This window comes from Pygocentrus nattereri, chromosome 5 (assembly GCF_015220715.1).
Source record: "Pygocentrus nattereri isolate fPygNat1 chromosome 5, fPygNat1.pri, whole genome shotgun sequence".
Taxonomy (NCBI): Eukaryota; Metazoa; Chordata; class Actinopteri; order Characiformes; family Serrasalmidae; genus Pygocentrus; species Pygocentrus nattereri.
Genome location: NC_051215.1, coordinates 34,733,452 through 35,307,016, shown reverse-complemented (window position 1 = coordinate 35,307,016; position 573,565 = coordinate 34,733,452). Strand labels below are relative to the sequence as shown.

At 39.2% G+C, this 573,565-nt stretch overlaps 14 protein-coding genes and 1 long non-coding RNA gene across 56 annotated transcripts in view; 7 read left to right on the top strand and 8 right to left on the bottom strand.

Moving 5' to 3' along the window:
- Positions 1-16,473: 16,473 nt before the first annotated feature.
- On the bottom strand, positions 16,474-30,100 carry bag5 (BCL2 associated athanogene 5). Of its 3 annotated transcripts, XM_017725017.2 has the most exons (6): positions 28,864-29,659; positions 25,877-26,153; positions 24,416-24,673; positions 24,245-24,343; positions 22,927-23,150; positions 16,474-21,511 (listed from the first exon to the last, which is right to left on the bottom strand). In XM_017725017.2, exons 1-6 carry the CDS (start codon positions 28,893-28,895, stop codon positions 20,986-20,988), a joined length of 1,416 nt encoding a protein of 471 aa, XP_017580506.1. In that variant the 5' UTR covers positions 28,896-29,659; the 3' UTR covers positions 16,474-20,985. The 3 variants fall into 3 exon arrangements, with proteins under 3 accessions (XP_017580506.1, XP_017580498.1, XP_017580489.1); XM_017725009.2 differs by lacking the exon at positions 28,864-29,659 and adding an exon at positions 29,675-30,100 and having other exon boundaries at positions 24,245-24,673; XM_017725000.2 differs by having other exon boundaries at positions 24,245-24,673; positions 28,864-29,658.
- Positions 30,019-34,327, top strand: LOC108442175 (cytochrome c oxidase assembly factor 8; the record flags this gene model as incomplete). The annotated part of the gene is made up of 6 exons (XM_017722089.1): positions 30,019-30,176; positions 30,523-30,541; positions 32,521-32,718; positions 33,263-33,326; positions 33,660-33,750; positions 33,953-34,327. Coding segments are annotated over 6 exons (654 nt in total), but the record flags the coding sequence as incomplete, so codon positions are not given.
- Positions 34,328-36,012: 1,685 nt separating this feature from the next.
- On the top strand, positions 36,013-71,149 carry klc1a (kinesin light chain 1a). 5 transcript variants are annotated; one of them, XM_017725038.2, is made up of 17 exons: positions 36,013-36,237; positions 42,683-42,959; positions 43,135-43,200; positions 44,205-44,369; positions 44,464-44,542; positions 45,555-45,780; positions 46,401-46,488; positions 47,133-47,234; positions 52,735-52,908; positions 53,410-53,509; positions 55,069-55,121; positions 55,489-55,556; positions 55,819-55,927; positions 56,876-57,010; positions 64,888-65,018; positions 67,647-67,713; positions 68,874-71,149. In XM_017725038.2, the coding sequence occupies exons 2-17, from the start codon at positions 42,684-42,686 to the stop codon at positions 68,937-68,939; spliced, it is 1,905 nt and encodes a 634-aa protein (XP_017580527.2). In that variant the 5' UTR covers positions 36,013-36,237; position 42,683; the 3' UTR covers positions 68,940-71,149. The 5 variants fall into 5 exon arrangements, with proteins under 5 accessions (XP_017580527.2, XP_017580518.2, XP_017580533.2 ...); XM_017725029.2 differs by having other exon boundaries at positions 56,876-57,037; XM_017725044.2 differs by lacking the exon at positions 67,647-67,713 and having other exon boundaries at positions 36,014-36,237; positions 56,876-57,037.
- Positions 71,150-74,348: 3,199 nt separating this feature from the next.
- On the bottom strand, positions 74,349-82,373 carry ttl (tubulin tyrosine ligase). Of its 2 annotated transcripts, XR_001859213.2 has the most exons (8): positions 81,571-82,373; positions 80,045-80,123; positions 79,559-79,791; positions 78,807-78,942; positions 78,421-78,690; positions 78,064-78,207; positions 77,154-77,494; positions 74,349-74,637 (listed from the first exon to the last, which is right to left on the bottom strand). XR_001859213.2 is itself a non-coding variant. In XM_017725060.2 (7 exons), exons 1-7 carry the CDS (start codon positions 81,743-81,745, stop codon positions 77,311-77,313), a joined length of 1,221 nt encoding a protein of 406 aa, XP_017580549.1. In that variant the 5' UTR covers positions 81,746-82,373; the 3' UTR covers positions 74,349-77,310. The 2 variants fall into 2 exon arrangements, 1 of the variants encoding a protein (XP_017580549.1); XM_017725060.2 differs by having other exon boundaries at positions 74,349-77,494.
- Positions 82,374-82,520: 147 nt separating this feature from the next.
- Positions 82,521-85,535, top strand: fignl1 (fidgetin-like 1). Its single transcript, XM_017722457.2, has 2 exons — positions 82,521-82,649; positions 83,297-85,535. Exon 2 carries the CDS (start codon positions 83,314-83,316, stop codon positions 85,306-85,308), a length of 1,995 nt encoding a protein of 664 aa, XP_017577946.2. The 5' UTR covers positions 82,521-82,649; positions 83,297-83,313; the 3' UTR covers positions 85,309-85,535.
- Positions 85,536-92,607: 7,072 nt separating this feature from the next.
- Positions 92,608-114,983, bottom strand: ikzf1 (IKAROS family zinc finger 1 (Ikaros)). 4 transcript variants are annotated; one of them, XM_017725073.2, is made up of 8 exons: positions 114,832-114,981; positions 108,763-108,816; positions 106,888-107,007; positions 99,059-99,337; positions 96,228-96,395; positions 95,844-95,972; positions 95,202-95,333; positions 92,608-94,125 (listed from the first exon to the last, which is right to left on the bottom strand). In XM_017725073.2, the coding sequence occupies exons 1-8, from the start codon at positions 114,974-114,976 to the stop codon at positions 93,389-93,391; spliced, it is 1,764 nt and encodes a 587-aa protein (XP_017580562.1). In that variant the 5' UTR covers positions 114,977-114,981; the 3' UTR covers positions 92,608-93,388. The 4 variants fall into 4 exon arrangements, with proteins under 4 accessions (XP_017580562.1, XP_017580568.1, XP_017580577.1 ...); XM_017725079.2 differs by lacking the exon at positions 95,202-95,333 and having other exon boundaries at positions 114,832-114,983; XM_017725088.2 differs by lacking the exon at positions 99,059-99,337 and having other exon boundaries at positions 114,832-114,980.
- Positions 114,984-122,763: 7,780 nt separating this feature from the next.
- spata48 (spermatogenesis associated 48) lies at positions 122,764-132,689 on the bottom strand. Its single transcript, XM_017722468.2, has 9 exons — positions 132,040-132,689; positions 131,515-131,585; positions 131,102-131,178; positions 130,729-130,867; positions 130,548-130,615; positions 129,400-129,441; positions 126,482-126,589; positions 126,222-126,323; positions 122,764-123,279 (listed from the first exon to the last, which is right to left on the bottom strand). The coding sequence occupies exons 1-9, from the start codon at positions 132,512-132,514 to the stop codon at positions 123,165-123,167; spliced, it is 1,197 nt and encodes a 398-aa protein (XP_017577957.1). The 5' UTR covers positions 132,515-132,689; the 3' UTR covers positions 122,764-123,164.
- A 15,829-nt stretch (positions 132,690-148,518) lies between these two features.
- Positions 148,519-168,004, bottom strand: vwc2 (von Willebrand factor C domain containing 2). The gene is made up of 4 exons (XM_017722479.2): positions 167,782-168,004; positions 165,700-166,431; positions 162,040-162,169; positions 148,519-149,546 (listed from the first exon to the last, which is right to left on the bottom strand). Exons 2-4 carry the CDS (start codon positions 166,345-166,347, stop codon positions 149,395-149,397), a joined length of 930 nt encoding a protein of 309 aa, XP_017577968.1. The 5' UTR covers positions 166,348-166,431; positions 167,782-168,004; the 3' UTR covers positions 148,519-149,394.
- Positions 168,005-175,958: 7,954 nt separating this feature from the next.
- zgc:110045 (uncharacterized protein LOC664755 homolog) lies at positions 175,959-190,569 on the bottom strand. 7 transcript variants are annotated; one of them, XM_037538661.1, is made up of 14 exons: positions 189,005-190,569; positions 186,934-187,008; positions 186,008-186,136; positions 184,879-184,902; positions 184,718-184,750; positions 184,343-184,459; positions 183,824-183,955; positions 182,856-182,984; positions 182,405-182,494; positions 180,173-180,214; positions 179,594-179,669; positions 178,578-178,630; positions 177,984-178,153; positions 175,959-177,608 (listed from the first exon to the last, which is right to left on the bottom strand). In XM_037538661.1, the coding sequence occupies exons 3-14, from the start codon at positions 186,089-186,091 to the stop codon at positions 177,263-177,265; spliced, it is 1,296 nt and encodes a 431-aa protein (XP_037394558.1). In that variant the 5' UTR covers positions 186,092-186,136; positions 186,934-187,008; positions 189,005-190,569; the 3' UTR covers positions 175,959-177,262. The 7 variants fall into 7 exon arrangements, 6 of the variants coding, with proteins under 6 accessions (XP_037394558.1, XP_017580605.1, XP_017580612.1 ...); XM_017725116.2 differs by lacking the exon at positions 189,005-190,569 and adding an exon at positions 188,433-188,977; XM_017725123.2 differs by lacking the exon at positions 189,005-190,569 and adding an exon at positions 188,433-188,977 and having other exon boundaries at positions 186,934-186,980.
- A 390-nt stretch (positions 190,570-190,959) lies between these two features.
- On the top strand, positions 190,960-202,283 carry mocos (molybdenum cofactor sulfurase). 2 transcript variants are annotated; one of them, XM_017725108.2, is made up of 15 exons: positions 190,960-191,286; positions 191,657-191,746; positions 191,848-191,914; positions 194,673-195,323; positions 195,428-195,504; positions 195,619-195,818; positions 195,984-196,100; positions 196,229-196,624; positions 196,926-197,088; positions 197,710-197,794; positions 198,484-198,608; positions 199,844-199,940; positions 200,125-200,266; positions 200,405-200,509; positions 200,866-202,283. In XM_017725108.2, the coding sequence occupies exons 1-15, from the start codon at positions 191,166-191,168 to the stop codon at positions 200,974-200,976; spliced, it is 2,547 nt and encodes an 848-aa protein (XP_017580597.2). In that variant the 5' UTR covers positions 190,960-191,165; the 3' UTR covers positions 200,977-202,283. The 2 variants fall into 2 exon arrangements, with proteins under 2 accessions (XP_017580597.2, XP_017580589.2); XM_017725100.2 differs by having other exon boundaries at positions 199,841-199,940.
- An 8,833-nt stretch (positions 202,284-211,116) lies between these two features.
- anxa11a (annexin A11a) lies at positions 211,117-228,657 on the top strand. Its single transcript, XM_017725156.2, has 15 exons — positions 211,117-211,251; positions 216,708-216,980; positions 218,560-218,654; positions 219,500-219,778; positions 220,885-220,972; positions 221,242-221,336; positions 221,526-221,639; positions 222,062-222,152; positions 222,264-222,343; positions 223,465-223,521; positions 223,609-223,702; positions 224,835-224,930; positions 226,508-226,566; positions 226,931-227,053; positions 227,409-228,657. The coding sequence occupies exons 2-15, from the start codon at positions 216,716-216,718 to the stop codon at positions 227,466-227,468; spliced, it is 1,596 nt and encodes a 531-aa protein (XP_017580645.1). The 5' UTR covers positions 211,117-211,251; positions 216,708-216,715; the 3' UTR covers positions 227,469-228,657.
- A 4,366-nt stretch (positions 228,658-233,023) lies between these two features.
- dlg5a (discs, large homolog 5a (Drosophila)) lies at positions 233,024-291,716 on the top strand. 4 transcript variants are annotated; one of them, XM_017725176.2, is made up of 35 exons: positions 233,024-233,799; positions 250,760-250,828; positions 254,279-254,432; positions 255,718-255,861; positions 256,878-257,061; positions 259,904-260,160; positions 260,463-260,775; positions 261,724-261,954; positions 263,037-263,221; positions 263,655-263,780; positions 264,801-264,933; positions 265,468-265,595; positions 265,691-265,866; positions 265,997-266,100; positions 266,848-266,940; positions 267,249-267,554; positions 268,334-268,888; positions 270,210-270,330; positions 271,555-271,699; positions 275,501-275,628; positions 275,756-275,845; positions 277,976-278,144; positions 278,550-278,627; positions 280,267-280,429; positions 280,921-281,054; positions 281,130-281,294; positions 282,457-282,640; positions 283,706-283,854; positions 284,418-284,588; positions 285,024-285,220; positions 285,441-285,584; positions 285,705-285,832; positions 288,360-288,469; positions 289,589-289,698; positions 289,805-289,908. In XM_017725176.2, exons 1-35 carry the CDS (start codon positions 233,502-233,504, stop codon positions 289,906-289,908), a joined length of 5,946 nt encoding a protein of 1,981 aa, XP_017580665.1. In that variant the 5' UTR covers positions 233,024-233,501. The 4 variants fall into 4 exon arrangements, with proteins under 4 accessions (XP_017580665.1, XP_017580656.1, XP_017580674.1 ...); XM_017725167.2 differs by having other exon boundaries at positions 233,502-233,799; positions 254,270-254,432; positions 289,805-291,716; XM_017725185.2 differs by lacking the exon at positions 278,550-278,627 and having other exon boundaries at positions 233,502-233,799; positions 254,270-254,432.
- Positions 291,717-293,537: 1,821 nt separating this feature from the next.
- On the bottom strand, positions 293,538-302,240 carry LOC108444199. The gene is made up of 3 exons (XR_005130290.1): positions 302,102-302,240; positions 298,095-298,122; positions 293,538-293,895 (listed from the first exon to the last, which is right to left on the bottom strand). It is a non-coding gene; the product is annotated as an uncharacterized LOC108444199 (long non-coding RNA).
- On the top strand, positions 302,062-515,021 carry kcnma1a (potassium large conductance calcium-activated channel, subfamily M, alpha member 1a). 21 transcript variants are annotated; one of them, XM_037538385.1, is made up of 34 exons: positions 302,681-302,965; positions 357,955-358,110; positions 409,100-409,161; positions 423,847-423,940; positions 424,984-425,095; positions 434,705-434,780; positions 435,812-435,887; positions 436,306-436,476; positions 440,177-440,268; positions 449,146-449,256; positions 449,477-449,582; positions 449,967-450,049; positions 450,740-450,809; positions 451,975-452,130; positions 459,402-459,511; positions 459,859-459,927; positions 461,468-461,479; positions 464,353-464,439; positions 465,264-465,340; positions 467,635-467,643; positions 472,217-472,390; positions 477,743-477,775; positions 483,362-483,455; positions 491,298-491,421; positions 491,899-492,123; positions 493,358-493,550; positions 497,884-497,997; positions 498,895-498,978; positions 500,108-500,238; positions 504,249-504,443; positions 504,944-505,062; positions 505,637-505,855; positions 508,260-508,288; positions 510,877-515,021. In XM_037538385.1, the coding sequence occupies exons 1-34, from the start codon at positions 302,681-302,683 to the stop codon at positions 511,026-511,028; spliced, it is 3,900 nt and encodes a 1,299-aa protein (XP_037394282.1). In that variant the 3' UTR covers positions 511,029-515,021. The 21 variants fall into 21 exon arrangements, with proteins under 21 accessions (XP_037394283.1, XP_037394293.1, XP_037394304.1 ...); XM_037538386.1 differs by lacking the exon at positions 461,468-461,479 and having other exon boundaries at positions 302,062-302,965; positions 510,877-511,028; XM_037538392.1 differs by lacking the exon at positions 472,217-472,390.
- Positions 515,022-532,219: 17,198 nt separating this feature from the next.
- lrmda (leucine rich melanocyte differentiation associated) overlaps positions 532,220-573,565 on the bottom strand; it is a 307,782-nt gene continuing 266,436 nt past the window's right edge. For both annotated transcript variants that reach the window (XM_037538447.1, XM_017722492.2), the window contains exons 6-7: positions 568,215-568,299; positions 532,220-534,285 (exon numbers count right to left, since the gene is read on the bottom strand). In XM_037538447.1, coding sequence (XP_037394344.1) covers positions 534,206-534,285; positions 568,215-568,299 — 165 coding nt within the window. In that variant the 3' untranslated portion in view covers positions 532,220-534,205. The remainder of the gene's footprint in view (positions 534,286-568,214; positions 568,300-573,565) is intronic.

The following is a 573,565-nucleotide window of genomic DNA, read 5'->3' as shown; positions in this document are numbered from 1 at the left end:
TGAGGAGTACAGGCCTTTTATTATCTGCTCTGAGTTTGGAGTGCTGCCCAACTGCCCAGCACCAAGCTCATGGTGCCCCATTTATTCACAAGCTGAGCCTTTGTAGCTAAAAGTGGTTAAACATTTGATCTGGAATGGCTGAAATCTGATAGAACATAAGAATAAAAGCATCAAGTGGTGATGATAGTTTGGTGTTTTCTAAAATCTGTGATAATCAAGCATTTTAATGCACTATTATTATTGCCATAACTATCATTATTGAAATTATTAGTGTCCTATTCTTCTTCTTCTTCCTCCCTTCTTCTTCCCCTTTTTAAATGTTGTTAATAATATACTTCATTATTGGGCACTGTTCTATTGTCTTCCTCATGCTTTACCCTTGAAGGCCTTTGACTTTGATGGTTTTCAAAGTGACCTTGAGCTTTGGAAAGGTGCTGTATAAATAAAACTTCTGCTTGAGGGATGAATCCTGTGGATGTGCTTATGAGTCATTGCTTAGGGACTGAGAATACTGCATGTTTTTGTACTGCTGGTACAAACAGGTTTGAAAACAGGAGTGTTTCAAATTATTGTACTATTTTGTTCTGTTCTTGGTCTAGTTGCAAAGGTTACTTGGGTTTAATGTACTGTCATGAAAAGATAGGATATCTTTAACCAGTGAGTGCAGTTGAATGCACATGATAAAAGACCTGAAAGGGGTCACTGGACAGTGTATTTGACATCATCAAAATGGCCCTTAAGACAATCTGATTGGCTGGTAACTATGTCCTAGCCAAACATTTGTGCCTGATCCCATGATTAGGAGACAAGTTGGCAGAGAACTAAAGTGCCATGTGGCGAACTGCCTTCATAAGAGAAAGTCTATGGGTTCAGAGTCCAACTACATGTTTCCTGCTTCATATTCAAATGGCTTTCTTGAGTATGAATGACCGTGAAACTGTACACACACACAAATACGTGCGCAGAGCAGCTTCCTGTGAACCGGTGGAAAGAACTGTTGGCGAGACTTGTCATTTCTGCCTGCTCCATGTCTCAGGTGTCAGGTGGCTGTTTGGAGTAGATAAGCTCAGTTACGTTAGTGCTGAGCCTCGACCTTCACTCTTCGACACCTGACACGTACCACCTCGGTCAAGTGAGAATGAGGAAATGTACTGACGTGATGTAGGACATGATGCAGGATTTAATGAAAGGTTCTTTCCTAAACCATTCCTGAGGATCACAGTGCTGCACAGTTTGTCTTTGCTTCTGTGACACATACAAATCAACTGTAATTGAATAATTATTGAGCCTTCTTGAAGCCTATTAGGTCTTTATAAAGACTTTGGTTGAATCTGGTGTCGCAGCAGGAAGAACATTAAAGTACTGAGCTGTGGCCAACTTCTCGTCCATGATTTATAAGCTGCCTGCTTACTACCTCTGCAGGATGTGAAAGTAGTGTTAAATACTCCATGATGTTTCTTTTGCAATGTTAAAGTTGCATTGTTATGTCATGTATTGTCACTGTCCAGAAAAAGGCAGCTTTACAACGGAAGGCAAAGATAATATTTGCTTTTAATGTAAATTAATTTAAATATATTTTATTATTATTATTATTATTATTATCAAGCATGATTTTTTTACATGATGAAAAGGGCAGCAACAGAAAAATAGTTTTTTTGTAAACTTTTTTACTTTTTCTTAACACAGGAAAGGATTCCTAGTCATCAAAACAGCAATCAAACATTTTTTTTCAATTCCATGGTATTAAAACACATTTGGGGTTATAAAATGCAGCTGACTAAGAGTATAAACAGCTAGTGACAACAACTTGTGGTTGGTTTTTCGCAGTAAATAGTGTGCATCAGTTTGGCAACTTGGTAAATCACCTATATGAGTGGAATTATAAAATTAGTAGTAAATGTCTTATGTAATATAAAGTGATTTAGTGAGGACGGTTTAGCAAGGCCCCTAGTATTTGTTCCTCTTTTCCCTGTTTCATGCAAAACAGGTCCTTTTTATACTGCTATGTCTCATACTTGACAAGTTGCAACTTAACAAGTTACTAGCAAGTAAAATATGCTATATGTTAAAGGTGTATAACAAACCTTGACTGTTACTACTCACTACATTGAGGGGTTTTTGTGTGCAGAGTACCAGCAATGCATTTTGGTTTATTTTACTCAGTTTTTTCTCCTTCTGCTTACACGAGGAGGTGTGTCATACATTCCACTTAGTGCTTGTAGTGGAGTAATGCCATTCATGCACACATGCACGTCCACACATATACAGTAAAGAAGTACAGGGTAACATGCATGAAATTTTCTTTAAGTCCTGGACCAAAAGTTTTCTTTCCAAAGTGGTGAGCTGCCCTCTTCTGGACACAGAGAATACTTTCAGAACTATCTCACACTACCCAAGGCACGTTGAAATGTGTAGGGTGGGGTTCTTGTAAAAAATAAGTCATATAGTACATAGTTCTGCTTGGCAGGGTGGTAGGTGAGAGACGGCCAAGACAACTTGAAGGGTGTTGTGTTGTATCGAGTACCGCTGGCGGGTGGTCATGTAGTGTAATTCATGATCATCAGGGATGTGTATAGAGCACTGTGAGACTGTAATGCAAAGAGTAATGAGATGGGGATGGTCATTTAGTGCAATTCACTTGCCATTACAGTTGTATATATGGTGATGCTACTTGTGCCAAATAGTCATTTAAAAGTTTGTTACTATCATTGAAATTTGTCACATTCTAACACTCTTTCACATGAGCTTGCATAAAATATATATTTATATTTAAATTTAGACACTTTCAAAAATGAAGGTGCCAAAAAGGGTTCTTTGGAATGATCCCATAGAACAACTTTTGGTTCCCTAAAGAACCTTTTAACAGATGCTAGTTAAACAGTTTGGGTAAAAAGAGATCTTAAAGAACCTCCACATAATGTATGGGTTCTAAACCAAGGGGCATGAAGGGGCCAGAATAATATACAAATAAAGAAGGCAATTCAATTTGATGTCAGCTTTAGTCCTCACTTTCAGCAGCCTAGTATGCCAATTAATATTTTTTCTAGTTCAATTTCAATCAATACAATACATGTGTCATGATACAGCAGTTTGAAATATGAATAAAATCTAAACATCTGTCCGATTCTGATATTCTTTTTAATGCAAATATCTGCTGATATTGACATGATTACAGTATCATTGTGCCACTCTAAAAAATGCGACATCAGTATTTCACAGTATGTTGGAATGATTTAATTTTATGACTTTTCAAAAGCTCTCTTGTCTTTGCTTCCTGAGAATCCACTGACAGATTTGAGTCCAGCACTTCCAGTCACTGTGCAGGAATTTCTCACAGAAAGCCAGGGAGTAGCAGATGAGTTTTGCAGCTGTCTGGTATGAATGATGTGATTAACTGCTTACCATAGCTGACATTCCACCAGCTGCTCTGAGGTTTTGGTTTACCCCAAATACAGACCTGTACCAGCCAAATGTTTAAGGAATTGCTTTGTTTCAAAGGCAGGCTTAACTTTTCTAGAGAACTGACTCACTCTCGACTTCATTAGATACAGCACCGAAACTGAGAATAGAATGCCAAATACATATGTTTATAGAGGTTTCCATATTCAGATACATTTAATATGGCAAAGTGGGTAGTGCGAAAAGAACACAATGGCCTGGTTTAATGGTAAAGATACAGCTCGTGCAAAGAGATGCTAAACTTTATCCCTTTCTTACATGCATTTACATGGATGTGCTTATGTGTAAGTTACACAAGAGTCAAGGCAATGGTATTACATAACCCCTTAGTAACACCCACTGTATTAGTTTGAATGTTGTCTACCACTGGGACATGGGGGGAAGGGGAATCATTGCTTTAAAGCAGGCTGTTATTAGTAGTATGCTCAGTGGGGGCTGAGGAAGGAGTGCATGTAAACACATGGGGGAAGGGGTTAAAGTGACCTTCAACTCATGACTAGTTCAGGGCATATTCCATTTCCAGCCTACAAACACCATATGGCGAAAAGTATGTGAAAAGCCTTCCTAATTGAGTTTGTGTTTGAGCCACATCTATTGCCAAATTGCCTGTAAGCTCAAGCACAACACTATGTTATCTACGACACAGACAAACAGTGGCAGTAGACTGAGCCATACTGAAGAGCTCAGTAACTTTAAACATTGCACTGTCATAGGACTGTTATAATTCAGTTTGTGAAATTTCCTCCCTTCTATATCTGCCCCCAGTGGTGGACAAAGTACACAAATCATGTACTTGAGTTAGAGATACCCAAGGTAAAATATTACTCCAGTAAAAGTAGAAGTTCCTCTTTTAGACCTTCACTTGAGTAAAAGTACAAAGGTATTTGCCTTCAAATGTACTTAAGTATCAAAAGTAAAAGTATTAAAAGACACTTGCTTCATTAACTCATTTTAGGTGAAAATACTCTAGTGTCACTCTTGCTAAACCAGGCTTTTCATAGAATGTGATTAATTAGTCTGACATCTATTAAAATGATCTGTTCATGAACATAAACTAGCCCAAACAAATTTACTATAAAATGAGTGTTTGTGTAAATTCAGAAAAAAGACATGTCAGTCACAACTGCATATGTGTACATAATTCTATATCTATATTTCTATCTGTAGTTAGGTTAGTTCAATCATTTATGTTGGAATAGGCACTCCCAAAATTGTATGTTACTGCACTGACTTTAAACCATGTGCTTGAGTTGATATGTCTGAGAGGTCAAAAGAAGCTCAAAACAAAGTGTGTACTGTGCCCTGATTGATGTGCTTGCTTCAATCCGGAAGGAACTACAGATTTCAGATAATGTAGTGGAGTAAAAAGTAAGATACTTGGCTTTAAAATGTAGTAGAAAGTTAAAAAGTCACCCAAAATGGAAAAACTACTAACTACTTTGTTACTGCCCACCACTATCTGCCAAATTCAACTGGGATTGCTATTATTGTGAAAAGGAAAGCATCTAGGAGCAACAGGAGTTCAGCCTTGAAGCAGCACACACCTTGAAATAGGGCCTCCAAGTGCTGAACCATATAGCATGTAAAAATTGCCTGTCTTCTGTAGGGTTCCAAACGGTCTCTGGAAGCGGCATGAGCACAAGAACTGTGCTTCTTGAAATGGATTTCCATGGCTGAGGAGCTTCACCCAAGTCTAGGAAAACTTTGCACAAATCAAAACAGCAGCCTGAGTAGTGTATCAGCACGCTGCCACTGAAACAGCTGAAACATTTTCCCTGGAGTGATGAGTCACACTTCAGCAGGGGCAGCAGTTTTAGGGAAGTTTCCAGTTGTACAACCCGAATTCCAATGAAGTTGGGACGTTGTGTAAATAAAAAAAGAATACGATGATTTGCAAATCCTTTTCAACCTGTATTCATTTAACTACACTACAAAGACAAGATATTTAATGTTCAAACGGATAAACTTTATTGTTTTTTGCAAATATTCACTCATTTTAATTTTGATGCCTGCAACACGTTCCAAAAAACTTGGGACAGGGCCATGTTTATATTTTTATATAGCTGTTATATTATTAGTAATATAATCACTTGTAGGTAGTTTGACCAGAGGAGGATGGGTCCCCCCTGGTGAGCCTGGTTCCTCCCAAGGTTTCTTCCTCGGTTCTGAGTCAGTTTTTCCTTGCCATTGTTGCCCCTGGCTTGCCCACCAGGGGGTTTCTGTACATTCTTACAGTCCTGTTGAAACTTTGTCTTTTCCGAAATTCTGTAAAGCTGCTTTGTGACAACATCCGTTGTAAAAAGTGCTATACAAATAAATTTGATTTGATTTGATGTTTACCACTGTGTTACATCACCTTTCCTTTTAACAACACTCAATAAGCGTTTGGGAACTGAGGACACTAATTGTTGAAGCTTTGTAGGTGGAATTCTTTCCCATTCTTGCTTGATGTACAACTTCAGTTGCTTAACAGTCCGGAGTCTCCATTGTCATATTTTGCGCTTCATAATGCGCCACACATTTTCAATGGGAGACAGGTCTGGACTGCAGGCAGGCCAGTCTAGTACCTGCGCTCTTTTACTATGAAGCCACGCTGTTGTAACACGTGCAAAATGTGGCTTGGCATTGTCTTGCTGAAATAAGCAGGGACATCCCTGAAAAAGAAGTTGCTTGGATGGCAGCATATGTTGCTGCAAAACCTGTATGTGCCTTTCAGCATTAATGGTACACACCCCCATACCATCAGAGATGCTGGCTTTTGAACTTTGTGCTAAAACCAACCCGGACAGTCCTTTTCCTCTTTGGCCCGGAGGACACGACGTCCATGATTTCCAAAAACAGTTTAAAATGTGGACTCGTCAGACCACAGGACACTTTTCCACTTTGCGTCAGTCCATCTCAGATGAGCTCTGGCCCAGAGAAGCTGGCGGTGTTTCTGGGTGTTGTTGATATATGACTTTCGCTTTGCATGGCAGAGTTTTAACTTGCACTTGTAGATGGAGCGACGAACTGTGTTCACTGACAGTGGTTTTCTGAAGTGTTCCTGAGCCCATGTGGGAATATCCATTACAGAATGATGTCGGTTTTTAATGCAGTACTGCCACCTGAGGGATCGAAGGTTATGGGCATTCACTGTTGGTTTTCTGCCTTGCCGCTTACTTGCAGAGATTTCTCCAGATTCTCTGAATCTTTTGACGATATTATGGACTGTTGTTTTTAAACTGTTGGACTATTTGCTCACACAGTTGTTCACAAGGTGGTGAACCTCGCCCCATCCTTGCTTGTGAACAACTGAGCCTTTCAGGGATGCCCCATTCATACCCAATCATGATACTCACCTGTGTCTTTATTAACCTGTTCACCTGTGGAATGTTCCAAACAGGTGTTTTTTGAGCATTCCTCAACTTTCCCAGTCTTTTGTTGCCCCTGTCCCAACTTCTTTGGAGCATGTTGCAGGCATCAAATTCAAAATGAGTGAATATTTGTGAAAAACAATAAATTTTATCCATTTGAACATTAAATATCTTGTCTTTGTAGTGTATTCAATTGAATATAGGTTAAAAAGGATTTGCAAATCATCGTATTCTGTTTTTATTTATGTTTTACACAACGTCCCAACTTCATTGGAATTGGGGTTGTACCATGACTGTGCCCCTGTGCACAAAGCAAGGTCCATGAGGATGTGCCTTGACAAATTTGGTGTGGGGGCACACTAGTGGGCTGCACAGAGCCATGACCTTAACCCCACTGAACATCTCTGGGATAAACTGGAATGTCGATTGCAAGCTAGGCCTTCTCATTCAACATTAGTACCTCAGAAATTCTTTTTTGACTGAATGGCCACAAATTCCACCAGACACACTCCAAAATCTTGTGGAAAGCCTTCTCAAAACAGTGTAGGATGTTATAGTGGCAAAGAGGGTGCCAACCCCATATTAATGCCCATGGTTTGGAACGGGATGTCCTGCAAACTTATATAGGTGTGATGGTCAGTTGTCTGTACGGTTAAGATAACATATGCACACATTTATTCTAGAAAAATGTAATACTACATATAAACTAAGAGATTACATTATAGCCAATTGTTGGCTAGAGCAATGACTTTTAGTTGTGAATCAACATTCATTTATTGACATTAGTTATGTCATACAGGTCAACTGCATTGCAGGCACTGGACACTGTAGCATTATCCACTTTTACACAGTGACCATTGAGTCCATCCTCACAACATCTCTAACCATTTTCTTTGATTCCTCCACTTCACAAGAACAAGCCAAGCTCTAGTGCAGGACAGTGAAGAGGATAATCGGATGTAGTCTGCCAGTGATTCAGGGCATTCAAAACAGCAGGGTGGTGAAGTGTGCTTCAAAATTACTGTTCTCATCCTGGACATCACCTCTTCCAGCAACTCCCCTCTGGAAGAAGATCCAGGGCTATCAAAACCAGCACAACCACACCTGCCAACAGCTTTTTATTTCCTAGAGCTGTAACACCCATTATCCATGGTGGACACCCCACACCAACCAGCAAACGTGTTAAGGTTCCAAAAAGGGTTCTGCGATTATTGCGATGTCAAGCTTGTAACAATAGAAAGAACCCTTTTTGGTTCTTTTCAAAAAGGTTTTATATAGAGACATTTTGGAGACCCATCTTTTTAATGGGTGCATAGTTATTTGATGCCATCTACTGGCCTTAATCAGAAGTGCTAAACTGAAGGCCCAGCATAGTGTGGTGGTGATTTAACTGCTATAGCATAACAACCAATCTGGTAATTAACTGATCATTTGAATCAAGTTGAGCAAGAAAGTCACCAGTCTGCAGGAATCTGGCCCTCCAGGACAGGAGAGCTCCACCCTTGCTATACAATTGTATGTGTAAGTTTTGGTGCCCTGGCCAAATTATGTTTTTTTTGTTGTTGTTTTTCTAAGTGGAAGAGTACACATTCTTTACAGACAGCATACTGTTTATAATTGTATAATTTACCATATTAAAGTAAATGAAACTCTTAAATGTGGCCTATGCTAAAGTTCTGTCACATTTTATATTTTATGTTTTTTTCCCCAAGATGTTAAGTGCAAAGAAAAATTGCAGAAACGTGCCACATTTAAGTTTATTCTCTGGAGAGGATGTTCTAATATCTCTACTTAGAAAATCAACAAAACATAATTTGCTTAGGGATGATCAAACTTTTGCATACGCTTGTAAGATTTGGGATTTATTTTATTTTGTTTAACATTATCTTATTTATTGCTTTGCTTATTGCATTGAAGTAGGCAATGCAATGATACTGTTATGTTGTGGGTAATACCATACATCCATGGAGTCACTTCCATTACATACCACTCTTTTCAGTGTAACATAATTATATGACAAACTCTGTTAAGGATACCGGCACATGGACAGCTGTGTATTGGGTCTTAATCCTCCATATTTGTATGTGTTTGTTTGTTTGTGTGCATGTGTGTCGTCCTGTCCTCCCCCAGAGCTCAGTGGTCAAAGGGGAGTGGTTTACTCAAGGGAATGATAGCTGTCCTCTTCTGCCCCCCACCCACTCCGCTTGCTTTGTGAGATGAGTGTAGCCAGAAGGATGTGATATCACATGAGGAGATCAGTCTGACACAGCTGCAGATCCTTCGGGAATTACGTTTGAGTATGTGTTTATCTGTTTGTGCACATAAGCACGTATGTATGCGTATGGATCTGTGGTTACTTCCCTGAGGGAGTAATATGTTTTATTTACTTGTTGAATTTTTAACCATTGTACTTAATCAGCACAGATAAAAATATGATAGTATAGCGAAATAATGGAGCTTAACCATGCAGTACAGTAGCTTCAAAAACATTGAGGTGGATTTTATATAAATAAATGACTATCATTTATGTTTGTAAATGACAGAAACCTGTAGTTGCTACCTGACTGTCATGTATGTACACTCACACATACTGTAGCAAACACCATAAGTAGGACAGAGCATATCTGTGTTAAGGAAGAATAGACATTCAGATAGACATATCAGAGAATGCAACAGTTGAGTTATACTACTAAGTTAAACAGTGAATACTAATGGAAGCTCAGTTAAAACACTTCAGCCTGGTTCTTTTGTTACTCTGGCTTGATCATTAGCTCTACTGTAGTCTTTTGACAGGTGCAGCAGAGCTAAAACATTGCAGGCCATGTAAGCAGTGCACTGACAGGCACTGATAACTGCATATGTGCATTACCGAGGCTTTATCTGGGAGGTATTTTGGCTTGCCAACTGATAAGCAGGTGATGTAAGGGTGCAGTACGGGAAAGACTCAGCTTCAGGGTGTATCATTCCAAAGTATAAGTGAGTAAGTAAGTAAGCAGATGTTATTTATATAGCACATTTAAATCCAAAGTGATAAATGTGCTATATATTTTCTTACTTACTACTTATTGCTAGTACCTTGAATTAATAAAGTTACATCAGGGGGACAGCCTTCTCATACAAAGCCCCCCAGCTTTGGAATAATCTTCCTGTTAATGTTCAGATCAGATATAGCCTCAGTCTTTAAGTCTAGGCTAAAAATGTACTTGTATAGTCAAGACTTTGGTAACTAGTTTTCCCTGTCAGATCTAGACATGCTGTAGTCTCTGCTGCTCTGTTAATACTGTAATCTGTGATCAGTCACTAGTTACAGAACTAACTCTCTGTGTGTTTTCCTTTCTTTGCCGAGCTGAACATCTGCCCATCCTCTGCAACTGATGCTGTTGCATCTTCTGCCTTGATCGAGTGCACACTGAATACCAGCCTTGACCACCATTGAGCTTCATGCTGTACAACACTGTCCAGTCCTCACCCTCATGAATTGACCCTTCCAATGATGCTGCTAGTGCATATTCACAAACTAATCAAATTAACCATTACAGCACCTGTTTTTCCTGCTTTGTACTAGAATAATTTATACTAACAATGTTTGCTTTCTGGTGTCGACCAGAGGAGGATGGGTTCCCCTTCTGAGTCTTGGTTCCTCTCAAGTTTTTGTCCTCCTGCCCTTAGGGAGTTTTTCCTTGCCGATATTGCCACTGGCTTGCTCATGGGGGCTTAAACCCGGATTTTCTTTCTGTAATGCTGATTTAGCTGTAAAGCTGCTTTGTGACAACACCGGTTGTAAAAAGCACTATATAAATAAACTTTGCTTTGCTTGCTTGCTTTACTATTTAAAAAGGCCGGGCAAAGAGGGTCTGTTAGGCTTTGCTTTCATTGTATTATTGTTGATAGAGTTAATTTACATAGACTTTATTAGTGGATGAAGCTGCACTAATGTTGACATTGGGTCTATATAAAAAAGGCAAAATATCACATGCAATGTTATCAACATTATAAATGTTAATTTCAGTTTTAAGAATATCCTTGGCTGGCCAAGCCTATTCTGCTTAATCTTAATCTTTTATCCTTTTATCTGAGCAGATGTAGTATTATATCTAAATTACTTGTTAAGTATTGCTTTAAAACATCTGGAGGGAGTTTTAACTCAAGACTGAATACACAGGCCTTCATTTGAGACTATTTAAAATTATTTTTCAGATTTGCGTGATCTGTCTGATGAAAGTAGCATGGTTTCTTGCTTTTAGTTGAATTTTGCCTCAAACCATTTCCCTTCCTAGCCAGCCTTGCTAATGCTAGCAGGACAAACAGAGAAACCCATGCAGGAAACTCATGCAGATTTTAAGATGAGCTCCTCATTTTTCGCTATTGTATTAATTGGTGTTATCTACTGAACAGTGTTTTGTGGGGGCCCCACAGGGGTTTATGCTTAAGGACCCCAAATTTTCAGATTACCTGTTGATTCTAACATTCCAGCTTTGCTTTTCTGAATTTTGGTAAAACCAGGATTTAGAAAGCAATGGAAATTTTGTTTTAATAGATTAGTTTAGTGTCTGAATTCCCATAGTCTCAGACTCTTGTTTCAGTTGGTGGATTATGGAAATGAATCATCACTATGTGACTTTAGTCATATTCCACTGTCTAAATACCATTGTAAATGTGCTGATCAACAATTCTGAGGGCAGTTCACACAGACCAGCTGAAATGTTTATTCTACTTAGCATGGCTGGCCTATCAGAGAAGTTGCATAAATAGGTCATGTTAGAATAGTGTTCTAATAAACATATGTATGTTCTAACTAGAACGTATATCTTCCCGTGACTTGGATTTTCTGTGTTTAGTAGAGACGTGGCTTAAACCTGGAGAGAACTGGCACTTAAATGAACTATGCCCCCCGTATTACTCCTGTTTAAATTCTCCAAGGATATCAGGACGTGGTGGTGGCTTGGCTGTCATTTTTAAGACTCTTTTAAATGTCTGAATGTCTCTGTTGGGGTTTTTACAACTTTTGAACTGCAGTGTTTTAAAGAAGACCTTTTACCTGGCGAAAATCCAGTATGCTGTGCGGTCATTTATCGCCCTCCTTCCACGTCTTTTAGAGGTTTCATGTCAGAATTACAGGACTTGCTGTCTTCCCTAGTGCTGGAGTATGACAAAGCATTGCTGCTGGGTGATTTTAATTTTCATATGGACGACTCTGATGGACCTGCCCTAGAATTTTTGAACACCTTGGAATCCTTTAATTTTGTTCAGCATGTAGTTGGCCCAACTCATAATCGGGGTCACACACTGGATTTGGTGTTCTCTCTAGGAGTGTGCCCTCACTCTGTTTCTTTGGTAGACCTATTTGTGTCAGACCATAATTGTATTACTTTTAATATGCGCTTATTTATGAATAAGGCTAGCCCCAAACGCTGTGTACGGTCTCGGGTTTTTAACAAAGACGTAATATCACAATTTTTAAATGAGTTCACAGGTGTTAGTGAACAGCTGTCTTTCTGTACTGGTGTAAATTAATTGGCTAGCTCTTTTAATTATTTATGTTTAAGTGTTTTAGATAAGGTCGCTCCTGTTAGAATGAAGATGAAATCTCTTGTGAATTCTACCCCATGGATTAATGAGGATATCTTGAGCTTGAAAAGGATATGTAGGAGGGTAGAACGGGAATGGAAAAAGTCTCAACTTCAAGTTCACTACTTATATTTGAAGGATTTATGGTCTATTTTTAACAACAGAATGAGGAGTGTAAGAGCCAAATATTTTAATGAGTTGATAACTGCAAATATACGTAATCCAAGGTTCTTGTTCTCTAGGATAGACAACCTGGTTAACGGGGTGGCTGTGATTACACCTAGTTCTGAGATTGATGCTGAACTGTTTTTAAGATTTTTCTTGGATAAAATCAAGGCTCTGAAACATAATATAGCAATTTCTTCTCGTTTAAATGGTGATGTGGCTCCTCAAAATGAAGGAGTTGAAATTTTCACTCAGTTTTCTCCCATTTCCCTTGAGGAATTAAAAGAAGTTGTGAATTGTTTACATCCTTCAACTTCTCCTGGTGACATTCTCGATTCTGTGGGCATTTATCTTCAAGAAATAGTGAATTTGTCACTTAATACGGGCTGTGTGCCAGATTGTTTTAAATTGGCAATCGTGGAGCTGATTCTCAAGAAACCTGGTCTTGATCCGATGGATTGTGTAAATTACAGGCCAATCTCAAAGTTACCTTTTATCTCAAAAATTCTTGAGAAAGTGGTCGCAAAACAGCTGCTGTTCTTTTTAGAAGAAAACAGTATTTTTGAGAAATTTCAGTCAGGTTTTAGGCAGAAACATAGCACTGAAACAGCGCTTTTGAGAATATTAAATGACCTTTTGATGAATGCAGATGCTGGGGAAGTCTCTGTTTTAGTTTTATTGGATATAAGTGCAGCCTTCGATACAGTTGATCATAATATTTTAATAGAGAGGTTGCATCAGTGGGTTGGAATATCTGGAACTGCATTAGATTGGTTCATTTCGTATTTGACTAATAGAACCTTTAGGGTATCTAGTGGAAGAAAGTTATCTTCATGTGCTGATCTAACGTGTGGAGTTCCACAAGGTTCAATCCTTGGTCCTATACTATTTAACTTATATATGCTCCCCTTAGGTGACCTGATTCGTCATTTTAATATCTCCTATCATTTTTACGCAGACGATACACAGCTTTATCTCTCTGTCAAAAGGAACGACTTCAGGAGATTAGAGAGTCTCACTGATTGTATTAAAGCAATTAAGGATTGGCTGAGCTGTAATTTCCTCAAATTAAATGACGGGAAAACAGAAGTATTGGTTCTGGGTTCTCAAAAGGTTGCTGATAACCTAAAGAAGGAACTTGGGTTATTGGCTTCACAGATAAACCCTTATCCCAGAAACCTCGGAGTCATTTTTGACTCAGATCTTAATTTCTCAATGCATATAACAAAGCTGGTGCAGGCCTGTTATTTTCAATTGAGAAATATTGCCAAAATCAAGAAAATGCTCTGCTTCCAGGACACAGAGAAGATCGTTCATGCTTTTGTATCATCACGACTTGATTATTGCAATGCACTATTTACATGTCTTAGTCAAGGGGCAATGGCACAGCTGCAGCTGGTTCAGAATGCAGCTGCCCGGGTACTTACCGGGACTAAAAGAAGGGAGCATATTACCCCTGTACTGGCATCTCTGCATTGGTTGCCTGTTGTTTTTAGAATTCAGTTCAAAATTTTGGTTTTAACATACCAGGCGGTGCACGGTGATGGGCCAAAATATATTTCAGAATTATTATCACTGTATCCTAGTACCAGATCACTAAGGTCATCTAGTCAGGGGCTCTTAGTGGTCCCTAGGACAAAACGGAAACGTAAGGGAGATTGTGCTTTTTCTGTGTATGCCCCCAAGTTGTGGAATGCTGTGCCTTTGGATGTTAGACTAGCTGGATCAAAGGACATTTTTAAAGGAAGACTCAAGACGCATCTCTATTCATTAGCTTTTGGTCACAGGTGATGCTTTTGTTATTTATTGGATAGTGCTTCATTGTTTTTATGGTTTTATGTCAGTTTTATGTTGTTTATGAATGTAGCTGTACTGTTTTTATAGTTATATGTATCTGTTTTGTTTTATCATTCTATTTTTAGTACTTGTTGTTTGTGAAGCACTTTGTAGCTGTGCTTAGAAAAGTGTTATATAAATAAATGTTTACTTACTTACTTACGTTTAAATAATACACTACCATTTAGCATGTCCTAAATGGTTAGTGGTCTACACCAGCATCAAGCTCACCACAATCTGATCCGCAGACTCAAAGGACAGTGAAACTCTAGTTGGCAACACTGCACATTTAGCAATACTTAACATTTCCATAATTCCATGAAGTGATACTCGGATTTTTTTAGTAAAGGTTTAGGTAACTAGGTAATGCCCAACAAGCACTGAAGTTTGCTGTATTCAGTGGCATTTAATTCCTTACAACAAACCCTTACTGGAATCAGTAAAGTCTGCTGTAAGGAACATTCCAGCCAAAATAAAACAATTAACTGTCATTACATCTGTGGTGAACATGCTGACTTGCCTCCTACAGCAGTGCTGCAACAGTCTTTAGAGCAGTGGCGCCCAACCTTGTCATCTTGGGAGACCAAAATGTAATGTTTGTAGTGGGTCAAAAGCCAAAAAGTCAAAACGATAAACAAATAAATGCATATCATTACAATATACTTCAAAAATACAACTTTAAAGGGAAAAGAAGAATTTAATGTTTTGGATAGTACAGTATAAAATATACTGGCTCGCAAACTGGGTGAGGAAGTCAAGTTTGGATAGATTTCAGGCCAAATCGCATATACTCACCGAACAACTATGACCTCTGGGTCAAACTTGGAGCAGCACTGAACACATAAATGTCCAGTTCAAAAAGACTTCTGATGACATATTGTGACATATTGCTGCTGCACGAACAAAACCTTGTATCTCCTAAAAGGTAAGTTAACAGGACAAGGAAGAATGTTCTTAACTTTTAATGAAAGTAAATGGAGAAATATTTTGCCCCTCTAAGTAATTTTGGGCCATTTTTGTTGGGTCTTTCATCATGAAATGGTGAGAGGTCATGAAGGTCAACTGTCTTCTTCAAATTCATCCCAAAAAATGGAAGAAAAAAAAGCAGACAAGAATGAGAAGGTTTTGTCCTGACAGCAACAAGATGCTAAAGGTAGAAAGAGCTACAACTGCTTGGGGGTGAGCTGTCTGGTTATTATTATTTTTTTCTCCAAAGAGCTAAAATGACTCCTAGGAAGCTGAAATATTGTATTGTATAAGCTTATTGTAGGCTTAACTGTCTTCAACTCAGAGAATAGATTATGCAAGATGAAAAACAATGACTTGTCAGGAGAAGGATAAGCTGAGGTCTAAGTTATCAAGCTATCTGGATACCTAGCTGACTGTCTCCTGAGTGTGTGGGGTGTGTTTTATACAGTACACTAGCCAATAAGTCTGATTATAGCATTCAGCTCTTCATATTTTCCTCAGCCAGGTTCCACTCCACAGCCACTCTTTAATTGAATCTTTGCTAAAGAATAAACTTTGTTTGACCTCTGAAGTAAGAGTTATTTTTAGCCTATAGATCAGTGGCTTGGCTGGGCTTCTAATACGTGCACAACATAGGCATGCTAGGTACTGGAGTAACAGACCATTGATGAATGAAAATGTGAAAACCAATAAAACAATTCTGAATTCTGTCAAACTGATGAGGCTGAGGGAAGTAATGCTGTGATGCTGTACACTAGATAACACAACAAATAACATTAAACACTAGCTTTAAGATGGTATGTGCCTTTAAGTGATTTTAATATTGTCAGTAAGCGTTCAGACCATAGCATTTTTAAACTGTACTGTGGATATGTGACTCGAGTGCTGGTGTTCTTAATAGAACAGAATGCAGCTGGTATACAGTCCATAGGCACTGGTTATGGTCTACTATACTTTCAGACATGACTACAAAATGTGCATTATATAGGGAATATTGTGCAGCTGCGCCGCTACAAACTGTGCATCCTTATTGAACAGTTTACCTGCTATTTTCTGTGCATGTTGCCATAGAAACAAGCTGAACGAGTTCCGGCACAAATGAACACTTTGCTGTGTGGAGGAGTGCTGTTCCGATTCACCTTTTATTTACCAATGTATAGATAAATAAATTGCAAATAACCCACTTATTTAACACATTCACACAGTAATTCAAAATTGAGTGTGCTTTTTTTTTGTACAAGCATGTACAAACCCCAAACAGCACACGGAGTAAGCCTGGCACAATCAACAACGTCTCAATCATGTCACAAATTTAAGGTAACATTGAGAAAACCATTCAAACTTCACCACAGAAATACATTCTTCTTCAAAACAAGAGACTGAACTGATAAAACCAATTGGTCTAAAAAGTGAATTGAGACCACCAGCAGGTTTTCTGTTTTTTTGTCTATGCCGACACTCAGTTGACCTTTAGAATTGTGTAAGGTTATGAACAGGGAAGATCACAATCAACTTTGGTATGCCATAAAGATAGGACATTCTTCATTACATTCCACTTTATCTGTGTAACTCGTGGTTTTGATGTTTATGTGGTATGCTATTAAGCCAATGGCCTTCAGTTTGGCATTAGGGAGGGCAGGGGAGGGAATGGATGAACTTAAAGTGCTTTAAAATATCAGCTGATGCTGCATATTTCCCTCTGTTCCACATACTGGATTTTAACATTTCTACATAATGCTAGTGTATTGTTCCGAGCTATGCATTTACAGATCTAGTGATTCATTCACTGAATTAATAAATCAGCTGGAATTCAGATGAACTGATCAACATTAAGCTTCTCACGGCATCTTCCTACTACGGTTAGGTTAAAAAAAAAAGCCTCCATCTACTAATCTGCATCTTGCTATGATCAAAAAGTAAGTACAAGGAGCAACGACAAGTCTTGACTAAACCAGCAAGTAACTATAATATAGTCACAAGTGTGCCATCTGAGCATTTTTAGCACCACATTAGACATGTCGTCACCCACAAACACACCCACCATCCCACGCAGCAGCAAATAAATCCGGGTGTTAATTTATGAATCCAGTGCTGCTCGTTCACTTCGCTAAAATAAAGACTGTTCTGCATTCATTAAAGGTAACAGACAGACAGAACAGGTAACAGTTAGATATCTAAAACAATAATAAAGTATTTTTAGGGGCTGAAATAAATTTTAAAACAAAGTGCATCTACATTTTCTTAATAAAACTGAATGTTTTCAAACAAAACTGCTTCTGAATTGGATTCCTAACCATTGGCTTAAACATGAAGACTAATTTGGACCAAAAGGCTTTAAAGCCACATATTTACACCCTTCACAGGTGGAGTGAATGAGCAGTGACGTTGCAGTATGAATTCATTTAGTATCACTTCATTACATCAGGATCAGTGTAAACACAATTTGGGCATGAGTAAGAGGAATGCTTATTCTACATAGGCATCAAAGCCACCTCTCACTGACTGAACTAAACACATCACAAGTCTGCATGCTGAGTTATTGTCATAAACAGGAACTGGGTCGCAACTGTCTAGTATGAGAGTCAAAACAAACCATCCTCAGATTACCTCAAATTGATTGTAACCATGGAGACAGCATCACCATGATAACAGCATGACTCACATGAATAGAAAGCGCACAGAGTTGTTGGAGGGAACTTCATTTGAAAATCTGTTTCAGAACCAGAAGTGGGCTCGAGTCGTGTCTAATTTTGTAACAGTTCCCAAGAAGCAGTGGGTTAATTTGACATGTCGTGGGCAGTGTTGGAAAACCAGCTTGGCTACCGTAAGTACTGCAAAGTGAGGGTGAACTCAAACCACCTTCACACTTATTGGCACTGGAAAAATATAACACATTTGTATGATACCATTGCGTGGGTCTGGGAGACTTTACAAAACAAATGATCAAAGTTAAACAATTATTAAAGTGTCATTGTGTTGGCTAAGAGTAGGCGGGAGCATGAATTTGACAGAGGACAGACATGAACAACCCAGTCCCCAGTTATTACACATTTAGCGTGGAGAATCATCATTTTGTTTTTTTTCTCTCTCGGGAACTGGCTTCAGGAAAAAGGAACTGGGTCCAGAAAAAGAGAGTCCTTCAACCTGACTGCCTGACTGCCCAACACAGACAACTGCATCAGACAACACTTTATAATGATTGAATACAATCATGACCAACAGATTAATGGCCAGTTAACTCAATTGGCCTTTTCTTTCTCTCGTCCTTTTCACTACAATGTCTATCACTTCATCTCTACCTCAAACTATTTTTCTGCCTTTTTGTCTTCCTATTACTAAACTGCTATATTATCAAGGTCTTCTTTTGAATGTGGACAAGTTATTTTAGGTCTGATGTCTACGCCAAATGTGACCCCATTTTCTTTGCTACTGGTAAACTCCTTTCACAATGAGTGCCCTGCAGAGCATCTGGAACACAGTTGATGTCAGCGCTCGATAGAGAACTGTCACTGCTTTAGTTGTTATTGGGTTGAATGTCACTTAGATCTATTGATCACATTTGCAGCCTTAAGAAGCAGTCAGTAAAAGACAGCATCAATAAGCCTGAGAGCAAAATCTCAGACTGCGCACCAGTGCTTGACCGACAAGAAAATTATACTGATATTAAGAGGTCAAAAATTCTAATGACCAGTCATATTAGTTGATTAGTCATTTTAGATTTTATACTATTATTTTCCATTAAACAGGACTTTACTGAGATATGACTGCCAGTTCTCAATTTTGACATTTCTAAATCTCAACAAAACAACAAAAATATCTTAAATAATACAAATATTGCAACAATGGGGCACAGCTACCATTCCTTATTTGCAGTTTTAGTTTCTTTTTTTGTCAGTTTTCATTTGATTTTTGATAACTTAAAAAAACATATCAAAACACAGGATGCTCCCTCATCAGTCTTGAGTGCAAATTTATGCCACATTACTGGCCACGGCATGCACTGATCACCCCAGGCCTTGTGCTTCTGATGAATATTTAAACACATGAAGCTGACACTGCTGCTCCGTTTTTCATGACCAACAAGCAACATCACCCTGCAGTGTCTCAGAAGCAAAAGCAGACTGATGACAAAGGAAAAGCATGATTGTCAGGGCTGGTGAGAGGCTAGTTACTAAGAGCTGAAGTGTTAATCTGATCAAACTGCAGCATGACTCACTGACCGCCAGGAGAACGTTCCTATGACCTCAGCGGGAAGTGGGGACAGAGCCCTAATATCAGTTACCATGACAACTCTGACCATTTAAGCATGGAAAAAGGGGGCATTAAGATTTTTAGGTGATTTTTAATAGCCCGTCACCCTCTCCCACTCCTGTGCAGAATGTTCTAGAATGCCCCTGTCTGCTTTGATCACTGTCTTGCCCAAAAATAAAACAGACACACACACATATCCACACACCATGTTCCCAGAAGGCTTTGAGACACACTTTCTTCCTAACAATGACAACCAGTAGAGAAGACAAGAAAAGCCTTCAGTCTTTTCATTACTCCTCCACTGTCTTGTTGGTAGACTGGAAAACGGGCCTTATAACAAACACCTCAGCTGACATCACGCTGAAACTGCATTACATGGTATATACACAGAAGACAGCTTGGGTGTTGATTTTGAGAATTGATTTTCTCCAACTAATCTCTTTCTAACAGACCTCATGGCCTGCGTGCTCCACTCCGACACCACTCTTCGTGGGAACCAAAAACTTCCCAAATGCCTCCCACACAGCATTTTCCATATCTGCTATGGATGTCTGCATTTTGTCTGCATGAGCTTAAAAAAAATGAAAACTAAAGCCTGAACACAAGAATCACAGGGAACGATGAGACCAAAAGACTTCAACCTATCTTTGACTCAGGTTAGCTTTCATATTTGGGTCAGAGTAGCTGGAACGACATCTTGGTGTGTGAGAGATCTCGAGACTCAGTCCAGAAAATGAAATCCACAGAGTTCAAATACGGACTGTCTGTTTTGTGTAACACATGTGGCTGTACACTGCCACACTAGTGAGGTGGGTTATGGAAGTCACTATGTAGGTACTTCTGTAGTCTGGTGTTGTATCTATACTGAGTAAAGACTGCATCTGAACCTCCTCCCAGTTACGAGAAGCTCCACACAGGCAAATGGTCCGTCAGGAAGCAGGTTTTTTTCTTTTTTTTTGGCAGCAAAACAGGGTTTAGCACCACACCACATCAATCAACAACACAAGTTGAGCTATGAAAAGGAGAAACTTCTAGAAGCACAGAAGCACATTATGAAGACGGAATTGCAACAATAACACTTGAATGCCGTGTACGTTTGTTTGCCTGCAGACACATGTATTGAACAAAACTGCTGTTTTCAGGTACAACTATGAGTGTGATAACCAAACAAAATCAAAAGCAGCAACTGCAGTGCATGTACAGGTAAGAGTTCTACTGTCCAGGGCAAAGTTTCTTATATACAAACTAGTTTTTTTTGTTTGTGACCAAGTCCACAGCACTGTGCATGTCCTTTACTGTCATAACATAAACTAGGCACAAAACTTTTTCAAAGCACTTCTTCCAGCTAAATAATTCCAACATTCTGCACCACTTCTCCTCACTCTCAGTATTCCCACTCGTCTGTCTTCATGTCCAGGTAGCTGAGGATGTTCTGAGCATATTTAACTGCTTGTTTACGTGCAGTTTTGGTTCCCTGGTCCCCCTGAGGGTCCACAGCATCCAGAGCCAGCAGCTGTTTGGTAAGCAACTCCTCAAGCACCATGTAGCTCTTGTCAGCTCTCTTACCGTCAAAGCCTAGCACTTGGGCCTGCAAGTCGGACAAGCTGGCCAGAACACGCCACACAGCCGCATGAGGCGGAGGTTCATCTGGGCCAGGTTCACGGCGCCCGAGGGCTTCCCGGAGGTCCAGGTAGGTGATGACAGCCTGGATCTCTAGCACAGCCCTTCGCCGTGCCTCCCTGATACAGGGGTTCCGCCCTGTGTCTACTTCGTCCAGATGAGTTAAAAGACTCTGCAGCTCTGCCCCCTGCCCTGCCACACCTTGCCGGAGGACCTCCCCACGCAGCACAGAGACGCGCCCTCGGATAGCCTCAATCTCACGGATGGAGTCGTTCTGGGCCAAGTCATACCTGCAAGTAAAAATGAAAATATTAGCACACATAACCAAAAAGATCCTTCTACAAATATTTGTAATATTTAAATGTTTTAAACAGTGGCTACATCAAACTGATCCAAATTAATATGATGAACCTAAACTTAAGCTGTGCAAAACCATTTTTCCACCATACATCTACTGTACTGTACTGCAGATGTACAGAGCAAGTTATTGCCCAAAATGTACACTTTAACAATGAAACACATTTCATGTGAAAACACTACACTCTAAACGCAGTTAACAGAGAAAGCACACCTCAGTTCTAAACTTCATGCAGCCTTCAAAACATGAAGTACCTTGTTATCTGGCAAGGACCTGTAACTAAACTGGTCTATGAATACTGCGACCTTCCCACTGGAGAATCTCAGGGGTTCAGGGCTTCCCTCACACAGCTTAGTATAAATAATGGGAGAAACCATTTTGAACAAGGCTACTTCATTTAACTGCATTTCAGGACCTCTGTAAGATACTTGTGCTCTCTTTACACAAAGTCATAAACATACTGAGCGTGTCTAAAGTAGCTCAGCATGTCTGGCACTGCTGATAGTGCTACACACTGAAGTTGTTCAACCAATTCTCTTTGTGCAGAATACCTTATTGTCTCTGTGAATAAATGTATTCCTCAGTCACCACAGAGTTTAGGGACAGTTTACTGCAAACAGTTCAAGCATAGTGGTGTATTAAACCTGCATTAAAGAATTCAGCAATTCTCAAAACTTTTTTGAAGAGCAAAGCAATATAATACATACAATAAATCATTTTAATGATTATATATATATAATACATGTATAAATATATGTTAAATTTGGAGAAAATTAAGTGTTTGTGGTGCTCTTATGAAGAGCTCTTTTTGAGGTAGCTTTCAAGCCTGCTCAAGCCTGTGCTGGCTGCTAGTAACAGAATCCTATTTTTTGGATAACTGATTGAACAATAACCATAGGAAATAGTTAAACCAGGTTATGGGGTGGGGGTGGAGGGCGTGATGAGTATTATATGTCTATAAGCACATCTGCTGAACATCACTGATGATATGATATGAGGCAGATGTACTTACAGAGATACTACTACTAATTTTAATAACAACTGCATTTTTCTTTATTGGCTTTTTTAAACCCTGAAAGTGGAAGCAAGAACAAACAAAACTTAAGCTTTATCAAACAAAATCATGTAATAAAACACACAGTTAAGGAAAAGTTGTGGTTGAAGCATCAGGGACTTTTCAGAGACAAAGTTGCAGAGATACTAAAGTTGATATACTACACACTAGAAATGTAAATAATAATTCCAAAGCAGACTCCATTTCTGTCTTAATTTAGACTCTGGTTTTAAAATCCACTAGCCCTATTTCCCCATACTCTCTAGCTGCCTTAGAATGTGTGTGCATGTTACCTGAAAGTGTCATCACCCTCCCCTTCCAGGTCGATGTGTTTGAGTAGACCATTGATCTCCTCCACCACTTGTTTCCTGTAGTTCCTGACCGCTGTGTTACTGGACACATCCAGAGCATCAAGTTCCACCAGCAGCTCAGTAAGGACACGTGCTAAGTGGGCACAACTGTCACGTCCACTCAACCCCATCAGCAGAGCCACCAGTTGGCAGCGGGCACCACTTACCTGTAAAACATCATTCAATCAGTCTTTGCTTATCCAGTCCAATGTTTATGTCCCTAAATGACCTTTTTAAATTTAATTTCAACCAATTTCACATGTGGTTCTTGATCAAATAGAAATCTGAGGTGTGTCAATGTAACTGTAATGAGAACACTCAAGTTTAACTACTGCAATTTTTCCCCCACTATACACAGTCATCATCATCCTGTGTCACAAGTGGACAAGTGAATCATGCATGTGGTATTACTGACTTAGAAATATGCAAAAGTGGATCTTCAGGGGAGAGGTTTGTTCATAGTAATGACAGATGCTTGTTACAAACACAAATATGAACCATCTAGGCAGAATGCAGGGGTACACATTGCTTATGCTTGGTTCTCCTGACCACAACATTTTGCATTTTGGTCCTTTAAAATACTGTGGGCCGAACGGCCCCTGCCCTTTGAGATTTTTTGCATTTCTTTTTACTTTACTATTCTTTTAACAAACCTGCTTGGTCAGATACAGAATTAACTGCATCAAAACAGATTTGGTCAGAATTAATTTACAGTAACCACTAAGATAGCTAATGTGATGGTGTGGTGATCATGGTGGTCCCCCCTGCTAAGCTATCCTACTGGCTGAAATTTGTTAAAATGGCTCTATGCTTTGTATAAAACAAGATATTCAATAAGCTGGTGTTACACAGTCACTGCAGCAGCTAAACAGCAGCTAACAATATAACCTAAATTCAATGACTTCAGGGCAGACCAGGTTGGCGGGGGCCCACCACTGTCGCCACAACATCAATGTTCTTATTTAGTTTTTAATAAACACTGCCTTTTTTCAAAGCAACACCTGACCATTTTTTGTTACCGAAGCATATACTTGTTCATTGTAAATAATTGTACATGTAATAATTATATGTCTATTGTTGTTGCCACTATTTCAAAATTGCTCTGAAGGTTTAGTAGCCAGTGAAAATCAGTGAAAATTGTGCATCCATCTTTGGAAAAATTAGGCTTGTATTCTTATTGTAGCTTTATTTCAAGGAGTAATAGTTTAAAGTAATAGTAAAACAGCTTGTTGTTTTCCCCTTACCCCCCCACATTGCTAACCTGAACCATCACTTGATTGATGCGCTGCACGGCTTCATGGGTCTCATCAGATAAAGGCAGCGCGAGTGTGTGCATGCGCACACGGCCCTCCAGCACTTCCTGTACAGCACAGACACGTGTGAGAGCTCGGTATCGAGCCTTTCTGAGAGGCACGCTCCCACCTGTCTTCACCTGGGCTAGTCGCATGGCCACATCCTGCACAGCCTCCACCAGCTCCTCACCAGTCTCAGAGGCATTCTGGGCCTGACCCTGCCGGAATGGCGCCACCACTCCAGCCAAAAGAAGGCTCTGCGCCTCCCGGCTCAGCTCCTCTATGGCTAGTCGAGATGGGTGAGTGGCATTGCCTTCCAAGTAGCGTAGCAACCCCTCCACCTCTCCTGCTGCCCGCTTTCTAGCCTGCTGCAGTTCCATCCGCCCCTCTGTCTCCACCTTAGGGAAACACACACATGCATATTCATCAACCTGGTGTAATGTATATGACCATGCTTATTGATATAGGTGGTCACACAATAGTGTTGTTGCTTTTAACACAACCTACATTACAGTGAAATAACAATTTTATGCCATTTAGTTCAATTTGCACAAAACAAAAGCGCTATGTCTTACAGCATTTGTGTTTTTAGGCTACATGTAATTCATATATCATAAATAACAGCCAAACTGTTTTATTATTGAAAAGGACCTTGGGGAAATTGTGCACTTTTACAGAGCTTTTAGCTGTAAGCCTTATTTGAGTGTGAGTGACAAACACACGATAACAACTGGCACTTAACAGGAACCTCCCACACTGCACTGCAGCACTGCTGTTTGATATTACAGGAAATTACATTCCCATGAAAATTCAGGCCTCGATTTCGGTCACACAAACCCACAAACACTACATTCTTACACAAAGCACATCAAGGCAGTGAAAGAATCTCAGACATATTTTGGAAATCCAGGTGTGAAAGTGGTGAGATTCTCTGGTTGAATATTAACATCCTTTGCATTTCACCAATGCAATCAAATCAGCTGTCTAAGGGTACAACCTCTATTACAGGGAGGCACTAACAAGAAATGTCTAGGTACATGTCGATAACCAATAATTAACACCTTGTTACCAACAGTCTCATATATATAAAGTCATATACAAAAGTTTGCACACAGCCATTTAAGTTATATGTTTTGTTGATGTCCTCTCTATGAACCCAACTTAAAAATGACAAAATTTAGTGCAAAAGTTTAACATAAAAAAAATTAAACATATAAAACAAATATGCCATAACATTTTGAGAGGCCACATTTTGTGTTTATTTATTTATTTATTTTTGAAAATTTCTCATTTCTGAAAACATCTCCCATTCAGTGAATAAACTGGAATTCTGTAGTTCTGTTAAAACCATGAAAAACATCCACAATGCTGACATTTTCACTCTGTGGCATCAGACTGCGTTTATATATGCATCAGTGTAAGTGCAAGCCAAAAAAAAAAGTGGCACAAAATTGTAATTAGCAGTTGGTTGTAATTATCGGCTGCAATTTCAATATGGGAGCTGTAATAATAATTACAATTTTCTCATTTACCGGTGAATAACGTATCAGCTGCTGATTGTGCGCTCATACTCTAAGATCATTACCATCTCAACTCCTGACCTGATCGACCTCCAGCAGTAGCTGGGTCAGCTCACGCTCCAGACGCTTGTACTCTCGGTCGCTTTGAAGGCCGCTGAAGGAGCACACTTGCTGGCCCAGCATGGCAACCTCCCTCTGCAGCTCGTCCAGGCGTACCAGGGTAGGGTGCTGGCCAGGACATGGACCCTGAGGCCCTGCGAATCCCTGGAATGGCCCTGGCATCTGTTGAGTCTGCTGCTGCTGCTGGCTGCCATGATCCATGGTCCGCTTCCCACCATCAAAGGGCTTCCCGAAAAGGCTGAGGGAGAGAAAAAGGGGAGAGAGTGAGTGTGTGAGTGAGTGGGATTCAGAGAGAGAAACAGAGGAAGACAAAAAGAAAGAGGTGGTACTACTGGGATGGGAGGCTGAGGAAAGGAGAAAGCGATGGATGAAGCAGGGTGAGACTTTTCTAGAACAACTGAGAGAAAATAGAGCAGATATACTGGGCATTCTTTCATAAAGTAGGATTTCTAAGCCTATAATTTAAGACAAAAGAAAGGACCGTTAGCTCCCCTCATACAGGACAGCCCAGACTTTGGGCTTAAGTTATCTAATAAATCCTGCTTTGTGAAATATCCAATAGCTCTTATCCTACTGTGACAAAAAACCTCAAAGAGTTACTTTCAGCACAAGGTAATATTGGTTTTGTTGCCTATATTTATATTCTGATGTGCAATGCCAACCCAGCCAGTCATGAAAGACTATAGCAAAAAAATCTGCTGAAACACCCAGAATACCAACACAAGAATGCACAAACGAAACCTCAAACATTTGGATAGATTACTTAATCAAAAAGAACACACCCTTGTCCTGTGCAATTTAACAACCTTTGCAAACAGAACAGACTGACAGAAGCTGAAACTGGACTGACAATTAGGTGCTGGTATTTATGGCATGAAATTCAGAGGGCTTGGTACCCGGATCCAGTGCCACAACTGTTATCCAGGCTTTGATCCACAGCCTTCTCTGGCCATAAGTTAAAATAACGAAGCTGTCGCACAGTCGGAGTGCATGTCTGGCCGCAAGCAGTCTAGTCAAAACATCCTAACCGGGATTTCTGGTCTTACATTACTCTCGACACGTCATGCATGCAGAATGAAGTAAACGCTTTCATACCTGAAGAGATATTAGCCTATCCTTCGACAGGAAAAACATCTTCCCTTACGGGAAGCAAGAACAAAACATTACCATACCTGCAGCTCAGTTCATTGTCTGAAGTCAGTTCACAATTTGTTCTTAAGCATATCATAGCTGCAGTACTTACAAGCCTAGCTGCAAAGGGGATATCCAGCAGGAACTAAAATGCTCTTAAAAAAACAAAAGTGCAAAGAAAACCCACAAGCAAGACAGAGTCTGTTCCCTCTCTGCAGTTTCAGAGACCTTGGAAAACATTTTATTAGCAACTGAAGGCTGTGGATATTCCACCGAGATGTGTCTGTGAGATCACAATACACAGGTCATGCTCTCAGCTCTTAAAGGGACAGCAGCTGTTTGCACCCTGGCTTGGTGCTAGGCATCCTTTCCTAGTGCAAGCAATTCTTGATTGCTGTCATTAGTAATTAAAAACACATCCCAACAATTTTGTGCACATAAACTATAGTATATACCATGTTTAAAGATAGTGTGGTTAGACTTTATCATTCTCTTATGATGAGCAGTAGGAAGGAGGGAGCATTTTTCCACCAGAGTAGGCCTCTATGGGTTAATAGTTACTTGTCTTATGTGCTTATATAACCAGGTGAAGAGAAATTCCTTCATGTGGAAGAATGTTGCTCATCCCACAGTCATTCACTGTGCATTTGGCAGTGACCGTGAAAAATAGAGCAGACACATACTAACATAGCCTGTGTGGGGCCATAAATATTTTCACCTCTAGAACGCCTTACATGATACGTATAACAGGTTTAATGTAAACACAAACATATTTTAAGAGTCAATTTCCAATATATATAACTATCTCAGATATTAAGCAAAAACAGGTACAACTGATGGCTTCGTATACTGTCTGTAATGCTAACTTCTTGGCTTCTCTCATCTGTACACAGCTGTCCCTATATAGTTCTATCACATTTAGGTAAGACAATGAGGAAGCTGAAAGGAAAGATTCAACACTTTCTGCATGCTTTTACCGAAAGTGTGAAACATAACATGAAATGACAGGATATGCTGGACACAAGTGGGGTCAGGCAGGCTGCTCAACCTGCTGTGCAGCTGTCCTTGCTCGCTCCTCTAGCAGGAGATGCCCTGATTATGCTCCCTGGCATGGGTCTGCTCCAGGATTCTGATTATGAAGTCCCTAGTGAGCATGGGCACATCACAATCTCTGGATTATGTGTTAGGGTGGAGCGAGGGAGCCAAATGCCATCCATGCCGAAACGTATTAGTGAATGCAGGAAAGAACATGACGCTGGGTGCATCATGGCATTTTGACCAAGACCAAACCACATCTGGTGAATCAGTACAGAAAGGGCCTGAAATTCTGAAATCAAGGTCCTGTAGACCACTTCAGAGACCATTTCCTGCCCGTGTGGCTCTCATTTCGGCCTGTAGCTATGAGGTAATAGGTAAGGTAAAGGATCCCCCTTTTCTGGAACAGTCCATCTTATAGAGGTATGAGGCTGATGAGGACTAGGTCAATAGTCCAGATGCTGATTTACAAAAACATCCACATGGCAAATGAAAAGATGAGCAGCCGTGCAAAAATACTGCCAGCATGTTAAATCACCATTATTTTTGCTCTACAATCATTCACATGTGCACATGAACAAGGCACAGCCTAATCCGCATTAATGCACCTCAGTAAATGCTATCTACGCCCACCAAACAACCCCTGCATTTAGCACAACACGTCTGGAGCAGAAAATAATTTTTGCCAGCACACAGGCGACGAAACGAGAAAGCATGGGTGCAGCACGCTAGACACCACCTCCACCTCCACCACCTCCAGAGATGCGCAGAATATTTCTCACCTCTTCAACACGCCGAAGACGTTCGCGCACATTTCTGAAGAGGCCCGTTTCCATAAGCAGTGCTGCTGAAGCGTTGGGCGCCTTGTGGTACTTCAGTAATCGATGACACGCTGAGTTTGCAGCCGGTCTGCATTCGGAGGGTTTAAGCAGCAGATCTGCGTTCAGCCGATCTGAGCTGCATTGGCGCCCCTCCCATCCCACGCAGCCCAGGCGCAGATAGACAGACCGGGGGAACCAATTCAGAGACCAGGAGGGAGCTGCGACTCCACACGCAGACGTACGTCTCATATATTAATATAACCGCTGTCTCTCAACCTCCCGCCTTTCCTGACACGATACTACAAGCCTCGGTCACTCGCGCCACGTCCTTCGCCTTCAAAACAACTGCGGCGCCTCACTAATCTCGTCCTTCCAGGAGACCAAGTGGTTTAATCTTTTATGTGCACGAACGTCAGTCACTAGCTAGTTGGCTAGTTAGCTCACTCGTAGCCGTGTTGTTGAAAGTGTTACAGCCAAGACGCGAACAGAGCTGGTCTTACCTCTAAATAAACGGCTGGAAAGCCGAGCGTTTTAGCTTTGAACAACTAGCATCGAGCCTTTAAAATAATCCTGTCTGGCCGCTTGGACGGACAGATGCTCTCGGTTTAGCGAGGCTTTGTGTCCCTGAAGTGCACAAACAAAGGGAGCGTTCGCCTTCACCGACTGCACAAACTGACACACAGCAAGCTACTAAACCGCCCGAGCAGGCGGCGAACCACTCCAGTAAACAAGGAACAACGCAGAGCGACATGCTTGTTAGATAAATACCCACCTGCATAACCAGCGCACAGCCATCAGAGCATCAGCGTCTGAGAAACAGCCCGGGCAGCAGTGGGATCAGCGGGACTCCCACTGATGACCAGAGGGGCAAAAACACCTGCAAGCGTTATGACCAGCACTTTAGTCCATTACCTTCTCATATCACACGACGTAAATACATTCCGTAAATATTTTTAAACGTCTTTGTTTTTACAGCTTTTACACGGTTGTCAACTTTTTATATAAATTAACTGTGTTTTCCATTCCGTCTTCAGCAGTTTCGTCACGCTGTCTACAGCTAAGTTAGAAAATCACAGTTTATTAACTATAACCCCTGTTTGCCTCGTTTTACAGTGATATGAGACTTTCTGCTTTTATCGTGGAGTCAGACTCGTGAAACATTGGTCATCCAGTTCTGTAACAACAGGAAGAGTGGAGGAAGTCCTCCCGGATGTAACGTGTGAAGGCGGACACTGTAAATCTTTACAAAAGTCTCTTCTAGGGAGGCAAACACGGTGAATATTCGTAAGGGAATATATATGAATATATATTCGTATTTTATCAGGTTAACAGTCTTTGTGACTTTATTTAACATGTAGTGCCCAATTTTGAGTATTAAAGCTATATAAATGATAAAGTATAGGGACATGAGCTTCTGACAATTCAGTGAGGCCTTTTTCATATTTGTAAAATCTCACTGCAGTCATAATAACAGACTTCATACAGCTGGAATTATTCGACCAGAAAGGTTTGGTTGGCCAATATTGATCTGATTTGAAGGGGCACTCTTTAAAATGAATAATAATAATAATAATAACCATGGCTATATCATTTGCTAACATTTCTACTTGACTCCTACAGCAGTGCCACATTCTCAAAGGTGAGACCCCTTCTGATCATGTATTTAAATATTGGAGGAGCTACAAATTCTTTAAACATGAGGGTGGGCTGTTTGAAATGTGTTTGGTGAATGTAGAAGGAAGCCAGATGTTACTGCTAGGAAGCCAAATACAACATCTGTATTTAGTAGCCTCTACATCAGTGGTACATTTGTGTGGGGGAGAGGGATTCTCAAAGGATGTGTAATGTAGTTGTGTAATGCAAGTATTGTAGTGAGAGAACACTGAGTCATAAGAAAACAGAAAGGGTACGACACTGAATTATCTCAAATGGAGGAGGTTGAGGGATACAATGCTGCAGTACAGTATTTTGCTTGATTAATAATATTAAATGCTGTTTTTAGGCCAGAAATTACCTTTAACAAGCGACATTCCCACACAACAGCGACATTTCAACTCATCTGACTCATCTCATGATCAGGGAAAGTACAGAGTTCTGAAGACTGGAATTGAGTATAAATTAAACAGACACACATTGCTCAATTAGCAGTGAATCTAAAGTCTGCAGGACACCAGCAGTGGCTTATCAAACCAACCTATGCTGTGTTATGAACTGTTCAGAACCAAAAGCGTGTTAGGTCAGGAATGGAAAAGACATTACAGTCCATTTCACAGACACTAGATGTCTGCATATAGTGTCAGTCTTGGGAACAAACTCTTGCATCTCCGAAACAGCTACTTTGCAAGAGAATGAAAAAACATAATTAAATGTCAATGTAACAATAACGTCGTTTTAATAGTTATGCTGGAGACAGAATGAACATTCTTAACTTTCAGCGTAAGTTAATTCCAAGTCATTTTGGAGCATGTCTGTATCCAAGGACAGCTGGAAATAATAATAAATAAAAACACAGATTGTAAAGATACAAGCTTTTGTTCTGAAGGCAATGATATGTTTATTCATTTGTCTGGATAAAAGGCTACATTTTTGACAATTCATCGTCTTGTTCCAAAAGCATTTTGACTACTGCCAAAGTCGCTTACGAATCGCCTCAGACTTTTATTTTAAAAGCCACCCATAATATCCTCCATTTTACACATATCAAATGAATCGCTGCTGGCTTCACTGGATGTTGTAGCTTCGCGAGTGTCGTATGGGCTTAGCTAACGCTGGGTCACCACATGGCTAAACACTGGTTACTTAATAGACATGAAATGTGAATAGTTTAAAATGAATTCAAGGACAGCAACTTGTCTGTTTTTCGGGTCTCAGCGTTGCATTCGTGGTGTAGTGGCGAGTAAGCGGCACTGCGCCAGACCTGCAGCCCAAAATGACCCAGCAGAGGTTTGTACCTACCGACCTACCAAACTAGCAAATGCCCAGTTCCCTAACTTCCAGCTAAAGAGTACAAATGCTGTATTATCCGTGCCAGCTGAGTGCGCCAGACTGAAGGAGTGAATATGTGAACGTGCGACCGCTGTAACTGAAACAGTTGTAGGTCTGTCACTGTTAGATGCCTTAGACGAGAAACATCCACTAACTAGGATTTGAAAAGGGCTATTTTGGTTTCATGAAATTGCTTTTCGTTTATTTTAATGTGCAATATAATCATCAGGCTGATCATTTTTACATGATTACTCTGTCATTCAGAAGAACTCCAAACCATTCCTTGAGTGATTTAGAAAAAATAGTGGTGAAGCTACTAATTTGTGTTTGGAAATGCATCATTGTGACTTTAATGCCAGATGGACTGGGGTGACATTTGAACTTATTGTGATTACTAATTTATTTAGCATGAACTTAAATTATTCCGATGTGTCTTTCCCATTTCCCCGGTCTGTTTTTGTGGCCTGACTTGTCCCGTTAGTTATGAATTAGCCGAATCTTTAATCTGGAGAAGTGTCAGAAGTACTTTACCCACATAATCCACTTTTACAGTCATGTTATGAGTGGTTAGGGTGTATTTATTTGCATGTAAAGGCATTTGAATGTTCTGTTTTCTTTTATCGTATTGCAAAGAAAACCAAATTCAACCCAGGGCCTACCACAAAATATGACTGGATCGGGCCGCCAGACAGGCTGTCAAACCTACGGCCAATCATTTATCACATCCCTGAGAATGAGACCCCACTGGAGAGGAAACTGAGACATCTAAGACAGGAAACGGAGGACTGGAACCATGAGTTCTGGACCCATCAGAACGTCACCTTTAGCAAGGTGAAATCTGAAACACATCTTTATCAGAGTCTGTTTTATTTTTTGACCACTAGAGAGCACTGTTAACATGTTCTGTGTATGTTTTAGTGTTAAGGTCAACCTGAAATTATTATTTTTAACCTTGTTTGCTCTGGTCACTGGTCGTAGTAAGCACAGTTCATCGTACCATACTGTTGTGATTAACCAATAATATTATTTTTTTCCCATTTTTTTTCCATTTTATATGGGCAGTCATGGGCTGGAGGTTAGGGAACCAGCCTCGTGACCGGAAGGTCGCCGGTTCGATCCACAGAGCCGACAGCGCATGACTGAGGTGTCCTTGAGCAAGACACCTAACCCCCAACTGCTCCCCGGGCACTGCGGATTGGGCTGCCCACCGCTCCGGGCAAGTGTGCTCACTGCCCCCTAGTGTGTGTGCTCACTAGAGTGTATGTGGTGCTTCACTTCACGGATGGGTTAAATGTGGAGGTGAAATTTCCCCGTTGTGGGACTAATAAGGGTCACTTAATCTAATCTTAATCTTTATTTAATCATATATTTATAGGAAAAAGAGGAATATGTACATTCACAGCTGAAGGCAAAAGGCTTGACAGAAAGAGATGAGAGAGGTAGGTGATCCCAGTTGATTTTTTTTAAACTCCTATGAATGTTACTGTACAAAAAAAACATTATTGCAACAAGTAGGGTGTGAGAAATAGTGATAAACATTGCCGAAGTGCCAAACTAGGTAGGAGTAAACTTCAGCATGCAGGGATACTATCAAATTATGCAATGCTATATAGACACACATCAGTAAGACACTGTTTGCATAGTATTTTAAAGGTGACCATAGGCCAGTTAAGCTCTTTGGGCATTTTCATATTTGCAGTGGAAGATTACCTTAAGAGCTTTATTTGTTCTGTATGATGCAAGGTTTGCTACTACAATGTTTTTCTTTTCAGGGAGAAAACGAACTTTAAACAGTGAGGAAATGGCAGTCTTCTACAAACGCTTCCTAGACAAAAACTGTATAAAACATGCAAGTTATAACAGGTGAGTACACAAACTTTCTTACTTGTGTTTAAAAAGTATAATTTATTTACTTCAACTGCAGTTATTTAATATGCAGCACAAAGATGAGCTAAAATAAAATTATTGGAGAGACAGGTTGTGGTTAAGACCGCTATATCAAGGTTGCTCTCTAGCACTATTCACGTTATCCTAAACCCTTCTTTTTTTTTTTTCTTTTTTACAGAGAATGGTATCAACGGAACTTCACCATTACACTCCTGATGGCCAGAGTAGCTCTGCACAATGTGTGGAGGACACTAACTGGTCAAGGGAGGAGTAAAAGCAAACCCACAGTGATGCCCAAATAAAGACACTGGAAATCAATTTTCTCTGTTGCAGCTGTTCACCTGATCTTTGGCAGATGACCTTCCACAGAGAGACTAACTATTACAGTTAAGAGTACTAAACAATAGGTACCTCTTTTCTCAAAATATGGTGTAACTGGTGTAATGTAACTGCTTGTAACTTGATTGTGCCATTTTGCATTGCAACTGTTTAATAACTTTATTTTGAGTGGACTTTACAGTGAACTCCTAATTAAACTCCGTCCCTGACCTAAGTCATGCAGGTGTTTTATTAATATTAGTACATTCAGATAAATGACAAGCACTTAAAGCAAGAGATGGAGAGATGGTATATCGGAGTTGATTGATAGAAAGTTAAAGATATGTGGTTTGTGTTGTTATTTTGTGTAGGGCTGTGAGAGTTATGGGGTAAGTCACAGTGGAGTAGAAGTGGTTGGCTAATGGAGACCCCCCACTGCGAATTCAGTGCTTTGTATGTGCCTTTCTGCTTCTGATAAAGAGCACTTCTTGCGGTGGTATCACAGTCTCCCCTGTGTCTTACTGTATGCCAGTGATACAGTGGTGTTGGAAGTGAAATGTCTGGAGTGAAACTGCTACAAAGAACTTCATGTCACTCAGCAGGAGAAGCAGAACCAGATAATCGGGTGTACAGCACTGCGAGGCTCCACATGGATGACAACCTCGCGGGACTCTACAGTGGAGCCAGCGTGAAAGACCCAATGACAACTGGCACAGAAGGTTTAAGGCTGGATGGTGGGGAATGGAGTGGAGTGGTTGGTGAGGCAGCGCTGTAGAGGGAAGACGCTGCCCTGCACAGTGAACCTGGGCCAGTGGGTGATCGAATGCTGGCCAAGGACGTTTATCGGTGATTGTAGTCTGTGAGTTGAGTGCAGATGGCTCACATCAAGAGGGGCACATCAAATGGCTGGAAGGCAATCATCGTTTTGTTTAGGTCATTCACCAATGGTAGAGGTGGACCCTACGTGCTTCAGCGGCACTCATGTCGGTGTCGATGTCGTGGTGGAGAGAGTGGATTGCAGCCAAGACTTGCTGTGCTGTTGGAAGATCTGGCATGTGCAGGAGGAGCTGCAGTGGCATGGACGTGACCCTGGGTGAGGAGTGCTGGCTGCTGAAGAGCGAGTGCTTCTTAGAGGCTTGGCTTTAATTGGTGGGTTGCTGTGAGGGACGGTCGACCTTTGGAGTGGGGTGGGCAGTAATGATCCACAACTCTCTGCCATGAGGTGTGGCTATGCTGATGGCCAAGCAAAGAGGCTCATGGTGTGTGCGCATCCTCTATAAAAGGGACTTAAATGTTGTACATATTGTTGTTTGTCGTTTAAAGGCATGTGATGTGTGTTGTGTATTTTGTGATGGACTGCGGGTGTTTTTACATAGTGTGAGTTGAAGTAGTTGGCTAACGATGACCTCCCCCGCGAGTACTATGGCTTCCTGTGTCTTACTTTATGCAGACACTAAAATGTTAAGTGAAGTGCTTCAGTTAATAACATCTCATACTTAAGTGTAGTATAGATTTTAAAGAAAAAGTCTGGTATTGATCAGTACTGGAACTTTCGGTCTCAGGATTGGGAAAGAAAAGTGGTATCGTGCCATCTCCAGTAAAATGATCATGTCAAACTCCACACGGTGTATTTATTTATTTATTTATTTGTTGTATTACACTGGAATACAGTACGAAACTATGTAAGAATTTAAGGAGTAAATTTAAGTGATAGACTTTGCTTTTCCATTGTAGGGTGGAGGAGCTTTGCAGGGTAGATTCACAACACCAAAGTGATGTGCATGCTCTTACCAGACCTAAACCAGGAAAGGCAAAGAACAATGTAAAATGTGCAGTGAAAGCTTTGTTCAGACCAGTGTGTACGTAGTGTTTGCGCAATCTTCAGACATTAGAAATTTGGCACTTGGAGAGAGAGCAGATGAGCAGCGCTCCTTTAGTCAGTCAGTGAGAGAAGCCTCCTCCTCCCTCCCTTCTCTCTCTGTCTGTGGTGTGGAGGAGTAGAGGTCCGCGGCAAGGCATCGCCTCACCGGCTGGGCTGCTCAGCTACAGACCGAAACTCAGACAGACAGGAGATTGCGCCTTTTAAGCAGCGTGAGAGAAATTCCTGAACAAGAATTAGGCGACGACTGGATGTTTTACAGAACGGTAAGGGTTGTTGAACGTGTTATCTGGCTAACTGAGGTAGGTTGGGTAACTACCGTGTAACTACTCTGTAATAGCAGCTTAGCTGACCGAGGTTAATGGGAGCGCCTGCCTCCCGTGTCAAATGCGAATATTGACACGGCTAGTTCACTCGTAATGTTAGCCAGGTTTACTGTATTATCGCTTCCGTTATGAGTAACCATATTAAGATATTAAAAGCGGCTTTAGCTGACAAGTACGCTGGTTGGCCGAAGTTAACACTAGCGTTAAATGAACAGCTTGGGCAATAACGAAAGCTGGCTTAGCCAGAGAAGCTACAAGATTTAGCTGGCTAGCTTAGCATGTTAGCCGCATAGCAAATTTGCTCGACTTGGACATGTTGCTGTTTGGGTTTAGCTCATGTTTCGGATGTAGAAATGGTTTCATGTGAAGCTCAGAATACCTTTCAATAGCACTGTAGAAAATATGTGTCTGGAAATTGGGGTGCAGGGAATGGAAGATACTGAACTGGCCCAACTCGTTTCAGAGATCAGGGAAGATAGTGAAGCATGTCTGGTTATTAATGCTCACTGAGAAGCTGCCTAGCTGCCTTCTGCTGTTGCCTTAGGTTTTATTTAACAAGGTAGTGAAAACACACCATTCCTTAAAATTAGCGTAAACTCTTGTGATAGTTAAGTGTCACAATTACAGTCGACTATGGTTCAGATAGCTTGTTCGGGATGTAAATATGAGGCCCGTGAAATTGCCACTATCTGGAATCCATATGTAGTGATTAATACCTTGCGAGCAAGGTTCTGCATTATTGGTGTGCAGCTTGATTGTGTTGTAACATAGCAAGGCCTTGTTAGTTTTTCATTAGTATTCAAGGAGTGGCTTTCCTCAACTGACATACCTTCGTCCTCTGCCCCTGAAAGCATTTCTGTTTTGGTCAAGATGTGTGTCCAGTTGCTAACCCAAACGGCCTCTGAAGTGGCCTTCAAATGGCAGAATTGCCATTTGTTTCCAGAGAATAGCAGTTGTGTTTCATGAATATGTATATTGTCAACATGTAAATGGATTTTCGAAAAATTACATAGCATTATTATTAGAATGTGTGCTGTCAAGCATTTGTCATATTTATACTCTGTATTCAGTTTATTTGTTTTTAAACCAAATTATGTATTTTTTGGTACAAAGGTATTTGATTTATGCTCAAATGTACGTGTTTCTCTTCTTCTTTTTTCAAGCATTGCTGAGAGAACCTTGCAACTACCAAGAACTTCTGCTTTTCTTTTACTGCATAAGAGATGGATTCATTGAGTAATATGCACTGATAAAGGAAATGTATGCACTGGTCTCAGTCTTGATACTGATTGAGCTGAAGTGACAGTGCAGTTGGGACAGGGAGAATCACAATAGCCATGTTCATTTAAATGTGGCGTCAGATTACCATAAAAATTTCCCATGAACTTTCCCCCGGGGTTGATGTAGGCTGTAGAGGACCGCTACAGAAAATGGTGGTGGGGAAGAATCTGACCCACTAAGGACGATGTTTATCCGTGGGCTAGCATCTTCCCTCTCCACCGCTCCAGATACAGCGCCTGTTAAAGAGTGCAGAGTATGACTGCCCATGACTCTGGCAAGAAGGGAGAAGAAGCAAATTCAAAAAGACTTGTTTGACAAACTGGAGACTGGGGAGTCGATGTGGCGATTTAGAGAGGAAGAAGGCTGGAATGCCGAGCAGGGTTCCAGTTAGGGCTGTAAATCTTTATCCACGATTCAAGATGATTGGGATTTGGTGTGAAGTGATTCAGTTCATCATGAAACATAGCAAAAAATATCAAAATGCATTATTAAAGACATTTTCATCGTGCGTGGTATGCATCATGTTACACCAGTAGTGTAACACCACTACTACACCAGTAGTGACTGAAGTGCTGACTTCACACAATGTGCTTGGAAAGCACATAGTGACATAATTTATCATGATAAAATATCATGTTGCCCACTCCCGAGTACAATTCAGAATTATTAAAAAAAAATAGATATAAAAAATGATGTGACAGGGCAGGGCCTTTAACGCAGTAGTGTAATATCTAGAAGAACTGAAGGGATTAATGTTTTAAAATAGCCTGTGAATTTTATTTTGGTCCAAAAGTGAGTGCATCTATTGAATTGAAGCAATTACAGTCAATTCCAACATTCCTCATGCAGATGAAGTTCACCTTTAGACTTCTGTATCACATGCGGTCATGCGTTTTTCCATCCCTGGTGCAGCAGTGAAAAGTCCATCATGTGCAACAGACCACTTCTACTATATCCTGTCACCCCCCTGAGTTGGATTGTGGCTTTCCTGTGATGTTGCCAAGTGATACTGCTAACTTCATCATGTCCCCAGCACAGAAAATGTGCCCTGTGGGGTCTCACAGTTATCATGAGGGCTCTGTTCCCTCCTCCAGCTGAGGTTATTTCCTGGTGGATGATGGGGGGGCAGGAGGGTGAGTCATGCTGCAGTTTGATCAGATTAACACATCAGCTCTGACTAACAAGCCTCCACCAGCCCTGTTCAGTCACTCAGCCATCAAATCCTTATTCTGCACTCTTCTTTCTCTCTTTCCCTTCTTCCACACCGTTCAGTTATTTTTAATTGATTATTGTCTTATTATGACTCAACATTGTAGTGTGTCACTGTTGTGTGACTCCTACTTTATTGAAAGTGTGTGTGTAAGAGAATGAGAATAAGAATCTTAGAGGTTGTGTGTGATTCAGTATGGTCTATGAGTAAATCAAGAGTATGAGAATCTGAGTGACTCCATGCAGGAAAAGAGGGTAGAGGTCTAGTGTAGGAGCATTGCGCACGCAGTTACTAGCAGATCATCAGCAGATGTGTCTTGTAATGTCTTTTTGCTGTAAAACCAAGCTGCACATTTAAATGCAGTCTGTAAAATGGTTTGTGCCTGTTTGTGTCTCTTCCTCCTGTTGCGTCATTCTGACAGGTCAAATTTAGAACTTCTGTTGTCATGTGGTAATTCATTTAGCCTAGTACAGAGCAGTTAAGATGGGACTATGTGTGTCATTTGAGACTAATGTCAATCTAAATTAATGCTACATTGTCTTATATTCTCATTTCCTCCACATAATGAGGTTTCAGACCCTGAAAACAATAAACTGCCCATGTACTTCCCTACTGCACTCATATTTGTTGTCGCCCCAAGCACCTGTGCTGGCTTGATCCTCCTTAAGGCTCTGCTAGGGTTGTTTAAAGGGGTATTGGTTTTTGTTAGTATGTTGTGAATGTAATTCTGTATTTTGGCAGTCTTAAGCGCTTAAGCGAAGCTTCAAAACACAAATTTACACTTCAAACGATTACATCAAAACTGCTGTCCTCGTCCCTACGGTGCTTTGCTCAAACCATACCCTCACTGAATGCAGCACGCTCAGACGTTTCCTTCTCCCTCTGGTACTTCTTGTTCTCAGATGCAGAAAAAAGCTATCTGTTGGAAATGTGAAAAAAGGGCAAATTCATATTTTTGTCTCCTGTGATCTTTAGGTTTATAGTGTGCTTTTATTACTGCTATTTTATATGTACTGCATATATAACACTCGACAGAAATTGCACGCTCTCTGTTCTATAATTTGTGCATGTTTGCTCTGTGTAACAGACGACAGCACAAGCATTTTGCAGTTTATGCTAAGCTTAAACACTGTCTTTTGAGGGTTGCATTATTCCCTGTTGATATGTGTACGTGTGCAGTAGAGAGTGAAGTACAGGAGTTCATTAGTGCACTGCCTTCCAGCTTGCTGTGGTGCTTCCTCTCCAGTGGCTGTCACATGTCAACCTACTAGCCTTTCGTTGGGTCACATGAATCTCTGAGTGAGCTGTTAGCCTCTGCTTCCTATTTCTTTTTGTGCAGGAATGCAGGCTTGTGCTCGAGCAGAAGAAGTCTCTAAACCCCCCCTCGGCTTTACATCAGCACTTTTTTTTTCTTTTGAGCAGTGGCACTTCGTTGCTGATATGTGATAAATTTGCTTTTACACCATTGCTTGTTAACTAGATCAATAGATTTATATTTCCCTCTGGTATCTTACACTGGCACAGTTAAAGTGCCAGTATTTCAGCATTCCCTGTTCTTGTTTTCGAGTATCAAAACCCCTCCCTTTTCCAAGCTTGCATTCCCCTCCCTAGCAACCTCCTTCTGCCTTCCCAGGTGAGGTATAACTTGACAACATCAAGTACAACTGCTTTGTTTCACCTGAAGAAGCTCTACCATGTAATGCTTGAAATGTTCCAAAGAAAAGTGAGTGGATTTCTGTTCTTTTTTAAGCAGGGTGTTGTTGCCATTCATAGAACGTGAATTTCCCTTTTCAGTTTTGTTAGTGTTGTTTCTGCTTCTGACATTATAGACATATTGTTCGGTGATGTGAGGGGGCTAAAGAGATTTGGTGTGTACATGATGTACTATAGGTTGTTTTACTTCTAATCCTCTTATGATTGTTTATGTGTGATGCATGAAGGGGGTAGGGAGGACAGCAAAAGAAATACAGGCGCCCCAGTAGGAGGCGGAAGTGAAATTCGTTGGGAGTAGTAGTGGATGGTATGGGCAAAAATGTATATGTTTTTTTTTTTTTAAATAAAACCATTTTGATACTTAAGTAAACTTTTTTTCTTGATCAGCAGTGGTGTATTGTTCTATTTGTTCCTACTCTTTTTATAAGAACTGTTTAACAACTGAGGTAAATCTAAAATACTGTAAAAACAGAATTTAACACTATATAGACAGATGTCAGTATATTGCTTTCCAGCTCTAATAAGATAAAGGCGAGTGTATGTACAGCCCACAGTGTTTCTCTGAGCTTGGCAAAAATGATTCTGAATGTTGTTTTATTTCATACTTCATTTGTACATCTCTTACACGTGAGCTTAAGTCTATGACCATCAAACGCTGCTGGAATTTATTAAATATTACAAGCCGTTCACACTATCAGTTTTAGCTGTGAAGCTGTGGGGCCTCTTGGCTTTGTAGCCAAGGCCACAGTATCGACTGAAGCAGCTAGCTGTGCAAGGAGCACCATAATTGCTGCACTCAGAGCTCATGGCTAACAGCTAACCCCAAGAGACTGGCTTTTCCTGTCACTCTCTTTTTTCCCCCCATTGACTCGTTAACTCTCAACCAATACGTCAGAGGCTGGTTCCAATTGTGTTTATGAAAATAGGTGCAAAATTAATTATTTTGCTCACTGAAAGAGAGATGTTTTGTGAATGTCTTTTTCCCGTTTACAAACCTGTACTGCCAGTGTATGAGCAGGACACAAAGCCTGGGTGTGTCTTTCTCTCAGTTTGTTCCATGCAAAGTTGGAAAGATGCATGTTCGTAGCCAGAATACATACTATACTCAGTAAGATGAGATGGCTGGGAGCCAGGGTTGCAAGATATGGACAGAAGACTGTATTTTGCTGCATTCAGGATGGTCTCAATTCCAGACAAACTTGTTTCACAACCATCCCAGAACCATTCTGAAGTGAAAATTCATCATCCAAAATGTTCAACTTTGCTTACATTACATTATCTCTTGTAGTTTTTAAATACCAATTTACAGACTACCAAAAAGACAAATATCAGATAGCAATACATGCTTAACACACATGCACGTACGTATTTCCACTTAGATATGCATACATATGCATACAAACGCATGGTCACATTTAACCAGTCAAAATCAGGCTGTGTTACTACAGAAATTGTGATTACATAGTGCATTAGCCGTGTTTTTCGAATTCTGAATGAAACATCTTTTAGTCATTAGTATTGAGTGGTGAGATAACAAGCAAACTGTTCTGAACACAGGTAGTCTGGATGTTGTTCAATTGAATTTTTTACAGGGAATTTTGTGAATTGATTTTGACAGGTTGAATCAAAGTACTGAAATAAGCAGCTTCAATGCAGTCTGTTAAATATCTGAATATTGAGTTGTTGGACTGAATGTCCAAAAGTAATTAGCACAGTTTCTTCATATTATTTCATTTGATTTCATGTAAATACATTTTATGTCCAGCGCTTTCTGCCCTGTGCCCGATTAACACAGGATGCACAGCATATATATATATCAAAATAAAAACAGTTTCTGGGTTATATAGTATGTAATGATTAATCCCTTATACTATTTTTGTTGTCCCTGGGATGACAGGATGGCATTAGTCTGGAGCCCTAGTCACAGCACAAACAAATAATAGAAAAGTATTATTTACAAAAGTAAACAGAGTGCTTTTTTTTAAAGAGTTACTTTGCATATTTCTGGCATCTTTGATCAGTATTGTGAAGAACGGTATTGTGATAACAGTGAACAATATATTCTATAGCCCTCTTGGAAACGAATGTATATACTTGATTTGATATATCTGTTGATTGAAATGCTCAGATGAGTTCTAATGAATACTGTGTATATTGTATTATGTTTGCCTGTGCATGTAGGATGCGTGAGGATATGTCGAGCGTGGTGTGTCTGAAGGAGGTGGAGGGGCAGGGCGACCCTGCGGAGAAGTTGTCCCAAGATGAGCTGCTCTGTCGGACGCGGGAGGTGATGCAGGGGTTGGAGGCTCTCCGGGCCGAACACCAGGCCATACTTGAAGGGCTGCTGGGGACCCTGCGCTGCCTCAAACAGAGCCAGGAGGGCCGTGCTGTCGAGGAGAAGACTGCCATGATCCAGCGCTCAATGGAGATGCTGGAGCTGGGCCTCAGTGAAGCACAGGTCAGGGAGCACAGTGTTTTGAAGAGAGGTGACAGTGAGCTTAGGTGAAATTGAAAAATTTTTATTTTAAAGTTTGATTATAGAAAGACAAGCCACTTTGTTTAGCTTTGTTTAAAGAAAGAAGATTTAGGAAATGTTCACTCATCACTTCCTCACCCATGTCTCAATTTGACAGGTGATGATGGCTCTTTCAGGGCACCTGAGCGCAGTGGAGGCTGAGAAACAGAAGCTTCGGGCACAGGTATTCACACACACACCAATACACATAATTGTAGTCACAGCTTCTTGAAATATTAAAGCCGGTGTCAGGTTCTCAGTGTCTTGCCCACAAAGCTGCATACAAACACTTTCTCTCTCAGTGTCTGTCTCTGGAAAAAAAAAAAATATGACAAAATGAAACAAATAAATACAGAATGTTTTCGTTTGTGTTATATTGTGTTATGTTGTATTAACTTTCAGTTGTCAGATTGCAGAGTTGTTTAAATGTTATTATTCTTAATTAGGAACATACATGGGTACTCAAGTATTCTGAGGTGCAAGTATTTCAATACTGAAAACAAAGCATTTGTTCTGTTTTATCAAGGGAAGGCAGAGGAAATGTATGTCTAACATTTCACTGAAACCAAACAGTTTTGCTTGTATTTGCGAGTAGGTTGTGTTATACTTTGCTAATCCAAACACAAGTGTCTGAACATGAGCGTGTTGCCAGGGATGCATTGTTAAGGATGTGGCTGAAAATGCAGAGATAACGCAGCTTATCACAAGTTAGGCCAGCTCTTCTAGCTGTTAACCAAATCCAGAAACCATGACAATACAAATAACATGTTGGCTTATTGTTCATTGAGAAGAAAATACCTTCAGTCCACATCAGCATCCAACTTGACACTTGTTAGATCATTAACTCATGTAAAGAAACTGCCTGTTACTCATCTGGCATGAAAATCTACATATTCTCCTTGGCTGTTTTTGAATAATAAAACATTTCTTTGCATGCTGTTGTATTTTTGTGCAACACCAGTGACATCACCTAAAAGGCTAAGTCTACAGCCCTACATTATTTTTGGGGAAACTTTTTTAAAGCTGTTGTTTTTCCTTCCCTTGGTTGATAATTTCTTACAGACACTTGAATATTAAAGTAAGTCAGAATGTACATGTATATAAAGAATTGCTTTTAAAATTTAAATATTCTTTCTTACCTTCCATATACCAATCTCTCTCTCTCTCTCTTTCTCTCCATTTTTTCAGGTGCGGCGGCTGTGTCAGGAGAACCAGTGGCTGCGAGATGAGCTTGCTGGCACACAGCAGCGGTTGCAGAAGAGCGAGCAGAGCGTGGCCCAGCTGGAGGAGGAGAAGAAGCATCTGGAGTTCATGAACCAGCTCAAAAAATATGACCAGGACCTCAGCCCAACAGTGAGACTCCCTTTTAACTGGATCATTTTAGGTCTTTGATTATGCAGTTTTTCTTGCTCCTCTCTCAACATGTAATTTTTTCTCCCTCATTCAGGATGATAAAGACTCTGACTCCAGCAGGGAGACTCTAGATGATCTTTTCCCCGATGAACAGGATGAGCCAGGCCCTGGCAGTAAGTACCTAAGTGTTGCCTTGTCCTCAGTTTTTTCTTTAAATCCTACTTGCAGATCAGTGTCTATGCTTTATCCAAGCCGGAGAATGTTGTAATTAAAGTAAACATTAACAAAGACTCACTTTTACTTTATTAGAAACATCAAACTTATTTTACTTACCTGCCACTTTATGAGGTTTGTCTGTGTTATAAGTCTGTTGGATAAGAGTACAATTCTTTGTAGCACTGTTTTGTCAGCTACTCACTGTGGCATTCATCACTGGTCAGTTTTTGACAATGGGACTAAAGAATGGCTAACACAAGTTGTCCATGGCAACAGGATTATCGTCTATATACTTATAAGATGGACATAGAACATAGCTTTTTCTAATACAATATCTTCTATTAACAGTGTAAAAGCACATTTGACTAATTAGCATTTGTATCAGCTTCAGATTAACACTGGATGTGAATAGATACAGTTGTTGTATTTGAAAGGAGAGAAGGGGATGAAGCAAAGATGAGGGAGAGGAATAATCTAAAAGGTCTAGGTTCCCTGTCAGTCTTTTAGTTTGAAGAAGGGTTACCCATCCCTTTCTCTCACCGTCTTTTGTTTTTGTTGTGCCTTTTTGTTTGTGCTGGCTAATTGCTTCAGACCGTGAAGTGCAGGATCAAAGGATTGCGTGGGTATTATCATGGCAGGGAATGTTGCTGTATCCAGGGGCATTATGCTTCATCAAATGCACCCTGACATGCATGAATTCTGAGCACGTTTAAATCAGTTCCCTACTGCCACATGAACACCAAGGCACTCGCTCATGGAAAGAGATTTCTACCCGGCTTTATTCTAACTGGCAAACAGAACAGTTTACTATGGAGAGTTCTTTGGACAGTGTTTAAATGTTCAGGTTTGAAAGATGTATCCCATTTAAATGCTTTTGAGAATTTTTTGAATTTTGAGAAGTATTTGCCCAGTTTTGTTTTAAGGTCACAGGATCGACTACAGTATTTCTCTCTTTCTGTCTCTCTCCAGTCCAGCCTCCACACAGTAGCGCAGTAGCAGCAGCACAGCAGGGAGGCTACGAGATCCCAGCGCGGCTCCGAACTCTTCACAATCTAGTGATCCAGTACGCCTCTCAGGGCCGCTACGAAGTGGCAGTGCCACTCTGCAAACAGGCACTGGAGGACCTGGAGAAGACCTCAGGGCACGACCACCCCGATGTTGCCACCATGCTCAACATCCTTGCCCTCGTCTATAGGTCTGACTTTTAAAGGAATAAGACGGTGAAAAATTAAATTGACAAAATTCTTGAGTACCCCAGATGCAGTCAAGTAGCCCCAATTTGTCTGACCTTTGTCACGCTTCTGCCTCCATTGTTCTTTTTTTTTTTGACCACCATAATATGGTCACATAAACAAAATCTCACCATGTAGCTAAAGGCTGTGTGTAGCCATCTGCAACCACCTCAGGCTCAGAAGGAGACCTAATCCAGAATCAGCTTTTGTCAGAGTGACTGTCAGAAATACAGGGGAATCTAATCCAAGAGTCCTCTAATTTACACCTGCTTTGTGAATGCCAGCTCTGTCTGTCCGTATTTTTCTAGTTCACAGTAAGTCATACTGGGTCCTTGGACACAACATCTAGTCTATGCAACTTAATTAAGATCTAGATGTGGTTTAAAATTTTGGTCATGTATTTTATGGAAACGTTTTGAGCTGTCTGGGTGACTATTGAGTTCTGGCATCTGTTAGCAAAGTTAGCCTTGCAGCTTCAGTTCTAAACTATAGAAACAAAATTTGGACTCGAAACATGTCTGGGTTGTTCACCTGCATCTAGGGAAACGTGAAAAACATTTAATTTTTTTCCTTTTCTTCTTAGGGACCAGAATAAATACAAAGAGGCTGCAAACCTTCTAAATGATGCACTTGCTATCAGAGAGAAAACACTGGGAAAAGACCACCCTGCGGTATGTATGTGTGTATGAGGGTTGTAGATGTCACACCTGTTATTACAGACACAGACCACCTCACAGTCTGTCAGTGTTTGGCTGTAAATACAGCTTTGCCTGTTACAAGGAAAACATTAGGCAAAGTCTGGCCCACCCCGTGGGTTGTGCATATGTTTGTGTTTGTGAGAACGAGCCATTAGCAGCTGAGTTTGTGTGTGTGTTTGCTATCTGGGCTGGTAGTATTTACTATCCTAAGCTTATGTCTGCCCCTCCACCAGGACCTGCAGTCTCACTGTGTACTGAAGAGGTTAGAATTCAACCCGCCACCCTTGTTGTCTCACTCTGTTTTTTTTTTTACCCCACTTACCTTGTTCCTCCCACACCTATGGCTCAAGTGCACATTTTAATCAGAGTCTGATGATTAAAGTCACTGTGGGCAGTTAGTGTGTTAATTTCACATCACAAGGAACCACTTTGATCTTACTGATTGATCCTGATCAGGTTGCGTTGTCTAAATCACTTCCAGTGAGCTCTGATGACTTCCAACATTTTTGCCCAAATCATAGCAGTTGCTTGATTTGCTTGTTTTGAGAGTTGTTGTTAATTGTATTTCACTATGTGTGTGTTTGTGCTATAATATGTGCGTGTGTTGGTCCATCTAGGTGGCGGCAACACTGAATAACTTGGCTGTGCTTTACGGTAAGCGAGGGAAGTACAAGGAGGCAGAGCCATTATGCAAAAGAGCGCTAGAGATCAGAGAAAAGGTAAGTCAGAGTTGAAGGGTTAACATGCAGACTTTCAGTTAAGCTGAAGTAGTATTGGCTATATTGCATAACTTTGTGTTGAGGTCACCTTCAGGTTTGCCTCATCAAACTTTCTCTAACTTTGTTACTTTGTGTTGTACAACATCCCTGAGGGTTAACCAGAGCTCCATAGCTCACTGTGGGTTTCAGAAAGGGTGTGAGACTGCAGTGAGAATAAGACATAAGCAAGGGTGGCCTATGCTTATTTTTATCTATTCTGATGACTTTTTAAACATTCATACAAACGGGAAAAGTTTTAATTCTCATTCCTTCTCGCCTGATCTTTTCCTGCCTGCACCGACTTTTCTAGCTCTAGAATCCTTGTCTATGAATCCTTAAAATAGTCTTGCTTTCTGCTGATTTAAAACACCTTTTCTACAGGCCCCCCCATTTCCTCATTGTGGGAAAGAGTAAGGTGTTTTAGTAAGGTGTTCTTTGTCAGTCTGCGTAGATTCTTCATTTTACTTTCGGTCTTACTTCAGCTCTATGTATGATGGGAGCTCTCACTGAGAGGGTAAAGACTTGCCAGTATGGAGCACAAAGAAGAAAATCCAAAGATATTCTTAAACTAATATCAGGGCTGTTTTGACCCACATACCCAAATGAGAAAATTGATACCAAACTCAGAGTCAAGCAGAAAAGTACACTGAGTTTAGGAAATAGCTCAGCGTGGCTGAAGTAGAGTGCTTTTCTACTGGTTATCCCCTTATTAGCAGAATGTAGTGCATAGCTCAAAAAGAGAGGCATTTGGCCATGTAAATAGAGCAGATTCAGGTAATTTATGTATATTATATACATTTTTAATGGAATATCATCATGTAAACTGAGAAATGGTTAGGTACTGATTGTGATCTTCTTTTTGTACTACCAGCACATGCCTAGTTAGCTGATGCTTCCTAAATGAGCAAATGAACAATTGGAACTATATTGCTAAATAAAGAGAATAACGTAACGGCTTTGTCATTCAGGACATCTGTATCTAATTAAGATTAAGTGACCCTTATTAGTCCCACAATGGGCAAATTTCACCTCTGCATTTAACCTGTCTGTAAAGTGAAATACCATGTACATACTAGTGAACACACACACACACACACACTAGGGGCAGTAAGGACACTTGCCTAGAGTGGTGGCCAGCCCTATCCGCAGTGCCTGGGGAGCAGTTGGGGGTTAGGTGCCTTGCTCAAGGACACCTCAGTCACGTACTGTCGGCTCTGGGGATCGAACCAGTGACCATCTGGTCACAGGGCTGGTTCCCTAACCTCCAGCCCGTGACTGCCCCCAATATTGCCAGAAATACTGTCCCGTTTTCCCTGAACCCTCCCTGTACGTATATCACTGTTGTCAGAACAAACCTTTATGAATGCATTTTTGTTTTAATATTTTTACAGAATTTGAAAATGGCATCTCTGTACATTGTGTCAAAAATTCATGAGGAGAATTGTCATTAAATCCTATTACATTAATGTATGTTAAACTATTTTTTTCCTTCTTCTGTGAGGTTACTGTTTCAAAAATATGAGGTTTTACACAGACAGTGATGATATATTTTGTGTGGATGTTTTGTTTTACAAATGAAAAACCTACAAGCAGTGTTGCATTTACCTTGTTGGTCTGATATCTGTGCCATCAGGTGTGGGAATATATATTGCATGTACTAACAGCGACATGCCCTGCATAAGCACCTTAAAAAGACACACTGAAACCTTTATATGAAGAGCCATGCACTTTTTCATTAAATACTCTGTGAACATGTGAGAGGCGAAGGGAAGCGACAGGGAGGTTGTAATATTTCTTTTTGCAAGTACAGCTCAAAGACACAGACAATTTGTTCTACTTAATAGTCTTCAGAGTTGGTAGTTAATCAACCCACTAAGCAATTGAAGCTCTACAGTAGCACTGTGGGTCTGAAGGTACGGTCAGAAAGCAGTGTGATAGTTTGAGGTACTGTTTCAGCTCAGAGCACTGCGCTTTAAAAAACAAGCAAATAAATTACAAGAATGACCGTGAAAACAGCTTTAATTGTTCAGCTTGCTGATTAGTGGCATCTGCAACACATAAAATTATAAGCGACATGGTAGACTTGTGAAAGATGGCATTAATATGAATGTTTTCAAATTACGTTTGAAAATTACATTGATAATGTTTTCAAAGTTTTTTTTAAACTTTTAGATTCACTAAACAGTTCCCGCTCAAGCACATGTACTGATTAAGTATACACATAAAGTGAACCAGTACAAAAATGCCTGCGACCCATATTTTTTACATTGTGGTAGATTGTTAGTAATTAAATGATTTTTTTAAAAGGCCAGAAAATTAAAAAAAGGTCCTTGCAAAGTTTTCCAGAAATGTGAAAGTACTTTATAGGAAAAATATAAACTTGAAAACCTATGAAAACTTATTTTAACTTGTATTAATTAATTAACTAATACAAAAGAAATGGGCTTTTAACACATTTTTAATAGAATAATCAATTTTAACCAAGTAATCTTGAAAGCCCTAACTGATATTGACTGCAGTTAGGCCCTGGTGCCCTGATGTAGGTGCCCTGGCTGCCGAGTCACTCACACAAACAACCTCGACCCCTTACTGTGACCAATCAATACTTTCAGTACAACTCCCTTCAGTGCTGGAGTGCTGCAGAGGACAGCAGAGGGAGGATGAAATAGAGACCCTCTGTGTTAAAGCTCAATGCGCACCCTTTATCACAAGGAGAGTGGGAGTCTGCAGGGGTTTGAACTTCAGTAATTGCTTATCAGAGCAGTGGTGTGGGAAAGAGCCTGAAACTCTCAAGCGTAATTAAGCACATTTAGATGAGGCTCTATGGCATATTTTAGCTTCTCAATGCTTTGATCATTCTGTCCATGTTAATAATCAGTACTAAATAGGAAGAGTTGGAGTGAGCAGGAGAGAGAGCAAAAGATTCTGAGGAGGAGAGTGCAAGGAGGATAGCCCCAGGGTTATGCTTTTTTACGTTAGATATTCACTATGTGGCCTGTACAGCACAGCACAGTGTGGTTAGACATTCATTGTGCCCTCATTCTGACATGATCAATAACAGCGTCTGTTTGGGTTGAGAGAGGAATGGATGGGATAAGAGAGGGCACTCTTTCATTAAAATTGCCGTTCCACCCACTAACCCTCTGGATGAGAAAAGAAAGAATTGGAATCGGAGAACTGAGGTTTTTTTTTTAAATGCATATAAGCAGTTCAGTCTAAAAAGCTTGCGATATATTATCTAATATGCAGAGCACTATAGATTGTTGATTCCTCTCTTACTGGTGTGTTTAACAAAAGTAGGACTTATTGATTAGCACATTCTGTGCATATTACCTAGAAGCAGCTTCAGAGGGAGATGAGAGAGGAGCACATAGCAAGTGCAAAGCAGTGCAAGGATGCGAGGAGGGTTGGTCCTGATAATTATGTGCCTTGGGACTGTTAGAGGGAGAAATAACTGTTTTAATGATGTCACTGTCTCTCTTTCTTGAAAAAGAAAAAATGCAGGGAAGAGAAGAAGACTAGGAAATGAGAGCGCCTTTCAGAATGTGTTGCCTAACCTAGCTGACTTGTCTGTTTTTGTGTTTTTAGAGACTAGGGAAGCTTCACTGTAACCCAGTTTTCAGTGTTTTGATCCTTCTTTTCTTACTCAAATGCAGTGGTGCTCTTATTATTTTTGACATACATTTTTTTAATACATGATGTCTGTGTTCTGACAGCCATAGATCTGTACAATGTATCTAAAAAAGTTAAATAGGAGGTGAAATAGTAAACTGAAGGGGAATTGCTTTCATGGTTCTGCATAATTCAAAGGTGTTTTAATGTAAATTACTCCGGTCTAGAGAAACTTACTGAATCATAGAGTGTATTACTTGCACTTAATCTGATAACTGCAGAAAATGTGATTTTGTCAGTAATCTGATCAATGAGTTTACATGCGCTTGGGTAATCAGATAATAGGGAAACTCCAGGTCTGCATGAGTCAGGCAATAATAGGATTTCTGCTTTGAAACCAGCCAGTAAACTCACAGAAGACAACATGACTTACATGTAATGTAAAACTCATCGAGCCTCTTTACCTGAAAATATGAACATACATCATCTAGAAGATAAAGAACCTTTTAAATCCATCATTTGTCAAGCATGTCAAACACTGCTTGCTTATTTCTGGTACCTCCATCTGTTGTCGTATGTGCGCAGACAGAGAAATCCAAAAGAAATCAGTGTAACAGTTTACATGCACTGAGAAATCAAATTACTGAGCTACAATCCAACCCTCTCTATCAAATTTCTTCATCAGATTTCTAGACCTTACTCCGATCTAAGAAAAAAGTGTATGCTGTTCTCATGACCATTTAAATAATCAGATAACTGCAAAAATCTGATTATGATTGGATTATTGAGTGCATGTAAACACACTCACAGTAGTTCAAAACAGTGGACATCTCAACCAGATGTTTTAAGTCTTTCATGCAACTAAACTACCCCATGTAAAGTTCTAACATGAAATGGTCATGAATGTGTTGCCTGGTGCTGGTGGACAATGTTTCACTGTAGTTTTGTGATAAGATTTAGTCTAAAACTTACTCAATAATATAACTATATATAATAATATTACTCAATACATTTTTTTCATTGTAGATATTGTGACCCCTAGTTTTATCACCATTGACCTTAGTTTTATCACCAAGAAAATCAGTATGTTTCTCTACATTCAGTGTCTTTCTCTGCAAGGCACAGTTTCACATCACATCACTCTAAGTTACATTGTTTACATCTCAACAACTAAACTGAATTGATTTGCCTTTAAACATGGCAGAGCTATTTCAATTCTCTACTTAGTCATACAAAAACTGTTCACCAGTTGTACAACTTTTAGCCTGCTACTTGGCTAACAGGAACCATTGCAATCTTACAATCCTACAAACATTACTGTAACTTAGGTAACAATGCCTTTTTACACATTAAATAATAATAAGCATTTTGTAAGGATTTATAAATGACATTATATCATCATTTGAAAATCAGTGCAGTCACTGTCTGACAGTTACTATCTTGGTCTGATAGAGCATCTGTCACACTGTGTGTCCTTGTCCTCTACAGGAATGTTAAATGATGCTACAGCAAGGAAGTATATAGTACTTGCATACTGAAAAGACAGTTGAATTATATTTTAAATGATTATTTTATGTGATTAGATTGTCCTGATCACAGGTGGTATTTATCACTCTTGTAGTGGTGGACTACATATGCAGATCTAGAGTTCATTCACAATATATTTAATGTTCATGCTGTGTAAAAATAAGTATAGTCCACATTAAAAGTCAGTTGCATAAGCCATGGCTCCCTCTTTGCTGATGCTGTTGGGCTTTTCTCCGTGTGTGTGTGCATGTACAGTCCTACAATTTGCCTTAAGATGGATTAATTTTAAGCAGCTGAATAACTGCTTATTTGTATGTTTCAGGTGCTGGGGAAGGACCACCCTGATGTGGCAAAACAGCTCAATAACCTTGCCTTGCTGTGTCAGAACCAGGGCAAGTATGAGGAGGTGGAGTATTACTACCAGAGAGCCCTTGAAATTTATCAGACCAAACTGGGTCCTGATGACCCTAATGTGGCCAAAACCAAAAACAATCTGGTACGTGCCTCCTTATTTTACTCTTTATAAATGTTATTGTAGCTTATTGAGAGAGCTGTCCGTGATATATAGTCTGCTGATTCCCACCCGCTAGGCTGCAAGTGTAGACACTGTCACATGCATCATCTAACCCATCATCTAATTAAGAAGGGAGGATAAAACACTAGTGTAGCCAGTCCCAGCATCATCTAACCCATCACTTCACAGCAAAGCATGCATAGAGCAGACCCATTTGCACACAAGGTTATGTTTTCAGCACAGTTGTTGGATGCTTTTAGATTAATAGGACTCAATTTGTCCCTGCAGCAGCTGGACTGTGTGTCAGAGTGTGATTCCTTTCAGAAGAAATGTTTAAGCTTCCGTCCTGGGAACCATTAATTATTATCACATCTTGGACAGCAGTTCATAACCATTATTTTTTCTGCTTTTTTCTTAATTTTATGTAATATGCCTCTCTCACTATTCACAGAAAAGCATTCTCTTTTACTCTCTCTGTCCCAGGCCTCATGTTATTTGAAGCAGGGGAAGTTTAAGCTAGCAGAGACTCTGTATAAGGAGATCCTCACACGAGCTCATGAGAGGGAGTTTGGTTCTGTGGACGGTAGGTACATTGGACTTTAATCCTTTCCTTTAACAGTGCTGCTTTTTAAATCATCCTCCTGGTGATTGTACAATTGCCTGGATTCAGAGCATTACTAAACTGGATTAAGTGTTCCCCTGTAAGGGAGGCTCCTGAGTGGTGCAACACTAGTAACACTGCTTATGAAGTAGAGAGATGCCCTGCTAGTTGGAGAGAATCTGAGCTGTGCGCTGTTTTTCAGAGTGCTGTACTCATTCAGGTTGATATGCACAGAAAGTTGGGTGTTTAGCACTCTCCATTGACACACTCTCCATTGAGATCTACATTGTGACACTTGGCTTGAAACGATCAGAAAAACTATCACCCTTACATCATGGTACATGGTAAATAATTGAAACTAAATGAAGAAAATTAGAACTACAGTTATAGTTTGTAGTTCTGTAGTTCTTTTTCACCTCTTTGAGAGACTGCTGTAACCTATAAAATACGATTTAACTACTAATTAAACTAATTAATTAATTTGTTAATTTAATATGTCCAAATTTAATTTGTATTTGTAATTTTAGTATAACGCTGTTTGTAAAATATTACATTAATACATTATATAATACATTATAATACATTATAAAGTAATAATGTGCTTTTTTGTGCTCACAGACCCACTCAAATATGTGCAATTACACATAATCATGTGTGGAATCAAACAAAGCTTTTATTTATCTGCCGCGTATGAAAATATGAGAAAAAACACGTCCTCTGTATCAAATGTGGAAACTAGCATAAGTACTAATAACTTGAGTGATAACTTCATCGTTAGCTTACCTTCTGAACCTTTTGAAAAGTAATGATTTTTAAAGTAGCAATAATAAACTTTAATAATAAACTAAATATTATAGCTTTAGTGTACTTATTGGGCATGTACTAATGCTTGGTGACTGTATATTTACCTGAAAGACTAAAAACTAGCAAAACTAGCAGGAGTGCACCCTCAAGTACTATTAGGTCCAGTTGGTACAAATTTGAACAGGTACCAAATACATAACACTGAAATGTAATGCTGGACCACTGGCCAGTGGAAAAAGCACACTGACAGTTTTCTGGTGCCAAAGGTTTAGGTACTTAAACTTTCGATATATTGACGCATACTGTTGTGAGTAGATCTGCCTTGCCATGTCCTGTTGCTCCACAGTGCTTGTCTTTAACCTTTATAATGTGCTATACCCTTCCTTAAAATATGCTTATTGGTTGCAGCAGTTGTAAATTCACAAGATTGTTCGTCCTGCAGTTCACCATGATCCATGGGGAAAAAATTATAGTGCAAACCATAACACACAGAGAGACAGAGCCATGGGAATGATTAATGTTTAGAGTTTAAGCAAACCCCTCATGTCTAAACTAAAAGGTCAGGCTTTTTATTCTAGTGGAGTCATTGATTCTACCAACGTCATAACTCACTCAACCCTGGCCTTTAGAGCGAGCCAGTCTAGGTGTTTGAAAATGAGGAGGGTGTGGAGGAGAAGAGGAGGGAGTGTAGTCTGGAATGTGTTCTTTTTTCTCATTTCCTGAGTTTGACTGTGCAGATGAGAACAAGCCCATCTGGATGCATGCAGAGGAGAGAGAGGAACAGAGCAAGGTAAGAAAAAAAGTAAAACCTCACAGGTCATATGGACAAAAGTACAAGAAGCAGAGAGAAGCCTTGTATTTCTGAGAGGTATAATGGATAAAAGAGCTTAAATTACAGATGTCAGAAGTGCATGATATGTCTGTTTGTACCTTGGGCAAGTTTATAAAATCTAAGCATTTTATTGAAACTTACGTAATCATTTCAAGGTAAAGTTGATAGTACTTGCTACACATATCCTCAAGTTATATTTTGTGTATCTTTCTGAATTTGTAGGTATTATAGAGATAAATTTGAAACTTTGTCAATGTGCATTGGTTACCCTGCACCTCTGTAGTTAGGAGAACATGTCTGTGAATAATTGTTCATTGTGTTTCAGGGCAAGCAGAAGGATGGATCTCCTTTTGGAGAGTATGGTGGCTGGTACAAGGCTTGCAAAGTGGACAGGTCAGAATTATTTTCTTTGTAATACTTAAGAGTTATGGCTTCTATTCTTAATAATAAAGACACATGGTACATTGGCTTGAATATATGTCACGTTAGCCAGTCCTATGTGTGGCAAAAGATTCTGTGAGCATCTCAAATGTCCCAAATAAAGTCAGGCTTTCATGCCATCTGACAGATTTATTATATGTAAATAATAAATAAAAAATAAATAAGTCAAAATCTTGAAATTTTTAGCAACAGGAAGTTTTTCTCTCCCTTGCAGCCCCACAGTGACAACCACACTGAAGAACCTGGGTGCTCTCTACAGGCGGCAAGGCAAATTTGAGGCTGCTGAAACTCTGGAGGAGGCTGCTATGCGCTCCCGAAAACAGGTTTGCAATACCTTTGAGTATTTGTGTGCTCTGGCAAGGGTGGCACGTTACTGTGAAGTGAAAGCCATTTCTTACTTTTACATTTCACAACACAGAAATTTTGACTGAGCTGGATATTTTACCATTTTATTTTATCATTGGATAGTCTTGACATACACTATATGGCAAAATGTATGTGAACACCTGAACATCACATCCATCACATCTGCCATTCTTTACTGGAACTAAGGGGCCCAAAACATGAAAAAGAGTCTGGGATCATTGTTCCCCCACCACCAGAATTTACAGTTGGCACCATGTATTCGAGCAGGTAGCGTTCTCCTGCCATCCACCAGACCCAGTTTGTCCTTTTGACTGCCAGATGGTGAATCACGCTATTCCAGTCAACACTTAGCAAATATCATCATCAGGAACTTCATGGATTGGGTTCTCATGGCAAATAGCTTAACACAAGCCTAAGAACACCATGTGCAATGCTGTGTCTGAAATCGAAGGTACATGTCTCGATGCCTAAACTCTTGCTGCTCCTAGATGTTGTTTCCACTTCACAAGAACAACACACACACAGTTGACCAGGGCAACTCTAGCAGGGAAGAATTTGATGAACCAATTAGTTGTAAAGGTGGTGTCCCATCACAGTTTCAAATAAAATAATTCACTGAGATGTTCAGTACGACCCATTCTACCATCAGTTTTTGCCTGTAGAGAAGATGTATGGCTGTGTCATTGATTTCATGCACCTGTTAGCAATGAGTGTGACTGAAATAGCCAAACATGCTAATTAGAAGGGTTGTCCATGTAGTTTTGCCCCCTGGTTCCTATGTTTTAGAAAATTTCATTAAAAATTTCACTACCACATTGGCTTGATTATTACATATTCTTGTGTTTAATCATGTTCTATTATTAGAGTATTAATTTTACTCAAATGCACACGCACACCTTTTGTAGGGTCTGGACACAGCCCATAAGCAGCGTGTGGCAGAAGTGCTGGGGGATCCAGAGGCTCGGGAGAAACAGCGCAGCAGAGAGAGCCTGACCTCTGACACAGTGAAGTACGAGAGCGGCCCTGATGGAGGAGAGGAAGTGAGTATGAGCGTTGAGTGGAACGGGGTAAGTACAGCACACACTGCCCACCCACACATACACTTGCACAAACAAGTCATTCAAGGGAGAAGGTGCACAATAAAGAATCAGGTTTAAATCGAAAGTAAGATATGAGGGATGAAGAAGGGAAAACCTACAAATGTGTACTTGAAAGAAATCACAGAGAGTACTTTGCTTTGGCTGGGAAACCCGTTCTTCATGGTTTGTCAATAAGTTGTCACATACATTAGTTGGCAACAATTTCTGTTCAATCACACATGCCAAATTAATAGTGGTTTACGTTCAAATAGGATTACAGTTCATTCTGTAGAAGCACATAAATAAGCTTAACTAAGTATCTAAATCTCTTGCAAATTTTCAAAATCAGTTTCAGCTAATGAATTCACTCATCTGCATAGAGAATATTTTCTCATGCTGTCTCGTGCTGCTGCCTTCTTCAGTGAGGAAAATTTCAGTGCTCACATTTTAGACATGCGATAGTGCTGTTGCATTATTTGTAGCCAGAACATACAATATTAGATTTGACCAAGTGAATTAGTAAATACCCTTATTGTGACTCATCAGTTCATTTTAGTGGTATTAGTTGTAGTGACAGGAACTTCTATATAATGCAGAAGTCTGCACCATAGGACAGATTTACTGGAGTAGTTGGAACAGTGGAAACTGGTCATATGTTAAATATATTCCACAGGACCACTGACAAACTGCTTACTCATTGACCTTTGACAGTATTGGACAAATTAAAAATGAGGCATATGTTACTGGAGTCTTGGATATAATATGATGTTAATGCTGATTGAGTGTCTGATTTGTTATAGTGCTCTATTATGATCTACCCAGTAACCCTGCTAGTCTTGACTTGACCTGAATTTAACCATAGTGATTTCTTCTCTTAATGATCCTTCTGTCATCACATATTTGCATCTCATATTCATGCTTAAGGAAATATTTGCTCATAATTTACAGTACTGTGCAAAAGTCTTTGGAATGTGAGAAATTGATAGGTAAAGCTATTTATCTGGGTAAGCAGAAATATACAAATAATACACTTGTATGATTTTATGTGCCAGTGTGTCAGCTTAACCATTCAGTGTTTTTAGGGCCTTTCAACATGATCAACCAATAACTGGTACTGATACTGAAGGATGGGGCTGGAAGCAATTCTGGAAACAAATAATAAATACACCCCTCCCTCCCTTCAGTGCCCCTTTAGAAGTTCTGCTCCGCGGATTCGTGGACGCACATTGCCAAGGCAAACACTTTTTTAACTGTTTGTCACCATAAAACACTTCTCAAATGTTGTACAGACATATACAATAATATAACGTTAGAGCGAACAGTGATGTGGCAAGTAATGTAACTAACATCAGCTAGGTGTGGGTTAGCAAACTGTGGTTAAAGTTGCTGCAGCGAAGTTGACCAGTTGTGATAAGCTATCGCAAACATTAGCAAACAGTTCTTACCTATTGGTTCTATGAAACAGCAAAAATAGTCAATGTTACCCACCTGAGAAACAGAAACAGAGCAGCTTCCATATTCCATTCCATGTCTTTCAGCTCTCTATAAAGCTGAAGTCAGCTTCTTTTTTACCTAATATAGTGCAGCACTTACATTCTGGCACCCCAGGCTAGTGTAACCACTAAAATAACCAGAGCCTGTGCAACCGGTGCAGGACAAAACAGTCCTCCTGCTTCATGGATGGGTTTTTAAATATGTGATAAAAAAAAACGGGTGCCATCACTTTTGTAGTTCTATGTCTTTATTTAGTTATTTTTTCTGTCACTGTCAAAGCTGTAGGTCACTTAGCTAGTACTATATAAAATAAACAGATTAGTGCTAACAGAAACAAATCCTAAAAGCTTTGACAACAAACCATGTTAATTACAGCTCTGCACATTCACACAGCAAGTTTACCGCAGAGTAGGAGCCAAATAGTAATGATGTACAGTACTTCAGGAAAAATGTTTTTCATTAGTAAAACATGCTGTAGATGGCTTCCTATTTGCCAGCTTCTAATGTGAAATTTCCCATTTCACCTTAAATAGTGCAGCAGTTACATTTTGGTGCCTCGGGCAAAATATGGCTCATATGGCTCACATGTTTTTCATCACTGACCAGCTCTCAGGATCAGCTAAAAATTAGATAAATTTACATTTACAGCATTTGGCTGACGCTCTTATCCAGAGCGACTTACAACTTGATCATTTTACACAGGTAGGCGAAGGTGGTGTTAGGAGTCTTGCCCAAGGACTCTTATTGGTATAGTGTAGGGTGTTTGCCCAGGTGGGGATTGAACCCCAGCCTACAGCGTAGAAGGCAGAAGTGTTAACCACTACACTAACCAACCATAAATATCAGCTGTTCACTGATACACAGAGGTTGAAGGATCAATTGGCTAACCTTAACAATTTCCAAATCTCTCCTCAAGGATGTCCAGTATTTTAGTTCATGCCCAATACCTATTTTATCTAAATAATCCTTCATTAAAATAAATTCAGCTGATGGAATTTAACAAATCCAACAAATCCATCAATCACTGGAGTTCACTAAAAGGCTGAAACCAAAACTGAGTTCTTTTAACTGTATTCTTCTAACCAAAACATTAATAACTGCATTAATGTTTAGTTGTGTTTATTCTAATGTTTGACTTTACACCCTATATTCCTCTGTTTGCTGAGTTTAGGTTGAAGAGTTAATTGAGAGCTGACCCTTTTTTTTCGCAATTAACAGTTGACACTCAAGCACTGTAACTGCCAAGATAAATTGTTTTAAGCAGTTTTTCTGTCTTCCAAGGACTTGCACAGTACTATATGTTAAATATGTGCTTATTTAATATAAATGTAGACTTAATATGTTTCAGAAAATAACAAGTGCTTTGTTTATGTGTGTGATCACAAGCTGTGATCTAACATCGCTCAAGAAGAAAGTTGCTAAGTAAGACGAATTGTGTGGGCAATGTCAGTATGCAACAGTCAACTTCACATGACATTGCACTTGGTCTGAAACAGTAAAATGTCACACTGTCAACTAACTCTTTTCTTGAAATAATCTGATCATGTTTTCCTGTAGAGCTGAATTTTAGTTACAGTTTTGACCCTCACACCTCTGCTGTAGTCTCTCTGCAATTCTGGGTCAAACTCTCCTGCTCCCGTAGCAACAGTAGCCCTAGCAGCAAGACAACCAATCAGCATTGCCCTCCGCAAGAGCCTGCTCTCAGCACAGACTGGGGGGAGACTTTAGTCACATCCATCAGGCTGGTTAGACTGTGTCCTCACACACCCTCATTCTCTTGCTTGCTCTCTGTCTCTCTCTCTCTCCATCTCTCTCGTTCTTATAAGCAGCCCTATCTGTTTCCTTCCTTGTTTATCGCTCACATTAATAAGCACAGGCTCAGTGCTGTATTATGTACTACAAGATTTAAGAGAGTAATTGAGTACATTATATGTTTCAGACACTCCGACATGTACAAGCATGTATGTTTGCCACATACATGCACACTGGGCTTACACACACTCTCAACAGTTTATATTCAACAGGGACTCACACACATTCATGTACATGTCACACATAACGTGTTGGTGTGGGCTGTGTGCTCTGTACTCCTCTGGTGTGTGGTTTTCATCTGTGCTGTTTGTGCATGCTCTGATCGTGTGTGTGTGTGCATGTGTTTGGGTATTTTGCCTGAAACTAAAAATGTGTCTGAAAATACTCTTTCTATTTTTACCCTTCATCTATTATCTTACCACTTCCCATAGTAGTCAGTCTCTGTTTTGTTTGTGCTGCTCTGCTTTTCTGTATCTCTATGATAGGTTAATAGGTGTTTTTCTGACTGAACTTGGTGGCTCCATGTGTTCTGCTGTCTGATCAGGCTAGAAACTGAGATGTAGCTACAAAGAATAGCCTGTGATTTTTATCACCTAGTGCGGCTCTTCAAAGGATTTGTTAAGCCCTCTGTTGCACAGTGTTGCCTCAGGGTAACAAATCCGTTTTCTCTACTTTACGATGACATGATATGTACTTAACCATAATGAAAGATGATGAAGGGAAGAATTTGAATAAACCAAAAAAAAAAAAAATGACACAGTCTCCTGATGCTCATTTTTAAATCTCATTTTGGTATGGTGCAGCTTGTGAATGATACACATTTAGTCTCCAAACAATTCCCCCAGAAAAGCAATTTCTCATCCATCTCCTGGAGTAAAAGATGACTTTTATACTTTCAGAAGTTCCTTAAATATGTATATTGCCTAGAGGCAACTTTATGTAACAGCGGAATGGATATAGTCAGTAGCAAAGGAAGTGTTACTTATGTGGTTACCTAAGTGCTTGAGAGACCACTGCAGTTTTTGTGTAGTTCTTATAGTTTTTTAGAATTTAAAATTTTCATTGCTAATTATTTTTCCTACTAATCTTGCTTGTTTAGTGTTAATGAATATGCAGTAGTTGTGGCTAGATGTACATAAGTCAGTTCTGTCATGTAGTAGTTGGCATACTAGTATTGTTTAGAAAATGACTTTCAAGACTTTTATGTTTTAGCATATTTTGTGTTATGTGTAGTTTTTATTTTTGCAAATAGGTAAGTATAATTGCTACAGAACATTATGGATCATTTAAAAGTTTTTTCAATTGAAAAGTCATTAATTCAGTTATCAAAACATAAAGAACACCTTCAGTAGTCATGTTTATTGTGTGATGCCTAAAAATTAGGCTTGATGTTGTGTATTCCTCTGTTTGCTCATACAGCTTTTGTACAAGAGGAATGTTAGCTGGCTGGTCCCTCCTTATTTATTTCGCTGATTGCATTCTTTTAAGTTGGATCACATAATGCAAGTGCACTTGCTTGTTGTCTTTGTTCTCAGTTTAGTTGCAGTTTGATGTTTCTTTTTAAGGCTGACCCTTGTGAGTAGATAGAGCTCTGTATGGCAGTGATGCTGCACATCTTGTCCACAGTTTGCTTCCACAGCTGGGTAAACTGTTGGGCCTAGTATTAATTTTGTTCTGACTTTGGAACACTCTTCTTCTTCCCTTGTGTGTTGTGTATTTTTGTCCACTCGTTGTCCATCTCTCTCTCCCTACTAATGTGACATCTTTTTTGTTTCTTCTGCTCTGCAACCTCTTTCTCTTTCTATTTTTCTCACACTCTCGTGTCTTTCTCTACTCTCTCTCTCTTCCTCTTTTATTCTCTTTCTCTCCCACCCTCTATCTTGTGTGGCTGGCAGGTGTAACTCCAGATGCCTTGTTGTGGTTGTAGAACTTATCTTCTGCATGATGGATGCTCGCCTCGCCTCCCTCTCCAGCTTTGCCGTTTTCCGTCTGCTCTCTCCGACTGGTTCCTTTCTTCCTCCTCCTGCTCCTCCTTTGGGCACAAGCAGGCCAAAGCAGGCTCAAATGGGCTAACGCAAGGCTTATGCGGGCCAGTCCTGGCTTTTGCTGTTTGCCGGAGTTGACCCAAGTGTCTCACAGCACTGTATAACTGTATAATTATTGTATTTATATCTTTAAACCTGTCACTGTAGGATTTTTCTTATCTGTCTATCTGTGTGTCTGTCTGTTATTCTGACGTTCAACCTGTCACATTCACTTCTCTGTCACTAACTGACTTGTACAGCTCTGTGTCGAAGGCACCTTCAGTGTAATGCTCTGGTCTCACAGGTCTCCCTCATACTCCCTCATAACTTTATGTATCTTCTACTTCTTTTCCCTCTCCCGTATTTTGACTGTGTTTACCTGCCAGCATAATAGGTTTTCAGCTCTAAGGGCTTGTGGCAGTGGCAGGAATTAAGGCCTAGAGCCCAATTATTATAGTACTTGGCTGATAATATAGGCAGATATTGATGACCCATGGTTGTATGGGTATCTGGGGGGAAACGTACCAATAATGTGCCTATGGTTTAGTGTTTATTTTTTATTTATTTATTTATTTTTGCATGCATCTCTGGAATTTGAACTTGTGATCTTCAGGCAATAAGGTGAAACCTTGTACAGCTGTGCTACTAGATAATCCAATATAAAGAATTTCCTCTTAAGCTTTTTGACAGCATTACAGGCTGCACTGGTAGATATGTACACAATACACCTTCATTGTTACAATAAAAAATACATGTAAAATACATTTGGTAGCATACATTATGACACCCACAAAAACTGAAAATGAGAACTGATAAAAAAAAAGAAGAAGAAGTAGGTAACAAAAAGCAAAGCTGCAAAGATTTCCAGGTTGCCCCATCCCCAGTGCTATTTATATTAATGTAGGTGAATTTCTGCTCTAAGAGTTAAAGACACTTGACCATGACATAATCATATTTCACTATTCACAGTTGACAAATGAGTAAAGCATAACTAACAAAGTTTAACTAAAACTGTTGAATTACATAAATCAAATCTAAAAATGTAAACTGTATCGGCCAATATTACAGGTTATCTGAATATTTAATTGGTATCATATTGGTCAAAAATGTCATTTTTCTCCCACTGGAGTATTTGAGTGAGATCTGTGACACAGTGTGCAGATGTTTGTGTTTACTCAGTGTGTCAGCTATGCGGTAAAGCTCAGTTTCTATCAGGAGCCATTTGAGTCATGTCTCTGCACGCTCCTGTCTCTTATGTGACTCCCTGTAATGTTTTGAAACAACTTTCTGTACAGTAGCATGATTGTACCTTGGAGCTGCTGTCTAAACTTGGTGTGTAATAATGTTATTATGCTCCACTACTCTTTTCTTCATTTTATGTCATACTGGTTATTAATGCAAGGCCACTGTGTAGATCACATAGCAAAAGCAGGGAAAGAATTGTAATGGGCAATGAGTAGAAAGAGAGTGAGATAGAATGAATAAGGGCATGATTGTGGAGTCTAAGGCTCCTCTTTTCTTTCTTTTACTAATCTGCTATCTGGTGTTGCTGCATCTTGTGTCTTTCTTAACATCTAATAAAACTTACTCTGTGCTTACCACAGCCTCTGCCTATTTCCTCATTCCCTCTCTTATGTCCTTGTCTGTATGTGAGTGCATGTGTGTGTGCTTGAGCTTCATTTCACCGCTTTTTGCTATAAGAGAGGCTTTACATGTAGATTGTGCATATATGTTTGTAATTTCTGGTCACTTTGGAGGTGGTGGTCAAGATTATCATTTCGTGTCAGTCTTCCATCTCCCTCGACCTTGTCTTTCTTTCCCTGCACGTCTTTGGCCTTTTCTTCTGCACCTCCACGCCTTGTTGAACTATCAGGATGAGGAGCTGGGCTCAGGGCTTACAGCAAAGGAGACTGCAGCAGAGCCAAGAGGGGTAATCCAAACAGAAACAGTGGTACTGAATGCCAAAAAACTGAATATTCTCAAAAAAAATTGCCAGATGTCTTAAATATGGCAACAAAAAGCAAGATGAAATACTGATGAAACTGATGTATAACAAGTATATATATATTTTTTGGGTTCACAGTGATCAAGTTATTGCTCCAGTGCAGTATAAAATAAAGCCATGTTATTGTGAAATGGAACATCTACTGTCTAGTTCAAGTTCCAGTTGCAACCTGAGATCTGAAAAGCAAATAAGGCTGCATATCTGCTCTATGCATGTAAACAGATCTAATTCATGCTTCCTGACTGGTGTGATCTGAGTGAAACATGCAACCACTATTCTGAATATAACCAAATAATCTAATTTTATTCAAATTAATAACAGTAGCATTACATCATTAGCACTGCATTAAGCTATTGATTGAAGAAGGATTTAAGCAGCACAGCGCAACTGTTTGAGAGGATGTGGCTGAACATGGTTTTGTGAGCTTAAGAATGCACTTACACGCATTTGTGAAAAAGGTGAACCTGTATTTGTGTGTAACACTGAAGTGTCTGTGTGTGCAGGATGGCTCAGGCTCATTGAAGCGCAGTGGGTCCTTCAGTAAACTCCGGGCCTCAATCCGCCGCAGTAGCGAGAAACTCGTCCGTAAACTCAAAGGAGGCAGCTCACGAGAAAATGAACCCAAGAACCCTGGGTAACTATCAGCACTTCCCATTTCCCTCACAGACTATTCCCCTCCCAACATCCCAACCTATCCAGCTGTTGACCAGGCCTTCAGTAGGACACCTAAGCACTCACACACTGAAATACTGACAGGGCTGGGGCATTGAGGTGAAAAGACCCTCTCAAGCTTAAACCTCAAATAGGAGATTGTAGAAGAGAGTGAGACTTATTGGGGTTTAAGTGGTGAATGTGGTGCAGTTTCATACTTGACTTTAAGGCAGAAGGGAATGTAAATATGTGCTGGGAAATATCAAAGGGACATGGATAGAGAAGTAAACTGCAGTAGGGCAGTGCTGCAAGATTGTAATAGAGCAAAATACAGTGGAAGTGAATTCTCAGCATAGAGAATTGGGTACGTGGAGGAGATCAAATAAAGTTTTGAAAATAGAGAGGTGGCAGTTTTATGGGGTCTGGGAGAAAATAATGAAGAAAGTAATCTCAGAGAGACTTTGGAATGAACATGAATATGAATATGAATAAAGTGGGGGAGGAATGAAGAATAAGTGCCCCTCAGGGGCCTTAATTATCCATGTGACTCTCCATTGGAACTGTTTTTTTTTTTTCCCCCTTCAACATCCGTACTGCACCTATCCCTTTCGAAGTGGAGATGTACGCTCAGTGACACAGACTTTGTATTGTAGATTAGGTGAGAGTTGTTTGTTTATATGGAGCAACGAACAAATGGCAACCCTTTACGGAACTGGAACATTACAAAACTGTCAGACAGGGAAGCAAACAAAACTTTACATTTCGTAAACGCTTATATATGCAATCTGTCTTTCTGTTTGTGTCTGTTTTTTTCTCTCTCTCTCTCTGGCCCCCTACTTGTCTCTACTTAACCCTCATAAGGGATGAAGGGGTTGACTTGCTTGATTAACTTGACTCTACTTTTGCACAAATACGGGCCTGCATAGCCCTGATGTATACAGAAAATGGTGTGTTTCTAATGCATTGATGATGCATTCCATTGTAGACCAGGCACCTGGCAGCCAGTCTCATGTGTCTGTTATGTCAGTCACCCATTGAGATTGTTACATGATTTACCCAATGTCACTAACTTGATTCTGCTGTCAGCCTTTCATCCTGTAACATACTGATGTTTTTTATTTATTAAACTCAAAAAGGAAACAGCAGTTGCATTTTTTGCTAGGTCACCATGCAGCCTTCATGTAATGACATGTAGGTATCAATGTTTGTAAAATGTCTATAGTGTCCTGTATGGTGACTTAGGAAAAACTGTTTCCTTTTTAAGTTTTTTTTTTTTTTTTTTCCTGCACGGCCTGTTTCAGCACGTGTTGTTAAACTCTCTTTTTATGTTCTGTTCTAATTTATATTCTGCCTCTTTATTTTCAAATAAATGTGTTTTAAAGTTATTTTTTATTTTAACTTCAAATCTTTTATGATTTGCCTCAGTGCTGTGTGACTTTTATTACGTGTCTTGAATTTGTGTGCATGGGCTTCTTTTGTGTGAATATATTTTATTTTCATTTCTCTCTGCTGTTATAAAGTTTAATTGAATAAACTTTTCCATATAAAGTTGCTGTCTACAGCATGCCTGCTTACTCCATTTTCTCACTCTCTTACTCTCAGTTCCATGTTTTCTGCTTGAATTGATTCTTTACCCCCCCCCCCCTTCTTGTTCTCCTCTGTCAGATCTTGTTACATCCCTTTATTCCTCTTATATATTTGCTCTCTCTGTCGTGCTGTCGTTTTGTTTCACCTTTTGTCTCTTTTGAATTCTACCGCCCCCCCCCCCCCCCCCCACACGTCTGTCATTTCAGCTTCTATTCAGACACTGTCGTGTGTTTTTGATTTTGTCTGTATCTCATTATGAAAGACACTGTAACAGTGGATCCTCTATTACACTAGATAGGGAAAAGGCCAGAGGGTCTACTGAAGGACTCCACTGTTTTATTAAGAGGGGGCTGTCAAGCAGTGTATTCTTTGAAGTTTGAGATCCCAGAGAAGTTGGGCTGAGTGTCCATTGTCAAACATCCTCTAACAAAAAATGAAAGTAACACTCATTAGCATCACTTCTACATACAGTCATATGCAAGATTTTGGGTGCTTGTGGTGAAATAATGTTTTTTGATTTTCAAAGTGAATATAAGTTCATCTTCCACAGAGAATACACTTCTGCACATTTTATTGCACAATTACTTTTATTTGCTCAATTTTACATGTTATAAAACCAAATGTGGCTTGTGTTAGGCACGTTTTGGCACATTTAACATCTGTTTTATTTTTTCCAGTATGTTAAACTAACTAAATAGAAAATTAGAACTAAATTGCAGAAAAATGTCATATTCAAGTGTGTTCCCTGTAGAGGATGTGTACTTAGATTTACTCAGAGAAGAAAACCTAATTTGACTAGGGGTGGTCAAACTGTTGCATACGACTATCACTGCATGTTTTTCATTGTCTAGTGTGGGTCGAGAGTTAGCTTCATGTTATATGGCACTAACTTGTGTGTGACTTTCATTAACTTGGTTAACAAACACAAAACCCCACACCACAGCCATCACCCTCCACACACCCTCCTCACCCTTGCCCTTTGACCTGACTGACATGTGCTTGCATGTGGCTCTCTCGGACGCAGCATGAAGAGGGCCAGTTCACTGGGGGTTCTCAACGATCCGGACAAACCTGTGGGAGAACTCTTTAAAGTAAGGAAGTGTATATCTCTCTGTCTCCATCTCTCTCTCTCTTGCCCTCTCTTTCTCCTCGTGGAGATGTTCAAACCTTCTCTCTCACTCTACCTCAGGGAACAGATTTTCCTCAGCTGCTGAGGAAGTTCCTTTTCTTGGCCATCTGTCTGCCACTTCTAGATTTATCTTCGTTCTGCTCTCCTCACACTTTCAGGCTAGAACCCCACACCCGGACAAAGTGCTCAGTGTCTTTGACCACTTATTGATTAATCATGTTTGTGTGAATGGAACCACAGTCACAGACTAACTGGTCATGCTCCATTGTGTCCACTAATGTCCACTGTAACCCCAAACAACCTAAAGTTGTGTGATGCTGATGACTGAATTCCTCATCGTTTAACTGATTTGGAGTGCTATATCAATTACACTTTAAAGATATGAATGTCAAAAAGATGCTAATCCAGTAACGTTACCCAAAAGATTTTGGTCATCTTAAAATAAGATCCGTCTCTTCGCCAGGGTGAAATTAACTAATGTTTTTTAAAATGTCTTTTTCCAAATGATTATTAAATTGACCAGAAATAACATCCCAACAAATACAGGCTATTATAGGTTTTATTCATTTATACAGGGTTTTTACAGGATTTTAGTGTTAAAATAACCATTAATACACTTTAAATTTGGCATAATTCAGACATGTTACAAAGTCTGTATGATGAATGCCTGAAGAGAATGCTGTATTTCTGACAACACATGAACTAACACTGGAATACTATGTGAGTCCATGCATAGAATTTGAACTTTTCTCTTTAAAAAGAGGTTTTGATCTATGGCTGTAGCTTGTCCAGTTGGACTAGTGTGTGGGTGTGTTGTCCCAGCAGGGACACCTCAGTCTCTCACATACATTAAATTTGTGATCACCCTGGGTTATAAAAAATCTTCTCTCCATTGTAGCCTAACTAAAAATATGGCTCCTTGAAAAAGCATTGGTGACTGTTTTAGAGTAGTTTTTGTGCCTTGATTAACTGTTGCCCTAAAAACATGCTAAAAGAAGAAGACAAAATAGGTAAGGGAGATGGCCTTCAGGAATCTTTTACTCAGTTACCTTGCAGTAGATCGGGTTTCACCTGTTTGAACCTGTTGTCTCTATTCTCTCTCCACCTCTTCGTCCTGAACAGGAGCGAAATAATCGTCTGAGGATGAGTCGGGACCTGAGTGCCAGTCACACTAATCTGGCGCATTGAAGGTCTACGTGGGACATCCTGAAAGAGAGGGTTACAGACAGGTCATGGAATTTGGGCAGCCTCTACAACCTTCTCTCCAAGCCTCAAAACCTTTCTTTAGACAGGACAGCTGTCCCTTTACTTTCCGAGTTCAGTGTACAAATGTAACACATACAAATATGTGCAACTAACAATCCTGCATTCTCCACTCACTCCCAACCTAATCAGAGCAAGCCAGAATTCAGCTGCAGGCAAAATGCCAGCTTCCAAATTGAGTACCTGAAGTAAAATTGATCTCTGTCAGCACACTATTCACGCTCAGGTTGGTGACTGACACATTTACTGCACTTTTGACCCAGTGATGTTGCTGGTTCTGCTTTTTTTGTTCATTTTTCCTTTATGTGTTTTTAAATGTCACCCATGTGAGCTATATATGTGTGTCTATGAAGGATTTGGTAACTTGTGACTGTGTGATTTGGATATGTGCATATAGGTATGGAAATTTCCTTTTTTGGTTTGTTTTGTTTTCTACCCAATTTGGTTATGTAAAATAATGCCACTGACAACCCGAACATTAACATTTGGTAGTCTTTTCTGTAACGTTAGAAGTCCAGCTTCATGAGAATTTTGTCCCAAAACAACTTTATCCCTAATTTATTTCCTTGATATATTGTGATATTATGAAGGTCTCTGTTTACATTTAGTAATGCACATTACTGCGTTAGGTTTTATTTTTGATTTTGATGTGTGGTAATTTTAGAAGTCATTGACTTAAGAAGCCTTAAATGGTTTTAGTACCAGTAAGAAGAATGTGGATCAAGGGTTTCTCAGGAGAGAAAGAGCAGATTTTGGAGTACCAAGGAAAACTGCACTTGATTGATCTCATAGAATTATGTTATGGTCAAAAGCCTTTATCTGTTACAGCAGTAAGTTGATTTTTTTTTTACCTCAGTTTTATCTGTTACTTTTTTTAATGTAGCATTATATTAAATTGACTTGGGTGAGTTGATGGACTGGCTCTGTTTAACTCATCTGACTATGTGACTAGCTTCTCAGAATATCTGTCAGATTTGTTTGTTTGCAGATTGACAGACGAGACGTTAATTGTCTCTATTCCTCAACTCAGCTTCATTGATCCACATGGGGTTAGAAATACTGTTACACTATATAAAAATGCACTGTAATGAAAATTATATCCTAAAAGTTTAAACATACAGCAGGTTGCAAATGGCGTGCCTTGAGAGTGCCTTGATCAGGTCACTACTGAAGGATGTAGAGGTATGTACTGATCGGTATGTAAATGATTACAATTAAAAAATCTCTGTGATGCCATTTCTTTTTTCCTGGTTTTCTAAGAATAAATAAGTGGGCAAAGTCAGAAAAGCAAGTTTGATTCCAGATTTCTTTTATTCAGTAATGTTTGTGAGAAATGTTTATTTCATTTAATGCTTTTTTTTTTTAATGGCATGTACCTTCTCTGCATTGGGCTGCATTAAGACAAAGTGCAATATTGTAGCTGCTCTGTGTGTTGGTTCTGTTTGACCTTATATACACCACATCCTACTGACAAAAGCTGCTTTGCTTGGTGTCGTTGTGATTAAATTTGAGATTAAATTAATCTGCATTTGCGTACACATCTGATGTATCCTGCCACTATTTTGCGCAGTTGCTGTGTATGAGCATGTTAAACAAATGACTGAGTATCGGCTGCTCGTGATTTAATTGCATTCACAGCATTTGAGGGTTAAGCGAAGATGCAGTAAGAACATTTATATGTACCTGTTTTTTAATTTGGAGATAGCTTTCAACTGTTATTCTTAATTTACTTGCATTTTTCCAGACATAAAATTGTTACTTTAGGTTTAAATTGAGAAAAATTTAAATCCACGATGAAAAATGAATTCTCATACTTGGGGGCAGCTGGATGACCTGTGATATAAACCAAGAGTTTATTTTCAGTGCGTTGATGGAACGTTTTTTTTTTTCAGTTCTGTGTTTTATCAAGAGCACATGATACAGCATATCCTTTATGTGTGAATATGAATGCATATGACTACATACGTTTCCTGCCAATCAGACTGGCTTTTTCTAACCCCCCTCCCACCTCTCAGACCGCCTGCTGTGTTGATTCAGCTCTTGCTGCCTCGTCTGTCATATTGTATAGATGTTTGGACTTTGGGTGTTGGGCAGTAGTAAAAATGTACATACTTAAATAAAGACAACAAAATGGGCTTTTAGTTGCATCGGTTATTTTTGGGCTATACTGAACTCCAGGGACATACACGGTGCTGGAATCCTGCTGTTTTTGTAAGGATTCGTCTTTGCTTATTTCTCCTTGGTGCATATAGACTTCGATATGATTTTTCATCTTTAATTGTGCAGAACAAACTAAGTTAAGACACAAAATGTGTGCCTAATCTTCCCTTCTGCTACTCAGACAAGCTAGAGGAGCCTGACTAGTTTAGAGTGGGCGCTGACTCCTGCATTTTATGTTAGAGTATATACCATCATATCATAGGAAAAACTTAGTCAAGTCAGTAAGATGTAGTGCCTCAACCCTCAACACAATACCTTTATGTTGTTATCCCATCTTGAGAGTGGTTATTTGAGCTTCTTTGAAGGAACTATTTGTATTCAATAGACTGTCTAAAAAATGTTCTGAGATTGTGTTGTATATATGATGCATTGATATGAGTAGATCAGACACAGTAGTGTTGTGGTTATTAAACACCTCAGTGTCACTGCTGGACTGAGAATAGTTCACCAACCAAAAATATCCAGCCAACAGCATCCTGTGGGCAGCGTCCTGTGACCACTGATGAAGGACCAACACAAGCTGTGCAGCAACACATGAGCTACTCTCTCTGCCTTCATATCTACAGGAATGACTAGGAAAGTAGGAATGTTTGATCTACTTATACCAATGCAACACACTAATACAGCACCACCCCGTCCATGCCACAGCTGTGCTGAGAATGGTCCACCATCCAAATAGTACCAGCAGGGGTCTTATGGGTGTCTGACCATTGATGAACAGGGTTAAGGTGGGATTAGACATTTTACAAAGAATCAGATGGGCTACAGTCTGTAACTGTAAAACTACAGGTTGTACATGTATGAAAAGGGTAGACGGAAGGTCAGTGAACCTAATAAAGTACTCACTGAGTGTATTAAGGTACTTTATGCACACTGTACATCATGACTGTTTCATTTTCAGACAGAATAATGAGGAAAACATTTCCCCACAAACTGCTTAAATGTGTCAGTTCTATTATATTCTATTATCATTTTGTATAAATGCTGATGATTTATTCATAAATATTGTAATTGAAGCAACAGAAGGAGAAAGACTAACATCACAGTAATCATGAAGGAAAAGAGTAAGAACATTCACACTGTACTTCACTACTGTAGCATAGGAATGTGCTATATATGTGTAAGCAGCTACTTATTTCCATTATTTCTGTTTTCTAGAATTTTATGCATCATTTGTGCATCAAACAGCTGTTCAGTTAGCTAAACTTTAATAAATAGCCCACTGAAAAGTCCTTTTCTCTACTCTTGCTTCTTATACAGATGTGATTATTATGATTATGCTCCCGCTGGCTCGACTGTTCTACAGAGTCCCATCAGGATCTTTCAACGAGAGCTGCAGGAGCTGTACAGTGTTTATGTAAGGGAACATGTGAGCATAGTGCCTATTCAGAGAGCATTACTGTTCAGTTTTCACAGTTTGCTAACAGCGTTTAAGTTTGTGATGAACACTGAATGACTCTGCTTCCCCCTCGTGGCAGGCTTGTTTTGGTTCACAGTCAATCCTCAGATCAGCAGAGTGAGATGACTTGGCTGGCGTTTGTAAACCAATATGCGAGTTTTCGGGAAGCAGAAATATCCAGTTATTCGGTCACTTGGGCTTTTCTCACAGTTGATATCAGTCATCATTATACAACAGCGTATAGGCACGTCGGGATATCAGAACTGTAAAAATGTGTTAAAAATACAGGACAACACTACATTTTCAGTCATCCTCACACAAAACAGCACGGACCAGCAGGCATTCTACACTGGTCTCGCTTTGGTTTAGCTAGCCACGCCTAGCATGCCCTTTTTAACTTGAAACCATTTCGCTGTTGACTGGGTTTTATATTTTGGACGATAGACTCACTCACTGCATCCACCCTAACTACCTTCCTCTGTTTGCAGCTCTCCAGTTCTGTACACACGAACAAAAACAAAAGACGCCATCGCCGTCGACTCTAGGAATGATATTCTTCTCCAAATGCTGGTTTGTTATTGTGCCAACTGAGCCGCGTTAGAAATGGCTTCCTGAGAGCTGTTCTAGACCAGCACAGGTACCGTGATAAATTTTGAGGAGATGGACTTTCATTCCACTTTTCAGGTATCCTGCCATTGATTTTGGATTCTTGTGAACATCGTTGACAAATTTTCTGGTAGTTCCCTCTGTTATTTTTATTGTTATGGGCTCTCCATATTTCCTGCATGTCTGTCTAACTGGATCTACTGTTAGTAATGGTATCCCATTTTTTATACCCTTCACCTGCTGAAGGTCACTATTTTCTGTTCTAGGTCTTCTAAAAGCTGCTGACCCATTCTCATTGTAACTTCACACCACTTTCATTTGTCCTCCCAGAGCAAAACGCTTGAATGTTAGCTTGTTTGCCTTAAATAAGACTTTACAAACCACACATGTTGCTCATTGGCCACCTTAATTAGAGATTTGAAGAAATGAAACAGATCACCTGGTCCTGGAGACCTAACCAACTGTAGTTTGTTCCAATTAGATCTTTCCACACCTGCTCTACTAATAGGTTCTGAAGTCTTTGATTGGCTGGATCAGATGCATTAGTGTTAGGTACAGCTAGAGGAGCATGGAAGATGCAGGATTTAACTAAACTCTGCAGGACAGTACATCTCTAGACGGAAGGCTGGTGACCACTGAACTTGAGAATTTCTAAGCATATGCAAACTTTTGAGTGTGCCATAAAGTATAATTGTTTATTCAGTCTTTGCTCCTTTGATTTTAGTCCAACACAGTAAGATGTTTCAACAAAGAAACACCTTTAAATAAACTGGAACACTAATTTGTACATGGACTGTGGAGGTCTTTTTAAAAGGAATGCAAACTTTTGCACTAAGCTGTCTGTATTGTAGATGACCCCTGGTTCCTATCATCATCATCACTGTAAAGAAATCTGATTAGGTACAGTGCACCTTTTAACATTAATCCACTCTGAATGTCTTTGAGGGCATCCTGATATTTGAATTATGAATGGACTAACCTTATATTTCTCTACTAAAATGTTTACATCTTAAGGGCTACACTTAAACTAAAAAGTAGGCCTGTGTGTTAAATGCTGTTAAATTTGTTTCATGCCCTTTTTTTAGTGGCGCCAAATGAAACAACAGAGCTTGAAAACTAATTTTATTGATGATATGATAATCAACAGACACCACACTTACCATGCACAATGCCTTACAAAAAATAGGAAACTATGCTTTTTATGTCAGACATAAAAAATGTAGATATCTGATGCCATACACAAATACATCTGACAGGTTTTCATTTATGCCAGCTGTATAAAAGAAAAAAGAGAATGTAGTAGGTTGGATGACCTTTTCTGGGGACGGGTGGACCAACATGCCGAGCACAGGGCAGGAGGTTATAACTGACTGGGTCTTTCAGAGCCAGGTATCCACTCTAGAGGTCAGAGCATAACCTTGTCACTGCTAATAAGAGCAGAATCTAAAACATAAGCTTAACAGCACACACAAACTGAAATAAACTTACATGACTTCTCAACATACATGTAATAAAAAATGTAAAACGTTTCAATAGAGTTCTCCATTTCAGGCAACCAAGAAGAGTAAACATTACTACATCATGCCACAGAGCTGAACATTGCAAAGAGTCTAAAACATACTAGAAACATTCAAACACAAATGAAACGGTTTCATTTGACTTTGGTTAGATTTGAAACGTTGCTGTAACACTTTATATTGGGTTGGGGGCTGCATACACAACTTTATTTTTCCATTTATAGAACTGCAATTTTTTTTTGTTTTGTTTTTAAACAATCAAGTTGAAGGTCTAATGCCTAAGAAAGGAAAAGTACATGACAATCAAAAAGACAATAAATAACAAGGTACAAAAGAAAACAGCTTTAAACAATAAAGAACATCCTTCACTATCTCAGTGTATAGTCTTCTCAGGACATTTCCACATTAGTTATTATAAGGCACCTTTTCCCTTTCATGGAAAGAATTAGAAATTAAATTAGAAGTTGTTAGGTGAAAAGGTGATAATACTGATATAGCCTAAAGCATCTGAGCAATTCCCAAATAACCTGTAGTAATCCAACACTGATATGACTGCAGAAACTAAATGTTTAAATATGTGTAAATGGTCATTATACATTCTCTACGTGTTTCTTTCAACTTTTTAGTCCATTCTTTATTCTGTCCTTCTAAAAAAACCCTGTCAGGATCTACCAAATTAGCATACCCACTGCAACATGCTAGGACTACAACACCACATCAAAGGTATTCCATCGAGCTCTTCTCATTTACTCTACATGGTAAGCAGTGGCTTATGATCTAATCCCACAATGATCAGAACAGGGAGGGGGAGGGGCGGGGGCATAATGAAACAATGCTACACTTGAGCCTGTTTTTAGCTTCAAAGTGGGGAACCTTGTTGCCATGTACACTAAACAGAACTGAATCCTTACCATAAATCCCCCATGCTAAATAAAGATGCAACATGCTGACCCACTGACTCTCAATGTCCAATACACCCTCATGAAGGCCACTACCTCTGAGTCATAACGAAACAAAACAATCAGTGGCAAAAGTGACATCGTCCTGGGTTGCAAATAAACACAGAAGACAAACACTCAAAAGCATGAGGACTGATCTAGAGAAAAAAAACAAAATTGATCTCGGTTTTCCAGCTACAACAGATTTTACATCGCATGCAAGTTTATAAAAATAGGCATTTGACAAAAGATATGAAAATGCTGTTACTAGTTATGTACTATATGTAATACATAGCATCTTGCATGCTTTTAATTCATCATGCGCTGCTTCCACAAATGAAAAAAATCTGTTTTATTCATTTTCAGGGAGATATGAATGTGTGAAAAGCATAAAAAAAACAGTTAAGTTAAAAAGTGATCAAATCAGGAGGGGAATTAACTGTCCTGTCTCCTGTTTGTTACCATGGAGGTAGAATTAAAATGTGATGGATCATGAACATTGTAAAATACAAAAACAGTTAATCAGCTACCTATTCTAATAGTTAATAACTTTAGCTACTTTAGTAAGAGACTATGGGTGATAAAATGGATAAAGCAATATGAATGGGTGTGGATGGTTATAAATAATGAGCTAAGTCTAAAACACACTGCAATATACACACTACATACTTTTCAAAACATATAATACATGTTAGTGCTTTGTCGCTGTAAATAATGTCTTTCTGAACCTAAAGAGTTAGTAATATAAAATGACAAGATTTGTTACACACTATAGTAGCAATAACATACATAAGCTGACTTACACTGGCTTACCAACAGTAAGACTAGATACAGAGGCCAAATCTGCCTTCGACAAAAGCCAAATCAGGAATCACTGAAACAATAAGACTGAATCTTCAGCATGTATGTTTACAGTGCTCTGTATTAGCAGTCTCGGAGTCATGTTTCAGAAATTCCTGCTTTGTGCTGAATGGGAAGCGGTTCTGTGGATATGTAAGGCACTAAAAATCACAATAACTAAATTCAAATCCATCCTACATCACACCAAGGTGCCTTAGACAGACCTGAGGAATCTTGCTGAAATTGCTAAGCATAAATAAGTTAGACCTTGGCTATGTGCTTGGGGGACCCACGCTCAAATCCATACAACTATCCATGTGCTATCACCTCAGTCTTCATCCTCTACTACAACTCCCTTGTGAGCAAATCTATGTACATCACTGGGGCCCTGACAACAGTAGCCTGTCAGGCTGAAGAGTATAAGCTGCTAGACCTATTATCACACTGTGGGCAGACAAACAGACATTGTGTGCGCTGCTATGTTGCAAATGTGCAGACTTATCTTTTACTTTGAATGCTCACGCTGACTGCACTGGGCGTATTTTCACAAATGAGAAAAAAGACAGAGGAGCATTTCACTTGATTTGTTACATAAAGAGTGCAAATTTATATCACCCACCACTCCAGCTACACACTGTGTCCCTCCTCAGCTGTAGCTGACACAGCTCAAGATTCAAGGTAGCCCATCGGGACAGGTCAAAGATCGTCCTTGAGGAAACCACTGGCAGCAGGTGCTTTGGAGGGAAGGGACCCCACAGGGATATAGAACCCTGTGCTTACAGTTTAATGAAAGGGCCAAACTGTTGTGGTGCTCTGAGTTTTGGTGAGGAGCATGAGCTGGAGGAGAGAGATGGAGAAGTGGAGAATGGTGGCGAGGAGGAGAGGGCATCTGCGTTTAGAGAGAATACAGTGGAAATGGCCACATCCACAATACCTTGACAAAGCTCTGGGTAGAGTTTCCTAAAGAAAAGAAGAAAACAACTGTTCACAATAATGCTCAGAGATTTGAGGAACATTACTCATCATGATTCACATGTTCCTGCTCAAGAGGAACAGCAGGATGAACAATTCTATAAAACAGTTCAACTGTGGAAATCACCAATGTAGGAATAACCCTTTCCACGAGAACTGCGTAGTTCATTTGAAACTCACATAGAGATTTAGGATTGGTCTATAAACTTCAAAAGGAACAATTACTGAGAATGTCTATTCTTAGTAAACATTCCGCTGGGACAGAAGCCTAAATAAACTAGAAGTTCTCATTAAGAAGAAAAACTTTCACATTTTAAGCATATAATTCAGTCAAAATTTGGAAAAAAGCTTTTTGGAAAGTCTAGAAGCAAGCAAGTTCTCAAATGAGCAACTAGTAGGTCACAGAACACTGGCAAACTTGGGGGCATAACAAATACTTCAGTAAGCCACAGCAAGGGAAGCTCAACAGTAAACAAACCTAGGAGAATAAAGCAAGACATAATTCAGGATTCAAGGGAAAAGAGTGGACACTTTAGAATGTCTTAAAAAGTACTGACTGTGCACAGGCGGGTGCTCCATTGATCTCGATCAGCCACACTTTAAAATTCTCGTCTAGCATGAAGTCAAAGCCAAAGAGCTGAAAGCTCTGGTAGGACAGGTGCTTGGTGCTGATGGCTGGCTCAATGCACATGAGGCAACTCCTATTAAAAAAGGAGAACATCCAGAAATTCACTGAAGTAAATACAAGCACAGTTAGCTCTACCTTTAATTAAAATATTGTACAATAATTGCCTAAAATTTGGCTTAGCTCCAACAACTGTACCATTTCTGTGATATAATTTTCTGTTTCTCTGAGAGATGTCTGAAGCTGGCCTAATCAAGGAGGTGACTGCTGCGTTTGGTACCTGTCATACCTTATTATCTGCTTGATTTGAGGTAAGATGGATGTCTCCATGGTAACATTGTGAACATTCAGCAGGTACTGTCTGAACTCATCAAAGAACATCTCATTGCCCTCCTCGTAGCGTCCATAGTTCTGAGAGTGCTCCTTCTGGATACAGTGATTGGTGAGGTGGCTGGTCATGTCCTGGAGGTCAGAGCTATTGTATGGCTCTGAGGATGTCCTCAGCACACCCTCGCGGTACAGGTAGATGTTGTATTGATGGTCAACAAGCACCCAGCTCCTTAAAGCAAAGGATTAGTAGATCACGTTACAACCAATGATCTAGTTTATTGTATTGTTTCAAACCACACCACAGTAAGTAAACAGACTGTTATGAGTGGCTGTAGTTTATCTTACCTTATATCAAATTTGCGATGACCTGGTTCCAAAAGCAGTGGCCTCTCAAGATACTTCTGAATGACATGAACCTGTCCTTGATTATCAATGAACTCAAGCAACTGAGTTGCATCATGAGATATTAATATTCCAGCCCCTAAGCAAACGAAAAAGAATATGATCTTCAGTCTCACTGCCACACCAAAAAGCTGTTAAAATTAGGCAAGGGTACTGTACAATTTGCAGAAAATTTCACATAAAATGAACTATATGTGCAAAAATTTGTAGATGCATGCTCAACCAACTTTTCTGTAATCAATGGTATTAATACGGAGTAAAACTTGAATGCTGTAACAGGCTCTACTCTTCTGAGAAAGCTTTATACAAGACATTGTAACATAGCTCTTCCATTATAAAAGTTGTGTGCGCAACTGAAGACCTGTCTCAGCAATGGGTGCACCTAAAAATGAGCTGAACTCACTAATTAGAACTCCTTGGAGAGATGCCTGTCCAATGATACACATATGTACAAACACAGTGTTTGTGTATCACCAGACATCAAACTGCACAGTTACACAGAGGTGAACACACATTGCTCAATACATAAGGGATATATGCATATATTTGAATCTATTAACGCATGGAAACATTCAACCATGTATTGCTGTAGCCTTACAAAACTGTGACACCATGATAAACTGACGAACACTCCAAGCTTTTCTCTCAAAAAAAGAGCTTTTCTGTCAACTGGCCTATTGACAAAATCCAGTCACCTTTTGCTCCAGCAGATGATTTAGCAATCCACACTGTTCCCTCCCCATTTTCCTTTTTTGTATTATAGGAGGCGAGGAAGACCTCACGCTCATCTGTCTTGGGGTTGTTCTTCAGGTGGCTGATTCCATTGGTGGCAGGAGCCACAGGAGTGTTGAGATTGGTTGGATATATAATATATGATTCAGGGAACCAGTTACAGGAGTCTTTCAGCTCTGGACTAGTCTTTATTAACCTATTGGGCAAAAATAATCAAATCAGTCTCAGTGAAAAGTGTAAAATCTAGCTAAAATGTAGCCGTTATACATACATATACACAAAATGGAACAGAAATCGCGCAAAAGCAGACAACAGCACAACATAATGATAACCTAATAACTGCAATGAATAAATAGTAAGCAATAAACAATTAAATGAATACATAAAAATATCTATATATGTGGGGGGAAAAAATCAAAAGAACCTTAATTTAAAAGCAGAATACACACTTTACTAGAGATGCTTTGCGGCACAGTTTGTCAGCCCCTCTGTAATAGTTCACTAGCTGCATAAGTCCTGGCTCATGACCTGTGAAAGACATGGTGGTAATTGCATTGAAAAAGCGACATATATTTCTTTTAACTGCACAAAGCTGACTGAGTCTGCTGATGAATTATTCACTTGTTTGATCAACAGACAGTCATACAGCAACATGTGTTACAAAGTTAAAGTATAACATAAGATAAGCCAAGAATAGCTCAGGATGCTGAATATTCAGAGCAACATCATAACATACTGTACATTTAGGTATATAAGATGGACAAAATAAAGGAAACACTTAGTCCACAAATAGTGGACATGGGTTGATGTGGCGTCACTGGCTTTGGTTTGGGAATAATGTTTATCATGGATCTTTACTGCACACATTTTCCTGGGAACAAAATCAATTTCCTTTAAAAATAAATGTTTACTACTGATCAGGCATTTTGACATAATGGGTTAATTCTGTGCTCTCTATTTTTCCTCAATAAAAAAAAGAATTAGAAAACAGCAAATAAGTACAACTCAGTCCTTGCATATTTCAGTTTGAGGTGTTTTCACTAGCTTTCGAAATCGTGGTTGAGACTGGACTTTTAAACACTAAGTTTTTTTTAGTTCTGTTACCAAATTTTAAGCACACTATATGCACGTTATCTACACCGATCAGGTATAACATTATGACCACCTTCTTGTTTCTATGCTTACTGTCCATTTTATCAGCTCCACTTACTACATAGGTGCACTTTGTAATTCTACAGTTACAGACTAGTCCATCTGTTTCTCTACATACTTTGTTAGTCCCCTTTTACCCTGTTTTTTAGTGGTCAGGAAAGCCATGGATCCTCACAGAGCAGGTACTATTTGGGTGGTGGCTCATTCTCAGCACTGCAGTAACTGACATGGTGGTGGTCTGTTAGTGAGTGTTGTGCTGGTACTGAAAATAGTCCACCAACCAAAAATATCCAGCCAACAGCGTCCTGTAGGCAGCGTCCTGTGACCACCAATGAAGGACTAGAGGATGACCAACACAAACTGTGCAGCAGCAGATGAGCTGCTGTCTCTGACTTTACATCTACAAGGTGGACTGACAAGGTAGGAGTGTCTAATAGAGTAGCCAGTGAATGTTTAAAAACTCCAGCAGCACTGCTGTGTCTGATCCACTCGTACCAGCACAACACACACAATCACACCACCACCATATCAGTGTAACTGCAGTGCTGAGAATGATCCACCACCCTAATAGTACCTGCTCTGTGAGGGTCCATGGGGTGTTCTGACCACTGATGAACAAGGTAAAAGGGGGCAAACAAAGTATGTAGAGAAATAGATGGACTACAGTCTGTAACTGTAGAACTATAAAGTGCTCCTATATAGTAAGTGGAGCTGATCAAATGGACAATGAGTGTAGAAAGAAGGAGGTGGTCATGATGTTATGCCTGATCAGTGTTTATACACTATCATTAATATGCTGGGAAGTCACTGGCTTTCTGTTTACCTAGTCGACCAAAGGGCAGTCGGTTCCGCTCTCCCAGCATCAAGTTGAATCGAGGATTATCCTTTTTCAGTCGTTTCCATTTCCCTGTAGCGATGAGGATTTTGGAGACTTCAGCATAGACGCTGCTGTTGTCATCTCTCAGAACAAATGTGTACATTGGCGTGACGTTGTTCATAACAGGCAGCTGTTGTAGTTAACTAACTAACTAGCGTTAGCTAACACACGGAGGCTGAAAAGTAACGGTCCCCTGCCCCGGCCTCACGCACTAAGCCCACTAGCTTGACTAGCCTAATAGCTAACCGGCTAACGTTATCTGTCCCCCAACAGAGTAGCCGGAGACTGGATGTACATGATTTCTGGGAAGAAGAGGGTTGCTTTTTCCCACAAGTAAGTTATAGCAAGCTAACTCAAAAGTCGTCTTAAATAACCGACTGAATGCTAACAAACAACTGAACACAAAACTCCTCCGACAGCCCCGAATGACCGCAGAGCCCCTGCGGATCCTGATTATCAGGGTGTGACTCCGTGGCTCCGCTTCCAAATACTCCAGAGGAGGATGGCTTTGCTCTGAATGTGTATGAAAAGCTAACGTGGAGGGGAGCTAACAACAAGCTAGCAAACCAACTCGCTTCCCGTGATTGTCTTCGTGTTGGAGGGCTGTCCGCGAAACACAGAGGCGGTTTCCGAGCCTGGACGAGAGGCTTGAATTTAGATTCCCTTAGACGCTGGCTAAGCAAAGCGGCTGTTCCCAGTTACCAGTCTAGACATCCCTGGGACCTCTTTATCCCATCCATACTGTCATGATCTGACGTATGAGTCGCAGGCATGGATTATCCTAGACGCAAACGTGCGCGGCAGGGGCTTCTGGTTGTTGTAGTCTTTGTAGTTTCCTGCAGAATGACATTTTACACCACACGGTGGCAGCAAGACTCCGAGAGCAGCGGGAGGAAGAGGCGGTGCTGAGGCGGCGCTGAGGCGGCGGGAACTTCGGTGGAAGTTGTTTTTGTCTTCATGTGTGAGGCTGGAATATTATGCACATTACTAAGTTATAAACCCCAAGACCTACCTAACTTCCAGAGGTAAGCTGTTATTTGCCCCGTACATGGGGAAGTGTAAGCAGGAGACATGTACTGTTGAGGAGAAACTGTTCGTTCTAAAACTCAACCAACTAGCAGTACAGCTAGCAGGCTAGATATTCACCATCAGCTGCATTATTATGTCCGGTCCATTGTTCATACAGCTAATTCCATCTTTACACGGTGTTTGTAGAGATGCCAATGTTTCAGTCGCCGTTTCAGTTCCATTTGTAATTTGTGGTTGTGTTATGATCATGAATGACCAGGTTGTAGAGAGCTAAAATGCTCTTTTTAATGCCGTGTACATGCGACACATTACATATAAAGCACAATTTAAGCAGGCTAGCTTAACATTGCCAAAAGCAAAGTTATAACGTCAAGCAGCAATGCTGTTAAAAATGCTTTCCTCATGGAAAAAATCATATATAAAAAAAAATATTAATAAACAAAAAATACAGCAGTGTCTTAACTCAAAGCTGAAACTGCAATGACATGTTGTATTTAAGAGACATGTAACACAAGTAATTATGCATGTTTTTTGTAAGTTGTCATAGTTTGGTGCCTCTATTTGTGTAGAAAGCCCTAAGCAGTGTGGCCAGTCTTCTAACCATATTTATTTTTAATTGATCCTGTGACCACTCCTTATATAGACTGGAGCACGCCAGGCATGAGCAGCGCACACCTTGGCGAGTGGCAGAGGAGGTCCTTTGACATTTCATCTGGCACATATACACCTGAACAGACGGCCGATGCTTATCGGGCACACATCCTGTCCATTCAGTATGCATGGGCGAGTGCCGAGCTCTCTCCGGCCGGAGCTGCCAGCCTGCTCAGGACCTACTCTGAGCGATACGCTTCCGTCCTGGACTCAGATGACCAGCACACAGGGCTCAACAACTACGCTGACAGCGCCCTTCACCTGGCCCGCAATCAGAGGAACCACAGTGACAAATGGGAGTCGTCCCTAACGACTGAAAATGTGTTCAGCCTGCCGTGCATACAGAAGATGATGCAAGCCAGGGCAGAGTTCCCTGTGGATCCAGCTGCTGCTGACATTATTGTTGGAGGAGGGGTCAGCAAGAGTGAGGACAGAGGTAACACTGACTCTGTTTCTGCCGGTGGGTTGATATCAGAGCATCGTTTGCCTGTATATCTTCCCAGTGCTGAGTTGGCAAATGCAGTGAGTAATTCTGTGAGTAGTGCTGCAGAGAAAGCTAGATGCAAGGAGGGACCACAAACTGGCCTTCCTTCTGCCCATAATATCCCAAGAGGTCAAGCAGGGGTCACACCTCTCTTTGGTCATAATACTCGCAATTCTCCTATCTACTCAAGCTCTATTCCACAGTCTGGCTTTGGTAACACAAGCACGTCCAGTGCTAACAGTCACCAGTCTATGTTCTTTTCATCTACAAATTCCTCCAAAAGGAAGAACTTTTACAGTTCAGGAACTGAAAGCAACAGAGGCCCATTTCCAAACCAAGGAGGGCAAGAACTTGGAGGTGGTGGACGGAGATGGGAGGAGTGTCCTGGCACTAATTTTAAAACCGCACGAGAGCAGCTTATTGTAGACCAGCAGAAAAAGCATTCTCAACAGGCCAAGCGGGGCCCATCAGCTAGTGTGGGCATCATAACCAAGAAATGCCTCGGGGCAAATCGATCACGGGGAGCCTACTCAAAATTTGTCTCACCCATGCCAAGGCAGGAGGAGGAAGGCACTGCAAGGGATGACCCACCTCAAGATGCCCAGCCCATTGATGAGCGACTAAAGAACTTTGAGCCCAAAATAATTGAACTGATCATGAGTGAAATTATGGACCATGGCCCACCTGTGGCTTGGGATGATATTGCTGGGCTTGAGTTTGCCAAGGCCACCATTAAAGAAATTGTAGTGTGGCCCATGCTGAGGCCAGATATTTTCACTGGTCTCAGAGGTCCACCAAAGGGGATTCTCCTTTTTGGGCCTCCAGGTACAGGCAAAACACTCATAGGCAAGTGCATAGCCTGCCAGTCTGGAGCCACATTCTTCAGCATCAGTGCCTCCTCACTCACATCAAAGTGGGTGGGGGAGGGGGAAAAGATGGTGAGAGCACTCTTTGCTATTGCCCGATGCCACCAACCAGCAGTCATTTTCATAGACGAGATCGATTCTTTACTTTCTCAGCGCACGGACGGAGAGCATGACTCATCTCGCCGTATTAAGACCGAGTTCCTTGTTCAACTAGATGGAGCTGCCACCTCCTCTGAAGATCGTATCCTGGTGGTGGGAGCCACCAATCGTCCACAAGAAATTGATGAAGCTGCCCGTCGTCGCCTTGCCAAACGACTTTACATCCCACTTCCAGAGGCTGCCGCTCGTCGGCAGATAGTGACCAACCTGATGTTACGGGAGAAGAGCCAGTTGGGAGCTGATGAGCTTGAGAACATCATATTAGGCACGGAGGGGTTTTCTGGGGCTGACATGACACAGCTCTGCCGTGAGGCAGCACTAGGCCCAATCCGTAGCATCCAGCTCAATGACATTGCCACTATCACACCTGAGCAGGTGCGTCCCATACTTTACTGTGACTTCCAGGAAGCTCTTAAGACTGTACGCCCCAGTGTGTCTCCAAAAGACCTTGAGCTTTATGAGGAATGGAATAAAACTTTCGGCTGTGGTCGATAAGCAATGCGCTTTGAACTGTGTGGTTTCGTTTGTTTAATGTTATTTAAAGTAACATGGAGCGGTGTCTGCAGACTGTATCTGCTTTGATATTGTAAAGTTAATAGGTGACTGTTTCAACAGTCCCCTGAACCATTTTATTGTTGAGTTCATTGATCTTTGTGACACAACACAGTTATCGTTTGTGTTGTAACATGTTGGAAAATAAATAAAAATATTTCTTAAATTGACTTTCTTTTATTTAATGTTTTAATATCATATCATAATATTGCTTTTAGCGGTTACCTGATGTCATCAATGTGTTAGTGAGTTACATTTTAAAACTTAATAAAGCATGAAGGCTAGAAAAGTTTAATGTATTTTTTGTAGATGTTTGTGCAGTCATACTGTGAATAAACAGGTGGTTGAGCAGTTGCATCTGAGTTTGGTGGTGTTATATACACTTGTTAAAATTTAATTGGATTAGGGCACTGTATTAGACTTTTTTCCCCCTGTTCTAAGAAAATAGGTTCTTTTGTGGTGAGAGTAGAGAGCAGGTGAAAGAGAATCTGGAGAGGTGGAGGTTTGCACTGGAGAGGAGAGGAATGAAGGTCAGTAGAGACAAGACAGAATACATGTGTGTGAATGAGAGGGAGGCAGGTGGAAAGGTGAAGATGCAAGGACTAGAGGTTGTAAAGGTGGATGACTTCAAGTATCTTGGGGCAACCATCCAGAGCAATGGACAGTGTAGAAAAGAGGTGAAGAAGAGGGTGCAGGCAGGATGAAGTGGGTGAGACGGGTGTCAGGGCTGATGTGTGACAGAAGGATAGCAGCAAGAGTGAAAGGGAAGGTTTACAAGACAGTAGTGCGTCCTGCTATGATGTATGGTTTGGAGACTGTGGCTCTGTCTAAAAGACAGGAGGCTGAGCTGGAGGTGGCGGACATGAAGATGCTGAGATTTTCGTTGGGAGTGACAAGGATGGACAAGATTAGAAATGAGCAGATCAGAGGGACAGTGAAGGTGGAGCAGTTTGTAGATAAAGCCAGAGAGGCCAGGTTGAGATGGTTTGGACATGTGTTGAGGAGGAATAGTGGATATATTGGTCAAAGAATGTTGGAGATGGAGCTGCCGGGTAGAAGGAGAAGAGGTAGACCTCAGAGAAGGTTTATGGATGTAGTGAAGGTGGACATGGTTATGGTTGGTGTAAAAGTAGAGGAGGCAGTAGATAGGGCAAGATGGAGGCAGATGATCCCCTGTGGCGAGCAGCCGAAAGAAGAGGTTCTAAGAAAATAGGTTCTCGTTCACCAGTATCTTGCTAATTTTTTTCTCGAGTTTCTTCTTGAGAAATGTCTAAAGAAAAAGGCCCAATCCCATTTCACCCTTTGCCCCTACCACTTAGCCCTTAGCCCTCCTTTTTGCGCGTTGACGTCTAGGATAAGGGTGTCCCAACTTTTATTGAGGTAGAGGGGTAGGACGAGGTTTTAGGGCTATATGGCCCTCCAGACGGAGATAGTTTTTAGAGGCACACTCCAAACGGAGTGTTATGAGGGGGAAAAAAAGAAAAACCGGCAAGATGCTGCTCGAGCGACCAAAGAAACCCACAAATGTAGCTATGTATTTTCTCAGTTAAAATGACGATAACCACTGTATTATCTTAGTTGAAGGTCGTTTCAGTGTATTATTTTCGTTTTCATAACAAGCACAAAAAATCGCCAATAGCATGCTAATACCTCGCTAGCTACCACCTTAAATAGTCCGTCAGTTTTGACGCCTGAAGTGTCAGAATCTAACTGCTGCACCATTTAAGGTGGAATGGGACAATTGGAACAAGAAGCTGGTGGATAGCTGACTTCAGCTTCGTTATATGACATTATATCCCCTCTTTGAAAGCATATGATGCCCTGAATAACTAAAGCCCATCAGTGAGGAGCCGAACCTTCTTCCCTCCTCTGCTATCACTGAAGACCGGCCGGGTCGACTACAGAGCAGCGCTAGCGGCCTGTTAATGAAGAAATGTCTTTTTTATTTTTTATTTAACGGTTGTCATTTTCGTAGGGTAAGATTTCAACCACTACCCTTTGTAACTCAGTTCCAAGGGGTTGGGGTAAAAAGAAGAAATGGGATTGGGCCAAAGTCTATCAGATTCAACCACAGAGTTGTTCACACCATTGTGCTCTTGAGTGTGTGTAGACCCCAAATAAAAAAACCGTAAGTGGGTTTTAAGAAGAGATCTCTTCTTAAGAGTGGTTGGTGAAAGAGACGCAAACTTTTTGTGCCAAACGTCTTAGTAATGCCATTTTTAGTATCTAGTACTATGCTATTTACAATCTCTTCAATTCTAAATGGCAGTTCGAAGTTCTAACTTGGCTCTGTAGTTAATCTCATAAAAGGCAACCAGAGGACACAGACACTTTACATTTCTATTCCTAGAAAACTAAGCAAAGCAGCAGCATCTTCCTAGTAATACAGAGGAAAGTTCATGATAAAAAGGAAGAAGCATATGTGCTTGTTGTTTCCTTTTGACTGCATTACCAAATGAAAAGTGATTGACTTCACTATGTTGACCTCTAATGGTATTCCCTTTTTATGCACTGATATTTTACCAGCTGTCATTCGACATGAGTCTTGTTCAGTTCAGGGCTAACTCTCCTGTTCTGCTCTGTCTTTGTATGTGGATCTGACAGGGGAAGTTGGGCAATGTTGCAGGCACTCTGTTTTCATGATAAGAGTTACCCACGGGCTAACTCTTGCACTGCTCTTCCTGTTCTGGCTATGACCATGCGGTCTGGGACTGCACTGGGCAAATCGGTGAAAAAAGATTTTGTATTTAGGATGGGATTTTCATCCCCCATCAACCCCCCCCATGCTTGGATTACAAACAACAAAGTACGCAACCTCGCTTGGTTCCTAGTATCAGTCTCATGTCCCATTATCTGGATAGTTTTGTGTTCTCCTTAGTCTTGCACACCTGATTATAATCATCATCTGATGAAGCATTTCCTAGTCTGGTGTGTTAGAACCCAAAAACCACCAAAATGTAGAGCATTAAAAAGAGAAGGCCTTAAACTGTTTCTATTAAAAAAAGGATTCTGTTTGAGAACAGTGGATGGTTGTAGTGGGAATTTGAGCTTCTTTATGTGTTCTAGGATGTTAACACTCTTGTTAGCTCATCATCGTTTGCACAAGCAGTTTTGAAGACATCCCAGAAATTGTAGTGTAGATGGTAACCAAGTTCTTCAGTTGCTACTGTGAAACGTGTGCAAATTAGTTTCCTAATTGGTCACAGTCTCAAATGTTTTCATTTCTTATAAGTGAGTAATAACTATGATCAAAATTCCCTGTGGGTGAACAAAGTGGGGCTTGTTATTCATCCTTTACTGTGATCTAGAACTGCTTCAGAATTTTCCCCTTTTAGTCAGAGTTAACATCATATGTAGCGCTATGTAAAAGTCTTATACATCTGAGAACACATGTAAAACAGTTTAAGAATAAAAACAAATAATACTTTGCGACTTGATTTGTTAATGTATTAGCTTAAACATTTCCAGACCTACAGACCTCTCTTTGAAGCTTCATATTTACAGTTATCATCCACAACCTGCTATATTCAGTCATTAATTAATTAAATCAGATGTGCTGCTGGTAGAATTTAACTAATGCATGTAATGGAGAGAGCACCAAGAAACCAGGAACCAAGCCTGTGTTCTTCTAACAACAGACATCAATTTTTTATTTTAAAAAACATATATGTAATAAAAAATAAAAATAAAAAAGTCTTTTGTTTTACTCTACACTCTCATAAATAAAAGTAGTAAACGGTCACTGGGGCAGTACCCTTCTTGTCACTGAAGTGGTACCCTCAAGGGTAGATCTCGGTACCTTTAGTCAGGGAACATAATTGTACCATAATCCATTAAATTTATATTTTCTAAGTTGTACTCCACACACCCCCCCCGCCTCGTCTCCAGGCTTTTATTTCATTCTACAAATTTGTGCTTTTCCTCTGAGGAAAAATCTTATTTAAACAAAACCACTGTTGTACCTTTGAGGGTACATTTGAATTGTTTGTACCTTGAAGAAGGAAAAATTTGCCCACAGAGCACCTTTCTTTCTAACAGTGTATGTTGTAGTGTTTTATCTTACTCACAAAACAGACTGCGGAGATAGACGGTTTTACCCAGTATTCTAGAGTGCCTCAGACTTGCACAATACTACATATTTAAAAGATTATGGCCAGTGGCTTGTCAGAGTAATGTTTTGACTAGACAGAAATATTTTTGGATCAATTGTTTCTGATTCCCAATATTAAATTGCCTGCTTTGCGTTGACCTAGTTACAAATTATGTCTAGCTGTTAAGTGAAATGGGAAGTGTTGAGTTTATTGCAGTGTAAGACAGCCTGCATTTTCCCCCCATAAGTCCACATTTGAGATACCCCATGTTGCTGAGCATTAGAAGGAGAAGTACATAGTCTGGTACTTTCTATGTAATGTCCTAAATCATTGTGTTTAGTAATCCTTGTTTTTTTACCGCAAGTGGAAAGATAGCTGAATTTCCTGTTGAAATGGTCTTAAATGAATTCATGAAGCAATTCACTACCTTTGAAATGAGCTGTGTTCTGTATGGATTCTGTGAGAAAATCTGGGGATTATTTTTGGTGTATGTATTTTGGTGTATCCTCGTGTATGCTTGCTCTTGGAGCAAAATTATGTGAAAAGAGTTTACAAAAGAAAGTGCCATCAGGGAAGACATACTTTGTAGTTTACTAGAATCTCTGGATCTACTCATTAAGTCATGAGTCATGAACTGTAGGTGTGTAGGTGAGAGGTTGAAAAGTGTTTTTGAGCTCTGTTGTGGCCACAGATGGTTTGACTAATAGAGTTTGCTGGTCTAGTGATGGGGGGGACCATGACCCATGCCAAACCACAAGCCAGCTCTGAATCACATGAATTTAACACTAATATCTTGCTTTCATTGTATATATATGTATATATTTACTCTGAATTTTTTTTCAGTAATTGTTAAAAAGAGATTTTTGTCAGAAAGTGTTGGGTAACGCTCACTGCAATATTAGTCCTATCTTCTTTTCTCTTCTAATGTACCACTCATGACTGCTTAAAATAATGGCAATTGTTGGGAGGCTAAAATGTGTCTCCATTCATAATACAGCAGAGAAAGTTAAATAACATTGATACATTTATTGGCCCAATAGGTAGGCCTTCCTGGCCTAAGCAAAGCCGTAAGTAAGGCCAGGTATTTATATCATCCAACTAAGGCTTGTTTAAATGCTGGCATGAAACTGCAAAAACTGCTATTTTGTAGTATGTTACAAATCCGCTGTCTGTGAATATCTAATTAGATAAAAAACAACCTTTATTGATTTTTCAATGGTGACCATTTGAAATTTGTTCTCAAGAATAAAATCAAAAGTCATAAACATGGCATGTCAAGATGGCATAGTACCTCCTAGTCTGTGGAGAAAGTGTTGTGTGGATTTACACACCAAGATCAAAGATGGCTTTTGAGCATTTGAACGTAATTGGGTAGCTTTTTTCTTGTATCTTTGCTCACAAAAAAAGTCTCACAACACAGAACAGTGAACTCAAATATCTAAAATATCTTAGGGCTGAGATGAAAAAATATGGCTGATGTGTAAACTCCTGGATTGCTGTTGCCAGACATAGCAACACTGATTATAGATTGTACTCACATAGTCATGTCCTCACTACAGTCATGTAATTTTTATGAAACAATCTTAGAAAAACTGGAAGCCCTTGAAAAAAGGCTTTCATTTATTTTTCATCTTTTTGTCAAGTCGGTTAATGAATATTTCAGGGTCGTGTGGTTGGCTACAGTGTTGGAACTTTGTAAAACTAGCCAGCAGTGCAAGTAGTGAGCGCATCCCTGAGGACTGATGGAAATCTGTCAGAACAGCAGGGGCAGCCCTCAGCCGGACTGAGAGGACAGGACGCCCAGGATTCCTCTGGAGCTGTGCAAACATCTCCTACTGCTAGATCTCATCTTTATCTATACCTTAACTACAGCTCATAAGAACTTCATCGTTTAATTGATTTAAATAAATAAGTAAATAAATAAATAAAGGATGCAAGAGGGGTTCTTTGGAATGATGCCAAAGTTGGACCACGTCTGGTTCCCGAAACAACCTTTAAGTGATGGTTTTTACAGTACCTTTATTTGTAAATGAGATGTTCAAGTCATTTAAAGTCTAAAGAACCTCCACATGACTGTTAATTGGTAGTTTCTATGCCAATTAAATAGTGTACATATTAGTTTCTCATGTATTGCATCAGATTATTCGTTGGGAAAACCTATCCTTGGACACCACCCAGCAGTATATTTATTAACAGCACATTTGAATGGGTGGAGTCAATAAGAAATGTAGTATGCCTTTTATTAGTTTTAGTAGAAAGGAGAAGTGAGATTTTGGATACAGGCTGGTGGGGAGGGCTGGTGGGTGGGTGCTGGCCAGATTATCCCTCTCATGCAAATGCACTGTCTCCACCGTTAGGTCCCACTGAAGCGTGGGGACTCCGCACTGGCTACAGCTGCTTCCCGTTTCCGCCCAATCAAACAGGAGCCATCTGGATGTGTGTGTGTTTCTGTGCAGCGCAGATGCCCCAATCGCTGGCCCGGCAGTCTATCTGATGTTCGATATGGGCCTGTCAGGTGTGTCTCAAACATGCACCTAATTTTTGGGCCACAAAAGATGGTAAATTCCAACATGGTTTGTTGTGCACTGCATTGCTAAAACAATGTGAAGTAGATTTTATTACAACAGTTAAGTTTACTGGCATGTCCTCTGTGCCCTTAGTGCCCTTTCCCCACCTCATATTCTACAGTGATGAGCAAACGTACCCAGGCCAAGAATTCCTGAGTGAGGCGTTAAACTTTTTTTTTTTTTTTTTTTTAAATCATATTTTATTTGAAACCCATACCTGAAGTTTTGTCTGCTCTTCCTGGTCTTTTATTATATAATTATATATTTTTGAAACTTTCTACCTTAAATTTATTCATTTTTGTTCATATAATATGAGTGTCAATCATTTCTCTTCCTACAAGTTTTTCTCTGACAGTTGGCAGCTACAGTCAGGGTTGATAGACATTTTAGGTCAATTATATACATGAGAAAATGTGTCTTGTGCAATTTGAATTCCTTAAACTTAACAATTTGGAGCCTGGAACTTGGTAAGTTATTGCAAATTGAAGTTTGTTTTAACTGTAAATTGTCTAATATGGACCTTGATTAAAACCATTAAATGGAAAAATGGAAAAACATTCAAATGGAAAGCTCCCACACTGGTAGATGTTGCACAAATGTAAAATATCTTTATTGATATTTTGCAAGCATGTATTTTCTTAGGCGCTAAAATGTGTAAAATACTGTCAAACTCTGTAGTTAAATAATAATAATAAAAAACATGAGGATAAAGAAAGAAATACAGTGGGCCAAAAAGCTTCTGCTCATAATTACACAGGTAGGAGGATTACAGTCCTTTGTCCATAAGCTGTCATTCTTCATTATTCATCAATATTCCAGTATATCTTTGCTGTGACAAGAAAAACTGACTCTGAACATTTTATGTGTCATGAAATTTTGGTATGATTTGGTGAAACTACTAAGAAAGTTGTTCATTTTCTTATACAGAATTCTCTTATTACAGTGATGAATTTTTAGGTAAACTGTAGGCTGCTCTTAAAAACACATTTTTTTTTGTCACATCAGTCCAAAAAGAATTTATTTGGATATTTGTCTTCAGAATAATTAACAATAATATTTCTACTTCATTTCCATACCCCGTCTTTGGGAAACATCTTTTCCTTCCACATATATATACTGACACGTGTTGGTAACTCATACAACTGTAGAAAAATAGTCAAGACATTGAATTATATTTACATCTGTCTATGTTAATCAGTGTGTAACAAAATGAAATGTCCAATTAAACATGCAAACAATGTTCAGACAGCATGTAAAAAGAAATTCCAATTAAGAGTTTATGTGTGGCGTACGCCAAACGACAGTGTCTCTTTGTGTGTGTGTGTGTGTGTGTGTGTGTGTGTGTGTGTGTGTGTGTGTGCACGTTCAGTAGCGGTGTTCTCCGCGTGTGATGTGTGAGGAGAACTCGTAGCGGTCCTGACTGCGGTAGCCACACAGGTTGCACTCAAAGGGGTCTCGGAAGCCATGGCAGCCCATATGAATGGTGTACATGACGTGGTCCAGGAAGAGCACCCTGCAGTGGACACAGCGATATGCCCTAACCTCCTCGCCCTCTGCGGTCAGCACCTTAAAGCCCTCAGTGGTCACTCCGATGCCCAGCTCCATGCCCGCCGCACGGAGTGCCTCGAAGTGCCTCTGCTGCTCCTCCTTCACCAGCGGCAGGCCTCCATTCCGCACACCTGGGGCCATGTGATTGGTCAGATAGATGAGGCCTCCCGCAGCAGCCGCCGTTGGTCCCCCTCCCCCGACTCCTGGCCGCTCCTCGTTGTTGCTTTCTGTGTCAGTGGAGTCCTGGCCGCTGGGGCTAGGAGAGCCATCCTTTTCGCTGGATGCCGATTTGGACTTGGACAGCAGCAGGAGGTTCTCAGCAGCGCTGTCTTTAGCCGACAGGCCGTTGCCCTCGGCTGCCTGCGACTTGTGCAGGTTGTAGATGGGGCTGACCACCATGTCTGTGCCAGAGCCGGGTGGGGTCTGGACCAGCGGCCGCAGGGACTCAGCCCCCAGGTAGCTTATGGCGCTGTTGATTGCCTGGTCTATCACATGAGGCTGCATCATCTCCCCCGATCCACTCTCAAATGGAAGGTCAGCGAAGCGCTTCTCACCTAAAAGAAAAAAAGACAGAAAGAAACAGAGTTGAGATGATGCCCACAGAACTGACACTATTTATGTCTCTTTTAAAGCATTTAAGACAATTTATTCTGTAATGTCTCATATACAGTTGTCTGCAAAAGTCAAATGACATGTTTAGTTGATTTTCTAAGTGAAAAGATGGTAAGACATCCTCCACAGAGAACACACTTCTGCACATTTTAAAACACAATTACTGTTTATGTGCTGAATTTAAAATATAGGGGAAAACTGTGTGCAAAACTTATGGTTTATTTTTTCCAAATTTTAACCTCAGCTAATAAATTGCCATTGGGCACTAAGCTAATTAGAAAATGCCATATTTAAGTTTGTTCCCTGTGGATGTGTTTAACTTATTTTTACTTGAAAAATCAACAAAACATGTAATTTTACCCAGGATGTTAAAACCTTTATCATATATGTGTGTGTTAAATGAGACATACATTTAATTCTCTTCTATTGTCTGTCTATTTAAAATAACTTAATAGTAGTAATACAATGTCTGTATCAACAATGAAGCACAAACATGCAATAATAACATAAGAATACTTGCGAATACATGACCTAACAATAATAAATTCAAAAAGAGATGCCTGAATTTCTTGTTCACATATTTAAAATATATAAACAAAAAAAAGGATTTAAATAAAACATAAAAACTCATTGGTGCTATTGGAACAAAATCTCATATGCCCTAAAAACTAAAAGAAGGAAAAAACGTGTTTAAGTGCTGAACTTTAAAATTTTAAAGATAACAGAAAGACATTTTATTTGAAGTAATTTTCATCATCAGAAAAGTCTGACACAAAATACAGGGCTTTTCAAATGTTTAAAAAAGAAATAAAAACAACTAAAATTGAGATACAAGATTTTGTTCCCACCGCAGTGATATTAGACATTGTATATTACAGCCTTCTACTCCCTTAAACTTATGCCTCATATGCAGTCACGATACTTCTGTAAACACACTGATTTCATGCAGTAAGGCTATCCTTTTTGGGAGATATGGCAACTTCCTTTAAACATAAAGAAAGCAGACTGCAACCCTTACCCACAAACTTCTGTGGCATAGAGCTCTTACGCTTAGCTACATTGTTAGCTATTCTGTCTAGCACCAAGGCTCTCTCAGACGCAGCCAGGTTTATGTCTTCCCTCTGCTCACTCTGGCTGTTCTCTTCCTTCACTATAAAAAGCAAGACAGAGAAACCACGTATAAGATGCAAATACACAAATACACCTGGCTTGCAGATTTTAAACGCATTATCTGCTTTAATCTGCATTTGGTGAACTAAGTCTTCAACTGAAAGTTTCTGCCTCGCACTTTTCATACTTTATTTAAAAGGTCTAAATTTTGACGCATACAATCTTCTAATAGGAATAATGCAGTAAATTACATAATAACCTCTCAAGGAAGTTACGTTCTTTAGAAAGTTTGAGGTTCCTGTTGCGAGTTTTGCACAACACATCCAGGCAAATCAAGGACAAACCTGCCACCAGCCGTGACGTATAGGCCTACCTGATATATCTATGACTTCTCAAAAGAATCTATAAACACTCTGTTTCAGTTTTGACTATTTTGTATTAATAAGGCTCACATTTATGTGGTCTAAGCGTAGGTTTTCTTTGATTAGATGAATGTTTTTCTGTGTCCATAAGAGGGGTTAAGAGCGTCTGTATGCTGACATGTGCAGACCTGTGCTGTAGATGCTGTTCTGGAGGCCCATGCACTGCAAGTAGTTGTGGCATCGCTCCTTGTGCTCTTCCAGCGAGCTTCGCTGCTTGTAGCTGCGCCCACAGTAAGCACACTTGTGGGGCTTTCCAACTGTCAGTTCAAAAGAAAAAGGAGGTGTTGAAGAAGACGTGACAATGTCGACAGTGGTGACTTATTTCAACAAAATGTAATGATTTATAAAGTATTGTTGTTTGATCTTCTTCACTTTCCCAAGAAGTGAACTTGTCTAAATTATAAAATGGGCCAAAACAGATCTGGGTTCTTAAACGTGTCCAGGACAGGATAGAGGCTCCTAGATTTGAAAGCTGTGATTAACAGGAAGAATTCTGGAATGCTGTGAATTACCTGAGTGAGTGCGAAGGTGTCCGGTGAGGGCATCCCTTCGGCGACATGCGTAGTTGCACAGGTGACATTTGAAGGGTTTCTCTCCGGAGTGGAGCTTGATGTGCCGTAGGAGGTTTCCCTTCTGAGTAAAGGAGGCGCCACACTGACTGCACTGGAAGGGCCTTTCACCTGAGAGAAAACAAAACAAGATGGAACGGAGTCAGAAAATGGAAATCTGAAGACACAGTGTTACATTACATCACACTTAACAACCTGTTTCATTTGCAGTTCTGAAACATTTTATCACATTTTACAAAACTTTCAAGATGTTTAATTACAGATTTTTCTGTTTTCTATCAACATGGTATTTATTTGTGTCCACTGACATTTGAATTTTTAACAAACATCCATTTCATTTTCACATTTTATTTTTATTAATCGATATTCCTACTGGTATTCAGTTGTTTCTGTTTGAGTTCACTGTTGCCTAGTCTGTAACTACCTTTCACACTAAATATCTATTAAGTGTGAACGAACTTGACTTGAATGTCATTGAGCCTCTAAACATAAACGTAAACCTTACCCTAACCTTAACTTCCACTCAGAACCAAAACCTAACCCTAATGTTTCTGATATAAACGTGTAGGGTTTCACCAGATTAAAACAAATGAAGCATTTGTAGATAATCTTCAGTCACACACAAAATGTTTGAACACCCCAGTCCAATTTCTTTGTAGATTTATGTAAATGAACAGGGAACAGACTTAAATATGGTATTTTGTTGCATCATTTCTCTCTATTTGCATTACAAGTTTGCATGTTGGGGGGAAAAATTCAACATATAAAATATGTTTTTTGCACAGGCCACATTTTTCCAGTATGTTAACCTCAGCAAATGAACAGTAACTGCATTAAAATGTGTTCTCTGTAGATGACGTACTTATTTTCACTTAGAAATTCAACAAAACGTGATGGGACAGGGGCCGCCCAAACTGTTGTAAAGACAGTATCAAAAGGAAGTGAGACCAACTTTTATTTTTTATTTAGACTACTACAGTGTTTGATGAGAAAAAATAAATAAAGAAGATTTATGGTGATTGTGTTTATGATTACAGTTATGTGTATTTCATCATGCTTACTATTACTGGATTAAACAGCCATCTGAAGGTGTAAGTGGAGAGGAGCAGTGTGTGTGTCCTGGGCTCGCTGACAGCAGTGCTGCCACCTGTACTCCTGCCGCGCTGAGTTGTCTGCGGTGCCACATGTAACTCATTTGCACTACATGGATCAGCGCTGAGCGCTACTGACACTGTTCTACAGCAGCCCTATTACACAGTGAGCGGGGGTCACTGCCCTACAGCGCTGTTACAGCGGGAGCGCTGCACGAGCCGAGCGGGCGCTCCCCTCACTCTCTCCCGCCCTCTATCTCGCTCTCCTTCGCTCCCTCTCTCACTCTCGCTCCCTCCCTCTCTCCTTCTATCACGCTCTCCTTCGCTCCCTCTCTCACTCTCGCTCCCTCCCTCTCTCCCCCCTCTCTCTCCCTCTATCATGCTCTCGCTCTCTCTCTCTCTCTCTCTCACACACACACACACACACACACACTCTCTCTCTCTCTCCTCCTCGTGCCCCCCGCGCTCCGCTCGCGCTCTCATCCAACAACAGGCTTTTCAGCCTCGGCCTGCCAGTTTCGTAATGCACCACTGCCTGGGTCAATTTGATCTGAAAATCTCATTTTTTCCTCTTCTTCGGCTCTAAAATAAGAGCGGCCCATCACAATGCAAATGCGGCGCTCATTTAAATAAAGCGAAGGAAACACTTTGTGTTTGAGAGCCAGTCTTCCTGATCAGCGCCTCTGGAATAAACCAATATCCCGGCAGCCCGCGTGTTCTGGCATTTCTCGGAGAGCCGCTTTAATACGAGCCTCTCTACAAAAGCCCTATAAAATAAGAGTCACCAGTGAAGCAGCAAAACTACGGCGGAAAAAAGAGAAACTCATTAAAAAGGCATTTTAGGAGAACAGTCTCACCAGCCAATATTTATATTTAAATAGGAAGCACTTCATTATATCTTTTATTGTAGGCTCTTTTTGCATTTGCATTAGGCCTCTGTTCCTTTCTTCCATTTTGAGTTTCATTAGCTCCTCAGGCGCAGAAGTTAAGTGCCTTTTTGAAAAATGTTCTCCACCACTGGTTTGGGCTCATTACAATGGAATATCAATCTTGGGTGAGAGAGAGAAAAAAATTAAATACTCTGATCGTTTTAATTTAGTAGATTTTTCTTTCCACGTAATTGTTGCTGATGCTGCTCAGCTGCGATTTAGATACACCGATTATTTTTACTTTATTTCCTTTGCAGACTTCACTTAGACTAACACAGGAAGACACAGCACTGAAAACTAACTTTCTATACTCTTTAAGAGGTTACCACGGTAATATCTGAGGCCTCTACATAATGTCAAGCTAGTGCTATTGACACTGCTAATACTGTAGAATGGTCCAAAGATCTTTAGGCCGTTTAGGCTTGTAGCCTGCTCAACACAGTAATAGTTCAGTACGTTCAGTCAGTTTGGTGTAACCGCTTCCTTTCGTCTGTTGTCTGAATGCCAAAGCCATGTGTAGAACTTGGGGGTTGCACTTTCCAAATGCGCTGTGGCTCCTGCTAAGAAACGAGAGTATGTATATCAACTTCTGCGCTTTGCCTCATCAGCCTGGCCTTAGCTGCTCTGCATCTGCCCTTGCTCTGTTCTTGCATGTTCTGTGCATCCTATCCAGCCCTGCACACTGTCAGCTCTTCTGTGCTATGGGTGTGGGTGACAGTAAAGGGAGGGAAGAGTAGATGGCGGTTGTGCTTACCAGTGTGGCTTCGCTTGTGCACCATCAGCACATTGGGCCCAATGCACACTATTCCACAGATATCACACTTGAGCTTCCCGTTGGGGAGGCGGATGCCCCCGGCCGTGGGGTAGGCGCCCGCTGGCTTGCCGTCGGGGCCCGCGTGGGAGCCGTTCACTTTGGCCCCCGAGCCATCGAGCATGCGCAAGTCCTCGGCAACACACTCCTCTTCCTCTCCATTCATCTCAGCGGCCAGCCCGTTCTCCTCGTCACTCCGAGCCTCAACTTTTATAGTGCAGGCTGGAAAAAGAGGGCAGTGGGCCCGTTTAGTGAAGTGGCAGGCTGGATGGTCACCCTGACTATCGCTGTAGCTGTGTAGCTGACACTTTCATCTACCAAAGTTCTACCATAGCTGAGCATTCTTTGTGCCCTAGGGCAGGAGCCTCAGATCTATGTTCAGTATACAGGCTTTGGTGACAAGTTACCTTAGATGACCTTTTTGACTGGGCTAGGTGAAGATGTAATACTTGAGAGTACACTGGACATCTGTACCCGGTACTGCCCTTTAACTTATAAAAAATCAGTATGAACTGTGCTGTGAACTAGATTTTCCCTTAAGAGTTACAGTATGGATTTTATTTCCTTTTCAAATGTCATTAAGATAGACTTACACAGGAAATACCAAAGTAGTTTTTTATACACTTAAAGGAATTAAACTGGTAATATCTAAGCTTTCAACATAATATAAAGTTAATGTTATTGACATTGCTAAAACAATGTGGTATTTAGCTATTCAGTTACTTTTTATGCTTTGCACCTGTTCACCATATTGTCACAGTTCAAGCAGAAGGATAAAAAAGAGAACCTCCGACATTGCAGCTGAAAGCTGAATAGTGTAAAATCTTAGATGTGAGTCTCTGTATACCATTTGGAACAAGAAACTGGGCATAAAATGAGTATAATGTGTTCTCTCAAGACTACACAAACCCCAGTAGTCAAAAAGTAAGCTCCTGTATGAGTTTGCTCACTCAGGAATTGGGAAATTCAAACTCCATACACCATCTCTCTCACCATCACACTTCTCTGAAACAAGTGACTGATAAACAGGAAACAGAGACACAGGAAGCTCTGTGAAACTGAGGAGTGCAGCGGTGTAAACCAGACCAACAAACCGTGGTAAATACGTACACACAGACACAGGCAAGAACTAACATAAGCGAGGCTGTAGAGATGCGAGGCTATGAGGTGAGCTGGCCCATTAAGAAAGCAGTCTATGTTACTGAAAACATTTTGTAATATGAAAAAGATGAGGAAGATCAAAAAAGGTAACATAGCTGTAAGCTGAAAACAAAAGACCTGAGTTTTCCAGAAACACCCAAAAGCGATCCTAAAACAGCACCAAGAGGAACACCTTCTAAGATTTAAGCTAGATTTATAGACAATCTGTATAACGGTCAGTTTAAATTACAATTAAATTTTAGTGTAGCTTTTCCTCTGCCGGCCTTTCCTGTTTAAAACGTTTCTCACAGAGTTTGCGTTCTGTGGTTAACATGTAATGGTGCCATGTCTGATTTCCCCATGTCTTCACCTCAGTTTGTACAGAGTTAAGAGGAAGAAGTGGAAATAATGAAATATAGGAATCTAATGGGGAAAGGGGAAGCTTCAGTAACAGAGCCAGCCCAACCGAAAAAAGACCAAGAGTTATGGAGAAGTGACAGAAAGGGAAGCACAGACAGGGAATTGTGAAGCTATGCAACTGAAACAGTGTTTTTGTGGGACACAAAGGTTTTTTTCATGCAAACTACAGGGATCAGCAACTGTGTCACATGATTCATATGGAGAACATGTAGCACTGTTTGCTTTTTCTTTCTCTTCTAGTAGGCACTAATAGCTGTTTTTGGTTTTATTTTTTACTTCACATTAGATGAACATCTGAATATCCCAGGCTTATGGCATACTAAGACTTATTATTCAGGAACTACAGGGACCTCAATGCAAACTAGATGAGCTTCTTAGGTTCTACATGTAATAAAACTTTGGGCCTGCTGATGGGCCCTGGCCATTTAAGGCATTAAGTGATCTGTAAAGATCCTAGTGTGAGCCCATTCATTGCCACTAAAAGCAGCAAACCACTCTGGGAGAGGCACCAAAACAGAATCGCTAATTTGAAGACCAAAAGGAAGTTGAGTCAGTGTCAGCCCAAAGCTGAAAAACTGTGAGCTCACCAAACGAATAGCAAAAGCACCTCAATCCACAAGATATAGTCAGAGAGTCATGGCGGCTGATCAGCACTCAGAATCTCTCCCCCCCCCACCCCCCACCCTTTTCTGTCTCTCTCTCTCTTTTCTCTCTCTCCCTCCCTCCCTCCTGAGAGAAAGTTCCTCTGTAGCATTATAAAAATATCTTTATCTATAAAGCACTTTCATTTTAGTTACCAAATAGTGAAGTGCTTTACACAGACTTGGAAAACTTAAACAGGCAAACACAATTTCAAATTATAGAATGTAAATAATATAACAGATAGTTCTGGTCCTAAAGTCTTCAGAGTTAATTGCAAGGTCCAGGCTTTAATTCCTTACTCATATAACTGAAGAATAACTTTATGTGCTTTGTTTTCCAGGTTTTTACTGAATAATGTTTTATTAATGTTTTACTGAACAATGATTGTATAATACTTTGATTATGTAAAGTTCTTATTGTACATAGGTCTTTTATATGTGAAAGGCACTATAGAAATTGAACTTATTATTATTAGTATTAACGATAGTTTATGTAGTAAGGCTGAGGTTGGGCTATTGTGCTCTGCTTTATGTTGTGCCTAGCCCTTAAAGGCGATAAAATTACTATATTGCATAGCATCTGTTACTGCTTATTGCTTTAGTAAAAGAGACCTAATTAACTAGCCTGAGTTAATATAAGCTTCCATTGCTCCTATTTTCTAGCACACTATTCCAGAGCTCATTAAGAATTTGTCAAATAAAATTGAGCCATTTATTTTAATCTAAAGCTTCAAAAAATATTTCTTTCCCAGATTTTATGTACAGTGATCATCTTAAAGTTAACCAGACACTTTAGTTCTTAGTCAAAGTAGCAATATATACACAAGCCTGTCCTTTCCAACTCATTACGGCCCCTTCACTCGTGCTGTGGTGTGATCTGTCCAGAGATATGTGACCCGAGCTTGGCAGAGGGAACTAGCCTTGGTGGTGTGCTGAAGTCTCTCATGGATTTGGGGAAGTTGTGACTAAACTGGGGATGGGAAGAGGAGCTTTTACTTTATATAATGTTTGTCACACATCCTAATTTACCCTTTTTGGGAAGCAAGTCTCTAAAGCCACATGCAAGGACAAACAAAGAGTGTTACACTACTGTAAAGTAGAACAATTCTGATGACATTAGATCTCACTTCATCCTGCTTACACTATGACTACTGTTCCTGTCAGACACGGCCTTAACCTTGCACTTTACAAAGCAGCACAAAGTGGGCTTACACTCACCCCGAAACTTGATGTATTCACTAATGGCGGGATAGACTGACGCCTGACTGCAGTCGATGTGTGTGTGTAAAACTGGGTGTCAGCTACGTTCCTCTCAGAGCACTGCTCATGTTGTCTCAAACTGAAAATAGCTTCATACTCATTGCTGTGGAGCCAAACAGTTAACCACGGCTCCACTCAGTGTGAATATGTGTGTGTGCATGAGCACGCATATACGTTGTGAGCTCTGATAAGGGGAAAAAAGGCCCTGCTTCTTTTGCATTTTTAGGAACTTCAAAGTGTTTGCCAGTAAAGTGGCAAAGGCACAAAAGCTAACTGATTTTATGCCTGTGAAAGAATAACAATAAAAATGGCACTTAAACTCAGGCTTGGATCCAGAGGAGCATTTTTTAAAAACAAGAGCAAAATCGAAAGTTATTTTGCATTAGTTAAAGCGTTATCATTTAGCCACATGCTTAGAATTAAGGTTCCCAAAAGGGTTCTTTCCACAGTGCCATAGAAGAACCTGTTTTGGTGAAATCCTTCCTTTAAAGAACCATTTTTGTAAACGAGGTGTGAGTATGAAGAACCTTTTTAAAGTTTAGAGATCCTCCACATTGTGTAACAATATTAAAGAATCTTTCAAAAATGTACATTTTCTGAAGGTTTTATTTCTAGTCAAAAACAGCCACTCATGTTTCAGCATCAAAAAACATATGTTTAACTATTTCCCAGCATCAGTGTGTCCACCCTTTGTCTTTCTTACAGCTTCCAGTATATTTTTTGCTTTCAGTTTTTCAGAGACCTACAGGAATGTAGGTTTTCCACCCCTCTAAAGTTCAGTCTTAGAAGCTGATTGCATGTTTTACTTCTCACAATCCAAGTAATCCCAAATTTGACTCATCAGTCCATACAACCTTACTCCACACCTCAAAGGTGTAGTTTTGGTATTCTAGTGCAAACGTTATTTTTGTTTTCTGTCTATTCCGTTTTCTCATTTGGGGCTTCTTGACAGCTACACCTCCTTTCGGATTCATAGCACTAAGTTTTCATCTCACAGTGGAAGGATGAACAGAAACACCTGTGGACTTTTTTTTAGATCTGAAGCAAGAGTGGAGCTCTCCCCTCTGAAAGCTTTAAGTGCTGTTTATCTGATGGGGACAGGTTTGGTCGTCTACCAGGTCTTGCATGGTTGTTAGGAGTCCCATTTTCTCTCTATTTTAATTCCAGTTTCGGAAACTCCTGTTTTTCACTTCTTTTCCTTTCACTTTCCACTTCTTTATGCCCCTGGATTATCATATATCTAATATCCTCCAAAATATCTCCTTTAGCCTTTTAGATGCACATGAAAAAGAAATAGGCAGGGAAGCTAAGGAGTGGTTGAGTACTTGCTTATGTAAGTGTTAGGGTCTGTTTGAACATAATGCCAGTGACACATTTTTATGAGGACACAGGTGTAACTTGTTGGTTTTAAGACTGGTAGGATGGAGGAGTTAAGGGGACAGTAGGGTGCAAAAAACACAAAGACTGGCCAAATTAAATGATGATAATTTTGATATTATACTTAATGTTAGAGACACTGTTAAATATGCTTATGCTTTTTCTGACTCTGAAAAATAACACTGAAAAAAGCTTAATATGAACTTAATGGCAGTTTTCAGTGAAAATTGCATAAACAAAAGGATAAATTCTGACTTTTGCATGGTACTGTATACAGAAATACAGATTGAAATATACAGAGTATGCTTAAACATACAGAGTATAGGTTGGTTTATTGGCTGCACTCTGGCTCTAGGTGTTCTGTATTCCGAATGAAGAGACAGCGTGAGCCATCGCTGTTTTGGGTGTGATTCTGATGCTCTTTTCTTTCCTGTCTCACTCACACACTCGGTCCTGATCGAATGTGCAAAGCTGCACCCCAGTAGTACACCATCAGCACAGATAGCTGCCGCTCCATTAACAAGTTTCTGCCTTAATCTGCGAGGCAGTGATGCACTGCAAAGATATAATAGTCACATCCTCTCACACACTGACTGATTACATCTTCAAGGACAGCGCAATATATGCAGACACACACATACATACACACAGGCACGCACACCCTTGCAAGGCAGATTAAAGATTATCCTTAATCTGTATCAAATATCCTGTTTATCCTGCAAGATATATACCTTACAATGAGCAGGCTCAAATCTGACAGAAGTTCTAACTGCAAAAAACATCTAACTTTCCAAAGAATTTAGTCTAAAATGATAAAACTGACACATTTGCCACGTAAATAGTTCTCAACAAAATGTCTGAACTGTTTAATTGGCTTTGCAAGAAATATTACTGGCATTCAACTTAACGTTGGACTAGTAGTGGGAAAATGATGACAAGTTCATTTGAAGTGTTCACAAACAAGCCAACACTCTCACACTGATCACTAAAACAGATGACTAATCAATAGCTATCTGTGCCGAATAGTCACATAGAGAATGACATATGTAACCACTGGAGTCCACAGTGTATCACATCTCTTCCAACGTACCACTGCTACGTGTTCCATGACCTCACTGCCACCAGACAGTGTGTCTGGTTAGAGTCACCTACATATGCTAGCTAGCATCTTCCACTGTGTTGTTAGCTAGTATTTAGCTGTATGACCAGTATCACATGTTGATGTAGCATGTACAATTTGAAGGTTTTCTATGTTGACCAACTTTTCTCAGATTTTCTGTATTTTAGCTTAGCAAGGTGTGAAAGAAACTGTGCTGGGTCGTTTGATTTAAAATAGGCTAACACGTAGCCTAGCAGCGTTGGTGTGTGTTTGCGTTGGTGTGTGCGCGTGTGTGTGTTAGTGCGTGTGTGAATGTGTGAATAGCTCGACGGTTGAAGTGAAAGCATGGCAAAAAGTGCAGGTGCAGAATCGTGTGTGCATGTGTGCCGATGCCTTGCTAGCCTGGTGTTGCTCCTAAACATTTTATCTCCCTGCATGAGTGTTGAAACTGAGTTCTGGCAAGTTCTTCTTAGGAAACTCTTGCACATCCTATTTCAGTTTCCTCTGACATCTCATTTTTTTTTCGTTTTTCTTTTTCTTTTTTTTTTCTCGCTCTCTTAAAATTACTGCAGCTTCAAAGTGTTTGGGGCACGCATTTAAGTCCAAGCTAATCTGGAACTACTGGAGGGGAAAATTCCAAACTAAAATACATCAAGATTTTAAACAGGCCATCTGCTAACTTCAGCTTAGCCAGCTCCACTCCTGCACACATCACAGCCTTTGCGTCTAGTTAACCTACTTCACACTCGTACGCCACCCGCTCTGTAGCCATTGTTCGGACAGCTTTGTGCCGAGCTAAAGTGTCGTACGCTGCGAGATCTCTATCTCTGTTTGTTTCCATTTTCACCTAAAAACTGCCAGTCTTGACCCAGTGCACAAAAACAGATACAAACAGATAGAATCATACGTCAGCCTGTGATCTGCAGCTAATGTATATCCACTCAAGTGTGGAGCAACCTTAAGATCAGATGTTTTAATTGCACCTTTTCGCTGTAAGACTCGAACAAAACGAACATTTTTTCATTGATCTTTTTATGTGTAGTCTACATAATCTTCTTCATTCAGGTGTAATTTGAATGAAAAAATATTGCGAGGTAAAGTATAACTGTTGGTAGTTTATGCAGGAACAGTATTGTTGGGCCATTCATTGTAAATATTACAATGATTTCTTCCATTTCTAAGAATGAATGCAAACAGTATTTGATACAACAAAGAGTGTAGGATGAGGGGAGTTGTTTTAAAGTGGATTGCTAGACCTTCCTGCCTTCCTTTTTCAGGCCTTATTATGGAGAAGCCTTAAGTACTCGAGTCTTAATCATTAGTGTGCTGAGTTAAGTAGACTCAAATAGGGCAGCTAAAAAAACTCAAACAGACTTTGGCATAATAATGGCCAATCCTGTTCTATACATTATACTTCTTTTTAAAAGTTTGCGACATGAAACTCTTGTTTGCGTGCCTTGCCACTGCAAAATTACTTCAAAACAAACTGTAACAAAGCACTGGGTTAAAGGTGATGCTTCAGTTATGTTTTTGTTTTGATCTGATGAAAATCTATGATAAAATCAAGTCAGCATGTTTTTATATGCCACTGAAAAGGTGAAAAGTAAGCTTTTGCTTAGCATTTTATAAGAATGTGTAGCGTTACCATTTTTATTTTTAACTTAATGGAACAGGTCATTTGGTCTACTTGGTAATCTGCACAGTGTTTTGACCATTGCATGCTATCTGGTCTTGGGGTCTGAAAAGCACTTCGTAAACTTGTGCTAAGTGGCCGTTCCTCGGTGCTGTAGCTGCTCTGTGGTGGTGGCTATGCTGGCCACACTAGTGTGACTCACCCGCTGCTTTGTCAGTGCGGTTGTTGTGCTGCAGGCCAGTGCTGGCTGACAGGTCCTCCGGGACAGGCATAGCCTCCTCTTGCTCTTCACCTCCCTCATTTGTAGCAGGACTGTCTCTTCCTGATGAGAAAAAAAGAGCCTCTGTATAAAGCAGTTCTCACAGACCTCAAACTCACTGTTTCAGTGATTAACCCCTTCAGCTCTTATGCCTACATAACTCATGTATTAGTTTCACAGTAGATGTTGAGTTGTTTATAGGAGTTCTTGGATAATCACCCATAAGATTAACATCAATAAGCCTGTGACTGCTTGTCAGATGCTTGTGTGGATCTGAAGGAGGAATTCCATTTCTTAATAATTACACCATTAAAGTGTAAACAAAGTCTTTCAGAGTGGTCTGATCTGAAATTTTCCATTCTAGAGAAATTTACAGAGTCTGAACTGTTCACAGTGGTGGTGACAGGAACCAGATGTCTGAAGAGTTTAATGCCTTTAAAATTTCCATGAAAGAATGTGCATAATCATGAAATGATTAGAAATAGGCTGCCTGATGTCTGAGACATTGTCTTACAGTAGTTTTATAACATTTTAAAAAGCCATTCATAAGAGAGAGGTACATATGGGGAGTAGGGAGGCAAGACAGTCCCCAAAGAAAATTATTGTTTAGAGATTTTTTTAGAGTTATGACACATTTTATAGTATGGCACATTTTTTGGCACAGGGGTGTTCAAACCTTTGCATATGACTGTATGACCATCACATATAAAAGGCTCAGAAGAGGTGTAGTTTCACTGATCATTTTAAATAGTGAAAATGGCTATATTCATCTTGCAGACATTGTGAGCCCTGGTTCCTGTCACCACCACTGTAAAGAAACCAGTCTGTAAGTTTCTCTGCAATTAACTATGTCATGTCAAACCACTCTGAATGACTTTTCATTTTTGTTTTAGAGACTTGAGTGTTTAATATCAATGTGTGAATTATGCAGAAATTTTGGATGCAGGTGTTTCTCATTAAATTCATTTTGTCCATACACACCCCTTTACCTCACGAAAAAAACAAAAGTGGAAAGTTAAAAATATCCTCCAGGGCAGAGAGATAGAGTTCTTTGTGCTTACACAAATCTATATAGACGTTTTATGATTGTATCTCTGTTGCTATGGTAACCATGAGGCTCACATCCTTGTGAACTGTTTTTTTTTTCTGTAAATCTAACCCTTAATTAAGAGGAATGCTAAGAAGCTTAGGTAATGATCTTTTAACTTACAAGGATTTCAGATATTTCATCTAAGTGGCCACTGAGTTTTAAGAGTTAAGAAAACATGTTCTGTGAGCTAGCTGAGTGAAAGGTCCTCGGATCAAAGTGACGGATGGACCTTTGCATTGTAATGTGCAATACTGCAGAGAGTTCAGCATCAGCTTAAATGATGTAGTTGCAACCATATTTGTTAATACTAGAACCCTTACTGTCATTTTAGGGCTCTTACTTATATTTTGAGTGTTTTAGGCAAGAACTGATGTCATGATGTTGATGTTTCTCTTCTCTTAATATTTTACATGTTATATGCAGGTTAAACATTTTAGCACCGTGTTTGATATGCCATAACAGTGTGAAAGTATCTCTGTATCATTCATCAGTTTCCCGAAGGTCACAGATCTACTCCATTAAAAGAGCACGTTCCCTTTTCCGTTTCTCTGTTTTTCCTGGACATGTGCTCACCATAACTTTTGTCTTTAGCACATGATCATGTTAAAGTCACCTTTCTGGATGCCGCTGAACAAGAACAAGAGCTACTTTGAGCTACCTTGAAAACTTAGCAAAGTTTGGGTTTGCTGAGGCCTACCACACTCTGAGGTTGTGAGAGAGTGCTATACCTGCTATTTGGGACATTTCCTGTGCCTCTTCAGTCTCCATCCTGTGCAGGTACTCTGACAGAAGTGAGTGAAAGAAAGAGAGAATTGGGGATGGGGTGGGAGGGTGGGGGTAAAAGACAGAACCAGACAGACACAGAGAAAAATGTGTTTCAGTTTCATCAACACCTACTGTTGCAAATACAACCCTTTAAGAGAGGGCGGCAAGTGATTAAAGGGGAATGCCCTTTCTTTGTGTGTCTCCATCACCCCCTGCGAGAGCGTTCCCATTCCAGCAGCAGACACTACTGTCCTCTACATTACATTACAAAGAAGTACAGACATTTTCATTACCCTGGCTGACAGCCCGGCTAAGACTGAGCCGGCTATGTCTTGCAGTTGGATGGTGGGCTTTCAGGGGCGGGGTGCCGGGAAACTCGAGAGGAGCCTTTCAGACCACATTTGTTATTTATTGTTAATTTCCCACCACATAATCATCCAAAAATGCAAACTGACTGCCGCAAAATTAAGCAGAAAATTAGATGGCCCTGGGTCACGGGGGATGCGGGTGTTTGGCATAGGCAGCTGATTGGCGCTCGTGTTCACTCTAATTTACTGAGCATGCATGGGTGAGCCCGGCAGTCTCTCTCTCTCTCTCTCTCTTTTTCTCTCTCGTGCGCACTCGCTCTCATGGGCACATAGTCAAGCCATAGGCAGAAACAAAAGTGGACACAGAGAAAATATAGAGAGTGAGAGAGAGTGAAAGAGAGGAGAAAGACAAGGGTGACAGGGGAATAAAGAGGAAGAAGCGCAAGGAGCAAATGAAAAAGACACAGAGGAAGTAAGAGAGAATGGAAGGAGAGATGGAGAAAAAGTGGAAAAACAAAGTCAAAGTAAGAATGACTAAGACGAGGATGGAGAAAGTAAGCGCAAGAAGAGAAAAGGCAGTTTAATGCGGAGCGCTTCCTCAGGCCAGACCTGCATATCTGAGGAGTCACCAGTGCGCGTGGCCCCATTAATAATGCAGCGGCCCCTCAGGCCCGCGGCAGATGGGCACAACAGCCTCGGCCTCCTCGGTGCCACTTCAAGACGCTCCCGCTGGAGGCCCGTGCCCGGCCCCAGCCAGCCGCCACACAGGGAGAAGTGAAGCTCCCGAAAATAGCCAAGCAAGCTGAAGCGCGCCTGCTGGGAGGAGGGGAACCTAGGCCTTCCTGTTTTCACTGACAGATGGCTCCACACATTTGGAACAAATAGCGGGAAGCGAGCGGCCGTCCGTCTGTCGCAATGCCCCTGCCTTTCTGACGACAACTCCGCACACGCGGGGCCCTAGTAACGGCCAGGTGTGTGGTTTTATGGTGTAAGGGGGCCGCGGGGGAGGTGTTTGGGGGGATTGGGGGGAGTGAAGGTTAAAGGTCACTGGTGCAGATGATTTGCTGAGAGGGTTGCATGTCTGTGTACTGGCTGCTTGGTACCGAGAGCTGGGAGGTTGTGAGAGAGTATGTGTGAGTGCTTGCTGAGGGTATGGTATTCCCCCATGCCCCCTTTTCTGGGTAGCTGGTGTGAAGGGAAATAGTGATGCTTTGGATAAAGCAGGGGGTGGAGGTTGATCGATGTTTCACATACTTCACTTCTGGAGTAGGCTTGGAAATTCTGTGTCAGTTCATCTACATATATGAGTGTTCAAAATATACAAAAGAATCATTTTTCACTGAAATTCTGACGCTCCTGTTTTCTCTTTCAACACAGTATGTGCGGTGAAGCATGATTTGATTGTCGCATTTTATTTGATGACTTTTCTCTTCATTTAAATACCTTTTTTTTTATAGTAATACACAATTACCAGAAGGGGAACCAAAATATGTGGTATAGTCTAGATGGGGGCATGAACTCTGCCATGTGGCACGCTTCCTCATAGATCTTCAGAGTTTCCCAAAAGTATTGAGGCTCTTCGGATTACACAGCATTAAAATACCTTGAATGAACTGGAAATAAATACTCTGTAATTTGTAAAGTTTCAGAACTTTTGGGAAACATCTGAGGGCGAGTTTCCCAAAAGCACTAGCACTGATATTAGTGTCAGCATACTTCTGGGAGGGCCACCTATAATGGGATTAAGATCTGACTGCACCCACATTTATACTGTCGCATTCCAATACTCTTAAAAATAAAGGTGGCAGAAATACTTCTTTAAAGCAGTGCTATAGAAGAATAACATTTGGTTCCCAAAATAAACCTTCAATGGACTTCATTTTTGCAGTGTAGATGTGTGAGTGTAAAGAGCCTTTTTAATGTTTAAGGAATCTCCACATAATGTAAAGGTTGTATACGAATAAAAGACCCTAGAATCATATATCTAAATCAAAAACCAGTTAGAAACCTTTATTTTCAAAAGTATATGATGAACACTGCCTCTCCCACACATCACTGAAGAGCATTTAATTTTAAATAACAGAAAGGAGAGCAATTGTGTATAATCAAGAAGATTTTTTAAAACGTGTACAGAAGGACAGAGAGCTCTGAATTTTAATTTGGTCATGCTTCAGTGGGGGCTTTTATAAAGAGCGGGAAGTAAGAGTGAATAAAACAGTGTGGTAGACTGATGTCTAGCATCTGCAAAGAAATTATATCCGCCACTTCTATCACTGAACGCAACAGACAGTAAAGGTACTGAGCTTCGCGTAGAGTCCACCCTTCATTTATTTCATTTTTACTCAAAACTACCGTTAAGTACAAGTGATTCCTTTTCAGGAGATATTTCAGAGTAGATTCGATAGAAGATAATTCACTTGCTAAAAAAGTCAAAGCAAAGTGAAAAAAGGAGTTTACAAAACTGGAGTTCAAAAAATGATTAAAAGATACAGAGAAAATGGGACGTCTAACTATGCTGTGAGGCCTGGTAGACCACTAAATCTGTCCCTATCAGATAAACAGCATTTAAAGCTTTCATTTTTGAAAGAGAGAGGTTGAAAATGAAGCTCCACTCTTGCTTCAGATCTGAATAAATCTACAGGTGTTACTGTCCATCGTTCCACTATGAGAAGATCACTGAACTCTGCAGGTTTGAAAGGATGTATCGCTGTCAAGAAGCTGTTAAAGAGAAAAGGAATTAGACAAAAAAAAGAATAAATTTTGCAAATCAGCAGAGCAGCTGGTGGAACCGTGGACTGACCACCCCAGAACCCATGATGTCAACATCACTGGATGTGTTTAAGGTCACTTGGATGGTGGAAACCAGAAAGTGCAACCAACTTCTAAGACCCAAGTGGTTTCTTTGAAAAACTGAAAGCAAGCCGAAATGGAAGCAGTAAGAAAGGTAAAGAGTGAACACTCAGCTGTTGAGGCTTCTGTGTAATGTTCTGTTAAATGTATGTTTTTTTTTCCCCTGACAATGAAAAATGCATAACTTGTCTGTTTTGACTGGAAAGTAAATAAATTACAGGCGATCTTTGAGCTTATGTGACTTTCTGTAACTTAAATTGAAGTTGTGGTGTTTTATGCTGCTGCTCTGTTCTGTTCTCCTGGCAGCCTCTCTGCGTGTCTGCATGCGGGTATAGATATGGAGAACACTGCAGTGAAGACAGACTGCTGTGCTGACATTAAAAAGTGTAGCACAGTTAACCTTGTGTCGGTAAAAAGACACCTTTACAGACCATTCGCAGATGTGAGTGTGTATGTGTGTCTGTAAGTGTCTGTGTGTCAGAGAGAGTATGAGAGAGAGTGTATAGAGGGAAGAGAGAAGCAGTGCTAAACATGAAAACAAAAAAAGCTCAAGAGGAGAAGGGTGGAGACTACGCACTGCGAAACCGTTAAACAGACAAAATGACACGGCTCAGGTCAGAGGCATTCAGAGGTGAGAAGAATTGTTCTAGAGGGCTGCGTGGAGTTAACAGGGTTTCATTTGACTCAGGGTTCTAACAGGAAGTAAAGAAGCTGAGACGAAGTCTTTATTAACCTTACAAGCTTCTGTGAAGTTGTGGAATTTCTGCTTTGGGGAGAAGCTCTGGGAATATTTGAGGGAACTGAGGGACTCCAGGTCCTAAAAATTGACCTGTAAATTCCCTGATTTCTCTCTATGTCTTGTGAATGTCAGGGATATTCCTTTTTCCAAAGCATAACGCAATTTGTTTTCTGAAAGATGTCACTAAATGAGTTGCTGTCTCATTTTACTGTAAACTGCACTCACCCAGGGGATCAATATAATAAAGCTAATTTTGTGTTTTCTTTGTCTTTCCTTTTATTTTGTTGTAAAGCTAAACTGCTCTTTTAACATACATTTTTTTTATTATATTATACATTTTATACATTTTTATTTTCTTTAATTATTACAATTTCCAATGGAAACTTCCAGCGCTAGTTTATCTGTGCTCAACTTCTGAGAAGAAAAAAAAAAAGTTTAAAGGTCATAAAACAGGTCACTGAAATTAGGCTCCAGCCACAGTGATATTAAAATCTGTTCAAGCCTTTAATGTTACACACCATGTGTGTGTATTTAGAGAGAGCTTTAGACATTATTAGACATCAGGTGATGAGGAGGAGGAGGATGAGGGTGATCATTTGTGATGGGTGCAGTAAAGCTCCTAAAGTCAGTGGAGGTGAGTGAAGTTCTCCAAACCTGCTACCCACATTCACTCCTCTCTGTTGCATCAGTGGGGATTTCAACAGAGCAGCGGGTGCAAGTGCTGATCTCTATCAGTCTGACTGCCTGTCTACCTATCCATCTATCTATCTATCTATCCGTCAGATGTGTGTGTGGAGCCATTAGTGAACCTTAATAAGAGCCTCATTTACATCCGCGCCTCTTCCACTCCAGGACCTTCAGCACTTCATCTCCGCCTGCTTCATTTGACCTAATCTCTGTTTTTTTACAGTATGTTTTTCAAGTTTGGTGTCAGGTCAGGGAATATCATCGTAGAAAGGCTCCGTGTGATTTCGACGTGCTGTTTCACCCGGGAATTGAAATTTAAACGGCTTTAAAGAAATGTAATTCTTTGTGATGTTTAGCTGAAATTTCGTTGTGCTGTATTTGGAATATAAGCATCGTCCTCTTCAAAACAGTGATGTATCTTATTTTTCCCCACAAAAAGAGTTTTGAAAATGTCATATTTCTTTTTGCATGGTTTTCGCCGGAAATAAAACGTGGAAAAAGTGTAAGGATTTTATTTTAAAATACATTTTATTCTCATGGTCTGTAGACGTGAAGCCTTTATTTAAATTTCTTCACACATATTTATTTTCGGTTTCTGCTGCGACACAGAGCGTAAAGTTTGGTGAATAAACGTGTGAAGTTTTTCGTGCCCACAAGAGCAGAACAGCTTCACTTCTGTCTTACAGAGAAACAGCTCGGGCAGAAAGCAGCAGCTCACACTTTTACAAACAAACGACTCTGTTTTAACTTGATTTATTTCGTTTTTCCTCGCATTTCTTTCCACTACTCTCTCTAAGTGTTTGTTACTGAAAATTCACACTTTGAAAAAGTTTGACTTCGCAATTTTGGCCAATTAAAAGCGCAAATAAGCTTTATATACAGTGAGAAACACAGACGAGCTGCTTTTTAACGATAGAAAAGTGGAGATTAACCGCGTGTCGTTCACACAGCGAGTAGAGAGGAATGAGCAACAGGTGCGTAAAGACGAGGAGCTTCCGCACAGGAGCGAAAGCAGCTCCGCGAACAGAGAATATTCCCGAAATACCTTCAGCCACATTCAGCTCGCATTCGCCTTAACATCATCACCCTCAGAGGCTCGGTGAAGAACGAAGGATGATTATGTTTTTTTGGACTTTTGGGAGAGGAGACTATTCCTGTGTGGAAAACTCGAGGAAAAAAAAAACTTTCCAAAAACTTTCCTCTACCAAACCTGCCCATTCTGGGGGTCCGCGCGGATAAACAGAACGTAAGGTGGGTGAGTGGAGAGCTGGGGACGTCTTTCACTTTAAACACCTGCTGAACATGTTATTCTAGGTCAGGATCTTTTCCCACTCTGCCAGCTCGGTCTTCTTCCCTCCACCAAAACTTCAGCTCTAGCTCTTTTTAACCCGCCCTGTGTGTGAGTGTGAGAGAGAGAGAGTGTGTGTCCCGCTGTGAATGGCCCCTACCTGCTAGTCCCGGGCTCTGCAGTATGAAGCTGTTCCAGCTGTGGCCCGCTCCTCCATGTGCGCAGCTCCTCAGCGCTCCGTGGATGATGGCTGCCCCCGCTCCCTCCTCCCCTCTCCACGGCACTTCCTGCCTCCAGCCCAACATCACAGCCCGGCTCTCTGCGCGCGGCGCCCTGCCTCTCGCGCGCGCAGCCCTTTATTTTCCCGAGGCCCGAGGCGCGCAGAACCCCCTCTTAACCCCCCTCACCCCCCCACTTTACACACAAACACCAGCACCAACCCTAACACCCCAGCAGCGCGTGCCGTGCCAACACAGGCTGACTGGCAGCTCAGCATCACTGGCAGCCATGCATGAGATGGGATGAGGCGGGCAGGACGAGCTGGACCCCTTCATTTCTTATTTATTTCTTTCTCTCAGTGGGACGGGGGTGGGGGCAGTGGGGGCTATTCTCTCGCTACCTGATCGTCCTCACACAAGGCTGTGGTGGGAGATAAGAACAGATTTCTAGCAATTAAATGTGCCTTCAGCGAGGCGTTCTGTGGCCGAGATGCCCTCCTCTTCTTCATTATTATTATTATTATTATTATTATTATTATTATTATTATTATTATTATTATTATTATTATTACAAAACAGCTATTGTTACCCTCAAAATAGCATCACTGTATGAACACATATTTCTATTCCAATACAGTGCACACCTAAAAATAAAGGAGCTAAGAACTATGCTTTGGCTCAATACCACAGAAGAACTGCTTTCAGTTCCCTAAAGATCCTTTCAAGGTATGCTTTTGTTTATGAGATATTCCAGAGTGGAGAGCCTTTTTAAGGTTCAAAGAACATCCACTTAATGTAAAGGTTCTGGGCCAATTAAAGTTTTTCCTATAACCACGAACAAGCCAAGGATCATTTAGGAACCTCTGTTTTTAAAAGTGTGAAGTCAACATGTTGTTGCTGTCCTAAAAATCTTTATCATTTATTATTATTATTATTATTATTTATTGTTATTGTTATAATTCTGTCATTTGAACACAGCAGCTGTCATTTACATCCTGTGAAAATGTCATGCTATGGAGAGTGGAGCAATAGAAAAGCTCCAAATCTGCTTGGAATAAAATGTTTCCAGATAAACTTACAGTAAAAGTTAAGAACATGTGTCTTTCAAAAAGTTATTATTTTGAAGATAAATGTTTTTGATTTGTGACATTGTTACATTAACATAAAACGCGGTTTATTTAGGATCAGCCTATTTTGAGTGTTTTATTATTGTTGTTATTATTATTATTATTATTATCATTATTGTTATTATTATTATTATTATTATTATTATTATTATTATTATTATTGCTATTGTATTGTTATTGTTGTTGGTGGGATATCATAGCATCTCTTCCCAATGTAAAACCTATAACCTTCAGACCTCCTTCTAAAGTTCACAGCTGTATTAGTGGAATCCTGCTCATTGATTTGAAAGTATTAAGAAGCTGTTTTCGCCTCACTCTGTCAGCCTGTACGTCACTCCTTTTCACATCAAGCTCATTGAGAATACATTTTTTGTGGTAGTGTCGCTTTGTCTGTAAGCCTCAGTTCATGAGAGGTGTGTCATCTTCGGGGGCTTCACTGCTGAGAGCCTGCACATGTTTTGCTTCCGCTGCATTTGTTCTTATTCTATTCATTTTCTGCTTTCCCACAACTTTTGTTCTCCATTAGTCAATTCAGCTCCTATTGCTTGAACTGTGACTCTTGATAGCTCGTAGCATCTGTCTGATACACCCTTTGTGTAGTGTGAGTTTCTGTTTGATAATGCTCACCCTGCAGACCACTGACAATGATGTCATTAGGCAATGTATTAAAACCACCAGTAGGCTGCATCTAATTATTGCACCAGCTATGTTTATTCATGTCTACACACTTCAGATATCACATTTCTGTTTATTTAACCGTTATGACCTCATTTCAAACCAGTTATGCACTTCGTCCTACAAACTTAAAAGCAAAAATACATTATACATTGCTTGAGACCATCCTGACTCTACCTTTGAACCACTCTGGAAGACTCCATATACAGAGATGCCTATATGTAAGTGTGTAATTGTGCACTGACAGAGGGAAAGGCATAAGAACCTTTCATTTATTTAATTAATACTGATTAGCTTTGGCTGAGTGTTTTAATTTAATTAACTGCAACAATACAATATTGTTTATGATCAAAGCTATACCATATACACATCTGAACTGATGATTTTATGACTGTAAACATAACACACTTCACTACTGTATATCTCCTATCACAACTTCCAAAATTCTTGAAATATTCATATTATTACTATAATTTTTTAGGCCAAATCCAAAGAACCAGCAGGCACAAAGTGTTTCCATGTTCGCATGGATGTACCAAAATGCTGGAATACTATCAAGAACCCCTTATAAACCGTTGAGAGTTGATTCTACTTTTTTTGCATAGCAGCATGTTAACAAGTTACAGATACTCTCTTAAAAAGCACATCTAGCTTATCATTTTGATCTGAACTGCTCAACATTTCTTCTATTACTGTTTAAAAAAACCAATCATTTGACTCAGGAAGGATGCACAGATGATATTGCCATTATTCATCCAAAGAGATATAATTTTTGCATTAATATTTATAGAAATTGTCAATAAATAATGAGATAGACAGCAAGTTTGGTTAAAATAAATAGACTCATTTCGTTCCCGGATTTTGTCATTATATTCTAAATGATGTTTCCAGTACACTGCTTCATGGCTGCGTTGGTGAGGTAATAAGAAAATAAGAGAACTTTGCCTTTCCCCCTCTCCAACGATCCTAGCGTTTGACCAGGTTGCCACATCTCAGGAGTGGCTGGTGCAGGCTCGGAGCTGCTGAGTCATGTATGAAGTAGGAGTTAGCTCTTATCTCCAGTCAGCCAGGAGGACTTTTTCAGGCAGTTGGTCTTAGTGTGAGAGTGGAAATATGGATAATGTTGGACTGTTGGACAACCTGTCTCTAGTGTCCAGTTCCTACACAGCCTTCAAACCATGTCAAGTTAACAAGTTAAGTAATCTCAAATGGACTTGGTTATGGCATACACTCTTAAAAATTGGCTTTTCAAGCGTTCTTTAGTAAAGAATATATATATATGTGTGTGTGTGTGTGTGTATATAACATGAACACTTAAAGAACTATTTGCATGGTGAAATGGTTCTTCAGATTAATGGACAACATGTGCATTATACATAGTGTTAAGTAGAACCTTGAAAATGACACTTAAAAGGGTTCTTCTACTGTTGTACCAATGTCAGGCTTGAACCGTTTTTGGTGCTATATAGAACCATTTTCAAAAATGTCCTATATAGAATTAACAATTCTATAATAATTTACAACACATTCTCCATCAAGCTGAACCATTTCACCATGAAAAGAACCATTTAAGCATCAACTGTTTATGTACAGAACTAATGCTTCTGAATAGAATCACCCCCCAGACCCAGAAGGACAAGCAGTTTAGAAAATGTGTGTGTGGAGGGGTTCTGAACAGAAACAATCCTCTACTTAAGAACACTTGAACCATCTTTTTTAAAGAGCGTACTGTTATCTATAAAATGGACAAAGTATTGACAAAAATTCAGGGCTTAAAAAATGCTAGTTCTTTATTCTTTATCCCTTTCTGTAGACGCCAGTAAGGCATACATTGTCAGAAGAATAAGTCAAATTAGGTGGCGTATGACCTTCCATTATGTTAGTCACACTAGCCTTGTAGCTGTAGTGCAAAACTAAAGAAGAAAACATCAGACACCAGGCATCCTCGGCTGACCACCTACATTCGGGGTAAAGAGGTAAAACTGGAAATTTTATTTTTCACCAAATTATCACTTTAAAAACATATCAATATGAACCGGATATTTAGTGGTGATCATGTCTGTGACCTGCAGTATGCCGCGCTCCAGAGGCCAGGCAGAGGGAAAACTAACGTGGAGCATGACTCAGCAAACTGAGTCAGACTCCAATCAAGACTAGCAGAGCTGTGTAGTGGCTTCCAAAGCAAAGAGATACCAGAAAATCCCAGTGACTCGGCATAAATTGCCGTGCCTCAGAGGCCAGGAGCACGGGAGTATATCAGGACATGTGATCCTCACTTAGACCATACAGCATGTATTCAGCTCAGGTACTTGACACACTGACACAAGCACAGTAGGTGCTTTTTATGTTTAAGAGGCATTGTTTCTCCAGCGCAGTGACTGTTGATTTATTTTGTAATGTAAAAGACGCAGTCGTCAAACTCCAGAGAAAACCCATCTGAGTCAGGATGGGAAAATTATGCCAAGTATTTATATGATCTGAATAGGTCAGTGATCAAATCACACAACTTATGGGTTAACATCTTACCAAGCCATGGGCCTTACACACTTCTGTAACCTAAGAACAGCTCTATGAGTTTGCATCAAAGTTGCTGTGGTTAATGAATAATAGGCCTTAGTATGTAATAAGCCTAGAATGTTAAGGGGTTAATAAGCTACAGCAATTATTGTTTTCTTTGTCAGCTGTGCATTAAATCTCATCTGCTTTCTTTCATTGTTGCTATTCATATAATCTAATAAGTCCAGACACTCATTCATCAACTCTTATTTTACAGTGAACAATTAAATTAGTTTAGGAGGAAAAGAACAGTCAAATTTTGAATAAACTTCAGAAAGAAGATAAAACAGTATCTATATCCAGCCTCTAAATGATGAATGGTTTTGTCCTTTTATTCTGTTATTTATCTCAAGTGCTATTCTTAATATTTATATTCTTCATTTTCTTGTTTTTATACTGTTGCAACAACATCCCTCACAGTCTCACTATACAGTACTGTGTAAATAGATAATATATTACTATAATGACATAGTGATAAGCTAATATGGAAAAAGAAAGTCAACGGAAAATGAATTAAAAGCAGGAGATTAAAATAGCAATAAAGGAGATTAAAAAATAACTGTCCAAAAAAAAGCAGGTCTTTTACATTGCATTTAAATGTCATGGTTGGGCCAATAGAAATAGGTTTGATTAAAATATCTCTACATTAACTTTCATTAAAATAAGGTTTTTGCCTTCGTCTGTAAAGTTACCATTTTGGAGTTACTTGATTTTCTTTGGACAGTGATAATAATTAAAAGAAAAAGAACAAAATGTGACCCTAACAACCATGCAAGGCCTGGTGCACCATCAAAACCAGATAAGATAAACAGTACATAAAACTATCATCCTTGAGAGAGTGGAGGAAAAAATCAAGTTCCACTCTTCCTTCAGATCTGAAAAAAAAAATCACTGATGTTTTTGTTTAACCTTCCGCTGTAAGAAAACAACTCAGAACTGGGATGTGACTCAGATGTTAAGAAGCAGACAAAAGGATCTAAACAAAAATCAGCCAATAGATGCTGCTGATGTTCTCAGAACAATGCACTGTCCACCCCAGTCCAGACCTCAACAACGCCAAATGTGTGGAGTGCTTGAACAGTGAGAAGAAGAAAAAAACAACCAAATTCTAAGACTGAACTTTGGAGGTGTGAAAAAGTATCCCTGCAGATTTCTCTGACAAACTGAACGCAAATCTCCCAAAAGAATGAAAGCTGTAAAAAAGCCAAAGAGTGGATGCATTAAACACCAAAAATATGTCATCATATTCTTCTATTACATTTTTGTTAAATACATATATTCTGTTAAATCTATTTCTCTGTTTTTCCCTGACTTTTACCTAATGCCTGTTTTGATTGGGACTCAAAAAATTGAAGGGTGGTCTCTGACATCTTCACTATGCAGTATGTAATAAAAGCTTTATGTGCATAAATTCCATCTGCTTGTAAAGGACAAAAAATGAAATACAATTTTCAGCTACTATCCAGAGATAATATGCAAAAAACAGAGAAGCACTAGCACTGTGTGCAAGTTTGGTTTATGTGTTATTTAATCTGACATGAAGAATTTGACTCACAAAAATTAAAGCACTGCCTTATCAGATTCACCACAGCGTGATATTGTAATTAAAACCCATTAGCCGAATTAAATTAGTATCAACTAGAATAAACTGATAGACAAGAGCAGCTCTTTGTTATTTCATGGATCTTTAAACATCCTCCATTTTAGGAGCTCAAATAACATGGAATCCGTAATTGATTTAAATCCGTAAATAAGTTTGACTTGTTCAAGATTGATAATCATGTTAATAGTCAAATTTATTTAAATTCTCAATCCTGGGTTGAGAAATCTCACTTTCTTTGGGAATGCATTATGCAGCAAGATGTCAGGCTAAATTAAATTCCCCTGTGCACACTAAAGTGTCAATTTCCTTATGGTAATCATCTGCTGGAATGGATGTGTCACTAGAAGGAGTCAGGCATGCTTGACATTTACCCTCTTTATGGAGAAATGACGAGAGAAAAAAAATCTAGAGGAGGGAGAGAAATTAATCTTTCGCCCCAGCGACTATGGAAAAGAGCCTAAAGGACTGCTGGTGAATCAGCCATTATGTTTGTGACCCCAACATGAAAATTGAGCCAATAATAGGACATGAACCAAGGAGACAAGAGAGGGAACAGGTTTAGGATTATGGAGGAAGGAAGAAACACTCATATGCTTCAGGGAAGTTTTACTATATATATATATATATATATATATATATATATATATATATATATATATATATATGATGCTATGTAATTGCATCATGGTACAGAAAAACCCAACAAATGCCCTAATTAAAGAAGTGAAGCCTGGAAACACAACAACAAAGTTATGGCAGTGACAGTGATGACATGGTCTTTGCAAACACAGTGTAAGTACAGTATAACTCAGTAATGATACAACCATGTTTGGTGGTATTATTTAATTAATGGCAGCTTATTGGGCCATAAACATGAAGTGATATGGACTTCAGTAGCCATTTAATGCTGGAATTTTAGCCATTTATTGCCTAATTTTCCTTTTGTAATTCACCCCAAGCTGATGTTACTTGCTAAACATGCAAAATTTGCAGTCTTCTTGAATACATTTTCATGCATTGCCACACTTAGCAGCACATCTGTTGCGTCTTATCTTTTCAGCTTGATCTTTTTAGAGCTTTTAAATGCTTGAGGAAAAAGTGCAGAGAAAGAGAGAGAGCACTTTGTCTTTTGCGATAGGAGAGACAGGCCAGGGGCCCCTCCGAAAGTCAGGGCAGTGAAAGCGTCCATGGCCCCGTGGTCCATCGGTGGACGTTACGTTATCTGCTAACCACATCTTCATCTCTGGAAATGTTGCGGACTGGGCCATTCCTGGGCTATGCTGTCCAACTAACAGACAGGAACAGCAAGCCAAGCATGCTGCTAGACTGTGCTGACCTCATTAATAGCACCTGATGCATGAAATGATATGAACAGAACTGTCATTCCCGTTTTTTTTTTCTTTTCTCAAGAAATCATACATTTTTATAATAGTGTCTTATAATATCACACATCGCTTCAACCTTTTGTCACCCAGTATAAATTCAAATGAGCACTAATTGCAGGGATGCATTAACTCAGTTTATTTACGATAAATTATTTGATTACCAAGGCCCAAAATGTAAGAGAAACGAACTGTGCTCAAAGTGAATCACCCTTTACACTAGAGTGAGCTTCGGCATGCTAGCTGAGCTAAATCCTGGGGGTGCTTTTTTAGCACAGCAACAAAGGTTATGGGGGGGAACAGGAAACCAGCACGTTCCTATTTCCTGTCAACAGGTGAAGCTACGCTGACATTCTCTCTTTTATTCTCCAAACCACAGTTCTTTGGGTGTAGAATTAGAGCATTTGAGAAACCTAAGCATTTCAAGAAACGGCAGGCTTTTCTTTTCAGGTTTCCTACTGTTGTGTAAATTCCTGAGGTGAAATTTCACCCCATGTGCTTAATGTAAGAATATAAGACATGGTCACAAGCTTCAAGACCACAACTGTAATGTTTTCTTATTGCAAGTGACTTGTGGAGATCTACTATGGCAGTCAAAATAAAATAAAAATAAATAATATGAATAATATGACATTACACTTTGATGCACACACACAATTCACTGCATACATATGCAAAATGTAACACAACGACATTTCTTCCATATTCACAGAACATCTCATCTGAATCAAGGGAAATTATGCTAATGAAGCATCTCATTATCCTGAACTCACAGAGAATCAGTCATTGATATCACATCATTACAGATCTATTCACAAATACAGATTGGATTTCTTGAAAAGGGATTATATTTTTCCACAGTTTTTCACCACTTTATTCCCCTGGTTTACATTTATAGCGTTTTTTTGTGCAGTGGCTTTAGATGGGGGATGTTAGAGGGGAATCGTAGGAGCTTTACGCTGAAGGTAAGGATTGCATGGTGGGACTGTAGTGACCATTCTGGACAGCGGGGCTCTGCGACCATAGGCTGAGGGGGACAAACTGCTCCTGCAAAAATGGCAAAAATCAGCCAATTATGCATGTGTAAAAAATATTGGAAACACCAGACTTTGCCACTGAACAGGTAACATGAAGCCATTCAAGTTCCCCAAACATTAAAACTGTATTTTAAGCAAGTCAGTTAGAGAATTAGTTTCAGCAAGTTTATAAAAAAAGCTGCAACAGGAACAATAACTGAAATTTTTGTCATGAACAGAGAGGGGGTGGACAGAGTTAGAGGAAGTTCTTAAGGTGCGTGCTGGTCCTCTTTTCTGCTATAAGGAAAAGCCAGGAGGCCTGCTTTATCAGCAGAGGAAACAGATTTCAGAGGGCCAGTGGCTCCAGGAAAATGGATCTGGGTCGAGCGAAAAACCACGATTACCACCAGCAGCTCGAGCAACTCAGCTCTGGATAGGACCATCTGGAGAAGGCTGCTCCAAAAGCCGGTAAACCAGCTCTTCTGAGACCCGGCTAGGAAACACGTTTTCAAAAAAAACCACCCAGTCCCTGGGTGAGGAGTTTGGTTTTCCTCCAGTGCCTCTCTCAGACACCTCCTCCTCCCCCTTCCTCTCTGCTCGAGCTGCAGATGCCCCATTCCTACTCATTCTGAAAGCTGAGGACGTTTTACCGTTGCCTGTGAGAGTGAGGGGAGGAGAGCTCATCAAGTCTAAGGCACCTTTAGCCTTCATTCTAAGAGAAAGACTATTTTACCGCCACAACATTTTACAATACTTCATATCAAAGCACAAAAAAGTAAAGTTTTTTTAGCGTTCCTGATTGTAATACTTTAAAAGCTCTGGGTCCCTTTTTATCCCACAGTTATCAGCATGCTTTTGGGATTAACGTCCTTGCTAAGCCTCGTTCTTACATCATCTTTGGGTGCTTTAAATCTATTGAGTGACATCTCAGACACTTATTAGGGAGAAGCTAGCCACAGGCTGCAGAGTGTTGAAGAGTTGTAAATCTAGGCCAGGCGCAGAGTTGTTTCTAACAGAACAAGGAACATGAGGGAGTTATGCACAAAAAAAAACTTGTGGACGCTGACAGTTGTCATTGTTTATCATCCTACATATATTTCTCTATCATGGGAAATATGAAAGTGCTTCTTGATGTAGGTTAGATAAGCAGCATAGAGAGTCAGCAAGAGTTTGTGTTTGCATGTGTGTGTGCATGTGTCTGTGTGTAGAGAGAGAGGCAGAAGATGAGAGAACATAGAGAAACAGTGATGATTTTACACTTGCTATTTAGTACTAATTGATTAAAGCAGATAGATAAAGAAGCTTGTTCTTGTTTTCCCTCGCTTTCTTTTATACCATGGCTAAACAGCTTTGCCCTTTTCCTTTTTATGCTTCTTTGCTTAATCTGAGGGAGAACTTACATGAATTGAGCTCAAATGTGAATTCAGAAAAGATTCTTGAAGAGAAAATCTCTGTTATCTTTCATGTTGGGGGAGCTTCTGACTGCACTACATTGCTGCCACCTGCTGAGCTAAATGAGTCTGCACAAACATGAAAGTGGCACAAAGAGAATGAATGCACGCTTCTGAATACAGTCCCAAAACAAAACTTTTAAGATATTACTATGTTGTATATTTGAGGCTAAATTACACTTTCAACAAAACAATAACACAAAATAAACATAAATATTGTTCTCCAGCTTGGTTGTTTTTCAGTTGTTGACATAATTTGAAAATGCCCTTTGTCCTTTAAATTGTCTATAAATTTTATGATGAATGGAACAAAAAAATAGCCCAAACTGACTTGGGAAAAAGTCTGGTTCCTTTGACTTACATTGAAAGTAAAGTATGGTTTTCTCCTTCTCTTGTAAAACTATAATTTTGGAGACTGTTTAGTTATAAAATGGTGTTTAACCAACGTAATTTGCACTTTTTGAATTCAGAGCTAATCTTCTAGATGGGAGCTAATCTTTTTACATAAGACATGTTTTTAAAAGAATCTGGAGTATCTAAAAACTAAATGATTGCAACTTTAAAACCATTTTTTTTGCTATTCAGAAGAAAAAAAACACATAGTCCAGATGCTGCATATGCTGGTGTAATTTAAAAGAGGGCCACTCAGTGGCACTCTCTTTGGAAAAAAAATAGAATTTTAATAATTTCCTTCTTCATTTATCTTATTTTTACCATTAGGCTTTAATGGTTTACATGTCTGCTTCTTCGACCAGAAAATAATTCCTGGAAAATAATTAGCTGGCTTGCCTGAACTTCAACAGAGACGATTAACGTCAGTGTTTTCCCAAAAAAAAAAATCAACATTCAGTTTTTTCCACTGGTCAGTGGCAACAGCTGAGAAAGTTAAAAGCTGTTCTCTTGACCACTGCAGTAAACAATGGAATAGCCTGTTTTCTGTAGACTGCATACCACCAACGTAAAGGCAGCAGTTTGTAGATCATGACAGTAACAGGTAAACGTTCTCATAGCAGATGGTCAGCTAACTTGAGTCTAAATTGAATGACTTTTTATGCTTACATATTTCAAAAAATTACTTCCATTAGTGAACAAGAGATCTACGTATACCATTCTGCTGATTTTACAGTGTTGATTTTTAACAATACATTGAATACTATATTTAATTTTTTTTTTATAAATATGATTCATTAGCACACTATATGAAAGTTGTAATGATGCACCGATCCGGTTGGTAGCACCAATACTGACCTCATTAAACAGGTCGGCCAGACCCAGCAGATCCACTTTCAGTACTGTTGCTAAGTTACAGTCACGAAATTTTATCTGAAGCCTACACTGTCATATGCTTCATTTTTACATCTTTACTTATTGTAAATATTTTTTTCATCAAGACGCCATGTTTAGTTACAGCCTAGAAGAAATGGTACTCGTTAAAGGTCAAAACTCCGATGATATTAAAAGCATTAGAGAACATTGGGATCGGTGCATCCTTAGTAAGTGAACTGTTGTCTGTTTGCCTTACCCTGGAGACGGAAGAGCCAGTATTGCAGATGGCTGGCTGATGGCTGAGGTGTGAGGCCTATCGTGTAGAGCTTTACCAGTGTAACCAGGAATAGTGAGGCGGCTTTGATAAAAGATACATCACAACATCAGATATGACGTAAACACAAACTGAGCCAACTGCAAACATGAATACACATCACTGTAGTGCTAACATCATACATTCCATTATATTACAACATGTCTATTTACAGCACCACCAAATACGAACTGGTCCCCTACTGGGCTGTGGGTGTGTAGGGAGGCAAGATGGTACGCAGCACTGTCAGAGGTTTGAAGTCTTGCTCTGGGCTATCCACATTGTCCATGTTCTGAGAGCCCACCACACCACTATGTAGGATGGGAAGACACACACAAGCACAAATCTGAACCATAGCTTGATATTTCTCAACATGTAGAAAGCTACCTACTTTACTTTGGCCAAAATTTAAAACAAGCTAACATGTACTCCTAAACTATAAGGCCTTGATGCAGTCTAATGATAAGCTTTTTGAAAGAACAAGAAGGTGGAGCTTCAAAACTGGACTACTGAGGGGTGGAAAAGTCATGCCTGGTCGGAGGAATCTGGGCTCCTTTCGCATTATGCTGATTAGAGATGCACCAATACTACTTTTTTTCCTTCTGATACGGATACCTGACCCTTTAGTATCGGATGATACAGAGTACTGACACCCATGCTAACTCTAAGTAACCTAATTCACCTATAATTCCTAATATTTATACAATTACATTTTTAAATGTATAGTTTGGCTAGATGGCATTTAGTTGGTGAATTATAGTTATTAGATGCTTTTTATTAGAAAATGTATTTTTGTTTATTTGCTGTATATATTTAGAGTGCTTGAAAAAGCGCTCTATTGTTATCTCTCATACTTCTTCTTATTCTTCTTCCACACCATTCTGCGATTAATATAGCCCAAACCGCTTAACGTACAGAATCTGTTCAAACTGCGTTTCGAGGGTCTCGGAACTGTGACTTGTGCTACGTACTTTTGAAGTCGATCGGATTGGTTGTTAATAAAATTAAGTTTAAAAATTAAAAACCTCCCATGAGAATGAATGGCGGAATGTTCAGAACTTCAAATTCTAGCTGACATCGATGATGTCACAGCAGGCCACTCAGTCTCACAGACACAGCTGATCACGCAGGGAATCTGCTTTAAAATCCATTTAAACTCCATTTCAAAAACTTGTCCTTTCTGAAACCTCAAAATATCTGATAAATTTTTCAATTAGCTTTAGAGTTATGAGCATTTGTTTGGCACTAGGCACAGAAAACTGCCCCATTCACTCCCATGTAAATTTCTCAAAATCAGAATCTGCTTATTTCAAGATTTTTTCTATGTTTAACTTCTCAAACCTCAGACATTTTCTTCTCAATGCACACAACATTACATCAAAATAATCCTCACACCTTATCTCACACCATCTATCCAGTTAAGTGATAGAGTAAACATTTCCCGAGTTATCTCTGTTTGTTCAGAGGGTGCAAATGGGACTCAAACAAGGCTTCTCCACTAAGAGATGCATAACAATAGAGTGACAGTTCATTTGAATGACCCCCCCCCCACCTCAAACACATACATCTCTCCCTCTCACACACACACACACGCTTGCAGCTCATTTCAAGCACTCTTGCAGTTCCTTTTAACATTTACAGCATTTTGGCAGACGCTCTTATCCGGAGCGACTTACAATTTTAATTATTTTACACAGGTAGGTGAAGGTGGTGTTAGGAGTCTTGCCCAAGGACTCTTATTGGTATAGTATAGTGAACCCCAATCTACAGCATAGAAGGCAGAGGTGTTACCCACTACACTAAACCAACCACCTTCAGGAAATGCATATCTAGTTAGTATTTACTCTTATGTGTAATTGGTGATAAGAACTACGTTTCACAACTTAAGTAAATGTAAAATATCTTTATTGTGCAAAACAGTTAAAAACAGAACTGAGCTGTATCCAGATAAACCTGTGCTGTTTGCACATCAGCACACAGCAGCTTATCTGAGCTGAACAGAGCTGAATGTTGTTCCACATTCAAATTTCTCGTCATTTGTGTAATGTGTGGGTCTTGTTCACTCGTGCTGCATCTCTGAGCGTCAGTTCAGTAAATATCTTTAGCGCTCACGCTGCTAGTGACTTTCAGTGATTTTTCTGGCTTGGTTGAACAACAGGCCGCGAGACCCCACTGCTGAGTGATACAGCTGACCGACGGAGGCGTGCTGCATCTCAGGCGGAGCTAGCGGACGCACAGAACCCGAGAGGGGTCTGCTGTGCTAACGGCTAAATCAAGGCTAAAAACTATCACTACTAGGTGGTTCCATCTGCTCTCATTAACATTAATTCAGACTGTAAGTGACCACACAGCGGTAGACAGGTTATTGTTGAAAAAGCTCAGTCATTCAGGTAAGCAGCTCTGTTAGCATGTTCTTCACCACAAAAACTACCATTACAGATTCTGCCATAGGCATTTTTACTGCTGCTTAGACAAGTTCTGTCTACTGGCGCGCATGCACGCTTTAGAAATTGCTTCGTGGTGTCAGTAATCAGTATCGACATCCCTGTTACCAATACGGCTTCCCAGATACTGTATCGGTATTGGTGCAATACTAATGCTGATGAAAGCAAGCAACACGAGTCCTTCCTATATGACATCAGCAGTACAGGCCGGTGGTGGCAGTGTGATCATGTGGCGAATGTTTTCCTGGAATCTATTAGGGCTCCTGATAGCCACTGAAGAACTTGTGAACTCATCTAATGGGTCCAGACAGCAAGTTTTCCATGCCTTGATGGTGCACAGAGTCCCTGGATTCTAGCCCTATCATCATCTCTAACTTAGAACAACATTCCTGCATAACACATCCAGAATCTTGCAGAATCAATGCCCATGCTGTTCTAGTAGAAAAGATGATGAGGCTTGCTACTATAGATATATGCATACCTAATAACCTAGAAACTCAGTATATTTGTTTGTTAATAAGAGTGTCATCTTCAAGACATCTTCTATTCTGGTTAAAATACTGAGGCCATTGCTTATCTGAGTAGTTTGCAGCAGGGCAGTTTAGCAAGTATTTGGAGACACCCTTTGTCAGTGTATAGTTCTCAAATTCTAAGTGCACAATTTTGTAACAGCTTACCAATATAAAGGAATATGGCCTGATTTTGGACATGGGCTGGTGCTGTTAAGAAAAAAGATAATAAGATAAAACACAGAATTAATAAAAAAAACTTTGCTAGTACAATCACATTATTCCTGCCTCATGGTGTGAAATCACTCCATTTACACTTTATTTCCCCTGGCTCATAATGAAGCTAAATCTAATGGAAGTGAACATTACAAGTAAGAGTATACCAATCAGTGTCAAAACATGTACAACAGGGTACATAAATCTGGTACCACAATCCAGCACAACCTAGAGACTTCCATGTTCAGATTCATCTTATCAGTTAATTACCAGGTTTATTGTGTGTATTAGAGCAGAGAAATCATCAAACTGGGCTGAAATGTGGCCATCCAGGGCAGCCCTGACTTAGAGCATCTGTTTGTTTTAAAATCTCTCCCAGCTAGATGTTTTAAAGTACTTGAGGACCCCAGCCAGTCCACGTTTTTGTTATCACAGATCCACACTTTCACACCTGAGCCAGTCATGTAAAGTTTTTCAATCCTTAATTAACTTTTTAAATTACGTTCAGAGGTGGAATACAACAGAAATGTGGATCAACTCACGATTCTCAGAGACACACACACATACATATTTTCTAAGCTGCTTATCCTGCTGGGTCATGGTGACCTCTGATGTAAGTGACCCAAAACTAATCAGAACTATGGCCATGGAAAATGGCAAGGTTAAATATGAGCGGTCAGACAATGAAAGGCAGAAACTACATGCCAAAAAAAAATGATAATGGAATGCTGTATAAAAAGTTAATTAACTCTATTATAAGCAGATAAGACAACTGGCTGTACAGCATTTTAATTCAAAATCTCTTTTAAAAACAATTACCCTCCGCATTAAAACAGTGTTAGCTTACCAGCTGGCAGCAAGTAGTCAGAAGTGAATTAGCAGAGAGAAGCCAAAATTTCATTTATCACATGAGGTCATGTTGTCGGAAGAGTTAGGAGTACATTATTGGAAGCTAGTTTCCTTTTTTGTAGGCAGAAAGCCTTTAAGAGTATGCCAGTGATTGAAGATAGAATGTCATATCTCTCTCTCAACATGCTTGTGATTTTACAATATGAGTCAAAGGCACAGGATTTATAATAGAACTTGTGCAAATCACTTACAAACTAACAGGTTTCTTCGCATTAAATGTGGCTCGAAGTTGACGCTTATTCCAATGAGGTCCAACAGCCTTGAAGAAAAATAAAAGAACCTCTAAGTATGAAGCAGGCAGAACAGAGCCCAACAATTCTACATTTAGTTGAGTGCACCTGGGTACACTCATGAACAGTACAAAAGACTAACCTGCCATAGTTCTGGCCTGCTGTGGTACCTTTTCAGAGTGAAGTGCTGATTAACGGGGTCGGGCATTTTCTCCAGAGTGGTCATGGGAGGTATGAGACGAGGGGGTAGCTTAGAGTCCCAATCTACATCCTCATAACCTCTGTAAAGATCATCACCTCAGTCTAATCATGTATCATAATGATGAAAAAGTGCTTCAAAAGGATGATAGCTTGTGTGTTTTTATTGAAATATCTACAGTAAGTTCATTACCTCTTAATTCTTGCACTGGCTGTAGCAGGGTACAGAGTGCATGTGCTAATTATAGACTAAAATGAAGCAGATGAAACAGACAGTAATTGCTGTGGTAGACAGCATTAAAGATATATGACCTGACCTTTGAGCTACTGAGGTGTAGATGTACCGCCGAGCTGCCTTGTCCACATACTCAGAGAGAGCAGTGGAACGTGCACCCTGCATTGGTGAAACAGGATGAGAAAAGACAAAAGGTAAGGTCAAATATGTCAGTACTGAAAAGACCACAGCAAATCTGATAAGTCACTGGATAAATATCAGATGAACAAAACCTACCAGAGTTAAAACACAATGAAAATACTGCAGAGAGACATGCCAGCACTAAGGTTACTGGAATATGGGAGATAAGACTGTTTTATAACTTGTTACCACGTGGCGAATTTTTAGGCTGAACGGACAAACCATTTTTACAGTGCGACATCATGTTTATTTTATTACACAACAAGGGAACAGTTTCAGTATTCATAAAAACCGCCATCAGAGATGTTCACCTACCCTCTCGGGAGGTTTGGTAGACCAGGCAGTTTCTGAGAGACTTGGTTCAGTTCTCCCCTCAGCTGTTCGGCCTTGTAACAGCACAACAAAACAGAGAGAGCACATGAGAAAAAGGCCTATGAGAAGCTTAATGACACTGCAATGGCATAATCATTGGAATATAACTCTTTCAGTCAAAAGTTATGTACGGCACAGTTACAATAACATATAATTATGATATTTCGTTGTAGTTTGTTATGAATCTTTAGAGATTTCCATGCCCATTTTAACAGTTCAGTGTATTTTTTACAGTTATTTTTTTGTATATTTTATATATTATATATAATTAGATTTTTTTTCCCTTTTTTGTATATTCATATAGTATATGAATAGTATTTTGTATAGGCAAAATAGCACAGCACAAAAATGAGATAATTTACCACGATGTAGATTTGTAAACTAAGATTAAATCACTGAATATTTGACAGTGACTTTTTGTACAGTGCAGTGAAAGCAGATATGACACTAGAACCCCAGTGCAGCTACCTTGAAGCCTCGCTTGCGTTGCTGACTCCGACTTTGTCCTTGAATTCCAGCGCTTGTCCTCAGGCAGGTCGTCTATAACAGCTGAAGGCCTGCCTGTAGGAGTCCGAGGCCTTTCTCTGACTCCGGCGGGGACCCACAGGTCAGAAGGAGCGTAGTGTCTGTCTATAAACCTAGCCTGTCCTGGGAGGCTCAGATCAGTTCGGGCTCCGGCGCTCAGGAGGCCTGAGCAGGGCTCCGTTAGCTGGGCGAGGTCTCGGAGAGGTGCCAGGGGGGCGCTGTCGGCGGGAGGGAAGGCCTGGGGGTTAAACTTGATGAAGCCAGGGTCATCTGTCTGAGTTAGGCTCTGAAAATCAGACCGACCTCTTTCATAAGGCAGGTTCATGTGTCTGCACAGCCATCTGCTCGTTCCCGCGCCAGTCTCACACGGACGCGTGAGGAGTCTCACTCTGGGAGGACTAGCGAGGTCCAGCTTCATCAGAACCAGGTCAGAATAACTCACGGATGGACTGAAAGCAACTGTACATTGTGTTCTTTCTGTTTTTTTTTTTTGAGTCGTGTCTCTAATAGACTCTGCTCCGACTTCTGTGGTATAGTCTCCTTCTGTCCTGGTTTTAGCGTTACTCGTTGCCTAGCGACCGTTAGCCGTTGGCCCGTTGGGCCGCCACAGGAGCCGAATTACTCTGTGATCTATTTTTCCACCTGTACTCGGGAAAGCCCCGCCCCCAAATGCTGCGATTGGTTAATAACTCGACAGACTTCTTCCGACTACAAATCATACGACAGGAGGGGCGGGGACTGTCAGAATACGGGTGGAGAAAAATAACAACGACTGAAATGTGGCACTGTGGGATTCACACGGAGCTAAGTGAAGGTGCTAGGTCTTTAATTCCGAACGTCCTCAAGAGGATCTAATAACAGACAGCTGGACCTGGGTGCAAAGATATAAATCAATCAATCAATCAATCAATACATAAAAACACTCCCTTGGCAGTCTGCAATTTCACACTATATTCTCTAGGCGGAGCTCGTGAGCTGGGAATAGGCCATAGGAACAGGCTGACTGACCATTTAGAAAGTTTATTTCAAATCTCACAGCTGGTTAACGATGCTTTGGGTGCACAGTGTAATATTAGAAAACTAGAATATTAGATGTTGCTCCCAAAATGTAATTCTACTTTTGTTGCAAAAAAAGTATCATTAACACTACAGTAACTATATGACATGATCATGTGTGTCACGCATTGGCCTCCTCGATCGGACTCCAACTCCCAGATTGCGCCGGGAGATCATGTGACTCTGGACTCCAGCTTGCACTCCAATCAGCGCTCACAGTCCCCAGAATTTTAACTGTTATCGCCTGTGTCTCGTTGTAACTCGGAGTACAAAAGGCCGGGCTTTAGAAGGAGTTAGTGCGAGGTGTTGTTTCTCAAGAATCTACTGAGTGGTCGCTCTCTGTGATTATATGTTTGACCGTGTTAGTGACCTTTTTGCTTAGTGTTTTGACTGCGTCTTTTGCCTTTCCCTTTTTGGTACTTCTGCTGGTTGTTTTGACTCGTGTTTTGACATTTGGCCTGAACTCTGACTGCTTTGTGTTTTGTCCCTTTTTGGCTTTGATTACTTGGTTTACTATTAACTTTCTCACCTCTCATCCGCAAGCGCCTGGGTTTTTGTCACTTCGTGACGGTGTGAGTCACTGTACAATTTGCAGTTCTGCTGACAAGAAACATGAAACAAAAGAAGAAACATGCTGTGGTTTTTAGAAGAGTGAACAGTGTATTTGAGATATTAGATGGATGTTTGCAAGGAGTAGAGGTCGTAAAGGTGGATGACTTCAAATATCTTGGGTCAACCATCCAGAGCATTGGACAGTGTAGAAAAGAGGTGAGGAAGAGGGTGCAAGCAGGATGGAGTGGGTGGAGACGGGTGTCAGGGCTGATGTGTGACAGAAGGACAGCAGCAAGAGTGAAAGGGAAGGTTTACAAGACAGTAGTGCGTCCTGCTATGATGTATGGTTTGGAGACTGTGGCTCTGTCTAAAAGACAGGAGGCTGAGCTGGAGGTGGCGGAGATGAAGATGCTGAGATTTTCGTTGGGAGTGACAAGGATGGACAAGATTAGAAATGAGCAGATCAGAGGGACAGTGAAGGAGCAGTTTGGAGATAAAGCCAGAGAGGCCAGGTTGAGATGGTTTGGACATGTGTGGAGGAGGAATAGTGGATATATTGGTCAAAGAATGTTGGAGATGGAGCTGCCGGGTAGAAGGAGAAGAGGTAGACCTCAGAGAAGGTTTATGGATGTAGTGAAGGTGGACATGGAGATGGTTGGTGTAAAAGTAGAGGAGGCAGTGGATAGGGCAAGATGGAGACATATGATCTGCTGTGGCGACCCCTAAAGGGAGCAGCCGGTAGAAGAAGAAGATGGATGTTTGCCTTGGATGAACCTTTTGTAAAACTCTTCATTATTTTCTGAAGGCAAGCTGTGATCACTGCATGGGCCTAATGTTCTTTGGTGAATAATCTTGATTTTATGACTCTCCACTACGGACTGCAAAAGGTTGTTTCTTTGTATTCAGTGAGGCAGGGAGCATCTCATCCATTCTGCTTCAATGGCCAGTGATTGTGGTTGCCTGATTTAATAACATTGTAAAACTCACTGGAAATGCTTAAACTCATTCAGCAAAAAGTAGTGTGCGCTGTTAAAGGGTGAATATTAGCCGCCTTGGCGAAATTGCTCCTCGCACATGTGAGCAAAGCAAAGTGACAATGATGGTGATAAGTGTTGATGGCTGATGTTAGACCCAGGCTGTCTTTAACATAAACACTCAGCAACCATGCACAGAGTTGTCTGCACTCAGAATACTGGTTTAAAAATAACCCAATTAGTGTTATTTGGCAAGAGAGTGGGGCATGTACAACAACCCCTCAAGTTAATTATGTTGAAAATCTGTACTTCCATTTCAGCAGTGGAGAAAACAAAAACAATAGCTTGGCTTCACTCTACGTGGGTGCCTAGATTCAGGCTTTTACTTGAATAATTTACACTCTTCTATAGGCCTCATTCTGCTTCTGCACCGTGCTTAATGCTGGATACAGTGACTCAGATTGACCTCTGTTTGTTTCTGCACAATGCATACTCTAAGCCTTAGTTAGTCGTGTTAAAGGAATATTTCAAAGCTTTTTTTTTACCCCAAAAAACTTTTGAATCTTTAACGTAAGACCTGGCACAAAAATGACCCCTTACAGAGTTCCACAGGTCACAGAGCTGCTTCCAGTTCTGGGTTCAGAATGGTACAGCATAAAAACAGTCAAACGCAATCACAAATATCCTCAAATGTCATGTATTTGATTTATTTTTCTGTGTGTACCTTGTACCTCCCTCAACAAACCACTGCATGTGTGCCTGCAGAGATTCAGATAAACTGCAGTAGATGTAATTAAGAATTAATTCATAGCTCCAGGCTCACATACAGTAGGGTGCCAAACTATACATGTAGTTATGTATATTTTTAGATGGTTGTGGAGTAGTGTGGAGTACATCTTCCTGAACATAGCATTCCATTTTTCCCAAACACATGCGCCCTACCCGAGGGCCTGCGTTCGATTCCCCGGCCAGGTGACCGGGGTCCTCTCTGTGTGGAGTTTGCATGTTCTCCCCGTGTCTGCGTGGGTTTCCTCCGGGTTCTCCGGTTTCCTCCCACGGTCCAAAGACATGCAGTCAGGCCAATTGGACATGCTAAATTGCCCCTGGGTGTGAGTGACTGTTTGTTTCTATCTGTCCGCCCTGCGATGGACTGGCGGCCTGTCCAGGGTGTATCCTGCCTTCCGCCCCATGACTGCTGGGATAGGCTCCAGCACCCCCCGCGACCCTGACGGAGAAACGGCTTAGAAAATGGATGGATGGATAGATGGATGGATGGATGGACATGCGCCCTACCCTGCCCCCATATTACCATCAATGTATTACTCTCCTAAAATGTATTTTTTGAATTTCCATATGCAGTTTTGGAGGGTGGTGCTCAGAACACATTTCATGGCCTGAGAGGGGGATTACAGCCCTGGAGCAAATCGTTATAGTAAGTGCTATCTTTGATAATAGCAGTGGTGCTCTGAACCATACGGCTATCAATCATTTAACCCCAGGCCTTTATTCATAATATTCCACAGGCCTACCTTCCAGCCAGTTTAAGCATTTTAACCTTTAAAAAATCGCTTTAGCCCCTGAATGTTCCTGTGCAGTCTGAAAAACCATGTTGATTTAATGGTACAAATAATAGTTAGAGAACTCTGTCATAGAGTAGTGTTTCAACAGTCTGTAGCCACAATGTTGTTAGAGGGTACATATCATAAAAAAACTAAATTTTCTTCCTTTTTTAGCACATAAACTCATCCCGTGTCTGTGGTTTTTCACTGGACTGTATCATCACTGTCCAGTGAAAAACATGTATCTCCGTTTTTTTGTGATTTTTACTTTTCTGTGTCTTTTGAGCCCAGCAGCTGTTCTATACATTGTGTGAAAGTTTCATGATTGGGCCAATAGAAATGGTCCGAAATTGCTTAGAATAAAAGCTTTTTCAATTAACTTTTATTGAAAGTAAAGAAGATTTTTGTTCTCTCCTGTAAGGTTCATTTGACAGTGAGAATGTGTGTGTGTATATATATTATATATATATATATATATATATATATATATATATATAATTAAAATTTTCTTCCACTCAGTAACATATGTTAGAAAAGGCATGTCTACGAAGCTGAAATTATTTTGGTGTTTTTCTCTTTGGTTTGAAACACAGATGATTCTGCTCATTTTAGTTAATCTACCTGTAGCGTCCTATGTAGGTTCCTATGCAAAAAGTAATATATTGAAAAAAATCGCAATGCTGTCTGTTTGGTTTGATGTATAGTGACAACGATATGGTTCATTGTCATGAGGGGGGTGCACCATGCAGTGCAAGGGGACTATACAACTCTGGGTGGGAAACACTGGGTTGGGTTTAGACAGCCATATAGTATCAGGGAGAAACATTCATTGATTCTTCTTTACAGATGAACATTTGTGAAATGTCCTTACCTTAGTGCACCTAAAGGGCTAAACTGAAGAATTGCATAGTTCTACTTGGAGCAGTTTTCTTCTAACAGTTAATCTCTGTTCATATAATACCCAGCATTCACATTCAAGCAAGTAGTAGACGACCGGTGTTCATCATAATTGACTGAATCATTCCTGACCGAAAACGTGTGTTGATGTTTCTGCAACACCACGGAAAAGCACACTGCCTTGGCATCTGAGTGAAAGACGGTGTGATCCGTGCGAGGGTGCCCTCGGCAAAAGCGAGAATGCAGCAGCAAGATGTACAGCATAGCTGTTTCCTCTGTTGTCTGAAATACGCATAGAATCTGCTCATACATGCACTCTGCATTGTGGTAATTTCTGGTATGCTATTTCTCATTCCAATTAATGCTCAATCCAGAATTAATTTGCTCTCCCCATCCCTCCATCTCTCTCTCTTTGTGCTTCAGGTTCATTCAGCGATGGAACTCTTAATGAATTAGAATATCTAATATTTTTGTCAAGAGAAAGGGTATTTTTAGTGTACGAAATCATTTTCTCTCTGGAGAGAGAGAGAGGGAGAGGAAGACAGAGAGTGTCATGTTGCTAAAAGCTCTCGTTATTATTAGTCATCTTGTCCCCTCCTCTTTTTCTCTGCAGCATCTGAAATTATTTAAATAGCACTAAATCCAATGCCCAGCCATACACCACAGCGGCACAGCAGCTAATTTGAGCAGGTCTCATTCATCTGGAAAAAGGAATGCAGCTGGATATTTGAGAGGGAGTGCGAGAGGGAGGGAGAGAGAGAGAGGGTACGTTTGTAAGGACAAGTCATGTTTTTTTATTTCTGTGGTCAGGCGAGATTGGTGTTGATTTTCCTCTCGGCGAAGGATTATTTTGGTTCTGCCTTTAATTAGCCGAAGTGACACTTAAGATGACGGAAATGGTGTGAGCGAGGCGGTATAGGGCTACTTCTAGCAGTGTTCGTTCTCATCTCAGCTTTCTCCTCCTCTCCTTTTGGCACTTTTATCAAATTTCTTGAGCATTTTTACATCATAAACTGGATTCACGTGCCAGAGCTTCAGCATTTCGATTTGTGCAATGACCGAGAAATTATGTTAAAATTCAAGACCACCCTCAGTAGTATCATATAGTTCATACACAGTGCATTCTACAATGGCTGTGCTCAAATGCATGTTCATCTGAATTCATCCATGTGTTTACTTAATGAACGTGAAAGTTTAGTATTATTTATAACTTGGTGCCATGGGTCATAGCCCTGGGCCGTGGCCTTGCTGATGATTGTGCTTCATGTGGCCCATGCGTTAATGCATTGCTCTTTCCAGTGCCTCTGCTGTCTGCTGTCTGCTGCCTTGCTGGCTTCAGCGTTCGCACACTTTCAAGTCCTCCCGTGAAATTCCCATGGGCACCTGGGCCAGGCTAGTCCTGCCAGTCTGGCCTTGGGCAGCGTTTTGGGTACAGCTCCCTTTGCCCTCCCTCCCTGCTTCCCGTTCTGTGCCTGTCACACTCAATTAGCCCAATGAAGTAATGAATCTGCCGCTCTATATTTTTCATTAGGGACTGGGGAAGGAGAGAGATATCTGTAAGCTGTCAGCTCCACCGAATATAGAGATGTTTGCAAGTGGAGGGGTCTACTGCTGCAAACCATACTCATGACTCTGCTCTCTCCTAGGGAAAGAATGCAATTCGTAGACTAGACAGCTCGAATGAAAAACAGTCATAGCCAGTGCAGCTTTCTGCAAGAGTCTGTCCAAGGCTGCCAGGCAGCATCTGAAGCAGAGATTCATGTGGACCTTCAGCTCAATGCTTGTGATCTGCTAGCACATAAAAAAAATACAAAACAAAAGCCTTCGGAAAACCTGAAGCAGCAACTAAAAACATACACATTTAAAACTCCATTACCACACTGCACTGTGGGGTGTAGTACTGAACCCCCTCTTCTGGACGACCCTTGCATCTGATGGACTTGAACCTGAGGAGAGAGCAGACACAGCTGCAATGAACTATCAATTCTCTCAAACACAAATGAAACCAAGGCTATCATTTATGATCCACTTGCAGGCAAGCACCAGCTATATATATATAATGCATTTAATTAGATCTGTAGAAACTCGTTATTGTAATGGTGGCCCTGATTATACACTCTTTTCAGATTGATTTATGGTAGCTTGCAATATTTTTGTTTTACCATTTGAGCTGCCACCACTGTACACACTGTATACACTTGAGTTGTTTGTATTCATATTAAGCTGTAGGCAATGAAGTTCACAGGTAGTAATGCTACACCTTCTGCTCATGTCTACTCTATTTGGGTTGCTTTTTCTATTCCCTATAATACTTCATTTTCACAGCAACCACTAAAACACAACTGGTAAAGTTAACATGCTCACTTATGGTGTTTGTGTGGTTTTATGTACCGAAAACCATAATTCATTTTTTACATGACCACTTTCCAACCTGTATTGTGTGATGGCCTGTATTGGCATGTATTCATTTTTAATGGACATGGCTAAACTACTGTTGGTTTTCATAAAAGCACAAAAATGATTTTTTAAAAGAACTGATATTCCAGCTTAATTTTCAAACAAGCCCAGACCATTATCCCTCCTCCACCAAAGCACTATGCATTTTGGTATTGTATTGTTCTCTAGGCTTCCACTTAACCCATATTTCTCCACCAGACTGCCAGATAGTGTGATTCATTACTCCAAAAAATATGTTTCCAATGCATGAGTCAAGTGGCAGCATGCTTTTAACCAGTCCAGCTGATGAGTGGCGTTGTGCATAGTGATCTTAATCTGTATGTAGCTGCTCTGTGGTGGAAACCCATTTCAAAAAGCTCCAAATGCACAGTTTTTGTGTTGATGTGCTTCCAGAGGCAGTTTGTAGTGAATGATGCAGCAGATGATAGGCTTTTTTTTACAGGCTACATGCTTCAGCACTCAGCAGCCCTGTTCTGTGTATTTGCGTGGTCAACTGCTTTGTAGCTGGGTTGTTGTTGAGAACAAGCTGTTAGAGAAAAGCTTGGTTATATATGGCGTGGCTATGGCCAGCAACAGCTTTATATTTAAGTACCACAAGTTAAGCAAAATCTGTGTCTCTTTAAATAGCGATGAATATTACAACTGGTTTCAAGAAGTAAAAGTTTCACCTGTACGGGACATATTCAGACTATTTGGCCACTAGCAGCTAAAATAAGCTGGCTTATGGTTCTGAGAAGAGAGATGGAGCACTCAGGAGCCACTGTGCATCTTCATGACCATCACCACCACCATGGTAAAGTCAGACCGGCCATGAGTGCAGCGAGAGAGCTGCGGTGATAGAAGGAGAGCCAGTAGCTCAGAGGCTCACCACTGTTTTGTATATTTCCTGACTTTCATGAATGTGTAGACATAAACAATGATGGCAGCACACACAAACAGCATTTACCAGGGTCTAAGACTCTAAAATACGCTGTTAAAGCTGGCTGGGAGGCATTCCATGCACAACTTGAGCTGGTAGATAAATTGTTCAAGTGGTCTGATAAACTGAAAGCCCTGCAGCTGACGTTTTGGTTGCCTGACAATGTATTAGCTTGCCTTCTTCTGCTAGACCCTAGTGAGAGGTCTATTTACAGTGCATTAACTGGGGCACTCCTGAGGTGTTATGGGCAGAGTCCACACACGCATCCACACCTATGCTGGCCTACCCATGTGACTTGCAAGAGGCCTTGGAGAAAATGCTGGTGAGAGAAGTGGTGTTGCCAGCAGGTATACGGTGCACTGATGTTACCAGACCTGCAATTAGAACTGTGGAGTAGTCAAGTGAGTCACTAAAGCTGGCATGGGCAGAAGAGATGACTGAATCTGTGGATCTGTGGGGTTCAGGTCAAGGGCATCGTGGTTTTCATGGGCAGTGGGCAGGAGCAGCTTTCCCTACAGCATTGACAATGTAGACAATGTCGGAGAAAATGAGAGAAGTGTTGCTGCCATCATCACCCCCAGTGGCACAGGACTTGATGCTGTAAACCGCGCCCAGGAGACGTACAGGGAGCTGTATACGCATTGCTGTAAACAGTGCATGGTAAAGAATGGACCACTCTAGCATCCAACTGATGGAGAGAATGCCACAGAGTTGGGGTTCAGCAGCCTGCCAGGACCGGTCAGTACAGATGACTCCCTAGTCAAGGACCTCCCTCACCAGAGCATGCCCTAGTTCAGTTCAAAGACTCTGTGATCTTTGGGGGTGAGTTTTTTGTAAGTAGGGGTGTAGTGTAGCATATTTGAGAAATACTTTAGACACGCTAGTTTGGGTTATTAGTTCTTAAGCATTTGTTAATTGGTTATTCTGGACTCTTAATGTGAGGGTGGGGCAAGTTTTTCTTGTGGATATATGTCTGTAGAACAGGAAGAAGATTGTAGCTGTTGGACCAAAACTTTGACTTCAAAATGACAACTTTACAGGAGAAGGAAAAAACATTCCTAACTTACAATGGAAACATAAATAATTTTGGGTCAGTTCTGTTGCTCCGTTCATCATGAAATTTTGGAAATGGAATGGAAAATGTAACTGGAATTTTCAAATAATGCTAAAAATGTAAGAAAAATACAAGAAACTGGAGATTCAATTCAATTCAATTCAAGTTTATTTATATAGCGCTTTTTACAACAAGGTTGTCACAAAGCAGCTTTACAGAAAAACAGGTCCACGCCTCTTATGAGCATCACCACAGTGAAGCCAATTTTGTGGTGACTACAGTGGTAAGGAAAAACTCCCTTTAAGAGGAAGAAACCTTAGAAGGGACCAAGGCTCAGTCCGAGGAACCCAACCCCCGTGGGTCGACCCGCACAGAAGAAACAGAACAGAAACAAGAACAACAGTACAAAGAGAGTGCAAAAAGATGGCTGGAACGCTGGAACCACGAATGGGGCACCTCCAGACAGGCCAACGGGGCATCTCGACACATGTGAGAGAGATAGAGAGAGAACGGAGTGGGAGGGAAGAAAGATACAAGGTTTTTTCACAACAGGGAATGTATCTGTTTCCATAATATCTGTTTCCATGATATCAGCTCCATGATCTGGATTTTATCACGTGCACTGTGTCAAAATAAGTTAGATTGTTACATAAACCTATGCTCTTAAAAAACCCTTCAAGGGTTCTTTATTGAAGAAAAATGTTCTATATAGAACGATGAACACTCAAAGAACTCTTTGCATGATTAAAAAGTTATTTACATCCTGAAAGTGTTCGTCAGATTGACAGAGAATGTGCTATAGATGGTTCTATATAGAACCATTTTGAAAAGGGTTCTATATAGCACCCAAAAGCATTCTGCTATTTTTACAAGCTTGACAAAAGACCCCTTTTCAAAAAAAATTCTATATAGAACCATTGTCTTTACTAAAGAACCATCTTTTTTCTGAGTGATATATAAATCACTGATAAGGCTGATATTAATTTATGAGCTCTTCTGTTAAATAACATATTTCACATTATTTAAGTCTTAGCCTCACAAGTCTTTAGTTATTAATTATTCCAGGCTGGTGCTGTGAGTGAGTGGCTTTTGGTGTAGTGTGTCCTAACTGGAAAGATCATGCTCATTGCTGCTTGCGGAAACATATTTTTAGAGCTGTCATTGCCAGAGGTGGCGAAGAAAAGCGAGCCTCTGAATTTGGCTGCCTGCATGCTCCCTCCCATGCTGCTTTCTACCACCCATGTCTTTTGTTTCAGCATCTTTCTATGCACGTTAATATACAGCCAACAGTTTCAATTAAAGAGTAAGAGGCAGCATTAGGAAGGCAACACAGAGGGTAATGGACTTTTTCTGTTGCTTGTAGAAATGGGCTCATCCCCTGAGACCCTTACGTTTCCATTATTAAACTGCCACACAATTGCACAGCCAAGCTGTTTTCATTCCCCTGGACCATGGGCCCGAAATTACCTGGGCCAGAGGAACTTAAATGCAACGGAAGGAGCCGCTTGAGCGAGTGCCATTCTCTTAGCCCCTTAATTGCTGTCAGCTATCGGGGTGTTTTAGCAGGGCCTCATTTAAAGTGTGTCAGACGTGGCTCTTCTTTCCTCATGACATACATATGCTCCTCTGGGCCCCTGATGTGCACTCGAGTAAGAGGACCAACAGTTGTCCATTCAGAGTGTCTTTTTCAACCGTCTTGCCTGGGAGCAATAAGGTCATACAAAGTTTATAAGTTAGTGAGAACAGTAAGACCTTCTTCTATGAAATGACGAACCACATGGGACACCCGCTGGCAAGAAAGGAAGGGTGAGAAATTTTCTGTTGTGAACAAAGCGAGGTAAGTACCTGGATTGTGATGTTCCTCTGAGCAAAGAGAGAAGCGCAGGTTTCTTTATGTTAACATGACCTCGCGTTCAGACAGCTTGACATCTAGTTATGCAGACATCCGTATCAAAACAATGCTCTCTCTCCCAGGCTGAACCTCGCTGAAGCACATTCTGTATTCAGGTCACAGTGGAGCGGAGAGGAAAAGGAGGCTTCTCCCCGAGCACACATACACACACACACTAACTCTAGAGAGGAGGAGGATGTGCAGGATTAGCCTTCCTGCCCAATCACTCCCCAACAGAGCCACACACCAATCAATAACATGCACATGGGGAGCCGCAACAGGTCACCCCAACTTGCAAAAGTGGATCGTCAATAGCTTCCCGCTCCCCTGCTTATGCTTAAAGTGACTCTGTGCCATGTTTTCTCCCTTTTAATCACTCTATTCATTAGCTGTGAGGTGCAGAGGAAGGAAGTGCGAGGGGAAGGGGTGGGGAGAAGGGGTTGGTGAGGGAGCGAGACTGTCTCATCTCAGACGAGATCACACCTTCTAAATGCAGCGGTTCCATCTGCCGAGCATGTTGACGGGGTGGTGTCAATAACAGCCGGCAAGCAGAGATACGCAGCTGGCTTTACTGGACCAGGCAAGATGTGATATTGAGAAGAAAAAGCCATGTCTGCTTCCGTGGAAAACATATCACACTCATCTTAATGCTGTACCACAAAAAAAGCTATGAATGTTGTGCTGTTCTGTTTATTTGAAAGAAGATAACCAGCTGTATTACATTTAAAGGAATAGACTGCATTGCATTTACATCAATAGATGTTTTCAAGGGACTTTCAAAATTCTTAAAAATAAGTCATTCAGTGACATGTCAAGAAAGTAATTCAGAGTGGTTTGATGTGAAACAGTTCATTACAGAAATATTTAACCACTCGTTGGTGATAGAAACCAGGGATCACAATGTCTACAACACAAGGCCATTTTATTTATCATTAAAAACGAGTGAACAGACACTGCACATATCTTTGCAGTATTAAACTGTAAAGTTGAGCTTGGTACAATAATAGTAAATCTAAATCTAAAAAACATACATCTTTGCCTCACAATGATTTTAAAAATGGTCTGGGCTAAAACGTAATCTCAAAACTATTGTAAAACAGTGTCTCGGGCATCAAGCAGTGTATCTGTTATCATTTCATATAATCATTTTTAGAGGCATTAAACTCTTCACATCTAGTTCCTGTCAACTCCACTGCAAACAATTCTGACTTTAAATGGAGCAGTTTACATCAAACCCCTCAGAATGAATTTGGTTACCTCTTAACAACTTAATTACATGAAAATTTTGAAAGGTTGGTGGAATTCTCCTTTAAAGTATTTATGTAACTGTAATGGTGCTGAAATACCAGGCAAGAGCCTGGTTAGATGAGTTACTGTGAGGGTACTCAAGGGCTCCTTTAGTTAGACTCACAATTCAATACTGCATTGTTAAAAGTAAGGACTACACAGCTATCTATTCATCTTAAGACATTATGCCATTAGACAAAATGAATTGTTCAAATTATATCCATTCTACTATTATCTTTCTGTGCATTTCTTTCCATAATGAACAAAGTCATTGATAACTCGGGCTTAGGCTTTGTTTCGGGCTCTTGTTAATTTTGAGGCCCTGCTATCATTTAATTGTGTCATTTGCAGTAGCGCGTAGGGAACAAGACTGGGTCAGTAATGATTTTTTTTCCTTTCTTTGAGGGCATTATTTCTTCCTGGCAAGTTATAAGTGATGGCCTGAGACCACAACATAAGCAGCAAACCTCTGTCCGTTTTCACTCCATACTCTTAGCACCACTAAGATTATTCAGGAAATCATTCATGGAGCCATGTGAGGATGTTATCTGTACTGTCAAAATCTATAAAAGTCTTCTTTGGATCGTTAAAACCAGCGGGATTGCAGGCGGGTGTTTGAATAAAGCCTGGTTGTGAAGGAAAAACTTGCTGAGAAATTGACAGACAGATGCAAGAGGACATCAGTCTTGTAGGAACTAATGTGGCTACAAGCCAGAAATTAATGTCATTGCTTGTTAAAAGCAAAGCATCTGATATCTTCTGAATGATTGGGGGTATGGGCGGAGGGTCTGCTTTTTCAAGCAGGACAGGGTAATCGTTTTGGTCTTCTGCAACAGATTTTCTTCATTAAGAGCTCCCTTTGAAGGAGGAAGAGGCTAGCTGGGTATTAAGACACTTTGGGGAATTCCATTTCAAAGAGGAAGACTAATTTAGGGTATCCTCCAGTATATGTAGTCATTAGAGTAAGTTTTCATAATTGGGATCTCGCTGCATAGGAAATCAAGCATACACTAACACTAAAACTGTCAAATTAATTCTACAAAAATCTCAGAGCATGGGTTTTTTTAGTAAAAAAAGTAATAATGCATATTTTATGGAGATCAGATCAGAGAACTGAGCAATGAAACAGCTAATCATAAGCTGTTTATTTGTAGAATTGTTAGTATCATTTCCACAGTCTAATTTGTTTTACTGTTTTTTCACTGTAGCTACACTCTGTAACTTGACTGTTTCAACAAGTACGTCCACCATGTAGGTGCACTGTGTAGGCAGTGATGGATCATGGTGTTGCGAGACAAGCATCTTTGGAGCACAAGCGCCTCAATAAAAAAAAAATTAAGACAAGAAACTTTTTTGATTTCTTTTGAAAACAAACAAAACTAGCCTCCTTAATGTGCAATACTGTATCGTGTCCTAACATCCTAACAGTTCATGCTTTTGTGGAAGTTTGATGTGTACTATTTTACAAATACAAATTCAAATTATGATTTGTTCTCTTTGTTTTCTAAAGAAAACTGAGTTGTAGTGAAAAACCAGAAGTAGTCATACAGACATGGAAGGGTAAACGTTAACAAAACACTGATAATAATAGAAAATCATAGAAAACTTGAAGGGGCTGAAAACAGACATTCTTTATTTCATTTATTTAGTCATGTGTACATATTCAGTTATTTGTTCACCTCATATTTATATAAATCCTAAGTATTTGTGCCCAACCCCAGGCTCCCCAGGGGACCTCTGAGGCTCCTATCAGACTGAGGACCCTAGTCAGTGGCCCCACTGGCCTGCTCACAAATCCTTCCCTTTTTAAAAGTTCACAGTTACTGACTGTAGCTCACTTGCTGCTGCTCAGTTTATCAGTCAGACACACTTCTGAAACACTTGCCTTATTGATATACTTTTTATGTACACAGTTATATCTCTTTTTTTCAATGCACAATTTATGTTAGTGATCCTCTAGCCCTTCGTCAGCAGTCATTTCATGACCACAGGGCCACTGTTGGCTGAAATATTCTATAAACTGCCCACTCAGTGTTCTGCCTTGCTCCCTTTGCATTGTTTACTGGACTTACAGTTAGTGACTACAGCTCATCTTTTGCTGCACAATTTTTTAGCCACTGTCTACCAGTGGAGCACCAATGAGCAGGTATTATTTGCGGGTGGGCCATTCTCAGCACAGCTGTGTCAGCAATATGGTAATGGGTATGGCACTGGTACTGTGTACACCTTCTGGCCACCTTACTCGACACATCTGCCAAGTTGGTGCACCTTGCAGGTTTACAGTAAGGGACAATATCTTCTTTATGTTAGCCATCCTCTAGCCCTTCATCAATTGTCAGTTTATGACCACAGGGTCACTGTGGGCGGGATAGCTCCTTTATCTGGCATCTCAGTGTACACATTGCTTGCTTTGCTCCTTTAGGGATGGTCCACTGACCTTTGTATATTCTAGGGTGAGAAAAAGAGAGTGGGCTGGAGTGGCATGGAGAACATAAAGGGGAATGAAAACACATTAATGGCAATTACTTACACCCACTAGGGGGTCAGAGCGTGCAAGCGGAGGCATCAGAGAATGCACATTGCTAATCCATGTTTACTTTTATGACTCTTGCTGCTAGAGATGGAGAAGGGAACAGAGCGAGAGAGAGAGAGGAAGACTAAGGGAGCTTGAAGTGTGAGACTGATGGATGACAGCTTTTTCTAGTCGGGTAGCACTTCAGACTGCCACGTATATGCATGCATCTGACTTTATTTCCCACAATCCCAAAGCCTGGCCCTTAGGCACATCTCCTAGATGGAGGGATATGCTGGTTGTCTGGCACTCCTGGATCAAAGAGAGAACGTTCTAGAGGCCTGACAGACCACAGAACATTCCTTACACAAGAATAAATACATTTGACTAATTAATTTAAAACCTGTGCATAATGATAACATTCAGCCATAATTAATTGTAGGATTTTTATATATCAAAGATTCAATTATAAATTGTGATTTGAATAATTCATGTCATTTGAGCTGTTTGGGTTTTTTACTGTCAGAAGGAGGTGACTTAACATCTGTGCTGTGGAAAAGACCTCTGAGAAAGAATATATGACCCATTTATAGACGTTGAGGACTTTTAAATCGAGTAGAAGAGTGGCAGCTACAGTGTACATTCGTATTTGTGTGTCTAAACCACTATTATGCTCTTTGTAACTGTAAATTAGTCTTTTTATCAGCTAAGAGGTGACATATTGGATGATGGAGTTGATTTAATTACTTCAATGTTGCATGCGGCTCATAATCCTTTAATATCACAACACCTGCTGTTGAGACATGCAATCGTACCCCTCTCATTTTTAATGCAGGGAGCCCAACGTTAAATACTTTTGAACTCTCCTGTCCTGTGCTGTCAATATTATGACAGTAAGCTTCTGAGTTGCCATCCATCAGAGCACACTTTCTAATTTACAGTGTGTCGTGAGGGGGCAGCGGCCAAGTTACTTTGTCTGGTGAGCGAATTGGGACACCATCATCCAAAAGCTGATGCAATCACTGAAAGCTTGATTGATAAGAGATTCAGAGACTTGCTGTGTGGCAGTGATGTCCCGTATGCAACAGCTGGGTCTCATTCTGCCCTTTGGACAAGTGATGCTCCACATGAAATCTAACATTTTTTTTTTCCCTTCAACTTCCCGATTTGACATTTTGAGCATGTCCCTGTCTTTTTAAAAATGCCAACAGACATGGATGGTATCCCCAGTTAGCCTGACATCGGTGTCTAAAGGCATATGTGGTTGTACACAGTGTAACTTGATTTATTTGAAACATGTAAACACAAATACAGAAACACGTCTTGTTAAAATGCACTTCAGTTCAGAACACAACGAAAAAAATAAACCTAAGATACAAACATCAGCAAGCTGCTTTTTTTTTTTTTTTTTTAATCATTTGAATTGCCTAAACGGTTCAACACATCCATTGAGCTGCGGAACGTACTGAGAAATGTGTCTGACACTGTGAGTGATTGCTGACTACAGCTTGTCTTCCTGACGTCTGACAATGTTTTTTTTGCCTTCATCCACAGTGACAGCTGTTTTACGCGCCATACATTCTAATGAGTCGGACTAAAGTCATAACATACATGATGGCATATCAAAATACAGTGACTATAAAAAATAGCATTTTACCTGTAAATCAGATATTGTCCCCTTGGCTCCTTAATTTTATCATAACATACAGAAATAAATATCCTTTATTAACGGTTATAAATCTCGATATAAAGTTTATGTAGTAATATAGCTGAATCTATCCCCATGTCCATTAGAACTCAGGCCTGCTTATGTATCGCTTATCATAAACTTGGCACTTTTCGTGACACTTTATGTCAGCACTGAGGCTGTGCCGCAGCATGAGGGATGTAGCACTATGTGGCCTGGCCCCTGGCCCCTGGCCTCTCTCCCAGGCTAGCTAACCCCCCACCCTGTGCTACATGCTATTTGACAGTCTGAGGTCATATAGTCACAAGCTGTCACAAACAGTCACGACAGATGTAATCCCCCCCATAATGCTGGAGTCCTGGCAGTCCTTATGAGCTCAGAGCTGCTGCGTTGGGCTGCTACAAAGGTGAAGGCTGGGGGATCGGTGTGAGCGCTGGACGGCCTGTGGCCACTCTAGCTGGGCTGACACTCGTTCCTGCTGCAGGTGGCCTGACGCTCGATGCGCCATGTGCCCTCCTCGTACGTGCAGTAGCAGATGGTGCATTCGTCGATCTTTACCTCGCGACCAGCTGGAATCACTGCAGTGTCTGCATAACAGTTCGGCCCTAAACATGCAACAGAGAAGAGAAGGTCAGGATCAGAGCTTGTACACTGCTGAAATACACTGCATGTCAAAAGTCTGGGGACTTCAAAATGCTTTTAATATGCATTCTGTATGTTTTTAATGACTTCACAATAACTAGAGATGTCACTTTTCCCTTTCCAATACTGGAACGAGATACTGAAACCTTTAGTATTGGCAAAATGATACCAATCTGACACTATTTTCTTTAAAAACATGGCCATCTGTATCCTGCTCAAACTGCCCCAGCATTCTGCTACTCTGTAAAATTTTTTTCCACCACCTACTATTTGTGAATAATTCAGTAAAAAGCAGCATGAGGTCAAATGTTACAATTTCTATAATGGGTAAAATACATTATTTTGCCAAAAATATTGGTTCGTTTGCCTTCACACGCATATAAACTTGAGTGACATCCCATTCTTAATCCATAAGAATAATAATAAGTTACATTTATATAGTGCCTTTCACAAACCCAAGGTTGCTTCACATAGCATGGGGGAAAAAAAAACTTTAATATGATGTCGGCCCAACCTTTGCAGCAATAACAGCTTCAACTCTTCTGGGAAGGCTTTACAACAAGGTTTAGGAGTGTGTTTATGGGAATTTTTGACCGTTCTTCCAGAAGCAAATTTGTAAGGTCAGACACTGATGTTGGACAAGAAGGCGTGGCTAACAGTCTTCACTCTAATTCATCTCAAAGGTGTTCTGTCAGGTTGAGGTCAGTCAGGCCAGTCAAGTTCTTCCACACCAAACTCGCTCATCTTTGTCTTTATGGACCTTGGGTTGTGCACTGGTGTGCAGTCATGTTGGAACAGGAACGGGCCATCCCCAAACTGTTCCCACAAAGTTTGGAGCATTAAATTGTCCAAAATCTCTTGGTGCTGAAGCCTTAAGAGTTCCTTTCACTGGAACTAAATATCCCCACACCATAATCCCCCCTCCATCAAACCTTCCACTTGGCACAATGCAGTCAGACAAGTACCGTTCTCCTGGCAACCGCCAAACCCAGACTCGTCCATTGGATTGCCAGACGGAGAAGCATGATTCGTCACTCCAGAGAACACGTCTCCACCGCTCTAGAGTCCAGTGGCGGCACTTTACACCACTGCATTCGACACTTTGCATTGTGCTTGGTGATGTAAGGCTCGGATGCAGCTGCTCTGCCATGGAAACCCATTCCATGAAGCTCTCTATGCTGTTCTTGAGCTAATCTGAAGGGCACATGAAGTTTGGAGGTTTGTAGTGACTGACTCTACATAAGGTTAGTGACCTCTGCGCACTATGCGCCTCAGAGTCTGCTGACCCTGCTCTGTCATTTTATGTGGCCAACCACTTTGTGGCTGAGTTGCTTTTGTTCCCAATCGCTTCCATGTTGTTATAATACCACTAACAATTGACTATGGAATATTTAGTAGTAAGGAAATTTCACGACTGGACAGGTGGCATCCTATCACGGTACCATGCTGGAATTCACTGCATTCCTGAGAGCAACCATTTCTTTCACAAATGTTTGTAGAAGCAGTCTGCAGGCTTAGGTGCTTGATTTTATACACCTGTGGCCATGGAAGTGATTGAAACACCTGAATTCAATGATTTGGATGGGTGACTGAATACTTCTGGCAATATAATGTATATGCAAAGACAATTCATTCAATGCAATACTTGCATTGTGGAACTAGATGAGCTTTCCAACCTAAATACACACAAATATTTTCAGCAAAAATGACTTGTGAAAAGAAGCTTTGTCTAACAAATTTATTTCTGAATAGCTTTATTAGAACACTAAACTTGACTTATATATTTTTACATGACACCTGTGGTACGTTTTTGATGAATCTGCAAAAAAAGTTAAAAAAAAAACAACAACTGTTTTTATGTATATGGGTGGAAAGTTTTTTTTTATTTGTTTTGCAAGATTTTGTTGTGGATGCTGTACTCTAGCCCGGCTCGCTCTCAGTGTGAGTTGTTCACATGTTTCAAATGGAGCGTTTCACCAAGAGAGTGATTACAACAATCTAGGTGTCAATTCGTTAGCTTATACTCACAACTTAGTGATGTAATTCTATATTTGTTTGATTGTTGTGAAAAGGTTGATGGATAAGGTTGTTATGGGACTACAACAAGATAACCAAATATCTGTTCAACCGCATAAAAAGTCCATGTTACATGTGATAATGTGCCCAGTTCTAGCCTTCTGTTTTAGGAATAATGCCAAATATTCGCGTGTTTTCTGATCAATGCTTTCTTCATAGCCTGCAAACATGTCCCAAAACTTTTGATAGGCAGTGTTCACTTTACTGAAAACAGCACCTGCTGATAGGCAGCGTTGCTTACAATATAATGTCCATTTCCATAAATGCAGCCGCTGTTAATGGACCTCACAGGCTGTTTGGCGACCATTCTCATTCTCAGAACTATGGACTCAAATGGTCATCCATATTAAAATGGTTTATAGCCTATTCTTTCCCTTCATGTGCTGTACCTTATTAGCAGCGGTGCTCATGTAAATGGCGCCTGAATAATCTCATTTGCCTCCAGTCTCTTTGTGCTCCACTTCAGTGGAACCCCAGACAGACAGAAATCAGCAAGAAGTCGCCCCTCTCGCGTGTCTCAAATAAGAACTATTACATGACAAAACCTTCTGCTTGCACACTGGAGACTTCAGCCTCAGGCTTTACATAAAACATGAGCACATTACAATGTCAGGGCAAAGATAATTGCTGGGCAGGGGGATTATCTCCAAGGTGTAAAGAATTAATGAATGTGAAGTACAATGACCGCCATCCAGCTAATGACAAAAAACACACAATCAAGCATACAATATGATATACAATACACTAATCAGGGTCTGTATCTGACAGAGTTGGTATCATATCATTAAAAACGTAGAGTACAGTCTGCGAAATCAGAAAAAAACATTATTGCTTCTAAATTATTTCACTCCTCCTTTAACTTGCTCACAGTAGGGGTATTAATCAACCCCCTCTAAATTTTAATGGTTCATTATATACAGAACTCTTCCACTGCATGCATTTTTAAATATATCATATGTATGTTCAATCCAATTCTTTTAAATCATTGAAAAATTGATGTCAAGGATAAATCAGAGACAGAAAAACAGCACTCAAGTCACTGCCAATCACTCTCACTCCAATTTCATTAATTAAAAAGCATGTTTAATGTGCTAGCAATGAAACAGGTGCTGCTACTTTTTACTCTTGCAAAAATGATATCTTGGCAAGTAATATTACCTGACATCTAATCTAATTATCTAATTATTTCTCACTATGAGATTGTTGTAAGAATATTCAAAGATTATTCAACCTATTTCTGGACATTTTTCTAGTTTTAATTGATTTTTGGTTTTAAACATTATTTCTTGATGAGAAATATAAGATACAGTGACTAGATTTGGGTTGATTTAACTTATTAAGGTATTATTAATTTCTATGTATTTTTTTTCCCCAGTAAGACACAGGATTGCAATGAACATGCCCGTTCCAAAATATCATCAAATATAATAAAGACTGTCTAATACAGGAAACACTATCTACATTCCACATAATATTGTGAAATGCCATAATAATAAAGTTTACAGATCTTCTTCAAAGCACATCACATAAATGGCCACTTGGTCACACTATAGCAAGAAATACTTTCCCAACAACACTGAAAACAACACTGAAAATCAATACTGATTGTACCATTAACAAATCTTAGCTCTGTCTTTGGCTGCATTTCCTTCTTGTTGGTCTTCCCTGTCATGTCTCTAAGCTATATGCTTTTGTTTTTGTTTTGCTCCACCCTTTCGTCCTGCCCCCCAGCTCTTTCTTGTTCTGTTTCTCCCTGTATTTATACTCCTGGTTGTTGTCTTGGTGTTTTTCTTTTAGTGGCCCTGTTTCGTGTTTCCCTGTTGGATATTAGTGTTTGCAGCTCTTTTGTTTCATTGCTCTTGTGCATTCCTTGTTTTTCACCATGGACTGTACTAAAACCTCGGATTCAAAATTGCATCCTGTTTCCTCGTCTCCTTCATTGTTACACACCATTTTAATCAGGTTTTTAAAATTCAGTTAACTCATGTTTTAAAATTCAATTTGAATCTTTTACAAAAAAGAAAAAATGATGATTTGTTATTATTCTCTCATGTATGCAATCAGGAACTTCTGCTATTATCTGATGCCATCTCTAACAGTGAGTTAAAAGTGGAATTCCACAGAATGTTCTACATTTCTGAATAATTCAATCAATATGATGTAAACAAAGTCATTCAGAGTGATTTGATGTGGAATGCCTCATTTTTGAGAAACTCAGATTTCTCTACAGTGGTGGAACCCGAGATTGTAATGTCTACAGCACAAACATAGCCATTTTAATTACTATCCAAAATGACCAGTGAACCTAATGGAATATCTGAAAAATGATCAAATCTGAATAAATAAGTTTCTGTGGGGACTATTTCACCTTACAACATTCTGTGTGTATATGTCTATGTACATATGAATGTGTTTTGAAAAATTAATTTAGGCAAAAAAACTCCAAACTATCATAAAACAATGCCTTAGATATCAATAGATAGACTCTTTCAAGTACCAACTTTCTGTGAGGAAGCCTCTAAAGCTGTTAAATCCTTCTGGTTTATCTGCAATACTATAAAATTCAATTTTTCTACAATGGAACATTTTACATCCAACCACTATGAAAGACTGTTTACATATTATCCATTTAATTCTATAGACTTTTTGAAAGGAAAATAGCAGAATTCCCAATCACATTTTCTTTTTTTATTCATTTGTAACAAACACTGTCTGGAATGTATGTAATCTACATGCCCCAAAAATGAAATGACATAACCTACTGGTAACTAGTGTTTTTTTTTTTTACTCTGGGTATCAACAGTGACTTTTTGTTTCTAGCAATATCTGAGCTCAGGACTAGCTTTCTCTCTAACTGACAAGCACTTCTTGTAAGTCACTCTGCATAAGAGTGTCTACTAAATACTGTAAATGTAAATGTAATCATAAAGACACATCTTTATGTGTATCTTTCAGCAGTGTACACTGCATCCAAATACAGACATTGTAAGAACACAGGCAGCTAGCAGAGAAAAAAAGGGCATTTTTAAAGGCAGGCAACCTTCCCTGCCCAGCTCTCAGTATAAGATAGATTGGCTCTGATACCCCCTACGACTCTCTGCAGAGCTTGATCGAGAGGTTGGAATGAGTCTTTAAGGAAAAAAGCGCATGAGCCGCCACGTTCTGAAGCATGCTACTTCGACCTTTTCGTTTGGGGGGAAAAAACCCTCCAAATAGATGCCTTTTTTCTTACAGCAAATGATGACACACTATTTGCAAAATGGCAAAAGCCATTTTAATTGCCTCTGACACTGGGCCTGGGCAACACAGATTCTTCATCTCTTTTTTTTTTTTTTTGCGAGCAGGCTGCAACAAACGTTAAGAGTGATTTTTTGTTTTTTTTTTTAAATTCAGCCTCTACAAAGGCATTACCATAGACAGAAGTGCTCCACTCGGGCAGGTAGAGGTGCATCAATCTGCATGAATATTTGGTTGATGCTGTCAAAACGTCAACTCGCTTGTATTTATAATGATTTCACAGTCTCCCTCCTGAATACCAAAGCTGTGTATGGAAATGCCACTGTCACGGCTGATTCATCAAGAACATTTAAATCCCAGATCACCCTCCGGCTCTGCATATTAGTTAATATGACTGGTGTGTGTATTTGACTGTTATGCAACTGAAGGATTTTTTTTTTTGCTTATTAACACCAAACTTGGTGATTAATAGCTGGTGAGGGAAGAAGAAGTAGAGGAAAATAGCTTCCAAACTTGAACTGAGCTGAGAAGCACTACTTGTGCCATCTTTTACAAGCAACTGAAAGCAGAGCGTAATCACCTTTTCAACATCCGGAGAGCAAACCTTTTCCTCACCAAGTATCAAAGCAGTGCTGTAGAGGCTAACTCAAAGGAGAGCACCATTAAAGGCTCTTTGGTCCATTCAGGGATGAGTTTCATTCCCTATGCTTCGCCAGTAATTGAGATAAAGAGAAAAGAAGGAGCAAGGCTCGAATCCTGAAAATGGCATGATCTTTTATACCTCATTAGAGCTGATGCTCGTAAAGAGAGCCCAAAGCAGCACAAATGGACACTGCACTGAGAATCAAAGAAAAGATCACTCTCTAATGCAGTTCTTCAGCACATATGTATTATAAATGCAGCTAAATGTCTTCACTCGTATAAGTGTATAAGTGCTGGAGGAAATAAGGATTTTAATTTGCTTTTTTTTTTTGTTTGGTGTGAGGAGATGGGACAAGAGCCAAAGCATGAATTATTAATTACCATTGTCATTATAGTCACATACTGCATTGGATCTTAGTTAGAAACCATGGTTTAAACATCTTCTTTCCCCTCTTTCTTATAATATGCAATATTACTTAATTCAGCCGATTGTTAGACACACTAAAAGTCTTGTAGACACCTTCTCATTCGACATTTCTTTTGAAATCGAGGGTATTAGTGGGGAGTTTGCTGCACTAACAGCCTTGACAGATTGCAGGTTGAATCCTTTTGTTGGATGATAAGTTCTGTATCATAAATGCCATTCTAGCACATCCCAAAGATACTGGGCAGAGCTCCATCAGTCCAGAGAATGCAGTTCTGCTGCACTACAGCCCAAGGCTGGGGAGCTTCATAACACTGTAGCTGACACTTAGCATTGACCAGCAATGGGTTCGCCTTAGAATAGCTGAATACATTCATTAGATGAAGTGTCTGGATACTTTTAAACACATTAGCTTATGAACAATAACTGTAGTTTAATTATTATTAAATGTTTCATTGGCTCTTCAGAATCTATACAATACACATGCATGGTTTAAATAAATTGTCTTCTATTTCCTTTAACTCATAATATACAATAATACTTGATTCAGCTTATTGTTAGATACAATGTAGGTCCAAAGTTTTGTAAACACCTGCTCATTGATTGTTTTCTGAAATTCTGGATGAATAGGGAGTTTGCTACAGTAACAGCCTCTACTCATCTAAGAGGGCTTTACACTAGATGTTGGAACATTGCTGTGAGGATTTGATTGCATTAATGTTGGATGATTAGTTGGGGATTACAAATTCCACTCCAACTTAGCCTTAAAGGTACTGGATGGAGCTCCGTCACTCCAGAGAATGCATTCCACTGCTCCACAGCCAAACACTGGGTGACTTTAAACATCTGGCCGATGCTTAGGATGGGGCATGGTGATTTTAGGCTCATGTGTGGCTGCTCCAGAGGGTCCCATTCTCTTGACAATGCATTCCCATGGGCATTATATAAGCTGTGTGCGCAGTTAGACTCCTGTGTCAATAATATGTGCACCTTAAAGTGTCTGAATTCACTAATTAAAATGAATGTCTAGATATTATTAGACATCTTGGTGTATTAATGGATTAGGGTTCAGTATACTGTTAAGTGAGAAGTATTCGAAAGAATACTAAACTTAACCGGTCCTCTTTAGCTGCTCTCGATATGACTTCTCTGAGCAGAAAATGCTTCAAAAGTATCTTCTACTGGATGACTGAGAGTTGCTGTAGGTGCTGCATATGCACCACTGATAACCATTATTTCTCTCCTCTTCAGAATCAGAGAGCACAATATCCCATTACAAAAGGCTGAAACCATAAATGCAATGAGTCCTTATGGATATATTCCTCCTCTAGTGTTGTGAGCAACAGCATTTAAGACGCTTAAATTGAGTTCTAAAGCAAACCATGAATAGTCCCCCTTAAGCTGCCATGAATATTTCCCCCAGTCATTTCCCCCATTTGGCAACGCGTGGAGTACCCATTCACCCCCAGCACCGTGCAGACTCCGGCCACCATTCCGCAGTTTGAAGTGCTTTCGGCTCTCATTCAGACAGTTTGCTGCAACCTCCTAAGATTAGTGGCAACCCCAGTGTCTAAGCCCTTCAAGAAGAGCGCCTGTTTTTTTCCATGTGTTGCCAAGGCGATGGCCTGCACGAGGCAGGGTCGCCAAGACAGAGAGCACAGCGGGGAAATAAGCAGCGAGTCTTTGCTCTTAAAAAGCTCCTGACGCTTCGTGCTGCGAGCCCCAGTTATGCTACAGGATAAAGGCATGTTCTGCCTGTGTGGCCGCTGGGGTGAGAAGTGTGGTGACAGCCAATTTGAAATAATCCTATTTGTGCCTGTACAAACTTGCTGTATGTTTGACATGATGGTACACCTTGCCACTGAAAATCCCAAATTTATTTTTTCAAACACTGTGTGACATTTCTGGTGCTGTTGCAGCATAAATAAGCAAAACGAGGGGAGAAAAAATGTTGACGTCTCTTATTTATTGACAGCCCCTGACTGACTGAAAGCATGGCCTGTACGTTAGAAACGAATGCGTGAGTGTGTTTTTCCCCCTTCATTCGATTCCCAAAGACGCTGCCGCTTGCAGATGTTCTTTGATATTCATGAACAACTGCCTGTGGTGGATGTTAGCAATAGCACTCACTTTCATCTCCCCCCCATGGCACTTCCTCAAGTGTCTCCCGGCATACCGCTCCAACAACAGATCCCAGGCAGTGCACGGAGCAGGAACATAATGCTCCATTCAGCAGCCCTGAAAAGGGCCTAAACCTCGCCTCTTCATCTACAACAAATGGAGACATCAATCCCCCAGACTGCTTTGAGAAATCTTTGTGCTTTTCGTGTCCCTAACACCCACTTAAAATTAATGGCATTTAGGCTAATAGGATGAAATGTGCACTGCCGTGATGAAGGGTTTCAGCAGGCTTGAACTGTGTTTAAGGAAGCCTAACTCTATTTTTTCTAGATTAGTCTGCACTGGCCACGTGTGAATCCGCAGAAATAGATAAAATGGCCTAATGACTTTGGACAAATTATAGATACGTGGCTCCTTTGAGTCGCAGGCTTTCTGCGAGACCTGAGATAAGTCAGGCAGACTGCAGCTCCCACTGGGCACAGTGTGCTCAGCATCGACTGAGTGTATGATTATGATTATGAGAGAACCGCTAGCATCCTATTTATACATTGATTCTCCACAGTGTCTTCCCATTTTTGTGTCAAGTCTACAGTCCAAAATGAAGATGACACCTCCAATTTCTTCTTTTCTTCAATGGCTATTATCATTTCATTGAGGAGATGTCACATTTTTCTAAAAGTGCCAGGCAGAGGGCTCTCTTTCATGCACCCGACCAAGTCAATCAACTGATAATGGGCACTTAATGGTTCCAATTAAACAATCATTTGCTCTCTCTGCCTTGTCTGAGAACCGTATAAAAAAAGTTACAAAATTTCAGCTAGCATTTTACTTAAACACATTGAAGTTAGGGTGGCAAACAGTTTGAGCCCAGGTGATCATTATCAGGAGTGCAGAGTATGTTAGATCTAGCTTACCCGGGACCCATTCTGTGGTGTCTGTGCAAAGGCTTTGAAGTCTTACTTTCTGATGAGTGCAAATCTCAGGGGGTCTGAGCATCTGCCTGCCTCTACCACCGCATCTGCGCCGGAGCCTTTGTACCTCAGACACCTGCAGCAAGAGCCGCAGAGGTGCCACCGCACTTACCTCTCTCACCCTCGCTATTCATAACCACCTCACAACACACTCTACCAACAAGGAAACAAAAATAAAGTCGTGCCACGAGAAAAAAGATAGTGAAAATTACAGGAAGCTCAATGCAAACAGACAAACTGTAATTTACCAACACAATCAGACTCAAACACGTCCTGGTAAACATACGAACCACTTGGGCTCTGGAATCAAGCCGCATTGTGGAATATGGTAAAACACCAGCGATTGTAATCTCTTGAGCACAAATGCCTCCAATCCATCTTAAAAAGCAGAAAGCCTGACTGCTTGAGTGCACACATGCATTTGTTATGAATTCCCAGATAACACCCACATACTTTAGTCTTAATGCCACACTTGCTCTGTTGGCACTATGTTCATCCGTTTCTGTGGGTTCTCTATGAGGTTTCACACATTCAGTCTGATCATCACAGCTAGCCCTGCCAACAAAAAAAGTCTCTAGAATTCATTTAGAAATCATTTTCTTTTCGGAAATAATTGCCTGTCTTCTGTTATTGTCAACACAATGAGGAACTTTAGCTGCCAAGTCTGAGATCCATATCCCGAGTCATCGTTCCTTTTTGCTGAAGGAGGCAACGTAGCTGACGGTGCCATGTTAGATTAAGATCAGTGAAGAAGCACAAGAAGCCATAGTCTAGGACGTGCTGTCTGAAATGATCTCAGGCGGCTCTCGGTAATCCACCCTGATCTAGCTAACTTTTCCCAAGACGCTGTAATGTGTTTCAATCATGCAACCCATACACACAGACCCAAGGTCTAGGGCTTTTCTGCTTTACAGCACATTTCATTAGTGGTTTCAGCAGAAAAAAAAGGTGTGAAGGAGAATTTTTCATTTGCACTCATCGCACACCATCCCACTATTCAGAGCAGTTAGCTGATCGAGAGCTTTTCAGCAGGCCACTCTACTGTTTTTGCCGGCAAATGAAGTGAGAACATTGTTTTTTTGTGGAAATGTTTAATCATCAGTGCCCTTGGGCTTGGTGAAAGCCGGGACTGAAACACCTGCTTGTGTTAATCACCTCATCTCACCTCCACAAATCAGGCAGAGAAACTTTGCCGGTTCATTAGTGCAAGTGCTGGCTGAATAATGTCTCCATCCTGTCGACGTGGCTAATGGAAAACAGTATCAGGCGAATATGAAGAAGCTTAATGCATCTGCAGATATAGGCCTTATTTGAGTTATTCATTACCACACAGCCAAGCGACAGTTTACAACACATCCACCGCATTTTCCAGCACTGTGGCAGGTTACAGGTGATGGAAAAAAATCCCAAGTTTCAGTGGCAAGAGTGACTCACTCTGAATGAGGTGCTTTCAGGAGTGATATTAAGATTTTGTTACTGCACTTCTTGCTTTCAAACCTTGACCCAGACCTTAACGTGGATGAAAGATCAAATACGAGCAGGCAGAACTGAAGCTCAGAGGTCATACCAATTTAATTCAAAAATACAAGGCGATAGATGTTGAAAAAGAAAAAATGGACCGTTTGACATGATCAAGTCTTCTATCAACTATCCATCTGGAAAACACTACACATTGGGTATCGCTAATCATGGGCCAGTAGCTTATTTATGCATGTTAAGTCATGCAAATGTGAACACCTGGTAACAGAACTGCTTCTCTTGAAAATGCGTAAAAACATAAATAAATATATAAATCATTTTACCAAGATCATTTGAATTCAAACCTGGCTCACCACTGAATCTGACCATTCCTCTTAAAGAAGATGGGGTTTCACACTGACATGAAATTACCAGCCATGTATCTCACATCAGAGGATTAAATGCCTGCAAACAGTGCTTCAGGCAATTTGTGCAGTACTATATGTACATCAGCTGATTTTACCATCTCCATTTCCTTTTGAATTTTTGCGTTTACAGAAAAGTAATATCACTTAAGTGATAATCACTCCGGTCCCATTTTTCACATGCAGAACCTCATTTTATATATAAATGTGTAAAAGAGGTATTCAACATTGAATGGCCTTACATGCCGCAAGCCAGGCTGCCTGCTTCGCTAATCCCCACTAGAAAATGACCTAGCAGTCTAATTGAGTGAGGTCCTGGCAATTCCATGGTGACATTATGATAACTCACTAAAAATATTTTATTGATGCAAAATCATTACCTCTTATGGCAAACAAATTTAATTTGACATTTCAGGCTGTGAGCAGGCCAATAAGTTGGAAGCACATGCAAAGCCAACACGTGGCACAGAGATACACTTCTATCACGCTGACTTCCTGGAGAACTGGGAGGGGATGGTAATTGAACATACTGCAGGCAAGTCACTGCAGTCATTTCTGAGAACTGATTTTCAGTTTCGTTATAGGATGGCGGGTGGCTTGGGGGGGCCTGAGGAAGAGAAAGAGGGAAATTTAGACAGAAACAGAGATGGGGGGGTGGGGGGTTAAAGGCATCATGTTTGGTTCTGTAAACCTGTTTTGGAGGCCCTTAGTTTTTGCACTTTTACATTTTTTTCAATAATGTTGATGGAGAATGTTTCAATGTAAATTGCATGTTTTATGAAGGAAACGGGATGCTCATGTTTGTAGGTGAGCAAGCAAGTCAGCATTTATAAAGGTTAACCTGATAACAGTGTTACTGGGAAATTACACTAATTACAAATATCTCAGTCGATTTCCATTCCACCTGTGGAAGGGGGTAAGGGTAGAGACTGTGGGCTCTATATCAACCAAAGGTTCTTCTTAGAACCAAACAACCAAGACAAGAACCATTACAAATCATTTAACAGTGTGTCCAGAGAAAGGAAAGCATGAGAGAGATAAAGAGAGAAAGCGAGAGGATGAGAGAGATATAGAAAGAGACAGAAGGAGAGATGTGACTCACCGCTCTTGCACACTGGGCAGCATTGGTCAGGCTCATACTCTGGATCTACACACTCTGTCTGTGGGCAAGCCGAGACAGAACACAAAACCTCCCCACTGGGCTCACACCGACACTTCTCACACGGAGACACCTAGACACACACAAACACACACAGATTCACACATACACACAGCAAAACCATTACACAGTGAGGTCAAGCACAGTGTAAGACAAAACCAAGTGTAATATAATAGCAGATATGAAGAAAGTGCAGAATCTTTTATACACTCTTAAAAATAAGTTCTTAAGAGACCCATATTCTACATTTCTCTTGCATCGCATATTGTTTTCCCTGAGCTCCATTTTGGTGGGCTTATGTATCAAAAACAGTTATAATTCATTTGTACATGACAATTTTCCAATTTCCAAGCAAAGAGTTTGTTTGTTACTGTGCCTTTAAGACTGATATATGTAAATAAGCTTTGTTCTAATTGGCTACCTCGTTCCCCATTAAAAAAGCTATCTAAGCTGAAACACTCCTTATAACCTCAGGATTAATGGGTGGGGCTAACCTGCCAGGCTAACCCAGGCTGAGTAGGCAGATATATGTAAATGTACTATTTTTTGTAACACGATAAGCAACAGTGGATTCAAAGCAGGCTGTTGTTGCAGTTTAGTTTACATACAGTATATGCTGGCTACTTGTTTTAACTATGATGTAACAATGTTTACATACTGCATCAAACTCTTCATTAAAAAAATTTTAAACGGGTCTTGATCTGGGTGTACATTTCTAGAAAATATCTTTTATTTGTATAGATTCTTTACATTATGTTGTATAGATTCTTTACATTATGTTCTTTAAACCTTAAACAAAGGTTCCTCAGTCTTACATGTAAATAACACAATTGGTTCATTGACTGGTTCTTCAGGGAATTAGAAGTGGTTCTTCTACAGTATTGTTCCAAAGAACCTTTTTTGGCACCTTTATAAGAATATGTATACACCTTTGCCAGTTGCCTTGCGAATGGTCGTCCATGACAAAGAACCTAATTCTGCCTGCATGGCAAATCCAGAGGCTCCCTGTCATGCAGAGGTTTGCTGATGCGTTCGTGTGGCACAGTGCCGCGACTTAATGCCCCAGAAAGCAGTGAGCACGCATACTGTAAGGTTACGCTCACTGCCTCCTCTTGGTCTCCGGGCGCAAAACACACGAGGCTCGTAAGCTTGCAGCATTCGTGAAAAAAGAACTGAATTCTTGCAGTATCCTGCCGTGAGAGCTCTCAAGAGACTATCTCTCAGAACAGAGCACAGAATGCCACTCTATTTCTGCCTAAACAAACAACATTTATTCATTGGAACATTTAGACAAGAACTGGCAAAGAGTCTGGGCTTTCATCCCATTGGTGGAACCTTCATAAGGTATAGAGGTGTGAACAGTTATCATCACAACCTCTCCAGCCATAAAACACTCACCCTGCCCAACCTGCTTCCTACAGAAGGCAGGCCTGCAGGGTCTAAACAGATATTATGCTGAACTTGGGACCCGCTGCCAAGACTCTAATTGTTAAGGTTGCCTTCTGCATATGCAATAGGTTCAGCTGAGCGGGAACACTAAATCCAGCCTCTAGTCATTACCACTCTTAGTAAATAGTGCTAACGCTGACTTTGGCGATAATAAATGTCTCCACTTGCCGCAGAGCTGTGGTGGTGTGGAGGTCTCCAGTGACAAACAGAAAGCGGAGACGTGCATGCAAAACAGAAGCGCAGAAATAAGCAGCGGAATTCCAATAGGTGAAAAACAACAAATAGCTCTCCAGCAGTGCCTTATGGTGAGAACCACAGTTCAAAAAGAATTATTTGTAAACCTGCTGCTGCTTGTCAGCGGATGACAACTTCAGCATCGGAAGGAGGCTTGCAACTAATCAAGGAGCTCCATCATGATCAACACCAAAAATGGGTGTCATTTGCATCTAAGCAGCAGCTCAGCATAACAGCAGGAGCACCTTTAGATCACACAACACCAAACAAAACAATGAGGATATATAATTATGGCGCTGCTCCCAGTGGAGAGGCATAGGCTTAGAAACTATCATGGATCCTGTAAGCGAGGTTGAGGCAGAGAAACATGCTATTGACTGATATATGCAAACAAATGCTGTTCTGATTGGTTACCTCATTTTCATTTCAAACTTTCCTTGTAATTTCAGCATCAATGGGAGGGACTAACCTGCTGTAGGCTAAATGAGCGGATATATGTAAAATGGTTGTTTTTTTTTGTGACATCACAAGAAACAATGAATTCAAAACAGGATGTTGTAGCTTAGTTGCAATACATGGACTGTAGAATGAATGGTACATTTTAATGATTACATAAAACATCAGATTCTTTCATCTCAAAAAAGTAATACATTTTTTTTCTTTGTTTTTCCATTATATGGGCCCTTTAAATGGCTCTTGCTTTGGACGAACGTTTCTAGGACTCAGGACCAAAAAAGAGTGTTATTTGCATGTAAACAGCAGGTCAGGATCACTGAATGAGCACCATTAGATCACACAACACCAAGCTAAACAATGAGGATGTCTTGTTACAGTGCTACTCCCACTGGAGGGGAACAGGCTCAGAAACTATCATGGATCCTGTGATTGAGACTGGGCCAAGAAAGGCAAGAGCAAGAAAAAAAGAAAGAAATACGAATGTGAACTCATTTTTTTGCTCTGCTGCAATCAATAGAGAATCAAGATATGATGTGAACATATTAGATTATTTCGACTTGACAGAAGAGTCCACTAGAGCACAAAAATTCAATTCAACTATGTGATGAACAGAGGCTAAGGGAACAGAGGTCCACAGTGAATGGCAACTCCAACTAACATTTTTTTTTTCTGCCACAAAATAAAACCACAGGCTAATGGTAGAGATACATAACAATTGTATGTTAATAATACGTCATGAATTACAATATTGTAATCATATACATATAATATATAGAAGAGCTGGGCAACATGACAATAATTATGTTATTATGATACGTTATGCCACAATATGTCACAATATACTTTTCTGAGCGGATCATGGATATCATCAGCACTTAAAAGTGCCTCCCAACTGCATGATTGATTACAGGGAATAAATAATTAGGCTTGTTAATTGAATTTAGTTCAGCACAGTATGTGAAATGTTCACTATCATTCACTATATTCATATTTTTGATCACAATTTTTACAATGGAGATTACTTTCTTGGTTTCACCTTAACAGATGTCAGAAAAAAATGACACATTGTGTACTGTGTAAAACATTCTGAAGGAGGGTGATGATCAAATTTTTGCCATCTCACCCATCTCTAATATACATCACTAACAATAATAGCAGATAGACTTTTTACCCTACACTCAAAAAATGAGATTCTTAAATAGTTATGTTTCCTGGAGAAAAAAAATATATTTTGGCATTATGTTGAGGCCCTTTGCACTTTTAAAAAGATTCACATATGCAATAGTTCACATTTGAACAGTTCTTTATGGCACTAAAAGTAGCTCTTCCATGGCAGCAATCCAAAGAACCCTTTTTTAGCACCTTTATTTTTAACAGTGTAGCTCATGGAATGCAAATATCGTCAGGAATAATGGGTGATGTCTGAAAAATACATATTTATTATAGCAGTTATTATGGCCTGACCTTAAACTCTTCCAGCGAGGCGTACGTCTTTCCTCTGAATTCACAGTAGTTCTTCTTCTCCTTACACTGTGGGCAACACTGGCTGGTGTCCACGCGGAGGCAGCGCGGATGGACCTTCGGACACTCAGGCTGGTCACACATGGGTCCCTCGTCTGTGCAGAGGCAGGGGCACGTAGAGGGTCCTGGGGTGAACTTTTCCCCGATCGCAAACACAAACCCTGTCTCATCCATGCAGCCCTTGCCCCTGTAATCAGGATATGCGTACTCATCGATAGTGTCCAGCGAGGCGTTGGCCTCTCCTGTCGGGCCTTCATCGGTCTGCTTCATTGAGTCCTGCTCACCCCAGACCTCTTGTGCCTTTCCCTGAGGTTTGGCCCCTCGCCGCAGGGGGCTCCAGCTGGGCCTCGCTTTGCCGGCACTGGTCTTGTTGCCTCCTCTCACCCCGTCCAGTCCCAGATTATTGATCTCCTCGAGGCGCTGCTGGGCGCTGGGGTTCAGCATGCCCTCCTTGGCATGGGTCAGGACCCTCTCTAGACGCTCCCTGTCGCCAGCCTCGGGCACCGGCACGATGGGACTGCCCCATGAACTCGTCAACAGGAGCCAGGTTATAAAGATAAGTCCTGTTGTCATGGCAATGGAGCGCAGCATTTCTCCTCCCCACCACCTGTATGGGTGGGATGACACCTGGGCTCACATAACACGCCTCACACGACAAGTAATGGCCGGGTCCATCTGCAGCAAGATAAAGACTTCAGCTAGTCTCCATTTTACAACAATCATTCAAAATGAAACATGAAGCGATCAAGCACGGTGGACAGTGCCTACGCTAATGGAATTCCAACAGGTCTGCTACGGCACTATTCAGCAAGACCAGCAAAAACATTTGGCCAAAATCAATAAAACAGTAAATGCATAAAGACTGAAGCATTACCAAACTTCAGAGAGCACTCCCAGTGTAATATACTGTCCACATTCAAAAACACCTCTCATTGATTTTACTGTCCACTTCGGGGTGATTGTTCTTGTGCTACCTAGGATTGTTTCTGCCCATTTCCTTTTCTGTAGGCACACACAAGTTGGGAGCAGCTGGAAATGTGTGAAACCCCACTGCATCGAGTGCAGTCACACATGACGAAAGCAATACAGACAGCAATCTTCCAGTCACACCTCTACACATCAGTGATGGACACAAAGGCAAATTGCTTCAAGGATTGAGGGTCGAATCATCAGTGCCTCAAACCCCGGCTCCAATTATCTCTCCTCTTCCCTGGTCAGTCATGCACAGTCAATCCATTAAATTAAAATCGGTTAAATGATGGGCACAAAGGTTAATCGAGAAATGGATCTGGAAGGATCAAGCCCAGCCAAAAGTGGCCAAAAAAGAAAAGAAAAAATTGAGAAAGAAATTGTGATTTCTTGCAGGTGGAATAGATGGCTCATTGACTGATGGTAAGGTGTTTAATTATTCATTCATGCATTACATTCAGATCTTAATGAAAGTAATACAAATAGGATAAATGAAAGAACTGAAATACTTCTATAGAGCCTGTTGATGCAGCAGAGAGATACAGGTGCAGAGAGGCTTCAGAGCATCGCCTGAGCACTTCAGCACATCAGAGCAGCAGGAACAGCGTCTTCAGCACAAAGCGATACGCTCGTATCAGTAGCACAGTATCGCATTTACAGGCTCCAGCATTGAAAAACGCATTTAAATCAACCTGCCAATACACTTTGGGGAGCTTGCCAGTAGACTTTACATGCACAGAGCAACAGAGCGCTAGTTACTGATGCTGGGCTCCTCTGCGAGCACACAGGGCTGTTTCATCCGCATCTTTATTCAGCCTCCAGTCAGTGGGAGAGCAAAAACACCAAGACTTTGTCGAAACTAAAGCGCTTTACCGCAGATATCAGTGACATCAACGCAATCCTCGCTTTTCACAGTCCCTGCGATTCCTACTCGATCTGCTTCGGTTACTTAAGCAGCCTCCAACATACGTCCAACTTTATTATGGCTTTAAGGAACGCGTTAAAATTCTCCAGCAGACCCCGCATCACCACGACATCTGGATTTCACAGCCGTACCTGCGCGTTGCTGCCGAGCTCTCAAAGTTCTTCTTTTCCGAAGACCGCCCAGCTAAAGGCAGAGAGGCAAGGCTCAGAGACACAGTCCGGAGATCAGGTGTTTGCGAAGGCTCTCCATAACCTCCCAGCCGCGTAGGCTGCCCACCGCTGCCCTGCCGAGCTGAGCTGAGCTGAGAGGAGTGGCCGGGTGGCCGAAAGCGCTCACTTTTGCTTCGGAGCCAGAAAAACCTCAGCACCGTGACGTCACATAGCGGGGAGTTGGAGGCAAGAAGCGTCAGCGCGAGATGTTGACGACCACCAGGGGGCGTACTGTCTCATCTCAACTGGAAGTGGGGAAACTTGGAGCAGTTCGCTCTTTGACACAACCTGTGCATAAGGACTCTCAGTGAGGGACTGGAGAGCAGGTGAAGCTGAACAACTGTGAAGTCCACTGGAGAGGGTGAGACACCGATCATCTCCGGCTGGAGTGCGCATCCTCCTCCTGTTCAGTCCTTTGAAGTCAACCTGAAAAATTAACCTGATGTACCTTGTCACACTAAAGGGGGACTCCACAGATTTTCCAGATTATCTCCCTGAGTCAGTCAGGTTGACATGTGAAGGCATTCCGAGTGGTTTGATGTGAAATGGCTCATTGTAGGGAAACCTACCAACCTTAATTTCTTTACAATGGTGGCAACAGGAGCCAGGGGTGATAGGAACCTCATGTGCATGGTCATATTAAAGGGGGCTTCCACCGATTTTCCAAAATGTTTGCATGATTCAGTCAGGTCAGTCACATGGACATAGTCATTCCGAGTGTTTTAAGGTGAAATGACTTAGTAAACAAACTTACCAGCCCAGATTTCTTGTGACAGGAACCAGGGGTCTCCATGTCTACAAGGCAAATGCCTTCTTTGGCTACTATTTTGTCTTACAGCATCCTGCATGTAGGCTACCTCTCCTCTGAATGTATTTTAAAGATAATTATGCCAAAAGCTAATTGTCACAAAACAATGTAATAGCTTTCTGTGTACTTGCTTCCAGAGGCATTCAAATTTTCAGATGCCTGGTTCCTATCACCACCACTGTGGACAATTCTGAACAGAGAATTTCACATCAAACCACTCTGAACGGCTTTGTGTACATCATAATGACTGGACTGTGCAGGCATTTGGAAAATTGGTGGAATTGCCCTTTATGCACAATTCGTCATAGCATGCCTCTCCATAGACATTTTTATTTTTCCCTAGTCTTTGATCACTGTGACTTTTGTTTGTAAAACATGTCCTGTTTATTGATGTCACTGTGCATCAGCAGGTCAGGAAAAATAATATTAACCAATTACGTCACATTTTCCCCATCCCCTCCCATCCCCCTCCCACGTCCACCTATCAACTGAAATGCTCAGCTAGCTAAGAGACCCTCCCTGATACTGTGTTTTACTTAGACATTCGTGCATGGTGATTTCTGATTCATTTAATTTTTTTCATTTTTTTATCACCTGGTTTATTGCAGAGAAACGTAACCACTCTGATATCTTTACTGTGCTGATGGAAACCAGGGGCCACAAAGTCTGCAATACAAATGTAGCCATTTTATTTAGTATCTGAAACCTCCACTTACATAGTCAGAATAAAGGTATTGTGCAGGTACATTTTTTATTAATCAAGGTAAAAACATTGTAAATGTACCCTCACAAAGGTACAGCGATGGTTTTAGGGTCCCACTGTGTACCTTAAATTTGTTATTTTTTATTTATTTATTTATTTATTTTTACCAAAAGAGAGTTTATTTGTCCCTTTTCATGAGCTACTATTTTAAAAGAGAACAATAAAATAAAAAGCCTGGAGACAAGATATGGTATGTCAGTACAGCTCCAGAAATATAATAGACTTGGATTATGGTACCATAATGTTCCTTAACTGAAGATACTGGAGACTAAAGGTACTAATGACAAGAGGTGTACCACGCTTGTAGAGTTTAGCACCTTTTTTCTGAGAGTACTGGTCTTCTGTTTCTATATGTAATCCTAATAATGATAAAGCAGCATCATATAAAAAGAAAACTTGCCTTCTGTGTTATTTTGCTTTTCAATGCCCTGCACATCCCTGTCTGCCCTGCACAAATTTTATGTTGATTGTAACCACGACTAAACAAACTTTTAACCATAGAACTATTTTGTTTGCTTAAACTTTTAATGTGTTACACTACACTCTTCAGACTTCTGGTTGCCCTCAAAACTGTTGTGAACAATTCTGAGTTTGTACGTTTCTCTATAACGGAGCATTTCACAGCAAACCACGTTGAATGACTTATATATCTTAATAACTATGCAGATGTTTTTGTAAAATAGGTGGAATTCTCATTTAAAGCAATAGTGTGATCGATTTTCAAATTTACTGATTTTTTTCTCATTTCTCCAATGTAGTTCCCTATGATATAGCACTAAATAGACATGATGCTAACTGATGTACATAAGTTGCATTACTCATTAGCTACATTATCTTGTAGTACTATCCAAAATAACCATTGAACCTGCCTGAGTTTTATGAATTTCTTGATAATATTATAATAGTGGTCTATCTATTGATCCTGTCACCACTGAGAACAATTGTGACTTGGTAAGTTTCTCTAGCATTTCACATCAAACCACTCTTAATGATCTTAACATCTTCACCATTTAACTTTTGAGATGTTGAAAAATCTGTGGAAATGCCTTTTAAGTTAAGTTACCATCTCCTTCCCCAAGTGTCGATGAACTGAAGGGCAATTTAAGGCACAGGCTTGCCTGGACTAATGCCCATTGGTCCAAGCAATCCAGGGCCTCTGATTCTGTGAGTGCTGTCACTGTGGCCAATCAAATTAATACACTATCCACCAAGATCTGCCTTATTTTCTCAGTCCATCTATCACTGCACAGCAGCCATTGCTGTCCACCATAGGCCCTTTTTATCAGAAGCGGAAGTACACAAATGGCACACAATTTCCGCTGTTGTCTTACAGACGATAATTAACCTCAGAAATACTGACGTTTGTATTACTTCAGCTCACTATGGAAAGGTGTGTCAATTCATCTCTGTCACAGCTGCCAAGATTCACATTTAAGGATGTGTCCAGAATTGCTGGAGAACACCAACCACAATAATGTGGGAGTCCAAGCTGAATAAAAGTTAAGCTTTTTTCATAGAGGAACGTCAACTAACATCTACAAGCGGTAAAACAATGGGTAGGCAGAAACAACTATAACCAAAAGTTGAATTAGCCATGTTAGCTGGAGATGAAGATGGAGTTGAAAGAGCCTGCTAATAATAAACTACTTGGCAAAAAGGTAAGCACGCATACCAGCAGGTGGGCATGCCACGTTGGCATAGTCAATAATGCCACTGTAGATGTTTTCCACAGCCACCGGCTCACTGCAATGAGTACCTCTAGTAGAAAAACATAAAAATGTAGAAGGGCCTATTGCCTCAAACTCAGCTTGTTATCAGTGCGCCAGTGTTTGAAGTTCCAGCTACAGTTGAAAGATGTAACAGTATGTGTAAAAGTGAGATTCCATCCCATACAGTGTGTCAGTTTCTTCCATTGTCATTGTGAGTTTCCTGTGAATTTGATAATTACAATCCTGTTTTACTTCAAAGGCTGAAATGTGTTAATAGAAAAGCAAGCCTTTAATGTTACTTCAATGCATCAAAAGTAAGACATGAAAGGACCATAAACATTTTTCATGCAGGTCATGGCTACGTGCTTTAGCTGCAGTGACAAGGTTTTGGTTTTTAAGCTTGCTATGTTGCTTTTCCTCATCTTTGCACATCTCTTGCATCTGATTTTATCATGTTGTTGTCTTTGGGTCTGCACGTTTGGATATTCTATTTTGTTTTATCCACTTTTTCATAGACCTACCCAATATTTTATTTCTGTGTATGCCACTGGATCAAACTATAGCTTGTTGTAGACCACAGTTGTTTAGGTGATGTAGATGGGTTTGCCAACTGTACCACACACCTCTGGAGGAGCATCATGCAACAGACTAAATGGAGCGCAGCACATATGAGCTCAAGTTGAATTTCATCTCAAACTCACTACAAATGTCAAACCTTGACTGACTATGGCTTTTAAGTGGTTTGGTTGTGAGTTTGTGTTTGGTGAGGCTGAAACTAGGATCCTATTTGCCGGCTTCTTATTCAACAATTTCCTGTCACCTTAAATGCTGCAATAGCCACCGGTACCGAAATGCAACTGCAGCACCATTTAAGGTGGAACAGAAAATCCCAAAAAGAAACTTGTCAGATAAGAAGCTAAATTTACTTTTGTTTAAGTTTGTGAAGTAATGGAAAGATGATGAATGTCAGTAGTGGAAGTCACTGGCTGGTGGCGTTGTGTGCACCTTAATTAAAAACAAAGGTTTTGATTTTTGGACTTTTTTTGTAAAACTAGACCCATAGGGCCCTCGACCACCTGTAGCCCCAGGGGCCAGATACAGGTTAAAGTGCCCCTGGATGAACTAAGAGTACCTACTCATTTGATATGCACACTAACATCTCCCACCAAACAGGATAGAAGTAGTATCTATGAGGAGTTGCTCTCCCATCTCACTGCCATCGCTAGAATTAATGAGTTTACAGAAGTCATTCCTAACAATGCTGAAGGAATCTAGATAGAATGATGGCATGGACAGTATTTAAATGTTTTTAAATGACAAATACAGTTTCATTTTCAAATTATGCATGCATGGTGTTGTTTTAGTTCTTTAATAAAGAAAAACAAAAAGCAAATGCAAGTGAAGATCTTCTTTCTAAAAGTGATGATGAACCTAGAACATGCAGTAATTTGATACAAACATCAAAATCTCCCATCAGACAGGAGGGAAGTGGTGAGGAATAGCTCTAGCTTTTCACTGCCCCCTGCCAGAATTAAAGAATTTACAGAAGTCATTTTAGTATGGAAGCCTGTTTTTGTTGCTGAAACAAATATTTTGCCATTTAGTAACCCACAGTAATGAGAACATTTTTCATAATTATGACCTAGTGTCTCATAATTATGATGTAGCATCTCATAATTGTCATAACTATGACTTAGCATGCCATGCTATTGAGATATTATCTCATAATAATTACTGAATATCTTATAGTTATGACTTCATTTGGAATCATTTCAAAAGAATAGAATAGAATAGAATAGAATAGAATAGAATAGAATCTTTAGCGTCATTATACTCAGGTACAATGAAATTTCGTATGTCTCTCCTATAAAGATCACAAGAGCAGAAATAATCAAATAAACATAATTACAAATAGCGGTAATAGCAACATGCACTTAAAGTAGCACTGCAAAACTATGAAATCTGTTTACATTCAAAGGTACATAACTACAGTTACATATTTGCAGAGTGTGGGATGATATGAATAGTAATAAATAACAGTCTCTGAAAGCGAAAGTGGCTGTGTGAATATATACATATATGTCATAATCCTTTGTGTGCGTATGTGTACGCCACAGTTCATAATGTGCTTGTGTGTGTGTCTGTGTGTGTGTGTGTCTGTGTGTGTGTGTGTGTGTGGTGTATGTGTGCTCACAGTCATTATAGTCAGCACTGATCACCATCACATAAATACGACTTAGTATTTCATAGTAATGATTTAGCACCTATCATTACACTCTTAGCAAAAAGGGATTCTATATAGTACCAAAAATGATTATTTGGCTTGTAACTATAGTGGAACCCTTCAAAAAGAGTGTTGTAGAACCATCTACACCACCATTTTGTTTACCAAAGAACCCTTGAAGAATTTTTGTAAAGAGTGTATGAGAAAAATTTCTCATTATTATGACAGTAAGCCATTATTATGAAAGCTTAAGTCATAAATGTGGGAAACATTATCATTTTTATGAGACATTAAGTAATTGTTTTGACATGATAAGTCATAATTATGCAATAGTAAGTCACGATTGTGAGAAACTCTCTCATTATTATGACATATCACATGGCCTTCTCCCCAAATAGCAGACACATGCTTCCATACTCACTGTCATTAGGCTCTGTAATGCTGAAGGAGCTTGGAAGGAGTAGTGGCATGAAAGTTACTCAGATATTTTTTGAATAAAAGATGAAGTTTTATTTTGAGTGGGAACCTGTTGTGAACCTTTTTATTGTCTCTGTATCTATTAGATTAAGAAGGCTGTATTTCAGTCTTGAATCTGTGGAAGTGTTCTGAGATAACCAAAATACAAGTGAAGATCTTCTTTCTGAAAGCGATGATGAACACAGAATCACACTGATTTGATATAAACACCAACACCTCCCACCAAGCAGTAAAAAAGTGGCAGATTTATGAGGAATAACTCTGCCATCTCACTGCCACCTGCTAGAATGAAAGCGCTACAGCTGCGGTTCCTGCATTCTGCCATTAGGCTCTATATTACTGAAAAAAAGAATAATGGCATAATTTTGTTTTGAATCAAAATCTGTTTTTGTTCTGAATTTTATTAAGACTTGCCTCTGCAAAACTGTTCACAGACAAACAAAATGCAAATGTGAAAAAATGTCAGGTATACACTGAACAGAATGGATGTTTTGGCATGATTGGATGAAAAGGCAGCATACTAAGCCAAAAAACATCAGATGCACAGGATCAACTATGAATACATTTGCTGGGGAAAAATGCCTTGACAATCCCTTGATTGTGGTGCTATAGATAGCATCTGTTGATTTTTAACACTAGAGAGAGGGTATGTGTCTGGAGTTGTGAATGCGTGAGAACAGTGTGCTGTGGTGAAGCTGGATGTCACCCGCTCTTTCATGCAGTAAGGCCACCAAGCCTGGGGCGAGATGATTACATCCTTTAAAGAAACGCTTTTCATATCTAGCACAGGCCTGCATTAATATAATTGATTATTCAGAGTCGGACGTAGTCATTTCCATCAGGGCCGCTTTGATGGGGTGAGAGGGGAAAATCATTAATTCAGCATTAACAAAAAAAAAAAAAAAAGGTAGGCTGAGATGCCCACAACATTCCAGTAGAGCTCTGGCTGTTGGCTCTGGCTGCGCCCTCTCAAAGGGAATAGCCTCTCTTCTTCCAACACATGCCTATTAGAGCTATTGATCCAGTCCAACAATGTTCAGGCTTTGCATTTAGCATGCAGGCGCGATTCTGAAATAGCAGCACTCTGGGTTAGGGTTGAGTCCTGGCTACTTGGCTGCGAAAGTGTGTGCGCGTATATCGCTCAAAACCGAAGTTGTTTCATCAATGTTGAATGGGGTCGCTGCTCGTTGAGATGAGGACAAGGGGCCTAAAGTCAGTGAGTGACAGCGCGGTAATGTTCAGCCCAGAGCACATGCCCGAATGAGCAACTGTCGAAGAAATGTGTTCATGCAGTACCTGTGAAAAGGCTGCTGCTTCACGTCTCCAGGTAGGGGAGGAGGTGAAATGAAGTTCATCCCTGACAGGGCAGAGGAAATATGTCAAAAGGCCTTTAAAGAAAGGCCATCCATAAAACACACTGCACTGTATTTGAATGATGCAAGAGCTCTACAGTTATTTATAAACACCACATTTGGATAGGAAAATACTAAAAGACATGTAACGGCTTTGAATGCTGTTTAAACTGTTAACATTTCTGTCGGTGTCACAGCGCTTATCATTATGCATTCTGTTTTGTGCAAGGGCAAGTGCTGAGAATGCACCAAATAAATGACTACTGAGGACAATTGGATGAATGCTGTGTATCCCAGTGTTGAACTCCCTCATGGAACTGAATTAGAAAAATTTTCTGTAGCATATCAAAAATTTGCTGCTGCTCACAGCTAATTACAAACTGTAAATCAACAGAGAGACGTTTTTTATATAAATGCAATTGTTTTTGAATCATTGCTGCTGTGCACTCATACAAATTCTCCCAAAGGAGTGCGCTGGCCTACTCCACAAGCTTTGATTCCTCAAAGCACAAGCTTTCTTCAACCAAAATAACTCATACTTTAGCACTCCATGTATTATTGAAAACGGCTACCGTAATGCAGAAATGCAACTGCAGCATCAGCAGAAGCCATTGCCCATACTGTAGAACTCTCAGAATATATGAAACATAAGATGTGCAATATTGCTAAACTACACAATTACTGATTATGTTCATAATGAATTGTTCATAAATCTTTTTCAGGAGTTAAAAATCCGTTTTCAATAACAAACCCAAAGGACACTGTGTTCTAATAAAAAGCTGCCACAATTTAATTTAAGAATATGTGGTTCTACACAAGTTCTACATTTAGGAGCAAAAGAACATTTATCATACAACAAAAAGACAACAGTGACTTCAAAAACAGTCTAAAAGAACAAACACAAGAACATTTCTTATACCGAATGGGCATAAAATAATTAATTTAAAAAGTTCATCAAATAGGTCAACACTATAGTTACAACACTTAACAAATTTTGTTCTTAAAAAGTTTAGCGAAAGATTTTGTGAATTTGCATATCATTTGCGTAGCCTGGCTCTCCTGAATAACACCAAGTTCTTAAGAATCCCATATGGCTTTGGGGTAATCCAGTCAGAGTTTTAATGAGAGGCTGCATGGCTAAGGAGGCCCCAGGCCAGCTAGCACTGTAGACAGCCTAGGAAAGATGCACACCCTCAGCTCTACAGGACAGTAACATGCTGCCACAGTTTAGAACAGTCATTCCACTCCTCCTCTGCCAGTGCGGTATGGTGTGCCTGTTTATTACAACGTTAAATGGTTCACAGTTACCAGTAAATGAGAAAAAAAAAAAACCCTAAAAAGTCTCCCATAACCCGACCTCAAATACAATGTCATTTGCATACATGGTGCTATGACTCCCATACACTGTGTCCTCATGTCAGTATGACCCTTAATGCATTTCGCACCACAGCACTGCAGGATGACTAGTTAGTATATCATTTATGCCAACATTTGTGTTTTTTGTTCCAAGCGAGAACTATAGCAAATTCCATTTCCCTGCTTTAATGCCATAAAGATGAAAGATGAAAACAAGCACAAGAGACATAATTAGCAAAATATGACTCAAAAGTGACTAATTCAGAGAAACTCCAGACAAAATGAAGATTAGAGCAGTGCATTCTCCAATATTGTGATTATCACATATATGCATGTACTGTATTTTACAGAGGTTGTAATAAGCAAATAAAGAACTTGAGTGAGATTTCAAATACAATACTTCATAGTCTCATGGGCTGCGGTTTGAAAAAGGAAAAGAATGAAGTGTCATTTAAAATATATGGCGTGAGATTGCTATCTCAAACATTTCCGAATGAGATGCCAAAGAAAATGGAGGATGATTTGAGGAGCAATTCATCTTGTCACTCTGTCACTATCCGTTTGCATAATACTGCATGAAGATGCACCAAAAAAAGAGGGTAAAAAGGGAAAAAAGAAAAAAAGACTCAACCTTCAAAGTCTTCGGAGATGCAAAACACAAACAGCACACATAGCACAGATGAGAGTGAGAGATTAAAAGGCTGTTGAGTCTGGTCAGTAGGGGGCGAACTTCTGGCGTTCTGATTTTTTGATGGTGGCCGAGGTTGGGATCTTGGCAGTGTAGGGGGTGAGGCCCGAAGCGGCGGTGTGCACGGCCAGCAGGGGCACGGTTTTCATGCCAAGCAGACTGGAGACCGGGAGGGCGTAGTGGGCGCTGGGGATGGTGGGCATGGCCTGAGGGGAGTGGACATTAATGGCAGAGGGAGGAGCAGCCAGCATGGCCACGGAGGAAGGGGTAGAGGCGGGAGAGGCGGACTGGGGGAAACTCAGGCTGAGGTCGACGGGGTTGCCGGAAGAGGAGGAGGAGGCAGCCTGGATGCTGAGTTTAGCCATCTCTAAACTGCAAACACACTCACAAACACAGACACATACATACACCAATGCCACAGGGAAGGGAAGAGGAGGGGTGGGGTGGATTTGGTTAGTAGAGTAATTAGAGGGAGCACAAGAAAAGGGTGAGAGAAAAAAAAAAGCAAAAACAAAAGACAGAAGAATCAATAAAAGGGAAATGTTACGTGTTACAAGGAACAAACCATTAAAAAAGGGTTTCACATGCCTTGATGAGTATTAATAAAGCTGAGGAGTGCCAAAAATGGGTGGGATTAAACAAAAAGGACACAGCATGAAATTCTATTATGCTAAGTCTGGCCCGTTATACTAGTTACATGTGTAAAAGTCACAGGGTTACAGTTGGCCTGCCGAGGGGATCTCTTACCTGGCACTGATGAGGTACTGGGCCAGGCTGATGCTGGCCGGGGAGCCGCTGATGGTGACGTGGCGCACAGCCGAACCATCTGTGGCCCCAGCTATCTTGATCTGGGCTCCAGACATCTGGCGAATCTCATTGATCTTGGTGCCCTGTCTGCCAATAATGCAGCCTATGAGCTGAAAGGAGATGACAGGGTGAGCAGCAGACAGCATCTGTATGATTTAGTGGGCAAGTTGCAATTCTAAATAGATCTGCCTCAGATGTGATCTTAATTAGAGAGAAACAGAATATCCTTAAAGATTCTATAGAAATAGAGTTGAAAAATGTACAAGCCGTGCCTTGTTGATTACTCTCCGTATATTATGGCCTCATCACTGTCACTGCTGTGCTACAGTGTCAATGACAGCATTTGCTAATTTCAATGACAGCGGTAGTGACAGACAAAGGCTGGAGCTGAAGCATTGCTGGTTTCCCAGCAGCTCTTAACATGTCAAAGAGGTCATTAACGTAATGTGAACTGCCATGAATGCCGACAGTCATGCTTAATATAAACAGTAATGCATGCATTTTATGTATCACATGTACTGCAAGAAGACTTACATCATTCGGTATGGTCAGCTCATGAGAACTTGTTGCAACAGAGGCATCCAGACCTATGTGGGAAGACAGAGGGGGAACAACTCAACATGACATTGATCAAGGCTATCAGCTGCCTGAATGCAGAGTACAAGAAATTTTCAAGCTCACTACACCACCAGTAAAACTATTTAAAATAAACTGAATCAATAAACCCCAAATTATTTAATATACAAAGGGCAGTGCTAGATGGGTCGCGAATGAGTTCTGTTTAAATTGTGATTGCACTGAATTAAAATTCCTTCCCAGAAAAAAAGCATACCATCTTAAACATCTACTCAGTGACAGCCTGTCACAATGCACTGCCTTTCTCCATAGCAGTGATCGTGCTTGGCCTGCTGCAATGTGTGTGTGAGAATGTGTGCAGTGCAGTGACAGGGCTGTGGGCTGGAGGGCATGCTGGTGGAACTGAACAGGTTAGGGGTGGTGTGGAGGTGCACATGGAGTAACACGGGAGGAGATTAAAATAAATAAATAACGAATGAACGAACGAAAGGCTGGGTAAGGTGGAATACCAGTCTTTATGCTGAGCTAAAATATGAGGTGGCACGTATACATCACAAAGCCTCCACAATGCTGTCAATCACCTGATACGACACGGCCGTAACTCCTCGTGACAGATGACGATGAGCATAAAGTCACCTGGGCTGTCGGCCGGTGTCAGAGCACAGCACACGCAGCATAAGGTAGGCTTTCTGACACATACAGTATTATGACTTCGGTTGCCTTACCATGACATTGATTTTCCTTCCCTTTCCTCAGAGTGCATAAGTAGAACTCAGTGATGGTGAACACATGAGGAGAGAGAGAGGACAGGAAAGAAAGGAAATTGGGAGAGAGAGATAAAGAGAGAGAGAGTGATGGACAGAGAGAGAGAGAAAGAGCAAGAGCGAGAGATACAGACACAAAGATGTAGACAAGACAGAAAGAGCGATGGAGGGTAGAGACAGACTTCCCTGGGGAGTTTTTTGGGTACGTACCAGGGAAGGTAGGGTTGCTCTGCCCAAGGGAGGTAAGGGGGATATGCTGCATAGCCAACTGGTGAAGCTTGGTCAACTGCGGGGCAGGAAGGGAGGTTAGAACTAGCCAATCAAATGGAATTATTTCAGAGGAAAACTGACATCTACAGACAATCTTTTAGGTTCACAATTAGATCTGTTATCAGGGATCGTTAGGACTCACCCCGGAAAAACCTGACATAATGACAGTACTCATGTCTGATTCTATAAACACATTTGTTTGTGATACATTCAGGGAGGGGTATGAAGAAACAAAGGAGGAAAAGGTGTTAGTAAACACTAGGCATTAGTCATTCAAATGCAATGAATGGTCCTGGATGAGAAACCAACAACTGATGTATGTGCTCACAGTCAAAGCTGCTGTATTAGTATTGACTCCAGTGCTTGTGTTTTAGGGAGAAGGGTATTGAGATGTGTGGTGGGATGCAGTGGGGGAGGTGTGGTGGTGGCGAGGGCAGGAGGTGGCTGGAGGGAGTGAGGTAGTGGCCGTATGAAAGAAATGACCAACAGCTCTGATAAGGCAGCAGGATTGGCACTCACGTCTTGAGGTGGAATGGCGAACTGTCCTGGAATAGCAAAGGCCTGCATAAAAGAAAAAACACCTTCAGGCTGGCTGGAACTGAATGCATAATAAACTTATTCTGAATTACGGTTCATGGTTTCCAATGTACATACCCACATTAAGGCATTGATGGAGTAAGCTAACCAAACACCACTTCACTATGCAACCACAAGGGGTCACTGTATGAATATATTAGTGGACAAACACTAGATCCAGCCTACTGGCTATTCAAAGTTTATTTACAAACGTCCTACAATGTGACTTCATACCACATATAAGCCTTGTACAGCATATTATAGCATTATTTATTATTTAAGAACAGCTTATGCCAGTAATCGTAATATAAGATGATTTATGAAAAAATGACATTGACTTATAGGGGCTTTAACGTAAGGAAACAAGCAATTATTCTACTTATAACACTGTTATGAAGCATGATTAATGAAACTTAAGAACATCCTATTAAGGAGACCAATGCAGCTGCAGTATACTATAGTATTTTTGTGTATGTGTTCCACAGACATACACCTGTGTTGCTATTAACCAGGTCTCTGCCTGATAAGTTCCCTTACTTAGAAATGATGCTTCATTACAGTGTTAAATGTTTAAGGCTCCTTATGTTAATACAATGCCATTTACTTTACATTTATTTTACTTACATAAAACATTTTGTCACCTAGTGATTACAGGTATAACCTGTTATGTTAAATAAATTGCTTATAAATATGCTATTCAATGCTTCAATGTATTATGAAGCCCCTATGGAGGTAGAATTCAAATAAAGTGTAATCAAAATATCAGGTGCATCCCACTTTGTAAAGCCTTAGAATGTGTGGTTTAAATGCATATCAGTGACTCAGATCTAAAATTATAAGAATCTACAGGGCACTCGCATGATTGGCCAGCTCAAAATCTCACAGCGTCCACCTAAAGGTCATGATTGCTTTATCACACATGCAGCTTCTCAAACAAATCACATCCAGTGAAGATGTTATAAACTAAAGGTCAAGGCATCATGAATAAACACAAACATCTTTATCTCAGTCTAGATAGACTGAGATAGACTATACTAGAATAACACAGAATTTTATGTGCACTTACTCAGGGACTGCAGATGGTAATTAACTAGTAGTAGAGCTGAACAGCCTGGGCAAAAAAAAATCTACTTTCTGGACTAATATTGTAACTGAGATTTAAACTGAGTTTTTTCTGTAAATTAAGACCTGTTTTTTGGTCTTTTGGTGGAGTATCCACTATTTCTGGTCCACAGAACATTGTGTGCTAGACTGCCAGTTGTGGTTGTCCTGTCATGTACACATCTGGGATGTGATGGAATATATGTAGTGGGGGATACATACTGAGAATACATAAATGAAGTATCTGTATTTAGTCTACATTACATTTTGTGAAGGCAGCTTTCAGAATGCAGTTACCTTCCAACAGTAACAGTGAGGAACAGTGTATATTAAATTACAGAAGCAGTTTACTAAATGTTACATTTTTAGTATTGCAATATATGTTACTGAATATATTCAGGACAGTGTGGTCAGTATTCAGCCATTTTTCAAATATTCTGTCCAAAATTGTTACTTCTGATTGGTGTAACTCATCCATAGGCAGTTTACACGCTCTGTGTTAAAAAATGCAAAAAAATCCCACACAAAACACAGTAGGAGATCTCATGATTTTAAAAATGCACTCACAAATAATCTTTCATAGTAGCTAGTATTTAACACTGGTGTACAGCATGCATTTTATGCTGATATTTGTACATGATCCCTAACAAAAAATACTGAACTAATAGAATAGAATAGAATAGAATAGAATAGAATAGAATAGAATAGAATACTATGCATTGACTGAAAATCTCTGCCGACACTCCTTGCTACTCTGATTAAACCAGACAGTCCTGGATCAGTAATTCAGTCAAGCCAGAGCATGTCTTATATGCATGTGTGAGAGCACTGAAGCACTCTGCTGGCTGTTTGGTGACTCTATTACTGATGAGATCTGAAAGCAAGATTTATTCAGCCACACTGATCTCAATGCAATCATTAGCCTAAATATCCACACTCATAGCTCCCCAGTGAGAGTGCGGCTATGCAATCATTAATGTTTAAGTGGAGTCACTGAATCCATAACCACACTGCTTTCATAACTTAACACAACTGCTGCTCTGAGGAAGGTTGGGAGATGGTTGAGCTACTCACTGGAGCTGTATGCGGTTGGGATAAGATTGTAGGATTGCCACCAGGGGAAGGTTTGGGCCGATAAGGAATCGTCGCTCCCTTGGGCGGCGACTACACCCAGAAGACAGAAAAAAAGAAGCTATGTGTTCATTCAGTACGCACATGAGAGAACATTTTTCACAGTATGTGCTCCCTCTCCCAAATCAACATTTACAGTACAAAGCATAGAAACTCAAGACTGAAAAGTGACTAAGCTGCTGGGAGGCCCCAGAGCACTGCTAGATGAATTAGGCAGGACAGAAAGCTTAGAAACATGCTGAACATAATGAAATGGAATTCAAATGAAGCATGTAGGTGAAAAATTACAATATATTACATACATCCCACACTGCGATAATGCTGAAGCACAGGGGAAATCATCCATATTCATCTTCAAAGCTGTAACAATTAAATTTCACACATGCACACAGACCTCCAGCATGACAGCACAGATGAGCCTCACGCACTGCGTGATGGCGTGAGGAGTGCCGGAGATGGTCACTGCTCTCTCGGTAGAGTCCGGCAGTAAGTCCCCAGCCACCTGCACCTGGGCACCTGTGGTCTGACATACAAAACTGTTAATGCAAACGAGCCACAGAGGATCTTAAATGACAAAGAAAATTGGCAGTTTGAGTGAAACACAACAAATAATGGCATGTTCTGCACAGTTTTATAAGCAATATTTTAGTATTATCTTAATATAGTAGTTGTACATCTATATGCCATTTCATTTTTCAGAGCACTGCAAAATGACATAGAAAATAGCAGCTCAGAACAAGTTTTGAATTGACATTGTTATGAAGTGAGCAGTTATTTAGGCCAGCCTATTTGGATACTGTATATAAATATGAATCTATTTGGGCCTTGGAGGGTCATCCTGTCCTAGACATTCAAAGCAACCGGGAATTCAACCAACCAGTTCACCCGCCACAGCCCTGAATAGAGGGGACAGCTAAATTTACTCAGTGAAATCCACAAGCTGAAGCAGAATTCTCTCACAAAGTCCACTGTCCTCCTGTCAAATGCTAACAAAGTGAGGAGAATTACGCTGCTTCCTGAGTTCATACTATTTCTGTATCACTGTTCTACTTAGTCAAATACATGCCAGACAGATAACTGTAGAAAGAAGAAGTGTTTGGTGCTCGGAATTGAAGCCAGAGGGGACGGTGTGCGGCTGTGCTGGAGACTAAATGGAGCTGCTCTTAGCTCATGAATACAAAAGTTCTGTGCTGATGAGAACAATTAATCACACTGAGTCAGTGCGTTTGCACTGGGCATGCAAACAAAGAATACCAAGTGTTAAACAAATCACCATGCTATGAATCATGTGGGACTCCCACAGACCTTCATAACTCTCATTCTCTTTAATCTGTTTGGTACCAGATTAAAGCTCATATCTACCTCTCTGATCTCTTTAATCTTGGAGCCTCCTTTGCCGATAAGCGAGCCGCACTGACTGGCAGGGAACACAAGGCGCAGTGTCACAGGGGGTCGACTCGTCACAGCGCTGTTCACCATGGACGTCAGGATATCCTGCAATGGAGAAGCAACAATGTCACGTGGCCTTCATTACAAGTCATTTACTTCACTGTGCACAATACGATGGTATCTGCGGTAAAAGAAAGCATCTAATTAAAACCGATATTAATTCTAAAATGACTGGGAAACCACATGAGGTGCTGATAAAGAAAATTTAACTAATTTAGCTCAAACCCACTGAGGCCAGCGAGCCAAGCATTTCATAGTATATCAACATTTTCCAAACACAGCACAAAGGAGAAATCCTTTTTAGTTTGAATAAGTCTTAATAAGCTCCGCTTTCAAAAAAGGTCTGAATCTTTGGTGTAACGATTACCAAAACATTACAGCAGAATGAAGTTAATTACATATAATGATGTTTTCCAGCACAATATGACAAACCTCTTCAAATTTCTCTGCAATCATGGCGAAAGCTTTGAAGATGACCTCAGAGGGGCCAGTGATGGTGACGATGCGCTCAGGGCTGGAGCCGTCGGAAATATTAATACGAGCTCCACTCTAAAATCACGCAGAGAAAAGAACATTCATGAGTTATGGACTTCATTCTAGCACTGATTATGCATGTTTTATTTAGTATAAGCCAGCCTCAAAAGCACTCGTGCTTAACAGGTATATTTCAGCCATGCTGGAGCCTCGTTTATGCATTCTGTAATGCACTCTGTATATTAAGAGAATAAAACCATTTTCAGCCATTCAACAAATAGTAGCATATGGTATAAACATATTTCTTATTATCATACAAAAAGTACTACTTACTTCCTCTCTCATTTTCTTGACCGTTTCACCTTTCTGAGAACCAAACCGTTACAGTTATTAAAGAGAACACATGCCTAAAATATAAAGCAATGCAAAGTAATCCTGTTGTTACAATGAGGAGTCACAGTTAAGCCACTAACTTTGTTTTGCAGTATACATACCTTCCCAATGATGCTGCCCACTTCCTACAAAATAATGAAATATTTAATATTTTCATTATTAGAAATAAAGAAATAGAAATGCACAATATACACAATTTAATTCTCTTATGTGCTTCATAATGCTATAAACAACATATAGATTACTGATGTAGTGTAGATCAAATAATTATTAGTAGATTACTAAACTATTTCAGACAACTCTATCATATTACAGGACTATGCAAAAGTCAGAGAGCACTCTTGATTTGTATTATTTCCAATCAAAATGGACATTAAGTACAATCTATTCTTTTTTAACTAGTTAATTAATTAAATATTAGATAAACTACTTCCACAAAGAAAGGAAAATAAGCAACAAAAGTAGGATTTTCCAAAAGGAAGTGCAAACAATTATTAAAAGGTAAAGAGAAAGCGGGAGTCCTAAGTTGGCCAAACCGGTCAGTCAACTCAATAGCAAAAGTCTGAAAGGATGTGTAGCTGTTAAGATGTCCTTACTGAGAAAAGAAAATGGACAAAAAACCCTGCAAAGTAAACAAAGAAGCTGCTGGTGTTCTCAGAACAGTGGACTGACCACCCCAGAGCCCAGACTCAAACATCATTGAGTGTTTAGGATTACTTGGATTGTGAGAAGCAGAAAATGCAACCAACTTCTAAGACTGAACAAAAACATCCCTGCGTATGTGCTTCTATCCCCTGATGCTGAAAAATGGTGAAAGTGAACTTAATGGCAGTTTCGAGTGGATTTTAGTTGAATTAATTAAACAAAGGGTGGTCTCTTTTGCCCTTTCCTGTATATATGCATTACACGCTGTAACATTGACCCCTTTAAGTGCAAATGCAATGCAATTAGCAGAAGGCCACGTGTTCTGTTTTACTAAGTAGTGGTACTGTTGTACATCTTAGTTAAACACTGTATATAATGATGTGCTTATAGATATAAACAATAAAAAAATCGTGTACTATATTGATGGCAAGTTACCATACTACAATATAATAACTTATTTTCATGCTAGGACATGTCAAAAATGAGTGTAAAATAATTTATGCTGTCAGCTGAGTATTTATTATGGAAGACCCAAAGTCGAAACAGCTCATAAACATTTATAATATAAGGGTTTACCAGCCTCACCTTTCCATGCATTAGCAGGCGAATGGTGAGGGTGACATTTAGCCCTCCCTCAGACATGCTGCCCTCCTTCTCATTCATATTCATACTTCTTGATGATCTGGACACTTCACGCTTTCAGACAGACTTGCTCTGCACGGACAAACAGATAAGGATGTTAGCAATTCAGTACAGGATACAGAGGACCAAAAGCAATTCAATAAGCAGCCATGCAAGTCTCTGCAATAACTCTACATATTTGATTACTTCAATAAACCTCAACTATAAAGACTGTATCTCCAAAAATATTCATTTAATTCTCACAAAGATACACGTTTCCAATTTTCTGCTCTCTGTTATTTTATTTTCGTTCCTGTTGGAAATGGGCAAGGATGTGAGAGTTCAGTGCTGCTGCCAATTGGAGCCACACATAGGTGCCTTCTATTGATTCCATTTTAATAAAACTGTTGTGACAGAGTTTGATAAGACTCAACAGGAGGCACTTGTTCTCTGCTGGCTCTGAGGATCAAGTGATGTCTGTGTGACCATGTCTAACAAAATCTTGTTAATTTCCCTGTAAGTACACAATGCTGGACTGTTCCCTACATTCCTCTTACGCGCTGTCTAAATTCAGGCGAGATTTAACATTTTCTATTTCTGAGACTCTGTGATAAGCGTGGGGAGGTCATAAGCTACATAGAGGGTGGAATTAAAAAAGGACTCGTGTTAGCTCTCCAGACGCGTCTGATCCTTTGAAGGTCTTTTGTGAATATCTTATGCAGTTGTAGTTATTGTGCAGTTTTACTCTGATAATGGGTCCTGTGCCTGATCTTTGCCTAATGAGGCCCTGCAGCTCACACAATGAATTTCATTAGGAATTCTGTCATATTTCTTCTTTGCACTCTTTCAACAATAGCTCACCTCTATTTCACTGTTTTTCAGATACTTACATGAGGTTTGAAGAGCAGAAGCAGCTCTCTCTGTCGCCATTGCACTCCTAACGCAGCAGACAAGCAGCAGACACACTGATGATAATGCCAAAAAAAGATGAGACTGAATGAAGATTCAATAGGAATACATGTGTTCTGTATTCGCTTAAACAATTATGATCTGGGCTCAATACCAAAGAAGGAGGGGCATTCAGATTAAAATATTTCCATTTCAAAATGTCTCTGCTAACTAGAGCCATGTGGCGAGTTTATAAAATGCTACTGATCAATATTCACATTAACCAGATCAATATCAGTAATAAGGCTAAGAATAGCCCTAACAATGTCCGTCTGTAGTGGAGTAAAACGTCTGCTCTTTTATTGGACTTTTATTCCTTGTTGTTTCATCAGGTAAATGCATCAAACAAACAGCAACTGCCTTTGCCTAATCCTATAGGCCAGGATTTATTTGGCTAATGCTAAAACCCTTTTGACCCATTTCTGTCTCCTCAAGCTTGTCAGCAGGCCCCCAGGTCCTTAGAACCACCCTGTCACAACACTAACAAGCCCAGATATACTGATCATATATGCACCGTTTTACATACTCACAGATCAAACATTTCTCCAAAATGTGAAGAAAGAAAAACTTCATCAATATAATTGTTAGAGTACTTGTTTTTGCTTGAGATGTACACAATAAAACCTGAATTGTCATTTTACTAAATTCGGAAGTTAACTTTGGGTAAATCTAATCAAAACAAATGAGCATTTACAATGTAGTTGTTACTAAGATAAGCGATATTCAATGAATTTCAAAGCATCATTGCGCAAGCGTTAATAAGTTCTACATTTACATACTATTTAAATATTAGCTCAAATTGGTTACATTATTTGGAAATGTTAGTGGCATCACTTATTCGCTTACTTATTACTAGATATTTAAATTATTAATAAAGCAAATAGGACATGGAGATGGTTGGAACATGTATTGCTGGACACACGTAATCCCTGCATGTCCAAAAACAAATAACAAAAGACCGAGAGGGTACGACATGTATAATATACTGTGTACACATACTTGTATCTCCATTTTTGTCATTTTTCAGTTTTTGATGTATTTTGAAAAAGCCTGTTGTCCTTTATATTGTATGCAAATTTCATGGTGAACGGCTCAAAAGAAACAGGACAAAATTACTTGGAAAGACGTCTGGTTCCATTGACTTACATTAAAAGTAAAGAAGGTTTTTTCCTTCTCCTGTAAAGTTACCATTTTGAAGATACAAGGTTTCTTTAGACAATAGTCAATTTATATATATATATCATATATATGAGTCTACACATAAATTAACTTTAAAAATAGACTGATAGAAAGATTGTATGATTGTATTCCATCTTCAAACCACTTTGGTGTAGTATTTTCCCACTAGAGCACAGTCCAGACAGGTTAAACGCGTAAATAAGCCTATTTGTCCCAGTCTGAAAGTGTGACAAGCAGCTTTGATGCAAGCTAGCAAACTGACCTGCTGGGTTGATAGAGGTTGAGACAGTAGGTTGGTGTCGGTCAGTTGTTTTTTCCCTCTTGTCCTCCTTGTCTCTCTAACAATGTGAGGGAGTATGTGAGTCTCTAGTGGCTGTATGGTCCTGGTAATGAAGAATTGCCCCCCTTTGTTGTCAGTTGTATTCAGAGAATGGACAGATGGCCTTGTGCCCGTAGCTCTGGCCGACTGAGACTAGCTTTACTGTTTTTTTCCTCCCTCTGGCTTAGCTTCTGATAAGCCCATACAGCAGGGTAAGTGAGCTTGGAGTCCCTCACTTTGCCTAATACGCACACAGTTAGTGCCGTGACAGTGGAGGCTCTTCATTAGGACAGTATTGTATAGAGGTAAACTAAATAAGAATATTTTGGCCTCTCTGAAGACTGAAGTTCAACAAGTATACTAGTTTAGATTCTACAGCAACGTCCAAATACAGCAGATAATGGAACAGATGACCAATCTAAAATAGGCCCATCATGCAAACGTACTAAATCAGTGTTCTGGAAACAATGGCAAGATGTTTGACAGTTTAAAACTGGGTAAAAAGTGAAAAATACCAGCAAGTTTGGTTCTCCAATCACCACGATCATCTCCAAACTGATTGTGTCACATTACTATGGATGGGAAGACACAGTGCTCCAGCAGTCTGGCCACCCCTCCCCCCGAACCGCAGCATCTACTTCTGCTAATGAGGCCAAAGCTCTGTGAAAACAATGCGGGCCTTTAACAGAAAGAGATGCATTCAGTTCAGCAGCCAAATTATGAAGTGAGCGAATCAGTAGAGCAGAAGTGGCATATTTAATTACAGCCTGCTGTTTGGGATGGCTATGAACGATGGTCACTCTCAATTTCTCTCCCTCTCACTATAAACTCTTAAACCCATAGCATGAAATTGAGAATTTAATGAATTGCTAATCTGGATATGTTTTAAAAAGCTCCACTTTGTATTAATATCAAGCATGGCCCAAAGCTACACCTTCCAAAAGCCCCATCTCATTCTCTATAGAATAACTTTGCCCTTCAGAGTAATATAATGGAAATTAACCTACTATAAAAATGGTCTGTACCTACTCTGACAATCCGTGATGTGGCCCTGCCTAGCACTGGTGCTCAAGTAGTGCAGACAATTTAAATGGGAATTCTGGAGATTTTTCAAAAAAGTTTGCATAATTCAATCATTGAGATACAAATAAAGTCATTCAGAATGTTTTGGTGTGAAAATGTGCTGAAAAATTGAACTGGTTTTCTTTATAGTGGTGGTGACAGGAACCAGGGGTGATGATGTCTACAACTCAAATACATACTAATTTTATTTATTATCCAAAACAATCACTACAACTGAGTTTTTATGTAATGCTTACAGTAGTAAAATAGCAATGAAATAATAATAAAGTTTTAGTTGGTACTGTTTTGCCTTACTATACATGTAACACTCTGCTATGCATGCATTTAAAAATATACAGTACTGTGTAAAAGTTTTAGGCACTTTAAAGCATTTATCCATTGGAAAAAAAACTAATATTAGAATAAATACAAATATCTTGCATGCAGTAAGTAGTGGTTTTATGTATGTCAGTGTGTTTGTTTAACCATTTCCAAACCTTTACTTGAAGAAGCCCAGAATGGGATGTAGCACTTAGTTTAGCCAATCAATACTACATCTTATTAAATCAAGTGTGCTGGCGATGGAATTTAACAAATCCATGCAGTGGATGGGGTGTCCAGGAGTCCTTAGATGCCTTAAACAACCGTATGTCTAGGCCAAAATCTTATCTCAAAACTATTGTACAACAACATATCAGGCATGTGGCAATGTACTCAAACATTTTGTGTAATAGCTCTTTGTGAGGTCACTTTTAGAGTCTTTAAACCTTTTGTGCGTCAGGTTGCCATCACCACGGTTATAAACAACTCGGACCTGGAAAGCTGCTCAAGAACGGTGCATTTCAAATCAAACCACTCTCAACGACTTTGCATCAGTGACTGAATTTTGCCACGTGTCAGAGTAGTAATGAAACTTCTTTTCCTGTCTGCTTTCCTTGACTTTTCCTGATATGGCCTCACAAAATACATTTTCAGATGTGATTTGCATGTAGACCCACATGGCTACCAGGTCAGGCAAAATCAAGAAAAAAATGAAAAGATGATCAACTGCAGCCAGAAAGATCTCTGTATCAGAAAACTGATCATCCATTGTACTTTATGGCCCTATTTATATAGTTCAGAGTTTTTCTGACTATCACACTGTTTTCATGGTAGACTACAGTCAACCCAAAGAAACTACACTATGTTTCAGGTCATTGTACCCTCAAAAAAAATGAATATTAAAGCATTATATAACTTGGCTTGGCGTGTCAGAACATTGTCCCTTGTGACCATTTAATCACATCGGCTACAGCTCTGTTCTTCCATTTCAACAGCTTTGAAAAGGCGTGTAAGGCTGTGGGCCTCGTACCTGATTCACCTAACAAATCATTTCAGGGTAAAAATCACTCGCACATGCTACGAGAGAGGTACAGCACGGGTTTCCAGCGAAACGCAAGTGACTCGTGTCCTCTGCATTTACCGAGACATTTTCTGGTTTTCTGACGACACCGACCACTCTCCCCTCCACCCCCGATGCCTGGACTTAGGACTCGGACACCGTAGCCTGTCAAAAGTTTAACATCGGAAATGTCAGCTATGAGCGGTCGTCGGCTAGTTTGACATTTGGAAATAATGGCGTCGTGTGAATTCGCTGGTTTGTGCACATTTGAGAGTTTTAAGAGAAACTGGCCGCATTACGGGTTTGATACTGACCAGCGAGAACTGATACAGCGCGAATTCACCAGGATTAAAGGTAAACGCTTGATCTGAGGGCGGACATGGTGGTCTCCTTCGTGCCTGGTCAACTATAACGCTTCAGAAGTTCTTTAGCGTTGATTTCTCCTTGATATCCAAAGCGTATCTATTGCGAACTTGGAGGTTACTCATCTTTTAATAATCCCAGACGTCTAAATCGTAAAAAATACCCGGGTTGTCCGGCTGTACTAACTAGCTTTTAGGCTAACTTCGCCCATGAGTAATGTACTGTGTTCAGCAGCTGTGAGTCTCCTGTGTTGTTTTCAGTCATTTTGTGTGGTGTGAGGCGCCCTCTGTCGGCCGTCAGTGGGAAATGCTGTACTCTGATTTTATATTAATCTAATGTTTTTTTTGTCCTTTTTTCACAGACATTACGTACCTTGATCATGCGGGGACAACGCTGTTTCCCGAATCCCAGATCAGAAATTTTTATGAGGATATATCCAGGAATGTGTATGGTTAGTCACTGTCATAATGGCTTCAGATACAGACTGTGATATAACGCATTAGTTCAGTACAATCAGGCTAAATGTGTTTTCTAACCAAGCCTTTCTCTTAGGCAACCCTCACAGCCACAATCCCAGCAGCAGGCTGACACACGACACCGTGGAAAGTGTCCGATACAGGTAGGCCTGATTAATAATGGCAAAAACTCAAAATCATGATTATTTTGGTCAGTGTTAAAATCGTGATTATTTAACATGATTACTTATCGACTTTGGAAAGTTCATAGTATTGTCGAACTTAAAAAAATAATGCACTTCCTTTGAACTGTAAATATAATTAAACACAAATAAAAAATATAAATGATACATATCCTAATATATCAAAATAATAAGATCAAAATAAACTTTGTTGTACTGCACTTCTATAACTTCTTGAAAATGACTAAACACTAGTAATAATAATATTAATATTAATATTGCAATAATAATTATTACATAGTATAAATAATATTATTGCATATTATAATATTAACATAATAATCAATAATTATATTAATGATAATGTATCCCAAAATAAATTAGAAGAGGTCAGGTTTTTTGGGGAAGGGCAAAAGGGCACTGCTGCAAAGAAAAGGGAGGCTCTGGGTTTGTAACACGACAAAACAGGAGCATCACTGAGAGATGGAAGGCAGCACAGTAATTGTTTTATCTCAGTTATCTTATTCTGAGAATTGTTGGAAGCCAAGCTCATAATTGAAAATAAAATTTGATTAAACACCCAGGTGTAGAAATACGTGCTCAGTTCTACACTTGCCTCTCTCTCATTATCCAGTTTGTGACACTACTGTAACTTTTCCTGTTTCTGCATTATGGTAGAGTTTAGATTCACTTGCCATGCTATATTCTACTCTGTATGATTAGGTAGGAGGTGTAACCCTTCTTTCTTAACTGCTTAAACCTCAGAACCAGGTAGCAAGCAGATATGGGTCTACTGGCTTGATAAGGTCAGGACCCAGCTGACTGGATACCACTGCTGGTCCACACTCAGACCACCCAGATTATCATCCTACGTGCAAGATCAAACTATTTTTTTATCTCCCCTACTACACTATATTTCCAAAAGTATTCGCTCGTCATTTTCTTAATCCATAGGGTCTAATATGATGTCGGCCCACCCTTCGCAGGTATAACAGGTACAGCTCTTCTATTGGGTTGAGGTCAGGACTATGTGCAGTCCAGTCAAATTCTTCCACACCAAACTCACTCATCCATGTCTTTATGGACTTTGCTTTGTGCACTGGTGCGCAGTCATGTTGGAACAGGAACGGGCCATCCCCAAACTGTTCCCACAAAGTTGGGAGCATGAAATTGTCCAAAATCTCTTGGTCTACTGAAGCAGTAAGAGTTCCTTTCACTGAAACTAAGGAGCTGAGCCCAACTCTTGAAAAACAACCCCACACCATAATCCCCCCTCCACCAAACTTTACACTTAGCACAATGCAGTCAGACAAGTACCGCTTTCCTGTTAACCGCCAAACCCAGACTCGTCCATCGGATTGCCAGATGGAGAAGCATGATTCGTCACTCCAGAGAACACGTCTCCACTGCTCTAGAGTCCAGTGGCAACACTTTACACCACTGCATTCTACGCTTTGTGTTGCACTTGGTGATATAAGGCTTGGATGCAGGTGCTCGGAATTGAAACCCCATTCCAGAAACTCTGCACACTGTTTTTGAGGTAATCTGAAGGCCACATGAAGTTTGTAGGTCCATAGTGATTAATCTGCTGAAAGTTGCCGACCTCTGCGGACTATGTGCCTCAGCTTCCACTGACCCTGCTCTGCAATTTTATGTGGTATACCACTTTGTGGCTGAGTTGCTGTTGTTCCCAATTGCTTCCCCTTTTTTATAATACCACTGACAGTTGACTGTGAAATATTTACTAGTGAGGAAATTTCATGACTGGACTTGTTGCACAGGTGGCATCCTATCACGGTATCACGCTGGAATTCACTGAGCTCCTGGGAGCGACCCATTCTTTCACAAATGTCCGTAGAAGCAGTCTCCAGGCCTAGGGGCTTGGTTTTATACACCTGTGGCCATGGAAGTGATTGGAACACACAAATCATTGGAATTCAATGATTTGGATGGATGAGTAAATACTTTTGGAAATATAGTGTATATTAACAAATATTGCAAACAATTAATAGAAAATAATGACTAGGCCTAATATAAGATGATTTTATTGAAAATTATGCTCACATTGCTAGATCAGTTACAACTGTGTGACTGGAATTATTTATGGTATTATTCACTAAACTAACCTACATAGGATACCAAAATAAATAAATAAAGGGAAAATAGGACTATTAAACTGTGAGTGTAAAATGAGCTCTGAAAGGTGACGTTTTGTTTAATATTCTGCTTAACCACCAGTGGGATGTCTGAAAAGCTTTGCCGTCAGTGGTATGTGACATATGTAAATGATGTAGTTTCTGAAGAAATAAACTAAATTATGTGACAAGTAGTCAGTTTCGGTCCAAAACACATATTCTAGCCTTCAAGCTTGTCTGTTGTCAAGCTAATCACTTTTTGTAGGTGGATTTGTGAGTGGCTATATTTGTTTCACAATTTTTTTGAAACATGTTGCTGGCATCAAATTCACAATAATAATTCAAACAATAATAATTTCTCAGTTTCAGCATTTATATATATATATATATATATATATATTGTCTTTGTACTATTTTTAATGAAATAGTGAGTCTACATGACTTGCATTTTGGTTTTATTTACATTTTGTACAGCGTCCTAACCTTTTTAGGGTTGTAGAGAAAATGATGCACTATGTTGAGATGCTTCGTGACTTGAGTTGATGCTCCTCATGTACAATTTCAAAGATTCTTGCTTTTCAATTCTGTGTTATTTTGCCCTGTAGGATACTGCAGCACTTTAACACCAGCCCTGAGGAGTACTCTGTAATCTTCACCGCTGGCTGCACTGCTGCACTTAAACTAGTGGCTGACTCCTTCCCGTGGGTGTCTGCCCATGGCAATTGCTCAGGAAGTCAGTTCTGCTACCTCACTGACAACCACACCTCTGTGGTGGGCATCCGTGGGGTGACTGGCCCTAAAGGAGTCGAAACAGTGCCTGTGTCACCTCAGGAAGTGGAAGCAAGGGCCAAAAATAATCAAACGTCTGTCAGTACAGGGCATGAATGCTCAGTGCCCCATCTTTTCTGTTACCCTGCCCAGAGCAACTTCTCAGGGCGGAAGTATCCACTGAGCTATGTGAGAGGGGTTCAGTCTCGGCGTCTCTTCCCAGCGTGTGAGCGCAGAGGCCGATGGTTCGTTCTGCTGGATGCTGCCTGTTTCGCTGGCTGCTCACCACTAGACCTGAAGCAGCACCCTGCTGATTTCGTGCCCATCTCTTTTTATAAAATGTTTGGCTTCCCCACTGGACTTGGGGCCTTGCTGGTAAGGAATGAGGCAGCTGAGCTGTTGAGAAAGGGCTATTTTGGAGGAGGGACAGCAGCAGCTTATCTGGTGGGAGAGGACTATTTTGTACCAAACTCAAATGTAGTCAGCAGGTAAGGTACTTCACAATACAAAGCACATGCCTTTCTGTTAGTAAAACATTAAAATGAATGGGTGATTAATTAGTTGTTTTCTATTTTGTGGCGTAAATCATTAGATTTGAAGATGGCACCATTTCATTCCTTGATGTTATTTCCCTCCATCATGGTTTTGACACCCTTCACAAACTCACTGGTATAAAATTCTATATCATTTTCCTTTAGTCTTTTAAACTTGCAAAGGTTCTCCTGTAACTTGTTCTTTCTTTTTACAATGCCCTACATTAATAGTAGCTCTTTTTCCCCTCAGGTAGCATGGTGAACATTCAGCTCCACACATTTGGTTTAGCTCGTTACACCTACATTATGCTTTCATGCCTGCGCCATAGCAATGAACAGCCAGTGGCTCAAATCTACTGTGACAATGAGTTTGAGAGTGCAGCTGAGCAGGGAGCGGTCCTCAACTTCAACCTGCTGGACTGCCATGGCCGAGTGGTGGGATATTCACAGGTAAAGCATCCATAGACAATATCATGTTTTCAGTGCGTTTAGATGTTAAGCCTTCTAGGGACTTTCTATATTAGGAGGCTTTTTACAAGATTCAGCAGTTACATTTACTTTTACTAGGCAGCACTGGGATTTTAAAGATGCTAGCTTTTTTTCTTTTTTCCTCAGGTGGACAAAATGGCCTGTCTGTTCAGTGTTCATATGCGCACAGGATGTTTCTGTAACACAGGGGCCTGTCAAGCCCATCTAGGCATCAGCAACCAAGAAGTGAAAAGGAACCTACAGGTCAGTGAATACGTCAAACTCAAACATCATAAGTATATTATTTTATAGTAAATTTATCATTATTACTGATTATGTGTCTATGAAAGATCTGTGTCTTTTTTTTTTTCTTTTTCTTTTTTTAAACTAAGGCCGGTCATGTCTGTGGAGACAGCATTGACATGGTAGACGGGCGTCCCACTGGGTCCATCCGCATATCCTTTGGGTACATGTCTACTTTTGAGGATTGTCGGAATTTTCTTAAGTTCGTCGTGAGCTGCTTTGTGGATAAACCATTAAGACTGGACCAAGACAGATTGGCAAGATTAAGATTGGCTGCACCAGCAGAGGCTACAGTTTCAAACGAATTGACCTCTGTACCCAACGGGAGAACTGTACCTGAGGGGATTGACCTGAATATCTTTCCTGGTCCTGTCAGAAAGGCCTCATCAACTGAGGCTGTTTTAAAAACAGAGGGGAACAGTGGGAAGGCCCACACACTGACCAATATCTTTATATATCCCATTAAATCATGTGCTGCATTTGAGGTACAGTAAGCATTGCCATATTTTCAACCAGAATGCATTTAGTTGACATGTAATGGTGCTTTCAGAAGTACAGTTTATTCTTGCTGTTTTTTAAGTTAAAACCCCCAAATGTTTTTACTGTGTTTGGACCAAAATTGGTCCATTTGGCACATAATGCTGACACATATAAAGTTTTAACAGCAGAAATGTTCTATATTTATAAAGGACAATGTTGTTTTGCATTTAAATCAGATTTTTTGTAATGTGAAAATCACTTTTGTGCTTGTTCTAGTTTAATACCGTCACTTTATGCTGTTCACAGGTGACAGAGTGGCCAGTGGTGTTGCAGGGGCTTCTGTATGACCGCACATGGATGGTAGTGAATGAAAATGGAGTCTGTCTGAGCCAAAAGAGAGAGCCAAAACTGTGTCTCATCCACCCACACATCTGTCTGGCCTCCAGCACCTTGCAGTTGCAAGCCCCAGGTCAGGCACGTCTTGGCCTCGATTTCCAGGCAACATTATCACCTACAGAAAGTCATTAGCCATGGTTATAGAATCAGCCGTTTCATTTGGGTCAGAGGAGCGTGTTGCAAATACAAGCCAGTCATTTTCTTCTAGCAAATCAAATAACCACAGTCATGATCAGGTGGGATTTACGCCTTTCTTCTTTCATGCATGACATGTGCAACCAATGAGAATTTTGCTCTGCTCAATTCTACAGTGAATATGTACTAAATCTAGATATAATTGCAGAGCTTATGACGTCTGGGACTTGTTAAGACTAGACGTGTTTTTCACACATCAGTGCTTACCCACGCTCAGAATATTGCAGATGAGGTTGTACTGGCTCTTTTATGTTAATTAGAAACAGATTTACTCATTTATATTTCCCATTGGCATAATTTGTGATCATGTTAACTTCATGTTAACTTTCTCATAAGGGAAAAACTTTAAACACATAAGAAATAGCAAATTAAAATGTGGTTGTGTATTTGTGACTGTATTTGTGGTTGTATAAAAGAATTCTCTTGTCACAGAGTGACAAATGTGTTACCTTCCCATAAGTCAAATAGAATAGTGAAAAAGTACCCAGTGCTTTTTCAGGTATGGATCCCATCGCTCTTCCCCTGGAGGCCAGTGAAGAAAATCTTGTTCTACGAAAATGTCAAAGCAAGGTCTGTGGTGACAGGTAAGCAGAAAACATGCTTTAAAGAAATTGCTTTTGAGTTTTGTTTTTTTCTGATTTTGGAATTTATTCTTGTTCATTCTGTGTATTGTTCCATCTATTTGATAGCCCAGTGCAATTGAGATTTAATTGGTTTGTTATGAGACTCATTATAGGCTGAATTTAAATGTCTCACATTAAGACTTTCAGTTGGCAGGTGTGCAACAATAGAGACTTGCAAAGACAATGTCATATGGTTGGAGCCACTAAAATGAGCAGTTTATACATACAGTCATATGCAGAGGTTTGAACACCCCTAGTCAAATGACATGTATTGTTGATTTTTTAAGTGAAAATAACACATCCTTTAAAGAGAACATGTGTGAGAGAGTATGTGGTTATTAAAACTATGAAGTGTGCCATAAAGACCACATCTTATGTTTTTTTTCCTCTCCAGAAAGTCTAATTCAATACATAAACAATAATTGTGCATTAAAATGTGCAAAAGTGTTTTCTCTATAGAGGATGTGTTATTTGCACGCATAACATGTAAATTCACCAGAGGTCCACATACAACTTTATATCCTGCTTGATGTGAGCATAATTTAAGTCATGGAGCCTCATCAGCAGTGTTTTATTGGGCCTTTAAACATTGACAGTATTGCTTCTGACATCCAAAATAAAATAATCAATGGTTTTCTCCTTTTTTTTAGAGTACAGGCAGTCGACTGTGGGGAGAGAGCATCGGTCTGGCTCTCTCAGTTTCTGGGAAAACCTTGCTGTCTGATTAGACAGAATCCTGATTTCTCTCGGGATATGAAAATGGGCCAAGAACAAGGTACAGCACATACAGTAGTAACATGAATCATAGAGTAAATGCCATTCAGGTGGACTTTTATCAGATGTTTGGACACACACACATTTTCTAAGCCGCTTCTGATGTTTGAAAAATTCAATTTACATTTTAATCTTAGAAGATGGACAAGACTAATATAGTAATACACCTGGATGCTAGCATGTCTGAGTAGTGATAGTAAAACGTTTTTAAGCCTAACCACACAATCCTGTTCACCTCACTCATCTGGCTGCAGCTGTGGTGCAGTCACTTAGCTATATTTTAACTAACTACAGACAGTTAGTTAGTTAATTTGCAGTCTTTGGGGCTTCTGTTCATCTCCCAGGATGGTTAATGTTTTATTGTTGATTATTTCAGAATATAAAAATAAGAAATGGGATGTTCATTTGTAGTTCATTTTACCATTGATTATACATGATATATATACTAATAAATAATTATTAAAAGCATTACTATAATAACTATTGTGAAATATTTGTAACTGGTGAAATATGTGAAATTTATAATGTAAAATATAAAATATTATAGTCTTTGTTCAGCTTTGTATTGTCATATTTAGAAGCAAATGATGGTTAAGGTTGTTCTCTGTCCATTCTTCTCTAACACTTATTCAGAAGTCACCACCTAAATCAACTGAGTATGAATATGATTTTTATTAAGTGAAAAAATAATAATGAGAACATTCAAATCTGCCCTCAGAGGATGTTTGAATTCTGAAACCAATAAGCATAATTGAAAGCCCAGATTTTATTTAAATATGTAGAGAAAGAATTGTTTTGTTTTATTTGAAGGTATTGTTGATATTTAATAATGATAGAAAATGTTTCCAATTACCTCAGCCTTGTACTCAGCTGGACAATATTTGAGTCCATCTTATCCTAAGACCAAAACAAAACCCAAGTCCAAATGATATTGAGACAGAGACAAGACTAAGTCAGAATGATGAGACCAAGACAAGACCGAAACTGTTACTTTATGGCCTTGAGATCAGACTTGACTTAAGTATTACTGCGCTTGTTAATATAATTAATATATTAATCCTAATGAATCTTCTATTTCAACAGGGATGTAATGAGAGTCAATCTAAATCTAATCACTTTTAGATTAGATTAGTCTCTCATGATGATTTTTAAAAATCTGATGATTGTTAAAACACAAACAATTTATGTGAATATGATATAGAAAAGAATTCTGACTCTGCGATGTGTGTCCAGCAGGACTCTGCCCCCCTTCTCTCTCTCTGGTGAATGAGGCTCAGTTTCTGTTGATTAACAGAGCTAGTGTGGCCCTTCTGCTGGATCATATTGTCAACAGGTAATGACCGCTTCATACTTTGAATACATGCCCAAATCATGTTGCATGATAGAATGTGCATTTATATGGTATGATTTGTGCATAACTTTATGGCTATAACTTTGTTATAATTTGGCATAACGTTATGTTTTCACATTCCAAAGCAGAGTCTTATGTGGTTCCTTTTTATTTTGGCTTTTCTCAGACATGATATCTCACAAAATGGCACATCATTCGACATGCTACAGCTCCTCCACCGTTTCCGGGCCAACCTTGTTATCTCCGGCCTGGAGCCTTTTGAAGAAGAGGACTGGTCCAATGTGAAAATAGGAGGTGCTCTGTTTCAGGTTAGCATAAATCATGTGTACTGTTACAAGGGCAGTAAACCTGACTGATAGAAATTAAACCGAGGATGCTAGTATCAGAGGTAAACCGCATGTTTAAATACAGCCACTAATGGGAAGTTGTTCCCGGACTTGTTAAAGGTGGCAGGCAGGTGTGGTCGATGCCAAATGATTGGAATAGACCAGGCCTCTGGTACTAGAACCCAAGAGCCTCTCAGGTCTCTGTCTGAATGCCGGAATGGGAAGGTAAGTGAAATGTAATAGCTTTATTTAACCTCTAAGCTTATCATTCCCTCATCATTAAGCTTAAGGCTCATTATCCTATAGATTCTATGAAGCTGATATCTAGGTAGTTATGAAAATAAGGACTGTAGGTATGGACCAGCCCACGGGTCCCTAGAGTTTATTTAGTATTATGAATGTACTTTCTCAGTTCAACAACTCCCAACCTGCATTGTAAGTGGGCTACAAAGCTGATTTGTTGCAAATTGTCATTTAGTTGTTATTGTATATATTGTGTGTATATTTTACTCATTCACTGATTTTAAATGCCATACTTCTTTTTTTAATTGATTTGTTTTGTCTAATGCTCTTGTTCCCAGGTCACCTTTGGAATATACTTGCTTCACCTACCTAAGAGAAACCCTAGTACATATCCAACATTATCTGTTGGATCCCATGTGATTGCACAGACAGAAAAATCAGCAGACTAATTTTAAGCTCAGAGTAACACTGGAATTTGTATTCATAAAATCCTTAATCTGTGTCTGGAAAACTGGCCACACAAGTCGTACGCCTATTTTCCACTATGCCACGAAACCATGCAGAGTAGGCCCAGCCTCATTATTATTTTATGTCCACAACTGCAACCAAGCTGTGACACCATTCACAAGACTGAAGTTGGTTGGTTGTTTTTTGTTCACAAATTTCAAGCATCACTATGAAACATAAATTGCACTGGTCCATGTTACATTTTGAAAAAAAGTTTCAATAACGCCATTCACTTTAATTGTCCTTTAAAATAGAAATTGTGGAGGATTTGCTTTCTAAATTCCAATTAATTAAATAATATGGTACTGGAGCATAAGCTACAATTAAGGATCCATAACATTAATGCAGTGCTTAAAGCAGTGAATGGATATGTATTTACCCCTGGACCTGTGATATACAGTAGAGCATTAAAGATATTGTTGCTGTTCAAAAAATGCATCTTTACAGGAGAAGACAAAAATATTCTAAATGCATTTCTATTGATCTATTCATTGTGAACTTTAAAGGGCAGCTACTGTTCCAAGTATTTAGAAAAATGAAAATTCATAAAATGAAGATGTTTTTATTGGACAGTGACAATATGTTTGACTACATTTGAACATTGCACTGCATGCAACACAACAGAACCTCATATCTCCTAAATGGTAACTTCACAGGAGAAGGGAAAAAAACTATTTTACTTTTAATGTAGTTCAATGGAACTAGTCATTTTGGGCCATTTCTTTTGGTCCATTTATCATGACATTTTCACACAATGTAAAGGGCAACAGGCATTTTCAAATTCTTTCAAAAACTGAAATACTACAAAAATGGGGATATGAATTTTTGTTCCTGACAGCAGTGATACAGTGTATGAGACAAACATAACAAGAGAATATGCTAATATGTAGTAGGAATGGTGACAGTGCAGAGCCTTCAGTTTGGGCCATAAATGTCTGACTTCCTGAAGGCCTAGAGTGACATATTTGGTTAATTCCACGGTCAGTTCCTTATTATGGTGGTCAGTCTGATTTGTTAGGCCTTCTGTCCAGCTCCTGAAGGCCAACCAATGGGAGCACTTGCTTGGCTGTATCTACCCTAGACACCAGGGAGAAGAACATTCTGTTTGGGCTGTTTTCTGTTGGGCATTTCAATAATTAAACGCTTTTATTTCCAATCATATGTAACAATGAAATAATAGCATTACAATACTCACAGACTTCACAAATGCAACATAATGATTATAATAAATAAAATGAACTAAACATTAGAGGCATGTTTTTTTATTTCACAAAATGGCCTTAAAGGCCAGAGAGTTCCCCCTGCTAATATGCTAATGTATCATCTTATTCAGAACCACAACATACGTTTCATCACTGCTCTTAAGGCTTCTCTAACGAAGGGTGTTACTCAATTCAGTTTAATTTTTGAAAAAATGTGTTTGGCACTGTTATTTATACGACATGCATACACAGACCCATCCCAAACACTTCACTAGACCTGTCCAAACACAACAGCAGAAATGCTGTTACCAGCAGCAGGAGAGTTAACTCAGGCACACAGAGTGCCAGGTGTTCTGCTGATATGCACGGTGTTGTCATTTCTCTGACACTTTAATCCCCAAAGTCAACATCATTAGCTGTCCAGTGAAGTGATCGTTCCAACAAACTACACCATGCAAATCTGTAGAGTATTTTAATGAGTATGTGACTTTGTGCTACCTTATTTGTCTGAAACATGCTGATGGCATTAGTGTCATCTAACACATCTGTTCAAACACAATCACAAAGAATACAAAAAGTCAGCATGTTTCTGAGGAAGAAATGAATATGGTCTATTTTCTGTTTAGAATGTGTTTGTGGCATTTTTCTTTGTAGTAGCTGCAAACAGTTCTGTAGAGACAGAGGATGAGATGAGTTAAAATGCATAAATAAGAATCATTATGTGCATTAGTTCCACAACATCAGACAGAAGAGAATAGAACATTGCTAATAAACCATGCAACACGTTCAGACCATTTTAGAGTGATTGGTTGATTATGTAGAGCACAGAACCTAGAAGGAAACATAATTTGGAACAACACATTTTTTTTGTCTTGTAAACAAGTGGCACAGGGCAAGACTTTGGAACACAACTGAGACTAGACAGGATCTAACACAATGTCCTGCAGAATTATTGGTATCAAATCTGAGCAATGAGAAGCTGCCTTTGTTGATTACTACTTTGATATTTAACTGAAAATATGACAGTATGAAAAAAATCTTTTTTTTTTGCTTTAGATAAAAAAAGTTACACAATAATAATCATAGTACCATTCCTATTTTATGTTTGTGGTAATCCATGATTTTCTGTAATAAGATAAGGTGATATGCAGGCCAAGGGCCCTTACTCAGTCATCTATAATATCACAATCCTCAGGTAACTCTCCTATCTATCTATCTATCTATCTATCTATCTATCTATCTATCTATCTATCTATCAATCTATCTATCTATCTATCTATCTATCTATCTATCTATCTATCTATCTATCTATCTATCTATCTATCTGACTGAGAGCATACAGTAACATGTTTAGTTAATTCCACTGTCAATTCCTAATTATGATTGATGGTCTGATTTGTTAGACCTTCTGTCCAACTTCTCAAGGGCAACCAGTCAGACCACTTGATTGGCTGTATCTACCCTACACACCAGGAAGAACAAAATTTACAATAAAGTAATAGTAACAGCATAATGATTTTACACATTTTTAAAAAAAATATATATATATTCAAGTTATACGTGTGGGTGTATATATATATATATATATATATATATATATATATATATATATATATATATATATATATATATATATCTTGGAATCAACATAAGTATAACTAGATGCCATCAAACAACAACAAACAAACGTTTGGCAACAAACTTTTTGGAAGGCTTGCTAGAACAAAGTCACCACCATAGACAAACTATTGAATAGGGTTGTGGAAATATTGAGTGGAGTGAAGCAGCTGAAGGTGTATATGATTGTCCTCTGGCTCTCACCCCAAAGTCTGATGCATGTTTCTGAGATATGCTATGACTTACTCTACAGACTGAATAAACAGCTGGACTGTGGCACTAGGTCAGTGCTTAAAACAAAGAAAACATTCAATCTGCTGTTACTGCAAATGTTTCAGCTCTCCTGTGTTGCTCAGCCTTGAACTACAACATCCATTAACATGTGATGAAAATAGAAAACACTCTTGAATTTTAAAATATCAGGCACTATATTGTGTGATGTCTCTGCCCGAGAAGGGTCAAGTAAGCCATCCTCTCTCATATATAATACAAACCGAACCTCCATACGGTTTGATTTTTCCTCCATTTTAATAAGAATGAACCATTAAATAATGAATAATGTGTAAATATTGCATACAGATTTTGCGTGTTACCTGCTCGTACTGTATCTAAACACATGCAATATCTGAGCTATGCTCTACTTTTTCCTCTCAGTTGGCACTTTGCCAGTCACCATCTCAATATAGCAGCAAATTCTAACCTCTGTGGCCTGTTTCCTTGGAAAATCCAAGGAAACAAGTGAACAAGTGGGAACTGAAGATAGCCACAGTGCAGGTCTAAGGCTATAGAATCATCTCATACACATACAGTAAACTATAGAATTTCGGCTGACATAACACACAAAGGGTATGCAATATATATAAACCATTACTTTCTAATTGAAATTATTTGGTTTTATTAGATGTCTATAATAACTGTGTAGTCATGCATTAACAATACACAACGTAGCTCCTGGTGAAGTACTGGTGAAGAATACACATGTGTATTAACTTTAGTTTTACTCATTTAATCACAAAAGTGTATCCTGATAAGTGAAATCACAGATTGGTATTCAACATTGTTGTTGCATGTGTTAATGTGTAACTGTGCAGTTATTAGAGACACTTCATATAAAGTGGGGCTATTATTTCTTCTCTCAGACACTGTAGGTGTAAATTCCTCAACCACACTCTCCTTTTCAGTCTAGTTTCAGGTTTCCAGTGCATTCTAGGTAAAGGAACTGACCACTGCAAAACCTTATGCTTTGTTCAGTTACGGTCCATCATAATTCCATTTACTTGCATTTTTGTAATGAAACTGTTTGGAACCATGTGATATAATGAAAGTATGTGAAGCTTTTTAACAGCTACCTGATGTATGAAGGTCAACAACCTTTTGTGTTATTTCATGTCTGTATTCTCTGATCTTTCTTATGTTGATGCCAGACTATGGTTGTTTGACCAATGTATGACCTCAGATGTATACACTAGTGAAACAGGAACTCTAGACAGTGTCATCATATAGGTTCACAGTTCATGAAGGCTCGGATGTGCTTTAAACAGTAAAATATGATTGTTTATTTTTAACAAGATTTTATTGACTCTTTGGAATAAATAAAACTGTGAAGTGTTAGATGTTCTACGTTTTCAGTGCAAGATCAGGCTGATGAATAACAAACAATTCCCTTTAGTGTTTTTGACTAAGGGTGCCAACGGTTAAATTAGTTTTAATTCTGTCTTGAAATTTATCTCATCCAAATTTAAACTTGTATTCCCATCTATTTGGAATCACATCAGTTTAAACAACAGCTGCACTCTTTACTCTTTTAAATAGGTTGGACTTTGGCTTGAACAAGTGGGAACTGAAGATAGCCACAGTGCAGGTCTAAGGCTATAGAATCATCTCATACTTACATACAGTAAACTATAGAATTTTGGCTGACATAACACACAAAGGGTATGCAATATATATAAACCATTACTTTCTAATTGAAATTATTTGGTTTTATTAGATGTCTATAATAACTGTGTAGTCATGCATTAACAATACACAACGTAGCTACTGGTGAAGTACTGGTGAAGAATACACATGTGTATTAACTTTAGTTTTACTCATTTAATCACAAAAGTGTATCCTGATAAGTGAAATCACAGATTGGTATTCAACATTGTTGTTGCATGTGTTAATGTGTAACTGTGCAGTTATTGGAGACACTTCATATAAAGTGGGGCTATTATTTCTTCTCTCAGACACTGTAGGTGTAAATTCAAAACATGCTTTAATATCTAATTGATTCCTCCTAGCCTTTAAGTTAAAAAACAAATGCTTTGCATTTTAACTAGCGAAACAACCATAATGCCACCACCCAAATGCTTTCTTGCGAAGTGAAAAAAAAAACAGAACTTCAGTGGATTTTTGTTCTCATGTCGCTTAACTGGCCCATGATTCTTGCTTCACAGGATTTGTAGGTCACGTGTCTCAATTTCTCAATTCAGTCTTGATGTCCTTTATTAACTGTTGTTAAAATGAATCTGTATATTGCTGTTGTCAGAACAAAACCTCCTATCTCCAAAATGGTAATTTTGCAGGAGAAGGAAAAAACATACTTTACTTTTAATGTAAGTGAATTAAACCAGAGTTTTTTCCAAGTAATGGGTTGTTTCTTTTCAAATATATATATATGGTAAAACATCAAATATTGTATTTTTGAACAGTTTTCAGTTTTTAATTGGCTTTTCACATACTGAATTAGGTTTATACTACGTGTAGACTTCTTTTATTATGATTCACTAAGTGGGAGAACATGAAATGATCTCTGTACAAAATCTCCCCCAGATTCTTAGACTCTTTATTCCTCAACCACACTCTCCTTTTCAGTCTAGTTTCAGGTTTCCAGTGCATTCTAGGTAAAGGAACTGACCACTGCAAAACCTTATGCTTTGTTCAGTTACGGTCCATCATAATTCCATTTACTTGCATTTTTGTAATGAAACTGTTTGGAACCATGTGATATAATGAAAGTATGTGAAGCTTTTTAACAGCTACCTGATGTATGAAGGTCAACAGCCTTTTGTGTTATTTCATGTCTGTATTCTCTGATCTTTCTTATGTTGATGCCAGACTATGGTTGTTTGACCAATGTATGACCTCAGATGTATACACTAGTGAAACAGGAACTCTAGACAGTGTCATCATATAGGTTCACAGTTCATGAAGGCTCGGATGTGCTTTAAACAGTAAAATATGATTGTTTATTTTTAACAAGATTTTATTGACTCTTTGGAATAAATAAAACTGTGAAGTGTTAGATGTTCTACGTTTTCAGTGCAAGATCAGGCTGATGAATAACAAACAATTCCCTTTAGTGTTTTTGACTAAGGGTGCCAACGGTTAAATTAGTTTTAATTCTGTCTTGAAATTTATCTCATCCAAATTTAAACTTGTATTCCCATCTATTTGGAATCACATCAGTTTAAACAACAGCTGCACTCTTTACTCTTTTAAATAGGTTGGACTTTGGCTTGAACAAGTGGGAACTGAAGATAGCCACAGTGCAGGTCTAAGGCTATAGAATCATCTCATACTTACATACAGTAAACTATAGAATTTTGGCTGACATAACACACAAAGGGTATGCAATATATATAAACCATTACTTTCTAATTGAAATTATTTGGTTTTATTAGATGTCTATAATAACTGTGTAGTCATGCATTAACAATACACAACGTAGCTACTGGTGAAGTACTGGTGAAGAATACACATGTGTATTAACTTTAGTTTTACTCATTTAATCACAAAAGTGTATCCTGATAAGTGAAATCACAGATTGGTATTCAACATTGTTGTTGCATGTGTTAATGTGTAACTGTGCAGTTATTGGAGACACTTCATATAAAGTGGGGCTATTATTTCTTCTCTCAGACACTGTAGGTGTAAATTCAAAACATGCTTTAATATCTAATTGATTCCTCCTAGCCTTTAAGTTAAAAAACAAATGCTTTGCATTTTAACTAGCGAAACAACCATAATGCCACCACCCAAATGCTTTCTTGCGAAGTGAAAAAAAAAACAGAACTTCAGTGGATTTTTGTTCTCATGTCGCTTAACTGGCCCATGATTCTTGCTTCACAGGATTTGTAGGTCACGTGTCTCAATTTCTCAATTCAGTCTTGATGTCCTTTATTAACTGTTGTTAAAATGAATCTGTATATTGCTGTTGTCAGAACAAAACCTCCTATCTCCAAAATGGTAATTTTGCAGGAGAAGGAAAAAACATACTTTACTTTTAATGTAAGTGAATTAAACCAGAGTTTTTTCCAAGTAATGGGTTGTTTCTTTTCAAATATATATATATGGTAAAACATCAAATATTGTATTTTTGAACAGTTTTCAGTTTTTAATTGGCTTTTCACATACTGAATTAGGTTTATACTACGTGTAGACTTCTTTTATTATGATTCACTAAGTGGGAGAACATGAAATGATCTCTGTACAAAATCTCCCCCAGATTCTTTGACTCTTTATTCCTCAACCACACTCTCCTTTTCAGTCTAGTTTCAGGTTTCCAGTGCATTCTAGGTAAAGGAACTGACCACTGCAAAACCTTATGCTTTGTTCAGTTACGGTCCATCATAATTCCATTTACTTGCATTTTTGTAATGAAACTGTTTGGAACCATGTGATATAATGAAAGTATGTGAAGCTTTTTAACAGCTACCTGATGTATGAAGGTCAACAGCCTTTTGTGTTATTTCATGTCTGTATTCTCTGATCTTTCTTATGTTGATGCCAGACTATGGTTGTTTGACCAATGTATGACCTCAGATGTATACACTAGTGAAACAGGAACTCTAGACAGTGTCATCATATAGGTTCACAGTTCCTGAAGGCTTGGATGTGCTTTAAACAGTAAAATATGAGTGTTTATTTTTAACAAGATTTTATTGACTCTTTGGAATAAATAAAACTGTGAAGTGTTAGATGTTCTATGTTTTCAGTGCAAGATCAGGCTGATGAATAACAAACAATTCCCTTTAGTGTTTTTTACTAAGGGTGCCAATGGTTAAATTAATTAATTTAATTAATTTAATTCTGTCTTGAAATGTATCTCATCCAAATTTAAACTTGTATTCCCATCTATATGAAATCACATCAGTTTAAACAACAACTGCACTCTTTACCCCTCCTACACCACAATGAATCATATTTACACACTCATGTTGACACACACACAGTCTATTATCCACTTTTTGTTTGTTTTATTTTTAGGCCTTGTGGCTACTCAAAGAGAGTTTAAAGTCAAAACCCCTGAGTTGTAGATTCTATAGATACGTCTTTAGGCATCTTCTGTGCTCTACCCAACTTCTGCCTAATTCAGAACCTTTGACATTATGCACAGTACTGTGGAAAAGTCAGAGACCACCCTTTGTCTATTTAATTTCCAGTCAAAACACCCATTACTGATTTTACAGAAAACATTTCTGAGTAAATTAGATACAAGATAATTCACTTATATTATGAATGTTTTTGGAGTTGCTTGATTTGGGCATTGTGAGAAGCGGAAAATGCAACCAACTTCTAAGACTGAACTTTGGAGGTGTGAAAAACATGCCTGCACATTTCCCTGAAAAACCGAAAGCATTTCTCCCAGAAAGAGTAATGTAAAGTGTGGATACACTAAATACTGAAGAAAATTCCAGATGTTGTTGTTTATCTGACAAATAAAAATCTGGTCCTGGTAAATTAAATAAAGGAAGAGTGGTCTCTGACTTTCTCACAATGCTGTATGTACTCGATGAACCTTCTCATGGTGTCCTGGTTCTTGAGCTCCAGGCCAATTCATTGGGCACTGGATTCTGAGTAATATTAGCGCATAGCCTCAAGGAGGCAACAACTTTAAGTCAATGAAGCTCTAAAGGTTAGAATAGACCATAAAATGTGACGCACCTTACCGTTGCTCAACATGTCGTGACCCCTTGTGCCATGAGTGAGATTAATGAATAACTCATCTATTGGCACTGAAAAAAAGAAAAATAATGAGCACATTTGGAGCAGCCATTTATCATTTATGGTTTCATTATAAAAACCGATTCACATAAGCGGTTTACTGGGCCTAAAAAGTATAACCCCCAGAATGAACATCTTCTTTTGCAAAGTGGAGAGGGAGAATCTGAACTGGTGTTTAAGAAGTGGTGCAATGGCTTCTATCACTTACCCAACAGACATAGGAAGAGGAGTAAGAGAGAGAGACAGAGAGAGAGTGCATCGGTTAGCTGATTGATCTTCAAATCAACACTTAATGGTGTTTATCATAACGCAACTGTGCAAATGTCTTCGACACCTGAGTAGTTGATATCTTGTGAGACAGTTTAAAGAACAGAGTTTGGATCCAGATGTCTCCAGGATGCCCCAGCCATCACATACAGTGGTTAAATTCCATCAGCAGCAAACTTGATTTGACACGATGAGACATTCATCAACCAAACCAAGTTAACTGCAGTTAGAAGGAAAACATTGGTCTATGTAAAATCACTGCATATTGTAATATTATGATTCATATTTATTGAGATATTAGTGATTTTCTGATGAACAAACACTAACCAGTCCATCCAAAGAATACCCCAGCATCTTCAGCATGTAAGCGCATGTATTTTAGTGGTGAGCACATGGCTGTGAATGTGGCTTTTTGTAGCAGGGTCAGCATTGTGGGGATACTTGATTGATATCTTGATTAGAAGAATATATTTAGAAGGACACAAGTTTGATTCCTGATTTTTTTGATGGTACACTGCATGGATCTGCCCAATTCCATCAGTAGCGCTTGATTTAATTTAACGAAGGACTAATTAGAGAAACTATATTGGATGGTATCTGTAAGTGTTGTGTGTCCTGGAGGAAAGATTGTTTATACGTTCATTTGTGTTTACTTCAATGTTGATGTAGCTTAATGCTCAGATAAAAGTTGTTTCACGTTGCCAGCATCTCTGCTGTGACAGGTTGTTTTTCAAGCATGACTTAAAATCACTAAAAGAACATAGAATGACCAAAATGTTGTAGTTTAGTTTGGAAATAGAACAAATTAAACGCACATCACAACTTTTTGTGGTCATTTTCATGGCACTTCAATGATAGAACGATCCACATGTTTTCTCAGGTGCAAATTTGCACGGTACAATTAACTTGTTCACTTTGAATTTCTTATATCAAGGAAACTCCTCGAAAATATTTGCCTGTGTGTATGTATGTGCAGATTTGCGCAGTGGCTGCGTTACTCGAGCGCACTCGTGACGTCCCTGGAGGAGACGTAGTGCTCGCCGTCCCGCCCACCGTAAGAAACGTCCAACTGAGTTTCCTGATGTTAATCTTGGCAGCGGTGTTGAAACTCTGAAACTATTTCTGTCCAGCTGCTCCGGTCATGTAAGTACCACACACATTCTAATAAACACGAGCTGTCAGTGTTGCTTTACCTGCTAGCTCGTCCTTTCTAGTCTTTATTTCTATAAAACGCTCGCCCGTGCTGTGTTTGCGCCCGCTCGCCCGTGCTGTGTTTGCGCCCCCTCCCCATTTTCGCTTTTACGAAGGCGCCGTAGGCTGAGCTCCGTGTAAGACACTGACTTATTTGGCTTATTTGTAACAGTAGTTGGGTTAGTAGCCTCGGTTTGCCGCTATTGTAAACTGTACGCAAATCCCCTGTTCCCTGTAAGGTGGTTAAGGCCTGTAGCCATATTATTACCTTAAGTAATGCATTATTGTTTCAGGTTACGTGGGCGTTTTCCACTGTGTCACGGCCTTCATTAAATATGGCCTTCAGAAGGCTGTTCCACACAGCCTGCCTACTACAGCAGGGCTCCTTATAGAAAAATCTGTCCGCGTCTGTCTGTGGCTTATTGATCTTATTACTGTTTACTTCTTATAAAAAGGCTGTTAGTAGTACTACAGTACCGGATTCATGTTATAGTTAACTGAGATAATTGCTGTAGTTTACTAACATGATACTACAGTAGCCAGTGTTACACACTACATACTACAAGAGAGTCCTGCAGCAGTGTTATGCAGAGGCAAAAGATGTTATTGTAAAAGTATTTTACTACACTATAGAAGTCATTTAGTCTCTTATCTATTTTAGATGGCAAAATTGTGAAGACCGTTGTGAATTGACTTAAAGCACAGTAAATAGTGAGCTAATATTTCATATTTTGAAACTGTGGTATTCAGGTGTGGTGGCTTTGTTCTCTCCATGTACACAATTCTCCTTCTCAAGGGATCATAATGTTTGCTCACCTTCTGACATTATAGGTTTATGGCTGTCAGCATGCAATATATAGTGATAGAAGGAACCCACTGATAAGAATGCAGCTTGGATCTGCTTCTCTATTCAAATCCATGTGTTCTGGTCTCTGTGGCTACAAAATGCAAAGCATCCAGAAGCTGTCATGGAGTGGGTTTCTTCTGGGCTATTTTCGGATGCACTTGTGTTGTTGTGGGAAAGAGCTGTAGCTAAGTAAAACCTAAAACAGGACTATAACTTAATAATAGGGGTTATGTTTAGTGGGCTGTTGTTTAGTGAAACTTGTTTTCCAGTGGCAGTAGATTACTACGCTGAGTTGTGGGAGGGTATGCAGGTCATCTCAAACTGGAGCTGGAGTCAGTGGGGGACATCTGTAGAACCTCAGTAAACCATGGTTTTCATCTGGATATTTAAATGACTTTTAAATTAATTTCTTTGTTTTTATGTTTTGCAGTAAAACATTTGCAATAAAATAACTGCCACCATATGAAAAAAAATATGGAGGTTATATGATATGGAAAGCGTCAGTCATGTGCATGAACATCCAAGAGGGCATGAGTTACATCCAGACCCTATTCCATATGACTTTGTGTTTTCAGTTGTCAATATTTCTATTAATTCTCAAAGTGTATTCTTAACGGCAGTACATGAAATAGTGAATCAATCCAAAGATGAGAAAATGTACTGCGACTCTTGACGCTAAGTAATTGTTTATTCCACTGTTTCTACTGCTGTTGTCAGCGCTTTTCTTCTTCCCCATAACACTGTTCTTTATCACTTATCAGTGTTATCTTTGTGTATCAAATGCCAAATGCTGAGGATTATATTCAATTCAACAAATAAATGTGTATTTTATGTATCAGTTGCATGCAAAAGTTTGAACACACCCTTTCAAATTAGAATAAACATCAATATTTTTATGTAAATTGTAGTGCACAATTTCCTTTTTTTGTTGAGTTTAACATATTTGAAAAAAATATGTATAATGCGACTAACTTTTGCACAGTATTTTAAAACTAGCAAATAAACAGTTATTGTGCATTGTGTATTAAAATGTGCAGAAGTGTGTTCTCTGTAGAGGATGTGTTAACTCATTCTCACATAGAAAATCAACAAAATGGGATTTAAACAGCGGTTCCCAAACTTTAGAATACGACAGAAAAATGGAGAAAGGTTTTACTCTGACAGTGATGAAATATAGATCAGTGCACAAATCCAATTCCAAGAAATTTGGAATAGTAGGTAAAATGCTAATACAAATAGAAAACAGTAATTACTAAATTCTGTTTGAGCTGTGTTAAATTGAAAGCTTTTTGAAAAAAATTGAAGAAAAAAAAACAGTATTTTTTTTTCCCTTAAGAACTAAGAACCCCTATTGTTTTTTGTGAATATATACTAATTCCAAATTTGATATCTGCAACACATTCAAAAAAAAGTTGTGACAGGCAACACCACTGTGTTACATCACTTTTCCCTTTAAGAGCACTCAAAGCAACAGTGTGTAACAGTTTACCCTTAAAAGTTGAAGAATTATTTTGATGGTACTCTTGACATATAATAGGGAACGCCTGCTGTAGCACTGTGGGGAGAGGGCATGTGACACCTTGGGGGTTAGGTGCCTTGCTTAAGGGCACTTCAGTCATGTCAGCTCAGGGGATCGAACTGGTGACCTTTTGGTCACAAGGCCGGTTCCAGACTACGACTGCCCCCGCTATGAGAACATGAACATCATGGCAGAGGCTGCCAGATGACCAAAGATGATGTTATCTGAAAAAGAGAGAGTGGCCAAGCACGAGACGAGACAAGAGTAAATCTTTTACTTTTTGGTGAGAGCTAACAGAGATAAAAGGCTGCAAGACAGTTTCATGGCTAATGAGTGTGTACATCCCTTCCAAAGTTATTTATGAGAGATTGTGATATAGGCTGTAGCCTTATATGTGTCATCCATGTCTCAAAGAGTTTTGTAGTTTTACCGGATGTCATAAGTAATTTAACCTTTTTAGGCTAACAAGATTTTAGTTATTTAAAAATTGTGGATGTAATCTGTAGCATTCATATGCCTGTGTGGCGTGTGTGCATGCAAAGGGAATCAGATTTGGATTCTGTATCCTTCAGCTTGTCAACAAATGCATGTGTACAGCTGTCCATGAGGAGGCTCAAACCACAATTTTTATTTATGACCATGGTCTTAAAATGAAATACACTCTACAGCTGTAGAGTCTAGGAGCAAAAAATACCAGTTATTGCATAATGCTGCTTTAATAAATGTTTGGGGACAGAAGACACAAACTGATTCAGTTCTAAAAGTGTGTTTTTTGCTATTCTAGAGTACAGAACCTTTGCTGTTAATGAGACATGCATGTTCACTGGGAGACAGCTCTAGACTGTCTAGCACCCACTCTCTTTGATTTTGCAGCCATTGTGATTGTAACACATGCAGAATGTTTTTTGCCATTGTGATGTTGAAATAAGCATGGGTGCCCCTAAAAAAGACAGTATTTAGAAGGCAGCATAACACCAAACTGTGTTCAACACCAATCCTACCTTCACACATGTGCAACTCACCATTCAACCCTTCAACTTGGAAACAGGTGAGTGTCATGATTGTGTATAAAGGGAGCATGCCTAAAAGGCTCAGTCATTCACAAGCAAGGATGGGGCGAGGTTCACCACTTTGTGAGCAACATTGTTGAGAACAATGTTTCTCAACGTGCAATTGCAAGGAATTTAGGCATTTCATCATCTACAGTCCATAATATCATCAAAAGATTCAGCGAATCTGGTGAAATCTCTGCAAGTAAGCGGCAAGGGAGAAAACCAACATTGAATGCCGTGACCTTCGATCCCTCAGGCGGCAATGCATTAAAAACCGACATCATTCTGTAATGGATATTCCCACATGGGCTCAGGAACACTTCAGAAAACCATCGTCAGTGAACACAGTTCGTCGCTCCATCTACAAGTGCAAGTTAAAACCCTCCATGCAAAGCGAAAGCCATATATCAACAACACCCAGAAACTCTGCCGGCTTCTCTGGGCCCAAGCTCATCTGAGATGGACTGACGCAAAGTGGAAATGTGTCCTGTGGTCTGACGAGTCCACATTTCAAATTGGTTTTGGATATCATGGACGTCTTGTCCTCTGGGCCAAAGAGAAAAAGGACTGTCTGGATTGTTATCAGCGCAAAGTTCAAAAGCCAGCATCTCTGATGGTATGTGGGTGTGTTAGTGCCCATGGCAGGGATAACTTGCACATCTGTAAAGGCACCATTAATACTGAAAGATACATACAGGTTTTGGAGTAACATATGCTGCCATCCAAGCAACATCTTTTTCAGGGACGTCCCTGCTTATTTCAGCAAGACAATGCCAAGACACATTCTGCATGTGTTACGACAGCGTGGCATCGTAGTAAAAGAGTGCGGGTACTAGACTGGCCTGTCTGCAGTCCAGACCTGTCTCGCATTGAAAATGTGTGGCGCATTATGAAGCACAAAATACGACAACAGAGACCCCGGACTGTTGAGAAACTGAACTTGTACATCAAGCAAGAATGGGAAAGAATTCCACCAACAAAGCTTCAACAATTAGTGTCCTTACTTCCCAAATGCTTATTGAGTGTTGTTAAAAGGAAAGGTGATGTAACACAATGGTAAACATGCCCCTGTCCCAAGTTCTTTGGAACATGTTGCAGGCATCAAATTCAAAATGAGTGAATATTTGCAAAAAACAATAAAGTTTATCCGTTTGAACATTAAATGTCTTGTCTTTGTAGTGTATTCAATTGTATATAGGTTGAAAAGGATTTGCAAATCATCGTCTTCTGTTTTTATTTATGTTTTACACAACATCCCAACTTCATTGGAATTGGGGTTGTATTATTTATATAGTTCTTAACAGGCAATTGCACACGCAGTGACAGGCTTTTTTAAAGAATATTTTTTCAAAAATATTTGTCTAATGTACTCCTGAGACCGTGCAATGATATCCATCACAGAAACGTTCCTTTTTTTAATGCAGTGCCATCTGAGGGGTTGAAGGTCACAGGCATTCGTTTATAGTTTATAGACTTTTTTCTATATGCACAGGGATCTCTCCAGATTCCCTGAATCATTTGATGTTATTATGAACAGTTGCATTTTTTTTGCTGATGCATTTTTGGCAAAGTGGTGACCCCAGATCATATTTACTCTTAAAGGATCAGGCCTTTCCTGGATGCCTCCTTTATACCCAGACATGATTGTATCACCTATTTAAGATGATTTTGAACATTTCACCATGCTTCTAATTTTAAAGTGCCTCTCAGCTTTTTTGGAATGTTGTAGGTGTCTATGACAGAATGAGCATTTCCAAAAAACAATTCATTCATTACTTAGTTAAAGTTAATGAGATAAAACACTATACATTTTGTCATTGTATTGTTTTTGTTCAAATACAGGTTAAATTAGACTTATAAATCACTGCTTTCTGTTTTTATGTGCATTTTACCTACTGTCTCAACTAATTTGGAATTGGGTTTGTATATGTCAGTACAATATATTTTATATCATGTAGCCCTAACAACTCTCACTCTTTTTTCATTGTAGAGTAAACAATGAGCTATCCTGGCTATCCACTGCAGCCTGGTGGTTACCCTTCCCAGCCTGGGGGTTATCCACCACAGGCAGGAGGATACCCTCCCCAGCCAGGAACTTACCCTCCTCAGGCAGGGGGTTATCCTCCTCAGGCTGGTGGATACCCACCTCAGGGAGGCGGGTATCCTCCACAACCTGGTGCTTACCCTTCACAGCCTGGGGCCTATCCTCCACAGCCTGGAGCCTACCCAGGCCAACCTGCTGCCTACCCTCCACTGCCTACAGGTATGTCATTTTTACCGTGACCCTGCATACCGTCTGGTCGGCACAGTAACCAAACATGGAGTTCCTAGGTGGTGCTATTGGAAAAAAATGCAGCATGAATAGAAACTCCTGTCACTAAGTATATGACTGTTTATTAGGTTAGCACAGCTGACTGACAGACCCTTTTCTGTGATTATGGACATGAATTGTGCTGCTGAAAAGCCCTGTGAATGTAGATCTGTGTGCTACAGATCATGTGGATTATATTAAGCTGTTCTGTGTCTCCAAACAACTTCTGCTGGAAAGCAGCATTAACATTTCTGCCTGGTGTGTCAGAGTTTCCTAGTGTGGGTGTGTCAGCTTTTGGCCTGTGTGACGATTTTGTGTCCATTGGTTATGAATAGGTTTTTCTTCTAGAAAGCATTCAGTCCCAGCACTGTATAAGCCATTCAATTCTTTATTGCATAAGTTTGTTTTTAGCTATAATCTATAAATATCCTTTTTTTTATTGTATTACTGAATGAAATATCTAATTATTGTTTTATTTTGCTTGGTAGTTTTTTTGGTATATTTTTTCCTCAATTTTATTTTAAATTGAGATATATTTAAGTCCCATTCACTATTCCTCTGAAATGAGTTCATCACCACAGTCTCAGAAAGTGAAAAGATTTATGTATTTATATTGTGCAGTTGTGGTTATGAGGTCTATGACAGAAGGACAAATTTCTGAAGTTTCTCTGAAGTACATGTCAGGGGGCTAGGAAAACCAAACTTGGCCTGTTTCCAAAGTTTGATTGGTGTATAAATGCAGCAGGGCCGGTGTCACACAAACAGAATTATAAGATAGATAGATAAAACTAAAAAGAGAGGTGTCACGTAAAGTGATTGACTGTGATGGACAACAATAACATAGGCTGTAGGGATGTTTTGCATACTAATGGTTATTTTTTACAGTGATTTAGCTCACAGTTACTGCTCAAGAGTTGCCCTTTTCCCATGAATGCTTAAATAACAGAACATCTTAAAAGCACTCGGATTTTTCTTAATTTTTCTATTTGGAAAACAGTTTGAAAGTGTACAGCCATTAATTTAAAACATTAACTAGTTGTTGCAATTTTGCTTCTTAAGTAATAATAATTTTAATAACTGACACATTGAGCACTGTTAGGGTGAATAATATATCAGTGTCTCAACATCTTATCATATATATATATATATATATATATATATATATATATATATATATATATATATATATATATATATATATATATATATATATATATTTGTTGGGGTATACCCATCACTGTTGTTGGCTTTTGTTTCAGTAAATTGTTTGAGATGAAGAAATCACCATTGCATGCTTCTACTTACTTAAATGCCCTACTTTCATGATATAATATCACTGTAGCATGAACTTTTTACGTTTTACATAAATTTCACCTGAAAGCTAAATAGCCCTAGCTTTTTGTGAGTAGTGTACATTGTTATGATCATAGTGTTCATTTGTTTCCTATACATTAGGAAAGGAGTCCTGAACTGTTTTGCCCTGTCCATTGTTTATGTATTGCCCTCTGATTGTTATTTTGTGTATTTGTAGGTGGTTGGGGTGCTCCTGCTGCTCATGGAATGCCTGGAATCGGTCTTGATAATTTGTCCAATCCTGGATTCAATCCAGGCAATATGCCTGCAATGGTGAGTTTCATTGCCTGTACTGGTGAATGTTTCAGTGATCAAGAGCAATAAAATCAGTGTTTAAATGGTATGAGATCTTCTTTCTTTACAAATCCTTGGTCAGCTATAATTTTAGGGGTTCCTCAGCACTTGTATTATATTATTATACTATGTGTTATTATATTTTACTATACGTTTGTATAGTAAAATGTAATAATGACACAACTTAATGGCAGGGCAAAAACTTCCAAACAAGAAACTTACAAAAAAATTTTTTTTAAGATGGTCTACTCTGAGCCACCATCCTGCGTATTCATATCTAATATTTTATACTTTTCAACACAGCGAGTAGTGCATTTTTGTCAGACTTGAAATACTGCCCACTGTAAACTTGTACAGCATGTTTCTTAATTTCACTGTCTGCCACCTGGAGAAGGACGGTTTCTCCTATTGAGTCTTGGTTCCTCTAAATGCTGCTTCTTCATGATCTTAGGGACTTTTTGTCCTTCCCTCTTTCACCATTAATTTGTTCAGCTGAATCTGGTTTTGAGTGTAGCTACCAAAAACTCATTTTATTTTCATTTACATGAAAAAAAATACTTTACAGTCTTTTAATGTGTCAATCTAATTTAATAACTTTATTTGTAATAAAGAAAGCAACAAATGTAGCAAAGACTACTCTGTATTTTCATATATTTTTATATACATTTTATGTTTTATTGTCATAATAACACTTTGTTCTTATCTGAAATCAATTGCAAGCAAATCAAGGTATATACAATTAAAATAGTCTTGGTTGCAATCAATGGCTGCTTGAAATCTGTAACCCACACCATTATCAACACCTCTTTGGCCTGTACTCTCAGCCAGGACCAGGGATGCCTCAAGCACCAGGGCCAGGATATCCAGGAGGCCCAGCTCCAGGCCAGCCAATGCCAGGCTTCCCACAAGCCCCTGCACCAAATCCATCCATGCCAGGCTACCCACAAGCCCCTGCACCAAATCCATCCATGCCAGGCTACCCACAAGCCCCTGCACCCAGTCCATCCATGCCCGCCTACCCACAAACACCCTCTCCCAATCCATCCATGCCCGCATACGGGGGAGGGTATGGAGGAGGTGCTCCTGTGGTTCCTTCAGTAAATGTAAGTGTCTTGTCTCAATAAGACTTTTTAATCAGCATTTTAACAGATTTTTTCCACGGTTTTACTGTTCTAACTTGTATAAGCTTTGAATACTTTTTGATATTTCCAAGCAAGTATTCAAACACTCGTTCTCAAAATTACCCTTAAAATAGATTTCATAATTTACATTTCATAATTAGCCATAGTATGTAAGTAAGTTTTAAGTATATTTAAGTTTGTTTCTTACTGCAGTTTAAAATATATTCTGCTTGCATGCTATATATTTCTATAGAGTTCATTGTTTACAATTGGTTCATTTTAATCAGTTGTTTTTATTAATCTTATCAAGTTAATTTATTTGGTCAGTTTTTTGTTTTTATAATGGAAACAAGCAGTGAGGAAGATGCACAGACTGAGTTGACCATAGTCATAACCGAGTTACAGAATGGAGCGGAGAATTGAGGAGCTTTTAGAGCTACAGCCTTGATTGAACGCATGCAGGACCACCTTGAAAGCGTTTTATTAGGTAACCCGGTTGACTGGTGCAGCCTGTCCTGCTGGGCCCAGTACTGAGCTGAAACTTTGAACATCTTTACCTCACCCTCAGTCTGCAGCCTAGAGGGTACTCTTACATATTTGAGATGATTCATTAACCTTCTCATGCCTCATGGTATACCAGCCTACAGTGAGCATTTTTTTAGCCGTCTGATAGTTTAAAGTGCTCCCACACATGATTTCTTTGTGTCTTTATGTTTGATCTTTTGACTTACGTTGCGGTGTGTTGCGCTCTGAGATGTGGTGACATTAATGCCAGCTAAACTAAACCAGCTGTAATTTATGTATTTTTTACATTTTCATGTCTTAACAATAACTGTTCTGTTTAAAGGCCTTTTCTGATTCGTTTAGGCTACAGTTTGTGTGGCTTGAGAAAAAGATATGCTTCCAAATACTAAATTAGGTAGAAAAATTAGAGAAACAAACATAATAATAATAATAAGTATTCAAATTAATTAGTTATTTCTAATGCTTATCCTTATTACACAAGTGAATTGCATGAATAAATGTGAATAGAAGTGTCAGCATTATTCCTTATTGCCTTGCTTATTGTCTTTTCGACTGCCATTTAGCGTGGATTCAGAGGGACCATTCCAGATTTTCCTGGAGCAGATCCATTAAGAGATGCAGAAGTTCTTAGGAAGGCCATGAAAGGCTTTGGTGAATATCTTATGCTGTATTCTTTTGCTATCAACCTGTTACTACATAAATATCTCAATTGTAGTAGTGGCCTAGTTTTGCTTAGTACTGCTGATTGAGGTTAGTTTGTGGTGTGATCAGTTCAACTGTGATCGCTTTCTTTACAGGCCGTTTTTTGTGGTAGTTTCAGAGAGAAGATGAAATTTCCACAGGATATTGGTTTCTAAACTTTGGAGTTCAGTTTCTGCTTTTATGTGATAGTTGACTTTCAGACTGGCGTGTTTCAACAGGCACTGATGAACAGGCCATAATTAATCTGCTTGGAAGTCGCTCCAACAAGCAGCGTGTACCACTCGTGATTTCATATAAGACTGCATATGGAAAGGTAATGCGAAAGAACAACATGGTATTACCTTTGATTGTGTGAAGATGGGTATCCTTCTAGCAGTTTATTTATACCCTAGTCAGTTGCCCCCACACTCGTGGCCTATTTTAATATTTTAAGTTTTAGCACATTGGAACACTGTCTTGACCTTGATCATCTTGATCATTCTCACACAATATATTTTTGCAGGACTTGATTAAGGATTTGAAGTCTGAGCTTTCTGGAAACTTTGAGAAGGTGGTGCTGGCCATGTTGAAGGCTCCTGCTCAGTTTGATGCATCTGAGCTTAGAGAGGCCATTAAGGTTTCTATATAATTTCACATTTTAAACATGTTCTCATAGTATAATCATTCACTGGTTTTATTTTATTAGCTATTAATATATGTCTTAGAATAACACCGAAGACAATAGTTTTTGAGTGATTTCTAGCTTTTTCTTAGGCTGTTTTACTATTAGACGCACAAGTTAATTATATATCATGCATAAACGTACAATACAGGACATTGTATAGTCGGAATGGAATTCTCTGGAAAAACATGTTGCATGAGAAATATTTTGCTTTTGCATTTTAAGTAGGTTATTGTGAAGCTGTACTTTCTGTATACCTCCAGCTGGTGAGGTTGTTAAACTGTAACTGTATAGTCTTAAACTGAGCTTTTAGGAGCACAATTGACAGGATATGAAAGGGGGAATATTTATTCACTTAACGTGATGATTTGATGCAGGGAGCAGGGACTGATGAAGCCTGCCTGATCGAGATCCTGTCCTCTCGCTCTAATGCAGAGATCAGAGAAATTAATCAAGTCTACAAAGCTGGTATGTTCTTGTGCCATTATCACACCCATCAATTACAGATTATACATGGCCTCTAGCACTCGCTGTATGATATGAATTTGAATCAGGAATTCATGAATTATCTTTTTACAGAGTATAAGAAGACACTGGAGGAGGCCATCACTGGAGACACCTCAGGGCACTTCCGCAGACTGCTGGTCTCTCTTGCTCAGGTACAGTAATTGGATACTGAGGGTCTGCCTGTGAATTAGGGGTGCTCAGATGACACCTTTTTAAATATGAGGCGTGCCACGTCTTGTGCTTAAAAGAAATCAGGACACACTTCTCAGGAAGGGGATAGCATTTTGAGAGAATGCCAACAGCTGAAAGGATCAATAAACATGTCAAAACTGACATATATAGTAGTAAAGAAAAAACAAAGTTAATATTTCTCTAACAAAATACAGAAAAGAGCAATTCTGGATGAGTGACAAGCATGTTGAATATGGACTGGTCAGCTGTGGATGATGTATGGTGCTCTCTCATGAGCACTCAGAACAAAAATGAGTGTTTTTTTTAACTTAAACGCATGGTTTAAGCACATGGTGTGTGCTGTACAGTTTTGAGGATTGCCTTTGAGTGTGCGTTCTACCATAGATGCGCTCGAGAGAGTTTGAAATGTTTAAGAGCAGGGCATCATCTGAACACCACTTTAGTATGTACTTCCAAAACCTCTGCTGCAAGTCTACAGTTATTAGTCATCATTACAGAAACAAAATAACTTTTTTATACTTTTTATATAAAAGTAATTTATGGAAACTGTTTTGATTTGGCAAAAATCCTACTTGGATTTCAAGTTTAACACAAATTACTATACAGAAGGTTTGGGCCACTTGAGAAATGCGCATTTAGAGCTATTTATCTGGGCAGCAAGCTTTTGTTTGCTCAGGAAAGCACTAATAGATAGATATTACATTAGAATTGAACAAATCCATGCAATGCCTGGAGTGCACAGAGAAACCAAACTTGTGCTTTTCTACGTTCACAGGACTTTTGAAAACATTTACAAACAAAAATTTCTTGTTTCTTTTATTGCATTCATATTTAATAATATTTATTTTAATGTTTTATTTCTATACTTATTTCCCCTATATATAGCTTTCAACAGTTTTCTTACATGGCCTAAGACTTAAGCACAATACTATCTATTAGTTTCTACAAAATATTTAATAAAAAACACATTATGATTAATAGTCTAACTTTTAATTTTCTGGTTCATTCTGATTTTATTTGTGGTTGGAATATAACCAAAAAAAATTATTGTTACACTTTTTTTCTTTTTTTTATCTCACAGGGAAATCGTGATGAGAGAGAGACTGTTGATATAGCATTAGCTAAACAAGATGCTCAGGTAATGACATTCTTTTTTATTACTACTGTCATGTGTTTCTTTGTTATGAAGATAGCAGCTACATGTACGCAGTGTGTTCTGCTTTAGGCTCTCTATCAGGCTGGAGAAAATAAACTGGGCACAGACGAGTCCAAATTTAATGCCATCCTGTGTGCTCGAAGCAAAGCTCACCTTAGAGCAGGTAATTGATACTTTATTGCTACAACAGTAAAAGAAATTTGTTTATATTTTTTATAGATTTCTTGTACAGAATGTTTTGGATGAAGTTCATATTTTATGTATTTATATAGGAATGCACTGCAGGATGCATGGGTGCACTGACGTCTTTTGGTTTTAGTATTAAACTTAATGTAATGACTACATTTTCACTACCGTAAAGAAATAGTCCTTATTCACTTAAGTGTTATACAGTCAAGCTCTTAGGATAATTACCCCTGGTTAGTCTAAGAAATGCTGCACTTGATAATGTAATTCATTACTTGTCACCCTCTCACCACTATGTCAATGGAAATTGTGATTTATCATATTTTCTTATTGTTACACTTTTTTTTTTGTCAAGCCAAGCTTTTAAAGCCACAATCAGGACAGTTTTAAATAAAGTACCAGCCCTGACCCTGTTCAAAGTTCAGGGAGGAGCTTGGGCTGTTTGTCTCCAGGAATTCTGGACACAGTAACTGACAGTGACACAGAAAACCTAATTCACAACCTCTAAGGAGTTTGTTTATATATGCTTTTGTTGCAAGTAATGCTATAAATAGTTAGAAAAATATTTTCCTGGAGAGTTAAATATAATACCAATGGGACATTGAACAAACATGGTATATGATGCTCTACTAAGTGTGGTCGGTATGGTCCTGCAGTTTTCAATATCTGGTATTTAATCTGTAGTGCTGACGCCACAAGGCCTTGATCATTCTAAGGACAGCTTCAGTTAAGAGGTAGCAGTGGTTTTGTAGTCATATTTTTGGACAATAAGGGGTGACTGAAGTCTGTAAAGTACGCGAATGCATTATTTTGTTTGCTGTCAATGGTAGTTCATGACAAAAATCTGAGAAAGGCATTGATTTTCCTATATTAATAATTGGGATCATTTTCTTTTAATAATAAAAATAGGCTCAGTGACATAATTGAGACATTAATTAGAAATATAAATTAAAGGCAAATGTATGAATGAGTTAATCCAGAGGTGAAAATTCTTATGTGCATACTAGTAACAGTTAGTTTTGTTCTAATCTGAAGTTATAATTAGAGCACTGAAGCAGAATGAGGTCTGAAGTCTAACTGGTGTTTTAATCCTGTGTTTGTATGAACAGTGTTCAATGAGTACCAACACATGTGTGGCAGAGACCTTGAGAAGAGCATTGAGAGGGAGATGTCCGGGGATCTAGAGGGTGGCATGCTAGCAGTCGGTAAGTTTTTATATGCACTCAGCCTGCTTTTCTGACACCCACATGCTAACCACGCTGATGGACAACTAGATGCTGCTTACTGAAGTTTTTTTCATTGCATGTTTTTTTTAAACAAATATGTAAAAGTCTGGGTAATGTAATAATATGCTGTGATAATACAGTGATTATAGTTTTTTAATATTGTTTATATCGGTGTATAATTTAACCGTGCAGGACTGTATTAATATCATGTGTATTCTGCAGAGCCCTTGTTTTGTTATGGAAAGTGATATACAAAAGGCACCCAAGAATAGTATATTTGAAAAAGCAGTTTATCTGGGCAGTGTTTATTTCTTAATAACATTAATATTAGAATAAATACAAATAAAATGAATACAGTAAGTAGTGGTTTTATTTATGTTCATGTTTTACTAAACCATTTCCAAACTCCGTGTTGGATACCCGGCATTATTTCAGTAATCACCCAATACCCCTTGGCTAATCAATACTTCATTAAGTTTAATCAGGTGTGCTGTTGATGGATTTGAACAAATCCATGTACTGGCTGGGGGCATCAAGGAGAAATATGAGAAAGCAAACTTGTGTTGTTCTGACAAGTTAAAAAGATATCGACTACAAGAAATGTAGTATGTAGTCTTGTTGCTTTTTACTGTATGTGTAGTTATATTTAAATAAATCCTATATTGAGTTTAACTGGCAGAGAACACACCACTGAAATAAACAGATATAAACAATTTGCTTAGGTCCCTAAGATTCCTGCCCATTGCTGTACACATTTAGACATATTTTAATCTGTGCATAGTCCATATTATGACATGAAATATCATCGTCAAAATCAAGTGATCAAATGTTTATGCCATGCTGCTCAGCCTTGTATAACAAAGTATTTCTTGTGGAAAAATCATTTCATGTTTTTTGAGGCAAACAATTTTCTTTAACCACTATATTTCTCTAAATGTCCTCTATTCTGCTGCACGCTCTCAGGGTAATATGGTAAAATATTTACATATACATTGCCTTAACATCATGATGAACATACACATTATCACACATTGCTGTGCTGTCTTACCCTGTTGCTGTGTGTGTGGTGCATGGTGGCTTTAAAGTTAAGTTTGTGTCACATTTGTTCTGTTTCATGTGTGAGAACAAGATATTAGTACAGCTTTATCAAATGATCTGTTTATAGCAGAAAACAGAAAAATGCTTCATGTGTTTTACATGTTCGATTTCTCCATCTACCCTGTGTGTTCCTTTGTGTGAATGTAGATAAAAAAAAACCCAGTTTGGGCATTTTGGATCTTTTTTTAAATATTTGAGTTGACTTTACTTTGACATTTGAGTTGAGTTTTCATTTTGTGTGTTTCTTGTAGCAGACAGTTATGGTGTGTACTGGTTGAAGTGACATTCTTGCTTGATTTTGACCTGTTTCATACACTATTGATCTGTCTGTCTGCCCATGTCTATTAAATTTATTTGAGTCACTGTTTATAGTGTTTTATTCTGAATGTAATCTGAGTAGGGAGTTTATTAGGTAATAGCTGCATGTGTCAAATCTAAAAATGTTTTCTTGTCTGCAGTGAAGTGCATTAAGGACACGCCAGCCTACTTTGCTGAAAGACTCTACAAAGCCATGAAGGTGAGGTCTATCACTCTAGGGCTGTTTAACAATTTAATATCAGGTATGAAACAAGCTCACTTAACTTTAGTGGATAAATACATTTCCAACATTTGGACCGTGTAATCACTTTGTAATTATTTTGTAATTATGTAAGTTGTGTTACATGAGAACAGGCTGCTGGTGCAGCCTTAATGAAGGATCTGTTTATAGCAGAAAATAGAAAATGATTTTATTGACATTTTTAAAAATACATCAATAGGTACTGGGGCTAGTATTAATTATAATTTCAACATTTTGTCCAACATTTCAACATTTTTCAACATTTAATATGTTGTCTTATTCAAGTGGAACATGAAGCACACCTTTCAATTTGTGTATGCAGGGACTGGGAACTAAAGACCGCACTCTGATCCGTATTATGGTGTCTCGCTCTGAGGTGGACATGCTAGACATCCGCCAGGCATACATAAAGAAATATGGGAAGTCTCTCTACACAGACATTTCTGTGAGTAAACTAGCTCTTTTTACACTCCTGCTCTCTCCTTCTCCTTAATAACTGTAATGTAATTGTCTCTTTGTCGACACCATCATAAGAGACACAATGAAAAGCCTTCAAGTGAAGTACTACCATAAAATAAATGATGTACAGAACATTTGTTTTGTGGTACACAATATAAAAATCTGACTGTGACTGTTGATTCTGTTTCAGTAAATGGCCAAAGGTTTCTTCATTATGATTGCCATTTTCTAAACCTGACTAATTTATCATATCAGCAGGATACTCAGTTCATTTGAAAATGAATGATTTGGCTGAGCTGTGAGCAGTACATTTTAATTGTTAATGTTCTTTGGGTTTGCAGGGAGACACTTCAGGAGATTACAAGAAATTGCTGTTGAAGCTTTGTGGTGGAAGCGATTAAGATGGTGCAGCTTTCCTCACGGTGAAGAGGATAAAGTGCCATATTATGTTTATACAATTCATTTCTTTTCTCTCTGCACTCTGCTTCACTTGCATGCTGTTGCCGTATTCTGTTTAACTGCACATTTTTGCCAAAGCTTATTATGAATTTTATGCTGTCTTTTATACAAATCTTTATTTTAAAGGGAATCTATATATTTTTCTCTAACTGGGCCCTTTTTGCTGAATGTGTAATGCCATAAGAAGCAGCTGAATGATTAAAGATTTTAAAAAGCACTGGGATCAGGGACTGGGATTTTTTTAACATTGGCAGCAGAATACAAAATCAAGAATAGATATCCCCATCAGGAACAGCTGAAACAGCACCAACCTTGCGATTACTGAAAAACACCTGAAAATAGCTAGATAGTGGAGTATTACAGCAACAATACAGAAAACACCCTTGTAATAGCCTGTTGCAGCAAATTCTGATTTGTGAATGTCTTTTGCTAATGAAAAAGGTTATATTGCATTACTTGCTCAAAGGGCCTATATCATGGAAAAATGAATTTCACTTCTTTTATAATAAAGGAGTTTGAAATAATATGTAAACACTGTTAGTGTTTTCACTACTATGCTGCAAAAACAGTACATTTTGAATTCATTGTTTCTGCGTTGTCAAGAGAACCAACTCCTTTAGGTATATCCACCTGGTCATGCTTACAGCAGTTTAGCTCCACCCATTCCGTGTACAGCAGTTTAGCTCTGCCCATTCATATTAAAGTATGAAGAAGGGTTTCATCTCCAAGTGCTTTTTGAATGAGGCACACTAAAGGGCCAATCAGAACTGAGCTCATTTACACATGTCAGTCTTAAAGGAACAGTAGCAAAAAAACAACCTGTTTTAATTCTAAGGGATAAATAAGAGGTTGACAAATGGTCATGTAAGAACAAATTATGACCGGTTTTGTTACAGAAAACCACATGTTCAATGTGGCCATCAAAGGAAAAAAAATATGAGATTTGGAGCTTTTGATGCTTTTGCTTCACTTTGTTTACATGTTTTCAACGTTATGGCAAGCACCTGCTGAAATATAAATATAATAGTAAAAATCAGTCAGGTAACTTAAGAGACTTTGCATATTTGTTTGTACTCTACATTTCAAAACAAAATCTGGGAAAAATCTGAAAAAATAAAGCATGTTTGGAAATCTGTCATATGTTCTAATTTAAAAATATGTTCAAATGCCTCAATGAGCTCATCTCAAACCGACTCCTCTGATAAATTCCCTGTTTACCTTTGCAGTGCAGTGGAGTGTGACCTCAAAACGTCCCTCAAATAATGAGTCCCCTCTGACTCAACTGTGACTCACACGTGGCCCTCTGCTCCAGGCCTCAACAGAGACTCCACACATGATAGCATTACTGTACACTAATAATGTGAAACTACAAATGGAGCCGAGAATTAAGCTCAGACTGGACAGGCCTTCACTTTGATGTTGAAGAGTGTGTGTTGCCCTCATTCAGGAGAAGCATTGAGTAACTGCTAAGCTACCAGTAGAGTGCAGTGTCACTCTGTTGTAATACTACAGTATTCCTACAAGACAAATGGGGACACCACAGTTGTGTGCTTCAGCAACAAATGACCATAAATGGGGGGGAAATGGCACAGCACTCAGTGCTGCATCTCAGATAGAACTGCACAAGGGAATGCAGTGTTTTAAGTTATCAGTGAACATGCTGGGGGTTTTTGTCTGCAGCTTCCCAAAGGACCCAATATATATTTCATTAACTGCATTTCTCCCTTATGAATATTTAAAGCAGAAGCGTCGGGAATCTAGGATTAGTGCCGACTTCAGAGGCTTACAAAATCCTCTTCAGGAATTGAGCAGAGGCTTTGTACTATGAGTAAATCTATTGAATCCATGCAGTGATGGATTCAATAGATCAAACATGGTTTCTTCTGTAACAATCACCTCCTTTTAATCTTATGACCTGTGATTGGGTTTTGAAATATCGTCCTCAACATGGTGCTACATTAGACTGAATATTCTGCTCTGTACTCACAGCATTTCTGTAATGTTTGCTTGATTTGGAAGATATAAAATCAAAACCTATATGGACATGCAGTGCAATTATTTCAACTAGAGAAGCATCTGATTGTGGTTATGAATGTGTATCATATATTACAGGAGAAGCCGGTCAAATCGGGCTTTACTGTACTGTGTCTGTGAACGTGACGTTACACAGGATACAGAGCGAGGGATTCTACAGCTCGTGTGCTGCACCCGCACAATGACTGTACTCTGATGCTCCATGTGTACAGTAATGTGTTCTGTAATTGGTGGTTGTTAATTATAGCCTGACATGAAACCAAATGCAACGGTGACTGTTCACTGACAACATTCTATTTCTGCTTCCACAGTCAGAGCATCCTCTTTTGAAACAACTAATTTGTAGTCTTCTAAAATTTGAGGGAGGAAGGATTTGTTTTACTCCCAAGTGATGATTTTCTTGCCCAGCTTATGTGTCAGCTTCACTTCTACACAGGGGCTGCAAATGTTTTCATGTTTTGGCACTTGCACTGCTGCTTTTTAAGATAATTTATTGTATTATTTACTATAGTAGGATTTACTAGGAAGATATGGAAGTGTGCTGTAGCCTATGAGATCAGAGCTGAATGTACATCATGTGGGCAAAACCAATAGTCAAACTGTAAAAAATGTGGGTAGAATCAATGGCCAATTTATAAGAACGTGGAAAAAAGGGGGGTCAAGGTGGTGGGTGGGGTGGTAGTAATAAATTGTAGGTATTGACCTTTTTATCATAAGAAATATTATTTTATACAGAGTGGGGTCCAAAAGTCTGAGATCACATTAAATCTGTTTTTATTTTCATTTAAACCTGTAAATAAACAATGTAAAGTTTTAGAATTTCAAGTAAAATTAAGATGTAATATTTTGCACTAATCCTAAGTTACTATTCAAATATGTAACATAGAGCATGTAAGGCCTTTACATTTGTACAGAAAGGTCAGATTTTTGTCTTATCTCTTCCACTGAAGCTCATGTTCACACTCTCAGGTGGATTTGATCTGCTCATCAAAGAGTTTTGGACAAACATACAAAAGCCATGCCAGTCCATACTTGTCCAACTTGAGTGCAAACTGTCATTAAAGCAAAAGGATGACATGTCGAATATTTTTAAATCCAAACAAAACTGACCACAAGATATACATGGTAACAGTTTATTTCATTTATAGAAGTAAAATATGTACATTTTCTATGTTCTATAGCTTTTTCCCAACAACTTTTAAAGATACTGTCAGGAATTGGAGCTTCACAACACTGTTATGTAAAAGACTAGCATTATATTTGCTACAAGTTCTGATCTTTGGCAGTTTTACAATATGTTTGTCTGTTCACGTATTCATTTTTGCCTGCTTTTCTTTGATTATTTAATGACCTACAGTGGATAAATCACCTGCAGAAGGGCTCCAGTTATAGCTCACTGAAGAAGGAAGTGTCTGTGCTCTGTTTACACACCTAAGAAATAAATGAATGTTTCCTGAATGGTGACTGTACGTACAAACCACACTGTGTTTATTGAAGTGATGTAACGTGATATATGCACCTTGTAGTGCTTTGCAAGTAGTTCACACTGAGAGAGCAATATGTGTTGGGTGTGCTAGGAATAATAACCACAAGGGACTTTTAATATTGGTCTGAAACCTGCACATCACTACTTGGATCATAAGCAATGAAAAATTCTGTTCACTATTATGTTAGACAAATTATACATGAAAGAAAGAAATAAGAGAATATGTAGTGTGCAGGGCTGTGGCTGTTGCTGTGTTTGTCAGTGGTGCATTTTTTTTCATGTCTCAACTATTTCCAGTTCCAAGAGTTTATCAATAAGATACTCTACCTACTGGTCATCTTAACCCTTCACAAACAGTCAGGTTCAGCTCTTCAGAGTTATGTTAGTGTTTTTTTGCAGAATTACATGGTTGTGATATAAATGAATGAATCAGAATCTGAAAATATTTGTTGTATAGAAACTTACAGATTGGCTGCTTTACAATGGGGCTGATAGTCAGAATGTATCCAAGACAAATATAGCCAATTTATTTAGTGTCCAAAGTCACCAGTCAACCTATATTATGTTGGTAATGGTAAAATGATGAAATAATGATAAATCTGGGGGGACTGTGATGCCTTTTAATCCCTTGCATGTATCTCTCCATCTTGAATGGATTAAAAAAAACAAAATATAGAAGTTCTAAATTATTGTAAAAACAATGTCTTGGGCATCAGGAAACATATTCATAACCATCCTTCCATTTTCTTAGCCACTTCTCCCTCAGGGTCAAGGGGGGGGGGGGGGGTTGGGGGTGCTGGAGCCTATCCCAGCAGTCATCGGGCGGAAGGCAGGATACACCCTGGACAGGTTGCCAGTCCATCGCAGGGCAGACAGACAGCCACAGTCACTCACACCCAGGGGCAAATTAGCAAATAAGTGTCATTCAAATCTACAGAACTAGTAGTTTGTGGCTATGCTATGTAGATCCCTGGCAGTGTACAGTATGCTAGAGTGCAGGTGCTTTAAACAAAAAAAATCAGCTGCCTGAGGTCAAGAGTATGGTGAAACCCATCATCCTTCTCCAGAACATGAAAATAAACTGAACCAAATGAACTGAACTCTATGAACTGCTGTCCATATCCATATCTTCCTAGGAGAAAACAGACTCTGTCAGTGACTGTGGATCTATGAAACTGAAAACTCATGTGACCTTTTTTAAATAAAAGAGGTTTATGTATTATGCAAGCAATGTAAAATTATTATGTATTGTATATTGTAGCATCCCAATACTGGCCACACTGTTTATGAGAAGCTTGGGAGGTACAGCCATGAGAAGGGCCATGCAAGGAGGCTCATGGAAGGTGCACAATGTACAAATATCCACCTATTCAGCGTACAGCAGTTTAGCCCTGTCCATTCACACCAAAGTTTCAGTCCGGACTGCTTTTTAAACAAAGAACAATACAGGGCAGTGAACCAGAACGTTTAATTCACATTTATTCACATACATCGGTCTTAAAGGCACAGTAAAAGCACATAAACGTTATAAGTGGACCTCAGGCATGTATTTTTCAGTGAATGACGCTCTCTCAACGCCTCTCTCAGACACTCATGTCCCGTAATGAGTTTTTTGAGTGATACTTACATAATAAAAGTCCAAGGCTGTAACTCGAAAACTGCCAGTGCCATCAGTATGTTGACCGCATTAAACACACGTAGCCTACATATGCATAGCACGCGTACTGTAACTTTATATAATGAAAGTATACACAGTAAAAAGCTGCTCTGAAACGCTCTCTGAGTTCCTCTTTACCCTTTACACTTTCGTAATACAGTACAACGCATCTCAAATATGAAATGTCAACTAAAACAATGTTGAAGGAAAGAATTATTGGTACACGCCCTTTGAGAAAAATCAGGTGTGTCCGCGTTAGTCCCGCCCACTTTTACCTTACATGGCTATTGTAAGGGGAGTTGATTGACAGCAGGCAGCAGCTACTGAGCTGCCGAGACATGGCGGAGCTTACAGTTTGAGTGGGGAACGGCAGCAGAGTTACGTTAGTTTTGGTTGCAGTTAAGTCGACACGTTGCAGAATAAATGGCCGAGAAGTGACCGTAAACGTGCACAGATACGGTCTCCGCGGGATTGTATGGAAAAATGGAAGAAGTTGCTGGACGTAAGTGAGCTGGGCAAATGTATGTAACTAGCTCTCGCTGTTTAGTGCAGTCAACAGCCTCAGGCAACAAATATGGCTTCGTGTGCCTTTTTGCTATTAGTGAGAAAAACCTGCTGTGTTAAGCCATCGTATATCATGGCAGCGTCGCTCAAATCGTACAAGTGACCATAAGGGAGGGAGTTTCCAGCTTCGTTCTCGGGCTTGTAGCGGAATCGAGTCGAGGTCAGTGTCTCCAGCGACGTAGTAGCAAGGGGAGCTAGCTAGTTAGCTAACCTACGGAACTACAGCGAACTGCAATGGAGCCGAAGCATAAAGAGTTGTTACACCAGTGCCACCAGAACTTACTGGAGTCCATCACGGATGCAGACCAGCTGATCGAGCTGCTGAGCAAATCGGGGACCCTCAGCGATCGGGAGAGGTTCGAGCTGGATCAGAACTGCCCGTCCAGCTCAGAGAAAGTGGACCAGCTTTTGAAGATGCTGATGAGCAAGGAGAGCGACCATTTCCTGGACCTGTGTGTGGCACTGGAGAAAACCTACCCTCACCTGTACTCTGCCCTGTTCACCAACGGCGGAGGACCCGCTGACCACTCGGGTAAGTCTACAGGGGTTCAGGGTTCAGCGCCCAAAATGTGAGATCAGACCGGGAGGTCGCCCTTCTTCCCTCTCTCCCTCTCTCCCTCCTCCGCCGTGCATGTGCCTTTCAGCCTCAGTGTGTGCAAGTTGAAAAACTCTGATTTGGTTTCGCATAGACAGCCTAACAAAGCTCACAAGCATTAAAGCCCAGAAATCTGACACAAAAGTCTTCAGTCTGTGTGCGATGAAAGTCAGGTGAAATGTGTGAAACTCAGCCCTGCTCGATTTGTTACTGTCTCTCTCTGTTTGGAAGCTCTGCCTCTGCTGCCCAGTGTAATGCAGATAACTTCTCCCTAAGCAGAAAGTCAGAGTAGTCAAGCAGCATTACAGCCAGTATTAGGAGAACTTGCAAGATGTGTTGAAAGACTAAGCTCTGATAAACCTCTGAATTCAACAGTCAGTAGGTAACAGTGAGAGGAGTTCTTCTTTCTGGTGATTCACTCTCAAGAGTCCTAGTGTAGAAATGCTAGTGATGGCCTGAGCTGCAGCTCAGAAATGCAAGTTTAGTTCTCGGTTGTTTTACTCCCTGTTCAGTATGGTGAAAGAAGTTAAAAAGGTCAGAGCAAGGGCAGTGTGACAGGAAAAAAGGAATAACTTATGAGGGTGCCCAATGCTTCCCAAGCTAGCTTTCTTCCATATCATGTTCGTTGACGTTAAGCATGACATTTACGTTGCCTTTTTTCCACAGCCATGTGCTCCCTCTGCACATCCATGCAATGAGGCTGACTGTTTCCAAGGAAACCCTTGCCATGGTGCCATGGCAAATCGATCTGATCATGCATGTGCTGCGTTCCTATAAAATGGCTCTGGAAGTCCTCATATTCCAGTTGGGATATGTGATCATGTGGGCCACGTTCTGCTTTGCTGCTTTTTGTTTGTGTTTAGCCTGCTGTTTAACATTTGTTTGAAACAGGGATGAGCTAAGCCTGAGGGCGAGCTTGTAATTTACTATTTAATCCCTATTCTTTATCATTTTGTTGCCATTTGTCTGATTTGTTCAGATGCAGGAGAGTTCCAGCCTTACCACTGGCTGTCTCACAAAATGTTCAGTGAACCTTGACTGAGTGTACTGAGGTTTGACTGGGAAGAAACATAGTGGTGAAGTCTATTTTAAAGGAGTATACATCATAAATAAAGGTTGAGGGGGGGAGGGGGGTATATGCTCGATGTGTGTAGAGTGGTTTGCCGTGCTGCTCCTGCTCCTGGCTTAGAGGATGCTCTGAAGAGGAGCACTGACATGGTTTAATAAGGGGGAAATGATGTAGAGAACATATCTCATTTAGATTTGTGTTGTGACTGTGATGAAAGTTGCATTTGTATTTTGCTTTTTTTTTTTTTTTTTTTTTTTTGATTGTTTTGTTTTTTTGCCTGAGAAGACCAGCATATCCACTTTTCTGACTTTTTCACTTTTTCTTAAGACATAGAGTGCCAGGTGGTCAGTTATGGTTTTGTTGTCCTGTGTGCATTATAAGGGTGTTCAGTTGCTTCTGATTAGTCTTTCTCATCTACAGGCAGTTCACAAGCTCCAGGTTATTAGGTAGAAAATTTCCCACTGTAGGCTAAATTAAAATTGGAGCTCTTTCGATTGGAATATTGTGTTCTTTTTACATCTCAATTTTGAAATAAATGCCATCAATCTTTAGTTTGGAGAGAGTGAGCTCGAGTTGGGGGCTTTAAGCTCCTTCGAAAATTCATTGGAAGGAATCTCAATATGTTGTGTAGTATGACTTCTGTTCTCCATGAAATATCGAGAGGGGGAGAAGAGCGCTGTATATCATACTGTATATCGCTACACTGAATCTAAAAGTGCGTTGAGGAGCATTCAACTGTAGAAATGTTGTGTAAGTCTGTGCATTTCCTGTAGACACTCCATGGTTATTCATCTACGGATTACCTTTGTTCTTTTATATTTAAGCTCTTTCTCTGAGACATGCATTATCCTGCCTCTCTGACAGTATGTATTAAAGCTCCTGAACTGAGCTTACACTGATTCAGGTTAAAGCGTGTGTGTGTGTGTGTATGTATGTATGTATGTATGTATGTATGCATATATGTATATATATATATATATATATATATATATATATATATATTTACTTTGGTTAGTTAGATCATGTGAGTATTAAATTAAGTGTGTTATTAAGAGACTAAGATGATCCTCGACCTCCTGCAGACACTGAACAGACAGATGAAAGCCTGAGCTCTTGCTCTCCTTCATTCTTTTTTCTTTCTTGCTGACTTGTGTTTGCTCTCTCCCTCTCTCCCTCACGTGTGTGTGTGATGAGTTACACTGATAGCGACCTGCTCTGAAGTCATTCTCTCAAGCTGCCACTGCTGAGCTTCAGCTCTTTTCACTGCCAGGCCTCTGCACACACGCAGGCTGAGGCTGGGAGCTGTGGAGGAGGGGCAGGTTTGGTTCAGAGCAGGGCCATGTAGCGGCAGCTCCAACTGCTCCAAATGCAGGCTGGAGAAGCTGCAGAGCGCATGTGACTGTGCCTATATTAAACACCATCGCCAGTCATAAATCAACTTAAATGGGGAGACAAAAGATCAATGTTGCAAATCAGTCTCTTAAAGAGTAGAGGAATGAGATTTATGTGCAGTGGATGGTAATTGAACGGTCACGCTGCAATACAAGTGCATTTCCAAGACTAAAATGAATTGGTTACTGTAACCCCTAACTTATAATTTCTGTTTACTGTTCTGCTTTAAATCCACAGTAGTAGAGTGTTTTTTTTGTGTGTGTGGTGCTTGCTCTGTGCTGTACGCTAGACTGACATTTGATTTACATCAGCAGTGTGTGGGGGGAAAAGGCAGTGCTAGCATTTATGATTAGCCCCATCTGTGATCCCTCATCCCAAAATAATTGCGTATGGTAGAGTTGGGCTGTACCCACTTACTTCATACCTTTAAACTGTCTCCAGATATTACCACTCTATACGCTACTGCTGGGGCAGGGGTGCACAAAGGCATTGTAAGTAAGAGTGTTTATCACTTTTTTGCAGTTTCTTTTTGTGTTATTTGAAAGTTGAAAACATTCAAGGACTATGTTTGCGTACGTGATCACCAAATTAAGGAACTTACTGTGTAATTTAAAAGAAATTGCTCAATAAATGTCAAACCATCTTTATACAAATTGCAAAATGTGTAAACAATTCTGCTAACTAGAGGAGAGGAGCTGGTTAGCATTAGCTTAGCTAGCATGTTTGTTTCTGGCTAATTACTGCACCCACACAAGTTTAAATGGTAATGATTCAAATCTGAGGGAGTGAAGTCGACGTAGGGACAGAAGGGAAAACTTAATCACTTTATTTGGTTTGGATCTGCAGCCTGATCGACTAATTTACTATTAGCTTAGCAAACAGGCTACAGACCCAAACAGTGCCACACACCAGAGAACAGGCTTGATTCTGACTGACTGGTGCTCTGCTAAAACAAGTTAAGATGATACAGACTAATAATGAAAGAATGAAATTGAGTGAGATGAAATCGAACATCTTCTGTGGTGTTTGGGACTGTAGCGTTTTGGCAAGCCAAACATGCCACACCCCACAGCACAGGCTTTGTTTCAGTTAACTGAGGCTAAAAGGACACCCTTTTAGAAAATATCTGAGAGCGCAACGTTGAGTGACTGGTGGTCGAAATCAAGCCTGTTCCATGGTGTGTAGTGTCACTGAGCTACTTCGATGCTTAGTTTTTCAGAGGTTTTTCCTGGCTCTTTCTGTCAGCACCACCCAGCGGTAAATACAGACAATCAGTGAGCCACTTTAAAGTGTAAATGGGTGCAATGTGTTTATTCTGCCATTCAGACATGGAACAGAAATTTACACATCATTGTTTTAAAATATTATCTTTTTTCTTTTGTACAAACATAATGTTTAAATGTTGCTGTATACCATTATCCCACCCAGCCCTACTTATGGACTAGACCTCTAATACTTTTTTTTTTCTGTTGGAAGAGGTGTCCATGTATAATAGTCTATCCCTGTTACATATGAAGTGGTTGCTTCCTTTGAAATGTTTTGTCCATAGCAGGCCAAAGGGTGACTCCTCCATGCAGTCAAACAGAGGGCTGGATAGAGACAACAGGCCTTTTGTTTTAAGCAGAGCTACCCCAAAGTGCACAGTCAGCAGCTTGCTCTGTTTACGGACCATAGGGGCTTTCAGCTTGGGTCCCAATAGATCAGACTTGTGGATAGAGTGAGTTATAGTGTGACAGTATGTCACAAGGAGTGCTCTTAAACACTCTTCACTCAGAGATAGCTTGCTGTTTTCTCCCTTTCTTATTCTCTCCAAGTCTGTGAGATGGATACTCATGATTTATAAAGCCACACTTGCCTTGTATAGTGTGAGTCAGGGAATCCATTTAAAATGTGCCCCTTGAATGTTTTTGGTGTTTTTGAGTGTATTGACTTTGTTTCAGATAAGTTTTTTCAAAATGTGCAGTTAGTACATAAAAAAGGCTAAAAATGTGAGCTTCTAATTAAAGAGCAGTTTTTCTCCATAGGCATGATATGATTATAAAAGAACGCAAGTTCTTTGAATATGTGCAACGTATACACTAGTGTCCTCAAGTGCTGTTACTGCTGTCGCAAAGTTTGCAAACTAGCTCATTTGGCCATAGGTCAGTTTCAGGGCAGAACATCAGCCATTGCTGCTATGTTGTGGTGCTTCGTTCCTAGACGCTTGTATTAAAAGAAAGCTAAGGCTGATGAAGCAATATTCATTGGCTAGCCGAACCTGTAGGAGATGTCTCCAGATACTAGTGGCCAGCTGCTAGAAATGCATACACACAGTGTGGTTGAATTTAAATACATGTGATCAAAGTATCACAAACTCATTCTAGCAACACCATCATTTAAAAAAAAAAAGTTCCACCCAGATGCGTGGCATAACTGGGACCACAAATCACTGTCATGTTTTTTTTTTCTAAGCTAGGAAGATAGAAAGCTTCTAAGCTACAACAGGAAGTTCACAGAAAGCAAACGTGGCTTAATCAACCAAGGGCAATTATATCTGCATGCATATTTTGAATGTGCTGTTGATAAAACTAAATGTCTTTAGGAAAAATATAAAAATCAATCCTTTTTTGATTAACCTTTTATCACTAGACAGCAACTGAGCAATGACACACGTACTATAATGATGTACAACACCAATTCCAATGAAGCTGCGACATTGTGTAAAACAAATAAAAACAGAATATAATGATTTGCAAATCCTTTTCAACCCATTTTCAATTGAATACACTACAAAGACAAGATATTTAATGTTCAAACGGGTAAACTTTTGTTTGTTGCAAAAATTCACTCATTTTGAATTTGACGCCTGCAACATGTTCCAAAGAAGTTGGGACGGGGGCAACAAAAGACTGGGAAAGTTGAGGAATGCTCAAAAAACACCTGTTTGGAACATTCCAGAGGTGAACAGGTTGATTGGAAACAGGTGAGTGTTATGACTGGGTATAAAGGGAGCATCCCTGAAAGGCTCAGTCCTTCACAAGCAAGGATGGGGCGAGGTTCACCACTTTGTGAACAACTGCGTGAGCAAATAGTCCAACAGTTTAAGAACAACGTTTCTCAATGTGCAATTGCAAGGAATTTAGGGCTTTCATCATCTACAGTCCATAATATCATCAAAAGATTCAGAGAATCTGGAGAAATCTCTGCAAGTAAGCGGCAAGGCAGAAAACCAACATTGAATGCCCGTGACCTTCGATCCCTCAGGCGGCAGTGCATTAAAAACCGACATCATTCTGTAATGGATATTACCACATGGGCTCAGGAACACTTCAGAAAACCACTGTCAGTGAACACAGTTCGTCGCTCCATCTACAAGTGCAAGTTAAAACTCTGCCATGCAAAACGAAAGCCACATATCAACAACACCCAGAAATGCCGCCGGCTTCTCTGGGCCCGAGCTCATCTGAGATAGACTGACGCAAAGTGGAAAAGTGTCCTGTGGTCTGACGGGTCCACATTTTAAACTGTTTTTGGAAATCATGGACGTCGTGTCCTCTGGGCCAAAGAGGAAAAGGACTGTCTGGATTGTTATCAGCGCAAAGTTCAAAAGCCAGCATCTCTGATGGTGTGGGGGTGTGTTAGTGCCCATGGCATGGGTCACTTGCACATCTGTGAAGGCACCATTAATGCTGAAAGGTACATACAGGTTTTGGAGCAACATATGCTGCCATCCAAGCAACGTCTTTTTCAGGGATGTCCCTGCTTATTTCAGCAAGACAATGCCAAGCCACGTTCTGCACGTGTTACAACAGTGTCGCTTCATAGTAAAAGAGTGCGGGTACTAGACTGGCCGGGCTGCAGTCCAGACCTGTCTCTCATTGAAAATGTGTGGCACATTATGAAGCACAAAATATGACAACAGAGACTGTTGAGGAACTGAAGTTGTACATCAAGCAAGAATGGGAAAGAATTCCACCTACAAAGCTTCAACAATTAGTGTCCTCAGTTCCCAAACACTTATTGAGTGTTGTTAAAAGGAAAGTCCCGACTTCATTGGAATTGGAGCTAAAGATTCTACAAAGGAATAACTTTTTTAGCTTGTCAAACATTTTGTGTGGTCTTACGATGTTCTTGGTGATGCGGAAACCCTTTTAAATCAATTAATTAATTAATTTATTCGTTTATTTTAATTAATTAATTAATTTATTTTTTGGGGGTGAAACATCCTCTTAAGATGCATTGCCTTGTTTTTTGTTGTTCAGTTCAATTGTACAGTTGGCCAAAATAGCTCATTGTCAAAATATATGCAGTTGATTTTGAAAAGAAGAGTGAATCTGAAAGTCTGAACTGCTTTTGTAGTCAAGCACTGACACTCATTTGGGGTACTATGAAATATTAATAAAGATCCCAGTCTGATTCAAGGTCGCTTCAGATCTAAAAAAAGGGTTTTTAGGATCACTGCCTCCTAACATCCCCTTCAAGGACTGGATACTCTGTGGTTTTAACTTTGCCTGTAATGCACACTCACTTTCCTGTTCAGCTCTGCCTAATGCAGTGGATGCAACACCGCTTTGCTGTTGTACTTTAGCTGCTGGGATTTACAAAGATGACTTTCTTTTTGTCTAGCTGGATGTGACTAATGTGACTCAGTATGTTTAACCTAATTGGCAAAACCAAAATGCTGCCAATGTTGGTTGGTTGTGTTTGTGTGGCTTTTAACAGTATTGAATTCAAGCCCATTTTTGACACATCTTCTTCAGTCATGGTCATTAAGGTAAAATTTAGTACTTTCAGTGAGTTTTAGGTATATTATGTTCACTTTCACAGGGCATGGGGCATGTTTTTATCCTTTTTTTTTGTAATTTAAGTTTTTTATTTAGATAGGAATAACAGACAGGACATGATCATGAAATTTTAGCTACATGTTTTTTTATGGGAGGAGAAAATATAAGCAAATTAATTTCTCAGTCTGCTAGCATACATGCTAAAAATACATGCCGATACATAGCTGACAAATGAACAAACATTACTCACGCTCTAAGCTAAAAGCTAGTACTTTTTTGTTTTCTTAAGCCTCTTCTGCTGTTGTGGCATAACCTCACTGAAATATAATGATTATGGAAAGTGCAGTCAGCTTAAGTAATTGCGATTATCTCAAATAATTTATGTGATGACGTTATAGTTGTGATAGGTCTAAAAACAAAATAAAAAGCCTAGAGTTAGAATGGGGGGACTGCAGGCATGTCATGATTTTTTTTTTTTTTTTTGTGTGTGCAACTATGCAAATGGCCAAAGTGGCTGAATAGCTGTAGATACTCAGCAGTTCTTAACAAATACAGCTTAAGCTCCAATAAATAAACATTACTCACCACCTGCCTCCAAAGGTGTTATAACGCCAGTGAGGTGCTTTGGTTAAAATTTTTCTTGTTTCATTAGAACCATACTAGGTCTCAATAAATGCATTTTCTCCTTTCTTTTATTTACATGTGTTTGCTTCAACACAGTTAATGAAATTGCACCAATTCACGTTCTGTTTGTTGTAATGTAAATATTACTGGAAGTTAGTGACCAGTAAGTAATTATGATCAGCTCAAATAATCAAATAATTGACATCAGGCGATTTGTATAATAGTTGAGTCATGCCTGAGTGTATAGAGGCAACAGAATATGGTACAATTATCTTCCCTAACTAAAGTACTAATTTAGCTACTATAGCATTTGTATCCTGAGATGCACCTTGAGTGTTGCATTATCAGAAATTGTGAAAAGCTGTTTTGTGTGTGCACTACATTGAAGTAGTGTTAATCCTTCCTAGACTATTTCTGCAAAGCTTCGAGCCTGCTAGCATCCCTCACTGCTTCATTTTACTTGCTTTAGCGTTGTTTGCCATGAGGCAGCACCATAAAAAAGGACTTCATTACCATTTTCAAGTGTTCCCAAGCTTCTTAATTACCGAGGAAGCCACAGGAAATGCCACAGTCTAAATACTGGTTGTGAAGTAATGGAAACAAACAGTGCAGCACTAACCGCCATCAGTGCTGTAGTCCGGACCCAATGCCTGACACAGAATTGATATCTGGCTACATCTGAACCTCTAATAAAGGCTTTGTTTAAACAGGCCCACTAATCTGCATGAGAGTGATTGGCTTGACACATGCAGCTTTTAGGAGGTTGAGAGCTGTTGTTAAGCATTGAAGAGACATGTAATACACTGCTGGTAGTGCCAAACAATAGGCAGTCTTGGAGAAGTACATTTTAAGATGCTGAGCCTTTTGTAGTGCAAAGAGCGGAGTGAGACACAGTGACCTGGTGCGATGTGTTTTGCTTATTTTGGGCACGTTAAACTTGTTCAGGAAACTGTGAGGATGCTCGCTGCAGGGAGTTTCATGTTTCCATGCCTTTGAAACATCGCTGCAGCCCTATAGGCTCAGCCTAACTTAGAACTTTTTCTGCCATACACACAGCATTTGATATGACTGTCCTTTATTTGTGCTGACTGGTAGAATGTAAACTTGGATTGTAATACATTGTGCTATACAGCTACCTAGGGCGTATTTTAATGCAGCCAGTTAGCATTTTTGAAGGACTTAATCTGTTGTGAGCTGTTGTTGTGCTCAAGGTGACAAAGTTAGCACAGTTTATTAACATTAAATCTGCCATTAGAAGAGTGAGAGTTTGTAATCTGTAATACATGTTTTCATTACTTTTTTTTATAATGGCCTATTCTTGTTTTTTTTTTTTTTTTTTTTCCTCCTTATTACACATTATTAATTCCTTTAATGATGGTGCACTGCTATGGGAAATGCGCACAGTTTAGGCCCAGTTCCTGTTGAATCTATGAGCTGTGCTTGAGCCCAGACTGCTTTTTTTATTCAGGGACAATTCAAGGGCAGCCAATCAGAATTCAGAGTTTATTTGCATACATCAATCTTAAATGCACATGAGCAAAACCAGCCTATATAATTCTAAGGGGTTTAAAAAAAGTTTGAAAATTGTCATATAAAAAGACAAACTATAAGACATATAAAAAGTTTATGGTAGTTAAAACCAGTGGACATCAGGGACAGAGAATTAAATACAAGAAAAATGTAGGATAGTCATTTTAATCAAACGTGCCAATAGCAATATGATTTCATCACCAACATTCACTGTTGGTGATGAACATATCACTGCATCACCAACATTCAATGATGTGTCTACACTTTGACACTTTGAAACTTTATAATACAGTAGCTGTGCTATATGGTTTACTGCTGGATTGAATTCTGTTATTTGCTAGAATGTAGAATATCAAGATTATTTATGGTATATTTCTTAAATGAGCAACTTTGCATTTGCTCTGAGTGCTAATATTTGGTACCACCAACCTTTAGAGCTTAATGAAGCATGAAGAATGAAGAGATCTGTTGGTTTGGTTAAATGGTTTTGTGGATAAATGTGTTTCAGGTTTGCACAGGATGTGGTAAGCGTGAAAGTAGAAGTTGCCCACAACTGAGGTGACTATGGTTGGAGGTTAAGGGATAGTGGAAGCTCTGTGAAGTTATGTTGAGTGTCTTGTTTTTCTCTCACTCTTTGCTTCTTTGTACTGGCTTCCATCTCCAGTTCTGTCTTTTCATCTTTCTTCTCAGGGTCACTTGCTTTCTATGATCCAAGTGTTACCTGATGTAATTTCATCCATTATTGTAATTGGAGCCTATTAGATTACACTGCTATCCAGCCTGGTTTTTTAAAAAGTGGGAATGCCCCTTAACTTTGCGTGACGTCGTCTGATAGTGTGAGAGCTCAGCGCCGCCGGTTCTCCTCATTTCCCCCTCTCATCACAACTACTGTAAACACTGCCACCTCACATGACCAATGCTGGGTCCCAATTGGACGCTTCTTCTGAACCTTGCCCCCGGTGCCACAGCCTTGCCATACGGCCTCATGGGAAACTGCAGGCTGACAGAACAAAGGCTTCCTGGGCCGTGTGGTGCCTCTGCTCCTGAGGCACATTGCGCTCTGTCTTTCAGCTGTCTGTAGGAGAAAAGGGGCGACTCTGAGCTGGGCTCACTCCAGATTTAATCAAACAGCAGTGGCTCCTACAGCAAAGCAGGAACTCTGCCAGAGTCAGTTTGATTTAGATGCCTGAGATGTGGGTAAACAGAATCGTTTGTCAGGCTCTCTCTATAGCCCTCTCTGCAGGCCCGGCATGACGAACAGGACCAGCTGACAATAACTGAAGCTGACAGTAGTTAACACAGAATAGCAGCTGGGCTTTATCAAATCTGTTATTTTTGGAATGCAAATTATCATCAAGAGCCCCAAGTTTGCTACTCTCCCCTTGAAGCCATATGTTTGAATTAAATTATTGTGGCTTGATGAGATCCACAGATAAATCAAAATCTCAGGAAAAAAAAAATAAGAAAAAAAAAAAAGAGAGAAAAAGTACTTTTTCTATTTCAAAGCCCCGAGGACGGGCCTGCATGTATTTTTGGAAAAAACTCTGGGTGAATATTTAGAGGTCTATTATTAAGGCAGGTTTTTTTTTTTTTTTTTTTTGGAAAACGCTTTGTTTTTCTAAATGACAGATTCTCTTCTGACAGTGTGGGTTTTTTTTTTCCTTTTTTTCTTTGCCCCTGTTTAGCATGATTTAAATTTCACCAGGGTTCACCATGGCAACACGTGTCTTCCCCTATTTGTGATTTTGGTGGGGGTTTTTGGGTGGGGGTTAATCACCAAGTTGCCTGAAACAACTGTTTGACAAAGAGTGTGTACATCAGTAGAGAAAAAAAAACATAGTGGCCCAAGGCAAGGCCTGGCTTTGCTGACCTACTTAATACATGGAGACAGGCTTTTGTTATTGTTGTTATCATACCTTTAACGTGACTATCATTTTCCTCATTGTATCTAATCTCAGATCTTTGTATGAATGCAGCCATTCCCTTAGAATAGTGTTCAGTGTTATTTAACAACATATGTAGCATACTGAAATAAAATAATTATCCTTTTAAAATCAGTGTTGAGGATTTTTCTATTTGTGGCAGTGGCCTTTGAACTGACTTGGAGATCTGAAATGAACATCAGGTGTGATGAAGGCTGGCTTTACGCTCAGCCAGCTAGAATCTGTAGAAAAAGACAGAGTTTTAAACAGATACAGGCTTTATTGATGCAGTTTGATTGAGTATTTGGCTGATGGTAATTAACATTGATTTCAGTAGACTTGTGGCAAAGGCAGGTACCTGTAACCTATACTCCAATAAGATGTCCTTGCACTTATTGGCAATGGCTGTTTGCGTTATAGCTGTATCTTTGACACAGTTATAAATTTGATAGATTTTAAATTCGGTCATTTGAAGGTTAGTTTCAGTGTCACGTTACGCCTATGCCTGTCAAGGTTGTGAAATGTTAGCTGACGATTTATTTCCATTAACAATATAAATGGCATATTGTTTATTCTATACATCAGAACTGTCTTTTGTATTTATATAGTACAATAATACTGAATAACAATCATATTCTGGAAGAGTAGAACGTTTAGGTGATGCAGAGTTACTGTTCATTTTACTAAACATATGTCAGTAAATGTTGTATTTCTTTGTAATGCTAATATGTGTGCATGTAGTGCTAATTTTTATGTTTATAAACATATCAGCAGCCCACAGTTCCCTTATCAGTGCATACTAGGGCAGCAACAAATGACTAATTTGATTGATTTAGCATATTTGTCTATTTGATGTGTTGTTATGGTGTGGACGGGAAAGTGGTGAAAGATTGTAGTGAATGCTTGTGGGAAACTTCTTCTCTATGAACAGTTAAATTTGAACGATGTTGTGTGACCATTTCATTTCATCTGCAGCACTTCACCCGGCTACCCTGTTGGTTTGCATAGAACTGCTTCCTGAAACATTGCCAGTGGCGGCAAATGTTTGCAGAGAACAGAAAACTCTGCAGCTGTTTGCAAATGTACTCTGTGTTCACCGAATTTGAACACATCTGTGGCCTCGATGTTCAGACATTAATGCAGTGTTTAACGTTACTTAGAATGGGAACAGGGTCGTTTTGAATAATAGTTACTTGCTTCTCTGTTTCAACTCCGTTAACGATTCCAGAGAACATGCGTTCAAAATAGATGTTACAGCTCAGCTCATAAACGGAAATATGACAGCTTTTAACATTAGCATTAGCAGGCTTGCTAGCACAACTGATTCCTCTTCAGATGCTCCAGCATGGAGGATATGCTCCAATGCCAGCTAAGGTTGACTTTACAAATAGCTGACAACTTTTTGTGTGAAATGCTCCCACATTTTCTGTTCTTGAGGCTGCCATCGCGCTTTTGTTAACTCTCCAGTAAGCAGTAATGTCAAAGCATTCCTAGTGAGCTAATTTGGTGGTCAATTTTAGTTGTCTTAAGTGGAAAAATCATTGTCTGAGGTAATGTTAGTTCAGTTTGTTATTATCAAGGGTGCAAACATTAGAGGAGAAACTTGGGTCTCTTACGGTTAGCGTCTAGCTTGACATAGACACCATGCCTCTTGCCGTGTTTCTGTTTGTCCTTGTACACATGCGGCACTGTGTCCTTCGCATTCTCATACAGCATCAGGCAATGCCACGGTCTGTGGACCTGGCCCACGCAACAAGCAGCTTCTTATCTGCTTCTGACAACATGAATGATTTGTAATATTTAGTAAATTACAGTAGTTTCTGGCAGCTGTAGGTGTAAGCACGAGTGTTATGTTGCCTATGTATGAGACAAACAAAACATTTAGCACCTTTTTTGCCAGGCCAGGACAGGCCACTGCATACTAATTTGTCATGTTCTTTTTTTTTTTTTTAGTAGTTTATTTAAAAAAAAAAAGTGTTGAGTAAAAATATCAATGATATATTATTTGAAGCATGTAGTAGCTGACAACATATCCTCTCATGTTTGCTGGCACAAATCGCTTCAGTGTGTGCTGTTTTTTTCTGTTTTGTGTTTTCAGTGCCATTTTGAAACCTATAACCCATACGTTGCACAGAAAACCACCATTACCATTTTTTTTGCCAAATTTTCTGCCAAAGTAGGGGATTCTTCGCCAAAATATGCTGGAATCGCTGACGATACGACACTGAAATTTTGCTTGAGTGTGGGACGGTGTATTGGCAAGAACTTGGCAATATAATATGTATCATAAAACAGAAGTTACAATTTAATGTGTTGCGATACTGTAAGTCTAATTTTAAGAAAGCTGTCATAGTATAAAAAAACACATGACCATATGCATAAATTCCAAGTTAAAGACAGTCTACTTTTTATGCAATCAGAACAGGATATTTTGAGAGCCTAAATCACCTTATCAGGGTGTAAGTAGTAACGTTAAGCTGGACAATATAATAGCCTGTACAACAATTTTGAAGTAAAGTGGCATTAGAGGTTAATAGACAAATTGTTACACTGTAGTAATGATATAGGCTTGCTCACTTGATAAGTAGGACAACATTTATGTTTACAGCATTTTGACAGACAATTTTATCCAGAGGGACTTACAGTTTGGCCATTTTTACACAGGTAGGTGAAGGTAGAGTTAAGAGTCTTGTCCAAGGGCTCTTAATGGTATAGTGTAGGAGGCTTACCCAGATAGGGGATTGAACCCCAGTGTACAGCGTAGAAGGCAGAGGTGTTGTCCACTACACTAACACACACCAAGCAAGCAAATTTAGCATCTAGGATCAGACCATCTGTGTCTGTGTTGACAGTCCTGTGCTAGGACAAATTGTTAAGCACCAGTCCAAGTGTTTTGGATTCAGCAGTTTGTGGCAGCGTTATTGTTCAGCTTGGTTTGCTAATACTGACTTTAGTCATGCGCCCTTGCGCTATTTGGTTACATTGGCGTGTAAGAGTCTGTAGGACTCAGTAATGGCTGAAGTGTTGTTGTTGTGGTTGTTGTTGTTTACAGTATCACAAAATATAATGAGGCAATTCTCAGGTGCATCAATTTTTTTCTTACATCCCTACGTGTGAGGCCTGCTTTGGATGCTATAAAGTATTTATTAAGGCCTCTATTAAAGCCATAAGTAATTTATGTGGCTGTCCTCATCCAGTCTGATAGATTGGTATAGCATATTTTAATGGATCCCTGTCGTTGAGGCATTTTAATGGGTAAAGTTCAATCTTTAAATTGGCTTGGGACTCAGTTTTAGCACATACTCAATCTTAAAGGACCCTGATTGGTATTGGTGCAGTCTCTGTAATCTCAGTATCTTTTATATTTGGATGACAAACTGTACATTTGAAATGACAGCATTTAGATAACGAAATATCCCCTCCCAAAACTCCACAGAAATTGCAGTCATCAGTGTGACAAACCTCAAGACCTAGCACAGGACTGACAACACAGAGATATAGATAGTCTGCTCGTAGCTGCTAAATTTGCTTGTCTGGTGTGTTTTTCTCGCTCCTCATCTGACGACGGTGTGAAATCAAAGCGGAGTGCTGACTACTGAGTGACTGTGCGTGTGTGAAAGCAGATGAGAGGAGCTTGGCTGTGCTGCTCTGCTCTAGGCAGGGCTGCAGCCTCTCAGTGAGAAGGCCTGGGGAGAACTCTGATAATGAGACATGGCCTTGTCACCACTATACACTCATCGTTAGCAACAGGAGGACGAGAAAGGACTGTGGAGTGGAATTGCTGCAGTAATCAGGAGGATTTAATGACTTCTTTTCCCTTTTCACTCAGCAGTCATGTTTTTGAAGAATGGGTGTATAATTATGACTGCATTTTCTCAGTGTTATGTAAAGCTTTGGCGGTGCTTGGGGGGTTGGGGGCGGGGGGGGGGTGTAGGCAGTGGTTCAGCATCTTGTATTTTTATTTTTATTTTTTTAACACGGGTACTTAAGTCACTTGGCTATAAATATGCCACTTCTTTAGAAATACTGAATTTATATCACCAACACTGGTTTTTACTTTGCATACAGGTGAATCTGTAGGTATCACACATACTTAATCCTAGAAGTAATTAATGATCACTCCCACAAGAAAGCCCCCTTATGTTTAATAGACTTTCCCTCCCCCTCATGGCAAAGCGGAAATGACCAGCACCTGAAATGTTTTGTTTCTCTAGAAGCCCTTGAGCTTAGGATGATAGTGATAACTAAACAGTACTGCGTGTTCATATCTTGTCACATGCCATATGCACTCTTGTAATTTCACCAGCAAAAAAATTAAATGCCAAAAAAAATGATAATTGCAGTGATGATGGTAATGAGCTCAACCCTGCAATAGACATCACATGACCGTGGTATTGCGGTAGTGCAGTCCTAATGCTGCATTTTAAAAATGCCATCAAAACTGCGGTTCTTATTCAGTATTTGAGTGCAATAATATATGGCAATCCAGTTAAACAGGACTGATTTTACTTTCTTTAAAATGAAACCGACATGGTCAGTGTTCTACATTTACTGACCATAAACACAGTATTTTTAGAAAAGTGTATTGTATTATATTGTATTGTGACATCATTTATCACAGTAACAGTATATGCTGTCATATTGCCCAGCCTAAAGCAAACATACATCTTTGTGATTTGTAGGTATTTTGACCTGCTTTATCTTACTAGGCTACAGACAGTTGTCTACTGATGTCGGCCCAAAGCCAATGCTGTATCAGATAGGTGCCATCTCTTGGCACAGATCTCTGTCAAATATTGTTGGTGTGCAAATAGTTGTCTCTTCATTGTTTGTTTGTTTTTTTTTCTTTTCTACATCATTTGAGCACAGCAGGTGCTCTTTATGTTGTATGAACTTTCATGATGAATTGATCAATAGGAATGCTCCAAAATTTCTTGGAATAAAATGTCTTTAATTTCTTCATTGGTTTACAATAGAAATGCCTTTGGCAATTTTTTTGATAGTAACAATTTGTAAATGATATTTAGGACATAATTAGGTATACATATATGTTCTCATTATCAGGTACTTTGTACCTTATTTTTTACACTTTACTTGTGTACTAGCAGGGATTCTTAATGGACTGGATTCTTAAAAGAAGATCTTAAGTTCAGAGGCATTAAAAAATGAATGCACAGAGCATGTATTGCTGGGCAAACATTCTCTGTAAGAGAGCACAATGATACTGAAAACATCGGTATAGGCAGTTAATTTCTTTAAAAATGATTGACATTGATTGACAACACATCCATTATTGGTGCATCCCTAATTCTTAAAGGTCCCTTGAAAGAGGGTGAAATACTCTATCAAATATTGTGCTCTCTGCTCAGCTTAAATCTCTTATGGAGATTATTGTCATTGTAGCTGCATTAATCTGAAATAATTTTCTGAATATTTGCAGCAGATTGTCATGCCAGAGACCAGAAGATTAAAGAGGAGTTTTAGTTTGGTCATTTTAAGCTCAGGGATTCAGAATGAGGCTAGATTTATACAGATCTATTCAATTCAATTCTATGTTGCATTATTAAACATATTCTGCTTTTTTCTCTCCTCTGCAGGGTCCACCTACAGTGTCCTGTCCACTATGCCATCAGATTCCGAGAGCAGCAGTTCCCTCAGCAGTGTGGGTATGTTGGAGGCTTATCGCCTAGACTTTTCCCCATATGCAAACTGACACACTGATGCTTGGTGTTATATATGTGTGTGTGTGTGTGTGTGTGTGTGTGTGTATGCATGTCTGCGTCTGTTTATTTATCTTCACCTCCTCCAAATCACCAGTTTATTCTTGGCAAAATGAATGGTGGCGAGGTCCAGGCTGTAGCGTGTTGTGAGGCAGAACACAGTTTACTGGTTCGGTGCCAGAAGAAGAAAATGTGCACACTCATTGCTGTTCTGTGGATGCCTCCTCTCCAAATGACTCAGCACAAACCTCTAAAGGAGCCGGAAAGTTTTGCCAGAGACACCTACAATAGCCTGTGTCTGCATAAGTCTTGTGAGAGAAGCAGAGTGACAAGGCAGTGAGAGAAAGGGAACAGGGATGAAGCCTGCTGTACGACTTCCTTCAAGGACAGCTGCTGTTTGGTTCTCTCTGTGAACCACGGAACCTTGATTCAGAAAATAATTGTCTAAGTTTGTAGATTAAGTAGGAGTAACCTGTGCTTCTAATTGACCCATTAGGGATGAATTATACGGATCAATTATATAGCTGTTAGGGATGTGAGTTTTGGCTAATTCTTTTGACTGATAACTGATCATCATTAGTTGGTAATTATCTTTAAACAGCAAACCTAAAATCAATGACTAGCTGAGCCATGTTTGAAGCCAGTGTGAGATGTACATTTCAGTTGAAATCTGTATTAATGCACTGAGATAGTAAAAAGCGATTCTCATATGGGCTGTGGAATGTAGTACTGATAGGTGTGGTCAGGCGTCAGCGTGTTCAAAAAGTAAACGGCCTGGAACGCTGTGATATCCTCACACTGCCATGCATCATACTTGCTCTTAGAGGACACGGACAAAGTAGTTGTCTGTTTTGAGCTACGCACTTCACGTTTTCTATCAAGCATAACTAGATGTCTTTTGGGCCTTCATATATTCTATTCAAATATGTTGTTATTGATACAACATTAAGATTTTCTTTTAACTAATAGCATTGGTTAAATAATTGCTTATTCGTCGGTTAACAGTTCTTCTCCTGTAAAGTTCAGACAGCAGCTATATGTGTATATATAACATTTTAAGTAGATATTTGCTTCGAAAATATCAGCGTAGGGCACATGGTTTGATTTGAATGAAATTTTAAACCAAAATTTGATGTATTGGTTGTCTTTAGAAGAGCAGAACTTTTTATTTTGATGCCACATTTGTTATCCTGTACAAATGTTACATTTCTCTCTAATGCTAATGCAGATAGATCTAATTGAAATTTCCACATATTCTAAATGTTTGTGCTAGCATCGCTTGATATGAACATGAAAAATATCAGATATCTGCATCGGCTCACATTTCCCATATCACTGCATTCCCTATTCTAGTGTGTTATCTTCTTTATTTGTGTCTAGTTTTTTGTTGTGTAACCTTGCTAATTTAAATGGAGGCAAAGTTGTTGTTGCTTTTGTAGTTGCATTTGTTGTAGTACACCAACATAGTCCAGCGTGGTAGTGCGGCACTAGTGAATAGAAAATCGATTGCTATAATTCTAAACAAAAAGTTGTAGCATGCTAATGCGAATATTTTACATGCATCAATTTACATGCATCAGTAAAAACATACAGTTTCTCTAGGTTAAGTGGGACACTTGCTAACATTGAGGTCAGACAAGCTTTATACATTGCTTAGAGCGCGTTTTTGTAGGCATCATTCGAAATCTAACAGAAGATCTTAAGAGGCATTAAAAAATGAATGCACAGAAAGCATGCATTGCTGGACCAACATTCTCTGTAAGAGAGCACAATAATACTGGAAACATCGGTATAGGCAGTTAATTTCTTTAAAAATGATTGACAATCATCATTGACAGATGTTTAGATTTAGATTTGTATGTGGGCATTGGTACAAATGCACATTTAATTAAAAAAAAATTATCCCATTATTGGTGCATCCCTAATTCTTAAAGGTCCCTCGAAAGAGGGTGAAATACTCTATCAAATATTGTGCTCTCTGCTCATCTTAAATCTCTTATGGAGATTATTGTCATTGTTGCTGCATTAATCTGAAATAATTTTCTGAATATTTGCAGCAGATTGTCATGCCAGAGACCAGAAGATTAAAGAGGAGTCTTAGTCTGGTATTTTTAAGGTCATCATTTACATAAAGTGTTTAGAATGTCTGCTGCTTGACCTATTTTTTCATTTTAATTATATGCATTTTTTTCCTGAGGGTTATAGACCTAGTCATCCCTTAAAGGTTGGAATTTATTTTGGGTCTGGGTTTATTGGTTGTCTAAGCGTAAATGGTACACTAATTGTCAGATCTCTCTGCTTTCATTGTCTGCCTCAGGATCTTTGCAGTGTGTCATAACCTTAGTCTCTGTCTGTGGTAGTGTTTTCCTGTTCTTGTCTAAGAGGGCTTGGCTCTGCACTGCACACACTCGATTTACTCTACTCGCTAATTATCAAGCCATTCATTAGTGCAATAATTCAGACTTTGGAAAACTGTGTAATTCTCTGGGACTGAGGAATCTGATGGTTTTAATCTTTTCCCCTGGCTGTGTAAGGAATGGGCATTTTAACCGTTTTAGCTATTTGAATATCTGCATTTTTAAACAAATAGTATTCCCAACAAGAATACTAGGTTTAACATTTTGTTATTTCATGTAGTTATGATAGGAAGTGAACTATACCTTATTGTTCGGCTGATTTATTATATTATGCATAATTAAATTTGTATGTTTAATTCAGCGTGTCACTAGCTGACCTACACAATAATATACACACTATAAACAACTGTCATTTTTTGGTCTGAAATGTTTCTATATACAGCTTAGCTGTAGGGAAGCACAATGATATTAGAATCATATCGATATCAGCAGTTATTTGCGATGAAATACTGGCATCATACAAACACTGTGCTATTGCGCTAAAATGTCTGCCTTTTCTTCACTCTACAAATAGTTTTTATTTTTCTGTAATGCAATTACAGATGAATTTAGTCCCAAATATCTATGTTTTCAAAATTATGTATCGATATTTGTGTATTGGCAGATATGCTTGTGGAAAAATATTAAATATTGACATCGGCTCACAATACTCACACCGGTGTATCCCGCTTAGCTGTCACCATCGCTCTTAAAATGAGGCGCAGTATCAGTTGTTTGTGTCCTGACATTCCCTGCGGTTCTATGTTACATGCTCAGACAAAACCTTTTGTAAAAATTACAAAGCATTCTACGATTTATCTCTTTTTTTTTTTTTTCCCAATTGTACATTCCCTATTTAAATGCCCAAATAAGTAAAGGAGTACTGAGGTGGAGTTAAATATCCAGATAACCACACACATTCCTAGCATGTCCCGCAGTGTTTGTTCTTTGTGAAGGTGCCTTTGCCCCGGTGACTTGCTCACTGTTGCAGGTACCAAAGCCTCATCACCTCCACCTGCGCTCAATGACAACCGGCCAGCCAGTGAGAACCTGGACACCATCCTGTTCCAGCTGAGACAGGTGACCAGGGAACGGGACGAGCTCCGAAAACGCCTTGCTCTCGCGTCTCCAGGCACCACCTTCGATGACTGCAGGTACTGTCCACGCTCCTCCACTTATTGAGACTATGGACTCTATTAGCGGCCAACATTAAGTTGGGAGCCCTTGTGACAAGTATCAGTTACTAAATATTAGCTTAGTCTATACCATAATGCAGGGCATAAGATGTTGATGATTTTTTTAAAATATTTTATTTATGTTTTTGTAGACTAAGACAAAAGAACAGTATGAGCCACCCATGCCACCACCACCCCCCACCCCCCAAAAAATAGCCCATTACCAAAAAAAGAGCAATGAAAAAGCCAAAGTTCCGAAACTGCATATGCAGCATATGTCAGAAAAACCCCAAAAAAAAACAAAAGGGTCCCATACATTTGTATACTTCTTGATTGAACCTGTATTGACTCATTTAAATTTAAATTCAGATTTCCACTCTACAAGAATAATCTTTTTTGCCAAAACAATGCCAAACATTAATGCCTGCTGCTGTCTATATGGTAAGAAAAGTGAGGTAACCAAGCACCCTGTCAGAGCCAATATTAAGTCAGGGGACATCTCTCTGTCGTACACCTTGGAAAACTAGTTAAATATGTTGGCCCAAAAAGATGACGTTTTGGGGTAGAACCAAAATATATGATCCAAGGTTCCATCAAACGCTTTTCATCTGTCACGCAGTTTGGAAAAGGAAGGATAAATCTTACTTAGTTTCTCCTTGGAATAGTGTAATCTGTGGATAATCTTGACTGTTGTTGATCTTTATTTGCATTAATTAGGTAAACTTGCTTTATACCATTAGTGATGCAGCGTGGCCAGCAAACGTTTCAGTATTACATGTTACATCCGACACTTGTTTTGTATATGCATACTGGCACGCTGCTTGCAAAATGCAGCAAAAAACTACCAGCTACTGCACTTTGTCTGTGCTACTGCACTTTGTCTGTGCTACTGCACTTTGTCTGTGCTACTGCACTTTGTCTGTGCTGCTGCAGTGCTTGCCTGCATAAAAGGCTACATTGATACAATTGATACAAATGACTTTGTATTGGATGCATTGTAAGAATATGCTGCATTTTGGGGGAAGACAAATTAGCAGACAGATTTGCTAAATGTATATGCCTTTGGTAGGTTGCTGTAAATATGCCTCTCTTTAATGCTCTCTTGAGTTTCTTTGGAGAAAAAACAGTAAGGACTGTTGCAATGAAACATGCATTTTTCAGACTTCTGGACATAAACTGGAGTTGTCTAATAGGATATGAAGACGCCATGCCAGTTTTTTTGGAGATGGACACTATGTTGATGTATTGCTCTTGTCTCCAAAAGGCCAAATTCCAAAGCTGGTCATGATTACGAGAGGCTCAAGACGCAATGCATGAAGGCCATGGCGGACCTGCAGTCTCTGCAGAACCAGCACACCAAGACCCTGAAGAGATGTGAGGAGGCCGTGAAGGAAGCTGACTTCTACCAGTGAGTGTTATGCTGCTTGCTGCAGGCCATGCGCTTGCTGAGAATCTGTGGGCTTTTCCCGCTGAGCAGGAGGAAGGGGAGGGCAGGTTGCCTTGCTCCGACACAGCGAGATGCGGGTGCTAAGAGCCATCTGCTATGTTTGTAGTAGAGGTTTTAATTAAACCCGGAATGCTCAGCAGTGTTATTAAAGCTCTGTTAAATGTCTGAAGACACAAGATGAATGCAGTGCTGTTAATTTGCCTAATGCCTTTTGGGTGTTCTCTGGTGACTTTTTCCCGCCAAATAATGCGCTGAGACTTATAAAAATGTTGTGTAGAGACTCAGAGCTGTAGCATTTATATTGATGGGGAAAGTCGTTATATTTTGCACCAAATGGAAGGGCAGTATATGCTGTAATCTCTGTCATAAACATACTGTAGTTTGTGCGTAATCCTGACATGTTCTCCTGCGGACAGCCATATACACACAGATGTGCCAGCTACAGTAATTCTGGTTATTATCTAGTCATGTAAGGACGCGAGGCCTCCTGTCAACATGCCTGCTTTGCTGGAATATGCACACACAAGGGCGGGATGGGGGAGACGAAGATTAATATTTTCTGCAGTTTTCTGTTTAACCTTTATGAGCAAGACCATTTGCGTTTTAAAGACTTGTAAATGAGGCATACATGCATCTTAGTGGCTCAAAAGGAAAGAAATACTATACTTCAAAATAAGACAATGTTGGTATAATGTCTACCAGTTGTAATGGTGTTTAATCTGTGGTGAGTTATTCAAAAAGGAATAAGTCAAAATGAACTTTGAATTTCTCACCACAGATGTATTGAGTTAGGAATTAAATATCATTGCTCCAGGACATTGTGCTGCATTTAACACTGAAAAGCTTCAGACAAAGTGTTAATTGGTATGTGTTAGTGTGTGTTAATTTCAGAAGCGAAAATCTCTTGTACCTTGTTCTTAAAAAGTGCTCTAGTAACGTATCAAACTAAATAAAATTGTGTTTGTTTCGGGTCCTAGCATGCTGCACAGTCGTCTCCTGAGTGATCAGTCTCAGCTGAAGGAGGAGATGGAGGTGATGAGGAGAGAGAATGCTCAGCTTGTAAGAGAGCACAACCATCTGAAACAGAGCTGTGAAGAGCTCAAGAGACTTCACTCGGAGGACCAGAAAGAGGTGGCTGATATGAGACTGCAGCAACAACAGGTACAGCTGTAACGAACTACACATGTCCAGTGATACCAAGCGTACTTCAGGGCATATGATGGCTCAGTGAAATCAAGAAAAAAATATGAATAGAAAAAATGCTGATTGCTGTTGTGATTTAAAATAAGAGGTTTGGATGTAAAATTATATTTGTTTGTAAGGAAATCTGAAACAAGTCTCCATGAATAAAATTAAGATATTCAGTTTTTTGGCCACATTTAACTGTGAAAAGCCATTTCAGAGTCAAAAGCAAGGAAAAAGAGACCAGTGACTTGTTTTGTCATATATCAGATGATCAGATGAAGGGAGGATTCATTCCACAAGATTCAGTGCGTGGCATAACATAGCTCAAGCTCGCTCTCTCTCTCTCTCTCTCTCTCTCTCTCTCTATATATATATATATATATATATATATATATATATATATATATATATATATACATACACACATACACACACACACACACACACACACACACACACCCCAGAAATGGTCTTTTGCATTCCCATCCATTACAAAAGTAATAGTAATGGTAATTGTACATCACTTTTTACCTCAGTATATTTCAGGTAACTTTGCTGAGCTGAAACAAACATTTTTGTAATGTTATCAAGTGAGCGCTGTTTTTATCGGCTAAAGCAGTGTTATCTCCTTTATCACAGATGGCCTAACTCAGTTTGGGTTTTCTATTTCTGTCACATCTCCACGGACATACTGATATGACGCAAGTTTAGAAGTCCTTTTTGAAGTTCTCTAACTTTAAACCACATTTGTCATAATACGTATATAATATATTTTTAATTACAGTTCTGGTCATTTATAGGAGCAGCAATTTTATACAGACTGATGTATCTTCTTGTATGCACTTCAACAACACAGTTTGGCATGTTGACTCAGAGTAAAGGCTAAAGAACGTTTGTTGATTCTACAGAAAATGTTAAATTTCAATGCTAAACTAGTAACTTGCAGTAGAGGGAGGGCGCATAGCCATGCTAGTGCAGTGCCGATATGGACACGCCCCCACTAGCTGAAGCTATGCAAAGGAATTCTGGAGTTTTGTTCCAGTTGTTTAACGGGCTGGAAAATAGATCAGAATTGTTTAACAGCGTGACTGGTCCCCTTGAACGTGGCCATTCGGACCATGGTGATACAGACACATTCCTCTTCTTCCCCTGTCCTCATGATTCAGTTCTTCATGTTTTTGTTTTTGCACCACACCATTTTTTTTCTTTGCATACAGTTGCAAATGTTAAGCAAATGAGGATTTTAAATGGACCATGTGTTTTGAGTCCCTGGGCCATTTAGTTTGTGGACATGCAACTCTTTAGTGTTGGCTGCTGAGTGAAACATTGAAGCCTTTTCATTTTGATTTTATTTTGTCAGGTATTTGTATAAGTTGCTTTTATCCAGACATGCATGAGACACTTACAAATATCCTCTGTTATATACTGTGTGTTGCAAATAGATGGTATTCATCATAATTGGCTTTAAAATAAGAGAGAAATGTTTTCATATTCAGTGCAAGAGTCTTTGGGAATGTCAAAAAGAATCTGCAAAAAGCTGTAGTTTTATTACACTGGTGCTTCATTAAATGTAGATCTATGAAATAAGATGTCTTAAAAACAGCCATGGAAACCACCAAGGAATGCAAATCATTTAACTTTACTTTGTCTTTTATAGATTAGTGAAAGTAAATTCATTGTGAGTATGTGTAGTACATCTCTGGCCAAATGTCCTGCTGAAACATGCCCATGTGCAATGGCCTTTCTGCTTTTCTCTCTCTGGATTCACCCAGCCTGCGGCACTGCGGGCAGACCTGAACACCAGCCTTCTCACCTGACCTTGACATGCAGTGAATCATAAGCTGTTGAGCCTGGAGATTATTTGATCAGATGTAACTGTGTCAACACGAACACATCTCGCTACATCAGTCATATTGGGCCCCTGTCACAAGAAGTCTAGTTTCATTTTTCCCCCTTGCTGTCTGATTTATCAGACTTCCTCCTAGATTAAATTCCTGAAACATTCGCAGACTGAAGGCTTGGGAATCTTTTGCAGAGGTCTTTATCCCGCAGTGAAGCATTAACAGGAGATTCACAGTATCAGCAGTAGCGTGCAGAGCTGCTGTGTGTGCACGGCCTGTGCCATTTGTGTGATGGCAGCAGCAGAACTTTGGAGAGGGACTAAAGGGGGCTTTTGACCTGTCAGCAGTGCTTACCCTGCCCTGTTTCCCTCAGGAGCCTCAGCACATGCGTCACTCACTGTGAAAAGGGCAGCCTGGAAGGGCAAGTGCTGTTTGACTGATGGGAGCAGACTCCAAGACTCTTACAGTTAGTCAATACTGTAAGCACGATTACGTGGCCTTAGGGATAGTCCGGTCCAGATGCAGCGAATCGGAACAAGATTGGCTACTTCAGATTGACCTGAGGCACAATGTGACGTTCTCTTTTTTCAAAGACAAGAAGGCTTCTTTAAGCACTTGTCTTTAAATTTGCATTCACATAAAATGTTGCTTCTTTATTATTATTATTATTACTGTAAAAGGTGTGCAGAGCAGCTCAGAGATGAGAATTTTTTACTTAATATATTGATAGATTTTCTGAAAGTATTGATATTCCAACGGGACAGTCCCTCATTTTATTTCGATTGATCAGTATTAACATGAAATGAATTACAAATCAATTGCTCTAGTGCTGGTGCTGTGGAGTCACTGTGCTCTTTTCTGACCCATGGTTGCCCTCTGGTGTTTGTATTATGTAATTTATTTTTGCTTTTGAGCTAAAAAGAAATTGTATGCTCATTTATTTGCAGGGTTGAGTGATTGTTGTGTTTCCTGTTTAGGTCATTAGAGAGAATGGATCATCAGAGGTTCTGAAGCTCTATGACACAGCCATGGATAAGCTGGAGGGGCTGAAGAAAGAGTACGACAGCTTGAGCAAACGGTATAGCGAAAAGGTAGCCAATCACAACACGGACCTGAGTCGACTGGAGCAGGCAGAGGAGGAGAACAGGCGGCTGCAGAAACAGCTTGAAACTTTGATAAAGCAGAGAGACACGGCCATCCACTATCAGCAACAGTACTCCGCCTCAATCCGGAGGTAATACGCAGTAACAATAGTTACATGTGCAATAGTACATGTGCATCTAGAATCTCATATGTATTGACTGTTACATTGCTTTGCCATTCTTTATTATGTTTACAATAATATAACTGAATAAAGAAATCTCAGTTTTTGGAGAGGTTGCCAGTCCGTCACAGGGCAAATGAAAAAGAAATAAAATACAAATCGTACAGATACAAAAGTAACTTAAGAGTGAAAAGTTATAGTGTGTCACCAAACATGAGCATTGAGCTTAGCACATTATGTTTTGGAGTTCTGACCACTGTGTACCATTTCAGGTTTGATTCAGTTCAGCAGGAGCTGAATAAGACCTCTTCTCAGAATAAGGAGCTACAGAGAGAGATGGAGAGGCTGCAGTCGGAGGTGACACGCTATAAGAACTTCCAGCTGAAGGCGGTGAAGGATGCTGAGAAGTATAAAGAGGAGCGGGACTCTGTGTTTAATGAGTACAGGCTGATCATGAGTGAAAGGGACCAGGTGATTAAAGAGGTGGACAAGCTGCAGACAGAGCTAGAGGCAGCCGAGGCTCGACTGAAAAACACCTCATCGGAGAGGATGGTGGCCAGCGAAGAGTTAGAAGCGCTCAGACAGGTAACAGTGAGGAGCTGGCAAGGGACCTTTATGTAGTTTTTAATGAGAAATATCTGTAGGTCATAGTTTCTCTCCTTTAGATCTTAGTAAAAGGCAGATGTGTAAAGTCCGGTCAGATGCTCTTGGCTTTTTACTCTGTGTTATGTACTATACAGTCTTTGATTAGAGACCCTCAAGCTGTACTGATATGTAAAATGAAATTGACTTTACAAGCCCTGGTGTAAAATAGCAAAAACACTTGTATGTTTGTTGTATAAACAATATGCCTACATGACGACAACAGCAGCAACTATTACAGAATATATATATATATATATATATATATATATATATATATATATATATATATAAATATATACTTTTCTATAAAGTACTGAGGCTGCTACATACAGAGGCTGCTAACTGTAATATTATATATATATATATATATATATATATATATAATTACAGTTAGCAGCTCAAAGTACTTTATAGAACAGTGATGAAGTAACAGTAGTAAAAGAGAAAAAATTAATAAATGACAATGAAGAGTATTCATTAAAATAGACAATAACATTTGATAATATTAACAAGGTAATCTAAAAAGAAAGCTAGTGTCTAAATTAAAAGCTAAATTAAAGAGAGATTTTTTCAATTTTTTTTAATAAGTATGCACTGAGCTTGGTTGCCTAATAAAAGATGGAGCTGAGTTCTACAGTTTAAAAACATAATAACTATATATTAATACATAATAATTCTGTGAGGAGAATGTCAGAATGAAATTAGCAATTGGGAAATAACTCAAGTCAGATATCACTTCTGTATTTTCTTGCTTTGTATTATTACAGTACTGTAAGGTCTTTGATTGTAAAAGTCTTAATATGACTTGACAGAGCAGTGAGTAAAATCCCAAACGTATATATTCATCAGAGTATGATGTGGCATTTACTGACAGTATTGTGTTTGCAGGAGCTTAATTCATCGCTGGTGGATCGAGACCGAGCCATCTGTGAGCGGAACGAGCTGCTGGAGAAATACTGCCATGAAGTGAAGGACAAGGCGGAGGCGCAGAAAGAGCTGAGTCAGGCCTGTAAAGACATTGAGACTGTGCGTGAAGAGCGAGACGTGGCCAGGAAAGAGAGAACTGAAGCCATCATCCAGAGGGACCAGCTACTGCGGGAGTACTACCAAGCCAGACAGGTACTCCCACGCAGGGCTGAACTGAAGTATATGAATACTGCAATTATTTTGCATATAAGAGGTTATTTCTGTTGCCTGAATGCCTTCAAACTGTGATACTGCATGTGTGTCATAAGCATTTAATACTGATAAGTTCCTCCTTAATAGTTACTAAATTAAGACACTATTTGAAGTATTCATGAATATCGCATATCTTATGCATTTGTTCCGACGACTTGTGTAATTGCTGACTTCCTATAGGGCATTTGGACCCAGATGGCTTTTCATTGTTTTTGGGTTTTATATGATGGTGCTTTGCGTAATAATGCAGAGGGAAATGAGGGCAACGGGGCTAATGTAACTTGCTGTCTGCAGTGATAAAGAGACAGCTCTGTTTCTGTAGCTCTTTTTATATCTACTCTCAGATGAAACTTTTAGCAGCCCTCTTTCTGTCTCCCGCCTAGCAAAAGTGCCTTGTACTTTCAGCGATGCCTGTTCCAGACATGAATAATGCAAAATTAATTTGCTCAACTTTGCACTCTATTGAGTTCATCTCAGATAACCTTTTTTTTTTCAAGTTATTTGAGCCAAAATTATGACTTGTGTTCTATCTTTTATAGTTTTCTTTAAGAGAGATTTCTGAGGTTCATCTGTTATGACCTTCATAAGTATATACTTGTTTGCTTCTATCTGAAATGCTTGAAATCTCTGGTTGGTTATGCTCTCATCCCTCTCTTTGTCCTTTCTCGACCTTTCACTGTAGCATAGTGTTCATATAAATAAATTCTTCTGCATTTGGAATGCATTATTCTATTCTACTGTCAAAAAAAGGGCCAACATTTGTCACTTAGCTCCAGCAGAGGGCGCTGTAGCTGTTCTCTTTAGATTCTGAACTTGTGTTAGATTGTGACTGTGTGGATGGGCTTTAGTCTGAGGAAGCCTAAGGATTCTAACCACTCTAAGTATCCAAGGGGCTTTACATATCTAGTGAAGAATAGCAATAATAAGAAGAACCAGTTAAAAATAATAAATGCTTTATTTACATAATGGCAGCTTTTCTGACCTGTAGAGTTGTTTCTAATGTGTGCACTTGACATAAATAGAAACAAGACACAGCCACTTTGGACATGGAGCGTGCCAATAAGGAGATTGAGGTGTTGAGGAAGCAGTGTGAGGCCATGTCTCAGGAACTGAAGGAGGCTGTGCAGGAGGCTGAGGTTGCGAAGTGCCGCCGAGACTGGGCCTTCCAGGAAAGAGACAAGATCGTGGCAGAAAGAGAAAGCATCCGGTACAGTCACATTATGTCGGTGGAGCGAGCCCAGAGCCACAAGTTTCATATGATTAAATGGGAATTCCACTAATTTTTCAAAAATTCTGCACAACTCCAGTTACTGAGTCATTCAGGATGGTTTGATATGAAAAGGTTCATTGTAGAGAGACATACAGACTTTGATTTCATACAGTGGTGGTGATGGGAACCAGGGTTCACAGTATATGGCCTTTTAATTTGGTGTACAACACTACCAGTGAACCTACATGGTCAGTGGAATTTCCCTTTAATGATTGTTTTCTCTAACTGGATTCTTAAATATGAGATTATTAAATTATAGATATATTATATATTAGATATATTAGTTATTAAAATGAAGATAGTCCTGTACATTTTTATTAGTATGGCTTTAGGGGGTCTTTGCAGTGTTGTTTTCTGTACTGTGTGGCAGAACCCTGTGTGATAACCTGCGCAGAGAAAGGGACCGTGCTGTTAGCGACCTGGCCGACGCCCTGCGCAACCTAGACGACATGAGAAAACAGAAGAATGATGCTGCTCGGGAGCTGAAGGAGCTAAAGTGAGCATTTTTTGGTTTTATTCCTGCCTTTCTCCGTTCTCCCTCTGTCTCTTTCTCCCTCTGTGTCTTTCTCTCTCCCTCATGGCCATACTCATGAAACGTGGACTCCTGAAATAGACATGTGCTGTCTGTCAGCTACTGCTCCATTGCCTCAAGCTCCCTCTAGTGGCTAGTTAATGCATGCCAGCTATTCAAGGCCTTTCCTTCCCCTTAAAAAATAATAAAGAACTACTTGAAAGACTTTTCCAGACTTTTTAAAGTCAGTGAAGCCCTCCAGGCTTTTCTCTCACTGAGCCCATGTATCTTAGTGACAGTTTGCCAGAATTCCCATACTACTTGATCCTGTTCTTTTCACCTACTTTGGAGGTGTGACCTTGATGCTGCTTTTATCACTTTTCTTGCTGGAATGTATTTATTCCCTAAGCATCTTATAAAACATTTAGTCAACAAACATACTCAGGTTATATGGTTCCGACTGTCTCTTGGATGTGTCTCTTCACACGATCAAGACAATATAAAAGGGTTTTCCAGCGCTGTCGCCTCACAGCAAGGAGGGCCTGTGTTCGATTCCCCGGCCGGGTGACCACGGTCCTCTCTGTGTGGAGTTTGCATGTTCTCTCCGTGTCTGCGTGGGTTTCCTCCGGGTTCTCCGGTTTCCTCCCACAGTCCAAAGACATGCAGTCAGGCCAATTGGACGTGCTAAAAGTTGCCCCTAGGTGTGAGTGTTTGAGTGACTGTCTGTGTCTGTCTCTGCCCTGCGATGGACTGGCGACCTGTCCAGGGTGTATCCTGCCTTCCGCCCGAAGACTGCTGGGGATAGGCTCCAGCACCCCCCCCGTGACCCTGACGGAGAAGCGACTTAGAAAATGGATGGATGGATGGATGTGTGGATGGATGGATAGCCTTCTTTGCTTCCCTTTTTCATTTCTGAAGATGAGAGTGGAAACGAGCTGAATGATGTGTGTCGCTGTATATGCACAGAGTTGAAATGTGTTGGGTTGTGCTCTGTGGGGGCTATAGGGAGAAGATGGAGAGCCAGCTGGAGAAGGAGGCACGCTTCTGCCAGCTGATAGCACATAGCTCGCATGATTCAGCCATAGACACAGACTCGCTGGAGTGGGAGACTGAAGTAGTGGAGTTTGAGAAGGACAGGGTGAGTCTCACACTTTACATCACATTATCTCTGGGTCAGGTGTATGAAAGGTGAGGAAAGAGCATTTAATTCTTCTCTGTTCCTCTTTTCTTTGTATCTTGTGTCTCAAGGCTTTTATATGGGCACACATGATGAATTTCTAACATGATGTGTGTGTGTTTGTGTGTGTGTGTGCGCGCAATGTGAAATAAATAAAATACCATACATGTAACATACCATACATAATATAATATTTCAGCATTCTGAAAGAACTAAAAAGATGATTAACTAGGTCTACAATGAAGTGTCAAAATCTAACACTTTTTAAATAATTTAAGTGCTAATGAAAATGAGAAATAGTGATTAAAAACACTTTTTGTTTGCTTTGCTCTATTGCATCTGTCTTGAATTAGAATTTTGATTTTGGGCAAGAATTTTCGTTTCGGTCCATCAGTATCGTCATATTGTATCATATCTTATCGTATCATATATATCATATCATATCTCTAACAGCTACTGTGATTTCTGTGCTTTTTTTTTTTTTAAACCATGCAGGATGACATGGATTTGAAGGCATTGGGGTTTGATATCGCAGAGGGGGTGAATGATCCATATTTACCTGGGGATTGTGGGATTTTTGTGACCAGAGTGGACAAAGGAAGTATCGCGGACGGAAGATTAAGGTAGTTTTAGATATTGAGTGCTTTCTCGACAATGGTACCTGCTCATTTCACTGCCCATTACTTTGGCCTAACCATCTGTGCCTTTTTCCTTGCAGAGTGAATGACTGGCTGCTGAAGATAAATGACATAGACCTGACTAACAAAGACAGGAAGCAGGTCATCAAAGCTGTGCTTAATGGAGGAGGTGTGATCAATATGGTGGTGCGCAGGAGAAAGTCTTTAGGTGGAAGACTAGTTACTCCTGTCCATATTAATCTCATCGGACACAAAGGTATGACTTCTGCCTGTTTCTCAGGCTGGGAAAGTTTAGTTTAACACAAAGGAACATGAGGCTGATTTATGTATTACTGCTCATGCTGTCTTATCAATAACTCCTGGTCCATATGGATGGTCTCTTTCAGACAGCGGCATTGGTCTGGAGGGTGGAGTTTATGTGACGGCTATAGCAGCAGGCAGCCCGGCTGCCAGAGAGGGCACTCTTACCATTGGAGATCGCCTAATAGCTGTGAGTCTGCAAGCAGTCATACAGTCCTTTAAGAAATGAAACCAGAGTTTGCTCTTTAATTTATACTGGGGAGTTGGGTTCTCTTCATAATTCCCTGACCTTAGCCCTTATCATGATCTCTCAACTTAAGCAGATTCTTAATCCAGCTACTTATCTTAAACTCGTGAGTGTAATTATACTTAATGTCGTTCAGATCCTCCACTTCACCTTAAATGGCAATAGTTAAGTTAGGTCATATGCAGAATGATGCCCTCGCTGTAGTGATTTGTAATGCCAACATGAGATGGGTTTTGTAGCCTCTGATATCAAGATGGGATCTTCTTGTTGTCGCTGCACTGACATATATGCATTGTAACTAGGTTATAACTTGCACAACTTGCACTTTTAATTTTATGTAAATTTACTTGATCTTTACTTACAAACCCAATTTAAAAAAAAAATGTTGGGATGGCATGTGAAATGTAGTACATTGAAAATGGTGCAAAATCAATTTTTATGCTTTGTATTTGACATTTCTCATATTTTAGTATTGAGTTTGAATGTCACATGTCAGAGAGCTTATCTTAATGCCGGATGTTAAGGGTGCACTGTCTATAACCTCCTTTTCAGCAAGACTGAGGTGTGTATATATTAGTACTCCTGTACCATGGATTGTCATATGCATAATGTGATGGAAATAGAAGGACTGAAAAGTCTGTTTGTGCCTTTCCTTTTGGTGAAGTGCTGACCTACATTTCCCCTTCTCAGATAAATGGAATCGCTGTGGATAACAAATCTGTGACGGAATGTGAGGCTTTGCTGAGGGGCTGTAGGGATTCGCTCAGCCTCTCCCTCATGAAGGTGAGCGTCTCTCGCTGCTGTGTGCGTGTGCCATGCTCTCATTTCTAAATGTGGAGATCTTCTTCTCACATTATGTCCAACTCATTTGTGACAGCTCTCTCTGAACTGAAACACAGGCTTTGATGTATTAAAGAGTGGTGCTTCAGCCGCAGGGTTTTGTAATCCCAGGCAGTTGGCTGGTCTGGATGGTGTCATTTGAAACATCTCACATTTTTCAGAACTGCAGAAACCTTTTTTTCTGTCAGAGTTGCCAACTATTGGGTTCCTGAAAAGCGACATCTAGTGATCTAAATCTGTGTTCTGGCTAGTTCTTTCCCCAGAGTACATCAGGACAGAACATCTTTGAGACGCTGAGGGAGGCTGAGAAGTCCAACTGCAGAACACTCATGTCTGAGGTTCACTCTCGCAACAGCAGGAACCTCAAACACAACAGCTCGACACAGACGGACATCTACAGTAACGAGGCTGGAGGAGAGAGGAGGAAGGCCAGGGCTGAGTCAGAGGAAGGCGGATTCTCAGAGAGGAAGTCGCCTTTCCCCAGCTCCACCCTGCACCCCAGCAGCCTCCGGCCAGCCTCAGAGCTGGGGGGCCGATACAGCGGCAGTGCCTTCCAGGTAGGGTAGGGACTTTAGATACGTTCTATAAATTCAGCCTTCAAAAGCAGAGTGGAGACAGCAATGTCAGCTTTATTCTTTTTCTTTTATCAAGCCAATGTTCCAGTTTACTTAAACACCAATATAGGTCCATTGTCAGGAAAAATAAAGGGAGAAACAATTGCTGTTTTTCAGTTTAAAACAGATGGAGAATAGGCTACAACTGGGTTGGCCCACATATCAATTAACAGGCCTTGAATACTCATTTCCAATCTGAACAGTAGTGCCATACCAGCTGTACTCGATATGTCCTATATCGAGACATCCTATATCGAGCCAATATATATGTGCAAGTGAAGCTCCATACAGATCAAGTCACATCACACACTCTCACTTTCTATCGTAGTCTAAATTATATTTAAAATAATTTACTAAAATGTGACAATCTTGGTGGTGTAACATTTGCAGAGCAGCTCCTGGGCTGTACTAACAATATGTGACGGATACTGGTCTCTGATACAGGTGTGAAAACTTGCTGATTATGATTTCTTTGCAATGAACACCTCTGCTCTTTGTGGTTTTAAGATTTAAACCTGTTGTAATACTGTCAGAATTCTTGTTGTGAATTTTACACTAAGCTTTTTTTCTTTTTTGTCTGACAAGTGCTCCCATGCATGATTTTCAATGACTTTTTTTTCTGAGGCATTGTTGCGCTTCAAATCAAGCTGTAATGATAAATTCTAAAGGACAAATTACAAATTGCAGTTTTTAAAAAAAAATCATTAAATTCCTACTTCCAGGAGGTCTGCTACACCCGCGCCGAGTCCACCGGGCCTGATTGCGTTGCCCTGGAGATGGCGGCAGATAAGAAGCACAGTGGTGGCACCTGGCCCAAGATGGTGGTGGGAGTCGCCATGACGACAGACAGTCCAGCACAGCTCTCCATCTACAAATCGCCCAAACAGCGGAAGTCCATCTTTGACACAGATACCTTCAAGAGGCCAGACACACCTTCCAAGACGGAGTACTTGGCTGGGCACTCGCCACAGCCCTCCAAGACAGATACTACTGCAGCACCCCCCACCCCTCCTACCCGAAGTGACTCCTTCAAGTTTAAGCCCAAGCAACAGAGTGGCTCGGCCTCAGATTCCACCATCACTGAGCCCAAACGGGAGGACCGCAATGGGAACCTGTACTTCACAGAAGGAAAAACACTGAGCTCCAGGAAGTCCTGTGAAGAGGACATAGGGCGTGTGCGGGTGGAGGAGCCTGAAATGAAGCGGCCAAGGCCTAAATCAGCCCCAGCTCTCAGACGCAGGATGACTCCTCAGTCCATCCCCCTCCAGAGTTTTCAAGTGAGTTTCTGAGGGTTGCTGGGCTCACATTGAAATGCTCGTGTTCATATCTTGAAATCTGTTCAATTACAATACTTTTGCTAATGATTGAGTATGTCTTGAAGTCTCATCACCATGTTTTGTAAATGCTATTATGGTTCGATTCAGAATAATTTTTCAAAATTCAAATACAGAATATTGGGGGGGGCTCCCAAGTGCTGCAGCAATCTAGGCATTCCCCCTGCGGGCGAGAATATGAAGGAATTTGATCTCCGGCAGTATAGCAATCATCTAGGTCTGCGATGCTGTGAGCAAACTGGTCAATAACAGATGTTCCTGTATATAATTGGCTGAGTTGAGGTGATCACATGATACAAAAACAAGTCAAAAATAATGCAGGTAAATTTCTAACAACATCAAGATGTACCTGTGTGGTTTATGCTTTTTCACAGTGGCCATAAAACACAAAGCCTGTTTTAGGGACCTTTCAGTTTCAGAATTGTAGCATTTTTATTGTAGTTCTAAATTAAATATTTTATTGGATTATATTTTAAAATATCTGAAAAGTTGATTTCCACTCTGCCGGGAGGATGATGACTAGTAGGACTGCAGAAAGTGGTTAATACATCAATATGTGTATTGTATTGTATTGTATTGTATTGTATTGTATTGTATTGTATCGCAGCATATCTTGGATTATTGTATTATGACTCTCTTGTTAGATTGTGGCTTGTATATTCGTTTGGGGCTAATATTAGCTTGTAGCTAGCATTTGATTATGACAAAATAAGGCACAATTATTTCAAATATTACACTTATAAAGTGTTCAATTAAACTCCAAATGGAAATATTAGTATATTATAGTAGGCACATTAACACCTTATTTTTGCTGCATTGAAAAATGTATTGATTCAAGACACCATTACATCATATAAAATTGAATTATGAATTTCTGTGAATCGTTACACCCTTAATCACAAAGCAGATCTCAGTCATAATATGTAGCATTACAATGGCAATATGGTGATTCCCCCCCCCCCAGTAGTGGCAGTAGCCCTACTGCCCACTTTAATTAGCATCTCAGTCTGAGGTTGTGTTCTCTCTGCTCTGCGCTGGGCAGGGAGGGAGCAGAGAGCTTAATCCAGAAATGCTAAGGCATGCCTCCTGATGATATGTGGAATATTACGTAACATTATGTAATAGACATTATTGATTTGTGTATTGAGATTCATGATGATCTGAAGCACAAGGAATTGTTCTGTTTTTTTTTTTTCTTTTACCTGCCAAGTTTATAATTCATGTCTCATTTATTTCTGTGTGTATGTTTGTGTGTGCTAAACAGAGCTACTCTAACGATGGGGACTGTTTAGAGCAGCGGGAGGTGTTGCGCTCATCTCCTAGCCGACCTCACAGACACAGCGTGGGTTTTGTTCCTACGGTCTATAACGGAACTCTGCCACCCAGTGAGTTACATACCCTGTTCTAATGAAGTACTTGCCATCCAGAGTTCCTCTGAATTGATTTCCACTTTGCCTCTAGCTCTACCTTTGCTTTTTATTCTATGTGATGTAATTTGAGTGCACTGTAGGAGATCATTCATGTGTATCACTTGAATGATGTGATCTTGAATGTTTTTACTGCAAATTCAGAATGACTGAATTTATGCAAATCAAATTAGCAGGTTTTTTTTTCCACCCCTTAACCTGTTTTTTTTCCCTTTTAATTCAAGTTCATTTTATTGGTAACACTTTGTTTGGACAGCCTACTGTAAATGCTTTTTAGATGCTTATCTTGCATTTAACTTGCATTCTACTAATTATCTATTAAGTTTATCCTAATTTACCATAACGCTTGACCTAATGCTAAACCTAAGACTGTTTAGATTAAGATTAAGTGACCCTTATTAGTCCCGCAGTGGGGAAATTTCACCTCTGCGTTTACCCCATTCATGAAGTAAAACACCACATACACACTAGTGAGTGCACACACATGAGGCAGTGAGCACATTTGCCCAGAGCGGTGGGCAACAGATATTTAATTAATAAACAGATAGTAGATTAATAAATTGACCATCTGAAGATAATCTGTTGGGGCTATTCAGGTAAAGTTTAGATCATTTTCTTTTATTAATTTAATTACTTAAAACAAGAAGAGAGAAGATTTGAGGACCATAGTTTTATTGTAAACTCAGTTCTTTACAGAACCTTTTTAGTTCAGTCACTTAATTTTATGGCTTACATTTTTTGGGTTATGACTGAAGATTTGAGGACTGTAGTTTTATCTGTGGTTGTATGTTAAGGCCGGATCTCCACGGAGGGTGCCACCCACTGCCTCTGGTGACATATGCGCATACAGTATGCATGGGGTTTGTGTGATAATTAAATCTATTTTTACCTGATTTGAATATTCATCATTTGGCTGGGGAAGCTGATTTCCGAGTCTCCCCGCTGTCTGCTCATCTGTTGCCCGGAGCAGCTGGGTCCGCGTTCAGTCCTAAAGGAGGAGCACACATGAACAGTTCAGAGCACAATCACAAACTACACATAACTAACTCTGCCAGGAAACCAGAGTGCAGTGATGGGCTTTTGCTAGAATAAAAGAGTAGCACAGAGCAACAGAACGAGATTATATTTTACATTGACGTGGTTTTTTTTTTCATTCTTTGTGTGATTGTGTTGAAACCTTAGACTCTGTGCATCGTGGTCTTGCCCCGTGCACAGCAGTGACAGCCGTCATGAGGAACCCTGTTTACACTGTCCGCAGCCACAGAGTGCATACCAGCAACTGCCCCTCTGTCGCCAGCCAAATCTGCCATCAGCACACGCATACCAGGTATTGCAACAACATAACACACGCTTACACACACGTTTCTGAGCTAACACAAATCCATGCTGCTGAAATACAGTGAGAAGCAAAAACGTTGGGACATTGTAATAACATTTGGTATTAATATTTGTTATGCAGTACTGTGCATAAATAGAGATTCTGAGAGCCTGAGACCCTGCATTAATGTATTACTTATGTACTTTGATGTATTTCATTAATAATCCAAGTACAATTTAGTAATATGAGTATATAAATTTATAATAAATATGAAACATTATACATTTTTCAGGAGATGCACTGTATTTCCAAAGATATTCACTCACCCATCAAAATCATTGAATTCAGGTGTTCCAATCACTTCCATGGCCACGGGTGTGTAAAATCAAGCACCTACTCCTGCAGACTGCTTCTACAAACATTTGTGAAAGAGTGGGTCGCTCTCAGGAGCTCAGTGAATTCCAACATGGTGCCGTAATGGGATGTCACTTGTGCAACAAGCTCAGTCGTGAAATTTCCTCACTACTTAATATTCCACAGTCAACTGACAGTGGTATTATAACAAAGTGGAAGTGATTGGGAATGACAGCAACTCATCCACAAAGTGGTAGGCCACATAAAATGACAGTCAGTCAGTGGATGCTGAGGCACGTAGTGCGCAGAGGTTGCCAACTTTCTGCAGAGTCAATCGTTATAGACCTCCAGACTTCATGTGGCCTTAAGATTAGCTCAAGAACAGCGTGGAGAGCTTGATGGAATTGGTTTCCATGGGCGAGCAGCTGAATCCAAGCCTTACATGTCCGAGCGCAATGCAAAGTGTCGATTGCAATGGTGTAAAGTGCCACCACTGGACTCCAGAGCATTGGAGACGTGTTCTCTGGAGTGACGAATCCCACTTCTCCGTCTGGCAATACAATGGATGAGTGCGAGTTTGGCGGTTGCCAGGAGAATGGTACTTGTCTGTCTGCATTGTGCCAAGTGTAAAGTTTGGTGGAGGGGGGATTGTAGTGTGGGGTTATTTTTCAGGAGTTGGGCTCAGCCCCTCTTAGTGCTTCAGCAGGTCAAGAGATTTCGGACATTTTCATGCTCCTTTGTAGGAACTTTGTGGGAACAGTTTGTGGATGGCCCCTTCCTGTTCCAATATGACTGCGCACCAGTGCACAAAGTAAGGTCCATAAAGACATGGATGAGTGAGCTTGGTAAGGAAGAATTTGACTGGCCTGCACAGAGTCCTGACCTCAACCTGATAGAATACCTTTGGGATGAATTAGAGCGGAGACTGCGAGTCAGGCCTTCTCATCCAACATCGTTGTCTGACCTCACAAATGCGCTTCTGGAAGAATGGTCAAAAATTCCCATAAACACACTCCTAAACCTTGTGCAAAGCTTTACCAGAAGAGTTGAAGCTGTTACAGCTGCAAAGGGTGGGCTGACGTTGTATTAAACCCTATAGGTAAGGAATGGTATGTCACTCAAGTTCATATGCGTGTGAAGGCAGACGAGCGAATACATTTGGCTATATAGTGTATTTCTGTGGAGATAAGACATACACTTGCATAAGGAAGGAAAAGTCAAAGGGAGATGAGTGAAAAATATGGCTGGGCAGTACAACCGTGTTTAATATTGTCATAATAAATTCCCTCTTAGTACGTCACAGTATGCTTTTCTGAACATATAGATATCTTGAGCACTTAAACAATTCCTAACTGTATGTTTCATTGTAAATAAATATGATGTAGTCCTATGTAATTGCATTCATGCAGTGCAGTGTGCAAAATGTTGAATACAAGTCATAGTTTTTGATGGCATTCTTTATAAATGGCACTGTTCTATCTTAACAGATGTCAGGAAAAAAAATAAATATCGCCACATATCATGGATCATGAAAACTTTCTGGAGTATAGTGATGTTACATTTTTGCCATGTTGCCCACCTCTAATGAAAAAGGAGACGTTCCAATATAGAGAGACTCTTAACAACCATGAAAGACATGGTAGACCTCCAAAACTGTCACCATTAGATAAACATTAAAGTTAAAGTTTTCCTTCTAAGAGATACAGTCAGTGCTCAATGCTATGGGATGTGAGAAAAGGAAATGGTAGAAGAAAATAGATCATTCTGGTAATTGGCCAAAAAAAACCCAAAAAAAAACAATGTCCTCTGAGATGGAGAAAAAGGTCATTTGCGCTGTTTGCTTTTCTAATTTCAACTCATATGTATTAGGACAAATATATTTAAAGCAAAAGGAAACTGTGTAGTGTGTGTGGTCACAAGTACTTCACATGTAGTAACTCCCTTAAGGCTGAGACCCTCTGACATCACCAGGCTGTTGCTAACTTCATGTGGAATGCTCAGCTAAGCCTTTATGGCAGCCTCTTTCAGTTAATGCTTGTTTTGGAGGGGTGCTGACTTCTGTTTAATCTTGAACTGGTGAAATGCATGCCAATTTGTGTACAAATCAGGAGATTGACCTAACCAGCCTGTAACTTGCACAGTTCCTTTGATGAACCCCTCAGCTAAGTTTGCATTATTATGGTCATTGATTTGCTGCATTATGTACTTCTGCCCAGTGTGTTTGAAGGTTTTTGCTTATACATAGTTAGGCAAAATAGTAGTCCACACTTCAGAACAATTGTTACACAAGCCATGCACTGCTTTCAATATGCTTCACAGATGAAGTACTGTGCTTAAGATCATTTGCAGTCCCTCTCTCTCTTTACTTTGTTCTTTTCCATCACTTTGATAACAGCTCTCTTTTTTACCTTATCTGTCTATAAACCTTTCTTCCAGAGGTTTTCTGGCTTTTACTTGTTTATGAATTCTGTCCTGGCCTGTCTATTCTTTGTGTGGATGAGAAGTTTGCATCTTGTAGCTTCTGTATCCCTTCTCTGTAAAAAGGGATCACTGACACTCTCCAACCCTGTGTTCTACAGACTGTTGTTTAGTTCTTTGGATGTTATTTTTGGATTTTTCTTCATAGCACTAACAGTGTTTCTGTCATCAGCTGCTGTGGTTTACCTGGGAGGGTCTGATTTGTTGCAAATTGATCTTGCAACAAAATATTGCAAAACATACCATGCTGTTGTTTTTGGAGTACCCAGTTTTTTTTTCCTTTAATCTCATGCTCAGATGTGCTTGCTGCAATGCCTCTAATGCAAACTCCACGGTCTGCTACCAACTCTGAATTCTAAGCTGTTTTATGTGTTTAAAATTAAGGGAACATGGAACACCTGAACATTCAGAATCACTGGTCATTTTATTGGATTTATCCTTAGACTAAAGTCAGTTGAAATTGGTAGAAATTGCACAGCAAAAACAGTGTGGTTTCTGATGAATGTAGGTAAAAGCTGACTTTTTGTCTCATTGTCCCAGTATTTTTGCTTTGGAGGATTCCGTTCTGGTGCTCTCGGTTTTTATGAACCAAATGCCAAGTATTTAACTGCTGAATAAATTCATTTAAATGACCTCTAGCACTCTTACCTACAAAGTGTGGAAACAAATTAACTATGTATGGTGTTGGTCACTGAAAAGTTTCAGCAGTGGAAAGTTTGTAATCCTAAGTGGGCATAAATTCTGCAACCCTCGTTATAAGTGTTTACTGAAATGACCTGTTCTCATTTATACAGATTTGTACATTTTTTTTTTCCTGTTTGTAGCTTGTGCGTCATTTTCTTTCTTTCTTTCTTTCTTTCTTTCTTTCTCTCTCTCTCTCTCTCTCTCTCTCTCTCTCTCTCTCTCTCTCTCTCTCTCTCTCTCTCTCTCTCTCTCTCTCTCTCTCTCTCTCTCTCTCTCTCTCTCTCTTTTTCTCAGTCCCCAGCATCAAGGGCGTCTGAGTCTGGACCTTAGCCAGCAGAAGCGTTCTGCTGAGTACTCGGACTCCTCCCGCAGCAGCCGAGCTTCTCATGGCACCAACTCGCTGCCGTCCAGTGCCAGACTCGGTCAGCCTCAGCTTTGCTTTCCTACTGCTCTCCTTTATCTGAGCCAGCCCTTGCACACATTTGGGATCTTGTCTCATTAGTGCTCCTGGTGCCTCATATAATACTAGTTATTCTGTCTCCTATGCAGGTTCATCCAATAATGTACAGTATCGCACAGAAAGGATAAAAATCCCCTCCACACCCCGTTACCCACGCTCTGTGCTGGGCTCTGATAGAGGTACTACTTCTGTCACATTATGGGTCTTTTGTATATAGTTTGTCGTATTAAGGACACTTTCTTGTGCTGTTTAATATGTTGATAATTAAAGTCAGTCATATAAATGAAGATATTACATTTTTAAAACATTTATCTTACTCTTAAAAAGTTTAGCTTGTCATTAATTTTTAACAGCATGAATTAGAATATGTGAAACTATTCAATATTTCAAATATCTTGGGAACAAGCAGAAATTATTAAATGACAAATAATACACAACTATTCCTAAAATAATTTCATTGTAAACAGCTTTCTTAGTCACTTTAGAATCGCCTGGGGCTCCTAAGTATTTGAAACTTTGCAATTACATATTCTGCAGCTTTCTATAAATTATTTGAAACCTGTGAAGTTGCACTAGTACATTGGGATAATTTTATATTTGTTTATTTGAACCAAGACAGTGTTTTTTTTTTTGTTTTGTTTTTTTTTCCTTCAAGTTTTATTAGACTCCAAACTTTGGAATGGTTATAGATGTATGTATGCATGCACAACCCCAATTCTAATGAAGTTGAGACGTCGTGTAAAACATAAATAAAAACAGAATTCAGTGATTTTGCAAATCTTTTTCAACCTATATTCAATTGAATACACTGCAAAGACAATATATTTATATCAAACAGATAAACTATTGTTTTTTGCAAATATTCACTCATTTTGAATTTGATGCCTGCAACACGTTCCAAAGAAGTTGGGACAGGGGCAACAAAAGGCTGGGAAAGTTGAGGAATGCTTAAAAAACACCTGTTTGGAACATTCCACAGGTGAGCAGGTTAATTGGAAACAGGTGAGTGTCATGATTGGGTATAAAGGCAGCATCCCTAAAAGGCTCAGTCATTCACAAGCAAGGATGGGGCGAGGTTCACCACTTTGTGAACAACTGCGTGAGCAAATAGTCCAACAGTTTAAGAACAACGTTTCTCAACGTGCAATTGCAAGGAATTTAGGGCTTTCATCATCTACAGTCCATAATATCATCAAAAGATTCAGAGAATCTGGAGAAATCTCTGCAAGTAAGCAGCAAGGCAGAAAACCAACATTGAATGCCCGTGACCTTCGATCCCTCAGGCGGCAAACCGACATCATTCTGTAACGGATATTACCACATGGGCTCAGGAACACTTCAGAAAACCACTGTCAGTGAACACAGTTCGTCGCTCCATCTACAAGTGCAAGTTAAAACTCTGCCATGCAAAGCGAAAGCCATATATCAACAACACCCAGAAACACCGCTGGCTTCTCTGGGCCCGAGCTCATCTGAGATGGACTGACGCAAAGTGGAAAAGTGTCCTGTGGTCTGATGAGCCCACATTTCAGATTGTTTTTGGAAATCATGGACGTCGTGTCCTCCAGGCCAAAGAGGACAAGGACTGTCCGGATTGTTATTAGCGCAAAGTTCAAAAGCCAGCATCTCTGATGGTATGTTCGTGTGTTAGTGCCCATGGCATGGGTAACCTGCACATCTGTGAAGACACCATTAATGCTGAAAGGTACATACAGGTTTTAGAGCAACATATGCTGCCATCCTAGCAACGTCTTTTTCAGGGATGTCCCTGCTTACTTCAGCAAGACAATGCCAAGCCACGTTCTGCACGTGTTACAACAGTGTGGCTTCGTAGTAAAAGAGTGCGAGTACTAGACTGGGCTGCCTGCAGTCCAGACCTGTCTCCCATTGAAAATGTGTGGCCCATTATGAAGCGCAAAATATGACGACAGAGACCCCGGACTGTTGAGCAACTGAAGTTGAACATCAAGCAAGAATGGGAAAGAATTCCACCTTCAAAGCTTCAACAATTAGTGTCCTCAGTTCAAAAACACTTATTGAGTGTTGTTAAAAGGAAAGGTGATGTAACACAGTGGTAAACATGCAACTGTCCCAACTTCTTTGGAACATGTCGCAGGCATCAAGTTCAAAATGAGTGAATATTTGCAAAAAACAATAAAGTTTATCCGTTTGAACATTAAATATCTTGTCTTTGTAGTGTATTCAGTTAAATATAGGTTGAAAAGGACTTGCAAATCATTGTATTGTTTTTATTTGTTTTACACAATGTCCCAACTTCATTGGAATTTGTGTGTGTGTGTGTATCTTAGGATCTCTGTCCCACTCAGAGTGCAGTAGTCCCAGTCTCATCACGCCACCTCTGTCCCCACTCAACCTGGAGACGTCCTCGTTTGCCTCCAGCCAGTCACAGAACTCCATCTCCACGCTGCCCCGCATCTCTGTCAGCCCCGTGCCCACGGGAGAGCGCCGGAAAGACAGGTACCGCCCCACCACCTCAGCCCCCCGCCGCTCCCCCCATCAGCTCTTCCGCAGGGTTGCCAAGCAACAGCTCGCTCTCTAGCGAACGTCTCGCGCAGCTAGAGCAGCCGTATTAAGCTCAGACAGCTCTTCTTTCAGTTCACTCAGACCCCCTGAAACTGGATCAGAAAGGAGGGATCTAAACAAGAGAATCTTTTCGCTTTATAGCAGAACTGACCATTAATCTGGTTCAGCCATTCTTTTCACAAACATGTTTTTCATTTCTACGTTGTTCACGTAATGTCTTTCTGCACTCATCTGTACATATTGTCTTCCTTCACTCTGTTGGGTCTTTCTTTGCCTCTTCATAGATTTTCACAAGCTGTCTCTTCTGCCCCTGTTCTTTGCTTCCTGTGAATCTTTCAGATCTCTGTACCGTAACAGATCGTTTCTGAGAATCCCTCTGGCTGCTAGGCCTAGGTTCTCCTCTCTCAGAAGCCTGAGGTTTGTTTCCTGCCAGTCAAGCATAGGGAATGCTCAACAGACCTGCTTGTTTGCTTGTTGTCAATACAGAGCTGCATTCTGAGTGACTGGCTGTGGAAATCCCTGTTTGTTTGTTTTATGGATATACTGTATATTAAATGGATTAACTGATATCGCCAATAGTTATCATATGAATTCATATGAATGACTGATCAGAATTGGGTTCATCAGGTTGCAGTGTAGAGACAAGAATACCTGTCATTAGATCACTATTAAATAAAATATAAAACAATATGCACCAAGAGAATAATCAGCTGTCCAAAATACAGTTTAAATCCTGCTGTAATAGATTAATTTATCAAACAGTGCTTTTGAACAACTCAAATGTTTTAGTCTGGATAAACATACTGCACTATTCTCACTCTGAGTGGTGCTGACATATGTTAGCCTTCACCAGTTTAATCCTAAAACTCCTTTTTTGTACATAGAACATGTACATCAAAGTATTTTTGGCCAAACAAATTAAACGTCTTTCTGGCTGCTCCAAACTGTACTGTCCTGAACTGATTTGCTGTTTATTTCCCATTCTTATGAGTGTGGCTAATTAAAAATATTGCAAGATAAAAAACTGTTCTAATTTAGTGAAAGAGGGGAGGAGGAATAAACTAAAGCAGGGGAAAATCTGTTGTGAGAAATGTAAAAAAACCTGAACTTGAAATTTTAATATAACCTGAGATCGACACACATTTTGAAAATGGAGTCCAAACCTGATTATACATCTACATATACAGATACCTGTGAAATGATGTATAATTTAAAACTCCTATTTAATTTTCTAGTAGTTTCATAGTTGAGCATTACTTTTTATGGTGTTCAAAACTATTTTTTCAGGACTTTGCTGTTGAATTCTCAAAAACCTCTCATAAAAGTGAACTCATACATAATGATATTTAATTATGTAGGTTTTGCATGTGTTTTGGTTGCATATGTCTGAAAAGATCCAGAATATTTTTTTAAATTGTTTTATTTATTTATTTATTTTTAACATTTTTAACCAGAGTTTGTTTTTCAAAAAAATGTTTGTCACCTGTAATATACTTGTGAGTTTTAGACCTCTTTTAACTCGTGTTGTAGGCCGACTCTTAGTTAATGCATTTTGAGCTTTGTATGGATGTCCTCTCAGGTCTTTTTAACATGAGAAGTTTTCACCTGTCTGGATCTTTTGTTTATTTCCCCCACGCCCATACCCTCTGTTTTGTTGTGGTGTTAATGTTAATGGTTCTGAACCTACAGCACAGTCTTACCTCAGTTTGTAAGACTTCTAGTCTGCTTAATGCTTTCCCCTCTTCGGTTCAGTTGCATGAAGGTGCTCACTGATATGAATATTTTTGTATCTGTCCTGAGTGGACAGCACAGTTCACATTCTCTCTGACAGCGTCTCCCAACCCCAGTCCTGAAGTACTCCTGCTCTGCACACTTTAGTGTTTTTCCTGCTTGCACACAGCTGATTGAAATCTTTTGCAGATAAGCATGAGCTGAGTCAGCTGTGTAGGGCGAGGAGAATACAAAAGTTCTCCAGAACTGGAATTTGGATTCACTGCTCTGGGAGTAATGGTTGGTCACTGAAGGAGAGGCTGACGTAATGTTTGTGCTTTGAAAGGCCATACCTGGAAGAGCCGCGGAATGTCATTGTGCACAAAGGGGCCGAACCTCTTGGCATCTCCATCGTCTGTGGCGAGAATGGAGGGATCTTTGTGTCTAAGGTGACAGGAGGCAGCATTGCTCACCAGGCAGGCCTGGAGTATGGGGACCAGCTGCTGGAGGTCAGTGCCACAGTGTCAACAGCAGGGTTCAACCAATATGAAAATGTTGTTTGTGGTGTCAGTTTAAAAGAGTACAACTGTTAATATCAGCCCACATTTTATATGATGAAAGATTAATAAATAATAAAACGATTCAGTTAAACATTGATTACTATCTGATATGCATCGCATTTGAATTTTGTGAAATTGTAAGGGCGATGATATCAGTGGTTTATCAGTGGGATTTCTGCTGATGCCAGTACATCTTTGGAATCTTAATATTGTCTAATTTTATCTGTACACTATATATTGAATGGGCCTCAGCCAACAGCAACACCTTTCTCAATTTATCTGTTAAGAATTGAGTCATCCTGAGTGTCTCGTTTTCATTCACTACTGACTGACATCAGTTTTGTTTGTGTGCATGTTGTTTGTTGATACCACATGGTGCTGTATATGTAGCTGTCGTGTGACCCTGTTGTCTGTGTCTTGTTTATTTTTTTTCTTATTAGTATAATGGGATAAACCTGCGTAATGCCACCGAGCAACAGGCACGTCTTATCATTGGCCAGCAGTGTGACACAATCACCATCATGGCCCAGTACAACCCCCACATGTATCAGCTTGGAAATCACTCCCGCTCGAGGTATATCAGAGCTTTACATTTAAATTTGAGTTTTATTTGGGACACAATTAATTCATTTGGTCTGTTATGCCATAGTTCTCGTTTGGAACCAGCAAGCACCCAGTCCACTCCTCAGGGCAGTGGTGCTACCACCCCAGATAACCACTCCACCATCGACACCCTCAGTGAGCAGGATGAAGGCACCCTCACTCCGTCATCAAAACAGACTACACCTACCACAAGCCCTCATAGCTTCATCAGGTGCAGTGTTCATACATCACTATATGTAACACTAGATTTTGTCACCATAGGGTTAACTGTTTTTAACAGCAATATCAGACAGTCCAACAGTGCTACTGATTGGCCACCTACCAGCGATATCAAAATCCAGGGTCCTCATTTATAATACTAATTAATATGCACAGATCTAATCTTAAAAGAATCCTAAGTAAAAATTCATATTAAAGTAGTGATTTATAAAATGGTAGTTTCCACACTGATGTAAACACCAGTGTCATTTTGTTTTTGTAAATCAGTTGCAAATGCTGAGGGAGAACAAATTCAGAATGAAATTCAAGTTTATAAATTGGGTTCCATTACTGGAAACTAGATTCAAGGCCAGGATTCAGTCAGACCTCTGCTACACACTGTATACCATCTATATCGATGTAATTATATGCAAATATGTTTTGAGAGAGCTGGAAAAAACGCTGATGTATTATTGTTCTTACTCATAATACACAAACAGGGCAAACCAGTGCACTACTGTCTGCCATAACATATAAGGAATATTTAAAAGCAAATGTGTAAAAAACAATTTTTATTTTCACAAATTTTGAAAATATAGAAAATTTGGTCACTATAGGCTGAATCGGTCTGTTTTTAGTAATGGAGACTGCTTCCGATGAGCTCATGAGCCAACAGTGCAAGCTGCTGATAACGTGGACTACACAGTTTCTATTCACAGTGAATGAACTGCTATCAAGTTAGCTTGTTGAGAATTATCTGTTGTTTTTAGTTCTTGATAACACAGACTAGAATAGTTACCCTAGATGCAGCCACACTACCTCAGCCTTCTCAAACATGTCATTAACATATTATCATTATTTAGGTTAAGGCATTCATATTTCCTAATAACAAACTGCAATGCAATATACTTACTTTATTGCAATATGGGCACAGCTGTTTTACTTTACATGCTTGTTAAAACATAATGGCATTTCTCTGAATTTTTTGCCTATATATTTTCTCCATGATTTTCTGGAATGCAGTGTAATGAATGGCCATATCAGTATTCATATACTGGGACGTGGAATGGTAACGTGAAGACTCATGTACCCATGCACATCCCTAGTCCATTTAATGTATATCTAATTCTCTGTGGATTCAATTAAAAGTTATTACATTCATTTTGTCTCATCAGGATGTCATCAGACTGCTCTAAGAAGATTCCAGAACCTCGTGTGGTATCCGTGAGGAAGACTCAGGTAGAGCTTGGTGTTCAGATCTGTGGAGGGAATCTGCGAGGAATCTTTGTGGAGAGGCTGGAGGAGGACAGTCCTGCCAGGGGGGCAGATGGCCTCATGCCTGGAGACTTGATCCTGGAGGTGAGAGGAACGAACACTTACTGCAGGGTCTGTGGTACATATCATTGATTATCACAAGTGGATGTTTGACATTTGAAAGTTATAATAAACAAATGTGATACTGAATGATATTTTCCACTGAACAGGTCCTAAACTGAATGAGGTTTGTGACAAAGACATGATCTTGTCCTTTGTGAATGAGAATGATTCCTGATGCAGAGAATTTCACCTACGTGCATCTGCAGGCCTGAAATTAGGAATTCTATTACTAATGCAGCACTTATCCAATTGGAATTATAGGTAAAGTCTAAGAGTGGCTCACTCTTTTTTCTTTGTCCACTAAAAACAACTGGTCTGTTGAAGCTTTGGGTCTAATGGCCCAGTGTGAGCTTTATTTCAGGCAAGATTTTATTAAAGAAAATATGATTACAATTAAGCTAGAAGAACTCTTTGACTTGTACTGGCTTCTAAAAATAATGCTGTTTTCCATGCTTGCCATGATATACACTCTCTTCTACTCTATTCTGTAACCTTCACTAGTGATGTTTTAGAATTGACATGCCTCTTATTTCTGGAGGAAATTGTACCAGATTGTTCTTGTCTTGCCATGTGCTAAGTATTTAGTGCTGTGATCAATAGCAAATGAATGATAGAGCCTTTCTTACCCCTCCCAGAGCCTCCTTTGTTCTGCTGTCATCCCAGATCACCTCTCTGCCTGTCTCTTGTTGTTCTCCATTGATCATGTATTTTCCTTCTTGCTCACTCACTGGGCCCAGGTAATCTATCTGAGGAGAAGGGATTGGTAATATCCCATCCCTGGCATGGCCTTCCACAGCCCTCTGCCAGAAGAGTGGTGCATGCTCTACAGCTCCGTCTCATCCAGACAAAGCAGAAATGTCATCTCATCTCAAAACACATTCAATTTAGCCTCAGATGGAAATCGATCATGGGGCACTTAAAGTACAAGAGAACAAAGTGCAAACGTTTTCATTCTGTTGGTGTCTGTCTCAAACTGTTAAGTTAGGCGGGGGGGGGGTGTCCATGTGTCTGTGTCCAACGTTACTTTTCTTTTCTTTGCTTTTCCAGTATAACTCGGTGGCTATGAAGAATAAGACTGCAGAAGAGGCTTACCTGGAAATGCTCAAGCCAGCAGAAATGGTCACATTTAAAGTCCAGCCTCGTGTGGATGACTTCAACCAGCTGAAGGATACTGCTTGTGATGGATTCTATATCAGGTATAGTAGACCATCATCATATAAGCATGTTTACTTTTCCGTATGTGACAACACTATAAAAACCCCTAGTGAATTCTCTGTAGACAAATGCCAGTATCTCTGCACTGGTCTAAATCTGGGTACAGTACACTGGAGCTTTGCATATATGGAAAGCTTTTAATCTTTTCAAGTATGTGTGAGGCTGAGGATCCCACTGTAAAGGCTGGGTCTAAATGTCTGCCATTTGTAGAATCTAATAGTGGCTGTCATAATGAGACGCTCTGAGACAGAGCCATTGTGTGAGTTCAGCGGCGATGAGAAGAATGGCAGCATGCTGTTCAGAAATAGCCGGGTTTGTCTTCGCAAATGGAAGTTTTCATTGTGCAGCTGTTGCAGGCACTTTGCCTGCCCACTGTCTCATGATGTCATCTGCAGTAAATAATTTCTGTCAGTCCATATGTTCTGAAATGAGAAGGGCTGAGGAGTCATCGCACCCCCACTGAAAGCTGCTACACTGTCATGAAACACTTATTTGTTCTTTCTGTATTTTTATTTATTTATTTATTTCCCTCCCTCTGTCTTAGAGCACTTTATGACAGAGTGGCTGAGACTGAGTTGGATCTCTCCTTTAAGAAGGATGACATTCTCTATGTGGACGACACACTACCGAAGGGCAACTTCGGCACCTGGTTGGCTTGGCAACTCGATGAAAATGCACAAAAGATGCAAAGGGGGCAAATTCCAAGTAAATACATGTGAGTGAAGTCATGTGATTTTATTTAGCACAATCGTATGCAATAGTTTGGGCACCCCAGGTCAAATTATGTTTTGTTAATTTTGTAAGTGAAAATAAGTTCATATATCCTCTACAGGTAACGCACCTCTGCACATTTTAATGGACAGTTACTGTTTATTTACTGTATGTAATGCACTGGAGGAAAGCATCAAATCTATGCCAAAACTATGGCACATTTTTTGTTTCATTGTTTTTCCGAACATGTTAAATTCAGCAGAAAATGTGCACTAAAATTTGAGGAAAAAATGTATTTGGTGTGATCCCTGTAGATGATGTTATTTTCCCTTAGAAATCAGCAAAACATGTAATTTGGCCACATGTGTTCAGTCTTTTGCAAACATACTTTTTGGTCTTTGGAGTCTTTGGACTAAACTGCATTTGGTTGAATGTGTAGGATGGATCAGGAGTTCTATCGCAGACATAGCATGACAGAGCTGAAGGATGAGTCTGGCTCCAGTAAAACCCTCTCCGCAGCTGCGCGCAGGTCCTTCTTCCGCAGGAAACAGAAGCACAAACGCAGTAGCTCCAAAGATGGCAAAGACTTGCTAGCCCTGGATGCCATCAGCACAGACTCCATACCATTTTTAGAGGGTGAGAGAAGCTTCTGTATCCCCAGCAGTGGGTTACAACAATGATGTCCTGTAGTTCAGATATGGTAACACACTGTAATTCGGGTTCAGTTCAAAGAGTATTCTGAATATGTTTTTTGTCAGCTATGCTCTTTTGCCTGTTCCAGACAGTTTTATGGGTCGTTTCTTTTTTTTTTTATTGCTTATTTTTAATTGATTATTGTTTTGTGTTGTTTGGTCAGACTGTGTGAGCCTAGCCTACCAAAGGGTGCAGAAAGTAGACTGCACCTCTCCCAGGCCAGTGCTAATCCTGGGCCCACTTGTGGACCCTGTTAAAGACATGCTGGTTAAAGAATCTCCAGGGAAATTCAGCAGATGTGTACTTGGTGAGTGCCCACAATATAAGCACTCATAATACTCTTAAGATTTTTCTTGTGGTGGGATTTTATTAGCCTTAAAATGTTCAGTATGACCAAATGCTGACCTTGTCATGTGTGGTGATGCAGAGGTGATGAAGGCCTCTCAGCAAGCCATTGAACGAGGGGTGAAGGACTGCCTCTTCATTGACTACAAACGGAGGAGTGGCCACTTTGATGTGACAACAGTTGCTTCCATCAAGGAGATCACAGACAAGGTCTGTTCAGTTAGTCTTTTTCAGTTTGGCTTTCTATTACAGAGAAAAATACTATGGTGAAAAAAAATTAATCTTTCTTTTTATTTCATGTGTCATTTTGTCTCACTGATTAAGAACCACTAGTCTACCAAGAAACTGAATTAGAATATCTTTTTGTATTTGATTTCAGCGCTCTGCTGAACAATATAACGCATGTGCCTTACTCAAGCATTTTGATGAATCGATGATCATAAATATTTAATTATGTAAAATGAAAAAAAGTGTAGATCTTCATGTTGAGGAAAGAAAAGAGAAACGGGTCATTATTTGACATTTGTCTGTGTAGACGATCTGATGTGTGCTTGAAATAGCCTAATTATCAAAGTAAGCTGAGGCACTTATGGCAGCAATCAGACAGTTATATTTGAATATTGATAGACCAGGGGTTCTCAGTCCAAGTCTTAGGGACCCAGCCAACTTGCTAATTAGCTTATCAGATGTTTCTGAAAACACAAAAATGGAGTGCATGGGCTCCACCAGATTCTGACAGTAATTTTTTACATATGCACAGACCATCTCTGATACAGACACCAGAAAAATGATACACATTTGTATGTCCACATAAGGCCACCGAGTTGATGGACACAAAGATATAGTGCACGGTTGAAATGTGAGGATTTTTGATTTTGAGGCTTTACTTTAACCATCATTAAATCACCCGTACCAAAAAAATGCAGTATTAACAAATTCTGCAGGTATACATATGTTTTTAATAGGGCTGGGCTGGGATGATGAAATATCTGTAAACTTTAAATATGTTTTTATTTTTCAATTTAACGTTTACTGTTTAAGCAATAAGTGGTCCAAGCCCTTGTCTTTAGAGGTCCCCCATATAAACTGTATTAATGATACAAATAATTAAAATCAAGGGTCGACCGATTATCAAAGCCAACATTCAGCCTTTTTCCAATTATCAGAATTGGCACTTGAACTTGCTTCTTTGCCGATAAAACAGCTTTGTTACAAATGCGGATATCTGACGTGATCACGATAAAAAAAAATAAATGAAAAAAACACACTACTGCAGTGTTACTGGATCGCCTGAAATGTGGATGATGTATCGAAAACAACCAACCAGCACTGTGGTCTGTCTCTGTCTCGCCCACGGTGCCTTTTTAGTGTTTGTGAGTTTCGCAGGAAAGAATCTGCGCTGCCTTTGCTTCCAGCATTCAGAATATGGGTGTCAATAGCAGAGCTATAGCTGTACAGACAAGCATCTAGAAAGCAGTAAATCAGAACTTGTTGTTAACAAATGTTATACATAATTTCTAGTCATTTCTTTTTTTACTCATTAAAAGGACCGACAGTTGCAGCTTGCTACTTCCATCGAATAACGCAGAGCATTTTCAGGACGCACTACTGTCTTGTAAACCTTCCCAAGAGTGCGTCCTGCTATGATGTAAGGTTTGGAGACTGTGGCTCTGTCTAAAAGACAGGAGGCTGAGCTGGAGGTGGCAGAGATGAAGATGCTGAGATTGGGAGTGACAAGGCTGGACAAGATTAGAAATGAGCAGATCAGAGGGACAGTGAAGGAGCAGTTTGGAGATAAAGCCAGAGAGGCCAGGTTGAGATGGTTTGGACATGTGTTGAGGAGGAATAGTGGATATATTGGTCAAAGAATGTTGGAGATGGAGCTGCCGGGTAGAAGGAGAAGAGGTAGACCTCAGAGAAGGTTTATGGATGTAGTGAAGGTGGACATGGAGATGGTTGGTGTAAAAGTAGAGGAGGCAGTGGATAGGGCAAGATGGAGGCAGATGATCCGCTGTAGCGACCCCTAAAGGCAGCAGCCGAAAGAAGATTTTCAGGGGCCAATCAGAACACTTCTGACACATTCAGCAAGTCCAGCTACTGCTTTTTATCGCATGAAATACGTTTTTGGTAGAACCACAAAATGAAATAAGCATCTTAACATTCATATACCATCAATGTTGTTGTTGCCTTTTACAAAGTAGTGATAGTTTTTACCGTGTGATTGCTCAGATCCTTACTGTAATATTTTTGTCTATTTGTATAATTTTTGAGTTTAAAGTTCTTCAGCCCTTTTTGAGTTCCAACTGTCTTACAAACATCCCTTTTAATATTTACTTTTAAGATATTTTAGCTCGAAGCACTTAATTTTTGTACATTTTTGCACTACATCAGATATCAGTTATCTGTGTCCCATATTTCTAATAATTGGTATTGGCTCTGAAAACAATCTATCGGTCGTCCCTAATTAAAATATAAGCTAACATTTGACCTTTTAAATTTAGCTCTTTATTTTAGTTTATTCTTGTCTCAAAGGTCTGAGTTTTAAGAGTATTACCCATTTCAGTCTTAGAGCATGTAGTCCTAGAGTTGCCATTTGGCTGTTCTGAAGCTCCTGATTGTGGTTTTAAGTGTGCCAGTTCTATTCTCTCTAACATCCACTGTTCCTCTGTTTGCGGCCATTCATTGTTCATGTAACATGACTTGAAGTTGCTTTGTGTTGTGTCGTTCTCTCTCATAGGACTGTCACTGTTTGCTTGACATTGCACCTCACGCCATCGAACGGCTTCACAGCGTTCACATTTACCCAATCGTCATTTTCATTCGCTACAAAAATGCAAAGCAAATAAAGTAAGTGGCCCTTACATACTCCTATTAACAAGATATTTACATTTCGAGAATGAGCCAAGAAGAATGGCTACTAGTCTGTATGTAACACTGAGCGTAGTACATGTCCTTGTAAGTCATTTGTAAGACCTAAGAAAGTGACAATTTACCTCCCCAGTTGGTGCTAAGAGCCCTTTTTGGGCATTTTATTCCAAAGACACTTTGTACTCTCCCATAGAGACTGGGAGTCATTTGCAAAATGAAAAGTTTCAGTGGTATAGTGTGAGACTACTGCGTTGTCCTTGGCAGTGCACTGGGAGCTGCTGCAGTCAAGTGGATGGCTGTATTAGCTCTTTATGTAAAACAGATATACGCTGCCTCCTAAACCAAAGCCTGTGAGTGGGCGGCTGCCACTCTCAAGGTTGTGCACTGCAGAATGCTTTGTGGTGATCCAGGGCCTGTTTTATCCCGAGAAGAAAATGAAGGCTGACTCTGTGCGCATCTGTGTGTCTCATGACTGCACAGTACATAGACAGGACTCAAGGAATTTAATAAATGTAAAGCCAAGTTATACACACCATATAAGTGTGCCTTTCAGTTTCATTATGGCCATACACAGTGACATAGATAACTAATGGTGAAAAATCATCCCAGTAGTGCTGCGCAAATCTGAGAATTCTCAGGAGGTGAAAAACGGAGCCTGCTCTCTTCACTGTATTGAACTTTGGTATAATGCAGGTCATTTATGACCTGCTAAATAGCACTAACTATACGACTAAAGGAGAGCAGCCCTTACAGGCAGCTGGAAGCTACAGTATGTGTAGCCATGCTGCAGACTTTATATGTTTTTCTAATCCTTTTGGACCTTAGGAAACACCCAACACAAACACACACATGCACACAAAAACTTATGTAATGTCCAACAGCTGGAATTTCTTTTTTATGTAATATCATTTGTCCAAAGTGTTGTAACTCCAGCCACATGTTCTCTCTTCAAAAGACTGTCTCCGCTCCACTGTTACAGTTTTAAGCTTTCATTTTTACTTGAACTGTTTTAAGTGTTAACAGCATTGATGCTAGTGTTATGACTAAAATCATGGACGTGTCAGTACAACATCTCCTCTTTGTCTGTGTCCTGTGCAGAGAGCTGAAAGATCCGGTATATCTGCGGGATAAAGTCTCTCAAAAACATTCCAAGGAGCAATTTGAGGTTGCACAGAAGATAGAGCAGGAATATAGCAAATTCTTTACAGGTTTGGATTTGGTTCCATATAGTTTATGAACTTCTATCTTTTTATTTTTTATTTAACTTTAATATAAATAGTTGTACTCTTTATTAGCTGATGGTTTCTCTTGCAGGTATTGTCCAAGGAGGCACGTTGCCCTACATTTGCACTCAGATCGTGACTATAGTGGATCAAGAGCAGAGCAAAGTCCTGTGGACTCCGCTGGGCTCTCCCTAGGTGGCTGAGCGTGTGCTCTCTGCTTACTGCCTCTCACACCTGAGCTTACACTATGCTTTACACTCACACTATACACAAAGGTACACTACAGTGAGCATCGCGGATATATAGTGCTCCTCCGTTTTTCTTTCATGATTAATTTTCTGGTTAATTGTAACATTTTATGTTTAATTGTAACAGAGCCTCTTATTTGTGAGTGTGTGTGTGTGTGAGTGTGTGTGTGTGTGTGCGTGTGTGTGTGTGTGCGTGCACGTGTGCCTGTGTCCGTGTGTGCAGATGCAGGATTATAGCACTGAAGTTTTCATTGTTTTCCTTTGGTCTTCCTGACAGACATCTAATGATTAGTAATGCTGCATCTAAGACACTTGTTTACAGAAGAATCAGTCCGTGATTTGTTATTTAATGTCTGCTTGAATGTGTACTGTCCCCTTATCTTAATGAAGTCATACCTTGTCCACAACCCCCCCTTCCCCAACCCCCTCTCCCACCCAGCCTAAAACCAGCCCTGTATTTCAACCCACTTTTACCAAAATGGCATGTGTATCTCTGTCATGTTTTACACGTCACTTCAAGGACTGAAAACTCATTGTGGGTGAAGAGTAACTTGTTGTAAGATTGTTTGTTTAAATGTAATAATGACTGTTGGTTTGCATCATAGTGCTTATATTTTGGGTTGAGTTGAACAGCAACTAAGCGGATTTTTACGGGCCAAATGGAAGTGCCTTTGGAGATCTACTGAGCGTATGACAATGGCATGTTATTGAGGTGAAAGGCTGATGTTTGAAACTCCTCAGATTGCACTCCAGGGCTAGACAGACCACTGTGTTATCATTCTCATAGAGGAGAATATATATTTAAAGAGAACATGAAATCTAACACACTTGTACTCATGCATACAATACTGAAGTACAGGCACTCTAAACCTGTACGTATGCAAACTCATCAAAATATATAGATCTATATCTACAAATATAAATATATTAAATGTATTTTGACTAGGCTATCAGTCTAGGAGAGTACAGCAGGTGTTCAGTCAGGTCTTAGCAGATATAAGCATGTTCTTTTTTTTTTTTGTATTTCTCGTCTTTTTCTCTGTTCATTAGTCACTTTTATATGTACCCACTGCAAAACATCATGGAAGGAAGAGATGCAGGGTAAATATAATTAGGTCTCTTAGGCTAAAACTGTTGAAATGTTAGTCATTTTACATGTGTATTTAATTCTTTTTTATTCAGCAGGCACAGTCATGTCCTACATTCAGACCAGTAGTCCCACCAGTTTTTGTGCCAAAATTCAATGTCAGTTTCTTTTATTTCTGTTTTGCACTTGCAACGTTATGGACCCTAAACAATAGCTGTTCTTAGGTTTCCAGTAGAGGTTGAAAATAGGTACTATACTTATTACTTTAAGATTAATTTTCTTTTAAGTGTATCACTCATGTTCTGTACATTTCATTAATTGCCTCTTCTTAAATGAGTAAAAAAGAAACATTGCATTATTTACATTCTCGTTTAAAAAGGGATTTCGTATTGCACAATTTTCTCAAAGGAAAATCAGTCCTTATGTTGACTATTGGGTTGAAATTAGGCATTTTGTTTTGAGTGAATTCCACATCTAACTGTTTTCTGAATAGATAACAAAGATCAAAATGAGAGGGATTCAACGCAACATGCTTGTTGTTTTAGGAGCAATGACTAGAAGGCAGGTACTGTCACAATTGGGATTTTCAATATTAAAAAAGAATGTGATTTGTATGAGCTGTTAAACACATTAACATGAGAATAAAAGTCATTTTCTGTATCACACTATATTATCAGTCGAGTCCAAATGGTGATTGACTGGAGTGTTTATTCCACTGCAGGGTAACCTCACTCTGTCTCTCTCTCTCTCTAACAGCCAACAAGCCTGCACCCTTTAGAAAGACCAGTGCACATGCAGTAGAATGACAGGTGCTGTAATTGAGCATGGAGCTGTCTTGTTGGTAGCCCTGTCTTTAAGGTGATGGACTGTCTCTAACCATGAGGAAGATGGGGAAGATGAGGTTTTAATTACTGGAACTGAGATTTTGAAAATTTCTTGTGAGGCCTCACTGCTGCAGTCTGGTAGGAAGACCTGACAGAGTAGGATCTGAGATGGGTAACATTTTTATTCTGTCTACTGTATCCTCTCAAAGCTACTTGTTACAGGAACTGAAAGAATGGCCTCATTCAGGCTGAGCTACACTGCCAGCCTACAGTGATGTGTGTGGAGTGTTACCCTCCCACAGTAAAAGATGGTTATTTTTTTTCTTTCATACCTCATTAGTGCTGGTGAAAAGAATATGCTTGTACAGTTATTCTGTAAGCACTACAGAGCATCACAAAAGCACTTCTGTGAGATATGTTGCCAGTATGAATTAAGTAAGATGTCTTTTTGAATATTGACTGCAGTTGTGATCTACATAGATGATGGATCTAGTAGCAGCACAAGTTCCAATTAGTGGAGACAGAAAATTCCAAAAGCTGATTACGGTTTGTGGTAATGTTGTCACATACAACGATCTGGAGACCCCTGATCTTTTACTTTATCTTTTCACTTTGGGCATCTACTACAATTAAACAGTTTCTCCATATGGGAAGAAATGAACGCACAACAAAATTCTGTTCCAAGCATCAGTGATTCTGATCATCACACACAATGCCTGAAGTTCCCCAGTGGGTCTGCGATTGGTCCTTTTTCAGAAGTGCACGTAGGACTTTCTCCACCAGCTCATCTATGGACGGTATGGTCATGTGATGAATTTCCATGAAAAAGCAAAAGACATCAAACAAATGAATTTTTAACGATCGCCCCATCAGCTTCTATCACATCTTAAATATTGGGATCTGCTTACAGAGTGTCTGGGCTGAGCTGAAACATTAAGACTAATATTTCATTTTAAATCACCCGGTATTCCTGGTAGGAAAAGCCTATGACAGGTTCATTTATTGGGAGAGCTTTTTATTTAAACATTTTTCCTTCAGACCTTTTTCCTACATAAGTCATTTCTGATTAACAAGAAGGTACAGATGAGCAGTGACTCAATGATTTAATCATTTTTGAACATACATTTGAGTAAGAAATAAAACACAAAAATGTAGTAAAACCATTAACTGAAAAACACTGGATTTCCAAAACAACTTTTATATTACTTCAAGAAGTCTTTTTTGAGTGGTAATATATTGTACTGTTCATCAGGCATCTGTTATGCACAGAATGTTGCAGAAACATCAAACAAGTATATCTTGCTCTCAATCAAAATACATTTCCTGGCCATGAGGATGCAAAACAATTACAAATATGTAAGCATCATCATCTGAAGTTTCCAAAATGAATTCCAGCCACCATTTCTCATCAAACCAGGAGTTTCACATAAATTCTCAGATTCTGTTGACTGATGTCACTGACCGTTTGAAAAACCTGGGTGATGTAAACTTGTGTGATATTGTCAGGACTCTGAACAACAAGTCATCTTAATGGCTTGTAAGACACTGGAAGCATTGGGGCACCTGTAAGAGATGCTGTGAGCAATATGGTTTTGCAAAAATAATTTTGAAATCTGACAAATATTACATTTCAAAGATATATAAATATAAAAAAAAAAAGATATATAAATATAAATATTTCCAAATCTGCCCTGCAGTACAGCCTATATAGTATACGAGCGTGTTGTGGTCATTTACGAACATGAAAACAGATGACAAAGTGAAATGTTACTCTTAGTGTTGTATTTATACCCAGTTAGTATTTCATCTGATGTCAGTCATTCTGTAATCTGTTAAACTCTGATATTTAAGTGATACAGTAACCTGATTTAGAACCCTTACTACATTAATTTGAGCACAAATCTGAAATGTTGCATGGTTACATCACTTTGTTCACAGATCCATCCTGTGACTGGACAGGCGAGTTGGCATGAAATGATCCATATAGGAAACAGCTCACTGTGGTAGAAACATCTGATGAGAACTGGAGTGAAAACAAATTGAAATCCAGGGTTAAATTGGTCTTGTGAGCCCAGTGGCGATAGGCAATTTAAAATGACAAGAGTATGAACTATTACAAAGCTTGTACTTGTGCTGAAATGGACAGTCTAACTGCAACACTGTAGTGAAGAAAAATGTCTAAGTTGTAGGAAATCAAACTCTATTCAACAATAAATTACAAACCCTTGAGGAAAGAACTGAAATAAACTACATTATACACATGCTAAAGTACGTGCTATTATTGGCTTTATACCAGCTATCATGTAATTTGCTGATACAGCAAAACATTTTTTCCATTGTTTTTCATTTTTGTCTTGATATCTACCACATATTTTGATTAAGTGCAAACAGCTAAAAGCCTGTATCATTTTAGGCTTCAATTGCTGTGATGAAACTTTTCCCCATTATTGCTAGTATTTCGTGTAGTATCGAGGACACGGGTGGTTCTAAACTGCTAAATATATACTCGGGCTCATTCTAAACTAAGTGGACAGAGCCCGACCTCTTTGATTGTCATATACGAGCCGAACAGTCTGTACTGAAACACTCAGACCTGAAAAAGCTTTTAAAAGGAACTTTCCATAAAGAGTTCAGTTTATGTCCCATTACCTTTTTAAAGCAATAAAGCAATTTTATTTCTGTGATAAGTGATGGGATCTATACCTTAACCTTAAAATAGAATTATTAAAATTAGCATTTAAATGATCACAAAACACAGAAAAAGTCTGCATTCACTTTTAATGAATTTTTATGGTGATGTTCAACATGGGCTTTACTGCCACTGAATTCCTTATGAAATATATGTATTAAAATCTTGCAGTAAGGCTATAATTTGTGTTATTTGGTTAATTCCCAAGATATTTAAGATATTTCTTTAAAAGGACTTTACATTAACATTTGTATGACTTTTTATGCACAACCATTACCCAAACCTGCCCCCCCATTAAAAAACAAATAAGTAATGCAGATTCCATTTATTATGATACATACAGGAATATGCATTAAATTGTTTTCTACAGAATGACTGTCAGATATGTAAGTATTCTCAGTCTTTTTTCCCCATTTACACACAAATAACCTGATTTGGCTGCATGAAAGAAATGGTAAAGCTAACAATGTTACCATAATTATTGTTAAAAGAAAGAGAAAAAAAAATACTTTTTTTCATTTATGTAAACTGTATGGTTATGAGTAGTTAGCATGCACTGTGCACCCTGCCAAGCTAAACAGTCCTGACTGCTAGCTTATTAGCTAAAGTCGCAACCGTTACCCATTTTAACTGTCAACTATTTTTAAATGAAAACAAAATAAAAGTAACTTGAAACAAAAATTTTAATGAAACATTTATTTTTTAATTTGACCTTCTGCTCTGTGTAAACTTTATATATATTTTTTTCCTTTTATATTTTTCCTTATATATTTATATTGACTGAAGGGGCAATATAATCTGTGTTCAACCCTATTATTCAGTCATTTTTGGTGAAAATAGTCTTAAAACATTTCATTTAGTAGGCCATGTTACCCGAAGGGTCAATTTGGTAACGAGTCTTTAGTGAAAACACAGCTTTGGATTTTTATTATTTATTTGAAAAGTTCTAAAACCAGTTGATAAAAATTTGGCTATTTCCTGCAAGAAAATAATGAATTCAATGTACACAGGCTTTACAACACCATTTATACAGCTCAAAACCGGTAGCATGCGGTTGGGCTACTGTAGGCCTACATTTCAGGAAAAAAAGCTCTGATTTGACAGCCTGAGGTGTGAAAATAACATTTTAGCAAGAAGCTGCTAAATATGCAAGTGTGCTGATATCCCAGTGTTGGATCAATTGTGAGGAAACTGAAGCGATATCATATCACCCAGGCACTGCCTAGACAAGGCCCTCCCTACAGACTCTGCCTCAAAGCAAGATGGGGACTTGTGAAGGGAGCCACAGAGAGGCCAGAATTCACTCTGAAGGAGCTGCAGAGTTCGGTAGCTGAAACTGGAGTGAAGGTGCATCAGTCAATGATATTAAGAGCTTGGCATACAACTGGCCTGTATGAGAAGCTGGCTAGAAAGAAGTCATTATTAAACAAAAAAAACACATCAAAGCACGTCTGCAAGTTGCCAGGAAGTGACACAGCTAAATGTGGGACAAAGTTTTGTGGTCAGATAAAAGAAAAATTGACACCACCCCAACAGGGAAGTATGGGGGTGGCAGCATCATGTTGTTGGGAAGCTTATCCTCAGTGTAGACTGGGCATCTTGATAAAATTGAAGTACAGTTGGTGCAAAATACAGGGAGACAATGCAAAACAACCTGCTTCAGTCTGTTAAAAACCAAAGCTTTGAAGAAAACTCACCTTTCAACAGGACAGTGCAACAGAAGAGCAGATGAACAACAAAAATGTGAATTAAATCCAGTTGAAAGACTTTTGCACTGTTTGAAAATTGCAGTCAACAAGCATCACCCAAACAACATGAACAGCCTCCAGCCAATGCTGGGAAGAATGGGCAAAAATCTCTCCCAGTGGGCAAAGGTGGTAGAAACTTACCCCAGGCTTGTATACTTATGCAGGTAGCATTAAATTAAAGATTTGCTTACAAATAATACATTTTGACTTTGAGAATTTACTAAATTACACTGTCTGGAACAATCTGTGCAACTGTCATTTGTAATCCAGATGAATCTGAAACCTTTTGTAAGCCTTATATATCCAAGACACCATTCAGAGGATTCCTAAAATATATGCAGAATTTTAGTGCTGTTCCATTATGAATAAAGAAAATGTCTGTTTATCTTGGTGCTACTATGAATTAACTGTGTGAAATGAATTATCTTCTGCATTTTTTGACAAATCCTCTTCTTTGCAAAGTTCAACTTTGACTCAGTCCCAACTCTGACACAGGAACAGGGCAAAACATGGACCAGTTGGGGACCCTGAGGACAGATTTGATGACCACTGATTTAGGTACTGTATACAATGTGTGTTGAGAAAACAAGCATTTTATTAATACAAAGGCCTCATCACTGTTAACCAGGTCTGAGCTGTAACAGCTTTTGATTCTTATCTGATGAATCAACATTTTTTGTTTTGAATCAACATTTTTCTAGGCCTATGAATATTAAACTAATTTATGCTGTTTTATCATATAAGAATATATATATTAGATTATGTAAGTCTTCTGAAGTTCTGGAGATCACTGGCCTATATCTCGCCTGTTTCTCTGGTTTAGCATACACATGTCCGTGTGTTGCAATGTTCATGTGTAATCCATGTGCAATAACGAAAGTGCCCTTGGTGATGCCAGTGCTGATTAACCATGCTCAGTCTTGAGGATGAAGGCACCTCCTCCAAGCCTCCATGTCCTCATTTGCCTCATCTGCTAATTTATGCCCTCCAGCTCCCTCTTTCACTGCCATGTTGCATGGAAGCCTCCTACATATTCTACTATAGTACTCCAGCTTTACCCCTGCAGAGTGTCCTCCAAGTCCCCTTACCCCCCTTTTAGTCTCCTGCTGGGGTATCTGTTTCAAGACAGCTGCTGAGATATCATCTGAACCTGAGAAGACGCAAGTCTCTCTGATAGTGATCTTTCTAGTTAGTCTGGCAAACAGGGCCTTTCTCAGCTTTAGCTGAATATCGAGTGTTAGGTTGGCTCTGTTTTCACTAAAGAAGCCTGCCCAAGCTTGACCGTGTATGCTAACTTGCACACTTTGAACTGTCCATTGTTTACCACCTACATGGCCAACTGGCAGCATCTGTTGCTTGTCCACGGGAACGGGTTCCTCGGCCCACAGTTCCTCAGACAGCTGGGCAAGGTTTCCAGGAAGATGATCAATCCTGGATCCTATTGCCCTCCATAAATAACATGGTACTACATGAAAGGCAATAAATGCCAAGTCTACCTACCATGGAGCTGCTCCTCTTCAAACAAGATTAGAAATGTCCTCATAAAGACTCCCTTATGTTTCTAAAATTCAATGCAATGAACAGGTCTGCAGTATAGTGGACATAAGTATTTAGCATAGGTTATTGGGCATTTGATATGATACTTTAGTCTACACAACATAACCTACAATGCATAGTTTCCCATCATGCCTTCTACTTAATTTTTAATGGCTAGGATGTTTTATTCTCTAAACCTGCATTCCCTTGGTTGCCCAGTAGGAGGCAAAATAAATGGAGTACCCTCACCTTTTGTCAAGCAGTGTTGATGTGCCATCTGTGGAGAGAGAGAGAGACATAAGCAAAAATCATGATTTCAAATTAAACATGTTTAATAGTGGTGTAAGCAGAGTTTTGTCTGCTGTAAGGACTGTATCAGAAGCATTGGACTCATTAAGCACTTATTAATTAGTAATGGAGTACACTAGTTTGTAGTTTATGGATTACTTACTCATTATCTGTGTACTAACGGCTGCTTCTTACATTGTTAATGAACTAATAAGCATTTTTCTTCATATAAAGAAGTAACATGATAACTTACTGGCACCATTCATTACTTCATTCTTAATGAATGGTTAAGTACGAGGAATTTCAGAAGCGATGAGCGGTTAAGTACGAGGAATTTAAGAAGCGATGAGCGGTTAAGTACGAGGAATTTAAGAAGCGATGAACGCTTAAGTACGAGGAATTTCAGAAGCGATGAGCGGTTAAGTACGAGGAATTTCAGAAGCGATGAGCGGTTAAGTACGAGGAATTTAAGAAGCGATGAGCGGTTAAGTACGAGGAATTTAAGAAGCGATGAGCGGTTAAGTACGAGGAATTTAAGAAGCGATGAGCGGTTAAGTACGAGGAATTTAAGAAGCGATGAGCGGTGCCAGTAAGTTATCATGTTACTTCTTTATATGAAGAAAAATGCTTATTAGTTCATTAACAATGTAATAAGCAACAGTTACTACAGATAATAAGTAATAACGCCATAAACTAACGATAAACTAACTTATCAACGAACAGTGTACTCCGTTATTAATTGATAAGTGCTTAATCAGTTACTAATAACTAATGCTTAACAAAGTGTTCATTCAAAACTAAATAATGGGAAATTAATAGTTGATTATTATATAATTAATGATTGATTTAGCGACCCTTAATGTAAAGTGTTACCGACTGAACAGCTATACAGAACATTTTAATACCATTTAATAAATTGTCACTATGAAATTTTGCCTGAATCCAGCTTTGGCTAAATCTAATTTAAAATCATAGTTTTACCTTATTGTTGTCAGCTTGTCTCTCACTGTTTATTGCTCTAAGTAGAGCTGGGTGATATGGCCAAAAATGTTATCATGACAAAATTCATATCCGTCGATATCGATACATATTGTGATAAAGACAGCCCAGCAGTGCCTCTACTTCCTGCGGAGGCTGAAGAAGGCTCATCTCTCCCCTCCCATCCTCACCATGTTCTACAGGGGGACTGTGGAGAGCATCCTGAGCAGCTGCATCATCGCCTGGTTTGGGAATTGCACCGCCTACGACCGCAAGACCCTACAGTGTATAGTGAGGACAGCTGAGAAGAGGTCTCTCACCCCTCCATCATGGACATCTACACCACACATTGTATCCGGAATGACACCAGCATTGTGGATGACCCCATCCATCCCTCACACTGACTTTTTTCACTGTTGCTGTCTGGCAGAAGGTACCGGGGCATCCGTGCCATCACTGCCAGACTCTGCAACAGCTTTGTTCCTCAGGTGATCAGGTTTTTAAACTCACAAGGACTGATCTGAAAGCCACCCTCACACACATACTCCACACACACAACTCTTTTGATGCTCTACTTGCACTATCTGGAACATTGCTGCTTACACTGTATTTACACTGTTTACTCAAGTTTTACTACCTCAGTAACTGCTGTGTTTATGCATGTTATCTGACTGTGTAAACTTACAGGTCACAGCATGTTAAATATCTCTGTACCTTATTCTCACCACCTCATGTCCAGAAATGTGTGCTGCACTGTCCTGTCTGTTTCCTGCGTCTACTGTCTGTGTAATTTATCGCATTTATTTTATTGTTTCTAGCTGAATTTTTTTGTTTGCACACTATGCCTGCACGTTCGTACTGTGTTCCTTGTTGCACCGTGTTGTTCCTGGAGGAACGTAATTTCACTCCGCTGTGTTTGTACATAGATGGAATTACAATAAAAGCCTCTTTATTTGAAATGTCAAATCATTATTTCTTTAAAGTTTGAAGGCTGATTTTTGCTCCTGGGTGCATCGCTATTTTAAAGGATCCTTTATGGATCCTTTATAAACATGATAAACATTTGGGACAGTGGGAGAAAGTGTCTGGTGAGCTGTTTTACCAGCTGGAAAAGTAAGGCCGCAGTTTTTGTAATAACGTAAGAAAGAAAACAGTTTGTTTTTAGCTGTCTGGTGACGAGCGTTAGGCTATCCCGTTACAAATGCTAAACAAGTGGCCAAAAACAGTGCTCAACTGTTTAGTTTCTCAACAACGTCAACTTAGCACGAACAGCAAATATTAGCTGGCTCAGTATGTCAGTGATGGATCACACCGCCTCACTGGCATCAGTCCTGCCGCATGCATGTCAGAGCATATCACAGTATTCAAACACCAGCTAGCAAACATTTGGATTTCTCTATTCTATCATAGCGTTTGAGGGCTGAACCTAAATATATCCTTTACCAGTCAAACAGGTCCCTCCTTTCGGGTACGTTTAAACCAAAAGCGGTGCTTTTGTGCCGTGTTTGACCTACAACATAATCCATTCGCGAGTGACGGAGCGCTGCTTCAAGTTAGCCAGCTGCTAAAAACAGCTAGCCTGTGAAGATGTTCTCCCACTCTCTAAAGCCTCACAGCGTCCTCCGTTTACTGTCGTTTAAAACAGCGCTGTAACTGACATGAACTCACTTCTTTCTTTCACTTTCGTTGCTTGGGAATGCACTAATACTTAAATGTGACTTTTTGACGGCGCTAGTTGTGAGGATTGTGATTGTGATTTACGCTGCTAAACCCTGTAAGGATGTTAGGAAAGAGGTAAGTTCACTGTAGGTCAACACAGCTACGTTAACTTAGGCCACTTGTCTCGTCACTCACACTCGGTCACAGAACAGATCGCCGGTCGCTCCACTCAACCAGGGAATATGTAACTCCACGTTTCAGACGTTGCTAAAGTGGAGTTGGTGACCCTTTACACTCTTCGCCCCCTCCCTCTTTAATCATGTCGAAAAACTCGGAAGTGCGCCCTCTCCTGGCGACAGCGGAGTAGTGTCGCTTTCCTTGCAGTAGAAAACGCGACCAGGGCTGTCTCTGGTCGTGGAAGTGTGAGAATGGTGTATCATATCGAACATTTATCGAACCTTTCTTATCGCTCTATCGAGGAAAATTTATATCGCGATTTTATCGCCCAGCCCTAGCTCCAAGATTAACTTTTCAAAGATTCTGTTACAGCAGCTGTTTATGGTTTAGATTTACTGTCTGAGAGGTACTGTACTTAAACCAAAAGGTCAGTAAATCATCTTCACACCTCATTCGTGTTTAGCTGTGTTAACGGTATGAAATGCCTTACAGGATCTTATGACAGACAGTCTTCAACACTGCAGACTCTACTCTATACACAAACAAATAAATATTGAAGTGTATATAATAATAATAACAATAATAATAATAATAATAATTTGTATGTAGTGCATATTTTTATTTTTGTATTTTAGATGCCAGTATTTTATGTAATTATTTAGATTAAATAATGATAGACAACAACAATATAAGCGCAAATAATATTGTTATTATGTAATAATAATAATAATAATAATAATAATAATAATAACCCCCACGCACACTCCTCCATCATCGTCACAGCTGTGAGATAACGGCTTTAGCTGATGTCCACAGTGTGAAGGCCTATAGCGACGCGCTGCTGCGTGTTTTCGTCTCTGAAGGAGAAGCAGGACTAGCAGGAACCCGGAGCTCACTGAAGATCCAACCTAACAGCAGAGTCTCCAGCCCCCAAACCCAGTCAAGTAAGCGAGTGGTGGACATTAGCAGCCCTACAGCTGTTTGTCCGTCTTTGATTCTGATGGCTTGGCTCCGCCTTCCTACCTGTAAATCTGCCCAGCAGTGTGTGGACTAACCGAACTGATCTGAGCTGAGAGAGACACACACAGAGAGAGAGAGAGAGAGAGAGAGAGAGAGAGAGAGAGAGAGAAGAGGACACGGACAGACACGCTCACCAGATCAGCTGTCACCCAGCGCCAACCCTCACTGAGCGGCTTCTTCTCACAACAGTCGCCGACGAGCAGCACGGGAGGACGGAGACCCCCTTTTCCAGCTAAAGCACAGCGCGTTTAGGGGGCGATTAATAAGTTTGGCGCCGAGGAGAGAAAAACATCGAGCTGTCACGGTAGCGCGTGTGAATGGAAGGCTGTGATCTGGGAGCCTGAGGAGCAGAACCGTCTCGGAAAATCAGACCTCCGAGCTCAGCGCGCGACCGGACAGCGAGATGCGCGCGGAGGCTTAGCGCGCTCTCGTTCTGAAAATTTTGGGACAAAAGCAGGAGAAAACCCGTTAACATGAAAACGTAAGTCGCAGTTCTCGCGGATTTAAATGTCTCTCGCGGAGGCGCGCAGCCTCGCTCCTTCTCTCCCGTTTCCGACCAATTTTGGCTAAAAAAGGAAAACTATATATCTACATATCGTTGAGGTTTAGGAGAATCGGCTAGAAAGCGAGCGCTGAAGGAGAAGGGCTAGTTGAAGCAATATGGCTGATGGCCGGGGTTGGGGGCGCTGGCAGCAGCTCTCCAGAGCTTCTTCATGCTAGCTGTGGCAGATGGCAACGTTTCCTATGGCAGCAGCGGCTCTAGAATGAGTAATAATATCAACTACAAAAACCCGGACTCCTCTGTCTCTATATCCAAGATGGACGTGATCATCCCGTTTTCACCAGACGTACCGTGTGACAACAATGGTCAGCGCATGTGGTGGGCTTTCCTCGCGTCCTCCATGGTGACGTTCTTCGGGGGTCTCTTCATCATCCTCCTGTGGAGGACCCTCAAGTACCTGTGGACCGTCTGCTGCCATTGCAACATCAAACATAAGGTAACTAAGCCTGGGATGTTGGGTTTGAAGGCTCTACCCTGTGAAAGCCTGGACCTGATCTTCTCTAGAACACTTGTTTGTCAGCTGCTCATGTGAACAGTCATTCATACTGGTCATATTGGTAGAGGAGGCAAAATAACAGCATAACAGTGAGGCCTTTTGCCTAAAAGCTTCATGCGTCCATTTGTAGGTATTGTATGCATGCTTGGATGAGCCGCTGCTGATCAGCTTCATCATTTAAGCCTGGGGTTTTGATTTCCTGACGCTTGGTTGGGAAGGGGTCTCTGTAGACATTTCTTAAAAACACTGATCTTTCTCAGTGCATCAGAAGGACTGATCAGTGTGGGGGAGATTTAGAAGAGGGATGTGGAACTATACATATAAATAAATAAGTTTTGGTAATAGTTTGTCATCACAAGGCAGAATGCTGTTTGTGTATTTCGGGGTATTTTGTGTGTTAAGTAAGAGTGATGTGGAATTGTGCCCACCATATGGCACAACGGAGGAATTACAATGCAGTATTTACACAAATTTCAGGGAATGTTGGGACAGCTTGCAGTCAAAAAACATAATTCAGCGGGCGGCTGTGTTGACCTACATACATAAGAACATAGGAAAGACAGATCATTTAAGTGGGCTGGGGCTCCACCTCCTCTTTTACATATTACATAGGCTGTTTCTATGGAATTCCCCTCATATGCGACGCATGACGTTGAAGCATTTTTAATAAAAAAAGAAAAAGATGAAGGCCCCTTGGTAAGGTCACGCTGTCAGAGTCAGCGGTGGGAAAAGCCGTGATGTGCTGCATGTAAGGGTGCTTCACTCACACGCACTGTGCTCCTGCATAATGACGTAGAGTCATCTCAGCAGCAGGCTGCAAACAACACATCATCATGTAGGCTGCAGTCGTATAGGGATTCACACAGCTGTTGCCTTCAGTTCAAGTGATCAGTCGTCCGAGTGCGTCTTCCAACATCTAATCTGTAGAAGATAACAGGCCTGATTTTGCAATTTTTTTTGCCAGTTTTAACTCTTTAGAATGATCAGAAACATTAGAAGGAAATGGCTTAAAGGGCAATCCCACAGTTTTTTCGAAGTCTCTCCATAATTACTTGGTTGAGATGTAAACAAAGTCATACAGAGTGGATTGATGTGAAGCGCTTCGTTCTACAGAAGCATTCCATGTTAGTATTGTTTACAGTGGTGGTGATAGGAACCAGACAACTGATGAGGTTAATACCGCTGAAAGCTTCTTCACAGTGGTTACGAATACACTGCCTGAGGCCTGAGACATTGCTTTACAATAGTTTTCAGAGTTTTGCTTTACAATATATTTTTAAAATCCATTCATGGTGGAGAGCTACATACAGGGTGATATACAGTAAAATAGCCCCCCCCCCACAAAAAAAGAACTTAATTTCTCAGATGTATGATTATTTTATCATTATTAACATTACATTTAAAAACAAAGAAGTCATGTGCAGGTTCAGGAGTTTGTATGGGAAATAAAATGTTTCTGTTGTGGACACTATGAGCCCTGGTTCCTGTCAGTAAGTTACTCTACAATGAATTATTTTCTTTATCAAAACAGTCAATGGCTTTTCTTACATCTCAAAGATTGATTTGTGCAGAAATGTGTGGAATTCCTCTTTTGTAACTGGATGTTTTTTTCTGGATCCAGTGAAAATGGAAAGTGTAAAAAATAGAATTGTACTATTTTTTTCCAGGTTTAATAACAGCAGAATTATGAGGGATTTGATTTAACAAAAGCAAACAAGGCACGATTTATTCACATGAGTAAGGCCTGGATTCAAACATCCAAATTCAAATACTGCTTTATCCTCATTTACATCTGGTGTCTACAAAAGCGGCCTGGAAATTTTTCAAAGCTTTAGAAGCTTGTTGTTGGCAGCTCCGTGCATGGCTAATAGACTTCTCTTCCCTGAAATGAAGTTTAAAAATAATGCTCTGTCGTTATACTTCATTCGAGTCGTTCTCGCATTCAGATAGCAGTGTGCCGGACTTGTTATTTATTTAAATGAAAAGGGTTAATGACGTCTGTGAAGTCTCTGGTCTTCATTACCTTTTAATTACCTACATGAACATGCGTTCCAACAGAGCAAGCAACCCATCCGAAACTGACACCCGTGCCTGAGCCTCTTCAGATGGAAGTTGTTAAAATACAATCAGGCTGTGCGTCTCTATCGTTTGCAATCGAGAACACTTGAATTAAAAACCTTCCATCACTGTGCCAGGCTTATTGAGGAGTCAGATACGTCTTACAAATGCAAATGACACATTTCATCCAGTTTGTAATTTGGCTGCGCTATCGCTCTGTAATTGTGGAGTTCGATTGAAATCCATGGCTGGGCCATTGAGAATGCAAGCCATGTCTAACCGGATCCCGTTTCCAGGAAGACATGAAAATGGTGGTGAGGAGGATAATCGCAGGCACTGGTGTGTTTCCTGGAGGAGGGAGATTCTGGCAGGGTGACTTTGTGCCAAGGCTTTGACACTTGGGTGCAGGAGGACTGTGCTTGTTAAGAGAATTAGGAGGCTGAAATGCGATCTGCATAGTGTGTGTGTGTGGGGGGGGGGCTTTCTTGGCATGGCGCTAGTAATGGCAGGCAGGCTGCTGGAGGCATCTACTGCTCAGATGAGCAGAGAGACAGATCCTCTGGCATGTCCTCATCATAACTTTGCTACATTTGTCATATAGCACCAACTATGCTGAAGTGAATGCTACTGCATGCGCATGACTCTCATGAATTAATCAAGGTGCAGCATAAAACTCAGATTGGTCTTGACCTGTTGCATTTCCTGGGACTTACCACTTGCTTGACGTCTTCTAGGTCATTCACTTCAGTGGAATTCACTGATAAAAGTGTTGCATTAAATTTGCTTCATTCAAGAGTGTACACAGGATGGATTACTGACTGCAGCACTGGGGCAAGTGTGCCGGGACCTTGGGGGGTGGGGAGGGGGCTTAGACAATAAGGCTTGAGGTGGCCCAAATACCTTGGACCATCCACTGCGGGTGTGAACATTAGATAATATGTACAAATGACCAAGTAAGTGAAGAATGTGTTCTTAGGCCTTGCAAGTTTTATGTTATTATTGACTCAGGGGATCTTATTGCTCCAGTCATGTGGGATGTTTTAGATGCCACCTAAAGCAGGTAAATCATGATTGTCATTTCCTCACAAATAAAACATGTTTAAAACAGTTCGATCTTTCAATTTACTAATCTTTGGCAGTAACTGTGTAAAGCACACACACAAGACACATAGACACACTTGGACAGTATGTGAAATGCAACTAACCAGAAATCAATGATTTGTCACTGCACTTTGATCTGCATTTTTACTAAAACTGAAGAAAGACAAGCTATTTAATGTTTTATCTCATTAGCTGTTCTTGGTAAATATACTCATTCTGAATTGAACACACATGCAACACACTATAGGGGACGGGGGCAATTTAAGATGTAGAACATTGTTAAATGTTCAGAAAACATTTTAAAAGAGGTAATGCATTCATGCTTGGGTATCAAAAGAGCATCCAGGCAAGGCCTAGTCCTTTATAAACAAAGATGGTTCAAGGTTCACCACTCTGTAAAGAATGCATCAGCAAATAGTCCAACTGTTTCAAAACATTCATCTATGAGCATTTGCAAGAATTTTAGGTATTTCACCTTCTATGTATGCGTAACATTTATCAAAAGACTCATAGAATCTGCAAAAAGCAAGACTGAATAACACAACTGAATGTCTGTGGCCTTCAGTATCTTTTAGATGGCCCTGCATTAAGAACCAGTATGCTTCTGTTATGGATTTCACTGCATGGATTTCGGAATACTTTGGCAAACTCTTGTCAGTAAACATTGTCGCTACATCCATAAATGGTTAAGACTGTACTATGCACAGTGGAAGCCATATGTCAACAATATCCAGAAAAGCTCAATTTCTCTGGGCTTAAGCTCATCTGAAATGAACTGATGCACAGTGGAAACGTACAGTGTTCTGATGAGTCAGTCTCTTAGATTATTTATTGAAATAATGGATGTCATGTTATCTAGTCCAAACTAGAACGAGACCATCCAGACTATTACCAGACTATGTAAAGTTCAAAAGCTAATATCAGTTGTGGTATGGGGGTTTAATAATGCCCATATTCTGATGTATAATGCCCATGGATAACTTGCACCAATAATGTTTTGGAGCAGCATATGCTGCCACTTAGACACCATCTTTTTCAGAAACAACCATGCTTATTTCAATTTGACGACAGCAAGACATTTTCTGTATGTGTTACAACAGCGTGGCTGTGTAATCGGAGAGCATGCATGCTAGACTGGCCTGCCGTTGTTCTGTAGAAATCTTTTGCTGCAATGTGAAGTGCAAAATATGTGGACAAAGGACCCTTGTGATTGCACAGCTGAAGACTTGTATAACTAAAGAATGGCAAAAAAATTCTACCTTTAAAATGGGATCAACTGGTGTCTTGAGTTCCCATACGTTTATTAATTCCTTCAGCGCTGTTAAAAGGAAGGATTTAGTGTAATGGTAAACATACTCCTGTCCCAACTTTTTTGGAATGTGTTGCAGACATCATACTTATTATGAGCATATATTGTTTTTGCCTTATGAAAGAACAGAATGTACTGATCACTGCTTTCTGTTTGACAATGATAGATTATCTTGCCAGCAGTTATTACTTGTAAGTTGTCTAAAAGGGAGAAAAAAAAGCCACATGTACAATATTGATTTTTTTAGCCTCAAGTTAATTCTATCTTGTTCTGCTCTGTTGCAATACTCAATTTTCAATTTTTAGGAACGTAAAGTAACGTAATACTGTTTTCCCAAAACGGATTGTCCTGTGAAATAAACTTCTCTCTAATCAGTGATTTTCTTTTATCCTGAGGGTTTTATGGTGAGTACTTTCTGCCGGTGGATACTTTCTGCCTAAATCTTCAAATCCAGACCCGGTGCAGTTAGTGGTGTGTTTTTCTAACACTGTCTATATTGAGTGAGTACAGATATTCCTGTGTCCGAGGGCTGAGGCTGGTTTGTCTTTAATGCAGACAGGATTGCAGAGATGCATACCGAGTGTGTTTGTTATGTGTGTGTGCCCTCTCGTGCTTGGCAACGCGCCGGCTGCCTTTGAGCCGGCAGGCGAACAGCACACACCCAAAGATCAGCTGTCCCCTCTCTAACTCCCCCATACTGAGTTCAGCACATAGTGTTTGGGAGATGAATGCCTATACTGTGCTCTGTAGAGTGAGCTTCCTTAACATTTTGCATTTTGACAGCCTTTTGGTACAAATGGCCAAACGGTGTTAAGGTCAGTGTAGCTGTTAGTGAATAATATTGCTTTAATGTTTTCACAGCCACTGAAACTTGTTAATAAGGAGAACTTTGTGTGCAAAGACGTTGTAACTGCAGGAACAAACAGTCCCAGTCTAATTATGTGTTTTCCTCTACAGGGAACAAACTTAAATGTAATATTTCTGCAAATTGTAGTGCACAATTTCTATGTATTTGTTGAGTGTAACATACTGGAAAAATCTGAAACATGTAGTAATATAAAATGTACTATAGATTTTGAACAGGGCACAAGTTATCGTGTTTTTTCCAATATGTTACATTCAGTAAATAAACAGTAATCATGCATCAACATACAAGTGTTTTCCCTGTAGAGGATGTGCTAATGTATTTTAGCGTAGAAAATCAACAAAACATGTAATTTGGGTGCTCAACTTTTGCATATACATGTATATAACACTTTTAACAGGATTTGTTGTTACAATAGGTACTTTGTGTGAAATGTAGAGTTGTTTTGCTTAATTATAAGGAGTTTGCAACTCATTTGCTGTTGGAAGGCTTTACTCAGTCTTCAAAAATACAATTTAGATATGAGAAGGTGTAACACTGGGGTTGCCAATTAGACATATGTGGATACAAATGAACCCGGAGGATTTATTTGAAAGGAGATGAACTGGGTTAACACCAGACTAGATCAATACCCAGAAGAGCCAGATACAGTACATAGGGGTAGGTGAAAATGGCGAGGGTCGTAACCATAAAAGAGTAGTACAAACAACAAAGCCAAAAACAGGAGCGAGAATCAGAAATCAGAGGAAACAAAGTGAGGTCGAAACACGGAACAGCAATCAGGAAAATAAACGGCTTGGTATGCACTGACAATACTTTGCAAAGACTTGGTTCAAACAGACAGGTATATATACAGAGCAAAACAGGTGAAAATGATTAGTATTCAGGTGACTGTGATCTGCTGGCTGGTTTGTGATTGGCTGGAAGAGTCTTGTGACTGACAGAAGGATTCTAGGAAATGGAATCCTTGATGGTTCGAGTGTCCGACTGAGAAGTGTGGCAGAAGGATTCATCTTTCAGCCCTACCTTCAATTGTAAGGGGTGTCTGGATGCTTTTGCACATATAATGTAGTTACATGCAAGTTGTTTTAGTCTTCTGTGAAAGCGTTTGTCTCATATATTTGTAAAATACCATAAGTAATAATTATGAGTAAAATACTAAGTAAACAAAAGTGTAAATAGCTCTTTCTCTGAAGACTATTATAAAAAACAGCCTAAAACCAGCCCATGCTGATGAACTGATGCAGGGTGGTGATTTTTCAAACATTTAAATGCATACATTTTTCAAATGTAATACATTTAAACTGAAGTACTTATTTATTTGAATGTGTGAACATCTACTTAGTTTTTGTTGCCCTGTAAAGAATATGTGTTTGGTAGGGTAACTTTTTTCACATGCTGTTTTTCTTCCAAGTTGCGTGCTGTTATTTTTAAGCCTCTTGTCTGTCATTTTCTATAAAAGAAACACTTAATTGTTTGCCCTTGCTTGTTTTACATAAGTTTTGTAATGTAAAGTAAGGCTAGTAAATGCACGCATTGTAAGTGGCTGTGAAGTGTGAAGGTACAGTGCTGTTAAGTTAAAGGCATGAAGAAACTCTATTAATATCAGTGTAGTGTGTGGAGGCTGTGTTATAGTGCCTGAGACAGATGTCGTTTTGTGGTAGCATTTGTGTGTGTAGCCTGTGGACTGGCTGTTAGGTTGAGCTCCTGCTGCTGTGCCAGCAATGGAGCTTTTGCATTTCTGTCATGTGTTGTTGCTACTGGTCTGGTATGAGCATGCAGTGAAGGCAGCACAAAGCATGACCAGGTTCCACTGCTGAACTCATGGCACAGTCATTGTGAGCAGTGACTGGTCTTCACAAAGTGGTAGAACCCTAATATTATATTTTAATAACAAAATTGCAATTTGAAAGAGTGCAGTTTTCAAATTGCAGTGTTATTTGTAGAGTACATTTTCCACAACATTGTTTCAGCAAGTTAAAAATGCGAAAATTGAACTTGTGAGGGAACTGGCTTCAGAAACAACCAAATATCTGTGTGCTCTGTGCATGATGTCAAAGCCACAACTACCTGGAAGTCTGGTGCACTATGTTCATCATTGCAGGAAAAAGCCATAGTTTATTGATAAAAATTGTGATTTAAATCGCGGTCACAGTTGTAGTTAATGTAATTCAATTAGATATTTTTTCCAAAATTGCTTACCTGTACATTGAGGCCTTTGCAATGCTTTTCCTTATGTATGTCAGAAATGCAGACACAAACTTTTTAATACAGGACGTAAATCGAATATATATGAAATACATTCTGTAACTATGTAATAACCGTGTTATTATCTTTACATAATACAATATAACATCAGTACATGTTTAAAGAGACCTAATCTAAGGTAAGGTTAGTAAAAGGTATTTCAGCCTAAATTTGTCACACACAATGTGGACACAGCTCAGAACCCCTACTGCTCTCCTGTCATGCTGTTATGTCTTCTTTTGCTTGTCCCTACACTATTAATAGGACCCTGGCACCCCAGGAAAGGTTGAAGAGGAAAGCTATGGTTGACTCTGAGAAAGAGCTTGGGGGAGGGTTTCCTCACAGCAGAGCCAGCCAGCCAGGGCTAAGCTCCTGATCCATGAGCAGGGCCCACTGGCAGGGGAAAACCATTAGCATCCTCACTTTCAGGCCGAGCAGGCTGGCTGCAAGGCTGAGATAGCACTGCCGCCAGCCCTGGAGCACAGCAAGGCCAGGCTGGAGCCTGGGACCTGCTCAGGCAGCTGCTTCAGCTGCTGCTGTCTTTGAAGTGCCTTGTGTGAATGGCGTTTTTCCGCAGGATTGGCCATCCTCACAAGTCTCCACTGACCCCTGGCTAATATTAACCAAAGCTCATGTTGGATGGAATATCAAGTGTCTGGTTTTTATTGTTTTCTAATTAACCTCATTGCATGGTTACTCTGAAGGACAATAGGATTGAGATAGGTTTACAGTAGCTGAATTAATGGGTTGTTTATTGGCCGACTCATTGATCTTTTTAATTGAGTTGTAAAAGCAGAGGGACATTTGAAAGCTTTTATGTTTGCCGCTGTGTTTTTTAACCCTTTAAGCATTAATAGTCTACATATAGGCCTGCAGTTCAGTTCATCATGTTCATAACTACAGAATTCACATATAAGTTCCATATTAGTTATGGAATAATTGATAGTATTCACTAAATATAAAAATAAAGGTGCCAAGAAGGGTTCTTTGAAGTGATGCTGTAGAAGAATCACATTTGGTTCCAAAAGGACCTTTCAATGGATGGTTCTTTAAAGCTACACTATATAAGATTTTTTGTAAAAATTGAAACGTGGCGTTGCTGAGTCAGGAAAAACTAAAAACAAGCTAGAACACAGTGTCACCCTGTGAGGATTGAAATTCTAATTCAAAAGGCAATTATTTTACAGTTACTGGGTTGGATTTTATGAGAGTCGCATGCAATTACACATTTCCAACTTCTCTCCAGATCCCCAAAACTTACATAGAACTTCAAAGAATAATTTTTGCAGAGCCTTTAAAAAGTTTAAAGAACCTCTACATAATGTAAAGGTTCTGTACCAATCAAAAGTTTTACCTAGAATCATATGTCCCGAACAGGAACCCTCTAGAAATATTTTAAAGCATGAATAATAAGCCTTTAGATTAATAGCTGAATGATAAGCCTGGAGTTTAATGTTCATGTGTTTTTCTGGTCATTTTTCTGCAAAACTAGTGCATCGAGATGTTTCATTTGGCTCATGATTGTGCTAATTCTAGCTTTTTCTTGAGCATTCCTCTTCATGCCTTCCCTCTTGTGTCACCACACATCAGAACCCAGTGCAAGAAAAGAGGCAGCATTCACGCCTCGAGTGCTCCCAGCTCCAGTTTTGGAAACGCTCTTCATCCAAAACGTCTCAAATATTCCGCTATTGTGGAGATGAAAAGTAGCCTGAGCCTGCGGTGGGTGGGGGCGGGGGTGGGGGCAGCAGAGCCCTTGAGCTGGAGAGGCAGCGGTTCAGAAGCTGATTCGGCCGCAGCCGGCCCTTCGGCTCCACTGGAAGAGCACCAGGCTCTGATTGGCCCACATCACAATGAGCTTAACATCATAATTGGAGCTTTGAGCAGTGCGCAGTGATGCAGTGAGCTGGAGGAGAGGAGAAGCGCAGACTGTAGAGGACGTTCTAGTGACCTTCAGGGATGTGGGCTGCTTTTCTGCTGCTCACTCATGTGCCTCCATCTCCCCCATGTGCTGAGATGCTAATAACAGGTTGTGGCGCTGATGGCAGGAAATGTTAATAACCTGTTTGGCTCAGAGCGCACGCTAAAATGCATCGGTGTGATGAGATGGAACCATTTCCATGGGTCTTTAAAGGTTAAGTGTTTGCCTGCCATAGCTTTAAGGATGCACACTTCTTTTAGCTGCTTTCTTTTGATGGCTGTGCTTTAGCCTTCTGCCCTGAGTAGTGCATTCTAGATTAAACCGCATTTTCCATTCTCCTGCCTCCATACCTGGAACAGTTCTGTTGGCTAAATAAAGATCTTCTGTTATATTTCACCTAGAGCCTCAGGGGCCACAGCATTGTTTATGAGCAGAGAAGAAGGAGGAGTCATTTTTAAAAGTGCAAAGAGGCTTTTGTGGAATAAGCTGTCATGTTTCCTTTAAATGTTGGGTCGTGTAGACATCATGTACAGATGCTGTATGGTGGTGCTCGGGTTCTCAGCGAACACCTCATTAAAAATAGATGATAATACACTGGCGCATTGTTGGTTGACAGACGCAGGCATTCAGTGTAGACAAAGTATTAATCAGTCAATAGCCTCAGCGCTATTGGGTTTCACAGCCGACCCTCAGGGGAATAGGAAAAGATCGTCTGTTTATAGTTACATCGGAAAAAGTGTTCAGAGTGGGGTAGATTAATCCCAGTGGCTAAATGCATCTCATCCTATCACACTGATAGACTGAAAATTTGTAATTCATGACTGGATTATACTTAACAACCCTTTAAGAGCCCTTATCTTAATTTTTTAACCTTGCATTATCCCTCAGAATTAAAAAGCCTGTTTACGTTATTGTGCATTTAAGACTGATATAAATGTGTTATACATCAATATATTAGATAAATGAGCTCTGTTCTGATTGCCTGCCCTGTATTACATCTCATTCAAAAAAGCACTGCTGAAACACTCCTTAGATCTTCAATAGGATTGATGGAGATAAACTGCTGTAGAATGGGTGGATATATGTTACTGAGTTGGTTTATGTGTCATCATACAAACAAAAAATGTTTTTCCAGTATTATATTGTATGTTGGGCTCAATGCCAGAGTGTTGGAGTAAGTTGGAGAGTTGTGAGAATTCCTAGTGGGCCAAAAGTGTTTTGGGCCTGTTTACAGTGAGCTAATGAGCTCATGCATATAAGCACAAGAACACACAAACAAACTATAAATGATACATCCGAGTGAATATCTGTGGTGATTTAGGGGTTAAACCAGTGGATTAGTTAGCTGAAGTTAGCTTCTGGTTTACATTTCCCGTTTCACCTTAAATCATGTAGCAGTTACATTGAGACAGTTGTAAGGGTGCTGCTGTGTCACTGCTGCACCATTTAAGGTGTAAATGAAATTCAACTAAAGCTAACATTAGCCTTGAGAGCTTAGCGTATCAAATTCAGGCTGACATAAGAGTTCATTACTTACATAGCAACTTATGTAAAAAGTTCATACATGAATCATGTGAAGAAGGCAAGAACTGCAAAAAAAAACAAGGTGGCTTAGACAACACACAGAATTTATCAGTATATAATTACCAAATAAGAGTAAGAAATGAGGAAGATGAAATTCTGCATATTTCAGAACAAGTTATTTTGCATGATGACAAAGCCGTGTGTGTATGTGTGTGTGTGTGTATGTGTGTGTCTGTAGTGAGTTTGGACAAATACAGTTACAGTTTGGGGTAGGCCAGTCTGCATTATGTCACTCCCTGTCTGAAGTCCCTCTCTGGCCCTGTATTAGCCGTATGGTCTATGGAGTGATTGTGTGTTTTAAAACTTTATATTTACATATTAACTCAAAATCTTTTATTTCAAAAAATGAGGTAAATTTGTTTTTTTTCCCTCAATATGTGTCTTCTTAAAAATATTATGGAAACAAAATCTAATTTACATAATTTTCCACTTACCCAGATGTATTAGCTCAGCCAAGACCTGCATCATGTCCAACTTTTGCTTCTCTGGTTTAGTAATGGTGTTATGAGGGTAATGAGGCTAATAAACACTAGAAGTCAGTAGGCACCCAGATGTTTGAGGTAAAAACATCCCCAGACCTTCTCACAACCTACCTCAACGGCTTCCAGGTCTTCATTAAGGTTGAAGATTTGGCTGATAGTGTTTGTTAGTGATGTTAGCCTCAGAGCTCTAGTGCTGAACTAAAGAAGCAACATTTGAACACCAAACATGTGTTGGCTCATTGACTACATTTGGGGTAAGTGGAACATTGCATACATTTTATTTTTTTGCCAAACATTTAATCTAACCACCATTTCATCTCCTCAACAGTCTGGTTACTAAGCATGTTAAGGTTTTTTAAATATGTCTTTCAGTCAGGGCTTTCTAATCATGATCAGATTACCCATTAAAAATATTCAGTATGGGCAGCAACAGCCCAGGCTGATCAGAAACTTACCAACTGGTTAGGATGTAATATTTGACCTTGGGCTAACCACACACCCATAAAAGATGGTTCTTTATGGGTTCTTTAGTGAAGACAATAGTCCCATGAGTTCCATATAGAACAATTTCTTGATTAAAAGGTTGTTTGCATGGTAAAATGGTTCTTCAGACTGATGGAGAATGTTTTGTATATGGTTCTATATGGAACTTTTTTGAAAATGATTGTTTATAGCACCAAAAAAGGTCCTGTGATTGTTATGATGCCAAGTTTGTAATAGTAGAAGAACCCTTTTTGGTGCTATATAGAACAATTTTCTAAAAGGTTCTATATAGAACCACATACAACACATTCTTCATCAATCCTGAGAATGATTTCACCATGCAAAGAACCATTTAAGCATGAAATGGTTCTATATTGAACTCATGGTTCTAAGAAACATTGCCTTTACTAAAGAACCCTTGAATAACCATCATTTTTTGGTGTGTAACATGCGTTCAGTATACTAAAACAGAATGTGTTTTGTTCTATTTTTGCTTGAGGTCAGTTCTGTATTGAATATCTTTCATTAGTGTGGCCACTACTATTATTTCTTGAAATTGCATTGAATTTTCTATTCCACATCATTTGCCTTAGTGTGCAAAGCTCTGCAGCCAAACTTATATAATAGATGAGAATATTTCATGCCTGAAGAGGCCTTTCATCTACTGCCTCAGAGAAAGTGATATCATATTTCATTATAAACAAGCCTTTGCTGGTATACTTTCCCCCAAATACTTTCAAGACCCTTCCTCTGAGCTGAGCCTCTGATCCCTAATAAAGCAAACACATTTTATTACAAGGCTTATAATAAAAGTCTGAGCAGTGATATATAGTGCACACACAGTCTCTCCTATAGACTTTCTCACAGGCTTACCTGAGGCTCTGAGCACTCGAATGCGTGATGTGTAAATGAATATTGCTTCCAAGTCAATTCGTGTTGGTTGAAAATCTTGATCCATGTTAATGGGCTTTGCAATGCTATGGGGAATGGCTCTTCCTCCCAGTGTTTGTGGGCCGATGTCATGTTCCTGCATACTGATGCCCTACATCTGACCGCCAGCCTTGCTATCAATGTTCACAATCTCCTGCTCACTGATGGGGCTGGGCCGCACCACAGAGCTCAGCTTGTTAGCATTCAGCTGCTCCCCCCACATCTAAAGTGCAAAATGCATTAGCTTCGCTCGAGCATTGCAAGAGTGTTAAGTCTTGCAGTTGGGATGGGATGCATAATACATGACTGATTCCAGCCTGAAATTCAGAGCTTCAGCACCACGGAGAGCTCCGCTGGATCCACTCTCTAAAACCTGCAGTGATTCAGAGCAGCACAGAATTCAGAGAATGCACAGTCTCCCACTGTGCTCCTCTCATGATGAAAGAACACTGCCAGGATGAGATTATGTAGGAAATATTCAGAAATGTGTGTTTTACCAAATATCAGAGTATGCAAATATTATGGATGGCATAAGTACTGTTTCGAAAGCCAAACTCGAGTGGACGTTGAATGTTTGCCTATGAACACCAATACGTTGTTTTCATTGCAAGGCACTACATTGTTTACAGTAGGACTTTCACAATTAGGCAATTTGATCTAATATGATCACTTGATTACAAAACTTACTAGCAGTGAATAGCTGGCAGTTTAATATTGCATACTTGTCTATCTTACTATATACCGTACTATTTAAATATCCGATTAAATTTTGTTATGAAACAGACCTTCATTTATTTAGTTTCCCGAGAAAACAACCATTAAGTGCAAGTTATTTATTTTTTCAGGAGATATATCTGAGGTTAGAGTAGATATAAGATAATAACTAACATATGGAAAAATAATAAGTGGAAAAACAGTTTCCAAGTTAAAAAATGAGCCTCATAACAACCGTGCAAGACCCCCAAAACTGTCACCATCAGATAAACAGTACTTAAAGCTATCATTTCTGACAGATAGGAGAAAATCATGCTCCACTCTTGCTTCAGAACAGAAAAAATCCACACGTTTCTGTTCATCTTTCCACTGTGACTCTGAAGGGATGGAGCTGTCAAAAAGCCCTTACTGAGAGAGAAAAATAGACAAAAATGAAAATTGTTGCAGTAGAACACCAAAACTGGAAATCTGAGATGTGGAGTAAGGTTTTATGGACAGATGAGACATTAATTGCATCATGAGAAGCAGAAACTGCAACCAACTTCTAAGACTGAACTTTGGAAAAATATCCTTGCAGATTTCTTTGAAAAAAAAAAGAAACAAGTATCTTGAAAAGAATGGAAATTGTAACAAAAGCAGGGCCACTTAATACTGAAACATTGTACTTGATGTACATATTTTATTTGGAATACATGAAAGTCAGAGCAAAATTTGTTATTATTATTCGATGAAGTCCATCTTTATTGTATGCGAATAACTGGTAGATTACTAATATGATCAAAAGTTCTACCCCTATTGTGTTGATTTTGTGTTGATATTTTCAATCATTTTTAGCTTTATGCTTGTAGCAATATTTTGTATATATTGTAGCAAATTCCTCATTGTTCTGCTCATTGGAATAACGTGAAAATTCTCCCATCTCTAGCTGTAATAAACATTGTGTGTCACAGCTTTGAAGGATAATGATCAGAATCTCCATCCTGTATAGGCCTTATGTGAGGTGTAAGGATTCAGAATATTGTCTCTGCTGCTGTGTTTGCAGGGTAGTAACTAAATAATTGGGCATAGTGTAATGCTGGGTAAATGTGAAGTATGATTTTAAAACCTCCCTTACGAGTAAAGAGTGGGGTTTGGAGTGGTATGAATGGTATGTGGTAGTGAGTAATGATTGCAAGACTGTTTAGCATGAGAGAAATAATGACCCTGCTCTTTCTGTTCAGTGCGGGGAAGATAATGACTTCCAGCATGTGCTCAGGCTTCAGCCTAACATCAAAGAGCTCTCTTCCTCACTGCTCACTGTTTAAAGCTGTGCTGCAATATGCAGTATGACAACGATGATAAAATAATTTGATTCATAGGAGCAGTATTCGCTCTCTGCTCCTGGATGTCCTTGTACTGCTGGCAGCACCTGGCAATTGGATGTGCAGTGTATAGTGAGGATAGTTTTTTTATGGGGTCTGTGATTGAATATGCTGATAGTTCTGGGTTGTGAAAATGCACAATGCATATGTCTGAAGGTTGTGATTCAACTGCATTGTTTTTTTGAATGTTAGGTTTGATCGTAGTTGATGATTAGGGGTGTAACATTTTTGATACAGTGTGGAAAAATAAAAAATGAATTGAAGCACTGCAACAAAATGATACACGGTACCATTAATACAGCCCTCATTCTTTCCCGCATTTGCCGTCTTCCTGTAAACCACTGTCAATGATCAAAACTCGGCATGTGGGTGCATTCTGTCTGTTTTTGTTTTGTTCATAGCTCAGTTGCACTGCTTTATAAGATCACGGTTTTGCACTAGGACATACTATTTTGGGATCTTGTTCTTTTAGGTCTTTTGTTTATTTTTTAAGTGAAGATAAATTAAAACCTACTCTACAACGTAACTGTGACATTTTAGCACACAGTTTAATTTAATTTCCTTAGTTTGTCATAATGGAGAAAAAAAAATGAAACCTAAAAATAAAATAAGCAATAACAGGCCATGTTTATGCTTAAATATTTTTTCCATTATATTAAATTCATCAAACAGAAATATTGCATTAAAATGTACAAATGTGTGTTCTCTGAAGAGGATGTGTTAGAGGGGGTGTAAATCATTTGCATCTCAGAGCTCTGTAGAGTCTAGACATATTTCATAAAATTTTTTTGCACCAATTCATTTCCTCAAGATTTAGATTTAGGTTTCAGATTTACTAATGTTGCTGCTAGTGGTGACTTGTGCTGAGGCTTGGTCAGCATTTTGTCTTGGTTGATGGAGTTGGATATGAAGGCCACACAGCTGCTCTGCTGAGCATTGTCTCAAACCAACACAACTGCTAGAAGATAAGTGCTGGCACATACTCAAAAGTCCTACCCCCCACCCACACCTCCATTTCTACCTGCCCTTCCCAGCTGTAGCAGCACCACATCTCTTGCTAAATCCCAGTCACATCAGGTCCTTCCTCAGCTGGACTACCTGTTTCCCTTCATGGAGTGAATTTCCACTCTCCAGGAATAGAAGGCATTGACTCAGGTCTGCAAGATGGCAGTTACTGCCTTAGCCTTTCACCTCCATAAATACGGTTAGGGTCAGAGTTGTCCTGGGTCACCAGAGAAATTAACCAGTTGCTCTCAAGTGACAGCACAGCCGTGTGCTTTTCATGCCATAACCCTGGCTAGGCATCTAGGAGCCGCTAAGCTGACTCCAGGGACTGGCCAAGACATTGTAACATGCTCTTTAATTACTTGGCGGACGCAGGATTTGATTGTGTTCCCTGTCCATCAAGCCCTTGTCCGTTTGGCTGGCTGTGATTTTCCACTTTGGCTTATTTAAAAATACATTCTGTGGTTAACATGTAGACGCTGCAGTTAAATAGAAGTTTTATGTAACTCCTAATTCTCCTAAAAACAAGTGGAGAAATTCTGTTGAAAGTTCAGACCCATACTTGTGTTTGTAAGAAGAGGAGGTTTGAATATGATTGAAAGATATTGCTGTGGATATTTTGTTTTACAGAAGCAAAAAGATCCATTTTTTTTTCAGTGTTTCACATCGAAACAAATGGAAAACTCAGTGCTAACTCAAAGTTATTAGTAGAGGGTATCAATGAAAGTAAGTGTAAGCCATTGCATAAATCCCTTATAATAAAATATGCAATTGCATTTGAATAGTACAACAAAATGAAAGTAACTAGACTTTTAAGGCCTTGCTCATCAACATTGTCTCAACCAACAATGTCATGCTTCATTCGTTTTTTTATTTTAATTGCTATGTTTTGATGTATTGCTCATTGCACACAGACACTCTGCAGGCTAATTGGAGTTATGTGCAGTAAAGGATGACCATAGAACACTTTTAATGAAGAATATGGTCATAGTAAGGAAAAGACACTGTCTCTGAGCCCTGCCCCCTACCATTCTTATTCAGCAGGCAAATGTAGCTGCAGGAGCTTGACATTTAGCTAGTTTAATGCCATGTAGGAATGGACCTGACACTGACAGCACTAGCATACACCACTGGACAGGCTGAGAACTTAACTGACAGATACAGTGCTTAAACAGACTGGAACTCACTCCTTATAGGACGCCATAGTTCTAGAACAAATCCTCAGAACCATAGGCCTCATCAGAGATTGCCATATGAGAGGCAGAAATGGCATAGCATTACTGTTCTACTTGCACTGCATTGTATGCTTGTCCTCTTCCTGCTCTTTGTGCGCCCTCACTGGAGCAGAAAATGGCACAATGAGGCCCGGTGAAGGGTGATGGGTCACTTTAAAGCCACAGAGCTTCTGTGCTCTAGCCTTGAAGAGGTTGTGCCCTCTTTGTGTCATGCACCAAAGTTTAGGGATCAACTCCTGTGAGAGACGGAAACCCACAGTAATCAATATACCTGTTCCCAATACTACCGGTCTCAATAACCAAGAGTGTTGTTTGACTTAAACTGTATTTAGGATATATTTTATAACTGAAAATGTGTTGACATTAATTGCAATTGCATTTTATGTTGAAACTGTCAACATACATTGAGCCCATTTGATTGAATGTAAATGTGTGGAATACACTGCCACAGCCATAATGTTCAAACCACCTGTTTGTTTCTATACTCTTATCCATTTTATCAGCTCCACTTACCACAGATGTGCACTTTGGATTTCTACAAGTACAGACTGATGTCCATCTACTGCTGGTTCAGAGATTTTTTGGGTGGTGTATCATTCTTAGCACTGCAGTGACACTGTTGTAGTGGTGGTGTGGATCAGACACAACAATGCTGCTGGAGTTTTTAAACACTGTGTCCACTCTATTAGACACACCAAACTTGTTGGTCCACCTTGTAGATGTAAAGTCAGAGACAGTAGCTGATCTGTTGCTGCACAGTTTGTGTTGGTCATCCTCTGGTCCATCATTAGTGGTCACAGGGTGAGGCCTACAGGATGCTGTTGGCTGGATGTTTTTGGTTGGTGGACTATTTTCAGTCTAGCAGTGACACTGAGGTGTTTTAAAAACTCCAGCAGCACTGCTATGTCTGATCCACTCATTTACATTTATGGCATTTGGCTCTTAACCAGAGTGACTTACAACTTGATCATTTTACACAGGTAGGCGAAGCTAGTGTTAGGATTCTTGCCCAAGGAGTCTTATTGAAGAAGGCTTACCCAGGCGGGGGATTGAACCCTAGTCTACAGCATAGAAGGCAGAGGTGTTCACCACTACACTACACCAACCATCAACTCATACCAGCACAACACACACCAACATGCCACAACCATGTCAGTGTCACGGCAGTGCTGAGAATGATCCACCACCCAAATAATACCTGCTCTGTGGTGCTCCTGTGGGGGTGCTGATCATTGAAGAACTGTAAAAGGGGGCTAACAAAGTACACATAGAAACAGATTGACTACTATAATTGTAGAACTACAAAGTGCACCTCTATGCTATGGAGCTAATAAAATGGACAATGAGTGTAGAAACAAGCCATGAATGTAATGGCTGATCGGTATACATCACATACATACATTACAAATAATATTACTTTTAGGCACTTAAATAGATACTTAACAACTTCCATTTGAGTATGTTGGATACATTTCCCTCAGAATATCTATAGTTTAACTGAAATAAACAAGAACAAGTTTTCAACCATTAGCTGTTAATTTTTTTATTAATGAGGAAACCAGCACATTATTATTATGCTGAGAAAACAAAACAGATTTAATGGACTGATACTCCACAAAGCCGCTTGCAGATGGCTGATTCAAAGACATATTAATACACCACACAGCCAAGTTTCCAGCATGTTTTGTTCTGCATACTCTAATACAGAGCACCACAACCCTGCTTGTGAAGATCTGCTCTGCCTGCAAAGTGGTTATAAGCCCTACAACACAGTATCTGAACAACGATTATAGGAGTTGTAGAATGCTAAGGAATATATATGCTATGGTCTTCAAAATAAAGGTTACTAAATGATGCTTGACCTGGACTGGTAGTTATTGGAAAGGCCTTTAACGGTTAGCAATACACAAAATTCAGATTTTTATTTAATACAGTGGTGTCTTAATTTGGTAAAATAAGGAGTAGCTGAAAATGTGCTAATATGTTAATAATTTAAGTTTCAGTTATTAGAGCCGTGCTTTATAGGATCCCAGTTAGACACTCAAGCCGTGAGTTGATATATTAGTCCAGAGCTAACACACTAGCCACAAGCTAATGTGTTAGTCATAACATTGTGAAACGATTCAATGCTATATGCTGCAATACAGTTCGATGCAGTACGATATTCTGGGTTGTACCATCCCTATTTTACAAGTATGGAACCTTTTTTTTTAAAACTTTATAAATGTTCTTCACACTTACATTGCATTGGTTCTTTTATGCCACACTTTGGGCAGCCTTGCTATAGATGAGGGTTGAAGTTAGGAGCAGAACAGGTTCAAAACACTAATCAGACATTAAGCATACTGGCTCACTTTCTGCAGTGCTTCATGTGTGCTCTACAGAATGTGAGCTACAGCACTATGAGTACTATGTTTGGACATCCTTTGCTTATTTACAAGAAAAAATTGATCTGATTTCTGAATCAGTTGGTATTCTGAATGTGTTGTTTCAAGCTGTGCCAGTCGTGGCAATTGATGCTAAGAATCGTGCTTGGCTGTCATGGCTCTGACTTTGATGAGATGTTTGTGCTTTGAGGCAAATTGCATTTGTCTTTTTGTCATACCAATTACCTCAGAGACCACAGATTTACATTGTGCAGAAGCAAACAAGAGACAAAAGCATGCTCATCAACCAGCCAGATGCTAGGAAATTGGGTGGCTCTGTGGTGCATTAATGTGTCTTTGAATCAACCATAATTTTTTTTCTACTCTGTCCATCTTCATGTGGCTTTCTGAAGTATTGGTGCATTAAAACTGTTATGTTTTCCCAGTTAAACAGGAATAAAAATGTACTGGTTTGCTTATGAAAGAAAACAAACAGCCAGTGGCTGAAAACCTTAAAGTGAAACTATGGATACTCTGAAGGCAAATTCTCTCAATTCTCAAATGGAAGTCTTGAAGTTTCTGTTTAGGATAATGATTCACAGTGCTTGAGTAGATACCTTAAAGTTTCTGTTTAAGGGCTTAATTGTAGTCCTGTACATGCACAATGTTGCCTAAAAACAAAACCATAACAAAGCCATAAGTGTACTAAACCTTTATTACTTGAAAGCTCCCTTCAACTTTCTTATACATTTAAAACTGCAGGCCAAGCATGTTGCATTTAAGGACAGCCTAAGCTGCCTTCCAGTGACCTATCTTAAAAAAGCTTTCAGTGGAATCATGTAGCGTACACCATGTATGAATAAGAAAACCCTTGTTTTCCACAAACCTATGTGCCTGCTAATTTAATTTCAGAAGTAATAATGCAACGATTAGCCTGCTTTGACCACATACAGAAGATGCAGACAGATTGAAATGTAGCATCTGGATGAACTCATAGAAACATCTGTCACACAAGTCTCTCAGAGAGCTGTGATTAAAGGAAGCTACTAGCAGATCCTGTGGGATTTGATGATGAGGAGATGAAGGCTGAAAACGGTTCAGTTACTAGTATTAGATCAAGCCTTATGGATGATCAAGCCTCAAATGGAAGCTGTCACAGTGGTCTACAGAATCTACCATCATGATGGATGACCTCAGGTTCAACATTGTATATGGAGACTTTTCAGAAGTTTCAGAAATCAAGCGTCTTAAAATAGAATAAAGAAAGATAAGCAACTCCTAGGTGAGATTACAGTCTCAGGATTTGTATACAAGCATATAGTGCTACACAGTTACAGTGCACTGTGCTCTTGAAAACAAAGGTTCCTAAATGGTTCTTGGCTTTGACATACAGTTTAGCGAAATTGTGTAGGATCTTTACTTGATTTTGAGGTTGTTTACATTCACACATCTTATGTACAAAGACGGCCCTTTGAAAAGTTCTTAAGGGAATCAAAAGCTGGTTCTTCTGTGGCATCATTCCTATTATTCCTATTATTTTAAACACAAGAGAAGGGCTCCTAAATTCAGTTCTAGAGTAACTCTGCTGGGCACAATTTAGTGTTCTCCCTGATTTACCTCATCAGGAACTTGGTTTTGAGCTATTTTGCTGTTTTTTTAATGAAGCAGATATAAAATGTGGGTTAACTGTACATGTTTAAAATGTATTTTGTCATTACCATTTATTATATTTGTATAGTTCATCTGATTACTTTCTGTTGATTTCACTGTTTGCGCATGTCCCTGGCTATAATGAAAATAACACTGATGTTGTAATTTTTGCTGCATCAAACACTCCTAGTGGAAATTTTGTTGGTCTGATAAAACCAAGACCACTTAAAAACAGCTTCAGCTCTAAACCCTACTGTGTATAAATAAACCAAACTTGGAACTAAACAATAATGATGCAGCAACATGACATGTAACCTATCATATCTGTACACAGCATGGGCCATAGAAATATAGCTCAGGTGAACTGTACATTGGTCCAAAGACACAGTGTTCATAGCTTCCTTTTGCTGCGAAAGGCACGGTCTGTTTTGTTCTTTGGTCGTTTGGTATCTTAAGTTCCTTTTTCACTTAACCTTTTTAAAATGTTTAGCATTTATGTTCTTTATTTTTGAAATGGCTTATAATACTCACTCCAGTCGTGTTCTTTGCTTACTTTAATGTTACAGTTTTCAGAGTTCATTGAAGTTGATTTTGGAGATATTGGGTTCTAGTGGTAGTTCCTTTTCAACATAAACTTTGTGTCAGATGGGAAATTGTGAGAAATTGCCCTGAAGCAGGTTCTGCAATTGTCTCAGAGTTTCATTACTTTTACATTCCTGGTCTCTCCAATAGGAATGAGGCTGCAGGACAGGGAGCAGATATAATAAGAAAAACACGTTTTCTTTTTCAGACTCTGAAGATTGAACATGGAAATCTACTTTGTTCTCTGTCCTCTGGAATTTTCAATAAAGCTTCTGTGATATTTAGTTCTGGATGTTAGGGAGGCCATGATAGACTTGATAGACATGATAGACTTTTGCTGTTATCTTGGGGTTCATGAAACCACTCATGAATTTGTTTATCAGTGCAAATGGGACATTATCATGCTGGGTTATGGGCACATCATAGAGGAAGAGTGCATCTTGACTTATAAAATGGCCTCATAATACTTGGCCATTATATGACCGAGCAGAGCAATAATAGCCCCCAATGACTCCTTCAAGATGGCTATCCATGCCGTTATGGATCTTCCACAGTTGGAAACAGTCCACAACTTTGTGGCTTGAAGGCATATTTGTCTTTTTCCAAACATATTCATGTAAGAAAAAAGGTGCAAGATGACAGACCATATTACTCTTTTCACTGCTCAAGCTTCACATCAGCATGTAGCTCTGTACATTGGCCTTTGATAAAGGTGTTTTTAAACAGCAGCACTGTCGAAAAGTATACCTTTTTGTAATATTGATGTTCAGTTTTTGCTGAGACTCGATTGTAGAGATGAAGATTTTATGCTGCTTGTAAACTGTCCTAACTGCTACTGTCCATCTTTGCCACAGCTTTTCTGTTTGTTTTGTAAATGTTGTCACCCTGAGACTTTAAGTTATTATGCAGTGTTTGTGACCAGTGTTCTTGTCTCAGGTCTCTCTGTCTAACCTTCTTGAAACTAGATATGTCATGTTGCTTTGAAAGTTCACACATCAACGTTGTGTCGTACCACTTTATAGCCAACACATACTGGTGATTCAATGCTATTCAATTTAATAAAACTCACTCATGTAGCCTCTTTTGAAATTATTATTTAGTTGTTTCAAGGTTAGTTTTTCCTCATGTGGCATGTCCAATATTTTATCCCCCCATGTATGTGTTGGCGGGTGTGTATTTGAGCAACAGAACCTAATCCAAGAAATACAAGCCATGCTGGAAGTGGAATCCCATATGCATAATTCATGGTTCATTGTGCTGATTTGTTGTGTTGTGGACATAGATACGTATTTTGCATAATTTATCATGTTTTGTGGTCAACTGCATGCTGGATGTTTCTAGCCTATGATGTGTAAATCAATAGGGTGAAAATATTAAACTGACCTTAGAGACATGTATTTTTGATCTGTCACATAGCATTATACTTTCAAGCTGTTCTTGATTCCTGCTTCTGTCAAATAAAATTGTAGAATGACGCAGAAGATCTTTTGCATACTAAACACTCTGTATATAATACTGTACTCTATGTCGCTGTTGTCGGAACAAAAACTCGTATCTCCATTTTTTCATAATTTGAAAATGCATGTTGGCCATTATATTGTGTGTAAATTTCATGAAGGATGGACCAAAGTCAATGGCTAAAAATGACTTGGAAAAAGTCTGGTTCCATTGACTTGCATTGAAAGTAATGTGTGTTTTTTCCTTCTCCTGTAAAGTTAGCATTTGGAGATATGAGGTTTTGTTCCACAATATGTTTATTTAAAAGGGACAAAACACACTAAGCAAAACCATCATTGCATTATGTAACTATTCCTCTATGACCCATAGTATATTTTTATAGTTATTTGAAGATCTTCCATTGTACGTTATTCTGCTTTATTCACATTATTTTTAACAACTCTTTGAAGGTTACACATGTTTGCAAGATCCTGGATTGTTCCTTTACCCAAACAGCCTCTAAACCAATGATTGTCTACATATGTGATCTAAGTTAGAGAGCCTGTTGTTACTGTGTGGAGTAAAAGTAGTTTAACAGTATGTTTACCCCAGACTTATTCATAGGGCACAAACTGCCCCTTCTCAACTCTCTGCAAATCCCCACTGCCATATATAATACTGGAACAGTTGGTACGACTTTACATATGCTTTGGCACTGACCTGCTATCAATAGCCCAGTGGCTATTTCAGACCAGGAATGGAAAATGCTATGCTTCTAATCAGCAACTATTTTAAAGGAATACTTCACCTAATAATGCTAAGGTGGCTACCAATGAATAAAGGCTAGCAAGGAGCAGTTAGCATGATCTAATTTACACTGCCTCATTTGCACCAGGCACTTTTATTCTGTTTCTTCTTTAGCCTCATTCAAGCATCACACCTAATAAATTATTTGTGAATCATTTTTAGTTCAAATGATCATTGAACATAGCCTACTCTTGTATTCTTTGTGTTAAAGATTTACGCATTAGATGTTGATATTCATTTTTAAATCAATTTTTTTTCTTTAAAATCAGTAAGAAATAAAGTTGCGTGCTCTGTGGGCTTGCATTCATGAAACTTTTCAAAGTAGGAGTGCTGATCCAGGATCTGTTCATGTGAGTATAGTCATAGCAAATGAGAGTAAATAGTAAGAGAGGGATCTGATCTAAAATCAGTGCTCCTACTCTGAGAAGCTTCCTGAATATGGGCCCTGGTGTGAATACAAGCTCAAGTCAAAGGAAGTGCCCAGTGATCTTGGTGACATTTTTTTTATTTCCCCTTTCCCTTTAACTACAGTACCATGCTGAAACTGTGCTGTCTTACATTTTAGAGTCTTTCTTAAAGCAGTGATATGAGAAAGGCTGTACTGCTTTCATGGTCTGCACATGTTTTCTTGTTTTTTTATCAATATATGGACATTTATAGTGCATTGTTAATTTAAAATCACATTTGTTTTGTGTTTTATGTTGTAAAGGTTGCACAAGATAGAGCCAGTGTAGTTTTTGTTTTTTGTTACTGCATAATTGAGCTAGGTGGAAAATTCACTGTTTGTCCTGCTGTTTCTAACTAGTTTCATTTGGCTACAACAACATAGTGCAGCTTGGTTTTGTCACATTTTAAACTGGAAACAATTTGAACACAGCTTTAATTCATTAGGCTAAATATGATTTTTACTAACATTCTATAAAACATACCCAACCTTATGAAAGCTGCCTGGAGGGAATGGATGGATCTTTTGGATGGAGCATGGATCTAGGATCTAATGTCTTGTTAATTGAGCTAGAAATGTTTGACAACATATTGGGTTCTTTTAAATATTCTTTTATTCTGTTATAGCAGAAACAAGGCATTATATATATATATAAAACCTACTGTGTTATTTTGTTATTTGAGGATTATTTATTGTAACACTTTTCATTTCGCTGCATTTAGTATGATAAGAAATTTGCCATAGATCTTTGTCTAAAGTGATTACATTTTGGATAGTTATTCATTATATACACATCTTTGATTACATTTAATTTCATTGTAATTTTCATGCTTTCATTTACAAACATTATTTGGACAGTTTAAATTTGGGACTCAGTAGTCCCTTCTAACCAAAAGGATGAGACAACAAAACTTGAATCCAACAGCCTCATTGATTTTAATATTTTTTTTTAGATTTGAGCTTTGTTAGTCCAAATTCACAATTCAGACCAAAGAAAATGTAAAAATTCTAATTAAAGGTTTAATTTAGTGATTTTACACTGTAGAATTTTAAAAAATGAAAGAACATTTTTAACATGAACTGTATGACTTCCTGCTCCTGCACTTTCGGAGTTATGTGTGGAGCGTTTGTATGGCTGAGGGCTTGTTTGCTTCCAAAGCCACGGGCTCTCTCTGTCCTTTTTGCTGGGGTAAACGGCGGCACTTTGCTGAGCGTGTCTGAGCGTCCACACAGCAGCGTGAGCTGGAGCCTGGGGGAGTGTTAGTGGGGCAATCAGGCTCCAGTGAGTGTGTGTGTGTGTGTGCGTGTGTGTGTGTGTGCTGGAGCGCAGGGGAACAGGCTTGTGGGGATGCCGGCTGGCCCCATACACTTGTGCCCAGAAGAAACATAAGATCAACACTGTCTCCTGGAAAAAAGAGAGAGATGGCATTTGGCAGTAATCCTGCAGCTGTAGTAAACAACAGCTGTAAAGCGGCTAGATATTTTGATTAAGATCAGGGGAAAAAGAAGTCAACTCATTCATACACTCGGTATTTCGTTTTCTGTTTTGATTTAAGCCTGGCCTGCGTCGAGCATATTCATCTTTGACCTGAGCACATGTCTCCAGAGACGCTGAGACAACGCTGCTCTTTATGTGACCCTAATGGATGTAATATCTTGCTAATACTCTGATTATGGCTTTTACTTTGTCACATTGTGCTATAATGGTTTATTAACAACTCAGTCAACATAGTGATTCATCTAATTCCATGTGTTCTCAAGTTGCACACTAATACGGGTAAGAAAGGTTGTGGAAGAGCGGTGTCGTGCGAGAGGAGGGATTAAAACAGAGGGCCGGGGAGACCTGAACGAAAAAGCTTAGCATAACCCAGTGCACCATCATCACATTTTCTGTGAGCAGATGCTTTATTCTGATGACGCAGCCTATCTGAGTCTAAGATGGAGACACACTCATTTAGTGCGATGTGAAATGGTTGACATGCTCTGTCTTTGCTGTGGCCTTGCACGGTTTCCATCACAGATAGGCCAGCTGTAGAGCAAGGGTCAGAAACATTTTGACTGTCAGCTTTGATAGCAATACAAGCAGAAGAAACATAGCTGATTGTTCTAGAAATGTTAGGGGTCTGAAGTTAGCTTCTTCTTTAGCTGGTGCTCCTAATTTGATAGCACAAACTTACTTTGAGATGAACTTGTGTTCCTATCTTTTATCCAATTAGCACAACATATGTTTTTATACAAGAAGTTTGGCCTTGCTTCAGTTTGGGTGGTGATAGGTAGGGATTAGTTTTTTTTTCTAATTTACATCAAACAAAACGTGCCATACAGTGCAATGAGGCAAGAGATGACATTGTACACATATACAATGACCCAGATTGTTAGTCAATCTGAGGCGGGGTAACGGTTATATCATGCATACAGTCACACACTAAGATTCAACGCTGGTTAATACAAACTTCCTTATTACAATATATAATTATTTTTTTAAGCTTAAAAAGCAATAATCGACTGATTTTGGTATCAAAACTGGCCTCTGCATAGGCTTTTTCTCTTTGCATTTCAACCTGCATGTGTTTGGGTGACATGGCCCCAAAGCGGTCAGCAGTTTTCAGCTCACAAGACTGAAATACGGTGTTCAGTTAAACTGCACAAGACTACTGCAGAGTTTAAAAAAAATATAAGTACAAACTCCTACAAGAGTGCATGTTGGTCTTTACTGTGCTCAAGTTATTGGTATATATTATATAAGTCCAGAACTGTTTATATTTATTATTAATAATTGCAGTCCTGAAATCAGGGGATGCTGTAGACCCCTTAGCACACCCACATCATGCAGCCCTGCCTTCTTCTCTTCTGCGGCATGTGCTGTGATTTTTTTCTAGGGAACAAAGATAAGCCACAGGTTATCAGCTACACTCACACTGCAACGTGACATCATCTGTTTCACTGACCCTTATAAAAGCCAGTCGAAATAGCAATGACAGGCTGTCCCCTGTCCATTGTAGGTAGAGGAAGCAATTGTGTGTGGTCTCACTCTTAGACAGACAAAATGAAACCTAAAAGCAGTCAATAAAAGATACACTGGTTATATGCTATAATACTCCAGTCTTTTTTTCCTTTATTAACATTTCAAGTTCCATTTGCTTGCTGAATAATTTTATTATGTCACTGGTTGGGATAAGTGAATAAGTGATTAAAAAATAATTGCTTCTTCATAGATTTTTAGTTTCTGGATTGTTTTTTTTTTCTTGAATAGATTCTGACATAAAACTGCAGGTTTGCTCTTTTGAAACACAGAATGTCATGGCATTCCATGCCTCGCATTCGGCATTTAGATAGCAGACAATTCTATAATTTTATCGATGGATGTCTTACTGAGTTGACCTTTAACATAAGGATATCTTGCAGAGTTGACTACTGTTTGGAGGCGTAAAGGACTCTCGGGGTGTCAGAGGCTCTTGTTGAGTCTACCTGATCATTCACACTTACCACACTTTTATATTGGGATGGGCAATAATATTCATATTTGTAATTTGTCATCATATTGGTATCAGTTGGACATTAGGTTCTGACCAATATTTTGTGTAGATACAGATAAATGAATTAGCCTGGTTTTGTCAGTAGTCAGTTGTTGTCAATCAGCTGAGACGTGTTTGGTGTCCAAAATTTTGCTTCTTATGTTTAAAACTGGAGCTTCAAGGCATACATTACGAAAAATTAACACTAGAAGTGAATAGGCACCCGAATCTTTTTTGAGAGCTATAAACATAAACTAATAAATAAAACTTGTTGGCAGCCATTTTAGACCACGTGTTGTGCTGAATTCTGACTTGTATGCAAATCACACAAACGCACACAAACAAATGCTGTTTGGCTGTTTTTGTTGTACTTATAAATAACTCTTAATCTTGATTTCTCAAATGTATGTGTTTAAAAACAGAAATGATAAAAGATATCCTCCATATCTAGCACAACACTTGTTGTCTAAAATGTCACCAGCAATCGAAATTGAAAACCTATGTATGTTGTGTTTTGGATGCTGGTATTCTGGTCAACCAGCATGACTGTACTGGGTAATCAGCTAAACCAGCATCAGACCAGCATAGACCAGCTTAGACCAGCATGGGCTTCATGCTATTTATGCAGTATGCTTGCAGTGTTTGGTGGCACCGTTTGCCTCATAGCTCCAACTAAAGAAGTAAAATTTGGACACCAAAAGTTTTATTTAAGGGTTTCAACCAGTGTCGGTGTGTCCTTGCTACACTACCCTTTAAAGGTTTAGAATCACTTATTAAATTAATTATTTTTGTGGTTTTAAATCTAGGAAGTTGCACAGTACCAGCGTAAAGTAGAATAATTTTATACGTTATATGATAATAATATTGAACCGATGTATGTATACATTATAAAATTTATATAACATGTGTATACCATTATAAACTGTATATAACATTCTAAATTAATAGAAAAAAACGATTAGAAATATTTGAACAGTACTGTATAGGTCAGTGAGTGTGTTGTCTTTTAATTAGAACATGTTACAGCAGTGTTGTGTTTCTTGTTCTATAAAGTGTAAAGCTCCTATGGTTCTCCTGTTCTCCAGGCTGTGTTGAGGTGCAAGGCGAATGGTGCAGGGGGCGGGGCTCCGTCACTCACTTTGAGCATTTATCTCACTCCCCGCCCCATAGCCGCTTGATTGGCAGCAATTAGAGGAGCTGAGATCTCTCTGCCACTGCTGGGCTTCCCTCCTACCTAGTGCTACATGACATTCTCAACACATGCTATCAACACCACACACACACTTTCACTCCATCTGGACCGATCTGTTCACTGCTGTAAGACAGTTCTGTCCTGCTTGTTGCTTTTTGGATCTTTTCTCTGAAGCATTCCCGCCCACTGTTGATTTTATTCATGCTCTCCGTGTTCAATCTATCAGAGCAGACAGCTGAAATATTTCGCTTCACTGGAGAAATATGAAATATGCATTTGTAGTTCTTTGCTGCTGTTTTTTTAACCCATAACAGTTACTGTTATTGGTGCTGACAGCAAAAGCATGTGGTCATTTTATCCATCTATCCATCCATCCATTTTTTAAGCCGCTTCTCCGTCAGGGTCGCAGGGTGGTCATTTTATGTTATTTATTAATTATGTTGCATTTTTACCATTGCTAAATCATATCATTGTTATGAGCAAAGAAATGTTGTTGACAGTACGAATTATAACCTTTTAATTTTGCACCATATAACATTTATGTAAGCAGAACAAGAGATTTTTTATGATTTTAATTGTATAAAAATTTGTTGCTTTGTTTTATGCTGAAAGAAAAAAATGTTTTTGCCATATTTTCCCACATTTTGCCAAGTTGTAAATGCAGACTTGAATCTGTTATTACAGAATATAAATGAAAAGTAAACATAAGTTATTACATGACTAACAATAGAAATTGTATCATTTATGTAATTAAGTTTTCATTGTATAGCAAAACAACAATAATTCTAAACTTATAAGGGGTAAATAGTATTTAGCCTTTATAAAGCCCACAATCAAGAATTGTAGACAAAGGTTAAACAGCTTTCAGAAAACCCTACATCAGGAACCCAAGAACTCTAGACTCCCAAGGGTTAAATAGTCTTTGTAAAGTCCTCTATGAAGACCTCTAGACTGTTAAGGGTTAAACTGCCTTCATAAATCTCTCCATCAAGAGCTCAAGAACTCTAGACTCCCAAGGGTTAAATAGTCTTTGTAAAGTCCTCTATGAAGACCTCTAGACTGTTAAGGGTTAAACCGCCTTCATAAATCTCTCCATCAAGAGCTCAAGAACTCCAGACTTCCAAAGGTTAAATAGTCTTTGCAAAGCCTTCCATCAAGACATCTAGGCTGTTAAGGGTTAAAAAGTCTCCATAAAGCCCTCCATCAACAGTTCTACATTACTAAGGGTTACATAGTCAACATAAACCTCACCATCAAGAATTCTAGACTGTTAAGGGTTAAACAATCATCATAAATCCCTCTAAAATGAACTCCAAGTCTAGAATTTTAAGGGTTAAATAGTCTTGTTAAAATGCTCCACAAAGAATTTTAAACTTTTAAGGGCTAAACCATCATCATAAAGCCTTTTAAGGACTTCATACCTCTATACTTCAAAGGGTTAAATAATCTTTATAATTCATAAAGCCCAGAATCGTGCTCGTGTGCTCTTCCAGAGCAGCAGGCAATGACTACCTCGTGGAGCAGAGCATGAGAGGTAGAACGGTAGGGCAAAAGGTCTACTCATGATCTCTATGTGACTTGGTACTGGAGCACCTTAGCCACCGTTCAGCCTGTCACAACACTCTGGTGTCTGGTTACTCTTCTTCACTGTTTTACTGCCACATAACAGACCTTTTGGAATCTGCAAGTAGTTTCAGTTAGTTGATGTGCATTAATGAACCGCAGCAAAAAGAAGCACTTTGATTGGCGACCGCTTGGCAATACCTGTAATTAAGGCACGGATGACACCTTCAATTACAAGATTATGTTCTGCAGTTGATTGTCCAATCACCCTTGTAATGGCATTTTCCTTTGCGACAATGGCTGCCTTAGAGGTTAAAAATAACCAAACTGGTCTTGGAAGCTGTAGTGTATGCACAGCCTTTCTCTGCCCACTGCAAACTCTGATCTAAACTTATCGTTGACATTTTCATAAGGCGTCTTTGCTGTTACGTGGTGTTACACAGCTTGCGGTGGAGGATGCACCTTGTATGCCACGGCGTAAGGCTGTGGAGTACTCGGGACTCTATTACATTTCTTCATAACTGCACTAAAAATACTGTGACAATATTTTGGTATGTGTGAAGCAGTTCTGGAGCCCTCCGTCTACATCTGAATGGCAGCAAACAGGGGGATGGGCTTGTTCATGCTCTCTGATTGGTGGAAAATGTTTGCCATGTTTTTAAGAACAGGCTTCATCTTTGACCTGGAATGTAATGCTTTTTCCTCATAATTTATGTCAAAATTTGCTCATTAAGCTTGCCAGATGTCCGTACTGAGACAATGTGTACAGCTCTGTAGCACTCCTGAGGGCTAGCTTGTGTTTACCTCATTAAAAATGAAGGTCAGAGTAGACGGTTGCCTCGACATACTAATTTGTGTACTTTATGTTCTATGTCAGCCCTTCCTGTCTGCATTAGTTAAACAGGTCAGCTTGTCTATGGCTAAGAGGATGGTTTGGTTGTTGATTTAACAGGATATACGCAACTATTCATTATTCATGATAAAAGGATGGGTTAACGGCAATTACGTTTTTAGGATGCTGGTGTAATGACTTACGTTCTTACTGTTGCCTACAATAACATGTAAGACAGAAGGAAGTGTATTATGGCAGTACATACTTTTGTGCTTACTCTTGGTAGTGTTCGGCCCATGGTCCCTTCTCTAAAAGATCCTCCAGTTTTCATCACTGTGACTTTGGTAATTGACCTTATTTGTTTGTTGTCAAACAGGTGTTATTTACGTAAGTTTTCAGCATCTAATTAACATCACTGCCATTTCATAATCATGAATACTGGAGCTATAAACAGTCTGAATGTTTGCCATTGCCTGACTGTTTCATTCAATCCAGTCCACCCTCTTTTACACTCTCTCACTCTCTCTCTCTCTCTCTCTCTCTCTCTCTCTCCCACATACTTCTAGCGCACACACCTACAGTCTACCAACCATCCAGGTCTCTGTTGCTAAGCGACAGGCGATGTACGATGGACTGCTCTTATGAGAGTGACATTTGTCCAACGTAATTTTATCCTCAGAGGGAATTGATTCGTACAATCTTCGTGTTTGAAAGAAGGCTTTGCATTCTCATAAACACTTGGTAGCTGATGCTTCTGGGTTGCTGATGCTTCTGTATGAAGCGTTCTCCATTAGAATTGTTTTTTTCCCCCTCCTTACAGGCGCTGTGTCGAGGCTTCAGTGGAGTCTCTGGTTTAGATGAAGGATTCAGTTGATATTCTGGGTGGCTCCCTCTGCAGCATGCTTTGGGGTGGTCACATGACCTGGGCATGTGACCAGAGCATATGGGCCTGTTGCTTCCCGCCTTTGATTGGTCCCTGGAGCCTTCCCCAGCTTTTATTTTGACAAATGAGCGTGATAAAGAGCACTTACTGAGTATTGATTAATGGAGGCTATTAACTAAGGCTGGAGAAAGATGTGTACTGCCGCTCTGTCTGTCTGCACCACTCTTAGCATAAGTCTCGGGATTAGCAGTGCGGATTGTCTCACTGAAATGCTAAAAGGCAGCGCTTAACCGTCTTAGGATGAAGGCCACGAGGCTGCTTCTAACGTGAGCTCTGAGACGCGGAGATCATGTCAAATAATATTGTCTTTTCTGTCTTTTACACTCTGATAAGAAAGGTTACAAGAAATGCTGGCTTTACAGATAGCAGCAAAAGCGTGCTAGCAATAGCCTGGAGTAACTTAAAAAAAGTTCCCTCAGCTGAATGGACAGATATATGATAAAAGTATAAATAGTGCAGGATGACTTGGAGTATCCTCTGCGTAATAGAGAGATACATACAGTATATAACTTAATTTCCATGTGTGAGCTTCATCGACCTGTAAATAACATTTTCTCTCCTCAGCTGTTACAAAAAAAAACCTTCAGTAAATTTAGCAGTGGATATATTTGTGTTAAATAACAAATCATGTTTTGATAGGGGTGATAGCTCTGTTTGCTGATTTGTGTGTTGGTGACTGGCCAATGGTAGCTGGCTGAACTGCCAGTGTTTGTATCTGTGTTTGCATGTGTGTGTGTGTATGTGAGAGAGAGGTTACGTATTGGATGGGGGAGCTGATTCACTGTTGAAATCATCTCGTATGAAAACCGTTGTCACTTCACGCCATAAATTGCTTTGACACAAACTCTTTTTTTTGTGTAGTATTTTTTTTTTTATTGCCTGAGCAGTCACTGTGTTTTAGTGAGATGGGGCAGGGCAGCCCAGGCCTGATTCAGCATGGCTAAAAGCCTGTGAAGCGTTGTGCTGACTGAGGGGTGAACCCGGCTTCTCCCAGCTCATAGAGGCAGAGCACAGCCAGGCTGAGATCTCAGCGGAGATGGCCAATTCCCACAGCGCTTTCTGCCTGCTGCACGTGGCCCTTTGGTCATGGACCAAGCAGAGTGGACACAGTCTTCATACTTTTTTTTTCAAAACCCAAAACAATGATTTAGTGGTGTACAATGCACCAAAAGACCAAATGACATTTATTGACATTTTTTGTAACAATTTTTCAAAATATTTCATTGGTTTGCAAACAAGAGCCTCCTTAATCTCATCCACTTCTTCTTCTATCCACTTCTTCTAGATCTCATCTTTCTCTCATACAACTTGCTTCTACTTCTCAGAGATCTTTCAGCAGTGTATCATTTTAGAGCAACACCTCATGCCTTTCTCATTTGTCTCCAGAAATTGAATGTGAATTTACATGTGTTTTTTGAGTTAAGTAAAGATATCTGGTTTCTGAGTTTGACTCAATACGTTACTCAAGAATTGAGCATTTCACTTCAGACCACTCTGAATAACTTACATCTAGCTTACATCTTAACAAATTATTTTTACAGATATTTCGAAAGATCAGTGGTAGATATTTCAAAGATATCAAATCACAATGCTATGTATCAAGATATTTAGTAGTGCTCCATTTTAAAAGGCTGAAAATATGAGTACATTTTTTATTTAACAAGCAAATCAAATAATAACAAAAATAAATGAATAATAAATCAAAATAATGTCATACTTGGCTAACATCCATTTAGCAAGTTTATGCAGTTATTGTACACTGTTCTTGTTTTAGGCTCTTTATGATTGGTCAAAATATTAGTCTTTTTATCGTAAATACTAAAACATTGCTCATATTGTGACTTGATTTATCACAGTAACATCAATATATGTTCTCAGCACATTGCCTCCTTTTGCCTTTTGTTAGTTTTCCTGGCCTGTGTCTCATTTATGTTACTGCATGATCAATAAATCTTTGTTGTGTAACTTACCAAGGCTTTTACTCCAGTAAAGTTAAGACTCAGAAGCCTTCAGCTTCACTCATTAGATTCTAAGAATCTGTTCATCAGGATATGAACTTGGCCAAGCACCCTTCTGACTGAAATATGAGTTGTGCTGACATTCTCCCAATCCTGCCTGAAGAAGCTGTTAGCATTGTGGAGTGCTATAGCAGGTCGCTTGTGTATACAGTTAGTGGAGGGAGCGAAAGTGAACTAATGTGAGGGAGGAAGGGCTAATAAAGCAGGGAAGCCTCTGAGCAGGCCTGCAGCCTCCATTCCACTCCACAGAGCACACAGCCCACCGCTCAGACCCTCTCAGAGCACTGACCTTTCACATACACAACACACACTGCTACTGCGTGCTCCACTTAGCGCACACAAGCACACATCCTTAGTGGCAAAATGAAAAGATGCCCAAATGAATAGAGGGGTAGTCATAGAGCATGCTGTAGATTTGTCTGTTCAGACAACTGCGTATGTGTAGTGTGGAGGAAAATGTAGGGGCACAAAAATTCACAAGGACGTTTTAAACAGTGATTTTTTTCAATGGACATACAGTTTTATAGTCACTGTGTTTGGTGTAAAACACCATTACAAGCTATATTTAGAAAACTGTTTCTCATGGAGCAGAGCTAGCTTTACCTAATAAGCTACATAAGCAGCTGCTTAGGGCCCTGCAACCACCAGAGGTGGCTGACAACTTTTAGGTAATTACTGTTATGTAATTTATTATAATGTTGCCAAATAAGATGCTGTAACAAAGGTAAAAAGCGACTGGTTAATCATGTCTCGTGAAAAAAGAATATGAGTAGAAAAACATCAAAGATGAAGGAACATTTTGGTTTGATTTTGGGGTGTTAACATTATCCCAGCTAAGAAATAAGAAGCAGTTTAGTTGGAGTTTGCCGTGATGTCTTTCTATGATGTAACTTATTAGAACATCAAACAGCATAAAGGGCATCCATTCATAATAAATACACAAACTGCCATTTTATTTACTACACCTACCTACAGTTTTTTTATGTTGTGTTGATAATTGTAAAATAGTGGCAAATCCAAAACTAACAAACAGAAAAAAGGTTTTCTTTGGGCATTGTTTAGCCTTGTTCCAAAAGACCTCCTTGTACATCTCTGCATTTAAAAATACATTTAAGGCCGAAAACTCATCTCAGAACTATCCTGAAACAATGTTTACACCGTTCTAAATGAGTGAATTTAATTTGGGAAAAAATGGTGCAATTTCCATAATTTTTTTTTTACTGGGTCCAGTCTGTCATGCCTACATACTTTACTTATAGGTTTCACAGTAGTTGCTGAATTAGTAATTACTGGATACTAATCCAAGGAATATAAGCTTGTTAGCAAAATTAGCTTCATAGTTTCAGTGAAAAACTAAAAAAGCAGACTTTGGACACCAAAAATGTCTCATATAGATGTAGTGTACATTTAAGTTTGGGCTTGACTATGTATTTTATATTTTTGTGTGATCCTGTGAACATTAGACATGGCTATACGTGATCAAAATGTATTTGTTCTCAGAAAATCCCTTTCGTTTAAAATGAACGTTACTGCAGTATCTGCTGAATGTTCAGTATCTCCCTGCTGCTGCGTCCTCCTCATGACAGTCCATAAGCTCCTTCTTCTCTCTTATCTTCCATCGCTACACCTCTTGCCAGGCTCTTCTTTGCGAGCGCATCCATCAGAGAGAAAGCGTAGCATCTGCAGGAAGATAGCGGGTAATGAAAGCGGCTCCAGTCAAGTACAGTTGTATCCTGTTAGTCCCTTGCAGTGTCCCAGCATTGCTGCTGTGCATTTCATACGACCTTTATCTCCCCCTGTGTGATTTATTATGTGGCTGGCAGTAAAGAGGGATAAGAGGCTTTCAGGTGACTGTATGATGGATGGCCAGGGAAGAGGTGTCAAGCATTATGATATTTTATTTTTAAAAGAGTTGTGGTATTTCAGGAGAGTGCTGGTGTCTCGTTACTCTTGAGGAAGTGCGTGCCGACTGTAAACACATGCCAGCAACCTTGAGAGTCAGCAGGCTCTCGGAACTAAAGACCGGGTGTAAAAGCTGAGGTTCTGTTTTCTTAGATATGTGTCAAAGCCAGCACTGGCGACTTCCTCCTACTTCTACAGCAAATGTGTGACTGAAGTGAAAATAGCCATACAATCCAAGCAGTACCGAGAGAAGACTTGCTGAATTATCCACTAAGAAAGGTTTAGTGTGCTGAACTTGAAATTATTCACATTCATGAATGAAGCGCTGGTGAACAGATGGTGCGCTCCGAGCCTGAGCACTAGCTCGTGTCCTGTGCTTTTATTAATTATTAAAGAATTGTGATTCGAGTTCGGAATGGGGAACAGTGAAGAGACACAATGAATAAAGCGTGTTCTGGAGCCAAATACCAGCAGAGCATCATTCATGAGCCGTCACCTCTCTCATGCATGTGAGATCAAAACAACCTGTGATTGATGAGGTCACCTTTAAAGATTTAATTGCACAAAGGTCTTTGGTCTGATATCATTGAAAGGGGCATACTTTTAAGCTTTGGCTCTTTTTAAAAATTCATTGGCAGGGCTTTTTGTTAGCTGCTTTTAGGCAAGGTGATTGATCAGCACAGGTCAGCCTGTTGGGAGCCAATTAGATGCTCGATCCAGAGCTGTGGTCTTTTTTCTCACGCCTTAACAATGTTTATTGAGGCAGGGCCAGGTCAAACGCTCTTTGGATGCTTCTCACTTTTCACCTTTCTAAGCCATCTCAGGCGGTGGCTGACTGTGATGTGAGCTGCATTGGTCACGGGTGCTTTTGCTCACCTTAAGGTAAGCAAGCGTGATGGTATTAGAGCTGTGATTAGAAGAAAAGCTCATTAAGGGAGGTGGAGGTGTTTGTGTCCTGTCCTTGGTTGACAGCAAGGAGATTGTTTTGAAGCGTTCTGATCGAAATTTCTGTTACTGTGCTACTTTTGTTAAGTATTGGATGTAAACAAAAGGGTTCAATCTTTTGAACACCCTGTGGGAAATTGGCCAGTCAGGAATTGTTGTTCTCCAGGGTTTCTAGTTAGATGTAGGTATGCAAGCTCTCCTATTTATTAGAACTTCAAGATGAAGAGAGGTTTTAATGCATTAGATTAAGCAAAGTAGTGAAATGACAGAAATCACCCAATCGCATTTTGGTTTACAATTAGGCGATATAATAATGCATCACTGGCTGAATACCAGCGGCCATTTAATCAGTGAGTTGTTAGAAATTAAAATAGCAGCAGCAGCTCTATAGCAGGCCTCTTTTCTGAGTCAATGTGAAAGGTAAAATGTTTCCTAATATATCTATCTCAAGCTTAAAATAAAACATGTAATGTCCTTTATTAGCTTCAAATGAACTGACAAAAAACGGTAATGTGAATCACTGTTAGCTTAGTGCTAGCAAACTTCCAGAAACCCATAGGGACACTAGCAAAAGTTAGCATTATCACAGAGGTGGGTTTTTACCTCTTTTTTCCTCAAGTTTTGACATACGTGGTGCAAATTGAAGGCTTTGCTCTAGCAGTCACGGTTCGTCCCAGCTAGACTGTCAGTTACTTTAAAATGCTTTTGCAAAATCACGTAATTTTTAGTATGTGCACTATGAAGTAGTGCATTTTGATTTTTGGACTTCCTGTTTGAAATTATATTTTGAGCGTCTTAAAAGTGAATGAGACACAGTGTCTGAAATGTATCGGTATCAGCAGATAATTGCTTTAAAAAAGATCAACATTGAAAAGATGTGTTTTGACAGATATTTCAAACTGATCATTTGTGATGTATTCATTGCTCTCTAGAAGAGCAGAGCATTCATTCATTCAATCATTTTACAGCATTTGTTACCCAACAGAAATGAATGTTACATTTCTCTGTAATCCAGGTGGACTCAGATCCTGTCACAGTTTCTACATTTTATAAACGATTATGTTTCAGCATCAGTAGATATAGAAAAATAATGGATATTGGTATTAGTCCTTTTCCGTATCTGTGCATCCTTACTGAATATGATACTTTGAAGTTGCTCTAATGTGCAAAGTCTGATGCAGTTTAATGCACTGTTACTCTTACCACTAATAATGTAATAGCTGTGCATTTAAGTGTTATGTGCATCTAATCGAACCCAATTTAATCACATATTTTGATGCCATTAACGATGTCCTAAGGCTTATTATTCAGCAGCAACATTGACTATATTGTAAACTGGCTGGAGTTATTTGTTTATTATGTAAGTGTATGATAGAAGTTTGGACCTGTCAGTGAGTACCAGGTAGTTAAGGACTTTTAACTGGTTTTTAACAAAAGACAACTACCATAACAACAGTTCAAATGGTTGAAAAGCACTGTGAATGTTACAAATGACTATCGGACTGTTATTAACTTCTGTAAACATGCCTCACTGCTGCACATTATGAATAATGTCCTTTTATGTTTCTACGACAGCAGCATGAATTGACAGCAAAGACGTAAAATGTCCTTAACAAAAGATCCGAATTGGATGCGGCTTATTGTAGCTGATACTGACCCACTCAAATGTGCTTTGACAAGCTCTGATATCTCTTATGTTGAATCTGGACATCCCTGACTGTAACATAATAATGTCTGTTAAACTCAGAGCTGGTCTGTGTTCTAGCACACTGGCGTATAAAGCGAAAGATCTTTTGGTGTGTGCGCGTGTTACATTCCCAGTCTCTTCACAGCTGGCTGCTTCACTAGGAAATAGACTTGTGCGTGTGGAGAACAGCTTGGAGGTATCACATCCAGCAGCAGCTGCAGAAGCTAAAAGAGAGACAGAGAGGGAAAGAGCGACAGAGAGAAGTCAGGCCTGGGCACCAGGCTTATCTTTGAGAGCACTACATGCCTAAGGAAGCTAAAGCAACTCCCCCTTCAAAGCTTTTCATCAAAGCTAGCATAGGTTTGGATTACACTTTCAAAAACACAAAGACACAAAGTAGAAATGTGCAGAATTAACGAATTGTGCAAGATATGTCATCCTATGTTGTGACATCCGTAGTGAATAACATTACAGTCTTCTTTATCTTTAGACTGAAACCAACAAAAGCGTGTGATTTTTTACATATACATGTGGTTCATCCTGAGGCCAGGCACCATGCTGTCGCTATCAGCCCTGTTCCATGTTTACTGGGCGCTAATGGCAGAGCTAGCAGCGCAGATGGGAGTTTCATGGTGAGGAGATTTGGACAGCTCTGATACAAGAGGGAGGTAACCAGCACTGACACAAATCTAGCCCCGCAAGAGATGAGAATCAGTCCCTGCTCCCCACGCGCACACCCACACACGGTTGTTTGGGTTATGCCCTTGAGAGGAAATGGTGTTTGTTGGAGCAGTAAGAAAAATGGAGTCACTCTGCAGGTGGCTGAATGGGTTGTGGCTATGGAAATGAGAATTCTGAGAAGGGCACAAAGGGGGAAAATAACAGCGCTCCATCTGAAACCAAGCTGGTAAACATAGAATATGGATGTGACGTAGACCCGGAACACCTTTAATTTCGTGAGAAACATTTTTATTGAGGATTATTTTTTTAAGTATTTTTTCCCCAGTATGGATATGGTTGCAAATGTTATCATATGCTCACACCACTGTTCACAAGTTTGAAATTGATATTTTGAAAAATGTCAAACTAACAATATAAACATATACAATATAAACATCTAGCCATGTGCAATTTCACAGGTTTCAGCGAATGAGTATAAAGCTACAAAGATAGGAAGAATAAATAATAAAGAATTTAAAAAATGACATGTCTGGAATGGAATTGTAGGTTAATATAAAATGACTGACAAAGGTGTATACCATTAAACATGATGTTACAATAATATTAACATCCAGAATAACAAAACTTGTTAATATTACAAAGTATTTCCAAACTTTGAAGTAGTGCTGTATAGCTACACTTGTCACATAATTGTTCTCACCTGCAGTGTCTGGAGTTCAAAGCTGTAAGAGTGTATCAGAGCTCAGACCAGTCATTGTGGCACTGCAGTAATTGTTGATTGTTTGAGGAAGTAGCTTCTTCATTGTGAGTAGAATGATGAAGTGTTGCAGTATTAGATGGCTTACTCAATGTAGATCTGTGTTTAGTTCACGGTGTGTGTTCTTAAAGACACAGTGTATCACTGACTCTCAGATGCTTAAACACAGTTGAATTCACATTTTCAAAACAGCTGACTCAAATCCCAAAAGGCTTTTTGGTAAACAGCACATTTTACCCCCCAAATGCTCCCAGTGACCTAAAATCTTTTACATAAGCAATTACCCGAGTCAGTAACCTTGGTGTAAATTTGCAAGCTAAATTTATCATTGTTTAAGCAAAGACTTCAAAAAAATGATATGCTGCAGAGTTATTGTGGTGATTCATGGGCCAATTAGTTCTCATTAGACTTCTCCACCCAGCAGGTGACCACACTTTACCTGCTCTGAGACGTCTGTAGAGTGACACATTGGCTGAAACCACATCTGGTGCGGGAGTTTATTTGTCCTTGGAGTCATTGTGCTCTGGCATCTCCTTGTGTCCCTCCGTCCTTCTCTCCTTCTCTGCTTGTACTCCGCACATTCATTATTGCCAGCAGGTAACATTGAAAAAAAAGGGGTCACATTTTTTCATTACGGAGCCCTCTGGTCACAATTATTCCACCAGAGAATTTCCAACAGGAATCTGCACTATGAAACATGACAACAGACTTTAATGTGGCTTGCTATGCACTCATCATCAGGGGGCATTCAAATTATTAAAGCCGGACAGGCAGAGGTTTGTAACCTGACCTTTTCCAACTACACCATTCAGCAGTGAGTGTGTTTTTATCTGAGGGCACTGGGGCTGAAAATCACATGTCAATGGGTGCAGCGTTACGTGAGCTCTGAACAGCAGTGCATTCAGCCTTCCTGCTCTATAGAGTAGCACTAATGTACAGGCCCCATGTCCCCAGTGTGTGCTGTGTGTTGTGTTTGAGTGGAGATATGAGGAGATGGCTTTCTGAGCCTGCACTACCCTTCTCCTCTGTGTTTCCCCAGTTAAACACCCAAATAGTAAATGGAAAGGCATTCCTGAGCAATTGATCTAAAAGCATTGTAGACCACAGTCATTTTTATGAATCACTGCAGAAATGGTCCCTGCTGGAAAGGCCGCTTAACCACTTAAACCTTAGTCTTCCATTTTAACAATATTCAAAGAGTTTGGTAGGTTTCAGTGGTTCAAATGGCCAAGAAGTACCTACTTCAAAAGGAAATTCCACTAACATTTCAAGATTTCTGCATGATTTAGTCATTAAGATGTATACAAAATCATTCAGAGTGATTTGACATGAAATGCTCCATTCTAGAGAAACTCATGGTAAAGGGATCCAGATGTACAAAGGAGTTCATGCCTCTAAAATTATTACATAAAATGGTAGCACATATGATGCCTTATATCTGAGACACTGTTTTACGATAGTTTTGAAAGGAGATTTTGGCCTAAACCACCTTTTTAAATGCATACATATTGTCATTTTATTATATTGAGGGAAAACATCCAAAAAATGGGAATGTGCAAAATGGCACATTTTATATTTTATATTTTTCTCCCAATATCTTAAAAATTGCATGCTAAATTTGCATAAAAATGTGATCTTTAATTTTACCCCCTCCCTTGTTGTTTTAGCTTGACATAAACAATGAATGGTCTCTTCTTTAGTAACACCTACCTTGTATCTTCACTCTTTGTCCATACCTCTGTTTACATACACCTAGTAGTTCTAAAAATACAGGCTATAGTCTGTCAGTTTCCCTGCGTAATTTTTAAGCCCCCTTTTACTCTGTTCTTCAATGGTCAGGACCCCCACAGTGTAAGTATTATTTGGGTGATGGATCATTCTCAGCACTGCAGTGACACTGAAAAAGTGGTTTAGACACTTACACACTTGATTTAACTAAAGTACTAAATAGGCAAACTACAGTTACAGCATGGTAAGTAAATTAATACTGGGATGCCACTGGGAGAGGTTTGGTTATGTACAAATGTTATTATTATTAGTGTTTTTCTGAGCAGATAAATATGTTGCACATTAGTTTCATAGTATTTACTGAGTAATCCGTAATAGTGAATAATAATCTAAATAATGAAGCTTTAAATTAATAACTGAATAATAATAGTGTTCAAGGGACTAAACTTTTCGCTTGCCCACATTCTGACATTGTGGATGTAAGCCATATTGTTAGCTTCTATAAATTGCCTATATCCTCTTCAGATTTGTACCACTCAGAATAGTTTTGCATATGACAATGCTGAAGTTACTGTGATTTTGGATATAGTGACCCTCTCTGACTCAGATTGCCTGCCACTCCTGATGTGACAGTTGCCTTGGGGAATGGTTATGACTTCCTTTTCTCTGTAGCCTCTTTGTGCTCTATTTCGAGATGGCTCTTGGTCAGGAGATGTTGCTGCATGTGCATAGATGTTATTGTGAAATGAGGGCTTTACGATAGTCACAATTATATTTCATAGTAACCATGAGAGGGATTTATAGAGTGCTGTTGTTTCACACTTCTGTGTTTTGTTTTATTGCTGTGGTGAAACGAGATGAGATACTTTTGAATAACAATATAAATAGTCTTCATAGGCAGCTGTGGCAGACTGCAGGCATAGATTATGTAGCTCCATACCTGTGTAATCCCTAAACCATGCCCCTGGCTTTCCCTTTAAGCCCTAAACCTGGATGTGGGAGGGTGTTCAGTTTAACATAGCAACAAAAGCTTTAGCCTGCACTATAGAGGATGGTTGCAAGAGTATTTACAGGGCAAAAGCATGCAAGCAGAATATTTTATGGTTTAGAAAAAGGTATACTTAAAATGAGTGATTGGATTTATAGATTTATAAATGAAGATAAACTGTTTTAGAAGATGGGTTACCAATTTCTGAAGCTTCTTATATTATTGGATAACTTTTGTGACTGTAATAAAAATGAGAAAGGGAGGACTGGCAGAGCATGTTAGAGTTTTTTCTTCTCCCTGGGTGAAGCTAAAAATAGAGCTCACAGTGGAATACAGTTTTCCCCTGCGATGCAAATGGAAGTAGCTGGAACAGCTGCGCTGAAGCCAAGTCAAGTTAGAACAATCTGGGTCATGTGACCTGCTCGCTGCCATTCATTGTTAGTGGAGCTCCATGTGGGGGAGTATATCAGAAACAGATTGTGACAATGTGTTTTGTATCATCCATAGCTCAGGATTAGCATATTCATGTCACTTCTACTGGTTTACATACTTAAATGTTGAAGCTAATGGTTAGCTCTACAGTTTGGTTAGATGCCCCATGTGCTGTCCTTGGCAGCGATTGCGGGTTAAGGGGAGGGCCCCAGCTGGTCCTTTCCTGGGGGGAGGGACTGGACAGTAGGGGTCACTATCTCTCCTTCACAAACCGATGATTCAGTCTGGTGTCCTCATTGTCGTGTTTCAAGCTGAATGATTTGTGCTCTCCTCTAAACATGTTGAGATGTTTACCAACGCTGTATGGCTTGTGACTCAAAAAATATGATGGCAGGCTTCGTGTGCCTTGGAGGAAGCATGTGCAGCCTGGTCATACTGTCATGCAATGCAGGGAGATACATGGAGAGAACTGGACTGAGAATATGGTTTCAGAAGAGATGATACCAGTTCAATTAGATTCAATTAAGCGGGATAGATACTGATATGTTGTTACTCCATGTATTCGCCAGGTCACATCTAAAAAAAGAAAAAAAGCCAAAAACAGCATCTAATTAGAAAAATAAACAGCATAAAGGTCAAAAAACAAGGTCAGCCCAAATCCTCTCCATTCATTAATGAAGGTGCACACATTTGTGTAGAGACAGAGAGAAAGAGACAGAGAGAGAAAGTCCTCTGGGCCTTCTGTCTGTTTGGATAGTGAAAAGGGCCAGAGTGCGGCTCAGGCTTTGACATCACAGGTGTAAAAATAGCAGATGGAGTATCCCATGGCACGCTGCTCCACAGCACCTCTCCCTCTCCCCTACTGCCCCACGCCAGGCTGCTCAAATGAAGTAGAAATGGTTTCTTGTTTACATTGTCCTCTCAGATCTGTCCAGCCATCATTTTAAGATGGCATAAATAATTCATGGCTTTGCCCACACAGTGGCTCTGTCCACGCTGCACCCTGTGCTCTTAACACTTTTCTGCTGCTACAATTTTCACTGTCAATGTTCATGCGGTGCAGAGGAAATGATTGTAGCAGGGTTGCCGTGCAGCGGCCTTGGATCCTATGCTGTAATCAACTCTAAACATGATGAATGATGCTTGTTGACTGTGCTACACATTTACTCATGTGAAGCAGATCAAATTAGGTGTTCAGAAAAACCCAAACAGCCTCGCTAGGAATCCCCTAGATTTTCTGTCCTCTTTTTCAGAGGAGAATGTGTTTTTTTTCCTAAATGGATGTATTTAGCACGCAGCAACTTATTCTCTAGAATGAAGCACTGAATAAATTTCAGAGTAAACAACATATCATCAGATAAATTGCTTCTAAATAAACATGAAAAATGAGTCTGATATTGGAATTACTGCTAGTAATTACCAATGTTAATTTAGCACTCTATGTTAATTTAGCACTGTCATGCAGCATAGTGGATAACACCTCATATAACATCTCATATTGCTGCTGGCAGAACAAAACCTTTTATCTCCTTTTTTTACCATTTTTCAGTTTATTACATAATTTGTCTGTTGTCTGTGTAAATTTTGTGATGAATGGACCAAAAGAATGCCTGGTTCCATTGACTTACATTAAAAATATGTTTTTTCTTCTTCTGTAAAGTTACAATTTCAGAGATACAAGGTTTTGTTTTAACAGCGGTGATATGGAAGATTGAAGGTTGGCAGAATCACAACTGCTGTAAAATAATAGGTCTGTGGCAAGACTAAGAGCAGAGCATCTCATAATTAATAGAAACTATTCACATAAAATAATATTTAGAGTCACTTTCACTGTTTAAATCTTTAAAGAAACAAATATACAATGATTATAGCATTAGTGTTGGCCAGTTAATTATTGGTTGTCATGAACTGCCTATAAATTTTATATGAGTGCATCCTAAATTGATTTAGAGGACATTCATGGTACTATCTTGGGTCTCCTATTAGTATCAAAAGCCTCTCTATATTCAAATATAGCCAAGCCCTGCGGTCACTTTAAATATGATTTATAAGTCAGACACTACCTCTACTTCTAGCCAGATCCACAACTTGTGTGTTTACTCTCTATATCTAGTTGCCCCTTTAAGACTAGGATTACAAAATTACATGGTAAAATTATAGGAAAAAGTGGGACTTCTAGGCTGAATTGAACCTGATTTGGATGTACACATGTTGGATAGGGCACATGGTTTGGGTTTGCAGATTCAGGAGTCTGAGGGGAGGCTGCTGAGATGTATTTTGAAAGCAGAGTGTAAGTGCGCCTCTGATCTGATATGTGCCCATAGGGACTGAAGTCTGAGGGCTTGGCCATCATACGCAGTGGAGAAACACTATCCGATGAGCAACAAGCAAACCTTTTAGGACTACTTTTATTGACACTGTTATTTGACAAATCTAATTATTGAAACACCAGCTGCCTCCTTGGCAAATCATTATGGAATATAATCCAATTTCAGCAGAAAATCCCCAAGCGCCAGATCGAGCACCGGCCCATCCAGAGAGGGTAGTCAGCATTGCTCAGCTATAGCCACACAGGCTCAGTTTTAGACCTCAGAGAAGGTAATTATAGCTCTCCACTCCATGATACATAATGCTGTTTTATACTACTATGCTGTTGTTATAAATCTTTCGTATCTCTGAAATGGCAACTTTATAGATGAAGGATAGAGGTTCTTAACTTTTAAAATGATATAATGTAATAAATTTTGTTTCAAGTCATTTCTATTTGTCCATTAATCATGACATGTTGACACAGTGTAAAGGGTTACTGTTTGTTCCTCATTATCATATTATCTTCTAAGAAATAATAACTGAGTTATGATGTTATAATATGACAGTGACTGTTTACAAATGGGCTAAGGAAAATAAAGCTGGAAAGATCAGAAGAATCTCAGATTAGTTAAGAGACGGTTATGTATATAGTTGTAAAAGTTTGGGTGCCCTGGTAAAATTACATGTCTTGTTGATTTTCAAATCTGCACCATTTAATGCAGAGTTAAATGCTGAATTTAACATACTGGCAAAAGATAAAACATAAAATGTGGCCTGTGAAAAAGTTATGGCATACGCTATGTATTATTATTATTAGTATTCCAATATGTTGAGGTGCGTTTAAACTTTGGAAACAGCTGCATACCTTTAGATAGAACCTTCTCCTAGAAACAAGTGAGAGCACTCTCTTCACACTTCACACTTATGAGTGCTTTAATCAGCGTGGAGGAGAGGGAGGAGTTGCTCTGTAATCTGACCCCCATGATCTTCAGAAACACAACACTGCTCCCACATGCAGTAGGCAAGCAAGCAGATACCGCAGAAATGTCAGAAAGTTTTTCAGATGCCAGAGATTCTACACGACGCCACTAGTTTTGACCCCAGTGACAGTATATAGGCCTTTTTGCCTTAGCTGACAATCTAACACTAAAAGTAGTTTTTCATGTGTTGCTAATCTCTTATTTCTGAGGTTGCATGCTTGTGCTTCTTTCATAGAGAATGTTTGCATGTTTTTTGTGCACATTGTAACCATTAGGCCGAAAACATTTAATTGTGGAACACCAAAAACAGTGCTTTATTAACAAAGCTAGAAGACTTCTTACACTGTAAAACCACACAGCCCCTACAGATACGCCCCGGTTCTGTGTCTACATTTGGTTGAGGTTGCCAAAGGAATTTACAGTGTTGCCAGTTAGCTGAGCTGAAAGGAATGACACTTGATTTGGGATCATTGTTAATATTTGTATTATAAATTATTATGTCATCAGTATTAAGTACAACATATTGTGGAAAAAGGCATGTACTCTATGCCTGAGAGATTTTTTCATTGTTTAACATCTGCTGAGAATTACCCAGAAACTCTGCTTCCACTTCAGTAAACGTATGTGCTCATTTTGTTAAATTCATTCAGTCTCAAATACACCATCACTTACAATGTGTACATGTAATGCTTCTTAAAAGAAAATCAATATTCACTTGCATGCATTAAATTAATAGCAAAAGCCAACAATAACCAGCATTAGTCTACGTAGTTCCTAATGTTTCTGCAGAGACTGTACTAGTAAAATTCTGACAAAATGGTATATAGGACTACTAGTTTTTGTGTGTTGCTACATATGGCAAAGTAGCTGTTTATATAATGTGTATGTATGTATGTATATATATATATATATATATATATATATATATATATATATATATATATATATATATATATATATATATATATATATATTCACATAATGCACTGCTTTTTAAATAGTAAAATTGTGAAATAATTGTGAAATAATATAATACAGCACAAATGTACTATTTAAAACTATATTTTTTAAAAAGTAAGGGTACATACCTTAGATATACAATACTTACAATAATTATTTTATGATCTATTGAAACCCAATTTAGATTTAGATCAGATAGTAACAGGGCTGTAAGACTTACATTTTTTTAATCGTCTTGGACTTGTCTTGGACTTGGTAATATTTCCTCTGACTTGTCTCTGTCTCAGACAAATTTACTTTCCTCTACGGTTTAAAAGCATTTAATTTCTTTCCTTTAATGGTCACCAGCGTGTACGTGGGCTCTTGCTCAGCAGTTCAGTGGTTAAGCTGGAGGAAACTGAAATTTTAGCCTTCTTGTTTCGTCTCAGTGGTAAATGGAGCTGAGCTACAGTGCTGTAATTTCATTGAAATGTAAAGTGTTTAATGATAAAAATGTTGTTAAATCACTTGTTCAATATAGAGTTGTTCAATGTGATAATCCATGGTGAGAAATAACCTATACCTCGACCCCCTTGTCGCTGTCCACAACTAACTGTTCCTGAATGCACGCAAAGTTGCTCAGTTGAGTAAGAGTTTATAACATGGTAAATATCACTAAACATGGTAAAGTACACTAAACTGGCCAGTTTTCTGCACCCCACTCACTTTCGCATGCCTGTGTTTCTCCACCCGCCGTTTTCAAGCTGCGTTGGAGGACTGACATTATTTACAAGGATTTGATGCCCAAACTCATGTTAGATGGTCTTGCCAGCTGTTTTGATGGAAACGGGCATATGACAGTGTATCTGATATATACCTCATAAATGATAAGGTGTTTTTTATTACGTAAATAAAAAAGTCTGGAATACTGGTCTAATATCACGAATTTAAGTCAAACTGATTAGTGGTGTTAGGTGGGAAGGCAGGTTTACAGTTTGAAAAGCATGTTTCCAAAGTTTGATTGTATGGCTTAGAACCTGGCGGTAAAGTGTTACACAGAGCTGAACCATTTCACAAGTTTTCTGTGTAAACTCTGTTGTGCTATATTGAATTGTTCTTAAGACAAAGGCAGATGATCCAGGCAGGTAAAAAGACACAGTGTTGTTGATGTCAGATGGGTGCCATTATTGATTTTGAATATTGATATCGACTGAATATTTTGTTTTGCTAATTTAAAGGCTTTAGTTTGACTTTAATTTCTGTCAGAAAGGAATCAGAATATATCTTGATATAATTCTGATGGCAACACTGATAAACAAGGATTGCTTAAAACAACCAAGTCAATTATTTGACTTAATTAAGCCATCAAGACAAAAACAGAAAGGCTGATGTTTTTAATTACATTTTCATGATACAAGCATTAGTTGAGTTCATTGAGTGCGGATTAGTAGCATTAATTCAGAGAATTCGAAATGGGCACTGGCTGGATTCATTCAGAATGTGCAGGGGTTGGATTAATTGAGAGTGGATATGAGTTGCATTCATTCAGTGGCATTCATTCTTTGAATGCAACACAAATTTTCAATTAATATCACATTGAGTTTGAAGTAGAAGAGGTAGTGGTTTATCATGGTTTAAATTTGAAGTTACTTTTGTGCATACAAGACAATCTTTCTTTTGTAATTTTCCAGTATTTTGTAGTGGAAGTAGATAAAGACTAATTAAGGCCTGGTCTTGAAGAGGATGACCCGGTCTCACTTTCATTTGTACTCTGTCTTGACTTGGTCTCACTTTTTTTTGGACTTGATTTGGACTTGGCCTCCTTTAGACTGTTTTGAGTAGTCATAGTCTCAGATTTGTCATGGTGAGAAGTTAGGTCCCATTGCTTTAAAGTAAACGTGTTCCAAAGTGTATCAGTGCATCAGTTCACAAGTCATTCCAAAACACATATTTTTGCAATATTTTTTCATGAATATATTATGTGTTTTAAACTCTGACTTTGATCCAATGTGGTAGAATGATTCATGTACGGTTGATACATTCTGTTGGTAAAGCTCTTTTTTTGTTTTCATTTTATTTTCATCTCATTTGACGCTAGAGGTGTGGCTCTCCTCTGGAGACTCTGAGCAGTGTGCTCAGTGGCACCTCTAAGTTTCCATCACACACATCCCTAGCTGTGTTGGTAAGGTCTGAGCGCCTCCTCCAGAGATGTAAGTGATAAGCGCTCTGGCTGATGCAATGATTTTCAGTTTGATAGAAAATTGCACTGTGCCTGATATGACAGTAAATCCTATGTCGCTCTACCAGTGGCACTCTACTCTTAGCCAGTGACATAGATAATAATAGGATTGACAGAGAAATGGCAGAAATGCAATATAGTTGACAAAGGGGTCAGAGTTCTTCTCCTAGCATGTGTCAGCAGACGTAGCTCTTCTTGAGCTTCATAGCATGAGATGCCAATTTGAGAGAAGTGAAAAATGTGCCAGACAAAAAGTGCAAGTAAAGTCCACTGACAATTCCTTCACTCCTTTTAAAGTGAAATTTCAGTAGATATAGTAGATAGTTAAGTAACAGTAGATGATCTTGGTATATGGAGGATAGCTTTTTCATTTGAATGGACTACTGTTTTTGTCCATTTTTACAGATAGCATTGTCATGCAGTCTAAGAAACTGCATATGTAGCCGGACAAATCAAAATGTTGAGTATAAAAATATCCAAGCAGTGGAATCCCAAAATACTAGGTAACATTATGCTGGCTTACTGGTAATAATAATGATAGCTAACTTTAACACATGGTTATTCATTACAGTTGCTACATACCTCTCTCATAAATATGTTTGACTGCCAACCCCTCTGCAGCTGTTGCAAGCTGTGAGGTGATGGTTAAGCGACTCAGCGTGCAGTGTGTGCTTGGAAATATGGATAAATGAATACAGGGCAATCGTGAATTGGAAAAGTTCTTCTAGAATTGTAGAATAGCCCATAAAGAGAAGGGCGCTTTTTACTGTTCTATGAAAAGTAAAAAAAAAACCTAAAAACTCCAAACAAGGTTTGCCATGTGTTATAATTTATTTGTTTTTAAAAATTTTAGGCCTATCACAGGCCACACTATGAACATTATTGCACATGCATATATTTCCCAGTGCTTGGAAAAGTTGAATCATAATATAATACATTTTAATATAGTAAAACTGTTTGACTATCATAATAACAGTGAGACAGTTGTGATTCTACAAGGCACAGCCCCTAGGTCAGATTCTTTCATTTGAAATTATGTTATGCATTTCAGGTGAGTTCTTTCCTGTGTTTTATAGGCTTGACCAGAGTTTCCACTTAAGTTGTGAAGACTCACCTGCTCAGTTTTGTGTTTTCCTGCTCTGACAGGTCTATATTGCTCTATATTTCCTGTTTCATTTCAAGAAAGACTAGGTCATTAGCTAATGATGTCACTCAGGTGCCAAGTACCACAAAAACTGTGCGGTGCAGGTGGGCCTATGGGACTGGAGTTGAGGAACACTGGGTTAGGGTATTTTCATCCAGTGTGGAATTCAGCCTAAAGTGTCTCTCTTTAACTACTCTCATTACTAGGCGCCTTGAGTTAGGCTACGATATTTCGACATTATTATATTTCGATATTTCGAAGCAGTGTCTGATTCATGCTTTTGTATCATCATGACTTGATTATTGCAATGCACTATTTGCACTAATGGCACGGCTGCAGCTGGTTCAGAATGCAGCTGCCCGGGTACTTACCGGGACTAAAAGAAGGGAGCATATTACCCCTGTACTGGCATCTCTGCATTGGTTGCCTGTTGTTTTTAGAATTCAGTTCAAAATTTTGGTTTTAACATACCAGGCGGTGCACGGTGATGGGCCAAAATATATTTCAGAATTATTATCACTGTATCCTAGTACCAGATCACTAAGGTCATCTAGTCAGGGGCTCTTAGTAGTCCCTAGGACAAAACGGAAACGTAAGGGAGATTGTGCTTTTTCTGTGTATGCCCCCAAGTTGTGGAATGCTGTGCCTTTGGATGTTAGACTAGCTGGATCAAAGGACATTTTTAAAGGAAGACTCAAGACGCATCTCTATTCATTAGCTTTTGAGGTTGGTCACAGGTGATGCTTTTGTTATTTATTGGATAGTGCTGCATTGTTTTTATGGTTTTATGTCAGTTTTATGTTGTTTATGAATGTAGCTGTACTGTTTTTATAGTTATATGTATCTGTTTTGTTTTACCATTCTATTTTTAGTACTTGTTGTTTGTGAAGCACTTTGTAGCTGTGCTTAGAAAAGTGCTATATAAATAAATGTTTACTTACTTACTTACTTACTTACTGATTGATTAGAAAGCTCCCACCTATATGACCTACCAGAGAGTTGTCAAGCCTTCGTAGTTTGATCAAGCACCAGTAATGAGCAACAATTTCTTTATCTAAGATGTATGCTTGCTTTAAATAGATTTTAAGACAATACCTTAACAATAACCAAGTAGGCTACTACAACAACTGAATTATTTTTAAGAGGTTTGCTGGAGAAAATGAACGAAGGACAACAGATTCCTCAGCAATGGCTATCATAATGAAATGGGTGTGATATGACAATGGCTATATGAAAATAATGGTGATATGAAAATACTCTTTAACTAAGGCCAAGATGCTTAAATTTGTACTACCACACCTATGCCACCCAGTCCTCAGACTCTTTTGAGTTTTGTAGTTGAGTGGAAATCCACATTACGTTCTTCAGTCTATATATGGAGCTAGCTAGTTTTGCTGATGTTATCAGTGGAGATGCAGGTACCATCAAAGGGCCCTTCCTACCTTGTGAAACATGCTCATGCTTCATCAGGTCAGCCACATGGCACATCTGCTGTTATGTTTTCTTCACTGAACTGCTATACATTGCTGTCTGAAAGTGCATTTTAGAAATTGGCATGCTGAAATATTAGCTGACAAGCACATGTATATGACTGAGCTTTTAGCATTCGTGTAGCTGTCAGAAGCTTTAAAAAGGTACTAGCATACCTCACTTAGATATTAGAAGCTGCTGCATATGTCACACACTATTACATATTATTACAAACTCTACCAAACAGCAAAGATTCAAGTGAATAAAAATACAGCGAATGTGTTTTAGCAAGAGCTATTTCTGTAGCATAATGTTGTCAATATTTAAGAGAATGTGGGGCTGGGTGATAGCCTATATATCAGGGATCAGAACATTTTAATAGAATTGTATCTGATTGATTTTCACTTTTTTCACTTTTTTCATTTTTTGCTCTATTCCTGTGTGTTTCAGGTTGGATTGGTATAAATAACGGGAACATCTGGCATCCCTTGAGGACCAGTTTGAGAACATTTGTAGCAGAATTGACTAGTAGACAAATGCAACTTAAGAAATAATTTGTTCCTGCCTGAATAAGGAATTTAAACTAGCTCTCTCATGTGCAGGGCGTTATTAGCCACTGTGCTATTCAGCTCCTTAACATGTATTATTACTTGAGGTTTCCTTTAGTGATGCTTAAGGTCACTGTGAAGTTTCTATTTTTGTATCTTCAAAAAATATCATGCTATAGCTGAAAAAGTGATGTGTCCTAAATATTCTATACACCCAGCCCTAACAGAATGGAATGTAGATACAGTTGTCTAAAAGACCATACACATTGCTCAATATATGTTAGCTGTATTTTCATCCTGCTACCCTACAGTGATGTAATGCGTACCCCTGCAGATGTAACCCCAGTATCCCACGGCAACTGCCTGTGAATCATAACGGTCCCTTCCTCTGCCTACATGCCGCCAGGCACGCTATATGCGTCAGGCAGTCTGAGAGATGCCTCACACACACATACACACCCCCTCTGTGCGATGGCTTTGCTGTGGCCAGGCCCTGCTGTCAGCTGCTCCGCTGCCACATGTGATGTGTCCACAAACTTTATTGTGAACCATGAGTCATGACTGTAAAAATATATATTTTTAAATACCACTTTTTATCCTTTTTCCTATGATGTGCATTCATATGTAGGGTGGTACATGCATGTCCCAGGGATGCTTTAGTAGGTTCTGTGTCATGGCTGTTACATGGCTATGAACAATTTTATGCTCCAACTATCTCAATGTATGACACACTGTACTTCAGCTAGGGCTATAAATAAAGTACTCTGACGATTCAGAAAGAGCCCCAAGATGTGTAGGCCTATTGTATAATGCTGGATAGTGTTAATTAAATTATCACAGTATTTTGTAAATTTATAATGCTTCTATAGTATCCTGTGGTGTTTAAGTGTGCATTGATACATTTAAATAATGCATGTTTCCTGAGTACTGATGCTTAATGCTATAACAATCTCTCCATAGCTTGTTGGGATTGGAATGTTCTGTTTTCTTCTCTTAAAATTTTACAAAGAACATTATAAAGTGAATTCTAAGTGATAAAGCCCCTGTGAGTGTTTTTACTTGATGACAGCTAAGGGCAAAGGGTAGGATGGCAAAGTGAAGCATGATATTATTGGTTAATATATTTCCCCCCACCCTCTGGTGTATGGTAACATATTAAAAATGAGAAGATGTTTTAGAAGCAGGCAAAAGTCACTACGCTTCAAATAAAGGGGATGTGTAAGAAAGGGAATGTTGTCTTTTAAATGGTAGGGTAAATAATATTGATGGAATCAAGTATAAAACAACCAGGGACATGAACTTACAAGTCAAGAAATGAAAAAAAGTATATTTTGATTTCATATTTTTGGTTTTAGTCTATCAACAATAAGAAAATTAAAAAGCAGTATTGATGTGTTCTACAAATACCAGTATACCAATTTATACAAAATCTCCTAGCACTACTGTGCGCATTAAAAAGTTCTGAAGTCCAGAGCATTGTAAAAAAATTGTGATCTTATTGATGCTCACCATCTTTTTTGGGTATTTTTGTGTGCAGGAGGCACAGAAGGTGAATAACGGTCAGACAGACGGGCCAGTGAAGAACCAGGATGAGAAGGACGATGCTCCAGCAAGCGAGGTGGGCTGGATGACCTCAGTCAAGGACTGGGCCGGGGTGATGATCTCAGCACAGACTCTGACGGGCAGAGTACTGGTGAGTGTAGACCAAGACTGCTACAGCTACCAGAGACACTGCAGATGAAGTTTTTTCCTTGTCTCACTAACTGTTCTCTACCGTAAAGACTGGCCTCAGTGTCTGTGATCATTTGAAATGGAAGCAAGACATGGCCACTATGATGTCATTAATATGAATCTTCTCAAACAGTTACATACAACTTCTATTTTGAGTTGTTATGCTAGTAGATTATTGGGGAAATGCACAATGTTGACTTTCAGTATTAGGATGTATTGTGCACAATCCCAGTATTGAGTTACTATCCTAGTGAACTATTCACCAAACTCCCAATATTGAGTTATTATACTTGTACACAATTGAGCAGACTCCCTATAGTGAGTTACTATACTTGTAAACTATTGGCCAGACTCCCCATATTGAGATACTATACTAATAGATTATTAAGCAAACTCTCTATATTTAGTTACTGTAGGAATAGGCTGTTGAGCAAACTCCTTTTAAGTTAGTATCCTTGAACAGGGTATGTCTGTTGGGTTCTGAAGAGTCTGTATCATTATGTCCCACAATGAATGTCTAATAAAGGCATTTTAAGACAAATTTGAGACTGAACAGTGAAACAGATTGGGTGGTCCTTGTCGTCCCAGCTGTTGTAGCCAGCACCTCAGCCATCACTGGACGGGTCAATTAGCTATGAACAATTGAGGTAATTTACCAGATAATGAAGATCATTTAATTTAGGTGCACTGTGCAAATGAGAGCTGCTCCATTTTTATGACCTTCAACAAATTCCAAATGAAATCTGGGATGCACTGTGCTTCACAGCATTGGCTTGTCTGTGCCTACTGAGGCATCTGCAATATTTCATGTACCAAAAGGAATATAATGTCGGTTTTAATGTGATTCTGAAATGTTATGCTTATAACCCTTACAACACACAGTGCAGGGTGACCATAGCCTTGGCAGACTAGTCTTTCTGCTGTAATACCTTTAGGATAGGTAGCCATTATAATTACACAACACAGGAGTCCTGTAGAGTGCTGTGGATCTCTTTTATGTGTGAGAGATTTATTAAAAGAGGTTAGTTTTAAAAGTTGTATCTCAGTATGACTCCGCTTCTTCCGTTCCCAGTTGTAAAAACTCTTCATCAGACCAACTACAGCTCCAATCTAACTGCTTTTACAAAATTATGGGCTAAAATTGAAAACTGAATTGAAAATTGTGTTAGACCTCTGTAAACTTCAAACCATTTCTGAAAATGAATAAGCAAAATAGTTGTTATAGGAAATAGACATCATTCATGATCATAACTGAATATAACCTCTTATCTTCTGCCAGCGATAGTCCTCTTTCATGGCATAATCCCCCTTTTTGGCTGTGCACTTTGTGATACTCACAGAATCAGCGCACAAATATGAATGAGCTTATCTCCAAACCACGGTCTGTTGTCAGCCATTGAGTGCTGTCAATTGACCGGCTATGCCACTGGATCAGCTGTTTTTTTGGTGAAATAGAGAAAGCAATAGCCTCTTTACAGTTTTAGGTTAGCTTGTAGGCTGAGCCCACCTGTGTTTTCTGATGACAGTGACTCACATCACTGCATGGGCTAACCTTGTGCTGTCAATATGGCTGCCTCACCGTTCAGCTGCTGCTTTTAGCTCTGGAACTGAAATGTAGGCCAGCTATGCTCATTTATGATGTATGTTGGGTTTACAATAGCTTTTTCAGAGTTAGTTAAGTGTACATCCCTTTATTAACCTGGTGCCTTGGGCTCTGTGCATCACGACAGGCTTGTCATAAAGGAAGTATGTGCACATGTGTGTGTGTACATGTGTGTGCGATGTTTATCTTAGTGGTTCCTGTGTCCTCCTCCTCCTCTGGCACTGAGCTGGCCTGTCCTTTAAGAGAGTGCTATTTCATTTAAGGGCCAGGCCCTCTCTCAGCCTCTAGCTGGAGCATAATGTAATTGCGTGAGTGGGAGTATTGTGCCAGGGCTGTGGCAGTGCTGCCAGCATTACACCCCCCCAACCGCCCCCCCACACCCCTCCACCCCCCCGCAGGTCCAGCTGGAGTGCTTTATCACGCCTGTAAATCATCTCCCAATCCTTTATGTGCTGCCACTCTCTTCCACTAGCCACTGCTCTCTGACTACATGACTGCATCCTCTAGAAAAACACAGGGTTCTAGATGTCCAGGATGTGGAAGCCCGATAACAAGAGAGTTCAGCCCAAAATAAATCCAGTTTTCAGCCAATCTAGTTGATTGGACAAATTGTTTGGTGCCTGAAGTTTGCATCTTTAGTTTTGCACTAGAGCTGCAAAGCTAATGTAAGTTATAACTTATTAGCAATGAATATTCCAGTGGCATAGCAGAGGACTGGCTTTAGGGAGTCCCTTTAGGGGAAGCTGCTTACAGGTTCTAGTGGCCAGCTAGGAAGCTTGTCCCAGAGACATGGCCACAATCAGGTTGACAACCAGTAACTAGCCTAATTCACTGTAGCTACCATTCCCTTGAGAGATTAAAAAAATAAATGACCAATAATGGTAAACTGTTTTGTTTGATGCTGTAATGTCAAATGTTTTTTTGGGGGAAATATGGTCCATTTGCCTAAGAAGTGCTCTGTTTTTCCCAAGTCTACGTCGGAGGTTGAAAGATGATGAGCAGACATGCCATATGATTATTCCTATTGGCCGAAAATGCTGTCAGTTGCACATGCAGTTAGATTGTCAGTATGGACCCTTTTCGCAAAGAGTCGTGCTTGTATTTAGCTAGCTACCTAACTTATAGTAGCTGGAAGAAATTGCTAACAGTAACTACATTCCCACACTGGATATTATGCAGCAGTCTCTATGGCATATTTACAGCATGTGAACGATTTCTAAATATAATATATGGTATTATATAATATATAGCTAAATGTAAATGAAATAAGTCTATCAAATTCACACTACATGTACAAGTTCTGCTTTTATTTCAAAACATAAATATTATAGAAGTGGCTGACATGTTATACAAAGATACAGAGACAGCTTGATGTGAGCAGCTTCACAAGAAGTAAATATACAACATTTTAGCTCTGTTTAAATGCTTTTAGTCTATGACCATACCACAGCAAACTGTAACTAAACAATGAGAACTAAAATGAAAAATGTTTGTGGGCTCTTTAAATATTTTTGGAAGTCCGTTGGGAAAACTTTTGCTTTCTGCTTTATCCAGTACATGCATCCCCCAGTTCTCTTTATTTTATGTTAAGTTTAATTTCAGTGTATGTCACATATAAAACACTATAGTCAATAATAACTTTGGAGCTTCACTCTGCTACAGTGTGATTTCGCTGCAGTGAAAAGCTCACTAAAGTGGTATCAATGACTGTTTATTACCTCAGAGCAGCTAGCCTGGGCTCTGAGACTTTTTAGAGTAATAAAAATCCCCTCTTACCCTATAGCCAGGAAACAGGATCAGAGAACGTGTATACCCAACTATTTACTTCAGGTTCAGGTTTTGCTTTTCTTGTTTGCCAACTTTCAGAAGCTGGTAGAGATGCTAAAATTAAATTGCAAATTGTAAATGCGTTGTTCGTTTAGCGCTAACAAAACAGCTATTAGCATTAATATAACAGATAAAAAAACTTATAAAGTTACATGTTTTTCATCAAACACTGCAGTGAAAATGAACAGCTGGTGAATGCTCTTTATGATTAAATGAAAAAGTAACGCCAACAGTCCAATTACTTGTGAAGTTATCAGAGTCGAATTAGTTTGAAATAGAATTTAACAGCAGCAGAACAGCTGTAGTAGCCCACAGGTTTCACTGTGTTTTCAAATACCTTAGTTAAATAATTCTCAAAGAATTGTTACAAAATCCTCTTGTATCAGTGCAGCACTACCACCTGGAAGTATGTTCTTTGTTGTTGTGACATAATGCTGATTTGTCATATAGATAGCCTACATTTAGCCAAAAGTATCTGAATCCCACAATAAAAAAAACGTATACCCACCTAACAAATATCCAAAGAGTGGAATGTTTGGGTCCAGCCCTAGTAGTTAACATCATGTAAAGTGCATGTCTAGATCATCACACACTTGCCTCAAATTGTGTTGAGTTATTAAGTAATCTTAAACAGACTTACTTATGTGGTTATGACATTGTTTGACATTGTATTTTTTTAAATGGACAAAAGTACATTACATTGCCGAAAAAATAGAAGCCTAAATTTTGTAGGCAGGTTTGTCTTTTTTATAGATAACGCTGTGTCATACAGTGTTAGAAACCACATAAGTAAGTCTGTTTGAGATGACTTAAATGCCTCAACAGGGTATCAAATAGGTGTGTGATGATTTAGGCGTGTACTGTAGACTACTGTAGTTACTGTAGTACCACAGACTTAAAACTACGGAAGCAAATGTCTGACACCGAGCTTGGTTTGGTTCATAGACTACATTTTGAGGTAAATGAAAAATAAAGTTAATTTAGTGTTTGGAACATACACATACACACATACACATCTGCATAGCTTCATTTCTGTTTTGGTTTTTTTGTTGTTAGCTCCAGCTTAGCGATTTTAAGCTAATACATAACAGAGGAACATCTCATTACACATTACAGGCTAAACACAGCAACTGTGAACGTTTTTCATGTTTCCTTTTTGATGTTGAGGATGGGTAGTGGTTGGCAGAGTTTTCATTATGGGAGAGAAGCTCTGAGCCCATGAGGCTGCTGTCAGTTTGTGCAAATGAGTGCCGCTTTCATCATCATTCCTGCTCTACTTCATATCCTCCTCCCCACCCGCCTCCCTCACGTACTCTTTCACTTTCTCTGCCTCACTCTTCCTCTCTTCAACTCTCTTTGTTTTTCTCTCTTTCTCAGTCTGATAAACAGACCCCTGGAATAAATTACATTGACACATTGATCTGAAGTAGGACCTGAGCAATATAGTTGGCAGGTAATATCGGCCAGTACTGATAACTTTTGGTTCTATTGATATGGGTGAAAATATTGGTGATAATGTGCAATCCTGCAAAGTTGTGCTGCAGGGAAACCCAATATGAGATATTCCTGAACTGATTCAAGGGATTTGCACTGTTACTCAAGAACCGTTCGAGGTGCCAGTTTTCAAATGCTGAAATCAATATTCGGGTACATGTTTTTCTTTTACTTTTTTGACAGGACTGTAAAATGTTATGGTTTGCTTGTATTTGTGAGTGTGTATGTTACATTGAAATGTTTTGCCAAGAATGTGTAATTGAAATGCAGAGATAATGCAACTTTATTGGGATCTAGGCTAACTTTTCTATCTCATGTTATGTAGGTCCAACTATATATTTGTATATTTCACTGAGGAACTTACATATTGGCACATCATCCACTGAGGAGAAAAGCCTTTGTCTCAGACAGCAAGTCCTTATCAGCATCCAGTCGTTTAGCAGTTGGCTGAATTAGCTCACATCTGAAGAGGCAGCCATCTTTTCTTCCATCCATCCATCCATCCATCCATTTTCTAAGCCGCTTCTCCGTCAGGGTCGCGGGGGGCCTTCTTTTCTTATCCAGCACAAAAACTACTGCTTCCCTTGGCTGTTTTTAAGTAATAAAACGTGCTTTCAAATGTGTTTCTCTGCTTTGTGTTACATTTTTGTGCAATTTTTTTTTTTTTAGCCCTTTAGCACCAAAGCTATTTGTGGCCTTTTTTTTTTCATTGTATTTTTAAAAATAATTTCAAAATGATCCCATTGAATTGTGGTGAAATTCTAGCTTCCGTGATGCACTGAATTATTTCCTAGAGAATCAAGTGAATTAAAATCGTGTTCATGTGTTTACAGCCATTATTGAAGAGCTACGCTACGCACATGTGTGTGTCTGTGTGTGTGTGTGTGTGTGTGTGTGTGTGTGTGTGTTTGTTTGTGTGTGTGCAGCATTAGAGGAGTATAATGCGACCCTCCCTCTCTGTTCCTCTTCCAGTCACTGTTCAGCCTGATGCCTCTCACTCCTACTGTGATCTGAGCTACTTTTTCGAACGCTTCATAGTCACCGTGCTGAGACTGCATTCACCACACATGTGCTACACCACACATAAGTGAGTGTATGTGGGTGTCTGTGTTTGCATAGTTTATGCAGCTGTGAAAGTCTTTCTGTACTATGCTTTGTGTGTGCATGTGAAATCCATGCACGTATATGTGTGTGTGTGTGTGTGTGTGTGTGTATGTGTGTGTGTGTGCGCGTGGGCAGATGGATGGACTCATGCCCTCTATCAGGGTTCTTCTACAGCTTAAAATTGCAATGAGCATCCGCGTACGCCGTGCCTGGACGGTAACCATAGCAACAGCAGTTTACCTTCACTCTGTCATCTGATGTGCAGAAGTGGCAGGCTGTTTAGATCCTCAGTGCAAATGAAAGCCCTCTTCTTGCCTGCCTTAAACCTTCTGCTCATTGGCAAATGAGAAGAAAGCTGAGAATAACAAGCTGTTTGTCTAGCCAGGTAGATAGGGCTTTAAGACGCATGGCCAGGGTGACATTGTGGGAAATGAAGGCTGAAACTGATAGCCCTCGGCTAGGCCCCTGCCTTTGTTCATTTAGATTGCTTGATGACTTTGTGGGCTGTAAAAGATCAGGTGTTTCCTGAGGGGGGGTCGGGTAATTTAATTACAAGATCCATCTAAATCCACCTATCGTAGTTTAGTGTTGTTACCGGAGACTGCCTCCTTGTGCCCTGCTGAATTATACATGTCTAAATACGTGTCTTTTATTTTGCCAGTAGCTGCTGTCTTATGCAAATGATGTACAGACATGCTGTAATGTTATGGTTGATGCAACACGTCAGCAGCACATTTATCGCTTCACTGGCTAATGTATGCACATGGTGGCTGTGTGTATCAGTCACACAAGGTAATAAGTTGTGTGGAGCTGGACAGGTGTTAATACAACGGTCATACATGATGAATGTCCCTATTGCCTGAAGGCACCCCCTCCTTTGTATTTGTCTGTGTTTCCTTGTTTCTTACATGCGGTTATAAACCTGCCGCTCCCAGATGGCTGACGAGACGTCCCATAGATCTTGGCCTGCTTGCCTCATGCACTAAAACATTATCAGACACCTAAACAAGAATTTGGGTTTGTCATAAAGGATTACTGAGCGGCTGGGCCCAGCCTGTAAATGTGATTTATCTGTGTGTGTGTGCGTGTGTGTGTGTGTGTGTGTGTGTGTGTGTGTGTGTGTGACAAGAATAACAGCTAGCAGGAATAACAGAGACTCAGCCCTGGCCCCTAGCTGCTGATCCGAGGTCAGATAGGCTCTTGCTGTGTGAATGCAATGTTCAAGATTGAAGCCATGCATCCGGTTAGTATATATACATTATACAATTTAAACACTGACTGTGTTTTTTTGTTTCCACTATTCGTCACTGATAAATGACTAACCACTTACTCCTCACAGTTTGCCAGAATGTCCAAGGCTTATTATTAGTGATTTTGAGTATCAGTAAAATTATTTTCTTTTTGTTGAGAATAAACTTGGCTAGGAAGCCCCCTGAGCACTCCCTGTGTGTTTTGAGTCTGTGGACGAGATACAGGAGGATGTTAGTCTGCGAGAGAATAACACGATGTCTCAGCTCACAGGGAGCATGACTAAGCTTCAGCTGCAGCCTGGCATGACGACGCTGCCTGTGCCGGTGAAGGACAGATGTCAGTTACATGATGTGTGTGTGTGTGTGTGTGTGTGTGTGAGAAAAGGCAAAAAACAAGTATCATACTTATTACTAGAATGTATGTATGTCCTCACTGACTAGTACTTTAGACTAAGATTCTTCTGCTTTAAAGGGCCTGATGACTTGTGTTTATTTTATTAAATGACTGATTTTATTAAATAAAACATTCCAGTTTGCCTAAACAATCATAACATTACTGAAACTGTTTCAGTAGTGACCAGTAACTAACATAACTCAAAAAACTAAAAGGTACATGACTGGCAAGCACATTAAACACATTAAAGCAAAAGAATGCTTAAACAATTACAGAAAACATGTGCCAGTTCTTAATATTATACACAAATTTGCAGACTTGCGACAAAATAAGACTAAAATAAGGCTCCTTTGGAGTAAAACTAACCATTAAGTCATGCTTAGTGTATTTATATGAAATGCTTTATTCTACGGAAACTTACCGAGTCAGACATGTTCACTGTGGTGATAATAGGAACTAGATATCTGAAATGTTTAAGACATCTAAAGCTACCTCACAGAAAGTTGTTGCATGAAATTGTGCCAATACACCACGTGATGTCTGAGACTTTGTTTTACAATAGTGTGAAGAAATAATTTTGGCCTTAGAACACATTTGTTGTCTTTGTAAGTTCACTTTTCATTTTGGATGGTCATTTTGGATCGTAAAAGAAATGTCTGTTTGACTCATAGGCATTGTGACTCCTGGGGCTGTATTACAGAAACATCCTAACTCTGAAATCTTATCTGTTGAGTTACCATGGCAACTTCCATTAGTACAGAATTTAGGACATAAGCTATTACAGACCAACAGTTCCTAGGTTTTTAGGAGTTTTGGGAACCATAATTTTATCCTAACTCCATATACGAAAAAAACAAATTAGGCTACAGAAACATCTTAACTTAGTTTAAATAGTTTCCAAAATACTGTCCTTTAGGACAGCCTCAGTGGTGTCCTGAATTCTGTTTCATTGGTTCGTTTCTATAATTTTAGTCATTGATAGGTAGCATAGTTCACTATTATTTTAAATGGCACAATGACAGCACATTTATCTATATTGCAAATCAGTGTTTTCGCTTAGATTTTTTGCCTTTTAAATTCCTAGACACTGCAAACACGACCTCCACCATACCTTGTTCTTTTGTGTGTGAAAATGTTGAAAATTCTTAAAAAAAAATATTACAGTGATGCTGCTGAATAATGAGGAGACTGGATTGAGTGTGTGGCTGTTTACTGTTAGCACAGTTCACACACTGGTTAAAGCATTTGGGAAATGGAAAGTGAAAGTTAAGAGCAGCAATGCTGTGATCACAATATTCAGAACTTTCAGTTTGTTGCATTGTAGTCAAGCTACCTAACGTACATTTGTTAAATTATTTTGTTTACATATTTATATTTTAAGCTGTGCGAATACTGACAGCTGCCTGGTAACAGACATGACAGTTGAATATCAACCTCGAATGAATAGTTTAAGATTTCCTAACTGGAGATAAGATGCTGTAAGATATTTCCTAAATGAAGAATCTGTGTAAAATTTTATCTTGATTTTGTCAGATCTTAAGTTGTTTGATTTATATGATCCCAGCTTCGTATCACACCCACTGTCAGTAATTTTTCTTTACAATTAACTATTTCATATCAAAACACTCAGGATGACTTTCTTACATCTCAACCATTGACTTCTGGAGAAATATCAGTAAAAAATACTTGCTTATGCTGTTTCTGACATTGTATGACAGCCTGTTGTTTATAAAAATTGAAAAGTATGTAATGTTGCTAAAAACATTAGTACGAACCATATTGGAGCCTGAATTTTGTCTATACCTTTGTCCATTTTGTCAATTCGACTAAATTTAATGTTAATCCTTACAGATTGGAGAGGCTGTTAGTTGGTCAGTCACAAGTGATTCTCTGTGATTTTTTTTCTTCTAAGAGACTTAATTGATAGGTAAGAAGGTGTGTTTATCCTATTCTCTCTGATGTGTGCTGAGAATGTGACAGATGTGTGCAGGTCATGTGTCTTGTGCTCTGCTCTTGGCTGGAGTGAGCCTCCTGTGCTGACAGCTGCCATCTGGCTGTGTGAAGGAGAGAGCAGGGCAGACTGGAGGAGACACCTGTGAGGGAGTGAGTGGAGGCTGAGGTCCAGACCTTCACCTCTCCTCCTGCTGACCACACAGTGGAGGCAGCACGCTCTGTGTGCTGTCTGGACACTCAATATGTTGTCTGGCCACACCCATGCATCTCCTTAGCAGGAGGCAATGAAGTGGAGGTGGGAAAATAATCAGTTCTCTAGCTGCATTGCGATTCTGTCACAATGCACAAATGGGCATAATTGGACGTTTACATAGGCTTTATGCATAAGTGTATTTATTTTTAATTGAAGGATCTCAGAAGTACCAAACTTTTCTAATAAAAAATAAATACTAGGATGTATTGTATACAAAAATAATGGAAAGAAAATGAAAAATATGGTTAAATGTGTTGTATGTTGAAACATTAAGGTGTAGACCTACAGAAGTAACAACTACACCCTGAGTAGGCTGATAATGTTGATTTTGCATTTTAGACCTTAACATTAAACTGTTCCTTCTTTTTAAGCCTGTGGCCGTGGTGTTAATATGTAAAGACGTGTGATGTAGTCAGAAAAACTCACAAAATCTGACCCCACACCGCTGACTTTTAAACTACTATTTCAGGCTTTACAGGGTGACTCAGCAGCAGCACACACAAACCGTATTTTAGTATGCTTTTTGCTCCACATTCAGTATAGTTACTTTAGTTTTTCAGAAAAATGTATGGCCTAGAGAAGGGCTGCCCCAGAGGACCTTTTTTTTTATTTGACCAGCCAGAAAGATATCTTAACCCCACCCCCTTACTTGACAAGAGAACACACCTGTTTTTCTACTTTTATGCACTTTTTAAAGAAACATCCGTATAACTTTGTATCTGTAGAACTTAAAATTGCATTTTGAATTACTTTAGTAACAAAATGTTGTGTAATATGTTACAAAATGCATAAAATGAAACTTACTCAGCTTGTTTATTTTGATATTGTTTTGTCTTTTTGGCCCTCAGCCTCCTTTACCAGTTGTCTTCTTAAAACCCATTTACACATTTTTTGACATCAAGAGCACAAAGGTGAACAGTTCTGTGGTTTAGCTATACGTCATGAATCTGACATAGAATCTGACCATTCTCAAGAACAAATTTAAGGCCCATTGTATTTTGGCCATCAAAGACGAAAGAGTTTGGGCACCCCTGGTCTAGAGATTCCTGTCCCTATAATGAAGTGACTCTTCATTAGTAATTGTGAGCTCCAATGGATGTTTCCAATTTATAATTAATCTTTCATTGTCCTTAAACCTATCAAATGATAAACTGTCAGGCTAAAGCACAAAAATCCATCATAATAACAACAGCAGGAATAACAAAAGAGCAATTTCTGTCTGAAGGCTGGTACTGACAGTTGGCATGAAAATTTGCGCGCAATTGTCCGCCTTACAGTGTGAATTCTTTTCCACCTGCAGGTTTGCAGTGTGGCTCATTATGGTGAAGACAGCTCCTCATCCTCTGTCTTCATTACTCTTTAATGTGGCAAACTGCAATTCCGTATGAAAAACAGCCTCCATTTGAACATGATGCGCATGAATACTAATTGAGTCATTTGAAGTGCTGGCTTTAAATTGCGGAATGTTTATGTGAGGCTGCGTGTGAGGACGGCAGAAATGGCCGGCTGTTTGCACAGTCAGTTTTCCAGTGGGATCAGGTTAGCATAATTCAATACTCGTTTGTTTCTCCTGTAGAACTAATTTTCAGGCAGAAACACAAATCTCTCATTTGAGGAGGGGTTGGGGGGGCGGGGGTGGATGTGAGGGGGAGCGCTGTGAGCTGGAGTGCTCTGAGGAGATTGGGCTCCTGCGAGTGCTTCTCACAGTAAGCTCAGAAGCAGCACCCCCTCCTGAGAGCACTATCTCATCTCACACATGCCTCGCTCTGCACTGAAATTAGGATTTAATTTGATTAATGCCAGAAGAGCTAAACACTTCTTCCATTTGTGGTTTTGCTGGCTGAAGAAAGCTGAAGAGAGAAGGCATTTCTCTAGCCTGTGCCATGGTCCTCAGCAGATGCTGTCCTGCAGTGGCATATGAGAAAGTCTGCATATTTATTTGTATTTCAATAATTTATCCAGCCAATCGATGGCAATTGAATCCTGCATTGATCGCTATGCTGTTGTCTGTGATGAATGCTTGTTTATGTCTGTGCAGATGGAGAGAGTTCTTTGCAGACTGCCCTGGGTGTGGTCAGTCCATAACCATACGCACAGTGGCCCTAGCCAGCTCTCGAGCCTCCACACTTGAGGCTGTTGTTTGGGTATTATTGCTGAATTAGTGTTATAGTCACTCTTCAGTCACTGAGCTTTAGCATGGCTAATTAGCTACAGATAAATCTTATTCCAATACCTCCAGTTTGGTAAAGGGTTATGGTTACATGTTTTACTTAATCCATCACATTAAAGCAATTTGAAACATTAAATAAAAAAAATGTCAGTGTATTTTACTGTGAATGTAATTTAATAAATAAACAAGACTATAAGATATGTGTCATCCTGAGTAGTGTTGAGGCTGTGATTTGGTTGCAGGGCGAGTACTGTAGATCAACACAGCCATCAAATTGTGTTCTGTTGCTCTATCTAGAAACATAGATGTATAGATTGATAGATCACTTTATTAATCCCAGAGGGAAAGTTGTCTATTACAACAACACAAAATACAGAAAAGAGCTAAAGTATTGCTGTACACTGTTATACAGATGCATAAACAGAAGAAGTAAACATATATAATAAAATACCAAAACTATACATCACGTCCAGTGAATGAACCAAGTGACTGTAAACGATAACATATGTCAGAAGTTGTGCAATATGCATGGGTGTATAAACAAAGTGGCAGTGCATAGTGATGAGTAGAGATATAAGGTCCAGTTGGTGCTCAGTGAGTCTGTCTTGCCATTGCTAGTGGCTCAGTATACCATAATGTCTGATATACAAAATAAAGAAAAGAGTAAAGCAAAGAGGCCCACTGTATTAAATGTGTTTTAATATTCCCAATTCCTTCCATCAAAAATGTAGTATCTTTTTTGCTTCATGGTTAGAGTTGTCTGTAAACCAGTTCACAACCCACCTGTACTTGTTTACAGTATTATTAATTTCTGGCAAATTCCAGTTTAATTTCTAATTACTGACAAAATGAGCTGCATGACAAATATTATCTTATTATCTGTTTTTTGTTTCTGCTAAAGTAGAAACATAATAATGTTTAGCTGCAGCGCAAAGCCGGTTGTTACTTAGCAACTTGTGCATGCCAGAATGATACAGTTACTGTGAAATAAACATGCTGTAACTTTATGCATGCAGTTAGGCCCAGAAATATTTGGACAGTGACACAATCTTCATGATTTGGGCTCTGCATGCCATTACATTGGATTAGAAATGAAACAACTGAGATGCAATTGAAGTGCAGACTTTTAGGTTTAATTCAAGGGGTTGCACAAAAATATCCTATGAAATGTTTAGGAATTGCAACCATTTTTCCACAAAGCCTCCTCATTTCAGGGGCTCAAAAGTAATTGGACAAATTAACCTTACCATAAATAAAATGTTAATTTTTAATACTTTGTTGAGATGCATGCCCATACAATGTTTTACAGACGATGTGGTGTGCTTTGGATCGTGAGCCATTTCAAGCCTTCTCTATACTATCTTCTTCCCATCATTATGGTACAAGTTGCTCTTAGTTTCATCTGTCCAAAGAATGCTGTTCCAGAAGTTCCAGGCTTCTTTATATGTTTTTTGGCAAAGTCTAATCTGGCCTTTCTATTTTTGAGGCTGATTAATGGTTTGCACCTTGTGGTGAACCCTCTGTATTTGCTCTTATAAAGTCTTCTCTTTATTGTAGACTTAGATACTGACACACCTACTTCCTGGAGAGATTTCTTAGCTTGGGTGGATGTTGTGAAGGGTTTTTCTTCATCGTGGAAAGGATTCTGCAATCATCCACCACTGTTGTCTTCTGTGGACGTCCATGCCTTTTTGAGTTCCCGAGCTCACCAGTGCGCTCTTTTTTTCTCCAGAATGTACCAAACTGTTGATTTGGCCACTACTAACATTTCTGCTATCTCTCTGGTGGATTTCTTCTTTTTTTTGGCCTAATGATGGTCTGCTTCACTTCCACTGAGAGCTCCTTTGACCGCATGTTGTGGGTTCACAGCAACAGCTTCCAAATGCAAATGCCACACCTGGAATCAACTCCAGACCTTTTACTTGTCTAATTGATGTTGGATTAATAGCCCATGCAGCCCATGAAATAGCTTTTGAGGTAATTGTCCAATTACCTTTGGACCCTTGAAAAAGAGGCAGCTACATATAAAAATATAAAGAGCCATAATTCCTAAACCCTTCCTCCAATTGGGATGTGAATACCATATTATTCTAAAATACTCAATTTAAAGCAGAGAGTCTGCACTTTAAGCTCATGTTGATTATACAACTGTATCTTGAACATGTTTTGGTAAACAGCTAAAATACCAAAACTTGTGTCACTGTCCAAATATTTCTGGGCTTGACTGTACTAATGTAATTAGACTGTATTCCAAATAATTTTAGATAATTTTTATGTTTTCAAATTATGTAAAAAAATGTGAACAATATGATATCACTGAAAAATCTGCATAGACCATAATGACTGGTCACTAGCAAAACCAACATATGTTGTGTTCTGGTATATTGGTCAGCAGAAATGGAAATTAATTTGCTTGAGCAAGAGTGCTGCTGTCCAAAGAACAAGTTTTACAAAATGGCAACTTTACAGGAAAGGGCAAAATATTCTTTGCTTTTAATAGAAGTTATTGTAAAAAGATTTTATTCCAAGCAATTTCAGAGCATTTCTATTGGTCCATTCATCCTGACATTTTTACACAATGTAAAATCTGCTGGTGTGCTCAAATGATGTTAAACAGTTTTTTTAACTAAGTTTTAAGAAGAAAAAGAAAGGACTTAGGAAAAAATGGGGTGCAAAATGTACAATAGATCTGTCCAAAGGAAACACACTTTCAGAAGAAAATCTACAGGAGAGACACATTTACACAAATCACCAAAGATCTGTCTGCTAATTTATCCCACAAAATACACCACATCCCTAAAATGCTACTGCTACAGAGTAATGCATGAAAAGCCTGCTATGTTAATCAGTGTAGCCTTTTATGCCAGGCTTGTGCAGTTAGCCATGTAGCAGTACACAAACAGCGCAATCTCACTTCAGGTGTTTTGGCAACTTGCCACTATAGAAGCATGTACAGATGTCTGATGCTAGGCCTCCAAATTGATTTTTAAGATATATTAGTTGTCTGGTTGTTGTTGTTGTTGTTGTGTTGTTTTTATTTTGGTCTGGAATGCTGTTCTGTATTTCATCGTGTCATATCATATGATGTATTGTCATATATTTTGTATCGTGAAGCTGCTGCCCTAGTTGCAGATCTAAAAAAGAATTGCTTTCTCTGAATTCTTTGGCAGCCTAGCCTCAATCCTGCACGGGCACATGCCTTTGAATGTCTTTGAAACTCATATGCCCACTTTATTCCTTTAGCAGCACGTCATGTGATGTGGGGTATCTGTGGACAGGGAAGAAGTGACGAGCCCTGTGTGGATTACTGAAGGATGAGGCAAGGCATGATGGGATTTAGAATGGCTAAAGACTCAGGAGAAATGTCAGTTCAAAGCAGTTCACCAGGAGAGGGAAGCAACTGGGGTTTGCAGACATGCTCATATTCGCACTAAAGCAACTCAAGCCAGACTTGCTCAGATTCACACTAAAGCTCACAGGTTTCGCATTTAGAAGGTGGGAATTTTCTGGCTGCTGTTTATCAGAGGTCTTATCCTGATCGTCTTGGAGCTACAGACAGGTTGTGCTTTGGGCTAGGTCTGGTGGGATTCTTCTGTTCATGGTGTGTCCCTGAGCTCTGGGCAGAGTCAGGCCAGACGTGGCCATACTCTAATCTTTCAGACAAGAGAAAAGCAGACTGTGGCTGGCCTGTCACATTAAACATTCTCAGTTCATTGAAATGTCAACATTTCACCTTTCCAAAATCTATATATAAGTCCCTATGGTGGAGTTAAAATATTAATCAGCTCAGATGCAGTCTGAGATCAGGACAGTGTGTCTGACTCTCTGGTGAGCCACTCTCCTTTGCTATTATTTGCTCACTTTCCTCGTCTGGCAGCGATGTGTTGTTTCAGTTTGTACAAATGAATGATTTCCATGCCATTCTTGTTATTAACTGTCATAATTAAGAGTCTGCCGAGCTCATGACTCATGCTCATTCATTTTAGCTGGATTCATTAAACAGCCCATCCCTCCTCCTGACTCCATGAGCATACAGCCACAGCCCTCGGCACATCAGGCTCTCTCCATCTGATCCTGCCAAAGGTCACAAGACAAGATACACATCCACTCAGAGACACCCAGCTGTAGCACTGGCCTGTGCACAGCAGAAATCGACCCATATGAATATTTTGTCACCGATCCTCATTTTCAGAAGTTACAGATTCCAATAACCAATAATTAGAAGTAGGTATAGAAGCTAAAACCCGTACTCAAAGTATTGTTACCGAGTAACTAAATTAAGCACCTGTCAGTATCAGAACTGAAGCTTGTCATATGCTTTTTTCATGACTGCCATGTAAACAGTTTCTGTGAAAACTGGAGTATGAGCATGAAACCAATAAGATCCTCAGAAATATGCAGCAGTCCTCACATTATAGGTGTCTGTTAATTGCAGTAACAAATCACATACATGTGTCTGTGCTTTACTGCAAACGTTTTTAAAGTTGCTCTTAAATTTGTGGCAGTTTAATATTAGCTAAAATTATCAACCAAAGGATATTGGTTGGGTCCTAATACACACATTAATACCATAGCTGAGGCATTAGCAGTGAGTGAGTCAAACCGACATTTCAGGTCCCAGAGTGCTCTTCAACTAAACATCTAAATGGTTCCTCATGCCTTTGGATTTACCATGTCAGCCAAAAATAAGGCTACGTCATCATGATGCACCTCGAGAAACATTTCCTCAAACAACTGTGAGCACCTGTCTCCACACATATCATCCGTTCCCCCAAAACACATTGTCACTGGACTGCGTTATTGGTCTGACCTCTACAGAACAGCACAAACAGGCACATACTTACACATCACAGCCAAGCATAAACACTTCAAATATGAGAAGCTTTTCTTCTAGGCTTTAGCAGAGTCTTAAGAGGGTGGTTTTAATTTCCTAAAAGGCTGCTCTGGACATGAGGAAAACCCTTCCCAACTGTAATTAGCGAAATGTTCTTGGATAGCCGGAGAATCAACTACAAAGGCCACAAAGCCTGATTCTCTTAACAATTACAGAAAGGGAGCAGCAAAACTGAGAAGGAAGCTCTGGCAGTGGAGAACTGAGACTTCTTCATGCCTTATAGAAAGAGAATATTAAATATGGACAGAGTTGTGTAATAAGGGGAGAATGTCTTCAAGATCAAAAGCTCTTTTTTGAAGAGACTTAGCTTTGTATTATTCCCTTGAAGAAGAGGTCAAGAAGAACTAGTTCAACATTCCTGGAAAAAAGAACTATTCAGACAATAAAATAATGTCTTAAAAACTTTACAATGAGCAGTCAATCAAGCTAGCATCTAAATTGTCATTTTGTGTAAACCAACCTTAATATGTTTAGGCTTTGTTGCACAATCATAAACACTACACTAGTGATTTAGTATCAGTATGGTTTTAGACAGGGATACGGGTATATTTTTGTTTGGCAGTTGAGGGTGTGAGTCTCTGTGGGTGTGTGGGTGAGAGAGAGAGAGAGAGAGAGAGAGAGAGAGAGAGAGAAAGAGAGAGAGAAAGAAAAGGGGGCGTGAGTGACATATGATGTGAGTATGTTTGAAAGAGGGGACACTGCTGACTCAGAGGTTAAGGTAATGACGCAGAGAGGACTGAGCTCCTCGTGGACTCTGATCTGTGGCAACAGAAAGTTAACATAGACAAACTCTAAATTCTGCTCTATCACACGCGCACACACACACACACACACACACACACACACACACACACACACACACACACTGTTGTCAGGGGGTCACCAACCAGTCATCATACCCTACTAAACCCACTGTTTTATATGACCTTCCAAAGGGCAAACAGCAAAAAAAGATAAATCTTATATAAAATATAAATTCTATTCTTAACAAAATTAACAATATAAACATTATAAATAAAAGAGCAAAAAATCTTTACACACTAAGGAAGTTTCACACATATTGTACATGAAATATTGCACATGGAGTATTGCTCTTAATATTTACTATATTGCACACGTGTAGGGTGATGAATTCACAGTTTACTTTCAGTAGGCGTGTGAGGTATAATGGGGGTGGGGGGGGGTGGGGGGGGTTCTACTGGGAGCAGTGTTGGTTGTACAGACTAACAGCAGCAGGAGAGAAGGACCTGTTATAACGCTCTTTCACACACTTGAGGTGAAACAGCCTGTCACGTAAGGAGCTGCCCAGTGATGCTGGAGTCTCATGCATGTGGTGGGAGCTGTTCTCCAGCATGGACGCTAGCTTGGCTAACATCCTCGAGTGATTCAAAAATGACTAATAAAAGGCCACATTTGCATGCACCACATTTGGCTACATTTTAGGGTTGCTCTGAATGTCATGGGGCAATAAATCAATAGATAGATTTCCTAAATGGAAAAACTTTGGTAATTTGCTGTAAAGAGGCTCTCCTATTAATTCTCTCTCAAATGTGTAGCCTTTCTGTGTGGCATGTCTCAGCCTGTATTTAGCTTTGCTGTTTTGTCTGTCAGTGTCAGGCCTGGCTAGAAGCATAATTATATGCATGAACATTGTAGAAATTCTCAGACTCCTCAGTCCTCTATACCTGTTATTTACTAAGAATTGATCAGTAATATGGAAATTCTTAGTGGTTTTGTTGGCTTAGTTAACTTTTATGTCTCCCATTCTTTTTTTTAATCAGTTCTCCTTACATAAAGTTTTTTTTGTTTGTTGTTATGTAATCATCATGTTAAAGAATTATTCTTCATTTTTTGGATGTTAGCTGAAGCTGCCTTTTTTGAACCTCACCTGCCAAACAAATAGCCCTTTCCAAAGCCTCACCTTCAACCCATGGAGAGGTTATCGTTTTACCTACGATAGAAGGTCTAAATGTTGCCACCAAATTAGCTTGTCACAAATAAAATGACATGAATGGGCTACTTAACTAGCCAATATTATGTAACACAGAAGCTTGCTAATGTTCTTCTGAGCCCAGAACATTTTGTTAGCTTTAGTTGGGCTAGTATCTCCAACTAATTTTTTTAGCCAGCACTACAGCACAGTATGTCTGTTTCACAGTACTTTACAACAAAGCGTGATATGCAAACTATTTTTCCAGTAGATTTAGAGCAAGGTCTGAATCACTCCTCATGCCCTTCAACTTCCTTAGCTCTCTCCAGCTTTAGAAAGCACACATGTTAACTGTTGTCTTTGATTCTCTTTGATGTACTGTATCTTTCTCACTGGGCTCTACTATTTGCTGTGGGTCAGGGGGCTGTTAACTAAATTATTGGCACAGCAGAAATGACGTCAAACTTATGAAGCTTTTAACACTTTCTCATTTATTAATTTCATTGATAACTTACTACTCATTTCTTTCATGTCCTAGCTTAAAATGAATCAGAGTCAGAGTGTTTTTGTCCTTAGTGTTGTATCTCTCCATGGAGAGCCTTTATTTCTTCAGTAGGCCATTATATTTATATCTTACTTCTCTCATCTCCTTTTCAGAAAGAGGGCAACCAACACATCTTTCTTGAAGGGATTATATATCAGTAGTTGGTGTGCACTTACTGTTAAACTAGACACAGGTGTCTGCTCTTTTCATTGCACGTCTTTGGTAGATTAGGAGGGTTGAGTCAGAGGCAGTGGGTGGGAGATGACACCTCATTTTGTTTTTTATAGGTAAGATATTGGGCCTCCTAGGCTTCCATGCTTACAAAGCCTGAAAGCTCTCAATAAAGAAATGCTTCATGAGAACATTTTGCTGTCACACTTTTCATCTGCACTCACTCCTTAGTGCTGCACTTTTGTTGTTGCTTCTCTTTGCTGTGAGCTGGTGTCATCTGAGCTATAGAATGACCTGGTTCATGCTCAAGCGTGAAAGAGACTGCTTGGGTTTCGTCTCAGGTCCATGCGAAATATGCTGTTGCCACCAGTGTCATATTTGTGTAGCTAATTGCTCATCATTGGAGTCCGCAGCATGATGAACATCTGCTGGCTTTGCTTCAGATCTGTTTTCATCTGCTGAGATTTGGTTTCAGCAGTGCTTTTGCTCCTACAGAAGCTTTAACTCCACCTCCACCCATATTTCCATAAGATCATCAGGCAGGAACCTGAAAAACAAATCCCAGTCACACCAAATGAATCTGCAAGATAGGACATGGTTCTTATTGACTGCCTGATTATTAGTGTTGTGTATAATGTAAATGATGTTCCCAGACCATATTATTTATTAGCAGAGACTGACCTCTGACATTACCCATTGAACACTGAGCAATTCATAATCATTGTGGCAGCCCATTATTACAAATAGTCTTGGCAATGGGAAAGTTATCATTTGTAATGACACTGACATAAAACGTGATATATAATGAATAATTTTGATAACCATGTACACTTGTTATCTTTTTTAAAAGCTGTAGTGGAAGTAAATAGCCTACTGCTACTTACAACTTCTACTTACAAACCATGTGTTAGGACAATGGATCTTTATACAGTAAACAGTAGTACTGTTGGTAATAATTTTAGGGCAACCACTATTCTATTAGTACCAGATGTATCTGCTAATTATTTTGGTGATTAATTCTGCATTCAGAGTTTTTAAAAAGGCCAAACAACAGAAATAAACTAAAATACTAAAATACTAAAATGAGGAATAACAAACCATTCATAACTCCTTTAAATATTCCAAAATATTGTATTGGAAAAACATGAACTAGGCAGCCTTTAAATAGACTTCTTTAAAAAATATAAAAACACTGTAAGAAGATGCATAGAAATGTTTGTGTTCATCAAACTCTGTTTCTTACTGTAAAGAATCAGTAGTAGCATTTAATATACTCATTATCATCATGCAAACTACCTACTAATTCGCAATGTACATTTAATTAACATTTTTTAATTTAGTCATCACGACAACCCTTGATAATTTGCTTTTAATTGTAGTTGAGTTTTTGTGTTATCAAGAAATATCCAAGCCAAACAGTTTAATCTCTGGTATTATGGCCATTTTAACAATCCTTTGATCATTTTGGATGGTGATATGTTGATATGAATGCCTTCCCATCCCATCCCCATCCAAAACACACATTCCACTGACATTAGATACTGGTAAATGACACTAATTCCTAATAAGTATTGCGCATATGTTTCATGGGTGCTGAAGACAGTAAACTGTTAATTTGGTAATAGATCATACTAGTGAGGGGAACACTGTGTGCGTGCATGTGTGCTTGTGTTTGTGTGTGCACTCTTATATTCTTAGTTCTCTCTCTGCACTGGCTGATTATTTGAGCCTGGAATGTTCTGTCCATTGCTCTAATTGAGGCTTTAGATACATGCTGCATCCCCATTAACTGTGCTATTCTGTTTATGAAATGTATAACAGAGCCAGTCTCAGGCTTCATCATTTGGCTGAAGCAATTTGCTCCACTTAACTAAGTGACATATCATTTTGCACGGGAAGTGAGAGAGTGGCTGTTGAAAGTGCTAACCGAGGCAAACTGACAGCTCTCAGCTTTTTTGGACATAATAAAAAAACAGATATCATTAACTAGAAATACATATGCACTAATTTGTGCTCACAACGTATGCAAAAACTGGGATTCTTTACCTTCTTACATGTATTTGTTCTTACCATATGAAAAAATGTGGAATTGTATTACACCTCACATACACACAAATTAGAGCCCCCGCGGCCTCAAAATGTCCAAATCTGCTCGGTATATATGGTTGTTTTATGGAAAAAAGAGATGTTTAGAATAAATTAGGTAGCTCAGCCTGTGGCAGGGTGGACATATCGAGAATAAGAAGAGCTTTACCATAAATCTAAGAAGGCCTATAAAACATGCCCTATCAGTTAGGTTGGTCATGCAGTTGACTAATAGACCACCATTACCATATCATGCAATTTATTTAAAGAATGCAAAGTATGAAAATGACACATATCATTAGTAACATGTAGAATTATTATTTTTCCTTTATTTTGGAGCAGTTCTGTGTATGTCTCAGACTCTCTGCCTGACTTTTTATAACCATGCAAAAAAGCCTTGCAATGTAAAGAAAAATAAATACATACACCTACAAATTTATTTGTAATAAGGGCTGCCTTAGTTAATTGACCTTCTAATAGTAAGTCAACAGAACAAGAATCTGTGCCTTGCACTCTGACTACTTATTATTTAAAGTTAAATTAATTAAGTTTAAGTTTAAGTGAATCTGGTTACTTTTTTAAGAGAAAACTAAAAAAGTGCATTCTGACAAATTTTGATATTTAAGTATCCATAAGAGTTCATGAGCACAAATCTGGCAAAAGAAGGAAGGAAAAAAAAGGCCATATGTGTTTAGGTAACATCTCTCACATTGCATGAAATGCAACAGTATGCAGAGGAATGCATTTTAAAATGTTTTTGTCATTCAAAAATAGCTGAGGGAAATGAGCAGGTTTTTGTGTTGGATAAGTAACAGATGCTGATGAGGACTCACCATCTTCAGGGTGTTTATACCTCAGTGGACAATGTGCTGACATATTTGTCATTTAGAAGCGGCTTAGAAAATGGATGGATGGATGGATGGATGGATATATTTGTATGGTTTCTGGACCGAGCTAACAGCAGCTAGAGGAGCTAGCCTAGAGATGAAGCTGCTCCATTTTTACCTTCTCAGTCACGTCCTTAACAACATGTCTTTGGCAACGCACTCACCTTCAGGCACTCATTTTTTGTAGCTGAAAAGCCTAAATCAAACATACATACTCACAGATACGAGCAAAACCATCACATTACCCTGAGTTTTAAGTGTATATGTTTTCCTGTGATGGAATACTGGCACCTTTAATACGTAACTGAGTGCTTGAGTACCTCTATACATCCATAGACAACATTTCTTTTTTATTATGATGTGTAAAAGATATCTAAGATATGTAATATATATGTAATATACTAATTTCCAGTTGTGCACATGCACTGGCTTTCATGCTGTGAAGTCTTAATAATGAAAGATTCATGAACGAGACCCAATGCTGCTGCTTATGCTGAAGGATGAATGCCAGGGCCTCTGCAGCGTTGCAACACAAAGATTGGGACCTTAAAATAAATGATTAAACTGTATATTTCAATTTGATATTGACACACACTGGAGAAATACTCAGCAATCATAACTCTGTGTAGATACACATTTTGATTTATTTTATGGTGTTGTTAGCCTGTTATGTGGACAGATTGCATTCTCAGATATTCCCACTAGTGGGATATTGCTGCAGTAATGTTACGTGTGTTATCATCAGTTGATTGTTCTCTTCACACAAAATAAGCTTCACTCCCACCTCGCCCAGTCCCTACTGCTGACACTCACAGCCTGGAGACAGCTACACATTCACACTGCTCCTCACTCAGGGCTTTTGTTGGATTGGCACTCTGGAGCACCATGTTGGTCCCAGTTTGAATTGCCTCTCTGGCAATAGTCCTCCCCCTAGAATGTGATTGAACATGCAAGGCCCTGTGTTATGATTGTATATAATAGTTTTATGCCTCCCTTTTGTTCCCTGAGGAGGCTGTAGCCTACTGGCTGTAAAATCCATGTTTGTGATATTAGAACTATAAAATGCAGACAGTGTGTAGCTCATTACTCTGCCTTGCTGATTTACAGAAGTGCCCGTGAGCAATCACTAAGCTATTTTCTCTTTGGAATGAGGGATTTGATATTGCTTCTCAAGAATCAGTTCTAATTTATCTGATAAAATTGAATAATTAGTCAGTGTGCCAAGGTTAATTAACTCCACCTTAAAACAGGCTGCTCCAAAAATAGTGTCTGCTCCACAAATAATATCTGCTGTATGAATATAATTTTATATGCATTGATAATGGATGACTGAAATATTAGCGTTTTACCCAGTACGTGCCATGACATTTAATAGAAATTGCAATGGTCACAAATTTTTATGGCTAATCCTGATTTCCGTTATAGCCAAATTGGGCAGCGGCTGATTTTTTTTTTTTATAACCTGTAGCTCACACACATGAAACACATTTCCAGTGCTGGCTGTTAGCCAAAGTTGCAATATAAACAACACTATTTGCTCTTTAATTGAACAAGCAAAATAAACAAAAAATCAATTCCTGTTTGAATAACATAAATCAATAAAAGTGCTACATTGAGAATAAGAGGCAGCTTGCTAAAAGCATCATGAGTCATGTTTAATTATGCTATGAAAATTTCGGTGTGGCAGCAGTATCCAAATACAGTGCAAGTGCACCTATTTGCCTCATGTTATTTGTCATTAAGTTGAAACACAGATCAGCCAAAATTAAAATAGTAAATCGGCCAATTATGTGTTTTGCAAACATCTGCCAATTAGATAAATTTCATCACATTCAATTAATTCCAATGATTAGAAGCCAGCATACTGAACCTCCTTAGGAGTTTGTGATGTTTCAGTGGTTTCCACACTGAATCAATGAATTTAATATTTTCACCTGTGCACCAGTTTTACTCAAATGTAGTAGCACAAAAATGGTGGCGCAAATCTAATGTACATTCAGTAATGATATTGCTGTTGTATGATTACTATATAACACACAGAATACATAACAGGAAACATTTTGATGTTATGTAGTTTACTTTGTGGTAATTGGCTTCTGCAGAGTTTTGAAGTTATACAATAAGATCCTCATTAATCCCAGGCTCCTTAAGAAATGTTACTTTCTATTTTTTGTTATTTGCAAACAACTTTAATTCTTAAGCTCGTTGGAATGGGACACCAGCACTTTCAGTCTCGACTGAATAAGTAGGTTATTTATACAAAAGCATCAACAGCCTTTCCTATTAGACATAAGGCGAAAGTCTTCTGCTGTAGTTAGATGCGGTGTTATCTGTCTCAAAAGCTTCCAAACCTGTTGGCATGAAGCAACAGAGGTGCAGAGGAATCTATGTGATGTGATGTAGCCTCTACTGTCGACACACCTGATTCACACACAGAGAGCTGTGTTTCAGCACAGTTTAAATAATGTTTAGGCACAACCGGAAGCACCTTTGCACATGCTGACCACTCATTAACTGCTTGCAGGAGAAAAGAAACCTGGAATTAATTAGGTAAGGAACTGTGTCACTGTTGTGTTTCCGCTGGGAACAAAATCAGCCTCATTTCTCGTACACCATATGGACTTCTTTGGGAAAAAGACAGAACAAAAAAGACTTTGCTTCAGGAGAGCTCAAGAATAGCTTAACTACGCTTTTATTAAATGGATTTGTCACATTACTGAAGTGCTATTTTTCTGCCCAGATAAGAGTAATGATTCTTAGTGAAAATCTATGAAGAAAATGTATTGTGTAAAAACTGGTTTGTCTGTTCAGCCTAAAAAATCCCTTTATGTGGCAACAATTAAATTAACTGCTTTTATAAACATCAAATAAATCCTTCGAATGAAACAGTTTAAGCACCATTTTAGGTTAAATGAACAAAACCACAGTTCAAACCTCAGAACAATTCAAACCAGCTTTCACCTAGTTCTCCTTTTTACTGTGTAGCTCATGTAAATGTCTCTTTAAAAATGCAGGTTCCTAAATGGTTCTTGGCTTGGTTTTAGGAAAACCTTTAATTGTTGTACAAAGTGTTGTGTGGAGGTTCTTTAACCTATTGAAACTGAAAGATTGATTATGTTGACACATTTACGTTTCTCGCCTTTTAAACTGTTTTTGGGAGCTAATGATTTTCATTTTTTAGTATGTTTTGCTTTGGGGTGGAAAATGTTTCAAAATTGTAGCCATGAGTTCCTTAAATAGTACAATATGATATAAAAAGTGAAATAGGGCAGAGGTTCAGTTAAAACTTTTGAGGTTTGACTTAATGGAAAATATTTTTTGTTCATTTTAACTTAATTTTTGCTATACACTGTTTCATTTAGAGTATTTACTTGAGTTGAATGAAGTTGAATTAAGTTGCTTGTTGCCAAATGAAGTATTTTTTGAAGCCGGTGTGTTGGGGTGAATTTGACTTATGTCACTGTCAAATGTTGCACAGTCATTGCTTTCTTCTCATCAAATGGAGACTGACATGCTGCAGGATGGAAAGATGAAAGGTTTAGCCAGGCCTGAATCAGGAAGTAAGCAAAGCAATTGCCAAGCATTCATCCCAATAGTGTCTGTGTGGTGATAAATTTTTGACTTTATTAGTAATGACAGGCATGATTTATGCTGTTATTACAAATGCATAATGGAAAGCCATGCCAGTAACAAGGCCTGAGACAACAGTCTGACTAGCATATGATATTCAGCATCCACTGAGGCCTGAACAAATGTCAAGCAAAAAAGGTTCGCCAGCTTTTCCCTGTGAGTAGTTTGGGAAATTAGCTATAGCATTCCTTCATCATTATGCACATGTATTAGATCCTCTGCAGGAAGGACACATCATTCAAAGTGTGGCTGTAGATGTCATACTGTGCTAAAAGTGTGCCCTTAATATTATGAAAAAAGATTCTTTTGAGTCCTGGGAACCTGCAAACTGTACATTCTGCCATTTTTAGCTTTTACTTTGCCAGCATGAACAATTTAATGTTTTTTTTTTTCTTGCTAAAGGTCACCATGGCAATCGCAGGATTGCATCTATTGTGATCGAAGCCATGACCATAGCCAGGTGCTCATGCTGTTTGGGCTACCAGCATCCATGTGTTTTGAACATGGTGCACTTTTGTTCACACAGTGAAGGTGCTTTAACTCTTTGTAATATAATATCGGACACAGTCTCAGAAAGTCCAAGTGGGGAATCTCATGCCATGTGCCTTAGGGACTGTGCGGCTTCTGAAAGTGTTTTACATAGCTTATTAACAAGTGGAAAGAATTGTGAGAGATTCTTACTCTCCCCAGGGCCTCCTATACACATGTACAAACTCATAAATACAAGCATCTTCACATCAGCATGTAGAAATATATTGGATTCCCAGCAGGCCAAGTGCCAAAACTAAGTCATGAATGGAGCATAGAAAAACACGAACAAGCTTTTTGTACATATAGTCATGCAAAAAAGTGACAATGGAAATTAAAGGGTGAAAAATGTATAGTACATCTGTCCTAAAGAGCCACACATCCATCCATCCATTTTCTAAGCCGCTTCTCCTTCAGGGTCGCGGGGGGGTGCTGGAGCCTATCCTAGCGGTCATCGGGCAAAAGGCAGGATACACCCTGGACAGGTCGCCAGTCCATTGCAGGGCAGACAGACACTCATACCTAGGGGCCATTTAGCACGTCCAATTGGCCTGACTGCATGTCTTTGGACTGTGAGAACCCGGAGGAAACCCACGCAGACACGGGGAGAACATGCAAATTCCACACAGAGAGGACCCCAGTCACCCGGCAGGGGAATCGAACCCAGGCCCTCCTCGCTGTGAGGCGACAGCACTACCCACCACGCCACCGTGCCACCAAGAGCCACACATTTAAGAGAAAAAAGAAGGGAGCAGTGTAGCAGCATTTACTTGTCCAATTCCACCCACTATTTTGGATTTCCCCAATCACATGATACCACCAGTGCTAAGAGGATGAAAGCCAGCACAGGCACCCTGTGAGACCTGTGAAGTACCACTGTATCTTTTCGATGTGCCACCAACTCAACAATATTAGACAGCTGAATGTATTCGGAGGAAAGCGCCAACCGCCAGTTTTGTTACATCAGCTAGTAGACTGGCTTGCAACATGCTAGGGCCATGGATGGCCACCCAGAGAAAGTGAGGGCAATAGTAGTCTTTTGGACTCCTGGCCACAGATGAATATAACATGACCTGGAGCCAATCTTGCTATCTCGTGATAACAGGGCCAACGCTTAGTCAATTGCACCACTTCAAATGTTGAAACTAAAACTACCAAATGTTGAAACTGAAAAATTTAGTTGTTTTTTTTTTTAAATATATGTCCATTTTGTATGTGATGCCAGTAACACTTTCAAAAATGTTGGGGTGAGGGCACATTTACCTCCATGCTGCATCATCTCTTTTTTAAACAACATTCTGTAAGCATTTGGGAACTGAAGAGGCCAGTTGCTGTTGTTTTGATCCAAGATCACAGCCAGCAAATATTAGCTGTCAGCCTTGTCCTTGCATACAGTGATTCATCTGGATTCTTGGAATCTTTTAATGATATTTACTGTAGATGATGAAATACCCAAGTTATTTGCTATTTTATGTTAAGAAACTTTATTCTTGAATTGTAGCGCTCTTTATTCCTGCACTCTTTCAAAGAGTGGTGAACCCCTCCCCATCTTTACTTCTGAAAGACTCAGCCTCTCTGAGATGCTCTTTTTATACACAATCATGTCAATGACCTGCTGCCAATTAACCATCAGGTGTTGTTTTTTAGCATTACAGAACTTTACCAGTCTTTTGCTGTCCCTCCTCATCTTTTCTGAAACATGTTGCTGGCATCACATTTAAAGTGGGCATATATTTGTTAAAAAATTATAAAATTTCTCATTTTCAACATTTGATAACTTTTCTTTATACTATTTTCAATTAAATATAGGGTTTGCATGATTTTGACGTCAAATAATTTTGTTTTTATTTACATTTTGCACAGCATCCTAATTTTTAACATATAACATATATATTAACATATAACTGGGTAATATACTGTGATAAACATGTGATGTCAGATAATTTATGTAAGGATAAAGTCCAATTTTTACTGTTTTCTTTTGGGCGTTCTTGTTTTAAACTGTACAGCATGTTGAAGAAAGGATGGCAGTGCAGGCATACAGTGACGTTATATGACACTGGTAAAGTATAGAAAAATGTACAAAATAGTGCATTTAGTGGGGCATGATGCTGTCTGTCGTTTTTCCTATTAAATGACAGGCCTGGCCCCCAACTGACAAAAAAATCTTTTGGACCAATGACCCATGACTCTTTAGGCACTAAATGATCTGTGAAAAGATAGAAGAAATATAATAAATAGACCTAAATTAATCACTTCTTTGCTCTAGTATGACAGACTTCCTTTGTAGAAAGCAATTTCCTTTGTGATGATGTGGAACAAAAGCTGTTTTGAACTATTCACTTGTTTTGACCACATATATTTTGCATCTACAGTATAGTGGAGTGTTTAACATCAAATTGACAGGGTTGAGTGCTTTTGCAGCAGGACAAAATTGGTACTCTAGGAGCAGGGTTGGAGACCAGCGCCTTAGTGGCTTTTGATTTCGAGAATTAATCAACTATATTTCTGTATGCATACAATGTTGTGAGGTTTCATCAGGTACATTTGAAAGGAATGTGTTGCACATTTGCATGCATAACTTGGTAGGACCACTTAGGTAGCCACTCTGTATTCTGGCAGCTCCACCAGTCAGAATAAATTACCTGAAACATACCTTCAAGTAGCTTACAAATTGATGCACTGTTTGATGTACCATCTTGCTCATCATGGTAGCTTATTGAGTCATAGGCACAGTTTTAGTCAAGAATGTGTTGTTGGATTTTTTTTTCTCAATTTACTTAAAAAAAAACAAAAACTTTTCACCCACTTCACTGTCTCTGCTGCAAAAACACTTAGTTTACTATAGCTTACAAATATTGGCAATATAGCGGCAGTTCAGTGTTGGCTGATAAATTTAGAAATTACATGATACCTGTAGAAAACATTTGGTTGTCAGTAGATTGCACTGGACACTCAGTTGATCCCAGTTAAGCGATATTGACACGGCATTAAGTATCACATGGCAACTAGATTAAAAAAAAATAACACTCATTGATATTTTTTGTTTCATTCGCAGCCAGAAATATATGTACATGCAGATGCATGACTCCACTCAGGTGTTGTGCACATGCTGTAGGTGGGTGTGCATAAGAGACTGTACCTATGGAGGCCTTTGTCAGGCCTGCCAGTGCTGTGGCTGAATGTGACAAGCGTGCTGGTCCAGGCATGAATCAGCCCACTCTAATCACTAATGACAGTTCACACAGTGACTCACACTCCCATCTCGCTAAAACCACCGCACCACACTCATCTGCACATATCACACACATTTATATTACACGCTGCCTGGTCACTGTGCCAGTACACTTTTAGCTCTTGTCTTTTAGGAATAGTGACTTCCTGAGATTATTTACATAAGTAATAAGAAGTCGTCTATAAGAATGGGGGGTTTTCAAACATCTGGTGAATTTTTGGATCACGATTAACTTTGACAGGTGTTTTAGTATTGTTGGGAGTCATTTCATCACAGAATATATTTACTGTGTTTGTGATACTTCACCTTCTTTAAGAGAAGCAGATCTCAGCCGTGAGTAGTTTTCATCAGTTTTAGTAAAGTGATTATGACTTGTTTATGCTGTATGTTTAGTTTTAATTAGTTTATTAAATGACCCTAGGGAAAAAATTAAGAATATACAGATTAGTATAGGGTGACTGACATTTCACCAAACGTAGACTTTAAAAAATCAGGACAACTCTTCTAGCTTAGGGGGTGAGGGCTTCACCCTCTCTCACTCCCGACTTTATCACCAGGATTTAAACTCTTGATCTCTTGTCTGCTGATGATGAAACTGTTAGCCACTCTGAAGATGTTACACAGAGCAACAATGAAAATATGTTTAATAACTTAAAAGTTTAATAACTCAGTTTAATATCTTTTAAGTTTAATAACTCAGTGTATTAGTTTGCTATAATTAATAGATTTATTAGCATAGGTAACTGTTTTCATCTAAGTGCAGACTGTCTTCTCTGTCCAAGCATGAGACTGTTAACTACTGTAATTAATCACCTATTCTTTCTTTCTTGGACACATAATTGAAGCAACTTTGTGGCTCCTGAGCAGTAACTATCATCAAGCAATCATTAGTTTACATCCTAGTAAAACCACAGACCTCGATTGTCAGACTTTGAGAGACCCCCTACTGAACTTGTGAACCTGAAAAGTGCTTGCAGATGAGGTAGACCAATCAGAAAATTTCTAAAAAAAAAAAAAAAGTACTTTCAATGTTTTATAGTGTAGCTTGGTAAAGATGAACAGCAGTTGCAATCATTATTACAGGTTCACTAATGGCATGTTCAGTATATACTGCACATAAAATATCATTCTTCATCCGTGTACAGCCAAAAGACATCTGGTGTGAGACAGAGAACGGCAGTCGGTAGAGATTTTAGGCTATTCTTATTGGACTGCAACTACAATGCATGGACTGTAAAATGCAATTGTTTATATGACAAGGAGTCGTATAGAGAAGAGCATCTGGATTGGCAGGCCACAAGTATTTTCCCTAGAGGACAAAACCAAAAACAGCAAATTATACACACCAACAAAAATGAACCATGAAAACTAAACAAAAATCTAATTAGTTTCACAGCACTGTGTGACCAAATGCATTAAGCATACGGACGATTCTTTAATGAATGTATTATTTGATAACTTCAGTAAATTAATTATAGTCTACTTTTAGATAAAACGTCTATGGCTGTTTGCAGTGTATCCAAGTGAAAATGTTCAGTCAGAATGAAAAAAATCATACCAGTCCTAACATTTCTGGAACATTTTTAACATTTGTGTAAGTGTAAGGGAGTGGCGAACTCAAAACATACTCCTACTGGGTGTTGCTTATAGTAGTTAGTCTCTAAAGGTGCTATATTTTAAAACCTCTTGTGTTGAATGTGTCAGAGCTCATTTGTAAAGATGAAAGTGTGTATACGCTGCAACTGAACAGATTATAGTCAGTAAATTAAGCTAATAATTTAATCATGCTCTAGATGTGAGCAGAGGGTTATTTATTATGCAGTATAGTCAGAACAATGCTGAATTCACATTAATTTCCAGCTTTTTAGAGAGCAGGAACTGTAGGCGGAAAGCTGACCTCAAATAAATTGGCATGAAAAGAGGAAAAATGCTGAATTTGCTTAAATTATTTGTAAGCGTCACCATTTTGTGCCTTTTCATGTGATGATTTCCTCCAGTTTTTTTCTAGTAACAATAGTTCATTTGATAAAAACCTATCTAATAACCCCTCCATCTCTGGAAGCTGTGGTGGAGGGGAAAATGCACAGTGTATACTTCAAGCTTTAGGATGTTGAATGGCTTTGTGTAACGTGAAGTTACAGTGATTGGTCACTGTCCTGCCCTGGTCACCTATATGTTGTTAAATGGTAACAAAAGCTATTTTAAGTGTCAGTGTTATGGTCTTTAGTATGCTGTATCTACATTTTAAGAGTTATTTTCATAATTCACTGGCATCATATCTCATCAAGCTGTTTTGCTAAGAAAATGACCACAGAAATTGAAGGAATAAGATTATATATTATCTCACATGCTATGGTTTAATGATCATATCCATGTGCTTACACAGACTTTGAAAAGCTGAGACATCAATACCATTAAACTAAACTGGAAATATTCCAGAATATCAGCATTAGGACCGTTTTTACTGTGAGACAATCTGCATATATTTCCATTCAGTAAAGTATCTACAGCATCTAACCTAGAAACAGGGGCCATGTCCTCTCCACTTTTTTTGATATTATGCAAGTTAATTTTGCTTATGTTTGCATATAGCCTTCTGACGTTGGTCCTCCCCACTTGTCAGACAAAATTTGCACCCCTGCCTCTACTGACCTAAAAACTCTAGCTAGTCTAGCCCTACAGCAGAGGGAAGAGCTTTTTCCTGTAAAGATATGGAAAAACCTTATGTGTTAGTATTTGAAAGTCAGATACTATCTCAGTCTTTACATCTAGCCTGAAAATGTACTATTCAGGACAGAATATTTTCACTGCAGATAAGATACAAATATGAAGATTCATGGACATAGACAGATGATAAACTAAGATCTCAGTGTGGTCTTGTTACTCTCATGTGTCCACTCATATTTGTTGATGGTGGAATAGAGTGGCACTGATGTCTCAGGGTGCCCTCATGCCTGTGTTGCCGTCTGCTTTGCCCATTATAGTTAAGCTGTTTGCTAAGCAAGGCCTGCCGGAGTCTCCTCTTGTGCTATGTTCGGTGTTCACATACACATAACAATCTGTTGCGTTTCCTTGTTGAACTGTATTCATGCTCCTGCTGTTTAATACGATGCCTGATGTGCTATGACTGTCCTCTGAACCTGCTTCAGTGCTTTGGAGCCATTTGCATGTGCCATTCACCCTCACACTGCAGTGAAAAAGCCTCACCTTGATGCTGCTGAAGTCCCTTTAACAAGTTATTTGATATTGTAAACCTGACTTATGTATTCCCTTTATCCACCATGTTCTAATATCTAAAATCTGGACATTTTGGAAAGTTACCTTATAACAACAGCTGTTGTAGAAAGTGCTACACAAACTTAGATTGGATTGAATACAGGGTTATAGAGGCCTAAGTGCTTGTGTGTGTGTGTGTGTGTGTGTGTGTGTGTCTGTGTGTGTGTGTATGTGTTCTGCAGTGGGCTGTGGTAGAACAGAGTAGCTGTGACATGGTGACAGAAGGCTAGGGAAGTGTGGCTAGTGCTCCTCGCACATCTCAGCAGGGAAATGTCACACGCTTCCTCCGCAGGTACAGCACACGCAGCTCGATGCTGAGGAATAGAATGGCCTTTCACTGCTCTCTACACAGCCCTATGTGAACACAGCTGATTCAATGTCTGCACACTGCTGTTCTGCTAGACACAGACTGCACAGTAATGTATGAAAGTGATCTGACGTAAACTGTATGTTATCATGTAGAATCCCATTTCAAAGAAAAAAGTAGTTCTGATGCATCATGGCTCCATCGGGTTTCTGATGTTAGCATTGTTTATTAAAGTAAACAGTTGCAAATATTTTTTTTGAAAGTGATTATAAAATACAGTATGACAGTATACATAAATATTGCACGTATTAATTATTAAAGAGTAACAATTCCAGTGCATATTAAAAATCAAACTTAAAAAAATCCAAATTTAAAATTGTGTTACCAATACATCCCTCACTTATAGCAGAGATTGGAACAAGTCTAGTAAAGACCCTTTATTTTATGTAATTAGACCTTTGTAGAATCATTTTTTAAATTAAACATACACTCTCAGAGACAAAGGTATGAAACTGGCCCTGGAGCAGTACCTTTCTTGTCACTGGGGTGGTAACCTCAAGGGCACATCTCAGTACCTTTCGTCAGGGAACATAATTGTACATAAATCCATTGGAATTATATTTTCTAAGTTGTATTGACTCCACATACCTGTCTTGACTCCAGGCTTTTTATTTTATTGTTCTGTTTTAAAACATTGGGTTATGAAAAGCTACAAATAAATACTTTTTACTTATTAAAGGTGCACAATTAGACCTAAAATCCACTGTTTTACCTTTGAAGATACATTTACATTGTTTGCACCTTGATGAATGAAACATGTACTGTCACTGTACCTTAATTTCTAACAGTGTACAAAGTATCAACAATCTAATTGAATCTTGATCTCAGAATCAAGAATCGTACTGAACCTCAAAATATATTAATCTTTGTCATGGTGAACACAAACCATTAACACAAACACAGAGCATATTTTCCCACACTCCTTATTTTTGCTATTTCAAGAAATATATTGTACTGAGACACCCTTCTATCAAAACAAAATAGATTTTTGTGCATTGTTTCATCTCTATTAATTACAACCATAATAAACAAATCTTGAGGAAAGAAATGTAATTTGTTAAAAGTATGCTATGACTGTCAACGTAAGGGTCAGAGATCATTCAGTGTGCAGCACAATGGGTTTAATATCTTGCTGCATTAATACAGAGTTGAGCTGAGGTAGTCATGTGGTGTATTAAAGATGGCATATCAGTATCAGCAGAAAAAGCTGGATCAGTTATCCAAAGGAAAAAATAATTATCCAATCCTGTAACAATTCTGTCCTGAAGTATCCTCACACTTATTGTGTAGTGTGAAATTGTTAGATGTGTATTTCTTCCTTTGGGCTAGTGTTTGAGTAGTCTAAGCATGATAGCCTAATTTTAGGTGTTTATATTAAGTGCTTTAATTACAAACAGCTAGTTTTAAAGCTTTGCTTTTAAGTTTCAATGTAGATTCATATTGGAAAAGAAAATGTGGTGTTGTGCCATGTGTAGCATTTGTCAGATGGATATTTCACAAAGACTCTGCTTCATTAAAATAATTATAATCATATTCATAAACCACAACATTTTTGAGCCATAGTAAACTTCTTGGACTATTTTGCAAATGTATAAATACAAAAAGTACAAAAGGCTTGGATGAGATTTCTCATTCATTGAAAGATCTGAATCATTACAAGGTCAGTGATTTACAGCGTTAGTGCTGATGTGTTTGATATTTTACTTTTGAAATGGAATTGGCCTTAAATTCGCATGATAATGAAGATGTCAGTGATTAGCAATTCAGCAGTTAAAACCCAGAGATCAGCTTGAAAAGTGTCTTCAGAATGAGGTAATTTTATGTGGGGAGTGACTTGGTGTGGGATGAGGCAATTGATAGTGGGCTGACACATGTACAGTATAAAGTACAGTATGCACTGTTATGAATCAGTGCTCAGGTAAAGCTGGTTACTGTTCTCATATAACAGCTTCCAGGTAAAGACTGGTCTACAAGAATATGATTCATCCCATGCAAGAAATCATACGAACACATACAAAAGATTGACCCCTGAGGCAGTCATTAAAAGCATGATGCATGGTGTGGTTGACCATGGACATGCATGGTCTAATGTCCTTGCTAGTCAGACACTGACCTGTTTGTCTGCACCTCAGGGAGCCAGTCTGAATTCTGGTCACATACTGTATGTCCTCCCACCTTCAAGCTGGACCAATCACAGGGCTCGTCTTTCCCCCATGTGTGACAGGCATTGCAAAGGCCCACTTTAATATCCACTGGGCACCTTTAGCCCAGTAATCACTCAAGGTCAGAAAAACAGCTCTGTGGCCCAGCTCTGTGACAAGGTGCCTTATCCTATCAGCTGGAGCTCCTCAGTGTCCTCTCAGAGAAATCAGCTCAGTTTGACACATCATTTTCGTACATGTCAGCCTGTCAGGCAGGCCAGCGCTCTCCTCAATATCTGCTGTCACCCTCCGTCTAAGATAAGCTCAATATTGGGACATCCTGTGCCTAGCCTATTTTTCATCTGTCTGGATGGACTCAGTCATTTAAATAGTTATGTGGCGAAGTAATAGGATAAGATGTTTATAGCATCACATTTGTCAGAGAATTGAGGATATCACCAATTTCTGATTGTTAGAGATAAAGAATAGCACCTACCTGATACTGCTTTAAAGAGGCTCAGTAAAGTACATGAACGATGTTATGCATTTTTATATTTTGTTTTAATTCTATAATCAAGTAGGTTAAGCAGTGCTTCATGGATAGATATGATTGACAGTGGTGAACGGCGACTTGTCACATATGATTGTCAGCTTTCAATTGTGACATTTCTTAAACCCAAGCAGCAGAAAATCACAAAGTTCCAGGAAATAAATATAATAACTGAGGTCAGTTTATTCATAGAAATAAAAACATTTTCTATTAAACTTCCCATTTATGTCATTTATTCAGCAGCGTGCTTCTGTCATAATTTATCGTATTTCGTTTTAATAGCAAAAGCTTTATCCACTTCATGCAAGCATGCAGACTTTGAATTGGATGGAGCCCTAGCCAATGTAATCATGCTTGAGTTTTTCCCAAGTCTGTCAAAAATGCTCCCTAAGCAAATATTTGATCCCTTCTCTTTGAAACAGATACTGAAGAATAGCCATTCAAAGGACAGTTATTGTTAACTCCAACAAACAGGACAGTCCAGTGTACTGAGTACTGAGCGTAAAGAGCAGTAACTCAGCACTGCTCAACATCAGGTTTATTACAATGTAAGAGAAGCATTGGTGCTTACTTTTACAGCAACTTGTGCAGAAATCTCATCTTGAACATTAAATAACTAGAATATCCAATAATAATAACTTGCAAGTGACAGTGCACAGTTTGGGCTAATGATGACTGCAGGGCTTTAATTGGAGCTGCGTTGCTATGATAAATGGGTTTCAGCATAAAGAGTGGCACTGGACTGATTTGGATATATTTGTGTTTGTTTGCATGAAGGAGCATTAATCCTAGACACTGCCAGTTAGCAGGCTTCATAATGAGTTTAACAGTGCCACTGAGAGCAACAAATATCTGACAGTCTGAAAACATCATGGACCTGGGCTGTTGTTTTGGAGGCCTTGATGTTCCTCTAGATACTCTGTCTCTTTATCTGCTGTTTCCTCTCCCTCTCTCCATAAATCATTCATCTGCAAGGTTGATACTGTCCTTCTTCCATCAGGCTTAAAGATTTAAAAGAGTGATTAGACTCTGCTGTAGTTAAAGGAGAATAGACGCCACAGCCAACATTTTTATTACACAAGTTTACCAGAAACCTCCAACAGAATGCTTTAATTTACAATCTCCCTTTCTCACTTGATTAGAACTGTAATTTGTCTGTAATCAGAGGTACGTTCATGAATTTCTTAAGGCTGTTAGTGACTGATCACAGAGACGCTTTTAGTGTAGTTTGCTGAGAGGAATGGGAATGCAGAATTTCAGCTGCTACATTAAATGGCTCCTTTTTCCAGCAACAGGAAATGAAACTCTGAAAGGAAATCAATACTAAACAGATGAAACAATCACAAGGTGTTTTGGGGCAGCCAGTCTATTTGTTGGTTAATTTCTGTTGACACCTTGTACATTGAAGCTTTTCTTATTTCCTTTTTGCCATACTCCTTTAAAAACCATTGACCATCCCTTCAGGCAAAAGCTGATTATTCAAGCAAATGCCTATGTGGTCTTAGTCTTCTAAAATGAACCTTTAGATGTTTGGAAACAGTGTTGTGATAACACAGTTTGTGAAATTTTTCATCATTTTCAAAACTGAGGCTACTGAAGAAGTTGGTGTGCTAGCAGAGACTTTTTTCTCTGCTTCTGTTCTTTTACTGGATTTTGCATATCTAGCAGGATTGTGTGTGTTCAAGTAGTATCGAACCTGTAGTGGAGGAGTTATTCTATCAGAAAATTTTCGGGGGCTGAAATGTTGTTAATAATAATAATGATTGTTAATGTGATTTCAAGGCTGCTCTCTATTTTCAGTTTGTTTCAATATCAAAACAAAACTTATCTAAAAGACAAAACAAAAAACCTTTTTGTCAGTTGTCAAATATCTTTTCTACAGACTGAAAGTTCAGAATTCACATTTTCAGCAGAATATCTCCTCTTTTTGTTGAGGTACTTAATTGAGTTACATTTGGAGATCAGCCAACTTTGTCTTTGGTGTTTTGCGGAGTAAAACGCTTATTGAGTGTTGTTAAAAGGAAAGGTGAAGTAACACAATGGTAAACATGCCCCTGTCCCAACTTCTTTGGAACGTGTTGCAGGCATCAAATTCAAAATGAGTGAATATTTACAAAAAACAATAAAGTTTATCCGTTTGTACATTAAATATCTTGTCTTTGTAGTGTATTCAATTGAATATAGGTTGAAAAGGATTTGCAAATCATTGTATTCTGTTTTTATTTATGTCCCAACTTCATTGGAATTGGGCTTATATTAAGCCAACAAAAGCATTTCCAGTCATTTAGCATTTCCAATCACAATCAGGGTAAAAAAAAGTGTTTCACATTGCATTTGAAAGAGACTATTCAGGGCAGCCAGTCAGAACAGAGGTCATTTACATATATTACAGTCTTACTGATGCAGTAACAAAATCTGTTTAGTTCTAAGGGATAAAGTGAAAAATTAAAAATGCTTTTTTAAATTTGATGCTTTTCATAAACTCTATAAACATCATAATTGGATGATAAGAGAAAAAAAAGCTAAATAGCAAAAATTGTAGGATATAGGACCTTTATTTAAACAGAGAGCTGATGGTTTTGTGCTAACTAGTGTGCTTTTTTCTCTTTGTGATGTGTGACAATGTTAATAGCCTGAGCTTTTGTATAATTGAAACACTTATTCATCTCTTATGATGAGCGCTTAGGGATTTAAATCTGTGTGGTTTTTGAATGAAGCACTGGTCAGTTTGCCTTTCAGCTAAATGAAAAATGTGTTGTGGGGTTTGTTGTATTTTCTGTCTGTGTGCTCACTGCTGTAATGAAGAGCAGCATTCGTTTGACAGCTACGTGTTCCATTTCACAGTGTAAACATTTTGGGCTTGTTTTAAGCAATTTATTTTATGATTATGCTCACTGTATTGCAGTATTGTAGCATGCAGAATGACCTGTATGCATATGTTTGTTTTATTTAGGTGCAGATTAGTTGAGCTAACATTCAGCGTCTCCTCAAATCAATGCTGCCTTACCTGCTGAGAGGGTAATTGGCAGCCAGTGTCCAGTAGGTGACATTTCCCATGGAGTCAGGTGGTGAATTATTCAGCAGTCTACATAGAAAACACCAAACATTGCTCTGCTCACGCACAAACTATAGTGGGCTCTGTGGTTTCACAAATCACAAACATTATCACAAATATTTACATTACGTAATGATATGAATAGTTTCATGTTTTTTCACTATTAGCCAACTGGCAATTTAGAATGAGTGAAGGTTTGATTGATTTTCTTAGTGTGTTTGTGTGTTGGGCACATTTAAATGTTTGTGCTGTAACAGCCAGGTGTGTACTCATGAATATTTATATGTTTCTGCTGTACACAGATTGCTACTGTGTAATTGTGTCAATTTTGGGCCTATCTCTGCAGTTTGATTCACTTACGTGTAAAAAAAAAAAAAAGAAAGAATATGGGAATCAACATAAAGTGTTCATTTTTTGCACATTTTTAAATATAATATAAATTTGTATTTATGTAGCAAAAACAGTCCTAATTCATGTCTACATGACCATGTCCCCCTCTGTTATCTTGTAAAATTAAAGAGGTTGCTTTTGTTACTGTGCCTTTAAGACTGATATTTGCAGTTCTGTTCTGCCTGGCTAGTATGTATTCAAAAAGCAGTCTGGACTAAAACTCTCCTTATAATTTAAAACTGCTGTAGGGCTTAATAGGCAGATATATGTAAATGTGTGGGTTTTTATCACATCACAAAAACAGTTCATTAAAAGCATAATTTCCATACATACACAACCGGTCACTTTGTTAAATATATCTCCTTGTACCTACATTCATTGTCCATTTTATCAGCTCCATTTACCTTATAGGTGCACTTTGTAGATCTACTATTATGGACTCAATGGTCAAGACCCCCCAGGACTAGCACAGAGCAGATTTGGGTGGTGGATTGTTCTCGGCATTGCAGTGACACTGATGGTGACATGTTAGTGAGTATTGCAGTGGTACGAAGAGACACAGGAGTGCTGCTGGAGTTTTTATACACTGTATCCACTCTCTATTCACTCTATTACACACACCTACATTGTTGGTCCACCTTGTAGATGTAAAGTCAGAGACGATAGCTCATCTGTTCCTGTGCAGTTTGTGTTGATGGTCACAGGATGCTGCCCACAGGGCACTATTCCTTGGAATTTTTTGTTGGTGGACTACTCTCAGTCCTGCAGTGACACTGAGGTGTTTAAAAACTCCAGCAGCACTGCTGTGTCTGATCAACTCATACCAGCATGACACACACTAACACACCACCACTGCATCAGTGTCACTGCAGTGCTGAGAATGATCCACCACCCAAATAATACCTGTTCTGTGGTGATCCTGGGTGTAAGCACGATTTGGACAAAATGTTAGTATATTACAGTTATATTGCTATATGTGAATATTGTGCTACAATTTGCAATATATTAAAAAGCATTTGACTTGTCATAGTTACAGTGTACATATTTTTTTGTCATAGAAACACTGAAAGCTGTGATTGGTCAAGATGCTCACAGCACACACCATTAAAAAAAACACAGGAAAAAGTTCATTTGTGCAGTATCAGTATTTCCAAGGCCAATAGAGTGACAATGTGTATTTTGCAGGTCTGTGGCAAAGCTGAGGCTCTTAAAAGCTATAGAAAATAACCTTGATTTATTTGGTATGAATGTTATTTTGCCATGCATTTGAACTAATTCACTATAGTCAGTGGACAGTGGTTACGGTAATGATAGAGCTGCACCATTTATGAAGGTTGAGGATCAGGTTGTGTGGCTGCCTCTCTGCTGTTCTGATTGACGTCACTGGGACTGAAGCGCACCAGGCAGCAGGCACAGGTTTCTGCAGGGGATCTCTCTTGGCGTTTAGATGAACTCTGCATTCACATCTCTCTGCAGGGTCTCTCCAGGGAGCTTGCTTTGTACACAAACTCAGATTGTTTTATCTCTTTTCTGAAATATGAGGAGCTTTCCAGGATTTGCCACAAGCATTTGCCAATGAGTTGCTATTTGAAGTAATTAGAATGATATTTTCCCACATGAGGCTTGTTTCACATATGAAAGTGATGGAGAGCGTGGTCTGTTTCTTCAAATCTCATAAGATACATTGGTCAATTTTTAATAATATAGAAGTTTTGGAACTTTTGTTTTTGTTTTATATTTTTCCTCCCTCAAGGAGCTAATACCTCTTTTGGTTTCTCATCAAGCTTTGAAATAGAAAAAAGCTGAAGGATGGCTGTGCTGTTGGGTTTGTAGAAATCTCGCCTCAACAAGTCACATCAATCATGAGCTCCTAAATGACATCTGGATTTGGTACCATTTCACTGTGAAAAGAAGAGACTGGTTGTGCTCACCATGCGTGAACGAAGGAGGAAGTTAATCCTGCCTCGTCACGCTCTTCTTTCCCTAAGGGAGGCCTGGGCTCTAGCTGTGGCTCTGTTCGTCCTGGTGACATTGTTGCCTAGTAATTGATGCTAGTGGAAAGCTATGTTTGCTAGATGTGGGGATAGATTTTTTTTTAAAGAAATCTCTCATCTGTTCATCTGTCTTAGCCATGTGACGGTTTTCATCCAGGAGCCATATTCATGGTCGCCTTCTGCTGTGACTCAGTATGGAGTTCTAAAAGATCTGAAAAACAGCAATACTGTTAAAAACCTATTTCTTGTGGTTGAAATGTAGTTTCTATTAGGACACGTAGTTCCTAATAGTCTTTGCAATCATAGTGGATAACACTCCAGGCCCTCCAGGTTGGGTGGGGAGCAGGAAGGAGGCCATTATTACACTGATAAGAGCGCATGTTACATTGGCATACTTTTAAACCATGCCTGTGCACCAGTGAAAGTCTGAATGAGTAAATATCTGACAGAATATTTTTAAAATATAATAAATAAAATGGTAGTATTTTCTCAGTTTGCATTCATTATTAATATTTAGCACTTAACAGTAATTATTCTTATACTGTGAAATTGTCACTGTCATATTAGTTAGCTTTACATTACAGGGGAATACTTTTAAAACTTTAGGTATTTGTTTTTTCTCTCAGCAGTGACTGTACAGGACATTAAAATTGTTTTAATTATTCTCTTGGTCAAGAAAATGGCAGTGCGGTCATACACCATAATCACATGGGACACTGGATTAATTGCTGTGGCAGTGTTTTGTGATTACGTTTACAGATATAACCCCTGCTCTCACATGGACAGAGTGTTGTTAGTATTTCTTCATCCTGCTGTGGGAGTAGGACTTACCCTTAGCTCATTTGCATGGCTTTGAATTGGAATTGGACTACATTCTCTTTTGATTTCACTCTCAATTGTCCTCAATATCTGCCCTTAATGTGAAGAGACTCGCCTGCAAACCAGCGTGAATCAGCTGCCAGTTAAATTATTAATGCGCTTGGTCAACGTGTGCACTGGAAGAGCGGGTAAGAGACAAAGAGAGAAGTCAAAATAGCTTGAGCTAAATTCAGTTGCTAAACACAGAGGAACCACAGTGGTTTGATAAGAGAATTATATATACAGGAATCTGAGATCTTCTTTGAGTAATAGAAATGTTGTGTTGTAACAATACCAGAATTTTTCAGTACCAATTCCAAGTGTGTAAGCACAATGCAGTGATAAAAACTATACTACGGCAAGAAATAAAATGTAAAAATATGTCTAAATGCCCAGTGTTTATTGGACTAAATACAGATAAATACTGAAATGATTACTACAGTTATTACTTAATTAACATAGTTAATTGTTAAATCTGAATTTTCTCACCAATTCATCATGGTCATTTTCACTCATCACACAATGCTTCATGCTACCAAGCTGAAAGGATGAAGGTTAGCATGTGCTACCTCTATGAAACAGGAAGTAAGCCACTGTATTTTCCTGAGCTGCTGCTTCTAATGCAGTTGTACAGCTCATCGAGTTTGGAGGAGAACACTAACTATCTGTTCTGGTATGTGGACTAACAGATGCCTATGTTGGTTAACCTCTCATTGAGAGATGGCTAAAAGGTGTAACCCTTCTAATTAACCAAAGAGAGTGTCGCCAGTTGTTCTTTCTTGAATTCCTGGCCACGGATGGCTATGGCATCACTGGGAACCAAACTCACTTAGGGATATTGCTTAAAATCCTAATACATTATGAGCAGTGCATATTGCTTGTGCACCACATGACTTAAAATCCTAGCAAATTGCGAAAAAGGAATACATCACATACCTAGTATCAGACATTCTGTCTCTGACAGAATTTCTTGTCGTTTTTCAGGAGGGTATGCACACCACATGATAAGGCAAAAAGGAGTTATCTTAATATCTTAATGATAACTGTAATGAGTTTCAACTGTAAAAAGCACTCAAAAACCCAGATATTGCTGTTCTTGTATGATATAAACCAACCAAGGAGGTTACTTGATGGCTTGGTCCATACATTATAAGTGTAATAAACACTACAAAGGCTGTTCTTTGTTTTTGATAAACAAGCAACTCTGCAAACATGATGTATATACATCTTTCCTATCATTTTTTTCTTTCTCAAAGCTTGCTCATCGGCTGTTGCCGTACAAGTTATTTAAATTACTTGGCTTATGCTACAAGACTCATGAATATATTGTTCATAAAAATCAAGCATGTTTGAAAATTGTGCTCAATCAGAAAACCAAAGATTGTCTCATTTCCCGTCTCACGCTACTAGATCATCCCCACCGTCAGTCACTCCTGACTGAGCTCTCGACCGAGAAAATCACTTCAGGTTATGAAAATTGTTGGACAAGGCAAATTGAGGTTAAAGTCAGGCTAAAATCCTTAGTGTAGTGTAGGCCCAGCGTTAGATGGTTGCACCACTTGAGAGCCCTTGATCTATTTTTTATCAATAGAAAACTATTTAAAATTTAAATATACAAAATAGTGGGTGAATAATTTAAATATGGGCTTATTGAACATATTCTGGGATGATTAACAGTCGGCCAAGGACGTACATTGTAACTTTACAACATTATAACATTGATCATATTGAGTGTTGAATTATTTACCATGTTGTACTAGTGCTTTTGAACAAGTATTGAACTTTTCTAACAGTACCCTTGTGTGTCTTTAAGGGCCAGAAAAAAAATTCAGAACAAGTCTGTAAGCATAATTTGAGATGTTCTCAATATATTCTGTATGAAATCTGATGAAATGTCACCTAAGCTGGCCCAGTAATAGAGAGAAAGTGTCATTCTGCATTCTTTTGTTTACATGTGCAGGTGTGTATATGCATGTACATGTAAATGTGTGTGTGGAAGGGGTGGGAGTGCTGAGAAGGAGGGTCATGACAGTACTAAACCATGTGAGAGCTCCCGGCGCTCTGTTTTAGACAGGCTGTTAACACCCATCTTGTGATGCAACCTGAAATGACACACAACACGACCACCTTCATACTATATTCGACATAATATCCCTTTAGCACCTTCGCTTCTCCTTGTAATGGATCTCATGTGGATACTAAACAAAGCTACAGCACTGGAGCTGTGAAGGCTGTAAACATTGGTGATCAGTTTAAACGGCCTTTCAAAACTGTTATTTCTGTAGGTTAGATGCTGTTTTTGGAAATGTACAGTGTAGTCCGTGAGTAATTGGTCAGTGTAACAGTTTATGAATCCCGCCTTTAATTCCCATCTCTATTTTTGATCATGCCTTGTGTCACTGTGATTTGCTAGAAGAAAAAAGACCAACATATTCAGTAGTGGTGGTTCTGTTAAACAAGGGGATGTATTGCTTGTAATTTGAGAAGCAGCATTAGCAAACAATCTGCCAGACCATGGAAGACCACCAGTACTGGATGAACAAAAAATATATTCAGTCATTTTTAAACATACAAAATTTCATCCAGGATGTGGGCATAGATGTTTCTACCACTTCTGTGCCTTTGTGGGAATAATGTACCACTATATCTTCAGAGGGATTATCACAACATAAAAAACACTGGCAAGCCTCAAGAACAGAAGTCTAGGTTACAGTCCAGGTTATAGCTAAAAAGCACTTTAAAAGGCTGTAGAGTTCTGGGATCAGTGTCTCACGGACAGAAGAGAGCTAGCATGTAGAAATAAGGAAAATGTGAAGCAAAAAGAAGCTGCTCATGATCCAAAGGAAAGCACTGCATCTGTGAATGGAGACATGGACATGCATGGCTGCCAGTACCACTGGCTCACTTTTCTTTTCTGATGTTGTGGCTGCATAACAGAGCAGTACAATGGATTCTCAAGTGTACCAAAGCATCTTAACTGTTCCAGCCAAGCAAAATGCCTTACACCTCAGCAGCAGAACATTGCCCCTCAGGTAAGTTGTTTATGGAGTGTTATAAGGTCCAAAAATTTAAATAAGAAAAACAGCCTGTTAAATTTTAAGGGATAAAGGGAAGTTAGAATTGGTCACGTAAAAATGAATTGACTATTTGTGGTACATAAACCAGCATAAACATTGTACACCTCAGGGAAAACGGTAATCTTATAAAAAGTACAGTATGGGCCCTGGTCCCTTTTAACAGAATGCTCAAGCACCTGCCCATTGGCTACTATTAAAATTATGCTTTGAGTCAGGGGGTTTCTGTTATTTTACATAGTACAGAGAAAACTGTTGGAATTATTGTCTGTGGTAGTTGACCATGTTCTACAGATACAGCAGAAAAATGTCTTTTAAAAGTTAGCTTTTGTTAAACATCACAAGATCCTAGTGCACAGTTCAGTATGCTCAGAACAAGCTCACTGTGCCCTCTTGTGGAAAAAAATAAAAAGAATTTTGAAGTCTTTTCTAGGGAAATGACATGAGCCATTTCCTGATAAAAGCCTAACAGGGCTAATAGTTGCTCCAGTATCCATGGAGCAGGCACAGTGCTTCTGCAGGGCTGCACCGGCTGTGTGTGCTGTGTGCAGCTGTGGCGATGGGGAGAGCGTGCCGTTGATTGTGCTCAGTATGTCTCTGTTTGTACAGTGTCTCTTATCACAGGCTGCACAGCTCCTTTTCCGCAGGCTGTTACTCACTGGAACACACCATCGTTCAGACAAAGGGGCCCCATTAAAAATGCAGGGAGGTGTTTTCTCATTAGACAATGCAGGATATCACTCCAAATTCACAACACTGAAAATAATCAGCCCATGATCATCTATAATGAATGCTGTGATCCTGCTCTTCGGAGAGTCTGTTGTATAATGTTTAAGTCAGACAGGGTGAACTACAGCTGCGAGTAAAGAAAAAGCAAGTACATGTATATGTATGCTGCTGAGGAGTGTGTTGTTGAGAGAGAGAAGAATGGTATTAATGTAAAAAAATAAATAAATTAAAAAATGATCATAGGTGACCACAATGACTAGCCACACTCTACATGCTTTGTTTATTTATAAGTGACAGCATTTGTGTTTGTAGCAGGGATAGACCGATACTGAAAGGATAAGACCTTTTGTGGCTGATAACGATAGCAATGAATTTTACAGCTTTGCATTTAATTTTTTTTTTAAAAGTTCACACTATAGTTAATATATGAATTGCACTAAGTATAAGCTATGTGTACAAAGCAAGAGGAGACACTTGACTGGTTGGAAAGGAATGGGAGCGCTTATAACACTAAACATCTGTTTATGGGGAAACTCTGCCCTTCAGTAATAACAGCTAGTCAGCTTGATTGTAAGGCTGCAAGAGGGAAAAAAGCCCTTTTTAGTTGTGGAGATATGTGCATACATTGTAGCCAGAACAGCCTTAAAAACATGGTTTTGTGTGTTATTTGAGTCAAAACACTACAAACTACACAGCTATATTTTATGAGTAATTTCAAATTGATCAGTAATTTTTGCTACATTATCTTTCAGTTTCAGGTGTATATGTTTCTCCTCATTAAAAAAAATAGGAGCCTGGTTTTGAATGAGTGGAAGTAACTGCCTAGGGTTGTTGCCAAGATAGCTGCCCAAATGGACAGACTTTGGTTTAAGAGAGGTTAGAAGGAATCAAGAAACATATTTCTTAGTTTTTTTTTACATAACCATGAAGTAGTTATGTCAGACATGGTAATTATTGTACACATTTATCTATTTAGCAGATGTTATTTGCAGTTTAGAGTTGTACAGTTTACAGTTACTTTTTATGTTCAGAATCTTGCCCGAGGACTTTTATTGGTATACCAGTGTGTGTGTTTGTTAACAAATAATATATTGGCCAACAGTATATAGTGCACTCCTGATGAGCAGTGGTGAATGTGCAGCCTTTAATACATGTGTTATTCTAAAAGGTATCAACAGTATTGCTATGGCTGATCAAGGTGCTAAGAAACACCCATTAATTAGCAGTGGCTGCATAAATGACGTGAACTAGCTGCAGGCCAAACTACAGCTGAAGGGTTAATCAGAACAAAAGCTTGCAGGTCTCACTATAGATGCACAGGCCTGAAGGATTCCAACCTCATGCTGAATTATTTGAACAGATCCCTACCACTGACCTGACATGCTGTCAACTTCTTCAATGTTGGCAACACAAACACTGTGTTCTGAGCTGCTCACTTTCCACTGTTAAATGTTTGAGGCACTCACTCAGTTAGTAGCAGCTCTTTTGGCCTTGGAGAGTCGGCCAGGAGCTCCTTCAATTTCACCGTTCATCACACTATCAGGACCTTTTCCGTTCAGATGAAACTTAACCTTCACCTGGGAGAGATCTTGTTGCATTAACAGTTTTTGGTAGAAGCTGGTTGTCTGGTTTCTGAACCTCTTTTTGATGTCTTTTAAATTATATACTTTAATTAATAAATACTTAATACTTAATAAAAAACTTTATTTAATAAAAGTGCTATGTGGCAACGATGCATATAAATGTGTCCATTGGAGTGTAAGAGACACCACCAGGAAAATTTAACATATGTATTACTGTTATGCAAATTCTTAGCTAATCACTACTGGTTAATTATCAATTTATCAAATTATGCATAAATCAAGACAACCATATATTTTACCATAACAATGCACAATTTGTAGCTTTGCTACACAGGCTACGTTTACATAGCTCTTTAAAAGTTAGGTCCTACAAGACAATAGCTCTGTATAGAATCATAAACACTCAAAGAACCCTCTACATGATTGGAGTGCTCTTTGTATCAAAGGGTTCTTCAGGTTCATGAAAAATGTGCATGAATATGCTATAGATGGTTCTAAATAGAACTCAAAAGAGTACTTCTGTTGTTGCAGCATCAAGCTTGTAACAATACAAGAACTCCTTTGGGTGCTCTGTAGAACCATTTTCAAAAAGGTTCTATGTAGAACCACCTACAGCACATTCTCTATCAGTCTGAAGAACCTTTTCATGATGCAAAGAATCATTTGATCATGCAAAGGGTTCTTGAGTTTGTGGTTATATATAGAAGCGTTTTCTTTACTGAAGAACCCCTGAAGAACCATCGGTTTTAACAGTGTAATATATAGTGCAGTTGTAAAGCATTTGCTCCTCAAGCAAAGTGTCAGCCCACTCATACATCATTTTGACACAGCACACGCGCCGCTTAGTGTATCAGTGTTAGAGCACAGTATGTGTCCAGAGTCAAGTTACTGCGGGATGTCTCTTTTTAATAGATAAAACATTAGGTAAGCGAAGCCGATAGCGGCGGTGTGTGTACGTGTGTGTACTTGTGTGCCGGAGTGCCACGAACCATAGCAAAATGGCTATTTGATAGGGGTAGTCTCTTTTCACCTGATAGGTGATAGTGTCCATCTCACGTGTGGTGGCTCAGAAAAGATCAAATGATTTGACCTCTGGGCTCTGTGCTCCACTGGACTGCGGCCACTGCTGCGGCAGTACCACAGGGCTTTTCCTTTCTGTCCACTCACCGACTGACCATGGCTTAGATGAAAATACTGTGTGTCAGAGCTGCTCAGCTGTGGGAGATGAACCTCTACACACATATACACAAATATGGTGTGTTTGTGTGTCTGCGCATACACATGTGAGCTGTGGAGGAGGTGGAGGCTCTCTTTGACAAGCAGCAGCTATTATACTATATCTCTTAAGTGCTAAGAACAGTAAAGATCGTGTAGTTTGTGTTCAAAAACAAAGTGTGACTCAGGATTTTGTTTGAAAATATAACTGAACACCAAACACTCAACAGCAAAGCTATTCTGTCTCTTTCTTAATAATGATTCAGCTTTCCTAGATCTCTTGGGCTTCCCTAGTTTCTGTTAATCTGTTTGAACAATCTTGATTTCTGGTAACGTTTAATGTAATTAACCAAACTTCGATTCCAAAAAAGTTGGGACATTCTTTCATTGTTTTTTTGTAAATATACTCTCCTTCTAAAACTGATACCTGTAACATGTTCCAAAATAGTTGAGACAGGGGAAGTTTAAGGCTAGGAACATTATATTCTGACACTTTCTTAACGAGTGCAAGGATTTTTGGTGTTTCAGCCTCTATGGTCTCTCTGATGCCACGGGGTGAATTACACATAGATGTCTGTGAAGGTATTATTAACACTGAAAAATGTATACACATTGTGGAGTAACACACGATGCCTTCTATATGATTATTTCAATATGACAATGGCAAATTCTGCATGTGTTACAACAGCATAGCTGCGTTATCAGAGCATGCATTTGTTGGACTGGGTTGCTTGCAGTCTAGACCTGGAGTCTGTCACTGCTTTGTTTTTAGTTTGTAGTATTACCTACCATATTGTCCATGAGACTCTGCCTTTAAGTCCCTAACTCTTCCTTTAATAATGTGGAACTGCCTCTTTGTGTTCTGTTTTGTATCACTATATAAAATAAGCTCAAGGCTGCATTTATGTTGGATGTACTGCCATAGTTTCTGAATAAATGTATTCACACATTCAGACTGGAAATCATGTTATTGATTTGTTTTTGTTTATGAGTAACTAAATGAGTACACAAAAGGCAACCAAGTTGACATATCTGTATCAGACCTGACAGCTATTGTTATTTACAGTGATTGGTAAATTCAGCTTTAAGAGTTTTGCCCAAGGACTCTTGTTGGAGTAGCAGTGTGTGTGTGTATTCCTTTTGGTGTTGTAATGTGTGGATGAAAATTTTAACCTTTAATCTTCTGTATATGAGACGGTGGTGTTTTTCCACTGTGTCATCAATTTCACTGTTTGAAAAGAATTGTGGGTGAGTGTATGTGGCACCAAGTTATTGGCTGTAATTTTAATATCAAATAGATATTAATGATTACATTTTTCTATTTACTGGCAAATAATAAGTTATATTATATATAATACAGATATATTATGTACCTGTATTTTACATTCTTGGTGAATTTCCAGTCTTTTACACATGTATTATTCTAAATTATATGCAGACTCATAAATAGTACAAAAAAACCCATTAAATTGACATGTATTTCCATATTAAAATAAATACAACAGCTGAAAGATCCCATTATAGGGAGGGTTTGATTAAAAGACAGAAATTTATTTTAGGATTAAATAGTAGTGCAAGTTAAAATTATATTACTTATATTTAGCATATGAAACTGGCTGTTCACTATCATCTTTAGCACTGCCTACCTGTCTTCACTGAGATGAGATGTGCTTTGTGTTGATCAGATTTTGTTTTCAGATTTCTGTAAATGGTGGGATTCTCAGTGGAGCGTCACAATGATTTCTCTTCTTTGTCTTATGCCTCCAGGTGGTGTTAGTCTTTGCGCTCAGTATTGGAGCTCTTGGAATATACTTCATAGACTCGTCTGAGTAAGTATTACACTTTTCTGGCTCTTAAATTATTTAATCTCATTTAAAATGGAGATGAAGTTGATAACTGTGAGTGTATCACACCCTGTGAAACACACTGCAACAGATGTGACAGTATTATTTACATTTTCATTTCAAATTTTAATTCAAATGTTTGGCTGGTTACTTTTTGCTGAGAGTAAGGCCCATGTCCTCAGGCTTGGTTGCTAGCTTACACACAAGCACAGCAAGATGTCCTTGGTCCAAGCGTCAGGTACATGTCAGCTTTGCTGAAAAGCGCTTTTATGAATCTGCTGCAATATTTATGCCTGAGTTGAGTGGCTGATGCAGAATCTCACTGGCTAATTGTGTTAGTACAGAGTACAGATAGGGTACATTCCACTGAACCAGACTACTATTTTCCAATGTAGGTAATGATACCATTTTAATGACCCCTCAATTATCTGTTATTCGAAGTGTGCCATTATAGAATTCTCTATCTTTGTTCTGTCCCCAGTACAAAATACGACTTTAACTTCAGCCTTGGTATGGCATGATTATTTTGTCAATGGAAGCCAAGTGAATCAGTTTCCATGGTTACATCAGGCTGAGCATCCATGGTGCCCCCCCCCCCCCCCCCCCCCCCCCCTCCTTAATGGTCCTTGGAGACAGGTGCGCTGTTCGTTTGCCCAGCTGTTGCCTGGGCAACCAGGTATTGCTGTTTGCAAATGGAACTCATATTTCCTGTGTATGCCTCCTGTCATCTTGCCTTGGGGGAAGCAGTGGATAAAGGCTTAATACCAGGAAGGGGAAGGTTGTGACATAAATCCTTAGTTGGGCATCAAGGGATGTCGGCTTGGAGCAGTAGGGCTGGTGCTTTTCTCCTGACTATTGCCATCATGTAAATTTTTTTGTTCATCTAGGTACAAACCATGTACATGTTCCTGCAGTGGTACAACAGTTGAAAGGTGCCTTTGTATACTTTAAATAAGTTTTTTGCCCATGTGAAAAGTACATATTTGTATCTTTTCGTAACCTAATGTTTTAAAACAGATCAATAAAATAAAAAGTCCTGACATGAGATGGGCTTACAGCTTAGAAAATATTTCAATGAATTATGGTACAATTATATTATATTATATTATATTATATTATATTATATTATATTATATTATGTGGTGGTTGCTATAGTGTAGTGGGTAACATCTCTGCCTTGCTGTAGCCTGGGGTTCAGTGCCCGCCTGGGTAAACTTGGGCAAGACTCCCAACACTACCTTGGCCTACCTGTGTACAACGATCAAACTGTAAGTCACTCTGGATAAGAGCGTCTGCCAAATGTCGGAAGTGAAGTGAATTGTGTTCCGTGACTGAAGGTACTGAGATGTACAGGGGTACTGCCCCAGTGACAGTTTCATACCTTTATTTCTGAGAGTGCAAAAGGCCTGTTGTGAGATTAGACAAGCTTTAAGAAGAGAATGCTGACAAAAGTGGTCTGTGGTTTTCATTTTCATTCATTGAACCAGTTCATTTGCCTGACTTAACCCGTATCATATGTCTTGCTGCTTCAACATCAAGACTTGTTGTGGTTCAGTGACTCATAACATCAGCAGCATTTTTGCAGCTAATCCAGGTGCTCTGAAATCACTGGTGTCCCCTCTAGGTCGTTTCCTCTGCAGCACAATAAGTAAACAGTATACAGTATGGGTGCCACGCTGAATTCTATTCTGAATGGGGAGGACATAAAAAGTCAACATGCAATTTTAATCTAAGCTGTAGGTGAGTGTTGAAAATTGTCAGTGTGTGTCCAGTCTTGCGTGCATAGAGACAGATAAAGCAGGCATCTCTGGAGCTGCTGCTGAGTTGACTGCCTCAGACAGCACACAGGAGCAAAGCTGGTCGTGATGGAAGTTTTTAATCCCCATAATGCCGGGGTCAGGACTTTAGAGGAGCCAGAGCGGCTGACAAGCTTCTGTATTTATGCATCATTCAACAAAGCCAAGCTGGCATGTCACTTGATAAGAGCACGTGTCTTGTTGTGTGATACACAACATTCAGCATATGGTCTATAGCTTGACTCTGATTAGTTCTTTCCATCAGCTTTAGAATCAGAAGAGAAGAAATTATAGAAGGGGCCTTAAGGCACTTGAAAATACAGGGATAAACCAGATTATGAAACTAGATTAAATAAAAACTGGAAATTAACTCTGTGTTTTAAATACTGGTTCCTGTGCTGGTGGGACACATGCTGATAAGCAGACTAATGGAGGAAGCTACTGTTCGTAGTCAATCTTTGATTGACATCTGACAGTGTGGCAAGTCTGTCCAGTCCAGTTTGTGATTGGACAGGGTTTGTTGTGGGCACATATGTCTTAAATCTTGTTATATGGCTTACTCTTGACAATAGGGATGGTATATGAAGAGTCATTGATAACCTCAACTTTGGGATTCAACTCATATAACACATACTGTTGCACAGATTACAAATATTGCATATTAGACAATCCAGTTGGAATACATTCTCAAACAAAACAGACTATGTAAGTAATAAACAAGGTTCATATTATATAAGTATAATGAAGTAGCAAGAGTGTACCAATTTCAATACAGTGGTGAAAAAATCTTAAAAATAATTACAATAATTTAGTTACATCTGCTTACAGGGGTGGCCAGCTAGCAAGCATATTAGGCCATAGTATCATATGATACATGTTCAAGTGGTTTTGGTCAGAAACACAATGTTTTTTTCTGTCATTAAAGATACTTACTGCACTGCTGCAAGAAAATAAACAGCAGATGATGCATGGTAGATGAGTAATGTTGTTCAAGTGAGTGCAGTGCAGGTACTGCAGTAATGATCATATTAATGATAGTCCTATAGACAGATTACAGTCTTGAAAGCCTTAGATACCAAATTTATTTACAGTGTTGTGATATGTTTACTGAGTGAGAGATTTTTGTTGAGTTTAGGGTAAAACATGATTGTATTGGGGACAGGAGCTCTCATGTGGCGCAAGCATCTAAGGGTTGAAAGCTCACAATCTCTCAGCACTTAAATGGTTTTGGCACTAGAGAGCTTCCGTTCCCAGTACTGTTCATTTGGCGATGCAGCAGCTGTCTGAGGCCGGGAGTCTAAGAGAGCATAATTGACATAACAAAATTGGTGGTTAGTTTTCACCTCCAAGGAACAGTGATGGTGTGTGAAACCCTATTCAGTCTACATTAAATTTACAAGTGGTCTTGGGATTACTTCCTGTTTTACAGGTGTTACTGCCTCTTTTTTTTTTCCAGCCATATCTGTGTTTTTCTCCCTTCTCCCATGAGAAAATTACAGATTGGATTAGTACTGTTTTTAACCAAACAAAGCAGTCAATTGATAAATTTAGAAGAATACAAATCTGTGTGATTTTGGTCAATTTTATTTTCAGATGTTGCATCATGTTGGACAAAATAATGTTTTAACCATTTTAACCAGAGTTTTACTCTCTCTCTGGGTTATGCATATGTTTAATATCCATATTATAGGCTGATTAAGCAGATGATTATAATGGCAGCTATGTATAAAACACTTTTTATTCACACACAGCTACACAATATTATCAAAGCATTTCTTTATACACACAATGCCATCAACTTTTCATGCAGATTATGATCATATGAAGATGTATGATGCAGACATCCAGGTTTATAGAAATTGTAGGCCAAAACTCATGCCTCTTGTAGTCATTTCATTGCCATCCGGATGTGCTTATATTATCAGTGAGGAGATGTGTAGATTTTTTTTGTGTGGTAACAGGAGACCTAGCTAGAGGGAGGAAATAGGACATAACTAAAGGGGGGAAATTGGGAAAAAAGAAAGTATTGGGGACTGCAAATTGTATATATGTTCATATGTACTTGCATTTTATATGTGGTGGTCTCTCTCTGCCCTCATTTGTCCAAGTCTAGAACTAGGACAATTCTCGCTATCCTCCTCACCCCTTTCACGTGGTTCAGCTCCAGATCACACTATGGCAGCAGAGGTGGGTGCTGGGACCTGCTCTTAATGGTCTAAGCAGAGAGGAGCTCTAGAGTTACGGCCTCAGCCCAGCCCTGTGCCATGGCAGCTAAAGCTTCTTAACCTGCTGTGTTCACTGCAGAGAAATGTGTGCAAACAGCACTCTCCATAACTAGCTGTGCTAATGTTCTTCAACTGACCTCGGCTGCTAGCATGACTCACAACCTAATGGCTTGTTAATCTGCAGACTTTTGGTCATAATTATTACAACTGGTTCTGACAGTCTGCCACAAACACTTATTTATGTATAGACTTTGTCCTAAACGCAAAAGTGAAACATGACAAATGCAACTTGCCATCGGTGCACAAATAAACGATGTAATGGTCCATTAAAAAAGCTATCAAGAAACAGCTCGAGTTGAACATTTTGAGTGATTCTAGATGATTGTACCTCCCTAAGGTAACTCAAAATATGATGAAGGGTAAAAAGCTGTATTGGCAGGGGTGATATGGGGTGGGGGGGCTGTGCGAAGATGAGCTTTTATCTCTGCTTCAGTGGTCATGCTAGCCTCTCAGGGGGCCACTTTACACAGCTCAGTGGATGCACAGCCCTCTCTGGTGGCCAACCAGCAACATCCCTAGAGATTAGATAGCCAAGGCCAGAGTGGATGGACACACAGTTCCTAAGATCAGTGTTCAGTGTTCACTGCCATAGATGGTCAGAGGGTACTATAGAAAGTATTGTAGCTCACTGATTTTATTAAAGTGATTCCCAGCTCTAGGTTCAGTAGTTTCATCCATATGTTGTGCAACGTTGTAGTCATCTTTTTAATTTGATTTAATCTAATTTAATCATGGCCTGATTGTATCATTGCATCCATTCTGTTAGGTATAAAGGGACAACAGTGCAATGCATATCTAAGAACAGCAATAGCATTGCCTTTTTTCATAGAAAAACCAAGTATATTTGAGATTATTTAAAGAATAGTATGGCAAAAAATACATTTATACAATGTCTCGTTTACCCCAGATGTCATCAAATCAACCAAGACACATTCACTGTCTTTTTTTTTTTTTTGTCCAGAAAGTGCTGGAGCTGCAAAACTAACAAAAACTAGAAGTCAATAGTTACCCAAATAATTTCCGTCAATGCATGTCTAAATCTTCTCTTAGCGTGCACAAACCACACTCAGGTCATTTGGATGCTGTAGATAACGTTCATGATTTTTGTTTAATCTTGAGTTTTTCAGCTGAAGATTTGTTTAAAAATTGAAACAAACAAAATGTTATTTTTAATCTAGTGTCTATCTGCCTGAATGATGTGCGTGCACACAAAGAGAAGTTAAAATTCAGCACAACTGTTTAAAAAGGATGCTGCTGCATTTATCTGCACAATGAAGTTTTGTTCATTTTCGTATTTGAGAGAGGTTTTGGGTATGTATTTGCAGACAAAATTGCAATTGCACATTGTTTGTTAGCAATATTAGCCTTGGAGGTCCAGCACTAAAATGAAGAAGCAAATTGGATGAATTACTGCATCTGGGGTAGGTGGAAAACAGCTTGGTCTTTTCTGTTGAGAGACTCTTCCATCTTTTCTTCTGTTCAGTTTGAGTTGGGTGTAGCTAAATTTGTGAAAAGTAAAGTCAGATCTGCCAAAGCAAAATTCAGAGTTAGCAATAATCATGTCAGCTTTTTGTCTTCCTGTCCCTTACATAGTTATAGCTCTCCTGCTGCTGAGTCCCAGCCAAAACTCTAAGTAGGTTATTTAAACGTTTCTAAATTTGTTGACAGCTTGTTATGAAGGATTATTACACCATTGTTTGTAGCGTATCTAGATGCTGCAGGATCCTACTGTGTACCAGTAACTTTACACAACTTCACACAATGAAGCACAAAATAAATTTTTCAACAGTGTCTGTGACCTCAGGTTCAAGTGCGTGGTCCAGCAGTTAGCTAGCTAGCTATAGGTTACGAAAATATTCAAATATTGGATTCTGCATGTCTGTGGCCTGTCATAAAATGAAACTCTGAGTTCTTAAACATCAAAATTTAGTTAGATCTCTAAAATGATCATTAGATAGCATGTTATCCATTTTACACTTTTTGGTGATCATTCAGCAGTCAAGAAGAGTGAAGTGGTTTGTTTACCTGCAGGGGAGACTGTTGTTCTTCAGAATTAAGCAAGAAGGGCTGAACCACACCGATCATGCCATCATGTGCCATCTTTAGCATCGTTGGCAGTGTCGCTCAACACTGCCACTGGCGGCGGGTTTTTACATTGCCAGGGAGACGCCACTATTAATCATGCGATTACAGGATTAACTGGACGTTAGTGTGTAATGCATGGTAAAGTTACATTTTTCATGTACATCAAGCATGGATAATGAATATGTAGGCACACAGTATGGTAGTTTTTGTTTCAAAACTTTTTGCTCTAACATTGTCTTGTTTCATTGTCATATTCTTAATGGGAACAGGCGGTGCTTTTCCCCCTGGACATGAATCTCTTTTTATTGGGACTGCACAATGAAGAAAGATATGTAGGCCAGCAGCAGGGAGGCTCTCCTTCAAGGGATGCCTTTGTTTGTGTCCCACTTGTGCTGTATTTTGGTTATCACATAGCCTTTGTAGGAGCACCAATGTGTGCAGTTCCATTCAGTGCTACCTTTGAGACCCACAAAACCCACTAAGCGTATTTAGCAATCAGTTTTACTGATGAGTAAGGGAAGAAAGAAACAGCACCTATTGGCTTACTTATGCAGTAAAATAAGAAAAAATATGTGCCTTTGGAATCAGATTAAAGCATGCTGAATCTAATTAAGCTGTATAAAGCATATGTATCAGCTGAATGAAATGTATATGTATGAGCAGCGTTAACCTCGCCTAGGTCTGGGCTTGTAGCATGGCTGCTGTCTGAGAAGCTTCAGAAATAAACATGCTTCCACTGCAATGCAGGGATGAATAATCCACATAGTTTAATTCTAGTGGAGCGTCCCTGTGCTCTCAGATCTCCCACACAGTAGGAGCTTGCGTAGAGTTCCAGATTTAAGCTCAGCCTCATCAGAAAGGCAGGGGGCAGAGAAAGAGAGAGAGATAGAGGGAGTGAGAGGGAGGCAGTGTGGAGGGAGGGAGACAGTTGGAAAGGGATTGGAAAATGGGAAAATGGATGAACAGACATGTTCTCAAAGCCCTTGCAATATGCGCAAAAACCAGTTTTAAAGCCAAAAGCTTTAATCCTCTATTAATGCAGCTGAAGGTTACCTAGTAATTGCCACTAGGGGTGTAGAATGCATTGTGATGCATCAGTCTGAAGGAAGGTATTGATGTGATGTTGAAATTACATTTCTACACTGGTTAGAACCAAATTGATTAATTCTCTTCCACTTGCATAGGCTGTGTGAAGGCCTAATATTGTTAAGCAGCAGGTTTGGAAGACTGTTAGACCTGGCAGGACACATTGTTGGTGATGGAATTGCATAGTTTTTTTAATGAAAATAAATAATCACAAACTCTGTAGGAATCAAACTTAAAAATGCATTTTCTGCAGATTTTATTTCACAGTTTTTACGTGTAACATTTTTAGGCCACTTTTTTTTTCTTTTCTTGTTTTTTTTTACAGTGTAATGTCAGTGAACAAACAGTAATTGTGCATAAAAATATGCAGAAGAGTGTTCCGTGCAGAGGATGTGCTTTAACTTATTTTCACTTAGAAAATCAACAAACTGTGAACAGTTTGACTGTGAACAAAATGACAGTCGCACAGGTAGCCTAGTGAATGCAGTTGTGTTATCATAGCAAGCAAGAAACAGGCCTGATTATGTGTCTAATTTATAATAAATAATAAATAAAATGACTCTGGTTCATCCATGAATTGTGTAATAATAATTGTCACAAGATGCTGTAGCGTAGCTGTCGTTCCCTTATTCAGTCCTTGGCCTTATTCGGTTTTACATGAGGAGGTAGATAATGCCATTTTACTGATGTTTCCCTGGGATTGTAGTCCCATCTGAATACACCACATCAGTCATTTTTACAGGTTGTGTGCTCCTGCATCAGCAAAGATTCTGGCACCTTTTACCTTCTATAAAGCTCCAGGTTTATATTGTGTGAAACACCATGCCATTAAAAACACTATCATATTTTATGGAAATGTAGTTTCTTAAATATGGAAGGACTCAAAGATGTATTTACTTGCGTTCCCCACTTGCGTGTTTAAAATCAAGCCTTTCAGAACATAAAAACATAAGAATTACAGAAAAACATTTATTTTCTGCATTAATGTTAACTGGCTATGAATTACTTGGCTAATGACAATTCTAGTGACATACAGCATTCACTTAAGACTAGACAGATAGTTTGGGTAAACAAAATAATTAAGGGTTTAGACACATTTTCTACTCTTTACTGAAGTGAAGGCAGTGCATGAATAGAGCAGCCACTCTAGTCTTTGTCAAAGAGATTTTTTTGCCTGTACGAATGGGCCATAAACATTACAGACATCTTGTGGTAAAGAGGCATTACTCCACCTCCTCATGTACATCTAATCCTGTGTGAATAGTACTATTGACGGTCAGCTCTTAACATATACAGTAATAAAAATGAGACACAGTGTAATTGTTGCACTATTTAAGACAGAATATAAAATTAAAATAAGAAGCCAACTTGTGCCTTGTCATGCACAAGTCTTGCATGCAGTGTCTCACAAGTACAATCTGTCATTAATGCACATCATACAAAGCTATAACATCAAAACTGGTTTTAATGGTCATTTGTAAAATGAGAGACTCCTAGATTGACAGGGCAGCTAACTAGAAATGTGCAAGCTATGTTCTTCAGTTTGCTCAGATTTTCAGCTAAGGTTACTTAATTTAAAAGTTAAATATTATGATGTGGTAAAGACTGTTTTAATAGGGTGGTCAGTAATAGTGAGAGATATCAGAAGTGTTACTGAAAGAAAACCAAAAATACTTGCTCTCATCTAGGCTAATTAGATACATTCATATTGGGATTCCTGGAAATGAATGCATGCAAAAGGGACCATGCTATCGAGATACAGGAAGGACATGGAGAAAACATTTACAACCATGTTGTAATTTTGCAAAACTTGGATGAAGAAAATACTCAATGCTGCCCAATGGTAACTCAAAATAGCTCTCTGCAGTACTGAGCTCTTATAACTGAGCTAAAGGACAGTCACTCCACTTCAGGGCTAATCACACAGAGTTGCTGCAGAGCAAAGGACAGCAAGCCAATGGTACTGGAGCTTGGCAGCATGTTCTCATTTATTGAAAACCTTAATCAATAGATAGATAAGAAATGCCAATTAATTTTGCTCTGCTGTGTAGTTCTTGCAGTTAGTTTTCATGTGAAGTGAGAACTGTGTGTGAGGGATTTTTGCATAGCAGAGGTGTAGTCTCCATATTCAGGTATATGCTGTGGCCCCCCAGGAATCCACTAAGATTAGCATATGCTAGGAATGTAAAAGATTAACTGGTAAATTAGTTTTATTTCCAGTAATCAGCAGTTCCTATTTGGATAGGTGGGTGTAACATTCAATTTAAGGAATTTTTTTAAAATTGTATGCATGAGGGTGAAATAGCCAATTCCACCTGATATGTCTACAAAAAATTAGGGGTGCAGCTAAAAACAATGGTACTTGGGACCACTTTTTGAGAGGAGGGCAACCCGGCGAGAAGAATATACCATGTCAAAAGCAAGCATCCTCAAATGACAGACAGCTATTTTATCTACGTTATTGGAGCGAAAGTGTGATGCATGGCAGTGTGAGGAAATCACACATTGCGGAAGTATAGAGATGGATGCAGTAGATGACTTTTGAGAGTGACTGATGTACAGTGCTGTGCAAAGGCTTTAGGAAAATTCTATTTTAAAAGCTATTTGTTTGGGCAGTAAGCATGTTTTGTGTGCCAGTGTTTTCTTTTAACCATTTCCAAATCTCTCCTTGAGGATTCCCAGTACTACTTATAGTTATAATTCAGTGCCTGATCTGGGGGCATCACAGTCTGGAACCAAAAGTGTGTCTCTCCTACCAGGTTACAAGATCACTGCTATCAGAACAAAACCTTGAATCTGCAAAAATGGTAACTTTACACAAGAAGGAAGTAACATAAAAACATCAATTTAAAAAATGTGAATGGAACCAGACTTCTTTCTAAGTAATTCTGAGTCATTTTTTTTTGGTCTGTACATTGTTTAAAAGTAATGTAAAGGGCAACAGGCATTTTCAAATGATGTAAAAAAACTAAAAAAGCAACAAAAATGTAGATACAAAATTTTGTCCAGAACATATATTTTTAAAAAAGAAATTATCAGGACTTTTTCCTTAATGGTTTGTTTGCATTTAATCTATGTTATATGGTGTTTTTAGAAAGAAAAGCATGCTTGCTGCTGAGAGAAATGGTTTTATACAATTAGGTACCTAAGACCTTTGCACAGTACTGTACATTGAGCCAAAGCTCTTTATGATGTGGTCCGAAAAACTCACAAAATCTGACCTGATATTTCTCACTTTTGTATCATTATTTCAGGCTTGACTCCCAGCTCCATATTTTAGCACCATATATAGTTTTTTCCCTGACTCAGTAATGCTACTTCATTGAATTTTAACAAAAAATGAAATGAAAATTAAATTACACCATAAATTTAATCTGTTAGAGGTACTCATTGAGCTTGCTATGTTCTAGTTACCTAACATTGCTATGTGCTAACTAAGCTAATTGGGTCAGCTATTCACAACATGTCTACTACTTCAGACTCCAATATTGATGCGTAGTATTGTGCATTTTCTGTGCATTGTGAGAAACGTGAAGATCATATGAGAATTAGTTGGTCCATAGTGCATCTCCAGGCAGGAGTTGTGGTTTAACTTGCAGGCATCATAAGCAATGTGCTGTTGTTTTGAGTGGTAGCTACATGAGATGCTAAGTGCAATAACCTGTCTTCTGTTCGCCTTACTCAGACCTGTCGCTTTCATTAAGCGAGAAAGACACAGGAGCACTGCTTTGTGTGTTTTCTCCTTTAAGTGAACCACATGCAGAGAGCGCTTCAGGCAGAATCAAAACGGAGAGGCTATTTTTAGGGTCCCAACTGAGGTTTTATTTGTCTGGTGCCCTTGCAGGTGCTAAATCACTCTTATTTTAGAAATGGTGCCTTGGCCTAAATCAATCACCGCAGTATTAACCTGGCCCTGTGGCCCACCAGGGACAACCCCCCCTCCCCACTTGCTCTCACTCAGTCTCTCTCTCTCTCTCTCTCTCTCTCTCTCTCTCTCTCTCTCTCTCCTGTCTCCTTCTTGACCCCACGGTCTCTTTTGTCCAAGGAGCTGGTGAGAAACACCTTTGACAGTATTCATGGAGACGAATGAGCATTGAATGCCCCTTTAAATGTTCTGTAACTGCTGAGAAAGGCCTTTTTTATTGAATTTAAAGCCAGGATAAAAGGAGGCTAATGTGAAGAAGCACAGTTAGCCTGAAATAGCCTTCTCTGTTGTGTGTTTATCCCTCAGGGTGGTACGTCACCACTGTGTTTCCTCCAGAGCCATGTACCTTTCACCACTCCTTACGATAAGGAGCTGAGGCCACCTAGTGTAAGGTTTAGCCTCAGTGGAGCACCTGATCAGGCTTGAGTCCACCCGCAGCCCCCAGCTCTCTGAGCTTGACCTGAAATCAGCCATGTGCTATATAGAGCTGCTGGAAGACAAATTATCCCTTATGCCACTGGGAGTCTAGGCTCTCATGCTAGGACAGCACTGAAGGAGGTAGCAGGTGGAAGGAGAGGGCTTGACCATTGCTATTTTCTGCCTGAACGCCATGTGTCCAGGGTGGGGATCCCATGTGATTGCAGAGTGTGTAGTGACATTGAATCTGTATATGTGTATATTGTGTTTGTCTTCAAGTTGCTTAGCATACACACACTAAGGCCTGACCATTCTGGAGATTTTGTGATTGATACCAAGACTGATGTTAAGGAGTTAAAAATTCACATTTGAGTTACAACTTTCCATAATTGATTAATCAGTCCAGTGTGTTTTTCAATTAATTGATTCATTCAGGAAAAACCCTGCAATTATTAGTTTGTCAATAAATAAAATTGAGTAATTGACATAATGCACAATGTTTTGTTATACAAAATGAAGTAAAACAAACATTATTTTTCCATCTGTGAATGCTGCTTAAAAAAATAAAATACCCTGTCTTCTAAGTCATATTTGCAAAAAAAAAGAATTTTATCAAAGGAAATTTGCTCTTGAAAGTGCTGTTATAATCAATATGACAGGTGCAAAAACAAAGAAACAAATGATTTTCCCTCCTATAATAAAGCAAAGTAAAATGAATGAGTTTCTGTGTGGTTGACATCATAATCAAACTTGATATTACTGGCCACTCAACCTGGTTATCACTTGTCATGTTAGACATGTCAGTCTTGAAATTTGACATAGCACAACAACACTGACCATGTGCATGACCAACTTTCAGAAAGATAAATTACAGTTTACCTGTCCACATAAAAGACACAGAAAACAGTTTTCAGTGACCTGTGTGGACAAGAGGTCAAATTAAAGAAGAAAAGGCTAGGTTTGTAAAGTGTAACCGTAGTAAGATAATATTGTAGTTGTGCAGTTTAGACAAACAGTTCCAAAATATAATTCATCCATTCTATTTATTAAAATAAAATGTAACACTTTAATGACAGATAGTATTTGTAAGGCAACGAGACGCCTACATAAGTGTGGCATGCGCCCACCACCCCGGGCCCCTGACGATGACGGCCGCGAGAGTGCTGTGCTACAAGAAGTCTTTCGTGTCAATAACCATAAACTTAAATAAAGGCCTCTTCCAGCAAGCTTTAGTTATCATAAAGGGTGCTTTTGTCAATGGTTATGACAACTAAAGCTTGTTTGAATAAGCCTTTATGTCAGATATTATGAAAGGTTTATGTAGGTCATGTTGCTTGTCAACACGTTGCTTTAGTGTTTCTAATAAAACAGAATTAGCTTAAAAACACTGCTCTGACTTTTGACTATGGTTTCAATTGTTAACATTAACATTTAACATTTACTGCCTGATGTGATAGTCAGTTATGAAATATATCAGGTCTGAATTGTCACATTTTCTAACATAATGGGCTTTGTGGAAGTTTCCCAGAACTGCAGTTGTTTCAATTGTTTTTTTTTTCTTACTTATTATTTATTATATTTGTTTTATTTATTTATTATATTATTATCAGTTCTGTCCTATCAGTTCTGTCTTATAGAGTATTTTTTGTTTTAACATATTGTAACTTAGCAGTGCCAGGCATATAACAGACTGGCATATAAACATGAAATCACCAGGTCCTCCGAAGGGAATGATCATCTTCACATCAAAATAAGCAGTTAATTGTCGATCCTTTATCAGCAGGATTTTTGCTGAGTCCTATAGTTTGGTGGAATAACTGTGTTGGTCAAAATGATCAGGCGACTGACAACTCAGCTGGATGATAATATGCATTGGCATCCTGTCCACTCCATGTTCATAACTTGACAAACAAACAATCTATTTCAGTTGCACCAAGTGTCCACCAAAAACAATATCGACTGCAAAGTATTTTTAGAACATGCACAGATTTATTGTATTATCTCCTTTTCTGTGGCATAATTGCACAAACAGTAAGCAGGGCTTTCCCTTTCTGTGGCAGCTATAGCATTAGACCCAGATGGATACTTGGTCAATTATTCATGGCCTGACTGCTCTGATATGTCTGCAGTGGTTGCTGAAGCCATGTGGCTAGCATGCTGTCTGTACCATTCCCATTCCTCAACCTTATGTCTGCAAGAATTTCTTCTCCCAATGAACTGTGTCCAGGTTAGAGGTCAGCAGGGCATGCTATTGTGAAACGAGGGCAGGATTGTGCTCTGAGGGATGTATAGCCCATGCCAAATGTTCTGCTGTACTGAAGAAGGCTATGCATGGGTGAAAAAAGCATCTGCCACTATATTTGAAAATAGTGATTTTGATGTGGATGAGAAGCACTAGGTGAATAATTACAAATGTTAATGAGCTCTCGTCCTCTGTAGTAGCATTAGCATGTTTGGTTTAGCTATTCCTTTAAAGTGTGATGAAGCAGACACGGTGATGTTAGTTTGCCCCAGTATCTACTAATGTATTTTCCTGCTTGACAAGAAACAAAAATCTGGAACCATGTGGAAGTGGAGACAAAAGGAAGACGAAAACATGTGGACCAAGAGGCCTTAAATGGCTTTGTTCTGTTAAGCATGTCATTTGAGCCTTTTCTGTTTATTTTACAGTCTCTTTTTTATTAATTCCAAGGCTCAGTAGTTCATAAATAATTGAGACTTGAGGCAAGATCAATGATAATGCCACTGAAAGGGCAACACTACATTAACTTTGCCTCTAAAGCTGATGGCTGTTTATGAATCAGTGCGTTTTTACTTAATTGAATCTGTCAGTAGGTGTTTTAACTCTTTCGGTTCTGTTCTCAATGGATTTATGTGATTGAATTCAGCCTAATGTATACTGGCATAATTTATAATGGCACAGACGGCTCCTTGGATCTTTATAGCACACTTGAATTATATAATTTGTTCTCACGTTGCCGTCTGTTTTCACATTGCAGCTTGTAGTCAGCATTGCAAATTTGCATTTATAGATTTTTTTTTTTTAGAGCTTAAACTTTTTTTTTTCTCCCCACAGTCCTATAGAATCCTGTCAGAATTTCTACAAAGACTTCACGTTACAAATTGACATGGCATTCAACGTGTTCTTCTTACTCTACTTTGGGCTGCGTGTAAGTATCAGCAGAAGAAAACCATGAATTGGTACAAGATGATTTTTGATGTACATTTGGAAATAGGGCTGGGCAACATGACCATATTTATTGTTGTTGTAATAAATTACATCACAATTATGTCATTCCCAACTGTATGTTTAGCTCTATAGAGAGAATAATTAAGCCTGGTTAATTGGATTTAGTACAGTGCAATATTTGTAATGTTGAAAAATAAATTATTATGTTAATAATTTTAGATTTTTTTAAATGTGTCATTACTTTATCTTTTCTTATATATCAAATGTCAGAAAAATACATTGTAATGTATTGTGAAACTTCTCAAAGTATCTTGATATTGTATTTCTGCCATATCGGGACACTTCTGTTTGAAAATGTTCTCCAAGCCACAGAAGTCCAGACATTTCTTAAGCTAATTTTATACTGGTGTTATACAATATTTAACCCTAAACGGTAAAGCCTTGTATAAAGAATACAGGTTTGATATTAGATATTTCCTTGATGCGCCCAGACATTGCATGGATTTGTGAATATGTTAAATTTCATCAGCAGCACAGCTGATTTAATTTTATAAAATAGCCAAACCAAATGTAATTTTATAAAATGTTTTTTTTATAAAAAAACAAATACTGAATAACTACAAATACAACTATTATTGGTTAATTAATATTAAATAATGTTGTTTTTATTCCAATATTAATGCTTACTGCCCAGTCAAGTAGGAATTTAAATATATATCCTCTTAAAACCTTACATACAAATGATTTGTTATGTAAATATTAATGTGTATTCAGCCTTTGGTAGGCTAATAGAATAGCAAAAATGTCACTCTGGACAAAAAGTCTAGATTTGCAATCAATTAGATAGATTAGATCAATTAAATAGAATCAATTAATCATGTTTCATATCACAGCACTTAGCATAGCAAAACAACCATCCTTTTGTGATTCCCATCCCTAGTTGTTTTTGTGTCATCACTGAATTGTAACTTTGCTTGTAAGGGGTTAAATATCTCACCTCTCTTTCATTTTCTGTGTCCTCAGTTCATCGCAGCCAATGATAAGCTTTGGTTCTGGCTGGAGGTGAACTCCGTGGTGGACTTCTTCACTGTGCCGCCAGTGTTTGTATCAGTGTATCTGAACAGGAGCTGGCTGGGTAAGTCTCTAACCCATCCCCCATCCTTCTTCTCCCTCCCTCCCTTCTTCTCCCTCCCTCCATCTCTACCTCTCAGTGCTGGAGCCTGGGGCAGCAGTCAATGCCTGCTGAATATCCACAGTGACAGGGCCTCCCTCCACTGCTGCAGCGATGGAAAGATCAGACAGGAAGTAGACAAGAGAGAGGGAATGATGATGAAGAGGCAAAGGCGAATGTTAGGGCAGGCTATCTTATTAAAATGAAGCCTGGGTGCCACAGTTGTTGTCACATCTTGTCGTCTGAATGGCTGAGAGATGTACTGAAATGCCACATAATGGATAGGCGAGTGAGGGCAGAGATGATGGGGCAAAAGCACAGGTAGAGGGCAGGCATGCAGGCAGAGCCGAGAGGGAGGACGCTGACCTGGATTCCAGTGGTCCAGAGCTGTAAATGCTGAAATTTGCAGAGCCAAAGGGCATCAGTGGTGTCATTATTGGTGATGTCATACTGAGACATAGAGTGCATGTGGGTTGTCTGCATCTTGAGGAGAGATCCTGAGTTCATGGAATAGGGGAAAGGAACTGTAGGTTTCAGCCTGAGGTATGTGACCCCTTGGAGGGTTGCAAAATCATTTTTGGGTTTTACCAAGTACATAGGCCTATATTGTGAATGACATTTTTGAAAATTACTTCCATAAAATGTCCCACTGCAACACAGTAATATCTCCAATGTTGAATTAACATTTACACTGGTTATTTTTGTTCAGCTGGACAAAAAGGACAGTAGGCATTCATTCAACACTATGGATTTTGCTGTGATTGACATCATATTTTCATTTTAAAAAGTATTCTGCTCATTTGTAAAACGTCAGCATAATTACATGGTTAACATGTGAACAGAGTCATTCAGAGTGGTTTGATGTGAAGTGTATCATTCTATTGAAACTTAGTAAGAGTGAGAGACAGTCGTCTGAAGAGTTTAAAGTCTCTAGATGCTCCCTCACAGAAAGTTATTGCATGAAATAAAAGTTTTGAGATAAGCTTTTGGCATTAAAATATATTTTTTATAATCTATTTATGATGGAGATGTACATGCAGTGCATTGTAAGGCAAAATTGATACTATTTTGGAAAATGAAATGGAAATGGACAATGTATTTTTTTTTTTCAGATTTCAGGTTTCAACATTACAAAATACTTAGGGTTTAATCAACATAAAGTACAACTTTAGTGAACAGTAGAATTATGTGGGAATTGTTGCCATTCCTGAGTGAAGTATTGGCAAAGAAGAGCAGTGCATTGGGTGTTTTCAGTGTATTCATTTGATAATTCTGTTCAATTTTTAAATTTTGATAAAGTGTATCTACCGCTATGTCATGAATGATTCCGCAAAGTCAGCCTAATTAGATTCATTTGCTATGTTAACTAAATTATAATCATGTCTGCTCAATGTACAGTGCTCTGGCTGCATCCAACATTGGTTTGAATGCTTTTTCTTACATGCAGCACTCTATTTTTACTTTTAACATTGTGGGCTGATTTTATATAGCTTATCTTAGGTAACCAGCCACATTGTCTGTTGCTTAAAGCAAATCTACCTGTCAAATGTAACTATTTAGCCACAGAAGAAGAAGACCTGTGGGCCAGATTTAAGGATAAATTAAAAATATATGATTGGTCTTATGAACCTGTAGTTAGTTTGAGACCCCAGCCTTACTGTGCCTCTTGAGAAATGTGAAGAGGTGTGCTGTAGTGGGTGCCATGGAAAAGTTGAGAGGGATTCATCTGTACAACCCCCCCATTTTTTGAGGGTCATGACTCCCAAACATTGAGCCCACTGTTGTATTTGACTGGATCAGGTCAGCTGTTTAAGAGCCAGCAGGGTGGCTAAACGCTCCATGCTGATTCACTTCCCCAATGGTAATGATTTTCTGTCATGCCGTGTATATGTCAAAGCTGGGGTTGACCCACAGGTGTGGCAGAAGTGCAGTGTCAGGGGATTGGGGGAAGTGCACTTGTGATATTTTTGCCTGTGTGTATGTCTGTGTCCGTGTGAGAGTGACTGTGAGTGTTTCTATGTGTTCGTTTGGCAGGGAGGAACTAGTCCAGTAACTTCGTCCCTTAAAGGCACTGCAGTCTGCACAATAAATGCAAATGCAGCCCCATTCACACTCATATTAATCTTCATTTTTAGCAGGTTTCACAACAGCATTCTTAAAAAGAAATTAAATTAACATCAACTTTTTTTACATTTTGGCACAAATCTGTGTAGATATAAAGTTAATAATGAAACTCTTTATCCTTCCTTTATCCTTCCTATCCTTTATCCCTATCCTATTTTTCTGTGTGCTATATTCCAACAGCTATGTTGTTTTATTAATAGTGTCTTGTTAAGCTAAAATCACAAGGATACGGATGAGGCAATAATTTGTCATGTTACTGCTCACTCTAAAGACTGTCAGGTCTTAAACCCTCACACTGGCTGAAGTCCCCTGCACCCATCTCTGAGCCCTGAGGAGCAGAGACTCAAAGATGATGAAAGAATGTGAAATAGCCGCTGTGTGAAATCTCCAGCAAAGTCATATACGCTTGTTAGATGCAAAATATCATCAATGGAGTAATCTTGCTCATTAAATGAGTAATTTAGCTTCCTTCATCATTAGAGATACACCAGGGCCTTTAGCACTAAACCCGCTCTAGTGATAGTTGTGTTCTAATGAAAAGAAATATCAAACAAATACTTGTTTTATTTGAATTCTTTTAGTACATTTTTGGGTGACACAGTTGTTAGGCACTGCTTGGATGCTTGTATTTGGCAGGCTTTTTAGAGAATATTATTAGAGCATGTGATTAGCATGTGATTCTGTTCGTGGCATTCAGGCCTGTATACTATTTTATAGTTTTTATGTAATTGATTCGTTAGACTAGACAGTTACTGTTGTGATATTAATTATGATCATTAGTTGTAGTAGATTTGCCAATGTTAATGCATTTATAACCACCAAAGTTTTGTTAACACATTGTTTCACCCTTTGAAACCATTCATAGTAGTGCAGGCTGATGCCCAGCTGTTTGTGGACTGTTACTATCTGCAGTTTTAGCCCTTTTAGATCAAGTACAGCTTTTAAATGAGAATTTCCATTGATGTTGATGAAAACTGGAAAATGCACCCTGTTTTGAAGTTAATAAGTTTACCTTTTCTTATATGTTTCTGTGTTTACAAAATGAAAATAATGTTATTGAATTATTCAGAGAGAAGCTCTGCCCTTTGTCCAGAAATCTCAGACAGACTGTGGCTGTTCAACATGGTGTTAGCTTGCATAAGCTTTTATGGGTGGTTGCTAGAAACCAAATACTTCGATCTTTTTTGTTGTTAGTACTCGTATTGCTCCAAAAACTATGATGTTGTTTTAATTGAGAGGATACATGAAAAAATAAACCAAAAGAAATGATTTCCTATTATTAAGTGATACTGTTTTGATCCCACAACCGGGGAAATTCCATCTCTGCATTTAACCCATCCATGCAAGTGAAACACCACACACACACTAGGGGGCAGTGAGCACACTTGCCCGGAGCGGTGGGCAGCCCTATCCACGGCGCCCGGGGAGCAATTGGGGGTTAGGTGTCTTGCTCAAGGACACCTCAGTCATGGACTGTCAGCGCTGGGGATTGAACTGGCAACCTTCCGGTCACAGGGCCAGATCCCTAACCTCCAGCCCACGACTGCCCCAAATCCCCATCCCATTACATTAGGATGAAGGGATTAAATGAAGCACATTTTGTGGCAACATGTCAGAGAGCATCCTTTATGTAGGTCAAAGTTACTTCAGAAGTTCTTGTGTTCAGTTTCAGTGCAGTAATCAGGTGAATAATCCCCTTTGCTTTACTTGAGGAGAAAGCCTCTCCATATTAGCCCAGGCCCCTAATGTTTGATTACAGATTTCTTCCCCACTGCACAGCTTTGCATGAACGTAATATTACAAAGGCTGTGGTCTGCATTAAATCGTCTCTGTGCCTGAGTGGGCCTTTCCAGTAATGTTCCCTCTCTTGAAATTGGACATTGATTAAGATGACGAAGAAGCATGCCATTAAGGTGAAGGGGAATGTCAAGCTCTACTTTAGGAAAATAGAAATTAATCTTCTTAAAGTGGTGTGAAGAGAGTAGTTCTCCCATGTGGATTAGGAAAAAGATTCTGTTTAAATGGTGCAAGCTACAAGCCATATTTCTTCCTCTGCCCAGCCAATTAACATCAGTCTTCACCCTCATTTCACACTGCTGACTGTAAATCAGAGACTTTTTGTGATCTAAGACCTTCTTAGAAATGCTCTCTCAGCACTGTTCCTCATGGGCCACATTGAGCAGAGTACCGTAATTAGACTAGCTAACATGCAGACATATACACAGAGGTATTCTGGACTAAAGACATTCAAGCTTTCTGGAAATCCCTCATAAACTCTTGAATTCATATTGCGTATTTGTGGACTATACTGTACATTGTAAGACTAAAGACCCAGCCCAATATTGGCTGAGAAGTATTAGTTATTTTACTGTACCATTACAAATGCACTTACCATGTCATGTTTATGATGTCTTAAACAATGGGGTGTTTCCCCATCTCACTCAGTGTGCTTGGAAATTATGTTACCTAACACTGCCACCTGGTGGTTGGAAGCAGCTCTGTTGTCCACACTGTTTTTGTCACTTGGAATAAAGCAGCTTTGCTGCCACACTGCTGGCGTAAAATAGTCCTCACCCTTGCTGGACAGGAAGCGTCTCTGTCAAAAGAACATGACCAGCATTAGAGGAGGAAACCAATTTGTGCTGTAAGCCTCTTTCACATGCAGAATCCCCCCATCTCACGTGGCAGGCCCCACGGGCAGTGCATTCTGGGAGCTATTTTCACGCTGGGAGTAATCCAGGACATTATCCCTCTTTACAAATGTCTATCCCACACTGATTGAGAAAAGGAACCAGTGACTTGTGATGGCGAGGCATGTGACACGCTGTGTGTATGTGAGCTTGGGGATGTGAATGAAGCGGCCTAGTGTGGTGCCAAACCCTCAATGAGCATCTGTCATTTGCACACGTGTGTTCCCTATGCCTGGCCAAGTGTGTCGCATTGGCCCAGTCGCCTTTACCCTGATCTTATTCTCACTGCCTCTTTCACATCATCTGGCTTGCCTTCTGTTTGCCTCATATGGCAGATTACGTATGTTTATGTAATATATATATATATATATATATATATATATATATATATATATATATATTTTTTTTTTTTTTTTTTTTGAAGTGGATGAATATGTAGCTACCATTATTAGATAATATTGGAATTAGATAATATTGGAATCATATCAGTATAAATACATATTTGTTTAAAACAAATTATCTCCCAGGTTCCCATAAGCATCTTAATGTGCACATCATCTTAACTGGTAGATATAGTGTTCAGTGTGATATTCACTTTTTGGAACATTTGAGAATTGTCTTTTGGGCCCAGATGTTTAGATTTGAGCAATATTTCAAACCAATATTTGATGACACATTTATTCTACTCCAGAAGAGCAGAGCGTTCAGACAGTGCCGGGCTACTGTGTTGAAATGTTTGTGTTTTATTTTCTTTACTGCTTTTGCAACATAACACATATGTTACAGTGTGTTTATGAGTTCATGAAGCATGGACAAAAAGAAATGCTCTAAACTTGCTTGGAAAGTAGATTTAGTCCCTAATTTCTGCATTTTAATAGAAGTTTATGTATTGGCATCAGCAGATATGTACATGAAAAGTATTGAGTACTGACATCAGCTCATTTCCATGTCAGTGCATCCCCAGTATAAAGTTCTAACAGTGGTCCAGCTCAATTACAATCCTTTATTGATTACTGATAAACTGATTCAATGAATCATGAGGTCTCAAATTTCATATTTCAGCCAGGATCCTATCAGTATAAATAATCTTAATTTGCTTATTTTGGTACAGCTTAGAATATATTTTTAAATACACTGACTGAGGATAATATAATAGTAATAGTAATAGAATCAATTAAAATTCATTGTAATGTTCCAAAATTATTGCAGCTGAATCGTCACTTTCACACTGATGTGTCAGGATGCACTGATGCACTGATTTACACACCTGTTAGCTGTACATTAAGGTTGGCCCACAAGCGTAAAGAACATGCATAAAAAGAAAGAGGATGATGCTCCAGCAACTACAGTGGATTTCAGCATCTGATGAATTCAGAGCAGGATTATGGACCTTAATTTAGAGCATGATTACATTATCAAAAATGGTTTATTTACGCAGCACATGATAAGATTCCAGCTACACTGCAGTGTGACTTGGGCCCTAGAGAAACAAACATCACCACTGTAGCACCATTTGTGATTAATTTAGGATTATTGTTTTTTTTTTTACCTCTTCTTTATTTTTTTTCCAATTTCCCCTGAAGGGCTCAGGACATGCAGAAGCGCTTCATCTCATCCAGACGTAGCGCATTAGTGGCAAAAAACATATCCCATGAGTCCCTTTGGTGACGAAGAGGGGGCAAAGGGGAGATGTGTGCGTAGGCGTTGCAGATTAAAGTGCAGAAAAGATGAGCCAGACTGCCTCTGCTTGCAGACAGACAGACAGCCAGCACTGCTACAGGTGTCTCTATTAGATTGTATTTCATCCTGGGTGTGTAATACAGTCTGCCATTCTGGCTCTTTCAGGCTATAGTCTTCCTGAGTTATTAGAGTGGGTGTCCTATCTGTCTCAGTATTTTGCTCTTTCTGACTTGACAGTAGCTTTAGATCGTTATTTACTGGAAGTTCTGAAGGAGCATCTATTTGAGTGTATGTGAAGTTCTGGAGGAGTGAGATTAGAGCAGCGATCAGAATCATGATCTCCAGTAAGATTCTGGTGTTCCGTGGTCCGAGGGGTATCCTGCAGACTGAGGTTGTCCACGACAGCCGCAGACGCAAGAAGTCGTGTGGTGATCTCTTTCACAATGGTTACCGTGTGAGAACAGGAGAGGCTAAAGAGGGTGATGGCCTCCTCTACTCCCTCTCTTCCTGCCTCCGTGTGCTCTCCAACTGGGGTAAGAGAGCGTGGCCAGGCGTTATTGAACAACTACATATTGACTGTTACATACAAATGTTACGGTTCGTTTTTATGTCTATTGCATTCGTGTTAGGGCTGGAACGAATAGTTGTATTGTGATTAAATTGCTTTATGTTGCGATATGTATGTACAATATGCAATGTAATATTAAAAACACCTTGGTGGACTGTGACTACATTATTTTGACTAAAATATTTGACCCTTTTTTGTATTACATGAATGCTTTGATTCATCAGAACCTACAGAATTATAATGTGGAACTGTGATTGGTGACAGATTACAATACCTTGGTTGGTTACAGTATTTTGGATTTAAAAAAAGCACATTATAAATGTATTATAATGTATTTATTATTATTATTATTAGAGGGCGTATTTGCATTATGGCTGCCATGGTTACTCAATTAAACTCAATCACTTGATTAAAAGCAATTGTTAAAATGTACTTCATGGATCATATAAAAACACAGTTAACAGTTTAACAGTTTATCCAATTTTGATAACCAATATTGATAACCAAAGTATTTTTGAATCTTTGAAAGGCTGTTAAGATTGTCAAAAGTACAGTACTTCTGTACTTGAGTAAAAGTAGAAATATTACAAAAAAGTACAAATATTCTGTCTGTATTTCAAGCTGAGTATTAAAGTACTTGCTTATGAATGTACTTACTCAGAAGTGAGTTATTATAGGTATTGTATAATTAATATTTTGATGACCAAATTCTGTTAAGGTGACCTATAAGTTCTGTGAGGTGGCCTTCAAGTTGATTACAAATCTAAAAAGTTAGTAGTTTGTGTTTACAGACACACAGGTCTCTTTAATAAAATGTGTTAAAATATTGTTATGTAAATACAGTAACTACAGTAACTCAAAGCACCTTTACTTTAGCTACATAAGTACATTCACAGGCAAGTATATTTACTCAAGTATTATTTTACTAAGAATCTTTATACGTTTATTCACTTGCTTTTCAAAGTTTCTGCATAATTAAATGGGTCAGATGTAGATGAAGTCATTTAGAGTGTTTTGATGTGAAATGATCCATTATAGAGAAACTTCCAGGCTTAGAATGGTCCACAACAGTGGTTATGGGAACCACACATCTCAGTGCTTCTTCACTGCTTCTAAAAGCTGTTGTTCAAATGTTCAATGCTTCTAAAAGCTACTTCACAAAAACATTGTTCTTGAAATGTAATGAAATATCCTCTCTAGTGTGTGGGACATTGTTTTGTGATGGTGTACAGATATTTTACTTCAGTGCAAGTACAAAAGTGTGCTTATGAATGTATTTGAGAATATTATCTGTAGTGTGTTGGTGTAAATCTTCCTAAACCCTGCGTGTGGATGTCTGAACGGTGTGTAATATGATGTGAAGAGTGTTGAGATTAATCTAATCTTGGAGCTGTGTGTGTCAGAGTGTTTGTAAAGCACAGTTGTTAGAACAGGGCTAGATTGGTGTTATGTAAGCAGAATGGTGAAGCAGGTGTTGCATTGTTCTTTAATCTGGTCACTGATGCACTCACTTCAGCACCTATCTAACACTTTCACACTCACATACCCACGTGCATGTTTTCTCAAACTCACCATGTAATTCTTCATGACAGTATTAGACTGTGCACAACTTATCTTTCTGTTTGTTTCTCTGAAGTAGTAAGTACTGCTCTAGTAACCGCTCTTACTGCTTTGAATTCAGTAGTGTGTATCACTTCAAATGAAAATGTATTTGATTTTCAGAAAAGCCTTAGAATTTGTGTGTTATTATTGTTATTTTGCTAGTCCTTTTAAATGTGAATATACAACCTGGCAATTTATAACATGGAATTATATTTACATTACTTTCACATTCTGTAACAAAACATTTAAGTCTTTACTGGTGTTTTTCTGATTTTTAATTGTTTTTATGGTTGTTTCTTGATTTGCTGTTTATCTGTTGTAACCAGATCATAAAACTGTGTCAAAGTGTAAAAATGATGTTTAAAACAGAATAAACAGACATTCAAATTCAATTTAGAATAATTTACACTACATAAAATTGTTATTCTCCTTTTCTTGCCACAAGCACAAATGTAGCATCAATTGAAAGTTTTAGTATTACACATTTGACATGATTTATTTGCTTGTTTCACAATTAAGAAATAATAAAAGATTACACCAGGCTTTTTGATCACTGTGACTATTAAGGGATGATTGTAAAGCCCTGAGCATTTTCTGAATAGTTTATTTACACTGGATGAAATGTATTGTCATTGTATACTATCACACAGCTACTCAGAGAAGGGGTTCTTTATGTTTTACTATTTTCTACATTTTACAATAACAGTGAAGACATCAAAACAATGAAGTAGCACATATGCAATTATTGACCGTCAATGGTATTAATATTAGCATTAAGGTTAAACATAGTACGCCATCAAAATAAAGTGTTTCATGACTTACTCCTTTTCCTGATTGCTTATTGATGTTTTGTTGATGTCAGGATGGAAATTAATGGCTTGTAACTTCTCCTGTCTTTTTGTCTTGCAGGTCTGAGATTTCTAAGAGCATTGAGATTGATACAGTTCTCAGAAATATTACAGTTTTTGAATATCTTAAAAACAAGGTAAGGCCGACCACCTGCTCTCACACACTCCACAATGTTCCTTTGTTGCCAAGTAATGACTGTGATGGTAAGACTTTAGTTAAAGGTACAATAAGTAGCGAAACATTTCGCTTTTATGTGCACATTGCTGACTCACTGCTCATCACATTGCTGGCCACATAGCTTGGCAAAACACTGCAACGGGAATTAAGGTGATCGGACTGTACAAGCTATTCTTCTTATTGTACCTTTACACTATAAAGAGTTAACTTAGTGAATTCCTCCTCTGAATCTCCGCACTCTTTGTGCGTCTCTAGTAGTCGTCCATCCGCCTCTCAGAGAGCCCTGCAGCCTCCCAGCTTTAACCCAGATGTCATGCACAGCTTATAGCTTAGCAGAGTGTTTTATGTTAATCCCCCACTGTATCTACGTTTAGCCTGCTGTAGGTAAGAGAGCATGGTGCAACCTGATGAGTGGAAACGCCTGGAGCTGAGACTCAATGCAAACAGGCCCTCCTCCGGCAGACCAGGCACCCCCTCTGACATTGTGTGGCATTTTGATGCGATTAAGTCAAGGAATCAGAGAGGAGAGGAAAACACAGCACGCACTCTGTGGTCTTTAGACTGGTAGAAGGTTATTTCCATTGCCAACTCTGAAATTGTGTTTTATTCTTTAAGCGCAGTGGGCAGCTTTGGTGCAAGCGAGTCTCCTTTCATATTTCACCACGTGAGAAATTGCAGAAACCCATGCGAGCACACACAGCTCCTGCCCAAAAGTGACAAATCAGAGCATTATTTGCTCAAAGAGTTGAACATTTTGGCCAAAATAAAAAACATAGCTGTAGTCAGGGCCAGGATTCCCACAACATAACTGAATATGATATGATCATTTTGTAATAACCTGTGTATTTACTCCCAGTAAGCAATGAAGTGGTGGCGTCCCTGGCCACCCTCGCCATGTGTGTGTTGGGCTCAGTAGATGACTGATTAATCTGTACGTCAGTGCGATGTGTTTCACTTTGAGAGGTGTGATGTAACTCTCGTCTCTCACAGTAATTCCATCAAGCTGGTGAACCTGTGTTCCATCTTCATAAGCACATGGCTCACAGCTGCAGGATTCATTCATCTGGTGAGTGAGAGAACACACACGAGCCCCTCCAACCCCTCCCTAAAGTGAACAAACATAGGTAACAGATGGTGAAGAGGAACAAAGCACATACCAAGGCCGATGCCTTCATCCAGTATCTGTAGTCTTTTGTTGTAGCAAAGATGCTAAAAATTCAGTTTTTCTTTCTATTCCCTTATCAGGATATGCCAGAGGACATCTGTGCCACTAGATGGCAGCAGAGACTCTGATCTACAGTAAAGCCACCTGTTTGGTTCCTCTCACAGTTCCTCTCAAGCACGTAAAACCCCTCTTGGGTGCCCCACATTCAGTGGTGGCTATAATCTGAATAAACAGTAGGTGGCTGTAGAGGATCAGGTTTAGAGCTGTACTTGGAGGACATGGCTCGTCTCAGTAATGCTATTATGCTCTCCCCCTTCAGGTGGAAAACTCAGGGGATCCTTGGGAAAACTTCCAAAATTCTCAGCCGCTTTCATATTGGGAATGTGTGTACTTACTCATGGTCACTATGTCCACGGTGGGCTACGGAGACGTCTGTGCAAAAACCACTCTCGGCCGCCTTTTCATGGTGTTCTTCATTCTCGGCGGTCTGGTAAAAATGACTTTCCTCTCATCCGTACTTTTTCTTGACAACCCTCTCCACACACATCATCCGTCACTTCACCTAGAGACTAAGACGACCCTTTTCTATACGAAGCCCATAACTGTCACCTACCCATAGTCTTCATAACATCCCTATGAAATACATATCACTTTGTATATTTCCACAGTGTCTTCACAATGCCTGTTCTCCACTGTCAAAGATCTCTCCTCCTGTTTTACCACTGTAGCACATGTAGAATTTACATGTACATGTATGTTGAGTAGAGTTTTCATAGTAATTTGTCTGAGATACCCAATATACTTCTGATTAAGAATATGCTGTATTTTCACTAATGTTAGTATGTAAGAAATGTTATGTATTTTGACAAAATCTGATAATGTTGTTGCTATTCTTTCTAAGCAGTTGCGGTTTCAGGAGACCCCACCCTTCTGTGTCCCTCCCCGAATTCCAACAAACACAGTGGCAGGAGGATGGCCCATAGTTCTGTCTGAACGTCACCACAGCAGCAGCAGTCCTAAACACACTGCTAAACTAACCTTTAGTTGTAGCTTCATATACTACTAGTCACTATACTAGTTTTGGCTACATACCTGGCAGCTTTCAAATATTCAGTAGTTTATAGTGACTGTACAACTAAACATAGTTTATATAGTTAATAGACTTACAGAATACATTATAGGCTCAATACCTATCATCTTACAATCATACATCTTACAGTCTTCAATACAGACACAATAATTATAATGAAACACATAGAAGTTACAGTAGTTATAATACACACCAAATAATTATAGCCAAACACACACAGCTTACAGAATACAATACAGACCCAGTAAATATAGCCAGACACAGCTTACAAAATACAATACAGAATACAGATTAATTCTAGCCAAACAGATAACGTTTAGAGACTACAGTACAGACCAAATAATTATAGCCAAGCAAATGCAGTTTTAGTAGCTCCAAACATCATTTGCACTGTAGTACAGACCAGAAATGTATAGCCTAATACATACAGCCTAGGAACCAAAATACTCACCAACCAAATAACTACAGCCACATGAGTACAGTACAAATTGATATTCTTATCAATCATGAGAAAACTTCTTATTTCTGAAACAGTAACTTTATAGGAGAAAAACTTTCCAACATCTGTTAATGTTCAACCCCAATTCCAATGAAGTTGGGACATTGTTGAAAACATAAATAAAAACAGAATATAATGATTTGCAAGTCCTTTTCAACCTATATTCAATTGAATACCCTACAAAGACAAGATATTTAATGTTCAAATGGATAAACTTTATTGTTTTTTTTTGTAAATATTCACTCATTTTGAATTTGTTGCCTGTAACACGTTCCAAAGAAGTTGGGACAGGGACATTTTTACCACTGTATTACATCACCTTTCCTTTTAACAACACTTATTAAGCATTTGGGAACTGAGGACACTAATTGTTGAAGCTTTGTAGGTGGAATTCTTTCCCATTCTTGCTTGATGTACAAGTTCAGTTGCTCAACAGTCCGGGGTCTCTGTTGTCGTAATTTGCGCTTCATAATGCGGCACACATTTTCAATGGGAGACAGGTCTGGACTGCAGACAGGCCAGTCTAGTACCCGCACTCTCAAAGCCACGCTGTTGTAACAGCGTGCAGAATGTGTCTTGGCATTGTCTTGCTGAAATAAGCAGGGACGTCCCTGAAAAAGACGTTGCTTGGATGGCAGCATATGTTACTCCAAAACCTGTATGTATCTTTCAGCATTAATGATGCCTTCACAGATGTGCAGGTTACCCATGCCATGGGCACTAACACACCCACATACCATCAGAGATGCTGGCAGATAACAATCCGGACAGTCCTTCTCCTCTTTGGCCCGGAGGACACGACGTCCATGATTTCCAAAACCAATTTGAAATGTGGACTCGTCAGACCACAGGACACTTTTCCACTTTGCATCAGTCCATCTCAGATGAGCTCGGGCCCAGAGAAGCCGGCGGCGTTTCTGGGTGTTGTTGATATATGGCTTTCGCTTTGTATGGCAGAGTTTTAACTTTTAACTGTTCCAAACAGGTGTTTTTTGAGCATTCCTCAACTTCCCCAGTCTTTTGTTGCCCCTGTCCCAACTTCTTTGGAATGTGTTGCAGGCATCAAATTCAAAATGAATGAATATTTGCAAAAAACAAAAGTTTACCTGTTTGAACATTAAATATCTTGTCTTTGTAGTGTATTCAATTGAATAAAGGTTGAAAAGGATTTGCAAATCATTGTATTCTGTTTTTATTTATGTTTTACACAACGTCCCAACTGAAACCCAATTGAAATTGGGGTTGTAAAATATTTGTAAAAAGTTTTTTTTTAAATGTACTTGTCAGAATTTAATGTGGTCCATTTTCATGAAATTGTCTCATAATATAAAATGACTACAATACAAGCCATACAGTTATAGCCAAACACATACCGTTTGATGACTACATTGTAGAACCAGTAGCTACAAACACATACAGCTTTTGCACTGCAAATACAGACCAAATAGCTACAAGCAAGTATAGTTTACAGGCTGCAGTACAGACCAGCTACAAGCAACACGTTCAACAACTCCAGTCCAAATATAAACCAAACAGCCAAATAGTTGCAGTGTGCACAGACAGAAAGCAGATTTGATACAGGTCATATTCCAACACAGAGCAGATCAGATACAGACTACTCTCAGATGCAGAGCAGACACAGACCATACTGAAACACAGATAAAACCTCAGCTGTCATGGCGTTACCATAGCGATGTGTTCTTTCTTTGTTCAGAGAGGCCTGGAAGTTATCATAGCCCTGTTCCCTGCTTTCTATCAGCAGCCCAATTAATGACTTCAGTATGGAAATGTTGTAAAGCGTCAGCTCTGATCAGACAGATGTCATAATTCATTCTGGCCCCAGAGAGCCGCAGTGCAGCTTGGATTTAGAGGAAGGCCTCAGACAGGACAGAGATCTGCGTTCAGGAGGCAAAACAGAACAGAGCTTTAGTCAGGACAGGAGGCTGCAAACTATGCAAAATGCATCCAGCTCATTTCCAGCCACACTAATGAGTCTTAATGTGTTTTGCAGCTGTGGGCGCTCGGCCTGGACTATTCAAATCAACCTGCCACATCATCAGTGTTTGTTGGACAAAACATGGCACATAGGTTTTTTTCTCTTTTTCTACTTCTTTTTTTTTCCTTTTTTTCCTCTTCATGAGATGGTGCCGTCACAATGTGATGGACGATCAGCTAAATTTTTTCTCTTTTTGCACTTTTTTTTTCTTCTGAGGCAGTGGCCTTTGAAAACTTCATTTTTTTTGTCAGTGATGCCTATTTTTCAGTAATGCGTCATTTGATTCCCATGATTAAAGCACAGCTATTTAACAAGGCACATTTTTTGTTTGGATCTTTGCCATTGCTAAATAAACTCTTTTTTAGACCCTCTCTCTTTTTTAGACCTCCAGTACTAAACTCTCCGTGGAAATTTTAACGCTTTCCCAAAAACTAAGTGACAAATATTGTACACACGTACTTTTTCACAGCTTTATGTCTCCCTAAACAAACCCGTGCTCTCGTCAGACGTTAGGGGGAGCGTGTTTGGAGAAGCGTGTGCCCCCTTGGACCAGTCTCTCCGCTCTCTTTTTTAGTCTCTGCTTCTGTCTCCTATCTTCTCCTTAGGCCATGTTTGCCAGCTACGTCCCTGAAATCATAGAGTTAATAGGAAACCGCAAGAAATATGGTGGTTCCTATAGTGCGGTTAATGGCAGAAAGTAAGTATTCCAGGAGGCTCTGCTGCCTCGGCCGCAGTAGAACCCCTCTCTGCATGCCCTTTTCTTTTTCTGTTCCATGCATGTAGGCCATGTTTGCTCGCTACGTGCCAGAAATTGCTGCTCTCATCCTTAATCGGAAGAAATACGGAGGGAGTTATAACTCAACACGAGGCAGAAAGTAAGTCCAAATCCAGAAGCAGGTGTGGTTGTGTGACTCAAGTTTACCCCTCATAGAGGGGCTTAATACAGTGTATATAGGTTCTGTGCAGAGATGTTAGAAAATTAGATATAGAATTTAAAAAGAGAAGTGAATGTCACACTGTGACTGGAGACCTTGGCCATGAAAGCCACATGTCCATGCCCTTTGCTCTTTGTCTGTGGCTTCTTTTCTTCAACACTACATCGTACTTGCTGCATTTTAATTTCATTCCAATCTCTAGAGCTTTCATGACTACTGTCTTTTTTGTCATTCCTGTTGTTCAACTATGGAAATAAGATTTTAAATTATGTTTCCTTATGTGCCCTTAATGTAATTTCAGTCTAGTCAGCACATGTCAAAGTCTTGTAACTTTTGAAAGATAGTCATGAAAACCCTACCAATCGCTTATAAAACTACTCTTTTGCAGTTTGCACAGATATTTAAAAAGCTATCTTAACTGCATCGTTATGGTTTGTTTGTAAAGTTTCATTTTCATCTTTTTTTTTGTTCTATTTCTGTTATCATTTTGCTTTGAGTGTTCTTCACGCGTGAAACCATCTCTCGCATGCTCTCTGTGACTTGGAGGTGTGTTTAGGCTTTTTTCAGCAGCCGTGCATGTTGCCATGAGAAAAGCTTTTCTTCCCTCAGCTCTGTGTCCATCACCTCATCTCTGTCTGACATGACTCTGGCCCTGATCTTCAGTCAGATCACACACCCTGAATGCCTGGATGCCTCAGCTCGCGCATTGGAGCCTCTCGATTGCACTTGGCTTGCTTTTTATGCCCCGCTTGGTACTTTATTATGTTTCGTAGACTTGTGTTTTTGTTTCTATTTTATTTCCAGAGGTTGCCCTTGAATGTGAATGTTTTGAACACTCACTTGTTTCTGGCTCAAACACGGCCCTGTCATCAGCACAGCGATTCTCCCCGAGTGCTCACGTTAAACGTTTATGTCCTGTACAGTGAATTCTCTCTCTTTTTCTCTCTCTCTCTCTCTTTCTCTTTCTCTCTCTCTCTCTCTCTCTCTCTCTCTCACCCTGTCTCTCACTCTCTGTCCCTATCTCTTTGTATCTCTCTTTCTCTCTCTCTCTCTCTCTCTCTCTCTCTCTCTCTCTCTCTCTCTCTCTCTCTCACCCTGTCTCTCTTTCTCTGTCCCTATCTCTTTGTATCTCTCACTTTCTCGACATGAAATAGGCGCACAGTCACGATTAGCTTTCATCATCTTGAGTTTTAGGGCTAATACTAAGCAGAGAGAGAGTAAAGCCATTAGGAGCCTTTTTGTTTGATGCTGTTTCTCTGTCAGTGAAACAAGATTGATGAAATGTTATGTTTGGCCCCAGCCCTGTGGTTGGATTTGGAGCCTGGTGTTGAGAGAAGGACTTGTCAGAGAAGAGGACTCTCTCTCTTTCTCACTCTCTCTCTCTCTGGCCACGCATGCATGTGGTTGCAATTAGAGGCGGCCAGGATCCAGTTCTGTGGCCGAGCAGAAAGACAGGCACCAGGCTTTGCATTATTGTTTAAATATGGATGTGAGTGTGTGCTTATGAATGGACACATCAAGACACGTATAAATAAATGTGTCAGGATATTTATTTATTTATTCTGTCGGCACGTTTCCTACGGGCTCGGGATGGGGGAAAATCCCTCCAGTTCTTTGTAGTATAATACTGCATTAACACAACACTTATACAGTAATTTACCCTGAGTCGCGGTTTATTAGGTACATTAAACTTGTAACTGAACTCAGAGAGCACGCATCTACCTTTGGGACACTCACTACTGTGTTATTACTAAGGTTCAGGCAAAATGGCTATTAAGCACAAGTTATTAATGAATAGTGCACAGAAGCCTCAGCAAGTAAATATGTTTTTTTTTTTTTTCAATACTTAGTGTGTCCACTCTTTGCCTTTATTACAGTTTACATTCTTTTAGATTTGCTTTTAGTTTTTCTGCAGGGACATTTTTCCACACCTCCAAAGTTCAATCTTAGGAGTTGATTGCATTTTCTACTTTTCACAATCCAGGTAACCTCAAACACATACAAAGGTGTTGAGGTCTTGACTCTGGGGTGGTCAGTCCATTGTTCTGAGATCACCAGCAGCTTTTTTGTTGGATTTGGAAATGTACTATTATTTTTCTTTTATTCTATTTTTAGGTATTTCCTTTTCTCAGTAATGTCTTCTTGACAGCTACATGTGCTTTCAGACCCTTAGAGTTGAGTTGTCTTCTCACAGTCAAATGATGGGCAGAAACGCCTATGGATTTTTTCAGACCTGAAGGAAGAGTGGAGTTTGATTTTCTCCTTTTTCTCAAACGTGAAAGTATAAGTATGTTTATCTGATGGTGACCATTTTGAGGGTCTAGCAGGTCTCACACAGTTGTTAGGAGCCTTATGGTCCATGTATTCTTTTAATATATTTATGAACTCTCATTTTCAAAACTCCTGTTGTTTTTTACATATTTTTCTACGACTTTCCCCTTGCTTATGCAAGCGGATTATTGTGTATCTGATGTCCACAGAAATATCTCCTGAAAATAAATAACTTGTACTTGATGGCTGTTTTGACTGGAAATCCAATAATGACCTGATAAAACTGGAACTTGATCAAAATTGACCAATGAGTGTGGCAACTAGGTAGGTGTACCTAATAATCTAAACAACTGAACAACTTTACAGCTTTGGCTCTGCCAAAATATTTTACATCTATTGATTATAGTTATATTTAGTGCAGGATTTTATGTGACAGAAAATTGCAAAAAGTGTGTATTATTGTTTGGGTGGAACTTTTAAAAGAGTAGAAGTGTGTTCAGAAGTAAACCTGTTTTTTTGATTAGTCTACATCTGCAGCCTGTACTGTATTCACGTCAAAGAGGAAATATTCACAATACAGCTATTTCTTCCACTATTTCAACATTGCAAAATACCTTCCATCCCTGTTTAAAATGTCATGTGAAATGTGATTATACTCTCTCTGAGGGTTTTACATAAAATTGGCATATCCACTTTGGTGTAGCGTTCTGCATGGAGGTCCCGACAATTACCATCTTCTGAGGTCAATCAAGTCCAGTAGTGTGTATGGGTGCCGGATCAGGGAGCAGTTTTGATGTATAATCTCTAGTATTGAAACCATACCTTATGCAGTGGTCGAGGCGGCTTAGGATGCCAGAGTGTGTGCAGCGTAGCATTCAGCCGTCAGAGCAGTGACAGAGCTGACGCTGGATGTATAGCTGTAATAAAGAGCAGTGCTCTGCTGGCATGGGTTTGCCTCTCTGTGGTTTCCATTAGAGCAGTGCTGAAGCAGAGAGCAGGATAAACCCTACATGAACCCTGAGCTCATACACCTCCTCTGAGCGTGTGTTCGGCCTCGCTACTCTGACAGTACGGAGTCGGGCCTGCCCAGACATGCAGGCCGCTGTCCCACTCATGTGTATATCTTTGTGTGTGTATGTGTGTATGTGTGTGTAGATGAGAAGGGTATGGCATGTGTAAATGCCATTACTGACATGGCTCTCATAGGACATTAAAGCCAGTATGATCAGTGAAGGATTACTCATTGGGTCCGTTTGCTCTGGTGGGATTGATATGGAAAATAAGCCCATGCAGCAGACCTTATGACGTTCAGGGTTTTGGGACAGTTTATACTGCCGGACTTTCCCCTTAAAGCTTTTATAAAATGGCATCTGGTTTATATATATATATATATATATATTTTTAAGGTGCACCTGTGGCCATGTAATTAAATTGTCACTGACCTTGTTGATTGGTCTAAGTACTGCACCATAGTGCTGCACCATGTAATATTGTATATGAAGTACCAGTCAAAAATTTCCATGTTAAAAAAACAAAAACAAAGACACTTTAATGTAGAGGTTTATGCATAAATGCTTGTTTTTAAAACAAATAAATATATGCAATGTGAATATATTATAATATAATATAATACAATATATATTTTTAGTACATTATAGTACATTGAAATGGAAAATAATTAATGAAGCCTTGTTGTGACTGGGAGTGGCCTGAATTTTTTGAATCTTTAAAATGTAAACATTCAGAGTTGTTTGATGTCAAATACTCCATTCTTAAGAAACTTAATGAGTCACATTTTATTATAGTGGTGTAAGGAAAAATTGTACCAAATTTGGATTTGCTCCTACTTCAACTTTATCAACCTTATATATACATATATAAACACAGAAGACACATGTGGGCTCACTGGCCATTTTGATTGTAAATAAAATAAAAACAGAAGTTGTCTATATGTTTCTTTAAAGTGACCTAAAATTGTTGATAAGAACCACAAATCTAAGGCCACTAAGTTACCTCACAGAAAGCTATTAAAGAAATCAATATGAATACCCTGCCTGATATTTGAAACATTGTTTTAACATTGTCAGTGTAGAAATCTGTTTAGACTCTGTAAGCTCTGCTATAATGAACCATTTTGCGTCAAACCACAACAAACTTTGTTTACTCAGCGATTGAATTCTGAATTATGATTGAATAATTTTGAAAACTCTGTAAAATTTCCCTTTTGAGAATTATATAAAAGAGAGCCTTAAATTAACAATCATATTCTGAGACGATGATTGTGTTGGTTGTGGTATGTTTAGCTCTAGAGAGGTCTGTACTAAACCTAAACAACAACAAACACCCCCTCCCCACTACTTTTACCAAAAATCATCTTCTTGACACACACCCAGCTCTTCCTAAATCACTGATTATGCTACAGAAACAAGAAGTACTGGTTGATGATGTTGCTGTCAGTGGAGAATGCACTCTGTGAAGTATCAGGATCTTGCCAGTGGATTGCCAGGAACTAACCAATTTAAGGATTAGAGCAGTAAAGATGGTGTCGCTGCTGATGCTGATGTTCGAGCTTTTGGTCTTTTTCTTTAATTTTTTGCTGTTTTTTATTTGATTTCCGTATTTTGAGTGGAGTTTTTTGCATGTGTCACAGTGCATGCCAGACAATTGCCCTTGTGCATTTGCTTGCAGAGTCTGTGCTGTCGTTTTGGTTTTGTTTTGTTTTTTTCTTTCATCTTATGTTTATAACATTTTGTTGTAAATCCAAGTGTTCTCTCCACTGTGTGTTGTTCTCTGTACAGTGTTGTGTTAATGTTTAGATTTTACTTCAGTTAAGTCACTACTTTCAATAATGTTTTTGAATGTTTGATTCATTTTAGTATGATATGGTACTAGGGCCCGACCAATATATCAGTTGGCTGATAATATCGGCTGGTATTAAGATCCTGTGCATTTAATTGTATTTAGTGTCTTGTTCATATTGTGACACCTAATACGTTTATAGAGACCGCTAAGCTGACGGTTACTACCTGCTCACTACTGTTTCAGCAATAAAAGCTGAGCTGATACATTTGAACAGAAAACACAAGAATGGTTACAATAGCAAAAGCATGCAGTTCATCCAGTCCTAACCTTTGGGATGGAAGTATCATATTATAGCAAAAAATAATCTTTCTATAGACAGATCTGATAAAAAATAAGGGAAAACCCTATTTAACAAAAACAAAACCGCTATGAATTCTGTGAAGCTCTGCCCCCATGCTATTGTATTTATATAAATTATTATCTATACTATTTAGTGAGTTTCTGCTGTTTATGTGTCAGTTAAGACTGTCCAGTGTTGGGGTAACATGGTACACAAAAAAGGTGTTAGAATAATGTAGTTACTTTTTCTTGTAATAAAGTAGTGAAGTGCATTACAGATTACATTTTTTTCTGATTGTATTAATTATTTACAAATTTTAAAACATTTTAAATGATGTTTACTGTGATTGGCTGTTTTTGGATTGGATTTTACTCTTTACTTTTCAGTTGGTACTTTAGAAATTTGACCAGATTTCTAGTTTTCTAAGTAAAAAAAGATTTTGTTGGTTTTCTAAATAAAAAAAATAAGTTCACACATCGTCGACAGGGAACAACCGTAAAAATAACATTTTCTGCAAATTTGAGTGATATGATTGCTTTTTCCAGAAAGTAGTAAATAAAGTAATTTCATTAAAGTCTGAGAGACATAATGGATGCTTTTTAATTAATCACATATTACTTTGTAATACAGGATATGATACCCCAACACTGGAGCTGACGGTCATTTTTATCAGTTCACCATTAACGACATTAACGTCATATCATTCAATAAAGCATTGCTAAACTGCTAAACTATTGAACAGCTAAACTTTTTTGGAGTCTGTTTAATTTAACATGTAAATGAAATTGGCTGATATTATCAGATGTCAGAATTTTTATCTCCTGAAATTTGGAATCAGTATCATAAAATGACCATGTTGGTTGGGTCCAAAGAGGTACTAGTTTGTTGTTCTACTGGTTACTTTCAGATGTGCTGTGTAGTATGTTTTAGTACAATTTTGTGTGAATGGTAATTGTGCACTGCTTTTGTGCAGTGGGAGCACACACCACCCTCTTGATGCTACTGTAGATCTATCAGAGGAAAAAAGAAGAGGCCTTTGGCAGCCTTTAATGACATCAGGCTTAGCTAATCCCACTTTGCTGTATTACTTTCACTGTCAATACCAAAAGCATCCAAGTATCCATGGTAGTGAAATACAATCAGTAGCACAGTCACACCAATGATGATCTAAACCTTGAGACAAGATGTCTGACATGAGCTCAGAGAATCTTTCGTGCTGTTAAATAGTAAAAAAAAAAAAGATTTCATTGTTAGACAAAGCCTTCAGATTTAGTTAAACCTTTTACAGAGGGTGATTTGGAATGGGAAGGCATGAATAACATGAACCTCATCAAACTGTTCCTTTGCCAGACATGGCCGACTCCTCCTAAAGCCATCAACCCAGCAGAGTCCTCTCATCTCAGGACAGCCAAGCATGCAATTACCACTGCTCATTAAAATACTTAGAGGGATAGAGGCAAGATCTGTGAAGATCATTATGTTCAATAGCATCCAGACACTGCTGCAATAAAAGCACATTTGTCAACTCCCCTCTAGCCAGATTCTCCTGCTGTTTGGCATCACTCAGCTTTCTGAGCGTAAACAGACGTTTTCACAGAAAAAAAGGAAAAAATCATGAAGACTTACTCACACCTGTGAATAAACACACACAGTTTCAGTTAGAACTGAATGTATGTGTGTGTTCTTTGTCCAAATCTAACTCTTGAGTCTTCAGCAGAGGAGGAGCTTTGTAGGACAGGTTTAGGCTGATGATTGAGTGTGCTTGTAGCTCTTCAGGCTTTGACCGCAGCAACAATAGAGTGATCCAGTAAGGGATTTGAGCTGGCCTGCAGACCTTGTGCATGGAAATTTGGTTAACAAATGAAACACTGTTATTGTTCTCTGATTTTCCTGAAGGTTTTTCAGAGAGCCATAAGAGTGCTCACTCTCATGTCTGCTGTTTCTGAGAAGCAACACTACACCACATCAGAAGTAGCCATCATTTCTTTGGAATTGAAACAGTACATTTAAAGCAGAGTGGTCAGATTTGGCCTTTGTTTGTTTTAAAAATGCTGTGCAAACAGTGGATTTTAGAGCAGCATGATTTGGGCAGTGCATTACAGAATTTATCATAGAGACACCATGAACTCCATGAATGCACTGCCATTAAAAGATTGGAATCCGTTGTTATATTTACAGTTAAATAATAAGTATGTAGATTAAAAACTAGGCACCAAAATGTAAACCAGTTTTTGGTTTATATGCAAATTAAAGTATTTTGGAAACAACAAGAAGTTATAACATAATTGAAAGAGGAATGATATTAAATAATCAACTGTAATTTCTTTATATTTATTTTATCATCACCACTTTTTGAAGTAGTGATGATAGAACAAAGACAAAGTAGTAATAAAGACAAAGTAGTAAAGTTGTACAGATTTATCAATTATTATGGACATTATTATCATTAGCATAATAATACAATCATTGTATGTATGTACCTTCACCAAAATATTTGGTGAGTCAGTATTTCTAAACTTTTCAGTGGTAATATAAGTGGAGGCCTGGTGGTGAGAGGTGTCTGCTTTAACTGACTTTGATTCAAGTACAGGAAAGTCTCTGGTAATTTGCTGTAGAGCTCAAAAGCTCTCAGTGTGTCAGCCGAGAGCTGAGTGTGGAAACGGTGGGCAAACAAGCCCCAGAAGGCCCCGACCTCGGTCCCAATCCAGTTTAACTCTGCAATCAAGTTTCTCTTGTGTCTGACATATCCTTACATTGAAATGCAGCATGTGTTCAGGGAGACGCCAGAAAGCCTGAAGTCATGGTTAGAATTCTCAGCAGCCACAAACCAGAGAACACTTTAGAGGCTTTTTAGTAAGCCAGTTTGCATTGATGTGCAGGTCTCTGTCAACATGCATTCTCACAAGAGGGTGGTTTGGCTTTAGAGATACATTACACTCCAAGAACATCTGACAAATCAAATAGTGATGCATATGATTGAACTGAAGATTATCTAGGCAAGATCAAAGTGTAATGTAATGTTTTCATGCTGTGTTAGGCCATGTTTACAGATATGAAAGAGTGTTTGGCAATGCAAGAAAAAGATTTTAGACATCTTAAAGCTATAGACCTATATTGTTGTCTAAATTGATTTTTAGGCTTATTTTGACTATATTCTCTTCTAGCAACATGGCAAGCTTTGTTTTGTCTCATTTTGTGCTGTTAAGCTGTATTTTCCCCTTTGCAGGCATATTGTGGTCTGTGGTCATATCACGCTTGAAAGTGTTTCCAACTTCCTTAAAGACTTCCTACACAAGGACAGGGATGATGTCAATGTAGAAATTGTTTTTCTCCATAAGTAAGTACATTTGAGTTATTTTGGTTCTTGTAAAACGACAAAAAAGAAACTTTGTAATCAGGCTAGAAAGTGTAATGGCTCTAGACCTTGAAAATTAGGTATCAGCTCATCAAGAAGTGTCTGATGTACATCTCTGGGCAGGTTTTTGTGTAATCTTGACAAACACAGAACATCAGTCTCCAAAGATCTCTCTGTCTGTATTTATCTCTCTTTTCTTAAGTATTTCCCCTAATCTTGAGCTGGAAGCCTTGTTCAAACGTCACTTCACTCAGGTGGAATTCTACCAAGGATCTGTTCTTAACCCTCATGATCTGGCTAGGGTCAAGGTAACTTCTTTGTATGATTGTACATACAAATCAGAATTTCTAGTGAGGGGAACTGCCACAGTAATGTTTTCCAAGTTAGTCAAACACTAGAGGGCACTCTTGATGAATGGGTTCCTGTGGAGCTTTTGTGAAAATGGTCATTTGCAAATGGCTAATTATTTTTATACAGACAAATATACTTGTTTCCTCAAATTAGCTTTATATACATATATATATATATATATATATATATATATATATATATATATATATATATATATATATATATATATATATAAAAATGCACCTTTTTATCTGTGGAGACAAATAATTCTTTGATAAATGTCGATATTTGGTTGCTAATTACTCTGGCCCTTCATGTTATTCCATTGCTGAAAAATGTAGATTGAGTCAGCAGACGCGTGCTTGATTCTTGCAAACAAATACTGTGCCGACCCTGATGCTGAAGATGCCTCCAATATAATGAGGTCAGTTTTTTTTTTTTTTGCCTTGTTTGAGTCTTAAACAAACTATTCACCATTAATCTTTTCCCGTTTTGTATGTTCTGTTTATGCTTATTCAAACAAGCAGTCTCTTTGTTTTCAAAAGTGGGTACCTCATGCCTTTGGGAGAGTATCATTGATGTTTGGACTGTTGAGGTCTGTCAGGCCCCTCTGCAATGAAGAGAAGGTGTGAATGAAATACTCAGAAAGGCCTGTATCGAGCTCTGCTAAATGCCTACAACCTCAAATGTTTAATCTGGACCCAGATAAAAAGCCCTCAAAGGAATTTTCTCCTCTCCAAGTTGGTCAAAACCACTCTGGGAGGGCATAGGCAGTGAGGGTACCCATTTTTCACTTCATTCAGACCATGTGCAGGTTTTCCATCCAGCCCTGACAGGCTAGGAAAAGCAAATATTTTTTTTAGGCTGGAATGTGAGTGCTCTTCAACACCCTCCTCTTATAAAGACCTAATGTTGCATAAAGCAGCTTCATATGCAAATAAATTCCTCACCTCCTTTTTTATGAGGCTGGAGAGAGAGAAATAAAGTGGAGTTCAAAAGGAATGTCCTAAGTCTAGCTCTCACCTTACTTTTCACATGCTTGGCTGTCAAAACGAAAGATTAATTAGGTTTAGCTTGGAGCTGTACTTATATATGTGTTTCGTTTTCATTACAGAGTCATATCCATTAAGAATTACCATCCAAAGATAAGAATAATCACTCAAATGTTGCAGTACCACAACAAGGTAATATTGCAATTTCACTATTGTTTCTGACTTTATGTTAAAATTGTGTAATTGCTTGGATGTTTTTGCACTTTGCACTCTGGTTACATTTACAGAAGGTGTTTGGATGATTACTAAAAAAATAAGGTCTTACAAATGATGAGTAACTTCTCTCACACTGTGATGGGATTATTTTACTGATTATTTCCTGGAAAAAGTAATCTTATTATTCATTATTTTACTTAAGAAACATTTCAGTGCTTTATTTAGAAAGAAACAGCAAACAATGAGGATTATGCTGTTTGAAAACCAAGAAAACAGTCCAAAAACAGCTGCCTTGCGATAAAATTCTTATGAATAAAATGTATAGCTTATAGACCTGTTCATGAGTGAAAATCTAGTCTGGCCTGTTTAGTTGAGATTTGGGTTTTTGCATATTCTTTATGCTTCAGTTTCATATAAGATGCTTCAACTGGTTATTCACAAAGTTTATGGCACTTCCCACAATGTTCATATTCACAGTCCAAGTCAAGCAATTAGATGTTGCACATAGCAAATTACATACAGTTATATGCAAAGGTTTAAACTTCCCTGGTCAAATTATAGGTTTTGTTGATTTTCTAAGTCTAATTAAATTCCTAACAACCCTTATTACACCCTATGCAGAAAACATGCTTCAAAATGTTACATGTTGTTTACTTTATTAGTTAATTCTTAATTAATTAATGAATAATGATTAGTTTTACACAAAGGAAATGAATAAAACATAAAATGTGTGCTGTAACATTTGCACAGGCCACATTGTGTTTAATTTTTTAATTACTTGTGTATGACTGTATATGAAAGGCAAAGATTGCTTTGTTAGAAATGATTAACGCAAGTAGCCAGTCAGTAACTATAATGTGATTATAAGAATTTAAACTGTACTGCGTTACACTACATGATTACAAGAACAAGTAATCACATTGCTATAACAGGTTATGTTTTACTGCGTTACCCCCAAAACCACATTTTCCATCAATTTATTAGTGTATGTCATTCATCAGGACAAAAATATTCTTCTTCTGAAGTGGATGTAACTGTAGTGTTAATGATAATGAACATTTCTAAAAAACTAAAAAGGTTGTAAGGCATTGCAGAAGGAAACCATCTTGAATTTGTCTTGTCCTGTCCCCTGTGTGTTTAGGCCCATCTGTTAAACATTCCCAGCTGGAACTGGAAGGAGGGTGATGATGCGATCTGCCTGGCTGAGCTGAAGGCAGGCTTCATTGCCCAGAGCTGCCTGGCACAGGGCCTGTCCACCATGCTGGCCAATCTCTTCTCCATGAGGTCATTCATCAAGGTACTGTCAGCTCTGTCCTTTGGCTCTGATAAAAGAAAGAAAGAACAAAAGAAAGAAAGAACGAAAGAAAGAATGAAAAAACTCGCAGCCATCTTCCTCAGCCTGAGATAGTAGAATCAGCCTCCCAGTCCATTCCCGCTGCTGCTCAATCACTGAGGTCATTATGCTGTGATGTAAATCATCTCCTGAGCCCTGGCGTCTCATTTGGGACCCGCTCAGGACAGCAACACAGCAATGCTGTCACCATTATGAGGTAATTTATATGAGTCAATGGCTCTGTGGAGGCGCGAATGTAAATTAGTGGTTTTTCTCGTGCTGAATTTACCGTCCCCCTGCGTGCTGATATAGCAGGGAAATGTGAACCATGTGTCTGTTCCATAGTCAACGAGCAGCACCCCAAAGCAGTCTGTATTTATAGTCCAACTGAGCCAGACTGCCTGAGTAGATCATACACACACACACACACACACACACACACACATACACACACACACACACACACACACACACACACACACACATATATACACACAGCTCTGTCACAGGATGCATCCTAATGGATGAGAAAACATCAGATCAAAATAGTGCAGTGCTGTCTATGACAGGGAACTGAATCACACCAGCCTGTCTCCAGCTTGGCTGCGGATTTGTGGATTTTGAAATGAATGGGTGAGGGTTTGAGGATGAATGAATAAGTGTTGTAGGGTATCCACAGGTCCTTAAAATGTCCTAAATTTAATTGAGTACATATAAGGCCGTAAAAAGTCTAAAAGATCATTTAGCATGATTACCAGAATTTTCTTCACCTTTTTTGACATTGAATCGGATGTAAATGTTACTAAAGATTCAAAATGTATATGGAAACTAAACTGCCAAAACAGCTATTTTTGAATTGTTTTTGCACGTGACAAAAGCCAGTGCATCCGCATACAGTTGTGTGCTAAAGTTTGAAAACCCAACAATAAATTACATTTTGGTGATTCTCTAAGTAAAAATAAGGTGACATATCCTCTACAGGGTACAAACTGAAATATACATTTCCCAGCACAATTTTTATTTATTCACTGTAACATATTGAAAAAAATGGTACATAATATATTAAATATGCCATAATTTTTGCATAGGCCAAATATATTTTTTCCTAAATATGTTAAGTTCAGCAAACAGTAATTGTGTATTAAAATGTACAGAAGTGTGTTCTCAGTAGAGGATGTTTTATTATAATATATTTTCCCTTCGAAAATCCACAAAACATTTGACCAGGGTGCCCAAACCTTTGCATTCAACTTTATATCTGCCTATTTAGCCTGTAGCAGTTTAATCCTGCCCGTTCGTGTGGAAGTTACAAGCAGCAACCCAGACTGCTTTTGAATAAGGCGCAATACAGGGCAGAATAGAGCTCATTTTCATATGTCAGTTTTAAAGGCAAATGAATAAAAGAAAGATTCTTAATTAAATGGTTATGTAAAAATGAATTATGGCAGTTTTTGTCACATGTAAGATTGTGAAAATGGAAAAAATGTCAAAAAAGCCAAAAGGAGTTTTGCCAGTTTATTGGATGAAACCACTGGACAAAACCATTTTCATGATAATGAAGGAAATATGAAAAATAGAAATTAAGACAGAAAAATCATGCTAAATATAAAAAGTGAAATAAAATGAAAACCAGATAGACCCACATCGCCAATAAGCACTGAAATGTCATCAATTGAAGTGATAGTCACCCCCTAATCTATTTGTGCGCAGGTTTTGTGCATCTTATGTGAGTGTGTGTGTATGTGTGTTTATGTCTGTGTGTCCTGATCTTCCCCTTGAGCCCAACAGCCTTGAACATTGCACCGATAAGCTCTAGGCACAAAAGAACTACTCTAAACGCACACAGTGGCACATTTTAAAATAACTATTAATTATTATATTTTAGATTCTTTTTAATACCATTAAATAACATATAGCTGAAATGGCAAAATCTCCAGATCCCTTACACACATAAAGATACACAAATGTCTCATACAAGTGGAGCTCGGGGAAAAAAGTGGTATATGGGATGTTTTTCTGTTTTACATTCTGAGGTTTTTAAATATGAAAAAATGTAGTGCCACAGAATGTACTGTGTCTAATGTATTAATCCACAATTTGTCACACAAAAAATATACTGTTTCTTCTGTAATTGCCTGTAGGCTACTATGCCTCTTTACTGAGCTGACTGTGTTCATTCTGTTGCACTAATGGTCTTAAACTGCATGGTATTAAAACTCTCTTAAAAGGACTTTATTTTAAAAATGGGTCTAAACTTAAGGACACCCTTCAGGCTTCTGGGGTCAGTGTCAGGTGAGGATGGATTCAGATGAAGAGGAACCATACTGTGGCGCTGCGCAGAGATCATGAAATTTATTTCCTATTCCAGGAGGGGCCATAACATTGGCTTTGATTTCTGGACTCAGTGCAAGCTCTTAACATTAAGGTGGAGCTTCTCTCTTTGAGAGAAACATTCTCAAGTCATAGAGAAATGAGGAATAACTCTATAGTGACTGTTAAAGTGCGGTATGTGTGGAAACATCTGCAGGGTACATCACTCCGCTCATAAAAACACTGGAGACAGGATCAAGACCACCCATGCCAGACTACAACACACACACACACACACTTCCAGCTCTTAGCGAAAAAGACTTCTCGCTCAAACATACGGGCACAATTTCAAACAGCCTGCCGTAGTGCTTCCTGCCCATCAAAGTGCTTCTCTAAATCTGTCAGGCAAGTCATTGAGAGTGGAAAAGAAGAGGTCAGCATCAGCACATCTACTGTTCCTGGTGTGTTTTGAACACTAAAAATAGGCATCTGTTGTTGTTCAGTGGCAGTTTGTTTGAAATTGAACCACAATGTGCTATTTAACACTGTCTGGTGTTATATATTTACTGTTTGGTTCTTGCATAAAAAAAATAAGCAAGCAGTGAGTGTAGGGTTGTACAGTTGTATATAAAAGCTTCAGCACCTCTGGACAAATAACCTATTTTATTTATTTTTTAAGTGAATAAAATTAAACACAACCTCTGCAGTAAATTTTTTCTTAAAAATTAAACATTTTACAAATGTTAATGAATAGTTACTTTAAATTTAATTACCTTAAGAAATGGAAAAATTGTAATTCTGTCTTACTCAGAAGTTTGGATACTGATTTGTAAAGTCTCAAAACTTAATGCATTATCCATTAGTTGACTAATTAGAACTTGTTGGGTAATTCAAGAATTATAATCAGGAATTGTCAGGTGATGACAATTCCAAAGTGTAATGTCTCTTGACTTTTCAAACTAGCTAGCATACAACAACTAAGGACTCCTCTAAGTCGTTGAGTCCGGGGCAGTCGTTGGCTGGAGGTTAGGGAGCTGGCCCTGTCACCGGAAGGTTGCTGGTTCGATCCCCAGGGCCGACAGTCCATGACTGAGGTGTCCTTGAGCAAGACACCTAACCCCCAACTGCTCCCCGGGCCCCGTGGATAGGGCTGCCCACCGCTCCGGGCAAGTGTGCTCACTGCTCCCTAGTGTGTGTGTTCACTGGTGTGTATGTGGTGTTTCACTTCACAGATGGGTTAAATGCGGAGGTGGAATTTCCCCGGTTGTGGGATCAAAAAAGTATCACTTAATCACTTAACTTAACTTAAGAAGCTGGCTAATGAGCTATAAATGAAGCTAACTGATTCCTACAAAGCTGGAGTCCTAAAAAAAGCCTCCTGCTTCCAGTTTCTGCTGTCCAAAATGGCATTGAGAAGTGGCAGTTAAGGGGAACTGTAGAATTCAAGGCAAAAGCAGCAAAAAACAAAAAGACTTCAGATAGAACTGCTCATATTCCAGAAATGCAAAGCAAAAACCCCATGTGACAGCAAAGGACCTGCAGGAAGGGTTAGTTGACGTAGGAGTAACGATGCTCCTTTCTACTGTGCAGCATGGCTTGCACACACAAACTGTATGGAGTATTCAAAGTATTCAAAACATATACTATGTTGCCAAAAGTATTCACTCACCCATCCAAATCATTGAATTCAGGTGTTCCAATCACTTCCATGGCCACAAGTGTATAGCACATAGGCATGCAGACTGCTTCTACAAACATTTGTGAAAGAATGTTCTTTGGAGTGACAAATCACACTTCTCCGTCTGACAATTCGATGGATGAGTCTGGGTTTGGCGGTTGCCAGGAGAACGATATTTGTCTGACTGCATTGTGCCAAGTGTAAGGTTTGGTGGAGGGGGGGTTATGGTGTGGGGTTATTTTTCAGGAGTTGGGCTCGGCCCCTTAGTTCCAGTGAAAGGAACTCTTAATGCTTCAGCAGACCAAAAGATTTTGGGCAATTTCATGCTTCCAACTTTGTGGGAACAGTTTGGGGATGGCCCCTTCCTGTTCCAACATGACTTCGCACCAGTGCAAAAAGCAAGGTCCATAAAGACAAAGATGAGCGAGTTTGGTGTGGAAGAACATGACCTCTACCTGATGGAACGCCTATGGAATGAATTAGAGCGGACATTGCGAGCCAGGCCTTCTCATCCAACATATCAGTGTCTGACTTCACAAATGTGTTTCTGGAAGAATGGTCAAACATTCTCATAAATACACTCCTAAACATTGTGGAAAGCCTTCTCAGAAGAGCTGAAGCTGTTATAGTTGCAAAGGGTGGAACGACACCCTATTAAACCCTATGGATTAAGAATGAGATGTCACTCAAGTTCATATGTGTGTGAAGGCAGACGAGTGAATATGTTTGGCAATATAGTATATATAAGCTAAAGCCATTTTGGAAACAAGTGCTGTGGACTAGTGAAATTAAAAATTGAGCTTTTTGGCTGCAATGACCAAAGGTGTGCTTATAGACAAAAAGGTGCAGTGGAAAGCTTAGGGGTGTTGCCATGCAAAGTGGCTCTAGGGAGGTGTCACGTTTCCAGTAGAAGGACATTTGTCGAAGCTGTTGTTGTTGTGTTTGTAAATGTATTGCATTTGGGTTGTTAAATTGTTTTAGTGGGCTTCATGTGTGAGTTACTGGCTTGGTGTTGGGGTAGCGCTAGGCAGGGCATTTTGTTGTCTTTATTGAGTGCCTATTATAAGTAACAGAGCATTTTGCCTGTTGTTGTTGATGATACATGATATTTTTTTTAATAGTTTGCTGCAGGGATTGTGTTACTTCTTTTTACTTCTGAAAGTAACAAACTAGGTCATTTGGCTGGGGATACCCCAAGTTTTGCATACCACTGCAGCATTGAACATGGAGAAAGGCATTTATTATTTCCATTAGTGTGAAAGAGAAGGATTTGTTGCATTTGTCAGAGTAGAAGATAATCATCACTAGCATAAAACCACAGCCTGCAAGGCTGTCTCCAATGTCTTTGTGACCATGTTTGCAACTACATGTCAGGATGATGAGGCAAGTGAACTCTGTAATTTTAAACAAACACTCAAAACCAAAAGTTATATATATATATATATATATATATATATATATATATATATATATATATATATATATATATATATGTGTGTGTGTGTGTGTGTGTGTGTGTATGTAAAAAGCCCTTTGTTCTAGTGATGGAGTAACAGTGGCATATATTATTTGGAATGACAGAAAATTGTTATTTGCGTAGTGCAATGCAAAGCCTGGGCTATCCTGCTGCCAGCAAAGAACTATTACAAGTAAAAATGAAAATGCAGGCTACAAGAAAACATTTTGCTGGAATTGAAAGTAAGTAAAATGTCCTATAATCATAAAAGTCATACTTTCATTTTAATTGGCAAAACACAGTAAAGAAAGTTCCTGAAGTTGTGCAGCTGGAGACATCCTGTGTGCATTCTTTGTTTGGGAACAGTGTTCTTTGAGAAGTCCGTTTCCACAGCTTTTGTCATTCAACTAAACACATTGCGTTAATTAAGGAGGCAATTAGGAAAAATAGGTCAGCAGTGGCACATTACACTCCTCAGCGAAAGCCAACAGGACAATGTGTGAGAGTGCATCACCAATCTGTCTCATCCGATTCACTCACGCAGAAGGGCTGGAATAGACTGCTCTGCTGCCTGGAATTGGGGCTGATTTGAGTGGGCACTTGGGAGACAAACCAGAAGGGCATAGAGAGGTGTTAATGAGACACACATACACACACACACACACACACACACACACACACTTGCTCATATACACTCATACAGAATTATGAGAAGTATTACTGTGTTGGAGATAGCACGTGTATTACATGTAAAATAGACCTTTGGAAAGGCTATTAACCAACTAAGAAGCAATAACTTAGCTTAAACGTTAAGCTTTTGTCAGGCCTCATGCTTTTTAAGTGCAGTAAACATACAAATTTTTTGTGCTGACGATCAGACAGTGTTCCTCCTGCTCTCTGGAGGAACTCGAGAAAATAATAATTGTTCCGTCGCTGGAAAAGCTCATGCCTGTAGCATTTACATCCAGCCTGACAGGCCTGACAAAAATGTGTGAGGTAATTTAGGAAGCCCTAAGTAAATGGCTGCCATCTCTTCAGGGCGGGATGACAAGAGCCCTCCTATTAGCACAGTCCTTAAAGACGCTCGCCCCGAAAATGCGAGCGGCTCTCAGCCCAGCTGAGACAGGGGGAGCTCTCTTTAGGAGTTAAGCCCAGCTTTGAAAGCCTTGCTCAGCCTGGCTGTCAAACAGATGCTGGCTCGGTGATGGCAGAGTAATGGCTGAGGGTTTGCCTAATGGCACTGCTGCTTATCAAAGCTCGCCCTGCCCTGCTCCTCACACACGTGTAATGAGGGTGTGATGAAGAAGCCAGACCTCAACACCCATACAGACAAATACTGTATGCCTTATGCAGTGTTCTTTCAGCTTAGTGCTGGACCCTGTGCTTTTTTGTTGTTTTAGTTCTGCTCTTCAGCACTCTGGAGATGAAATTAGACAAGAACTATGTGCTAAATGTCTGATTTAATTCAAAGATGATGACTAGCACCAAAAGAAGGATACACCATCATGACTTTAGAGTGTTTATCACTGCTAAGCTTTAAGAAAAGAAAGGCTAGGTTACATTTACTCAAAAAGCACTCAAAAAGCAAAAGTTTTTACTTTTAGCCATGAAAGGGTTTTTGAATTTAGTTATTTATACATGTTTTTGGATGAATTTAAATTTTTTTCACATTGCTTATCTTTAGTTTACTTCTTTTTTCACTTTTAGATCTGACAGAGTATGGCTGTGTGAAACCATACTCATGTGACTCATTTCATTAAACGCTTTTACTCGTCTTTCTTTGCTATACAGATTGAAGAAGACACATGGCAGAAGTATTATCTGGAGGGCGTGGCCAATGAAATGTACACTGAGTACTTGTCCAGTGCCTTTGTTGGACTTTCCTTTCCTGCTGTTTGTGAGTAAGTGAGACAGTTTTCTTAAATCTCAGATTTACATTTCAACATTTTGATTCATATTTAAAAGTGTACAGTTACACTAAACATTAGCTTATTCATACATTCATAATGTTGTACTCGGTAGCTAGTATACTCTGTACTTCCTCATATTTTTAAGTGTTAGATTTGCTATTTAGTGCTGTTCTTTACCTTTTGTACCATTGTTCTAAATCACAAGTATGTTTTTTTAATATTAAAGCTAAAATACAGTAGTTTTATTGTGTAGTGGTAAAAATTATGTTTAGGTATTAGAACATTTATTGCTGCACCTGATGCAAAACACTGATCTTTTTTATCTCTCTTGCCTTCAGGCTGTGTTACGTGAAGCTCAAATTGTTACTGATCGCTATTGAATACAAGTCAGAACAGAGGGAAAGCAGGTTTGTACCCCTTTGGTCTTCTTCTTTCATCACAGCACATTTACCTGACCAAAGAGGAGCAAAGCAGTTGGGTCCCTCACTGGTCCTCCCCACAGTCCCACACCAGAACACCCCACCTTCTACTCCACAACCACAATTACAATTACATGTACTTTCATCAGGATATTCATTAAAAAATATATTAAAAAATTGGGCCACTTATGGTAAACAAAGTTAATCATTACAAAAAGCTCACTCAGCTTTTTATTTCTTTATAATTTGTAATTTGGTTTGGAACTGGACTCTAGATGCATCTCATTGCAGTAGTAGAGCATGTTACAGCCCATAGAAATACTGGAGTATTGTTTAGATTATTGGAGGATGTTTCCATGGTTGCAACCACTATAAAATAGATGATGATGACTGTATGTATGAGTCAATGTGATGCCATAGAGCCATGACATCTGCTCAAACTCACTGTGACATATTGATGAAGGCTTTACTCTCGCAGTAATGAGCCTCCCATCAATAGCACTCTTGTTGCATTTTGTTAAGTGAATCATGAGAACTAATAACATGAAGTACTCTGTCTCAGTAACCTCAGCTTGCCAAATCCCACCACCCCTCCCACATCCTCAACCTGTCTTCAGATGTTTTTGTATAACTTACTAATGCATTTGATGTCCATGACAACTAATGAGTGTGCCGTAAAACCCAACTGGACTAAAATTACCCAAAAAACCTCAAAGATCTAAACATTTTTAGATTTTGGCCTTTTGGCCATTTGGCCTTGATCACTCATGGTGTGTGATCTGAACAGTAGAATTCAAAGGTTTGGTTTTAAGCAAAGCCATTTTGTTTGGATAAATCTAAATATCGCTTAAATTTGCTATTTTATCATGTACTTACACAATTAAACGATGACCACATGTTTTCAGGGTGTAGAAAAACTGTTGTTTTAAGTTGATATCGTAAAATTTTTTTTTTTTGTTTTGTTTTTGTTTTTTGGGGTTTTTCAGTTCAATTTTGCCTGCCTAAAAATGTCTAGATACATGACTAGAAGGAGTAGATACATGCCTGTACTTTCTATTTCAAAAGCCACTCTCTTCCAATATTGTTGTGCCAAAATAACTGTGTTTCTTCTGAAGTGAAAGCAGAGGACTTTTATTTAATCGGCCAATCATCTTAATACAGCTGGTGTACGTTTGTGACTTGCCACAAGAGTGTTAAGTGTCTGGATTACTCATCTTAATGTCTATAGAGGGCACAGCGCAGTCTTTATCTATTGAAGACAAAGTGTGGTGGATTATTTTTTATTCTTGCGTTGCGCTACATACAATACAGACAGTTTCTGTTTAGTTTTTTCCGCCCAGTAACACATTTTTTCTTTAAAAAGTAACTGAATAATAACTGTTTTGCCCTGTATTGTAATCTTGCTTTTAAAGCAAAATCAATTATGGCACAAATAGGATTGACACTTTAAACATAACCTCCTTTTGTTTAAAGTCCATGGCATCATGTAATAAATGTGTGATTTGTAATGTTTTCTTGTTGTTTGCAGAAGCAGAAAGCGGTATGCCCTCTTCATTATCTTACCCCTCCACACTTTAGATCCTTCATCTGTCGGATAAAACTTAAGGATATTGTACCAACCCCCTTCTCAAATCTGGCCAAATCTTTTACTTTCTTATTGTGATCCTTGTGCTTAATGCACTAACTTCTTTGCAGGCAGAAACAGTAGCTATTTATCATTTGCGTCACTTGTTTCTTTGTCTGTACTGTTTACGTATCATCTCCATGTATTCTGATTTGAGTTTCCTTCTTATATTTCTTTGTTTTTAATTCCCCACCTCAGTTCTTTTTCAGTGTCCGTCAGCTGTGCACATATCTGCTCAAACTAATGAGTTATTTCCTTCTGTTTTTGAGCGCTTTTCTCCATTCCGAACAGTACTTCATGTTTATAAAGTTTCTTCCAACCAAGAGCATGTTATGACAGACACACAGAAGAAAGTGCTCTGAAGAGTCAATGGTCATATGGAACCTTGACCACCTGTGAAGACAGCGCTATGAACAATGTTAACTCCAGGATCAGTGTCTGACTGAGCTGGGAATATGTCCCCTTAGGCCATATTTAAATTATTATCAAAAATATTATCTTATGTACAAAGTCTGGTTAAATAAGGCCACTGTCCATAACAGCCATCTTTCTTTAACTGCCATTGCCACTCTAACACCTTATCACATGTGCATGTGTTTGTTTAGGGTACGTATGTCGATTGTGGTGTGCGTGTGTCTGTGAGTGTGTTGCACAAGACTCTTTGCCATGTTCGTTTGTAAGATGTAAAAGATAAAAGAGAAAGGTGTGTTTGTGTGTGTGTGTGAGTGTGTGTGAGTGTCTCTGTTTGCGTCTTATGGACCTGTCACTCATCATGTACCCTATTGCCTGTGCGTCTCTGAGTAGATGTTTATGAAGTGAGGTCACTTCCTGTCAGTTTGGTGTTCTATACAACAATCCAACTGCACAGAAGTTACTGCAACAGTTTGCATCTACGTGCCGCTGTGCGGTGGCTGCACCTGCTCTCTCTCTCTTTAGATGTGCCGTTGGTTGTGACACTCTTGGTAACCGCATGCCTGAACACTTTTGTCACGTGACACGTGTGATGCTTGCCTTGTTTCCCATAATATGAGGTTTGATCAGACTATAGGCCTCTGTTGCCAAGTGATTGGAACACACTGAGTGCATAGCGCTTGGCCAAGCATTGTGAAAAATCTCAGATTTGGGGAGCAATGTGTGTGCCTATGTTGGTGAATGAGTCAGTCCATTTACTTTGCCATCTTCTGAACAGCATGCAGATTGTGCTGCTTGTTATAAAGTGGGGGGGAATTTAATCATATAAAGCTAATTTTTAAAATCACACACACATATATACATATATATATATATATATATATATATATATATATATATATATATATATATATATATATATAGCTGCTAGCTTGTTTGCTAGCTTACTAGCTGCTAACTTGTGTCTTTGCTAATAAGGTTGGTCATTGCTTTATGAAGGATTAAGTCCCCCTTTTTTGGTTTTCATTTCTGATAAAATGATTGTTTGTAGAGCCCAGAGGAAAGAGCTTTTGACAACACTCTGTCCATATTCGTTCCTATATCCGCATGCACATGTAAGACTGTAGGATAGCTTTTTGCTCTAATGTGGCTGTAATGCTTTAGTGGGCTGCGGTCCCCAGCTTTTCCCCCTTTCATCTGGGCTCTGGGGCCTTGCTGCTCTGGCCAGGCCGTATGTCTGTCCAATTTTACAGTCACCACTCAACTCATTGATGACTCCTAACCAAAGGCAAGCATTAATGACTGTGTTGTGTCGTCCCGTCTTTGTCTAATTAACGGGGAATGATACAGTGGCTCAGTAGTGGTTCTGTCATCACTACTGAAGTTCTACATTAACTCCTGAAGTGCTTCTAGAAATAAGCAGAAATGCTTAGCAGGACTGTCTGATCAGAAACTACCACCTACCACCAAGGGATGTCACATTGAGATGTTGACTGTCTTGAATAGCATTTACCTTCAGTAATGAATGACTGTGATTGATTGGAATGGGCTGTTATATGACTCAAAGCCTGGAGGCCATACTTTTGGAGAAATGTACATGTTGGTAAGCCTCATAGTATATTATTATTGTACTTTAAGTAAATACAGTAAAATATATACAAAACGTAACTCTACTTCACTGTGCAATCAAGAGAGAACACTTTGGCATGTACATATCTTTGGAATTTGACTGTATGAGCCCAGGCCTGTTTATTCAAATCTTCTGCAATGCAACTCAGGATCAGCCGATTATAGAGCATGCCATGGCTTACTAATGCCACAAGCGTTAGTCTGAGGCTCTGGGTCCATCCCTAACTTTAAAAGGCCTGGTCATTCCCTAACATTCCACTCCTCAGTACTAAAACAGGTAAACCTCGGCTGTTTGGAAGCAAACCTTCTGACCATCTGTTTCAGTTGATCTGTCAATCGGAATACTCCAACTAAAACCACCCACATGAAAGCAATTTTAATTCTTTGTTTTATTTCATCCCACAGACCAACCTGACACTGCCATTACAAAAGAATTAAAATTGACCAGCTGTACTACTGTGTATTTTGCTTATTTGTTTTTGTATATGACAACAAAGACTGAAATAAGCCCACCCACAGCAATATTCCTTTGTGCCGAAAGTATTAGCTCCCCATCCTCTCAGCAGATCAAAAGTTTAGTGGCACACTAACTGAATCAGTGGCAGTACAGTGCAGAGGCTCTTTTGGCCCTTTAGTATTCTCTGAGGGGCAGAGAATTGTGTGTACCATTCCTCTTGATTAGAGAATTTGATTGTGCAAGATTTATTTACTTTCTTTTAACAAATGTGATCCTCTTTCTGACTGAACAGTATTTTGATCAATCCCGGGAACCATGTTAAGATGCAGGAAGGAACCTTGGGCTTCTTTATTGCCAGTGACGCCAAAGAGGTCAAAAGGTATCCACATCCTTCATCAAAGAGACTTTTCACAGAATGATAATTATCTGTTATAGGGATGCACAGATATAGAATTTGTGATGGCTGACAATGATAACCAATATTTTTTTTTTTTTCTCACTGTAACATATATACAGATATGATATGTAGTGAGTGTAAGTCTCTTAAGTGCCAATTTCCCAAACATGAATAGCCTAGTCCAATTTCCATTGAAAGGAAAATGTGGTCCATCTATCTGTAAGGACAGATTAATTGTAAATAGCCATGACAGAGCTAAATCAGATGTGATAGCTATTGTAAGTATTCATGTTTTTGGAATCATACAGTTGTTGATGAACTGAGCATTAGAAGTCTTGCCCAAGGACTGTTATTGGACCAGCAGTATTTACTGTCTGGACAGGATATAGAACCAACCCCCAGTCTTTCATATGTGAGGTGATGAGTTTATCCACTATGCTGTCAATTTCAGTGAATGAGTTGTTGAAAATATCTGAAGTGCGTGTGTGTGAGCAGATAAGCTGATTGTAATTATGGCTGTTGTGGATTAATTTATTTTCTTTCTTACTAGTTTTGTTTATTCATTTCTATTTTTAGTTACTTCTTTGTTCCAAATTGTAGAGCATCCCAGTGACTGATCATGTGGCTAGCAGATGTCAACTTAAGCAATTTGACTGATAATAATACAATTATTGGCAAATGATATATTGACTGCAGATATATTGTGCATCCCTAATTAGTTTTTCCATGAAAGTTGTCAAATAATGCCACTATTTTCTGTATGTGTTTAATGGAGAACTGCCATTTTTATGCTGTTTGTCTCTCAGAGCATTTTTCTACTGCAAAGCTTGTCACGATGACATCACAGATCCCAAAAGGATCAAAAAATGTGGCTGCAAGAGACGTAAGTACGCCAGGCCGTTCCACTCCCCTCACATTTCACTGGCTCTCAACAGGATCTAACTAATGTTCTTCATAGGATATCAGTGATACTACTTTGTTTTTCACTTTTTAGTATTCTATGTAGGCCTGGCCTATGTTCTTGGTTTAATCAAAAATGATTATTTTATTATTTATTTATGAGGAATCAAGTTCTTCTGCTTGTTATTTTATGTCCATGTTTTTTCATTGCACATTTTGTTTTTACTTTGTTAAAGATTAGAAAGTTAACGACCTTTGGATTTACTCAGTGCCTCTTGTTAAATGTAAAGACACCCAAAACATACTAAAGGTTCTGCTAAAGCTAAGGGTCAGAGTGACCTTTACATCAGGAGCTTGCTCAGAATGATCCCAGATTCACAGAAGAGGCAGAGAAGAAAATATGGAGAGACTCGCATTATTAAGAAAGTGAACAAGAGAGAAGGCACTTTTTGGGGGGGGGTAGAAAGGGTCAATGAGTGATGACAAGGGGGGAGAGGGCTGCAGAAAAAAGAAGACAGCTAGTCATCAACATGCTAATGACGGTGCGAGAGGGAGAAGGAGACAGAGAGAAATAGAGACGGGAAGAGGCAATGACGTGATTAGCGAGGCTGAAGAGAGAGGCTGTCAGCCCACGCTAGCATCAGGGGGAGAGATGCCGAGATAATGGCACCAGTCAGGTGGAAAAACAAAAGGCAAAAAGCCCCGGCCCACCCTCGTCACACACACCGCAAACACACTCTTGGCCCCGCGATCATTTTACTAATCATATCCACCCTGTTTACCCAGAGAGCCCGGTGCTAGCACTGCTCAGACTCGCCACTGTCATCTCCCACCGCCTCAACTCAGCCAGAACACATTCTGACAGGAAAGCACTGAAGTAGAAAGAAGATAGTCATGAAGATTTGTGTTGCTCAGTGTAGAAGCTCAGGTGGCTGACTATTAGGCTCATTGTCAGCAGTTATTGCAGCGAAGATTATTAGATACAGCCTGAGTAGGTGTGCTGCTATGCAGGTATTTAATTAGTTTAATTCCTCTTTATTAATGATGATCACATGAAATTCTGAGACCCAAGTGCACCTAACTAGCTTTATTTTATTAAGTGATATTTATGTTTGAACAGAGGAACTGTTAATTTGACTGTAAGAATTAGGGCTGTCACAATGATTAGATTTATGCTTATGATTGTCATGTAAATAATTGTGATGGACAATTTAATTGTCTTTTTTGTTCATTATGCAACTATTAAAGTACAAGCTTAAAGTAAGTAAGTAAATGTTATCTATATAGCACATTTAAAACCAAAGTGCTTCACAATAAAACAAAAAGAAGGATTTGAACCTTCCGAACACCACTGCCATACATTCACACAACAGTGTATAGACCTCAGTCCACAGATCAACAACTGCTGAATGCTAATCAATAAAAATGTGCTTTAAACTTTGTTTTAAAAACAGTCACAGATGACGCATGCCTGAGTGGCCAACTTAACTTTTAGCCTTCTTGCTTCCTTGCTGTCTTCACTGTAACAGTAATCAAATATTTAATCTTGTATAGAGTCAAGCTAAGATGCATTTATTTCATGCTAAAAACTTTACAATTAGAATCAACTCAACACACCCAATTTACATTTTGCTTGTTGCAACATAAAATGACCATCAAATCTAACAACCGTGGAAAATATTACAGCCAGCTTAAATGATTGCGATCATCTCAAATAACTGCGATTAGGTAAATATGTAATAATTGTGACAAGCTTAGTAAGAATAATGCATTGTTATTACGTAAACTATGTAAGCACTTGTCCAGACCATTTATCCACAGGATAAATAACTCACCTGAACAGGGCAAGGTTAGTGACAGAACCTCTAAACTGTTCAAATAGCAATTTTTTTAAAAACACACTGCGTTGGAGTATTTTGTTTTGAGTCATCTCCATAATTTTAATTCATACATGTCCTGCTGGAGGATACTGAAGATTAGGTTGATATCGCAGGCACTGCAGTCTGACCAAAGCAACCTTATTTGTTTATTCTCTTTCATTGGCATGCCTCACTATGGGTTTTTGGTAAAATTGCCTTATGGTTTCATCTCAAGAGGCTGTTTTAAATCTGCCTAAGTGAAAGAGAGATGACCTTTTCCATTGCTATAATAGAGGTTTGTGTTCTTTTCTTTTTTTTTTTTTCTTTTTCCTTTTTATGACCGTTGACAGACTTTCTGATGTATTTCCTTCCTTGCTGCCCTGGAATATGCCTCTTTATTTAAACCTCTCACTGGTAGTGATACATTGTGAGTAAAAATGGGTTCCCTGTGGCCCAGAGTGCAGTCTGTCTTTCTCTTTCTTTGCTTCTCTCTCTCTCTCTCTCTCTCTCTCTCTCTCTCTCTCTCTCTCTCTCTCTCCCTCTCCCTCTCTCTCTCTCCCCGCTAATAGTATATATCTATATCTATGTTGCATGTACGAGTCTAGCTGCTGCATCCTCCCCATGCCTCTCATCTCTACACTGTCCTCAGCCAAAACAAAAACACTGTAGAGTACGGGCGGGAGACTGACCAAACCCCACCACACTGCACAGCCCATGCCATGCCCTCAGAAGAAAGCACCTAGTGGACCCACAACCTAAATGACCTGTGCATGCTCTGCCCACAAATGTATTATTTATGAGCTACTATGAGGTTGGACAAGCTTTCCTGAGCATTGTTAAAAACCCCTGTCAGCCTAATGTTTTGTCAAAATATATAAATCATGAAACATTGTTTGAGTCATTATATAAGTACTCCCTGTATTTTATTGTACACTCTTTAAAATAACGTTGCTAAGTAAGGTTCTTTGTGCAGTACCACAGAAGATGGTTTCCTAAAAACATTTCTAAAGTTGAAAGTGCCTGCATATAATGTAAATTCAACTGATTTTTCAAAATGTATGCAGTTTATTCTTTGAGATGCATACAAAGTCATTCAGAGTGGTTTGATGTGAAATGCTCTCTTCAAGAGAAATTTACTAGCTATAGTGGTGGTGACAGGAACCAGGGGTAATAATGTATAAAACATAAATATTACTTATTTTATTTACTATCCAAAACCACTGGTGAACCTACACCTCTCTTTTAAGTGTTTATAAGTAGTGCTGATCATAGAATTATAGTGGTAAATCTAAACAAATATTTTTTGTTTTCTTTGAGTACTGTTTTGCCTTGTATGGTGTGTATGTACCTCTTTGCCATTAATATATTTAAAAAAAATTTAGACCATAATCTTCTTTCAAAACCAGCATGTGTCTCTAGCATCAGGAAAAAATATTCATGGTGATTTTATGAAGTTCATTTTGTGAGGGAGCTTTTAGAGGTATTAATGTCTTCAGATGTCTAGTTCCTATCACCACTGTGAGCAGCTGTGAATTGGTAAGTGTCTCTACAATAAAACATTTCACATCAAACCTCTCTGAATGACTACGTTTCAGTCATTTATTTATGCAGATTTTTTTTTACCTTTACACTATGTGAAATCACTTTAAACCTTTAAAAAGGTTTTTCACACACAAATTTCATTTTGAGACATGGTTCTTTACGGAGCCAAAAGTGATTTTTCTTTGACTTTACTCCAGGAACCCTTTGTGTCAAACTTATTCTTTAGACATGTTGGCAATGTCAATGTCATAAATTTGCTACTTTGCTAATGTGTGACCTGTCACATGCATACAAAATGAATATCATATGACATCAATTACACTCTAACCCAGAAAACTGGGTTGTGTCCTACAATTTCTCATTAAATTGAATGGGTCCAACTTTGCAACGGTCGTTACGAAAGAACGCATTGGTGGTCAGAGCATGGGTAAGTCAGTTTTCCCAAGAGTTATCCATAAAATTAGCAAATCAAGTCAATGTCCACTTCACTTTATAGCATAGCATATATCATCAGTCTAGGTCCATCCCAAAGCCTTGGTGTCCCACCTCCTCCACAAAAACCACACCCGGAATGAATGTGGTGACAATCTGAAATGTCAAGCAGATTGATACTGGTAACACTAGTCATGGACTTAAAAGAGCCCAGGGGAAGGGAAAAATCCATCTCTGTCCATCCCTCTCGCTGTCAGAGGCAATTTTTGCAAGATGCTGTGCTTTCAGAAAGTGGAAATTGTTCTGTGGGAAGTTCTTCAGATTCTTAGACTTAACGAGCATTGTCTCCAAAACACAATCAAAACAATGTGGCCCCTTCGCTTCCACACTCCCCTCCAGCCCCTGCTGCCTAGGCCCCAGCCAGCTTCTCTTCAGCACACAGCGCTCATCCCTACTCTCTGGAATTGAAATGATCCAGCTCTGCATTTCAATTCTCCTCCGTACGTGGGCCCTTTTTTACTCACTGCCAATGATTAGAATACCTCGGCTTATTGCAGTCATGGCAGATTAGGGTTGAACTAGCTGTTGTACAGTAAGTGGCCTCTAGATGGCGGAATAGTGCTGTAGTTGAATTAGGAGTAGAAATGAAGCACTGAGGTCCTCCTAAACCTGTTTAGCAAGAATGCTGTCAGCAGAGGGGTTAGTTTGGTGTGAATAGAGGGATTTTTCTCACTTGTCACTTGCTTTTCTTTATATAAGTCTCCCGGTGGGATGTGGTGTTTTGTTTTTCTCCCCCCCCACCCCCCCTTCATTTTCTTCATGTTTATTTGTGGACATGTGCCGCCTGTGTTTTGGTGATGTGAAGTCATTTCTGTAGGTACTTAGATGTGATTTCTTAAGCTTTTCTTTTCAGAAAAAGGCTTCATTGTGATCTGTATTGCCTTTGTTTTTGGAGTGTGTGGTCCAAACAGTATTGTTACAGCATTAATCATCACAGGTAGAGAACCTCACCAATCATATATGTTTGTTAATTGGCATCCTTGCTTTTTTTATGTCATCGTTTGGAAGGTTGTTATTAGGAGTGCACAGACAAGTGCTGGCAGCATACTTACTAAATATGGTTCTGATGTTTAAGAGGCTTCAGTTAGGGTCTGTGTGTAGCTGTGTTAAGTCACTCACATCGTCATGTTGTCTTGTGTCTCCTCCTCCTCCCTCCATGTCTCTCTCTGACTAACATATCCACATGACGTATGCTTTGATGAATGTCAACCTCAAATCTCTGAAGTGACAGATTTCAGCATGACATTGAAGTCTCAGCCTCACTGCTGCACGACAGGGCACCGCCTTGAACTGTTTCTGTCCTGCAAACAGTTGACTAGCCTCCACTCCAGCGCTGAGACTGCAGCCTCTTCTTTCTGCATGCTTATGGTCCCTAATTTTAGCTCTTATGCATGATCTTTTGGAGGGAAAAACAGTCCCTGAGGTTAATGTACCCTATTCTCTCGCTGGCGTATTACTGAAATTTACTCTTAATTTAGGATAATGTCTTCATATGGAAAGCAAAAAAGCAGGATTTTCCCTACAGACCAGGGTGCCAGACTTGATTATGGTCCGTTTTGACACCAGGAGAATGAGTACCAGGGACTGTTTATTTTTTATGTTTATTTACTTATTTTTAAGCCAGGATCACAGCACACAAATGCTGCTGTAGCCTCTCACCACCACTCCCCCGAGACGCACACGTACTCTCATGAACTCTTTCCCACATACATTCCCACATGTCCACACAGAAACTCTTGAATTGAAATATGCAGAACGGCTCTTTAAAGGGCCCATGTGGTAGAAAAGTGAGATTTTTTTTTAAATAAAAGACTTTGATATAGAATGTAAATGTTATTACAAATGTTATTAAAATTTGCAACTTAGTGTGTTGTAGTATGCAAATCTTGTTTACATTTCAAAATGTACTATTGACAATTTATATGGCCAGTATAAAGAATCTAAACTAAAACAGCCTGTATTGAATTCATTGTTTTGTGATGTTGTGAAAACCAGTGCATTTGCAAATGTCTGCCCATTTGGCCTATATCAGTTTAGCTTCATCCATTCAACCTACAGAGCAACAAAAGCATTTTCTTTCTAAGAGATTAAGAGAGGTTAGAAAATCATGAAGTGATAATGAATTATGAGTATGTTTGGTATATAAACTCACACTATTGTCATTATTATTATTATTGTCACTATTGTCTACATGAAAAATGTAGAATATAGCCCCTTTAATCAAAGGCTCCTGCAACAGTATTTCTATATTTTGCCACTTCTTCATGAAATCCTAGCACAATCTCCTGCTCAGTCCAGTTATCATTGTAGGAGGGGGCATAGTGTGGTGAGTTGGCATTAGGGTTTGGTAAAAGAGCCTGATGCCTGTTGTTAGAACCTGTAGTGTAGTGTGATGCCACTGACAGGGCCCTGCTGCTGCATGATGGGATACAGGTACGTGATCCTCTCCTTTAGACATAGAGGATACATTTGATGTAGCAAGTTTTTGCTGCTGAAAGCATTCACCCATCCTTGTCTGCCTGAATGCCCCCCTGTCCCTTACCCCACTGATCCTACTGTCATATCTGACCTCTTGACCTTTTATGACATAACCAGCCTTAGGGCACAGCTTGACCCTGGCGAGATGGCTGTTTCCTGCATAAATGAGGTATCTGTCAGAAGTCTCCAAAACTCTACAATTACTTCTTTTACTCTTCAAATAAATTTGGCCTCCCTAAACATTGTTCTGACTATACAACGCCTGAAACATGGAGTTCCTGTAGCTGTAGCTGGCTGAGCAGGAGATGCATCATCTCCCATAGATGGGTCAAGCCTGTGAGAGCTTGCTGCTAAGGCTTCACTTTCTGTTCCTTTATAAAACAAACAAAAAAAAGTTACCTTCAGACATCCCTGGTTGATGAACTCTTTTTTTTCCTTGCCATTAACCTGCTGCTTCTCCTCTCCTCTCATCCAACACATGACTGTAGCCAAGATGTCCGTCTACAAGCGAATGAAACTGGCATGTTGTTTTGATTGCGGGCGCTCTGAGCGCGACTGCTCGTGCATGTCAGGCAGTGTACATAGTAACATGGACAGCCTTCAGAGGGCCTTCCCACTTTCTTCTGTCTCTGTTCATGATTGCTCAACCAGTTTACGTGCCTGTAAGTTCGATCGCCAAACCACACTGTTCTTTCACGTCTGTGACCTGTGTCTGTGTTCGTGATGTCCTCCATGTGCTGTGATTTATTTCTTTATTATTTATTTTTGGGTTTTTTGAGTTTTTTTCCAGTTCTGTGCCTCCATTGTTTTCCTATCTGTGGCTTTGTTGTGGGTGTTTTTGCTGGGTGTGGTGGTTTATTGATGAGTATGATTTTCTGTACAGTGGTCTGGTGGTAGTTGTAGTGTTGTGGCTTTTCTGTGATGGTGCCGCACTAGGTGATAGGAGTGTTTTGGCGCATGCTGTGTTTTAGTGGAGCACTTGTGCAGTGCTGATGCCTTGACAAGATCACTGTTCAGTGTTAACAACAAATAAAGCAGGTTTAATCTGTATCTGTTCAATGAAGTATGTTCAATGTTTTCCTCAGAAGAAAATTGATGGACTTGTTGTTCAATGTACAATATGTTGATATTGATGATGTTTTGATTTTGATGTTCAATGGTTTTTGATGGTCCTTTAGGTTGAGGACAATACAAATGTATTAATAACTCTCTTTTTTCCCTATAAAGAAGCTTCATGCACATGAAATCATTTCTGAGAATGTTTTATGAATGTTTCTATATAATGCTGTTTTTCAGTATGGGGACAATGTGGCCAATATTTCAGGTTTAATTGAAGAGTTCTGTCCATTTGTAAAGATCCTATTGATTATTTGCTCATTGAGTGATATTATAAACATTTCAATTTTAGAATCAACTGCTTAATTGGTATTTCCAACATTTCAATATAAGAATTTCCTCAATGAGAGAAAGTCATTACATCATTGCCTCATATAATATTTTTCATGATATATTTTATTTCAAAGGGATCTTTACTTGAATGTCCATAAAGAGCTTACGCATTGCAATGTCTCTCTGTGCTCTTGCTCTTTGACATCTTTTAACCATAGGCTGTTATGCCTTCACCATTTCCACAAGCCCAAAAAAACAATCTTCCTCCCAGAGAATTTGCTTTTAATAGAGTACACAATTGAGTGGGCAAACACAGAGTACTCTCTGCTTTGCCATGGGATCAGATCCACTCCCCGCTCAGTGCTTTTCCATTCGCCAGCAACTGGGGAAGTCAATGTCCTTTATTTAATGCCTTGTATACCACAGTGGGACTGTCTGGCTCAATGTAAAAGTTAAAAGGAGATCCCCTGGCAGAAACTCAATTGAGACGGCAGTGATTGGGTCCGTAGGAAGAAGTCAGATGACGGACACATTTAGCTGTGCGCAGCACAGTGCTGTGGAGGGGCCTTCTCATTAAGGCCCTGCAGATGTGAAATACTAAAGTGTCTGTCAGTTAGGCCTGGCAGTAGCATGGGCTGCTTATCAAAGCAGGGGTCAGTTCAGACGATCGCATTTCCTCTGAACTGCTCTCCGACTGCTCTCCACATCCTGTTAGATTAGTGTCAAACACGCTATGATGAGTTTGGCTTTGTGTCTTGTGTTTTGGTCAGGGGGTGATATCCCTGGATACCAATTACTGGCCATTACATTGTTACTGATCTCCCCTCGCCCCATCATCCTTCGTTGGATTTCAGGAAATCCATTTGCTGTCTTAGTATGTGTTTTTTCCTCCCTGAATTGAGCATGTGTTCGCTTAAAGCTTCAGACTCCTGACAGTTGTTCGGGCCAAGGATTTTGCTATGCTTTCTCTCATCGGTTTTGTGTCAGAGCTAACATAACATTTATATGATAAGGAATTAATTCTGAGCCTCCATCTGACTTTGATTTCGCTGGGTTGAATAATTGATTTATTTTGGACTCAATCTTATATGCAGTTTCAAGTTCAGCTTTTACAGACAATACTCGCGCCTCATAAATGCACTGTGCAATCGCCACAGTTGTACCTGTGGTTGAGTTAGTTAGCTTCATCTGCACTCTGAGGCCTCCTGGTCTGGTTTAATTCAGTGGGCTGAGAATGACCTGGAGAATAGCATCCTGTAAAATGAAAATTGTATACTCCAACCATTCTGCACCCCTTGGATTGGGAAGCATATATATCATAGTGTGCCTACGCTAAGCATGGTGCTCTAGAGTTATACCTCCACATTATACGAGCTCAGTTATTGCTGAGATAAATACAGTTCCCTTGGATGCAGTAATTCTGCAGAATGTGTGAAACGCGTGGCAGTAAAGGCGCTCTGTCCTAGACAAGCAGCCTTGCATCTTCAGAGCCTCCTCCACTCTGCCCTGCTGCTCTTTGCATTGTTCCACGTGTGCAACCGTCTGGATGCTAATGCTTTTCCATGCCAGGACCAGACAAAGAATTATTAGTATGAAAATGAGATGCATGAGAGGTAGACAACTGCGTCTCTTTTGCTGTTAGCTGCAGCCGAAACCCAAAGAGCGTTTGACAAGGAGCCAGGAATGGTGTAGCCATCATTACGACTGCGGAGCTCAGCACACCATTAAGAGGTGTTTGATACCAGTGAACAGTGTGAGCTGCAGGAGGCACGTGCATGCTGCCAGTGGCTTAGCCGCTTCTGCTGTAAGTTACGATGACAATTACAGTCCCTCTGCTCTACCTGCCAAGACTTATCCTCTCATTACGGCAGATTTAAGGAGTCTAAAAGGTTCTCCACATCTCAGAGGGCATTAATTCCTGTTTTGGACATAACAGGGCTACCACAGGAGCCTGGGCCATGGCTGTTTTGTAAACAGTGGCCAGTCTTGGACAGAGACGGCAGCGTGAGGTCAGGGGCTTCTTTTCTGCTCTCAGGGGCATATGTGTTTTTTTTTCCTTGTCTTTTTTTTTTTTTTTTTTTTTCCCCTCCCGCTATCTTGCTTGGTGTCAGGCGTGGGAGATGATGATTTGGGAAGCTGGGGCAGGACTAGGCGGGGCGGCCCTGAAGAGCGGCTTCTCCTGTCCGCTCCTTGCAGGGCCAACCTCAGCCGAGCCGGCCCTTATGCGGCTTGACATGGAAATTATGTTTGCATTTTCATTTTCCCCAGCACTGCTGGTGCGTCAGCAAACTCTCCCTGACAGTTCCTTACCACCAGGCAGGAGCAAGGGCCGCCTGCCCCCCTCCGCCTGCCCGGGACAGATGCTAGCCAGAACGGCCGCTTGCTCGTCCTGAACCCTCAGATCGCAGGCGACAGATGCCAGGGCTGGCGCGGGGCCCCTACTTGAGCACTCGTGTCATGGCCCCGCCCTGGGCCTGCGCCGTGACCTTTACGGCATCGTATACTACAGCTCTAATGAAAGAGCGGGCTCTGGATACTCAGAAGAGCACAGCATAGCCGAGTAGGGCGCAGTTGCGGGCACTGGAAGGTGCTGAGAACTGAATGTGTACCATACTTCCTGCCTGCATCACAGCCAGAGTCTGAAATGAACCCCTGAAAATGCAATTTTACTGTTTAGTTATTTATCTAAAAGTGTATTATTTAGTAATGACAAAGCTTGCACAATATATGGTTGTTAATTAATTAAATGAAAAAAATTAAATGAATAATGTAATCCAAGTAAATTATTGCGTTCAAAATTCTACAAACCCTTCTAATCATTCAACAGCATATGTTATTACATTGCAAGGTATATTGCAATTGCAATATATGCCACTATTATTACAATACTAGTATTCTGTTATGTGCTCACGAGAGCAAAGAACTGAAGTGTGCATGAAGTGTTAAGGGGTTACCAACTGCACCCTGCCAAATGAGGGTAAATTAGGGGTTGTGGCATGTTAAAATAAAAATATCACGGCCCAGTAGGTGGATATTTTTTTTGCATATTACATGTTGATGATATGGCTAAAATTTACAAGCAAGATCTAAAATCTTTCCCACTGGCTGTAAGTGTTGTGCTGCCACTTAATCAGCAGTCCAAATGTTACTGTCTGTGGCATTGAATATGGAATGAATGTCATGAACGTGTCAGGCCACTTTAACAAAACTGCCACTCTTTATCCAGTGCTAAACTAGCTTGTGTAGATATTTGCATTAGGAGCTCAGCACTTTGAATGCTAGTTATCATATTGTTATTTTTGTCACTGTTGGTTATGTGGTAGTGTGTCATTGACTTTATTATTAGATAACTTACCAGAAGAGTTTACAAAGTAGGTTTTGCTTTACCAACCACATATGATGAGGCTGATGATGAAACATGATGATGAAATTTTTATACTTGCCACAGTGGCATGTAGATAGAAAAACAATTTCAGACCACTATCACATCACATCCTGCTGTCTGCTCCATATTGGGTGTTTCCCTGACTGGTTTGTTGTGTCATGTGATTCACTGCATCACAAGGCGATACACCTTACGCAAGAAATTGAGTCTGACTGCATTAGATCACTCATAACCATAATCAAGTTCTCTTCAGAACTGCGAAGTTGTCTAATAATTTACTGAAAACGTTTGCGGCATGTCAAACATGGAGCATGACTTCTCAGACATATCAGACATTTCCTTTTTATTAAGCAGCTTGAGATAGAGTTTTATGCAAAAGTCAGAGACCACTCTTTGTTTATTTAATTTCCAGTTGGAATGGCCAAGTTGTCAGGAAAAAGCAGAAAACATACAAATGTGTAACAGACAATAGCACACTGGTGGTGTCACTGGTGGTGACATTTTAGGTGGTCTACCAGGTCTTATAAGGTTGTTAGTGGATCCCATTATCTCTGTGTCTACTAATCATTTTGAACCCCAGCTTTAGGAAAATCTTGTTTCCCCATGATTATTTCCTTGCTTAGCATGGAGATTATCTTACATGTCTTATCTATCTCCTTAGAAATATTTTCTAAAAGTTTAAGAACTTATATGTAATGGCTGGTTTGACTGGAAATGAATTAAATAAAAGGTGGTTTCTGAGTGTGGGAAGTTCTGATCAGAGCATATGGAGTTTTGTGTGTGGACCATTTTTTGCAATATATGCAACATATAGCAGGTTTGTAAAGCTAAATATATTACTAATCCTTAGTACAGTCTGTAGGCTTAGTACAGTTTATAGGGTTTTATAGGTGTGGTGTACGGGTTAATTCCCAAAAATTGCTGCTTGCTGTTGACACACATCACGGGCCAACTTTCATCTCATTTTCCATTTTTTTTTCTCTTTTTTTCATTTTATCATCACAAGCATCATCATTATCAATATCAACATCTTTGTTATTGCTTATTGCTTTCAATTCTGTTTAAATGCTGTTTCATTTAAACCTAAATCTCTCTTATTTTCATCTGATCTGTGTGTTCTTTGTCTGTGTACTGTTTCTCACCCTCATTCTCTCTCTCTCTCTTTCTTTTTTCTCCCTCCCTCCTTCCCCTTCGTCCCTCCCTCCTCGTAACCTCTCATTTGTTTCTGCACTCTCTTCAGCCAAATATAAGTATAACGGATATGTCAGATCACGTAAGTCTGCTCCTCTGTTTTCCACATTCCTCCTCCACTCATCTAGCTCTCCTCATGTAACCTGTCCGCTATGCTTTTGTGGTTTATGTGATTTTGCCCCCTGAAGTATTATGCTACAAAGCTGCCATCTTTAGCTCTCTGTAGAAGGCTGGAGATTGATAGGAGGCTGCGATGACAGTTCTTCAGCACTGGACTGTAGTCAAATGCATCAGAGTGGCTCTCTGCTCTGTTACTTTAAAACATGTGCGGGGGAAAGGTCAGGTGATGATGGAGAAAACCCACATGAAATCCAGATGCTGGATAAAGAGCACTCTGTCCTTGTGAGAGATGATTTAAGAGCTAGTAATGCTATGAAGTTCATAAAAAGCGCACATGTTTCAGGTTGCAGCAAATTGTTTGTATTGCTGAAAGTGGGACAGCAGATGGCGCTATAACTCCAGAGAAAACATAAGAAAGAAAGCAGCTCTGTTTACAACCAAATACATTTTAGCTAAATATTTCACTGTCCCAAGCACATGGAGAGCCTTGCATTATAGTGTGTAGCACTACAAATGTGATTTTATATTGATGAATATTGATTTTTATTTTATCAAAAATATGATGTATGTATTATTAATTGCATAGAATATGCTTAACAAATAGTGGTTGAGTTAAATGCAGTAACACAATGTGTTGGAATATGTGTTGTAATACCCTGAAATGTGAATGTAGTCTTAATATTAATTAATATTTGCATGTAAAAACAACAGCAATATTAATAATATCATATTAATAATAACAATACTATTACTAATACTACTTCTTCTACTAATAATAATAGTCTGAATAATTTTAAACATTTACCAAATATTGCCATTAACAAAGTTTTACACTTTTGGCTGAGCCACAGTTACATATTCCGCAATTTTCCAGAGCCTTGATAAGAGCTTTGCAATCAGGCTTCGTCACAGCATTTGCATTTCAGGAAGGGACAGTTGCCGTCTGGATTATTGTAAATCCACAGTGAAAGTGCCATGGCGCATGTTCTCCGTGTAATGCTGCATGTGTTTGACAGGGGCCAGATGAATCCAGGAGTTATCTGTGGCGGCCTTTAAATCTATGCGGCAGCTGACGGCAGAAATAACCATCTATTTATTGCTCAGAGCGAGGTTTGGGGAGCAGACGAAAACTGCTTTTCCACTTACACCACATATTGGTTAACCTCTTGCATTTCGCGTAGATGCCATTAGGTTGTAATCTCTGGATTCTGGTGGCAGGCAGTGTGTTTGATAAGTCCCAGTGTGAACCACTTCACGTACCCTATGTGCCCCGCTCACTCTTATAGACATGGAGTTAAAATGTTTTATCAGGTTACCGTTGTTTTGGCTTTTGCAGCTTTCAAACAGATACAGTTGTATGCAGGGGTTTGAACACTATGAGTCAGATTATATGTTTTGTTGAACACATTCTCTAAGATGAACGTATGTAAATAAGCTATTTTTCTGCAAATTTTAGTGCACTGATTCTTTTTACTTGCTGAGTTGAATATATTAGAAAAAAAAATAAAGCATAAAATATAAAATGTACTGTAACTTTTTCAGAGGCAACATTTTATCTTTTCCCCAGTATGTTAAATTAAGGAAGAAAGAGTAATTAAAGTGTTTTCTCTGTGGAGGATAAGTACTTATTTTCACTTAGAAAAATCAACAAAACATGTCATTTGATTAACATTTGCTAACAGCTGTATGTAATTTAAAGGAGAGACTGTTGTGTTATCCCAGTGCAGTGTATGTGAACTATTTTCTGCGGTTTGTCTGTAATTCAACCGTTAAGTTCATTAAAGATGTAAAGTTAGTGCAATTATTAATTCTGCAGTAGAAATACTGTACATTCCCTACCTGCTGTCTGAGCTGATTCACTCAGACTGTTATCATGTCTTGTGTGCAGTGCTTTGTTCTGTTATGTGGACGAGTGAGAGGGAGGAAGAGTGCTTTTAATTAATTCATGCTTAGTAGCAATGGCAAAGCAAATGTCATATTGAACATTTCACTTTAAGTGCATGCCAAGTGGTTAAGTGGTATTTAATAAAACCAAGGTGTCATCGTCAATTATTTAGAAATGTGATGGCAGCCTTTATGGCACAAAACCTCAGCTCTCTAAGCTTAAATAGTAATCAAAGGGGAAAATAAATGGTCCAGCAAAGGACAATCACATTAACTTTTATTTTCATACTTAAATATTTATTGTTTGATTCTCAAGCAGTATGGCAATTAATAATGGATAATAAAATGTTTTAATCATACAGTGTATTTTGCTTTGCTCTTACAGCAATAATGGCATGAGTTTTCAGGGCTCAAAAAATATTAAGTTAAACATTAATTCCTACATGTATATTGAATACTAATACAGAAAACTAATCACTTTCAAGCATTTTGAGAGTAAAGGCTTCTTTTGTGTGTGAGCAGGAAGAAGCACCACTCCTCTTATTGTTCTTATCTTCCATTGTTTGACAGTAAAGGAGGAAGTTAAACCTACTTTTCAAAATCGCACAATTAAAGTAGCCAACAGCATGGCTGTCCCGAATGCACTGTCCCAAGCTGTGGGTAGCAGCCAGCAGCCTGTGGTGGAACGTTCTGTGGTGGCCTCTGTGCCTCTCGTTAATAACCGTAAAGGAAGCCTCCTCCCTCCGGTCCCACCCTTGCGCCGACGCCTCAGCCTGGCTGGCCTGAACCGGGCCCGCAGCCTGCCGGGGAAATACCGCTACCACCCCAGCTCCTCCACACTGTCCTCCACGCTCTCCTCCACACGCTCCCCCACACCCTGTAGGTGGCCCCTTAGCAGCCTGCATCAGCCCCCCCAAACACCACCCTTCCACCCTGCAGGCATGGCTAGATGCATGTAACACGGTTTGCAAACTGGGGCTGTCACAATTACTCCGTATAGCTTTGTTACTCAATGAAACAAAGCAAAAAATAGTTGATTGAAATTTTTCTTGTGAATCTGCAGTGATTAGTTGACAGTTTGCACTTTGATAATATGCATTTTAGGTTCTTTGACTAGTCTCTTTTGGAATGAGAATTAGAGCTTCATGGACACTTCATGGACAATTTTAATAGATATTGCTTTATATTTTTGTATAATTGTCTTTGTTTATCTTTCTTTTGTGAAGTATCTTAGAAGCTTTACAAGGCTGTAAAAACAGTTGTTTACTTAGGTAAAAGAATGTTTGGCCTTTTTGATAACTGTCAAATTAACTGGTAGATTACTCGATAACTAATATTAATAATCAGTAGAGACAGCCCCGTTTGAAACCTACTTTGCCTGCCCTCCCAGGACTCTGTGTGTATTTGTATTTATGTGTGAGAATGCTTTGTAGCAGCAGTTGCTGTTAGTATCTGAAGGAAGAGAATACATTGGAACCTATGCTGGACAGTGGATGTGGCCAGATTAAGTTCCACACAAAAATATTTCTGAATTGTAGGCAGGACGTGGGCTAAAGCAGCCCAGAGCTGCTGCGCTGCGAGTAACTTATGTATTTAAAAAGTTGCATCAGCCCATCCTATACTGAAGCCAGTGGGGACAGGTGCCTAGCCAAATTGTCTTGACCACCGATACAAAAAAGAGAAGCACCTATTGATGCCCATGGTCTGGAAGAGCAGTCGCACTTTGCCAGACTGATCCCATTTTGATTGAAGTTGTAAAAGTGCCCTTATGTAATTTGGAACAAGCAGGGACTTGCTGAAGCAGCCATGCTGCAGGTAGAGTTATTTCATTGTTAAGCCTGTTCCTGAAGGGCACTGCTGTAGCTCGTAAATCTCCGCAGCCTAATTTGGAGGTGCAAGGGCAGCAGTGTGGCCCAAGCTTAGCCTGGCCACTCACTCCTCACCCATAATAGGGAAACAAAGGGCTATGCTGTGGCCGAATTGCAGGGAGTGATATTTTGAAAGTTGATTAGTGTTTCACATTGCCCTGGCCATTGTGAAGTTGCAAATGTCAAACGATGGCATTTGGTATATACCCAGACAGAGCATTTTTAATTTGTCTTTTTTCATTAGTTGAATTAGTTGACAGAGAAATGAGAGCAGCATGTAGGATGCTCGTGTTATGGTGGCGCTGCTTGCGGTGTTTGCATATTTTTCACTAATTCCGTTGCTGTGGTTGTGCACTCTAACTGAAGTGTTTTTGCAAGTTTTTGGTTTGAATATGAGTAACATCAGTGACCTACTTTTAAATCTGCTCTCATCCTCAGATACACATTATATACAGTTGTATGCAAAAGTTTGGGAGCAGTTGATCAAATGACAACATAAAAAGGTTTGAGAATTTTTGAGGTTTTGAAAATAACTACACATCCTCTTCAGAGAACACACATTTTTGCATTTAAATGCATTTTTTATTTGCTAAATTGAATTCATGAGGGTAAACTAAAAACCAAATTGTGGCAGTGCAAAAGAAATATTAATTAAAAAATGCTTTATTTTTACCAATTTGTTTATGTTGTCAAATACATAGAAATTGTGCATTACATTTGCAGAAAAAGTGCCATGTTCACACTGTTTCCCTGTAGAGCATATGTTAACTTAATTTCACTTAGAAAATAAACAAATCATGCAGTTTGGTCGGGGGTGTTCAAACCTTTGTGTACAACTGTAGCACATATCAGATACAGTTCAATGTAAAGTGCTAATCAGAGATAACAATGTAGTTAAACATTATAAGTACTTATAATTTGTTGTATAATGTTTTTGTGGTCACTGTGGAAATATTGCAAAATAGTGTGGCATTTTAAAAGGAACAGTTATATTGATTACAATGAGGACTGTCTATCTTTGTAAGCCTTAGCTGTAGATGTGCTATGGAGATGCATCCTATTGCTATTTTAGCTTGTAACATGCCTCAGAGTGTGAGAAGCTGATGTTGACCTTCAGGCATCTTCACTCTTGTGAATGGTATGATCAGTAGCAGGGGTGCTTGTGACTTTCATGAGCCCCTCAGTAATTTTCTGTTGGAGTGGTGTTTCAGCATGAGACGGGTGAGCTCAGTGGGCTCGTTGAGTGCTCATGGCATGGAAGATATGTACATAGAGCAGCCCCCACTCATCACTTCGAGCTGCAGTGATGTGGATTGATTTTGCTGTATAGTGATCCATTACAAAACATAATGCAAATTACTTTTTTTTCTTTTCTTTCTTTCTTTTTTCTCCACTCTGCCATTGCACCAACCCATGTCTGCCACACAATGACAGAGATGTAGAGAATTGTCTTAAAGTACTGATGCAGACTGCTACAGGCCCATACATGCATATGCACATACACATATATATGCACACACTCTGACTCTACTTTTACAAATGGAGCAGAATGAAGAGCTCAGTAATAATTAGGTTCAAGTCTTAATGAGTGTCCTCAGTGACTTTTCTTGCTTTTCCTGAAATGTACCTTTTGTCCCTACTAACAGTGTTCTCTTTCTATTTTTGGAGGTCTTCTCTGACTTCTTTTTTGCCGTGATTGATTGAGTGTTGGCTTTTGTGTTCTTTAATATGTCATCTCCAGCACACGTTACAATCCCTGCTGTCCACAGTCTGACACTCTTTGCATGTGTTTGCAGTCGAAGATGAGCATCCATCAACGCTGTCACCCAAAAAGAAGCAGCGCAACGGAGGCATGCGAAATTCACCCAACTGCTCGCCCAAAATGATGAGGTAAGACATTGATTTCAAGACGCTCCCCTCCAGCCTTCAAAAGCAAAAGAGAAAGTGAGAGAGAGAGTGAGCATGGTGGAGAGACAGGAGGGATGGTGGTGGGATGGTGGGAGTAGGAGGAGTGGCGAGGGAGAGAGGGAGAGTGGGAGCGAGGGAGCGAGGGAGAGGAGAGGAGCCCTCTAAGGCTCAGGCGTTTAAGCTGTCAGCCTGTCAGTGCTTAATGATAGAGCTGAAATATTTCTGTCATGAAAGAGGCTATGAAAAGCTGTTTGAAAAATACTCTCGCTTTAAAGTCTCAGCTGTCACCCCCCCAGTCTCGTCCACATGTAGTTCTTAAACAGCGGTGGCACTAATGACAGTGCCAACCAATCAGAGACGCCCGCATGGTTACTTAGCCTCAGGCTCTTCATCTATTGTAGGAGCCCCAGTGAGTAGTGTTTTTGGATCTTAAGGCCATATGTGAGATGTATCATCGCAATCAAAAATGAATTCAAATATTACCTTCCTTTTATCCTGTCCAGAGGAATTATAATGCTGCTAATTGATTTTGACTGATAAAAGGGCTTGCTTTCTGCCCATGTGGCCAGGAGACAGAGACTCATATGCAAAGGCTTTTAAAAATGCAGAGACAAAGTTGTCCATTTCAGATTAGCCAGCGAGATCGCAAAGCTAGAGATTAAGGAAGACAACACAACTTGCCACAAAGTTACACTACCATATAATTTAGTCTATACATTTTTTAGGATCTCAAATATAAGTCCTAGTAATTGTTGACATATTTGCTTGTTTTGCTGTCACGTACAGATTGGATTAGAATACACTTGAATGTATAGAACACCATACGATTCTAATAAATAGGAATAAATAGTTATTCTTTACATATTTATTTGTTTTCATCAAAAACAAATTGGTTTAAAATACAGTGTTATGTATAGAATACTTAAGATTCTACTAACCGAACAATAAGTAGTTCTTGTTTATGTTGCCATTGTTCAAAAAAATTATTTCTGTTTTTTTTTCTGCTTCATTTGAACACAACGCCTGTCATTTACTGTGTGTAATTGTATGGAATAAAATGTCTTTATATTAACTTCCATTAAAGTAAAGAATGTTTTTGGCCTCTCCTGTAAAGTTAATATTCTAATATTTTGGAGATTTTCTTCATACAGCATCAATGTTACATGTTATATATATATATATATGTGTGTGTGTGTGTGTGTGTGTGTGTGTGTGTGTTTTTGTCATATACATATGGAATAGATAGAACACTGTTTCTGATCAATCTCTTGTTCTATGTGCTGCCTTGCTTTAGCATCATCTAATCAGCTTCACTAATCCAGGCTCTAAATCAGGCACCAGTGACTATTCTACATACATGCCCACCACACATGCCCGATTCCCCCTACAAATTCCTCCAAAAAGGAGCAATTATACACACTGTTACTTACAGTACGCTCTCAGATGCACATAGGATCTCACCCTTTAGTACGTTTTTTAAGCAAGAATGTTCAATATGCCCTTGGTTATAAAGACTGGGGGAGAAAAAAGGAAACGAGGCACAGAAAGAAAAGGAAAACCTGGCACACTTCCAATGATGTGCCTGCTTAGAAGGATGTTTAGTTTTCAGTTCTTAACTTAAAGCGTGGAACAATTTTTCTGTGCTGAGTTGAAGGTCCCTGTTTGCAGTGTAATGTATGCATCTCCTCTTTGATCTGTGAGTGATAATAATTCTTGGGAGTTATTTACCCTGTTTTGAAATGCTTCAAAGCGGTGTCAAAGTTTTCTGTGCTTTAGGGTGCCTCTGTGTTCAGCTGGCTCTTGGGTACTGGATGACAGGTCCTCTGTTCTAGGTGTAGGCTTTTCAAGTCATAGCCCTGCAGCAAAACATCAAATTACCGAACACAGCCTTGTGGACGTCTCCAGCCGCTGCCCACACTGTCTGTGTACCATATATACATGTAAATATTAAATACTTATGTTTCAAAAGGTGCATTTTATACACAATGAAATGTGATTGTTTAAGGTACCCTTAGGGATACTTTATTCTACAAGCAAGGGAAGGAAAAACAGCCTGCGTAAACCATATCAAGTATGGGTTTTTTACAGGCTTCTGCGCCTCCAGGCCGTTGTAAATAAATAATGATCAACAGATTGGCTGTGGGTTTTTGAAAAGCATGCCTTTGTCAGTTTGCATGATGGAGAAAATTTTCAAAGCAAGAGGCTCTTTTCATAGGGTGCTGGAGAGGGATTGGGGGAGCCAGTGACTGCCAAGTGATGGGCTAGAATAGCTAAACACTGTTTGAAAAGCAGCTAGCCCAGCTCGGAGGGCAACTTCTGCTTTGGTTAAAACTGCCGCTCTCTCTCGCTCTACTTAAACACATATAGGCTACTGCTCTGGACATGCCAATTAAAAGCGTAAACTTGCTTTCATTTAGAAGCTACACAGGATTTTTATGGGGAGAATCTTCAGCCGAAGCGCTCTCGTCTTTTTTTACAAGTGTTCAATGGAAGCGCTGAGCCCTCAGTGGTGTCTTTGGACTCTGATGGAAGAAAAGAGACCCAGCTGAACAGGAACGGATCGAAACTTTTGCTGGAACATTTTGTTTCTTTCATGTAAATAAAGCCGTCTCTGTGAGGTTTTTTTTCTGTTGGAAACAACACTTATCCGACGAACAGGCGTGTCAGTGCACCTCGGCGCATGCTTCTTGACGAAATTAACACTGTTCACACAGAGTTTATGATGGGGCACGAGACATGTCTAATTGTGGGAAGTCACAATGCATTAGCTGCGATCCCTTAGCTGCAGCAGTAATGTCATGTTGCTAGCTTGGAATGGCGTGGAGCAGAGGATTGTGCTGGTGACTGTCAGGCTGTGCTGACAGTGGGTGAGACGTAGCTATCTTGGCAGAGGTGCGCAGCAGCAGTCAGTGCGCTGAGGAGAGATTGAAGTGACAGGGGTCCGTAGAGTGAGTGGTGAAACATGCAGCATATAATGAAATATTCAGTCGGGGTGTAAAAGCACTAAATGCTTTCACTGTTATTAGCACCTGCCCACAGCCTCATATCGTCTGCGCAAAGCCAGCATGTTAATTGACACGTTTTTGATGTGATATTTCAGCAATCAAACGTCGTCAAAATGCAGAGTGAAAAGGGGGGCTTCAAAGGAACATCACTGAATGAACCTACTTAAGAGAGACAGGCAGAGACAGATAGAGAAAGAGAGAGAGACAGAAAGAAGTAAGAATGCTTTGTTTTCAGGGTAAAAACGGTTCCCATACTATATTTGGCTTTAAATTGAAACAGTACATGTTTGGACTGCTCATACTGATGCAAATCTATTACAAATATTTTTAATTTGCTCAAAAATGAACGCACTTTATGCAAATACTAGAGGCAAAGGCAAAGTCTTATCATTCATTACTGTACTAATTAATAGGGTGTGGTCCTATTGTAATTTAGAACCATAATTTAATCCTGTGTTAATAATGATGTGTTAAAGAGCAAGGTGGAATAGATATGCTGTTCTGTTACTTAGTGTAATCTTATTATATAATTATATAAAATATCACAGGCATGAAATAACAGAATTGAAAAAGTCATTTGCCAGCATACGTACATTAGCGTGAAACTCTGGAATTGTATTATTATATGAAAGTAGGTTTGATGGAGATACAAAATATATAATGACTCTAAAATGGCGCAGTGCTATGCAACTCTATAGATTCCAGATCATTAAAAATGTTTTACATGTAAACAGAATTACGAATTGAGTACAAGACACTTAAGACAGCTGTGTAGCTTAGAGAATGTTAGAATAAAATATGTAATGTAACTCAATTTGCAAATCCTGATGCAGATACTTTGTTGTCCAGTTCTGTTTAAATATTTGAAGTGAAATTACCATAAATAAAATGGAAAATAATATTATTATCAATTAGGAACTTATTTTAAATAACACTAAATAACAAATTTAAAACATCTTTTAGTATATTTATATAATTCACTTCTCAATGTTATGTGAACAAAGTATTAATTTGATAGTGTAACAGGCAAGTAAGTTATGCTGCTTAAGTAAACTGAAATAATTATACTTAACTAATAGAAGAATTAATTATAATTAATAATTAGGTCAAGACATGAATTATAAAATAGACTCAGTATGACAGAAGAAGTGTATCAGTATTGGTGGATAATTGCTTAGAAATTGTCAGACAAATGTTTAGCATTAGCTGATAGTTAAAGCATTTTATTAACTTTACTGGATATTTTATACCATAGATGTTACATACATGTTATTTTATTAATAAAATAATAGGAATAAATATTATGTTATTTCTGTGTAATGCTAAACTAGATAGATTTAGTCCCAATTTCTACATAAATGTTTGCAGAAATCCTTATTGGCATCGTTATGAACAAATGTGTACATTAAAAACATCAAATACTGGTATTGACCAACAATTACCATATCAGTGCATCTCTCAGTAAGCATATTTTCCTGTTCGGTTACGACTATAGCATCAGTATCTAGAACTAAGCTTTATCAAGTGCTGAGGCTTCTGGTTTTGGTTGAATCGCTTGTAGTAAAGTACTACAATTGATTAGATTATAGCTATTTTTGGGGTGGACCAGAGCAGGCAGTATTGCAGGAGTTCAGTCTTCTGGTGTTGAACTCTCTTTGGCACTGAGTAATGTGAGTTTGAGGGAATTACTGATGAAAGCTATATGTAAGTGCACTGGGGAAGAGCTGAGAAGGAAAAGCATGTTCCCCTACAGCCATGAAGCAGAGAGGAGGCTGCACAGTCTGGCCTCAGGCTATTACCTCAAAGGTAGGCTTTCTGACCTGTTCTCTGCTCCAGTAGTGGGCTGCTCTGTGTGGTTTTGTTGACATTGTTATGGCCTCTTGACAAGTGTCCTGTGGAATTTCTCCCAAAGTGCTCTCATAAATGATAGAATCCCTAAAAACCATCTGATACGCATTATGAGGCGGCACACATGAGAACTGCCATATGCCACCCCCTGCATTAGATACTGGTTTGAAACTATTGAGATACAGTAATTGGGTGTGTGGTTAAGTACTTATCTTTCAGCTCTTAAAGAGTTATTAATAAAGTATTGGTAATAGTAGTTGATAACTCATGCTTACAGTTGAAGTGCACCCACTAATTTGTGTAACTGTGAGGATTAAAAGCTCTCTGAAAAAATATAATACAGAAGAAAGTGGGATATGGTTTATAAGAAGGATATGTTTGTGTGTATTTGTATTTTAACATTTGTCTTTAATGCAAAAATACAAGATGAAAAAAAATCACCAAATCCAACCAATCAGCTCAAATCGAATGTACTGTCCTCGTATACATTCACATACATTTGTCCTCTAGCACAGAGTAGCTGCTGAACTGTTTGGAGTGCTTTTTAGGAGAGCCCCGCCATCCCCGTGCTAGGTGTACACCAATGCCAGTGTTAGCTTTAGTGCCAGTGGAGTAGCAGGACCTCTTTCACGGTCAGTGTTCCTCCAGATCAGCTTCAGCAACCCAGCCACGCTGATATAGATTAGCCTGTTTGGTCGTGACACTTTTCTGAAACATTAATGGCCTTCAGTTCGGGAGAGCACAATGTGATTGGGCAAATTCCTAAAATATTTAAAGTGCTGCCCTGTTAAAGCTTTTACTGTAGGGCGCAGCGCGTCAGGAGCGATGCGGGGTAAAAGCCGGTAATTGGCGTTCCATTCTGGTGCCACTCAGTCAGCGCTCTGCTCATGCTCACTCTCTTCCACTCCACCGCTGTCACCAGCAAAGGCACTTTGTAGGCAGCCCAGAAAGCGCAACCGCTTGGACGGAGTCCGCTGTGTGGATCTGCCCTGACAGTGACGGACCTTGTCACCTCACTGCTGCTGCTAGGGGACCTTTGATTAATGTCACAATTATAACATATAAAGTACCACCTTAAAATAAAACCGTTGCCACTGTACAATGTATACAGTAACTCTCATAAGCATGGCTTACTGTCTGTATGGTGGTATTAGGTTCTCATTGATAATAGAGGCGGTTATGAGAAAAATACATAGTTAGGGGCATCCAGAGTGTACACCACTGTTCACTTTCACTGTGAACAGCCACAATCTTCTAAATGCCTGCACAAGCTCTGGCACAGTGACATTAGCTTTTAAACTCTACTTCACTGGTTCTATTCTGGTTCATTCAAATTAGCAGGTTAGCTGCTCACTTGGGTACTAAAAAGTATATGTATTTTTGCATGAATACATTAGTTAGACATTGTACCTTTTATCTCCAGCTTTGTTAACATACTAACAGTTCTGCATAACCTAATGATTGATATTAGTCATTCTTTTACTCTTACATAGCTCTAGTTCCACAAACATTCTGCAGTATACAGATAGTTAATGAGAATTTTCAGTACCGTGCAAAAGTCAGAGACCACCGTTTTTCCAGTATTAGTCAAAATGGCCATTAAGATCATTTTAACTTTAAGTAAAATTCATTTTTCAGCATCAGAAAAAGGATATCTCTATATATACGCAAATAATCCACTCTTTGCTTTATTACAGCATCCACTCTTTTTGAGAGACCTACTTTTAGTTTTTTCACAGAAATCTGTAGGAAAATTTTGTCCACACCTCCAAAATTCAGTCTTAGAAGTTGGTTGCATTTTCTGCTTCTTATAAATCCAAGGAATACCAAACATATTAAATGATCTTGAAGCCTGGACTGTTTTTAAAAAAGCAACAGCTTCTTGGTTTGATTTGAATTTGTTTTTCTTTTGTGTCTGTTTCCTTTTTTCAGTAAAAGCTTCTTGACTACATATCATTTTATGTCCATTATGAGTTATCTTCTCACAGTAGAACACTTCTAGATTTTTTCAGATCTGAAGGAAGAGTGGAACTTGATTTTCTCTTCTCTTAAAAATGAAAGATTTAAGTACTGTTTATCTGATGGGGACAGTTTTGGTTGTCTACCAGGTCTTGCACAATTGTTAGGGGTTTAATTTTTTTCTTTTTATCATTTTAAATGCAATTTTGGAAGCTCTTATTTTTTACACTCATTTTCCTCTCACTTTCCTCTTATCTATATCTAATCTCCTGAAAAATTATATATTGTTGTTTTAACTGTAAATTAAATAAATTATGGGTGGTCTCTGACTTTTACACAGTATTGTGATTGGCACGCAAAGCTCTCTCAGTATATACAGAAACTAATCCTACAATTGGTAAGCATTAATCGCAAAAATTAATCAAGAGTACTTTTATTTATTTGAAATTAATTTCTTTTTTATTTCTACTTGAGAACTTTAATCAGCAACTAATGAGTAATTCAACAACCTTGTTCAGTAAATTAAACCTTTTCTCATTTTAATATTTCTAATGAATGAATATATTTGGTGTGAATATGATACTGTATAGTCTTTATTAGTATATAAATCATGTCATGGACTTGAATGGAAGCTAATGATAATAATTGTTTGATGATGTGCTAGTGAGCTTGGCAAATTAATCTCTTGGATATAAAAATAACCAGACATGTATGTAATTATTATTTTTATTTAAATGAAATAACATTAAATCACAGTGCACCATGAATTAACCATGAAAAAATTAACATTAGGACACTTATTATGGAATAAATAGTTGTAGGTGCTCCTTTCAGCATGTTGTGAGACTAAAGTAGGAAAGAGATTTTTAAACTGATGGAAACGTGTAAATGATTTTTGTAAACTACAGGTTTATTATTTAATATAAGCCCTGTCAACATTTTCTTCCATTATCATTGTTTAATGCACAGATCTGCATTTTTTTCTTTCTTTTCTCCTTATGCTCATGTTCAGACACGACCCTCTTCTTATCCCGGGAAATGAGCAGATTGAGAATATGGATGTTAATGTGAAGAGATATGACTCCACAGGAATGTTTCACTGGTGTCCATCCAAAGACATAGAGAAGGTCATTCTGGTGGGTATTGTTCTAAGAAAAGGAAAAAAGTGCATTATGAAACTTTGTGACCACTACCGACTAAAAATTCAATATCCTTTAATACATTTTAGATTTGAGTTGAATACTCTAATTTTAGTTAAAAGCTGTTTTACTGACTGAAATGAGTTTGTGTTGTGAATTAAATTGTGAAATACAGCTGTTCTTACTGATCAAGTTTTTTTAAACTTAAACAAGCAGCAGAAACTCTTAGTCTTAAATAATTATAAATGGTTTAGCAATTTGGATGGGGGGTTATGAATTAAATGTGGTTACAGAATCTGGTTACATAATTTTGTTATTTTAACCACAGTGTTTTGTTTTAAAGTTGCCAGTTTACCAGCCTGTATGTGCTATAAAACAGAAGTGTGTGTCCAAATACCAAGTAATACTGTTTCAGTTACCAGATTTGCTTTCTTTTAGTTTAAATTTGTCCCTAACAAGATTTTCTCTCCACAGACAAGGAGTGAGGCCTCCATGACGGTTCTGAGCGGACACGTAGTGGTCTGTATATTCGGAGACGTCACGTCTGCTCTGGTTGGCCTTCGAAATTTAGTGATGCCTTTAAGAGCAAGTAACTTCCATTACCACGAGCTGAAGCACATTGTGTTTGTGGGCTCGCTGGATTATCTGAGGAGAGAGTGGGAAAGCCTTCACAACTTCCCTAAAGTCTCCATCTTACCTGTGAGTACATTGCAGAAGTATTAGGCTAGACGTTTACTAAGCCATGAGGAGACAAAAGTATTTCACGGACATTTCAAGAAGCATTGAACCAGGTTCAGGTGTTAATTAAGCAATAGAACAGGAGTGGGAGTGTGTTATTGTGAGTAGCATCATAGCTGTGTGTTTGGTTGCACGATTCAACGGCGAGTGCCATAGATCTTCACAGCTGTGGAGTTATTCATGGTAGCACATTAGTGTGTTTTACAGTCTTTATTCAAAGAAAATGTCAAATAAAGAAGCACCAATCGTTTCAAATATATGTTTTTAATATGGATATGGATAGGTGAAAGCTAACATAATATAGTTACTGTAAATGCTAGAAAAAAATAGCATATAGCAGATAGCAAGACTTTTTAAAAATGCATTATATTTTGAAAGATCAAATGTATTTTCTGCAGAAAATAAAAATACATTTGATACTTATGTATATCTTGAATTTAAAATCAGCAGTCTCTCCGACTCTCAGACTTTCTTCTGGGGAGTATGTGCCACTGGAGCAGTAGTGAACCCTCTGTCAAATATCTGCATATTACAGTCATATAGAAAAGTTTATGCTCCTGTGGAAATTCTGTATACGGCTAATTTTCTTAAGTGAAAATAACTATATATTTATATATATATATATATATATATATATATTTTTAAGCATATTTACTGATTATTTGCTGAATTTAACAGATAGGAAAATGTGGCCTATGCAAAAATTCTAGCACATTTATATTTTGTGTGCTGTTATCACTTATAAGTAGAATATTTTTCAACTGCTCAGGTTGTTTGGTGGGAACTATGTGTTGTAAAAGCTTTAATAATATGCCGGCTTGTTTCTCCAAGCAGCGTTTGCACAGTGTTAGTCTGCACTGTTGCAGGCCCATGCTGCTTGTGTGAAACACTGGCCCAGCTGCCTCCTTTAGAGCTTGTTATCAGTGACTTGACTGAATATTAAAAGTGAACCCAAAACGCTGCCATCAGCGAAGGCTACCCTTTAGATTAGAGAACATCTCCACATCCCCCAGTGCATAGTTAGATCAACTGAATGTCACTGCCTTTAGAAAAAAAGAATACTTGTTAACTAATTTCCCAGTGCTCCTCCCTGGCTCAATCCTTAATTTGTTTTCTCCATTTTTGCTTCTTCCTCTCTCTCTCTCTCTTTCTTTCTCTCTCTCTATCGCTCTCTCTCTCTCTCTTTTGGCTGAAGGGGACGCCATTAAGTCGAGCTGATTTAAGGGCTGTCAACATCAACCTCTGCGACATGTGCGTTATCCTGTCAGCCAATCAGAACAATATCGACGATGCTTCACTGCAGGACAAGGAATGCATCTTGGCATCGCTCAACATCAAATCTATGCAGTTTGATGACAGCATTGGGGTCTTGCAGGCTAATTCCCAAGGTAAAGAGTGGCCTAGGACACTTCTGCACATGGCCTGAGGCGACTGGGCTGGCAGAGGGAATATTCCTCTGCAACATCAGTCTGCTAGACAGTAAAACCTGCTGATTGCTGTGTGCTTTCAAAGACAAAAGGCTCTGCCCTGCTACTAGGATGCTTAGATAAAAAATAGAAAACAAATACAGTAAAACAGGCAATTCCAACAAGCATATCACCAAATGACAATGTTTTCAAAAATAAACATGCATACAAGAGTTCATCAAGTTCATGCAATAGAAGGACTGTATTTGGAATCTACTTCAACACAAAGAAAGGGTTCTAGGCTAATTAAAGCCTTATTTCTACATACATTACATTCCACTTGAGAACCACTTAGGAACCTTTATTTTTTAAGAGTAAAGGGGGAGAAACATAGATATTTTTGCATAAATTCTGTTTTCTTCTGTAATATAGTTTATTCATCTTACTTCTTAACTTGATTGAAGTGATTAGTTCTCCTTCCATGTATTCATACAGTTCATACATTTCATAATATCTGTTTATGTGTGTGTGGTATCATCTTCCTTCTAATCTGAGAGCTGCTAAACATCCCTAAATATCACACTGCAGACCGTGCATTATTTGCCTCCATTAGTGGGGCTGCGGCAGATTTGTTTGCCAACAAATTGAGTTGAACAGATTGTTTATGCATTCAGATAAACATGTAACCCTCTTGTGCCCATCAGGATTCATCATCATTAAGCAGGCAGTACAAATCAGCAGCACCACTTCTTCAGCTGCTCTTCATTACGCAAATTACACAGCCCACACAAGCTGGCCCACAACAATTAAGATTTCAACTGTTATGGAGGAGCCACTTTTGTGAGGAGAAATACGGCTGAAGCCTTGAAATGACAGCGTTTGAGAGAGACATTTGTGAGGCTAACTGAAATGCTCTTTATTACTCAGCAATGACGGTGGGTTTGTTGAAGAATAGGTCCTCCCAGCATGGCTGATAATAGACCTTTATCGTTCTGTTTGTGGGAGAGACACAGGAAGACAGTGTGTCATTACTGCTCCCCATATTAATTCATCTAAACATCTGGCACCATGAGCTACACAGGAACATTGTAGATAATGTAGATTTATTTCATTAAAAGTCTAACAAGTGAGGAGAGGTAATCCGTTCATTACTAAGTTTTTATTTATTTATTTTTTTCTTTCCAGTAAGAAAAACCTCATTATTTGTTTATATGATTCACACTGCATGAACTCTGCTTATATTAAATAATTTGCGGATAATAAAATAGTAATAACATTACCAGGTTAAGTTTTAAATACAGTATATATCTTCCAAAACCCTGTACCATTTTTCTATGCCACTGACAAGCCTCTTAGCATCTCAGTGCAGGGTGCTGAATTTGAAGAAGAAGGTGTAAATGACTAAATCAGCAAGCCTATTGCCAGGGGAAAGGTATAGACAAGTGCAAAACGAGTAGTGCCTGGGGGCATCTCTTTCTGCCAGGGAGTCCACATCCTGTTCCTCTACAGCCTCAGAACAAAAGAATCAAAAGAAAAGCTTCTGCATAAAACCATTTAATCACAGTGAACACTTTTAATTACCTCAACTGTTCCCTAAAATTTTAAAAAGAATTATTACATTAATCTTAATTTAACATGATTATTTGCAGTTGACACCATCGCAGTTGTAGGAAGAGTTAAATACAATATAATCAGACTATTAAAACCTTTAGAGACTTGTTAGAGTTCAATAAATAAATTAGTTAAAGAATAAATTGGTTTAGTGAGAAGCTTTTGCGTTTCTTTTCATAAATGAGAAGTGTGGAAACTTTCTGTGTTTAGGCATTTTGATTCATGAAAAATACATTGCAAATGTTTGCACTCCTTCAGGCAAATTACATGCCTTTTTGATTTTCTAAGTAAAAATAAGTTAGCCTCTACAGGGAACAGGGAACATCCTCTGCAGGGAACTTAAATTACATATTGGATAAAATAATAAAATTTGTTGGAGATTCCATTTAATTCCAAAAGTCTGATTCCACTTACTTTGTATATATAGTGCAGAATGTTAGACTGTGAAGGCTTGATAACTATAGTAAAACACAAGCTTTGTATTGCCCTTAATTTCAAGTGTAAGATGCAGCATTATGGAGCATTACCTGTGGTTTATTTAATCTGTTCATATAATAATAGACATTCCAATAAGTTACGACTTTATAATTCATAAAGTTTTATTTAGGGAACACTTACTAATTCTTCTAACCCATTAGTTTGTGAAAGCTGTGCTCTGCGTTCATTCAAGGCAAAACTCTGTGGAATGTGTGGGGAAGGAGCCTGCACCAAACTTCAGAACCATTTTAGGAAAGGAATAACTGTGGGAATGAATTCCACTTAGGTCATTTTGTTGCATTTTTGTTTCATTCGGTCTGAGAAACTCAGTTGCCACTGCCTATGTGAATCCTACTAATAATGGAGATGGTAGATTAGAGCCCAACACATCAACACTGTACACTTTGTGTGGTACAGATATATAGAGAAAATGGTTTTTCCCATTAAAAATTTTACCCGTCAGTGCATACAACTTTGTTTTATGTTCATTATTGTATTGTTACTGTTTTTGATATAAACACAAGTTCACAGGTCCATAGGTTCTCCCTTTTCCTAATGGTAACCAGCACAGATATGGTATAATATGTTATGGCTGTGCTATGTCTACCTTTACCAGAAGTTGCAGTATGCTGTACTTCTGCTTGATGTTCAAAAGTGCAAATGTTAACTGTGGTAGTACGTACCTGTCTTCACTATGAAAAGTGAATGTCACATTTCACAGACATTACGAAAAGGATCCCCCATTTGGTATTGTTTAGATTTTCAGCGAGGAGCCTGACTCGGACTGTCACTGCTTTTGTGATGTGTTAACAGAGTAAACAACAGGAGATGGAATTATTTTGTTCAGAATCTGAAATTTGGGGAAAATGTGGAAGTGTTGGTGTCTTCCTCCTGCTCTCGCGTCTCTCGGCTGAAAAGATGCTCAGCGAGCGTACAGAATTCTGCGCTCCTTTTAAAACTTTGTGACCTGAATCTATTGCCTGCATTATGTTTGCTACTGTACAAAAACAAAAAAAGAACTATACGCTTGCATTTTTCTCTAGTCAGCACTAAATGATGGATGTCAAAACAGGCCTGATGCATTATGCATATGGCATTACTGATTTAAGGTGTTTACTTGTCAGCTTGAGGAAATGCAAAAGTGTCAAGTCATGTGAATTCATAGTCCTGTCACCGCCGCTTGTATTTCATGGCTCAGAATCGCGTTTTCACATAAAAGGTTTTCAGGATCCACTTCACCAATTTTATGGTAACAAAATGAACAACATATAAAATTTATATTCTCCAGTTGATGGAAGGCAGCAAATGCTAAATATGTCTCGACTGACCCTTAAAAGCTAAATATCCACACTGCAGTGTTTTAGGCTGCCGCCTCGGCCCTTTCATCCTTTTTCATCTTTGACACCGTCTGCCTCTTACAGCAGTACAAAGCCATTTATATCCAAGTCCACAGCACCTCCAGACACAGGGTTTTATTTCTTTACCATATGAAAAAACCTACTACTAGTAGTACCATACTACTAGAAGAAACTGTGAAAGTAATGTCTAGTAATCTAAATGCTTGATTGAATTTATAGTCTGTAAAAGCTGCAAAGAAACCCCAGTCACAAGGGTTTTCTTCTTTCTTTCTCATGCAAAACAATTATACTACTTATAATAGAAAATAGACATTCAAATATTTCCTTAATTGAACATAAACAAATTAGCAACCGCACAGCAACCCCAGTAAAAGGGATTTTTCCTACTGCTTATACTACTGTTAGAAAAACAACTGAAGTAATGCTCATAAATTTATGTTTGTTTATTTTACCCGTCCATGTTAAAATTTCAAATGAAATTTATTTTGTATTTGTGTGAAAGGTCACCCTGTTGGGATAGATTGAATGTAAATTTGTGGTGATATTGAACTAACATTAGTGTGGCACTAAATTTCTCATTGTCTGTCAGTCTGTCTAGCTATAGCAATATAGTCCATCTCAGAAGCATAGCATTTTAAACTGGAAACTCAGTGTTAGGTAGGGACACCGAACAAAGATCGCTACAGTAGCTTGTTAGGTTGAACAGGATTTGGACAGTGTTCTGTTAAGTTTGTCCAGCATGGCAACAACTGCTACTATAGAAGGCACGGTTGGCTGGATTGTGGGTAGGTCTACTGAACCTTCTGTCTATATGTCACTATTCTAGATGCTGAGAAGTTTGATCTGTATTCCCTCCCCCTCTTCTTCAGGTTTCACACCCCCTGGCATGGACAGGTCATCTCCAGACAACAGTCCAGTGCATGGCTTGGTTCGCCAGGCATCCGTTACCACTGGCTCCAACATCCCAATCATTACTGAACTAGGTGAGTCATGACTACGGTTATGCTGCTACCATGTCAAAGTCAGGTGTGATTAGAATCTAAACTACTGTCCAGCAGTCTAACAGCTGTGTCTTTTATGGTGCCGTAATGTTGTGCCCAACGAGTTGTCTAGTATGTCAATGAACAGTGTGCTGCAACATATGGCCGGACAGGTCAAAGTATATGTGTTTAACAAAGCCCTTTTAATGCATGCGGATGGGAGCTGGACCTGCAAGAAGGCAAAAAGCATGTTGTAAAATGGGTCCATTTATTAATAACAATGACGGTGGCAGTATTCCCAGAGCAGAAAGACTCATGAAAGTTTCAGATCTCAGAGGGCACTAAAGCACACGGGACTGGCCACTCTAACTCTCCACTGACCCAATTACAGTGCACTTCAGCGGAAGTGCCTGCAATGCAAGGAACATCACAGTTCTTGCATGCTCCGATTCCATGTGTCCCTCTAGACCAGAGGAATCAGATACGGCCCATGAGGGGCTTCGAGAGGCCCACATCTGAGACACTTAATCTCAGTACTGTTAGGGTAGCCAAAATAGCGAGAAACACAAGCTAAAACGAACATTTAGCCATTTTTAGGTGTTCTCCTAAATTCGCCTTAATCCCATCGAGTGGTTTTCCTTTCAAATACCTTGCCGCTACAGCAATGAAAGCTTAAAACCCACATGCCATGGAGGCAGGCTCTGTTTACCAGTTAGGCACAGATGTCTGGTATCTCGCTCTGTACTTCCAGATGCTGTGCCCCTCTCAAAACTGATACTGTACCTTTAGATTTCTAATCCCACTCTTGACATGATACTCTCATTTATGCTCTTCCTTTTTGTTTGCCTTTGAACTTGTTTCAATAACAATCTCCCCTCAACACTGTTTTATCATCATTAGCTAAGCCTGGCAAACTACTGCCTTTGGTTTCATTCAGTCAGGAAAAAAACAGTGGAACCAACATACAAATGATAACAGAACTGGGTAAGCTGTGCCTTTGTCCTCCACTACACTGATGCTCTGCCTCCTTCATCGGCTTGTCTTGATTTCTCTGGCTGCAGATGAGGCCTGCTCCCATGGCATCACTTTGAACACATTTTTATTCTTGGTTCTGGTTGAAATTGACTGTCTTGTTTTGGACTTTTTTATGATTTTTTTCCCCCTTCTCTCAGAGCATCGCTAGGCCTTTGATCACGCTAGTCTGTCCTTGTGGCTGTTTCCATAGCATCTCCCTGCAGTTCATTTCTGGAGCCCAGGCTCTTTTTCATCAGCAGCCTGTCTGAAAGACTGACATTTCTCTTCCACAGCTCACAGGAAGTCTGGGAAGAAATCAAATTTCAAAAAAAAAAACCCCTCCAGATAAAACCTTCCTTTAAGCTGTTTATTTTTATTTATTTATTTTGGAGCTGGTCCTAATCTCTAAAGCATACATTCTGAAGAGGGGTGAAACAAAGATTTGTATGAAGCCATGTTCAAATACAACTGGATTTCAGGGCATTTTCTCCAAACACTGGCTACTCTAGAAAATACCCTCAGATGCACCGCTGTTGCAGTCAAGCTAAACGTGCAGATTTTTCAAAATTGGGCAATTTTGCTGAACAGCAACGCTTGTGTTTTCTACCTTATACTTAGTTTTCTTCAATAGTGAAGATTAACATTAACATTTCTGGAGTGGTAGTTATTCTCCACACATTATGCATTTCAATATTTATTCTTGGGAAATATTATTAGAGCAGATGCCAACAGTTTTAGGAAACAAATACTGTATGTTTTTTTTTTTCACAACCTTTACAAAAATGTTTATGGCACATCCTTCTCAGGTAGATTTTTTTAGGTATTATTATTAATTATACTTTATTATACTTTTTTCAGAATGCATGATCTCCAAAGTGCATGGTTGTTTGTTTTTCTTCATTGTTTATTTTATTTGTTTATCTAACATATGAGCACAGTATTCACTACACACTTGTTTATCCATTTTTATCCAGTGTTACACCAGTCTTACAATAGAGTAGCTGAACATGCTAAGATGAATCCCCTATTTTTCTACTTAAAATGGGAATTTTCAGCACTTATCTTATAGTTATAGTAATGGTATATTTCTGTGCCACAGTGAATGACTCGAACGTTCAGTTCCTGGACCAAGATGATGATGATGACCCAGACACAGAGCTATATCTGACCCAACCCTTTGCCTGTGGGACTGCCTTTGCTGTCAGTGTGTTGGACTCACTTATGAGTGCGGTGAGTTTAACACTGATCACCTACAAATATATTATTCACCCTGCAGTTCTATAGCTCAGAATACACAGATTTACAGCATCAAGTAAAGATATTAACTAAGATGGTAGATACACAGCAGTAAAATGAGACATTGGTTTATATAAATCTTTTTTTGTTACCAACACATAATTATGTATCATGTATGTGTAACTTTAAACAATTCAATGTACAAAATATTGTAATAATCTATATGGCTTATTTTTTATTGAAATAACAATTAGGTATAAATAATTAAGTAAGATGTTTTTAGTATTAAGTTGGATTATGCAGATAAATTCATGTCAGCCATAAACTAGTTACGAATTTCTTATGCTGAGTAAACATTTTACCTATAGGGTGGGCGATATGTCATTATTTTCATCATGATAATATCATGAATAATGCAATGACATGATTTTTGCGTATATCAAGAGTGTTGTTAATACAGCTAAAAGACTAAACAACTAAATATGTCATAATAAAGACAAATTTAGACCAAAAATACTAACTGCAAATAACAACAACCTGTGTACAGTAACTACATAAATTGTAGAAGCACATGGCAGATTGCATGTTAACCCCTGTTAATACCATCTTTGTTATCTAATATATTTATCCATTTGTTAGATGTTTACTCTTGATTTATCTTTAAAGTCAATGTGAATTGGAATAGTTAACACATTCTTCTTTTACAACATATTCACGTGTGAAACACAGTGTTAGGGAACGTTTCTGAGAGAGCTGAGTTGCTCAATGAAAAGTGGGGAAGGGAGAAGGAAGTGAAAGATAACATTATTGGTTAATATTGTTGTTCTCTGCCCGCTGGTTCACAGTGATTTGGTTAAAATTGGACATATTTTAGAGTCAAACAGAAACCATTACGATTTGATTAATGATTAGAGGGCTGAACAATTTGGGGAAAAAACATTGCAGTTTTTCAGACTAATATTGCAATTGTGTTTTAAGTTAATTTATTTTCTATAAATTAATTTTCAGCCCTGTTTTTTGCAAACTAGAACATCCACTTTTTCTGGCATGAGGCTTGAATTCTAAGTGTGCCAGACTACCAGTTAGCTGTGATTGTGATAGCATATATACAGCACATGTAGAGCATACAGCACTGCTTCTGATTGATCTGACTAATCTACAGGCTGTTCACAAACTCAGAGGTATTAGGTTTAAAACTTGACAACACAACATGCTAATAATATATTGTATGATAAAAACTTCAGTTATTGCAATTTAAGAATTGCACTCTTTCAAACTGAGGAAGAGGGTGCAGGCAGGATGGAGTGGGTGGAGACGGATGTCAGGGCTGATGTGTGACAGAAGGATAGCAGCAAGAGTGAAAGGGAAGGTTTACAAGACAGTAGTGCATCCTGCTATGATGTATGGTTTGGAGACTGTGGCTCTGTCTAAAAGAGAGGAGGCTGAGCTGGAGGTGGTGGAGATGAAGATGCTGAGATTTTCGTTGGGAGTGACAAGGCTGGACAAGATTAGAAATGAGCAGATCAGAGGGACAGTGAAGGTGGAACAGTTTGGAGATAAAGCCAGAGAGGCCAGGTTGAAATGGTTTGGACATGTGTTGAGGAGGAATAGTGGATATATTGGGCAAAGAATGTTGGAGATGGAGCTGCCGGGGAGAAGGAGAAGAGGTAGACCTCAGAGAAGGTTTATGGATGTAGTGAAGGTGGACATGGAGATGGTTGGTGTGAAAGTAGAGGAGGCAATGGATAGGGCAAGATGGAGGCAGATGATCCGCTGTGGCGACCCCTAAAGGGAGCAGCCGAAAGAAGAAGAAGACTCTTTCAACCTGTGATTTTGATACAAAACTATTCATCTTTCAGCCCTAACAGGAAAGCAAGAGTTTTTTCTTTGTATGATATGGATTCTGCTTAATTTGAGCAGATACATGAGCTAAAAAGGTTGTCTTAAGTGGTCAATTTTAGTTTCAGGTTGACTTTAATGGTTTATATTAGCAAATACTGAATTTTTAAAAATGCACATTTTCATCATTTTTAAACATGGCACTTCATGGCCATTTTACACATGTATTTAATCATAAAACTAAACCTGTATAATTTGTGAAAATGTCCTAAATGATCTCCCTGTTATGTGTTTCCATATTGCTTTCCTTAATTTTTACTTTTTTTTCATTATGACACAGAATTAACAAAGGAACAATTTTTTTATTGTTACAGTTTTACTGGTATTGAATAGCGGTTTTGCATTTCCAATGAGGTTTCCGTGTGTGCTCTGTTATATAGCTTAATGATGGAGTGAACAAAGTAACCTGTCAGAAGCTTCATCACAGCTCCATTTTACTCCCATCATGAGGTGTTATATAGAATTACATGAAGGTGTCTCGTGATCTGTTGAAGCTAATCCTCTGAAATAGTGCATAGGAAAGAGGAAACCTCAGGCTGTGGTGTGCTCAGATGTAGGATTGGCGCGTTACCGGTAGGCAGAAGGTTCGTAAATGAAACGCCACATTGATCAGACACTAGTGTCAGCTGCAATGACATCAAAAGGAAAGTTGTTGCCAAGACTCTTCATATAATGTGTCATGAAATGAACTTTCAAGAGGCTTATTAGATCTTTTAACAAGGTAAGTGCTCGAGCTCTCTTTAATGGCATGCCTTGACACACAAGGTGGGCTCCTATGAGGTCCAAAAGCTTTAATCTCCAAACAATGTCATCTTAGGTAGAGAGGGAGAGATAAGACTTTTTCTTTCTTTCTCTTCCTCTCCCTTTTTTTCTCTTACTTACGACCATTGCTGCCCCCCCCCAACCTTATCCGCATGATGGCTTAATTCCAGTACCTTTCACTTTAAGTGAAGTTAGAACAAAGCAGCCTTCAAGTGCGTTCCACTCTGGACAAAGGTGAAGCTGGCTAATAGACAGCTCTCATCCATCATTCAGCTGAATGGTGCTGTCAGGGGCCTAGAAAGGTGTCACTCCAGCACGCAGTCCGAGTCCCACCTCCGTCTGCCACTCACGCCAGCACCTGACACACCGAAGCACTCATGCGCACACACACACACACACACACACACACAGTTGCAGACTTGTATACACATGCTAAAGGAACTTGGCTCTAGCAGCAATACAGAATCAGCACCATACAATAACGGATCACAGATAGATGTGTCAGAACTGTACTATGAAAAATAGAAATACGCAGAAATAACAAGGTGACAAACTGAGAGACTGACTTTTCTACTGATATCATTTTACATTTACATTTATTCCTTTAAATTTGTATCTATCAAAATGTGTAAACAGTGGAAGCCAATCCAAAGCAAAGTAGCAAGAGAAACAGCAAAGATCTCTAAGCTAAATGACAAGTGCTCCAAAATAAATCAATATAGTTAACTAAAACTAGATCCGTAAGTGTAGACCATTCTTAGCCCATCCATGTCCAATAGCTAAATTTAACACAAAAAAGCCACAGAACTTGTTCTGATATGTCTAAACACACAAAAGTTACACCTCTAACTCCAAAGTTTTCTGAAAATGACTTACTTGTAATTACTTGCCATTTTGACTGGAAATTAAATAAATGCACAGACTTTTGCACTCTGACTTTTGCACAGTACTCTGCAGCTCCAAATGCCATTTCCCACAAGAGCTCACCCACTGACTGCATTCTGAGCCACATAAAGCTCTAATTAGATCTAGTAATGATAATTGATATCAGAGAGGTCTTCTGCTAATAGCATGTGTGAAGTGCTCTCCTGTTAAGCATGGCCGCTGCTATCAAATGAACGGTGAAGAGCAAGGGGGGAGGAAAGGGGAAAAAAAAACAACAACAACAACAGCTGGCTTAATTGCATTCCCATGTCTCTTCCTGTGGTGGGGAGCACGATGTGAAGAGACAGCTCGGGGTCTAGATAACAAGGCTCAGGATGGCTTGGAAAAGCCTCATCGTCTTCCTTGCTGTTGCGGCTCTAATGGCGCTCTCGTCCGTATCCCCCACCTTATCTCCTCAGACATACTTCAACGATAATATCCTCACGCTGATCCGGACACTGGTCACGGGAGGCGCCACGCCGGAGCTGGAGGCGTTGCTGGCAGAGGAGAACGCACTGCGTGGAGGCTACAGCACACCGCAGACGCTGGCTAACAGGGACAGGTGTCGGGTGGCCCAGCTGGCCCTGTACGACGGGCCCTTTGCAGACTTAGGGGTAAGTGGGATGCTTAAGAGGAGCTGACACGTTTTGTCACTTTCCCCAACAGCATGCGGTCCCCTGTCCCACGCCTCTGCCACCCACTAATGCAAACTGAACATGCTGGGCACGCAGAGGAGGCCTAGAGAGAGAGAGAGAGAGAGAGAGAGAGAGAGAATATGTGTATGTGCAAGAGGCAGTTGGGTGGAAAAATAAGCCTGTCTCAAACCATTCCTTGCATTTTTTCCTGCATTATCAGCTGTGTAAGACTGATCCCTATTTTTTAGTCCATGTCACAATAGTGTTCGGGCTACGCAGAGATGATACAAATTCAGATGATATTTCTCTGGCTTGCAAACACTTACTGTAAAGCCTTGTGTAGCAAGTGACTAGCCGTGTCATCCCCATGTCCCTGTGTCTTTCTGAGACAGTATTCAAACGTAAAGGCACTTCCCAAACTTTCAACAGCTGCTCAAATTCTAATTCTTTTTTTTTTTTTTAACTGTCATCTCTTTCAGGATGGTGGTTGCTATGGGGACTTGTTTTGTAAAGCACTGAAGACATACAACATGCTGTGCTTTGGGATCTATAGATTAAGAGATGCACACCTAAGTACACCGAGCCAGTGCACGAAAAGGTAAGCTGTCTTCTGCTGACCATTTCTCTGCCAAAGTGTTTTCCCTCAGAACATTTCATTGACAGGTCTACAGTCCATAGGAAAAAAACTTCAAATCTTTACAGTTTCTAGCCAGTCCGTGCTGTCAGTGTTTAATGACTGTTATAGTGGTTGTAGATATACAGTAAAGCACACATATATGGATATTTGTTATGCTATTTAAAACAAATATTCAAGGAAAGTTCTGTTAAGGCAATAGTTTGGTAAAAAATCTAAATTATATTACAAAAAGTTGATCAGTTTGGTGTCTGAAGTTTGCTTCTTTAGTTTTGCTCTGGAGCTAGAAAGCTCATGTAATCAAAGTAACAGAAGCTAGAATTGGAAAAGTACAGAGGCCTGCTACTACTGCTTTTAGGTTATAAGGTGTGCTTTTGCCTGTATATCATACAGTTTCAGAAACCACATAAGCAAGTCTATTTAACCAAACTATTACTTTAAGCCACATTATGAATAGATACAAATGTCCAGTTTTAAAATTGTTTTATATGCATATATTGCCTGGACACACCACCAATGCTTCCACATATTTCCCCAGATATGTCATCACCAACCCACCCTATGAGTTTGAGTTGGTCCCCACAGACCTGATCTTCTGCCTGATGCAGTTTGACCACAATGCAGGCCAGTCCCGAGCCAGCCACTCCTCTCATTCCTCGCACTCATCCAGCAAGAAGAGCTCCTCGGTCCACTCCATTCCGGCCACCAACCGGCAAAACCGCAGCAGCAAAGCCCGTGAGACCCGAGACAAACACAAGTAAGACTGGCAGTGTGTGCTCTGTGTGTGTGTGCTTGTTGACTGCTGTCTTTTGAGCAATGTCGTACAGAAAGGGTAATGTGTATGTTTTTTTGTATTTAACATTTCTTGTTTTGTTTGTGAGTTTGCTCCGTGGTCATCTGCATGTGACCCTTCTGAGCCCTGCTCTGAGCCCACGTTTAGAACCACACATGCATCGCCTCATCTCAACCACACCATACATCAGGGTAACACCAGCACTGGTCCGCATATGGCTGTTCCATTATAATGATGCAGGAGAATGCCAGGGGAACTTTACAGAGTTTTACTTCTCCAAAAAAAGCTTTATGAAAGGATTTCTTAAAGTGATGGTTTGGCCAAAACTGTCCATTTAAACTATTTTTCCTTCTCTTAAATGGAGCAGACATGTTATGTGTCTAACGTTTAATTCTTCAGTTTTGTACTGGAGCTGTGAAGCTAATTTAGCTAAAAATTGATGGAAGCTCATAGTCTCTGGCCATTTTATTAAGCACACCTCCTACACATGGTCCAGTTAGCATGTAAGTGCACTTTGTAATTCTACAAACACAGATTGCAGTATGTAGGGGGTCAGGACCCAATAGGACCAAGGATTATTTGAGTAGTGGACACTGCAGTGACACTGACCTGTTAGGTTGGTGCACTGGAGTTTCTGAACAATATTTATACTTACTGTCCACTCTATTAGATGCCCCCACCCTGATGGTCCATCCTATGCAAAGTTAGAGGTGATCTGTTGGTTTGTGTTACTGGCCACAGGATGTGGTTGGCAGGGTGTTTGTGGTTGGTGGACTGTTCTCAATAAACACTATATTTTGTACAGAGAAACAGATGGATTGCAGTCTGTAATTGTAGAAGCACACCTATGTGATAATTGAACCTGCTATAATAGACAATGAGTGTAGAGACAAGGTAGTTGTACCTAAAAAAAAAAATCCAGTGAATATATAACTACTAGTTAAGTTGTATGCGCAGCTTATCTCATACTGCTTCCTAAGTATGTCACATGCCTTAAAACAGTTGTAGCAGCCACAATGAAGCCTACAATTTGTTATAGTTAAGTGAGTCTATTAGGAATTACAGCTTAACATTGCATGAGACAAGTCTGTGAGGACTTTGGCATGTAATTTGAACAGTGCTTACAGGTGGTTGTAAGCTTCAATTACTTGTTAACTACCTTATCATTGTATTATAGCTCTAGTGTAACTAAACTAAAGAACCAAAATTGAGGTACCAAAGATTTTGGCTGACTACATTTGGGGGTGTAAATTTGTTTTTGGGCAAATATTTGCTTTAATTTGAAAAAATCACATCATTTTATTAGCGTGAGTTACATGAAGAATGTATCTGTATGCAGAAGTACATGTCTTTGTATCAATGTATGACTGTGTTTATGCACTGATATTTGTATATAAAACATATACAAATATTTCTTACTTAGTTTGTTTAATGTGTTTAAGTGGTGTAGATTTATGTGACTGTACAATTTCTGACATGGCCTAGGTCTTCTTTTCCATTTGAAGCTCATTTGTAGTAGAGCAGGATTCGACCACACAAGTTCATTCATTGCCTTCCTGAGTGTTTTCATTCTCATTTGTCTCTGTGCGTGTGAGTTGCAATTGCATGTTCATGTTTTAGTCTGTGTTGCTTATTCTTAGCAATGTTTTTAGTAAGTTTTGAATTTGCTAGTTGGGGTGTAGAGCTGGTAAGATTATGAAATGCCTTGCCGATGCAGGATCCTTGGTGATGTTTTTTTTTTCTTCTTGGAAATAATGTCCAGAACAAAATGATAAAAGACATGCATAGCTAGTAGAAAACGTGTTACAGAGTTGTTGTGGTTGAAAACTCTATCTCTTCCAAAAACCTGCAACTGCAAGGTATAATGGGAAGTTTAATATTTGATTACTAGAAGTATATTTACATATCCTGAAGCATATTTACATATCCCCTGGCTGGGAGAACATAGAGAACTTTGAATATACAAAGAAAACAAAACTCACTTATTATGTCTTTACAGTGATTTGGTTCATTTGTAGAACTTTACTTTGATTAAGACATAGATTTGTAACAGAATTATTTATGTAAGTAGGGCATTAACTTATTATATTAAATATAGAGCCTTTGAAGTATATATTACAGGAATAAAGATGCAATAATAGGCTTTTATTCATGTGTATTAGAGATGTAACTAAGACATACAGTACTTAAGTAGAAATGAAACACATTTGTAGTTAACTGAAGTTTGTAATGAGAGGCATTTATTTCTAATGTTTTATTTATCTAAAACTCTAAGTTAAAATAAAAAGTCATGTCAATAAGAGTGTTTTAGACATGTTACTTGCCTTAAGAACTGTAAAACTTACTTAGATCACTTCTTTTTCTAAAGTGCAACAAGGATGAATAGAATGGGCCAAGGTATGCAAGTTAATGATTATGCATGATATAGCACCTGTTGTGAGATATCTGAATCATAACTTTGTCCTTGTGGAGCACTGTTATGAGAGGGGATGTTGATTTTACTTTAAAGGAAATCATGCCTACATTTCACCATTGCTTTCCAACAGAAAGCAAATGGCTGCTGCTGTTGCCTAACTCTTTGTCATGCTTAGGATCATCTGAGCATTGCATGTGGTTGATCATCATCCTCTATCTTTTTATCTCTATGCCTGAGTTCATCTGACAAGTTTCTCTGGATGGCCCCCTCTATTTGTTTGATTTCCTCTTCCCTGTTTGTATCAGTAGGTTTGGTTTCTTTGTTAAATTGAAGGCAAATTGTGTGAGAGGTCTGTGTGTTTGCACATTTTTCCTATACACCAGTCTGATGAATCTTAAGCCTCAAATACTCCATTTGAATCAGTGGAAATAGTATGTTCACATGATCAGTTATCGGCATTTAACCTGATGCCGATACTTGAAAGACGATACTTGCCCAGGTTGGGAAAAGAGCTGATAGAGCATTAGATACACCTAACTTATTTTTAAACAGCTTTTGAAAATTATGTTAATTAATAATTTTTATGGAAAAAGAGTGACTGAAACTATGGATTGTCTCTAATGCAACATACATTGATTTGTGATATACTGTCTGAGGTTTGGATGAGTTGCAAAATTATGAAAATGTAATACTTCATGGTTTCCTTTAGCAATCTAAAACTGAATTCCAGAGTGTCTCCACTACAATGTGAAGTTAATTGTTTCAACTTGAAGCTACTGCTAGCTGCTTTACCATGTTTATTTTATCAAATGAGTAATATGTTAACAGCACATAAAATGAGTTATTATTCTATTAATTTACTATTAGAAATTCTCTTAACTTAAAAATAAAATAAAAAATAAGGCAGTAAGGTTACTTACTTTTTAAAGTTAAAAATCTGTGCTTACTGTGTATACTATAATTACACTTATAGAGTACATTACTTCTGTTAATTTTGCAACCACTGTTCAAAAGTTTGGAATCAGTGTTTTCAGAAAAATATAGAAAATTCACTTCACAGGGTTATATAATTACAAATAATTAGGAAAAAGGTGTATTCACAATGTTAAATAGAGCTGCAGCTGATTCTATAATAACTGCATAAAGTTAAATTTATGCAGGTGAATATCCATCACCCATAATACTTTGTATTTCTCAAGTGACAAAAACATTGATAATGACTGTATAATACAGGGCAGTTTTTATCCTTGAATAACTTGTTTCCAGCAACATCTAGAAGTACTCTGTGTTGTCTAGTTTAGAATCTATAAATATACATTATATTTTTTCCATGTTATGTGTTGTAGGGAGTTGTCTTTACACATATCACAAATATCACTGGCATATTATGATTAATATCACCATTTTTGTTTTCCAATATATGTCACTGTTATTCTTTAAAAAAAACTGATTATATCCCAAACTTTTAAAACTGGGTATGAAGCATTTTGGAATAACATTCTTCCAAAGATTTTTCTAGATAAAATAAAATTAATTTAAAAAGTACATTCATATGAAATTCCAAACCTTTAATGGTATATACAGTGTATAATGATGTAGTTGATAATTCTGACTTTTTAGCAAGAAAATATGTTGATAATTACTTTTAAATATCTCCCAGCACTCCAGATTTCAGAGTGCTCTTTTCCCACTTCACGTAACAAACTGCAAGATACCCCACCTCTAAAATGTGGATTGGCTCGATCAGAACTTGCTCATCCAGACCAGGGGAAGTTGACAGCTAAACGTTCTCCTCTTGGCAGAAGTCTCATCAAAATGTAAGAAAGGAAAACATGATGAGAAGCCCGGTTCCTCTGAAATTGGTTTTCTTAACTCTTGCCATGCCGGAGGATGTCTCAGGGCAATATGAGTGCCAGAATCAGTAGTGAACTCAGGGGAATAGAGCGAGGTGGCTGACTCCTTGCACCACCACAGGCACAACTCCACTCACATCAAACGCCTGTGCTGTGACACTCTAGCCTGCAGGCCTTCGCTGCCTGACACTCCGAGCTCCACACACACTTTCACATTGAAGTCGGAGTTAGAAATGTCAGAGTGCTAGAAAATGACACCGCCTGTGGGAAGCTGCGCAGGATGAGGACAGAAATTCACCCCACACGTTGGCTTAAAGTCTGTAATTTGGCACGTTGTGTCTCATTTCCCAGATTTTGCGCTGGTTACAGTGGGAAGGGAATGTTGAACTTCAGAGCAGACCTGTCCCCACCGTGATAATGAATGCAGAAACACAGCATGATGTTCCCCATTTCTATACACTACAGTGTGTTCTTCAATGTGTTTAGAGGCTGGATTTTTTTATTTTATTTTACATACATTTTGCTGTCTCATAAAGAGAGAAAGCATTAGCATTAGTGGAACCACAACCTGTATTTTCACCCTGTGGTTGTTGAATGTGAATGTGGATAGACAGAGGTTTTTTTTTTCTGTAAGTAATGTACTGTACACAAGCGTTCTATACTAACATTGTCCTTTCCATCTTCCCCTGCTCCTCTTCTGCCTGGTTATCTCCCAGAAAAGAAATGGTTTACAGATGAACCAGAAAATGCCTACCCAAGGAACATTCAAATCAAGCCGATGAGCACTCACATGGCCAATCAAGTCAATCAGTATAAATCCACAACCAGCCTGATTCCACCTATCAGAGAAGTCGAAGATGAATGCTGAATCCCTGGCCTTTGATGACATGGAGGGAGACGGAACATCCTGTTGTGAAAAAATTAGTGATGATGATGATGATGATGAAGATAACGAAATGGCTACAATGGTGACGATTCACTGTAACTTCCCTTGCAGTACAGCTCAAGGGACTTGTCGCGATCATGGAAACTGGAGGGGACCTCTTATGTGTATACCTTTAATGTTACTTCCATGCTTTTGGAAACATTTAATTTATAAATGTATACATAGTGATGTACATAATGACAATCAAGTAAGGATTGTACAGCCCCCTAGCACTTTTTGAAATTATGTTTAAAAAAAAAAAGTACTTCCTGTAATTCTTTGCAATATCTCATGTCTGTCGTGACCTGACTCTGTGCAGAAGGGTTTGTGTTATGGAGGATGAGGGTCACAGTCACTCATCTCATCCTGACATTACCCAAAGAAACTCATCTGAAGCATCAAATAAGCCCCACACGTTGAGTTACAGTACACACCCTCATCTGCTTCTTTTTGCACTAAACCTGATCAAGTTATTGTGGAATAACTTGAAAAACAAACTGAAAAAAAGTGTGGGTTGCTCACTGGATCATAGAAAGAGTGTGTCTGTGTCTGATTCACTGCGTGGCAGGACTGTGTAGCAGGAATGGGAAATGAATGTGGCAAGTGTCAGGGTGTGCGTGGACCTCAGTCCTGCATGGAGCACGCTAGGGGCATTCATTCAACCGAGTAAATGTTGCATCGCACAAACCTGAACATCTAGCGAGGGGAAAAGTGGTCTCATTTCCATCCATACACATCATCCAGGCCTTCATATATATGGGAATGTATTTGCCATAGTTTTATAATAATGCAAAAGGTTGTCCCCAACGTAGCCCTACAAAATTGGCAATACATTATGAGGATATGCACTACTTTTGTTGACATCTTTCCATCATGCTTGACTACTCATTTGCTGTGGTTGGAAAAAAAATGGTGTGATCAAAGCTCATGATGTGGTCATTTGGATGAGGCACAAGAAACAAATGCTTTGTGCCTGCGGATCTGTTATCAATATCAAATGAATGAATTACACACTGCACTCACCTGCTGATAATCCTACTATGATTGAGCTTTCAGATCATATTTAACATTCTGTCTCACTGGAACTGAAGCTGGCGTGAAGAAAGCATCGTAGATGCACATACAGTTTAATATGCCACATATTGCGAAAAGTGGGCATTCATGGTTCCTCCTTCTGAGTGTAGCCACTGCCTGACACATTGTTGGCACAGAGGCAGAGATGTGCTTGGATGTTCTCTGTGACCAACCGTGATGCCTTAAAAAAATGAAAGCGATAAAGAGACAGATGCAAAAGCCAAGCTCAATCATAGTTCTCAATTATCATCAAATCTTGAAAATCCTTTATGTTGCTTTTGGTAATAGACTGGATAGAATGAACTACACTTAACAAGACAGGAACACGGCTGTGTAGCCTTTATGTTAAGTGGGAAGTATACAAATACTAAGCAGAACTTTGGAACATTGCTTCGGATGTTCTGCCAGATTTATACATACTGTACGTACATACTTATTTTTTATCCATATGAGCGTAATCATTTTGTACTTATTTTTATACATATCAAAGAACTTTATTTCTAAAATTATCTTAAATGCATCTTACCAAGACTACAGTGCACACCAATTCAGTTTGTCCATTTTTACCCTTGGGAACAGAACATATCACATTTCTTTAAAAATAAAAAAAAGAGAGAGAAAGTGATAGATTTATCTTATGGAGACAACCTGAGTCAAAAAGGTACAACCTCAGCTCTCCATTCAGTTTCCTTGGAGTGTGCTTCGAAACTCAATACATGGGCTGCTTTGAAGGACCTTTGTAGCTGTATCAATTAAAAGCGTGTACTATGTTTCATTTTCATTGGCTGAGATTTAAATATACAGTTCATGCAGCGCTTAGATGTAAACAATAGTTGAAATCTGAGTTAAAAGCGATGGTGATAAATCAGCTGAAATTGACTTAGAAAGGTGCATGAGATGGCTAACTGCTAATGGTTTGCACCTATTCCTTCTTTTCTGAGGGTAGAATTGATAATGCTATTTTGATATTGACCTAAATTAGGTCTCAGGATAAAGAGGAACATGAAGTATTTTCATGTGCATTCACTCAAAACTGTGTTTCAGAAGGCACACTGAGAATCTTTAGGTTTCCTCAATCAGCAGAGAGCTAATAGCCATATGATTGTAGACATAAGAAGAAAAAGACGTTGCTACAATTCCATCTACTGAGGAAAAACGTGTAGTGTCAAAGTATGTTGTGTAAATTCTGCCCATTATAGGCCACATTTTATTTTCCGAAGAAAAAGGATCTCAGCTTTAATGTTTGTCTACTGGATGTAGTATGATCCTACTGCAGCCAACTAGGCTTTGTCCTGAAGTGATTTTTTGAATTGTGCATACATTGGTGTTACACTTTGTAGCAAGTAGATTTATTAAAAAAAAAAAGAATTGTGAGTAAAATGTATGTAAAATTGGGTTGTCAATAACATACTTGCTAGCCTGAAAAAGGAATTCTGACCTAAAATGAATCGGTAAACATTGGAGTTAAAAGTCAATTTTAATTTCTTTTCTTCATAGGTGACTCGTCTATGTAAGATCCTTTTCCTGTAATGAAACTCCTGCAGTACATTACAAAGAAGAGCAGAAAGTGAAAGCAGGGTTTGTTTGATGAAAGAGGGACTTGGAGGCTAGCCTAAATTGCATACTATATTTTTTAAAACAGAATTGTATGTGAATTCTTTTATGTCAGAGTTTACATTCCATTTTGTCAGCTTTTAAAAAATGATGTTAGTTAATGCTACAGTCCTTGTTTGTTTGTCACAACCACTGACTTGTTTACAGATTTCTCTTTTGTCTTTTCTTTATCAGACTTCTCAGATAGCAAGCCTGAACATAAATAACGAAGCAGGATTATTCATTAAAAACAAGCAATCAAAACACATCAGGAATATCGGTCAGTACATTTTGTTTTCACCCCCAAAGTCTGTCCCCAACATAATGAACAATGGTTGTCCTTCAGCTTGACTTTCTTCTCCAGTGCAAGAAAACAGCAGGTGATCTTTTTTGTATCAAGCATGAGGTGAAAAGGTATCCTGAGCATATCAGACTGTTTCAAGTGCCATGAAGGTGCCTCTTCAGCAGCATCATTCAGTCATGTGTTAAAATGTGAAGATGTGAAGTGGCATCTAACACTGGCATGGGGAACATCCAAGCCATCCATGCCTCCATGCCAGTGCAGTGCCAGGCAGTGCAGTCAGACAAAGGAGGAATGATTGAAGACCCACTAAAGCGAAAAGTGGCATCCACATGGCTGAGTGGCTAACATATGCATAACCCAGCTGAACAAAATATACCATGAATTTTTTTTAAAGCAAATCACCATAAATTATTAACACATTGAGACATAACATTGACTGAAAGATGCAGGAGAGGCACCAAATGAGTTTTTTCAGTTGTCAGCACCTGTTCATTTGTTCAGGACTGTTTGTTCAAGTGCAAACTTACTAATATTTATCATGCACCAGTCACATCGCAGATTTCTGGCAATTTTACAGTACTGTAAAGATTGGGGTGTTGCTAAAAATTAGGAATTGTATAGAATAAACTGCTTTGAGGGAATTAAGTCTTAACAAGCTGAAATTGCATTGGGATGTTTTTTTTTTCTTTTCATTTCAATAAAACAATGTAGGACATTGAATTATATCTTTAATTACTGGCATATTCATTACAGGAAAATGGAGTTACTCATAGAAGACTTAATTGTTTGAACTGTTTTAGCTAATGGATAAATGGAGAAATTGATGGTGCTGAGTTGATCTACCTGACTCTGTCAAATATAACCTGCTGATAAATATACTGTCTTGTACAAAAAGTTTGTACATAAATTGTACATGTTTCTTTTTGTATTTTCTCAAATTAAAATGGATGTATTTGTGTTCTAAAGGCCGATTGCTTGTCTGTTTTTCCACTTTGCTGCCATGTTCATGTTCGCAGTGCAGTTAAGCAGTTACTCTATGAAGCAGAAATGAAAGGCAGTAATCTTAAAAGAGCTTAACAAATGCAGGTATTAACATTATACACTCTAAAGAAATGCAGGTTTTAATCTTAAACACACTTAAAGAAATGCGGGTTTTAACCATAAGCAAGCTGGCAGAAATTCATATTTAATGGCACTGATTGTCTAATGGATCATGGCTAACAGATCTTTCAGGTGCAATATCCTGAAAGCATGCTAATGTTTCCTGTAGGAACGAACTGGTTCTCTTGCATGTTTAAGTGGATTAATGTCCAATAGTTTCTGAAGTATATATTTAAGGCAAGCCAGTTGCAGAACTGAAAATGACTTTATAAAATGTGCACTGCACACTATTTAGTGGGGTGCAGTACTGAGTGTAAATCTGGGAAGCGTTTCTTGTGTGATTTTGCCGTGTAATGTGGCCTTGCTGAGAGCCCTTGGCTGGGAGCCTTTGGCTTGCCTAAGATTGAACTGTAATATAGGTGCACACAGTTATTGGCACTCTTGATAAAGATGAACAGAAATGGCTGTATAAAATAAACTGGCATGTGATGATGGTAGTTTCTGTCATCAGGAGGTTAAATACTTTAGTTTTAACACAATTGTTCTAAAGTGAACAGCAAAATAAACAATATTAAAATGTTGAAAACCATGTGCACAGTGCCTGGATTTGAACCTGTGATGCAACCTAAAGAATCTATGAATCTGTGGTATAAAACAATGGCTTGATAGATTTAATTATTCAAGCGAAAAGAAAAAAAAAATGGCTTATACTTTGAAACCCATATATTGGATTTAGTCTGTGGTTAATGCAAAGCACATTGAAAAAATGTGTCCCATTAAGTGCATTTGCATAAAAGCATTCATTTATTTGAGTATTGATTTTGTTCTGTTGATTTTATGCATGTTTGTCCTTTTTTATATGAAAGGTGACAGTAAATCTCAAGTGAGTATAAATATGACCTTTTTCTCTTTAATAACAGCCAGGGAGCCTACATGCAAATAGGGTGTTGTATTGCTGGAGGCTATGGTTTGAGCTTGACCCTCCAACAAGCTGAAATAAAGAGAGGTGGAAGTAGAACAGATGTTGGTTGCGCTGCTGATTTGTAGCCTGATAAGGGTGGCACCCAGCCGACTTAAATTGATGGCTTGTTAGTAAGGACTGGCCCCTTTGTGAGATGTTTTCAAAATGATTGATTTACGATAAAGTGGCTCCCTCTGTGTGCACGCAGGCAGAACTGATTCAGATCGATTTCAGTGAAATTGATTGATCAGCCATTTAACTTGGCAGTATGTTTACCAAAAGTAACCATGCAAGACCCAATCTCCCAGTCTCTCACAATAAACAGCTTTAAACGGCTTATACTGTATGTTAGCTGTGTACCAGAACAAAGAACAAGTAAATATGGCATATTTTAAATGCTTTTATTGCACTGTAGGTGTGATTTACTGAAATATTTTGGTTCAGGATAATATATGTTACACAATATGAAGCAATCTGCTATAAGAATTTCATAACAATAAAGGTCTCAAAAAATGGTTCTTTAGAGCAATGCCAGAGAAGAACCACTTTTGGTTTCCTTAAAGAACCTTTCAGTCGGTGGTTCCTTAAAGACATTTTTGTAAATGAGATGTGTGCATGTGAAGAATCTTTTTAACATAAGGTTCTAAGTATACCACATAACATAAAGATTCTCGCTCTCTGTCACTCTCTCTCTCGCTCTCTCTCTCGCTCACTGTGAGTCTTTCTGTATCCCAGAGACAAAGCACTCCAGCACTCAGCCTGCAAATCATCCCACAATGGACACTTTATCCTGTCCGCTGGATAATTGTGGATGAAAACAGCCCTCTACATTCTCACCTTGGGATGAAGTGGCCCCATAATGCTGCTTATTAACGATTTTACACAGCGAGCTGTGGCTTCAGATCTGTCAGCATGCCAATAATATTTACTGTCTGACACATGGGCTGTAGTGAGGGGGGGGGGGTTGGGGGTCTGGCAAAAGGAGGGGGATTGCTGATTACACTGATCCAGCTGACAGCACCCTCATCCCCAGCTCATTCTGCAAATAACCTCGCAGGAATATCTCATTGAAAGGCATGCTTATGACCATAAACCAGCCTTGGGGCCCTTGTTCTGAATTAAGGCCAAATACAAACAGAGCAAAGCGCTGTTAGTCAAATTCAAGACTGCAAATAAGCCAAGAAAGCTTTCAGTTATGCCAAGCAGGGTGATGATGTCAGAGCAAAGCTGGGGGCCTACAGTGCAGTGCTCAGGCATTTTCCTGCATGAATAGGAAAAAAAAGATATCTGAGTGGCCATTATGGGCCATTTTAAGAATCAATAAACTCTGAAATCAAAAACAATTTTCTACATGGTTTGTCAGCAGAGCAAATGAAACTGAGAAATTTCTAATATTGACCTCGTAACAATCAATATGTGGAATTCTTGACAGGCTTTGTTATTAACATGACAACTTTCAGAAGTAATTCGAGCACCACATTTGTGTGGAGCATAAATTTGAAAGTTTAAGCACTCCATGCAGACGATAGTCAAAACAGCACCCAAAGGAAGTGAACGGTGAAGCCCTTCGCTTGGTGTAGGACAGACAGCAGTAAGGGAAGGAGAAGCTATCACCGTGGCAACAGTGTGGACCCTTGGACACCACAACCCCCCCTTGAGTCACATTCGACATCGTCCTCAGGAGCCCTCTAGGGCCCGGCTCTGTCGTGATAATAGTTTCCATGACGATGCGGCACGCTCGGTGCATCAGTGCCAGCCCAGATAAACAGTGATCCTTTACGAAAACAAGAAGGTCATTACGGCAGCTTGTCAAATCAATGCTGAAAGTGTCCCGGCTGATTAAGCCATCCCCTCTCAGCTCTGACACCGTGTCAATAGTGCCGGGCCGTCTGAGCGCGCTCAGATGATTGGAGTGAAATGCCCATCAGTCAGAGAGCTGAGCTAGACTAATGATTCCCTGTGCTGCCTATTAGAGCTACATGACAACTCAATTCTCTTCTCCACCAGAGAGAGAATGAGGGGGGAGAGAGAGAAAGAAAGAGAAAGAGAAAGAGAGAGTGACCTTGTTGCATCATTCGGAGCTGAATTAAATTGGCAAGAGCACTTAATCTTTACCTGAGACGATTAACAGAATTAAAGAGGAACAAAAAAAGGCACAGTTTCCTTGTTTGCTTTTCTTCCATGCCATTTGTAACTCTTTTCCCATCCATTCACTCTGAAAGACAAGACCTTTCATCAAAGTGAAAAAACACCTACAGCTCCAGCTTCTCTCTTCTCCTCTTCTCCCAGTAAGCCTATACAATACAAAATACGCATGCCATCCTCTTATTGCCTTTTAGTGTACAATATAGCCCAGCTCTGTAGGACAGCTTGCAAAAGCTTCATCCGATTGACTTATCCGTTTTGTCAGTGGGGGCTCATCCCTCTGTGCCCTGCTGGTGACGCAGATGTTAAGCTGGAGGAGTCCACTGGTACTCTGGATAAAAAGGAAGCAAATCCCTGCTATCAGCTGGCATCACAAAGCATTTTGTACTCCAACTAGGGATATGCCTAATTACTCAGTGTTAATAGACCACACTTCGCTTTTTGCTAATCTTGATTTACTTTGCATCAGACAAAGAAACTAAGCTGGACCTTGGAGTGAAAACTGAATGGTCTCTTAAGGCTGGGCTACACAAGGCCAATTATGCTCTGACACAATTGGCAGTTGACTTTGAGAGCGTTCTCTTTGGTGTTTCATCTGGAAAAGGATATCAAGCCAGAGGTCTTTCTGTATTACTATTCTATATATTATATTCAGTTTTTATTACCAATCATCAAGCCCACTTTTCTAGTTGAAGTGACCAGCAAATTGGATGTGCAACTAACAAAGAAGAAGGCAAATGATGGCAGTGGCCCTTGACCCATAAAAAAGACTCCTCAACTCATAAACAAAACACCACAATAGGTGATGCACTCATCAGTATAAAGTTAAACACCTCATATCGCTGGATTGCACTTGAATGTTTTGAGCCATTTCAATGAAAAGTTAAAATACCAACGTTTTAGCCATTAAACCTTCTAGCCTTCTGAGCAATTTTTTTTTAATAAGTAAAAAAATAATAATTTCCAATTTTTTCTTCTCTTAAGACACAGATCTACAATTGTCTTTTAAAGACCATTACTAGTTTCAAATGACCTTGTTGTTAGAGCTTAGAATAAATAGTATAAAATGGTAACATAACACATGGAATATCATGAGGTGCTAGAATTAAATATTAGTTTTTAGTCAAAATTGATTTAACTGTCAATAGGGGGCTGATGGGAGGCATAGAAAAATAGGAGGTCAAAAATCTGTGGGAGATAAAACCAAATAATGCCACTGAAGTGACTGCAGATTGAATAGAACATAACCTATACTTCTCAAAATCAGTACTTTCAGTTTATATTCTTACCAAACCTGTGTTTGCAATGGTCAATCATAGTGAGCCTCCACTTTATATCAGTCTCTCATCCTTCTTTTAAAATTGGGGGAGAATAGCAATTTTACTGTAACAGATGAAGCTTTATTCAAACAGAAAATGTAATTTGCTGAGAGTCTGCTGAGTTATCTTCAAGACTCCGATTCTCTAACTTCACCATGTTATTAATAATGTCACACTGAAATGCAATTTCCACACTTAATTCAGCATAGAGGAAAGCCACAATGCCTCTGCCCTGTGTGGTGTTATCTATTCTTTTCTCATATTTACATATTCATCAACTATCATTTGGCTGATGCTGATCCAAGAGTTGATTTATTTGAAATTAAGACGTAGAGAAATGAGTCATTATCAGTAACGGACAGGGAGCAGAGTGACCACATCCTGGACAAATTCTTTCTCATAACTGTGCACAGTTTAGCCAAAAATGTAGAACTGTGTGCTGTAAATTGAAGGTCACCCAGTTTATTTGCATTCATTTAGCTTTTATTTCAATCAGGCAAGTCATTAAAGCACGGGCGTCCAATCTTATCAACAAAGGCCCAGTGTGGCTTTGCATTTTCATTCCAACAAAGCAGGAGTCCACCTGATCAGTTGTTGAAGATGGAGACTAACTAAATAAGTGGAATCAGGTGTTCTCCAGTGTGTTTTTAATGGAAACTTGCAGCCAACTCGTCTCTAAGTTTGGACTCCAAAGTTAACATGAATCAGAAATTATAACGTAAGGTGAAACACAGTATGATGGAGGGTCTCTGAGCCGAGCTAGCCACCTCTGATAGATAAAGGTAAAACATGACATCATGACATCAGTTCATCAATATTATTTTTCTCCGCATGCTGGTTTGTGAGTTTGATGTAATCATGTTTACAGGAAAATAAGAATTTAGACTTTTAAATGATAGAATTGTGCATAATATGACCAGAACCACAAAAAAGTTATACATAACAATAAAACAAACCATAACTATAAATTACATACATACAAGGCAAAGGTGAGCAAAAAAAGAGAGAAATGACATAAAAGGACAAAAATAAAGAAATATTGAAAAACGATGAAGTAAGAGTAAAACAGGACCCGAGTATCACTAATAAACTCCTTGATGAGGTCCTTAAAAGCAGAAACTGAACTGAACTGAATTGTAATGTAGTCATGGGTTTTGCACTGTGAGATTATTTTCAGATGTCCCAGCAATCTCTGTCTTTAAAGACAGCAACACACTGTCACCTGAAATACACCAGCAGATCCTGCTGAACAGCAAGGATGCAGGATGTCTATATGTCACAGTTTTAAGACAAAGCCAAGCCCTGCTTTTCTACAAGCCTGTATCCAGATAGACTGACCATACAGAGAGAGAGAGAGAGAGAGAGAGAGAGACACTAACTATTGCAGTCCTCTGACTGACACTGCTGTATTCAATGGTTGGATCAGAAACACACTGTGCACCCACATTATAAATATTTTAATAGTGACTAATTTGCTATGTTAATGGTGATTAATATAACAGACAGAGAAAAAAGTGAGCTGACAACACGTGAGCAATGACCATCTAGAAATTGTGTCTGAAGATCAAACTCTATTGTCCACTTCCTGTATGTTGACTGTTCATGCATTATTATTCCTTCCAGACTTGCTGGGAAAATGTGTGTAAATGCCAATATTTCCACCATCGTCGTATTGAAGATTTCATTGTCAAGTCAAGTGTATCAAATCAAAGCTCTGGGCTAAGATAGAGCACAACAGACAAAGGCCTGGAGAAATGCAGGAAAATCTAGGTTAAATGTTAAATCAGCACATCATTATTAAAGGCATAGCCCAATGTATTTCCTCAAACTCAAACTCAAAAACCATACAAATTCCATTTTTATTTTTTTATTTTAAGAAAAATACAACTCTCAAATGACCTTATATAGTTTGATGAGACAAAAAGAAACTCTCATATCCCATAAAGGCCTGTAGGAGGTAGTTTTTGTACTGTATCTTAAAAAAACTTTAGTAACACTCCATCTATCTATATATGTATGAGATTGCTTTTTATTTTAAAGAAATCGGTTCCTTTAAAGTAAAAGGTGTTCCATTACTGGAACATACTGTACTGTAAAACCATTATAGTCTATAGTCTCTGCAACTGTTGCTTTGGAAGCTGTATAGCTACAAAAGTTAATTATGGGGACAAAACTGTGTTAAATGATAGTAATGTAACTATTAAGTATTTCTGGATCTTACATTTTACACTAAAATTAAGTGATTTAAAAAAAATATGCAAACATATTTCCTCGAAATACTTTATACCTTTATATATGAGTGATAAGTATTTTCTACTTTTCAGTGAATCACACTTCTGCAGCATGTAGTTTTAAATGGTTAGAAATGAGCTGGCAGAGCTCTACTTTTTCAAGTTCTTCTCTCTTTTGAATTTGTTTGGTTAACTTGAATCAAATCTTTTTCCTCATGCAACATATTGGCTTCATCTAAAGCAAATCCATTAAGTTACATGGATTGTTTCTTAGAGTAACAAATAAATGGCTTAGATGAGACTAGAATCATCCATTTCTGAGGCTTCACATAGTTTAATGCATATTTACCGTTTTGTTAGTGTTCATTGCAAATGGCTGAACTTCAACACAAATCACCATCATGGTGAGAATAACAAAAACATGTAAACTTCATTCACACTTCACATTTAGCACAACAGTACACTGGGACAAAGAGAATTATATTTATACATGAAATAAATAAGAGTTAAATAATAGAAACAAAAAAATATGAATGCTGGGAAACACTTGGGCAAAAGATTTTTCAGTAAATAGGACTAAAGGGATTAATAAAGGGATTAATAACAAAGGATTACACAAGACATAATAAATGTTACTAGATTTGCATTTGTAATTTTAACAAATATGTAAACCCAAAAATAGGTTTTTGGTTTTACAGTGTAGGCACAGTTTACAATGTATTATTATTAATATTAATATTATTATTATTATATAATATAGATATTATATATTACTACTACTACTACTACTACTAGTTATAGTGTATTTATTTACTTTTTTGCATCATTTGAAAATTCTTATGCTTTTTATTTTGTACAAATTTGATAATGTGTGCACAAACATAAATTATCCAAAGTTACTTGGAAAAATACTTTGGTACATTAAGTTCATTTACAAGTTAAGAATGTGTTTTCTTCTCCTGTAAAATTACCATTCTGGAGATATGGGTTTCTTGTGGATATTATTATGGATATTGTTCTGACAGTGATGATAGGCTGCCTTCTAGACACTGTCTTTTTCAAGGACATCGGTGCTTATTTCAGCAGAAATAAATGACAACCACATTCGGCATGTTACAACAGCATGGTGTGATCAGAGATGGCAGTTCAGAAGAACGGCAGAAAAAAAATCTGCTTTCAAAACTGCATCACTTGTTGTGCTGTCTTCATTCCTCAAATGTAGTCATTAAGTGTTGTTAAAAAGAAAGGTAACGTAACAGTGATAAACATGCTCCTGTTCCAAAAAGCCATCAAAAAAAAAAAAACACAACAAAAAAGTCTATAAGATGAAACTAGGGGTGACCTTTGAACTAGGCAAAAGCCAACAGCTGCCTAAGTTCCTTATTAAATACAGTTTAGATATACTGTATGTGCCAATGTTAAATAATGAGATCATTTTCCTTTAAAATGTCTAAAAATAAATTAAATAATTTATAATATTCTCACAACAATCACAAAATTAGAAATATTAGCTATAGATTTAAGATGATTTTACTTGTCAAGATATATATTTTTTGCAATGTAGAGCCCAAGAAGCCTCTAATAATGAACTAATTAAAAAAAAAAAAAACGTTCAGAGGCCCTGTCCCTCGTCTTTTGCCTAGAGCCCCAGAATCACTAACTCCAGTCCTGGGTGAAACTGAGGGTACTTATAAAAGGCAAAGCTGTGTCAAGCTAGCAGAAATAATGTCAGTTTAGCTTCCAAATACAAAAACACCACCTTTACTGTCTTACAATGGCTCACCGTGTGCTAGCCAGTTGAGTTTCACTTCACCTTCAAGTTGTAAAGCTGATTTAGGGCGATGTGTTATTATTTAGCATAATTCATCTCTCTGTCAGTCGCGCATTGGAGGTTAATAGAAATGCCAGCATGTTCACTGATTTACTTAGTAAAATTTTCATCCCAAGGTTAGCCTGGATGATTGGAGGCTCAGCGAGGAAGGAGGGATTCATGCATTATGTAGAGGAAGCTGTAGATGACCTTGAGCCATCACAAGCTGGACTATATATTAAAGCTGCCGCCATCTTTCCCCAACCTGAAAATACATCTGATGCATTTAACAGTGTTTTACACAACATTACTGATGCTTTGCATGAGCTAAGCTCATTTTATTTGGTCATCCATTTCAAAAGAGCAGTTTAACGACATCGGACAAGAAGCCATTTATGACATCTGGTCGTCCGATTTGGCTCAGACAGACAATTAATAACCCCATGGGCATTGATATAGAGAGAAATGCGCATTTATAGTCATTTGTTATCTGTTCCCAAGAGCGTTAATAGTATAAAGGAACATGATTCTGGCTTTTTACTGAAGCGATATTACGAGCTTCTATACAACAAAACAAAAAGCAGGCTAACTATCTAATGTGGAAGAATAGTGAGAAGGCATGCAGCCTGTATGTCAGTCCCAGTCTGATATAAATATACATTTATTTAAGTTGTTAAGGACTGCTTTAGCCAAAATGGACTGCGGCCTGCAGAACATGCTTCCTTTAGCAGAAGGCAAAGGTCTTGTGTTAGTCTTGGAACCTCCAGGACGTTAAAATCTTGCAGAAAGGCATGTGCTCTGGGAGAGGATTGCCTTGAGTTTAGAGGTGAAATATATGAGAAACAATACTTTCCCACAGAAGAAGATGGGCGGTGAATCAATACTCTGCCTGTTAGCAAGGCTTTAGCAACCTTTAAAATATCAAGTCAAATTGATTTATTCAATACTGTCTATATTCTCAAATTATATTAGTCTGAAGTCTTATCTAGAGCCTGACCATGACATTTCATAACTACATTCCTCCTAATGGTGTCTCTTCATTATAAAACGGCTTGAAAAAACACAACAAATATGGTATACTGTTAAAATAAAAGATCCTCATTGGTTTTGGGCTTTAGGGGAAATCTGTAATTAGTACAGAAACTTTATATTATGGGTCAGCAAGTGAAATAATAAATAAAAACAAAGAGCAAAGATTTGTAAATCTATTTTGACAAATTTAAATGAAAACAGTACAAGACATTTGTTTTATTAACTTCATTGTTTTTTGTAAATATGCACTAAAATCTGAAAGTAATGCCTGCAGTACAATCAGAAAAAGGTGGAACAGGCAGACTAGAAATGCTGGGTTAAACAGTGGAAATGTGAACTGTGGTCTGATGAGTTTATAGTAATTATACTATATAATTACTAATACTAATATATATATATATATATATATATATATATATATATATAGTATTATTAATAAATTACCATGTTTTCAGAGCCACAGAAGAAAATGAAAACTGGAAAATCCAAATGGTTACCAGCGTAAAGTTGAAAAGCAAGGGTTTGTCATAGTGTGGAGGTGTATTAGTGCCTATGGCATGCGTAACTTGCACATCTCTGAAGCGCCATCAACGCTTAGATACATATTTTGGAGCAACATGCTGCCTTTTAGACTGTCTTGTTAGTCTTTTTTAGGGATGTGCATGCCTATTTCAACATAACGCTCTGCCAAATTTGCATGTGTTACAACAGCATAACTGCGAAATCAGAGATTGCGACTGCTAGACTGACCTGCCTGAGCATTAAGAAGCATAAAATAGGAATATGTAGGCCCTGTTCGGTTGCACAACTGACTTGTAAAATGGAAGAATGGCAAAATATTCCTCTTTCAAAAAATCCACCTTGGATTGATAGTTTTCTTCACTCCCTAATTGATTATTAAGATTATAAATGAAAGGTGATGGATGTAACACAGTGGTAAACGTTCCTGCCCCAACTTTTAACGGAATGTGTTGTGGGTATCATATTTGGAATGAGATTATATTCACAAAAAATAAAACTAATAAAGCTTATAAGGTCAAACATACAATATTATTTTTTTCTGTTTTCAATTGAATACAGCTCAACCAAAATTTATCAGTCGCTGCTTTCTGTCACATAAATGGTTATTTAAAGAACCATCCACTGAAACTTTCCAACTCAATGTGGTACTTCTATGATACTGTTTCAAAGAACCGTGTTTGGTTCCATTTGACACCTTTTATTTTTTAAAGTGTGCTCATGTGAAGATCACTGTTGTGGCAGCTCATGCTTTCTAGCCTTTGCCCTAGAAAGATGTTAGAAAAGAAAGGCCATATTGTGCTACAGTGTTTAAAGGGAAATAATTAGGTGAGACATGATGGCAGTGCAAGCTGATAGAGGAAATGATAAGGGAACACTATTCTCTTTTTAAAGCACAAAGTCCATTCTGATATAATTGGTAGCGGAATTATTTATGACATTAATTGCCACATTATCGACTGCCTGTCAACTCCCGTGGCAGTTCGTCCATCTTTCTTACCGGCGAGAGCTAGCTCAGCCTAAAGTAGACTGACAAGCTAATTACACCATCTTCCCCCTCAATGACAAATGCTACTCATCTGAAACCATGCCGGAAATAAGGCTCTCTCTCTCTCTCTCTCTCTCTCTCTCTCACTCTCTCTCTGCCTGCCCTTTCCAGGGCTGTCTGCCTGGGCTAATGTCTCGCCGTGTCTGCAGTAAAGGATGAGGCTGTGCGCTGGAGAGAATGATCAGCCCCTCATCTCACCTCTCCCTCATCCAGTTAGCAGTGCTATCAGCGCACAGCTGTCAATCACCCACACAGCACAGCGGCTCTTTCTCATGCACCTGATTTGCATCCGCTGGTGTCAATCACTCGGAGAGAGGAGCCTAATAACTGATGACTATGGACGATTTCCCAGAGCTGCTCTGACAGGCAGGCACATTGGGTGTTGGTATCAGAGCAGGTTGAGGAGAGTGCTGTGCTGTGCTGCACTCACACGGCCCTAGGCTTCCTCTCAGTCTACAGGCCTGCACTGGAGCAAGGCCTCCTGAACATGCTATCGTGGGAATGCCGTCACCACATGATGTCTTTTAGATTAACAACACCCCCGCTCTTCCACAAAACCCCTCTAGGAGACAATTTGTTTAACCCATTAAAGTGTATTATTCCGTTGTGACTCTTAGGACTTATAATAATTTTAACCACCGTGAAATATTTGGTCACTACAATGAAACTGATAGGTAATAAAGTATTACCCACTTGAACCCTAAGCTTATTATTCAGTTATTAATTTTGAAGTGCCCATATAATGAAAAAGCAATTTTGTCTCACATTAAAAAAATAACATAGTAAGATGCAGGATGTAAAGATTGTTCAAGTTAAACTTACTATACTTTTCACTCCCCAGTCTATATGTGGAAAATTCACTGTTTTTGTGATGTCGAAAAAGCAAGGCATTTACATGATACCAGTAATTTGCAGTGATTTTTTCTGATTTTTTTGCCAAGCAAAATAAAATAACTGCTCTGACTATTTATCAGTTTGGAAATTGGTGTATATAGATCTTGGATTGAACAATAAGCCTTAGTATGTTATAAGTCCAGAATGGCATTTTTGACATAAGTCCAGACCCCCATATTGTTCAGGTGTCCTCCTATGCTCTTGATAATGTCTGCAACACAAATGTAGCCATTTTCTTTACTGTCAAATCACCAGTGATTCTGTATTTTCATTCAAGTTGTATTAAGTTGTTAAGTTTCATTAAGTTGTAAGTTGTATTCGGCACCATTGTTTTGTTTTAGTTTTTTTAACCATTTTGTGTAAAAGAAAAACTATTTCAGAGGAATTAAAAGCTTCAGATGTTTGGTTTCTGTCATTGCAATTGTGACCAGTTCTAACTAGATGAGTTTCCCTAGAATGTAACTTTTCACATCAAACCACTATGAACTTTATTTACATCTTAACAGTTTCATTGTGCAGAAATTTTGAAAAATGTATGGAATTCCCCTTCAAACCCTTAAAATCTTAAGGACCTGTATATGGGCACACTATGTAATTCCTGACTCTTACCAAACAAAACCTTGTGTATTAGTGTCAGAGTGGTTCCTGAAGACTTTATAGTTACTGAGTAATATTTTTTAAAGATTACTAACTGAATAATAAGCCAAGGGTTAGAGGGGTTACAATACTTCACTACATTCTGTGGTTCTCTGGACTCCAAGCACTGGAAACCCTGTCTGACGATGTAGGCAGGTGCACAACAGCAGGAGTAGAACACATAAGTGATTTCCCTCCATCCAGTTTGTGATGTTATTGTACACAGGTCCCATCCCTCTCTCTCTCTCTCTCTCTCTCTCCATCTCTCTCTTTCTCTGAGCAGCTGCCTGTGGGGGGCTGAAGCTCGTCACTGCCGCTGCTACGCTACTCCAGTGAGGAACTTTACCAGCAGCTACGCATATACACTGTGCCTCAGGTCACAGCTCGTGCCTACCGGTTGCTCTGTTCCTCTGTCCTTAATTAGTCCCCATCATGTGCCCCGTTCCACGACACACACACAGTCCTGCACTCCTTCACTCACATACAGCACACATGCGTGGCAGCATATGTCTAGCCTCTGCACTCGCACCTCCCTCCTAATGCTGTTTATATTTGCGGAGCTGTTGGAGATGAGGCCGTGACGAGGATGGGAAGTGACACTCACCAAACTCGGTATGTCCCCTAGCCAGCTCCGCCGGCTCCGCCGCTGTCAATTCGGCCTACATCAGCGGCACTGGCTCAATGGCAGCGTCTCTGACACATGTCACAAAGTTTTAAATGTCTGTTCTTTTCATGGGGGATGGCTGGGTGAGCCAGCCAGGGAAGAGATGACATTTTGTGTGGTGAGTCTGTGTGTGTTTGTGTGTGTGTAGGGGGGTTGGACTTGTTGTGGCTCCCTCTTCCTGCCTCCTCTGGCTGTCACTGGCACTTTCCTGTGAACATATCACAACACGGACAAATAAACCTTGTCATTTAGAAACGCCCGCACTAGTGACCATGCTACCCAGCAGCACGACAGGAGCAATGCGCAAAGCACAGTCGCGCAGGACCAAGGACACACACACACACACACACACACACACACACACACACACACACACACACACACACACACACACACGTGAACACAAACACAACCTTTCTGTAGAAACACACAAACTCAGCAAAATACAAGACACATGCACATAAACTTCCTGTACTAACACAGACTCTATGCAGCACACAGTACTGTGCAAAGGCAGGGACTTCACCGATTTAATTGTCAGTCAAAAGTATTATTAGGTACAAGTTATTCAGAAGCAGAAGACATGCTGTCGCTGTCCAATGAAAACAAGTGTCTCCAAAATGGTAAGTTTACAGCAGAGGCCACAACATTCTTTACTTTTAATGTAAGTTTTTTTTGGACAGCAACAAAAGCCTTACTGGCAGCTTCCAATCCATTCCCATTTGGACAGCCTTTATTACAGTTTCCATTCTTATCGAAAAACTTGATTTCACTTCCTCAAAGACAATGAGGATATTTTTCCGCACCTCTAAAGTTCAGTCTTAGAAGTTGGTGGCACTTTGTTCATCTCACAATTGATATTGAGGTCTGGACTCAATATCAATTGGGCGGTAAGTCTGTTGTTCTGAAGACTCTAGTGTTGAAACATTCTTTTTGTTTACTTTCTTTTATCTGTAATAGTTTCTTAATAGCTGAACATCGTGATCCACATTGTTGTCTTCTGTAGAATTTTTTTAGATCTAAAGCAAAGGCAGGGGATTTTCTCCTCTCTCTCAAAGATGGAAACTTTAAGTGCTGTTAATCTAATGGTGACAGTTTTGGTGTCTACCAGGTATAGCACAGTTGTTAGGAGTCCCATTTTCTCTCTATTCTTGATCTTCTTAGAAATATCTAGAGAAAAATCTGAGAATTAGAGAAAGACTAGTTTTTACTTACTTTTAACTGGAAAAATTCAACATTGCTCAACTGGCAGAATGAGGTTGGTTATTTGAGTTACAGTTGCCTTTCTACCATCTCAAACCAGTCTGCCCATTCTCCTCTGACCTCTCACATCAACAAGGCATTTTCGCCCACACAACTGCCGCTCACTGGATATTTTCTCTTTTTCGGACCGTTCTCTGTAAACCCTAGAGATGGTTGTGCGTGAAAATCTCAGTAGATCAGCAGTTTCTGAAACAGTTTCAGACCAGCCCATCTGGCACCAACAACCACGCCACGTTCAAAGTCACTTAAATCACCTTTCTTCCTCATTCTGATGCTCAGATTGCACTTCAGCAAGTTGTCTTGACCTCTACATGCCTGAATTCATTGAGTTGCAGCCATGTGATTGGCTGATTAGCTATTTGTGTTAACAAGCAATTGAACAGGTGTACCTAATGTGGCTGGTGGTATAAATTTGTGTTCTCGTGAGTGAGGCTTTAAGCAGTATTGACCTGTGCTCAGGTTGTGCTGGGTATTATGTGTATGTATAAAATAGTGTATGTATAAAACCCAGTAACATTCATATAGTTGTAAATTACAGTTACGGTGTAGAACTACTGTCCTTTCAAAAAGTGGTGGAAATAAACGGCTGTTACCTACAGTCTACCTTCAAAGCCTGTCACAAAACAACAGAAGTTACACATTTACAATCTGACTGAACAGTTGTAGTGTTGATGCTTTTATGGATTATAAAAAAGACTTTTGAAATATTTATTTTTTATTTTTTATTTTGAAAATAAAAAAGTCTTTTGAAATGATTTCAATGTATTACTTATTATAGAAGTCATAAAGGGCCATGAATTCACATTTTACTGTTTTTCCATGATAGTTGATAGTTGGCCATTGAGTGTATAATCAGTACAATGGTGAGCATACAGAGTCTTGTTTGTTAATGAGAATACAGACATAGACAAAGGAAGCTGACCAAAAAAAAGCTTTGTAGATGAATCTTTAAACAGAAAGATAAGTAGAATCCAGTGAGTGCAAAGTTGTCTATGAAATACCTCTATGCAATATCACTATAGCAACAGATGAAACAGGTATGTTTCAACTTTGTCTTGCCTTTTTTGTAGACTGTTAACTTTAGCTTCTTTATCATTTGTTTTTGTTCAACATGCAATTTAAAAGAGATTATTATACAACCTAAACTCTAAATATTCATGAGACCAATTCAGTTGGTGTGTACTGCAAGGAGTAAATTTGTAGCAATGATGATCTCTATCAGATTTTTTATAGAATAACAATTTGTTTTGTGATTATTATGTATGAAACATTTACATTTATTTGCATTTATGGCAATTTGGCTGACGCTCTTATCCAGAGCGTCTTACAACATTTTAAACAGTATGAATTTTAGGGTGCTTAGACCATTCTGAATATCACAATAATTTCTAAAAGTTTTAGAAAGCCTCCAGTGGCAATAGAGCAAAACAAGGTAATGATGTCTTTACCCCAAAAGTGCACATATACATTATCTCAGAGGTCATTAATATACAAACAACAGAGGCCCCAGAATGGAACCTTGTGACACACCAGTTTTAACAATAATGGCTATGGTGTCTGTTGTTGTTGGTTTTTTTTTTGCTTTTCTTTGTTTTATTTAGTCTTTTTTTAAATGTTGTTTTGGCTGGTTTATTATAAATAAATTATTTATTATTGCATTATTATTATTATTATTACATACATGTTGTACTCTCTCTCTCTCTCTCTCTCTCTCTCACACACACACACACACACACACACACACACACACACACACACAGATCAACATATGTGCAATGCACGCGCATACACAGCCTCTGACCCACAGACAGAGCCATGTAGCCAGTGCACACAAAAACATTTCACTGGGCTATGTGTGACCTTTTCCTCAGAGTATGCACTGCACACTGATGCTCTGAGCTCAGCCTCCGCATTATCGGCATATCCCTCAGCCCTTCTTCACAGAGGCAGCACACTCAGGAGAACACTTAACACACGCTAATTAAACAGGCTCAGGCACAGAGCCCATCAGAACCATAGTGTCGAAAGAGGAAGAAAACTCATCTCCATTCATAAACAACACTGAGGTTCCACTGTAGAGCAGAGACAACTGAAGTCGATCAGCATTGGAAATGGAAGAAATGTAAAAATGCATGATCTGAAGGTGACAGTTCAACTTTGATTTTCAAACAGTAGAAACAATTCTAATTGATGATAATAATATTCAAGAATATTTGTGCTAATTTTTTGGGGAAAAAGTCAGATTCTTGGACTACTTTACACATTTAAAAAAAAAAAAGATGTATCATATGTTTTCCACTGCTGTGTGTAGTGTATTTGTGAATTGTTAGAATTTTTCAAATTATAATGATGCATCAGGAGCTTTCATGGTGCATTCAATCACTTCCTAAAGAATTATAAAATGTTCTGAGATTGATATCTTTAAAAAAACATGACATCAATCATAACTGGACATCACATAAAGGTAAACATGCATAAGGAACTGGGAGTCCACATCAAAATGAATGTTCACTTTTTAAGAAATTTTAATAATTGCCCATTTATGTAAATCAACTATATAAAGACTGTTTCACATACTACCAATAAAACAATTACAATACTGTTTTTTTGGATAATGTAATTTAATTTGAATAATGAATGCTCTGCTCAATAATGTTAATGAATAGATTATCTTTGACTGCAATCTAAAATGCTTAGAAATGCACATCTCTGTAGAAAAAAACCTAAGACTACACCTCTCCTAAATTAGAACAGAACAAAAGTGTGTTTAGTGGATAAATCATTGACATGACTAAGTATAATTTAGTGTACATTAAGGCAACTTAATACATTTAGCATGCTTAGATCTTTGGTTACCCTGGTGAAATTTACCATTACGTCTTGCTTTGGTGCAGAGTTCATCGTTTAAAATCGAAAATACAACATTCAAAAAGAAAAACAATGAAGCATTCAAAGTAAAACATGAAGAAAATATTGAATATAAAACATTTCTCAAGCATACTGTATCTAATGTACTTGATGTGTGAAACCTTCCACCAAATGTTTTGGCCATCACTTCTGAAACACAGCACAAGCTGTTATAGACTTTTTTATTTTCCATGAGCAAAAGTTAGAGAGCAAGTCATTAAAATGGTGTGAATAGGTCCAAAACCCACATGAGGAGGCAATCAGAAGTGGATTGGAGAAAGTTGTTGACTTCTCTTCCCCCTCCCTGCAGTCCTGCTCTCTCTCTCTCTGTCTCTCTCTCTCTGTCTCTCTCTCTCTCTCTGTCTCTCTCTCTCTCTCTCCTCTCCTACACCCAAGCAATGAGAGCAAAGCTCATTACCTCCCACTTTCCCTGCTCCTCCAGGCTCCTGCACAGCAACATCTGCCCCCGCAACACACCAGCTTCACGCAACACACAAACACACACACATGCTTAACATCACCACACATACACAGAAGCATACAAGAGGCCTCAGTACAAGGAGCCTGCAAAATGCCCCTCACTCGTCAATTTAAAAAAAAAAAGTAAAAAATACTTTGAGCAAATACACTGCTCAACATGTTCATCAAGTGCTTTCTATCAGAAAAAGTTCAACTTTCTAAGAGCAAATTATTTGAATAATTATTCTAAACAATATTACTATAATCTCAATAGTGATTATCATTAAGTGACAAAAAGCAGTTCAAAACATTCTCACACAATGTTTCCTGAGTGAAAAGTTGACTAAAATTACAAAAAAAAAAAAAAAAAAATTATATATATACTGTCACTGTCGTATCAAAACCTCGCAACTGCATTTTGTTCAGTTTTATTTTCTTTATACTGTTAAAAAAACACCAGCTGCCCTTTACATTGACTTACACTGAATGTATCATGAGGAGTACAATGACACACAAAAGGTCCAAAACTACTTGGAATAAAACATACATTAAACTGAAGAACACTTCTTTCTCCTGTGAAGTTTTTTGGAGATGCGAGGTTCGTCAGTGACAGTTCATACTTAACTCTGTTATTTGTCCACTTGCTTTCTGAACACAAAGTGAGAATGAACAGATGGAATGAATAGTGTCTCTCTGTGTGTTTAACTTTAGCTTTGACTTTGAGGGCGGCTCATCCTGTGTGTCCATGTGGGCCCGCTGCAGCCTCAGGTGTGACCTTTGACCTGAGGAGAACAGCGGCTGGATGAGGCAATCCATCATGGAACATCGGCTGTCAGCACAGGCGCTTGGCTTGGTGTGTGTGTATGCGTGTGGTGTGTGTAAGCGTATGTAAGTGTGTGTGTGTGAGTGCAGAGGGGTAGAGCTGCTTAAAGGCAATCATGTCAGTGTGAATGGCAGTGCTCAGCCAGAGAGAGAACGATGTGAGATGGCAGCGATGGCACACTCAGCAGAATGCACTACAGGGCTGTGTTTGGCTGCTTAAAATGCATGCGGCAATATGTATATTTATAAAGACACGCAGGAGGATATCTTTATAATGCCCCCCTTGCATGCTCGTCCACCAGCCTGTCCATCCAACTGTCTGTCTGTCTCTCTGTCTGTCAGAGTTGGTCATTGCGGATAAAGCGATTGCCCTCTGAATGCTTGCCATAGTAGACATAGCGGCACTTGGCAAACACCCCTGCGAACAGACACAAAGAGAGAGAACAAAGTGTCACAGTGATGTCATACTGGCCTGTTATCAATACCTTTGATTAACTATTGTTGAGTGGAAGGACAGATCATGGTCTCATGAGGCAACACAATGAAAAACAAAAAAATAAAATATAAAAATAAAAAACAAGACTCAACAAGTTAAACAAGTACAATTAAATAGTATATATGTATATAAAACATTTCTTCTTCAAGCCACACCAAGTCATAATGCAAATACAGATGCAGTTCTAAACAAATTCAAGGGTGAAAGCTAACAGTGTCTTCTACATAACAGTATGCATTGGCATTTAAAACATGCAGAGATCCTTCATATATATTGTAAACATCAGAGACCCCAAAATAGATCCCTGTAGCACACCAGCTTTAGCAACAATATGACTGCAGTGTTTGTCCTTTGCTTCGTAAATGCTATTTTTTGTTATTATTTATTACACATGCTCAAGTGTACATATAAGTACACATTTCCCCTGCTGCAAGTATTTGAGCCACCTTGTTGTCTGAGGGGCCTTGATTCCCGTAGCAGCCATAGGCCATAGTTGCTGCACACTAGCTTCCATGGCCCAGTCAGTAAGCTACCTTGGTTGTGTGTGATGACTATAACTGGGCCAGTTCAAAATCATAAATATTATTGAAATATCAGTATTAACTTTAATAAGCTCAATAAGAATGGTTTAGTATTTTGAACTGAATAGTATTTTCATAATATTTGATTATATAAAGAAATATTATTACTAATCAACTAAACAGTATATTGAGCATTAGTGTACTTATCACAGCAACACACCACATCGTAGCTTGCTTCATTCCACATACCAATGGTGTTACTGATTACTACATAATTGTTACCAGTGCATGTAACTGTATTTCATTGAGTTTATCTAATATGTTTTGATTAATACTATTATAAACAACATGCTCAAAAATGCCATGTCATAAATATTTCATATAGTTTCATATACTTTGACTGTAATTTCAGCCTATGTTCATTACACACTGAAACAATGAAAAAGGCCTCTAGATCTCAGAATAAAAATGTCAAGCAGAAAAAATACATGCCTGATCAATAAAACACAAAACATTTATTACTTGTTATATTACTGTGCTTGGCCATGAATAGACATCACAGTTTTACCAGAGTTAAAATTCTAATGCAATTTTGCCTGCAATGATTTTATTAAATGTATATGTGCCTGTCAGACACTGAGAGCGAGCCCTCCTCTGTCATTTTCTCACTCAAATTTTGGCATGAACGGTGTGTCAGGGGATACAGCGCATTCGTCTCAAAGTCTAAGAACACCAGAAAGACAACATTTGGCCTGAGGGTGCTGTCTAGACAATAACAAGCAGAGAACCTGCCTTCCTCTGTGTGTGTGTGTGTGTGTGTGTGTGTGTGTGTGTGTGTGTGTGTGTGTGTGTGTGTGTGTGTGTGTGTGTGTGAGAGAGAGAGAGAGAGAGAGAGAGAGAGAGAGAGAGAGAGAGAGAGAGAGAGAGAGAGAGAGAGAGAGAGATATTTAGAGAGAGGTCATTATCACATCAATCTCCACTGACTGAGCACATGTATCGGTTAAAATATTTGTACATGTGTGTGCATCAACATTATCACTTGCATATTAGTTTAAATAGCACTTCTGGCCTCTGAACTTATTATTGAAATGCAGCAATTAGCATGTTTGTCCCAATAATATCTCCTGCAACACTATCAAGTATTAACATTTACACACCAGCATTAGTCTTGTAGATTTCAGCTACGTGTGGTGGATGCCCTGACCAATCTGAATGTTGTGTAAGTGTTGTTATTAACTCAGCACGCCAAATTACTGGCATATCTGCAGTGCTCTACAAATGCACAGCCTCACTGCTGTTAATAACGATTAAATTGTGCAGCCCTAATGTGCATGTGTGTGTGGCTGAGTGTGTATTCTGTGACAGACTCTGGGAGGTCCGAAACATGAGAATAAATCTTTCTAAAGAAGCAGCAGGCATGGCTCTCATGCTGAGAAGCTGATTCTAATATCACCCACTGGCGCGAATCTGCCTCGTTTCAAATACGATAGCATGACCCGCTGTTTTGAATGAAATTTTCTATTTAAAGATTTATTTTGTGCATGTCCACTAGCCTCCTCATATTTTGCAGATAAAGCATGCTGCCTTTCAAACCATTTTATTATTTTTATTTATTTACAAGTGATGACAGAAAGTCTATTCTCCAGTGCTCATGTAAAAACAAATGTTCAATTTTATGATAAAGGAGTTTAAGGAAGCATGAAATTGTTAAATATAAAACTAAGCGTCTGACTAGCAATCTATTCTGAGAATTTGGTGACGGCCTCTTAAACTGCCACCAAATGAGTTATGATGCGTTGTATGTCCAAGTGACCCAGAGTAGAACATCAGAACGTAAGTATATACAATTGATCCTTTCCGGTTGGTGTGCTACTGTGTTTTCTATTTCTGTATAAAAGATGCACAAGGTTTCTTTTATTGTTGGATGCACTGTGATTTATTCTGAGTGAAAACAATTACAGTGCATCCAAGTTTGGATCAATAAGCACATATTATCAATTTGTTTAATATTAATAGTAATAGTAATAATAAAAACATAGTAGACTACTTGTGGCTTATATTCTTATTTGTGTTTTCTTGTTTAAAAAGGTAGTTTGTGACACTAAATAAAAATGGACAAATTTTCAGCTTTCCTAGAGCACACTGCACATAAATTAAATGTAACAACAGCACCGATAAGTCATGTGATTCATAGAACATGCTACATTAAACAGCAGAAACAGCCACATTTTTAAGTCTGTCTTAAAGGGTTAAAGTTCTAGAACATACTGTTCACTCTCCAGAAGTAAGCTGAAAGCCTGCTTTGAATGAAATGTTTTTGCAATGTCACCAAAGCCAGTGCATTTACATATATATTCAGCCTACAGCAGCTTAGCCCCACCCATTCATGCTAATGTTATAAAGGTGTTTCACCCTGCAATGCTGTTTACATAGCAATACAAGGCAACCAATCAACAGGTCATTTACATGTATCAGATTTAAAGGTTTGATACACCCACACAAACTTCATAAGTGGATCTCAGGGAAACAAAATAATGTAAGATGTAAGATATGAGCATAAACAGTATGCTCGTACTGACACACATGTGCCTCTTTTTTCACTGTATATTGCACTGAGGAAACAGACGAATTTACTAATTTTGTATTACAACAGACTTTGATATTTGAGTGTTTCAATATTTTATTTTGCGATAGATGTACTCAAAGTGAATACTTGCATTAGAAAAATACAGTAATGGAATGTTTTTATTGGATTATTCTTCATAATTAAGCCCATGTAGTCATGCTATTTCACTTACATTTCAAGTATACATAAAAATAATTGGTTTCCATGCCTTTCTTAACAGTTACACATGGAATCTGAATTTGCCTATGGCGTACATTCTGCCCTTACAAGAAGGCAGACACATTTCAGGACTAAACCAAAAGATGATTTGTTGGAAAATGTCCTCCTCGTGCCTACTATTCCGAAATGCTGCTGGAGCTGAATACACGGCCTGGCAGTGACAGCTAGAGGAGCTCAGTTTCAAGACAGGACAGCGCTGAAATGCCAGAGAGAAAGGAGAGGGTGGAGAGAGAGAGAGAGAGAGAGAGAGAGAGAGAGAGAGAGAAAGGAGGACTTGATGGATATGGTAGACTGCAGCTAGGTGTCAGCGCTTTAGTAAATGAGGCAAGGACAAGTGGCATTAATGCTGTCAATGATCTCCTGACAGGAAAACAGATACGGCACTGGCCGCAGTTTTTAAATAGACATCAAGTGCATTAATGACAAAAAAGGGCAGGCTTCAAACGAAGAGGCTGAGTGATGGGTGAAGGAGGTGGCAGCAGCAGAGCTCGCAGCGGCTTGTCGACGTAATCCAAAAAGACACTGTCAGAGGAGAGAGAGACAGGCCCCCGATCGCCCGCACTGACACACAACAGAGATGAGGACAGAGATACTGGTGCCATATTAGTGCCACGCATATTCTAACACCAGTCTGGAGCCTAAGCAAACTTGACACGCTCTCCCTTCCTTCTTTCCTTTTCTCTCTCTCTCTCTCTCTCTCTCTCTCTCTCTCTCTCTCTCTCTCTCCTATCTTGTCCACCTCCCTCTCTTGTCCAAGAGCAGTGTCTTGGCTGCCATGGCGCTGCACTGTGGTGCACTCCTCTGCAGAGCGAGTTAGTGGCAGGGCCTGTTCGTGTCAGGCAGACGAGCGGGACGAGCGCAGGCCCCAGGATAAGCTCAGTCAATCTAAATTTGGACTTTTGTAGAGGAGCGACGCTCATTTTCCTCCCCCATCTACGCCGTCCCCACAACTTGAGGTGATCCAAACAGTGAAGTGTGAGGAGCTGTCCACTCAGATCAGATCTGTGTCCATGTAAGTGTGTATGTGTGTGTGAGTATCCCCTCGGTCTGCCATGCGCAGACTGGGTAGGTTTGGTGGGGGCAGCAGACACTTCTTCCTGTCTGTGTGTATGTATGGTAGGTGGGGGTGGGGGTCTCCAGCTGCTGCCGTTGCCTTGGGGACTAAGGTGACTCCCTGTATCCAACAGCTTACACAGTATGGTGGGGCTAGCCATATACTTCACCTTCATAGTGATCACCAACCAACACTAAATAAACCTACTGCCCAACACAACACAAATACATACCACATACAAACAATGTAAGCAACATTTAAATCACTTTTTTGAAGGGAGTGGCTTGACCATCAGCATCAAGAGCATCCAGGGGCCAGTGCCAGCCAGTAGTGGTTTGCTACAATATTTAACCTTGAAGCAGTTTTAGAATGACTCAGTAAAGAGCCCTTTCCATTTCAAACAACTTACTGAAACGCTTTGGTCAGTCTAGCATTTATTCTAAAAGTCATTGGGACTTCCAGAAGGCCTAGAGTGATTGACCAGAAAACTGGTCCCACCCACTGCAAGTCAAGATGTGATTGGCCTAACCAATGTAAGAGCTAGTCTTAGAGAAAGAAGTATGTTATGCATTGAGTTGTTTTAGTAGGAAACAGTAACTCTGATACAAGTATTGTACTCTTATTAACCAAATAAATAAACCATGTTGAATTTAAAGGCTACATGCACAAAACTTGGTTAAGTTATGTTTATTCACAGATTTATTGACTACAATTTGATTTTAAGTTAACACTGGCTTGTTAAACTGTCCCAGTAGGGCTGCTGCTCCATACTGCAGAATGCACACTGTGTGTAGGGCAAAATTTCCCTGTCAGAGTCTCAGCTCAGCAGACAACTCACAAAAAAAGATCTCAATAGAATCCAAATATTTTAAGCTATAAACAAACACAGATACAAATAAAGCCATTGCATTTATACCACTCCTATAGGGCGCTGGTGTGGGAGAGCGGAGTGAGGGAGAACACACATAGCAGGGCAGACTCCACCACATTACTGTTATAGCAGAGTCTGATGAAGCAGACGTTAGTTGAAATACAGTAATAAATAAAAGCTGTGTGATTGATGAGGTGCTGCATTGCCCAGCACTTGGTGCTGATGGAGGCTGAAACTGAAGAGATGCAGACTGAGGAGTTTATCATGCTCTAGATTTCCATGGCAAATGCTGCAGGCCTGGGAGACGTCGGCTTCCCTCCGCTGGCCGGCCAATTCACATTGAGCCATGTGTGTGGAGAAGGAGAGAGAGAGAGTGGGAAAGAGAGTAAGGAGAAAAAACATGAGGCCTGGCCAAAGGCAGGGAGAGTGTGTTCAGTGTAAACTAGCAGTCAGCATGAAGTGTGATAGAGTGCAGCCTGGTCTGCATACTGGACGCCCAGCCACAGCTGGACCCTCCACTGCTTACATGGTAAGCGGGGGAAAGAAAGAAAGAGAGAGGGGAAAAAGAAGGAATGCAGGACAAGCTATTTCTTACATAAGTTGCTAGTGGAAAACAGACACACCAGCCTAAGACTATGGGGACGGCCTGATGAGCTGATAGTTAATACAAAAGACGATTGTTTCAGTACCTGGCATCATGTAGTCTTTCTGTTTGGTCCAAGTCCTGCCTGACTACATGTATCCACACACAGACGCATACTAGCCATTGCTGTCATAGATTAGAACTTATCTAGAGGCTAAAGTTTCCATGGTGTATGTTCTGGCACATGAACAGTCAAAGGCAATGGTATTATCATGGTGTACCTGGTTGTTTTTAGAGGACTGGATTATTGTCAGGGGTGGAGTGGCAGGTCTGCTCATCTTCAACCTCAGCCGCAGCACTCTCTGAGCTGATTGCAAACAATAAGAGCCCTCCACTCGCTCTCTACAGCCACCTATCACATTACCAGCTATAGGAACCTGAGAGCTACATGTCCTCCAACTTTGCCTTTCACCCGCTAAAACAATGTTGAGATCATAAAGACACATCTGGAGCATCAGCTGTGAACATGAATCCTTGGGAAGTGACTCACCAGTAAGAAACAAAGCCACACTGTTTCACTTCAACAGCTACAGATTGGTGACAATTTAAAGGAAAAACCTCATAGTAAGGTGGTAATTCCAAGTCTTTGGAGCTGTATTCCTTCAATTGGTGTTTTAATGATGGTAATGGAGAATGCTGTAGTTCCAAATCTTACAGAGATGTTTAGTTGGGTTGATATATGGCCATGACATTCTATTTACATAATTTTTACTTACCAAATCTTTGGTGACCCTTCATTCCCTGTGGATGGGAGCATTGTCATCAGGATAGATAATATAGGGATAGAGATATTATCAGGATAGAGATAATGTCAGGCAAAAGGTGATCAGTCAGGTGATCAGCCTATACTGTAGACCACACATGCACTCACCCACCTGTTGACAATATGGTGAAGGATGGCTCATTTGACCATGCCACTTTTTTCCACATCCCTTTAGACCACTGTCTATGGTTTTTACACCACTTAACTCTCAAATGTGTACTAAAACTTTACTATAGCATCCCTCCCCAGCGGTATTTGTGGACAGACTGTTCTTGCTGGCAGTCTCAGTCGCATGAGGAACAGCTACTCTTCTGGCTTCCTTAGAAATCACATGCTAACTATCACTACTAAAACAGTCACTTCGAGAAGATTTGACGAAGTTTCTGAGGCGTTATGATAGTTTTGGTAGTGACAAAATTAAATTTCAATAATTTATTTTAATAAAATAAGTAATTAAGATAAAGGGTAAAACTGTTTTAGTCTAAAGTCCAAGTCAGTTAAAGGTCCAAAATCCAAGTTCGATAGAGTGATCCATATACAGCAATGCTCATGCTCAGGTTTGTAGCATAGCTGTTTTGGGTATAAGTCTTTATATTTACAGCCTCACTCACCAGCCCCTGGAAAGACCATACCAAAGACTCAGATTGGCAATTGAAAAATTGACCTTGTTAAATCTATTGAAGTGCTCTGCTTAAATAAGCTCCACGAAAAGAAAAGGGAAAAAATCAACAGCTGGCTGAAGTGTGTTTAATGATTGCATTCTGCATACAATCAGCTTCCCTCTTTTCAAGGGGCCATCAATATGTCAAGGAAAGTCATATCCAAAGGATGTAGCCCTTAGCATCAAGGTTATCTATTCTCTGCAAGGCTGCCTTCCTCACTTAACTCTCCCTCTTTCTCTCTCAGTGCCTTTCCTCTGCTCTTACTGCATTATACACTTTCATCAGATCTGCAACCAATTAGAGTAATCATGTTGTAGGGGAAAACAAATTAACAATGCAGTTAAACGTTCCTTATTATCTGAAAGAGCTGAAATAGTACCTGAAGAGAAGATAGTCTGGTAGCAGGGCTGACAACCATGAGGACATGAGGGCATGTGAGTGTAAGTTATGGTCAAGTTAATCTGCAGTCATGGGCATGTGCTCTTATTCAGACCTCAGTATATCTGCTTCAGTCACTTTATCAATCTTCATGAAGATGCTATGATGGAGTCTTCTTGGCCAGTTACAAGTAAACTTACTATGCACAGTGAATTTAAACAGCTAATTCTGCCTGTGTTTCCTTTTCCCTACAATCTAAGTGCTTACATGACAACCTGTGTTAGAAGGAGGAAAGTAATTACAGGCTATTGGTATATATTTGTTGTACAATGCATGTGATATACTGCACACATACATGATATGTACCGACCACAACAGAAAAGGCTAAATTGTAGCAATCATTAGTTTTGGCCCATGTACTCATAATTTAATTAAAATCACAAATATTCATAAAACCTTTACTAAATGAGAAAAAAAAGTGGTTCCTCGCTGCTACAGGTTGGCAGTTTTCTTCATATAATTCTTCTCTTAATATGTGTCATTAAAGTTCACTTATTTAAATAAAGTTCCCAAATTCTCAACATAATATTATCACAGACTTTAGTTCACTGCTGCTCCCATAATCCCACTGCTGTCTCATGAACTGTAATGTATACAATTCACCATATCCCAACAACAAATGTAACTGTGACATGGCTATTTCATTTTCAGTGAATGTCGTGTATTTAACTTGTCATGAAAAGCCTACAATAGTCCAGTACAAGACAGATGCTCAGCTTATTACATGCGAACATGTGCACTAACGAGGAGACTGTTCAGTTCCATTGTCCCTCAAAAGAGCTCAGTAAGGTTAAGATTAATAAATGATAAATCAATGTGATGATCAGTCTACTCAGGCTTTTGCAGAGCTCAGTAACACTGACATTAATAACTTATCATAACTGATTTATCATTCTACTCAGGTTTATTATTTGTATCAGCTGATCCCCACATTATTGTCATTATCAGTGTTGAATCGGTATTGAAAAAGAAAAAGTAGTGCATCTCCAGTTTCACTGTGTTGTGACCAGCATTACTAAAGGGCTGTTTTAACACCCTTCCTGAAGGCAGAGCTCTGCACATTACTGCATCCACCAAGAGGTCCTTCAGAAGTCACAGGCCTAGCCAATAAATATCAGCAACCGGCAGAGATAAATATTCAAATACATATTCATAGAGCAGCTGTTCTCCCCTGTCTCCTCTAGGAGAGGGAGAAGGTTATACTGAGGGAAAAAAACAAAGACATTTTGGCACTTATTACATTTGGGCCCTGGATAATGTCACTTATTCAATCAAGAGGGGAGGTGAGGTAGTGACGGCTTGTTGGGTTGCACTTCAAATGGACCCATGTGCAGCTACAGTGGAGCAGCTTTCAGCCCAAAGCTGATGATGAACCACAAACTACTGAGATAGACATCGATGTGAGACCATTTCTTTCCACTGATATATGTTTTGTTCTTTGGAGGAAGGTGATATGAGCCGAGCATACTACATCAATCTGGGATTTAACTGTCTTATAGGTCAGTAGGTGGGGTGATGTTAAAAGTAAGCACCATTTACACAGAAATGTCTCTTTGGCATGTGGAATGTGAAAGACACCTTGCAGAAAGTAGGAAAAAAAAGAACTTCATCTGTCTTCTAGGCCTCTTTTTCGTGTATCTGTGGCTGGCTGGTTGTCAATCATCTGTCAGAAGTCTCAGAGGGAAGTGGAATGCATGTGCTGCAGAGTTAAGCTGATGTTTGTTCTATTCCAATAAAAAATATTTAGTCCATTAAACATAAATAGCTGTCATTATGATGCATGCACTGGGTGCAAGCCTCCCCATTTCCCAGTGATGTTTATTACAGCCAAACAACTGCAGCACCTGCATGTTTTCAACTTTAGTGTATTGATTAAACTTTTAAATGGTTGCCATATAACCCAGGGACATCAGGAAGATTAATTTGCGTCAATGTTCATCTGTAATTCATTAGCCATTTATACCCTACATCCACATGGGCTATCAAGAAAATGCAGGCTATTTTTCAACCCGGCACAGGCTTGGGAGTGGGAGCTGAAAATTGCGCCGCATACAAATAAGACTCGAGCTTGCAGGCAACAGAGAGAGTCTGGAACACTGCAATGAAGCATGAGAGAGCTAATACTAATCATAAAACTAATGTTTCCTCCACTACTGGAAATAAAAAGGAAAATATGTAACTATTAGAACTGGTCTAAGTAATTGTCTTTGAAAAAATATATAGTCCTCCTAAATTCTCCTAAATCTCTTGCACAAGGTTCTAAGTAATGCAATCTTTAGGAGACACTAGGTTCTGGTTTAATGATCTTAAAGGGATATACAATAAAATAGGTAGCATTACAAATAATACAGAAAAAATAGAAAAAAATTCATTTAGCACCTTGCCAGTGAGATCATTCATTCATTTTTTAGAATCAACAAAAAAGCTGATATATATATTTCACAGAAACTCACTCTAAAGTCTCAACAACTAATTCTAATATAATTCTTCAGTATTTAGTGCATCCAACTTTATATTACAGTTTCCATCCTTACTGAGAGAGTTGCTTTCAGTTTTCCAAAGATCTATGCAGGGATATTTTTCCACCCCTCTAAAGTTCAGTCTTAGAAGTTAGTTGCATTTTCTGCTTCACATGATCCAAGTAATCCTATACACATTCAGTGATGTTGAGGTCTGGACTGAGGTGGTCAGTCCATTGTACTGAGATCGCCAGCAGCTTCTTTGCTTGATTTGCAAGTTTACTTCTTTTTTAATTTGCTATTTTCTATTTGCTCTTCTCAGTAACAACTTCTTGACACCTACACTTTTACACTTTTTGACAGTAACACTTTTAAACGTATTACCATTTACAGTGCAGTGTTGTCCTCTCACAGTGTGCACAGAAGCACCTGTGGATTTTTTTCAGATCTGAAGCAAGAGTGGAGTTTAATTTTCTCCTCTCTCTCAAAAAATGAAAGCTTTCAGTACTGTTTGTCATAGTGGTGACAGTTCTGGTGGTTTACCAGGTCTCACACAGTCGTTATACTTTTCTGAACTCATGTTTGATCTAATCTTCTCAGAAATATAAATGGGAAAATGAATCACTTGTACTTAATAGCTGTTTTGACTGGAAATTATAGCAGTGTTGGGAGGTCTCTGACTTTTTGCAAGGTACACACATACATTATATATCATCACAGTCCAAACACAAAATAGGATCTACAAAATGGTAATGTTCTTAATTTTTAATGTAAGTTACTGCACAGAGGTTTCATTCTAATTGGTTTTAGAAAAATCATCATGAAATGTTCACACAATTTAAATGAAAACTGCCCTGTTCAAGACATATTTTTAAATACATATTTTTCTTTGGTTAACGATGATATACTGTATGTCTAAAAAGAGGTTGGTAGAGGAAATACATCCCTAAAAAATAAAAGTTTCAAAAAGTTTTCTTAAGAGTGATTCCATAAACGAATCCATTTGGTACACTAAAACCAGTGGAAGGATATTTTTTGTAAATGAGATGTGCCATTTTTTTAAGTTTAAAAAAACTCCACATAATATGAAGATTCCATATTAATTAAATAATTGATGGATTAATTTTCCTAGAACCATATGTCCCTGCAAGAACCATTTAGGAACCTTTACTTTGAAGAGCATAATTGCTTATGAGAATTTCTCATGATTCTGAACATCAACTATAAATTGATCAGTTTATCTAAAACTGAAATTTAACACACACCTTTAGCCATGTTTTCCATTATTTATCTGTACACTAATAATACAGAGTTTCCTTGCCATGAAACCAGTTTTACTAACAGAAAACAAAATACTACATCGTATATGAGAGACTTCTTTCTGAAAATGTCAGCCACAGTACTGAGGCATTTGGACAAATGGCAAACCCTTTCTAAAAGAACCTAAGAAGCTTGGATGTTAGCTTAGATTGTGAGCCAAAGGATAACAAATGTCTTCCCAACTATGCTTCCACTGGAACGCACCATTTCTCTGAAAGCTCAGATGGCTAAGGTCAGAGAGTTCGGCCTCAGACTGATACAAACCGGCACCATGACCCTGAATTAAGGTTGCAAGAGCCATAGAAGATGTTGAAGAGAGAAGGCGTGGCCATGTAACCTTTCGCCAAGCGGAGTAGCTCTTGCAGAAACTCATGATAACAATGGACTATGCCCTATTATTAGCCTTACACAGAAGACAGGTCCAGCAGAGGGTCTTCGTGAGAAGCTATTTCCAAATTTGCATATCAACTAACATGAATGTCCAATGACAAAATTCAAACACAACTGATAAAGTATTAAATAATTCACCACTTTAATTATGTTTTATGTCACAAATTTCTGTTTAAATGCACTTAATTCTTTCAAATTAATTTATGAATCGCTTTAAAATGAACCAGAAGTGTAACTGTCTTTGTGACTAATTAGATTTGGCATTTTATTCTGTTCTGTCATTTACTATTTTCCCCCATATATATATCATATAGTGATATAAGCTTTAGTTATTCAGTTACTGATGCAATATAACTTTGGGCAAATTCAGACCTCTTTTCACACTATTAAATAGAAATATTTGAGAGAGCTTGACGAGAGCTAAGTGTATGAAGCTTAGTGATGGGAGAGGCCTGAGAGATTTGCTTTAGCTCTAACAAAAGAGTCTGTCTTTAGAGAGCTTCTAAACTAATTCAGAATCCCTGATCAGTCACAGCATGATTTGCTATGGATGTTTCCTTACAAAGCAAAAACAAAACATTTTGACATTTTGGGTTCCTCAAAAGATTCACTTTACTCTAACAGCAGACTAGACACCAGATTCATATACTTCACAAAAAATAGATGTGGTACAAAAGAAAATGAGCGCAATTTCATTTTCAAAGGTGTCCTCTCCATGGCGTGAAGTTGCAGCACTGCGAAAGAGCGTGGCTCTCGCAGGATTATACCAGAATCAAATATTATGAATTGAAAGTGGCAGTATTCATTAATAAAGTCCTCAAACCGCTCTACTGATAAAGGCCTATCACTCTTTGTGTTCCAACTTATGAGGCTGAGGAGGAAATTGAATTCTGGAGGACATAAATTTTGACTGAAGAAAGAGATTATAGTCGCAGCCTAATTCAAGACTGGTGAAATTAATTTCAATGACATTCATTCTACATAGAGCAAGTCTGTGTGAGGCATACAGTAGCTCTGGGCCCTGGAGATAAGGGAATAGTCATTTGAGGCGGAGTGCTCCAGCAGTTTACAAAGCCTTAATCTTCTTGGAACAACTCCTGGTCTATCATAAGGAGACTTAGACTGCCGCTAACAGCTATTCTGCACATGAATTCCGTCCGCTGTTTGTGTCAGCACAAGTGGTGCTTGTGGAGGTTGTACTGTAAAAGATTATGACAGAGAAGTGAATACATATCTGTTTGCAGCTCATCACGTTTAACGTATATAAGAGGCTCTAGCAGCGGGGAACGTGCTGTGACACAAAAAACACCGTACACTAATTAACAGCACCGCTGTCAGTAAATGACCCGATTAATCATTATGATTCAATAGCCATTTTAGTCCATGACATTAAGTATAGTTTGATAAGAGTAAAAGATTCTAGTATGGACTCTCTCTGAAGCTGACTGATTGTGGTCATCATTAGCCACCAATTTCTAATTAAAAAGGCAAGTGCAGATAAGTGACCAAACTCTCAACAAAATGTGAAAAGTCTAATTTGCAACTGGAGTGATTTCAGTAATGGTCCCATTAGTGAGGTGATTGGAAAGTTACTAATTCAAACTTTAATCTATGTGACAGGATTCAATAACACTCCTGTATTGTATTAATAGTCTGAGAATGATTACCTCACTTCTTATCACTTTGACATTGGAGGCAGGGCAGAATTAATGACCGTCTAAATTTGTGGGCATTACATGCAGCGCCACTTATCAAACAAACCCCATGAGTGAAAACATAAAGTCCATCGTCGGGCCCATTAGCATAGAACCAAACTGCTGAGTTAGAGAGGATGACACGCAGGGGTCGGCACTCTAAAGCATGAGCAAGAATGAAAAAAGTTCTGCAGTACTCTTAGACCACATCCAAAGCTCTTGTATTATGCACCCTTGACTTAAAGAGCCAAAAAAAAATCTGTCTTCATTAGGCTGGCTTTACACGGTGAAAGATTCATGCAACTTTAGTTGCAGAGCAAGCTTCATGAAATAGCCAATCAACCAATGGTTACGACACATCACATGTTCATGTCGAATAACGCACTTTCAAAACATTGATTTCTCCAGATCAGTGGACAAGCAAATAAAATAGGAGATGGTTTATTCAACAATAATTGAAATAAATAATAACTTATAAATGATTGACATACACAGAACAAATAAAAAACTTAAATATGTAGTAAATTAAAAATCAAATCAATCATAGCTAAAAACACACAAAGATTTGTCTTTTCTTTTCAGCTGTCATTGATATGATTTTTACTTAAATGCTGCAATTTTGTAAAATACACCTCTTGGATGACTTTATAGCTAAAACGATCTGGTGCTTAAAAAATCAAGCTGCTGATTTGGGTATCTAGTGAAGTAACTGAATGTGTGGCATGCAACTCACAGCATGCAACTAACTGCAGCAAAGTTTCATCGTGTAAAGCCAGCCTGAAAAATCTTTAACTGAACAGGGCCAAATGGATTCCAAACAATAAAACAAAAAAGAAATGCATGGAGACAGACAACCCTTCAGTCATATAAAGTCAGCAGACAGTGAACCAACAGGTTATACATAACAACTCATAGTCAAGGGAATCACAAACACATCTTGCAGCAGTTTGTTAAAGTCAAGGGTGGATGTTTAGTTTGTCTAATGCTCAACAGTGACGCCAAAGCTCTGAGATGCTATTATTGCAGCTGTCCAAAACTGAAACTCAAGATCAGGGTTGCAGGCTGATTCTAAATGTAATAGTGACGGATGTGATAGACTTCATGCGTCAATGAGCAAAATGGTTCCTCAGTGAATGTCATTTGGGATTACCGTCAAATCGAATATGGCCACCAAACCATGTAAGTGAATAGTGGACAGGCGTGTCAACACATCACAATGGTCATTTGACTGTAAGAGGAGGAGACCAGATTACAATAACACTTTCCCTTGAGAAAGAAAGAAAGAAAGAAAGAAAGAAAGAAAGAAAGAAAGAAAGAAAGAAAGAAAGTAGATTTTGAGCAGCAAGCTCTCCTATAATCTCAGCACATTATAAGCACTGATGTTTTGTCATTGTTAATTACTGCCAAGAATTTTCAATATTTAACACTAATTTTCACAGCAAAATACTGTTTTCTTCATTTTATTGTTTAATGCTCTTAAGATGAATTGCTTGAGGCATTTTCTGTAATAACACAGAACATTACTGTGAGATTATTGTTGAGCTGTACCACACAATATTATGGTATATGACAGCAACTAAGAGTTAAAAGGCAAAGATATGTGAATAAAAACATTGTGTTTGTTATTCTGACAATTCTTTTTTTTATAGAATTTTAAAGTTTTACTTTGAAATGAAACTGCAAGTTTGGTTTTTTCTTTTTTTTTTTAGTTTGTCATAGTTTATTCAAATATACAAAACATTTATAGATCTGGTGAAATTAAAATGCATATGTTTCATGTGTAACTATACAGTAAATGACTGAGTACTACAGTTATGTAAAAATACAGAAGATTACAGTAAAATTACAGCTTATTACTATAAGCATACAGCAGAATGTGGCTACATCACAGTAATTTTCTTGACATCATTTGTTTTGTATCCAATAATCAAGAAACAGTGAGTGTAAAGCACAGCTAGCATTTTCAACTGGTATAAAAAAAGTACAATTTGTGGTTGTAATTTACAGTTTTTGCATTTGTGTTGACAGTAAACACTTTTGATCTCAAGCCAGCTTTTGATCCCTCCAGCAGGCAGTGTATGGAAATTTTGCACGCATGAAGAATAAAACGGCAACATGATACCTCACTGAGGTGTAACAAAACCTTAACCATTCGAGGAAAAACAATACTTAACACAGGGAACTGCTCCATCAGCAGCCCTGCTAGGTCAACAAACAGCCTAATCTTCCCTAAAGCCAAACGTCAATTACCACATGAGTGCATGGTCTCCTTGCTGTCTTAAATAAAGCACCTGACACTCCCCAGAGTGACACATATCAATACCAATCTGACAGCCCCCGCTGCCACCTCCACCATGGAGGAGACAAACTGCACCTGCCTCACTGTGGGACATGCATCTGCTCTCTGGTTCTCCCCTGAAGAGAACACACACACACACACACACACACACACACACACACACACACACACACACACACACACACACACCCACATACATCTCTCTCTCTCTCTCTCTCTCTCTCTCTCTCTCTCTCTCTCTCCCTCTCTCTCTCACTTATTACTCCTCTTCCTGTCTCTGCTAAGTGCCTTGTGCTATTTTCCGGAGCCCATTATTATATTCATTTCAGCGCAGCATCTGAGGCCTGTTGGACTGGTACCTGGGGCTCTGGAGCTGGCTGCTGTACAGTGATTCGACATGACACTCTGACAGAGAGCAGGGAGAGAGGGGACGGAAAGAAAAGAACAAGGGCTGTGGAGATGTGCTACGGGGGCTGCTCCCTGAGTGGGTGCAGGGGGTGCCTGTCCCAAGCCACAGCACATGGCTGGGAGGTTGGTGTCACTATGACAGAGCGCCGGCATCACTCAGACTGAAGCTTCATCTGACTGGAGTGCATCAATCTCTGGCCTTAATGCTATTGGACATGGTAAAATATCCTTTAACGCAGAGCGCCACCTTCCCTCCCCTCACATAGTCATTAACTGCAGGGGAACCTCTGGTCTAAAAGGGTTCGTCATCTTGTTATGCACTCATCTTCAAATTCACACTCAGAGGAGTCCAGAAGAATGACAAGTGTGATTGTTTACCTTCTACTATCTGCATACACATCTACTGAAAGTACACACATGGTGTATCATAGTGTTTAGTGTTCTTAATATCTGCACAGTGGATTCTTTCTGTAAAGACCACTTTCAAAACCCTCTCGGCAGATTCTTCCAGTACCTTCCTGTTTCAGTACAATCTAAGCAGATTATTCCAGTACTTATCACTTTCAGTACTTTCTCAGCAGTATCTCAGTAGCTACCACTTTCAATACCTTCTCAGCAGAGTTTCAGTTCTGGCAACTTTCAGAATCTTCACAGCAGTATTTCAGTACCTATCACTTTCTGAGTGGTGTTTCAGTACCTGCAACTTTCAGTACCTTCTCAGCAGTATTTTAGCACCCATCACTTCCTCAGTTGTGTTTTAGTACCTGCAACTTTCAGAATCATCTCAGCAGTGTTTCAGTACCTGTCACTTTCAATACCTTCTAAGCAGTGTTTCAGTACTTGCAACTTTTAGAACCATCTCAGCAGTGTTTCAGTACCCATCACTTTGAGTATCTTCTCAGTAGTATTTCAGTACCTAAAACTTTAAGTACTTTCTCAGCAGAGTTTCAATACCTACCACTTTCAGTACCTTCTCAGCAATGTTTCAGCACCAACAACTTTTCAGTAGCTTATTAGCTGTATTTCAGTACTCATCACTTTCAGAAATATTCCTAAACAGTCCTTACCATTTTTAGTACATTCTCAACAGATCAACAGTAATTTCACCATGGAGTTTTTCCAGTAGCTGCCATTTTCAGCACTTTGAGTATCTTCTCAGTACTATTTCAGTACCTAAAACTTTAAGTACTTTCTTAGCAGAGTTTCAGTACCTACCACTTTCAGTACCTTCTCAGCGTTTCAGCACCAACAACTTTCCAGTAGCTTCTTAGCTGTATTTCAGTAGTTATCACTTTCAGAACTATCCCTAAACAGTCCTTACCATTTTTAGTACATTCTCAGAAAATATTTCCAGTACTTACTACTTTCAGTATATTCTTAACAGATCAACAGTAATTTCTCCATGGAGTTTTTCAGTAGCTGCCATTTTCAGCACTTTATCAGTAGATTCTTCCTGGACCTCCCTATTTCAGCTCCTTATCACTAGATTTGTCTAGTACCTTTTTCTCTGTATATGTTTTTCAGTACCTGCCACTTTCAGTACCTTCCCAGCAGATTATTTCAATACCTACCACTTTCAGTACCTCCCCAGCATATTCTTTCAGTATCTATCATGTTTAGTATTTTCTCAGCATATTTTTTCAGCATGTATCACTTTCAGTTCCCAGCAGATAATTTCAGTACCACCCATTTTCAGAACCCTCTATGCAGATTCATTCAGTACCTACCACGTTCTGTATTTTTTTTTTAGCAAATTCTTTCATTACCTATGACTTTTAGAACATTCCTAACAGGCTTTCAATATGAGAAATGAAACAATCGTTAGTAAGTGGATCACATTTACTAATTAAAATGACAACAGAGTCCAAATCCATGGATTGGCTTTGAGTCGCAATTACAGAGGGCACTGGTTCAGCTGAGGCCTGCAGACAGCTTTCTTCCACTCCAGAGTGAGAGAGCGAGACAAACTAATATTCTAGTGAATTATAATGGATGATCCCATGAGGCTGACGAATGAAGTCAGGGCCATGACGGGGCTGTATTGTTGGCTCTTTTTAATACCCAGCCTCCTTGCCCTCTTTCTAATGGATGCTTTTACTGTATGTGTCCTTGCACTAATTAATATGACATATCTAGCTTCCATATGCAGCAGGAGCAGACTGTAGAGGAAGAGCCTGATTAACGGATAAAACAGTCACACTGAAAAGCTCTGAGCCCCCTCCTCTTGCCTTTCTCTCTCTCTTTCTCTTTCTCTCTACACCCCCCCCCCCCCCCCCCCCCCACCTTCTGACATCCTCAGACCATCATCAGCGCCCTGCACATCCCCTGACAGGTGGAATAATAACGGTCATACATCACTGCCCCCGAAAAGTCCAATAACCTAAATCTTCACTTGCCTCACAGCCCAGGACTCAATTACTTTATTGACATGTAATCTTCATAAGGGGAGAAATATTGAGCATGTAAGGTCAGTCGGTTATGAAGACATATTATCATATTATCTGCATGGGGGTTGTAGGGGCTAGGACCTGACAAAGCTAATTATAATCGTACATGTTACAGGACTCAAAGCGCATTATGCGCTTGGCTGCTTGAGTAAGCCTGGACTGAAGAAGAGAAGGACAGGGGATGGAATTGCAAACCTAATCGTAGCTGGATGTCCTTAAAATCGGTGATCCATCCATTTGTATGGTGGACATCTAAAACGTCTAAAATTTTCCACCTGTGGTTTTTTTGAACGTTTCAATATTGGAGTACAGAAAAGAAGCCAACCTTTATTGGACCAAAACAAATAACGCTACCTAAAGAAGAGCTTAAAGTTCAACGGATATCAGTTCTGATTAGTGCAGTGACTTGAATAGCTCCACGGCCCAAATGTCACAGTTAGTTAGTGATTCTGGAAGCTCGGCCTGTGGCTCTTTCACCTTCCTCCCCTCCTCTCTCCCAAGGTTACCTTAATATCATCTCCAGCACTGCAATACACTTTGCGTGGAAGGACACAAAAACAACCAGCTCAGTTAGCAAATACATTTTATAATGCACTGCACTGTATGTACAAGATAGTATTTGAAGCTACATAAGATACACCAGACACCCTTTACAGTCACTGTTACTTCTGTCAGCTCTGTTTTACTGAATAAATGCTACAAGACAAACACTATGTGGTTTTTAGAAGAAAAGCCATGGCTTGTGGGAGGCATACAAGCAAAGTGCTGCCCTGAGCCACGCTAGGAACAGTGCAACTGGGTCACTGTGTGTGAGTGTGGCTTTGGGAAAAAAAAATCCCACTGCAGGACACGTGTGTTCATTTCAATTCATTTCATTTCATGCCATTTTCCTCCTTTATTTGCCGCTTCCTTTCCTGAATCAATTGCACTGGAGCAGTATATCAGGCTATGCCCAATTGTGAAACACAGTTTGCTGGAGGTGGTACAATTTCCACAAGCTCCCGAGGGAAGGCGGTTAGCATAGACTTAATGGTGTCAAGTGCAGAGGCATATTTTAGCTCTTCTCGCAGGGCAAGCCTATTTACAACAATTCAGGCCTTCAGAAATGTTCCATTACTGAACATTTTCACACTGTTCCCCATACCATAATCTCTTTTAGTTGTCAGCATTTGAGAAATGGCCATACATAAGTGCATCCATAAGGAGCACAATGTTGTTAATGCATCACTTCTGCATCCAGTGAATAACTTCAGTACATTCATCTGGAAATTAGATCACATAAAAAAACATGAATATTCTCTTTTGAATTTGTATACAGTGATGTTTGGCAATTTTTTTACCCCATATCTCATTAATTCACTTAAAAACCGACTTCCAAAGGAAGGATCTTTTAGGGTCAGATAATCCTTCAGCTGGAATACGACAGCAGCTGAATTTAATACTGACGTGTTTGGCTGACTAGGTGACCTGAAGTGGACTGGTTAAACCACAAGCAAAACTGAGGCAAGATTTCCCGAGGAAATGAAAAGAGTACTCATTCAAATGACTGCAATCTGGAATTAATTTTGGTGTCTGACCTCTATGACTCAGTCAATGCAACAGTCTTACAGCGACACAACATGTCAGAAATGATCACCCAATCAAATTATGACGGTAACAGAACGTGTCCAGTTACATTAGAATGACGAGAAACCTGCTCCCTCCGTTTAGAACAACTTCATCAGCAAATCATTCTGACAGATGAGAAAGGGTGTTTGCGATGGAAGCCTTCTGTGATGTTACTATTATTATTATTATTATTTTGATGACGATGACCTCAAGGAAGGCGGGAGCAGGAAGTATTTGAGAAAGCTTGCAATGCCCTTTATTAGCTTATAATAGGCTTGGTGGAAGCCAGATGACTGCCACCTGGGGCTAAACAGCAGGGGGTAATAATTCAGATATACACAGAAATTTAAACATTACTAAAGAAATATTGGCTAGTTCATATATGATACTTCCACAAAGGCTCATGAGATATGCAAATGACCTATAAATCTACGCAGTGGGAGCAGTAGTAGTAATAGCTTGACTAAATAGGATGACTCATAGCCGAGCAAAAACATTTTAACTACACTGTTTAAAAAAAGTAATTTCACTGTCAAAGTACTGTTATGTTTAATGGTGCAAATACATAAACTTTACATATACTGTGTTTTAACACTGCTGTTATGAATTTACAGAAATAGATTTAGAAATAGAATTTAAATTTGAGAAAACTTACTAACTTTAGTAACCATTACTTAATAGATATTTGCAGTGTTATTATTATGGTAAAATACTGTCAAAATAAATAGTTAGTGAAACTGCTGAATTACAGGAAAATGCAGTATTTCTAAGAAAGTAAATGTAATTTTACATTTAGAAAATTTACAAAATCTGTAATTTTACTGATTTTTACCATTCTTGAGAAAATATACTTTTACTGTTACATAATTTGTTTTACCATTCTTTCTTTGTGTTTTACCATATTTTTTAACAGTGTACACAAAGTAAAGAAACTCTAAAAAAGTTATATTGCCTAAGGTTGTACTATGCAAGACTTTAGGAAATATGTAATTGCATGCAACGCTCATTTCATAACGTGGGCTGTGCTTCAGACCCCAATGAGTGGACGTTTGCGAGCGGGCTGAAAGAGTATTCAATGAAACTTTTTGAAGGTCGTGCCTTTAGAGGATGTAAGTGAATTATCTACTACTGTCAGCATATCTTAATCAGTATGATGTTGATTTTGCATTTGAGACCTAAACAGTTGGACCTTCCTTTTGAGCCTCTGTGTCTGTGATGTTAAGACATGACACAGTAAAAAAAAAACCTTCTGCAAAATCAGGCCCAACACCTCTGACCTTCAAATTATTATTTTAGCGTATACATACCATATCATATTTTAGCATGTTTTTTCTACTTCTTTTTAATTTTAACAAAACTTTATACATAGTATAGCTTTATAGCTATCCACAATTAATTAATAAAATAAACTGAGCATTCTTGAAACTGCTTGACCTCAGTGAAATAGTGATGCTTCGTTTCTATATTTCAATTGGTCAAAAGTCTTGCTCCTCTTTTGTAATACTGACTTATCCCCTGCCATAAATGTAAAATCCTCATCACTCTCTGCTTTGAACCCTCTACACAACCCTTTACCCATTGTGTATCAGAGAATGCTAATCTCCATTTGCCTGCACAGAATGGAATAAATGATATGCTAGGTCATTAATTTGAGCTATGCACACTCTCATGCTTTAGAATGTGTTCAAACATGAGTGTCTCGTGATTGTATACAGAGGTAGAAGCAGTGACAATAAATCAGTGAGTTCACCAGTGTGCAAGAAAACAGTTTAGACAACAGCGCAATGGAGCTTGCTATAATTGACAGATGAGCTTTGTCCCTTCCACCACAATGGCTGCAGCCCACAGATTATGTGGGAATGAGTGGGGGGTGAGGGGGGAGGGTCAGAGATGAGAGCGATACGTCATTTATGGGTTTGAATGACTTTCTCTTGTGTTCCAGTTATTCTGGCTGTACTATGCTAACAATTCTCCACGAGATGCTAAAGATGAATTTACGATGCCACGCTAATAACTCAAATATACTGAAATCGCTCAGAATACATCTGGCCATGTGAGTAATAGATATGAGATGAATTCATAACAGCCCACTGGACAGGAACTTGGGCGGGATGTTTCTCAGAACATATTTTCATCGGGTTTAGATGACTAATAAGCCCAATAAACACACAGCACACAAGTAAAATAGAATGATGGAAGCTGTCACAAAATTAATTGCTATCATTTGTAATTTAATTGTGGATTGAATCACATTCACACAAACAAACACTGGAAAGAAAACCTTACATAAGTATGAATCATAAAGACTTCCAGCGTGTATCTTCCACGGTTGTGAATTATGACTTTTTGGCGTGTGTTTCTCTTCCTGCGAGGGGCATTTATCTTAATAAACATTTCCACTGGCTCCGTCACATGATCATTATAATGCAATCAGAGTTCATTGTGCACAGATCAGTTTCGCCTTCAGAATGACAAGTTGCTCAACATCTGCCAGGACTTTAGTGTCTCAGCATCTGAGCAAACTGAGGAACCTCTTGACATGAGCAGGGCCATCCATATCAACCCAAGCAGAGAGGGGAAACCCGAGGACCCAGCATCGATCCTGCTGTAAAAATATCCAAACCATATGGCCTGCCTGTTTCCTCATAAATTACAATGATAAAGTCCTGAGTTTCGAAACTACGAAAGCCACACCAACCTGCACTAAACTCTTGGCACAACTAAAAGCACACAGGAAATACTAGCCTGCATCTCAGATGTCCCAGACACACGTCACAAATCACTCAGCAGTATGAATAATGCTCTGACTGCATTAGCAATCACTTTCAGAGCTGATTAGAAAATGAGCACAGGGTTTCCATTTGTGTGATATATTCTCTGTCAGTCTTCTATGACGGGCCAGCAGTGCTGGGAAGCAGACCAAAGTCGCAGGTACCGCAAGTATGTTATTGGACCTCTGCTGGGTACATTGGCAAGGCCTCATGTCCTTGTCCATCACACTGGCACCTTCTCAGTACAGCACGAGGTATTGCTTAACACTCACATGTGTGTTGTGTGTGTATGTGTAAATAGATGGTTCATAAATCCAGCCAAGTTAGCTTTATCTGAGTCTCAAAATGCTTATAATGCCTTGTAGGCTGTAACGTTTTTGATACACATGTATCTTAACCCTACCTAAATTTTCTCATGGAGTACGTTCAGAAACTTTGGCAATATCTGCTTTAACTCTGTAGAAGTAGTTGCATAGCAAACACATCAGAATGTGGAACTGAAGATGTCTGTAAGTTGTCTATCACTGTGTAAAAGAAGCACCATGTGCCCTTTACTGAAGGGGTTTCTAAGTAAAGGTAAGCACATATTCAGAATGCTATTCATCTCAGTAAACACTTATTGACTTTTCACATTATGACAAAACTGTGATATATATTTTCAGTCTTGTGTGTGTGCTTTTCACAATAGTAACAAAATACACATCTATACATTATCAGCTTTGGTAGATCACGTGCTGTAAAAAAACAACAGCATTGGCTATGTTCACATTACTAGGTGAACGAATCTGAAGTTTTCAAATCTGTGTAAATGCAATATGGTATGTTTTCAAAATAGATCTGAAGCACTTTTATATGTGGTTGTAAACTAAAACCTTCTGAAAAATGGTAACTTTTCAGGAAAAGGGAAAAAAAATCCATACTTGGAACATTTCTATTGGTCCATTCATCATGAAACTCTCACACAATATAACGGACGTGATGTTTTTGATTTGTCAATCATGAAAAACAGTATTCATCTTCTGCTTTTACTTCCCATAAATATATTATCATCACCATCAAGTGCTAATAATGAGGCTAACTAAGATAGCGCCAGTAATAGCTGCAGAAGCATAAATGTTTACAATAAAGCCTTGTTCTGATAATTTGTTTATTTGTTGTTGTTGTTAATGATGAATGTGAATCATTCATGTGATCTTTGATTTGGATGGCTAACGAATGTGAACTTTCAAGACAGACAGACTGGATCAGAGACTTTTATGTGAACATACCCATTAAGATATCATGCTATTAACTGAGAACAACAGATTAAAAGGCAGAAATGGATGCTTTTTTAATAGTTTAAAGGTTTAAGTTAATTTAATAGACAAAATTGACCTGTGCAAATACTTTAGTCTCATGGCAAAATACAGAGGAAAATGTAGCCACTGACAATTTCCACAGTATTGCAAGTTATTTCAAAGGCAGTCTCTTAACCTATTCATCTAGAAAGCTTCAATAACAATCACTTCTGCAGCACCTTAAACATCAAACATGTAATTCAGTCCTGTGAGAGGATTTTTTTGCACTGCACTCTATTCCCAATGTGCATTTAGTGCATCTAATTTGACTTTAACATGCCTTATTAACCTGCCCTCATCAAGAAGCTTTCATATTCAAATGCCTGCAAAAGGTAAAAACAAATACCTTAAACGAAATAAAAATAAACACCATGCCTTCTTGACAGCGCCACCTTTTTCTTGAAAAGTTCCTCTACTTTCAACAGCAATGTCTCACGAGTGGCTCTTCAGAGACTCATTCGACTACATCAAACAGTGGAGCACGAGAGCGGGAGCGAAGAAAAAAACACAATGGTGTCAATGACATATTCTCAAATCCGACACAAACAGAATTATTCAGCGAATGCAGAGGCTTTCTATAGGAATAATGACACTGAGGAAAGGGGAAGGCATCTCAAAGCAGTTTAGAGATGGCAAGGCAGAGTTCAGCAGTTGAAGCTGTCAGGGAAGTTAAGTCTGTCCTGCTGTTTTAATCTGTGCTCTGAAGAGAGAGAGAGAGAGAGAGAGAGAGAGAGACAGAGAGAGAGAGAGAGAGAGAGAGAGAGAGAGGGGTGCGCTCAAGTCTCAGTGACGAACAGGACTGCTCTGGCTGCCTCACCAAAGAATCCGATCCCATCTCTCCTTTCTCTTGTTCTCTCCCTCTCTCTGATAGGTGGTGAAGAATGGCCAGAATGGCCTGGCTCTTCCTCTATCCCTGCCATTAATCTCCATCTCCAGACTAATGGATATTCATGCTCCTTTGCCAGAGAAGTCCTGGGAGGCCCACTGGATCCCTCCTGACAGAAATCATATCATATCATCTCGCTACGACAGAGGAAACAAAAGCTGTCTTCACAAAGAGGATGGCCAAAAAAACAGTCTGGCAGCTACTCAACAGGCCTGCACGCTTGTCGAAGGCTTGGCTTAAAGGGACCGTATTATAGAAAACCAAATATCACTTTTCGAAACAAAAAGGATGTAGTGTCTAAACAAGTTTTAAAATGTACTGTTCACGCCACAGTACAGATCATCTATAATACATACAACAAAAACAGGCTTTTTTGAAATAAACTGTTTTACTTATGTTTTAAGTAACGTATCTTCTATGGGGAATAAACATATTTGCAGGAAAAAAGCATTTTTCAGTCCATTCATTATGTTTTATTTGTTGAGTTGTACATATTGGCAAACAAATCTAGTTTTGCTGGACCATCAGGCTGCATGCTCTTTCCTCTGCAACCGTTGGTTAATAACACCAGGAGGGTAGAAGCAATTCTAAAAGTGAGAAGAACACAGTTATCAGTAGATGACATCCCTACTCTTGAAACTGCACACCTCACACATGTAGGTTCAGTAGTACTATTATAAACCTGTAGCAGATTATGCAATTTTACTATCAGCCAATTAAGAGTGCTTGGGCAGCAATATACCAACATACCCCACAGGAAAGTTGACCAGCTAACAAACACATGGCCCAAAATTAGGCTTTCAAAGTTTTTAGCTAGACACACAATCTGCTCCAAGAACACAAATCTATGCTCCAAAAAAAGAAGCTGACCCATCACAAACCAGTTCTTCAAAAAAGCCTTTATAAATGACTACTTCTCTCAAACAGTAATCTTTCCTTATTATTATTAAAGTGATATGACAATTCTCATGACTTTACATCTAAACCCTAAACAAATCTGTACCAATCTTAAATAACCAGTCACCACCTCAGTGCCTGAAAGTGAAGTAAAACACCGTTAGCTGGCCTCTGGGTGGGAAAAAGCTACTTCAGTGACGGTTTAAACAAGGAATGCCGTATTAACTACCATTCATTAAAAGTCAGCTTGAATAGCAATTAATATGACTACTCTCCTCACTTACTGATGTCACTTTAATGAATTCCTTCTGTGCCATTTTAGATAAAGGTTAAAGAGAAACTGTTTTCTCATTGATTTAAAAAAATTTTATGTTTACAAATTAAAAAAATTCAAACAACAAATGCCCGTCCCTAATGGTAAAACTTTGCTATTCTGCACTTAAAGTTGCCTATGCTTTCTTGCATTTCCCGCTCTAGGCTAGTGCTGATTTAACATGCTCAAGTGGCTAAAAAAGAGCTGACATGACAACAAACAGCACAATATTTCAAGCAAGGACACACACCTAACCTTAGCCTTAGCTTACCTAACATCGGGACAGTCGTGGGCTGGAGGTTAGGGATCCAGCCTCGTGGCCGGAAGGTCGCCGGTTCGATCCCCAGAGCTGACAGCACATGACTGAGGTGTCCTTGAGCAAGACACCTAACCCCCAAGTGCTCCCCTGGCGCTGCGGATTGGGCTGCCCACCGCTCCGGGCAAGTGTGCTCACTGCCCCCTAGTGTGTGTGTGCTCACTAGTGTGTATGTGGTGGTTCACTTCACGGATATGTTAAATGTGGAGGTGAAATTTCCCCATTGTGGGATTAATAAGGGTCACTTAATCTTAATTGTGTAGCCGGCACCTGAGTTTTCTTCTACTGGATGACTGGCAGTTGGCAGGCTAACTTGGGGTGCATTACACATGTCTACTGATGCTCCTGACCAGGGGTGCACTGACTTTTGCACAGGACTGTATGGGGTGTCCACTTAATTAGCCTACAGCAGTTTAGCCCCTTTCATTTACTCTGAAGTTATAAGGAGATTTTAAGCCTGAACTGCTCTGTGAATGATGCACAATTTCAGTGCAGTCAATCAGAACAGAGCTCATTTGCACACATCAGTCTTAAAGGCACAGTAAAAAAACAGCCTGTTTAATTCCAAAGGATAAACAGAGGCTGAAAATGGTCATGCAAAAAAACAGTTATTAATGCTTTTGGTACATATACATATACATATATCCACACAAACGCCCTTGTTGAACTTGAAAAAATTAAAACAAGAAAAATGTAGCATATGGCCTTTCAAAGTGAATCAATGAATTTAGTGAGAGAACAGTCTCTCACAGACAGGCTGAAATCTTACACAAATGATTAATCAGGGATGCAGAACTCTGAGGATATCTAAAGCAGATGTACTAAAAACTACATCAAATGACAAAGTCTGGGATTTTTTTTTTTGCTCTGCACGTACAACATTCCGTCCATTATTTCTTGGCACTGCATCTGAGCAGAGACACAAGGTGTAAATCTGTAAGTCGATATAAACTTGCGTGATGGCTATTTATTTTTTATGGGAGCTCATTATTTTTCTACAGTTGAAATTATAGGTGTGTTTTACACAGGGGTTTTAATGGCCACAAAAACACCCCTAAGTCATTAGCAAAGGATCCTAAACACCTCATCAGTGCGCAAACTGGAAAACCCCTCTGGATCTGAATTTTCTCATACAGCAAATATCTAACCACCACCTTTCCTTCACCCTTATCACTGAACTGAAAACATCTGTACTAGCGACGTCAGAGAGCAAATAAACATGAATTCACTTTAAGAATGGAACATTATCATGTTTAGTGTTCATTCTTCTATATCTCATTAAGCTGAAATGAGAGCACTGTGCACTAGAGGTTCTGATTTTTATTCCATCGTAACTTTTTACACAATTTTACCAACTAGCTGAACATCTTAGCTTGGCTTAGCATTATTAATTCAAAAGGCTAAATTTATGATTGTGTCAAATCTGAGAAATACTGACAAAACTCAAATTCACTTAATAATGGTAATAATCTGTATTTAAAATAAGCAAAATAAAATAAATGATTATCTATCAACTGACCCCAGGGATGCGAGTGATAAATCCAGATTCTACATTTTTCAACCCTGTAACAGATTTAGTTATAATGAAGCCACCATATGTCTTTAACATAAGAGTAATATTTACCAAGGGAGAAACTTTATTGGTAGAATCATTATGACTTTGGATTTCAGTGTCTCTTAGAGCACACATATGTCTTTTAGAAGCAGTAGCCAGGGCTGGATTTAGCCATTCTGGGGCTCTCGACAAAAGACTTTATTATTAAAAGAATTATTATTAATTAATTAATTGACACACTACACTGCAAATACAAAAACGATATCTTGGAAAGTAAAATCATCTTAAATCTATATCTAATATTTCCCATTTTTTGAGATTGTTGTAGGAATATTTTAAGATTATTTAACTTCTTTCTAGATATTGGAGTAATTGTAAAGTAAAGTTGACTCACATAGGCAGATGTTTTGATTGTTTTAAGAAATACTGCTAAAAACAATTTTCATTCATTTTTCTTCAGGAAGTAAACATTAGATTTCAGAAATGAAATGAGTAACTTGTAACTGATTACTCTTTTTGATTAGTAACTTGGAACAGTCCAATATAACTAAGACTGAGAGGGTGAGGCTGCACCAAAATTACAAAAAATAATAGCTTTAGCTCCAAATTACATGTAGCGTTTGTTCAAGCTGGCCACAAAGTCAAATTCAGGCCCCAGTCCCAAATCACTAGCTACTATCTGACTAAATTCATCAGGGCGCTTATTAATTGCTTTAGCCTGCCCATTTTCAGGCTTTGCAACATACCTCCACCCAAACTCCTCCATCATGCTGTGTTTTTCTTACTCAATGTCATCTTCTTGTTATTGATGCCTACTCTGTTCTGTGCCATCTTCCTGTTGCTCTCCCAACCTTAAGCTTTCCATGTATGCACAGACCAGAGCCAACCCACCAAATATAACTTGTTGCAAATGGAAACAAAATATTTTCTTTGATGAAGTGGTCCCAACTGAAATAACATCTTTTAAAAAATTATATGCATTTTGAAATACATTATTTAACATCAACATGCACAATATATCTAAATTGTATTTTCTATTTAGCCCCTTGGCTCATGGGGGCCCTAGGCGGATGCCTACTCTGCCTCGTGCAAAGACTGCCCCTGGCAATAGCAGAGCTGGACTATCTATTTATCTGCTTTACATTTATGATCTTAATACATTGCGGGTTTACACTCTTAAAAATAAAGGTTCCTTAAATGGCTATTGGCTTGGATGTATAGTTTAAGGGAAAAAAAAAAAAAAACTTTAATTGGTGTAGAACGTTTACATCATGTGGAGACTCTTTAAACTTTGCAGAGGACCTTCACACTTTTATCTCTTTCACAAAATCTCTTCTTTACAAAAAACATCCACTGTGATGTGTTTTAGGAAACCAAAAATGGTTCTTCTATGGCAGTGGTCACCACCCCTGTTCCTGGAGCTCTTATTCTTAGAGTCTTATAGGATTTTAGCTCCAACCCTAACTCACTTCACCTGATCAATCTAATTATTGCATTCAGGAATCCTTCATTAGTTGAGAGAGGTGAGTTACATTTGGGCTGGAGTTGAAACCTGCAGGAGGAGGAGGATAAGGAGGATCCCCAGGAGGAGGGCTAGTAACCACTGTTCTATGGCATCTTTTGGCACCGCTATTTTTAAGAGTACCAAAGAAAAAGGATGAAGGGCAAACAGACTTATGATGAGAACAATAGTTTTGGCACTGAGATCTATTCAGTTGTGCTGAAACGCATATAAACTACAGGAACAACAAAAAAGATACTAGAGAGGTGTTAGTTAAGAGGCAGTTGCGCCAAAGGCAAAGCTTGGGGGCAGTGCATATTCACCAGACTTTGTTATGAGGACATCATTTCACCCACACCAAGCAGATTTATCTCAATTATACAAAGGCTCAGGCATAGATATCTCTGTCTGTGACAGTCTGTCAAACCTAGCATTTTAGCTCAATATCATCAGAGCAGATCCAGACATGAGTAAATGAGTGATGCATGCTTGCCAGATGCAAGTTAATGGAGGATAGGGGGACTAGCAGCAGGTGTAAATCTCTCCCTGTCCTGCTGAGCTTTAAAAATCAGTGCTTAGCACCCACAGCTCAGTCATCTGGCCTATCCCAGCCTCTGTGACAGCCCATTTGTCATCATTTTCACTTTTTTGGCAAAAAAATGGAATGTTCTAATGGAGTGCTGTGAACGGTCCCAGATGTTTATTTGTTGTACTGCAAACTGTAAAACAGTTTACTCTTCAGATATGGTCCCCTTTCGGGGGCTGAAAAATCAGCCTCGCCGTAATGAAAGCAAAACTGCAGGCGTAAAAAAGTGCAAGGGTCCCTGGGGTGTCTTCAGTTCAGATTTTCTCTTTGAAGGCTGCCTGCCTCCAGGGGTTTCAAGAACAGTTGTGTGCCATTTAAAATACATACATACAACACAGCTGGAGCACGGCCCAAAATAACAGCATTTAAATACATTGTGGGCTCATACATGTAGGAGTATAGTTTCACCCTGCCTGGTAAAAGGCCTCTGGTTTGGTCACGAGGGAGGAAATAAATGATGGTCAGATCTGATATTCTTAAAGCCGAGAGCTCCAAAGTAGTATTTATTGCCTTCAAATGTCCAACAACATATGTAGGAAATCGTATAATTTCTAGATATATAATTTATAAAGGGTTAGAGTGGATGTAAATGTGTTTTTACTATTGTTCTTAGTAAATCTTATGCGCTTAAAATGTAAAGGTTAGAGTGCTATTCGCTATTAATTTGTGTCTGTCGATAAACAGAAGTTCCGTAGTGCTGCTGTTTTGGCGCTTGCCTTGGAAAGCATTATGTTTAAGGAGATGGCTGCTTCTGGAGAGTAACTTTGGTCTCTTTAGCCAGACAGGCTGCTTTAAAGCTGGTTGGAGCTGACAGCAGTGCTGCTTCCTGCGGCCACCCTCGCAGAATGCAGCCGCTGCCGTCCACTCTGTGTCACGCCTGCTCTGCTACATGGCCTCTCTGCCTCTTTCTTCCTCCACGTCCAGTTCCTCCAGCCTCCTCTATGCCTCTCCTGTCCACTCACTGTGTGTCCACTCTCCAATTCCACACAAACGCAAGAGACAAGGGTCTCATATCCCAAAGCCAAGACTTCCTCCAGTCCCCTTCACTGTTTGTCAGCCAGGCCAGCCCTTCTCTTTCCCCCCTCCAGAGAGCTCCTGCCTGCCGTGATTACCCATGGCACCTTGGCTCTGGGGCCTTGGTGCAGGTGACATTAATTGTAGCGATATTGAGAAACGGTAAAGAGGCCCTCTGTTGGAGACAGCCTGCTGTCAGACATGCAGCTAATTCTGCCCGCCAGCACAATACTGCATCTAACATACAGCATGCCTGACAGGACTGGGCCCGCACTGCACCTATAGGTAACACATGCACGCTGATAAATAATCACATAATTATATAATGTGATGATTCACAAACAGGCAAAGAGTTATTGCCAATGTATACAAATAGCTCGCATCCTCTTGACACAGTCCTGGAGGTGAACTGCATCTTTTAGTGTCATGGCTATTCTATTAAAGCTTTTTTCACGGCACAGCCAAAGGTGAGTGCAAATAAAGAGTTACAGTGTCGGACCCGATGCATTAAGCAAATAGAATAGGCAATAAGTCAAGATAAATAAAAACGGCACGATAACAGCAGAGGAATAAAAGGAGGCGAAGGACAAAGATGAGGGCCTGTGTTATCTAACGCTGCAGTACAGTATCGTAAAAATAACGAATGGAGAGTGTCAGCACGCCGAAATCTAAGAGGGAGAAAAAATATTTCATATGTCAGCTCCGCTCACCTTTTAATGGACTATTCTCAAGCAACATGATTTTGACAAAGCACTGGGCTTTCCTCTACATCACTTGAGAGGTGCGGGTCAGCCTTTGTGAAATAGATCTGTCCTTGGTGGGGGGTGGAGGGGCTTGCCGCTGACCTCGCATGAAAGCAGCATCGACAGCACCGTGGCCGTGCCGTGAAAGGCTGGCTTGGGAATTCAAACAGCAGTTGAAAATAAAGCAGCCTGTTCGTGAAGAGAACATTTCAGACTATTTTAAAACAATGATACTGTGGCACGTTTTTGTGCAGTGTGATGGAGGTAAAGGAGGCTTATTTGTACTATGCACATTCTGGGTACACAAACAATCAGTTCTTGTATTAGGTATAATAACTGACTGCTATGAATGTTTTGTGAGGTTGCTTCCTTTGTAATCTCTTAGGACAAAATCAATAACCTAGAAAAAGTCATCATCTTTAATGCTAGGGTTTAACTATGTCCCTGAATACAAATATTTACAGCATGAAATAGAATTTCTGAATACTGAAATAATAATATTAGAAATAACCTTGTATAACCTAGAATAACCTAGTTAATTGTTGCTTGATTGTTTCATGCTTTAACTGAAACAATCCAAATTCTCAAGAACAGAATATATCACTATTGTTGGAACAAAACCTTGTATATCCATTTTTGTCATTTTGTTTTGTTTGTTTTTGACATAATCTGAAAATGCCTGTTTACATTTTTGTAAATTTTATGATGAATGGACCAAAACAAATTACCTGGAAAAATGTCTGGTTCCATTGACTTACATTAAGAGTAAAGCATGTTTTTTCCATCCCCTGTAAAGTTATCATCGACCATTCAGTCAAAACTTCAGTTGTGAACTCCTGAATTGTGACTCTGGTGTTGGAAAAGTACCATGTCTTTATGGACTTCTCTTTGTGCGCAGGGCCACAGTCGTACTGGGACACAATACTGTTTCCATAATGTAGCTTTTCATAAAGTTACTGAGGCACAGTTCAGTTCTGTACAGAGTTCTGTAGTGTGTGATGCAAAAGAGAAGAGGTGATCTTTATGTACTACAGCTTTCAGCAGCCCTGCTCTGCATGGTCTAGTGCATGATGGCTGAATTAAGTTGCTTTTAGTTGCTTCCATTTCACCATAATAGTACTTATACTTGACTGGTGCACATGTGACAGAACAGAACAGGACAGAAATGTTACAAACTGACTTTTTTCAACAATTTAGTGGGAAAGGCGGCATCCGATGACACCGCTATGTTCAAAGTCACTAAGCTCCATGGAGATTGCATTGCTATGTCTTTGATTTTATACACTTGCTAGCAATGGGTGAGGCTAAAACACCTAACATCAATAATTAAGAGGCCACATACTTTCGGCCATATATTGTACATCAGAAACATCAGCAACAGAGTGCTTGCTAAAACGAATGATGACAAGGCACTAACAAAAGTGAGCTGCAGTGTTACAATTCAGAGACATGAGAAATCATGTCTTTCATGTTCCACTGACCATTTTTGGCACAGAAAGTCATAATTTACCTTTGTGGTTTTTGGCATCTCTGGATCCTTTTGGTAGAGGAGTGTAAGGTGGTGAGGTGACTTCTGCTCTGACATCACTGGGATCCTGCAAAACAAAAGACGAGATGAATACAGCACACATTAGTTAAATGTGTTAATGGATCGTTCAGCCCGACACCTGTGCTGCTCGGCAATGCACTCTGGGCAGATTTATTATGTTGGATAGACAGGAGAAATGTACATTATTGATTTTGGAGCAATGAATGCTTTGATCCTAATTGAGTCTTAAATGAAAAGCACTCATTTGTCACCACCAATCAGGAGCATTCGTCCAGATTGATGGAGAATGAAATTGATAAAGAGAGAGAGAGCGAGAGCAAGACAAAGAGCAAGAGAGACAGAAAGAAAGTGAAAGCGAGGGGTGGGCTGCCGGAGAAAGATTTCATTGCTATGAATGATTGTCCAAGTGCCATAAATTTTTCCAGTGCAGTGGAAAGGTAATGGTGGAAGCAGCGCTGCTGTTTTATCAGGGCACAGGCCGGAATTCATTAGCTTGCACGAGGGCAGGGAAGAGGGGAGGTGAATAGAGGCCCTCGCTTTGATTATCTGTCCTCTGCTTGTTTAAGAGAGGACCAGGGGAAGAACCCAGCTCCTACTCAGTCATGAACCAACGTGAAGGTCAGATTCAGGTCATCCTGTCATTCACTCTCCCACTCTCTCTCTCACTCCCCACACACAGTGCTGTGTGCTGACAAACCAACAGGTGGCATGAAATTACTACTCCCTTAAGCCTGGCCCTGCTTTTAAGTAAACTCATCTCTCACTCTCCAGACTCTAAACAAACAAACGTTGTGCACAAAGCTTACTTTATAGGCCAGGACTGCAATAGAGGATCTAGAGGACATGTCTAGACCCTCAGTGCATTCACTTTGGGCCAGTATTTTTTGTCTAATCCCCTTAGTGTTGTTTCAAGGACCAAAAATGCCCTAGATAGCCTCTAAAACTAGCTGCAAAAATCTCACAGGCAACAGTTCGCAGGGTATTTAATCATCATGAGGGCCAGCACTGACAAATGCACTCTACAAAGGACTTAGCTTAGTTATTCCAGTCATTGTTTTTTCTTCAGCACAGAGCATAGCCTTGAAAATGCAAAGTGGACATTGCTAAATGTATTGCTTTTCTGGGGCAAACAGAGGCCTAAAATGTATAAAGTCACAAAGGTTTGGAGTCTTAGGACATAGTATACTCATTTGGTTCTTTGGAGCAATGCCAAAGAAGAACAACTCAGTGGAGGACTCTTTAAAGAACATGTTTTGTAACTAAAGCCTTGTATGAAGAACCTTTTTAAATTTTAAAGAACCTCCACCTAATGTAAAGTTTTTGTATTAGTTAATAGGTTTTCAGAACTATAAATCTAAGCGAAGACTCACTTAGAAAACTTTATTTTGAAAAGGGTAAAAGGAAACTGTAAATGTATTTCCTAATCATTACTCCTTGATTCCTTTATCACTTTATGCATCCTGTCATTAATTATCACCACGCTCACTAAGTCTGATGGTGCGAGCCATGTTGGCTTTTGAGCGTGTCAGCAGTTTCCTTGTTACCAGCCTCAATCTCCTCCAGCCATTTGGCTTTAATATCCTAAAGCAGCGTTTTGAGAGTCAGCTTCAGTCTGCCCTGACTAATTTCCTCTGGGCCTGACAGATCAGAGGCCTTCCCCAGCAAACGGCCCTCTCCCCGCCACAAAGCCCCTCGTAATCCCGCTGCTTGTCTACAATTAATCTTCCCAGTTGCCACATTATTAACACCACCACCCACAGGCAGGGGCTGGCTCTGCCCCACTGGACACAGAGCAACCCCCCCACCGGCCCAGCGGCCAGGCACGTCAATCACACACTGTGCGCAAAAGTCGCCCGCTGTCAACATCAGAGATGCCCCCCTCTCCGGCCAAGTCCACTGATCAAACACCCCCACCCTCAGAGAAGATTAATCAGAGCCCTCCCTCCCACTTCCTCCCCTCCACTCCCCTCCCCTCCCCTCTTTTCTCTTTATTCAATGAGCCATCCTCGTGATGAGAAAGGAGGCCTGCCTTATAATGGGAATCCCTGCGAAACAAAGTTAAAGGAAAACTCAATTTGAATGCCAGCTGTTATCAGGCTCCTTTTTTCTGTAGCTTCTTAAAGGGCAGGCGGACAAGAGGTCCCGCTTTGATCAGCACCATTAAGATTTTACACAAACATAATCACAAGCCAAGGGGTTGCTCCAGGCTTCAGGAATTCATTCATTCTAGAGGATTAGAGCACACACGGGCAGTTAAGAGCTTTTGCTTTCTCCAAACCATTTGTCTTTATTTGCTTTTAAGAGATATAGATTAGCCTTTATCTAATTCGTGTTTTGATCTGTCAGATTATGACTGATAGCAGTGGAAATTGAGGTAATGTGCTCATTCCAAAGGGATGATTCCAAAGGGAAATATGGAATACAAGCAATAAAAATGAAGAGAATATCAAAGGAATCTTGGTCCTGATGGAATGAAGTCAGCAAGGACTCTCATGCTGTGAAGACAAGCCACAAAGCTCAGTGCTGTGGGAGATACACTGAGATGCACACCGTTGCTGTCTTAACAAAGAAATATCAGAAATGGCAACTTTATCAGCAAAAGGAACTTAATTTTAACATATGTTAAAGTAACCATTATAACATTGACTTAATATTTACTTAACCATACATTACATATATTTTCCAATGCTGTAAAAATTATAAAAAAAAACTCAGATTTCCTTAAAGTGGTGGTGATAGGAACAAGATGTGGCTTGATGTCCGCAACACAAACATAGATTTTTTTACTATTCAAAAACACCAGTGAACCTCCACGTCTTCTGAGTTTTTGTACTTAATGTTGGTAATGGTCAAAAAAAAAAAAAAATTAGGGACTATTTTGCTTTGCAACACCCTGTGTTTATCTCTCCATCATGAATAGATTTTGGATACTTTACATATTTAATAAAACTTTTAGGCCAAAACATACCTAAAACTATTGTAATACAATGTCTCAGTGATCAAGCAGCACATTCACAACCATTTCATGTAATGCCTTTCTGTGATGTTGCTTTTAGAGACATTAAACTCTTCAGACGTCTGCTTCCTATGACCACCACTGTGAACAATACTGACTCAGTAAGTTTCTCTAGAAACATCAAACTTCTCTGACTCTGTTTACATCTTAATGATTTGATTCTGCATTTTCTTTTAAAGATCTGTGAAATTCCCCATTAAAATGTTTGATATTACAGTGATAATATAAAGCTTTGCGGTGGGATCATTCATTCAGCTCTCTGTTGAAGTCTATCTTCAGCAAGATAAAAGCTTTGTGGCCCTGATTGTCCATATATTATGGCCATTTTGGGAGGAGCTTGTGAAATGGCACAAGCTGTCTCTGATCTGACTGTGCATCACAACTGTTATACACCAAATAAACCAGACAATCAACTGTCTTCATGAAGTCATTCCAACACTAATGAAAAAGCCCAGTTATTAGCACAATTTTCATAAAGGTGTTCAGATTGAACAAGAAGAAACATCTCCTCTTATTTTTTTTTTACAGATTTTTCTCTCTCTCTCTCTCTCTCTCTCTCTCTCTCTTTCTCACACACACACACACACACACACACACACACACACACACACACACACACACACACACACACACACACGAGCAGCCAATAGCACAGGTGTGGATGGTAGTATCTGCACTGGTCAGATGGGGGCGCTGCAGTGTTAAGTATATATGAACGTCCCACAGCCACTCATCAGACTGAGCATTCACTCTGCAGGCCCTGGGCATATGCTGCCTGCTCACATCATTATTGTCTTTATACACTGAGTAATCACCACAGTTTATGATAATGCAGCAGAAATTTACAAGCTGGGGACGGAAGAAATCTCTAATAATGGCATTAACAGAGAAAGCCACAGCAGCCCTTATCCCAACGGGGGCCTCGCTATCAGAGGGAGGACTCCTTCCTGAAAATGTCACCATGAAATATGAGTCCTTCACTGGATTATACATCACACTCATGCTCTCTTTCCTTCTATTCTGCTCCCAACACAAATACAGTAAATGCTACTAAAATCCAGTCATCCATGCTTATCATCTCCAAACAAATCTGCCCTACAGAGAGAGAAAGTGAAAAGAAAAAATAGCCTATTCTGAGCTCTATCTATCTATCTATCTATCTATCTATCTATCTATCTATCTATCTATCGATAGAAGAGCTACATATATGTATATATGTATGTGAGTGTGCATATATATATATATATATATATATATATATATATATATATATATATATATATATATATATATACACAAAATACCAGGCTCAACGCATTTTCATGAGAATGATTAGGGCTAATCTAATCAGTGGCACAGAGAGTGAGACAGATAGAGAGCAAGAAAGAGAGAATGAGAGCGAGAGGGGGAGAGCAGAGATCAGTGTAAACACCAGTGCTTTTTTATCTCCTTATACATCTGGACAAGTAGACAAAGTGCTAAAACGAAATAAATGTGGCCTGACAGCCACTTCAAAGAGTTCAGCCAGGGGCTTACTGCTACTTAAGGCGCAGGAATGTTGTTGCTAAGCATCAGCCTACAACCTATCAGCCCCTACAGAAGGGCCTGCTTTCCCTTTAAGAGGGAGAGGGGGAAAAAGAAGGAGGGAGCAAGCAAGAGACAGAGAGAGAATGAAAGAGAGAGAGAGAGAGAGAGAGAGAGAGAGAGAGAGAGAGAGAGAGAGTGGAAAGTCGACAGTAAGGGGAGGCTGGGGATTCAAGGAGATTTTGTAGCTTAAAGCAATTGTTAGAAGAAACAAGCTTTCTGTTTTGTTTTCTCTTGACACCATTTCGGCTTTTTGTGCTTGCAAAAGACATGTAGAAAAATGTCTTTTGATATGTTTTCTCTTTGGGTCTATATCAAAAAAATATTTTCTGTGGGTATGAAACTTTCCTTGTCTTTTTTGTAACACTTGCAGTGCTCTCTGATGATCTGAAGATCAGAGAAAAGCAAACTTATATGAGCATTTGAGTCAACACCAAGCGCTAGCTTGACATCTATTTTCAATAAAATTAACATCAGTTGTACCCGGAAAACAGCACACTGGCTATGAACCTGAATCTACTTGATCGTGGAGAATAAAAGATTTAAATTAACAGGAGGTATTTGATTTTGAGCTAAACGCACTACATAAAAAATCCACTTATTTATATTCAGATCTGCACTGTATTATTCAAACAGTTCATTTTATGTGAATTGAGCATTTTACTTTCTTATTACAATCCCAGAGTTAAAACAACAACACGAGTGAGACCTT

Excerpts from the sequence above, each read along its gene's own strand:
- bag5 (XM_017725000.2), bottom strand. The coding sequence starts at position 28,895 with ATGTGCGCGAACGTCTTCGGCGTGTTGAAGAG. Across the intron at positions 26,154-28,863 it reads GTCTTCGGCGTGTTGAAGAG|CCTTTTCGGGAAGCCCTTTG; the intron begins GTGAGAAATATT and ends TCTCTCCCTCAG. Across the intron at positions 23,151-24,244 it reads TCAATCAAGTGATGGTTCAG|GTAAGTGGTGCCCGCTGCCA; the intron begins GTTAGCAATGTG and ends GATGTTTTACAG.
- klc1a (XM_017725029.2), top strand. The coding sequence starts at position 42,684 with ATGCGTGAGGATATGTCGAGCGTGGTGTGTCTGAAGGAGGTGGAGGGG. Across the intron at positions 55,122-55,488 it reads AGAGAGAGGAACAGAGCAAG|GGCAAGCAGAAGGATGGATC; the intron begins GTAAGAAAAAAA and ends ATTGTGTTTCAG. Across the intron at positions 55,557-55,818 it reads AAGGCTTGCAAAGTGGACAG|CCCCACAGTGACAACCACAC; the intron begins GTCAGAATTATT and ends TCTCCCTTGCAG.
- ttl (XM_017725060.2), bottom strand. The coding sequence starts at position 81,745 with ATGAACAACGTCACGCCAATGTACACATTTGTTCTGAGAGATGACAAC. Across the intron at positions 78,691-78,806 it reads CATCGCAAATTTGATATAAG|GAGCTGGGTGCTTGTTGACC; the intron begins GTAAGATAAACT and ends CTTTGCTTTAAG. Across the intron at positions 78,208-78,420 it reads CAAATCAAGCAGATAATAAG|GAGTTGCCTCATGTGCATTG; the intron begins GTATGACAGGTA and ends CTTTTTTAATAG.
- fignl1 (XM_017722457.2), top strand. The coding sequence starts at position 83,314 with ATGAGCAGCGCACACCTTGGCGAGTGGCAGAGGAGGTCCTTTGACATT.
- ikzf1 (XM_017725073.2), bottom strand. The coding sequence starts at position 114,976 with ATGTTGGGCTGGAGGCAGGAAGTGCCGTGGAGAGGGGAGGAGGGAGCG. Across the intron at positions 99,338-106,887 it reads CCGCACTGACAAAGCAGCGG|CCTGCACTATAAAAGTTGAG; the intron begins GTGAGTCACACT and ends CTCTTTTTCCAG. Across the intron at positions 95,973-96,227 it reads ACACCTTCGCACTCACTCAG|TTGGAAAGCCCCACAAGTGT; the intron begins GTAATTCACAGC and ends TTGAACTGACAG.
- spata48 (XM_017722468.2), bottom strand. The coding sequence starts at position 132,514 with ATGAAGCTGGACCTCGCTAGTCCTCCCAGAGTGAGACTCCTCACGCGT. Across the intron at positions 131,586-132,039 it reads AACGCAAGCGAGGCTTCAAG|GCCGAACAGCTGAGGGGAGA; the intron begins GTAGCTGCACTG and ends TGCTGTTACAAG. Across the intron at positions 131,179-131,514 it reads CTACCAAACCTCCCGAGAGG|GGTGCACGTTCCACTGCTCT; the intron begins GTAGGTGAACAT and ends TCACCAATGCAG.
- vwc2 (XM_017722479.2), bottom strand. The coding sequence starts at position 166,347 with ATGCTGCGCTCCATTGCCATGACAACAGGACTTATCTTTATAACCTGG. Across the intron at positions 162,170-165,699 it reads CCTCGCTGGAAGAGTTTAAG|GTGTCTCCGTGTGAGAAGTG; the intron begins GTCAGGCCATAA and ends GTGTGTGTCTAG. Across the intron at positions 149,547-162,039 it reads CTGCCCAGTGTGCAAGAGCG|GGCCGAACTGTTATGCAGAC; the intron begins GTGAGTCACATC and ends TTGCATGTTTAG.
- zgc:110045 (XM_037538661.1), bottom strand. The coding sequence starts at position 186,091 with ATGAATATGAATGAGAAGGAGGGCAGCATGTCTGAGGGAGGGCTAAAT. Across the intron at positions 182,495-182,855 it reads TCTGTGCTGTCATGCTGGAG|TCGCCGCCCAAGGGAGCGAC; the intron begins GTCTGTGTGCAT and ends TTCTGGGTGTAG. Across the intron at positions 178,154-178,577 it reads AGCTGACCATACCGAATGAT|CTCATAGGCTGCATTATTGG; the intron begins GTAAGTCTTCTT and ends ATCTCCTTTCAG.
- mocos (XM_017725100.2), top strand. The coding sequence starts at position 191,166 with ATGGCGTCGTGTGAATTCGCTGGTTTGTGCACATTTGAGAGTTTTAAG. Across the intron at positions 191,747-191,847 it reads TATATCCAGGAATGTGTATG|GCAACCCTCACAGCCACAAT; the intron begins GTTAGTCACTGT and ends CCTTTCTCTTAG. Across the intron at positions 197,089-197,709 it reads CTTGCAGTTGCAAGCCCCAG|GTATGGATCCCATCGCTCTT; the intron begins GTCAGGCACGTC and ends GTGCTTTTTCAG.
- anxa11a (XM_017725156.2), top strand. The coding sequence starts at position 216,716 with ATGAGCTATCCTGGCTATCCACTGCAGCCTGGTGGTTACCCTTCCCAG. Across the intron at positions 218,655-219,499 it reads CAGGCAATATGCCTGCAATG|CCAGGACCAGGGATGCCTCA; the intron begins GTGAGTTTCATT and ends CTGTACTCTCAG. Across the intron at positions 222,344-223,464 it reads TGCTGGTCTCTCTTGCTCAG|GGAAATCGTGATGAGAGAGA; the intron begins GTACAGTAATTG and ends TTTATCTCACAG.
- dlg5a (XM_017725167.2), top strand. The coding sequence starts at position 233,502 with ATGGAGCCGAAGCATAAAGAGTTGTTACACCAGTGCCACCAGAACTTA. Across the intron at positions 281,295-282,456 it reads AGCCCTCATAGCTTCATCAG|GATGTCATCAGACTGCTCTA; the intron begins GTGCAGTGTTCA and ends TTGTCTCATCAG. Across the intron at positions 282,641-283,705 it reads CTGGAGACTTGATCCTGGAG|TATAACTCGGTGGCTATGAA; the intron begins GTGAGAGGAACG and ends TTGCTTTTCCAG.
- kcnma1a (XM_037538385.1), top strand. The coding sequence starts at position 302,681 with ATGCTAGCTGTGGCAGATGGCAACGTTTCCTATGGCAGCAGCGGCTCT. Across the intron at positions 435,888-436,305 it reads CTGCAGGATTCATTCATCTG|GTGGAAAACTCAGGGGATCC; the intron begins GTGAGTGAGAGA and ends CTCCCCCTTCAG. Across the intron at positions 450,810-451,974 it reads TGTTGCAGTACCACAACAAG|GCCCATCTGTTAAACATTCC; the intron begins GTAATATTGCAA and ends CTGTGTGTTTAG.